Genomic DNA, 576,716 nt, shown 5'->3' with positions numbered 1-576,716 from the left:
TGGAATCTTTGCTGGCACTTTGCTCCTCAGGGGGCAATTAAGAGAGTAGTGAATTCACTGGGAACTGAAAATCATTTTACTTTACTACTGAAAATGACAGGAGAGAGGCCAACATCTTTGGACTGTCAAAGCATTTTCCAATGCTAGTAACCAGAATCCATAAATCTGTGCTTAAGGGAAATTTCATATCCAAAAGAAAATTATAAAACACACATCACCAATATATAGTTACAATTAATGCTATGTTACAGAAAATTCAGAGCTATACTCCTATACTTATTTTGCACATTTGTACAAATAAATCTCTTCCTAGCAAATCTGCTATTTTTGTTTTTGTCTATCTTGCTCTATTTTATGTTTCTAAATTATGTTACTTTGCTAAGGATTTCATTTTTTTAGTGACAAAAAAAGAAAACAATATCAGCAGTAATTTTTTCACCCAAAGCAAATTAATTTAAACAATTATGTTGTTTACTTGAAAAATATGTGTAAATATTTTAGGAAAAGAATACTCAGATTAAACTATAATATTAAAATTTTATTATTCAGTGTAGGCACCACTAGCTGCTTTAATAAACAAATCCCCACATTTTAGCAGCTTAATATAGCAAAAATTCATTTTTTCCTTTCATATCAGTATCAGCGAAGGATGAATGGACTTCTTTTCCATTCTGTGGTCTCACGCCCCTTAGAGACCCTGATTTTTTCATTAGAATCTCTGCAAGAGAGAAAGAGAAAGAGGGAGGTCAGGAGGGAGAGAGAATGATCGCACAATGGGAAGTTTTAGAGGTCAGGCTTCCTTGATGCACATGGCCGTTCTCCCTCTATGTTACCAGCCAGAAAACATATCTATAGTTCCAAGTGATTATCAGGATGTCATGTAGTCTTGACATTTTTCCCAAGAAAGAGATGAAGAACACAGGTATTGGTGGTCATTAGCATTGCCTGTAAGAATAAGTTTCCTTTGAAAATTGTAATAGATTTCAACTTGAGTCAAGCGTCTTCTTGGAAGAAAATATTTATTATTTAAAAGCATGATCACTGTAGCCACACCTTTCTTAGCTAAAAAATATCAAGGACCGAAATGAAATACAATTTTATTTGCAAATTTCATATTTATTTACGTGTGTGTGTGTGTGTGTGTGTATTACATCACAAGTATAGACCTTCTCTTTGCACTTAGATTTATATACCTAATTGCCTATTGGCATATTCACTTGCATGTGCAATCTCACTAATGGAGATTCCATTCTGGTGGAAGTTTGACTTTACTTCTTCCTTAAAACTCTACTTCTATTGAGGCAGGAGATAGATGAGCCCCAGGCCGAGAAGCTGGAACCTGCCCCCTGTGGACAGGTACTTCAAGATAAAGGTAATGGCAGAAGCAAAGAGGAGCTGAGTCCTGCTTGGATAAAAGGTAAAGAGACCATACTTTTCTCATTCTTGAGGTCAAGGAGACCTTTGGAACTACCCATGAACCATAGTACATCCTGTCAACTTCCCAGAGACCCTCGCACTAGAATCCATCTTGGCTAAAAGAGGCTGTGTACACACAGGGGAGGGCCCTGAGTCAGGCCAAATGTGGACTCAAGACCAGATGAAGCAAAATGAATGGCCAGAGGAAGCCCAGAAGCACTACCCCATGAAAATGATTCAAACCACCCCCAAAGCCTGTGGCATTCTTTTTTCTCTTTTTCTCTGTATCTGTCTGACTGTTGGTCTCTCTCCCTATCTCCCCTTCCCCAGCCCGTTCATGCTTCTTTCTCCATGCATATCTTCTCTCTTAATAAAGACTTTATTTGCCTCATTACGCGCAGTCTTTTTGCCAAATTTTTTCTTCTACAGGACAAAGATTGAGGACCTACATTAAGCCTGCTGGCCCTTAAGGTCTAGTGGTTAGGGTTTAGTCCTCTCACCACACAGTCACCTGAGAACACTCTCAGCATAACTTGCCAATACTCCCTTCAAAACATAACCAAAACTCGGCCACTTTCACTGGTATCCTTCTGGCTCCTCACTATTTTGTCATTACGAGCTGGTGACTATTCTCTTCCTCTATGTTGACAGTGCATTTATTCACAAAGCAGCCAAAGAGGTAATTTTTAAAAATAATTAAATCCTTAATTGAATCTACACAGCCCCATTGATCTGCCTCACAAGGTTCTGCTCTGACCTCCAACTTTACCTCCTGTTCTCTCAGCCTCTCACTCTGCTCCATGCATGGGCCTCCAGGCTGTGCCAGTGGTCTTTCCGCAGAATTGTTCCTCTGTTCACTCCTCTTTTCATTCCATCTCATCAGGCATTTGCTCCAGTGCTGCTCAGTGAGGCCTTCTTTGACTCTTCTACTTAATATTCACTATCACCACATGCCACTCCTGGCATGACAGCCTCATTCTCTGTTTCCTCCTTCTATAGAGTTCTCACCACCAAATTTAGCAGCACCACTACTTTGAAGTATCATTTACAATGACGTTTGGTCTTCCTGATAAGAAGATGCTCTATCCTGGCCAATTCCTGGGTGCTTTGCTAGGTCTCCCCATAACATGAAGACACTTCCCTGCCTTCCGCTTGGCCTCATGCTCCCCCTAGTCCAGTGGGGTTAAAGAAAAGGATTTATACACCATATCCAGTAGAAGTAGATGCTATAAAAGCATTGTTTAAGCTCCACAATTATTTTTTTCTCCTCCATGAAAACACTGCACTTTGAAGAGGGAAATCCCTCTTAACCTAGCATATCAGTAAGGAAGTATAATTTTGTTAGTATCAGCCACTGAAATTTCTTCTCCTTTTTTAAAATTTGTTTTTTGTTTGTTTCTTATTGTTCTTACTGAAATGTAATCTGCCAGAGCAAAGCAGTCTAATATATTTTAAATACTCTCTGTTTTAATTACTTTTTAAATTGCCTATCTCTCTGCACTAGAATGTATTTTTCATGATGGCAGCAATTTTGTGTATTTTATACTCTGATTTATCCCCAATGCCTGGAGCACGGCTATTATAAAGTGGGCTGTACTTCAATAAATACCTGTCTAAGGAATAAGTATTTAGGGTGGTGTCTCACCCCATTTATTTTGAGAAGGAACCTATAGTAGGAAAACTGGCTTAAAATTAATCTGAGTCCAAGTTAACTAAACAATACAGTTAAAATTTTAGGCCTTCTTTATTTTAACACTAGGAGACTTTATCTCAAATTATTACTAAACTGGCAAGTATGTAGAATGGAGAGAGGAAGATACAGTCTCTCCCACTTGTCAGTGTGCAGTTCTTTTGAGAGGATGCGTCCTTTATGATATCTCAGGATACTTAACAACTTGGAATACATGTGAACTGAGATCCCTTTGGATTAAAACCTTCCACAATTCTATAATACTCTGCCTTTAGAGAAAACTGTTATCCTTTTATTACCAAGGAATGCTGGAGAAATTCACTTATTATTTGTAAAGTGTTCAAGCCAAAGAGGTTACTTTCGGGGACTTCGCTGTCTTGTAAGAAGAATTATCTTCTTACAACTGTATGGAACTTATTGATATACCCCAATATTTTCTACAGGGTCAAGAGTTACAGAAATTCATCCTTTGAATGCTTATAAAGTTATCTGAGTGGTGGATGAGATGAGAAGAGCAACACCCTATGAATGCTGTTGCAACTATTGCTTGAAGTCCTGATTCATTTTGTGTGTGTTTGTTAAAAACATGAAGAGGGGTGAATTAAGTCTTTATGGAATCACAATAAACCACCCTCTCTCAGTACACTGGTTTCTGAAAATTTCAAACTTCCGAGGTTGTTTGGGATCTGAAAGATTAGACCATGTTCTCAGAGAAATATATTTAAGTAAATAGTAGTCAATATAAAAAAAAATTACAACTAGTGCACCTACAATTGGAAGTATGTCTGAAAACCTAACCCTCCTGAGAAACTTTGAAGACCAGAAAGGGAAATGGATTTGAATGGTTCCTAGAAGATCCTTTAGAGTAATCGTCTGTACGCAATCAAAGCAGATCTTTCCACAAACAAGTGGCAGGAACAGGTCAGATGGAACAGAACAGTCATTTGACTCTCACTTTCTGTAATAAAATCATTGATAAATTAATTTAGTGATTTATTTTCTACTCCTCTCACTCAAATATGAGCTAATTACAATTCACCACCTGTTGAGTACTATGTTCTCAACTTCTAAAACAAAATTTATAATATAGTGATTATTCTTATTGAGGTTATCAGTTGAAGAGCCTCATGGAAGGTTGAATTAGCAGTGAATAAGTCTACTTATGAAGAGTCTCATTAAAATATATTGAACACTCAAACTTTATGGCAAAAAATGGTATAAAATTACAGGGCTATGATTATATTTCTCTCTAAACGACTTCAAAATTGGAACTATCTTTTTTCTTCTAAAAGAGAACTAAAGAAATATTAAACCAATCTATATAAAATGATTTGGTTTAATGTTTATATTTGGGAAATCTTCCTACAAGTAATATAAATGATTAAAGAGTTAAAGCAAGTTATTTGATAATTAAAAGGGGAAACTAAAAGATAATTAATCCACTGAAGGTTTAAAAAAATGTATACAAGTTGATACAAAGTTGATACAAAAGTATACACATACAGAAATTAAGGATCCAATGAAATTCAATTGTAAAAACAGATTAAGTACTGAAGAATATTTTTTTAACTATGAAATTTATTAGGCAGTAGACTGAACTCTTGAGGGGATGGATATAGATTTTGTACTCTGAATCATTTAAAAACTGAGCAAGTTGAACACTCAAGACTACCCTAAAGGGAATAGTCCTTTATTAGGGATAGGATTGAATAGATGAATGAACTAACATAGCTTCTGTTCATAATGTTACTTATGTTATCAATCTTTGACTAAAAACAGTATACAAAGCTAGTATTCTCTTGACAGCTAGGTGAGTAGTTATAATATATTGAACAGAAAAGTTGATGTTGCTAACTAAAGAACAGATAAAAACTATATGAAATATTGAATTTCAAATTATAGTAAAATACATTCTTCAGGTTGTGGTTGAAAAATGTATTTAAATAAGTGATAATATTAAGCCTTGAGATCATAATTGTATTTTTCTTAGATGACATATGAGTATTTTATTATTGTTTTAATTTGATTAATAATAGGTAGAAAAATTCAAATCAGATGAAATTATAATTTCCAAGTAATAGGGAATTTTATATATATGGTATATATATATATACCATATATATAAAATGGTTTTAGTAAAACCATTTTACTAAGCTTTAATCATGCTTAAAAAGAAATGAGGAAGTTCCCGTCGTGGCTCAGTGGTTAACGAACCCGACTAGGAACCGTGAGGTTTCGGATTCGATCCCTGGCCTTGCTCAGTGGGTTAAGGATCTGGCATTGCCGTGAGCTGTGGTGTAGGTTGCAGACGTGGCTCGGATTCCGCGTTGCTGTGTCTCTGGAGTAGGCTGGTGCCTACAGCTCTGATTCAACCCCTAGCCTTGGAACCTCCATATGCCGTGGGAAGAGGGCCAAGAAAAGGCAAAAAGACAAATAAATAAATAAATAAATAAAAAGAAATGAGGCGTTCCCATTGTGGCTCGGTGGTTAACGAACCCAACTAGATTCCATGAGTGTGCGAGTTCGATCCCTGGCCTCACTCAGTGGGTTAAGGATCTGGTGTTGCTGTGAGCTGTGGTGTAGGTCGCAGCTGCGGCTCGGACCCCGTGTGGCTGTGGTGTAGGCCAGCAGCTATAGCTCCGATTCCACCCCTAGCCTGGGAACCTCCAAACGCCTTGGTGCGGCCCTGAAAAAGACAAAAGACAAAAAAAAAAAAAAAGAAAAGAAATGATATATCATTGTTTTATGACAAGTTGGAGATTTTCTGTCTGGTAAACTAAAATATTTCAGAATTACTAAAACGTATAATTTTCTGGAAATTATTCAAAATATCGAGTCCAAAAAGTAGTTTTAAGTAGTAGCTCACACAGTTTCTAGTCATGTACTGTAAGGTAAACTTTTTACCTCTTTAAAAATGTTTCAACATTGATTCATTTAAAAAAAAATCATTGTTATTCACCACATCAACAAAATAAAGAATAATACATGATAATCACCACAAACAGGAATTAATCATTGACAGAATCCAAAATCCATTTACAATATAAGCTCTCATGATATTAGAATAGAATGGAACTTCTTCAGCTTAGAAAATTGTATTCTATATAAAAACCTACTGATATTATTCTACACCACGCTTAATAAGAAAAATATTTCTCCCCTAAGGTCAGAGAAATAAAGAAGAGAAGCTGGTCCCAGATTGCTAACTCCAACAATCCTGCCCAGTCTGGTTTTGATGCTTGCACTCTTTCTGTAAATTGTGTTTTTGCCTTTTGGTAGGCCTTTATCATTTTTTCTTGGTGGCCGGATATGACATACTGGGTAAAAGGAACTTCTGTAAATAGGCCTTAATTTAGCAACTTGGTGGTGGGTGGGTGTGGGGGAGGGACGGAGAGGCCATCTACCGCCCTGTGCTGAGGTCTCGGTCTTCCGGACTGAATGTCACAAGAGTGTCTCAGTTCTTCTGTCTCTCCCCTGAGGTGGGACAGGGAAGCCTGAATGGCTGAAGTTGGGCATTTCCCTTCTGCCAGGTCAGTGAGGCTCTGATCCACCGCAGCAGGTTACCTGCGGGCTGACTAGCTTCCCTGAGGTCTGGGCTGGTTAAGCATAGAGAGGTTTGAGGTGTCTCAAAGTGGTTTTTCCCCTACCCCTGGGGAAGCACAAGGGGAATCTTTCTCAGATATTCGCTGGGGCAACGTGGTCCAGCTCCTGAAGGTAAATCCCGTGATGTTATGGGAACCCGCGCCCCAAATTCCACCACACACACAGGGATTAGGAAAACCCTGGAGTCTTTGACTGTCAGACCTGTCCACACTGAGCCCCCTGCGGTTCATCACTTGCAGGGCAGGTTTCCCACCCAGAAGGCTCCTGAATTAAATTAACACCTGGGTCTCTGCACAACTCCAGGTCTTGGCCTGTCTCCTAATCTGGGGGCAGGGGGATTTTCCTGTGCTCCCCCCTTTCATGTAGGTTCTAGAAGCGTTGTTCATTTTTCAGTCTGACCAGCTTTTTACTTGTTTGGACGAAATGGTGACCTCCGAGTTCCTTCTCTGCAGAACCAGACCCAGCAGTCTCCTCAAGTGTTTCTCTGAGTGGCTTCCCTTTTCCTCTCACAAAAATCAGTCATGACCATGTCTTCTTCTTTGCCAGAAAAGTGAACTCTAATATCTTCCTCACATGCCAACAAGAATTAAACTAGAAAGGAGAGGCAGTTCCCTCACAAATCTTTCTCCTTAGTCAAATTACCCACCTCCCTTAAACTAGAGTGTATCTTGAGAAAATATGAAAACTTAAAAACATTCAAAAACAAAGCTGCAAGGACTCTACAAATAAAAAAAAAAATAGAGTCTGGTATCTGTAAGCATATATAATTCTTTAATAAGCTCCAGTAATACTTCTTTTATTTATAGTCAGTACAACAATCTAAGGATCTTGGTAAGTTTAATGTTGGGCTTTACACTGAGAGTTTTGCATATGTTCCCCTTTTTGATCTTCAATTCTATAATGCTTATATTATTATTATGCTCACATCATGGGTTGTGCAGGTGGGACTCAGAAAGAATACATGCTTTTCTTCAAGGGCTTAGATAATTCAAGTTCAAAACAAAATTTGAACCCAGGTTTTTATTCTTTTTTTTAAACTTCACTTCACCATTATTCCACACTGAGGTTGCTCCCTTAAATACACTGCCGCTTTTATAGGACAGACCCAGGAAAAAAGAGAACTCTTCTGAGTTGGTGAAAAATAATTGAGGCTTATTTGTGTAAGTGTTTGAAATCCCTCAGTTTGCAGAAACATTGTCCTTTCCATAACCTCTGTGAGGCTGAATAATCAATAACAAATCCTTGACCTTAACTATAAATGTAATCTGAGTGCAATGCAAATTTCAGTTTGCTATTTATCGATAGCCTGATATACGATATAAAACTTCTTCCAAAGGGCCTTGTTAACTGAGTTGTGTAATAAAATACAACATTTAACACAGATTTCAAGCATGTCATGCTTTTAATTTCCCAATGATCCAGACTGGTTCAACACTTGTCCTCAATTTTAATGTTTTAAAGGGAGCATTTAATAAGAGTTCTTTTCCAGTGACAGCCAGTAGCTCCACGTGAAGGCATTAAAGTGTTTGCTTCTATTTAACTATCGATCTATTATGTTTCAGTTCTGCCAACAACATTTCCCTTATGGGCGCCCTAAAAATACAGCAGTCCTGGCCCAACATTAATGTGCCTTTCTATTTCAGTGAGTGACTTTGTTTTGTTTTGTTGATTGAGTTAACTAAGCACAAAAAGTAAGCCTATTTACACTTGCTATGAAGAGGAGAGAGGCTTTCACACACCCACAGAGGGACCACCCTGGGCTCCCTGGAAAGAGAGACAGGAAAATTTTTCATCTGTCTTTCAACATAGAGATGCTTGGCCGAACAACCGCTGCTGCTCAACTTCAGCAGGGCACTGTAGGGGACAGCTCCTTGCCACATATGAGGCCACACCAGTATAAAGAAGTTGAAGTTTTCTGTTTGTTTCTTTTCACTGTGAAACATTTTCCACCATATTTCAGGGAATATACAGTGATAATATTTTTTCTCTTGATTTCCATTGAGAGTCACAGGGTGCTACTTCCTCAGTCTTAAACAGATATGTCCTTGTTATTCAATGTTCCTATCATTAAGTTGGCCTCTTAGTAGTTTATCATTTTTCAAAAAAAAGTAGAGTGTAGGGAGTTCCCATTGTGGTTCAGTGGGTTAAGAACCTGACATAGTGTCCATGATTATATGGGTTTGATCCCTGGCCTTGCTCAGTGGGTTAAGGCTCCAGCATTGCCATAAGCTGTGGCATAGGTCACCGATGCGGTTCAGATCTGGTGTTGCTGTGGCTGTGGCTTAGGCCCCAGCTGCAATTCCAATTCGACCCCTAGCTCAAGAACTTCCATATGTGGCAGGTGCGTCCATAAAAAAGGAAATTTAGAAAAGAGTATAAAATGGATGATGATGTTTTTGATAACTCCTTTTCCCCCAACCACTGCCCACTCAGGATGCCCACTCAGAGAAAAACACCACAGTTCTTCTCATGATCTCAGAATGTCCGCTGGACTATGGACTACTCCAGTTTGAGTATGGGCCCTCACCGCACACCACAAAATAATTAGGAAAGTATTCCTTCAGAAAGAACATACTGTTCTATGTATAGAAGGTCTATTTAAGTTGCACATTGTGTGGAAATCCCTGAAAAATTACCTTAAAAAATGTATTTATGTTAAACACTAATTCTATAGTGCAGGATTTGGTGTCTAGTTTTGAATAGATTACAAATGGAATATACATTCTATTTCAATAAAGTTTTTGTCCAGTTGAAAAAAATGACAAATGACTCTAGTGTACGTACATAATCCAAAAAATTTAAAAAATCTTTAGCAACCATGGCATGTGTTTTAATCAGAATCTGTGGTGCAAATGCGGTACAATTGTTCCAGGGGGGTTTTGAGATGAATAATCCTATTAACTCTTCAGTGGGGTTTTAATTATTTTTGGTAAATTGAAAATAAAGTTGAAAGAGATGATATGAAGCCATGCAAATTTTTTAAACCAAACCAGAGTTCTCTTGTGGCACAGTGGGTTAAGGATCCAGGATTGTCACTGCAGTAGCTGGGTCACTGCTCTGATAGGGGTTTGATCCTTGGCCCTGGAACTTCCACGTGCCATGGAAGCGATGTATAGCCAATCAATCAATCAATCAATCAAATGCATGATTCCTGGAAATCAAAATAATGTATAGTTTACTATCTGGCCAAAAATAAGGTAACTATTAAGGATATAAGTGTATCTCCCTCATCTAAAAAGAGCTAGGCATGTTAATTTATTCTGGAGGAAAGAAAGACAAAAGACTTCTTTACTCAGTCCCTCTGCAAAAGCACTGAAAGCAGTAGCAGCAGAGCTGCTCAGCTGACAGGTCATAGAAAGCCAGAGGCTAAAATTGTAATACATTTGAAAATAAGACTGTTAAGTGATACCTGGTTGGATCAGACCTAATTATCTAACTACGTAATTTAGAAGTAATGATTTAAATTCTACACATTTTTTATTGATTCTTCCTGAAAAATGTAAAACTTTCCTTGTTAGCTTGCGTTGTACATAAAAGTCAACAATATTTTATAAATATGGTTCTGTCATTAGCAAGCTAGAAATTTCTTTCTTAATAAAGTGATCATAATAAAGCAACCTACTAAGGTTTTGTGATAAGTACATAATATATTGAAAAGCTTCCAGAACAGTTTCCACTTAAACTGTACAAACACAATTCATCCAAATGCAACCTTGCTGTTTAGCTGAATAATCTTCACCTCATCCACACCACCTGCTCCTCCCTTTGCAGGCTCCCTGGTCCCTCTCCTTCTCATGGTAAAACATGTCTTCATCTACAGTTTTAAAATTAATATCAATTCCATTAATCTTAAAAATTTGCTTTGTTATTGCAGATTACATAAAAATATAAGTTAACAGCTATCAGAGCTAACTGAAAAGGTGGGGGTTATTTTGATGCCTATGTTCCCTGAGAACACAATGTTAAGTATTTCTCCTCCAAATATTGACATAAAGCTTTACATACATAATACAGTGTACGTAGAAGATCCATCCCATATTCAGAACACTTTAAATGATGAACATGTCAGTTCCTTCACAGTTTAGTAAAAGATGTCCATGATCCCTTGGCTGATAACCCTTTGTCCTCTGTCCCACACAACTTTTTGAGTAGGATCACCTCCCGCATCTAAGACCTGTTATTGCTGCTCTTCTTAGTGCAACGTAGAGCCCTTCACCAATACCCTCCCTCTCTGCAGTTCCTCAGGGGGATTTTTGCTTAGTTCTGGCAGAATAAATTCAGTCTTTTCATCACCCTGACAGGCTCACAGAAGTGGTCTGACAAGATTATGGGGCCACTTACAGGAATGGTTAGGTCAGATTATGCTCACATCACCACCCCCTCTCCTCCCTGTTGTATAAGCCACAAGAAACAAGTAACCTGAGAAATACGTCTTCACCACAGAAACATTTTCTCAATTACACTTTTACCTTGTTTTTTGTCTATAGCTAATCCTGTGGAAACAGGCCAGTTCCCTGGTCATGACAGAAAAGCCACTTTAGGACATGTGACATAGCTCCATCTCTTATAGCATGTTAATACATTAAGTTTTGCAGTAATTTTTTTCAGCCATGATCAAAAACAAAAATACACAAGTTTTTTTTTTTTTTTTTTTTCAGGAAAAAGCGCACAGGAAGGATTATAGTGCCTGAAAATACATGTTAACTATCATTATTATTACTATCATTATCATAGTCACAACAGGTAAAAGAGCAATTGCTTATGCTGTTTTCTATTTTTTTTTAATGTTTTCCTTTCTTTTTCCTTCCTTTTACTGGAGGGAGTAAGCATTTTCCCGTAAAACACTGATATTAAAGAGAGCATAATATAACTACCATTCTAGTTGCACTTTATCAAGAATAAATTGTCTTGAGGGATTCTATTCACTAACCAGTTTTTGAACTTGTCTGTGGAAACGTACTCAAGGGTCCATAGATTTCATTACCTACCAACTTGGGCATAAGCAAGTCAAAAATTGGAGCTGTCTGTATCCCTGTGAGAAAGGTGGTACCACAGTTACTTTCTTCATTTAAGAGGAAGTGATTGTCATAAAAAAGGTCATCACTTTTTTTTAATCTATAAGGTTTATCTTTTATTTGGATGTAACCATTTGAGTTCCCTGCCACATAGAAAATATGTTAATGCTTTATGTCAATAGACGTAAGAGAAATATTTACCATGCTATGCATTTTTGTTTTATATATCCCTCAGCACAAAGGAGGATTTTTATGATGTTTTTTCATTAATGTGTTTGTTTTAGGAAAACTGAAGCTCAGCAACCATTTTTCTTGCCTCTTTGATTCATAGATTCTCTAAGGCCCTTGCTTCTTAATGCAGGGTGTATTGATATACTGATTTAATATAATAACTGTCCTTATTGCGATGTACTTCCCCACTGCCATCCAGGAGCAAAGAACCAGATAAAACACTTGCAATATTAAAATCAATTAGAAAATATTTAAGTGTTAAATTGTATTGTTAAGATGGAATCAATTTGTAGAACTGGTTCCTGGGCAATTAGGGGAGAAAATTAGACTGGGATTTTTTTTTGTTTCTCTTGCTTTTTTAGCCAAGGATGTGGGTTGATGAGTTAAGTACTACCAGTGCTTCTATTGAAGCCCTCAGTAAAATTTTTTCATAAAAGTGGTGGTTTAAAATTCCACATCTATGTTTAGTTCTACTTAAGAGTCTCAAATTTTAAGTTGTGTAAGTCAGTCCTTATTGCCAATTTAGGCTCTTAGAAAGGAACACTGACATTTCAGGGCACAAAGTACAGTGTAATGCATCATTAGTACAGAAGGAAAAGAGAAACGCTCTCTTCTAAATTATTGATAAATCTTTTAAAGGTGAAAGAACTGTGGCATAGTGGAAACAGTCCTTTTCACTTCTCTTTTCCTTTAAGAACATTATAAAATATTCAATTTTCTTGATATTATCTTGATGACCTTACTTATTAATATAACAGTTTTCTACAAATCATGCAATGGAGTAATCATAAATCCTTTAGAAGTGTCTAACATTAGGTTGAGAGTGAAGGGAGATGAGATATGAAAAAAAAATGCTATTTAAAGACAAAATCCCTAAAAATGTACAAAAAACCCAGGAGTACCTGAGGTTGCATACTAGTGTGCAACTATATGGAGCCTTATAAGAAGTATAAAAGAGGAATTTTGTTTCCCTGGTCTGGAGCTGTTAGAAAATCTCTTGAGGAGTTTAGACCTCACCCAGGGTTTCAGGGCTATGTACGAACTCAATGCAAGGAGAACATGGCCATAGAATATTACTTTATCCAATGTCATCATTAAAAGCAAAGACTGTATTACAAATAATTTGCTCAAGTGGCATGCAGGAGGCACCATTTGTGGGAACATTTCCTGGCTAGTAAAGTCCAGATATATGGTGAGGATCCTTGGCCATGGCTATCAGAGTTGATGTTTTTTCATTCTCATTGTTTGATCTATCAGATGAAGATAAGTGCCTTCTCTTGAGGGTAGGGCTAAATGTCTAGCTGGCTTTTGACCTTTATATTCTTAGGCCATTCCCTATAAAAATACATAGAACAGACTTGAAGTGTTACTTAGGCTACATCTTGTATTGGAGCAAGAAAAGTCATTAGCAGCAGTGCATATAGATGACAAGAATTGGCACTGTGGTAACTTAACCAGCAGTTGATAAAGTCTTAGCTGAAAAGCTAGAGAGGTGGGAAAATGGAAAACCTGGAAAATAAATACCTATTGGAAAAAAAAAAAGATTCTGAGTAATTACTCATAGATCCATTGAGAGGAGGGAAAACACTGATAATGGATGTAGAAATTTCAGATGTAAGAGGAGGAAGGACACAGTCACTGATGGTCATAGGGTAGGTGTTAACAGGCATGGTTGGGATGTGGAGCTTTAGGTGTTTATATTAAGGAGGAAAGGGACCAGCAAGATAAATGTTAGGGGAGTTCCCATCGTGGCTCAGTGGGTATGAATCTGACTAGCATTCATGAGGATGCAGGTTCGATCCCTGGCCTCGCTCAGTGGGTTAAGGATCCAACGTTGCTGTGGCTGTGGTGTAGGCCAGCCACCGCCGCTCCAATTCAACCCTTAGCCCGGGAAACTCCATATGCCACAAGAGCGACCCTAAAGAAAAAAAAAATAAATAAATATTAGGAAATGTCCTGAAGAGAACTTAAAATATGGAAATATATCTAAAAACAGACAACATGAAAAAGAGCAGTTAGTATAGTCACTAATATAAAGATTATAGTCAAAAAGTCAGAACTGTTTAATGGGTTTATAGTAAAGAAATAGCCACATAGTGAGGACTATTTTTGGAGAATTAAAAGGAATCAGATATCTGGAAAGCATCGACATGTTATGAAAGAAGAAGTAATGCAGATCATCCCAGGGAGTTCCCGTTGTGACTCAGCAGAAATGAATCTGACTAGTATCCATAAGGATGCAGGTTTGATCCCTGGCCTCATTCAGTGGGTTAAAGATCCAGCATTGCTATGGCTGTGGTGTAGGTCTCAAACACAGCTCTGATTTGACACCTAGCCTGGGAACTTCCATATGCCACGGGTGAGGCCCTAAATAGCCAAAAAAAAAAAAAAAAAAAAAAAAAGCAGATCACCCCAGAACAATAGGAATCATGGAAGGAATTATAAAAGGAGGAATTTTTGAATGGCACATTGCTGAATGAGGGCAATAAATTAGGTAAAAAAGGAAATTGCTTATGCTTTCCAAGGTGATTAAAAAATACTTAAATGTCAGCTAAATACTTGAGTACTTCATATTTCAGAAACACTGGCTCTTTTTTCTATTTATCTCTTATTTCTCATCTCCTCCACCATACACACACACACACACATACACACACACACAGTCTATATATACCTTTAAATTTATATACCTTTAAGTATACACAATTTTAAAAGCTTAGGAAAAAATGAACTACTGTCAGATTATGTAAAACCAGAAGTAAAACTTAATAGGTAGCGATTTACAGTGGCATACAAAAATTGACCTATTTTATAAAGATGTAGATTAAAGACATTAATATCTTTATAAAGATGTAGATTAATGACATTAATATCTTCCACTTTTTCTCAGATAAGCTGTTCTATCTTTTCATCTTTAATTCTTTCTGAATGTAATTTTAGCACAATTTTTTTCATATGCCTTTACAGAATTATTTCAACCCATTCTTTTGCTAAGTAGATTCACTTTCGTAGAATGAGGTAAAGGATAATGAGGCCTTATATTTTTAAATAATCTCAGATAATATAAACACTTTCCTTTTTTTCACTTTGAATTTATTTCAATCTTATACTAAGATCCTATCTTGTATCAGCTTCAACATGCTTGCCATATAGTCTAGGATTTTCCAAGGCAACAAAACTAGTTTAAAATATTTGAACACTTGCAGACAGTAGATAACATTTTTCAAGTACTTTTGTTGAGTAAATTCTTGGAAGATTAAATGATATTTTTCCAGAAAATCTTTAAATTAGAAATATGTTTTCAGTTATGCATCATTCCTATACTAGTCTAATGTTTGAAATAAGGTTTCAAATCTATCTCAATAAATAATACATTTAAAGCATATTGAAATAACTTTGCATGAAAAAACTTATTGATTCAATATTAAAAAAATGTTTGTTTTCATATGGAAAGCAAATTTACCAACCTAAGGGGAAAAAAGCTACTCTTTCTTTCTAGTCTCATTAAAAAACATGCTGTCTATTTACCTTACATAAAAATTTCTATTATGTATAGGATCTATTATTTTCTATCTTACCTACAGTTACATCTCTCCCTCGGTCTATATGGTTTATATGGTTATAAATTTATATAAAACATGTTTGTATGTATAGGATATATATGTATAGATACATATATACCTTTATTTCTTAAAAATTAGAAACATTTATTAAATAATTCAACTTTAGAAAACTAGTAAATACAAGGAGATATGTTAATTTCTGCTTATTTTTTAAAATATGAGAAAATATGTCCACAATTAGATGTTCTATAAAAAGCTTTATAATGGAAATATAAAAATATGTAAAATTTCAATTTAAAAAAAGAAAAGCAGTCTATGATATTGTTGAAACAATATCATCCACATAATAGGGAAATTCTTATTGGTTTAGCGACTTAACAATGTTTAATAATGATCAGGTGAAATTTTTAAAAATGAGTAAGAATACTTCGCTACAATCCAAAGCAAACAGAATCAAAAAAGTTATATAATCCTAGTGCATTCTATATAAAGAGCTATATTTTGCTTTGTTATTTTGTTTTGTTTTTGGGGTTTGTTTGTTTTTGTTTTTTTTGTTTGTTTGTTTGTTTGTTTTTGCTTTTTAGGGCTGTTCCTGAAGTACGTGGAAGTTCCCATGCTAGGAATCAAATCAGAGCTGCAGTTGTCAGCTCACACCACAGCCACAGCAGTCTGCAACCTACACCATAGCTCATGGCAACACTGGATCCTTAACTCACTGAGCAAGGCCAGGGATTGAACCCTCATCCTCATGGATACTAGTCGGGTTCATAACCTCCTGAGCCACAATGGGAACTCCCTAAAGAGGTAAATTTTGTGCACATGGAGACATCTAACACAAATAGGAGGGTCTCCTGAAACTGCTCTGCATAAGGTAGTTCTACAACAAAACAACAATAAAAACAATGAATCATTTTCTTTTGTACCTTAAGATAAGTTTTCTTATGTAATATTCTATCTTAGTTTTATTTCAAAGTCTCTCTGGTTTGGTGTTTACTTTTGAAGTAAATAGTGCTCAATTTATCAAATGTTATAATTTATCTTTAAATATTACATCATGTTTTAATTCACATTGCTATTTGTTTACAAATTATATTCAAATAATAAAATCAAATATAATTTATTTTTAGATATTCTTTTTCTCTGTATGTTTTTTTCAATATATTCTTAACAATTATCAACCATTTACATTTTAGGTTAAATTTAAAGCTATTTTATTGAAATTTAGGTCAAGATTGAAAGATCATTATAAATTATTTTGGGGAGACTTTGTTTCCTTAAATACTGAGTCATTCTGTACATAAACTTCATTGTGTGTCTGCTTTTTTTTTTCTCAGTAAACTTTTATAGATTACTTCACTTACACTTGTATATATCTGACAAAAATATAAGTAGTAACACATCACTATTCAGATATGTGAAGAAAGTACAGCAAATTTATTTTCTAGTAACTGACTTATCTTTGCTCATAGCTCTTACAACCTAAGAGAGGCCTCAAGTTGCCCATTCTCTTTAAAGTTGTCACTTTTGATTATGAATGTATCATGTTATCATACAGATTTCATTTATATTAAATATCTCTATTTATATGCTTTTGGATAACTCCATCTTTCTAGTTTAAAATATTTTGTTTTTTGTGTTATTCCTCTTACTTTGATTTGCGATGGCCTCAGAGTGCAGGGGTGGTATGGCCCCAATAGGACAATGATGTAGCCCCAGAGGAAAAGCCACAGATGTGCCTGGTGTTTTTTCTGGACTCTGGTTTCTGCTAAGTGTGTTATGAAGTAGTTTCCAGACTCTGATTGTGGTTCCTCTATTTCATTTTTGCCTCTTCAGCCACTGTGTATTACATGCTTCTTGAACCTGTGGATCCAGTCCTTGCCTCCAATTACACATACCTGCTACTGGGCACTCTTATGCGGACCCAAGACTCTGTCCTACCCATCAGACCTGTCAGCAGGTCCGCTTTCTTTCACAGGACTCAGCCATCCCTGCACTTGATGAAATACATTAACACTTGTATTTAAATAGCTCAGCCAGCTCCAAGTAGGATAAAGATTCTCAGCTAGATATACCAAAGGTTGACTGTTCCCAGCCAGAGAAAAACAGAAAATATTGAATGCAACAAAAGAAAAAACTACATGCGATGTAAAAGGGAACCTTCACTTGTGAAGGCAAAATAAAGACATTCCAAGATGAAAAAAAAAAAAAAAATGAGACCAATCACTGCTGGCAGACCTACCTTCTAAAAAGCAATATAAAAAGGCCTTCAGAAAAAAAAAAAAAAAAAAAGAAGGCCTTCAGGCTGAAAGCAAGGGAACCAGAGAGTAATTTGCATACACATAAGAAAGCAAAGAGCATCAGTAATGGTAATCATGGCCACTAGGGTGGAGAAGGCCACACCATATTTTCATTTACTTTTATCCACCCACTCTCTGTATTAAGCTGTAAGACCCATTATCTTTTTCATCTTTTCTGTCTTCCCCCATTAGATATACAACTTCACATAAATATTTATTTTCAGTTTTTATTTAAGGGAGAAAGGAAAGGAAGGGAATTTGTAGAAAAGTGGCTGAAATGTGCCCTGCTTCTCCAAGTCCAAAGTAAGTAGCATCTATCTTGCATAAATTTCATTAATTACAACCTTGTGGCTTAACATAAACATCAATTTACTCCCTCTGTTTATCATTTATATTTCATACTGTACAATTATTCTAAAACTCTTTAGAAGAGCCCATTTACATGAAACTAAAAACAAATAAATAAATAAAATTCATTAAATCTCCTCCTTGAAAGGATATTGCTCATTGATATCAAACACTTATCTGTTACTTAGTCATTGTAATTGTCAGGAAAGAATACCTAGTTTTCTTCTCCTCACTTAAATACCCTGTCATACACTATTGCTATATTTCTTAAAATGAAACTAGCAGGTAACTGCTCAAAAACTGAGATTTTAGAACAAGTGGTCAGGAGACTTAAATATTTTTAAAGCAGTAAATGATCTGTTACAAAATCACTAATTTATATGTAGTTTACATATATATATGTAGTGTTTACATAATAAAACTTTTAAAATTATTAATTTTATGTCATTTACAAATATATATATAGCTTACAGAATGAAACTTACAAAATTGCTAAATTATATTAGTTTTATACAGTTTATATAGTATATAGTTTATACATAAATATAGTAGATAGTTTATATATATATAAATATAGTTTATATAGTATATATACATAGTTTACAAAATGAAACTTTCAAAATGCCAGTGACAATAGTTTAAGAAAATTTAGAGTTTAAACCTTCATAATTCCTCGGGCTTTTCATTAATTTTTTAATCATTATACCCTAATGGCTTAATTAATGCAGTTTCCAAATGTCTAACTTACTCTAGGATTTTTAGAACTTTTCTGATACAAATCAATTTCAAAATTACTGTATGTGAAAATATTTGCCAAGAATTTTATTTTTGAAATCACTTGAAGGAGGCTTTATTATAAGATGGCAATGTTAAGCTAGGTCTCAGAATTTTCTCCCCTCACACTTAATGATAAAACTAAGGAAAAATGTATAAAAGTATGTTATGGGAATTCATCAGAGGAAGAAAAAGCACAATGCCATACCCCAAATTATGAGAAATAATGTGGAATCAGTTGTGGAAATTAACATATGTCATTTTGATAATTCAAACATTACTGGGAAAGAATTGGGTTATACCAAAAAAAAAAAAAATGTTCAAACTGATAATGGGTTCCCATTCCCATACCAATGGAAGACCAAAGCTCAGAAGCCCACTTAACAAGATAATGATTCTATAATTAAGTTGCAACCAAGACAGGGAGATTCCACAAAATTCAGTATTTTCTTCTTATTTTTCCCAGCTGGAAGGAAAGCATGAAAGGGAAGAGCAGATAAACATAATCATCAAGAATCAATTATCTTTAGACTTAAATAGAGATTAACTAGAAGGCAGATAAAGAGATAATAAATAAGAGAAAACAACTCAGCAGGCACTGGCTCTCCATGGGGGATATTTTCTAACATATTCCAGTTGTATTTCTGCTCTTCTAAATTTAGAACTAATAACAACTTGGCTAAATATTTACATAAATTACCTTTTTTCTTCCTTTGACAGATGGTCTAGGAGATGTAACTGCTCCCACTATATAGCCAAATCAGGGGATTGCTCTGTCTATAAAAGTGATGTTTGGGGCAGAAATAAACCCTGAATGGAATGACCACAAAACAGTGCAGCAAATAAGTATTTCCCCAAGTAGCTGGACAAACATTTGATAGAGGACTTTTTTTTTTAATGTGTCAACAATTATACAATGCCAAGAAGCCCCATCTTTCCACTCCCTTCGCTGTCACTGATTGCTAGAATATCAGCTGGATCAATGGCCAAACTCAAGCATTAAATGAAAGGGTAAAATAGTTTTTACTGTATAGCACTGGGAACTGTATCAGTCACTTATGATGGAGCATGATAATTTGAGAAAAAGAATGTTTATGTGTATGTGTGACTGGGTCACTTTGCTATAAAGTAGAAAATTGACAGAACACTGTAGTTTTGTTTTTTTTTCCATCAGCTATAATGGGAAAAATAAAACTCATTAAATAAAAATAGAAAAATAAAAATAAAAATAAAATTAAAAAAAAATAGTTTTTTAGACAAATGGGCTGGAAATCAAGGCAGCAGTTGGTCCTTGAACAACAAGGATTTGAAATGCCTAGGTCCACTTGTATGTGGATTTTTTTCAATAAACATATTGGAAAAGTTTTTGGAGATTTTCAACAATTTGAAAAAACTTGTGGATGGATACTGTCATCTAGATATATTGAAAAAATTAAGAAAAATTTAAATATTGTCATGAATGTATAAAATATATGTAGACATACCTATGACATAGAAAATTTGTCTTAACTATTTATGCTTTTGGTAAGGTGATCAGTCCAGAGTAGGTTATTGGTAGTTAAGCTAAAGAGGACTCAAAATATATATGTGGATTTTTGATTACATGGGGGTTGGTGCCCCTAAGTTGAGTGGTATTCAGGGGTCAACTGTAACATAATAGTGGAAAATGCTTTGGGAACATATTCATGTTAAGTACATAACCAATGAATAGGAAACATTAGCATACTCGTAAAGATTCAGCTCCAAATATGAGATCAAAGGAGGTATGATGTATAGAAAATATCTTTTGTTACAAAATAACCTAAATTTTTTCATTTCGAGTGATTTATTCAATATAATGAATGAATAACACTTCATTTTGAGTGATTTACTCAATATAATGAATGAATAACAACACAGTATCAGTGAAAGAAGAATCAAAGACCAGTCAGTAGACAACCTGTAATAAGGGATATAATAAAAGAAACTTGTAATGATAATTCATTTTAAGAACAAAGAAATAAGACCACATAGCTAACCAAGATTTCAGAACTACCAAGGAACTTAATAGATCAATTAAAGGATAAGCATTGATATTTATTATCAGGTAATAATAATGAATAAAAACATGAAAAAGTCAAAACCTGATAGAAAGAAATTAATAGCTATTGAGGGTAGAACATCATACAATTAAAAAAATAATAAAACAGAGAACTCCACCAAAATTAAATGATAGTAGAACTGTTTTCTGATGTTAAGACCTGAATCAGCATATTGATATTGTTGCCAAAAAAAATGCAAGCAAATAGTTAAAACCTGAGGAGTGGTTAACTTCATAGGTAATAAACTATAAAGATAAGGAGAACACAATTTCATATATTCTGTATGTCTTAAATATATCTTTAAGTGAAATTTTATCAGTTATTTCTCTTATTTTATTCCTTATTTTCTTTATTATGTGTTTGCTATTTTCAAAAAAGATAAAAGGAGAATGAGAGAAAGAGCAAAAAGAAAATGAAGGCAATGTGAGAAACCCAAGCAATGTGCCAATCAGTGTACTACAAGAAATATTTGGTGTTCAGAGTTCCCATCATGGCTCACTGGAAATGAATCTGACTAGTATCCGTGAGGACACAGGTTCAATCCCTGGCCTCGCTCAGTGGGTTAAGGATCCTGCACTGCTCTCTGAGCTGTGGCGTAGGTTTTAATTTAGTGTTGCTGTGGTGTAGGCCAGTGTTGCAGCTCCCATTCACCCCCTAGCCTGGAAACCTCCACATGCCATGGGTACAGCCATAAAAAGATAAAAAAATAATTTTTTTTAAAAAAATTCATATTTTGAATCACGTTCATGTTTCTCCCCCAAATGTTAGCAAATCAAGTTCAGCATTATACACATCATAACCAAGGGGGAGTTATCCTAGGTATGCAAGACCAGTTCAATATTTGAAAATCAATTAGTATTATCAATCATACCAACAGACTAGAAAAGAAAAATTGCATGATCACATCTAAAGGTGTAGGGAAAATATTTGACAAAACCTAACACCCATTCATACATGCAAAAATAAATAAATTTGACAACATTCCAACCCACATTCGAAATCAACAACTAGTGATAGAGAGGAAAGTCCTTAATTCAATAAAAAATGTCAATAGGGAATTCCCACTGTGGTGCAGTGGGTTAAGAATCTGACTGCAGTGTCTTGGGCCTGATGCAGTGAGTGAAAGTTTGGTGTTGCTACAGCTGCTGTGTAGATGTGGAAAAAAAAAAAAAACTCAAAAAACAACAGTTAATATTATACTTAATTGTGAGAAACTCTGCTAAGTTCAGGAACAAGGCAAGGATGTCCCCCTCACCCCTGCTTTTGAGCATCGTAATAGAAGTCCCAGCTATTGCACTAAGAAAAGAAAAAGGCAATAAAAGGTATAAAGATTGAGTGGGAAGAAATAAAACTGTCTTTCACAGATAATATGACTGTCATGATGTTATAACATGTTAAAATAAAGAATTGGCTAGGAAAAGAAAAACTCCTCCAAGAACAAATAATAATCAGAGCAAGGCTAGAGGATGTTGTTTATGGCAGAACAATAACTAACTAGAATGTACCCCTGGAACAGAAAAGATCAAGTGCTCAGTGAAACCACTGAGGTGCAAATAAAGAGCATTAGATCATCTATGTTGTAGGGGTACATTCTAGTTAGTTAGTTCTTGTTCTGCCACAAACAGCATCTTCTTTCTGAGACTGTATCATTACCTTTAAAAGGAGGAGTTTTTCCCAAATCAATATTATTAATTGTTGCCCCTCAGGGCTCCATTTTTGTGGTATTTATTTGCTTTATGTTGCTGATTTCTAAAATAATAACAATAATGACAATTTATATTACCATTTTTGGGTGGCCATGCCCACAGCATGTGGAAGTTCCCCCCTCCAGAGATCAAACCCATGCTGCAGGTGCAGCCTGCACCACAGCTATGGCAATGTCAGATCCTCAATCCACTGTGCCACAAAGGAACTTCCCAATTTATATTATCTTTGCAAATATAATCTGGTTCATCTGAATATTCCTAAACTAATTTTGTACCCTACCTCCAAAACCGCATACCATGCTCCATCCACACAAAACCTATTCTCAGCATAACTTCAAACTTGATTTCACCTTAGAGCACATGCCCTTGCTTTTCTTTCTACCAGAAATAATCTTTCCTCAATGTCAACTGGTAGAAGCTTTTCCTCATCTTCCCATGCTTAAAATTCTTTTCCCCCCACATTCCTATTTTCTGATACTTGGCACATAATTTTGCTGCTATTTTCTACTCGTGTATTTATTGTCTGTAACTCTAAACTCAAAAGCAATCTCCTTGGAAGAGGGAAGAAGCTGTGTCTGCTTCTTTCACAGGCACCTTTCTGACCCCAGAACAGAAAGTGTGTGATCTTATCTGACTCTGCAAAAATTCTCTCAGAGAATGTAAAATGAACAGATACAGGGATGGATGAATAAATAAATGTTAACCTGGATAATCTTATAAGTTAACTTCCAAACAAAGACACTGTAGAGAATAAAATAGAGGCAATATTTAGTAATTTCACTATGTCAAGAGATGTAAAATTGAGACTTTTCTGGGCAAACCCAGAAAAGCAGTAAATATGATTTACCTTACTTGTCTATTCTAGAATCCTTGAATTCTGGATACAAAGATAACATGTTTTTGATACAGTTTATAAGGATATAAATTCAATCTTAAGCATTTGATTAAAAGATATTTTTAAATGGCTGGGTCATATACATTCAGAAATACCTTCTTATTTTTTTTTTCTAATTTAGAGCAAAAGCCCATTTCGAGACATCCAAAGCCATCAAGGTCATCAGTGCAGACATGACGCAGAGAGATTTAACAAAGGAGGTGCCATGTTCCATATCATACAAACACACTGGCTATTTTGTTTGGTTAAAACTTTGTACTTATTCTGAAATCTTTCTGTCAGAAAATTTCATAGCTCAGACAGTATCACACAGTTCTAAATTCATACTTTAAAAAGAAGGCCAGAGTTAATTTCACTGCTATCATGACCTGAGTGGAAGATTGGGCACAAGTAATGAACACTCTCTCTTTGGAAGTTCTTCAACACCAAATTCAATACATAACCTCAACTGCAATTGAGATTTAGTTTTAAAAAATAAAGAAACATAAATGATAGCAGGCAATTTATCACCAGGGTACTCAGACGTCAAAGAGTAGAAGGGGAAAAAAAGAAAAGTAAAGTAACCAAAAGACATTTATATCTATAGAAGCTGGATGGGCAGCATCTGCTTCTGGTACTTGCTCATCACTGACAGACATACAGGCCAAAATTGGAAACACAATTGATATTGATAGGTACTGGTCATTGAAGGGAATCATGTCCTTTGCAATAAGTGATGAAGAAATTAAGAGCCCTGCCCTAAAATTATTACCACGTCACCCTGTTGCCACACCATTTTACAGAGGGGTTACTCTCTAACTTCACCTGGATCAGGACCTTTTGCCTAGGACTGGATAGAAATAATATATTTGATATTGTTCCTTTAAAAGTCTCATAATGTGCATACATTTCAAAGGAAAAATATCCAAAAATACCACTCAGCAGATAGTCTCTGTATAAGCTAAAATTAAATTATATTTATGACAACAAGAAAATGTAGCCAATGGTGAAGGATATGGGAGTTGGTTTCAAGATAGCCATTCTTGGCCAGAGAGATGAACTTGTCAACAAAGTCAGAGCCAGGGCGGGTTTCTGAGTCTGTTCTCAAACAAGCAGGCTCTCTCCAAGGCCCACGCCAGAAAGACCTACAAAAAATCAAGAGTAAGAATCTGTTTGAGCCCTGAGAAGAGATAAAGTGATGAATGAACAAAGACACAAGCAACTCCTGTGTTCAAATAGAAGAGGAAGAAAATAAGCAACAAAATAGAGAGTGTGCCCCATATGGTAAGCTGAAGAGGAAAATAAACAAAGACTGGCAATAAGATCTTGTGTCCAGGAGACAAATGCAGGGTGAAGCAATAGAGGTTTTAAAAAGAAGGGAATTATCTCACTAAAAAGAGAATATGAAACCAAAATCCTCACCTAAAGAAGTGAAATCAGCCTGACAGAGAGGGAGAGAAGGGCTTTCCAGGTGTAGGAAATAAAAGGAAAAATCCACCTGGTAGATGGGACATGGTAGGTGCAGTCAGCACGTTTTTGTACAATTGGAGAAAAAAGGGAAGAACGCTCTATTAAGCTTCTTCCCAGAACTGACATATATTTTTCTTCAAATTTCGTGCATCAAAACAACTGCATGAACATGGATAATGCTAGGGAGCTAACAAATACAATTTCTCTGATTAAAGAGGGATAAATGAATAAAAACACCACACTATGTAATATGTGAAAAATGATAATGTCTAATAGATTCTATAAACTTTGTATGCTTTTTTGAAACATCATTTATATACAGCAAGCAGAAGGTATTTATCATTATACAGTTTGATGCGTTTTGAAGCGTGTACAAATCCATAACACCATTAGCACGATCAAGGGTGAACACAGCCACGTTCCTCCAAATATGCCCAGGCCCTCTTATAAAGTAATCCACGCCTCCACCCTCCACCACTCCCTACATCCCAGGAACCCACTGGTCTGCTTTTTATTTTGTTTTATATTTTGTATTTTCTAGAGTTTTATATAAATAGAATTGTACAGTGTGCACTCCTTCTTTGGGAAGGGGTCTGGCCTTTTCATTTTACACAATATAATTATTTGGGAGTTTACTCTTATGTTTATCAGCTAGAGATTCTTACTGCTGAGTCGTATTCCAATATATGGATAGAGCACAGATTGATTAGGCTTTCATCTGTATGGACATATGGATTGTCTCAAGTGTTTTTTTTTTTTTTTTTTGGCCATTACAAACAAATCTGCCATAAATATTTATGCGTAAATCTTTATGGAGACAAACTTTTGCTTTTGGTAAATATCCAGAAGAGGGAATGGCTGGATAATATGTCAGATGTATACTTAACTTTTTACACAACTGACAAACTGTTTTCCAAAACAGATGAGCAACCTTATTTCTCATGGACAGTTTGAGTTTTAGTAACTCTACTTCTTTAACAACACTTCATATGATGAAGATTTTTATTTTTATTCATGTCAATTAAGTTTTTATATGCATTATATTTTTAAAATTTGAATTTCTCTTATGACTAATCATGTTAACATCATCTCACATGCTCATCAGCCTCATGAGTGCTTACCTTCTTCATTAAAGCATCTGCCCAAGTCTTTTTGTCTAAATTTAGTAGGATTTTCATGACCTTAGTATCGATTTCTAAGGGATATATATTTCCCCGCAAACTACATCTCTTTATACCTTTTTATACTCAGAGTGGTATAAAGAGTATTGAAAATTTTGGTTGAATGCAGTGTATCATTTTGCTTTTTATCATCATATCAATATCTACCAAAAAATAAGCTTACTGGGTTTTTAATGCATTGAGTGTATAGATCAAAATTTATATTTTTTATAATTATGAGTCTTCTAAAACATATTAGTTCTTCTTCAATTTCTGTCATCACTCATGCAGGTTTCTCAAATAATTTGTGAGATTAAGCTCTATTTACATATTTTTGATGCTATGGTGAATGATAGTTTTTAACTCTAATTTTTGGTTGATTGGTGCTAATGTACAGAAATACAATTACTGTTCTAAATTCACTACAATCTTTATCAGTTGTTTTTTTAGTTACAGTAGTTTTTTATGTAAATCCCATCATATTTTTGATCTATATGAACAAGTTGTCAGTGAAGAAAAACTTTCTTCTTCTTGATCTAGGTGTCTTTTTATTCTTATTTCTTTGCTTTTTTGTTTGGCAATAGAGTGTTGAACAGCAGTAAGGATTGTGGACATCCACATCTCAGTGATGGTTTAAAAGAACATCACTCTGCCTTTTTTATTATTATTTTTTTATTACTCAATGAATTTATTACATTCGTAGTTGTACAATGATCATCACAATCCAATTTTATAGGATTTCCATTGCACAACCCCAGTGCATCTCTCCACCCCCCCCCCCAACTATCTCCTTTGGAGACCATAAGTTTTTCAACCATTAGGTATGATTTACATGCAGGATTTTTTTTAAAAAAGATTCTTCTTAATCTGTTTGGAAAGATTCCTTCTATATCTAATTTTCTTAAACTTTTAATAAGAATTAATATTATATTTATTCCATTTTTTTGCATCCACATTGACATTAAAATGGTATGCACTCCTATTTTAAACCACTGAGATTTTGAAATTTTCAGAATAACCTAGCCTACTTTGACAAATATACCAGGTGTTTTTGATATTTATTGTTGTAGAAATATTGCTCACAAATATTTTGCTATAACAGTCCAGTAAATGTCCCCTTTCTTGACCTATAAATTAAAAATAACTTAGTATCAGTTTGTGTATGTCATTAATTTAGAGTAGTTTCTCTCTTTAACCAAATCGTTTTCTTAAAGAATGATTCTTCTCCTGTGCCTGTCCATTATACTTACACATGAAGGCATCCTGTTAACAGAAGCTATTTATTCTCCTTGGGTGACTTTCCTAAGCTGGCAGCTTTCAGTTTTATAGATGCTGAAGAAAATATTAAAATAATAATAGTAGTAGTAATTATAATAAAAGCAATTGTAACTAACCTGAAATGTGCTAACTTAAAATGTCTGGTCTGTCTACTTGGGTTAAATCTGTCAATAAATATTTCCTATAGGATATTCATCAATGTAAAGTTTTCCTCTGTAAGAAATATTAATCATTAGAATATTCTATGGACTATAAATAAAACCATAAAAGTCAAATTTAAATGAGCAAAAGCCACCAAATCTGTTGATGACATAAATTATATTGACCCTACTGGTTTTCAAGATTATGGATTATTCCTCTTTAGAAGGAAAGAAGCACCACCTTATCAGAAGGTACTTTTGGATCTAAAAAGAAACAGTGTTTTTGAGATGTTATATTGGTGCCAGTTTATCATTCCTTAAGGCTTATGCTTCTCCAGGAAAAAAAAAATGATATGAAAAGATTGTTACTTTTAGACCTTCTGAAAATTGCAGATAAGAGTTAGAGAGTTCATTGTATGATCAAATCAGATCCCTATTATATATGGGAAGATCAGGTAGGCAGACAATACACTTTTCCCCATCTCTCTCCTTTTATCACAAGCAAACAGACCTAAAGAAAGGCAACCCCTACCCATTAGATATCTACGAACAACAAATCACATCTTGTTAACATAGTGTAAAATAATTTGGTCTTTTAGTCGGAAGTGACATTATTTTAATAGCAACACAATTTGCTCCAGACACGGTGGTCTTTCTCTAATAAGACATTGTAAAGGACGGCAGTGAGTTACCTCTCTTTCTTTGGGAAATTGAGTAAAGAGCGATTCACAGCTGCACTGCTCTATATAAAGACTCCGAGAAAGCAAAAGAGTTCACATATAACCTCATTAAATAAGACAGCAAGTCTAAGTGGCATCCAAAGCTATTAAACAAACTAGATTGGTCCATAATAATAAGAAACATATTTCACATCTGTTGCGCGGTGCAGGGCTTTTAACAAGTAATAGGCTTAAGATGCTGGAAAAGAGTTGCTATTCTCCATCAGTATATCATTGTCAATGGTAGTGCTGTCTCAAAAGAAGCACTTATCTCATACACTTTATTGCTTGATAGCTTGCTGATTGCTTTTACAAAGCAATAAATTGATGGCCTGATTCAGTACTGACATTAGGTTATGTTCATTTTCAGTGATTGATGTCTTGAATTAGAGCGCTTGGATTCGTCTCTGTTTAGGAATATGAAATTCTAAACAGGCCTGTCTGATGTCACAAATAGAGCACTATGACTGATGCCAAATGAGCTATATTTATTCATTTAAATAACTAAATGGCTTTTCCCTTTAATAAAATTTTCATAATTTATGTTTTATGTCTCCATTTCCAATTAAATTGTTTAGCCAAATAAAAAAAAAACTTGAAAAAAGGTGTTATATATTGAAAATTTGCAGTTTCAAAGCAGACAAAGGAAAGACTACAAAATCAGAAAATATACATTATTAATAAATCCATTAGATAAATGCAATAATTTACTTTTCAAATTTAAAATGCAGAATGTATTTTTTTTCCATTAACTGGAGTTATTGTTTTATTTTTAATTTTAAAACTATGTGGAAACTAGAAGGGTAAAAATAAGACAGTAGAAAAACCGAGCTATTGTTTCTGTTTTAAACTGGTTCCACTCTTTTTCAGAAAATTTACTTTGGCAACCTTAATTAAAATAACATTATTGTTAACCACATTCTCATAGTGGATGGCTAGTTCAGGGCTAAGATTTTTAATAGTTTGAGAGAATCAAATAAAAAGTGAGTTCAGTCCAGCATATCAAGTGTAGAACAACCTTATGTATAATTAAATAATCTCTAGATCAGTGGTTCTCAGCTGGACATGAATTTACCCCTGGGGAACTTTTAGAAATGTATGGAGACCTATTTGATTGTAATGGCTGAGGAGCTGCTACTAACACTTAGTAGGTGGCAGCCAGAGATGATGCTAAACCTCTTATGGAGTAGAGGACAGCCCCACACTACAAAGAATTCTCAGATCCAATGTGCCCAAAGTGCTGGTGTGGACAAAATTTGCGGGAGATGCTTTAACAGAGTAAGGCCAGATCCTGGGACTCCTGCTTATCAGTCCCTGTATCCTGATCAAATTAAACAGCTCAGCAAACAGATATCTGTCATCTGTTGAATTCTGCTCTGTGCCTTATAGCTCAGTCCTCTGCCCCCATTCATGAAGTGAGAATGTGGCCTGTGACCATGGACATGGGACAGGCAGGTGGGACAGGGAGAGTGTGGTCTCAGTCATGCTGTGTATTCTGAGCAGCAAAATGGAATCCAAGAAATAGAAAATGGGAGTAAATGGAGAGTTATGTTAGGACTGTGCTGATCTGATGATTGGGAAAGCACTCATTTATAGAGCCGTCTGTCTACATTTTTTATTGCATCATGTACAGTCAATTAGTGTATATCTTTACACTAGCATGGGTATAGAATAAGTACGTGTGTGTGTGTGTAAAAGAGAGCAAGAGAGAATGGGATCAAACATTGTGTGTGCTATATTTGACTTTTATTATTTATGGAAGCATAAGGAACAGAATATGAAGGTAGAACAAAATTAAAAATTGAACAAACAATATTTCTAACGTAGTAGAGTAAAACAAAACTTCATTTGGAAAAAAAATACCTAAAAACAGCAACTGAAGTGACACAAGATTGAGATGAAGTCTTTATTGAGTATATAGGCTATGGATTTGGATTATATAATAAAATTTTATAATAAAATACAGTGAAATGCTGAAAAAAATACGCCAAGGCAAGCTTGACAGAGCCAAAACTCCTTTGATATACTGAGTATATCCTGTTGGATTCTCTGCTTATTTGTACGATTCCTAATTTCTAGTTTTATATGTATTTTATGGTGCGCATGCATACATTTTTTGAAGAATAAATTCTGAGGAACAGAATTTCTGAGGAAAAAACAGGACATTGAAATTGTTGATATAAAGCCACTAAAGTACCCTAAAAATCCATAGCAATATTCATTATCACTCACAAGGTTTCAATTACATTTATGCTGACACCATTTTAGGCTGGTTGAGGAATTAATCAGTTAATTAAAGGTCATTGATTATGTGACTCTTTTTTAAATTATTTTTTACTTTGCTAATTTATGTAGTTTTGAACACTAAGAAGTTCTAGAAGTTTCCCATGACTGTGCTGAATAGTTGGGGTTAAAAGATCAAAATACTTTGGTCTTCAAACAGTTTGCATTAATCAGAGTTCTCCAGAGACATAGAACCCATAGGATATGTACAAATACCTACAAAAGGAGATTCACTACAGGAATTGATTTATGTGGTTATGGAGACTGAGAACCCTACCACCTGCCACCTGAAAGCTGGAGAACCAGGAAAGTAGAGGCATAATTCAGTCCAAATCAGAGGCTGGAGAACCAAGAGCTTCTTGTCCCAGGGCAGGGAAATAATGGATGTACCATCTCAAGAAGAGAGAGAGGAATTTCCCTCCTTCAGCCACTGTTTTTGTTTCATTTGGGTCTCCAAGGTTTGGATGATGACTCATTGGTGAGAGTGAGTCTTCTTTACTCGGTTACAGAATCAAATACTAACCTCTTCCAGAAAAATCTCACAGACATATCCAGAAATAGTGTTTTACCAGCTAGCAGTGCATATATATACATATAATTTTATATATTTATATAAAATTAACTATCACACAATTCAATTGTGAAAAAAAACACAGTGGTAATTATATAATGACTTAGCTATCAGTTAATAGTAAATCATAAGTATATTCTCTCTGTGTCATTATTGGCTCACCAATAATGAAATGCAAAACTTATATCAAGGTACTTTACTTAGACATGTATGTGTACATATATGTACATACATAGAATCATTGAAGCTTATATAATATTAAAATTCATTAAAATACATTCATGAGGAGTTCCCATTGTGGCACAGCAGAAACAAATCCAACTAGGAAGCATGAGGTTGCAGATTTGATGCCCGGCCTCGCTCAGTGGGTTAAGGATCCAGTGTTGCCATGAGCTGTGGAGTAGGACGCAGACATGGCTCTGCTCTGGCGTTGCTGTGGCTCTGGTGTAGGCCAGCAGCTATAGCTCCAATTAGACCCCTAGGTGGGAACCTCCATATGCTGCAGGTGTGTCCCTGAAAATGACAAAAAGACCAAAAAAATACATTCACGAAAATATATATATATACATTCCTGAAATACACCTGTTCATTTGCTAGATATTAAGATTTATACAGTAAAGAAAAAATTAATTATGGATGCTTGATTAAATTGATGGACAATATATTCTAATGGCTAAAATCTAAAATGGGTTCCAATGTGAGTTCTGACACTAAGCATTTCTAGGCCACTTAACAATTTTTATAAATACTGTTAAACTTCAATTGTCTGATTGATAAAATGAAGCAAATATTACTGCATAAATTAAATGATGGGTGTATGGTTACCTGAGCTACCATGTGTGAAAGAGCTTAGCAAATTTTTAGCCATATTGTTACGTGGTTAGCAAATAGGTCAATTTTATGTTTACAATAGAATTCTTGTGGCAAATGATTAAAAGATATCCTTGGATATGACACCATTTTGTCTGAAGGAAATGTTTAAATAAATGTCTGAAGTATTATTACAATGTTTGCAAGGCTTCTAAAGATTGAAACAGGGCATTAAAAATGTTGCAGATGGTATTAAGCAAATGTGTGTCTCTTTAGCTTTTAATTTACTGTTCAGAAAGTTCCTCTAAAATTTGGAGGAAATTGGTTGCACCAAGAACTAATGGAGACTTTTTAGTTTTTCATGATGAAGGTAACAGACTTTTCCTCTGAGATGCTTCATGCTTTGGTGTTACCTGTGATGTAGGCAATGTTTGTAGGGTTTGATGGACATTGAGATTACAGTAGCTTTCAGTAGAGTTTTTTAAGATATTCCACCAGTAGTAAACACTTCCAGGTATGACCTTGCCAGTCAGCCCTGATGCCAAGGACTAGTGAGGGCCTTTATTTTTTTCTCCTACCCCTTGGAGTGTGCCATTATTCTAAATGATTCAGAGATCTGTTCAGAGGAGATGGTGGCTATCTTGCTCATCGAATTCCTTAAACATCATTTTTTATGAAATCTATTGTAGATCAAGGCCAAGGAAGGTATATCTTAGTATGAATACCTTGAGATTACATGGAATACCTAAAGAGAAAATATTTCTTAGATAAAGTAACATAGGAGGGGGATTATTAAAGATTTGACCTTTCTAATTTCTATGAAAAATATTATTTTCATTTTACAAAGCAAAACATAAATATTAAGGATAAAGCTCTATATATGTACAAATGTAAAATTTTGAATGTATATTTTTTTGGCCAGGTTTGTCTTAAATTAAAATACCCCTCCTTGTGATGATGGAACATCCAACTCATTTATAGGTTTCTTTTGAACCTAGTGATTAAAATTAAACATAGATATTTGAAATAAATATCGGTGCTTAGGTAACTTTGTTATCATTAGTAGGAAAACCACTTCATTAAAACATTTTCTGTTACATGCACAGTAAAATAAATGCATTATTAATGTAAATTATGCAAATAAAGGAGAAAACTATAAAACTAGGTGGGTATGAAAAGAGGGAATGGAGTTATAAGCATACCAATCTTGGCAAAGAAGAAAATAAAAGGAAAACAAGATACAGATGAAAGAGAAACACTGTCTTTCAGCCTCAGCTCTCACCATCTCCCAGGCTAAGATGATAAGCCCGCCCCACACAGGGGATCAATACGGCACTCAACTTCGTCTCTAAGATAGCCTCCTCCAAGAACACACAAGACAGGGGTGACCGTTCAGGTCCCTGAATTCCATCACTTTCCACCTCCCTTGTGTCACATATCACAATCCATCTTACAGTTACTTTTGTACATTTTTCTATCATCTCACCTAGATTGCTATCTCTAGGAGGGCAGGTTTTGAATTTTTCATCATTTTATTCCCTGGGTCCTTCGCAAAGCACTTTGACCGCAGTGGATTGTTAAGCAGTGCTGGTTGAATAAGTGCATGATAAGAAAGAATGGAATAGACGGGAGGATTTACACTTGAAAAATGTTAAATGTTTGAAGAAGCTGGAAAGCTTGCTTCAAGTCTTTGAGATTATATGTGGTTTGAAATGTCCCCCATTCTTTATCCTTCACACAGATCAAGTACTTAATTCCATATATCGTGGAGCCTATGAATCATGTCTCTGAACATTAAAAAAATAAAGTTAATAAACAGGAAAGTAATATATCTCAACTTACGTGCAGGGTATATGTCTAAATCCAGTATTTTATAAACACAGTACAATACATAATAAATTGAAGGACGTTTAAAAGAGACTATAGTCTTTGAATCTGTCTGTTTAGTGAAATTCATGAGACTATTACCATTATTTTAATGCATTTTAAAAATATTTAATTACTATTCTATTTTAATAAGTAAGCATAATATACATCTACCTAGGCTTTAAATAGGCAACTCCAACCATCAGGGAAAAATACCATTAAATATTTGTGTTGTATTATTATGTATCATATAGGAACACACCAGATCATGGGAAGCTTGTACTACAAATGTGCTGAAAATATGGTACAAACATTTCAGTATTAAAAAGCCACTTTCAAATGGGCATGAGAGTGAAACATTAATCTGCTGGAACTGATTCTAGAAAGAGGGTTGAGTTGCCTTGTAAAATGTGATGACATGGCCTTTTATGAATCTTTTTATCAAATACCTTTAAATTTGAACCTTATTTTTCTCAGCAGATATTTGGAACACATCACAATCTGTTTATTCCAATTACATCTGTGTAACTAGTAGCAAAGAAAATACAATATAAAGTAATGGGCTTCCACATTTTTCTTAGGGAATGGTGATTATTTACTCAATTTATGACTCTTTTGAAATTCAGAACAGATCTTTCATGAAATTAAGATCTTTTTAGAATAGCTCAAAACTAATGTGAGCAGAAAAGTTCATTTTGTCTTACACAATATGTTCTAGTCAAAGAAAGGACATTGTCTTTGAGCTCACTCCTTCTATATGTGCAAATATTATGTCAATAATATGAGCTTTCGTCCCAAAGGTAATTAATAAGTAAAATTTAAATATCAAAATGAAGTCATGAGAATAAATGCAAAAAGGTACAAGTTTTTTGACATACAAACTGTTAGAGAGAACATGCTTACATAAAATGAAAAGTTGATACTTTTTAGATGTACCTACCTCCAATGAGGTTCGTATATCAATGTCCTCAATGAAAAAAAAAAAAACAAAAAAAATTAAGGGAAAGAGTAATCATATAAATGTGACAAAATAGAAATAACCAAAGAATGTGACCCCCAAAATGGAAATAACCATGTATTTTATAAGATTGATAGTATTTCTCTTTATGCTACCCCAAGTGAGGACAAGCTCTTAATATCCAATACGTGCAGTTGGCTTTCAATATTTGAACTCCTGTTATTTTATTATTTTTAAATGTTTTTCCAAGTGTCCGTTAATCCTCTATGCACAGTCTTCATCCTTCAATCTCATGTTCAATCTCTTTTGAGTTTCAACCTGTTAGCACACATCTGACTATGTAATCCTTCTGTTCAGGATAAAAGACAAGATACATTTGAGTTTATTGTTTCATTTTATGGATTCAAGAACTTTTCTTTCTGGGTAACTTGGATTGTATGCATATAAATCAAGGCTTTCCATTCCCTAACTCATTGTGGATGTGGGTTGTTCCAAGTGGTCTGCATGGCAATTTCAGATTTATGGTTTTCTAAATGTTTAATACAAATATTGAATGATACATGAAAATATTTTGAGTACTTTCTCCCATGCTTAGGAAGAATGATAATCTTATTTCACAAGCCTCTTTATCTTCTTTGTCATTATCTGTTTCTCACCCAACACACACACCACATCAGAAGTAAATACATTTTTTCACTATTTACTTAGGTGACTTCTTTATCTGTTCTCATTTCCTGTTTTCTTTTGGATACTTTGCAAAATGTATCAACAGAAATGTAACCAAAAAAAAAAAAAAGGCTGGGGATTGGGGATTGAGGTTATTTATAACACATTACAATTAGAAAAAAATGTGGTTCAAAGTTCATAAACTCATCCAGGGATAATAAATGATTTTAATAAATTCTCTAAGAAGAGAAAAATATCTCTAGCCCATACTATGTGTCCCATTTCCAAAACCCCTTCTTTTTCCTCTGATTAGCATATAAAGCAATAAGTTACTCAATTCACATGGAACTGAAATGCCTGGTTTTGGTTTCTGTGTCACCATGCTGAAATACCAGACAAAATGAGATTCTGGATTGAAGCAACAGGAACAACCAAGCAAATTCGATTCAATTATGCCTCTGCTCTCCATTCCCTAAATGACCGCATGTAAATAAATAAATAAAGCACCCACCTCTGACCTCTAAGAATGGATAAGGAAATAATATGCTATTAGTCTCCCTGAAAGCATTACCACTATAAGACCTATATATCGACCCATTCTCAGCCTTCCCTTTGGGATAGAGAACTGTTCATAAAAATCTATTTAAATATTCCCTTCCATATGTAATTCTTACAACCCTGTCTCCCTCTACCCCTCTGTATACTTTCTCACAAATGTTAAATGAGCTTAAGTCTCAATAGGCATACAAGAAATGCAAATTTTAATATAATCTAACAAGATGCCTTCATGCAAAGGTTAAAAGAAAGAAGTTTCTTTCCATTACAAATGTTTTGCATTTCCTCAAACTGCATTTATCAAAAAGCATGCATTTGAAAATGCTATAGGAGATCTATTAAAAGATGATTGATGGATTGTTTTGCAGTTGCATAGCTCAAAGCATTTCCTTTTATCCAACTAAGACATTACCCAAAGGGCACTAGGTTTAGCTACATAAAAAAACAATGTTTTGAGTCTCTTGCCAGACAGTGGCAAATACTGCTTTCCTAGCTCATGGGCTTCAGTGCACCAGCTATAGTAACTGTCATTCACCCATAGATTCTTTCTTCCACCCGCACCTCTACACACTCACTTCAAGGTTTATGATGAAAGGCTGTACTAAGTAAACCTGAAAATCCCCCCTAAGCTGGCAAGAAACTCAAAGCAACTAAAAGATGATTCATTGCTCAGAACATCATTTTTTATTTGCAAGAGACTGGAGAGCCACGGCTGAAACTAAAGGCTGGGTGAGTTAGAGAAAAAGAAGAAAGGAAGAAGAGGAAGACACAGATTACAATGAGATAGAAACTTAATTCTTTCTTTCTTTTACAATTTTCTTAAGAGTACATTTTTATTAGATCTCAGTGTGGTAAAAGGTCTCACTTTATTGTTTGATGTTTGATCGATGAAAGATTTTAAGCCTCACCTCTCTCTCTTCCCTTTGTGCCCCATGCCTGGGCAAGCACAGGAGAGAGCCTCAGTTCTCACTCCTCTACCTTCAGTGGGGATTCAAAGGGCAAGCCTCTCTCCCTGGGAGGGACCTCTCATTTCCGCCCCATCCCCTCATCACAATAAAAATCCCAAACTAGTTCTCCTTTTCTCTTTCAGGCTATTTTCATGCTTGAGAGACTTGTCTTATTTTTCCCAGAAGCCTCACTATGTGAGTAACAATACTTTTTATACTCTTGGTCAATGTGTAGCTTCATCAATCTTGGCATGGTAACCAAATTTGGAGTGGGAGTCTATTGTCTTGCTTCCTCAGGTTGTCCCCAAGATTTAGTCAAATTGTTTCAAGTTCACCAAGTTATTTTAATCTACCTTGTATAAAATACAAATATAAGGGTGTCACTGAAATTCTACACCAATAAATTCCTTTCAGGTGCATTCTCTGGCATTTAAAAACTAGTTCCAAAATGTAGAAGAGAATGCCGTATTAATTTTGTGCATAAACTGAAGCCACGCAATTCCAAGAGAACAGAAGTGGCCTTACAAAATGGAAGCTACTCACAGTTACACATAAGCAGTGATTTTGAACTAGAAAATCAGAAATAGACCAGCTTTCACAAAGTTTGCAAACCAGTTTTAAATTAACCCCATACATGACTAGATTAAGGTGATCTATAACTAGCCTAATCCCTGACCAACAACAACAACAAAAAATCTGTCTTGCAGGAGAACAAGATTTTTCAGAGCCTAAGCTGTGTATATCTTCATAAATATAATCTAAAGTTGGATCAAAGAAAACTACCAGTAACATTAGATAATGAGATGACTAAAGCTTAGATTATTAAAAAAGCAATTTATAGCCAAAATCACTGGACATTCCAGCTACTAGCTATTGGATATAGATTTTAAATAAATTATGGTAAATATATTCTGGAAAATAGAGATTATTATCTAATATTTCAGGTAGATATAGGAATAAAAGTCAAATGAAAGTGTTTAAATTGAAAAATACAGTAAGTGAAATGAAAAACTTAATACATATGTTTAACAGAATATTAGAGATGGCCAAAAATAAGGTTAATGAACTTGAAAACATATCTATAGAAAGTATCCAGATGAAAAAACTAGAGAGTGAAATATAGAACATGCTGAAAGTATGAACATGTAACAAATATATAATTATAGTCTTAAAAGAAAAAGAGAGAATGAAGAAATAGTATTTGAAGAGTTAGTTACTGAAATTTTCTAGAACTAGTAAAAGACCTTAACCTTTATATTCAAAAAAGTATTATAGGCCTCCTCAGGATAAATATAAAGAAAGGAAAATTATGCATAAGGAATTTTGGTACATCTTCTTAAAATTAGTGACCATAAAGAAAAACGAAAAGAACCAAGGGAAAAAGAGACACGTCATATTCAAATGAGAGACGACAGGATGAAAGATAAAATTATACCAAGAACTCTAAAGCTATCATACAATGCAAAGACATTTTCGAGATGTTGAAAGTAAATCAGTGCCAACCTAAAATGATAGCATGGAGTTCCCACTGTGGCACTGTGGGTTAAGAATCTGACTGCAGTGGCTCAAATCACTGTGGAGGTGCAGGTTTGGTCCCTAGCCTGACACAATGGGTTACAAAATCCAGCATTACCACAGCTATGGCATAGGTCACTTCCATATCCTGTAGGTGTGGACATAAAAAATAATAATAATAATAGTAATAAGTTAATATTCAGAGGAACAAATACAAATTGTATTTCTCACAAAGCAGTAAAGAGGCACATCAAAAGGAGGATATCTGAATAAATGTCATGTGTAAATGCTAATAATGCATTGAAAACTTTTACATAGCAATAGAATGAACATCAGTGAAAACAGTAAAGGAATATTGGGAGGGGATTAATGGCAGTGATATGGCTCAAGATCCCTGCCTTGTTGATGAAGTGGTAAAAACTATATTGTAACAGTTTTTAATAGCCAAAAATGATATCCTTTATGGGCAGAATGGAATAAACTCACTCCATTCAATTCTGTGGATTAAACCTAAATACTCTAGATAATACATATTAAACATCTATCAAAGATTCTGAAAGCTAGAAGAAAATGCCAGCCCGGTTAAAAACCTCAGTATTCAAGATATGAACCAGTGGTGAATTCCTTGTTTTGTTTTTGTTTTACATCTTATGGATCCCCTCCTGAGTAGCAGAGCTTCCCATAGCCCTTTTAGAAACATCTAGAACACATGGCCACACCAGAAATAATGTCTTACCAGCTCTCTGGCACCCCTTTGCCCAGTCAAGTTGACACAAGCTTAAGTTTATAACCATCACAGTATCCATCAGGTTTAAAAATGGCCTAGACAACTAAATATTTTAGTCATTTAGAGCCTGACCGCTATGCCTAACCCCACAAAGCCCCACCAGCATCTTCCAGCCACTGATAAAACAGAGGTTTTTGGGCATAAGAACGTAATGTCACGTGACACACAGACCCTCTTTGACTCCCTCTTCTCCAGGAGGTCCCTAGCCCTCCTCCCGCTGTGCAGGTGGCCCTGGCGCTGTCTTGTCTCATACCGCATAGCCTCATCCTTTGAAAGGCTTCTTCTCTTGTGAAGCTATGTACCAGTGCAGTCCACAAAACCTGTTGTGTGTCACTGCCTCTTGTGGTCCTAACTTCTTCATTGATCAGTTCCAGAATCCCTTGAACTCTGGACAAGGGGTTTCACTGCTGTGAATATTTACTGTAGTCCCACCTTACAGAAGCTTCATGTTCATTCAGTGTCCTCGTCTTTGCCTTCTTTCTTAATATTGGGTTCCTCTAAATAATCCATTGAACACTTGATGGGCAGGTAAGGTGTGGAACAATGGGATCATTCTATAGTTTCCTAAATACATTCTAGCCTTTCTGTAGGCCTGCATTTTAAAAATATGACCTCGACCTGCATTTCTCTATCATGTAGATTTAATCTCTGCCCCTACCCATTTCCTTCTCTAACTGTAGCATTCCCAGCCTTGACACTTGAATTTCTTACCCTGATAATCATGCCCTACCTGCCTTAGGTGAAAAAGGAAAATTAAAGTGGGCTGGAATCATACAAGGAATGCATTTTCCTTGTGAGACAGGTTTTCTGTGCATAGTAATCATTCCCTCATTGTGCCTGACCTAGCATGAGGGGTCTTCTTGGATCCTCACTGTGAGAACCCTTTGGAGGTTCTAGAGGCCAAGGCTATGAACATGCGAGGGCCCCTCTAACACCAAGCTTCTTCCTCCCATGCCCATCCACACAGCTTCTAGCAATTTGTTAGAATTCCACTAACTTGTCCCTTCCGTTTATGCCTCCTAAGGCTTTTGCTCCAGGTAAGCAGATCTGGGCTGTGACTTTTTACAGATTTTGGCAGTTTGCCCTACAAACTCTGTTCTCTTGATGGGTCCAAGAAAAATTATTGATTTTCAGTGCATCTGGCTTTTTCTTACGGTGATTACAGGAATGATGACTGAAACTCTGTACATATGGGAGCTCCGGGAATCTGATTTTCAAGCTGCTTTTCAACTTAAAACCAACAGTGTAATCGCTTCTTTCCTTGAATCCTTTTGTTTCCTCTTTTCTCAGGGGCAATGATCCTCAACTTTAAGGTTTATTTTTAATGGAGTAAAGGGTATAAAAATTGAACAATAGAAAGATAACCGAAAATTGCAAAAGCAGGTCCCATTATACATTAAAATTATTTAATTCTAATGTCTAATGGCATCAGTCTCAGGAATGCTCTGCTTAATAGGAGGTATACAGGAATAAATATAGTCATGGAAACCATTTGATGAGTACTTTGCTATGAAAAGTGTGGTGGTAGAGGAGCTTCAGAACTTATTTTGAGGAGAAGTCAGGAAAGACTGTCTTAAACAGATGATACTACAATTAGTAATGGAAAGACAGAGGAAAATTGTTTGCAGACTGAGACTGCAAAATATACCAAGGGAGGGTCAAAGAAGGATTTAATATAAGCTTAAGAAATACATATAGGGATTCATGCTGTGCTACAGCAGGTTAAGGCTCTGTGGGTATTGCCTCTGCAGCAGCCCAGTTCACTGGTGAGTTGTGGGTTCGATCCCTGGCCAGGCAGAGTGGGTTAAAGATCCAGCGTTGCGACAGCAATGGCTTATATTCCATCTCTGGCCAGGGAACTTCCATGTGCTGTGAGTGCGGCCAGAAAAGAGAAAAAAAGAAAAATATACATATATATAAAGAAAGAGAGTGGAAACATACACACATACACACATCTAACATTTTAAAAAGTGTTAGCAGAGGAGTGACCATTTTAAGTCCTGTGTACACATATAAAATCATTCCATAGGTAGAGAATCTTTGGGTTCAAATAATAGATATTGGTAAAAGGGGATGAAAACACATCTCATCAATACACATTTTCTAGCAAAGTTGTTTGGGAGAGTCTGCACTCTGATGTTTGAATAAAGCAAAATCAAAACTAAGAGCCAGCCATGTCAAGAATACATGTCTCTCAAGCATCCAGCCATAAATTGCTAAAAACAACAAATACAAAGCATAGGTTCTTGGCTGGTTGGGCTCAAAAACACTTTGTAACAATTATTTATCAAATGTCTACTTTCTGTAAAGCACCATGTTTGGCAAATGCAGAGTGAAGCAAATATGGCTTACACATAAATCATTATGACAAAATCTGTATCCTCAGGGAATACTAATTCTATTCAGAGGAAAAGCCAAAACACACACACACACACACACACACACAAATGAAAACCTTCATATGTATTAGTTAAAAGTCACGTTACTTGAAGAATTTAAAAGTAACTTCTCTGTGGAAAATATAAATGTGAAAGGTCCTACAGAAATTAAAAAGAAAACAGTGCTTGCTTTGGGGATCATTTACATATTAAATGTTACTTTTTTTGTTTTTTGAGAGTTCCTTAAGTGTTTCGTATGGAGTCCTAATTCCATAGGTTTTCTTCTAACGGTAGTCCTGTGTCATTTCATTCAATGATAATGAAATCTTCAAACTTTTTTGTTAGTTATTCATTTTGGAAAGATCAAGTAAAGCAGTTTATATGCTATCACCACTATCCAGTTAAAAATGCAATTAAAAGTTGTGGATGTAGACAATCTCTGAAAAGTTGGTCTTCAAAGATTGTTAATGAAGAGTGGATTTTGATAATAGCCATGCCATGCAATAGCCATGCACTGATGACATGGAGGACACTGTGCTTTACATTCATTATTTAGACTTTGTGATAGATTGGCAAAGGGGTTATTATTATTATTCTCATTTCAGATGAAACAGAGTAAGTCAGTCATCTAAAGCCATTTAGCTAGCAAACAGACAATGTGAAATTTTACATCTAAATATGTCAGATTCCAGATTCACATTGTTAACCAGTACGTTATATACCAACTTCAGGAGGGACTAATAGGAAAAACAGTACATCCTAATTATTGTCTGTGAATGCATATGCTTAATTTGAGAGAGAAAAACATGACGTATGACAGTAGCAAATGTGTCCCAGGATTTTTGTTGGGGTTTCCCCAAGAGATTTTAAAAACTCCTTGACATTTTGAAACTTCCTAGCCTCAAGAGCTGAGAGCTGGTTGGAGATAGTCACACGTTTAGTTTGAGGTGGCCGGGGGAAGAATGTTTTCTGGGCATGAGTACTGACTCCCAGGTTAGGTGCTTTTTCCTCTTCCATATTGCTAACCACCAGGATCCTAACTCTGTCCACACCAAGTCTGCAACCCCTCTCCTCCAACCTGGAGGCACACACCCTTGCTGGCGCTAACCTGTCCCAAACTGGCAGATTATGTGCAGGGTTTGATTGTCAGTTTCCTTATCTAATTGTAGCCTTTGGCTCTGGATCCATTTCTTTGCCTGGCAATCACTGTTTCTTTACCCTAAACATTCTCCAATATCACTTTCAGTAGCAAAACCGCCCTGCATGTATTGTTTGAGTTGTGGTTTCCTTCTCCAAACTAAGCTGCCATTTTTCCATCCTTCAGTGATTCCTGGCGTTGGTATACTATCGACCAATAATTCGAGAAAGACCAATAATTACATGTATTTGTTTATCATTTCTAGGTTTGGAGTAGATGTTAGAGGTGATTCCACCTTAGCCATTGGTTCTTTTCTGCCTGATTAATTCCCATGCGTCCTTTCAAGATTCACAGCAGCTCTTATGGATTCTGAAATCTGTAATTAATTTCTGATACTTAGCACTCCTATTGCACTCTATTTCTCCCTATTGACTGCACTTATTACTTAGAATAAAACTACTTCTGCCTGTCTGAACCCTCATTAGGCTTTAAGCTTCTGATTTAGAGAACATCATTGTTTATATTCTTATCTAAATCCTGGTCTTGAATACAAAATTTTTATTAATAAATAGCTTTTGAACCTTTAATACAAAGGTGATATAACATGAAACACTAAATCAATTAACATTTATTCAGTTAAAAAGTTCAAGTAAAATAATTGGTACCCATAATATTTTTCCTGCATTTAAATATCCATAGTTAAACTCTTTTCAGTAGAACATTTCAATTATAAAATAAATAGTGGTAAGTAAAAAATAGACTATTTGCTTTGGAACTAATTGAAATAAATGCCTAAATTCCATTAACGTTATAAAACTTCCAGTGAAAGCTATTTTGGCTTGTGATTTAGATTTCCTCTTATAAGGAAAGAAAAAAAAAAGGAAAACTTAACAGATCTTTTTTTTTTCCCAAGGGGACAGTTAAAGAGCAGTATATTCAGCAGTAGTGATAGGAAATATTTTCTTTATGGGGATGCTGTGTAGGGAACAATGGTAATTACCAGTCTGCAGGTGAGTTAGAAAATCACTGACAATAATAAGATACAATTGAACTCTACCTTTGGGAAAGACATTACCACAGAACACAAAATCAAAAGCTCTCTAGGCAGAAATAAGCAATCAAGTTCCAGATACTAAGATGGAAAGTTACACTATCAGAATAAAGACCCATGTGTTGAGCATACTCTGAGGTAGTTTACTCTTTCTTGCTTTATTCTGTTTTGTTTGTTTTTCCTTATGGAACCTTTTTTTTTTTTTAATTACTTGTACACTTAGAGAATTCAATAATATGGTTTTTTCATGTAAGTTATATTAGAGTGCATCTAGTCCCATCTTTTAATGAGTTTGAAAGCTACGATGAAAGATCAGCAAAAGTGGTAAAGCCAGAGTTAAACACACATCCCTTCTCTACCATCCCAGCTCAGGAGTTTCTCCATATCACTTTTACAAGTAACTATTAACATCATCATTTTCACCTTTTATTTTTTAATATTCACTTTTAAAAATATACTTAGAAAATATACTTTTGGGGAGTTCCCATTGTGGCTCAGTAGAAACAAACCCAACTAGTATCTGTGAAGATGACAGTTCGATCCCTGGCCTCACTCTGTGGGTTGAGCTGTAGAGCAGGTCACAGGTGCAGCTTGGATCTGGCATTGCTGTGGCTGTGGTGTAGCCCAGCAGCTGCATCTCTGATTTTGACCCCTGGCCTGGGAACTTCTATATGCCACATATGTGGCCCTAAAATATATATATTTATATATTTTGTATATAATGTATTTAAAATATATGATGTAATTATATTATTATTATATATGAGCTTCCTATGAAAAAGTGTTATTGCCATATCTGACTGTTTCATTACTTAGAAAAATCTCAAAGACTTTTTTCAAGATTACCTTTAGTGTTTCCTTAAACAAACTATAGCTAATAATTCAAAAATACGTTCAAACCTATGTCTTTTGTATTTAAAAATTATATCCCTAAATTTTTATCTCTTTTGGTGTTTTATTTGCACTACAGAGGGAATTTTATTAGTATTTCACATTATTTGAATGAAAATGTTCCTGTAACATGTAAGGTATATTTCCTTGACAAAATTCACTGCTGTTTAAAATTTTTGTTTAACCTTAAGTATTACCAGGCCAACTCATTTGTAAAATTTCAATCTCTACAGATGAATGGTTTTGAATGATGAATGTGTTCCTTGTTCTGGTTCTATGTTCTGGTTTCCAAAAAATGTAATTGTTAAGAATCCATAGATCTGAATGTTTTGTACTGATCGTATTAATTAAATGTCAGCTCTCACTTAGGGACTAAGTGCAATTAACATATTGATTAAAAATTTGGCTTAAAATATCAAGGTTGAAAACACTACATACCCTGCCTTATATTTTTTTAACACAAGAACTCGATGTTTTGTCAAATAAAAGGGGTAAAAATTCTGTATTAGTTTGATAAAATGCTTACTGATAAACAAGGCATTGACTTGATAAATCTTAAAATGTTGCTAAAAGAAATTCCTTTATCCTATTTTTTAAAAGTATTTTGGTTAAAGATAAATTAAAAGTATTTTGAAATTAGCAGATATAAACCATTTCTTGGTACACAAATTTATTTGGTCAAATATTTTAGCAAATTATTACCATGTTAACAGTCATAGAATTAGTTCCTGTGATATTTATATACTAGGTTATTTTCTAGATTATTAGAAGCCAGTAGTGTAATAATTGAGCCTGTTTACATGAATTATTCATTTGGAGTTCTCAATACAGAGAAAAAAGTTTTCTGCTTACATTTTCTTCTATCCTCAGACAATGACCTTTGAAAAATAGACAAATCATTTATCTCAAAAGTTATTTTCTCCATCTAAAATATAACCTTGTTAGAAAACTGTCATAACTGAGGAGAGGGTTCAGTTTATTTTTTTTATCCTCAAAATGATGTGTATTTGAGCACGTGTGCACATGTGAGTATATGGATGTCTGTATGACAGTTTTCTATAGATTTTTTTCCTCAAGATTGGAATATTTTGGGTTTTTAATGACCCAATATTTTCTAATTTTGGTCAAGCTTTCCAATAAAAATTGAGTTGTTTATTTATCTTATACTAGCTATCTGTATACTTAATTGTCATATTACATCAATGTCTATGAATTGCAGGGTACAAATAAGATTTTCTTAAATATTAAATAAAATGAATATTGAAATCTAAATCTCTATTTATAATAAAAATTGAATTAAAAATTCACTAACTGAGGGACTCCATAAACATTGAGTCATGCTTTTCAAAGTCTGTAGTTAGGCATAAAGTGTGATATATTCAGAAGAATGACCATATTTTACAGCAATGAAAAACTAAGTCAATTATGCAGTTAAGCCTGGAAAAGTGAATTCTATATTTGGAAGTCAATCATATTCAAAGTATTGAACAGAACATCCCATTCTATGCTGTAGGCCATGTTAAGAAGAAGGTGACAAGTTTGGCTTTTGTGTTAGGAACCAGAAGTTTAAGAAACTTATATAACTTATTCAATCCACACATTAATAAGTGACAGCTGTGTAGACCATCTCTCTTGACAACCATGGCAAGTGGATGTCCATTTGTTACAACCTGTTATTACATACACAAAAAATACATATCCATGTATGTAATACATACACACATACCACACACACATATGTACCTCACCTATATGTGTACAATACTATATATATATGTACACACACACATATATATGTTGTCAATGAAGAATTGCAGTGAATGGAGTTAAAACAACATGAAAGGCTTTATTCAAGAGTATGGCAACAGAGAAGAATGAACTGAACTTCTCTGAACAAAGAGACAGGAGATTTTATAAGTAATGGGGTGAAGAGTGCAAAAATACCAGAGGGAGTCAGGAGGGAAACTGGTCAGTGTGATTAGGAAACATGTGTTTTCTAACCGACTCTTTCCAAAGCTAGGCCCCTGCCTCCCTTACACTTGGAAGAATAAGCCTTATTTTTCTGGACTTTGCAAAGGGATGGCTCTGAGGTCCTGAGAAAGCCATTCCTGGGTTGTAAAACCTGAAAAGGAAAATCTTTTGGACATATCTGGTTGATTATTCTGTGATACCTTCCAATCAGTAGAGCCAGAATTGAGCTTATTTTTATTACTATTGTTTTACTACTGCATATTGTTTACTATTTTGACTAATAAAATCACCATAATAACATTAAGAAAAAAAATGTTCAGATTAGTTGCAGCATGAACAGGGATGTCTTTCTTCTTCCTGAAATCTGCTGGAGTACCACATTCTGTAAAATTCCTTCTCCGCAATATTGCTGATATCTCTCTCTCTCTCTTTTTTTTTGTCTTTTTTTTGCCATTTCTTGGGTCACTCTGGCTGCATATGGAGGTTCCCAGGCTAGGGGCTGAATCAGAGCTGTAGCCATCAGCCTACACCAGAACCACAGCAACGCGGGATCTGAGCCGTGTCTGAGACCTACACCACAGCTCACGGCAACGCCGGATCCTTAACCCACTTAGCAAGGCCAGGGATCGAACCCGTAACCTCATGGTTCCTAGTCGGATTCATTAACCACTGTGCCACGACGGGAACTCCTTGCTGATATCTCTTCTGTGATTTGGGGGGTTCTCTTCTCCCCCCAAGAGATGTTGTTTTTCAGATTATTCCTCTGCATTGTTAATTTTTCTTGTGTCATATCTGTGGCTTTTTTCTTTAAAAATAAAATACTCTTATACATGGACACATTTTCTTTTAAAAACATCTACAGTGCTCCAATTGCCCTTCCTCTACAGCCCTATTTTTATGCTCATATTCATAGCTAAGGTTTTTGAAGATGTGTATTTATCGCCAATATAGATTCCATTCTCTTCATTACATTTCCTTCTCAATCTATTCCTATCTACATTTGACTCTTCATATCAATGTTTGTTTGAGACCAGTCATGGCATAGGAATGAGTCTTTCTGAAATGTACTTTTGCCTTAATCATGGAATGGTATTTCTTTCTATTTCACTGAGGTTTTGGGAATACCATAACTTACATACATTTTCCGTAGCAACACAAATCGAAAATACCTCTCTCTTTCAATTGTCTGCCTCCTGAAATAGTTGAATACTGCCTGTCTGTTGAATATCTGTCTCCCAAAAGCTCCATAAAGGGAACTCATGATATTCAAGTTCATCACTCTAGTCCTCATGCCTAGAACATGGCAGAAAGTAGTCTCTCAACAAAAATATCCATTGGATGAAGAAATGGAGAAAGGAAGAAATAATGACCCTTTGATTTATCATCAGTAGTATACAAACTACATCTGTATTTCAGTGTTGGGCACACTCACCTCTTTGTCATTGGATATCAACTCATGTGCATTTCCTGGGGAGAGGGAAGGAGAACATTCAAGAAGAAAGTCCTGATGTCTTCAACTGTACATGACATAAGGATTTAGAAAGAAGAGTCAAGATCAAAAAATAAATAAGCACATTTTATGTCTGCATAATATATAGAAAAAATAGGGGAAGCCAATAGTTTGCTGTTTTCAGGGCTAAAGGCTTCTCTCTCAATTGAGTTCTGTTGTCACCTGCTGTCTTTTGCCTGCATGCTCTGTCTTTCTTCTGTAGATTGATACAGCAGTGACCCCAGAGTCAGAGTTTTGGCTTTGTTTTCTTCGTAATTACTCACAGACATCCTCTTGCACTACTTTGGCAATATCAGGGAAAGAACATGTTTCTTTATAAAGTTGCCTCTGTTTTTGTATGAGCTCTTGGAGATAAAGAGAAACAAAACAAATAAACATCAGTAGACACAAAACAGCTATCATTTATCTGAGCACAGAGTGTCAAGTCCAGTTGTCACTGACTTCTTTTCTTACTAGACTCTTTTTTTCTGAAGTCAAACATGTCTGCTTTTAAATTTTAAGTGTTGATAGTATTTCTGATGTCTTGAATGATCCTTTACTTTTCTTCGAAAAATATGTGGTGAGTGTAAAATGTCCCTTATACTTTACAAGAGGGCCACTATTTCTTCAGGAATAATATTATGTAAAACAGACTATTCACCTAATATCTCTGCTTTAAATTAATTTGTGTAATAATTGTAATAATATTTTGTTATTATGTTCTTTCATTGCATGTGTCCTTACTCTCTCTAGTGAGATTTTCATTATTCTTTATTTGATCTTAGCAACAAAAGCAGAAATGTTTCTACTCAATGTCACTATTGAAAGAATTACTTATGTACACTATTTGAATGTAAATTAAAAGTAAATTTTTTTGGGGGGTGATAAGACCACTTGGTTCACCAAGAATAGGAATTCATCACCTGCTTAGAAATCCCTGAGTATAAAAAATGAAAGATCACTGAAAAAATATTTGTCTTATTCATAAATGCAGATAAACCATTATATATTTTTCAAAATCATGATCTTTGTTATAATATTTGTTATTTGAATGCAATTATTCCTGAAAAATTGTTCTGTTTTTGTCATTTCTTGATAATTTTAGACTTCAGTTTCAACAAAACCATCATATTTTTAATGGGGCCACATGTGTTTAATTTTCCAGAAACATAGAAAACACTTGTCAAGAACTTGGGTTTTTGAGTTGGAATTCATGGCCTTAACATCTCAGTTTTTAAGCTTATATGATCTTAGACAATTTTTTTAGCCTTCTGTACCAGTTTTCTTCTCAGTGAAATATGAGAGATTATATTTCCCAAATCATCAGAATGTAAGGATAGGTATTTCTTCTCGGTAAAATATGAGAGATTATATTTCCCAAATCATCAGATTGTAAGGATAGATGTGTATGTAAAATGCACTTAGAGAATGCTTGGACTAGAATAGTACCAGTTATTGGTATAGGATGCTACTTAAAGCTCTGTTATGTTTTTGACACATTTTGAAAATAGAATTTCAAAGGTAAAATAAAGTATGGAACTATAAAGATAAAAATTAAAGCAATGGGAGTTCCCATCATGGCGCAGCAGAAACGAATCCAGTTAGGAATCATGGGGTTGCGGGTTCAATACCTGGCCTCACCCAGTGGGTTGAGGATCCGGCATTGCCACGGGCTGTGATGTAGGTCACAGACATGGCTGGAATCTGGCATTGCTGTGGCTCTGGCATAAGCCGTCAGCTACAGCTCCGATTAGACCCCTAGCCTGGGAACCTCCATGTGCTGTGAGTGTGGCCTTAAAAAAAAGACAAAAAGGCAAAAAAAAAAATTAAAGCAATGAAATTTCACTGGAGCCCTTCTATATCATAGGTCTCAGAATAGGCTAGCAAATATTGCTGATACAAATACTTCAGCCAAATTATAGATAGTGTTGTGGAAGAGGCATTTTGGATTACAGCTTTGTCCTTGACGCTGTGGGTATTACTCTCCTATTGCTGCCATAACAAATTATCAGAAATTTTGTGAGTTAAAACAACACCTGTTATCTCACTGCTCTATATGTCAAAAATCTAGGCAAATGAGGCTGGTCCCCTGCTTTGGTTTGGGGTTTAAAAAGAGTAAAATCAAGATGTGTCCAGGACTATGTTCCTTTCTGAAAGTTCTGGGGATAAATTTACTTTAAAGCTCATTAAGTGTTTTGGCAAAATTTAGTTCCATGCTATAAGAACAAAAGGACCTTTTGTTCTGTTTCTGTCCTTCTTCTGGTTCTATCTTTCCTTCCTTCTAGTTCTTGATCTCAAGCACAAAGTACATTTTTAACTAACATACTGATTAAGACACAAGCTAAACAGGAGTTCCCACCATGGCTCAGCTGTTAATGAACCTGACTAGTATCCATGAGGATGTGGGTTTGATCCCTGGACTTGCTCAGTGGGTTAAGGATCCAGCATTGCTGTGGTGTAGGTCACAGATGCGGCTTGGATCTCATGTTGCTGTGGCTGTGGTGTAGGCTGGCAGCTATAGATCCAATTCGACCCCTAGCCTGGGAACCTCCATATGCCATAGGTGCGGTCCTAAAAAAGAAAAAAAATGTATATATATACACACACATATATATATATATTGTTTCTGCTCTGTAGATATGCTCATTTGTGCCAAATTTTAGATTCCACATATATGTGATATCATGTGGCATTTGTCTTTCTCTTTCTGACTTACTTCACTTAGTAAGAGAATCTCTACTTCCATCCATGTTACTACAAATGGCATTATTTTGTTCTTTTTTATGGCTGAGTAGTATTCTGTTGCATATATGTACAAAATCTTCTTAATCCATTCATCTGTTAATGAACACTTAGGTTATGCATGTCTTGGCTATTGTGAATAGAACTGCAGTGAACATTGGGGTGCATGTATCTTTTTGAATTATAGTTTTTTCCAGATACACTCCCAGGAGTGGGGTTGCTGGATCATATGGCAGTTCTATATTTAGTTTTCTGCAGTATATCCATACTGTTTTCCATAATGGTTGTACCAAGTTACATTCCCACCAAGAGTGTATAAGGGTTCCATTTTCTATACATCCTCTCGAGCATTTGTTATTTGTAGACTTATTAATTATAGCTATTCTGATTAATGTGACATGGTACTTCATTGTAGTTTTGATTTACATTTCTCTAATAATGAGTGAAGCTGAATGTTGTTTCGTGTGCCTGTTGGCCATCAGTATGTCATCTTTGGAGAAATGTCTATTTAGGTCTTCTGCCCATTTGTTAATTGGGTTTTTCTTTTTTTGCTGTTTCGTTGTATGATTTGTTTGTATATTTTGGAGATTAAGCCCTTGTCAGTTTCATCATTTGCAACTATTTTCTTTCATTCCATAGGTTTTCTTTTTGTGAAAGATCTAAATATTTCTTTTCATTATAACTTGAAGAAGAAGCAGTACAAAATCATGCCTGAACCTTTATTTCTTTAATCATTTAAGGAAATATTTTTAAAACATTTTACTAATTCTGATTATTTTGAAGCTTTAACATATATCCTAGTGTTTTAGAAGTTATGCTAAATCTTTGCTAACATTTCAACAGTATTTTTTTTGAGTTGAGTCTATACCTTAAAGGAGAATTTTAAGCTTTCTGATAGCACAAAATTTGATAAAAATTACTTCCAAGAGTTCAACTTAAGAGACTCTTTGAACTGTAAAAACAGATTTTCTAAATAAATGAAACTGGAAAATATTTCCATAAGGTAACAGAATAGGATGAAAGAAAACAATCCAATCATCAAAACTGAGAAAGAAATATAGGAAACAAGAAAAAAAGCATGTGATAAAGGTCAGATGGAAAGCTTCTGAGGCAGCTTGGGAAAGTGTCATTTTATCTCTAGCAACAGCTTTTGTCTTAAAGTCTAATTGGTATGATATTAGGATAGCCACTCCAGCTTTTCTGGTCTCTGTTTACTTAGTGTATGTTTTGTCCTCATCATTTAACTTTCAAACTATTTTTGTCTTTGAATTTAAAGATTCTCTTTGTTTGCCTGAGTGATTTGTTTGGAATAATTCACTTCAGCCTCTGATGTCCTGTTCAAGTTACACCCTGGAACACCCCGGCTTCAGACCATTTAAGGGTCAGTCATGGATTGTGCTTAAGTTGCCTGCAGTAGTGAAATTTATGCCTGTGACATTAGATCTGTGTGTGGCCTGAAAACAGCTTTCTCAGTTTAGAGAGTTGATGACCTTGCCCCTTACTCAGGCAGGGACTGGAGAATCAGAGATTCTTTCTTCAGAGGATGTAGCACTGAAAATGGGCAATCTTCATGACCTTCACAATGAACTTGGTTTTAGGGGCATTCTTTGAATGGATTTACTGTGGTCTTCTCCATAAGCTTTTGAGGTGCCTGAGTTAATTGGCATCATACACGGCTGTGTTCATGTTGTAACGCCTGTGTCATAAAGTTCATTTTAGGTATACAAAGTCTGAGAGAGTATACCCCCTATTTACCCATCTTGAGGGAAAAACAGCCAAAGTGCTATCAAATATTTACACTTAATATATGAAGGATCAGAATAAATAAATACTATATTTAAAAATTTGGGGATATAATAAATAATGTTGAGAAATAGAACCTAAATGTCCAATGAAATGAATTTGTGTACACAAATAATAGCACATCTGTAAAGTAATATAACATGTATCAATTTCAAGTTATTATAAAATAATATCCACTTAATAATTTTTGTAATGTATTCTTAAGGTATACACTTCAAAATTGTATCATGGTTTAAACTCAATATTAAATGTATGGATGTGCTCTTTGTCAGATGTAGGCATTTTCTTTATTTTCATATTGTCTCTAAAGCATAAATCCTGTTTCTGTTAAATATAAAAATAAAACTATTCATTTAAAAGAAAATATGCGAAGATATGAAACAACTCTTCTCCGTTAAATACCTTAGATTTGAAGACATTTTCAGAAAAGAAACTAGACAAGCAACTTAATTTTATTTTCAAGTATTTAACTTGCTTTGTAAGATGAGGATGTTTTCAGATTTACATATTTTGATTTCCTATTTATTGCAGCTCATCAACTTACTTGCCAAAATATACAGATGTCCTTATATTACATTGCATTACTTTAAATTTTATTTTCCTCAATTTGTATTGAATCACAAATCAAAAGTTTGCAACATAGTTTTGATTAATTTAAGACTAAGTAGAAGCTGTTTCCTGTTTTATGTTTGACAATAATTTAGCATAATATAAAGTGATGTGACATTAAACAACATTCCTGAACAGAACTCAGTTCCATTAACAAGCTCCATTAGGGAAATATAGCTACCTACAAATCAACCATTTTGTGTCAGTTTCATTAATTACTGTTTGGGCATAACTGGTATAATTCCATACCATACATTACAATGTTCGAATTATTTGGCTAGACAAAGCAATGCATCGTATTGGATAAAATATAACCTAAATGCAATTTTAAATTACTTGTTTCAGAATCTGCCACTCTAAGAAGAAAAATCATCATTTGCTTTATGAAATTCATGACTGATGTTTTAATTTTCAATGAATAATTTAATTGTTAGTGGATAATTCAAGGAAAATATGCAATTTGAAAAATACAAAATATTAATATTAACAAAAGTAGATTATTTATTATATACTGTTTTCATTGATGATAGAATGCTTGCTCAGCTTACCTGATATTATGCTTTTGTGGGTCAGGTATACACAATTCATGTTAAGCTTAAGTCACTTCATGTTCTAAGGTATCCACCAAAGTTTTGCTTTTTTAAAAAAATTTTTATTATAGTTGATTTACAGTGTTCTGTCAATTTCTGCTGTACAGCAAAGTGACCCAGTTATTTATATATATATATATATATATATATATATATATAACACTCTTTTTCTCATAATATCTTCCATCGTAATCCATCACAAGTGAATGGATAGAGTTCCCTGTGCTATATAGCAGGACCCCATTGCTTATCCATTCCAAATGTAATAGTTTTCATCTATTAACCCCAAACTCCCAGTCCATCCCACTCCCTCAATTACCAACCTTGGCAACTACAAGTCTATTCTCTATGTCCATAAGTTTGTTTCTGTTCTGTATATAGGTTCATTTGTGCCATATTTTATTTTTTTATTTATTTATTTTTTGTCTTTTTTTGTCCTTTTCTTTAGGGCCACACCCATGGCATATGGAGGTTCCCAGCCAGGGGTCCAATTGGAGCTGTTGCTGCTAGCCTATGCCACAGCCACAGCAACGCCAGATCCAAGCCGCATCTGCAACCTACACCACAGCTTACAGCAACACCAGATCGTTAACCCATTGAGTGAGGCCAGGGATCCATCTTGCAACCTCATGGTTCCTAGTCGGATTCATTTCTATTGCACCACGAGAGGAACTCTGTCATGTTTTAGATTCAACATATATATGATATCTTATGGCATTTGTCTTTCTCTTTATGACACCTCACTTAGTATGAGAATCTCTAGTTTCATCCAAGTTGCTGCAAATGACATTATTTTGTTCTTTTTTATGGCTGAGTAGTATTCCATTGCATATATGTACAAAATCTTCTTCATCCATTCATCTATAAATAGACATTTAGGTTGTTTCCATGTCTTGGCTATTGCGGATAGGGCCACAGTGAACATTGGGACACATGTATCTTTTTGAATGAAAGTTTTGTCTGGATATATTCCCAGGAGTGGGGTTGCTGGATCATGTGGTAGTTCTATATTTAGTTTTCTGAGGTACCTCCATACTGTTTTCCATTGTGGTTGTACCAATTTACTTTCCCCCACCACTGCTTTTCATAAGAAGATACATATCCCTGAAAGAGAATAAAGACTTGCTCCAAAATCCTAGAAAGACGTCCAGAATTCCTTTATGATGCTCTATTGGCAAATCCTAACATGACAGGAGCCAGAAAGCAACAAAGTGGTCTAAAGAATCCAGCTCTAGAAGTTCCCATTGTGGTGCAGTAGTTAACAAACCTGACTAGGAACCATGAGGTTGTGGGTTCAATCCCTGGTCTCGCTCAGTGGCTTAAGGATCCGGCGTTGCCATGAGCTGTGGTATAGGTTGCAGACACGGCTTGGATCCCATGTTGCTGTGGCTCTGGCCTAAGCTGGTGGCTACAGCTCTGATTCAACCCCTAGCCTGGGAACCTCCACATGCCGAGAGAGCAACCCAAAAAATGGCCAAAAGACAAAAAAAAAAAATCCAGCTCTAGCTTCACAAAATACAAACAAAAGAGTGGGTTTAGGGCTGATAATAATAATAATTAGCCATATATCATATCATCCCTGGAAAGCCCATGCTGACTTCAGATACATTAAATGTGAAACAAAATAAAGGTATTTATTTACTTATTTACATGTGTGCTTGCTTATTTATTCAATTACTTATTTTAACATTTTAAAGTACAATTACCATACAATAAACTGCATACATATAAACTGCACAACTTCAAAAGTGACAATTTTATACACCATCACAGAATCAAAACAATGAGCATATCCATAATTCTCAAAAAGATTCCTCTGTCTCTACACCACCAATCCTCAGATCACTATTGATCTACTTCTTCTCTAGTACAATACATATTTTTTTCCCCTAGAATTTTATAAAAATGGCATCGTGTAGTATGGACACTATTCACTTGGCTTCTTTCTCTAACTATATTAACTTTCATTTGTGATGTACCCTGTATAAATTCTTCATTCTTTTTATTCCTATATAGTACTGGACCTATGAATATAACACAGTATATGACCCATTCACACACTGATGATTTTTGAGCAGTATCCAAGTTTGACGAATGCATGGGTTGCTTTTAACCTTTTGAGGAATGTAATCCCTAAATGTTATACTTTTACATTTGCATTATATATGTTATATTTGCTTTCATGCCAATATTTTAATAACTTTGTGGGAAACTTCCACTTTGATCTATGGGTTATTTAAAAGTGTGTAATGTAATTTCTATGTTTTTGAAACTTTTTCATTTATCTTACCTTAATTGAATTTTAGTTATTTTATACTCTGAGAACATAACTTGCATGATTTCTCTTCTTATAAATTTATTTCTTTTTTTCCTAATGGCCAAAGATGTGTCTTATCTTGGTGGATGTTCCAAGTGTACTTGAAAAGAATGAATATTTCTTGTTATTGGCTCATTATAAATGACAAATACAGCAAGTTCCATGACAGTGTTTTCAGGTCATTACATACTTACAAATTTGGGGACTAATTGCCCTATCAGTTGTTGAGACCAGCACATAGTGAACTGTGATTGTAAATGTGGATTTGTTTCTTTTTCTCCTTTCAGTTCCACCAGTGTTTGTTTTATATGCTTCAAATCTCCGTTGTCAGATACTTTGTTAGCATTATTATGTCTTCTTTGAGAATTTCTAGCTTTCCATTATGAAATATCTGCCTTTATCATAATAATGTTGCTCATTCTGAAGTCTATTTTGGCAAATATTAATGTAGCTACTCCCACTTTCTTTTGATTAGTGTTTGTGTGTTAGCCCTTTATCTCTCCATGCATATTTCTTATAGATATCATGTTAAAATCTACCATCTTTCTAGGTGTTTTGTATTTTTCTATTTGTTCCCTATGTCTGATTTCTTTTGGTCAACTCAACATGTTGTTGTTGTTTGTTGTTAAGAGAAAATCTTCCCTGTGTCTCTTGCATTTCTGCATATTTTCTGAACTTAGTTTTTGTTCCATTTTATTCTTTCAAACATGTCTGTATAGCAAATACAGACATAGGAGATAGATATCAAAGTTCCTCTCTATAGAACACTTTATCCAGGAAGATAAAAATATCATTTCCCTCTAACGCAAAGTTTGGGTAGGTTTTTTTTGTTGCTTTTTGTTTTTGTCTTTTTTAGGGCTGCATCCATGCATATGGAAGTTCCTAGGTTAGGGATCGAATAGGCTGTAGCAGCTGGCCTATGCCACAGCCGTAGTAATACCAGCTCCAAGCCATGTCTGCATCCTACACCACAGCCCATGGGAACACTGGATCCTTAACCCACTGAGTGAGGCCAGGGATCAAACCTACATCCCCATGGATACTAGTCAGATTCCTTTCCACTGGGCCATGATGGGAACTCCAATTTGGGTAGTTTTGATTGCAGCCCTCTTCTAATAGATTGGAGTTTCTTAGACTCAGCGTTCTTGTCCTTAACACATGCATGAGTGTATGTTAAATGGCAATTGACACACTGCTCTTTGGGAATTGGGGCTTCAAGTATGTGTACAATGGACTGAATACTTGTGTCCCCAAACTCCATATATCCAGTTTGCTCTTATTTGGAGATGAGACCTTTAGGAGATAATTAGGCCTGATAGTGGAGCCCTTATAGTTGGATTAATGTCCTTATAAAACAGAAACAAGAGAGCTAGTGTTATTTCCTCTGCTCTCCTCCCTTCCCTCCCCTCCCCTTTCCTTCTCTCTTTCCTTCCCCTTCCCCTTCTTTCCTTTCTTCCTCCTTCCCTCCTTTCCTCCCTCCCTTTCTTTCTTCCTTTCTTCTTTTCCTTATCTTCCTTTCTCTCTCTCTCTCTCACACCTCCCTTTTTCTCTGCCCTTGCTACGTGAAGATAAAGTGATTGTCTGTGATCCAGGAAGATGATCCTCACCAGATACCTGCTATGCCAGTGACTTCATCTTTTTTTTATTCACTCCTTTGCAGAGAACTACAAATCTTTGCTTGGTTGACTATAATTGGGATAAAACTGAACTTTCTGACCTTGTTGTTTTGCACTTGTGCAATTGACTTTGTTGAAACAAATAAGGCAACTATGTGGAATTGCACTTTGTCATGAATATAAAGTGTGCCTTGAGGGTAACATGGATCTCTTAAGGACCAACTTAAATGTATACCTCTAAGCAAATCCAGCCAAAAATTAAAATGATAAAGTTAATGTCCAAAACCAGGAAAAGATATGTGTAGGAAAGTAACAAATATTTTAAATGGTAGTAATTTTCAGTGTCATGTGTAGCTTGAGGAAATGGCATGAGTGAAACTGGAAACTGGGTGAGTTCACCAGGAGAGGGTTTCAGGGACTGGGGAAGATGGTTAAGACCCTGGACATCCTGAAAATATGTTTAATCATGCATCAGTTCAATTTGGAAAATGAACAACGTGGTAAATTCACATATGGCCCAAGATTTGAATTCTCCTTCACAAATCACTGTAAAGTGTAAACTTTAGACTCCTTTTCTACTGGAAAAGATTTCCACATAAATTGACATTCAGTGTGCTACTCACAGGTTATAGTTAATCAAGCAAAGATTTGAGTACCTCAGGTTTGGTAGCAAGATCATGCATGGATCAAAATCTTTAGGTAAAGAATTCATCACCATTTATTCATTCATTCACCCAGTCATTCAGCATATGGTTAAAAAGGCTCTACTACTTGTGTGGTGCTGTGCTACCCTTTAAATATTAAGAGTTGGGAGGAATTCCCACTGTAATGCAGTGGATAATGAATCTGACTGCAGTAGCTTAGGTCCTTTCAGGGGTGGGTTTGATCCCCAACCCAGGGCAGCATAGGATTCACTCCCTGGCCCAGGAACTTCCATATGCTTTGGATGATGCCATTAAAAAAAAATAATAAGGGTACAGAGAGTTTCCTACCTTATTTCTAAGGGAAGAAGATGCCTCCAAGCATAAATTCTGTTTCTTATTTAAAACTCTGTGACAATACAGCCATCTACTTCTTTGCTAAAAGCTAATTTTGCATATGAGTGACACAAAAATGGGTTTTGGTATACATGCCATTTATCAACCTATAAACAATGCCTTTAACAGAAAACGAAAACCCTTTATTTGGATGCACACATTGCCAAAAATCTTATAGACTATTATAAGATTTATGACAGCTTTCACAGCATTCTTTTTTCTGGCATCCACTTCAGTGCATTAACTTGGAAAAGAAACCGTTGGCTTGAATTGTGAATATGACTTCAAACAATAAAAGCTAAGGAATCCATATTGCAGTCCCTCTTGTATATATCAATACACAAATATATACATGTTGAACCCCATTTTCGTGCTTTTAGGTAGCTGCAGGTTCACTTGAGGTTCAAGTAAAACACAGAGAGGTCTGCCCGGCCAATTTAGGTGTTAGTAACTTGTGAAATATTAGTTAACGCAATGTCAAGAAACTGGAAGTAAGAACTCACTTCTGTATCTTTATCACACTAAAAAAAAGAAACATGAATTCTAAATTTGTTAAGAATGATTTTGCTGGGTTCAAACTTAGTTACATAGAAGCTCAGTATGTGATTTTCAAAGACTTTATTAATACGCTTACTCTGAAAGTATTTAAAACATTATATTAATGTGAATGTAGCATAAAGACATACTTGTGGAATAGAGTTAGACATCTGAAATGTAGTTCAGATCCTGTAAAAACACTGCACCATGCGTGTATTTCAAATTCTCTGGTTCAAGTCTAAGCACCTAAAAGTAAACAATTATCCACTTTTCTTTGACTATGCCATAGTGTTGTTCTGTCATTCATTTTTAAGTGTGTGAAGGGGCAAAAAGGAAAACACACTTCTTTGTCTACTACTTCTATTAAGTGAGTCTTTGTCAGAGCCCATTTTGAAACCATTTAGAACATTTAAAATAAATTGTTTCTACTAATTACCAATCAATATTACAATGATCATTTATAACATTAAAATATCACTATGAACCTTCATAATAATTGTGGGAGGTAGGTACTGTTTTTTCCATAGAAGATGTGGAAACCAATTCTATGATGAAATAAATAATCAGGGTCAAAATAGCTTATAAATTATCATAAATTCTGGCATTGGGAATAAAACGATGACCTGTTATCCAAAACTACAGGTTTAAACGCCAGGATTACTGTTAAATTAAAATTATTAAATGATGAACATCTTGAGTTGAATGGAAGAAGAGAAAGCTTTTTTTTTTTCTTATACAGGGAAACCACTAAGATATATTGAGGGTATTTTTAAAAATTTTATTGTAATAGAGTTGATTTACAATGTTGTGGTAGTTTCAGGTGTACCACAAAGTCAGTTATACATATAACCACTCTTTTTCAGATTGTTTCCGTATAAGTTATTGCATAATATTGAGTATAGTTACTTCTGCTATACCATAGGTCCTTGTTAATCATCTATTTTATATATAGAAGTATGTATATGTTAATCCTAAATGCCTAATTTATCCCCCCTAAGTTTCCCCTTTGGCAGCCATAAGTTTGTTTTTGAAATCTTTGTCTGTTTCTCTTTGAAAACAAATTCATTTGTATCAATTTTATTTCATTTCACATATGTGACAAATATGATATTTGTCTTTCCTGTGTGAATTACCTAACTTACTATGATAATCTCTAGGTCCTTCCATGCTATTGCAAATAGCATTACCTTGTCCTTTTTTATGGCTGAGTAATACTCTTTTGTATATATGTACCACATCTTCTTTATCCATTCCTCTGTCAGTGGACATTTAGGTTGATTCCATGTCTTGGTTGAGGGTATTTTAAATGGAGACCATTAACCAGGAATTTTTTGTGGGGTGTGATTTAAAAAATGCATAGGCCCTCCATATATATTAAGAGTATTTCATTAATATTGTTGAGAAAATTAAGTCACTTAAGACCAATTTAACAGAATATTCTCATATTTGAGTTTTTGCCACCATACAAGTGCCGTCTTACTTTCTAACATTATCAACTCCACCAAGAGGTTACCATTCTATATCATCTGCTTTTGCCATGGTCTTGTACAATTTCTGCAACACTGTTGTCAGAAGAATATTAAACAAAACTGATACCATGCTCGAAGCATGTTTTTGTACATAAAGATGTAAATTAATCAACTTTTACCTCATACTTGGTTGTGATTTTAAGAACATATTATTTCTTGTAGTTCTCTTGTGGAACAGTGGTTTAAAGATGTGGCATAGTCACTGCAGTGGCTCAGGTCACTGCTGTGGCGCACAGTCCATCCCTGGCCTGAGAACTTCCACATGCTGTGGGTGTGGCCAATAAAAAAGAATGTATTATTTCTTTTAGATATAATTAATTGAGATAGAATCATGCTCAACTATACTGTAGATCATGTCTACCACTATGACACTAAATGAGTACATGTTTGATAACAAATATCATTTTGGGTTTTCCTATCAAATGCATTTTACTACATTGGAGCTAGCACTTTAACAAATAAGTTATGATTAAATTGGAAGTAGGATAATGCTCAGAAATCATATGTGAATATTGTACTAAAATTAAATTTGAGGATTTCAGACTAAATTCAGTTAAGAAGGAAAGTCTAGAAATTGAATTTTTATAACAAAACTTTACTTTTGTAGTTCAATAAAGTTAAACCATATGACATTGGGAGTTTAAAATAGAAATGGATCACTATCATGATGAGAAAAGTTGAGTAAGCGAATATGCTCTGAATTGACATAAGTAATTGTTTATCTTCCAAAATATATACTGATATAAAAGTATAGCAATAATGATACAGGCATTTAACTTTGGTATTGTTTTATTGTCAGCACAACATTATTTTGGCATGTAGCTTTGATAAGGAGGTCAATAATGAAATTTATCTGTACATGACATCCATGCAGAACGGGCATCATAGTTTTCACAGACTGTATACAATACAGAAGTCAGATGTATCGAGAGGAGATGGAAAAACCTAACTTTTTTTATGAAGCATGAGCCATTTCCTTGGAAGTACCTAAAATCAGTAGTTAAACATGTAAGATTAAAAGAGGCAGGGTACTTAATTTCAGTAACTCTAATGTATTTTTCCTAATGTGCTTTTTCTACCGTAATATCTTTCAGGCCTCCTTCCTAATTGCTGAGGCCCACTGAGCAATAACTATTGGGCTGCGTTTGAAATGAAATAAAAAACACTAATCAATTTATAATAGCATTGTTTAATAAAAGAAACCAGGATCCAGAATCCCTGGAGAAAGGGATGATTATTAGAGTAGAGCAGCAAATCTGCAAGATGAACCCAGAGCACTTTGTAGTGGCAGAATGTAAGGAAATGCTCAAAACAGAAAAACAAATTGAATCAGGTGAACAAAAACAATGATGGGGACATGTCAAAGGGACACAGGACCCAAATGAAAGGGCCCCCAATAATTGAAGCTGGAACCATTTGAGAAACGAAATAAATAAAATTGTTTGGGGTTATAACTTAAAGTATGACATACACTTACACGAGTAGTTGACATAAACAAAGGATTGAATAAATAAATAAAGGGGGGAAAGAGGGAAATATGTGCAGAAGGATTCCAAATAATTTATTCAGATACTTCACTGTCAAGAAGATGGAGCATAACTCAAGATATTATCCTCCTCAAGCATAAGCTGTGTATAGTTACTTCCTTGAAAAAAGAAGAGCATGGAAAAGGGAAGGGGGAAAAAAGTAACTTTGCAATAGAGAAATCTAATGAAAACACCCCAGCCAGGCAAATAAGGGAATAAGAACCATGATAATTCATGTTGATAGTACACTTTTGATATGAATAGATGAAGAATGACACTTTACCTCTGTGGTCTGTCTCTCCAAAACCCATATCCACAGTCTAATCATGAGAAAATCATCAGGCAAATCCCAGTTAAGGAGCACCCTACAGAATACTTTACTAGTTCTCCTCAAAACGGTCAATAAAATTAATCAAAAACAAGGAAAATTTGTAAAACTGTTGAAACAAGAGAAACCTGAGGAGACATGAAAACCAAATATAATGAGATTTCCTGGATGAGATCTTAGGGCAGAAAATCAATAATATTAAAAAATATTCAGGAAATCTGAATTTAGCATGGACCTTAGCTGATAATAATGAATCAGCATTAACTAATTGTGACAGAATTACTATACCACAAATAATGTTTATATTATACTACAAATAAAATATTAATATTAAGAGAAATTGTGTGTAGGATGTATGGGAACTCTCTGTATTACCCGTACAGGTTTTCTGTAATCCTCAATGTTTAAAAACAAAAATTTGTTAGAAAACTTAGCCATCCTAGCAAGATTCTTTACAAAAATCTATGATATTATTCTAAAATTTATATGTATTGGCAAAGTATCTAGAACAGCTAAAACAATTTTGAAGAAAAAAAAAGAATTAAGTGGAAGGAATTAGTCTATCTGATTTCAAGATTTATTATATAGCCAGAGTAATCAAAAGAATTTCCAGAAGGGATAGACACATAGATCAATGCTGCAGAATAGAGAACTCAGAAATAGAACCACAAAAATATGTCCAATTGATTTTTGACCAAGTTGCAAAAGCAATTTAATGGAAAAAAGATAGCCTTTTCAACAAATGGTGCTGAAGCAATTGGCTATCCATAGCCAAAATAACAGGCTTCAACCTAAATCATACATCTTAGACAAAAATTAACACAAATGGATCATGGATTTAAACATAACACTATAAACTTTTAGAAAAAGAGGAGAAAATCTTAGGAATTAGGGTTAGGCAAAGATTTTTAGAACTGATACCAACAGCATGATTCATAAAAGAGACAACTGATATATTGGACCTCATTACAATTTTTTTTTTAATGCTCAACAAAGACCTTCTTAAGATGAAAATATAAGTCACAGAACAGAAGATATTTGAATCCACACAGCAAACAAAGGTCTAGTATCTAGACAATATAAAGAAATCTCAAAATTAAACAGAAAAATAGCAAACAAAATAATCAAAAAATGTGAAATATTTCACCAAATAGGATATACAGATGACAAATACAGACATGAAAAGATCAGTAACCGCATTAGCCACTATTCCTACCCTCTAACCACATCAATTTTGTGTCAAAGACACACTTAATAAAAGTGATGGAGATATATATTTCTAAAATGGTGATAAGTAACATCTTGTCAAGGACTCTCCAAGCTGAAATCCTTAAGTTGTTTAAGAATGTTAGCAGTATTTTAATGTATTTATTTACCTTTTCAAAACATACATAAAATATAACATATGAATTAGTTTGTACAGTCCATTGAGGAAGAAACCAAGAAGATAAATATGTTTCTGAATGAACATATATGATCAGATTGTCCAATGTGATACAAATCAGAGAATTCAGTATTAGGCATTACTGAGGAGGCTCAAAGAGGTAAACAGTTACAGGCTGTCCTTCCAAGGTCCAAACCTAATGCAGAAAACTAAGTAAACTATAGATGTATTTATCTTTGTCATACTTTATATTTGCAAATCTTTTTTGTGCATCCTTTCTATTAACTTCTTCTTTATCTGTGACAATGAACAACATAGATTTCTGTTTTTCCTTTCCTTATTTATTCATTTTTTTAATTGAGCATGAGAAACCCAGCATGAACAATGTACTTATTTCTAGGGCATTGGCTCTCAAAATATAGCTTCACTAAGTAGTAATTAAAAGTTTTAAAATAAGACCTTAAATAGATTAACTATGTAAAATTCGTGATATATTGATAATCAACTAGATAATGTTTGTTTATATTTACTGGAGATCATCTTGAAATTTCTAGCTTGGACCTCATTTTGTCCTCCTATTCTATTTTGTGTAGCAACATAGTAATTGATTATCTGTGGGTCACTAACCTACAATGGAGCATTTATTTCCCCCCTAGCTCAATTGTAGTGCCAGAGTTGGGATGAAAGTAGTTATTCATCATAGAATTAAAGTGTAATTGTAAACTTAATGATGAACATATTTGCTTAACTAACAACATTTTTCTTAATTCAAGATGACAAAAAATTTACCACAACTCCAATTGCATCGAATGAAAGGACCAATACATTATCTCATATTGGAGGGTGTGGCTTTTAAACAAAATTTTCAAGATCGCTGTTTTTTGGAATGAGGAACTCAGAGATAATAGCAGTTTTATTTTAAAATTTCCTAATTTGCATAGCCATTACCTTGACCTACATTTGTGTAACATACATGAGGTGGAATTTGCAATTTTAAAAGGAAAAAAAGAGAAAAAAGAGAGGGAGAGGGTGAAGGAAATGAAAGATTCTCAAAGTGATCACATTTAAAACAAAATAACAGCTATTAAATCACTGAAAATCTTGGAATAGTTACCTATATAATACTTACTATCTTGAAATCACTCTTGTCTGTGCTGACGGAATGCTAGATTTAAGAGGAACACCACCTCAAAAGGAAGACATTCCTAAACAAAAAGCCTAGTGATTGAGTGTGAAAGCGGCATAGGGAAAATCACATATAACGGGCATTTATTTGGGTTAGCAGGTGTAAAATGTACACTAGGGAACTAAGTGCCAATGTGCAGAAATGTCTCAGACTTTGACTACTTGTAATTATGCAGTCTTTCCCTTAGGGCTTACGTGTTTATTTGCCTGTTGGTGGTTGCCTGAACTTTTTAAATTAAAATTTTGATGAAAAGAAAGTTCCTGCCTTAAAATTATACTTTGCAATCCTATAAAGGACTCCAGAGAATAATGTTAAGGTTTTATAAAGATATTTTTAAAAATCAGTTTTATTTTTATTGTACATTTCACTTTCCTCTTTACTGTGCTCTGGTTAGGAGAAAATTAATTTAGAAAATAAAAATGTGTCCCCCAAAGTCTTCCAGATTGCTTTCATTGTTCTTTATACAAATTAAATTTGGTAAACTTGACACTGGTGGGGATTTAGTGGTGTTTAAAGATGAGTTAGGAGTGAAAGAATGCATTAACTTTTTCTCTTTATAAAAGAGTAGTCAGTTGTTTTGAGACTATTTCCTATTCATTGAGATAGTTTCTTCATATAAACAGAGTTTTTATGAACAGAGAAAAGCAGGATTAAAAAGGAAAATAAAGGCCTTTGCTAAAAAATAGCCCTAATAAACAAGAAAATGTGTTATTCCTCGATTTTGTACATATTTTCATATGTGATAATGGTATAGAAAAATATATGGAAAATAAAAATGCAACATATAAAAAACATGAAATTCCATAAAAATGGGGAACACAAATGGCTGTAAAACAAAAAGAATTTGTAATCTGTCATTTTCATTTCCAGTCTTGTCTGACATTTATTCAGTCTTTCTGGATGGAAATACCCAAAGATTTCTAAATGTCTACTTATTGTTTTTAATGTACATTTTAAATGCATCACGAAATAAATATCCATAATTTTAACATCAGACTAACAGAGATAATTATATACTTTACTTCACCACCTTGAAACAAATGAAAGAACAGGGAATTTTCCATAATCCCTTTGAGCCCTAGAACAATATGGACTCTATTAATTGAGAGATAAAAAAATATTAAGAATACCAAATAACATCAAATGGAAGGTTACAAATTTAAAGAAATAAAGCAAGTTCAAAAACAACTTTATTACATTAAAAAACATATAATAGGAAAATTTAAGAAGAGAGGAAGTCTTAAATTAGCCATAGAGAATGCACAGGAATAAGATACATCATGTAAAGCAGTCTGGGAGAATTTATCATGCATAACCCAGGTAAAAATTTTTTGAGATGCAGATAAAATATTCCATATTTAATATATTTCCAAATATATATATATTTTTAAGTGTAGAGGGAAGTTCCTCAATCTGATTTTTTAAAAAATCCAAAGAAAGAGAGCTTTCAGCCAATATTATCCTTAATGGTAAAATTTTGAACATTTTCCTCCTGAAAAGAAAAACGAGTTAAAGATATCAGCCCTCATCACTTCTGTCAACCCTATCCTGGAAGGAATAAGCTATCAAACATGGCAGGGGAATTTAAAAATTAAAATAAAAAGCATACATATTGAAAAAGAAAAAAAATTAACAAGTGTTCTTGATTGTGATGGACATGTTGGTCTACAATGAAGTTAGCTGATATACAAATTCAGTAACATTTCAGGATGGGGCATCCATGTAAAAATTGTATTTCTGCATATAAGTATTGAAGCAATGACAACTGAAATATACAAAAAAGTATTTTTTATAATCAGATCAAAAACATGAAATACTTAGGGATAAATTTTCAAAATACGTCAAATATATGTACTCTTAATTTTTAAAATTATAAAATAAATAAAAGAAGACCTGAATTAATGAAGAGACACACCCTGTATAAGAGTTGAAGACTTCTGTTTTTCACTCTTTTTGGGAGCTTCCCCAGGAAAATCTGAAACCATCCCTTGAACAGGGAGGATAGGGATAGTTGGAGGAAAGAGTCAGAGAGTTCAGATGGTAGATGAAGGTTTAACCAGCAAAGAAAATTACATGGAGACTTGTCCTGGGCACCTCAAGAGGAGATCTCTGCACCTCCCTAACAGATCTTAAGCATTTATAAAGAGTCCTTAACTGGGTTCGGTCACTTGTCAAGTCCAGGTGGTCACAATATCTCATCCCTATCTCAAGACTGAGTCCTTGGGGCAGCCTCTAGGACCAGGAAAGGCAAGCAGAGTCCCCATTCCAAGGAAGGGAAGGGGTGGGGCACCTCCAACTGCCTGGTTCTATCTATCAGGTTTTGTGTTCTCCGTGATCTTTTCCAGCAGACTTAATATGTGCCCCCCCATCCCTTTGTGGCAATGCCAGATCCTTAACCACTATGCCAAAGCAGTAACTCAAAGACTTGATATTCTTGACAATAAATATCCCAAAATTGTTTTGATCCTAATCAAAAGTAGTTTTAGAATATTTTTGTCATGAAGACTTTACAATTTTTATGGAAATGTGAAGAACCTAAATAATCAAAACAACTTTGAAAAGCATAGAGAGAGAGAGGCTTTGCACTAGTTTCAAAACTAGAATGAAATTACAGCCATAACTGTATGTGGTATCTGGAAAAGGATAGCCCTATAGGTAAACAGAAAATACAGAATGAAGAAATGGGTACACGTAAATATGAATAAAAGGTTTTCAAAAATATCATTTAGTGTTTTTTTTAATTTTTTTATTAAAGTACAGTTTATTTACAATGTTGTGTCAATTTCTGCTATACAGTAAAGTGACCCAATTATACATATATATATATATACACACACACACACATTCTTTTTCTCATATCTTCCATCACGTTCTAGCACAAGAAATTGGATATAGTTTCCTGTGGTATACAGTAGGACCTCACTGTTTATCAATTTAAATATATTAGTTTGCATCACTAACCCCAAACTCCCATCCATCCCACTCCTTCCCCTTCCCCCTCAGCGACCACAAGTCTGTTCTCCATGTCTGTGAGTCTGTTTCTGTTCTGTGGATAATGATCACTTGTGCCACATTTTGAATTCCACATATATGTGATATCATATGGTATTTGTATTTCTCTTTCTGACTTACTTCACTTAGTATGAGAATCTCTAGTTACATCCAAGTTGCTTCAACTAGCATTATTTCATAGTTTTTGTGGCTGAGTAGTATTCCATTGCGAATATGTACATCTTCTTAATCCGTTCATCTATGGATGGACATTTAGGTTGTTTCCATGTCTTGGTTGCTGTGAATAGTGCTGCTATGAACACGAGAGTGCATGCATCTTTTTGAATGAAAGTTTTGTCTAAATATATATGCCCAGGATTGGAATTGCTGGATCATATGGTAGTTTTATATTCAGTTTTCTGAGGTACCTCCATACTGTTTTCCATAGTGATTGTACCAATTTACATTCCCACCAAGAGTGTAGGAGGGTTCCCTTTTCTCCACACCCTCTCCAGCATTTGTTATTTGTAACCTTATTAACAATGTCCATTCTGACAGATGGGAGAGGTATCACAACCTCATTGCAGTTTTGATTTGCATTTCTCTAATAATTTGTGATATTGAGTATTTTTTCATATGCCTGCTAGCCATCTGTATGTCTTCTTTGGAGAAATGTCTGTTTAGGTATTCTGCTCATGTTTGATTGGGTTATTTGTTTTTTGTTGTTGTTAATGTTGAGTTGTATGAATTGTTCGTATATTATGGAGATTAAGCCCTGTCATTTGCATCATTTGTGCTATTTTTTCCCATTCCATAGGTTGTCTTTTTGTGTTTTTATGTTTACTTTGCTATGCAAAAGCTTGTAAGTTTGATAAGTTACCATTTGTTTATTTATTTTTCTTTTTTATTTCTATTGCCTTAGGAGACTGTACAGTTTATGTCAGAGAATGTTTTGCCTATGTTCTTTTCTAGGAGTTTTATGGTGTCTTGTCTTATGTTTAAGTATTTGAGTCATTTTGAGATGATTTTTGTGCATGATAGTATTTTTAGCAAATATACTATAATAGTTCCTTATGCAAATAAATCAATCTCAATCCATACTTCATATCATATATAAATAAATTTGAATCATAGACCAAAATAAAATCTAGATACAAACTAATGCCTTTGGAATGGATTAGCAATGAGATCCCACTGTGTAGCACTGGGAACTATGTATAGTCACTTATGATGGAGCTTGATAATGTGCAAAAATAGAATGTGTACATGTATGTGTAACTGGGTCACCATGGTGTACAGTAGAAAAAAAAATTTATTGGGGAAATAACTATTAAAAATATTAAGAAGAAGAATTTGGAAAAAAAAAAAAGAATGAATGAAGAATGTGTTCCTACCATACAGCACAAGGAACTATATCCAATCTCTTGGGACAGACCATGATGGAAGATAATATAAGAAAAGGAATGTATATGTATGTATGACGGGGTCACTTTCTGTACTGCAGAAAGTGGCACAACATTGTAAATAAACTATATTTTAATTTAAAAATGGTAAAAAATAAAAATAAATAAATAAATTTAATATGATAATCTCTCCAAAAGAAAACATGGGAAAATATTTGGGATCTTAGGATAGGGAAAGAGTTTATAGAGCACATATAAAAAGCAGAGCCCTCAAAAATTGTGTAATTGGACTTCAGAATTATATACTCTGCTCTTTGAAAGGCACTGATAAGAAAATAAAAAACAAACCACAGACCAAAAGAAAATGTTTATAAACACATCTGATGGAAGCCTATCAATAATACATAAGAACGTTTTAAAAAAAAACCTCATTAAAATATTTGAACTTATGCATTATCAGAGAAGTGATTTGAATAGCAAACACATAGAGAGATGCTTTCCATATTTTCCATTTTTCAGTATTCATTAGAAAAATTCACATTAAAATCACCATGAGATACTTCTGCACATCTACTAGGAGAATAAAAATTAAGCTATAATAACAAAAACAAAAATTGACAACTCAAATGCTTAAAGAGTGTGCAGAGCAACAGTGATATTGCCGATGGGCTGCAATGGTGCAGTCCCTTTGAATATTCTGAGAATTTACCCAATATAAATGTAAAAAATGCACACAGAGATTTGAACATGAATGTTTATAATGGCTTTTTCACAATAGCCACAAATTGGAAACAACCCAACTATCCACAATTTATAAAAAGATAAACAAATTGGGACATGTTAATATAAAGGAAGACTGATTGAGCAGTAAAATGAAATGAACTAGTGATGAATGGAATAGCAGGATTAATCTCAGAAGTATCTCAGAAGTACACAAAGCCATGCTGTTTATAAAACATTCTAAAAAAATCAAAACTGTAGATACAGAAATCAGATCAGTAGTTGCCAGAGCCTGAGGGTGGAGGAAAGACTGTGAAGGGGCAGGAGAAAATTTTTTGAAGTTAATAGAAATGTTTTAATCTCAATTGGGGTGGTAGTTATCTTTTGTATTGGTCAAAATTCATCAAGCTTCACACTAAAAAGAGGGAAATTTTGCTGTAAGTTTAATTTCATGAAAACTGACTTAAAACTTCATTGTAACAAAATGTATAAAGATACTTTTAGAGACATTCAGAAAATCATCAAATGCATTTTGTTGAGTTAGGATACGTGTTTCAAATTGTTTCATGAATTTTCTCCTCTTTAGTCTTAAAGATTTTCCATTTCCATTATCCTCTCCTTCTATGTAATTTAGGTTTTCACCCTTCATTTACAAGAAAATAAAAATGATCTTCTCCATGTTAGGCTTATGTCTCAAAACAAAGTGACTGGGTCTCCATATCTCCAAGAACCCAGCCAGTGCCTCCAATCTGCTCACCACTGGAGGCTGTATTTGATGCCTGTGTCCCACCTCAGTGGGTGTGAGCGTGAGAGTTGACAGTGCTGGGTTGCTGAGTCCTAACAGCAACTTTCCATAGAGGTAGCCTTTGAGGTCTGTTGTTTCCATGGCTACTGGCATGGCCAAATTTGAGTACACCACTGCTTCAAAACAGTCAAAGAATTTTAAACTAGGGTTATTTTATTAGATTGAAACATGGATTATAAGCCATCTTGACATAAGAGAAGGTGACATTTCTCTGTGATGTAAATTTTAGAGAGCATAAATACGTTTAAACATACTATGGTTTTGGTTTTTTTTATGATCTTTGCTTGAGGAGAAAATGAGGAAACCGGGACCAAAAATAAAGCATTGGATTTATTATTGATTAGCTCATGGAAACCCAAAATGTCAATATATTTGCCCTGTTAAAGTGTGGTAAAGAAACAAGGGGAGTCCTGCCTGGATTGTGGTTCTCAGTTGTTCCACACACCTACAGCTAGTCAGTGGTCATTTCTCCAATGCCCACGTGTATATTTGGGACTGATATATTTAGCACTTGCAGTAACCCCATTTTGGTTTCCTGTCCTGTGGGTAAGACCCATTAGTGTAAGGAAGCTCTGAAATTGCACCCAAGTCAAGGTGATAAATGAAAACCAATGATTACATCCTAAGTGAGAGAGTGGGGATGAGTGTCACCATGGAAATTATGGGATGCAGAGGTGGTGGTTACGATCCTATCTCTGATACCTGCAAAAACCAGAGGAAGCCCAGAGAATGACTATAGAAGACTGTACCTTCCAGAAGTCTTTGACCTCACAGAATGCAGGAATGAACTTCTAAAGGCAAATTTAAATGGCCAAGTCAGAGGCCATATGCTGAATAGATGTGCTTCTGTCCAGTCACCAAGAAGCCTTAAAGCCATAAGGGATCCAAGCTCCATGGGCTTTCAGTTAGAAAAAAAGCATTTACCAGCCAGAGTGCAAATCTGCTCAACATATTTAAGGGCATATTTTAATTCATCCCCCAATTTAATACAATACTTTCCTCAGCCCCAACCCTGGTGGAGAAGAGCAGGTCAGCATTCTCTCAGAAGCAAACTTTTAAGAACATTTGTGTAAGACTATTTAACATTTCCCGAAGCTCAAAAAATTCTCAGTGAGTTTAGGGAACTGTTTTGGTGACTTCCCTTGGAATTAACATTTGAAGAATAACAAAAACAAATCTTTTTTTCATGTCTTTCCTTGGGCCACTTTAATTATGTGCTGTTATATTTTTGATAGATCTTTTAAAAGAATATATTTAAAGGAGTCAATAATACAAATGAGTGATTCTTCCAAAAACGGAGGATTATGTGGTATTTTTGTATCCTTAAAGCAAGGATAATGTTGTTCATGATTCTTTTTAACTGTATCACATATATAGAAAATGTCTAGACCCTTTGAAATATTATATTCAATTCATGAGCATCTTCTCCCCTTTTCGTTTTGTTTTCATTTTAATAATACATTTTTTATCTTTTTGTTATATCTTATTTTATGGACATTGAGTTGATAAATAATCAAAATGTGTGGCTCTTATTTTCAGAAGGTCTGGTTATACACATCTAGGATATCCCTAACTGTCTGTACTTTTACAATTTTAAGCCACCAACTTTAATGTGACAGTCATAACATTCGCCTTTGTAAGATGATGAAGTCACATTTATCCGCAAACCCCCTCCAGAGAAGAAACTTTATTATGTGATCATTATCGAAAGACTGGAAAATGTGTAGGATGTGATTCGCCTGCACGGAAATTCTGCACATTTATAGATAAAATTTGGGATAGAAAATACTCATTAGGCCACTATCATCTATCCTACAACATTACCAGTTTCAATGACTAATTTTAGATTTTTTTTCTGTAATTCTTGTTTTAAAGTAAATAGAGTGTAATTGACAAAAGTATAATAGTGGCGTGATTTTTAATCGCTCCACTTTGTACCCAGCTAAGTTAAATTGCATTTTTCAGCCTTGTTCATTGTCCTGAAAGATATGCCGGGTAATAATTAAAACCACACATACCAAAGGATGGAAGAAAAGACCAGACCAATTTAATAAGGATAAAGTTAGGGGATCGTATTTTAGCTTAATGATATCACAGATTCCAAATCTCCTTTAAGGACTGTTTGATGCCCCTAATTAACTGGTCTTTAGTGACACCAATCCCCTGCCAACTTTAATCAAGATTCAGGCTTAAAGCCTGTGAAGTGCTAACTACTCTCCGAGGCACATCAATTACCTCAAAACTTCCCTTTTCAGGTAGAGACTGCAATAGCCACTTCACTGTCCATTTTCTTGCTACACCCAAGAGAACAAGTGAAGAAGTGTTCTGGTACCAAGATTTGCACTTTAGCACCTATACCAAGGGATTCTTCCTATCAGCTAAATTAAGTCAATTAAATGCAATACAGACAATTTGCTTTCATATAGTGAGAAATTAAAGTGTATCCAGAAAGGGCAAATAGATGAAAAAAATCACTCATTAGGTCATAGAGGAAAAAGATACCAATCCATCTTACATTTCAAAGTCGCTCATGATGTGACAAGGAAAATAATAGATGTATCATCAATGATCGGGATGTTCAGGTAGACTGAGTAGAACATGGCTGGGCTCCCATCACTTGTTTCCCATCACTGTATTTTATATAGTTTTCACAATTTTGAACTCTTCACTGCTTCTTTATTTTTCCCCATTCAGAATATTCATTACAGAAAATGATTGAAATTATGAATCTGTCAATTCTGAAGCAATAACTGTAGTGCTAAAGCTAAGTTGTCACACTGTCTCCCTCCAGACACAAGCGCTTCCATTTTCTCCAGTCTCCTAGGCTCAGACGTTGGCAGGTCCCCTCCATCTCTTACTCAACTTCTCGCTTATTGACCACTCCTGGAAAATTCACTGAAGTGGTAGATGTGCTTTATGTCTATTTCTAGCTGTCAGGATCATTGAAGGGTTTAAGCTTTTACTTTACTTCATGCTAAGAAATACAGTTTCATTCCTTTTATGGATGTTGTGAGAAGACACAAGACTCTTAGGTTGCAGATCAAAGATTATTCTACTCAAAGCAAACCAGAACAAATGATCACTTTTTATTTAACTTGGAGTTACATATTTCTGAAATTTTACTTTCTTTTATATTTAATACTGAGAAACTGAACTGAGGTTTGAATTAGCACTATCCTTCTGTGGCCATTTGTTTTATGGAACATGATGCAGCTTCAATTTAGTGGTTTTAAAATCTTATTTTAGGAGTTCCCACTGTGGCTCAGTAGGTTAAGGACTTGACATTGTCTCTGTGAGGCGAAGGATTCGATCCCCGATCTCATTCAAGTGGGTTAGGAACCTGGAGTTGCCTTAAGCTGTGGCATAAGTCACAGATGTGGCTCGGCATCTATGACTATAGCGAAGCCTGGCAGCTACTTCTCTGATTCAACTTCTAGCCCAGGGACGTCCATATACTTCAGGCGTGGCCCTAAAAAAAAAAAAAAAAATACTGGATGGCCTCATTTGATTGTCTTTAGTTCATATGTTTATCCCCTTTGCTTATATAAAAACATAATTATAGGAGTTCGCCTCGTGGTGCAGTGGTTAACGAATCCGACTAGGTTCGTTATGAGGTTGAGGGTTCGATCCCTGGCTTCGCTCAGTGGGTTAAGGATCCGGCGTTGCCATGAGCTGTCGTGTAGGTCGCAGATGGAGCTCAGATCCCGAGTTGCTGTGGCTATGGCGTAGGCCAGTGGTACAGCTCCAATTAGACCCCTAGCCTGGGAACCTCCATATGCTGTGGGAAGTGGCCCTAGAAAAGGCAAAAAGACAAAAAAAAAGACATAATTATATTAAACATTTGTTCACTTCCATTTTTATTAGCTCTCATTGGCACTCTCATCACTTTCCCATTTTTAAAAATTTTGCTTTTGTGTCTTTCACTTTTTGAAACATATCTCATATTGAAATATAATATAGATAAAGAAAGTTGCATAAATCCTGAATGTATACCTCTGTGAATTTTTCACGGTATAAACATACCCACAATATCACAAGATAGATCAAGATATAGACTTAACAACATCCCAGAGGCCCCCTACATACTTCTTTCTATGCTTTTCTACCACAATTACCATTGTCTGACTTCTGTCAGTACTGAATAGTTTGCACATTTGTGAAATATATATAAGTAGAATCTTGTCATTTACCCAAATTTTCTTTCACTCAATATTGTGTTTTCATGAGTCTTTGATGGTGAAGCATGTAACAATATTTGGTTCATTTTCACAACTGTACTACATTTCAAAGTGTAAAAAGAAATTAATTTGACCACTCTTTTGATGCCAATTTAGAATATTTCCCATTTTTTGATCTACATGCCTTCCGTTTTTTCCAAGGATAAAAGTTGCAATTATGTTCCTTGATCTTGGACATTTCAGGAAAAGACAGTTTTTACTCTAATATCATAAAACAAGAATATTTACAATATTCTTACAGCTTATGACATTTCTCAGGGGTACACATAGTGTATAGTTCCATTCATATAAGTTTCATAATGAACTAAACTAACCTTTGCTGCATGTAATTAAGATAGTGGTTACCTTTGAAGTGTAGGGAAAAGTGGAGAGCTCTGAGAATGTTGGCTATTCTCTCTTGTTATGAGTTTCAGTGAGAGAGGAGTGTATAGTTTGTGAAAATTCATTAGATTTGTGTTTTTTCTAAGTGTATATTACACTTAACATAAGATCTAAAAGTTAATCATTGAATGGATCAGATTATAATCCATATGTACAAATCATAGGACAGTTATGTTTTTATTTCACTGGATGTGTTTTTTACTGGATGTATAAACAAGGTCTTTTCACTGCCTCTCTGGAAAATAATTTGGAAAGGAAGTTGGAAATAAGGGTACCATATCAACTTAAGATTCTAAGCACTTATATATTCTTAATAGCTGTGAAGTAATATTTGTTAGTTCTCCAGCCTATTCCCATGTAATCTGATTTGTGGATTTAACTAATATAATTTTTCTTTTTCAATAATTTTGTTTTAACTAATATAATTTTTATTTTTATAGAGCAGCATTAATAGTATTTTTTAACAAGATGAAATGATCCTGTTCAAAGGAAAAGCAAAATCAAAATGATTATAATTGGGTTAGCTCTCGATAGTGATGCATGAGTAGATAAGCAGCTTCTGACCTTCAAGTAGCTTCAGAGCTGCTGAAAGTAACAGAAAATGATAGGATGAAAGATAGTTAAGACATTTACTTATCATGTTTTTTAATATGATAAATTGGTTAGAGCACTACTTATACAGCATTTAGAGATAGCAATTTATATGCATCCATTGTTTATCAATATAAATATTTTATATGTAACATTTTATTAGTTGGTTATGTATTTTAGTCCTTGATTCTCTTGAGCAATGTAATGTTATATAACTTTGCTCATTAGAGTTGGCTCTGCCTGTGTCCTGAGGCCACTCACAACAGCTGATTTACTATGATAGTTAGAAGTCAGTGCCCGGGGTACTTTAAATAGCCATCTTGAATGTGTATAGACATATACAGAAATGTGTCTGTTATGGACTTAATGTGTGTGTCCCCTCAAATTTATATGTTGAAGATCTAACCTGCAATGTAATGGCATCAGGAGCCAGCGGCTTTGGGAGGTAATTAGAGTGAGATGAGGTCATGAGGGGTGGAGCCTTTATGATGGAGTTACTGTTCCTATAAAGAAGAGGAAGAAACTGAAGTTGTCTCTCTTTCCACACATGCACAGAGGACAGGTCCTGTGAGAACAGAGAGATGGGTGTGGCTCTCCACAAGATAGGAGGAGGACCTTCACCAAGACCCTAAACTTTCTCACCTTGATCTTGGACTTCCCAGCCTCCAAAACTGTTCAAAATAGGGAGTTCCCATTGTGGCTCAGTGGTAAGGAACCCAACTAGTTTTGATAAGGAAGCAGGTTTGATCCCTGGCCTCGCTCAGTGGGTTAAGGATTTGGCAATGCCATGAGCTGTCGGGTAAGTTGCAAATTCAGCTCAGATCTGGCATTGCCCTGGCTATGATGCAGGCCAGCAGCTGCAGCTCTGATTCCACCCCAGCCTGAGAACTTCTATATGCTGAAGGTACACCCCCCCCCCAAAAAAAGGACAAAACTGTTCAAAATAAATGCCTGTTTTTAAAGCTATCCTGTCTGTGATATTTTCTTACAGAAAACTAGCTTAAACAACATCTAAATCTTTCAAAAACCAAAAGGAGTGCCTTGATCAATGGGACTTTTATTTTAAATGCCGGACCCAAGCAATTGATGAGAATTCTTTTATCGTCACTGAAAGCTACTTCATTTTAAGTGTTAGAATTTGTTTCCCATGATAAAATAAAATGCCTTATTTTCTTTAAGTGATTTCTTCAATTATGTGTTTAACATATATATGATGAATAAAATGAATAAAAAACACTTGAAGAGTTTAAGAGGACTTAAAAATCAAAGTAATACTCAAATACTCAAAATACATCAAATATTAAGGACTATTTAGATTTTCAGTTTCAGCTCAGAAATGTAGACAGCTGAAGAGTTTTGCTCCAACCTAAGCAGAAAGAAAAAATCTGGAAAAATGGCAAACTAACATTTTTTTCTTAACCTATCGGAGAAGTGAGAATGAAAGCCAGTCAGTAACCTGAAACCTGGGGAGATATGGGCCCCTAAATGGACTAATAAATCCCAAACATTTGATGCCAAAGACATTGAACTTCATAAATTGCCAGGCACAGTGCAAAATGAAAGTGCAGAGACCTTTGTTTGCAAAGTATTAAGAATTTCAAGACAGCACCTGCAGAAAATTAATCCTGGGCCTATTTCAACAAGGGGCTCTGGTGATGTCACAGGTCACGAGGTCCTGAAACAGCTCCACTGCCAAATGCCACACAAGCCGTAAACAGAGAAAGCTGAATATTCTGAATGAATTGCTCAAGACCAATTGCAGCATAGCTGAAGAAGGCAACACTGCTGGAGGTCATAAACACAAGGGGCAGTGTGTTCTTGCAGGGTTTTCTTCCACACAAACCGCCCTGAGGGTCTCACTAGGAAGATGGAGAAGAATTCTGAACAAGTTCCCTGTCCCCACCCCTACCCCCGTGCTGTGGAGGGGGGAAGGGAAGAGGAGGCACTGTTAGTCTATCTTTCCTATGGAACAAAATATTTAATCTTCAGGGAGAAGAAGGACAAAGTCTGCTACCTGAGGACAATGGTAGAAAGTCCCATTAGATGGGAGAACAAACAAAATTAAACAGCCGATTCAGAATTCTATGCATAGTGGCAATGCCATTCAAATTTAAGAAGTATTAACTTTCTCAGACCAATACAAAAAAGGGAATTTATCCTTAGAAGACCTATTTTGCAGGAAATATTAAAAAAATTCTTCAGACAGAAGAGATATCAGTCAGAAAGTTATATTGGCGGAAATCGTGGAAACAGTTGGAAATAGAAAATATGACAGTAAAATAAAATACATCTTTTTCTTTAATTGCTTTAAAATATTACCAACTGACTAAATAAACACACACAGTGTATTAAGTGTATCATATGTGTTGGTCAACTATATGACAATAATAACACAGAGGATAGAAGAAGGAATTGAAAATATACTCTTGTAAGGTCCAAACTCTACATGTAAAGTAGCATGACACATTATTTAACTGTAGAGTCAGAATGAATACCAATATATAATGTAAACTATAGGAGAATCACTAAAATGTTTTAAAATCATATAAATAATAGACAAGAGAGGAGATCAATTTGAATCATAAAAACTACTCAGTTAACCAAAAAACAGAACAAAGATCAAAAGGAACAAACAACTGACAGCAAAATGTGAAATTGCACTTGACAAAGCTTCCTCAGTTGTAGAAACTATAAGTACCAATTGTATTTCTGTCTCAAAGAAATCCACATTAATAATAAACACATACGAAAAAAGTATGGAGAAAGATGTATCTTGCAATCACTAACTAAAAGAAAATGAAAGTGGCTGTATAAATTTCAGACAAATTAGATTTCAGAACCTGAGGTCAGGCAACTTTTAAGTCCTGATTAAAAATCTAATGCCAGGATCCAGAATATTTTGTGGCACATAGTAGGCTTTCAACAAATAATTGGGGGAAAGGAAAGAAGAGGAAAGGAGGGAAAAAAGAAAGTCTGGTGGGTGATTTTATACTGGGTGATTAATAATCAGCTCTAAAGCATTGTTTTTTAAGTATATTGAAAATGTAAACATGTTATTGTCATAATTTTCTGCTTCTGCAAAGAATGTCGCACCATTTGGGCCTTTATCAGTTTCTTTTTTTCCCCTCTTCTTTAAATATTAAGACCGAAAACATATATCAGTTTCTTTTTTTTTCCCTCCTCTTTAAATATTGAGAGAAAACATTTCTCATGAAGGTGTAGAATGGGTCTTTGGAGGATCAGGCATTTTTGGCTCCCCAAATTTTATCTACCTGACTTGCACATGTTTGCAACCCTCTGGAGGTTTAACGGTGTATGCTAAACAGCAGAAACTGTAGAGATATATGGTTTTATTTTAATTCTCTGACCAATGCTCGTGTTTTACGTCCCGTTCCTGGCCCAAATGATTTAAGATGGTGTTTTCTTTATTTGATCAAAATAATAGAGAGGCTTAGATCCCATGTAGGATTGCTAATAGACTACATTGAATCACCAGCTACACTAAACCAAACTATGTTTTCAACCCTACTCTTATCTTGACATTTATAATCATCTAACTGTACTTACTTTGCTGAGTCCTTTGATCATCTATCTTGAGTTGTTTACCATTTACCCGTGATGATTATATTAGTTAGGATTTAAGAAATGGCATGAACACCTTCATATTTTCCAGTAAATAAGCTCTGAGTAGACCTTTTGGGCTGAGTTATTTTGGTCCTCATAAATTAGGCCTTTCGAAAGATAATATTTCAGCCAAAAATGGATATTTTTCTGTCAGAGAAATAAAAAAGAAAAGATGAGTGCCCCTAATGGCAGGTTTATTATGAATGCTCTAATATCTGTCAACTCTGAGGAATGAGATAGCAGGAGTCTGTTTTAAACCCACAACTCTCTTGAGTGTAAAAGTATTCAATAACTTCCTCAGCTTGAACAATTTATTATTTTGCAACCCACTCTATAAGATGACAAGATTAAATTATTCAGTCAATATTGCAGTGTTGGCTTTTGTCATGAATATATTTAATTTAATAAAAAGCACCGAATGACCCATTTATCATATAGTTACTGTTTTACACATTGAATTTGTTGGCTCCATCTCTTTTTTGTGTGGCTTTAAGAACATTAATTAATTCATGACTATGATACATCATCCACAATAAATGCCCCTAGAGCCCTGGCAAGTTAAAAAACTGGCCAAATATACATCGCCTAATGATATTTATCTTTGTACTTAAGGATATTACATGTGATAATATAGAAATTCTCCAACAGGAAGTGTCTATAGAACAATTATGGAATGATTTACTTTTCAGTGTGAGTTACCAGTTGCTATGGATTTATGCCACATTTCAAGGTCTGTTACATGCACAACACTGAAGCCAGGGAAAACTTCCTTCTAAATTTTAACTTATAATATCTGATACAGAGGAAAAAAATATATATATATGTATACATATATTTGGAATATCTGAACACATTAGAATTTAGGAATAGATTTAGACTATTTTTCAGAAACTCTGCATTTTGAAAAAATAAAATTTCACTTGCTAGATATATCTTTTATCATTTAAATTATTGTGTGATCCCTTCATATTTATTTTCCTGCAATTCAGATATTGTTTATTCTCAGTGTTCTTAAAATAGCTCCCTTTGAAATTTTCCAAATTCTTGGAGTTCCCTTGTAGTTCAGCTTGTTAAGGATCTGGTGTTGTCACTGCAGCAGCTCGGGTTGCTGTTGTAGCATATCTGATCCCTGGCCCAGGAGCTTACTCATGCCACAGGCATGATGAAAAAAATTCCTAAATTCTTGTGAATGTTATATGGAAATAATCATCTAATTTTCATAGAGTAGCTGAATAGCCAAACATTTGGTTAGAAAAAAAAGTGGTTTGATTTTTTTTCAGATCTATTTCCTCTAGTATTTTGAGTATAGCCAAATATTCTAACTTTTCTACCAATCATAACTTCTCACTGCATAAATATCTTGGTACACATAGCTTTCAATTAAGTGCTAATAGCCAATAATCAAATTAAATTTTGGTAAACATATGAAATAATTGAAGTTATTTGGGTATTCCAAATTGCTTGTCACAAGATATGTTAACTACCCTATATGAAGTCAAACTTTTACATATCTAAGTCAATATTTTTAATATTCAATCTTTCATGGAAGTTTTTATTACACTTGTCCATGAATAGTGAATACCCAGCCTTTGCTGTTGTTTCATTAAACATTTCTCAAGCCTGACTTTTTAGCATAGATGACATAAGAACCAAACCCCAGTGGTCAGAGGCATGTGCATTGTTAAGACACATTCTAGAGAATTCCCCATTGTGGCCCAGCAGGTTACGAACCCAGCTAGTATCCATGAGGATGTGGGGTGTGGGTTCAATCCCTGGCCTTGCTCAGTGGGTTAAGGACTGGCATTGCTGTGAGCTGTAGCACTGTTTGCAGACATGGATGGATCCCGCGTTGCTGTGGCTGTGGTGTACGCCTGCAGTTCTGATTCAACCCTTAGCCTGGAACTTCCATATGCTTAAGGTGTGGCCCTAATGAGCAAAAAAAAAATTAAAAATAAAAAAAAATAAAAAATGCATCCTGGTGGTTCCCATGCAAGTGATTAGCAGATACTATGATAAACAAGTCTCTAACCAGCATATCCTCTCTGGAGTAATTGTATTTTCATCATGTTCTAAACCAGCAGTCACTCAAAAATTTAGTTAGCCTGTCTTCTTCACAAATAACATTTTAGAGAACCAAGAGTCTAAGTGTGTTGTATCCTATACACCCATCCTTACCTCTTTACATTGCCACCTGAGAGCCCTAGGAAATATATTCCCAAAGGCATCTTCCATGCTTCCAATGGTACTGAAACCGAGCAGACCGCTGTGGAGCTCCTGGGCACAAAAGCTTTTCTCTGCCCCCCATTTCTTGCTTTTTAGGAAATGGGCCTCATTCGGCCTCCATAGCCTTCCCTGAGTTCCAAGTGGTAGTTTCAGACGGTTGCTCATTGGGGGAGAGACGGGATTCAAAGACAAGGGAGGAACAGTCAAGAAACATTAGTATAGCCTTGGGACAGGACCCCAGTTCTCTCTCAAGCGATACACAAAATGATGTAGGCATCTTATACACCTAAGAGAAAAGTTATATTCCTTATGCTTCTTTTAGAAATGTATACTTTAAAACTGAACAGCTTAGAGTCCCTGCCTGCTCGGTTTCATTATGAAGGGTTAAGTACCTCCCTCAATATTTTCCTCATATTCATTTGGTCAAGTTTAGTGCAGCTTCCTAAAGTTTGATGTAAACATGTCTTTCAAAGCATAGTTAAAGAAAATATAAACAGATGAAAACAATAGGATACAAAAGTATAAATAAAAATAAGGGGAAGAATGAGAGGAAGCATAGGTAAGTGAATAGTCTTAGTGAAGATGCAGGCAGGAGCGACACTATGACAGATTATTAGGAGGTGGAGTTTTCTGCTCTGGGACTCTTGTTATATAATACTCTAGATGATAACAAATGATACCGACAGATTTTGGAAGAAGCTGAATGACAGGCACTAATGACCAACTATCTTGAAACCAGAAAAAAAAAGTCAACTTAATTGAACATATTTTATTTTGCTTTCATATTTTTCCATGTTAACTGTAACCTTCTGGGTTAGGAAGTTGACTGTTTAGTGTAATAAAACAGGATGATTTGGGGACTATAAAAATTTGAAGTTATTTTCTAAAGTGGATTTTTTACTTTAAAAGCACATTTCCATTATTTCTCATTGAATACACAAAAGCAAGAATGTTTTTTCCCCCTGTTATCAAATGCATGCAAACATCTTTGCCTTATCCTTTTGGGATTTCATAGAAGGAAATCAATAAAACTATAGATAAAAAGTCAACCTAGCCTGCCATCAAGATGAAGCATTTCCCTCTTTTAGTGAATATTTAAGTTGTGGCATGAAATGGATCATAAAAGTTTGGGTGTATTATTTATAAGGAGACAGCTTTCCTGTCTCAGAATCTCTTAACTCTGCTCTGAGTGCACTGGGAAACAAAGAAGCAGAGAAGAGTCACTAAGAGGTATTTAGAAAGAGTGCTTATTGATTAAGCCAAACTTTCTGAAGTCTGTTCTTTGGCTACCCTGTAGTGTTGCACTTCTCTCACTGGATTGGTTTGGAGGGTGACTCCCATGGCCAAGATGTGGACTCCTAATCTGAAAACTGAGGTGAAAATTACATTACCTACCAAAGCTGTAGGTATTGATCTTGGTGCACAGAAACATTGCTCCAGCAATGTGTTAATGAAGGAGCACTGAGGTTTAGCCATCCTCTGCCTGCTCAGTGCATTAACCATTTGGGTGAATGCTTTTATACCAAATACTAAATCATTGCAGAACTGCTCTTGTCATCTCAAGTCAGCATGTGTGAAGTTAGGGCCACTGTCTGTTAGTGAAGTGGGAAATAAGGGTAATGCTTACCAATTGTCTGATTTTTAATCTGTCATCTTACATTCTTGCTTATCTGTTATGTTGGAACAGGTAAAACCACCACCATCCTTCTTTATGTGTCTTTCCTATCACAGAGCTTGTAAATTTCACACAAAAATTGCTTGATTGGAAAGTTTGAGCATTCTGATAAAAGAATAGTATTTTGGAAAATATTAGTAAAAAACCTTCAATGCCTTATGTGACAATTGACTGAAATTTCAGATATTCTTAAGTAGGATTAATTTAAATATTGATGATGCCTCTTAATAGAACAGCAGCAAGAGCCCTAATATACATTTTGTAAGACCAATGAAATAACTAATATTAAATCTTTTAGTATAGATAAATAAACTGAGTGGGATATTATAAGGACCTCTAGAATTATATAAAGACACTACTAACTAGCTTATTGATTTAAATTTCAGTTCATAATTTAAGTACACTCTTTTAAAAAAAAGCATGAAAAATTAAACAAAATGTTTTTTATTTCTCTTCATTCCAATCAAAGGCAGGCTTGTTTGTCCCTTTAAACACATTTTTTATATTCAGTTGTGCAAATTCAGAGCTTTTATTCAATGATGAAACTAAACTCTAGAGCTGCAGTTAACTGTTAAGTCCTAATCAGTTTATTGTCAGCTTACATTCAGGGACAACTTAACGAATGACAACTGGTCAGTTTGACCGTGCAGGAGATAGAGGCAAAGACCACATGACGTTCGTAACATACTACTTCCTGTCTGCAATGTGCTGGAGCAGAGCTGGGTAGGAAAAGTGTGAGGAAGAGGCTTCTGTACTTGAATCTTTCCTCATTATCCAGTTCATATTTATGAACAAATGTGTTAGAAAATTCAGAAAGTTGCACAGTTTTTCAAATAGGAATGCTTTAATATGGATACAAAGTTACATAAACAGCTTAGAAAGAAATATCATTTTGCCCTCTAAAACTCATCCTTCATTAAAATAAATTCACAGGTACAAAATATATGAAATCCAATTTAACTCGCAATTTAAAAACTCATTTTGTGGGAGATAAAGGAGCTGATAAATCCTTACAACATTTTCAAAAGTGTGTAGTGAATTCCCCGTTAAGCAAAAAATGAAGACTCAGTTAATGATGTATTCCTGCCTTGATCTTTTTCTTTTCCTCTTTAATTTTTTATCCCAGATTTGCTTATTGTCTTATCTAGGAGAAAAGTGTTTAAAAGATCAAAAAAATAAAGAAGCAATCAATTTTGTTGCTTAAAAGGATCAAGGACTAGGAGGTTTGGAAAAAAAGAAAAAACTGTATATAAAATTAGAGTTGGTGATTAATTTGGGGAAGTATGTAGAAAGTAAAAATAAAGACTGGGCTCTTAAGGGAAAGAATCCTTAGTTTTCTCAGTTACGCATCTATTCAGACATTCAATAAAAAGTTTTGGCCACTACTCTATGGCCTACTTTGAACATATGGAAATTAACATGTCAAGACATTATCCAGGGAAGGTGATAAAATAGTTAATAGTTATATAGGACTAGTGATGAAAGTTTTATACAGAAGATAGTTGGAGAGCAAAGGATAAATCAGATTTATATGGCCATTACTATAAATACTTTAATATGGAAAATATTTTTTCAAGATATTTTTGGAAATTTGCTTCATATCTGAAATACATCTAAAATGCAATAGGAGTTTTTGAAAATTAGCTCCCTGTTCCATATTTTGTAAGTAGAGTCATTTGAATCATGCTTGAACAACTTAAAGAAGTACAAAAATGGACCAGTTTTTTTAATTTCAAAAGATTTTCTTTCATTCTTTTTCTTTAATCAGTTATTCCAAAATGGTGTTATAATCAAAGGAGCTTCTCACTGTCCTGAAACATGATCTTTTGGATATTTTGGATATTTTGATGAGATAGTGATTAAACTTTTTAAAGGCATATTTTCTTGAAAAAATAATGTCCAGTATTAGGAAACTGTTGGACCATGGATAATAATTTAAAATGCAGCTTTTGAATATTGGTCAAACTTATTTACATAGAAAAAGTTAGAGGAAGTCTAAATGCCCAGCCAGGAAATTGATTATATACATTTTTGTATAGCTATCCAAAAGACTCTAATGCAAATTTTATGAAAGATAGTTTATGCTAACATAGAGGATTTTGAAAAAAATTCTTACCACACTATTGGGGGAAATGTTTATATATATATATGTATATATAGGTACACACACGTATGTATTGCATTTTGTTAAAGTAAATCATGTATATGACATCATCATAAGATGTAGTCTGAGAGACTGAATATATAATTGTAGATGAATTACTTTGTTTAGGGAAAAGGGAAGCCTATACAAAAGATTCTATTTACTTAGGTTCAACTTTAACAGGAAAGGATATAAAATTTTCCAGGAGAAATTACAATTTTGCCAAATGCAGCCCATGATTTAGGACCCATCCTCTCCAACCTGGGGAACATCTTCTCTCCTGATAGACTGCAGATTATCCAGATATGTCCAGACGTCTTAGGACATGATGATTGAGAGAGTTTCTTGGTTAAACTGGATTCTGCAGACAATAGGTGTCAAAGTGTTGTGAGGTTGCCACACCACCTTCTGGACTGACCAAGTCCTTAGTTAAAGCCCCTTTGCTGTGGGACCCCAAACACGAAGGCCTTCGGTAACCTGCAGGGGGATCTTCAACAGCCTTCATTAGGCATCCCTCACTACAAAAGCCTTTTTCAGCTATTGCGCAACAGCAACCTGGACAAGCCCTTGCAGTTTTGACTCATCTTTATGAGAGATTTAAAAACAAAACAAAACAAAAAACCCAAAAAACAAAACAAAACAAAAAAGATTATTGGTTGCCCTAGTCTCCTCCTGAAGTGGTTACAAAGGCTTATTATACCCCTTGTTTGAGGGTAAATAGTTACTGATGTAAAACCTGTTGGTGGTTCTGCTGAAATAATTCTGGGCTCCTCTTGACCTCATGGTTCCTTACCCAGTGCAGACGCGAAGTCTGAGGACACAGAACACGGTCCTGTTGGGCAATTAAAGGCTTGTGAGATTCTGTTAACCTCCTCCTCTCAGCATTATCTTTGTCTCTGCAAAATCCGGAATCCTGCTACTCTCCTGGCTCTGCTAGAAAGAGAAACCCAGACTCGTTTTTACCTCAGTTATGGAACTTTTCTATGCCTCTCTCAAATTTATCGGAGGCTACCCTCATATTAGTTGTTGGTGAATCTTATCTCAAAACTAAACCTGGAGGTTTTTAAGAAAGATACACTATCACTGATGTAAGATATTCTTTAGACTAATGACCTCTATCTAAGATAAAAATCACACACTGCAAAAGGCCTGAAGGGAATGATCACATTATTAACAACACCATGTGCTACCATTATTAATATTTGCATATTAATAATGCCAATAATGAACTGTGCCCTAGGTGGAATACAGATTACTCTTAAATCAGCAAGACTAGCGATATGTTGCCGAAATATCGCTGCCTCTGTACACCGATGCCAAGTAGAAACATGGAGAAAGAGTTGGATGAAACAGAAAAAATAGCCAGGCAAAGAGGGGAACACAGCAGGCTAGTGCCTCAAAGACTGTGCCCCCCTCCCCCCTTAGAAGGGGTAGTGAGGAGTTTTATGGTGTTTGAGGAGCAGGGCATGATCAGATCATGGACATTTTGCTGATTGGTGGGTGGTGAGGTAATTAGGAGTCAGCATCATTAACTTCTGGCTCCAGCTGGTTGGGGGTCTGTGTGCTTGTAGGCAGAATACAGTTGACTTCTTCCACCCAGTGGGGCTTCAACACCTGCAAAACAGCTTCAAGGACATGGCTCAGAATATTATCTATAGTCTTGGAAGAACCAAAGTTTCTTGACTTTGTCGAATGGCTGAATTATTATTACTGTTTTATTTTTTTCTCAGTATTTTCTCACTTCTCTGATGAAATTGGTTCTTTGACTAAAGTTTTCCTGTACATAAAAAGGCAGGTGGAGGACATGAGTAGGGAGATACACTCTGGGAAGGCCTCACAGGGTCCTGATTAGTTACGTGCATTGCTCTAGATTTCTTGTTGACTAGTCTTGGTGACCTCCATGCCACGTCTAATATTTCTTGCTGTGCTCGGACCAGTAAAGCAGCTAAAGTAAAAGAGGTCATATATTGCCCTAGGAAAGATGCTATTTGCTCTCTAGGGTTGATTTTCATGGTCTATAGGATTTGTCACTTGGTCTGAATTGCATAATTGGGGTTCCCAATTCTGAAGCTTCTTACTTGGATTTTTCAGTATTCTTATTTTTGACATAGTGGTTCTTATTCAGGTCCATTGCATTCTACCTAGAGCCTTAAATGCTTCTGTGAAGCTACTTTCTCCTCATTTGATACATGATGATGTAACAAAAAATAAGATCCCATAATATGACTAGTTATGAAGATGAGAGGTGAGGATCTGGCTCTCTAGCCTTCTCTGAAGATGTCAGTCCTAACAAGTGAGAAATTGACCAATGGGAGGATGGAGAGATGGTATTTAAAGGGACAATGACTGGACCCCATCAGGCAATATAATTCTTACTCAGGATATATACCCCAGTCAGCCTGGGAAGCTAAACCACATCCTGTGCATCCAGAAGCCTAAAACTGTCAGGACATGATCAATGACCACCAGCTCCTCTAAGATTTTCCCACCACCTTCATTTCAGGTCCAATTAGAGAAAGTCAAAGTTTATCCCTAAACCATCCACATGAGAAGCCCTCCTTCTAGTTGGTGTTCCATTTTAATGATGACCTTCAACCAGAATATACCTTAAAATTCCCATTTTTTAAATCACAACTTTCCAGTTCTCTGCCAGCCTTAGAGTCTCTGGCAAGTGCATGAGTGGCTAATGCCTTAGCTGTTTGGGGTTGCCATCACAAAGTATCCTAGACTGTGTGGTGTATAAACAGCAGCTATTTAGTTCTGGAGGCTGAAAGTCCACCTGGGGTGAGAAGCGTGGTCAGGTTGGGGTGAGGGGCTTCTTCCAGGTTGAAGACTGCTAGCTTTGGTTCTGTCCTCATATAGTGAAAAGAAAGAGAGCTAGCTCCCTGGACCTCTTCTGTAAGGGCACTGGTCCCATTCATGTAGGCTTTGCCTTCATGACCTAATCACTTCTCAAAAGCCCTACCTTCAAACACCATCACATTAGTTAGGTTTCAACATATGAATGTTGAGGGAACAGAAACACTCAGTTCATAACAGGTAGCATAGCAACTCTGAATAAATAGCCTCATTTTCATTTGGGTGCTCTTTCTCTGTTTCTACAAAACGAATTATTCGGTGTTACACATGAAAATATAATGGAGAACTCTTGCATTTGGTTTTTCTATACTTTAAATTTTTGTATAGAAAATAAATCTACACATTAAAAATAAAATTATTTTAAATGAAGGCTACAGTATACATTTTTTTAAGTTTTGATTTAAATAGCAACAGACCAAGATTAAGTTCATCTTGCCCTTGCAGCTTCCATAAATGAGAAAGCTTGATGTGAGTCAGGTCAGTTCTGATGTTTAAGGGGCATTGCATACAGAACAAGGGAATTTCACTACATAGGAATCAAGGGAAGGGATGCGAATTAAGAAAGAGTGTCTAGTCAAAAGGAAAATGAGGGAAAATAGAAATAAGAGATTTAGTTCAGAGGAAAAATTACGTGAAACTGTGAAAATTAGAATTCCTTAAAAGCATTCCCACCTACATTCAGCCATCCAAGATTATCCTTGATAAGTTAGAGTGTGATCTGATGGGAATTTCCATTTGTGGCTCAGCAGAAATGAACCTGACTAGTATCCATGAGGACACGGGTTGGATCTCTGGCCTTGCTCAGTGGATTAAGGAGCTATGGTGTAGGTTGCAGATAAGGCTTGGGTCCTGCGTTGTTGCAGCTGTGGTATAGGCTGTCAGCTGTAACTCCAATTCAACTCCCAGCCCAGCCTGGGAACAGATGCTACCCTAAAAAGCAAAAAAAAAAAAAAAAAGAAAAGAAAAAAGTATGTGATCTGATGTGTTGAAACATGGCTTTAATGAAGAAAGCCTGCATTAACAATTCAACCAGATTCCAATAAACCACCTATGAACTGAAGTTTGGCACTTGCCATCAGCCTCTACATGGAGTAAAACATGAGCCACTGAAGCTACCAACCCAGCACCCTCTGAGTGGAACCCAGGGTGGAGACCAGGAGTGAGGCACTCTGTGCTCTGGGAAAACTGAAGAACAGGCCTTCAGATAGTCAGATATTTTTGGAAGATTTTATGTGCCTAATTCTTGCATCTCCTCATACCTAGAAAAACGCTAAAATCCTTCATGGTGATTTCTGCTGCTTATGACTGGTAATGACCTTCAGGAGATCAGCAACAGACTTTTGTAAAATATGTGTATGCATTGTAAAAAGTGTTTATGCTGCATGCACCTCCCCCTCACTTTTATCATATCCTGATATTCCCCCTTTTCTGTAGTTAAGTATAAAGAATGTCTCCAAGGCTGAGAGCCAGTGAGCCCTGCAGGCTGTGAAAACTCAGGATACTGGCCCTGGTAGCAGAGGTGTATATCAAAGGAATGATTTCAGTGAGCCCAGGCCTCTTTTATTCCTGCTCCCTGCCCTTTGTTGCAAAAATTCCTGTATATCCTAGCTCCTCCCTCACTGCCTTTGGGCACTTCCTCAGGGCTACCTGAGATGCCATCTCCTGGGTTTAAGTCCTAATTTTGCCCCAAATAAAACTTAACTCTCAACTTTCAGGTTGTGTATTTTTTTAGTCAACACACCTCACCTAGTATTATTTCTATCATTGCATTTTAGATATTTGATCACAGGGTACCTTTCAAAGCAAGTACTATATGTATATTATTTATATAAAACTGATAAAGGTCTATTTATTCATATAATCTAGTAGACATTCATATATATTTATATATGTTTCTATACATATATGTGATATTTATACTTAATATATTGTCTTTCTAAATGTCTAAAATTATAGCTATCTTTATTCCATGTTAATAGACTTATAGAAGTCTTTTGTGCAAAATATATAACTTAGAGACATTGTATGTCTTATTGATGATTTTATGTATCTATGATGCTGATTAATAAAGCTATGAAAATTATATAAAATTACATTAGCATCTAGAAGTAAAATGGGTGTGGTAATAGAAATGAGTTCATTTTAGGTAAGAACTGTATATACTTTATATGGCAAAAAAAATTGAAAAAAATCTATGTTTATTAGAAACTGCTACTCCCTAAACTATAAAAGAAATAAAAAGAATTAGGGAAATAGAATAGTATTAGTGTAAAATTTATATCAGCCAATAATTTGCCCTGTCTAATTTCATTTCATCACACATGACATAAAATGTTCAGTTTCCAGTCAGCAGATGAAAATTGTTACCTGAGAATGAAAATTTCCTTTCCCACCCTTATTGTCGAGTGATAATTAATATTTTAAACCCACATGGATACCTAAAAATATTAGCTTAAATATCTTTTTTTTTTAATCATGGAGATATAAATCTTTTTTAGAAAAAAAAAAGGAATACTGGTATTTATTGCTAATTCTGGTAAATTGCTTTTACAAAACAGAAATACTCTGTATGATCCTTCACATATAACCCACATACCTACTCGTCTGGTTAAAAAATATATATAAATGAAGTAGAAACTAGAATTAAGTGGAAATTAAGAGCCTAAGTACTAAGTAGAGGATGAGAAATAATTTTTACTTTATTCTTTTGATTCTTGGTGAGAACCCCCTGTAATAAAAGGCAAATTAACAAGAGGAAAACAAACAATGGTTTAATAATGCATAATAACATATTTGATGATAGGTTTTAACTTCTGATGTGTAACTCTGATTATGAAAATACCATACATGAGAGCTCCCATTATGGCTGAGAGGTAACAAACATAACTAGTATCCATGAGGACTCAGGTTCAATCCCTGGCCTCACTTAGTGGGTTAAGGATCCAGCTTTGCTGTGAGCTGCAGTATAGGTCACAGCAGGGCTTGTAGGCTTCATTGCTGTAGCTGTGGTGTACCCTGGCAGCTGCAGCTCCAATTCGACCCCTAGCCTGGGGACTTCCATAGGCCACCTGGGTGTGGCACTAAAAAGACAAAAAAAATTAAAAATAAAATAAAAATAAAAATACCATACTCTATAGCAGTTTTCCTTGGATAAAATCATCATACAAATTAGAATAAGGTAGTGCTCCTTCTTCTTCAAAATTTTGAAGAAGTTTAAGGAGGATGGGTATAAGTTCCTCTTTGTATGATGGTAGAATTCACCTGTGAAGCTATCTGGTCCCGGACTTTATTTGTAGGGAATATTTTTATGACATGATCAATTTCATTTCTAGTGATTGGTCTGTTCAGTTGATCTATTTCTTCTTGATTCAATTTTGGCAGGCTGTAAGTCTCTAGAAAGTTGTCCATTTCTTCTGGGTTCATAATATTTTCTTATGGTTTTTTGTAGTTCAACACTTGTGACTTTTCCTTTTTCATTTCTTATTTTGTTTATTTGGGTTTTTTTCTCTCCTCTTCTTGGTGAGTCTAGCCAGAGGTTTGTCAATTTTGTTTACATTTTCAAAGAACCAGCTCTTGGTTTTGATTTTTTCAATTGTTTTTTTAATTTCTATTTTATTGATTTCCTCTTTGATCGTTATGATTTCCTCCCTTCTGCTGACTTTAGGTTTTGTTTGTTCTCCTTTTTCTAATTCATTTAGGTGCTGGGTTAAGTTGTTGATTTGAGAGCTTTCTTCTTTTTTGAAGAAGGCCTGTATTGCTATGAATTTCCCTCTGAGCACTGCTTTTGTGGCATCCCATAGATTTTGAGTGGTTGTGTCTTCATTATCACTTGTCTCCAGGTATTTTTTAATTTCCTTATTGATTTCCTCATTGACCCATGGGTTTTTTAGTGGCATGTTGTTTAGTCTCCATATAGTAAGTTTTTTTTCTCATTTCTTTTCCTGTGGTTGATTTCTAGTTTCATGCCATTGTGGTCAGAGAAGATACTTGAAATAATTTCTATACTCTTGATTTGTTGATATTAGCTTTGTGCCCCAGTATGTGGTCAATTCTTGAGAATGTTACATGTGCACTTGAGAAGAATGTATATTCTGATTTTTTTGGATGTAATGTCCTGAAAATGTCAATTGAGTCTAACTTTTCCAAAACCAGACAAAGATACCACCAAAAATAAACCTATAGGCCAATATCTTTGATGAATATAGACACAAAAATTCTCAACAAAATTTTAGCCAACCAAATCCAACAACATATAAAAAAGATTATACACCATAATCAGGTGGGATTCATCCCAGGTTCACAAGGATGGTTCAACATATGCAAATCAATCAACGTCATACACCACATTAACAAAAGAAAAGTCAAAACCCACAGGATCATCTCAATAGATGCAGAAAAAGCATTTGACAAAGTCCAACATCCATTCATGATCAAAACTCTTACCAAAGTGGGTATAGAGGGAACATACCTTAACATAATCAAAGCCATTTATGACAAACCCACAGAAAATATAATACTCAGTGGAGAAAAGTTGAAATCCTTCCCACTAAAATCTGGAACAAGACAAGGATGCCCACTTTCACCACTGTCATTCAACATAGAACTGGAAGTCCTAGCCACAGCAATCAGACAAACAAAAGAAATAAAAGGCATCCAAAGAGGAAGTGAAGAGGTAAAACTATCTCTGTATGAAGATGACATGATACTATATATAGAAAACCCTGAGGACGCAACCCCAAAACTGCTTGAACTGATTAACAAATTCAGCAAAGTAGCAGAATATACTAACAATGAAATATTAGAAAAGGAATACAAAAATACAATACCTTTAAAAATTGCACCCCAAAAAATAAAATACCTGGGAATAAACCTGACAAAGGAGGTAAAAGACTTCTGTGCTGAGAACTATAAAACTTTAATCAAGGAAATTAAAGAAGATTTAAAGAAATGAAAAGATATTCCATGCTCCTGGGTTGGAAAAATTAATATTGTAAAAATGGTCATACTATCGAAAGAAATCTACAGATTCAATGCAGTCCCTATCAAATTGCCCATGACATTTTTCACAGAACTAGAACAAACAATCCAAAAATTTATATGGAACCACAAAAAACCCTGAATTGCCAAAGAGATTCTGAGGAACAAAAACCAAGCAGGAGGCATAACTCTCCCAGACTTCAGGCAATATTACAAAGCCACAGGAATCAAGACAGTGTGGTACTGGTACCAAAACAGACAGACCAAAGGAACATCATAGAGAACCAAGAAATAAATCCAGACACCTAGGGTCAATTAATCTTTGACAAAGGAGACAGGAACATAAAATGGGGAAAAGAGAGTCTTTTCAGAAAGTGCTTCTGGGAAACCTGGGCAGTTTCATGCAAATCAATGAAACTAGATGCATAAAAATAAACTCAAAATGGCTTAAAGACTTAAACACAAGACAGGACACCATTAAACTCCTGGAAGGGAACATAGGCAAAACATTCTCTGACATCAACCTTACAAATGTTTTCTCAGGTCATTCTCCCAAGGTAACAGAAATAAGAGCAAAAATAAACCAATGGGACCTCATAAAATGGACAAGATTTTGCACAGCAAAGGAAACCAAAAAGAAAACAAAAAGACAACTTACAGAATGGGAGAAAATAGTTCAAATGATGCAACTGACAAGGGCTTAATCTCTAGAATATACAAGCAACTTATACAATGCAACAACAAAAAAGCCAACAACTCAATTGAAAAATGGGCAAAAGACCTGAATAGACATTTATCCAAGGAAGATATACAGGTGGCCCACAAGCACATGAAAAAATGCTCGACATCACTGATTATTAGAGAAATGCAAATCAAAACTACCATGAGATACCACCTCACACCAGTCAGAATGGCCATCATTCATTTAAGTCCACAAATAACAAATGCTGGAGGGGGTGTGGAGAAAAGGGAAACCTCCTGCACTGCTTGTGGGAATGGAAGCTGGTACAACTACTATGGAGAACAGTATGGAGGTACTTTTTAGAAAACTATACATAGAACCTCTATATGACCCAGCAATCCCTCTCTTGGGCATGTATCTGGATAAAACTTTCCTTAAAAAAGACACATGCACCCACATGTTCATTGCAGCACTATTCACAATAGCCAAGACATGCAAACAACCCAAATGTCCATCAACAGATGATTGGATTATGAAGATGTGGTATATATATATATATATATATATATATATATATATATATATACACAATGGAATCCTACTCAGGCATAAAAAAGAATGAAATAATGCCATTTACAGCAAAATGGTTGGAGCTAGAGACTCTCATCCTGAGTGAAGTAAGTCAGAAAAAGACAAGCACCAAATGATATCACTTATATCTGGAATCTAATATAAGGTACAAATAAATCTTTCCACAGAAAAGAAAATCATGGACTTGGAAAATAGACTTGTGGTTGCCAAGGGGGAGGGGGAGGGAGTGGGATGTATTGGGAGCTTGGGGTTAATAGATGCAAACTATTGCCTTTGGAATGGATTAGCAATGAGATCCTGCTGTGTAGCACTGGGAACTATATCTAGTCACTTACGATGGACATGATAATTTGAGAAAAAAGAATGTATACATGTATGTGTAACTGGGTCACCATGCTGTACAGTAGAAAAAGAATTGTATTGGGGAAATAATTTAAAAAAATAAATAAGGGAGAAATAAAAAAAGAGAATAAGGTAACATACCATTTCACTTATAAGGCAATGGGGCTATACATTTGTTCTGTCAAGAAGGAAGAAATTTTCCTTTACCCTCCTAAATTCTTCTGGCTAGTCTAAGAATTAAATTGATGTGAGACAGACTAACAGGAGAAAATCAAACAAAAGTTTAATAACAAATTTACTGGGGAGAGACCCAGGAAAACTGAGAAACTGGCCTAAATGGCCAAAGCACTCAACTTAAATATCATCTTCAGCTAGATACAAAAGAGGATGTTGGGGTAGTGGGTTGGGATTCCCAAGGACTGGAAGGCAGGAATTCACATGTTGATGAAAAAGCAAATTTTGTTTTCAAAAATGTGTGCTGAGCCTAGAAAAGACAAGGGCACACAGTGGACTCTGATCTCTAGGTATTCTCCCCACTGCTCCTAGGCCATGTTCTTTTCAGAAATCTCTGGTGAGAGCTCTATTCCAGGAACAGGCTCTCTATCTAAATTCTTTTGGACAGCTAAGGAAGAAGGTCAAAGATTCTTGCTGAGTCTTTGGGTCTTGATTGTTTCAGCTCAATAATTCACATAGCAAAGAGACATGTTTCTGGGTAGGGAATTTTTCTCCCCTTGCAGAAACAAGCATTTACCTTCCCAGGCAATGTAACCTAAGAGGATGTTTAGTATGAGAGGATCTTATTTCTTAGGGGAGTCTCAAGCATTACCACCTTCCCTGGAATGTCACTTGACTTAGATATCAGGTGGCTGTTATAGCTCCCCTATGGCTGGCTCTTCATTTATTAGAATGTAAAGCAATGTTAATATAGCCCCAGGGATCCATAAAGAATAGTGCAATATTTCTCACCTTTCCATGTGCATACAAATCAACAGGAGATCTTGTTAAAGTGCAGGTGCTGATGAGGGGACATGAAATTCTGAATATTTAAACCAACTCCTCAGTGATCTTCATCTTGCTGGCCCTTGGACTTCCCTTTCAATAGCAAAATAGCCAAACTGGTAAGAAGCAAGGCTTCATTTCCATCACTAGTTTATTGACATTGTTGTTCACTCTGCATCCCTGGGTCCAGCCATTTCTTCTGGGGCCCCTTCTGGCAGCTGCAGTGATGCTATGGCTGAGATGTGGCCTTTGCCTTTCATACCACAGTGAGAAATCTGCTTCTTTCCTTCTCCTTCTCTTTCTCCAGGTAGGGATCCAGGGACAAAGAAATGTGTCTACTAAGGATCCTTTTTCTTTCCATACTTGCCTTCCCTTCAAGTCTTCTACTTTGATCTTCACACCAGTTACCACCCATCATTATTCATCTTCTCCCACTCCTCCTGGTCCTATTTTCTCTCTTTCCTTCTCTCATTTTTTCCCTTTGGTTCTCCTTTTTGTACCCCCTCCAATCATTGGTTTCATCTTTTTGTTCTTTTCTCCTGCTTTCTCCTTCTTCCTCTTTCTTCATCTTCTCATCCACCCTCCCACTTCTAGACAGCTGCCTTTCCCAGGAACTGACTAGACTCAAAATTGCCTCTGTGGTAGTTTATATGCAAATGTGCAGAGTTTTGAAACACACTCCACTCACACAACCAGCTCCTTGACTCTCATTGTAACCCTACTGGAGAGGATGGTGTAACATCCCCAAAATACATATATATATTTTTTTTGGCCATACCCACGGCATGTGAAAATTCCTGGGCCAGGGATTGAACCAGTGCCACAGCAGTAACCAGAGCCACAAAAGTGACAATGCTGGATCCTTAACCTGCTGAGAACTCCAAAAGCTAATTTATAATTATCTAGCAGAGATAACTACCTATAAACCAATCATTATTCTCAATTGCCAACTTTCAGTTTCTTTGTATTAATTTGAAATTTGTTTTATGTTGTGTCCTTCATTCCTAGGTTATAGGGAACTGTTTTCATTTAGCCTATTCTATAAATTTTTTTTCAGGGTAAGTACAGTCCTGGTGTTTTTTTGTTTTTTGTTTTGTTGTTGTTGTTTTGTTTTTTTGTTTTTTTTTTGATTATGTACTTAGTAATGTGAGTTTATAAAAAGTATCTGCCATAGTTTACTTAGGTCCTGGGCCTCTTATGTTTGTTCTTCAATTTTCCTTGCTTTTTTGCCTCTGTTTTCTGAAATGCTTTCACTCTTCACCCCCCTGACTTTTCTGGGTTCCCTTTCCATTTCCTGTTTTGTTAGTTTACACCGTTCTCTCCTGGCCCCTCCTCTTCCATATGTAGTTTTTATTGGAAGTAAGCCCTAGAAGCTGCTCACAGGAAAGCAAGCTTAAACCCTGACCCACAATATGTTTTTGAAATAACAGTGGGAGCTACAGGCTTCTAGTGGCAACAGATGCAACCAAGGCAACCGTGTGGCTGATTGTATTTAGCTTGCATTTTGTTAATGTTCATGAACACTGCTGTTCTGTTTTGCTTCTGATCATCTCTTCAGTAATGATATTTGCTATAAGCTCTGTAATTTCATTATTGGAAAGGGTTAGTGTCCAGTTCTTCAACTAATTCTCAAGCATGAATATTGAACTCAGTTTTATGTCTAAAACTTATTGTCCCCTGTATTTTAAATTTGATTTGCATTAAAGTGCTTTTTAAAAGGAACTTAATTAGAATAAATCATTCTGACTGTGACATCATAATAGAAATACAATAATTCTGATCATTCTCTCAACTGGTAACAGGCACTTGCATAAAATAATTTTATTGAATAAATTCATCTAATAAATGTTGGTCCATACCACTTATAATTAGTTGAAGAGTAAAGTTTATTGGATGATAAATGAAGTAAACATAAATTTTTGAATTGATTATCCATGTAAGAGTTAGTAAACACTTGAGCCAAGGAAAGGAGAAAACATTCTATGTTTTGTAGAGAAGGAAATACTTTTTGGGTTCTTTGGCTAATTTAATTAATTAAGATGGGGCAGAAGATAGATTAGGGTCCCGAGCTAAGCAGCTGGAATCTGCCCTCTTATACACAGACTCTTCAAGATAAAGATTTTGGCAGGAGCAAGGAGGAGCTGAGTCCTGCTTGGATAAAAAGTAAAGAGACCACATATTTCTCATTCTTGAGGTCAAGGAGACCTCTAGAACTGCACATTAGCAGAAAGATTCCTCAGGGGTCAGAGAAGGGAAGTGTCACCAGACTAGTATATCCTGTCAACTTCCAAGAGACCCTTGCACTAGAATCCATCTTGGCTACAAGATGCTGTGCACACACAGGGGAAGTCCCTGAGTCAGGCCAAATGTGGACTTAAGACCAGACGAAGAAAAATGTTTGGCCAGAGGAAGCCCAGAAGCACTGCCCCACATGAATGATTTAAACCACCTCCAGAGCATGTGGTACTCTCTCTCTCAGTTTCTCTTTCCCTCTCTCCCCCTGTCCCCCTTTGAGTCTGCCAGTGCTTTCTCTGAACCTATCTTCTCTCTTAATAAATACTTTATTGCCTCACTTCTTGCAGCTTCTTTGCTGAATTTTTTCTCCAAAGGGACAAGGATGAGGGACCTACATCAAGTGCTTAGGGTTTAGTATTCTCACCCTACAGCCAGTTGAGAACAAAGACAGATATAAGACACATTAACAGAAGAAAAGCAAATTTAAATATGGACAAGATCTCCAAAGATATGAGACTCAAACACAAGTCTGGCAGCTGGGGTATATGAGGCATCCTGAGCAAGGGTGTGGGATAGGTGCCTGGGGCTCCAAAGGGGAGGAGGGGGATCCACAAAACACAGGACAGTAGGAAGAGCAGGTGTCTGCTAATGAGATGGGTCATTCAGATAAAACTTACCTTTGGCAGTAGCACTGTCTCTAGCTAAGCATCCTTTCTAAGTTAGTTTAGGCACTTAAGGTGGAGGTTAAAAGCTCTTCCTGAGTCTTTTGGGCTTTGATTGTCTTTGACTCAATCTACATGCCAAGGTAGTGTCCTAGTCATAGAATCAAGTGAGTTAGCTTCACTTTTTAAACTGTGCCCCAAATAAGATCCTAAGAATAAAATGTCAATGCAAAAGTCAATTCTTTTTCATTTTTTTATTTTTAAATTTTTATTTTAAATTTTTATTGATGTATAGTAGATTTACAATGTTATGTTAATTTCTGCTGTACAACAAAGTGATTCAGTTTTACATATACACACATCTATTCTTATGTTCTTTTCGTTTTTATCATTGGAAATGCATTTTCTCACAATATGCATCAATAAATAAGTCCCAGTAAAATCTAGATTTCCTGTTTTTATTTTGCAAAATGGTATTTCTGCAGTTGTGGGTTTGGTAGTAAGATCCACAGCTCAAACCACAGGTTTTGTATGATTTTTCTTCATTTCCATTCTTACTGGATTTTTTTGACAGTTGTTTATATAATACGAGTTTTAGGCCTATATAATTATTAGTACACTTATAGCCATACTGAACACCTGGATGTGCAATGAATGATGTCTAAATACCTAACACCCTCGCACTTCCCAAATAGTAAAAATAATTAAAAAATAATACTCCCGCTAATGTCTAAAATTCCCCTAGGATTCTATCCATCTTTGAAAAAATATCTCAAGTAGATGATGCCTTCTTTCTTAAAATATTTTCATTTCTTGGCCTTATAAATACCAAACTTTTTGAATTTTCACCCTACCTCTCTGAGTGCCATTTCCGGTCTTCTTTGCTGGCTCTCTTCCCAAACCTGTCATTGTTGAAATGTCCCAGGACTCAGGCAAACACTATTCTCTTTATTCACCTCTATCTGTATGCTGATATTTTCCATATATGAATCTCCAGCTTCTTTCTCTCCTCTGAGAGCTAGATTCTGGTGCCCTATGGACTATTTGGTATTCCAGCTGAACTATTGACGGGTATCTTCAGCTTAACATATGCAAACATCTAAAAAAATATTCCCAGACCTTTATGTCCTATAATCTTCCTCATATGAATAAATGCTATTCCCATTCACCTGGGTACTTAGCCCAGAAATACCCAAAAAGGAGTTTCCATGTGGCTCAGCTAAAACAAATATGACTGGCATCCTTGAGGACACAGGTTTGATACCTGGCCTTGTTCAGTGGGTTAAAGATCCAGTGTTGCTGTGGTTGTGGCATAGGCCAGAAGCTATAGCTGTAGGTGTGGCCCTAAAAAGACAAAACAAACAAACAAATAAACAACAAACAAAAACCACAAAAAGCCCAAAGACATTTCTTTCTTGCCATCACATTCAATATTCAACATATCAGCAATTCCTGCCAGGTCTATCTTCAAAATATATTCTAAATTTCACTTCTAGCTTCATGTGAATGGAAAACTGCCTTTCAAACTTCAGAAGCTCAGGAGTTCCCATTGTGGTCAGTGGTAATGAACCCAACTAGCGTCCATGAGGACAAGGGTTTGATCCCTGGTCTTGCTCAGTGGGTTAACGATCTGGTGTTGCTACAAGCTGAGTGCAGTGTAGGCCGCAGAGGGAGCTCGGATCCCGCATTGCTGTGGCTCTGGTATAGGCTGGCAGCTACTGCTGAGATTCAACCCCTAGCCTGGGACCTTCCATATGCCATGAGTGCGGCCCTAAAAAAAAACCCTAAAGAGCTCTGTTTGTTTCTGACATTGCTTCCTGAATGCTTTATGTGTTACCATCTTGTTCTTGAAGATAAACATTGTCATACAGAAATAAGAGTGACACTGTAATCTCATGAATCATGTCTTTCTATTCCATTTTTTCAAAACATTTCCAAAGGCTTCTATTCATACTCAAACTATTTAAATTCCCTGACATAATCCATAAAGTCCCACGTCATTCTGCTCAGGCCTATTAGTCAGTTTCGTCACCATTTTCCTTCTTCACTTCTATCCTGGAAAGCCTTCTTGGCACTTCTTGAAACAAGACAACACATTTCTGCCTCCAATCTTTACAACTGACCTGAAGCCACTCTTCCAACAGGTTGTATTAGAGTTCAGGTTTCCACTCCAACACCACCTGTTCAAGAAGCTTTTTCTTTATTCTTTCATAAAAAATACTGTACTCCTTCACTCAGTAACCATGTATCATCTTTAATTTTTGTAAGCAGGAGTTCCTGTCATGGCGCAGTGGTTAATGAATCCGACTAGGAACCATGAGGTTGCAGTTCGATCCCTGGCCTTGCTCAGTGGTTTAAGGATCCAGCATTGCCGTGAGCTGTGGTGTAGGTTGCAGATGCGGCTCAGATCCCACTTTGCTGTGGCTCTGGCGTAGGCTAGTAGCTACAGCTCCGATTCGACCCCTAGCCTGGAACCTCCATGTGCTGCCAAAGCGGCCCAAGAAATGGCAAAAAGACAAAAAAATAAAAATAAAAATTAATAATATTTTAAGCAAACTTCCCACTAATATTAGAACCAACACCTGTGGAAGGAGACTTTAACCTTACTTTATTATGTAAAATACTGTACTCCTTCATTCAGTAGCCCTGTATCATAGTTAATAATTATAAACAGACTTCCCATTAACTAATATTAGAACTTGTCTTTATTTAGGTGTTTAGCATCCATATCCCTCCATAGAATATAAACCATGTAAGAAACAGGGCTCCAACTCTCCTGCTCAACATTCTCTCTCAAGCTCCTGGAATATTTTCCTGTATTTAATAGTTATGTAGCAATAAAAGTTTTTGAACAGATAAATTCAGACAGGCAACAATGACACTTTATTTGTAAATTTAAAATGTGGAAATAATGAATATGTGTAAAAAGGAGATAAAAGATATCAAGATAAATATGTTTCGAGTTTTGAATAACCCAAAGAAAAAATGTTGACACTGCAACCTTATTATTCATCTTGACTCCCTTTTTCAGTGAAACAATACATAAGTTAAAATGTGGATAATCCCTTATCATTTCAGCACATAAACAACCCAGTTATAGTGTGCACACATTATGATGACCTCCCCCCATAAGTCATGCCTTGTTAACCACTAGAATATAGCAAAAATGATGGGATGGTCAATCCCCTGATTGAGTTTTAACACAAAAACAATGGGACATCAGTTGCCTGATTAGATTACATTATATGACATGCAATATTATTGATGTGCTACTACCATGATTATCATACTTGAGAGGGACACATGACAAGGGACTGAGGTGGCCTGTAGAAAATACCCCAGCTACCTGCGGGCAAGAGACTGAATTCTGCCTACATCCCCTTGAGCCTGGAAAAGAGCAACTAACTGCATAAAGAAACTCAGACAAGCCTATAGTGTGCTTAAACTCATGTGAGATCTGGATCAAAGCACCCAGCTAAGTCACATCCAAACTTTTGACCTCCAAATCTCTGACACAATAAATGTGTGTTAGTACAAGCCACTGAATTTGTGATTGTTATGCAGCAATATTAAACTAAAATACCAATGTTGGTAACTATATTGTAATGCAATTTTTTTCACATTTATAGCACAGAAAAATAAGAACACAAATTTTCAAACAATGAAATCTTGATTGTGGAAAGATTGGTCAAAAATGTCAAAGCCTCTACAGAACTATTTAAAAAGCACATAGAGAAGAAATAAGAATTTTCTCTTCTTGGTTGGATTAAAAATTAGATCATAGTGTAGCCAGAGGCATTTGTGCAAATTCATGGTAACTGTATATTTGAACTAGTCTGTATTCCTCTATGGTTATATATATGTTTCTTTGAGATCATATTAGGTCAAAGGATATGTAAGGTGTTCCTTTGTCAAAAATAATTTACTTTATATTTCTTTTGCGGGAATGAAAATAAAAGCTGACTGAATTTTTCAAGCAGTCACACTGCAATTTTAGACATCTAAATTGCTTTTCTGCTTCAGGCAATGACAACCAAGTTATACTTTGGAGTTTGAAGAATATTTGAGAAAGACTTTTGCATTATATTCTGTTTTTGCTTTTAATTGATCTTGAAAGTTATCAGTGACACCAATGCTACTGTAATATTTGTAGGCACCATGCATTTTAGGAGCGGTGAGTGTGTCCTAGGCTGTAATAATATGTTTGTACCATTATGTGATCTTTAGGTTTCTTGGGACATTTCCTTTGTAAGTCAACACTGAAATCTACTGGCCTATTATGTATTAAGTATAAAATAGTACCTCTCTATAGATGACAGAAATATTCAGAGAACATCATACTTACAAACACACTATGGGATGCTTCTTAATTAAAAATACCAATTCCATAGTGTTATTAAAACCCTGAAATAAGATAAAAACTCAAATAATTTTAAAAATGCAGGCTAAATATAATCATTGCAGATGAAATAACTTGACCTCTGTGATAGTCAAGGCAATAAAATGGAAAAATAAGTTGCATGGCCTCATTTTTAATGAAAGAGAGCATATTCTTTATTTTTTCAAGTGTAAGGCTCACCTATTTTCAAAGAAAAGTGCTATGAAACTTACGTACTTTGAATAGTAAAACTGATCTTAGCATTTTTATGATTAGTTACATCTCATTTCATTTCATTTCATTTCATTTCATCTCATCAAGAGTAAAACATTGGAAAATGCCCACTTTCATATATTTTGCAATCACTGATTTCAATAACATTTACAGAGTCCTTTCTATGTTTGTTGTGTGTCCAGGGATATTGTTAAAGTAGACTGACGTTGTTTCTAGGGAGAGTCATGTATCTCACATTACAATGTAATTTACGTGCTTCATCATTTCTGATTGAATGCTGGACATTTTGTGTAGATCCGTGATGACTGAAATGAAGGCTGAGATAGGCATGCCTTTTTTATCTGTTTGGCTGCTGATGTGGGAATTTGAACCAGTATAGGCTGGTTTGGGGTTTGTTGTTTTTATGGTTGCCTTCAGCAAAATTTGGTTTCAGATTCCTCTGTTTTATCTTATACTTGGAACAAAGACTGAGGTGAAAACATTTTTTTCTCTGTATTTCTGCTCTTGACTTCCCTGTATACCTATACCCTAGATGTGGTTTCCTCTACTCTTTTATTCCATTACATGACAAACTACAGTTGCTCCCTGCCCAGTGTTTACAAACTCGGTAGGAAAGGCAATATTGCGCTCTATAGTTGTATTTTCATGTCAGTGTTAATATGGGCTCATGTGCCTTGCTGTCTGTTGGTTCAGTTTCTCTGTATCCTGCCCTTTCTCCCCATGCCAGCCAAGCTGAGTCTTATATATTTGATGAATCTTGTGTGTACTGGGAGTGGGAGGGCATGCCCTGTGCCTCCCCGCCCCCGCCCCCCGGTACTGAGAGCCCTATAACACCATCACTCTAGGATTAGTACTGAACGTTCTCTCTCTTCTCTTCCAGTGGTACAAGATGTTTGCTCTTTCTCCCAGCTATAATGGTTATTTACCTGCGCCCTGGGGATGGCAAAATTGCTGCCCTCTCCCCGGGACTTAAGAAATTTCTTCTCCTAAGGAAAAGGCCCTGGAGGGGGGATTGACTGGCACTTGACAACTGCTCCTCCATTGCTCTGACTCAGACAATCCAGTAATTGTGCCTCATCTCTCTTTGGGGTGCAGGGGGGAGTGTTCTTTCTTTATTTCTCATATCTAACTAGTTGGTTACATTGCAACCTCAGTACTCTAACAGGTTCAAGAAAAGTTTTTATCTTATAGTTTATCTGGCTTTTTTTTAGTCAAGGTAGGAGCAGTGTATTTTCCAGCTTCACTAGGTGAAGGTAAACATCAAAACACATTTTAAACACCAGAGTAGCATCCGGAGAATAGATTAGTGAATTCTATTCTCTGGCTGTAGGGAGGGAGAAATAGGCAGCTGCTGTTTAACAGAAAGTTTCCATTACGCAAACTAAGTTCTAGGGAAACTGCTAGGCAGCAGAGTGCCTATAATTAACAATACTGTCTTGTGTATTTCAAAATTTGGTAGGCGGGGGGTACATCTCATGTTAAGTGTTCTTACTACAATTAAAAATAAGTGAAGGGGGAGAAAGGTAGCCCTCTAAGGTTAAAATCAGTTGTTTTCCACATAATTCATCTTGGAATCTATTCTAAATACTCCTTAGCAATGGATTAGCCTTTCGCCAGAAACCCATTGTAGTTTTGTAAATAAGTATTCTTCATGTAAGCCACAGCATCTTTCTTGTGCAATTAACAGTGGAAGGATCTCTTCCAGAGGTCAACACTTCAAAAGTAATAGTATATATTTCCACTAACCTTCTCATTTAATCTGTAACATAATGCCTTGAAGTAAGATTTTGTGTGGACAACCATTTGCCAATTAAAAAATTAGGGCAAAGGAAAGTTAAAATATCTTGTCTCAAGTCAAAGCACTATAAATAGGGAAGCTAGGATGCAGAGTAGGAATTTGTGCCCAGAGCCATCATATTATACTTCATCATGTCCTACCAGTGATTTCAAGACAATCTGAGTAAGCTATGAAGCACAATACTCTCAACATTTTTGTCATTTATTTTTATTTAAAAAATGGAAAGAAATTTGAAAATAGATTTCCCCAGCTGAAGCTGCCAATTAACTAATAAGAACAGGAAATCCTAGGAGCCTATGATGAGACTTGAAATTCGAAGACTGATACGCTGTCTCCTAAAGTATGTATACGTTTTCGGTAATTTTAAAGTCTAAATTTAGAAGCTTAGGACTGAGAATCTCAGTTCTGGCTTCATAATTAAATGATAATACACCTTTCTCTCTCTCTTCCTCTCTCTCTCTCATGATTGGGACTTAGGTGATACAAAAATTATTGCTTCTGCTATAGGATTAGGCATCAGCTGTATATCAGAAAGAAAAAAAAACATTTTTCAAGCAATATACTTTTTACTGTAGTAGTCTGAGAATAAAATATTGAAAGGAAGAAAGATTTATTAATGTAAATAAAAGGAATACAACACAACTGTTCTTAATGGCAAAGAAGTGAATCAGCTAATTGCTATAGAAAATGTATGGATTCATCCCAAGCCAGCATTAAAAAGTTTGAAAGAAATATTTAATTTAGAAGTTTGATTTGAAATGTAATGAAAAACATTTAACATAAATACATACATAATATAAACCTGTATTAAAAACCTCTATATTTTATAGCAAAAGTAAGCAAACATTTATGAATTTTAAACGTCCTCAAAAATTAGGTTGACATATTTTGCTGGTACATGCCTAGCCACAAAAAGTCAAGTGAGAAGGCTAATGAGGGATATTATTTGAAAAGGGCACATAAATCAAGCTGCACAAAGTAACCTTTTTATTGTTTAATTTTTTAAATTTTTTTCATTTTTTAAAGATTTATTGAAGTATGATTGACTTAAAAGTTTGTGATAATTTCTGTGGCACAACAAAGTTTCAGTGAAACATATACACACATCCATTCTCTTTCAAATTCTTTTCCCACATGGGTTATCACAGTTCTCTCTGCTATATAGCAGGTCCCCATTGACCATAGATTCCATATGCCAATCCTAAATCTCCAGTCTATCCCTCTCCCCCACCACCTGTCCCCTTTGGTAACCATAAGTTTTTCAAAATCTGTGAGTCTGCTTCTCTTCAGCAACTAAGTTCTTTTTTAAGATTCCACATATAAATGATATTATATAATGTTTTTCTTTCATTGTCTGATTAATTTTACTTAGTATGATGATTTCTAGTTCCATCCAAATTGCTGCAAATTGCATTATTTCATCCTTTTTATGGTTGGGTAGTATTCCATTGTGTATATATACACCACATCTTCTTTATCCATTCCTCTGTTGATGGACATTTAGACTGCTTCCATCTCTTGGCTATTGTGAATAGTGCTGCAATGAACATTGGGTGCATGTATCTTTTCGAATTAGGGTTTGCTCTAGACAGATGCCCCAGAGTGGGATTGCTGGATAATATGATAGTTCCCTTTTTAGTTTTTTGAGGAACCTCCATACTGGTTTACACAGTGGTTGCACCAATTTATATTCCACCAACAGTGTAAGAGAGTTTCCTTTACTCTGCACACTCTCCAGCAATTATTGTTTATAGACATTTTGGTGATGACCATTCTGGCTGGTGTAAGGTGGTACCTCGTAGTAGTTTTGATTTGCATTTCTCTAATAATTTTGGTGATGTTGAGCATCTTTTCATGTGTGTTTTGGCCATCTGTATGTCTTCTTTGGAGTAATGTCTACTTAGATCTGCCCATTTTTTGATTGGGTTGTTTGTTTTTTGATATTGCACTGCAGGAGGTGTTTGTATATTTTGGAGATTAATTCCTTGAGCTCTATAATAGGAAATACTTGAGAATAATTCTCAGCTGAATAGGAAATAAATTTAAAATTAAAGTTTGTGAGAGTCTAGATTTGTAGGCATTTTATTAGAAATCACAAAGCAATATATAAAAAAGAATAGTTTTAGCAATATAACAGACACGCGGAACAGAAAATGAGTCCATAAATGAAAGCAAACCTTAAATTCAGTATGAGTTTAGGATGGCATGTCAACTCAATGTGGGAAAAACATGTTTTTGATATATGATGGCAACACAACTGGGTAAGCATCTTGGTAAAAATAAACAGGAGTCCATACTTCACACTATAAAACAAGAACAATTACAAATGAATCAAACACTGCAATGAAAAATTACAAAGTAAAAGAATAAGAAGAAGATGTGGTAGAATTCTTTTTTTAATATATGAAAGCTTTTCTAACTGCCACAGCATACTGAAGTATTACTAGTTTGTCTATCAGAAATTAGAAAAAAATTATTCCACTAGATACACACATCATAAACAAAGGGAAAAATCAAAATCAAAATCTGGGGAAATACTTACAACTAATATCAAATCACATTTCTTTTTCATAAGAGGTGCCTTAGAATTAATACTAAAAAGACCTAAAATAAAATAAAAAGATTGGAAAGTTCTTTATAACAAAACAGACACAAGTTTTAGTTTAACATATGAAAACTGTGTAAATTCACTTAAATAAGAAATTTAAATGAAGTTTAAGTTAAAATTCCATGAAAATACTATTCAAAACTTTGGATACACTTTATGTTGGTAAAGCCTGACGTACCTGAATTACTGTTGACCCTTGAACAACATGAGAATTAAGGATGCTGGCCCCTTCACAGTTAAAAATTCACATATAACTCTGACTACCCCAAAATTTAACTAGTAATAATCTAGTGTTGACCTGAAGACTTACCAATAGCAAATAATCAATTCTCATATATTTTATATGTTACATGTATTGTATACTTCATTCTTACAATAAAGATAGAGAAGATTAAAGGTTATTAAGAAAATCATAAGAAAGAGAAAATACATTTATAATACTTTACTGGAATCATACCACCTCTTTATAAAATAAATGTTCTGTCAATACCTATAGCAATGTTGTCTTATGTGATACAAGGCACTGTAGATGTTTTAAATATTACTAACATAAACATCAAAAATGAAAAGATAATGTGAATAAGAAATTCATATTTATATACAGGTTAACATGTCATGCTTTGATAGTGAAGCAGCTGCAATATGATTACTTTATGGTAGCATGTATAATCAATACAATTTATTCGTCATAGGCAATGCCTATACACTAATGATTGAATCATTATAAAATTTTTGTGGCATTCAGTGTTACAGTCATATTCATAATAGACCTTTGGAACATTATTACTTTAAAAAACAAAACAAAACAAAAAACTCTTCCCTGTGATGATGGGCTGATAAGCAGTTTCTTCAATTATGAGACACGTGTTGTACTGTAATGTACATGTCTTTGAAAGCAAAGTTATAGAACAGTGAGAAAATTAACACCCTATTAATTTTATATTAAACATCATTCACCTTATGCCCGTGAAAGGATAGGCTACCCACTTAAATACAGGTCCTACACACAATGTTCTACATGTATATTTTTGTTTATATTATTGAACAAAATGTGTGTAAGTGGATTTGCCCAGTTCAAACCTCTGTTGTTTAATGTTCTACTGTGCTGACCTCCCATAAAAACTCTCATTAGAAGGATAACGGGATATTTACTAAAATTACAAATGCAAATTTTTTACTTCTCTTTGAGATGTAGAAAATTGCAAGAGGGTATTCCTCCATTCTAAGAACAAGACAGATAATTCCAAATATTCCACAAACTAACTGCCTCATCTTCCTTAGGTTTTTGCTCACATGTCACTTTCTTACTGAGGCATCTCTGCCACATTGTGTGGTTAAAAGGACCATGGTAGAATCTCTTTAATGAAGGACAAAGAGAGAAATCAATTCCAAAAGTGAAAAATCAAGGCAAAATCAAGTATCTAAGTACAGTCTGTTTAAATTGAATAGGAAAAATATTTTCGGACAAGCTTTTGGTTTTCTTAAAAAGACTCTTTAATAAAGTTTAATGAAACATTACAAATTTTCCCAGAATTCATGACCTAAGTCATATTCTACACACCATGTTCAAACTGCTTTTTATTTCTTTGTGGAGAGGATGCTCTGTAAAACTAGTTTGCCTCACTGTGCTTTGTTTTTCTACACTATTAACTTTTCATTGCTTTTAAACAGTGAGACTCGACAGGCAGTGGATTCCTGGATAATGATTACACATTTTTCCCCCCAGCATAAAAACAAATGACTTTTGGAACCCCAAATATACAATTTTTTTACAAAGCTTCAAATACCATATGGCTTTAAAAAATGGAAATCTTATGTTACAAGGAAAATGAAACTGGTTTAATGTCTGAAATAATTCTCACCAAATACACCACCACACACATAACTTTTGAAGTACCTTTTCTCCTTTGTACTGTAGAATCACTAGCAAATTGCATGTTCTGAGGCCATTTAAAGTCTACCAGAAAATCTTTCAATGATAGTTGCTGCTTCTGAAGACTCTAACTAAAATATCTTTTCCTTTGACCAGCAAATGGCCTTAGCGCCTAACTGCTGCTACCAAGAAGATAATGCCGGAAGATTCTTGTGATTGCTCTGCAACAGCCATATTCAAACATTGAAAGACAACAAGGACAAAAAAACATTTTGGAAAGGTTTCCAAATAAACAGACATTTTACAAGTTAGTTTTGGAATATATCTTACCTCTTCTCTTAGTTTTAATTAACTGTATCATTACCCTGACACAGAGGAAGAAACATCTCTGGAAAATCAAGAATATGCAAAACTTGTTTTAAATTTCACTCTCAGAGAAAACAGGATAAAATAATATTTTATTGTGTTTACATCCCACAAAAGGAATGTAATGCCTCTTGTTTTAAAAAAAAAATCAAATTGTATCAATTAGAAGGCTGTCATCTGCAAGGAAGAGAACATCTTTCTGAAACTAGAATATTGTATAAGAAAAATCTATTATGTTGTATGAAAACGCATCTAGAGGAAAATAAGGGACCAAGTCTATTACTGCACAATTCCTTTCTGCTTCCTTGTGATTTCTTCATTCTTCTTCAGCTCTGTTTACATTTTGTGTGTATCAGTCCTGAAATACAAGATATTTATTTATTCCTAAGCCTAAATTCCATAGAAAATGTAGTAAACATGGGTCTCCATGCTAAAGTTCATAGTGGGGAAAAAAAAAAAAGAAAAAGAAACTTCCATGTACTGATGTAGAAGCTGAAAGCACAAGAAAAAAAATTCTAGAACCTCACTGTGTAGGCATGCTCTCTTCTTCCTGGCCATAATTGAGATGCATAGACATTATACAGCACTTCTCTGGGCTAACAAAATAGCCATGTTATATCAGGCTGAAATTAGTCTGTGAGATGAATACTTGAACTTTTTTTTTTTTTTTAGGAAAGAGGAAAAATATGTTAGGCAAGCCTCCAATCCTTTGCAAATGATTTCTGAACCTATAGAATCTAGAATCAATATATTTAAAACTCACCCAAATAACCACTATTACGTGACTGGATAGAGGAAGTAAAATTAAATATCAATTTTCAGATGTCACACTAATTAAAAATGTTATTTCCTTAATACTATGTCACATATACAGTGAGTAAGTTCTGTAATTTCAATCTCTTTACTTTAGTATTCTATGAAAACATGAAAAAAATGTGCTCTCCACCTAAATTCAGATATCAAGCAGAAAATTAATCAATACTCTTAAACTTCTATTAAAAAAAACTTAAAATGATGCCAGAATGATAAAAGTAGATTAAGGAAAAGTCCCAGCACTAAGGAAAAAATGTATGATTAAATGATTCCTTTATGGTAACAGAATATTTCAAAAAACTTATTTTGAATGCTCAAAAAATTTAAATGAATATTTAATTTAAAGCCACGTCTCATACTTCCTGTTCCCATGATGATGTTTGATTTTTCTCCATAGTACTTGCAAACATCATAAATTTTTATCAGTTTATATTTAATGTCAATTTTCATCCCAACTCTAAAATATAAGCTTAAATGTGCCTGCTGTGTTAACTGCCATGTATTAATACAGAGTAGGCACTCAGAATATTTTTTTTTCTTTTTTGGCTGCACCCACAGCATGCAAAAGTTCCAGGCCAGGGATCAAACCTACGCCACAACCCAGGCTGCTGCAGTGACAACATCAGGTCCTTAACCCACTGAGCTACAAGAGAGCTCCTCAAAATACTTTTTAAAAGATAACTCCTAAAAATACTTTTTCTTGCACAATTGAGATCTTAGTATGACAATTTATCTGATGAATTCTTTTGGATATTTTTTAAAAAATCACTCACACATACATACATATAGGATGATCGTGTTTGCATTTGAATACACATACATCATAGATATTTTACATTAACAAAATTGTATGTATGTCATATGTAAATTATGTTGTATATATAGCATCCATTTTCTCACCTGTACACTAGTTTATCCCATGACTTCATGAAAATAGGTTAACTAATTATTAACAGTGTTTCAGAGTTTTACCAAGACAGCATTTTCCAAACTTCTGTTGTTGTCAGACTCCCTTCTATGAAACGAATAGTATCACAAATATGATGCTTTGTTCCTTACATCTCTGGCTGAGAATACATTAAGGAAAATTCAGAGTGGAGAAAAGAAAAAGGTAAACTGAAAAAGTGAGCTTACATCTAAAAGTTGAATAACCTAAGGTTCACCTAAAGACAGCTGTCCATAGAGTGGTGAGGATTAATTTATTTGAACCAACCAATCACAAGTTGGGGAACTTGAAATGGAGGCCCTGACATTATGCAAAACCTTTCAAAGACAGCAGAGGTTGTCCCAAATTAGTAATGAACCCTGACTCTAGGCAAAGACAGGTGGGGATTTGGGGAAGAAACCATTCATAATTTAAGACCTTAACATTCTCATATCATTATTACGAACATTATGAATTCGTAATAAAAAAATCAGTGAACTCACAAAGTCACCTAGAATGAAGATCGAAAGAAACAAACATCTATCAGATGTAGCACCAAGAATTAATGTATTTATTAGCGCTCCAAATGCAATTACATATTAAATAGTCATAAAATATGATAGCTAAAACAAAAAAAGCAAGCAATAAGATACTATAAAAGTGAACAGTCATGGATCACAGACCTAAGTGTAAAACATGTACTATAAAATTCCTAGATGATAACATAGGAAAAAAAATCTAGATGATCTTGGGTATAGTCATGACATTTTAGAACAGCAAAGGTATGACCTATGAGAAAAATAATGGATAAGCTAGACTTCATCAAAACAAAACAAAAACCTGCTCTGCAAAAGATACTGTCAATAGAAAAAAAATACAAGCCACAAACCAGGAAGACATATTGCGAAAGACATATCTGATAAAGGATTTTTATCCAAAATATACAAGGGATATTTTTCAAAAATAATAAAACAACTCATGAAAAGACATGGAGGAAACTTGAATGAGTATTACCTATTGAGAGAATCCAACCTGAAGAGGGAACTTACTGTATGATTCCAACTATATGACATTCTGGACAAAGCCAAAGTCTGAAGACAATACGAAGTTTCCAGTGATTGCCAGGATTTTGTGCCTGTGGAGTAGGGAGGAAGAACAGGTAGAGAACAGAGGATTTTCAGGGAAGTAAAACTACTCGTAATGTTACCATAATGGTAATATATATATATATATTGCATATTTGCCCAAACGCATAGAATGTTCACCAAGAGTGAACTCTACTTTAATGACAGCGTTTGGGTGATGATGGGTCACTGTAGGGCCATCAGTTGGGACAAGTGATCCCTCTAAGGATGTGGATAATTAATGTGAAACCAGCAGCTACAAGGGAAATCTTTCAACTTTAAATTTTGCTGTGAACATAAAGCTGTCCAAAGATAAATAAAAATAAAGTCAAAAATAGAAAATAAAAGTAAAAAATACGTAGGAAAAAAAAAGGAGAACTTCAAACATAAAACTGAATGGAGAGGTTAAACAGATTAGAAAAAAACTGAGTGGAAAATTAGTGAACTAGGGAATAGAGCCAAATAAATAAATAATAAATAAACTCACAAATAGAAATGATATAGACAAAAACAAATAAAATCTTAAGAAAGGCAAGGGAAAGTTTTAAGATATTTCTAATTAGAAGCCAAGCAGGACAGAAGAAGATAGGGTGGTGACAAGGTTTTAATTGATAAGAGCTAAGAATTTTCTTAAAGTGAAGAAAGTTGGGGATTTGCTAAAGAAGAACAATTTTTTTTTTGGTCTTTTTGTCATTTTAGGGCCACACCAGCAGCATATGGAGGTTCCCAGTCTAGGGGTCTAATCTGAGCTGCTGCTGCCGGCCTACGCCAGAGCCACAGCAATGCCAGATCTGAGCCACAGATCATGGCAGCACCGGATCCTTAACCCACTGATCGAGTTCAGGGTTCAAACCCACAGCCTCATGGTTCCTAGTCGGATTCATTTCCGCTGTGCCACAACGGGAACTCCTAAACAAGAACAAATTATACCAAGTAGGTTGCAGGTTTGTGTTAAGAAGTCCACCATTTATATTTCCTATATATAGAATATTTTTATAAATACTAAATATATTGCGTAAAATCAATATGTGACAAATACATGTAAATGTATATTATTTAAATTAATAATGAAAATGAAAAATATATAAAATATGCTTAAAAGTGATAAAAAATTATGATAAATAAATTGACTATAATATATAATAATACAAATAATAATATTTAATAAATGCAATTATTGTTAATGATTGGTAATATTTATCAGTATATTGTTCATCAGACACACTGTGTTAAGCTCCCAACATATATTATCTCTCTTTTTCCCTCACGGTCTTATTTTAGAAAATATTTTTTCTTAAAGTTCCATGGTTCTATAAATATCAAGTTTAATCTGCTATTCAATTTCAAAGAGTTTGGGTCGTCTAATTACACAACTTTTTTTCAGTTCTTCTTTTGTTTGTTTTAAATGATAATATACCTAATAGTTTTAAGAAAATAGAGACATTTAAATAAACATTCTATTTATGTTACTACATTATTTTTCCAATTCATGTGACTTTTAAAATGTCTTCAGGGTATAAAAATATTTACCTGGAAAAATTTCTGTTTTATTAAGTAAACTTTGTGAACTATATCTAGTATATATATATTTGATATCTTTTCCATTCATTTTTGGTAGATATCTATGATTTTTGTCATTCGTCTCTGCAAGAGGAAAACTTTAGCTGGGTCTAGTCTGATTAAAATGTGTGTTTTTGGAATCATATGCTTTTTATAAGGAAATTAACAACTTCAGTCTAAAATGCTGTCATTGAGAGTTCCCACTGTGGCTCATACTTTGATTAGTATCCATGAGGACTGCAGGTTCAATTCCTGGCCTCTCTCAGTGGGTTAAGGATCTGGCATTACCGTGAGCTGTGGTGTATGTCGTAAATGAGGCTCGAATCTTGCACTGCTGTTGTTGTGGCATAGGCCTGTGCCTACAGCTCCAATTCACACCCTAGTCTGGGAACCTCCATAATGCCATGGGTGCAGCCCTAAAAAAAACAAAAAGAAACAAAAACAAAAACAAAATGCTGTCTTTGAGTTTATGCCATCCACATTTATTGAAGCCTCCACCTTCATTTCTGCACTTTTTTTTAGGTCAGCTGGCCACAATTGCCAGTGATGTCTACAGCTGCTAGTTAATTGCCATGTCTTTTCTTGTTACTTTCTGTGACTAAATTAACTCACCAGCTACAAAATCAATCAGTTTTTTTTGTCTGGTTTTCTTTCTTCTCCTGCCATAATGTCCCAGCTCTGGTGGTTGTTTAATTTAGTGAGAAATCTAGGAATGACAAACTGATGAACATGATGCTCTACTTGTGCTGTTCCACCCCCAACCTGGTCAACAGCTTCTTACCGGATGCTCTGTGTCGTGGAAGCAGACTATAGGTATATTTGCTCTTTTTCCTTGCCCCTCACCCCTGGCCATACTCAGTCGTCCTCTGGGGTGACTGAAAGATACACAACTAGTCAGCTTTTTCAGGAGCCCTTGAGTCACTGTCTTCAAACAGTGCATGATGCCAGAGCCCCAGGGAGGCTTATTCATAGTCAGAACCCTCTCTCAAATTAATCCAGATTTCACTGCAATGCATTTGGTGGATGATCTTCTTGATATGTGATTGAGATCTATATTTTATCTTAATTAAATATAGATTTTTTTCTTAATAGTTATTGTCTTCCTATGATTTCAAAAGAAGGGTAAGCTATTTTTAATTTGAACTTGTGCATAGTTTTAAAGAGTGAATGGTATTATTCAGATCAATGTGACTGATCTGATTTGCCCAGTAAAAAAGCAAATCAAAAAAAAAATCTATTTAATTCATTTGCCACTACTAAAGAGAAAGGTAAGCATTTTAGTATAATGTGCATTTTCTTTCCTACCTTCCTCCTACATTTCATCTCTGTATGCTTTAGTGTAACCATCTGTTTTAGAATCCATTTGAGTCCACATGACACCTATTACTTAGATTTATAAGACAGGTAATATTTAGCCAAATTAGCAATCAGAATGCCTGAATGTTTTAACATCATTTATAATTAACTGTAGGGTATAATAACAAATAGAAACAGCAGCTGCAACACAACTCCTATTAGGCAGTCAAAATGGGAATAATTCACATTTGTGGAAGGCCCCAAACTCATCTTCAAGCCAAGGAGTAACATCTCAAAAATAACTCAACCAGGCCACTGGGCACTAATGCCATTGAGTTTAGCTCAGATGGAGAATCCTTCTAAAATATAAGCTTCATCCCACATCTACCTCAATAACTCTTGGAACTTCAGGATGAGATCTAAACCTGATGTTGTATTTCACCCTAGAATGAATCCAGAATTCACAGCTCCTACAATATTCACTCACTATGGTTCTGAAGCTTTTCTAGCTCTTCCCTTCACTACCCTCAGGATTTCTAGATTATTGAATAATGATCTAAAATCCTGTCCCTAAAAAATTCAAAACAAAACATAAAATTGCATTTACTCTTTATGGCACTGTGTAGCTATCTAAACTAAAACTTCCTTTCACAGGTGAGGAAACGGAAACCCAGAAATGAAGATATGTCCTAGTTTCCTTAGTTTACCCAAAACTAGTAGCAGAGCTAGGAATAATCCAGCTGCTATGATACTTTTTATTTTTCTACACTGGCATTTCAATCATAACTTCGTACTTTTTTTTTGAAATGATAAATTTATGCAATGTAAAATCCAAACTATATTTGTAAAAATGGGGGCAAATTCTTTAAATATTGCAAATAATAAAACAATCACTAGTAACAGCAGTGTCATTAGTGTAGTAATTACAACTTATTTTTCATTTACTTTTGACAAGGCATTTTAATAAGCATTTAATGCATCGCTGCATCCTGATAATGACCTTTTAGATTGATATTCTCTTTTCACTCACAAGTAACAAAATATTGTGGTTATTTTTAAAAGCATCTATAGTTACTGTCTGAAATTAGAAGGACAAATTAAGACCTTTTGGAGGAATAGAAGCCATGCATTCAACCATACTTCTCAAAGTGCCTTGAGACTGGCTGCTTTTGAGTGCTGTGAGGACAAGTTCAGTAGTCAAACATTGTGAGACTGACAACCATGGTCATTATGATGTGTTTTTAATGCCCTCTTTAATGTTTTTAATGTGTGCCAAGAGTGTTTTTAATGTCTGTCTTCTTCAGGCAGGAGAATTTCTTTCCAATAACTCAGTTCTCAGAAAACTGTCAGTCATAGTGATAGATGTTACTGTTAATGACCCTTTTGAATAAAAGCAACAAAGACCTACTAAAATCAGTAAACAGAAGGTTAACTTATTAACTTTGGTTTTAAAAAATCAAGGGTAGGAAGTCCTTAGGTCTAGGTGTACTGGGCCTCAACATATATAACAAAGCAAAGTAATTTTTCCTCCTCCATTTAAAAGGATTTTATTCTTAATCTGCAGTTAGTGGGAAATGTTACAAGAGATATACTTTGTAACATAATCCCAGCTTCACATCTGGCAGGGAAAAACACTTGCTTTGCTCTCAGAATTTGTATTAGGTCTAACCAACTCTTGGTTTCACTGCCCTATCCTAATCTATGTAGAGTGAGCAAGAGTGTGGAATCTAGAGAATAATTCAGGTCAATCAAGGGTTGATACCTGGAACTTCATCTGGGTGCTTCTTATCCAGTCCACTCTGCCTGATGGTGTAAGTAGAGCAATGTCTCAAACTACATAAGGAGAGGTATTCTTTCATGAAAATAATTTCATATGCCCTGGAGAGATCATTACAACAATAGCAGTACTGGACTATAAAAGCTCCTGCCTATTGGGTGCTTGTTATGTACCAGGCACAGATACAAAGAGTTGACACAAACTTGCGTGATGCAACACTACCAGATGTTTTATTATTTCAGCCCTTTCACCATTGAAGTTATTGCGACATAGGAAACATGAGTAGCTTGCTGTAGCTGGAACACCTAGTAGATGCTAGATTTGGGCTTCATATTTAGATTGTCTATTTCAAGGCTTTATACCTAAACACAATGACATATGGCCTTTCTACAGTAGACAAACACACATTCTCAGGAATGAAAGTTGTAGCAAACAAGCTAATAAACTATCTAGACAACTAAATACCTAAATAAGTTTATCTCAGTAATATTTTATGCTTTGTTTTCCCCACTTCCCTTTTTGCTACTCACTGGAGAATTTCAATTACACCATCTTCAATTTACTAATTTTTTTCCTCCTACATGCTGAAATCTTTATTGAGGCTCTGTAATGGAATTTTATTTCATACATTGTATTTTATAGTTGCAGAAATTCTATCTGGTTCTTTTAATACTTTCTGTAGCATCAGCCATGCAATGATAAGGTTCTGAGGAAAATGTGATGGTCAAACTCAGTGAATGGATGAATGAACAAAAAATTGAGAGAGAACATGAGTGAACAAGTGATCACTGTGAATAATTGATTTAAAGAATTAAGACTACAGAGGCATCTCTGCTATTCAGTCTCTGGCAAGTGCTTTACAATTATGGAAGCAGAAGTAGAAGAGAGTGTTTTTTCATTTTATATTTCAGTCCAAAGTGATCTTATCATAAATGAGGCATATAATTTTTTTTTATTTTAAAGAGAGAACAGCTGCAGACACAGAACATACACAAAAGTCAGACAGGGATCATTCTCAAGTAGAAGGAAATGGTGTGGTAGCACCTCTCAGCTATTCCATTAACTGGTAAGGCTGACCCTTATCACAAGAAATACTAAAGGGAAGCCCTCAGCCTGAAATGAAAGGACACTTGAGGATAACTTCAATTCACAGGAAGAATAAAGAGCATCAGGATAGTAACTGCAGAAGCATGAAAGACGACATGAAAGTGTTTTTGTCACTTTATGTTCTGTCTTGTGTTTAGTAATAATTATAGCACTATGTTAATAAGCTTCTAATAACAAAAGAGCATCATTTGTATAACAACGACAATACCAAGGAAGGGGTTGGATGTATATTGAAATCAATTTCTGTAGAGTATTAAAACCAAGTTAATGTTAAGTTGAACTAGGTTGCTTTAAATTGAGATGCATTTTCAGTTTTTTAACAATGACTAAATGATTGGGACTGATATGTATTTTATGTACTTTGTATACTTTAACATGTGGAAGGGCAATAGAGAAGGTAACTACAATATGATGTGGTAAAGTCGGTGACAGATGTACAGATAGGGTGCTTTGGGAGTTCTGGGGTGAACATAGATCAGCATTGAGGAGGTGATGGCTGACCAGTATTTTGGTATATGATGGCAAGCTCATTCCAGGATTATGGGAAGAGTAAACTTAAACACAGAAGAAGGAAGTAACAGAAAGATTACATGTAGAGTAAAGCAGTTGGGGGCTCATTAAACATGCATAGTAAAGTGGGGAGAGGTTGTGGGCTAGTGGGAGGGAAAAAAAAAAAACTAAGGCTACAAGATTGTCTTAAGAAGAGATAGTTGTCATACTTCAGTTGAAATACCAAATTTGGAGTTCCCATCATGGCACAGTGGAAACGAATCCAACTAGGAACCATGAGGTTGCAGGTTCAAACCCTGGCCTCACTCAGTGGGTTAGTGATCTGGCATTGCCGTGAGCTGTGGTGTAGGTTGCAGACGCAGCTCAGATCTGGCATTGCTGTAGCTGTGGCATAGGCCAGCAGCTACAGTTCCGATTAGACCCCTAGCCTGGTAACCTCCATACACCGTGGGTGTGGCCCTAAAAAGATTAAAAAAAAAATTTTCAGGATCCATTGCTGTGTAACAAACTGCCCTTTACTTAATGTCTTAGTGTGTTGTCACTTCTCATAGTCTCAGGGGTTGAATGGGGCTCAGGTGGGCAGCTCTGAGTTAATGTCTCTTGTGAAATTGCCATCAGATGGCATGTGAGTTGAAGTCATCTGGAGGTTTGACTCATTTGGCTGTGAGTCACACAGTATAACCATCACATCCTATTGGTTAGACAAAGCGGAACCAGAATCCATCCTGGAAAGGACCATGCCAGAAAGTGGCTTCCAAGATCTGAATGGCATGAAAACCTTGTGCAAGATGGCTTTCACAGGAGGAAGACTGGGCAAGATTACAACATTCCAGAAAATCAGAAGGATGGCATAAGTAAAGGCATGAGCTGTAGGGAGTAGAAGTAATAGGACGAAGAAAATACACACCCAAATGAAAGGAAAATTGTTGAGGAGAGAAAAAGAGAGGAAGGAAAAACATGTCAAGGAAGGGTAAGGACTTTCAGCTTGAGGATCTAAGTCAATAGACAGTAACAACTGAATTCAAGTAGAGAAAACACCTACAAGATTCCAATCCTCTTGTTTTTTTTTTTAATAAAGCTCTATATTAAACACTCTAAAGGCTGTATTGGATAGATGCAATGGGTGGGATGAATGCCACCCTCTCTACTGAAGTTAAGATTCTCTTGCTTCAAAGGACATAGTGAATAAAATACAACTTTTTAAGTATACTTTTGTTGAGAATATTCAAAATGCGATCTAGAGAAATAATTTAGGAAGAATTCTAAAATGTTTGATATCTAACTTTGGATCATATTATTTTGAATTAAAATTAAAAAGCATTATTTATATAAATCTCTTCATTTAAAGGTCTACTTTCTGGTTATGCTTGGAAATATGCATATTCTTGAAATTTTAAGAAAGACAAAATAAATAAGATATTCTATTGGGAAGACCCCATTTCATGTTCAAAATTGTTAAGCTTAAAAATAGAAAAATTGGCTCTACTAGTTAAATGAAACTTATTTAAATGCAAACTGCATTTCCCAGAGGCACCTCTGCTAACTCTATGCTTCATTAAAAATTATATGTGTGTACATATATATATATATTTTATATATTGAATTATAGTTGATTTACAATGTTGTGTTAATTTCCGCTAAATAAAGTTATGCAGCTATACATATACACAATTCCATTCATTTTCAGATTCTTGTTCCATGTATGTTATCATGGAATATTGAGGACTTATACAGCAGGTCCTCATTGACCATCCATTTCATATACAGTAGTGTACATATGCCAATCCCAATTCCCCAATCCATCCTCCCCCCAACCATTTGCATCCTCCCTTTGCTAACCATAAGTTTGTTTTTGAAGGCTCTATGTCTGTTTCTGTTTTGTAAATAAGTTTGTTTCATTTTTTAAATTCCATATATAAGTAATATCATATGATATTTGTCTTTCTCTTTCTGACTAACTTTACTTAGTATGATAATTTCTAGGTCTATTCATGTGGCTGCAAATGGGATTATTTAATTATTTTTTATGACTTAGTAGTATCCATTGTATATATGCATACATCTTCTTCATCCATCCCTCTATCAATGGACATTTTGGTTGCTTCCATGTCTTAGCTGTTATAAATAATGCTGTAATGAATGTTGGGATGCATGTATCTTTTCAAATTATGGTTTTGTCCAGATATATGCCCAGGAGTGGGATTGCTGAAAAACATGGCAGTTCTGTTTTTAGTTTTTTGAGGAACCTCCATGCTCTTTTCCATAATGGTTTTACCAATTTACATTTCCATTAACAGTGTAGGAGGGCTCCCTTTTTTCCCCACCCTCTCCAGCATTTATTGTTTATAGACTTTTTGATGATGGCCATTCTGACTGGTGTGAGATGATACCTCATTGTAGTTTTGATTTGGATTTCTCTAATAATTAGCAATGATAATCATCTTTTCATGTGCTTTTTTCTTTGTAGTAATGCCTTTTTAAGTATTCTGCCCATTTTTTGATTGGGTTGGTATTTTTTATATATATATTGAGCTGCATGAGTTGTTTTTATATTTTGGAGATTAATACCTTGTTGGTTGCGTCATTTGCAAATGTTTTCTCCCATTCTATGGGTTGTCTTTTGTTTTGTATATGGTTTCCTTTGCTGTGAAAGAGATTTTAAGTTTAATTAGTTAATATTTTTATTTATAGAATATACACATATATTTTCTAATGAAGCATAGAGTGAGCAGAGAAGCCCTGGGGAACATAGCAGCATTTAAATGAGTCTCATTGATTTATTGAAGCAATACTTACTCTGGGCTGAGAGATGAGGGTGAAAATAAGAGCTGGACTAAAAAAAGCACCAGAAGAAGCGCATTTGATAAGGAGAAGCAACGGTAAAGGCCCGAGCTATAATAACTTTGACTGAGGAAGTGAGAGGAGGTGAATAGGGCTGGAACAGAAGGCGAAGGAGGGAAAGGATTGTGCAGAATGAGATCAAGGGCAAAACCCTCATCATGGCTTCCACAGAAGTCTTCAGGTGCTGCTATTACCATTACTCATCAAATATTGTAGGATGTTGCTTGTTCCCATGATTAGGATGTGAGTTTCCACATGATAGAAAATACAGCTTATTATTTCCATCCCTGCTAATAAATAAAGAATGCCTGGCAAACAAACAATCTATATTTTAAGAATCATATTCTTTTAAAAATATGTCAAAAGCACTTTTATTATGAAGGCAGTATTTGTTCATTTTGAGTTCTTAATATAAAAAGTAAAAGAAACATGTTGGAGTTCCTGTTGTGGCTCAACAGGTTAAGAACCTTACTAGTATCCATGAGGATTCAGGTTTGATCCCTGACCTTGCTCAGTGGGTTAAGGATCTGGCATTGCCACAAGCCATGGTGTAGGTCACAGATGTGGCTTGGATCCTCTGTTGCTGTGGCTGTAGTGTAGGCCTGCAGCTGCAGCTCTGATTCAACCCCTAACCTGGGAACTTCTGTATGCTACAGGTATGGGCCTAAAAAGAAAGAAAAGAGAGAGAGAAACACTTTAATCAACTATGTAACTCTCTAGAGAGCAACAATCTAAAATCAACAAGTTTATTAAATTTATGCCAAAATAACTCTACAAATTATTTCATATAATTTAAATGTAATAAAATATTTATTTTTACTTATGAAATTTTATTGTTACTGCTTTATGTGCATTTAATTATATCAATGATATATTTGTACTATTCTCTTTTTTACTTACAAAATTCTTACTATTTTAGAATTCCTAAAAATATTATTGCTAATTATTTTTTCTATTAAGACACATGGATATATTCTAAATAGATACAGCGGTCAAGAATTTAGGCGGCTTATCGTGTAGAGGACAGATTTTTTTAAACAAGTAAAAATAACATGATTTTCTTAGTACAGGACCAATATACATGTGCACAGTGAAGTTGATATGAGTGGCATTGTGGACATAAGAGTAATGTAGAAGATTTGGGAGATCTGAGAATTTACAGGGAACTTTTACCTCTGCTGATCTTTTCTTGATGGACTAGTTTCCTTAGCAGCACCAGTGGCTAAGAAAGCATGACAGGTATTAAACTGCCCCAGTTGTTAGTGTTCCATTATCTCTAATAAGAGATGGGATACCGCAGAAATATTAGAGCACGTCTTTTTTGATTTATATCCACACCGTTTGTTACTCCTATTCAATCTGCTGTCTTTGCATGTGCATTTATGTCTTAAGCCTAGAACTCAATGCCTGTGCTCCAGACTCAAATATCCAACTGCCTGGTCAGTATTTCCAGTTGGATATATAACAAGCCTCTCATTTTGAACATGACCAGTACTGTGGTTCTGATATTTCTTCACTTGTCTCCAAATCTGCTCACATGTTAACATCCCCGTTTCAGTGACACCCACGGTTTTTACATTTCCTCAAGAGCACACACACATACACACACACAGTTTTTGGAATAGCCTCTGAGTTCTTTCTCTACAATTCACACATCATTGACCTATAAATCTCACTGACTGTAACTTAAAAATGTGTACATAACCTATTCTGTGACCACTTATACATGCTCATTACTGCCATTCAAAACCTGGGAGTCCTTACCTAACCTGTCCTCCGTCTACTCTCTGACTCCCTTCACTCCGGCTGCACTGATACCTCTCTGCTCCTAACTGTTCTTAAGCATAGATCTTTGTGCTGGCTCTTTGCTCCATCATTGTGCTTCCCACCCCTCCTCCAGGGCTTTAGGCAAATATCACTCTATCACCCCCACATAGATCTTAGTTGGTCATAGTATTTATAATTGCATCTCCCACCTCCTTCTGTGTTTTATTTTTATCTCTAGATCCTGTCTTCCAACAAAATATTTATTGTGCTTGTTATCTTTGCTCTTTCTGCCCTTTGGAATATCACCTCCATGAGGGGACAGCTTTTGTGGTTTCTTCACTTTCATTTGGAGTACTTCAAAATGAACACGGTCCATAGCACATGTGCTGTAAATATTAAATAATGAAGAGATAACTTAAGTTGATTTGAAACATTACTCGATGATAAAAAATACTGTGCTTCATTCCTGGTATGTAAAAATTATTGCCAAGTAAAACAGGCAGTGAGAGATTTAAAAACCTCTGGATTATTAACACTGGCTATGATTACATGCAAATGGAAGAGAAATAATCTGTAAAGTATTGCACAAAGCAAATCTCTAAAATTCCTGATCCTAGGTTAATAATTAAGTGGAATTTGGTAGAGAAGTTGGAAGGAGACTAGGAAAATAATGGAATCTGCACACACTTTGACAGGATAAGTGAGGAGATTAAAATTGGACTTGGAAGAATGTTGAAAAAAATCTCAAATTTTATGGAACATGTCAATTTCAGTTATCTAGTCCATTCTTTTTGCCTTTTCCTACTTAGTCAATTTTTTTTAGCCACGTTTCTTCACATTACTTTGACAGGTCCTATATCCGAGTCAAAATCTTATCTGTAGTTGGGGTGGAAAAGAAGACAATGGGAATTTTTTCTTTTTTAGGGAGTAAATTTTCTCTTAGCACATCAGCTTGTTAGTTATTCTGATTAGGTAATGGAGATGCTTAGTTGGACTGTGTGGGGGACATGGGGTCTAAATCGCTTTGCTAAACAATTAAGAAAACTGATGATGATGAAGGTGAAAGGGAGAGGAGGGCAGCTATGTGCAATCACAAGAAAAGTGACAGCAAGTTAATAGTTTAAGCACAAAATGGAGCAGGAATTTGTGGAATGAACCGATGGCTGATGTTAAGTACCTGGGCCGTGTGCTGTTCCATTCTTAATAGATAACAGAGACATAAAATTCAGAGGAGACAAGAAAGCTGAGACAGAAATGAGAAGGGAGTGCCTTTGATTCCCACCAGCCCCATGTCTTCTAGGTGTCCCTAGAGACAGTCTGACAGGTAATAATGGGTTTACCAGAGAAAGATCAGTGTTGTTCCAGCCAATCTCATTTTAATATTATCAGGCAGAATAATGCCAGCAAAGTGAACCACTTGAAGAAAGCTGGAGGGTTGAGTTCTGGATTAAAAAGGAATATCAGTGCACCAATTGAATTTTACCTTTTTAGAAATTAAATGGGTAATGTTGGTTCCTTATAGAAATAAGTCAATGAATGTGTCATTAGAAACTCGAATTTTTTTTTTTGAGGTACCAAGTATACAGTGTGTTAACTCTGCCAGCTCTATGCTATAATATTTATATAATAAATATAATAGTTATACATAAATTTGAAGCTTGTAGTGTTTGGGGATTCAGATAAATCTACTTATGATTTTTTTCTCATCATTGTTACTTAAAGTGATTGAAAGTGTCTGACATAGTTTGTAGTTCTTGCCACGTACTTTGGAAATGGAATTTCAGGGGGCATTTCAGGCAGCCTACTTGGGACAACAGAGTTAGTCCCTTGGTGGTTATTGTGAGTTCTGTTCCCTCAAGGCAGAGCATAGCAAATCAGTTCTTCTTCCTTATCCTAAAACATTTCAGGTAAAATAGCCATGCGAATCTACCCACATTTAGCAGGTGGGCATACTTAGTTTACATTAGCAAAAACCCTGCAGTTGCCACCCTCAGCCTACATAAATGCTGAGATTATGTCATCCAGACAAAGCCAGCTGGGGCTACTCAAAGAGGCAGGCACCTGCATCCTCTACTTTTGTTCTTCTCATAATTTTCTAGCATGTGTTCAGCGGGGATAATGCACAATGTCACATGAGGCAGAGTTGGCCTAACAAAATCTCATTAACCAACACTTGAATTCATAACTAGAGTGCCCATGGCACAGCACATCTGAAACTATGTGATTACACTTTCAATTTCACTTAAATTAAATGGAGAGAGAAAAAATTCATATTTTTCTCCAAAGAGAATCCTTAATAGAAGATGGATTAATTTTGTTGTAATAGTATCAAGGAAATGGTGTGATGGATTAAATATTTTGATTTTCTAGATTTTTCTTTCAATGCTTATTTTCCTTTTTGTTGAATAGACTCGTTGTAAAGGGGCAAGGAGACTCAATTTGAATGTATGACTCCCTTAGTGCATTCTAATCTGGAATACATCCATCCGAATATTTGGAACTTGCTTCAGGAAGCATGAATGGTAGGGGTGGAGAGAGCAATTCCACATTACATTAAAGGTAATTTTTGCATGGCAGACTGTTGCATCCTTGCGATCCTTAGAATATTATTGTTGATTATGCTTTGCCATGAGAATTGCTATTGCTATAAAAAGTTGGATGCAAAAATCAATATGAAAATTTGGGTGCAAATTGACAGCTTGCCTGCAAAAAAAAATGCATTACTTCACATGAAGGTGAATGTTTATTCACTTCTGTATAGAAGTGCTTAACATTTTGTCAGTACTAACATTCAATTACTTTACTGGGCTTTTGTTATGTTTTCAGCATATATTTTTAATTTTGGAAAATGATATCAAAAAAATTAAGGACATGAACTATACTATTATGGCTCTAAAATATAATGTATCCATAGTGGATGCTATACTTATGCATTTTACTTTTTGATTTTAGATTAATTTACTTCAACAAAAAGATTGATATTGATTGGACTCACTGACACTCTAAGGTTTATAAACAGCAGTTTTGGAAAAATTCCTTTGTCTTATTTCAAAGTCACATTTAATCTGCATGGTTTAATACCTTCAAGAAAATTACAATGACCGTGAACCCTGTTGTTACATTATTCTTTAAATATGGCTATTTTGTTGTGTACATATTATAAAATAAAAATTAAACCAACTACTCTATAGTCATTAACAGAATAGTTTGTCTTCAAATTTTAAATATTCAGTATGAAATTTTTTTTGAAATTAGGTGAGCTTGTTTAAATCTTGAGCATCCAAGTCTTAAGATATAAGTTGCCAGTTTCCTATGTCTACTATATTTCATGGAAATGGCTTTATCTTTTCCTTGAACAATGAAATAGTAATAGAAATTTAGTACTACCATTTCCCTCATGAGTATCAGAAATAATTTAAAATATTTCATAAGAACCGATACCATTTGATGTTATAAACTTGTATTCAGTGCTTAAATTTTAAGGATCTATCTTTTGTACATATACATGTATATATATAGAGAGAGAGCTTAAAGTAGCATAAGAAATAAGATGAGAAAAAGAAACAGATGAATTTAAGCATCTCCCAGCAGCACTGTCTTGTCAAATTACACTTTTTTTTGGCAACATGGCATCTCTCTTCTGTCTTCTCTGGATCCATGGTTGCTTCTTTTTTACAAACTAAGAACCTATGTCCTCAGTTCTGTACATGTGTATAAGCGATTGATCTTTTAATCAGCAATAGAATTCTGTATATCAGTCAGATTCAGAAAGCCTCCAATGATTTTTATGATACCAACTTTATTTTATGCATGTATGCATCACAATGGCAATATAAAGACTATCAAATGGCAATATATGGTAATTATTATAGTGTTATATAGTTATAGGAAGAAGCTTCTTTTGGAAATGCAATGAATTGCTTTGCAGTTGTTAGAGCAGACACAAAAACAGATAATAATAGAACATTCAAGCAAATGCCATATGGACATTGGAAAAGGGACAAGTCCAAATGCAATGAGATTAAGCAAGATCATGAATTTTGAAAGAACAAACTGAAATAGCGTGGAACGTGCAGGAATTACTTCAGTTAGTCCTATTAGCTAAGTGTATCTTTAAATATGCTATCTTAGCAGATTTTAAGTTATACATAAGGATAATTATGATACACTTGTTAAAATAAAAATATTATTAACCCTAATTTTTACTTGCACACTTGAAAATATACAAACATTCATTTACAGAATTTGAAATTACAATCTAAAAATGCAATGGCTATTAAGGGCAGCTATTAGCCCTTAAAAACCATATGATCATGTCTTTGGTGTCAGGTATCTCTTTGCCTAGACCTAAAACTTAAGAATTTCTTCTTTTTTAATTGTAAATAAAAAGTCTTACCAGACACGGTATTCTAAATATCTCTCTCAGTATTGATTTCTTTTTTAGTATATTCATTACATAATTTATTAAGATTGTTGTAGTTATTACAATGTATGTACTTGTTAAAATCTACCAGTATATTTCCTTTACTGCTAGGTAACTTCATCTACACATATATTGTATTTTTATTTTCATTCACATATATATTTCATTCATACATACATGTGTATATATATTTATTTATGAATTTTATTTTTTATTTCATTTGATCTGTAGATTGTTTAGGAGTGTGTTGTTCAATATTCAAGTATTTAGAGATAGTCCTGTTGGTTTACTGTTATTGATCTCTAGTTTGAAACCATTACGATCAGATAGTATTCTATATAAAATCAATTATTTTAAATTTGCTTTAAGTTTGTTTAGTGACCCATGGTATGTTGAATGTTTTATGGGTTCTTGAAAAATATGTGTATCGGCTGCTGTTGTATAAATGATTCTATATAGACCAGTTAGATATGATTGGTTGGTTGTGTTACTCAGATTTTCTCTCTATATATATTTTTGGGTGGCCAGGAGGCAGGTGCTAAGAGGTTGGGGATAGAAGTCCCACAATCTGTAGTTGTGGGTTTGTCTTTTTCTTTCTTTCCTTTTTTTTTTTTTTTTTGGTGTTGCACTCATGGCATATGGAGGTATGAAGGTTCCCAGGCTAGGGGTAAAATATCAGAGCTGCAGCTGCCAGCCTACACCACAGCCACAGCAATGCCAGATCCTAGCCATGCCTGTGACCGACAGCACAGCTCATAGCAATGCCAGATCCTTAACCACTGAGCGAGGCCAGGGATTGAACCTGCGTCCTCATGGATACTAGTCCGGTTCGTCAACAACAGAGCCACAATGAGAACTCCTATCTTTTTCTCTTTTTAGCTCTATCAGTGTTTTCTTTGTGTGTTATGAAGCTTCACTGCTTGATATGGGCATATTTAGGATTACTGTTTAATGTGGATTTGATCCTTTTATCATATTTGAAGCCCTCTTTGTTTCTATAATTTTCCTTGTATTTTCTTTCCTTTACATATGCTATTGTATTCAAGGTGAGTTCCTTCTAGACAGCATATAGATGAATTATATATTTTCAAATCCTCTCTGCCATTTGAGACACAGAGTAGAGTGCTATCCAAGACCAGCTGTGCCAGCCGCCACCTATTGAGTTTTCCCATCCTAGACATTAGGAATGTGATTTAGTAAGATGATCCCAGCCCTCATCCTTCAAGCAAAGCTGGGTAATTCCAAATAGCACAAAGAGATGCTCTGTCTGTCCACCTCCACAGGAACCAGGAGAGATAGTAAATAAGTATGGTTAATTTAAACCACTATGTATGGGGATAATTTGTTTTGTCAGCAAGAGAATTTGTTTGCTACATGAAAAAGAATGGAAGAATTCTACTAGCACAATTAAGAAGGAAAGATGGGAAGATGCCAGACACAAAAAAAATATGCACACTATGTGATATGACATATAAATTTCAGAAAAGTTGGAACTAACTACATAGATAGAAGTTAGAGCAGTGATTAAATTAAGTGCTATAATGAAGGAGAACATGATGGAGGCTGTTTTTTTCCCTATATTTGTCTTGCATGGTAGCTAAATAGATGTACTCACCTTGTCAAAAAAATAATGAAAGGAGTTCCCATTGTAGCTCAACGGGTTGAGGACCCAACATTGTCTCTATGTGGGTTCGATCCCTGGCTTCGCTCAATGGGTTGAGCTACAATATAGGTCACAGCTGTGGCCAGGATCTGCTGTTGCCACGTCTATTGCGTTTGCCTCAATTGCAGCTCCAACTTCACCCCAAGCCTGGGAATTTTCCATATGCCACAGGTTCAGCCATAAAAAGAAGAAAAAAAATATGACAAACTATATGTGGAACTTCCTGTATACTTCTAATAATCGATAATTAAAAATTACCAATTACGAATGATAAAAATATATATAAATTACTGCTTAGTGCAGGGGTAAAAGTTCTTTAATATTCTACCATTTTTATTTTACGCTTTTAAAACATAAAAAGGGGAGTTCCCGTCGTGGCGCAGTGGTTAACGAATCCGGCTAGGAACCATGAGGTTGCGGGTTTGGTCCCTGCCCTTGCTCAGTGGGTTAATGATCCGGCGTTGCCGTAAGCTGTGGTGTAGGTTGCAGACGCGGCTCGGATCCGGCGTTGCTGTGGCTCTGGCGTAGGCCGGTGGCTACAGCTCCGATTCAACCCCTAGCCTGGGAACCTCCATATGCCGCGGGAGTGGCCCAAGAAATAGCAACAACAACAACAACAACAACAACAACAACAAAAAGACAAAAGACAAAAAAAATAAAATAAAAGGGCAACTAGAACATATACTGCATGGATAGTCTTCTAGTTATGTCAATCTCAGCCTGTAATTCAGTTGTGTGTTCCTCTGTGTATTTTTTTATTTATTTATTTTTATATAATGATTTTTATTTTTTTCCATTATAGCTGGTTTACAGTGTTTTTCAGTTTTCTACTGTACAGCATGGTGACCCAGTTACACATACATTGTATACATTCTTTTTTCTCACATTATCATGCTCTATCGTAAGTGACTAGACATAGTTCCTAGTGCTACACAGCAGGATCTCATTGCTAATCCATTCCAAACAACATATAAAAAAGATCATACACTATGACCAAGTGGGATTCATCCCAGGTTCACAAGGATGGTTCAACATATGCAAATCAATCAATGTCATACACCACATTAACAAAAGAAAAGTCAAAACCCACAGGATCATCTCAATAGATGCAGAAAAAGCATTTGACAAAGTCCAACACCCATTCATGATCAAAACTCTTACCAAAGTGGGTATAGAGGGAACATACCTTAACATAATCAAAGACATTTATGACAAACCTGACAAATTTTGATCCTAAGCAAAGCATTTCCTTTTTGCTTATTTAATTTGAACTCTGTGCCCCAGTTTTGATTTAAGAATGTTAGCCTTCCTCCCAATAAACTAAGCCCACATTCCCATTAGTTATTATAAATTGACCCTTGTGTTTGAGGGCTATGTGGCCTACGTCCAAACCTCCATATTTGTAATTTCCTAACAAAGATCATAAGTAAAAGTACAAACCTAATGCTGTTCAAGTCACTAGACTTCTGTGGACTAAATGGGTTTAGGCATAAATTATGGTCTCATAATATGGACCAGGCAGCAGATAAACTAATTTCACAATAAAAGGAAAATAGATTATTTTGACTTTGTTCCTTGTTAGCAATATTCTAGGAAATCTTTACCACATACTTTCTTTCCCCTTAGAATTACACCAATTAATTAAATAAATTCCCATTTGTTACCTCCTACATTTCCCAGAAATATTCCATTTCAAGCTCTTCCGAATACAAACCTGTGAACATAAGGCTTCCAGCTGTATAACATGATAACATGTCCTACACCCACTCTTCTTAGTACTCTCTCACTTGACCTCGCTGTGAAATTCTGATATACTCTGCTTTACATTAATTTTTCCTGTTTCATAATGAGAAAGTTTTGTCTTATTACTTGAGTCAGGGTGATTTTATCTTCTGCAAGACTGCTAATTGAATGTACTATGTTCATATGCCCCATTTCATACTTCAATGTATTTCAGGAGATTTCGCAGGTAGACAAAAGTATCTTTCATCTGCACTTGCTATATACTGTGTAGCTTAGACAACAAATCAGTATTTCCTATATGTGTATGTGTGTGTATGTATAATATATTTTAGAATAGCTCAATTTTCCCCCATTTTCTCTTGTCAGAGCTGACAAATTCCCTCACAGATCCGGGGGCTGAGAGCTGTACACTAATCTCATACAAGCATTCTCATACAAGCACTGATCAAAACCAGTGGTTCTTGGAGTTCCCATCGTGGCACAGTGGAAACAAATCTGACTAGGAACCATGAGGTTGCAGGTTCAATCCCTGGTCTCCCTCAGTGGGTTGAGGATCTGGCGTTGCAGTGAGCTGTGGTGTAGGTCACAGACGTGGCTTGGCTCTGACATTGCTATGGCTGTGGTGTAGGCCAGAACCGGCAGCTCTGATTGGACTCCTAGTCTGGGACCCTCCATATGCCGTGGGTATGGCCCTAAAAATATATAAATAAATAAAGAAAAATAAAAACAATTAAGTTTAATGCATCTTTCTTGTCACAAGAAATTCCTTCCCAGGCTCTTCATACTAATACACACTTGGCATGTCTGCTTTGAAATCCCAGCAGATCTGCTGATATGGTCTTTGGAGCAGAGTATTTATGCTGGAACTTGAAAGGCCAAGGGCAACATAAAATACAGAGTACACAAATAATAACGGGCAGAGTTTTCTCCTGGAACATTTTCAAAGAGGTTATGACCAGTCATGTTATGGCAGCAGTTGTGGCTGCCAACTGCTCCATGGACCTTTCCAGTAATGTTTGAGCTTTATCCTGTTATCTGCCAATTTGGGCCGTCACCTCCCTGTGTTCTTTCTTTGCCTCCAAAATGCACTTCTCTCTAGAATCTCTAGCAGTGTCTCACCTCACCACATCAATGGCCTGGGCCTGGATTCTTGTATTTCATAGAATTTAACTTCAAGCTTCTGTCCTTATACAGGAAAAGTGCTTTGTATTTTCCAAATGCCCTTTTTAAAAGTAATTCATCAGGGAACATAATGTTAATTACAATTATTCAACAGAATTATTACAGAAATAAATTCATATAGTCAGGAATATATGTGTATAGAAATACTTGGAACCATATGAAAAGAGCATTTGTAAAACGTTAAAGCACCTGGATAGGTATTAGAATTTAGCCAAGTTTATGAAATATCCTGAGATACTAGAAACCCCAAATATTCATGAGTTATAAATCTACTTTTATAGAAAGGCAAATATAAAGGAACACCCTCATTTAACTTTTCTCCTTCTCTTTTCTTTGCACAATTTAATTATAACTATTTCCTTTGGAAATGTATTTTTGGACTGTGTTACTCTCATCTTCTGTTTTAAAATTATGTCAGTAAAATTCTTACTGAATGAATCCTGGCTCCAAATTATGACTAAGATCCTTTTCTGGGACCTTAGTCATATCTCAGAAGGATTGAATTCCTGCTTCCCTTAATTTACTCCCTTCCCTGTCATTCAACCACCGCATCTCGGCTTCAGCTCAATTTCTCTGCCCTGTATAATGCATGATGCCACATCTGACAACTCAAGTGACTAGATGTCACTTCACCTCAATTACCTGCCCTAGGTATCTCCTCTGTGTAGGGAGAAAGCAGAGGATGCCTGATCAAACACTTAACCCTCAGATTCAAAGGGATAGATGTGGCCTCCGTGCCACGGAGGAACTGGCAGTGGGAAGTCGCATGCGCACACACGCCAGATGCTGCGGGGTTTGCGGAGTGCGTTTGAACTCATTGCTCCACATGTCAATGTGCGGTGTTAGAGGTTTAATGAACACCTGGAAAGCAAAGGTCTCCCAGTCCTCAGAATGTTAGAGACTTGAGAAATAGGGAAAGTTGCTTTTCCCTAGTTCCTTTCATTGTGATAATCAGCACTATTTGTGATAAAATACTTTTGGAGCTGGAAGAGACTGACCCCAATAATTGTACATTTCTGGTGCCTTCTCCCTTTAGCCCATTTCACAGCTGAGTGAGACAGTGTACAGAGTGTAAATCTGAGTTACCACCTGTGAGTCCAGTGGCTCACACATGATAAAAAGGGCATTTTCCTACTGCCAGACATTTCTCTAAAATAATTGAGAGTTTTAGGGTCAAGGAGAATCGCTACTATTTTAGAATTCCTATGCAAGTTTTGATAATGAATATACAATACTGATATGCATCCCAGGTTGAGTTCCTAGCTTCTTTTGAAGAGCAAGCTCTTCATTATCAATAGGATTTGTGTGTCATAACAGACTCAAAGAAACAAAGCACTTTCCTTACTCCATGGCATGAGTTGTACTTAATGATCTTAAAAATTAATTTCCAAATCATTTTTCAAGAAAAATATATTCAGGATAATAGAGGAAAGGGGGTCACACTAAATAAGCATATAATATATATAAAATATTTGATAAATTCATGCCCCTAAATGTCCTGTGAGTAGTTTTCAACTTCATTAGAATGTTTGAGGAAAGCCAACATCCTTAAGCAGAAATCAAATTCTGTCTCAATGTTATAGCTAACTGTGCTTCACTACACAGAATACATTTCATTTTCACACAATATATTTTATGAAAGATTGTAAAGCAAATCCAATTTCTAGCCTTCTAAAGGAAAAAAGGGGGAAAACTTGCATGCTACCTTTCTTTTCCTTGCTGTTTTTAAACATGACACCAATTTTGATATCAGCATTTTGAACCTGGTATTTATTACAGCTTCAAGAGTGTGCCCTACTGCCTACCTGCTGTCTGGGGCTGAACTAGTGGATGATGAGGTGTTATGCAATTTAAAATAGCCTGAGGAAGCCTCATGGCAAAGCTTGCAATTCATTCTGGGTATACACACACACACACACACACACACACACACACACACACACATATTTCTAGTTATATTTCATTTTTGAAAATCTACATTCAAATATGGTTAGATAGAGTTATATTTTGGAATGAAGCAAAATGTCATGATAGCTGCATATGCTATTTAGGACAGAACACTTCCCAACATAATGATAGTTATTTTGCTGTCAACTGCCATTCTGCAGGCAAATATTAATCTGAGCACTAGCTGTGTTCACTGTCTTGAGGTAGGTAAAATTTACAAAGCACCATAATAATTTTACCTCATCAGGAGAAATATCTTCAATGTGTGCCTTATGAGTAAAGAAAAGAAGAAGCGAGCCCATATTTACACTGCCTCTTATGTGACAATCACTTTTCTAGGCACTGTCTTGTAATATCAAATCTGTCAGGAGAAAATGCTCTACAGAATGTTATTAAATTACCTAGTCCTTTTAGTCAAATCTAATTGAAAAAAAGCCTTTGATTTTTAAAAAAATATCCCAATTGATTCTTTTTTGGTGTTATTCAAACAAACTTCATTGAGAAAAACACTCCAGAAAGAGAATAACAACACATGAGATTACAAAAATTAATATTTTCTGACTGAAGTATGGCCTTCATTAAATATAAATATCCTCAAAACTGTACACAAATATTTTCATTTGCCAAGAAGGAATACACAAAGCAACTCTTACACTTGATCTGTCTCACCTTCCCAGATGTACTACCTGAATAAAAGTAATAATAACCTTGTTAATTTTTGCTTATACTAATCCCTTTTAAAACTTAAAACAGCATTTGATGGATATAAAAATTTAATTGACATAACAATGCACCATCTTCTTCACAGGGCAAAATACTTTGTGAGAAAAACAGGTATTTGGGTCATAGCCATTGAATCAATATTAATGTGATAAACATTACTTTAAGAATGCATTTTCATATATAACATTGATACATCCAACTGCTTTAACACCTGAACTTGTCTTTTATCTTTTATTTTTTCTAAATATAGTACCCTACCACATTACTCAGGTAATTGTAGAAACTCAGATAGCACCTTCAATGTTTGGATAAAATAGCTAAACCCAGTTTCCTTTAAGGAATAATATTATATTGAAAATAAAAACCTTACTTTTTTCTGTAGTCAAACTTATTTAAAATGATGTTAGTGCTTTGTCGACATAAATCAGTCTATAGAATAAACCTTGAGATAACAAAGTAAATAACATTTAAATTATATTAAAATTTATCTTGGTAAAATTCTTCTATGGTTTGCTTACCACAGTGAATAAATGTGTTAATTTCTACAATGTATTTAGCAAATAACTCTTAAAAATATTTGCTTTGTTTTCCATATTATACCAAATATTATTTGAACTCACTATTAATTAAAAATTAAATATTTTTCTATTTAAAAATTTTTGGATAAAAAAGAAAATAACTTCCTAACATTTTAATAAATATATTAATTTTGTTCTAGTATACTAGTATTCATTCAATCTATCATGTAATGGCATATATAATGATGTGAATGCCACATGGGACTCTAGGGACAATTTTTTTTTTTTTTTTAGTAATTTTGTCAGGGAGAAAGGAATAATGATATAAGACTGCATACAAAGTAATCAGTTATCAGATTACTCAGTGGCATCATGGAAGCTAAAACAGAATGGAACAGTGTCTTTAAAATCCTCCAGAGGATCTTTTTTGAACCTAGAATTCTATCTGCAGGCAAAGTATCAAGTATTATAATCAAATCAATATATTTTCTTGGAACTGCATTCTCCCCCCGCCCCCACTTGGGACTACATTCTCGATGTTACAATACAATGAAATAAAACAACTGAATGGTGGTTGTTAATGATTCCATCAATTACAAGGAAATTTTACATATAATTCAAGAGCACATTTTCTTGAATTCTCAGGATGAGTTTAGACATTACATCACACTTTCAGCACAACTACCACAGGACATGTGACAGGACTAGACAAATGGACAGGATGGTTGTTCTTAACATGGTCGGTAGGGTAAACTCTCCCTTAAATACTTTCATAATAAAGGCTGGCTGAGAAACGCTGACATTGACCATAATTAACCCTAATTTACTATGCGAACCTTCAACAGACTCCGAAGTTCTAGAATAGTTGCCCGAGACAGATGCCAGTTCAGTTGTTGTGTAGGTGGGAGACAGATTTTGAAGCTTCCTACTCTGCCATCTTCCTGGAATCCTCTTTTGAAATGTTTATGTATTTTTGAACTCTTTGAAATCTTTGTGGTTGTGTAGAACTATATGCTTGTACAAATATTTTCTCTAATTTTAGATCTCCTTTCCTTGAGCTCCAAGTAGGACATTATAAAATAAGTTTCTATCTTCTCTCTTTGGCCAGCAAAAATGGTCCTCTTTGGCAATCCCTTTGACTTTTGTTAAGACCATTTTTTATAGAAAGACTATCTGGCAGGGATTCTGTAGATGTAAGAGAAGCGCCTTGAAACAGAGGAAAGAAGCTATATTTTGCTCCACCTGGTCAAGATAATTAAAGGCTCAAATTCTTACTGGATCTCTGAAAATATGTTTTAGCAAGTAGGCACTTATTTAGCTAAAGGGGTTGAAGGTGATGGTGTTCAATATTTTTATTAAGATCTCCTTGGACTTGGACTGAAAAAAAGGTTTGATTAGAGGATTAAATTGTAATATCTGGACACTAGAGGAAAAAATAAAAGCAAGTCAGTCTTTATTGTATTTATTGACCTATTTTGTTTGATCTTTTATTTTCCTATGTCCACCTTTGCTACTTTCATTGCTATGGTCTCTGAAATAATTTGTATCCATGAGCGATAGGAGCAAAGGCTGAAATCTAGATTCTCAACTAAAGTAAGTTAAGTCCTAAGTTTTAAGTCCTATGGGCATGAAATGACTTTTATTACTTGCCCCTAATTTTGCCTTCTCAATCCTATCTTCCCCATCAGTTACCTCCTCCACCAAGGTACATATACAACTTTCATTCTCAACTCTTTATCTTTCTTAAGAATATTATTGCATCCAATGGTGATAATTCCATAAAATCTCATTTTGTTTGCTTTGACACTTTCACATATTTTATTAGTTTATTACCTAATTTTATACCATTACCCAAGGTGATTAAAACATATATGTCATTTATTTGTTAAGCATTTTTGGTGTATTAATAATGTGTCATTAACTGTATAATTATGCAAGGTTTTTAAAGAAATTACTTGGGTCTTGACTCCAGGACCCAACCCATTAATGCAGGAAATGGATAATTTGCTAACTATACATAATTAGGAATTTTTTATAACATAAAAATGAAATATGTAGTATTGAGATCAGAAGAGGGAGTGTTTCATTTTGTGGTATCATGTGCCAGGGAATAAGGGCAGAAAAGAGTGAGGATGATAGGGACAGCTATCTTGTGTAATGCTTAAAATAGGTCTGTTTTTTTTTCTTTTTAGGGCCACAAATGTGGCATATAGAGTGCCCAGGCTAAGGGTTGAATCAGAGCTGCAGCTTCCAGCTTATACCACAGCCACAGCAACACTGGATCTGAGCCATATTTGCTATCTATGCCACAGCTTATGGCAATGCCGGATCCTTAACCCACTAAGAACTCTTTTTTTTTTTTTTTTTAACACAATGGGTCTGCTTGCTAATCTCTTTCTATAGACATAGTAAAGCTCTGTGATGAATCAAATGTAGTTATGCTTACTCTTGTCCTCCATCTGGAATTTATCACCACTGCAAACGAAGTCTTCCTCTCCTCCCCTGCTCTATCAAAAATAATAGATTAGCATTTTTAATCCTCTAATGGGAGTGTGCAGGTGAGATATGGAGATGAGAGGTTAAGAAAGATTTTATTGAATGGAAAGTAGAGTGGCTGGAATTCCAAACTAGCCACCAAGTCCAAGGTCCTCCCCAAGAATAAATTAACCCACATTGACCATGGCCACCAGAACACAGCAAGACTTCCTGGGACAGTGACAAATTTGGAGGAATTTAGTTCAACCCTTCAGTCTTAGGGGAAGCTATCTACAGAAATTCTCCCTGCTTATTTCATGAATCTCATAGTAACGTCATCCTACATATTGAATTGTAGCGGGGCTACATTTTGCTATCTTATTTAGTCCTTATAGCAACCCTCTGAGGTAGATACTCATATCACTTCTTTTACTTTTGTAAAAGAGGAAATATAGGCATAGAAAGTTGAACTAGTTGCTTAAGAAAGAACAGAGATTCTATGAAAGCAGGTTTCAAATCCTATTTTAGCTCTGTACTCTAATGACTGCTGATGAAGATGGTCATGTCAACGAAAAATATGAACGAAAAATTAGGGGAAGTTCTGTGTAAAATAAATTATGAACCATAAGAAAAAGCTTATTTAATCTTTATTTTAATATGAATCCAGAATGATAATTTAATACAAATCCAGACTCAAAATCCATCTGATATTTTGGGTATTATTGTGGAGGAGTCAGGGAATTGAAATCCTAAACTGTAAAAAAAAGGGCATTATTTCATTATGCCTGGAGATCTATAGGCATCATATGGCTTAGGATGTCAAGTAGTAACAATAATTATGTAAAATTAAATATGACATTAAGAATGTTACATATTTGGGGCGTTCCCGTTGTGGCACAGTGGAAACGAATCCAACCATGAGGTTGCAGGTTCTATCCCTGGCCTCACTCAGTGGGTAAAGGATCCAGTGTAGCTGAGAGCTGTGGTGTAGGTTGCAGACATGGCTCAGATCCCGCATTGCTGTGGCTGTGGTGTAGGCCAGCAGCTGCAGTCCCAGGTGGACCCCTAGCCACCTCATGTGCCGTGAGTGTGGCCCTAAAAAGATAAAAATAAATAAATTTAAAAAATAAAAATAAAAAAGAAAGTTATGTATTAAACATCCTTATTAAAGAAAAGCTGAGTTTTTCCTCTTATACAGCAGTTGGCAGATTTTGAACTTTCATGAACATTTGGCTTCCCAAAGCACTAAATACTGTCAGGGAAAGATTGAACACTTGGCCTGGAGAGTCATAGAAGAAATAGGTCATCCAAGGGGAGATTAATAGTTGACTCACCTGAGAAATATCCTCATGCCAACAGCTGGTTGAATCTCATTGCTGTATGTCTTCCTGAATCAATACTCCAAAGGGGACCATAAAAGCAGGATGGGTGGATGAAGGAAGCTTGGGTGGAACCAAGCTGACAGCCCACTTTGGAGGGTTGAAAGCCTTGGCATCATTGGAGAAATTCATGATTTATCCGTGAAAGAGTCATGGAAGTAATTTAACTTGGAGGGCTTACCTACCTACCTTGCAACCCCCACCCCCCCAAACCTGATGTTAAAAGGAATGCAACACAAAACAGCATCATAAAATGGGGACGAGGGGAAAATGCCTAAAATCAAGAGAAAGAGGAAGCACAAATCTAGGTCTCCTTGCTCGGCGTTTCCTTTGCTATTGGGAACTGGAACAGAGCCTGCTGATTCTACACTGAAATGATTACGAGGACTTGCTTTCATTGTGAGTTTTAAGGAACTAGGGAAATTCTTTTTTTTTTTTTTTCCTTCCCATTATAAAAAAGTGTTGTTTTATACACATTCCTTTTAAAATCATGCCCTTTCTTTATATATATATATATATATATATATATATATACACACACACATACATATATATATATATATATATATATATATATATAGACATTTCCCAGACTCCAAGATTTTTCTAATTTCTAAAATGTCATAGTCCGTATTTAACTCAGAAGGAAAATTGTGAATTTTACATGCTTTTTGAAGAGCTTATTTACCTGTGGAAGGAATTTTGTTGGACGTGTGGAAAATACTTTAGATGGGCCACAACAATGCGGTGACTTTATTTTGTATGAAACCTCTTTACTGGACCTTCCTATCACTGCCTAAAAGAACCAAAGGGAGTTCTTGCAAAATAGATAGGATGAGTCTGTTGTCTTGCTGGCTTTTTGGAGGTCACTTTGCTCAAGCTCTATCCTTTGTCCTGAGGAAACTTAGGTGGAACCCATAAGCACAGGGCTGTTCATTCTGCCCTCTGCCTTCAAGCACCATTTACCCTTTCCAGCTGCCCCTTCCTATGAATATGGAAACACACAAGATATTATATACAACCAAATTTTTACACAATGATATGTGCATATCTATTGTTTTCTCAAGTGAGCCTTTTATAATTTTCAATTTTCAATTCTTGGCAAAAAGCAGATAAAATGGTTGCAGGAAATGAAGAATCAGATACATTTAAATAATTGATTAGAACCCATACACTAAATACTACAATGTAATTTAAGACCTTATAGAAAAAAAAAGGAAATTAAGTTCATGATTAAATTTGAAATAAAGTATTTCTAAAATTTTCAGATTTGACAATGATGCACAAAAGAGCAAGCATTATCTCCTGAAGAGTACTATTATATATCCATAACATTTAAACTTAGCAGCCAAAAGAAAACACAGAACTTCTGAAGGGTTTTCATCTGAAAAGAAAAACATGAATGAAATGAAACATACAAAATATCCAGGTCTAAGACATTTTGGGCCTTTAATAATATTCCTTTTCAATAAAAAAAGATAATATCATATCATAGAATGTAAAATATGTGACTAAGCAAAATGGTTGCCTTTAAACCAAAGAATCATACATCTAGAATTGTTTTTTTTTTTTTACTTGAAAAGGGTAATTATTGTATTTTCCAATAACTGAAAAATGTTTAATCATTCTAAATGGAGTTTCTTTGTTGCTTCTTCAAAACACCTATGTTGAATGATACTTTACATATGATAACATGCACCCACCCTAAACATAAAATTCAAGGATGGTTAAATATATAAAGTTATGTAACCATTATAAAATTTTGATTTAAAACATTTCCGTCACCCCAAAATATCTTTCATTCTCATTTAAAGGTAACTCCTATTTCCAGCTCCATCACTGGGCAGCTGCTGACCTGCTTTCTGAATTTATAAGTTTGACTTTTCTGCAGATTCTATTTAAATGGAATCATTTATTATGTAGTCTCCTGCTTTTGCCATCTATTATTGAGAGTAATGATTTGAGGTCCAATCCATATTGACATATCAGTAGTGTATTCCTATTTTACCCCAATAAAATTCCATTATAACGCTACACCATATTTCATTTTCCCACTTATATGTAGATGGAATGTGGGCTTATTCCAGTTCTAGACTACTACAGTTTGCTATAAGCCTTTTCTATACAAATCATTCTGTAAGCAAATGTAACTTCCCTAAGATAGATTCTTAAGAGTGTAGAGTGTAATTTTAAGAAAGTGCAATTTATCATTTTTCTCTTTTATTTAGTTTCTTATTCACTTTGGTTCTGTTCAGTCTGCCTATTTCTTTTGGAGTCAGTTTCAGAAACTTGCATCATCTTCTTTGTATTACCTGTTGACAAATGTTGTACTTAATTTCCCCTCATGATTGTTTTGATTTCTGTAGGGTTGATAGGGATGTCCACTCTTTGATTTTTTACTTTAGTTAGTTGCTACTTTTTCTGTCTCTTTCATCTTCTTCTTCTTTTTTTTGAGACTCTAGCTAATGTTTGTAATTTTTATGGCTTCTCATAATCATTTGTGATGCCATTGAAATTTTTATTTGCTTGTCTGTTATTTCATTATTTTCTGCAAAAATATTTATTATTTTAATTATTCTGCTTTATTGGTCTTTTCCTGCCTTTTAGTTTGCTACCATCAACAAATTAAAAACTGTTAATAAATTCTGCATAGAATATACATTATACACAGAAGACAGTCTTTGTAAAGAAATCAAGTTCACTGCTGGTACAGTGGATTAAGGGTCCAGTGTTGTCATTGCTGTGGCTAGGGTTCATTCCCTTGCCTGGGAATTCCACATGCCACAAGTGTAATCAAAATACAAATTTTAATGGAAACATAAATTTAAGGCATATAACAAAAATTTAAAAAAATACATGAAGATTGTCAAAAACTACAAATAAAAATTTATGAAAATAATTAACAAAGGCATAAATCAACATGCTTATGGCAGAGACTCTTCAGACTCATGGATAAACCAATGCTCTTTCAATCCTAATGCCTTAGGGACTTTAACAGATCTTGAGAACCTGATTTAAATTTCTTCCAGAAGGATAAATGGAAAAGAAGAGCCAAAAAGAAAAAAAAAAAAACTGAGAAGCAAAAGCTGATGAAAGATTGCCTCTAACCCAACTAGGAGTCAAGGTAATAAAGCTATAGTAACCAGAACATTGTGGCATGTATCCAACTGTAGAAAGCAATGAAGAGAACACAGAACTGAAAAAGCAAAAAATACCCTCATCTTTATTGGATCAGAGTAGGAAAATGTATCCGTGTGAAAAGATTTAACCATATTATATCTAATGTTGCTAAAATTGGCAATCTATAGTTTTAAAAACTGAAGTTGCCTCCGTACCTCTCATTCTTCATTGGCATAATTCCCATGCATTAATATAAAAAACAAAATTTTAAATACTAAAATAAAGTGTTAGTAGGAATATTCAAGACCTTGCACTAGGAAAAGCTTTTATTAACAAGACATGAACATGCATAATCCAAAAGTAAGCACTTGATATGCTTGCCTAAATTAAAGTGTTAAACTTCAGTATGACAAAGATAATATTTTATAAGTGGAAATGACAAACTATAAACTGAGGAAATTTAAAGATCATGTACATGACTAAGACAATGTAATATTCCAAATGTAATACTCGTCAAGGTGAGTTACAAACATCCCAACAGAGATTCAAGGAAAATTTCAAAGAAATTTCAAGGAGTGGAAACTTAAGTGTACCTAGACCACAGTGTGCTCAAAGACTGCTAATTAGATTATGCAAAACAAAATACTGAAACACCAGATTAAACCTATCATATTAGAAAGAAATGGACCCATTACAAATTCTGTTTGCTTGGATTACAGAAAATACCAATTAATAAAATGTAAAACCACTAATTACCACCACAGTGAGGAAAGAATAATCTAAAAATGGGTAATCCATATAGATATTTCCAAATCCTATATCCCTAATCAGACATCTCTTCACGTCTATTTGAGGAATATTTTCACACATGTGCTCAAGATGTGATCAAATGTTTTTATGGTGGTATTACTTTCAATAGTAAAGGAAACCATCTATGTTTTCCTCAGTATGACAATGGTTATTTATGGACCCTGTTGACATATATGCCTTAAATACCTAGGCATCATCTACACATACCCATGAGGAAGAATCTAAACATAAAATGGTTGCAAAAAGTATATGTATATAAGATAAATGTTTAAAAATGAATTCAATAACACTAATGTTAACTGTTTATGATATGTACAAAGTATGGAATACAAATTAGAATTATAAATGACTTTAGAAGAATGATCATCTCAAGTATAAGGAATCAATAAAAAATGTAAGATGGTTTTAAATGAACTTATCATTTAATGACTTTGTCATTTCCTAAGAGAAGTGTTATCTGAAACAAATATGGGGGGAAAGCCAAACATCTCGGAATCAGGAGAGTATATCACAGTGCTTAGAATATTATTTTTTGTACATTTTCACATAATCATAAATTTAGATTTTAGAAATTACTACTTATTCTCTTCCTCATAGATATCATTTGTCGAATTCTTGCTCTGTGACAAACATTCATTACATTGTTTGTTGTTCAGTAATATCAGTACTCAAGAAAATTTGAAACAATTGATCCTGTGTTAGATGTGTGGCCTGAGGCAGAGAAATATTACATTTCTTGCTTACTTTTCTACAAAGTAGAAATATAGGATTCAAATTCAACCATCAGAGTGAAACCCATGCTCTTTCTCCATAAAGGCACTTTGGGAATTGCCTTAATTACCTCCCTTTAATGATGGTACAGTTTGCAGTATTAAAGGAAAGATATTAGTTCCTATTTTGTCCTATTAATATATATAATTACAATAGTTAAAAGCACATCCTATTTACAACCCCCTACTATAATTTGAAAATGTTTATCCTTTTGAGACAGAATATTATGTTTTATTATCTAGTATTTTCTAGAAATAACTCTTTCCAACTGTGTAGAGCATGATTTATATTCTCCTGAGGCATTTTACTTCATTGTCTATTCTTAATACTGATCATTCTTCATTTAAGTAAATAGTAAAACATTATTAATAAAATTGTGGTAATTCAATGCTTTCTAGGAAAAATGTTAACTGCTGTTTCAATATATAAATACCAATATATTTTAAGTATTTTCCATTAAAATATTTGCTCTGAAATTTAACTAACATTTCCACAAGGCTCAGAAAATAAAGCAAAATAAGAAGACAGTATAAAACCTGGAATTAGGAAGTTCGATCATGGCTCACTGGAAACAAATCCAACAAGTATCCATGAGGATGTGAGTTCAACACCTGGCCTTTCTTCATGGGTCAGGGATCCAGCATTACTGTGAGCTGTGGTGTAGGTCGCAGACTCAGTTCGGATCCTGGGCTGCTGTGGCTATGGCTGTGGTGTAGGCCAGTAGCTGTAGCTCCAGTTCAACCCCTAGCCTGGAAACTTCCATATACCACAGCTGTGGCACTAAAAAAAACAAAAGAAACAAGCAAACAAACAAACAAACAAATCTTGGAATTAATAAAGACATGGAGTTGCCCTATAAAAAAACTTTTTGATAAATTGTACCATATATATTTTAAAGTGTCATTAAAATTTGAAATCCTGTATACACAATGCCACATTTTCTAAATCCTCATTCAATATATTTTATCCTTCTGCTATACATATGCCACTATTTAAGCAATCTTGTCAATCCTTAAGTGATATGACATGACTATGACCACAAACACTTTAAAATAATTTACCAAACATCATGGATTTACTTGATACATTATTTCATCTGTTTCTTGATGGACAAATGTGCTATTGCTGGATATAAAGTTGTAAAAAGAATATAGTCATAGTATCTTTAGGACGTAGTTCTCCCAATTAACCAGATCATTTTTACTATAACTTAATTTCTTTTTAGTCTGTATTCTTTATGCCTCACCAAGGTCCAATATGCTAATAGACACTAAATGAATATTGTAAATAAAATATACCTTTTTAGATGAGAGGTTGTGTAATGAAATCACAAGGTTGAGAATAGCTTGGTGGATTATGTGAAGTTAAAATATACAGAAAAGAGTCAGTAGATGTTCTCTTTGTGTCACTGATCAGGTACTTGAAAAGGTCACTTAATATCATCAAACTTCTCTTTCCTCAAATTGAAATTAAGGCTGATTAGATGGACAAACTTTAGAATTCCTTTGAGTTCTAGTGTCTTCTGTTACCATTTTTTCCTGAATAGAAATAAGATAAATTGTTCGTGTTTGAAAACAAACAGACAAGACTTCTTATTATACATTTATGAAATGAAATGATCTCACAGTCTTTTTCTGGTGGAAGCTAATGATGTATTTGTCTTCATTTGAGATTTTTTTTTTTTGGAGGAGGAGTACTTGCAATGGGTCTTGTGCTACGTGCAAAGTGCCAAATATCAGATATTTAAAAAAATCAATATAACCTAGCTTCCAACATTTTTCTCTCTAGTGGGAGAGAGAAGACAAGGAAGATGAATGGTGTTCCTATGTGAATTAGTACTGTGAGAGATATTTTAAATGTTACAAAAATCATCTCTTAGAAATAACAAAGCAAGAAATGGTTTCATTTTCTTAATTTTTATGTTCACATAAAATTATTTATGAAAGTTATGAAAATATTAAAGTCATTTTTCTATTACTTTAAAGTCTTTTGTCATACCCAAACTATAATTCAATGTAGAACCGTTTTGCACAGTTTCATGTAATAGTCTGTTAAGGAAAGAAAACAGCAAAGATCTTGTTATTAAATATGACAAATATGATGTTTCTATTATGCAGTGGGTGTTCATGACCATTCTAAGTCAGTACTAATTCACCTCTAAGAATGCAGTATACAAAGGCCCAATACTAAGCATTACAGAGACTGTAAGTTTGGGGAAAATGTGCTATGGTATTGGTGTGCCTGGAGAAGAGAGAGCAGTAAGGCCCAGGAGGACACCCCCAGTCCCCAAAGACAATTAACCATTGAGTAGCTCTGGGAAGATTGTTGCATCACAATACTTTCAATTTTCCTGTTGGTAACTAACACCATTTGTAATACTGATGTCAGTTGAATGTTGATAGAATATTGTGATATATTATCAATATTGAGAATGTTGAAATATAAAATCCCTGGATACTCAAAGGCATGTTTTACTTGCATTCCTTCTTAACTGCTAAAATATTCTTATTTTACATGTAAGAAAAATTTTAAGGTACACTGGCTTTCTAAACATCTCAAAATGAGTCCATAAAATGAAAAATAATGAAATAGTCCCTTTGAGGGAGAACTTTGCTATGAACCTAGTATTTTCTTGAGTGTTTCACTAATTCCCGTGACTTTTTTTCATTTTTAAATGTTTTATTGAAGTATAGTTCATTTTTAATGTTGTGATGTTTTTGTGGTTTTTAATATGTGTGATGAAAATGGCTGTAAAAAATATATTCTGAGAGTAACTAGAGGTAAAATTATGCAAACATACTAATTTTGTGACTAATGAATGAAAAATAGATTGTAGATTCCCATTTGGAATTCAGAAGATATTTGTTTTAAGAATTATTTCAAAAAAAGACATTCAAACTAGAAATAGTATTCACAGATAGAAGATGCAATAAAATAAACTCTGCAGTCACATATTTAATTGCACATAAACAATACTAGAAGATTTTGTTCCATATTTAGAAAAAGATGCAAATTCTTACACTGTATTTGTGAGATTATTTGCAAATGGTAGGAAACATATCATCTTTTTGAATATTCATTTATTCATTCTGAAGGTTTGCTTTATTTTAACTTCTACCCTCCAAGGGAGCCACTGCACCGACTAATCTATAATAACTAGAAATACTGCAGAGAACCCTCTGGGAAAGTCTCAAATTTTGGAAAACAAATCTGTCTACAATCACTACCTTCTCACTCTACACCCCACAATGTCATCATGTTTGTTTTCAGGCTGAAGGATGTATGCACTGAGTCTTCTGACAGATGCAGCCATATCCTCTGGTATTTGTTTATGGAAAATTATTAAAACAATTCAAGAGGAGCTGGCAAGCTTCAAATTCTGTAAGCAGAAGAGGCAATCTGTTTCTATAGACACTTTAATATGTGTGCTAAAAGGACTAGTGATATTCAAATTCCAAAAATGACCACACACTGCACTGAGGTACAATCACATTACTTGTGACCTAGTAGACTCTGGGTGACAGTCTTGAATATGTTAATGCCACCATGATGGTGCGAGCCCTAATGATTTTTGCTTTAACACATACTCCTGGGAGTTCCCATCATGGAGCAACAGAAACAAGTCTGATTAGAAACCATGAGGTTGCGGGTTCGATCCCTTGCCTTGCTCGGTGGTTTAAGGATCTGGTGTTGCCATGAGCTGTTGCGTGGGTTGCAGACATGGCTCAGATCTGGCATTGCTGTGGCTCTGGCATAGGCTGGCAGCTACAGTTCTGATTAGATACCTAGCCTGGGAACCTCCATATGCACGGGTGTGGCCTTCAAAAGACAAAAGAAAAAAAAAGATATAATTCTGCATAAAAGGGAAAAAAATTAGTTAAAGAATCTATACCTGGTGACTGGAAAAAAGGTTAAAAAATATAAGAGATCACTTCAGTCTTTTCATTTTAAATAAATCAATATATTATAAATGGCATTGGAATACCACTGCTGGGAAGACAAGGATAAAAGAGCTCCATTTTCACTTTTATAAGATTTTGAGAACGTCATCCTAGTTTGGTGAAATCCTAAGGAAAGTTTTGAGTCTCTTGTTTACTTATGTTCAATTTAAGGGGACTATTTCCTTAAAGTGCCCTATTCAGAAAAACTGAGAACATTTTCTCAAACATCATACCATTTATGTTTCCACATGCTATATTGTGTTTGTGGAGTAAGAACTAACATTGATGAATGGTGGTCCCCCAAATGTATGTTCACATCCTAATTCCCAGAATCTGTGAATACTACCTCACATGGCAAAGCATGTGATTAAATCAACGATTCTGAAAGGAGGAGCTTATCCTGGATTATCCAGGCAAATAATCCTAAATCCAGCAGTAAGTGGCCTTATCAAGTGAAGCAGAAGGAAATATGGCACACAGAGAAGCTGATGTCAAGATTCAAAGATGGCCCAACAGCAAAAAAGCCAATCAATCAATGGAAAAATGGGCAAAAGACCTGAATAGACATTTCTCCAAAGAAGATATGCAGATGGCCAACAAACACATGAAAAAATGCTCAACATCGCTGGTCATAAGAGAAATGCAAATCAAAACTACCATGAGATATCACCTCACACCAGTCAGAATGGCCATCATTAATAAATCCACAAATAACAAGTGCTGGAGGGGCTGTGGAGAAAAGGGAACCCTCCTGCACTGTTGGTAGGAATGTCAACTGGTCCAGCCACTATGGAGAACAGTTTGGAGATACCTTAGAAATCTATACATAGAACTTCCACAATCCCACTCTTGGGCATCTATCCAGACAAAACTCTACTTAAAAGAGACACGTGCACCCGCATGTTCATTGCAGCACTATTCACAATAGCCAAGACATGGAAACAACCCAAATGTCCATCGAAAGAGGATTGGATTCGGAAGAGGTGGTATATATACACAATGGAATACTACTCAGCCATAAAAAAGAATGACATAATGCCATTTGCAGCAACATGGATGGAGCTAGAGAATTAATTAGAGCCAGATTAGACTGTCATGGGAACTTGTAATTCAGTGTTCCTGAAGGGTGCATTTTCAGGAAAAAAAAAAAGCAAGGTTTTTGATCAGCAGTACATTTTTCTGAGAAGCACATAGATAGGAGAAGAGAATTGGTTTGGGCTGCCGGAAATAGAGAATATTGACTGTGACCCTAGAGATCATATTCCTTGTTGAGTGGTTTAGGGTGTTTGCCATGAGAGGTTTTGTAAAAGAGGAAGATGGAGGACTTACAATGATGGACACAAATGGGGCTCATGCCAGGACATAGGGTTATTGTTTATCCAAATCTAACTGGAATAGAAAGCAAGCTGGAAAGAACATGATGCTTATTCCATCTTTCAGGATCCTTCTATTGCCCACAATTTCTGAAAACACTTCGGCTGTGAGGGAAGAATTATAGTCTGTAGAATCCACATCCCAGCATTTTGGAAGGATGGGTTCAAATTATAAAGGAAGAGGCTTGGGGGAGGGATGGGCTGGGGGTTTTGGATAGAAACGTTGTAAAATTGGGTTGCAATGGTGGTTGCACAACTATAAATTTAATAAAATTCATTGAGTAAAAAATAAGAGGCTTAAAACATAGCTCAATTTTAATATTAAGTTCCATTTTAAGGTTTTGGCTCAAAGAGAGTGGAGGAAAAGATCTAAAGGAGAGAATGAGATGCATAAATGAACCTGGATAAGCACACACACACACAATAGCAACATAAAGCAAATTAAGGTAAGTAAGTAAACTCCCAGCCCAGGGTTGCATTAGGTTACAGAGTAAACACCACCATTATCCTCTTTCTGAGAGTCTGTAGAGGAAGAGACTTAAAATGGAGAGGGCTAAATATGTGAGGGATTCCTTCTGTGTTCTGAGTTGTTCTTGACTTAAAGTGGTTGGTCTTTAAGTTGAGTACACCGCTTAGGCCCGCCCTGTTAATAGGGACCTCATTGCTGGTGGGATGTATATTGATGTAGGTGTGTTGAGGCATCATCCATTAACACAGTGTGGCTGAAAACAGCAGCTTTGAAATAAGTGACATAATTTGCAACTTGCTGATTCTGTGCCCTTTAGGCAGTTATTTAAGCCCCTTGAATTTAGCTTTATCTCTAACATGGAGGAAATTATGTCTATCATATAGCACTTGTATGAGTTTATATAATTTGTAAGTATATATAGAACAACTTGAGAGGATTTAACACTGACTGCACATTTAATAAATCATAGCTGTTGTAATTATAAATGTAAACTTGTTTTCATACTAAACAACCTGGCACGAGAAGATGGGAGAAATAAGCAAAGGATAAGGAAATGTCGAAGGAGTGTGCAGAGTCAGAGAAAGATATTGCGATGTGAAACAAGAGCAATGGCTAGCAGGCATAGCATCAAGTGGGGACAAAAACTCAGAGGCAGTATAAGTAACTGGACGCTCTAAATGATAACAGATTAGGTGCCTAGTTAACCAATTAGATTAACAAAATGAAAACAAAGTGTTCAAAGAGAAACAGTCACTTAATTTTGCTTATGTTTTAAACTAAAAATTATGGCCTTCAATTTTATGAAGAATAGCATCAAAATTAGATACCTAATACCTATCATCTCTCTCTCATCTATCTACCTCCCTACCTACTACCTACCTCTATATCAGCTATCTACCTATCATATGTAATACAGTTTCATGTAAGATTTCAAGAAAATCTATATTAGAATTTATATCTAAATAAAAATTGAGTTTAAATTATTCCTCAGCAGACCAACATATGGCTTTCTTACTTTACACCTAAACTAAATATTTGTTGGAAAAAAAATGTAATAATAAAGTATCTACCTTTGAAGTAATGTTTCCATTGGCATTATTTAAATGGCCTTATTGACAATTTTTGTATCATTATATTTAAAATAAAAACAAATTAATAGCCAAGTAGTTTTCCCATAATCATTACTGTGTTATTATAATTAAAAAATTGAGATCAAAAAATTGAGAAGTAGAACTCTGGCATGTGATGCAAAATGCTCTTCTATTGTATTTTCAAACATAACCCATTTTGTGTAACCCAGTCATAATACATACACACTATTACCCAGACTTTAATAGTATTCCTTCCTTCCTTCCTTATTAAATACATTTGTAACCCAAACATGCACCATTTTTATCTTCGGCATTGGAAGTTCCCAGGCTAGGGGTGGAATCGGAGCTGTAGTCAGCCTATGCCACAGCCACGGAAATGTGGGATCCAAGCCACGTCTGCGACTTACACCACAGCCTACAGTAACACCTGATCCTTAACCCACTGAGTGAGGCCAGGGAAGGAACCTGCGTCCTCATGGATACTAGTCGGGTTCATACAGTGGAGCCATGACAGGAACTCCTTTAAGTCTTTTTAAAAAATGTTTCCAGCTTTATTCAGGTACAAATTATATACAAAAAGGGCACATATTTAATGCATACAATTTAATAAGGTTGTACATATGTGTATTTTCATAAAACCATTACCACGGTCAAGATAATAGATTTATCTGCCATCTCCAAATGTTTTCTCATATCCCTTTTTTGATTTTTGTTTTTTGTTATGTGTGTGTGTTGTGGGGGACAGTTAACATGAAATTAAAATCACAGGTGGATACCATTTCATATCAGTTAGGATAGGTTTTATCAAAGAAAAGAAAAAAATTTTCGTTCAGATGTGGAGAAATTGGCACTCTTGTGCACTGTTGGTGGGGATGTAAAATGGAGAAACTCTTGTAGAAAACAGTATGAGACTTCCTCAGAAAAATTAAAAATAGAAGCACCATATGATCCAGATTTCTGATTTCTGGGTTTCTGTGCAAAATATTGAAAACAGGATCTTAGATACCTGCACTCCCTTGTTCACTGCAGCATTATTCACAGTAGCCAGGATATAGAAACCTGACTTTCCATTAATAGATGAATAGATTTTGTAAAATGTGGTGTATCACATAATGGAATATTGTTCATCTTTTTTTACAAAAATTATTCCATTTGCAATAACATGGATGAGCCTCAAGGGCATTATGATAAGTGAAATAAACCAGTCTCAGAAGGACAAAGACTGTAAGATTCCACTTACATAAATGAAACCTGAAAGAATCCAGTTCATGGAAGCCCTTGCTGTACAGTGGGAAAAAAATAAATTATTTAAAAAAAATTTTCTGGAACCTAAAAAATAAAAGCAAGGCAATTTTACATCTTTTAAAATTAGTGTGTTCCCCTTTATTCCTGTCTTTTCCCAATAATTTTCCTATCAACAACCTGAGTTATTTGTGCTGTCGAGTTTCCCAGGGTCTGGATTTTGTCAGTTGCATATCATGGTGCAGGGGAACGTCTTCCACTGTTTCCTCCATCAGACTCTGGTGCAATTTCTTCACTAATATTATTTATAAATTGAGTCATATCTTTAGAGTATAACAGGAAAAAATGAAGAAACATTGTTTTTTGTGGTTTGCTTTTTAGGGCCATACATGCAGTATATGGAAGTTCCCAACTAGGGGTTGAATTGGAGCTACAGCTGCCAGCCTACACCAGCCAGCCACAACCACAGCAACATGGGATCTAAGCCAAGTTTACAACCTACACCACGGCTCATGGCAATGCCAGACCCTTAACGCACTGAGCGAGGCCAGATATAGCATCCTCATGGATACTAGTCCGATTCATTTCCACTGTGCCACAATGGGAATTCCAAGAAACATTGTTTCACCTAGAATTCATTACCAAACAGAAAATATCTTTCAAATATAAAGGTTAAAAAAACTTTAATAGACAAAAAGAAAACAGAGAAATCATTGCTACCATATCTTAAAAATACTAAAGTATACATTTTTGCAGACAGAAGAGAAATACTATGTAGAAATTTGGAATTATACAGGGAATAAAAGCTGATGGAAATTTTAATTACAGGGTAGTGTAAGATGTTTCCTCATTTTAATTATTTAAAAAGGATGTTGATTCCTTAAGGCAAAAATAGATGTTGTAGGAGGCTTATAGTATATGTTAAATTACAATATACCACAACAATAGCACAGAGTGGGACACTATCATTTGACTGTAGACTGTGTTAAGTTAGAGATGCATTGTGGCTAATAAGCCATCAGTGGATATTAAAAAAAATAAAATAAATTATTTCCAAAATAAGGCAGGAATAAAGGAAACACAAAACAAGGATTATATGGGACAAGCATAAGATAAAATAGATTAGAGTGCTATAATAATTATGCTAAATTAAAAAAATATATAGGAGTTCTCTCATGGCTCAGAGGATAAAGGATCCAGTGTTGTCACTGTTGTGGCTCGGGTCACTGCTGTTGCACAGGTTTGATCCCTGGACCAGGAACTTCTGGTGTGGTGAATGAGGCCAAAAAAGAAAAAAAAAATTGTTAGATAGTTTAGACATACCAAATAAAAAATGGCTATTAGCACAAAAATGTAAGATTATTTTGTTACTCTCCAAAGAAAACTGACTTCAAATGTGAAAATATAGATAGTGGGAAAAGTGAAAGGTTGGAAATAAGATATAGAATGAAAATGATTTTTAAACAGTCGGAAAAAAGATATAGTATGAAAATAAATGAAGTAGATATATTAACATATTTACTGGACTTCAAAATATGAAGCATGACCAGGGATAGAGGACTCATTTTATAATGATAAAAAACTTAATTCATCCAGAAGTCATAACAATTCTAAATGTGTATGCCTATAATAACACAGTATGAAAATATGCGAGGTTGGAATACCTGTCATATCTCGACAGATTAAGAACCCAGCTAGTATCCCTAACATTGAAGGTTTCATCCTTGGCCCCACTCAGTGGGTTAAAGAGCCAGAGTTGCCATGAGCTGTGTGGTAGGTCACAGACATGGCTTGGATCCCAAGGTGCTGTGGCTGTAGTGTAGGCCAGCATCTGTAGCTCTGATTCATATGCTACAAGTGTGACCCTAAAAACCAAAAAGAAAAAAGAAAAAAAATATATATGTGAGGTAGTGAGGTAAAGCCAATAAAAAAAATCTTAAATGATGTATAGTATTATAGAAATGCTCCTGTTTCATAAGTTGGAAGATTCAATACTTTAAGATATTAATGTTCTCCAGTTTAGCTATATATCAGTGCAGCCTCATGAAAATCACAGAAAATATTGTTACAGAAATTGAAAAGTAGATTTAAAAATGTGTATGGAAAGAGTCAAAAAATCATTAAAAATTTTTGATAAAGGAGAAATAAATTGGCTGCATTAACCTAATTTCAAAATTTACTCAAAACCTACAGTGAAGAAGGGTATCTGGAATTGACCAACGTATAAGCTTATAAAAGTATGAAAAGGTAATTACCCTAATTTGTAACATGTGTGTATAATCAATTGATTTTGACAAAGAAACCAAGGTAATTCAATGGAAACAGTTGTTTTAGCAATAAACGCTTAAAGTTTGAAATCCATTTTTAAAAAATGGAACCTTGCCCCTTACCAACACTATACACAAAAATTAACACACTGTTGGTGGGAATGTAAACTGGTAGAGCCACTATGGAGAACAGTTTGGAGATACCTTAGAAATCTATACATAGAACTTCCATATGACCCCACAATCCCACTCTTGGGCATCTATCCAGACAAAACTCTACTTAAAAGAGACACGTGCACCCGCATGTTCATTGCAGCACTATTCACAATAGCCAGGACATGGAAACAACCCAAATGTCCATCGACAGATGATTGGATTTGGAAGAGGTGGTATATATACACAATGGAATACTACTCAGCCATAAAAAAGAATGACATAATGCCATTTGCAGCAACATGGATGGAACTAGAGAATCTCATCCTGAGTGAAATGAGCCAGAAAGACAAAGACAAATACCATAGGATATCACTTATAACTGGAATCTAATATCCAGCACAAATGAACATCTCCTCAGAAAAGAAAATCATGGACTTGGAGAAGAGACTTGTGGCTGCCTGATTGGAGGGGGAGGGAGGGGGAGGGAGTGGGAGGGATCGGGAGCTTGGGCTTATCAGACACAACTTAGAATAGATGTACAAGGAGATCCTGCTGAATAGCATTGAGAACTTTGTCTAGATACTCATGTTGCAACAGAAGAAAGGCTGGGGGAAAATGTAATTGTGATGTATACATGTAAGGATAACCTGACCCCCTTGCTGTACAGTGGGAAAATAAATAAATAAATAAATAAATAAATAAATAAATAAATTAAATTAAATACTGCAGTGCAAAAAAAAAAAAAATTCAAAGATGGAAGTGATGTGGCCACAAGCCAGGGAAACCAGCAGCCACCAGAAAGGAGAAGAGGGGAGGAACAAACACATTGTCCCTGGGAGCCTATAGCAGGTGTTTAGCTCTGTGACCCTTTGCTTTTGGACTTCCAGCCTCTAGAATTTTCAGCCTCCTGAATTCTCTAGAGAGAATAAATTTCCATTGTTCGAAGCCACCAAGATTTTAGTGATGTACTATGGCTGCCCTAGGAAACTAGTACAGAAGCCACAGGAAAGAGTATTAATTCCTATCTTAACAAAAATAGTTGTTAAAATGCTCTGAGAGGTTAAATGACTTGTCAACAGATATTCAGAAATTTGGTTTTGAATAGCATAAACACAAACACCACAGTTCTCAAAGACACTCATGATCTCTCTACCTGGTAGGGGACAGCTAAATAAATCATTTTTTATACTTAGCTAATCCTATATCCATGTTCAGAACTGGGATTTGTGATATGTAATCACTTACAGTCCTTCCAGAGAACAAACTATTTCCTTCAGACTTGTTCTGCCTGCTTGGTAGAGTTCATTGCCAAGATGTTTTCTCAGCTTGTAAAATAATTAATGTGACTGCTAGGGAAGCATCCCATCACAAACCATATGGGAATACCTTTCCAGGCTGGCTTCAGTTCTTCTTGTGGGAGTGCAAACCTTATGTTCAGATTCATTTGTTATATTGTAGAAATTCCATGGGGCTGAGCCATCCTATTTTGTTATTCTATGTAAGGTTAGAAGAATCTTGTTTTTTTTTTCTTGTCCTAAGAGAAAGTATAGAATGTCTTAAGCAAAACTTGCAGATAGTTTTATAAGTAAAAGAATATATTTCTCAGAGCAGTGAGGATACACAGATATGGTTCATAATCCCCTAACAAAAGGTAATTGTTTGATACACATATAGACTTTAGTTTCATTTTTTGCCATTTATTTCTACTTTAATATATACTCTTAATATGCCATTTTCAGTGCCAAAGGAAAGATAATATCCATCTCCGTATTTAAGATTTCACTGAGAAAAGTCCTCCATACCACTTTTCATTTTTAATCACAATACATAATTTATTTAATTTCCTTAATGTGCTGGTTGTATGCAAACACAAAGTAAGACATACAAGTAAAAAGATATTTAATTTTTTTGTTATTGTTGTTCAAGAGTTTATCTCAAACATCATAGGAGAGGGTCTGGCTTAATAAAATGCTTAAAACTAAAGATGTGTGAAATTTCCTAGAGAATAGTCAGCTTGATATGAAATTGTCTAAATGATCTTGCTATCCCTACAATATCTGTGTCTGGGATTTCCCATCGGGGTGCAGTGGAAACGAATCTAAGAACCATGAGGTTGCAGGTTCGATCCGTGGCTTCACTCAGTGGGTTAAGGATCTAGCATTTCCGTGAGCTGTGTTGTAGGTCACAGATGCGACTCAGATCCCGAGTTGCTGTGGCTGTGGTGTAGGCTGGCAGCTGTAGCTCCGATTCGACCACTAGCCTGGGAAACTCCATATGCCACAGGTGCAGCCCTGAAAAGACAAACACACACACAAAAACTGATATTTGTGTCTAATATAAATCATTGTAGGTATCTGTATTATTTGATATATTTTGGGTATAAGTCCACTAAGCACATGAACTTTCAAAGGATAACATTTAATAAGACAAAAGCCTTGCCCTAAAAATATATTGCAGTTAAAAATATGGTTTCATCTATAACATTTAGTAGGATAAACTCTGATCTATAATGAAGCACAAATTGTAATACCAACTAGTAGGTGTAGATACGTCAGTATAATCAGTAAAAGTATAATCAGAAATGTCATATCCTTTATTTATATGTATCAGGAAGACTACAAGAAAAGCTTTTTGAGAAATATCATGACAATACAGTTTATAAGGATATGTAAACCCTCTACAGAATATATTCTAATTATAGCATCTTTTTTTCCCCTTTTATTCAGTAATAAAGAGACAGGAGTGTGCATTGTTATCAAACTGTTAGAGGACTTGTGTTACTTCCCACATACAGGTTGATTTCATTTGATTTTCAACCAAGAAACATTTTCCAACTGTAGCAAAAGCATGGGGCCTTATTTTGCCCCATGTGTTAGATGAGCCTTGAAAATTCTCCCAAGAAAACATATCAATTAAAAGCTCATCATAAAAAATGTTATTGGCAAATGTAATCAAAAAATGAACCTTAAATTCTTGCATCACCCTTATATTTATTTTGTTACTAAATTTTCAGAAAAACAACTTAGCTTTTGGTAACTGATTTAGGTATATATTATAATGGCAATTGGATACTTAAGCAAGAGGCCAGGAAAGATACTTTGAAGGAAGTGACTCTTATTTCTACTCATTTGTGTTAAGTGACTGGGGAGGCCTCCTTTGCTTCTTATACACTTATACACATCTTATCCACTTTTTGCAAAACTCCTCAGGAAACAAGATCATGTGAAATACAAAATGTGCTCATATGGTACCTCACTGGTGTCAAGTGTTGTAATAGAAGCCTCAGAATACGGGAGTATAAGCAGAAGGCCATTTTGGCCTTCAAGAAAATTTTGGAACAGTAACAAAAGAAAAGAAACCCCAATTTTAAAAATTATGCTAGAAACATTAGTAATGTGGGAATAGCTAAGGAGAAAAAAAAATTTCCCCATGAATTGCATGAGAAAATCCTTTATGAAAAGTTCCCTTTGAAATTAATCTTAAGGATAATGGTTAGGAGCACTTTGTTTTTGTTTTTGTGAGAACACTTAATGTGAGCTTTACTTTCTTATCGTATTTTTAAGTGCAAAACACCATGTTGTTAAGTATACAGACCATGTGAAAGACATAATGCCGAGAGAAATAAGCCCAACTGAGAAGGGCAAATATTGCATGTGCCCACTTAGATGAGGAATCGAAAACAGTCATACGCAGAGAAGCAGGGGCTAGAAGAGTAGTTGCTGGGGGCAGTGAGGAGGGAGAATGGGGGAGGGGGGCTGCCCAATTCATTTATACAAATGAATCAATTCCAGGGGATGGTTAGGATTTTGACAGTCTGAGAGGATACTTATGTCAGGTGGTCGAACATGAATAGTTACAGATAGGGGGCAGTTTATAGTTGACAAGGGAAGAGTATGGGGTCCAGTTCATCTTAATATGGAGGAGAGTCAATGGGATGCTCAGGGATTGACTCATCATTGAACTGATCAGGAGGGCATTTCCTCATTTATTCACAGCATCTCTAGGAAGCAGGCAGTGTTTACTACTCTTGGAGTTTAGACAGTGTCTCAGTCAGTTCAGGCTGCTGAAACAAATTGCCATGGACTGGGTGGGTTAAACAACAAACATCTGTTTCTCACAGTTCTGGAGGCTGAGATGTCCAAGATCACATGCCAGCAAGGTCAGGTTCTTGGTGAGGACCGTCCTCCTGGCTTACAGATGGTCATCTTGTTGTATCCTCATAGATAGAGAGCAGCAAAAGAAGCAGACTGTTTCCTGTCTTTTTAGGGTACTATTTTAGTTCAAGCTGTTATAACAAAATGCCATAGATTGGATGGCATAAAAAAGACATTTATTTCTCACAGTTCTGAAGTGCAAGATAATGGTATTAGCAGATTCAGTGTCTGGTGAGCACATACTTCCCGGTTCATAGATGCCAACTTCTAGCTTTAACATCACAAATTGAGAGAGGCTCAGGACTTCTTTAGATCCTCTGCTATCATGACACAGTCACCTCCAACCCCCCTTCCAACATTGTCACCATGGGGATAAAGATTTCAATATGTGGATTTGGGAAGACATAAACATTTGGGAAGACATGAACATTCAGTCACTAATCCGAGGGGCTCCACCCTTATGACCTCCTCACCCCCAAAGACCCACATCCCAATATCATCACATTGGCTATGAGGGTTTCAACATATGAATTGAGCACCTAACTATGCAGACTACAACAGATAGCCTCCCAGACTTGTAAATGGCAGAACTGGGAATCTGGTGTGAGGACTTTCTCTTTAGAGCCTAGGTGAATCACTGCAAACTTTGGAATAGCAAGCTGAGGCCATACCAGGAGGGGACTGGGATATGCCAGCGTGATATACTTGTTTTAAAATTGTTAGATAATGAAGTTCCATTTAAGAATTTGAAGAAGTAAATGGCAAGTTGTGGGTATACTTTAAAATGATGATTTTGGATGTGTCCTAAAGAATGGACTGAAGGAGAGGGTGCTTGGAGGCAGCCTGTAGGAGGAAGGGCACTGAGAGAGTCTGTGGACACTAGAGGCAGCTGGATAAGGCTGGCTATAGAATGTATTGAAGAAGCAGTCTGAGGCTGTGTGAAAAATATCTTTAATGTGGATGAATTCAGGACCCATGGTTTAAATGTTCCATAAAATTGGAACTGATATAGATACTCAATACTTGCAAAAGTCTCATTGATATCACAGAGGTTCCATCAGTCCTACTCATTCCAGTGAATGGATAGGTAAAAATATTAATATGAACTTCTATATCAGCACATTTTAAAACCTACATTTTCCTATGCTACACACAATAGATTTATTTGCTAATAATCTGGAATGGTTTTTCTTCCTAAAACCAGGCTCTCAACCAGGTTCTGCCTTGGTTATCAGACCAAAGTATTCAGATAAAATAACAACATTTGCAATTATGGGGTTCTAGCAGAAGGACTGTGCTTATGATAGCATCAAAGACAACTGCATAATAAACACTATCATAAGAAAGTACATTTGCTATAAGATATTAATTATTGAATTAGGCACATAAATTATCCCCAACTCTGATATGGTATGTGCAGAAAAGGCTATGAATACTGTCATTTTAACTGTAACTTAAAGAGGAGGAATGGACAAAAATAGCATCTCAGAAATGCAACATGAACTGTACTGATTTTGTTTCATATTTATTTCCTCCTGTATTCTTCATAGTACACTTATTTTATTTGAAATGTTACTTTGCAAGTAGCATTTCACTGGAGATAAACAGTTACTAGGAAATTGCTGTTGGAAATGACTTAGGCCATTAACAAAACTACACATGAGGACTGAGCTATGCAGATAAAGATCTCTGCTGGTATCATAAAATAAGTGAGACTGACTAGGATCCATGAGAATGTGCTTTCAATCCCTAGCCTCGCTCAGTGGGTTAAGGATCCAGAGTTGCTGGGAACTGTGGTGTAGGTCGTAGATGCGGCTTCGACTGCATTGCTGTGGCTGTAGCATAGGCCGGTGGCTGCAGCATAGGCCAGCAGCTGCAGCTCAGTTTGGACCCCTAGCCTGGGAACCTCCACATGCAGTGGGTGCGGCCCTAAAAGGACAAAAGACGAAAATAAATAAACAAATAAATAAATAATCACCAATTTGTAAATTTGTCAGGCTTTGTGTTAGAAGGAAAAGATACTTAGCATTAAAACCAGACATTGTAATAGCTATTGGGGTATTTTAAAAATAAATAAGGTAAGGAATCAACTCCTGAGTGTAGAAGGATGTTTTAAGGACGGACATCATATATGCAAAGACATGAACTAAAGTAGTAGTTTTAAGTAATGGTAAGAATTTAGGGTATTTTCAGTGAGATATATAGTGAAGATAAAGGATAGCTTTGACTTAGATAACCTAAAATATTTAACCTAAGTTGAAATAATGTTTATTTCACAAGGTAAGGATTTTGATAAACTCTCTGAAACCTGAAGCAAAAGTCACACCCCACAGCCAACTTCCATTTTTACCCGCAGCTGTGATAAGAAATGCCTTGAGTTCTCAGAATCAAGCGTAAGACAAGTATTCTGGGCACCAAATTGCAGTTCTCTCTTCTGTCTCCCCCGCCACCAACCCCCCCCCCCCCCGCCCGCCACCAACCTGCACAGAAATAAGGCCACCTGGAACTGTGGGTGAGTTATTGCCATTAAACAAGGGTGTCAGAGCACCAAGAAGTAGTAGTCCTATCCTCACTCCTACCCTCATCATGCATGCGGCCTAGCCTGGAAGCATTGTGTGTGGTTCCAGAAGTCACACAGTAGCATGCTAGATGATACACCACCATGCTGCTTTCCTTTCCTGTATCAGTCTCAGACTCTCAAGCCCCATCCTCCTGGGACCTCCTCTCAAATAAGCTACAGGCACAAAAGCCCTCTGTCTCCTGAGACAGTCTCAGGCTTCATCTCCAGGGAAACCCAATGGACCATACTAATGCCTAATATGTACTGAAATGACAGATTCCTTTTTGCCTGTTCTAACTCATTTAAACTCTCTCCATTGCATACCAAAATAAGTGCAATTTTCTCTTCCTGGCAATTAAGGTCATCCACGAAATGGCCACAATTTTTTGTCTAACCCATTATGATACATGACTTCTCTACGGGAACATTACTCAGCTACTGACTGTTCTTTAATGCATTCCAGGTTTCACACGGTTGTGCTTTTCTGCATGATCTTTAACTGCTTAGAATGCTCTTAATCCCATTTTTGCACATCAAAATTTTATGGAGTCTTTAAGAGGCTCATCAAAACTATCATCTACAAAAAGCCCTTTCAAAAATCTTTCCTACCAAATGTTCCTTTTTTCCTATGGGTTCAGCTAAGTCCCAAGAGTACTTTTTCTCTTATTTACCTTTAAATTCAATAATCAACTAGGACTTACTTGTTTACTAAACTCCACTAAAATTTAAGCTGCACAAGCATAAATCCTAATGTTTTCATATCTCTTACCCTAATATAGTGTTATGTGAGTATATGTGTCTATCCTCTGAAGAACTATATATTGTATGGATATAATTAATTTATAAAATAGTTACTTTAACATTATTTTTTGGTTATCAAGATTATATACACTAATTGCAGAAAACTTCAGAAAATGACAAACAAAAATTCCCAGATTGCACTGGACAGAGGAAACTATTACTATTTTGCTGTTTGATAGTATTTTAAATGTTTAATTAATGGTAATATTATTTTACCATCTGCTATCAAAATTAATAAGGATCACATTATTAATAGTCATTCTTAAAATATATGTATAATAAACTCATTAATAGTTGATAAATTCCTGACATGAAAATATGGGAAAAAATCTTTTTTAAAAGATAGGAAATACAACATTTATCTCTATTTGAAGATAGTATTTTATTTTCTTATAATATCATTCCTGGGTATTTGTGTAGTTGTGTGTGTTGGTGTGTGTGTTCAATGCTAGATTTATAAAAAGAGGGAGTATTCCTTCTGTTTGTGTGTGTGTGTGTAGAATTGGTGTCATTCTTAAATATTACCAAATATTAACATTAATTTACAAAGCACTACAAGATATTAAATATTTAATAAAATTCTCCAGTGAATTCATGAGGTCCTAAATTTTTCCTTTTGTGAAAGTATGTAACTAAAATTTTGTTTTTAAAATAGGTGTAGGAGTTCCTGTTGTGGCTCAGTGGTTAACAAATCCGACTAAGAACCATGAGGTTGCGGGTTCCATCCCTGGCCTCACTCAGTGGGTTAAGGATCTGGCATTGCCATGAACTGTGGTGTAGGTTGCAGATGTGGCTCAGATCCCGTGTTGCTGTGGTGTAGGCTGGCGGCTACAGCTACAATCGGACCCCTGGCCTGGGAACCTCCACATGCTGTGGGTGTGGCCCTAAAACGACAAAAAGACAAAAAGACAAATAAATAAATAAATAAATAAATAAATAAATAAATAAATAAAATAGGTGTAGGTTTTTTGCATGTTTTCCTCTTCTTCGTGAATGAGTTTTTGTTAATCTTCTTTCAAGTAATTTTTCCAGTTTATTTAAACTGTTGACTTTATTGCCATAAATTTTTGAGAACATACACTTTTTATCTTTTAAAAATGTAGTATCTGTAATGATAAAGCCTTCTAATACCTGATATTGTTATTTTTTCCTTCTCTTTTTATTTATCTGTATGTCAAGGTATTCATCATATTTATTCATTTCTCCAAGGACTGCTTTTGACATGATTAATATTTTAAGATTAATTTTTCTGTATTTTATTTCATTGAATCTGGTCTAACACTTATTATTTCTTCTCTTAATTTGTTCTGATTTGTCTAGAGTCTTTAAAGAAGAGCAGATTTTTTAATAATATGATGATACTGAGTTTGTATATTTTGGGGAAGAATACCACAGAAGTGAAAATGCTTTTTCTTATCACCTCCTATCTGAGGATTCATACGGTCAACATGACTTACCCCAGGTGATGTTAACATCAATCACCTGGCCAAAGTATTGCTCTGCTTTCTTTTAAAACTACTCCCCAACCTTTGATGTAATCTATTATTTTGAAACATGTCGCTAAGTCTAGCCCATATTTCATTGGGGAGGAATTCAGTTCCACCATCTAGAGCAGGATATGTACATAAATTATTTTAAATTATCCTGTAAAGATTTGCCTCTTTTTCCTCATGTATTTATTTCCTCAGTCATTTATATCAAAAAGGATTCCTGCATATTTATTTTATTTATTGGCTTACAATTCAGCATATTGTTTATTCTGTTGCCTAAGTTGTTTTATCTTTTGCCATTTAGGGCTTATTTTAGTTGGCTTCTATGTCCCTATAGGATAGTCCTTGTACATTTTGATTGTGTGTGTGTGTGTGTGTGTGTGTGTGTGTGTACTTCCTTATTTACTGGCACTATAAGATATTATAGGTTTATCTTGTACATCCTCTGTCTTTAGCTTAGAATTAGACATTTCTCTAAGGAAACTTGGCTCATTTTATTGAGGGATAGTTAGATGAAAGTCTGTGAAATGGGTGTTCTTTTTGCTAATTGGACATGACTGACTCTGGGTCATCTAAGTGGACAGAGCTAAGACATATAGAAGTATACCAACCATGTATACGGATACTCAATTATTTATGTCTCTATCTCTTGGCCTCTGCATTAAACTAAGTAGGGTTCATTCCAGCCATCCCCACCTCAATTGTTTGACTTTAATGTTTCTGTTCAACAGTAACAAAGTGGACTTCTGTCATCTGTTTACATACTTTTTGACCACAGAATACATGCAAGGTAGTTTTGAAATGAACTCATAGGCTCATGAGAAATAATTTACAAACAATATTCAGCCCTTTAAAAATTATTCTTATGGCATACATACTACCCAAAGCAATCCACAGATTCAGTGCAATCCCTATCAAATTACCCATGACATTTTTCACAGAACTAGAACAAACAATCCAAAAATGTATACGGAACCACAAAAGACCCAGAATTGCCAAAGCAATTCTGAGGAACAAAAACCAAGCAGGAGGCATAACTCTCCCAGACTTCAGGCAATATTGCAAAGGCACAGGAATCAAGAGGGTGTGGTACTGGTACCAAAACATACATACAGACCAATGGAATATCATAGAGAACCCAGAAATAAACCCAAACACCTTTGGTCAATTAATCTTTGACAAAGGAGGCAAGAAAATAAAATGGGGAAAATACAGTCTTTTGAGCAAGTATTGCTTGGAAACCTGGTCAGCTGCATGCAAATAAATGAAACTGGAACACACCCTCACATCATGCACAAAAATAAACTCAAAATGGCTTAAAGATTTAAACCTAAGACAAGACACCATTAAACTCCTGGAAGAGAACATAGGCAAAATATTCTCTGACATCAACTTTACACATCTTTTCTCAGGTCAGTCTCCCAAAGCAACAGAAATAAAAGCACAAATAAACAATGGGACCAAATCAAACAGACAAGCTTTTGCACAGCAAAGGAAACCAAACAGAAAACAAAAAGACAACTTACAGAATGGGAGAAAATAGTTTCAAATGATACAACTGACAAGGGATTAATCTCTGAAATGTACAAGGAAGTTATACAATGCAACAGCAAAAAAGCCAACAACTCATTTGAAAAATGGGCAAAAGACCTGAATAGACATTTCTCCAAGGAAGATATACAGGTGGCCCACAAGCACATGAAAAAAGGCTCCACATCCCTGATTATTAGAGAAAGGCAAATCAAAACTACTGTGAGGTACCACCTCACACCAGTCAGAATGGCCATCATTAATAAGTCCACAAATAACAAATGCTGGAGGGGGTATGGAGAAAAGAGAACCCTCCTGCATTGTTGGTGGGAATGTAAGCTGGCACAACCACTATAGAGAACAGCATGGAGGCACCTTAGAAAACTGTACATAGAACTACCATTTGACCCAGCAATCCCACTCTTGGGCATATATCTGGACAATGGACAAAACCTTCCTTGAAAAAGACACATGCACCCGCATGTTCATTGCAGCAGTGTTCACAATAGCCAAGACATGCAAACAACCCAAATGTCCATCAACAGATGATTGGATTAGGAAGAAGTGATATATGTACACAACGGAATACTACTCAGCCATAAAAAAGAACAAAATAATGCCATTTGCAGCAACATGGATGGGACTAGAGACTCTCATCCTGAGTGGATTAAGTCAGAAAGAGAAAGAGAAATACAATATGATATCACTTATATCTGGAATCTAATATATGACACAAATGAACCTTTCCACAGAAAAGAAAATCATGGACTTGGAGAATAGACTTGTGGTTGCCAAGGGAGAGGGGGAGGGAGTGGAATGTATTGGGAGCTTGGGGTTAATAGATGCAAACTCTTGCCTTTAGAGTGGATTAGCAATGAGATCCTGCTGTGTAGCACTGGGAACTATGTCTAGTCACTTATGATGGAGCATGATAATGTGAGAAAAAAGAATGTATACATGTATGTGTAACTGGGTCACCATGCTGTACAGTAGAAAAAAATTGTATTAGGGAAATAACAATTTAAAAAATAAATAAAACTTCTTCTCATGGCATAGATTTTTTCATCATGTTACATGTAATTTGTTTTTTTCTTGGTAAGTTGATAATTTTTCATTATCTTGATCTTTTTCATCATATAATACCCTTTTACTTTCAGTTTTACCTATACAATTATATTTAACTTAATTTTCTGTAGACATTGTATCATTGAGTTTATTATTCAATCTGATGATTTCTGGTTTAAATTAGGGTATTTAAACCATTTACCATTAATTGAATTATTGGTGTATTTAGGTATACATTTGAAATCTTTGTAAGTTTTTCTATGTGAGCTGTTTGAAATTTGGTCTACTTTTCTACCTTTTGTTTTTCTTTTTTGTCCTATTTGGGATTAATAGATTATTTCATAGGAATCCTTGGTTATCTTATTTGATTTTTAGCTATAATTATTTTAAAAGTAATTTTAGTAGTTTAAAACTTAAAATACACAAATTTATCTAATCATAGTCTGCCTTTAAGTGATATGTCATATCAGTATAGTCAAAAGATCTCACAATAGCATACTTTGATTACCCTCTTCTGACTTTTGTGCTTTGTTAAACACAAACTCTAAATGTCATTGTTACTATTTTTGTTTAGTCCACCAATTATCATTAAAGATGTGTAAATAATTTAAAAAGTCATGTATATTTTCTTAGGAAGTTACCATTTCTGTGCCCTGATTTCCTTTGTGGCCTTATGTTTCCATCTGGCATCATTTTCCTTCTACCTGAAGTTCTCTTAACATTTATCATAGTATGTGTTTGCTGTTACTGAATTCTTTCATCTTTTGAATGTCTTAAAATGCCTCTGTCTTATCTTCAGTTTTGATAGATATTATCTCTGGGTATAGAATTCTATATTGATACTTTTCCCCCCATTTTTAAAGATGTTGCTCTAGTGCCTTTTTGCTTACATTTTCGCATTTTTTCCAACAAAAAGTCTGCTGTGATGCTTACCATTACTCTCCTTCATGTAACTTGTCTTATTTCTTTGGCTATTCTGAATACTACTTAACACTGCTTTGAATAAAGTGATTATGTTGTGGCTTGCATAGTTTCCTCCATGTTTCTTACTCATGGAATTCCTTGAACTTATTGAAATTATTGGCTTATAATTCTATCATATTTGGAAAAATGTTGACCATTAGTCTTCAAGTATTTTTCTGCCACCCCCAAGGGGACTCTAATTGCATATATACTATTTCAGTTGAACTTACACCACAGTTCACTGATACTCTATTCAATTTTACTTATTCTTTTTTCCCTATATTTTCTTTGGAAAATTTATTTTGCTATGTTTTCAAGTTCTCACTTTTGTCTTTCAATTTCTCATCTACCATTAATTCATTCCTGCATTTCAATTATTTATATTTGGTTCATGTTTATCTCATATATTATGCTATCACAAATTTGTGCCCAGCACCAAACTTCATGATTTCCTTTAAAAAGCGATTGTAAAATTGTATAAATATTGCAAAATAAAAGATGAATCGAAGCAGTAGAAGTATAACATCAGTTAGAGTCCTATCCTTCCAACAGTGTCAGAGCCAGAGGGAACTATGGAATTGTTAACACACAACACTGAAGGAAACCTTCTGTAAAGTAGTCCTAAGGCTATAAGAGGGCAGGGTGGGGGTAAATGTTTCTACTCTCTAATTTCCAACATCTTGCAATGGTCAGACAAACAAATAAATTGATATAAAACCTAAGGACAAACAAATGTAAGCAAGTTTCCTAGCAATTTTGTAAATCAAATTGCCATAGATAACAAATCTGTAAAAATAAATCTTATATGTGAGATTTTGTGATTAGAATTTATCCCCTTTTCCAATTTCACTTTTCTCTCCTGGAAGAGCCCCTTGATGAACTCAACCCTACCATTTCTTTGAGGATAACCAAATGCATTTGTAGACTGCTAGTGATGAAAACTATCCCAATATGCGTCAGGTAACTATCAACCTGAACGTCCTCTCAATCATGCCCAGTGAGTCTCGCCTATTTTTTCTAAGTGTGTTTCTGTCTTCTCTACAGAGATTGTCCACCCTGTCATCCCAGTCCCTTTTGCTTTCCCACAACACAGTCTCTGTCATACTTTCTTTTTTCTTCCTTTTTTTTGTCTTTTGTCTTTTTAGAGCCACACTTGTGGCATATGGAGGTTCCAAGGCTAAAGGTCTAATCGGAGCTACAGCTCCCAGCCTATGCCACAGAGACAGCAATGCCAGATCCGAGGCATGTCTGCGACCTACACCTCAGCTCACAGCAACGCCAGGTCCTTAACCCATTGAGCAAGGCCAGGGATCAAACCCAAAACCTCATGGTTCCTAGTCAGATTAGTTTCCACTGCACTATGACGGGAACTTTTTTTTTTTTTCTGTAATATTTTCAACTTTTATTTCTCTGCTAGAATCCTAACAGAATTTTTCAAAAAATGCAATTTATGAAATAATCAAACATTCTTTTTTGAGTTTTTTAATTTATTTTTTAAAATTTAAGTTTGATTTTTATATTAGAATATAGTTAATTTACAATGTTGTGTTAGTTTCAGGTTTACAGTAAGGTGATTCAGTTATACATATAGTTTTTAACTATACACATCAGATTCTTTTCCCATATATGTTATCATGGAATATTGAGTAGGATTCCCTGTGCTGTATAGTAGGTCCTTGTTGATTATCTATTTTATATACAGTAGTATGTCTATGTTAATCCCAACTCCTAATTTATGCCCCCCCCCCCCCAAAATTTTCCCCTTTGGTAACCATAGGTTGTTTTCTAAGTCTGTGAGTCTGTTTCTGCTTTGTAAACTCATCTGTATCATTTTCTAGATTCCACATATAAATGATATCATAAGATATTTGTCATTTATTTCACTTAGTGTGATAGTCTTTAGGTCCATTTGCTACAAATGACATTATTTCATTCATTTTATGGCTGAGTAATATTCCATATTATGTAATACCTCTTCTTTATCCATTTCTCTGTGGATGGACATTTGGGTTGCTTCCATTTCTTGGCTGTTGTAAATAGTGCTGCAGTGAACATTGAAGTGCATATATCTTTTTGAATTATGATTTTCTCCAGATATATGCCCAGGTGTGGGATTGCTGGATCATATGATAGTTCTGTTTTTAGTTTTTTAAGGAACTTCCGTGCTGGTTTCCATAGTGATTGTGCCAGTTTGCATTCCTACTAACAGTGTAGGAGGGTTTGCCTTTCTCCATACCCTCTCCAGTGCTTATTGTTTATAGACTTTTTGATAATGGCCATTCTGACTGGTGTGAAGTGATACCTAACTATATTTATTATTTGCATTTCTCTAATAATTAGCAATGTTGAGCATCTTTTCACGTGCTTTTTGTTAATCTGTATGTCTTCTTTGGAGCAATGTCTCTTTAGATCTTCAGCCCATTTTTTGATTAGGCTGAGTTTTCTTTTGATATTGAGCTGCAGGAGGTGTTTGTATATTTTGGAGATTAAAGCTTTGTTGGTTGCTTCATTTGCAAGTATTTTCTCCTATTCTGTGGGTTGTCTTTTTGTTTTATTTATAGTTTCCTTTGCAGCCATTTAAATTGAAGGCATTTTGGAGAAAGTCTTCAATAACAGTTTGAAATAGGGCAAAGGAATATGCACTATCTCTTATGGAATGAAAGTCTGTGTCCCCCTCCCCACAAGACTTACAGGTTGAAACCTTACCCCCTAAAGTGACCCTGAGAGGAGGTGAGGGCTTTGGGAGGTAATTAGGTCATTAGGATAGAGCCCTTGTGATTGAGGCAAGAAAAGACACTGGGGAGATTATTTATCTCTGTCTCTGCCACTTGAGGAAATGACAAGAAAATAGTCACCTGAACCCAGGAAGAGAGCTCCTACCTGAAACTGAACACTGCTAGGTCTAGATAGTGCTTCCCAGCTTCCAGAATCATTAGGAATAAATTTCCATTGTTTAAGCCACCAAGGCTATGGTAATGTTTTATAGCAGCCTGACCTAAGACAGCATCAGGTACAAAATACCATGAGATTGAGTATGTTTTATGTGCTTTGTTGGTAGTTAAGGAACAGTCTGGGGCTAAGTGTCCAAGAGACAGAGTGGAGCCAGGTGAGGGTGTTTATTTATGATGGTATTGTGGAAAGGAGTGTCCTATTAGAACAACCTAGAGAGACATACCCCCAAACCCTGGAGTGGTAGCAGAAGGCAGAGCAAATATAGGCTCCGACATTGATGAAAAAAAGCTCCTTATGAATGTCACTTCCTGGCTTATGGGCAGTAAGTTCACCATCACAGTGACCCAAGGAGCACAGGTCCGGTGAAGCTTCCAGGTTGCAAATATTTTTTGCTTCTTCTTATTTATGTATTTATTTATTTATTTATTTATTTGTATTTCCATTAAAAATAATGCCATTGGGTTTTTGTGGAATAAATTTAATTCTGAAAGTATTCAGAGATACTTTCAAATAGTGTTTTAACTATTAAAAAACCCATCAAAAATTATCATAGCAAAGTGAAGACCTCATAGAATGTGTTATATAAATTTGTACTTTGCTTCCTCATAGTATCTTGTTTGGAAAAGAATACTTCTCCTGTTAATCCCTAAACAATATACAGAAATAGAAAGCAGTATGGGAGTGACATTCTTATATGTAAGTGTGCTCTCCAGGAAAGTAGAGAGTTAAAGTTTTGCTTTCCAAATTTATTGACCCCCTAGATAAAGATCCATAGCAGATGGCTGAATCCAGATACACAAAATTATCTACATATGCCTCTCATTTAATACTATGCATCCCAATGAGACTTTGAAAGAATTAAATAATAATGTCCATGGATCCAAAGGAAGGTCTTACTGAGATGTGATATGTTTTCTGGTATGGATAAGAGCTGAGTGTCCTTTATTAAAATAATGAGGTACAAAGAGTAGGGACAGCAGGTCATCAACATCCTTAGAGTTGGGAATGAAACTTCCCAGATTCATAGGTGCCCATGAAACCATCTCTTTGTAATTAAAGGGGGTCAGTGCAGTTGTTCTCAGAGTTGACCTTCAGACCACTTCCCATTTTTTTCTCCAGGTAACTGTATGTATATAACTGTATATATATAACTGTACATAGATAGTTTTTCAGTTGAGGCTGAACAGCTACCACCTTCCAAAGACTGTCTTCAAATCCATCTGTTACTAACTGGTTTCCTTATACCTTGATGGCTGACCTCCTTCCACTTCCTATAACCTCTTCAACTAGACATCATGATTAAAAAAGAAAATTTCTCTGGATTCAGTCCTGGGGAAATTCACATCAAACCCTTGCACATGGTGATGACTGCAGGAACACTCATTACATTGATAAATTAAAATGAAAAATAGCTATACCTACATAAATCTTGATTAGTAGGAAATGATTTTCTTTTAAAATTATTTTGTAGAAAAAAATCCAATAAACATCTAGATAAAAATTGTTATGAGTTCCCTTGTGGCACAGCAGGTTAAGGACCAGGTTTGTCACTGTAGCAGCTCAGGTCACTGCTGTGGCACAGGTTTAATCCCTGGCCTGGAAATTTCTATATGCAGTGGGCATGGCTGAAAAAAAAACACTTTAAATAGATAAAAATAGATAGATAAAAATAGATTAAAAACTGTTGAAATCTGAGAAAATGTTAAATTTAAAACAATACCCTATGAAATAATAGATGACATATATGGTGAGTGAAGTAATAAGTCTAAAACAATTTAATGAGTTAAATGCCTCAGGTAAATGCCATAGCTAAATGATAGTTGAATTCATAAGTTAATATGAGTTAATAAAAGAAAATACATCATATAGACTATCTTTATTATGTGAGCTTTTTTTTTTCCTGAAGGATATTATATGGCGAATTTCCAAAATTTCAGGGAAAATTAAATACGAAGTTGACTTATTGCTCACAGAAATATTTAATATTTTCCAGTAACAATTATTAATGTCCTACCTTCTAAAATTTCTAAACACACACAAACACGCACACACACATGAATATGTTTACAATATCACACAAGAAGAGGTGTTTCTAAGCACAATACAAAATCCATAAAAAATTATTGTTTATTAATCAAAAATGTCAAAACATAAATTACAGTTATTTAAAGAAAAAAAAGTAGTTTATTTTTACCAGAGGATGACTTATTTTTCCTATATCAAGAATGTAGCCACAGCAGAGACTGTTCTAGTCCAGTGTTCCTGGAGGTGTATATGCACCAACTTCTACTGCCAGCTAGGGTCCTATTATCCAGAACAGACACCATGGCCTGTGCTGAAGCCTTGGGTCTCTGGTAGCAGTTTTCAGGTATAATACAGACTCATGTGTAATTTTGAGTTCAGGGCCATCAGACAAAGCGAAGCCTGCCAATCTAATAACTACCTGTGGATTCCAGGCCACATCGCAGGAATGGTTCCTCAGAAGATTGACTGGGCTCCTGGTGAACCTGAAACCTGGAAGCTCAGATCTTGGGTACTCTTGTCACTGGGCATGTAGCGCGAGGGCTGCATCACGCACACTGTGTGTTTTTGCCTTCTAACCATTCACACTCAATGGCAGATCTATGCAGGCACTGTACAAGAGGCAGGGTGTGCAGAGAGGTGCTCCCAGTAGTTGTGGGTGAAAACAACCAGAGGAAGCAGAACATGTTGCCCTGGGTATTGACAATGGATGAGCTGCTATGCCCAACCCCCGAAAGTATACAATTCTGTCCATGGGTGGAGGAAGAGACTGTGCAGGAGTGAACATCAAACCAAGTCACTGTGAAAATGAGAAGCTCATGTGCTTACACAGGAAACTTTACAACAGTATCCTCTGAGTTTTTCTGAAGCAGGATACCTTGGATTATAACAGAGGGTTAAAACATACATAATTACACACCAATATTTTCATAGAGTAAGATTGCATGATTTAAAAATGCATTGCATTTATTGTATGTTATAAATTATTGAAGCTAAATTAAGTAATAGGCCTCAGAGAGCATAACCAAAAAAAAGGAAATCTCCTTGTAATGATTCTAGAGAAAGAGTGGGCATGACTTCATCTTAAACTGCATCGATATTTCAAGGTAAAATAGATGTTTGCCAGGAAAATCTTGCTAGCTATTTTTATTTATTTATTTATTTATACTTCTGGAACATTGTGCACACTGGCTGCCATAACTGAAGCAAAAGACAATAATGACTTCAACAACATAAAAATGTATTTTCCCTCGTTTTATATTCTAGGTAATATGTCAGCTCCCTGGAGGCAGCCACCCAGTCCCCTTAAGTTTTCATGCTCTGGACCATCTAAACATGCATCTAAACATGCAGTGTGGGCAGCTAGTGACTGCAACACCTCATCCTCCAGCACATCTATCCTTCTTCTAGTTGAAAGAGAAATTAAGGGTGGGGTCCTCCCTTCTCCAAGAGCATGGCCAGAGAGTTGCACAGAAGCACCTCTAGGTGCACAGCAAAGGAAACCCTAAACAACACAAAAAGACAGCCCACAATATGGGAGAAAATCTTTGCAAGTGAATCGACTGACAAGGGATTAATCTCCACAATTTATAAACAACTTCTGCAGCTCCATACCAAAAAAACAAACAAGCCTATCAAAAAATGGGCAGAAGATCTAAACAGACAATTCTCCAAAGAAGACATGCAGATGGCCAAGAAACACATGAAAATGTGTTCAACATCACTCATTATTAGAGAGATGCAAATCAAAACCACTCTGAGGTACCACCTTACACCAGCTAGAATGGCCATCATCCAAAATCTACAAACAAGAAGTGCTGGAGAGGGTGTGGAGAAAAACGAACCCCAGTACACTGTTGGTGGGATTGTAAATTGGTGCAACCACTGTGGAAAGCAGTATGGAGATTCCTCAGAAAAGTAAACATAGAACTACCATTGGATCTAGCAATCCCACTCCTGGGCATCTATCCAGAGAAAACCACGACTTGCAAAGACACATGTACTCCAATGTTCATTACAGCACTATTTACAATAGCCAAGACATGGAAACAACCTAAATGTCCATCGACAGAGGAGTGGATCCAGAAGAGGTGGTACATATACACAATGGAATATTACTAAGCCATTAAAAAGAACAAAATACCAGCATTTTTTGCAACATGGATGGACCTAGAAACTATCATACTAAGTGAAGTCAGCCATACAATGAGACGCCAACATCAAATGCTTTCACTGACATGTGGAATCTGAAAAAAGGACAGACTGAACTTCTTTGCCGAACAGATGCTTCACAGACATTGAAAAACTTACGGTCTCCAGAAGAGACAGTTTGGGGGGTGGGGAGATGTACCTGGGCTGTGGGATGGAAATCCTGTGAAATCATATTGTTATGATCATTATACAACTATAGATGTGATAAGTTCATTTGAGTAATAAAAAAAAATTGAAAAAAAAAAAGAAGCACCTCTAGGTATATTGAAATTAGCCAGATGGTAATCAAAAACCCACAGCTGGCTGCAATGACAGCCATCTGTCCTACTAAATAGGGGTTCTGGAGTTCCCATTGTGGCTCAGTGGGTTAAGGAACCAACATACTCTCCATGAGAATGCGGGTTTTATCCCTGGCCTCGCTCAGTGAATTAAGGATTCAGTGTTGCTTCAGGCTGCCACATATGTCACAGGTACTGCTCGGATGTGGTGGGTGTTGCTCTATCTGTTGTGTAGACCTCAGCTATGGCTCTGATTCAGCCCTTAGCCTGAGCAATTCCATATGTCACAGCTGCAGCAATAAAAAGAAAAAATAATAAAACATAAGAGTAGGGGTTCTCTTATTGAAGGGAAAAAAAGGGGGAAATGGACTTTTCAGGAAGCTAGCAACTTCACAGATCCATGTCAAGCTTAGTTTACAGCATGAGTTTTTACATTTTTTCATAATTTGGAAAAATAGCAACAATAATAGTAAAACTCATGGAGTGTGAAAATAGCGAGAGAGGAAATATATTTGTTTAGAGTACCCAAGGAATAATAACATAAACTTCCTGCAGACATCATTGCTTGTCCATGTCAAGTGGGACATTTCCACAGATAAACTAAGCCCATGGAAGAATAATTTTCACCTTGGAGTTCCCGTCGTGGCTCAGGCTCTATGGTTAACGAATCCGACTAGGAACCATGAGGTTGCGGGTTCGGTCCCTGCCCTTGCTCAGTGGGTTAACCATCCGGCATTGCTGTGAGCTGTGGTGTAGGTTGCAGACGCGGCTCGGATCCCGCGTTGCTGTGGCTCTGGCGTAGGCCGGCGGCTACAGCTCCAATTCGACCCCTAGCCTGGGAACCTCCATATGCCGCGGGAGCGGCCCAAGAAATAGCAAAAAGACAAAAAAAAAAAAGAATAATTTTCACCTTAAACTAAATCTTTGAATAAGCTAACTTTGTTTCTGATGCAAGTATATTATTTACTTTTCATGTACTCGTAGGTTCAGATATTAATGTGCATCTAAGTCAATGAAACACTTGATGTATTTGAATGCTTTTAATCATTCTTGGCATATTCAAAGCTGGGAACTTTTTCATGTTGATTATGATAATAAGGTAGGATTTCTCTCAATTGTAATGTTTTAATAAGACTGTATAGAAATGTGTGTGTGTGTGTGTGTGTGTGTGTGTGTGTGTGTGTGTGTGTGTGTGTGTGTGTAGAGAGAGAGAGAGAGGGACAGGGAGAGAGAGTTCCCATCATGGCTCAGTGGTTGATAAACCCATATAGTATCCTTGAGGACACAAGTTCCATCTCTAGCCTCACTCAGTGGGTTAAGGATCTGGCGTTGCCGTGAGCTGTGGTGTAGGTTGCAGACGTGGCTTCCACCTGGCATTGCTGTGGCTGTGGCGTCAGCCAATGGCTACAGTTCTGATTGAACCCCTAGCCTGGGAACCTCCATATGCCATGGGTGCATCCTTGAAAAAGACCAAAAAAAGAAATACATATTTTCTGTATTTTATAGTATTCAGAAAATTAATGTTCTCTCTCATTTTCAAGTACAACATTCTTAGCAAAGTAATTCCAAATTCTTAAGCAACTCAAGTAGATATATTTGATTTATAAATATAGTGAATTCTAATCACTTAAATCACCACACAACTCTAGTAAACATCTTTTACTACCACTTATAGTTTGCATGGTTTAGTTGTTAAGAAACTTTAATATTTCCAAGCTGACTGTAGTAGCACAACAATGTCATTTTATGATAATTTACCCCATGTATCCATTCATTTCAAAGGATTTATGTAATAAATAGCTACCAACTTCCAAACACAGTGAAAGGCTCTGAGAACACATGAGTGAAAAACCCATAGTTTAGTGAAACTTCCATTTAATGGTGGGGAAAGTGGATAAGCAGGAAAATGTACACTGTGCTGCATCATGATTAGTGCTTTCTGATGTGTGATTCTTACGAAGGTCATTTCTCAGTGTCTATATTTGAGCTGAAATGTTGGCATAATTCCCTTATGACACTTTCGACTTTATCACCTGCTGAATTTAGGTATTCTGTCTGTCTTCTTTGCCTTGCTTAAAATTGATATAGCAATTAAAAGGGCATCCAGCTGTGTTCTGCTTTCTCTCTTAAATACTTTGTATTATTTTGATTATAGTGATATGTTTACTTTAGTCCAAACTTCCTAGTGATGGTGTCAATAAGCATTTGTCTTTCTAGATTACCTTTCAAGAAATTTGTTGGCTTTTGTGCACACCCTTTGTGCATATCTTGCTGTCATCATAACATCTAATGCTGATGATCCTTTCTCTTATCATATTTGGTGAGAGAGTTCTATTCTCTTTTACTGGGAGCATATCAAGCAAGGGTGAGTGGTTGCTGACTCTATAGGAATTAATTATTAGCTCTACATGAGAGAGTGAAATTTCACATTTTTTTTTCAAAATGTGTATCAAGAACCTACTGTTTTCTGAAGGCTTTGGATTGTGGAAATAAAGGAATAAATGAAATAAATATATTGTATGTCTTACAGAGTGAGAAAAATCTATGTTAAGCATATTTATTATTAATATTTGTAGCTGTGATCAGTGACATAAAGGAATATTGCAGAAATTCAGGCAGATGGAGAGCATTTATTCTTTTAGGTTAAAACTGACTCCACAAAATTCTGGTATAAGGAAACAACCAACTATGTTGAAGAAGTTTCGGTAGAGTTTAAATATAGTTCATGAATTCGGAAAAGATTGTGGAAAATAGCTTGAAAATTATCTAAGACATCAGCACCAGATATAGTGATATAGAATAGACAGAGTTCCTAATAAAAGTCTGGCCCCCAAATGTCAGTGCAGATCCACGTTGTCCTTCAATTGTAAAGACAATGGAGGAGTTCCCGTCATGGCGCAGCAGAAACAAATCCAACTAGGAACCATGAGGTTGTGGGTTGGATCCTTGGCCTCGCTCAGTGGGTTAAGGATCCGGTGTTGCCATGAGCTACGGTGTAGGTCACAGACGCGGCTCAGATCTGGCATTGCTGTGATCCTGGCATAGGCCGGCAGCAACAGCTCCAATTAGCCCCCTAGCCCAAGAACCTCCATGTGCCACAAGTGTGGCCCTAAAAGGACAAAAGAAAAAAAAAAAAAACAGTGGACAAAGATATCCCTCATAAAATATTGGGGAATATTTCCTTCTATGAACTACACAGTATGAAATACTCAGTACGAAAAAAAGTGGACCAATTTGTACCATGCTTTATATATTATACTAGGAGTTTACACCCTAAAACCATGAAATTCTGGATGGAGATTAGCAGTATAAAGATGACCCAATTAAAAAAATTTAGCTTCTTGGTATTTTATAGCATCATAATAAAGTATCTTCTTGTTTTTGTTTTTGTCTTACACTCTGAACAAAATTATTTGGCAAGGGATTCGTCATAGCATTTTATTACCATGCATCTGTTTATATCCTAATTATCCAGTGCTTTTTAATAATACATTGACATGACTGACTATAGGCTCTAGAAGCTGTCCATAGCTGAGAAAAAAATTAATGTACATGATAATTTGTGACACTAAAACTAATGTCTTACAGCATTCCACACTCGGACTGGTTGTGTAACTTATCTTTTCCACACCTCGGTTAAAGTCACTAGAGTTCAAAAGTTGTTCACACACACACACATACACACACACACACACACACACACACGCATACATTTTTGAACGTGAGAAAGGTAACCCAACAGTGTATTATTTTTATTTGGCCACAAGGTGGAATCTGGAAGTTTCAGTCATCGAGAGTCAATTAAAAATACAGTCATTACTTTTGCTACTTACATCTTATTTCTATCCTGATTTTTATGTAAAAGTTAGATGTTTGCTTTCAAAGAAAGCCTTCTTATGTATCAGGGAGTATTCAAATGAATTCAAACAGCACGTGTCACTTCATTGATGCTCTAATATTATAAAAGCAAAAGCAAAGAAACAAACCAGAATGAAGCAGAGGTAGTGGCTTAGTTCCACAGGGCTGATCGCATAGGAGCAGAACAGGGAGTGATCATCTTCAGAGCGGTCTGTGCTTTGGAAGTGACCACTGCCCAGCCTCCAGCCACATCAACCCACAGGATGAATTCTTACTCCTAGTCTACTATATACTCGTATAAACTAAATGTTCAATTTAATTTATTGTATTTTAAGAGACTGGTTTAAATTCAAAGATGCTGTTCAAACTGGCTTTGATATTGCTATTAATGTTATCCTTCTATTATAATAGCATTTGAAAGGAAAATAGCACTTAGAATTGAATCTGGTTGAGAGCTGTAGTAACTCAGTTGATGTTACTTTTTCTGTAAGAATTTGCTGCAAAACTATGCACTAAATGTACTACATTATGCATAGTCTTCAAGAATGACAGAAATACCAGTTCTGGTTCATTTAAACCACAGACCTTCAAGAGAGGTAGATATATGCACAAGCAACTGTGTTACCATGTAGTTTTTATATAAACACACAAACATGCATGCATACGTGCATGCATATATGAATGCATGAAACTCATATTAAAATGTTATATGTAAATTGGTAGGGAGATATATAATATAGAAATATAAAAATGAATGTATTTATCTTCACTAGTATCAGGCCTTGAGTTTCATTGTCTGGCAAACTTTGGATCTAACTAGTTATGATTTAGAGGTCAACAGGTGATGGGAGTAAATTTTGAGGGATGTTAGCATCTCTTATGAGGCAGTTGCCTTCCAAGCTATGTGAACTCTGGAAGGACGGTCATGGGAGATAATCCCTGGATTTCATTTTCTGTTTGTCTTTTTCTGTCAGTGCCTTACAGGGGTCTGAATCCAAACGGCAATAGCGTAATTAAGCTCTCTGATGTCATCTATGACAATGAACATGAAGGAGGATGGAGCATTGCCGGAGAAGTGTTAAGAGTGGATCAAGAGAGACAAGATGTCCAGAGAGAGTAGGATGGAGAGATGATGGCTGTCGTTGTCTCTGTTGAAGTTGTAACAGATGGGCTCACTCCTCCCTGAGTTTTGCAGTGAAGGTCTTACTCTTTTAGTTGGGGAGGAAAAACTTTTCCTTTACCCTCAAGGATCTTCTGGCTAGTCTAAGATTTAAACTGATGTGAGATAGATTAACAGGAGACAATCAAGCAGAAGTTTGAATAACATATACCTGAAAGTGACCCACAGGAACTGAGTAATTTATCAAAATGGCTGAAACTCTCCTCTTAAATACCCTCTTCAGCTAAAGACAAAAAGCATGCTGGGGTAGTGGTTTGGAATTTCAAGGGGGGAAAAGGCAATTGACATTGAACTGGAAAAGCAAATGTTTGGTAAACAAAATTCTACTGGGCAGGCAGAGACAGTGGGACACAGAGAGGAATCTTAAGCCGACTTTCCTAGGTTCTTCACTGTCTAGACACCTAGTTCTTGTTATTTATGGCACTGTCTCCCTTCCTGGAACCATCTACACTCTACAAGCAGCTAGGGGGAAGGTAACATTTCTTCCTAAGTGTTTTGGGTCTTGATTGTTTTTACCGCAAAATAATCTGTATGTAAAAGGGATATCTTAAACTGGCCAATTTTGTTCCCCTACCCTGCTATTCTGGTAGCTAATCCTCTATCCTTATTACAAAGTTTGGATTAGGAGGAGTTCCCGCTGTGGCCCAGAAGAAACAAATCTGACTAGGAAGCATGAGGTTGTGGGTTCCATCCCTGGCCTCACTCAGTGGGTTAAGGATCTGGCATTGCCATGAGCTTTGGTGTTGCAGACACGGCTCAGATCTGGCATTGCTGTGGCTGTGGTGTAGGCTGGCAGCTGCGGCTCCAATTAGACCTCTAGCCTGGGACCTCCATATGCCGTGGGTGTGGCCCTAAAAAGACCAAAAGACCGAAAAAAAAAAAAAAAGGCTTGGATTAGGAGAGCTATTTTCTATTTTCAGAAATGATGTAGCTTCATTCTTGCAGCATGTTCACTACTGACTTTCTCATAACTAGGGTGGTCATATTTTTTCAGAGAAGTTAAGTCTTTCTACTTTGCCACCACTATTCTCACTTGCCATTATTCAACAGCCCAATCACAAAATAGATCATCTTTCGGTGCTTTCGTGCTATGACCACACATTTTTTTCCCATTTCCTACCATCCATGGGAATCTCATAATGCTCTAAATTTGTAAGGAGCAAAGGAGTCCCCTCGGGGAGGGTCATGAAATTGTTTTTATCACTTGCTAACAAAATGAGGTTGTGCCAGCTTTGCATGGTCAGTGGTCCCGTGTAAGTTCAAGGTAAACAGTTTTCTCAGTTAGGATGTAAAAACTTTAATTAGTTCCCCATGGTGTCTAATCCACACAAAAAGGGAGCAGTTTGCTAACTGGTAGATTCTTATTTTCATCACTTATTAGCCTGCCATTTACTCAAAGAACACTACATTAAGATAGGAAATAAATGAGATCACGCTCACAGTGTAGATGTGGGGAAACAACTAATAATTGTCCGCAGGGCTCCTAGACTTGCAGAAAGTAGTCCTACATTAAGAATTAATAAAACATAAGAAAAACTGGGCTAAGAGACAAAGTTGGTCTAAAAAATAGAACTTCACCTCGATTTAATGCCATTTAATTTATTTTAGTGTTCTTTTTTATTACTCAATGAATTTATTACATTTATAGTTGTGCAATGACAATGAACTTCTTTGTAGAACAGATACCGACTCACAGACTTTGAAAAACTTACAGTTTCCAAAGGAGACAGTTTGGGGGTGGGAGGATGAGCTGGGTTTATGGGATATGGTAATACCATTTAATATAGTTTGTGCACATAAGTAATTTCAAGTGAAGAAAACTTAGAATATTCACAATAGTTTTTATATGAAAAAAGTACCACAATCTGTTAATGTTGACTCCTGTTACAAATGATAAGGAATTCTAACTTCAAGGTGATCCCTTCTAAAACTATGTAGAATTCTGGCTGGCCCTATTTAGAAAAATACCCTTTCTTCAATTCCTACTCAAACTTTGTCAGCACAAATTCATAATATGGATTTCAGGATAGTTAATATAAAGAAAAACAAGAGATTATATAGCTGTTTAAGATAAAATGGACCTATCTCATTACAGTCGCTGTTTAAAATGAGCACAAAAATTGGGTTCAGAGATTTCTTTACAACTTTCAAAATATTATTTAAAACTATATCATTTTCAGAGTATTTTTAAATCTAAAGTGGTATTATATTTTGGCAAGAAACTTTTAGTATGTTAGGATATTAAATTACTACTGCGTTCACTGCTGAAAATCTCCAGAGAAAATAACCTTACCCCATAGATACTTAAATGTCTATCTTAAAATTTATGGAGCAGCAGGATAAATCAATACACCTGCACTTTCATTACTAGGCAAACAGCTAATGTGAGCATTATTAAGTAGCCTGTTTTTATCATGACAACAGGAAAATACATCTTGAAGCAGACTATTTCTAACATGTATAAGCTATGTCTATGAATGCTTCAAATTATGACATCTATAGTCTAATGACATTTATTTCTTTTGCTTTCGTTTTGTTTATGAAATATTCTAGATGTCCTTTGTAGCTGAAGAATTTTTCCCTAGATATAAAATGGCTCAGAGAATAGTCCAGCTTTTGAAGTAACAGAGGTACACATTTATTTTTGCACTTTTCCACTTACTAGCTTGGCCATCCTCATCATGTTTATAAATCTTTTCTTGCTTTCACATCTAAAAATTTGATATCATACTTTATATAACAGGTGCTCTGTGGATATTGAGTTGGTAAAAGTAAAATACATGCACAACTAAGCACTTAGTTGCCCCCGACAAACATATTGAAAGGCTGAAAGGGATTAGTCATCATTTAAAGGCTACATTTAAAGCCAGACCTTTCAGCCCATCAATGGTCCAGTTCTCCTCTAAGCTGAAGAGTGGTTAAAACTGATCATTAGGTCCAGAAGTCCACAAAGAGTTCGATTCTTAACAAAAGCAGCTCCCCAAATCCATAAAGTTTAATCCCTTTGGTCATTCTTTATTCTTTGTCTTTTAAGCACTTTTGCTTCTATGATCAAACCCAAGTTGGTACTGGGAATGGTTTGAGGATGAAACCCTAGAAATAGCTACCTGAATTGGTTCCTAGTTTTCTTGAGTTTGTTTCCTGATCTGATTATATTGCAAGTCAGTTAAGAAACTCATCTCTATTGATAAATGGTACGCTAGGTGTACATCATACAGTGGTAAAATTTACCTTAATTGTCACCTGTAGATACAAAATCAAATAACTAGAAAGAAAATGCTTTAGCTGACAAATTTGCTTCTGTGATAGAACTTTTTAACAAAAAGAAGAAATCTGGGGTTCCCAGTGTGGTTTAGTGGGTTAAGAACCCAATGTAGCATCCATGAGGATGCAGGTTGATCTCTGGCCTTGCTCGGTGGATTGAGGATCTGGCATTACCATAAGCTGGGTTGTAGGTTGCAGATGTGGCTAAGATCTAGTGTTGCCATGACTGTGGTATAGGCCTCAGCTGCAGCTCCAGTTAGACCCCTAGCCCGGGAACTTCTGTATGCTGTTGCAGCCATAAAAATAAAAATAAAACAAAATTTTTTAAAAAACTTAAAAAGCAAATCTAATGTGTTTCACTTATTGTTTGTAGGTGTACTGAAGAAACTGATGAAAAACTGGTAAGAGAGCTTCCTATCAGCAAATCGACATCAAGGTAGGGACAAGCAACGTATATGAATTCACTAAAAAGAAATTTGTATCTCCTCTGTTCTCATAGCTGAGATTTGCCTAAATGCAATGCAAAATTCAATCCTAGTGGTGGCTGAATTAAACACAAACTTAATCTGCAACCTCAAAGCGTCTTTTATGTTGAAGTTAGGACATAAATCTATTAATTGGGATGGTGCGAGACCCTTAATATGGGGCAGGAAGGAGACAGGTAGGTTATACTGAATTGGGGGTGGGGGTGGCACTTAAAAGTCCCCCAAACTGTCAAGTTTCCTTTTTCAGTAGAAGAGACTTCATCCCTTCCCTGGTTTTTGATACTGTCTAATCTTGCCTGAAGAAATTGCAATGACCTCCACTGCAGTAGGTGTTTGTGAGGAACACATGGGGTTTCTTGGGACCTATCTTTACCATTTCTCTTTATTTCTAGTCCTATAACTAAATTTCATTCCTAAGGTAACCCAGAGGGTCAGGTATAATGTGACCTCTCTAAGCAGGTATAAGAGGTGCTAAATGAACTGTTTGCCAATTTTATTGATAGAAAACTGGGTAAACTGTGTGAAAATGTATCCTACGTGTATTGGATCAATGTTACAGAAATGAAATGATGTATCAGGAAAAAATTATCTATATATACATTCGTTAAGCAGGGATTCTGGGTTCACTGGGTTAACTTAAGAATCTGAGAGTGGTTTTAATGGTTGACTGTTCAGTGGAATGAAACTTTGAACCTGAAAATGGTCTACACTAAGTTAAGTTAGAATGCCAGCCTTGGTTTATTATAGAGAAAAGTATCCAAAGATTTATGGATATTGGAGTGTTAGGGTAAATTTATCATGTACGATTTACTCACTGATGCTCTAAATTTGTCCCTTAGGACTGTGGAGATGACATTCCCTTCAGAAGGGCTGTGAGAAATACATTCTTAGTAGGGGACTTGGTAACCTTGAAAAATTCTAGGGAGACTATTATCTGTAGATGAGAAATGACAGTGTCATCAAAGTAGATGGTTTGGTTTCTGTGAGGGTGATGGGATCCTGGGGTTACAATGACCAAGTGATGCTGTTTTATCACCCACATCAAGGTTGGCAGGGTTGGCTCCAATGGGAATCAGGCTCTGAGCCATAAAAAGTGGGTCCACTATGGCTTAGAACTCCCAAGTTTCTCAGTCACACATGACCTCTGAGTGGTTCGGATTATAGCCATCTGGTAATTGTTCATTGATCCTGTAGATTTTCACATTATACAGGCATGGTTAATTTTAATTATCAGAATCAAAGAGACCCTGTGCAGACTTCTGTAGCTCTTTGCAAATTCCAGTTGCTGCAGATTCCAAACTATGATCTCTGACTCCTCAACCTAGGAAGAGTCCATGCTCTGTTTTGGGATTCCCCTCCTATAACCATGATAAGAAAGGCACTTCCAGCAGACATCCAGGTGAGGCAGAAATCCGGGTGAAGCATGAACCCTGGTAATCAAAGAGATCACCTCATTGGCTTTCCTTCTTTCAGGGATCATAGCATTGCCCTGATAATGGCCCCATGTCTTAAAGCCATTGACTTATATATTTGTCCAGTTTTCCAGCTGTTGAGAGTGGGAGACAGTTACTGTCCCAATGACTCCATCATGGCCGTCCCTTTGGTTCTGATACTTTTTTAAAATTCCTCTTCTCTGCTAAGAGTTATCGACTCTCTACCTATTAAGATCATATTTGAATTACTTATCTGGATGTATTTTCTTTTAATTCTATGAATTCCTTTCAAATGTTGGTCTGCTAAGTCCAGCGTATAGGCCATTTTGGGTTCAGTTTTAATCAACTGCTATTTGTATTGTCTATAGAGCATATTTTACTGCTCTATGAAGTGTCGTGTTTTTATATATTATTTGTTGGTTTTTAATCAGAAAAGTTCTTTGTGGATGACACACGGTGGAGTATTTTGGCTACATTGTCTTTCTTAGAAGAGTACTGTTTATTTTCTCAATAAGTTTTCAAATTATTAGAACAGGAAATACAGCCATTCTTTATTTGTCTGTGCATAATGCATATTTAATGTGTATACATACATCTTTAAATACCACATATTTTATATCAGTGTGTATGTTTTTATGGTCTTAATTTTGTGTGGTTTGTTTATTTTTAATACCTTAATAAATAAATAATATCATTTAACACGTAAAACTCAATTATTGATAGGCTTTTATTTTATATACTGTATGCGAATAAAGATAATTCAAATCTATATTTACTATGCTCAACTGACTAATATTTTAGGATCATGAGAATAACATTTCCCTAAATGGAGTACTAGTGTTATCTCTAAATATTGAGGTGAGAAATAGGATGTTCCATGTCTAAAGGGTTGACCAAATTTAAATCACTACCTCTGAGTCTTGAGACAATAGAAAATGAAGATAAACTGGGCAAAGGGATATCTTTATGTGTATGCTGAGCTTTGACTTTAATCCTCATTGTCTCTTCCACAGGTTTAGTTTCTTAGTGTAATTTCTTTCCATGGCTGGGTTAAAAACAGGTGGGGAACCTTCCTTAGGCTCTGTGGGGTATCTTATCACCCCTCCAATCTGGAGAAGACCCTTGAAAAGAAACCCACTTTTCCTGAAAGGCCTAACTCAGATTTTCCCTAACTGCCCACATCGTGCTTCATCTCTCTTGAATTTTCCTTTTGTCTTTCAAGAAATTAGAAGCAGAAGATAGTTTATGAGGTGTTCTACAACTGTTAGCCACATAGAAAGCACAAGTAGCCAGAAGGTACAGAAAAGCTCTACCTTTACCGAGAGCTTCTTTTTCCATATTTCTTTTGAAAATATTTCCCTGTTACATTGACACACTTGTGTGTATTTGGTAACTTAAATTTGCCCATAGCCCTCACCAAAAACTCTGCATGGGTATGTTGACAATCTTGGATTCATGCTCTTGTTTGAATGTGTAGTCACTTAAGAGCAAGGAGAACTTACTAAGGTAAATTCTGTGGTTGGACTCCTGAATTATAACTGCAATTTTTAACTCTGTTTCTGACGTACACTTATCTCTTCTTTTCATTGCTTATGATGTTTTTTCACACTCAAGAATTTACACAGACTAAATGATCGATGCTGTGTAATAAAACCACACATTATTTTGTTAACACAAACAAAATCTATTTGAATTCGAGCTGCTAATTCTAAGTCATCATAGTATGGCGCACAGTGGCCAAAATCAGTCCTTTCAACAATAGGTAATCAATGCATGCTTCTGGTAGGTTTGAATAAATCATACCATTACTATTGAAAAACAGATTAAAATGTCATTGACTAAAGAGAGTAAATCTGCTATACAAGCTGTCTACAGTTTTCCTTAGGGTAAATTAAAATGATACACAAAGGGTATTGAAATTGGTAATGAAACTGATAACTAGATGAAATAAATGGTATTTTGTCTTTACTTGATAGTCTCTCAAATTTTGTCTTAGGGACTTTGAGATATTGCTTTTATTTTTTTTTAATGCTTTTTATTTTTTCCATTATAATTGATTTATAGTATATTTAAGAGGTTAATTTGAAAGTGTTATTTAGTTACTCCAGAGCTCAATATGATTGAAATAAAATGACAGTTAACAATCTGAGGCAAGAGATTGTAAAAAGCTTTGATTATGGTTTCCATAAGTATTATATAAGATTTAAGCAAGTGGAAATTAATACAAATGGAAACAGAATGTATTTACTGTTCTGGTTGGACACTGAATAACAGTATATTCTGAGTAATACAGGGAAAAGGCCAACTTCTCTTTTGTCAAACTTCCATACTAAGATTTCCATCAATAGTCAGAAGAACCTAGTTTTTTTCTGAACCAGAAACCATGGATTGTACTGTCCCACAGTTTACATTTTCCCTTTTTCTCATGAAAATCAGACCTATAGAATGTACTTTCTGGACTTGCTTGTCCTGAAGGTATCAACTTGTAAACCCTGATATTGGAATATCCTCTGTACTTCATATATCACATCCTTCATTTTTTTTTTAAACCAGTCTGAGTGTCTGTAACATATAAACCTCTGCTAACCTTCAGACTAATATGGCTCCTAGCAGCGAATAAAGACTTTCTCTTTGTGGCTTCCTTTTTTTTTTTTTTTGTCTTTTTGCCATTTCTTGGGCTACTCCCGCGGCATATGGAGGTTCCCAGGCTAGGGGTCTAATCAGAGCTGTAGCTGCCAGCCTACGCCAGAGCCACAGCAACACGGGATCTGAGCCGCGTCTCCAACCTACACCACAGCTCACTGCAACTCTGGATCATTAACCTACTGAGCAAGGGCAGGGATCAAAACAGCAATCTCATGGTTCCTGGTCAGATTCGTTAACCACTGCACCACGACGGGAATTCCTTTGTGGCTTTTCTTTTGTGGTCTTTATTTGTGGACACTTCTCCCTCAGATAAGTCCTAAATTGATCCAGTTTTACTCAGAGTAGATTGTAGCAAAGCAAGCTTAGTGAACATGCTCTGAATTCTTACTGTCCTGATTTAAAATTTATCCTCAACAATTACTCATTTTTACCTGGTAGCAAGTTATTTAAACTTTCTGAACCCAAACTTTTCCATTGGTAAAACAGTACTTAGGTTATAGGGTTATCAAAGAATCAAGATAAAGTTCTCAGGCACTTAGATTTATCTCTGGGACATGGTGATGACTCAAAACTCAAAAGCCTTTAGCAATTATAGTCTTTAAAAAAGGTATGTATAATATGCTGTACTTATTATATAAAGGAAGTGAATTTTCTTTCTTTTTTTTTTTCTTTCTTTTTAGGGCCGCCCCTGTGGCATATGGAGGTTCCTAGGCTAGGGGTCCAATCACAGCTACAGCTGCCAGCCTATGCCTCAGCCACAGCAAGGCAGGATTCAAGCTCTGTGTGCAATCTACACACAGTTCAGGCAACGCCAGATCCTTAACCCACTGAGAAAGGCCAGGGATTGCACCTGCAACCTCATGGTTCCTAGTTGGATTCGTTTTCACTGCACCACGACGGGAACTCCAAAGAAATGAATTTTCCAATGTTACCAATATCCATAAATTCTCTCGACCTTTTTGAAAATTATTGAAACCCTTCATTAAAAATCATTTGCATTTTACATAGGAGTGGAAAGGCACACAAACACAATTATGGAAATTTGACATAGGTAAAGGCAGTCATTTTTTTTCCTTAGTGTCTTATTAGTCTAAATATACATGGTGAGTAGATAAAGGACAGAGACTGTAAGTATGTTAAGTGCTATTCCAAGCTTCCCCCCCTCTCATGAAGCACATATTGTAGGAGAGAAAATTTTCACTAATGGCTAGTTCCCTTCCAGCAACAAATAAGTCTACTTTACTATATAAATGAAAGACTTAGAAATTATAATTTTTAGAAGCACTTAAGATTAGAATTAAATGAGGAAACTATGAAGTATCTGGTAAAATTAACTGTTTGCAAATAAGACACCATATGTAACTAGCGTCCATGGCTGTTGCATATTCTTTAAAAATTGAACATGCCAAATACATGAGGATTTTATCTCTAGCTTGAACCTAACTCGTGTATCCAATTACACAGTCTGCCTCTTCACTTCACTCTAGTGTTGGGTAGATCTCCCATGTGTTGACCCATCTCATTGACTGATGGTCCATTGCTCAAGGTACACATTATGAGGTCACATTGGGCTCCTGTCACTCACACACCATCTCCAAATAAGTCATGCCTGCAATTCATCCCATTTCCCCTGGGAGCAAAGCCATAATAATCCATGCACTGCTTCCAGAGTTTCTGCACAAGAGCCCCCAAGTTCCTAAATCTCTAATCTCTGCTCTCCTACTCCCTGACTTCATTCCAGCCACTCAGTGCATCCTGGTTATGCCTAGAATGGCCATTTCCCTGTTCCAAAGTCTTTGCTTTTAATACATCTGCAGGATTCACTCTTCCACCAGGTAGCTCCATGACAACATGCCTCCTTTAGTTGCTCTTTGGTTCACATATTACCAGTTCTATGAGATCTTCCTGATCATCAAGTAAAATCTTGTCCCCCACTTGAAATCCCCCCTCACCCTCTCTACTTTCTTCGTATTACTTAATAACATCAAATTTCATTTAAAAGTATGTGTTTATTGCATATCTCTCTATTATATATTCAAAGAGAATGAAAAATTTTGTACATTTTTACGACTGATATATACTCTGTATCTAGAAAGGCAGAAGCTCAATAGTTGTTAAATGAATAAATAGCAATCATTCGCTGACAAGAACATACAGATGTGTAGAAAAGTTGCAGCAATTATTTCTTTTTGAGAGCCAACAGGAAAAGGTGACTTGTGATGTTGACAGTTTTGATTAAGACATAGGAGTTCCTGCCGTGGCACAGTGGGTTAGGAATCTGATTGCAGAGGCTCAGATAACTAAGGAGGTGTGGGTTCAATCACGGATGGGGCAGAGGATTAAAGGATCCAGCCTTCCCATAGCTGTGGCATAAGTCACAGTCGCAGCTGGGATTCAATCCCTGGCCCAAGGACTTTAAAGCTGTACAAGTATTTCCTACAGGTGTAAGCATATAAAAGTGTGATTGAACACACACACACTCTCTCTCTCTCACTCTCATTTGGCCTGGCAAGTACTAAAGTATGGTCTCACCTAAATTACAGAAAATGTCTATGTAGGGGAGTAAAAATCATTCATCTCACTGGAACTTTCTTCATCATTCTCTTTGTCGTGCCAATATACAAATCACCTATGGAGATTTTTTGGCACTTCTGACTCATATAATATCTTTTAAGGTGATCATATTTTTATAGGCTTTATAAATCACAAAAGACTGCTCCAGGAGCATTAATTAATGTACCTGGTTACTCTATCTCCAACTTGCCTTTCTCTGGAACAGAAAATCATAGCAAATTATCTCCTTCACTCTTTTCTTCCCCCTTCCTCCACCCTCCACCCTCCATCCTTTCTTCGTCCTTACCTCCACCCCTCCCTTCCTCCTCCCCAGCTTTCTTTCCTCTGAGCTAACAATATCCCTTTGAGAACATAGGGATGTTCTTTTTTCAAAGTTGTACAAAAAGAAAAGGACAAAACAATTTAATGATGATTTCAATCTCTACACACTTTTCTTGACCAACCTATAATAGGACTTTTTAAAAACGTGGTAGTTTAACTGAAGCTGAGATAATTTGTTTAGCAGTGATTAGACTGAGTTCTCCACTGACAACTTATCAAAGCTTGAATCAGATTTCAACAAAAGAAACTCGATTGATGTTTCAGAACCATGATTCAAGGTGATATGTTATTACACAAAAAGATCAGCATGTAGAAACAACATGGAATTCCTTCAAACTGTGAGAGAAAATGTGAGGGAAAGGATGGGGAGCTCCACTGAGAGCAAATCAGAAAGTACCTTGTACCTAAGCATCCCATATTATTTTCACAATTTGAATGTTTTGACTAAAGTGATGAATATTTTAGCATTAATGGTTATAAAGGGAATCTACAAGAGTTTATAATTCAGTATGTACCTATTACTTTGGCATGTGTTTTTGCACTTATATTGAATTATAAACCTTTCCAAAATTTATTGTGAAACTTGAATTAGATAGTAGGGAGGAAATATCTAGAGTCCATGTTTAATGATATCAAAGTCTAGCCATAAGCGTATTATGCACAAATTAATAGCTAGTAACAGACTCTAAGGCCAAAAACAAAACAAAACAAATAGATTTGGAGAGGGAGATTTATCTGTTTACGTATTTGGATGAAGATATATATTGCCTTTCTATTGGTCAAGGCACAAGAATCATAAACCATGGACACAAAAGACAAAACAGAAACAATTATATAAAATATCTCAATCAATAAATAACTATTTTCTCTAAGGATGACAATATTTTCCCATGACCCACTCATGAATATGTCTCTTTTATTTTAATGCTACATAATTTTTCAGGTCTCCACTGAATTGTTAGAAGTTATAGCAAAGTTTTCTTTTCTTGCTGAATAAACGGAATCATTCATTTTAGCATAATGCATAATAAAACCAAGTAATAAAATTATTAGAAATATTACTAAGAAAGTAAAAGAGTGTGCACTGTGAATGGTTGATCTGTGTTCCCAAAAGAAATTGCAAAATTACACATGGAATTACATAAAATTTAAAATGTTTCCCCTTCCCAGAACTGAAATTGTGTTTGTGTGTGTGTTTATAATACATATATGTGTAAATATATAGTCTATTTTTTCCTCTTGGGGATATAATTATAAAGCCAACTCTGAAAGCATTTTATCTGGAGTTTCACCTGCCATAACATAATCTTTATCAGTGAGCCAAAAATAAATAACCTAAACCCTTTATAATAGCCGTCACTAGAAAGCTAAACAAAGTCACCATTCATCTTGCTCATAGTCATTTTAGCCTTTAGCAGATGTGTTCTTTGAACAAATTTATTGGCCTTATGAATAAAGATTAGCACTCCTGTGTTCAACTCTGTTGGGAAGAACATTATTCTACTGTAAATGGCCATAAAAATTCAACCTAATGAATGCTTTATAAAGGGGAAAAAAAACCAGTTTTTGAGCTAAATTTTCTGAATACCATTTGGATCAGTTTTCTCAGATATATTTAATGAATATATTATATTCATGAGTACCTTCATTTGTAATACTGTGGATAAAGGAGGACACTTCAGTTGTAATTGTATTACACAATTAATAATGAAATGCAGTTATAGTCATGATTGTGAAACATTTACATATGTACTGTTATTACTTGTTTTTGTTTTTCAGTTATGTTTTGTAAACATTGATGCCTACTTACATACATATGATTCACAAAGAATTATAAATGCCCCCTCTTTTAAAACTCTGAGTGGAACTACATGTTTAATTATAAAATTATAATTATATCTAGGTTGAAATTAAGCAGGCTTCATGCTCATATTCCTCTTCTATAGAGAGGAATAATAATATCTAATTTAGCTGTTTTTATGACGATTAAATGAAATATCCACATGCATCCACTGTAAAATGCAAAATCCTAAAATATTTAACCAACATATTTTTGTCTCTATCAACAAACTGAAGTTTTCTGTATAGCATGCCATTATGATCAACATTTATTAAGTATGTTGACATACCTAGTTATGTGGTAAATGCCACATAGAAGACTTAACTAAGAACAGTCCTGGACCACCAGAGGTCTGTGATTCCCAAGAGCTGCAGCTGGATTGAAATTGAAGAAAGTCATTTACAATTTTATACTTTTAAGCTTTATTTCTTCTACCTTTTTACTTAGGAAACCAAGAGACTATTCATGTCTGTTGTTTAACCTCTTCTTTTTTAAAGACATAACCATACACTAGCAAAAACGGAACTCATATGGAGGATATTGTACCGTTTTAAATTGTATGCATAACAAATTAAATTGCATCAATTGTTTTTAAAAATAAATCAATGTAATTAAAACAATTAAATGCATTCAGTATGTAGTAACACAGTTATGTTACATGCACTTACCCGTAAAATATATATTCGTGCACAATCTGTTTAATTTTAGTATTAAAAAAACATCAAATAGGAAATTCTAAATTATTCATAGTGTGATGCATATATTCCATGAATAGGATTTCAGACCAAATTTTTTAGTTTAAGTGCAAAAGACAATTGAAAGAAAGAAAATATTCTCAGCTTTCTGTGGTGGTAAGGATTAAAGAAACTGGCAAAAACAGAAAAGCATGTGATGTTCCAGTATTGACTTCATTCTTTTATGATGGATCAGTGGGTTTCGATGGCTCCTTTAAGAATTGTATAGCTGAAAAGAAGTTAGAGCAGATTTTATTCGAATGTTTATGCCTACGACAGTGAACTGAGTTGAAAGGACACCCAGCTTCTGACCTGGCTATTGCCAGCCAGGTGTTTTAAACAGTTTACATAGACCTAGGGGCGTAACAGACTAGACACTAATTTGGCCATTGCTTTCTCACTGGCAGAGTTCTGAGTTGGAGATGCAAGAACACCGGTGCAATATTTTTCTAGTCTTTACCCCTGTAATTGCACTCCAGATGTTTATAGATAATAAGAGAAATGCCTTTACTCTGTGTTAAACTATTTTAGAAAGCATTACAATGAGGTAGTTAACTTATGTCTCTAGAAGATATATAACTTTAGCAGAAAAATAATGCAAACTTTTTTTCGTCTTGGAACAATGTGGTCCAATTAAACATTCCTGAGTATGTAGCTGGCTGCCTTTGGACTTGGGCATTTCATTTCTGACACTTCAGAAAACAGCACAGCGTTTCTTTTCAGTTGAAAAAATTCCTAAAAGTTTGTAAACAATTGAAGGTCTTTTACAAGGTCTCTGTGAATCACTTCAATTATCTATAATTTTTTTATCTGTTCCTGATTATATCTGAGGCTAATTTGCATTACTCTACATTTGTGAACACTGAATTTCATTTGCCACATGTCAGCCTATTTAAGGAGCAAATTCAAAGCCTATTATAATAGACTAGATGAAAATTGGAACACCGCTATTTAATAACTCTTTCCTCCTAATCTCTAAATTGAAAAATGCCAACATATTAAGAGGCTAATTATCTAATTTCCCTAATTATGAAAAAATTAAAAAAACTGAGAGAAAGAGAATACAGTCTGTAAAAAATACACTCGACAGAAGAATATTTACAATTTAAGCTTTTTTAAAGCCAACACTAGTTTTTGAATTTCAGCTTAACAGCCTAATTTTCAAAATATTAGGTCTGAGAAGAAATTACAAGTAGTTAATATTTACCAATGACGGTCAAGAAACTGGCAAGCTAAAAAAGACAAAATTTAAGAATTAAGCCTATAAATAAATGGCATAAATTATCAGTAATAGCAGTAAATTATGACATTGTATTTAAAGTTTATTTCCAGTATAATTAAGAAAGAAAATCAAATAATTTGCTTAAATATTAAAAAATCCTTAATAATTAAAGGAAGTATGAGAACATAACCATGAGAAAATGGGTAACGAAATAATTTTAATAAAAAATCAGGAAGCTTTGATTTTATGCTGATAAAGTCTTAAAGAAATTAATGCTTATGAAACTCCATATATATATGTAGATTTTGAGGAGGAAGGTGTAAGTTTATCAAATAATTGTAAGACATGCTAGTAACTTATGCCTATGTGAATATCTCAGTTGAGGTTGAAAACTATTTTAAAATTGAAAATACTGATAAAAGCATATGCTATTGTATTGCTATAGGAAGAACCTTTATTGATAGAATGTCCTTGAAGTGGGTCCAAGCTAATGCATTGAAAAGATTAAAAGGATCCACAAAAATTTCATCATTTTGGGAGAATTTCCAAATGACCAGACTATGGAGTAAAGTGAACTCAATATATATTTTCTGGGCCCTAGTTGCATTTCAGTGATTATTAGATTTTGATCAGAGGTGAGTAGAACAGAATTGTAAAATTACATATATTCTCCAAAGAATTGAGAGCTGCTGAGATATGAACAGATTTCTCTACAGGCATAGGTGTAGCAGCATTAGTCACAGTAGCCAAAACGTGGAAGTAACTCAAGTGTTCATCAACAGATAAAAGGACAAATAAATGTGGGTGTTTATATTTATGTAGACACATATATGTATAAATGTAATGAAATATTATACAGACTTAAAAAAGAAGATAATTCTGATATGTGCTACCACATGGGTGAACCTCAAGGACATTATGCTAAGTGAAATAAGCCATTACAAAAGGGCAAATGCTGTAGGATTCCATATCATATATACTTATTATATATCTTATATTAATATATATATATTAATATAAGGACCTGTAATAATCCAGCTCATAGAGGTAGAACATACCATGGTGAATGCCAGAGACTGTGGGGAAAGGGAATAGTGAATTTTTATTAATTGGATCCAGAATTTTAGGTTTTGCAAGATAAAAAATGTTCTGGAGCTGGATGGTGGTGATGTCTGGACAAGAAGCTGAATGTACTTGATACCACTGAAATGTACCCTTAAACATGGTTAAAAAGGTACATTTTACATTATGCGTATTTTACCACAATTATACAAATATATAACCTATATGTATTTATATATATATATATTTATAGAGTTTTACCACTTCATGCATGTTAGCTTAATGTTTGACTATTTTATTATTACATAGAGCATAGATTTCATGTTATATAACTGTAGTTTAGTTTTAAAAGCACAGAGAGCACCATATATAAATTAAAATTATTAAAGCTGAACTTGGTTAATTGATTGTGAATGTAAAGAGAAACCATAATACAGTTGTTAGAGGAAGGTCCAATAATTGGACTCCTTGAATTACTTTTTCATCCTTGTTATTATTTGAATACTTATTAATAAACAGGATTTAAATGAGTTGTTGAATTTGTAGAAAATACTATAGCAACATGTTCATTTTGAAGTTTGTTACTACATTTTCTGAAATTCGGAGACATTTTGCTTTTTAATTTTAAGAGATGTAAATTTTTAAAAAGATATTTTTTAAATGTCATTAATTTTATGGCCCTAAAGTTTTTAAGTGTAAGTAGTCACTTTATATATTTGTGTTCCTGATACATGTATTAGGATACCATAGTATTCCTAATATCATGTACTTCTAACTTTAGGAGCTTATGCATATCATATTTATGACAGCATAATTAAGGAAAAAACTGATCTAAGAATGTCAATGAAGATGCCACAAATTAGCGTAATTTTTATCTAGCCAATTAATTGAACTCATGTATTTAGCATACAGTATTAAGGAAAAAATCTATTTGAAAAAATAAAAGAATTTAGATACTATCTCATGTCCTTTGTAAAACCAACAGCTAGGTATATTAGATAATTAAAGTAAAAGTTTATTTTTAAAGAGCTAATAGGATATATATTCAATTATTACATGGTGGTGAGACTAAAAGGAAAGAAAAAAGTGATAACAAACTCCGTATTAACTGCTGGCTTTGGCTTGGTCCAATATACAATTTGCATTTATAAACAAATAATACTCTCTATTTATACATGATACACATATATAATATCTATATTTTAATTCAAAATAATAAAATTTATTTGCATTCAAAAATACCTACCAAATAAATACTTCTTTCACTGTAGCACATTTTCTCCTAAAGCATGTTATCTAGTTAGTTCAAATAAAAATTTTAGCTGTCATTTAACTCATTTTTTTCTCTATTCATCTTCCCTTCACTTTATTTGTTTAAATTCATTAACTTTGGTATCATCCCCTGCTCTTAAAATTTTCCTGTCTTCCCTCTCTTTTTTGTTCTCTCTTATGATATAATTATGTTGTAATATTATTGATAATCATTGAATTATGAAACAAGAAAAGCTGATTCACTTGGATATATCGATATAGAAATTGTCTTCAAATTTTCTCCTGCTATTGGGATTTCATGTTAGTATCTAATGTATTCATAGCATAGTTTCATTTCATCTAGATAATTCAAATGCCTTATACACAATCACTCGATATAGTGTATAATGGTTCTCTCTCTTTCTCTCTCTCTTTTATGATTATTTCTCCCTTGTCAGTTCTTATTTTGTGTATTTGTGTTCTCTTTGTTTCCCTCTCAGCACTTTTTTTAGTATTGGGATTTTTTGATTAATGTGTTTATATTTTTCAGAAGATCTATTTATTATCAATTTCAATGACTATTTTTTCTTTCCTTTCATTATATTATGTTTCTTAATCATGAACTGAGATGAAAAGCAGCTCTCAAAAGTGAAACAAATATACAAAAAAAAGAAACAATAATATATATTTTATGAGTTCATAAATTCAACCTGAAATTTCTACTTCAAATTTATGGGAGGTTTTTGGTTTGTTCGTTTTATCTTTGATTTCATTCTAGTGTCTCTTTTATTGTGTAAATAGAAAATCTTGGTACTGTTAAAAGTAATATAAGAGAGTTCCCATTGCAGTTCATCAGGTTAAGGATCCGATGTTGTCTCTGCTAGGATGCAAATTCGATCCTTGGCTTTGCTCAGTGGGTTAATGATCGGGCATTGCTGCAAGCTGTAGCTTTAGTCGCAGATGTAGCCTGGATCCACCATTGCTGTGGCTGTAGCATAGGGCGGCAGCTGCAGTTCCGATTCCACCCCTAGCCCTGGAACTTCTATATACTGCAGGTGAAGCTGTTATTAAAAAAAAAAAAAAAAGCCACATGGCAAAGTCATTTGAATAAATTACTTTCTGTGTATTTAATGCACCAACCTGATATATAGATAAATGGATAGATTAATTTATTTCAACTTACTTTGAACTATATTATATTGATTACTTATTTGATTTTAGAACAATGGAGTAGCACAAAAACATATAGAAGTAAAAGCATACCATATGAGAAACACTTGATAGATTAACTCAGAATCTACTTACAAAAGGATATTTTCAAAAATAACAGCCACACTAGATGGAAAGTAGTGTTGTTCCCACTTGTTTTATGACCATTGGATAATACAAAGGTATAAAAATGTATAGGAAGAAGGAGGAGAAAGAAAATGTAAATTGGTCATTTAGTATTAGGTGATTAATCTTCACGCTATATGTGAAATATATTCCAAATAAGTTATTGGACAGAATTTCCCTTCAGGCAATATTTGTTGGGTAACATTTCAAATTGCAAAGTGATATTAAGCCACAGGTTCTACTGAAACACACCCGTAATGCAGTGCGCCTTCAAGGCAAAGACTTTTCATCTTCAAGCTTATATGGTACAATGATGTCCCAAACTTCCAGGAGTAAAGAAATCAATCAATATGTTGGTTACATAGCAGAGGCACCCTGGGATTTATCTGACAAGCGAGGAGATCCCAGACATTTTTCCTGCTATTCCTCTACAGCTCTAGTCAAACTTTTCAATAGAAAATTGGGCAAATATAGCAAAAGGAGGAAGAGAAAGAAAAAAATAGAAGTCAAAAGTTAAAAAATAAAAGTAACAATGATGGTGAACTCCCTGACCTTAAATAAAAAGGAAAACTGAACAAAGTATGGGATGAACAAAGCCTTGCTTGAATAAAGAAAAGTTTTGCTTCACTGCCTGTGCAGTTTGCTTAACATACCAAATTTAACTGTGAATATGATCTTTCAATAAGTTCTTTATTTCACTATAACTTTAGGTCCATAATTAACTTCACCAAATAACTTATAGAGTTTTAAAATCAGTTAGTTATATCCAAAGATACTCTTATCATCTAAATCACATAGTGTACATGGACATTTTGTGAATAAAATAAATCATAAGTCCCAGTGAATTCATAATGAATTAGAATTTTCAATATAATTCACAAAGAAATAAAATAAAAAACATTTACTCTCTCAAATTAATCTTTAGCCATCTTGACTTATTATTTTATTCTTTATTTTCTTTCCTGTATCTTTTAAATTTGGTGAAATGTATAAAGACCTAATATTAGCACCATATTAATATACCACTATACTTTCTCATTATAGTAATTGTTTTCTTTGGTTAAAAAGATATGTCTTCAATTTGTAATAAAGACCAAGGACACAGGCAGTGATTTTTTCTTCTTTTTTTTTTCTTTTCTTTTTTTTTTTAGGGCCAAATCTGTGGCATATGAAGATTCCCTAGCTAGGGGTTTAATCAGAGCTGTAGCTGCCAGCCTACGCCACAGCCACACCAATGCAGGATCTGAGCCATGTCTGCGACTTACACCACAGCTCATGGCAATGCTGGATCCTCAACCCACTGAGTAAGGCCAGGTATTGAATCCAAAACCTCATGGTTACTAGTCAATTCATTTCCTCTGTGCCACAAGGTGAACTCCTGATTTTTTTTTTAATTGAAATGTTACATACAAGAAAAGGCATACATCTTAAATGTAAATTTCTTACTTAAATTATACTTATTTATTCACTATGGTACCAACACTCAAATGATAGAAATATTTCCAGCACCCCAGAAGACATTTTCATGTATTTTTTTAGTTAATAGCCTCTTAATCACCCCACCACTGATAAACACTATTGAGATTTGTTTAGTAGTAAGTTAGTTTTGCTTGTTTTTATCTTCATATAAACAGAAACTTAATACTATGTCTGTAAAATTCATTCACATTGTTATGTGAGTAAATACTTCTTAAGTACTATGAAGAACATAAACTTTCTACTGGTCTTTAAAGAGCTTCATTTGAGATATAATTTATGTATTTTTCACTGTATAGTTTGATAAGGATTAACACGAGTACATTCATGAAACAATCACCAAAATGAGATAATAAATATATTGATCATCTCCCACAGTTTGATTGGTCAGGATTGCAATTGATGCTCCGGAATTATGAGACTTCTGAATTAATAAGATTTTCTATTTTGAGTTATGATAAAATGTGCTTTTCCAGGTCCTATGTAAGCTTGGGTTTTGAGGGGTGATGCTTTGTCCAGTTCAAATAGTTTCCTCTTGCGTTTGGGCTGATCAGTACTCAACTGAGTATCCCAAGGGGACACTGCAGATCTTCTTTCTGCTCTGCCCTGCAATCTCTAGTCACCTTGGTTCTCTGGACTCCCAGCATCATCTCCTAAAAGCAGGGACACTGCAGAGCTCTGCCTGAGTAACCAGGAGATTCCCCAGGCATAACCCAAAGCAATTATGGGACTCACTTCATTTATTTCCCATATCTTAGGGATCTTTTCTTTGTTAATTGATGTTTTCTCCTTAGATATTGATTCCTAATTACCTCTCACTTTTTCTAAGCTTTCCTTCAGGATCATATTATAATACATGCAAACCTGAATATGAATGGACCAATTCCACTGTTAGCTGAAATTATCAATTAAAAAATGTTTCCTCACACTGTCTCATGGGTGGTTATTTAAAATCCTATCAACAACCTTTTTTAGATGCTGGCTCTTACTCCTGAACCCACCCTAATCAAAAGGAAACTTCATTACATCCTTGAATCCCCTCAAAACAGTTAGATGTTTGCATTTCTGTTAAAATTTCTTCTTTTAAAAAGTTTTCCTTCTTGAATCTATGGTCACTCAAAGAGTTGAGCTGTAAAAACCATCATATGCATATTTCCCCTTTTTATTGTTCTTCTTCCACTGCAGTATTCTGGGTAGTTGCCATGTACCATGGAAGAGGCAGAAGATGGGCTGCATGGAGGTCTTAGGCTTTCAGAACAGCTTGATCAAGCAATGGTTTTGTATCATGGCTTTTGCTTCAGAGACCTATAGAGTGGCTTTTGTTGGAGCCTACAGATGATTAAGCCCAAGGGACAATTAAAAGTTAATTAAAAAGCCACCAACTGGGCTTGACAACAGAGTGACAGCTTATTATTAACAAAGACAAATGAAACAGTTGCATGAATTGATTCTTTACAAGAAGCAATTAATTCATCCACTTCCTCTGATAAGTTAATGGAAAAAAGTCAAACCCAAAAATTATTTACTGATTTTCTCTGAGAAATCTCTAACTAGAGTAATGAGAAATGCCTATTGTTCTTATGATCTGTAATGATCTGCACCTTTTCTCCTCTTGGACTGACGCGACTCTGTATTGGGAAGTCACGAGGTGAAGATGGAATAAGAAAAAAAAAAAGAAGCAAGTTAAAAAGAAAGTGAATATTTATTGTCAGATTAAAATATTCAAAGTGCATTATTAACTTCAGATAGACACACAACTTTAATATATTAGTACTAAGGATAGTTTGGCATTGGAAAGTGAAAATCTCTAACTCTGAAAGAATTAGCTTGTATTAGTTATCATTAGCTTATATTAGCTATCTATTGCTGCACAATAAATTATGCAAACATGAGCAGTTTAAAACAATATAAAATTTCTGTATTAATGTTTCTGTGGAGTCCAGATGTGGCTCAACCAAGTTATCTGCATCTGAGCCTCTCAAAGGGCTGCCATCAAAATGTCCTCCATGGCTAGTGTCTTTTAGGAAGGCTCTACTAAAAGAGGACTTGCTTCCAATGTGCTTGTATGGGTTTGACAAGATTCCGTTCATGAAGGACTGTTAGCTGAGGGCCTATTTCCTCACTGGCTCTAGGCTAAAAGTCGCCATCAGTGTTTTCATCACCTGAGTCTTTATGACATAGCTGCTTGCTTCCTCAAAGCCAGGAAGAGAAAGAGTCTACTAGCAATATGGAAGTCAGGATCTTGTGTAACACAATCCCATAAATGATGTCCAATCAACTTTGCCTTTTCTAAAGATAAGAAAAAAGTCACTGTGTAAAGCCCACAATGAAAGAGAGCTTACACCTGCAGCAACCCACCCAAAAAACCAACCGCCTTGTCTGAAGTAAACTTTCCAGGAAGCAGCCTGTGTTGCACTTCCAAGATTGCTATTGCTAGTGACTATCCAGGAAACTACTCAGTAACTCCTGTTAACAATCAGCTGCAAATATCCAGGACTTGATTAACAACTGAAAGTTTCATTATCTCCACTTCCAACTTAGGACCAACCAGAGAAAGTCAAATACAATCCCTAACCAATCACATGAGATGTCCCTGCCTCTGGCTTCTATAGATGTGGACAGACTCTTGGAGCCTTCCTTGCATCTCTACAAAGCGTCCCACTCTCCTGCTTGTCTTTGTGTTTCCTGAAACACAAGTATTGGTGGCTGAATCCCTTGCTATAGAAGCTCAGAATAAATCTCATTTCATTGGTCTTCATTTATTTCCACACCACAATCAAGAGGACGAATAAGTATACAAAGATCTTGATACAAGGATGCAGGAGCCAAGGCAGGCACCTTAGACCACTGAGTACCACAATGCTTAAGCAGACATTGTAAGTACATTCTGCCATAGTTGTTTTGTTTTTTCTCCCTTCCCTCCATTGATGCCGATCAGTACTGTTTCTGAATGATGCAGTCTACCTTCAGAATTAAAAAATAAAGATGCATGTGATGTATTTATTATGCCATTCAAGGACTAAGTGCTTTCCCTAATGTGAAGTGAGATGAGAGCTATGCTATTACTTCTCTAACCATTAGTAACCATTATATTTTATTCTTACCACATTGATGACAATACTTTTATAAATCTCCTAAATCTGCAAGTCTTTTTTTTTCTTTTCTCCAACAAAGATCTATACCAAAATCAAGGATTAGGTTATTCGGACTCCTCAATTTTCTCCTTCCATACTAAACTTATAATTAAGCACTATATCTATGAAATTAAATATATTTTTCAGTTTGAATAACTACATGACAAATACATACTCACATATATTACAGCCTACAAAGTCAAAAACTGCACAAGAGTTTGAATTATTGATTTATCTGGTTCTTAACTACATCAGTAGCATCACTATCCAAGATACTCAGTATCCACCTTTCTTCATCATTATCCTGATGAATTAACACTTACATAGCAAATCACTGAATAGCGGTTCCTTGTGTGTAAACCATCAGACTTTTTTACTATACTTGATTTAACTAGACTACAAATGCTTTGCAAGAATGATGACTGTCATTGGGTCAGATTTACTCTCCAGGGCAATTTGAATGTGAGGTGCATAGATGGAGAGTATGTGTGTAGAAGGATAGACAGAATCTAACTTCCACAAAGAGAAATGTTCTTAAGAAGAATGTGTGACAGAGAGAAGGCAGGAAAAGGCAGCATGTTTTGTCACAAGAAATAAAGAGGATCAAGTGAAAAAAATACAATGACGCAAAAACAATACCCACCCAATCCAATTATCTTTGGCCACATTTTAGGTTGAATGATGCAAATTCACAAGTGATGCTTTTGTATGCTTCATTATCACCGATATATTTTATGTACTTTAATTGCTAGATCTTTCTTTGTCGTTAAGAATGGTGAGACTATTGGTGGAATCTATATAAATGTGTTAGATGAAGTGCTTTCCCCCCTAGCATATCCTGAAGATGTATTAAAGTGAATAATACCAGAAAGCAAGTAGCTGAAGAAAAAATATCTCCACTTTTAATATTATATATCAGGTCTACCAATATATCACTTTTAATTAACTAAATAAATCTCATTCCATAGAAGAAACAAAATTTAACCTTGTTGTTAACTGTGTAAGTTGACACTTATTTACTGTGATAATATAATTCTCTACAATAAAATCCTTTTTGTAATTTTTATGCATACATTATTATTTTCTTATGGTAAATTAGATTTATTGGTTAAAAATACACTAAATTTGAAGTTTTAGAGACATACTCATTGGCAACCAGAAGTTCTTTACTCCAAAATACTTACATAAATTTTTATTCACACAATATTCCCATTCAGTTATTTTTTTTATTATTGGATGCTGCAATTTTCCCATTTTTACTTTTTATCTTTTCATACAAAAATATTTATTAAATTTTACATTTACTTCATATTTTACTATTAATGAAGTTAGACTTTTTTGGTCTTGTAATTGAAACGTACATTTCTTCTTTATATATGATCATGTCTTCTGAACATTTTCCTGTGGAGATTTTTATCTTTTCTGATTAGCATTTAAGAGATTTTTTTAAATATGTTTCAAGGATATGAAGCTTATGTCTGCCACTTATCTTCCTTTTACTATTTCCAATGATTTTTACTTTTTAATATTTCAAATTAGGTGTTATTGAGCAACAGAAATACATACATTTAAACTGTTTATGCAGTGAAATCTATCAATCATCGCAAGTGGTATGCGGTTCTTGATGGGTTGTTCTGATTTGTTTTGTTTTGCATTTGATGCTATGATAGTAAAGTCCAAATCTCTGTGGAATATATTATCATACTACCTATCTTTGATCTATATTTCATATGCCAAGATTATATCTGTTTATAAACCATTTGCTATGTGTTAATGATTAGTAACAGAAGCTTTTTATTCACCTCATTCTTTAGGTTGCACGTTAACTGCATTTATCCTCCTTTTCAATGGAATTTATGTCAATTATAAAGCCACTGATTGACCCCTCCTGGGATGGATGCCCATGTATATGGCCAATTACAATTGCCTAAGGGATTGATTTCAGTGATTCAACAATATGGGGACGTAGCCATCCCTGTACCAAGTAAGGAGAGCAGATTCCTGGTTGGCAAGTCCAGCCTGTATTACAAGGATTCAACAAAGGATGGCACCCTGATGTACAATAACAAAATAATACAAAAAAAATGAAAAAATGCTGATCAGAATAAAAATATCACATATGAACCATACCGAGCCACTTTTCCATTCTTCATGCCACTACTGTAATTTAGTCTTTTATAGTTTTTTCATTTGAATTGCTTCGGCAGCCGGCTAACTGATCTCACACCTTCCATCCTTTCTTTCTAATTTATTTAACACCTTACTGCTGGCATGACATTTCTAAGAACACAAACCTAATAATGTTGCTTACATTGTCAAAATTATTATTTAATGCACCACCATTGTTTTTAGAATAACATGGTAATTCTTTTACTGGAGATAAAAGGCCAGTTATGAACTCAATTCAATTTATTTTTTACCTCTCCCGTATGGCATCTCAAAATCAAACTGTATCAGTATTACCGGATTTATTAGAGCAGGTCCAGATGCTTTTATCCTATTAGCGCATGAACATGATTCACCTTAGAAATGTACTTTAAATGCAAAATGTATTTTTCCCGCCACAACATCCTGAGTTGACCTTAATTACAGCGTTTATTCATCTAGCCTGTTGACTTGTTCATAGTCCACTTCAGAATGTAAGTTCTCTCAGGGCAGGGACTATGTTGTTTATCTTTGGGATGCATGTCCAGTACTCAGCGTAGAGTAAGGACTCAGAGGTTGGTTTGGGGAATGAACCTGTGGGGAAAACATCCATGGTCAGGGGAAAACATCCCATCCCTGGTTATCAAGTTTCTGTGAAGCCATTTCTTCTAAAGCCCACTCAGGTCTCCCTCCCCCTTTTGTCATCACCACTAGGAAGAAAAACGTATCTGATAGGTGAAATCAAAAGAAGATAATAAAACAGCTAGGATTATCCTTTCTCAGACCCTTTCCTTCTTGGTTCTAGATGCCTAACTAGAAAGTGAATTCTGTTCTGCCATCTACCATAGAGCAGTGCTTTATCTGCCTTGCAGAAATATATCCAGTATTCCCCCAGGTGGTTTTAAACTAAATAACTGTGAGACTTAAACATCCTGTCTTCCAGATTTGTCAGTTAAAGATGATTTTTCTCATCTGTCTGATTCATTTGCCAGTCTTGCAGTTTGTTGTGAGCTCAATATGGAAATAAAGGCATTATTTTATTGGACTCCTTAGCCAAATAATAATGTGAAAATTCTCCCTGATTTTGATAAGATTTTTAAAGCATTCAATCAAAACTTTCAGATGTAAGATCATCTAGGGTGGTCTACTTCTGCTGTCATGTTTTTATTCTGATGACAGATAGAAATCAATAGTTGCTGGAAAATGATAACTGTAGAAAAGACGATGCCCCCATTGGTTGAAGTCTGCGAGTTACTGAAGTCCTCTTGTTATCCAGAGTTGGAAAAAGAAAAACTGACATATTCAAAGAGAAGTGACAGGTTAGTATAAGAACCTAACAGAAAATTCACTTACTTTGCTTAATTCTATTGTTTGTAGAGAGATTCTCTCTGCTACATTTTCTATTTATTTCTTTTCCATTTATACCACAAATTTGCCCTCTCACATAATAGAATAATTGCATTTTTAATCAAGAGGTATAAAAAGCTGGGTTGCAATATCATTCACATCAAAATCTTCTGTTTTGTGAAGATAGTGCAAAAATGACAGACAAGCACTCACAGGAATGAATATTACCTAATCTGTTATGTTGCATATTCTAACAAAAAAAAAAGAAAAAAAGAAAGAAAAAAATAATTTATTGTCCCAGCTTATATTTAAAATGTGAATAATGGGAAAAGTTCACAATAAGATTGTAAATGATAAATCTGAGCATGTCTTTGTATATTTTTATGGGTATATACCTAGCAGGATCTGTAAAGACAAAATCAACAGGATGTCAAGAATAGATGTATAAGTCAGTTCTTGCTGTGTAACAGCACCATAATTTTAGTGACATATTAAGAAACATTTTTCTTTTTTACTCACAGGTATGCACTTTGCTGATATTTTGTGTATTTTGTGTGAGATTAGCTGCTTGTTGACATTGTGAATCGAGGTCAAGTATGCTTGCATTTTCCTGCAATGGCTAGGTACTCTCCAGTTCTGCAGGGCACATTCTTATTGTAGCACAGAGCAAGCAGAATAACACAAAGATATTTAAACCTACTCTTGTTCATGTCGTGTCTTTTATATTACATTTGTTGAGGAAAATCCCATGTCTGATTTCTTCTTACATGTTAAAAAGTTATATGAAAGGAAGTGAAGAATTAGGAACAAAAATGTAATCTACTACATGGAGTATATTTAGAGTAGTAGGAATTTAGGTCATTTTATTCTTCCATCTTTTTTTTTTAAAGAAACACTAATTAGTATCTTTCACAAAGTTGGGAGATGGTTTAGAAACAGACCCCAAACCATATCTGCTTAATCATAAAATTCAGGCTTTCATTATTGCATGTATTATCTTTCTTAAGTAAATTGGTATCCATATTTAACATATATATTTCTTCTTAGAATTCCAGGATTTTTAGAACTTTATTACATTTTGCTATGACATTTCTGTAGTGTTATTTTGAAAGATTTGAACATATTATATTTTGCATATTTTCCTTATTTTTCTGCATTTTCTTCTCAGTACCTTCCTTTTAGCTGATTATCTCAGTGGTGGAAGAGGTCTGATAAGATATTGAAATCATTCCCTTGCAAACTGCTTGGAATTCCTCCATTAGAAATCTAACAAACATCAGTTCAGCTTTGCTTGGGTGGTTGAGCCTACACATACTTATTATTAAAGATGTCATAACGTGAAGTGAAAAGGTAATCACATCACATCCACTTCTTTCCATTATGAACATCATGTTTTTGGGTTTTTTTTGTTTTTTTTTTTTAACAGACATCATGTATTTTTAGCAATCCTTGTGAACTGGGTAAGATGCACCCAAATCCAAAACCCTGCTCCGTGATTGACTACACTGTTCAATGTCTCTTTCCTATGAATTGTTTAAAACACAAATGTTAACATTTAGCCCAAACCACTTTTGTGAGCATTACAAGAGATGTCTTATTCAAAGCAGCTGACACAGAATGCACTTAAATGGGCATTTTAATGTTAAACCCAAATTACCTTTGATGCTTAGGAAACACATGAAAGCTGAATTTCAAAATTATCTTGCTCATACAACTATGTGTTTATATGTTGTTTACTTCACTTGCATTTTACTGCTGAATGTCATAATATACCCCACACATGATTCAATACCAAAAATAAGAAAGAGAAGAGAGCAAGCCACCTAGTATAAAAATTAGTGTACTCAACATAAACATTTTTAGAAAAATGTGAGATACAAACAACATATAATCATTGGATATCTATGCTAAATTTTCATTCAATAATTTATATTTTAAAAATTCTACACACAGGGCAGATCAAAATCAAAATTTAGAAACAGGAATGTTGAGTATATCGTATCTGTTAAAAAAAATCAGTTTTTTTCAAGAAGATAAAAAAATGTGTAAAATACTTACTAAATTATTAAAAATAATTATTAGAGTAAACAATTTCAAATAATGTAATTTGAACTCAAATCAAAACAGATTTGACCTTCTAAGCTTGTGCTGTCAGTTAGCAAATATTTAAATTTTTTAATTACAATATTGTTTGAAATATTGAAATACATCAAATATGATTGCTGAATAATCATTAAAATGCTTTCCTCAATTCAAAATTACATGTGTATCTACAATATATTCTTCAAACATATTTATAATGCTTTATCACATTTGAGCCCTTGCTATCTTAAGTTTATTACAAAATAAACTTAGTATTTAGTATTGGCTAAAATCAGGTCAATGGCCCCAGCATTATTTTTACTTTTCCACAAATAAAAAATTTAACTATTATGAAAAAAATTGTATACTGTTAAATCTGCTGTTTTGCTATGCCCTTAGTCTGCAAGATTTATTACTCCTTGGTTTTCATAATTGGAACTTTTAATGTTTTATTATAGTTTGAGCAAGATATCTCCTATTATAGTTTGTCTTTCCTAGTTATCTGCTTTAATTATTCTTCAAAATTAATAAGCATTTAATTATTATTTTTAATTATGTGGTTTTCACTGATACTAAATTAAAGAAAATTGACAAAATATTTTATCATTCAAACAAAATATGTTATCTGGTTATGTGACTCTTTTACTTTATCTGTATATTTTCACATGATTATGTATACTGAGTATATTTTATTAAGTTTATTCCCATTTATATTTCATTTATTATTGCCAAATGGATTTTCCCCATAGACCTAATTTTTACTATACAGGAGAAGCTTTTTGATTTGGATAATTTTATTTTATTTATTTATTTTTCATCCTAAGATAGTTAATTTTCAGTGTTTCATTTTCTTTTTTTTATTTTTTAAGGTTTTTTTTTCTATTATAGCTGGTTTACAGTGTTCTGTCAATTGCCTACTGTATAGCAAGGTGACCCAGTCACACATACACATATACATTCTTTTCTCTGACATTATCATGCTCCATCATAAGTGACCAGATGTAGTTCCCAGCGAAATACAGCAGGATTTCATTGCTCATCCATTCCAAAGGCAATAGTTTGCATCTATTAACCCCAAATTCCCAGTCCATACCACTCCTTCCCCCTCCCCTTGGCAACCACAAGTCTATTCTCCAAGTCCATGATTTTCTTTTCTGTTCATTTGTGCCATATATTAGATTCCAGATAAAAGTGATAGCATATGGTATTTGTCTTTCTCTTTCTGACTTACTTCACTCAGGACGAGAGTTTCTAGTCCCATCCATGTTGCTGCAAATGGCATTATATTGTTCTGTTTTATGGCTGAGTAGTATTCCATTGTGTATATATACCACTTCTTCTTAATCCAATCATCTGTCAATGGACATTTGGGTTGTTTGCATGTCTTGGCTATTGTGAACACTGCTGCAATGAACTTGCAGGTGCACGTGTCTTTTTCAAAGAAAGTTTTTTTGGGATATGTGTCCAAGAGCGGGATTGCTGGGTCATATGATAGTTCTATACATAGTTTTCTGAGATACCTCCATACTGTTTTCCATAGTGGTTGTACCAGCTTACATTCCCACCAACAGTGCAGGAGTGTTCCCTTTTCTCCACACCCCCTCCAGCATTTGTTATTTGTGGACTTAATGATGGCAATTGTGACTGGGTGAGGTGGTACCTCATAGTAGCTTTGATTTGCATTCCTCTAATAATCAATGATGTGGAGCATTTTTTTATGTGCTTGTTGGCTATCTGTATATCTTTGGAGAAATGTCTATTCAGGCCTTTTTCCCCTTTTTCAATTGGGTTGTTGGCTTTTCTTGTTGTTGAGTTGTATAAATTTCTTGTATATTCTAGAGATTAAGTCCTTGTTAGTTGCACCATTTGAAACTATTTTCTCCCATTCTATAAGTTGTCTTTTTGTTTTCTGTTTGGTTTCCTTTGCTGTGCAAAAGCTTGTCAGTTTGAATAGGTCCCATTGGGTTTTTTTGTTGTTGTTGTTGTTGTTGTTTTTTTGGTTTTTTGCTTTTATTTAGGTTGTTTTGGGAGACTGACCTGAGGAAACATTTGTAAGATTGATTTCAGAGAATATTTTGCCTATGTTCTCTTCCAGGAGTTTGATGGTGTCTTGTCTTGTGTTTAAGTCTTTAAACCATTTTGTATTTATTTTTGTGCTTGGTGTGAGAGTGTGTTCCAGTTTCATTGATTTACATGTGGCTGTCCAGTTTTCCCAGCACCATTTCCTGAGAAGACTGTCTTTTTCCCATTTTACATTCTTGCCTCCTTTGTTGAAGATTAATTGACTGTAGGTGTCTGGGTTCTCTATTCTGTTCCACGGGTTTTTATGTCTTTTTTGGTACCAATACCATGCTGTCTTGATTACTGCGGCTTTCTAATATTGTCCGAAGTCTGGGATAGGTATGCCTCCTGCTTGGTTTTTGTTCCTCAGGATTGTTTTGGCAATTCTGGGTCTTTTGTAGTTCCATACAAATTTTTGGATTGTTTGTTCTAGTTCTGTGAAAAATGTCATGGGTAATTTGATGGAGATTGCATTGAATCTATAGATTGCTTTGGAGAGTATGACCGTCTTTACAACATTAATTTTTCCAACCCAGGAGCATGGAATATCTTTCCATTTCCTTGAATCCTTTTAATTTCTGTGATTAATGTTTTATAGTTCTCGGTGTATTAGTCTTTCACCTCCTTGGTCAGGTGTATTCCCAGGTATTTGATTTTTTGGTGTGCAATTTTAAAAGGTATTGTGTTTTTGTATTCCTTTTCTAGTATTTCATTTTTAGTACATAGAAATGCAACTGATTTCTGAATGTTAATTTTATATGCTGCTAATTTGCTGAATTTGTTGATTAGTTCAAGTAGTTTTGGGGTTGAGTTCTTAGGGTTTTGTATATATAGTATCATGTCATCTGCATACACTGACAGTTTTACCTCTTCTCTTCCAATTTGGATACGTTTTATTTATTTTGTTTGTCTGATTTCTGTGACTAGGACTTCCAATACTATGTTGAATAACAGTGGTGACAGTGAGCATCCTTGTCTTGTTCCAGATTTTAGTGGGAAGGCTTTCAGCTTTTCTCTGTTGGGTATTATATTTGTTTTGTGTTTGTCATAAATGGCTTTTATTATGCTAAGTTATGTTCCCTCTATTCCCACTTTGGTAAGAGTTTTTATCATGAAGGGATATTGTACTTTGTCAAATGCTTTTTCTGCATCTATTGAGATGATCATGTGGTTTTTGACTTTTCTTTTGTTAGTGTGGTGTATGACATTGATTGATTTGCATGTGTTGAACCATCCTTGTGAACCTGGGATGAATCCCACTTGGTCATGGTGTATGACCTTTTTTATATGTTGTTGGATTAAGTTGGCTAAACTATTGTTGAGAAGTTTTTCATCTATATTCATCAGAGATATTGGACTATAGTTTTCTTTTTTGGTAGTATCTTCATCTGGTTTTGGAATTAGGGTGATGGTGGCATCATAGAATGTCTTTGGGAGTGTTCCTTCTTCAACCTTTTGGAAAAATTTAAGGAGGATGGTTATAAATTCCTCTTTGTATGTTTGGTAGAATTTGCTTGTGAAGTCATCCAGTCCTGGACTTTTATTTGTTGGGAGAGTTTTTATGACATATTTAATTTCATTTCTAGTGATCAGTCTGTTGAGTTGATCCATTTCTTCTTGATTCAATTTTGGTAGGCTGTAAGTCTCTAGAAAGTTGTCCATTTCTTCTGGGTTGTAAAACTTGTTGGCATACAATTGTTCACAGTATTCTTTTATGGTTTTTTGTATTTTTGCAGTGTCCATTGTGATTTATCCTTTTTCATTTCTCATTTTGTTTGTTTGGGTTTTTCTTTCCACTTCTTGGTGAGTCTGGCCAGAGGTTTATCAATTTTGTTTACCTTTTCAAAGAACCAGCTCTTGGTTTTATTGATTTTTTTCATATTGTTTTTCGAATCTCTATTTTACTGGTTTCCTCTCTGATCTTTATGATTTCCTTCCTTCTGCTGACTTTAGGTTTTTTTGTTCTTCTTTTTATAATTAATTTATTTGATAGGTTAAGTTGTCAAATTGGGATTTTTCTTCTTTTTTGAGGAAGGCCTATGTTGCTATGAATTTCCCTCTAAGCACTGCTTTTGCCACATGCCATAGATCTTGAGTGGTTGTGTCTTCATTATCATTTGTCTCCAGGTATTTTTTAATTTCTTTCTTGATTTCCTCATTGACCCATTGGTTTTTTTAGTAGCATGTTGTTTCATCTCCATGTAGTAAGTTTTTTCTCATTTCTTTTCCTATAGTTGATTTCTAGTTTCATGCCATTGTGGTCAGAGAAGATACTTGAAATAATTTCCATACTCTTAAATTTGTTAATGTTAGCTTTGTGCCCCAGTATGTGATCAATCCTTGAAAATGTTCCATGTGCACTTGAGAAAAATGTATATTCTGATTTTTTTGGATGTAATGTCCTGAAAATATCAATTAAGTCTGACTTTTCTAATGTGTCCATTAGGATCTCTGTTGCTTTATTGATTTTCTGTCTAGAGGATCTGTCCATTGATGTGAGTGGGGTGTTAAAGTCTCCTACTATTATTGTATTCCCATCAATTTCTCCTTTTACGTCTATTAGTATTTGTCATAGGTATCTGGATGCTCCTATATTAGGGGCACATATATTGACAATTATAATATACTTTTCTTGAATGGATTCTTTTACCATTAAATCGTGTCCTTCTTTGTCTTTCTTTATGGCCTTCATTTTAAAGTCTATTTTGTCTTATATTAAGATTGTAGCTCCTGCTTTCCTGTCTTGTCCATTGGCATGAAATATCTTTTCCCATCACCTTACTTTCAATCTATGTGTCCTTTGCCCTAAGGTGAGGCTCTTGTAGACAGTGGATTGTAGGTTTTTGCTTTTTTTATTATTTGGATAATTTTATAAATAGAATACCTATTGAATTCCTTCATGTTTTCATTATTCTATTGATTTTTTAAATAATTTAAAAATGCATATTTCTTTTGTATCATTATCTCATTAAATTTTTAAAAATAGGGAAATTTTCATCTTACTCTTGTTCCTCATTTAGCATGCTTCCCATGTCTTACTGTTAAGCATCCTGCATTTTGGCCCACACTTTTCATCATGGTAAGAAAATATTTCTTTTTTTCATATTTTAGTTGACTATTTCATCAAGAATACCTTTTCAGCATCTGTAAAAATTTTTATACTACTTTTATTTTGACCAGTTAATGCTGTTAAATATATTTAGATAATTTCCTAGTTCTGAATAATTCCTACTTTACTAAAATAAACCCTATTTGTTTGAGTGTATTATTCATATGATGTTTTATTTGATTCTATGGGCTATTGTTTTATTTATGACTTTGAATCAATATTTATAAGCAAGATAGTCTTTATGTGCCATCCTTGTCAGTCTAGCATTGTTTTGTAAATATATCGAGAAGCTAGCTTTTCCCTGGTGTACTGCCAAAACATTTAACAAGCAGTATGAGAGTTATCTATTCCACCAAATATATAATAATTAACCCATAAAACCATCTGGATATGTAAAGAGTTTTAGTTTGAAAAGAAAGAGTTTGAAAGAGTTTTAGTTTTTTTTCATGGATCTCAATCTGCTTATATTTGATAATTTTGAAAGAGTTTTAGTTTTTTCATGGATCTCAATCTGCTTATATTTGATAATTTCCTATGAACATTTTCCTCTAATTTTCTGAGTTTTTTTCTTTCCTATGCATGTATTGTAAAGCTAATATGTTGTTAACCACTTTTGATTAATAAGGTGTTTTTTCCTTTTTTTAATCAACAATTTATTGATCATTAATTGAGTGCCAGTCACTCTATGGGATGCTAAGAACTGAGAATTGAGGATTAAGAGAAAAAAGGTCTGTACTTTCACAGAACTCATATTCTAGACCATAAGGTAACATGGAAATAAGCAAATACAGAGCCATCCAGGTAGAATGATAGAGAAAGATTATAGGACATTATATAATATATATATAAATAATATATATGTGTATAATATAAAATATTATATATATAATATGTAATATATAATATAAATATGTAGTATATAAATATATTACATATATGTACATATGTATAAAACCATCTCCAATGATGAGCTAGTTGAGCCAAGCAGTAAGAGTAGTGGAGAAAACTTAGAAGGAAAAAGAATAATAGGTACAAAATCCCCATTGAGGAAACTAGATTAAAATCTCAAGTAGGAAGAAAAGAAAGCTAATGGATCCATAAGTAAATAACCCTAGGTGACTTGAGTATTGGCATGAATGACCCAGCCAATGAGTGCCTTGGTTATTTGAACACCGTCCTACCCACTGTGCATTCTAGCTTTTCTTAACCTCCAGTTCCCATAATCACACCATTTAAACAGATCACTGTCCATTCATAATATTCAAGCTCCAGATTTACACATTCCATATTCAAGCATTTGACTCCATCCCGTTCTCCTTCAGCTTATTTGTAAATACACTGAATATTACCAGTTAGTTTAATTTAGTTATTGATGTATAGTTGACTTACAACATTATGTTTCAAGTGTATGACATAGTTATGTGATATTTTTATAAATTGTGCACCATAAAAAATATAAAAATATAGTAACTTTATTCTTTGTGCTGTATATTATATCCACATGACATCATCATCTTATAACCAAAGGCTGTTTCTCTTTGTCCCTTTCACTATTTTTCCTATCTCTCCACCCTTCTTCTCTCTGGAAATCTCTAGTTTGTTCTCTGAATCTGTGAGTCTGTTTCTATTTTGATATATTTGTTTGTATGTTTGATTTTTTTTTAGATTCTGCATTTAAGTGAAAACATAAAGTATTTGTTTTTCTCTATCTGACTTAGTTCATGAAATACCCTCCATGTGCACTCATGCTGTTGCAAATTGAAAGATTTTATTTTTTATAGACTAATAATATTTCATTTTTATAGCCTAATGAAATACCATTAATTAATATTTAACACATCATGATATATATATCAGTATGCCATTTTCGTTATAGCGGATAAATCTGGGCATTACTTCCTCAATTCCCATTAATAAATGGGGCACATCCTTGGGTAAAACATTTAGAGTGGCAAGACACCGCTAGGTGTTGAGTAATTCATTGGTCCATTGATAATTTCATGGCTTTAAATCATGGTACTAGTGTCCATAACGCTCTTCTACATTTAACATATGGCCACCAAAAAATCGAAATAGATGTTCAAAGCTGAAACTCATTGCTTTTAGAATGTTCAGTTTTCTTATTAATTTTCACAATACTGGTTATATTAAATGCCCTTAGACATGAGACTTATTTTAAAAAGTCCATTTAATCATTGAAGTTTATGATGAAATACAAGTCTATGGATTCTATATTGTTTTCCCCTTCTTACAACTGATTTATAGATATTGGAGATTTTGTTGTTGTTGTTGTTGTTGCTTTTTAGGGCAGCACTCGTGGCATATGGAAGTTCCCAGGCTAGGGGTCAAATTGGAGCTACATATGCCTGCCAGCCCCACAGCCACAGGAATGCAGAATCTGAGCCACGTCTTTGACCTGCACAACAGGTCATGGCAACACCGGATCCTTAGAGAGGCCAGGGATAGGACCCACATCCTCATGGATCCTAGTCAATTTTATTAATCACTGAGCCATGATGGGAACACCCTATTAGAGATTTTAATGGTAAGATCTCTGCAGGCTTTAAGTTTTTTGAAACACTTCAAATTCTTTTTGGACTAAATTTATCCACATTCAACGTGTTCTGCTTTTTTCTTTTGTATTGGAGACATATTGAAAGAGTGTCGTAATAGAGTATAGTTCTAGGGAATACAGAAGAGCTTTCCACTCACTTCAGAAGGATCAACTAGTCTTCAATATAAAATAAATTTAAAATCAATTTAGAACATACTGAAACATTATAGTACTTTATAGTATTCTTAGAGCCTAAGACAAATTGTATTCAGTGTAACTTTCAGTGTTCATTCATGATAAGCAATAATTCATTAATCAAGTCAATAGGATTTTATTGTCATTGACTAAATTAATGAATTAATGACCAGTCATTAAGAGTGAACATATTTTTCCACTCCTGGAGAAACAGAAAGAGAAAGTGGAATCCAATGCATCAATCACTGAGTGAAGGCACTGTTTCTATAAGCCTTGTGTGTAAATTCTCAAAAAAAAAAAGATGCAAACAATGATTTTACTCAGTTATTCATGCATATGCAATACTATTTGCACTTCCATTTACTGTATGGAGTTGTCTGTTGTTGCCTTCTTCTTTGGAATGAAGGAGCATGACAATATCACAACACTGTCCTGGGAGCATAGATTGGGACCAACAGCAGATGGAGTCAGCCAGCTCCTGTCATTCTGGATGTCATCAGTGCCAGAAATGTTAACAAAGTATTATTTCTGAGTAATTTATTTTCTAGTGAGACTCTTTTATTAATTACTGTTTCTCTGTCTTGCAATGAAGTACAAGTGTTTAAAGATGGCCTTGAGAAGTATGCACTGTTAATTAAAGCATACTATGCTTCTGAGTGGGTTTTTTCTCCCCTACCTGCTCAAGGCCAGATGTCCTTGTAAAAGATACTCATATGAGAAACCCTGTTTTAGATCCAAAATCAGTGGTGTCTATTTTTCCCATTCTAAAAGAGATTGCTTTAAAAAACAAAGCAGAACTGAAGGTAAATTCATACCTTTATATTTTGAAGAAAACTTTAAATATTTGTGTCTAAGTTAAGAAAAGTGTTTAAAACCATACTGGTACTTTTAAGAGTATGATTGCGTTTATGATATTTGCAAACCTGATTTTTCTTTTTGTCCAGGTAATTCTGTTTATCAACTTCATTGTCCATGAAGAGGGCATGTTTTTTGTGTTCTTCCTGTCATATACTTTATAGATCAAGACTTTTAAATGGAGCAAAGCATATGTGTTCAATAAACATGTGGTTGTAGTATGTATAACTTTCCAACATACTGTAATTTTCCTATCAAAATGAAAGTGAATATGTAGGCAATTCAATATTGTTTAGTTTTCATTACTCATTGAAAATTTATTTCACATTTTTGCCAACTATCTTTTGCCTTAACACTTTTTAGTATATATTTGGACAAAAGAACCTTGAAATTGATAGAGGCCCATAGACTATTTCTTGTGTGGTCATTCAAAGAGGGGATGGGGTTCTCTTGTGTGACTCAATGCAGATCTCGTGTAGCACACAATTACTTTGCGTATCAACATAGAGTTATGCAGAGGGCTTTATTATGGCATATGAAAGACTGTCACATCAAAGTTCCTTGGAATAATTTACTCAAGTGGTGAAGAGAGCTCAAGGCCAGGCTCAAGGGATGGTAGGAAGGAGACTGCCAAAAAAGGACTTGAGACTAATCCAGCTAATGGACAAGTGAATGGTATGAGGTGATTCTTTTCTTTGTGTTAGGTGACAGAGTGGATGAAACAGTAATAAAGAAATACAAGTTAAGCAGGGAAGGTGCACTGCAGAGATTGTGTGGAGAAGATGAGATTTTGGAAAAATGGACTCAGTTTGAGGACAGATTAAGTTTTCTATTCTGGACAGACAACCAAATCCTCCACCCCCCCGCCCCAAGAATTGGCATTGCATGAATGAAACAGTTCACTCATTTCTGTGGATTGGCTCCTTTTCCTCCCTCCTCTGAAAGTAACATCAGGACTTGGCTGCTAATGACCTGAAGAGAAAAAAACATTTAGGTCTATATGTTCCCCAAGTATTTTTTTTCTCTTTTCTGCTGCAAAGTGACTGCTATTTTGGTGGTCTGTTCTCAGAAATGTCCTGTCTGGACCTTGGGGGTGATGTGTGGGCACTGCCTATCTCGCTGCTCATCTAGTCATATTTACAGCCAGAATGCATTTTATCTCTAAATCCTACCCCTTTCTACCCCATTAGCTAAATAGAACCCCTCTCTCTCATCACTTAACCAGTAAATCCTGGTGTCATCTTTGAGACCACCTTCCTTACCGGCCTCACTGCCCCCATTAGTCATTCCCTAGCACATACGCCAAATCCATCCATGTCTTTCTATTAGCACCATCTCTGCCTAAGCCTCACTGCTCTGGATGGAGCATCAAAACTAGTTCCAACTGCACATCCTGCCTTCATAAAGTACTATTAATTGCCACATAACAGCCAAAATGATTCTTTAAAGAAATGTAACTTTGACATTTTTAAGTAAATAACTTAGTGCTTCCCATCATACAAGGTGAAAAACCCAAACTTCTAATCATGGTTTATCAAAGAAAAGACCAGGCCTGACTTAATCCCACCCCACCTCCCACTTTTCTGGATGTTAGAGCCACTTGGCTTCATTCTACTCTTTGTTCCCTTCAGTCTCTTATCCTTGAGAATGCAAGTGGTTTATATGGGTTATAACCCATGTTGTAACTTCCCTATATAAAACCATAGTAATGTTTCACTTTCTTTGAGAATAATAAAATATAATTCCATCATAGTTGCCTATAAGCAGAGCGTCTGCCTAATTTAGCATCTGAACAAAGTCACTTTTAAAATTGAAGGGAAATGTTAATAAGCTGGAACTATAGGCAAAAAACTGTAAAACCAGATTGCCCTTTGGGTGTATGCTTTCCCTACCCTGCACGTTATTTTGTAAGCTTTATCTTTGATTCTTGCCTTTCATCCCTATCTGAGTAATTTCCGGGGGAATCACAAACAACTCTCCTCATTTCCTTTCTATATGTATGTTAACAACTTTTAAATCTCTCTCTTCATTTACATCTTCTCCATTGAATTGCGATAAACTTCCCACTAGCATGTTCAAAATTCCAAGACTCTAGAATTAATTAATACTCTATTTGATTTTTATTATTATCTTCACTGTTTTAATATCAAGTTTTAGAGACTCACAAGGAAGTACTTAGTTGCTTTCACCTTGCAAGCCAAAATTCGAAGCAGAGATTGGCTGTCTGACAAATGGAAACAAGCATGTGCGGATAAATTTCCTTTGTCCAACGCTTGAAGTGGAGGGGTGTGTAATCATTAAGTGACAAGTCTGTGAAGCTGCCTCTATTATGACCACTGGAAATAGGGATGTGAATTATTTAAGCCAAATTGCATGTAAGCAAGTTGACTAGTTATTTTCTGTAAACTATTTTCGAGGTGAATTACTGAGAAATTTGTCCATGTAAAAACGTAGGCTATATTTGAAAGGTAATATATTTACATTTTGATCTGGAAAGAATGGTACAATTTCTCACCATGATGTGTTTGCCTTGCACATACCCCATTTGTTTTCTGTGTTAACTGATTTGAAACAATCTCGCTCCCTCCAAAACAAAAATAAGCTTCAAGAACAACAAAAAAAAGTTAGATCACTTTACTAGAGTTTGGAAAGCACTTGTCTATGTAGAATTGTGCTTCTTTCTAGTGAGTAATGATTATCTTCTGAAGTAGGTTAAAAAAAAGTACTGTATATAATATATTGCAGCTTAAAATTACATCTCTGAGATCCTGGTAAAAGAAAGAAGTAGAACTAAGGAAACAAATAAGCCAATATTACATCCCGCTGCAGTCCCCTTAGTGGCAGGCATGATATTTCTTCATGAATAAAGATGGAGTAAACCACATTTGTAGCATAATAAGAAAAGGTAATTAGTGTCATCTATTCACCACTGTTAGAATTTGACTAGAGCAATTTGATTACGTTTATCACATTTTAAACTTTGAGTAAGTTTTTCAGCTCTGTAATTCAGTTAGTGGTGAAGTGTGGAGAATAGAAGTCAGCTTCCTGGTATGATTGATGAACACAAACTCAGAGGGATAGGAATAAAAAAAAAAAAAAAAGCAGCAAACAAACAAACAACACAAACCAGATATTGTGATATAGATACTGCCTATTGGATTTAAAGTAAATCTCTTCTGAATCAGTTTGAATCTGTTGGCAAGATGTTTAAAACTAGTAGGACTTCTTACCAAACAAATATAAAAAGTATGTGGTAAGAGGTCTCTGAGTCTGTGGAAAAATAAATGATTTGACCTTGTTATAACAGCAAATTAGTTTCTCATTTTAATTCACTATCACCTAAGATAATGTGTTTTAAAAGTATCAGTAATAAATTAATTGAAGTAATTAGAGCAAGGCATCTCTTTTGATAATTGTTAATACACTGAATTATTAATTAATAATATGGCTTCATTTTAGATATTAATGGTCTCTAGTTAAAGATTCTATTACCTTAGGTGTTTTGGTTCTATTTTCCCCACAAATGATAAAATAATTATGTATAGTTTAGATACATTCTGAGAATCAATTAAAATGGTTACATGTGGAGATCATCACAGGAATTCTGGTTGCTCAGGAAATCAAAGATAGAAGGAAATGGAAAATGTTGAGGAAGTAGATATCTGAAGCCCTGAGAGTTCTGGGATAAAGCCATTAGAACCTAGATGAATTAAAAAGTAAACAGGAAAATACAAATCAAATCCACAATGAGATATCACCTCACACTAACTAGGATGGCTTTTATAAAAAAACAATAGATAATAAGCATCAGTGAGGATATGAGGAAATGGGAACCCCTGTGAGCTGTTGGTGGGAGTGGAAATTAGGGCAGCCACTGCAGAAAACAGTATGGAGATTCCTCAAAAAATTAAAAGTAGAACTACCTTACGATCCAGCAAGCCCTAACAATAATGAAGTCAGTATTTGGAAGGGACATTTACTCCCATATTCTCTGTAGCATTATTCAAAATAGCCGAGATGTGGAAACAAATTAAGTGACCATGGATGGATGAGTGCAGAGCAAAGTTGTGGTGAATATACAATGGGATATGTTATTCAGCCATTAGAAAAGAAATCCTAGGAGTTCCCATTGTGGCTCAGTGGTTAATGAATCGGACTAGGAACCATGAGTTTGCAGGTTGGATCTCTGGCCTCACTCAGTGGGTTAAAGATCCAGAGTTGCTGTGAGCTGTGTAAGTCGCAGATGGGGCTCAGATCTGTCGTCGCTGTGGCTGGGGCATAGGCTGGCAGCAACAGCTCCAAGTAGACCCCTAGCCTGGGAACCTACATATGTCGTGGGTGCGGCCCTAAAAAAAACAAAAAAAAAAAAAAGAAAGAAAGAAAAGAAAAGAAATCCTGACATTTGTGACAACATGAATGAACCGGGAGGGAATTATGATGTACAAGAGGGCAGACAGAGAAAGACATAACAGAGGGAAACATTTAAAGAGACTGAGGAATTAGTGATACAGCAATCTGGGGGAACATTCCAGGTAGGAAAAACAACAGTGCTTTACCAACAGTCTCCTCACAGCCCTTCAGCTTCTGTGTTTTCCTCAATCCAGAAGCCAGAGCCACATGGTTCAGGGTAGCACCTGAATTCCATATACCAAATTCAACCCCACTTATTCATATGTGCATTATAGCCACCCTGGACATCAGTGGCTTAAAATAAAAGTCTTTTATCCTACTTTACAAATGTAGAGTCCAGGAATTAGGCCAGGAATTGAGGAAGCAATTCTTCTGCCCTATGTTGTTGTCAAGGGCATCTGCTGGAACGTGGCAGGTGGATGGGTTGCAGGCTCCATGATAACTCCAGTTACAAGCCCGATGCCTGGTTGGAAATAATATATATATTATCCTCATACTATCTTCCATCATGTTCTATCCCAAGAGATGGGATATAGTTTCCTGTGCTATACAGTAAGATCCATTGCTTATCCATTCTCAAGATAATACTTTTCATCTACTAACTCTAAACTCTCAGTCTGTCCCACTCCATCTCCCCTCCCCTTTGGAAACCACAAGCCTTTTCCCTATGTCTGTGAGTCTTTCTGTATTACAGATACCATCATTTGTGCCATATTTTAGATTTCATATATATGTGATACCTTATGGTATTTGTCTTTCTCTTTCTGACTTATTTCACTTAGTATGAGAGTCTCTAGTTCCATCTATGTTGCTGCAAATGGCATCATTGCATTCTTTTTTATGGCTGAAAAGTATTTTTTATTACTCAATGAATTTTATTACATTTATAGTTGTACAATGATCATCACAACCCAATTTTATAGCATTTCCATCCCAAACCCTCAGTGCATCACCCTAACCCCCCACCTTGTCTCATTTGGAAAACATAAGTTTTTCAAAATCTGTGAGTAACTATCTGCTCTGCAAAGAAGTTCACTGTGTTATGGCTGAGTAGTATTACATTGTAGGTATGTACCACATCTTCTTAATCCATTCATCTGTCAATGGACATTTAGATTGTCTCCACGTCTTGGCTATTGCGAACAGTGCTGTAGTGAACAGAGGGGTACATGTATCTTTTTGATTTGTAGTTTTGTCCAGATATATGCCCAGGACTGGGATTGCTGGATCATATAGTAGTTCCATATTTAGTTTTCTGTACTCTGAAAACTATAAGATGCTGATAAAAGAATTCAAAGAGTACACAAACAGATGGAAAGATACACCATGCTCTTGGACTGGAAGAACCAATATTGTCAAAATAACTATACTATCCAAGGAAATCTATAGATTCAATGCAATAAATATCAAATTACCAATAACATTCTTCATGAACTAGGAAAAAAAAAGATGTAAATATTAAATTGGACAAGGCTAGGCTGGATTTTTATTACATGACACTACATTTTTTCCTGAGATGCCATTATGAGGAGAAGTGACAAAGCAGGGATGGGACAATATGAATCTTGCCAGGCATTTGATTCAATGAACACATTGATGCCTCCATCCACAATGTACACATCTCTCCCCCAAAAAGAAACCACCATGCGTATTGTACAGTTCAACCCACACAAATGCAAACACAGTCATTAGTAATGCACTGGACAGCTACATGCAATTCTCCCTCATTGCAGATATTTCTTTATACAACAGCATCCACATAAAGCTATAAATATTTTGAAGTCCATTTTACAAACTCTGAAACTTCAGCAGCAAAGGAGTGCTGTATTGACAGGGAACAACGCCACCCAAAATCTCACTTTACATAAGCTCTGGAGGTTTCCACAGTCAACGCTTATAAAATAAATGTATTCAGTCTTTAAAAAATAACAATTCCTGCTCTCACAAGAACTCTCTATACATTGATAACAGAGAAGCCAGGTGCTTTGAAACTCTGGAAAGGCAAATGTGCAAACTAAATCCTGCTGAGGGCATCTAGAAAAATGCAAGTTACGAATGAAGGCCATTTCCTTTTTACTCTTTTGGACCTATCTTCCAACTATCCAGTTCTTTCTTCTTACCAACCAGAAGGGTAAGAGAAACATTTATTCTTCTTTTCAAAAATCCCCACCGTACTTTCTGCGACAATTTAGAAAACAGCTCTCTGGGGAATTTACACAATAATATTCTAGCGCAGGAAGAGAGACATTTGCCTGTGCTGGCAATTCTGGGCATGATATCAAATTGCATTGTGTTGGTGGACACCAAGAAGCTCTCTCCAGCTGATGGTGGTACTAAATCACGATGCCCTCCCAGAGATGTAAATCATTAGAGATTCTGAACTGTGTCAGGTGCTTCTGAAACATTTGTAAAATTACACTAATGCAATTTACTTAAAATCACACACACACACACACACACACACACACACACACACACACACACTCTTCTATGAAACTGAAGAAAAAAAATGATCTAACTATTTAAAAGAGTTCACAGGGCTTGCATTCGCCCAAGAGAGGATAGCACTGACTTAAGGTTTAATTATTTTTTCCTTTAAAAAGAAGAAACAGGAGTTCCCGTCATGGCGCAGCGGTTAACGAATCCGACTAGGAACCATGAGGTTGCAGGTTCGATCCCTGCCCTTGCTCAGTGGGTTAACGATCCGGTGTTGCCGTGAGCTGTGGTGTAGGTTGCAGACGCGGCTCAGATCCCGCGTTGCTGTGGCTCTGGCGTAGGCCGGGAGCTGCAGCTCCGAATCGACCCCTAGCCTGGAAACCTCCATATGCCGCGGGAGCAGCCCAAAGTAATAGCAAAAAAGACAAAAAAAATTAAAAAATTAAAAAAAAATAAAAAGAAGAAACATAATGTGGCTCTGCTGGTTATGGCAAACTTAAAATTCCTGCAAATTAGCCCACTTTTTCTGTTCTCCTGTTTTTTTTTTTAAATTGATATCAGTCCAAATTAAAAAAAATATATAATTCAGCCATATTTCACAGTAATATGTAATCTAGCTGTATGCACATTTCAACAAAGCAAATGAAATTTTTGAAATTAGTGTTGTTTTACTTTGTTCCCACGTATGATTTGCATTTATATTATCCATTTCACATTACTGAGCACCTACTAGATGCTAGCTGATTGAGGGAAATACCAAGACATTCAATATAAAGTTTCTTTCCTCAGGCATCACATTGAAAAGACAACCTACAGGTTCATGTGAACCTCCAAGAAAATAAATCCATAGACACAGAAATTATACTAGGGTTGCTAGAATTGAGGGGTACAAGGGAATGAAGACTGACAGGTCAGGGGTGTGAGGTTTATTTTGAGGGGTGATAAATAGTTTCTGGAAACAGACAGTGGTAACAGTTGCAACACTTTGTGAATGTACTAAAAGTACTAACTTTTACTCTTAAAATGGTGAGTTGTATGGCATATTAGTCATATCTCAATAAAGCTATTTAAAAAATGGATGATACAGTTCCTGTCAATATCAGGTACATGTTATTTTGCAGGTCATTATCTAAAAATGTAAGTAATTGTGGGTGAGCTAAAAAAATCTAGGAAACTACAAGAAATTGACACTTGTAAAAATTCTTTCCAAACTTAAATTATGATCAATTTTGAAACTTGCTAAGGGAACAGCTTTCTTCTACTTATGTCATTGTTCTCTGTTTTCCTCGGGGTTTCCTTGGGCTTTCTCTTAATTAGGCCCTGTTAAAGATGCTGAATTTGCAGCTCTCAAAAATAAAGTGGGCTTTGAATGAGGAGCTGAAATACTACAGAATCCCTGAGTATGAAATATCTCTTGACACCTTGGCTCTCTGAGGGTTTTGTGGAAACACTGCACCCCTGATAAAGACAGCTTAATGACATAGCTTGAAGTCATAGGTAAGTCTGCAAACAAGACTGTCAGGTTAGAATAGCACACTCAACGCTCCAGGTGAGAGCTGACCCATCTCAAATATATAAATGCCCAAATACACACCCCTCATATGTACCAACCATGGGCACCAAAACCTAATTTCGTCCTGATTATTCTAAGTATTTTGAAATAAGCTTATGATGTTTCCATAGGTTGATAGTAAAATTGTAATAGTCAAGAAAATAATAGGAATATGAAATGTTACATTTAATTTGTGCACTTGATTTATTAATCAACACTCCCCTTCTCTCAGTCACCCAATTTCTCTATCCACTTCTTTCCTCCTGCTCTTAGCTCAAGGGGAAAACAGAGTCATAGAGAAGGGAAACTGTTAAGATGTTTGAACAAAGGAAAGAATAAAATAGACATCAGTATGAAAAACAGGGAGAAGTAATATTGTTTCACATTCGTTAAGAGGAAATAAGGGAGGGAACCATTTACCATGCACACAGTCAATCCAAGAAGGGTCCTTCCACTTCAGAAGTTATTGTACAAGCTCTGAAATCCATTTTCCTCCTGTAGAAATAGTGCATCTCAGATCTGACAGTCTTTTGCTGTCTACTTTCATCATTTTGACTGTCATGTGCTTTTAACTGGTTGTGAGCTAACAAATTCTGCCAGCTAATTCTTTTCTAAAAATTGTTCTGAGCCCTTTTCAAATCTTATAGTGATCTTTCCTCCTGCTTTCAAGGCTACCAAAAAAAAAAAAAAATGTCTGCAGAGATTCACTTCGGCAATGAAAGGTTATTGCAGGAGTAATAGGAGTCTGGAAGACTTCAAGAGGACCCCTTATAGTCATTTTCCCACTATTCCACTTCTTCCAAGACTGTGATGACTTAAATAAGACTTTCAGTTATCTCTCCAGCAAAGATGGATTTATTCAGAATCAGCAGAGAACTGCAGGTCTGGGGTATGGCAAGCCACATATAAGTCCCATCATGGTGACCAAAGAAGAACACTTTTTATAGAGGATAAGGGAGCTGGGAGGGCGACAGTAAATGGAGTCCATGTCTCTTGCCAGGAAAGGAGAGCGATGTTTCTTTGTCCTGCTGGACTCCGTTTATCCTCACAGGTCATGAGAGCTCCCCCTGCTGGAAGGTCTTCACACTCTATTTAATTAAGGTTGCTGTTTATTAGGTTTTTTGCCACTGAAACATGCATTAGGCATTAAAAAAAAGTTTGCTCATTGTGCTCAGAAAAATAGTTTAAACTGAAGTTAATATCACCCCTTCTTTTTTTTTTACAAAATATTTGTAATTCCTTAAATTAAGACTTCATTCCTTTTGCTTAAGATGGTTTGTAATGAAAGACTTCTTTGAGAAGGCAGTGCAGAAATTAAAAAATATAAGACTATAACCTTTGGAGTTCATTAGAACTCTGTAAAGAGTTTGTCTTTAGAGTTGGCCTGGAAGCCACAATTTGATCATGTGATTCATTTCAGGGCACTTGGGAGTGCTGTCTGAATCTAATTGATTTTCAAAATGTTTAGAAAATCAGTTTTGACTAAACTTTATTGAATCTGATATGCATATTGGTTTGTTCAACATGTTCTATTTTAAAATATTTAAAGAAAAGCTATTGAAAACTGTCCCTGAGACTTTTATCTAGGTCACTTCCTAAAGCACAGTAGTAAACTTTTATTTATTGACATTATATGTAAAGTACATGTTTAGAATCATTTCTTATTCATCTAAAATACTTTCCATTTTCATGATTTTTCTCCTCTTTCCTCAAATAATTTTCTATTGTGTACTACTTTAATTAGGATTTTTTTTTCCTATGAACATACATTTAATGCTTCTGCAGTTAAGAAACCAATGATTTTGTCTTCCTCTTCAGAGACAGTGATATGATGACTAAGCTGCCATGTGGATCTTCTTCTTCAAGTTCATCTAAAGAAACAATACTTGGGTTATCGAGTTCACAATTCTCCCTGCTTCTTTATTTGCTCCTCTGTGGTCTATTCTCATTGAAAAATGCTTAGGTCCAAAATGTATGCAGATCTTGGAGTTCCCATCGTTGCTCAGTGGTTAGTGAATCTGACTAGTAACCATGAGGTTGCGGGTTCGATCCCTGGCCTCACTCAGTGGATTAATGATTCGGCGTTGCCGTGAGCTGTGGTGTAGGCTGGCGGCTGCAGCTCCAATTAGACCTCTAGCCTGGGAACCTCCATGTGCCACAGGTGTGGCACTGGAAAAGACAAAAAAAAAAAAAAAAAGACAAAATGTATGCAGATCTTAATCCTACAGTGGGCCCCCATTTCCATTCAGAGAGAAGTCAAAGCCTTGACAATGCTCTCCTAAATCCCACATAATCTGGGTCCAAGCTATCTCTCTGCATTTCAATCTTGACTACTCAGAACTTTGCTAAATTTTTCAGGTTACACTGGCACCTCAGGACACACCAGGGAGAATCTTGCCTGATATTTTTCCCCTAGGTTCTCCCCTCCCTGCAGCCCATTTGAGGAACTCCCTTACATCCTTCCAGTTTTTGCTTCACATATCACCTTCTCAATGAGAACTTCCCTGACTGTTCTATTGAATACCCTCAACTGTCATAACCTCTAACTGTCCCAATTCTTCTTTCCCCATATACTTTGTCTTCTCACACATTTCAGCACAATACATACTTTATTTATAGATTATGGAGATTGTCTCCCTTTCTCTGCTAGAATGTTGAGTCACAAGAGGAGTAGTTTGTTTTGTTTTTCAAAAATGTAGTAAAACAGAAACTTCAATTAAATAGAGTTGGGTGACCAGTAGGGGGAGCTCTCACATCCTGTGACCACAGTGAAGCCCAGTAGGAAGAACAAAGATTTTTCTTTTCTGGCAAGGATTCAGCCAATAAAGAGACATAGACTGCTTGCTGTGGCCGTCCAACTTCCTTGCCTCTATAAAAAGCGTTCTCCTTCCTTTGCTGTAAGCAGACTCTCATGTAGTTCTCCATGGCTGAAGACCCTAAAATTGCTGACCCTGAATAAACCCATTTTTGCTGCAGAAATACCTGGCAGCCTGTTTATTGCAGAACAACAGTTTATTGATATTTCCTTAACACATAGCAGCTACTCATATCTATTCACTGAATGGCTCAACATAAGTATATGTAATATTAACTAACATTTTATGCATGTTTCTAAGCATTATCTAATACATTATTGACCCAAATTCCCAGACTTTAAGCTGTGTGGATATAGAGGAAATGTCTTTTTTGTTCCATGATATTTGATTACTATCCATGTTACCCACAGGAAATGTTAAGCATACCTTTAATGAAGAGAAGAATCAGTTATTATTTTCAGTGTTTCATAGGCAGAGAAACAGACTTTAAAAGGGCTAGAAGGCTCTCCAGAACCAAACAGCTAATAGGGGGAAAATATAAGGAGCCAAGGATGATTTTGCTCATAAGAAACTTATTACAGTAGTAAGTCTTTGGTGGCTTTTTGTTGTTGTTTGTTTGTTTGTTTTTGACTTTTTAGGGCCACATTCAAGGCATATGGAGGTTCCCAGACTGTAGCTGCCAGCCTACACAACAGTCATGGCAACACCAGATCCTAGCCTCGTCTGAGACCTACACCAGAGCTCATGGCAAGGCACCACTGGCTCCTTAACCCACTGAGCGAGGCCAGAGATAGAATCTGCATCCTCATTGACTCATTGATACTAGTCAGATTCGTTTCTGCTGAGCTATGATGGGAACTTCAGTAAGTCTTTGGTTTAAATTAGTTTAAAAAATAGTGTAATTATTTAAAAATGTGACTAGTAATGCCTAATTTTACCAGTGACAAAGCTTCCCTAGCATGTTGGTGGCAATAAAATGCTAATCTTGATGCTCTATTTTTATATTAATGATCACTGGAGAAGAGTAACGAAAAATGCTGAGATTGTATAGGTATCTGTTTCTTTTTGTGGGTCACCTAATTTGCATAGCAATCCTTCCTGTCTCTTAGCAATAGGGGCATACTCTCAACTTTTACATTCTTCTCCTGGAAAAATGCTAACATTTGATCTAACGTGAATGTAATAATTCATTATGAAATACTGAAAGCAGTGACTAACTAATATCATGTTTGGAGCTCCAGGTGCCAGCAGCAAAAGATGCAAATTAAAACCATTATTTCATCCTCATTCTGTATCAACAGGAGAATGCACATAAAACTACTGTAACTTGAAGCCAAAGGGCATTGTACTTTTTGGAGTGTGCAGTGAAGTTCAGTGGCACTTTTTAATAATACATCATTTTCTGAGCAATTCTTTTAAATTTAAACACCAAATTTCTTTAAAATCGTAGTAGCAAATTTGTAAGAACAGTGCCACCTAGGTTACTTGAGGGTTTTGGTTGAAAAGCTTCCATATTTTGCTTAAGCTAGTTTATGTTATTCATCATTTGCAGGTGTGGGGAAATTAAGTAATTGGCAATAATCCTCAATTAGTTTTGTCCAACAGAGCCAAGTTAACTAAATATTGGCCAGTGGTGATGCATAGGTTAGATGTTTTACTCTGAAAGGGAATATGTGATTTCCTTCTGATCAATGATTTCTTACAATGTAATCTTCAATTACACCGAGTAGCAGGCGCTGTAAAAGTAAACAGTATTTATTTGAAGAATAGTTTTTAATCACAAAATTCTCCATCACTTAGGACTTTGGGGGCTGTGAAATACAAAAATAAAGGCATTATTCTAATTTGAATATTTTATCAAAAAATAGCCTCCTTGGAGTTAATTGACTGGGTCTCTGATAATACATAGTTTCCTGGTATTCTACAATGTTGCTAATTAATGCCAGTTTTTACCCTTAGAAAATCAAACAAGCAGGTGGTAAGACTGACATATATTTTGAGGAGTATGATGATTTTTCTTTCCAAAATGGAAAGACTGCTGGGGGCGGGGGGGGGGGGGGAGGATGGGGTAGGTGGGGTTGGCCTCAGGGTTTCAGCGACAGCAGGATAAGGGCCTGCTCAGGAGGTGTCTGAGCTGCACCAGCTCTTGTACAAATGCTTGATTGAGTCCCTCATGTTCCATGCATTCAGCAGGGGAGCGAGGACTTGGGCCTGGAAACATATCAAAGCAGGTGTCAGCAGTAACACACCACAGTCCAGACCAGCACAGCAGTGCTCCTCCAGACTGTCCCAGCCATGCTGCCTCTGCCTGTCGATCTGGGCAAGTAGCTGGAAAAGACACCACAGCGTAAGTGAAGATACTGATTAACTGGGTACAATTAATCCCATCTGTCAATTGAATTCTGAATTATATATATGTCCTATCTGATGGCCATTATCTCTGGCATTTTTTTTTCATGCCTGTAAATACTGAGAACAACATTTTTCTTGCAGCAATTCTGGCTTTGCATTAATAAATGGATGGCATTAATTTGAAGGAGAATATTTATCTTTCTTTTCCCTTCCCTTGAAAGGAATGTGTCCAACTCATCTAAAGTGTTTTTCAAAATATGTAACATATTATTTGAAACAGTATGTAAGAGACTTTAAGATATATTTTATCTATTGAGATCTCTGTCTTGGTAGGCAAGAGAGCAGACCTATTTTCATTGATTTTTGATGGTAGTAAAAGCTTAATTTCCAGAAGCATTATTAACTGAAAAGCCTAAGTAATATTGACATTACTTGGCCCATAGTCAGAATCTGTCCAAAATCGAAGGGCATTTAAAAATCAATAAGAGAGACAATTCTTGCTAAGTTATTTTTATCAGATTTCTTCAAGCAGTGGTAGAAAATAAAATCATGATCAATAGTACAGTAAACCCACTGAAACCTCTCTGTTTCTAATGTAAAACAACTGACTGAACATATAATCCTGTGGTTAATGGAAAAAAGATTTGATGTAACTCTTTGCCCTCTCTTAGTCCTCCCCACTTAATTAAGGGGTACAGAGTTCCTGCTGTGGCACATCGGGATCAGCAGCATCTATGGAGTGAGGAGATGCAGGTCCAATCCCTAGCCTGATACAGTGGGCTAAAGGATCTGGTGTTGCCACAGCTGTGGCATCAGTCACAACTGCGACTTGGTTCTGATTGATCCCTAGCCCAGGAACTCCATATGCTGTGGGGTCCAAAAAAGAAAAAGAAAATAATAATTAAGGGGTACAGAATTTTGGGCAATGTAACACTTTTATCTATCCATAGGTGATTGGGTCTTAAGCAGACAAAAATATACACTTCCATGAAGATTAGATAAAAGATTTTGAACAGCCTTAAGGTACCAGGTCACATGACCATCTCCAATGAGAAACTGCGAATATTGTCTTAATTGAATTTGCCAATTACTTTCATGGAGCAATTTATAAGGGTCCCTATAAAGGTCACTGACTAACCACCTACTACTGGGGTGTCCTCCATTGAAGGTATTTATCTTCCAGGTGATGCCTCAGCTACAGTTTCAAAAGCTATGCTTTTCCTGCAACAATATGTGGTATGTGATCTGAGCAAAGCAGTGCCCCTACTGTACTGGGGATCCACAGTCAAAAGGTAGTGATGCCCAGAACCAAACATCAGTAGATCAAACATTCTGTTAAGTCCTTAACCAAGTTGGTAAAGGCCCTGGAGAAAGGAAATGCAAATTTATATCTGGCTCAGGTGTCACATCCAAGCGAAACATTGTCCGTTGCAGGGTGAAGGAGCCTGATGTTACCAACTTGCTAGCAGGTGATAGTTTGGTTTCCCTGTGGATGGTATCATGTAAGGGATCAGCATTGGATTAAATGACTGGCGCTACGGACATGCACAAGTAGCAGCAACTAAGTCAGTCTTTGTAAGTGGAAGATGTTTTTGGCCCATACCAAGGCCCCATTGCTGCCGCCGCCAATGTGATTTCTGAATCCATGAGGCCATCTTGAAAGTGCAAGAGCAGATGATGAGATGTTGACTGTCATCCCTGGGAATCTGTTTCTGTCAGCCTCTGTCATGTGAATGTTCTCTACTGGGCTTCCTCATGTGATACAGAGATATTTACACTTGGTCCCCACCACATGTCCATCCATATGCCTCTTTTAAGACAGTTCCATTCTCTTCAAGCAACACATGTTGCTGAAAAATTGAACTTCTGTAGGCATAAAAATGAATCTTTATATCATACAAACAGAAATCAACTCAAAAGAGGGCCATAATCCTAAATGTAAAACCTAAAATTATAAAATTTTAAAAAGAAAACATAGGGCCTTAGGTTAGGCAAATAAATTTAAGGTAAAACACCAAAAGTCTGATCCTTAAAAAAACAAATGGTAAACTGGACTTCATCGAAATTTAAAAATCTGTGTTCTTCAAAACTACTGTTAAGAGAATGAAAAGACCATTCATTCTTCAGAGACAGGGAGAAATATTTTCAAATCACATGTATCGATAAGAAGCTTGTACCCATAATGTGTAATATTCAATAAGAAAAAAGCAAACAATCAAATTAAAAAGCAGGCAGGAAATTTGAACAACTCTTTTATCAAATATATAAGGATGACAAATAATCACATGAAAATACATCTCAACATGGTGAATCATTAGGGGATACAAATTTGAAAAACAATGAGATAGCAATAACTCTGTATTAGAATAGCTAAAATTAAAGACAGACCATACCAAATGTTTGTGAGGGTGTGAGAAAACTAAAATTCATAAACTGTGAATAAAAATGTAAAAAGTGAGGATCTTTTTGAAAAACATTTCAGCAGTTTCTTAGAAAGTTAAAGACACACCTGCCATAGTCCATCCCTCTGTACCCAAGAAGGATGAAACCCCAGGCCATACAAAGACCTATGCCCTAATGTCCAAGGTGGCTTTATTTGTATCGCCAACGTGGACACAACCTCAATAACCAACAAGCCAGTGAGTAAAGAGAGGATGGTGTATCTCTGTAACGAAATCTGCTTATAATTAGAAATGAATGAGGTCATTGTCACACAAACATAGATGAATCTCAAAAAAAATAATAATAATAATGTTCCATGAAAGAAGCAAGGCAAAAAGAATGACCACTTTTATGATTTCATTTAAATAAAACCTTTAAGGAGTTCCTATCGTGGCTCAGTGGTAATGAACTTACCTAGTATCCAATAGGAGGCAGGTTCGATCCCTGGCCTCGCTCAGTGGGTTAAGGATCCAGCGTTGCCGTGAGCTGTGGTGTCGGTCACAGATGCAGCTCGGATCCCATGTTGCTGTGGCTGTGGTGTAGGCTGGCAACTACAGCTCCAACTCAACCCCTAGCCTGGGAACTTCCAAATGCCATGGATTCAGCCCTAAAAACATTAAATACATAAATAGATAGATAGGTAGATAATATTTTCCTTTAAGATGGAAAATATTCTATTAATATATATTTATTTCTTGAGAGGGAGGAGAAAAAGAGGGGAGGGAGATACTATATAAAGGGGCATGAGAAAACATTTATGAATAATGAGTATTTTTGCTTAATTATGCTTTCATTGGTGTACACATGTGTGTATGTCAAAACTTATCAAATAATGCACTTTACATATATAGTTTATTGTGTATTAGTTGTATCTCAATGACACAAAATTCTTCAAAATAATAGAAGACATGAGGACTTGGTAAATGCCAGTGTTAGGCGTTGTAAAAACAGAGTGCTCAGGTGTATTCACAATGGTTCCTTTTCTCCTCCTTCAGGAAGCCCAAGGGGATATTTCTCTGATATTTACTGTGGGAATCTGGTCAAGTTATAGAGGTAAATCTCAAAATACTGTTGAGACCTCTTGCTACCTGGGTAACCTGGAATTTTTAACTCTAAGAATTGGCCATACTGAGCCTGGAGCAATTAGCCAAATACAGTTCAGGTTTTCTGACCCCAGCACTGGTTTGTTCCTATTGTAGTTTCAGCTGTTACATCATCTTATATTTTCATCAATTATTTTAATAAGATTATGCCTTCAACATCTAATTTGAGAACTGTCTTTTTAAGAGGTTTACATGAACTGGTTTTTCCAATATAGTCTACTTATTTCTCATGGAAACCATGGTCTCTTCTTGCATTTATAGTTAATAATGTTATAAGATATTTAATTCAATTTAATGATAGAAATAATAAAGTCACCTGACATAGGGTTTGAACAAACACAACTTAATCTTAGTAAGCATGTAACTCAACTGTTAGGTTCAGGACTGTCCTCTACCTGCCTTAAGTTCGTCTTCCTTGGGTTCAGTAAGAATATTTTACATACAGACTAAAGATAAAACCAGCAAGCTATTTAAATAGACTCTAATTAGGAAATATTCTACAATACTCTGTCTTGCAGTCTCATTACAAATAGACAATACTCGCATTAAAACGCTGGCTTAGGAGTTCCCGTCGTGGCGCAGTGGTTAACGAATTCAACTAGGAACCATGAGGTTGCGGGTTCGGTCCCTGTCCTTGCTCAGTGGGTTAACGATCCGGCGTTGCCGTGAGCTGTGGTGTAGGTTGCAGACGCGGCTCGGATCCCGCGTTGCTGTGGCTCTGGCGTAGGCCGGTGGCTACAGCTCCGATTCAACCCCTAGCCTGGGAACCTCCATATGCCGTGGGAGCGGCCCAAGAAATAGCAACAACAAAACAACAAAAGACAAAAAAAAAAAAAAAAACCGCTGGCTTAGGTTTTATGGTGCAACATTTGCTTCTATTGTTTATTAATCATTTTCACCTTTTGTTAACATAAAAACTGATTTTTCAGTGATCCAGGGTTCAAAGAAAAGACTGAGTCCTCCTTAACACATATGCATTTCAGAGTCACTATTTGTGACCCACATCCAGTAAATGAAAAATAAATCTGATCTATTACAGTTGGAATAGAAGTAAGGACTGTATTCCACCATTTTTATTATGATGCCTCCAGTCCTAAAGAAGAACCATGTGCATAAGAATAGATTTATAGACACCAAAGTACTTCCTGAATCTCTTCATTCCTAAAAAAAAAAAAAAAAAAAAAACCCTCTGCTTTGCACAAATTAATGTTAGATTAATGGTGCAATCCCCCTAAATTATTGTATCACATTAAAAAGGAGCAAAAAGAAAGAGAGAAAAAGGAAACAATACCATTAAAATAAAAATGCATATTTCAGTGCTTTTTTTCAGCGCATGTTTCCAGTTTTCCAATAAAACAGTTGCCAGGGGAACCTCGTGCTAAACAAAAACCGCTATCAAATGTCATCATTAAAGTAAACTAACAGTGCCCATGGGATTCTCCTCTTGGAGGCTCTATTCATTATTTTCTAAATCTGTAAAGCTATCATTTCCAGGGTTTCTTTTGAGTACTGACATAAAAAGAAACAATCATGATTTGTAAGAGTGTCAGTGAAAAAACTACGCTCCCCCTCCCCCAAGCGCTGTTCTGCCAAGAAAGAAAAGACGACAGCGCGCATCTCCTATCATTCCCTCAAGAACTGGAAAATATTAGTAGTCGCTTTCAAAAGGAAATAAAACATTTTGAAACTAAGTCGAAGTAACCGCTTTTATAACTATGTGAAAGGCATACCTATGGATGTGTTGGAAAGGAAAAGACCCAAACTGGGAAATATTGTTTGTTATCATTTTATGACTTGTTCCTCCGGCCTGAATTGTTTTGAAGAGAAAGTCTGAGTCCCAGGAGAAGTAGGAGCTGCCCCGCAATAGAGACGCAGTGCTGTACAGCATCCAGCGTGGCCCTAAAGAAAAGACTGGAGGAAGGGAAAATAAAAATCAAATGAGAGCATGTCGTCGACTATCTTTGATTAACTATTCCATAACGTCCAATTATTATGGACTAATCTTGGAGGAAATATTGAAGCTGGTTGTAGCATTCAGAAGGTAATGTTAGGGAATAGTTGTGGAAGGCGCACTCAAGGTTCAGGTTATTGGGTTCCTGTTTTATATGTCACTTCATTAAATGTTTCTAAATGTTTCCATCCTTAGAATAGTTTATTTTTTAATCTTGAGACTAGGGATAAGGAGTTCCCTGGTAGCCTAGTGCTTAAGGATCCATTCATCTTTATCACTGCTGTGGTGTGGGTTTGATCCCTGGTCTTATAACTTCCCCATGCTTCAGGCATGGCCAAAAAAAGAAAAAGAAAAGAAAAGAAAAAAGGAAATACAGACAATTATTTCACTGGACGTAAACTCACTTGGGAGTGATAACATGACTCTAAGCTAATAATTAGTGAATATTTAATAACTGTTAGATGCTACTTTTTAACATCATTGCTAAAAGTTTGTATTGGAGGACAGATTATTTAAAATATCCTCTTTCATTTTTTTAATTGAATAATTAAAAAAATGCTAAAACTGTTTAGGGAGTTCCCGTCGTGGTGCAACAGAAACGAATCCAACTAAGAACCATGAGGTTGCAGGTTCGATCCCTGGCCTTACCCATTGGGTTAAGGATCTGGCATTGCCGTGAGCTGTGGTGTAGGTTGCAGATGTGGCTCAGATCCGGTGTTGCTGTGGCTGTGGTGTAGGCTGGCAGCAACAGCTCTGATTAGACCCTTAGCCTGGGAACCTCCATATGCCTCAGGCGAGGCCCTATAAAGACAAAAGACAAAATATATATATATATGTATATATATATATATATATATATATGCTGAAACTGTTTAAGTGATACAACACCCATACTTATATCATTTAGCTATTCTGAAGCAAAGGACTTGAAGTTCTGATCAATGTAAATAAAAACAAGTGCTTTCTTATAATGAAATGATGTCTCTGTGGACATGTGACTATATTGACATAGAGTCTACATTAAAATATTCTTTGGACCATCTCTCTTTATTACATATAGTAAAATATTTTAGTGCAGAAAAACTCCAGATCATAGAAAGTCACAGTGGCATTGAACTTATTTTTCTGCCCTGGGGATACCTCCTTATTGCCATTATTGCCTGGTTCTTCAGTGAGGTCACCACTATGCAAATATTGAAAAGTGGTAGCCAGCAATCTGCACTAGGAGGGAATTGCCAGTGTTTCCATACAAAATTTAAAATGAAGAATGTGTTAAGCCTTTCTGGTTTGGATAGAATTTTTTTTTCTTTTTTTTTGTCTTTTTGTCTTTTCTGGGGCCATACCCAGGAGGCATAAGGAGGTTCCCAGGCTAGGGGTCTAATCGGAGCTGTAGCCACCGGCCTACGCCAGGGCCACAGCAATGTGGGATCCGAGCCCGGTCTGTGACCTACCCACAGCTCATGGCAATGCCACATCCTTAACCCACTGAGCGAGGCCAGGCATCAAACCTGCAACCTCATGGTTCCTAATCGGATTCATTAACCACTGAGCCACAATGGGAACTGCGATAGAATCATTTTTAAAAGAAGACTGTAGAAACTGAGGAATGAGAGAACTGGAAATCATGAGCATCATTTTTCTGGAAGCAGTCATAAGCTACATTGAAATCAAATAGAATGCTGGACATTCCATGCAGGAGAAGTAGGGGAAACGGTAGTAAAAGGGTAAATAAGCTGTGCCCACTACTCCTGAAGGTTGAAACTCAAATAATAGGATACAACTAGAAATCAGTTATTTCTTCTGAAAGGAATGGGAATAGGCAGAAATACATAAAAGAGAAACACATTTTACTATTCAGCCATAAAAAAGAATGAAATAATGCCATTTGCTGCAACATGGATGGACCTAGAAATTATCATACTGAGTGAAGTTAGACAGTGAAAGACAAACATCATGACATCACTTATACGTGGAATCTAAAAAAGAAAGGATACAAATGAACTTATTTGCAGAACTTAGACTCACAGACCTTGAAACACTTACAGTTACCCAAAGGTAGAAGTGAGGGGCGGGGGAGGAGGGTGGTGTTGGACTGGGGGTTTGAGATTGGCATATGAACACTGAGGGATATGGAATGATTGGCCAACGGGGACCTGCTCTATAGCACACAGTACTCTACTCAATATTCTGTGATAATATATGTGGGAAAATAATCTGAAAGTGAATAGGTATATGTACATATACAACCGAATCGCTTTGCTGTATTGCAGAAATTACCACAACCTTGTAAATCAACTACGCTTCAATAAAACTTTACAAAATAAAATTTCTCTACATTTTAAAATTTAGGTTAACCACACATGTAAATAAAATGTTGTCATATAGTAATTAGGGGACACTTGATCATATAATGACTCCCACTGACTTACTTTTAAATGTCCTGCCATAAATGGAAAGTATGAAAAACCAAGTCAAGCAAAACAATTGATATGTTGATGTACATTGTTCCAGTTTTAATCTAATTGATAGTCAAAGTTTTTAATACTGTATTCTTTTTTTTTTGTCTTTTGTCTTTGTTGTTTTGTTGTTGCTATTTCTTGGGCCGCTCCCGGGGCATATGGAGGTTCCCAGGCTAGGGGTTGAATCGGAGCTGTAGCCACCGGCCTACGCCAGAGCCACAGCAACGCGGGATCCGAGCCGCGTCTGCAACCTACACCACAGCTCACGGCAACGCCGGATCGTTAACCCACTGAGCGAGGGCAGGGACCGAACCCGCAACCTCATGGTTCCTAGTTGAATTCGTTAACCACTGCGCCACGACGGGAACTCCTGTATTCTTAATATTAAAAATAAAATCTATAAAGGGATCCTGCTAGTTGAGACAATCATTTACACTGTCATCATTGATCACCCCTTTGGATTAACTATTTGGAAAAAAAGCAGAAACCCATTTTTACTTGGAGTTAATGATGTCACCATTGCTAATGGACCAGTGGGTCAAATCTTCTCTCAGTTTTCACTCCATATGGTCTAATCTGAGCAAACATTTGTTTAAAATGTTCAGTGTGATTTCATGCAACTTTATATAGTATAGAACTTGAATTTGCTTACATATTAGGATATGTCCCCAGGTAAAAAAGTCAACATATTATTCAGTCTAAATCAAAGCTCTGTAAATATTTCAAATAACTCCAATTTTATGTTGATCAATGACTTCTTTTTCTTCATGGTATGTTAAATGAGAAATTTTTCTATTTTATTTAAAACCAGATTCCTTACAAAATAAATGGAAATTACCAGATATTTCAGTTCAGTTTGAGACTTTAAAAAGGAATCAACATTATAGGCAAAATTAACAAAACTTCAGAACTTCAATAACTTTTGTTTATAATAATCATTTTCTAGTTTTTACAGGAGCTGTCAATTGTAAAGAAAACCTGTGATTTATGAAAAATTTTAATTTATTTTATTTTTTCTCTTTTTAGGGCCACACCTGGGGCATATGGAGGTTCCCAGGCTAGGGGTCTAATCAGAGCTGTTGCCGCTGGCCTATGCCAGAGCCACAGCAATGCCAGATTCAAGCCGCATCTATGACCCACACCATAGCTCAAAGCAACGCCGGATCCTTAATTCACTGAGACCAGGGATCGAACCCCACAACCTCATGGTTCCTAGTCAGATCTTTTGCGCCACAACGGGAACTCCTATGAAATATTTTTAAAAGAGTATACTCTAAATGCACAACCTAGGAAGTAACTTCAATTAATGTTTGTGTTTTTTTGTTTTTTTGTTTTTGTTTTTGTTTTTTTATTAGGAAGTTTGTTTCCTAATGAAGACATTTGTACTTCAGGGAGTTAAGCAAAAAAAAAAAAAAAATATATAAAAAATAATAAAAACAATTAGCCTCGTATCCCATACATATCTATACATATTTTTAGTTAAATTCAGTTAAATATGTGAATTTAGTAAGTATGATGGCCTTTTAAAATGTTTAAATATTAATTTTAAATATATTCTTATTTGAAACTATTTTAATAATTATATAGAACTCCTGTGATCAAACTGAAGTTTGATAGTATCCAATTATCAAGATTTAATCTGTTTCCTAGTCCTTGAGATCCAAGGTAACCCAGTCCAGGGAACAAGCTTTGATTCAGACCTGGGTTTTAATCACCTTTCTTCTGCCTATTAGCTGTAGGTCTTAGGAAAATAAAAAGTGCCTTAGATTCTTTTTAATAAAATGATGATAACAACAAAATCTGGCCCTTTGGTTTGTTCTGAATATTAAATTAGAAAATAATGTAAAGTTGTCAGAACAGTGATTGAAAAGCAGTAACATTTAGTCTCATCCATTGTAATGACATTTTTTAGCTCAATCTTAGGGCAGTCAGTCTGAGATTATTTACTGAAAGGAAATGACTAGAAAACATACATCAGTGTAACTCCTGAGGGGGAAATATTTGGAATTCAAAAGCCAGTGGACACCCAAACCATCAGGGACCAACAGTGTATTTCTCAACCTTCCATTGGAATTGATTTACCAGTTTCATAAATAAACATTTTTTATTTTTATTGCATTAACTTGACTAAAATGTTGAACAAATTTTATATATGCTCCTTAGAAGGTGCATTCCTTTTTCTCCTCATCAGTACATTTGTGCTATTGACATCTACATTTTTTGTGTGGTATTGGTAAACTACAACTAAATATCCATCTGTCTACTTATCTACCTAATTTTTAAAAGCTTTGAACACCTTACTTGCTACAATGGTAGACCTCCTTTTGCCCCACTTTTTCAAATTTTACTATGTGTTTTGGCATATAAAATTACTTAATTGTAGGGAGTTAATATTATTGCTCTTATGTTATTCTGCCTTTGTCATTGTGCTTGTTAAATATACACCAACCAAAGATTATATACATATCCCTTTGTATTCCTTTATGATAAATGTTGGTTTAACTTCTCTTTATTTAAAAAAAAATTGAATGGGATTTGTTATGTTGAGTATTTTAAAAGAGATAATGTTTTCTTACAAAAATTTTAAGAAGCCAGTTGTCTAATCACTTTGTATATAATAAGCCATTGGAGACCTATGTGGAAATAATAAAATAGCAAGGTCAACTAGTTATTCTATAGCTATGCTTTATTATTAGAAAACATTGATATAACTATATTCACACATGAACAATTTCCAAATATATATTTATATGTTGAGTGTTTTAAAATATGTCAGCTTATGGATAGGAAGTAAAATGGGAGTAAAACATTTATTGCAATCATAGTGGCAACATATGAAACAAGCCTAAATTAGGGAAGTTTTAGCAAAAGGGAAAAAGTCACTAGAGTCCCAGTCTGGGTGGGGAAGGGATGGGAAGACACCACAGCTCACAATCTGTAACAGTTGTACATTTCTAACATTTAAACAGTTTCTGATGATTCTTACATCAGGGAAGGATATGAGATGGGAAGAAATAGTGGCCAAAGTCTCGTGCTCACAATGTCAGGGATTGACTGCAAGTCTTGTGAGGACAATTTGGAGGGAATTTTCTGCCAAATAAATCAGTAATGTTGATGCCGAAGACACACCTCGCTAGATGCTGCACCCTCTCAACAGCTTTACAATTCATTATGTGGCTCACAGGTCAGTGTAATCAATAAGACTCACCATCTGTCCTTCTGCTTTAACTAGATTTTTCTTGCTAACTAGGTGCCAAAATCATTTGTTTTAGTACTACTGAAAGAATGCATTTATCCAGCAGGTATTTGTTTATCATCTGGTAGCTATAAGTCACTGTTTCAGGTCTGGGAAACAGCAATTAACAAAATAAACAAAAATCCCTGCCTTTATATTATTAAGGTTGGAAGGAAACACATAACAATAGTTTTGGGAAAAAAAGTAAATTCATGGGATAAATGCATTAGATGGTGAAAATGACATGTCTATGGAGAAAAGTAGGATAAGGAGGAATGTCAGGGAGGAAAGGGGGATCAGGTTTTGCAATGACCTTGGAGCTTTAAATATACAAAGGAGGGAAGAGAGGGCAGATGGTACCTTCAAAGGCTTGGAGCCCTGGAAGTAGGGTCAGGATGGGATAAGTTAGGTACCCAGAGATGATGGAAAGGCCCTGCAGTGTGAGCCTGCCTTGGTGGGCAGAGGGGGATGGTCCCATAAATGTGAGGCAGCCTTGTGGCTTCAGCAAAATGACAGCGATGGCTGGGGTGTTAGTAGAAAGGAGTTTAGAGTAGTTAAGAGAAGAGGGTGTATATGTGCATCCAGGATACTGAAGACATATGAAAACTTAAAAAAAAACATTGTGCAGAATATAAGAGCTCAGAGACAAAATCCCCATTATGCTGCCCTCCTCACAGCTATAACTCTTCAGTGGCCTAATTAGATGGACTTGATGGGTGAAAGGTCTTCGGAAAATGAAAGAATTCACTTCACTCCAAAATTTGGTAAATGAGAGGTCGCCTAACCAATCGGCTGTATTAAGGGATCTCCATGGTTGAAAAATGGACGTTTGCTTCCAAATACATGTCATCCTGTTGTACATGATCACCAGTAAATGGTCTGAAGTGCAGGTCTGAGGGGAGAGACAATGGTCAGAGGCCAATATTCCACTGTTCTGTTTATTTATTTGTTTTGTTTATTATTTATTCCTTCATTTATTGCTTTATGCCTCTCATCAAAATATATTTATATATTAAATATACAGTATGAAAATATGCATATGTGTAAAACAAATATTTGTATATGTTTATATGTAAAAAGGGCCCATATACATACAAATGGGTCTGAGCTTCCAGGGCCTGCCTTATGCTTTCCCCCACCTACTATGAGCATCTGGAGATCTAAGAGTCTCTCTCTCCTCCTTCCAAGTACCACATCCCCACCATCCTCATCTTTGGCCCACTCAGTAGGATTGGTACAAGTGCCAGGAATTAGTCTAGATTCCTTTCCATCCAGTCAGTTCTCTGTGGCAGACAGTATCCCAGGTATATTCTGATCCCCATTGATCAGGACAATCCAGTGAGGGATGTACCATCATCTTGAATGTTTAGATGTGGAATCTGATAATCTTAGGTTATGTGATTCCTCAGCTCCCATGTAGGAAGTAAGCAGGTACTTGAACCTGGGCTTGTCTGACACCACAAAAGTGTGTGTCCTCGACTTTTCTATCAATGTAATGAAATGCAGAGGCATCAGCTGAAAATGGCCAGCTGATCAAGGCCTTGGACTCGTGTGGCAAAAGCCGGTCCTCTCAGCAGGACAGAGATCCAGAGATCGCAGGCCAGATGCTGCTCTGACTGCACTTTGGGCCCCAGGAAAAGAGCAGGGGTGCAGGCAGCCATGTGTATGAAAGAGGAAAAGCTCAGGGGAGAAAAGGTAGTAGTGAAATGTGTTATGAAAAACATTTCAATTAATCGAAGTATACTAAGATTTTATTGTAATACAAAGGTTTCCAAAACACAAAAGTGCATTTCTATTTTGAAAGAACAAGAAAAAAATGAGTACCCTGATGGCCTAATGTTAGGGATTTGGTGTTATCATTGCTGTGGCTCAGGATCCATCCCTGTCCCAGGAACTTCAACATGCCACGGGCAAAGCCAAAAAAAGAGAAAATAAATAAATAAAAGCATAGGGAAAAAAACAACTGCTGGATAAACACCAATTAAGTTTTCAATATTTACAGCATCGTTAGATAAATGAAGACTTTCTCTTGATAGGATAAACTAAAATCCAAAACATGCTTATGTATATGTATGTTACTAATGATGATGACAACTGTTGTCCATGGAGTTTGATGCTAGCAGAACCACACAAAGCTTTCTTTCCAATAATGCTTATATCTGTGTGGGTATGCTTCACACCCATATTCCACAAGATATCATAACTCTGATTCTCCTATCTTTTACAAATGCAACATTTTAAAAAGTAGATAGATGAAACTAAAGCATATTCTTCTTTGCTTCTGATTATACAACAATTTATAAAATAGCTGAAAGAGAAAGAGTGTCCCATGTAACCATGATTTTGAATGGTAAAATGTATTAGACATAATCACATTTATCCACAATTCCTATACTATTCATAGTATTCATGCCTTACTCCACAAAATGATGCATTTCTGTAAAACGACCAATTAAATTTTTTCTGAACTTTGATAAACACTGGATCATACAAAAACATCCCCTGTGGAATAGAATATATTTAACATCTTTGTACATCTGTGTCCTAAGTTTCATTAGTAAGAAAGTAAATGGAAAAATATCAAGAAATGCCTCACCTAACTAGTCAGTTTATGATTCTGAGTCTAGCTGAGGTTTAATATAAACTCCAAACACATACTCTTAAACCATTTGAAATATAGTTAACACATTTATTCTTTATTGTATTTATTTCAGAGGGCAGTCATGAATTTTTATGAATGTTTATAGTTGTCTGAAGGAAACATACTCTTTAAAAAAGGTTTATTTTCCAAGCTATTGTTATTTCAAGTGAGTTAAATGCCAATTTAGGAGGAGAAAATACAGCTATAAATATGGAAAGGCATATAAAATAGTACTCCAAAGCAAGACGAACAATATTAGGTCCAAAATATTATCAATTTTATTCTTTTGAATATATTTCCAAATATGATTTGTTCAAAGATTATTTTCTGGTTGAAACCCAATTTCTATTTAGACAGAGAAAAAGCTCTTAAGGGGAATACAATACAGCACAATTGCTTAAAATTATACCAACTCCTGTATTGGTATTTTGCTAGGAAAAATCAATGTCAGCAACCAACTCTTTACAATAGTTTCATTAAAAATCACCTCTGTGATCTGATATTTTCTTTCCTAAGTCAAAGAAAAGAACACTCTTATTTTTGTTTATGTTGTTTGACCAACTACCAGCTTCAATTAAAATTCCTAGCTGGATATATTTTCTCTGAAGGAGAGGAAATCAAAATATATGGCTTATTTGGCTCCAAACCAATAGGTGGGATCACTGGAACTACCTTGGTGGCTTAATAGTTGATACATTTATATCCTGATAGTGTTGTCTTTCATGGCGTATGAAAAATTGGCCAAAATTATATAAAGCATATTAGTTTATTTACTTGGTGATTAAAAAAATTAATTATGAGGAAGATATTTGCTCTTTAGGATCTTTTTTTCAGAAAAAGTCAAATGTCTTATCTCAGTTTTAATCCCTAAAGTGAAATTTTCAGTTATTTATTCATTCAAGAACATTATTCAAGTTTATTACTTCACTGGGCTAGGCAATGGTGAAACCACATTGAGCGAAACAGAGGAGTCAAACAGGTGCATTTGGTTTCTTTTATCATGAAGAATCTATCAAGGAAGCAACAAGTCAGAGAATGTTACAAATAAATATAAAATTTAAACTCTGAAAATCATATTCCTGAAAGTTCTGCTGTGTCATAAAACCATATAATGGCATGACTTAGACTAAAGGTAGAATTTGGGGGAGAAATTTCTGAGAGAAAGTGATGATGAGTAGAAAGAAGTCAGGAAAATAGGAAGAAAAAAAGAGCAGACAAAGAGGAAGTGGACTGTTTCAGAGGAACTTCTAGGCAACATCCAGGGGGCATCAAGAGTGCAGATTCCATGGGGTATCTGGAAAGCACAGCAGGTGGTCCCTGTCAGCCAGTGAAGACCGCATTAATATTTTATCTTCAAAGAACAGTGAAAATTATAGCAGGCTTTTTGTCATAATCAGCTCTCCATTTTTCAAAGAGCACTGCAATGGCAATACGGAAAAGGGCTATGGGTCACCCACTCTGTAACCCCGGCCCCTCTTGAATGGCTGCCATTCAGGCCGGTAGCTAACACACCCTGAATTTCTGACACTTCCCAACTTGCACTAAAAGCTGCCCATGAATCTGGCATCTTGAGCAGCTTCAAAAGGTGACCCATGGGAGTTCCCATTGTGGCTCAGCATTAATGAACCTGGCTAGTACTTGGGTTCAATCTCCAGTCTTGCTCAGTGGGTTAAGGATCCAATGTTGCTGTGGCTGTGGTATAGGTCACAGACATGAATAAAGGACTGCCTAGAAGTTTCCTCTAGGTGTGGTATAGGCTGGCAGCTGTAGCTCTGATTCAGCCCCCTAGCCTGGGAACTTCCATATGCAGAGGGTGTGGCCCTAAATAAAGCAAAAAAAAAAAAAAAGACTTATGATGTATTTTGAAGTATCAGGGGGTTAAATCCACAAAGGGGGAAATTTAACCAAGGAAAAGTAGACCAGAGCAGTTAAGGTTACAATGTTCCCTACATTAACACACTACCTCCTGAAGGCATCCCCCCACACAGCCTGTTCAGCAGCCACCAGTGGACATGTACTTGTCAAGCTGCTTCTGTCTCTGGGAGCTGGCTTTGAGGAAGTGGTCAGCCAGGCAACATCAAACTGACACTTTGTCTCACTTCACTAGCTCTCATATTTGCCTTATTTTTCATCCCTAGGATGAAGCATCCATTCATCCCTGAGGCTAATTCTGCTTTCCTGGAAAGGTGAGAGATATTAAAAAGATGGATAAACTGAAATCATTAAGACAAGGACAGATTGGATATGGGGGGAGGGGAAAAGCTTATGTTGAAGATGAACACACTTGACATAACTGAGGGGGAACCCTGGGTTGGGCCAGGCTGTGGAGCGGAGCTTGAATGCCATCTGATGTGTTGAACCTGAGAGAGAGGAACATGTGGATTTGGACTAGGTGCCTAGGTCTTGGCTGAGACATAAAGGTTTTCATCTGTGTATATGCCTTAGTGTAGCCCTCAATGTGCCTGGTGTGGTTGCTCGGAGCCATCCAAGAAAACACCCCAAAGCCATCATCAGGGAGGTCCTACCAGGTAAGTAAAGCCTGATTATGTTTCATGTAGTTCAAAGCAAAAGGAAAAGATAAGTGAATCAATCAATTCATGAAAACAAAATTAGGTAAATAAAGGTAAAGCTGATGTGTCAGAAATTAACAACTGGTAAATCTCAGTGAAAAGTAAACAGATGTCTCTAATTTCACTTTTCAACATTTCCATAGGTTTTTTTTTTTATTTTTTTAGTAAAAAAGAGGAAGATGATAGAATTAACATTAGAGCAGACTGTTCCACTACTCATTTAGAACATGTAAAAAATGACTGACGGTTAGTTGTATTGTCATGTAGCCTGGGCCAAAGGATGCCCAGATGGCTGGTGAAATGTGTCTGAGAGGGTGTTTCCAGATGAAGTTTATGAGTTAGTGGACTCTGTCAAGTAGGTGACCTTCCCCAATGTAAGGGTACCATCCAACCAACGCATCTAGGCCCTAAACAGAACAAAAGGCAGAGGAGGAGGAATTTGCCCTATTTTGCTTCCAGTTTGCCTGGTTGAGCTGCAATATTGCTCTTCGACTGTTTTCATCATCATCTCCCCTGGTCCTCAGGTTTTCAGACCCAGACTGAATTACTCCACCAGTTTTCCAGAGTCTGTAGCTTGCAGATGGCAGACTATGGGATTTAGCCTCCATAATCATGTGAGCCAATTCCTCATAATAAATCTCTTCAGGAGTTCCTGTTGTGGCTCAGTGGTAACAAGCCCAACTAGTATCCATGAAGATGTGGGTTCGATTCCTGAAAATCTACTCAGAAGTTTGTAATAACCTATATGGGAAAAAAAAGAACAGATATATTCATATGTATGATTGATTCACTTTGCTGTAAACTTGAAACTAATACAACATTGTAAGTCAACTATACTCCAATAAAATTAAATTAATAAAGACTAGTCATAAAAACTCCTCAGTAGGGTTGGTCACCGAGAAAGGGCTGGGGGACGCCTGGGTGCGGGCTGGGCACCGAGACCTAGGCTCCAGAGGTTAGTCCCCAGGCTGGGGGGGCGGGGCGGAACGGAAACTGCTTGGGAGGTCTAGAAACCATTTGATGGGGCAGAGACTACCTGGGAGACTAGAAAACAAAGCTGTCGCAGAGGAAGGGAGGAATACTCTAGGGGCGGGGAAGTGGAAAGCCGCATCAGAGGGAACCTGGGAGAAGAGCCTGGTCTGCGCCCGTGCTGGGGAGGGGAGAGAAGAAGGGGTGAGTCCCCATAGAATACCCCCCACGCCACAGCAAGCTTACAGGCCCGCTTGCTAGCTGAAAGCTGTGATTCCCAGTGCATCCCCTCCCCCCACCCCCGCCACCCCCTACACTCTCGCCCAACCTGGGGCTGCCTGCCATCCAGGAGGGCTGGCCTCAACAATTGCCTGAAGCCTACCACCGCAGGGGCTGTCCCTACACAGGCCTTCTTGCCCTTTGGAGGGGCTACACTTCTGCAGAGCAGCACCAAACACCACCAGCCCCTGAGAAAAGGCCTGCAGCCCAGAAAAGCTAGAACAAGCCTAGCCAGGCCGTGAATAGATCTGCCTAATTCCTGGATGGTTTTTCTGAGTTAGGCGGCCCCAGGGAGGAGCCTCTTCGGTTTCCAATGGCCCTGCTACCCGCCCTAGCCCCCAGGGGGTGCCCTAGTGGATCAGCTGCATAGGACTACCAGCTCCAGGCAGGACCCCCTGCAGCCCAGAAAAGCTGCAACAAGCTCGGCCAAGCGGCCGAGACAGGAAAAGATCTCAGACAGTCTTTCTGAGTTGGGCTGCCCTGGGGAGGAGCCTTTTGGGTTTCCAGTGGCCCTGCTCCCCGCCCAAGCCCCTAGGGGGTGCCCCACTCCCGCGGAATAGCTGCTCAGCACCACCAGCCCCTTAGAAGAGCCCCTGCAGCCCAGAAAAGCTGCAACAAGCTCGGCCAGACTGTGAAAAGATCCGCCTACATTCTCAGGCCATCCTTCTGAGTTAGGCTGCCTAGGGAAGAGCCTCTTAGGTTCTCAGTGACCCAGATAGCTGCTCCAGCCCCCAGGGGGTGCTGCACTCCTGAGGAACAGCTGCCCAACACCGCCAACCCCCTGCAAGAACCCCACAGCCTAAAAACACCAGAGCAAGCTCTGCCTGAACAAGTGAAATCTGCTACCATCGTGGTGTGGACCTCCCAGTCCTGTCTGCCCTCAGGAAGTCCTCCTTTGCTTCAAAGAAACACTGTTAGCCCCATCAACACTCCAGAAAAGCCACACTGCCTCAAAAAACATTGACCAACAACGCCAGCCCTCAGGAAATATTCCATGGCAGCGACAAGGCAAACACTGCCTGATAACGGAGAGTACAACTCCCTCAGGAGAAAGAAAACAACAAGCAAGATGAAGAAGCTGAGAAACAACCCCCAGTCAAACCAACCGGAGAACTCACCTAAAACAGTCAACAATGAAACAGATCTCTGCAGTCTGACAGACCTGGAGTTCAAAAGAGAAATAGTGAAAATACTGAAGGAATTAAGAGAAGATATGAGCAGTAATGCAGACTCCCTCAGAAAGGAACTAGAAAATATAAGGAGGAGCCAAGAAAAACTAGAACATTCATTTGCAGAGATGCACACTGAACTAAGGGCAGTAAAAACCAGAATGAATAATGCAGAAGAACGAATCAGTGATATGGAAGATCGAATAATGGAAATCACTCAATCCGGTCAACAGACAGAAAACCGAATCAAAAAACTGGAAAGCAATATAAGAGACCTATGGGATAATATAAAGCGGGCCAATCTACGCATAATAGGGATTCCAGAAGGAGTAGAAAAAGATAAGGGGATGGAAAATATATTTGAAGAAATTATCGCTGGATACTTCCCAAATCTAAAGGATACTGGGTTCAAGTTACAAGAAGCACAGAGGGCCCCAAACAAACTGAACCCAAATACACCCACAGCAAGACACATCATAATAAAAATGGCAAAAGTTAGTGATAAAGAGAGGATCCTAAAGGCAGCAAGAGAAAAGCAGAATGTTACCTACAAGGGAACCCCCATAAGAATATCAGCTGACTTCTCTACAGAAACACTACAGGTCAGGAGGGAATGGCAAGAGATATTTAAAGTGCTCAAAGGAAAAAATATGCAACCTGGAATACTCTATCCAGCAAGAATATCATTTAAAATAGAAAGGGAAATAAAAATTTTTTCCAACAAACAAAAACTTAAAGAATAGTGCAACACAAAACCCAGGTTAAAGGAAATATTGAAAGGACTTCTCTAAACCAAAAAGAAAGGAAGGAAAGGGAAGAAAAAAGAAAAGAAAAAAAAAAGAAGAAGAGGAAGAACTAGGACTGAGGAAACCACAATCAGAGAGCAGTCACTCAAATAAGCCAGCATACAGATTTAATCATGAACAGGCCTCAAACAAAATAAAATTAAAAAGAAAAAAATAAAAAAAGAGTCATCAAAACCATAAAATGTGGGCAAGGGATGTTAGGAAGTAAAATAACCCTTTTTGTTTGTTTGTATGTTTCTCTTCTTAATTTTAATATAGTAATGAAGTGTTTGAACTTACAGGACCATCAGGCTAAAACACACAATTATGGGAAGGGGTTAGCATACTTAAAAAACAGGGCAAACCACAAGCCAAACCAAATATTGCATTTGCAAAAAATGAAAAAAAAAAATAACACTCAAGCAGATAATACAGGAGACCATCCAACCAAAAAAAAAAAAAAAGAAAGAAAGGAAGAATGGAGAACCATAAAATCAACGGGAGCACGAGGTTCAAATGGCAATAAATAATCATCTATCAATTATCACCTTAAATGTCAATGGACTGATGCCCCAATCAAAAAAACACAGAGTGGCTGAGTGGATAAAAAGGCAAAACCTTCAATATGCTGCCTACAAGAAACTCACCTTAGGACAAAAGATACATATAGATTGAAAGTGAAAGGGTGGGAAAAAAATATTTCACGCCAATAGACATGACAGAAAAGCAGGAGTTGCAACACTCATATCAGACAAAATAGACTTTAAAACAAAAGACATAAAGAAAGACAAAGAAGGACACTACTTAATGATTAAGGGATCCATCCAAGGAGAGGATGTTACTATTGTCAACATATATGCCCCAAATACAGGAGCACCCAGATACATACAACAAATATTAACAGACATAAAGGGAGATATGGATGAGAAATACAATCATAGTAGGAGACCTTAATACCCCCCTCACACCAATGGACCAGATCCTCTAGACAGAAAACCAATAAGCAACAGAGATCCTAAAGGAAACAATAGAAAAGTTAGACTTCATTGATATCTTCAGGACACTACATCCAAAAAAAGCAGAATACACATTCTTCTCAAATGCTCATGGAACATTCTCAAGAATCGACCACATATTGGGACACAAAGCGAATCTCAATAAATTTAGGAGCATAGAAATTATCTCAAGTATCTTCTCTGACCCCAACGCCATGAAATCAGAAACCAACCATGGGAAAAGGAAAGAGAAAAAACCTACTACATGGAGACTAAACAACATGCTACTAAAACACCAATGGGTCAATGAGGAAATCAAGAAGAAATTAAAAACTACCTTGAAAACAAATGATAAGGAAGACACAACCTCTCAAAATCGATGGGATGCTGCGAAAGCAGTGCTCAGAGGGAAATTTATAGGCAATACAGGCCTTTCTCAAAAAAGAAGAAAGATTCCAAATTGACAACTTAACCCTCCACCTAAATGAATTAGAAAAAGAAGAACAAAAAAGACCTAAAGTCAGCAGAAGGAAGGAAATTATAAAGATCAAAGAAGAAATCAATAAAATAGAGACTCAAAAAAACAATAGAGAAAATTATACAACCAAGAGCTGGTTCTTTGAAAAGGTGAACAAAATTGACAAACCCCTGGCCAGACTCACTAAAAAGAGGAGAAAAGAACCCAAACAACCAAATTATAAATGAAAAAGGAGAAATCACAACGGATACAGCAGAACACAAAAAACCTAAGAGAATACTATGAACAACTATACGGCAACAAGTTTGACAATCTGGAAGAAATGGACAATTTCTAGAATCTTACAGCCTGCCAAAACTGAATCAAGTGAAACAGACCAACTGAACAGACCCATCACTAGAAATGAAATGGAAGAGGTCATAAAATCACTCCCTACAAAGAAAAGTCCAGGATCAGATGGCTTCACAGGTGAATTTTATCAAACATATAAAGAGGAATTGGTGCCCATCCTCCTTAAACCCTTTCAAAGGTTGAAGAAGAAGGATACTCCCAAGACATTCTATGATGCCACCATCACCTTCATTCCAAACCAGACAGAGATACCACCAAAAAGAAAACTATCGCCCAATATCATTGATGAATATAGATGCAAAAATTCTCAACAAAAACTTAGCCAACTGAATCCAACAACATACCAAAAAAATTATACACCATGACCAGGTAGGGTTCATCCCAGGTTCACAAGGATGGTTCAACATACGCAAATCAATCAGCATCATACACCACATTAACAAAAGAAAAGTAAAAAATCATATGATCATCTCAATAGACGCAGAAAAGGCATTTGACAAAGTCCAACATCCATTCATGATCAAGACCCTCGCCAAATGGGTATAGAGGGAACATTCCTGAATATAATCAAAGCCATTGATGAGAAACCCACAGCAAATATAATCCTCAATGGGGAAAAACTGAAAGCCTTCTCCTCCAATCTGGAACAAGACAGGGATGCCCCTCTCACCACTGCTCTTCTCAACATAGTTTTAGAAGTCCTAGCCACAGCAATTAGACAAACCAAAGAAATAAAGGCATCCATATAGGAAGAGAAGAGATCAAACTGTCACTGTATGCGATGACATGATACAAAGAAAACCCTAAGGACTCCAACCCCAAAACTACTTGAACTGATTCATAATTCAGCAAAGTAGCAGGATATAAGATTAACATTCAGAAGTCAGTTGCATTTCTGTATACCAGCAATGAACTATTAGAAAAGGAATACAAAGATATAATACCTTTTAAAAATTGCACCTCACAAAATCAAATACCTCGGAATACACCTGAGACCAAGGAGGTTAAAGGACCTATATGCCGAGAACTATAAAACTTTAATCAAAGAAATCAAAGAAGATGTAAAGAAATGGAAAGAGATTCCATGTTCCCTGGATTGGGAAAATCAATATTGTAAAAATGGCCATACTACCCAAAGCAATCTACAGATTCAATGCAATCCCTATCAAATGACCCATGACATTTTTCACAGAACTAGAACAAACAATCCAAACATTTCTATGGAACCACAAAAGAAACCCAGAATCGCCAAAGCAATCCTGAGAAACAAAAACCAAGCAGGAGGCATAACTCTCCAGACTTCAAGAAATACTACAAAGCCACAGTCATCAAAACAGTGTGGTACTGGTATCAAAACAGACAGACAGACCAATGGAACAGAATAGAGAATCCGGAAATAAACCCTGACACCTATGGTCAATTAATCTTTGACAAGGGAGGCAAAGAACATCAAATGGGAAAAAGAAGTCTATTCAGCAAGCATTGCTGGCAAACCTGGACAGCTGCATGCAAAGCAATGAAACTAGAACACACCCTCACACCATGCACAAAAATACACTCAAATGGCTGAAAGACTTAAATATACGACAGGACAACCATCAAACTCCTAGAAGAAAACATAGGCAAAACACTCTCGGACATCAACCTCATGATATTTTCTCAGGTCAGTCTCCCAAAGCAATCGAAATTAGAGCAAAAATAAACCCATGGGACCTCATCAAACTGAAAAGCTTTTGCACAGCAAAGGAAAACCCAAAAGAAACAAAAAGACAACTTACAGAATGGGAGAAAATAGTTTCAAATGATGCAAACCGACAAGGGCTTAATCTCTAGAATATATAAACAACTTACACAACCCAGCAGCAAAAAAGCCAATCATTCAATGGAAAAATGGGCAAAAGACCTGAATAGACATTTCTCCAAGGAAGATATACAGATGGCCAACAAACACATGAAAAAATGCTCAACATCGCTGCTTATAAGAGAAATGCAAATCAAAACTACCATGAGATATCACCTCACACCAGTCAGAATGGGCCATCATTAATAAATCCACAAATAACAAGTGCTGAGGGGCTCTGGAGAAAAGGGAACCCTCCTACACTGTTGATGGGAATGTAAACTGGTACAGCCACTATGGAGACAGTTTGGAGATACCTTAGAAATCTATACATAGAACTTCCATATGACCCTGCAATCCCACTCTTGGGCATCTATCCGGACAAAACTCTACTTAAAAGAGACACGTGCACCCGCATGTTCATTGCAGCACTATTCACAATAGCCAAGACATGGAAACAACCCAAATGTCCATCGACAGATGAGTGGATTCGGAAGAGGTGGTATATATACACAATGGAATACTACTCAGCCATAAAAAAGAATGACATAATGCCATTTGCAGCAACATGGATGGAACTAGAGAATCTCATCCTGAGTGAAATGAGCCAGAAAGACAAAGACAAATACCATAGGATATCACTTATAACTGGAATCTAATATCCAGCACAAATGAACATCTCCTTAGAAAAGAAAATCATGGACTTGGAGAAGAGACTTGTGGCTGCCTGATGGGAGGGGGAGGGAGTGGGAGGGATCGGGAGCTTGGGCTTATCAGACACAACTTAGAATAGATTTACAAGGAGATCCTGCTGAATAGCATTGAGAACTTTGTCTAGATACTCATGTTGCAACAGAAGAAAGGGAGGGGGAAAAATGTAATTGTAGTGTATACATGTAAGGATAACCTGACCCCCTTGCTGTACAGTGGGAAAAGCAAACAAACAAACAAACAAAAACTCCTCAGTAAAATTTGGTTCCAGAGCTTATAAAAATGCCTTGAGAAAAACTCATGTTTACCAAGTTATTCAGTATTAACAAAAATATCATTAGACATTATAGAAAATAAAATTTTAAATTGTAGTCTAACATATAAACTTTTAAATCTGTGAAATATTCATTGTATAGTAGGCAGTCAATGGAGACAGTGTTGTCCAAAGGGGAAAAAAAAGTAGAAGAACAAGAAAAAGAAGAAAGTAAATGCTACATAATTCGTATTAATAATTTATAACCCACTTTGCAATGACATATGAGACAAAGCCCTCAGCAACATTACAATCTACCTGGACATATAAACTTACCAGAATGGAAAAAACTGATTATATATTATAAGACTTATTTGATAAGTACATATATTGCTAGAGTATTACAAAGGACAATAATTTTCCCAGAAGAGTATAGTTTAAATAAAACAAAACAAAACAAAAATCAAACCTTACAGTGAGTTCTCTTTTGGTTCAGGGAGTTAAGGATCCAGCTTTGTCACTGCAGTGGCTTGGGGTTGCTGCTGTGGTATGGGTTGGTTTCCCTCGCCCAGGAATTTACACATGCCATAGGTACAGCCAAAAAAAAGAAAACGAAAAAAAAAAAAAAGCCCAGAAAACAAAACAAACAAAACACTACATTTTATTAGAACTATGGCTATCCCAAAGGCAGATCTATTCAAATAAAGACACCAGCCCCATGATTGTCTGACCGAGGTCAAATCACATTTTTTGGTAGCTGCTTAATGAGCAAAATAATACAAAATATCTTACAAGATTTTAGGGGCCTTAGTTGCATGCCAGTGAAAAGGCATTTAGAAAACTTATTAAAATGAATATTAAAATGTACTGCATTGAATTCTAGTATTATTTTGCTTAAGAACATCATCTCATCCTTATAATTAAACTTATTTTTATCAAAATCATTCAAGCAAATTATTTTTGGTAATGCAACATCACATATTTCCTAAAGTAAACTATGACAACAGTTGCAATGAACAATCTCCAAGGATTTTCTAGCAATTGACCAAAGAAAGCAAGTATAATTGAGGTGAAACCTTTGCATATCAAGGCCACTACATTTCTAATAAAATATACAAATATCTAACCAGGGAATCATGACCTGAGGATATGCATCATAAAACTTTCTTGTCTATTCACTCAGTGTTTACTGAGTGTGAAACAAAAATGGTTTAAAATTTTATACCTATTTGCCTATTATATATAGAATGGTTAGAAATCAATTTCCTACTGCATGGCACAGGGAGCTATATTCAATATCCTGTGATAAACCATAATGGAAAAGAATATGAAAAAGAATTTATGTATATGTATAACCAAATCACTTTGCTATACAGTAGAAACCACAACATTGTAAATCAACTCTGTCAATAAAACAATTTTTTAAAAAGTATACATTTGCAACTAGCAAATAATCCAACCTACCATTTTCACCTAAATGAGCATCAGTGTTGAGAAAAGCATTATAGTGTCCAATATTGTCCAGACGAACAACTTTCACTCAGTGACTAAAGACTCTAATTTACAATGACTGTAGAGTAATATCTATGTTGCATTTATTCTGTTTCTTTATATGTTCATTGGTACATTTAGGTTGTAATTTTGCTTTATAAAATCCAATATACTACTCAAAGCAATGATAGCAATTATGAAAATGTGCCTTTGATATTTTCTACCATAATGAGTACAATTAAGGGCCTCTGTTAATTAGCTCTGGAAATCCATCACTGCCTTCATGTCAAGGCTCCCAGCCCATAAAAGAGTGCATCAAGGATACTGAAGCAAACACTTCCAAAGGAGACAGGAGACCCCTCTGACAGGGAACTTTGACTCAAGGGCTCACCATTGACCTTGGCAAGACTTTCCTAGGACTGTACTTCAATCAACAATCTTGCACACGGGTCAGACACAGCATCACTGCCTTGTAGCTCCCCTAGTCTCTTCCAGTCCCCTCTCCATCCAGCGGGTATATACCCCCCAGAATATCTTGCAAGTTTAATTCCATCTTATTGTATAGTTCTGGAAGACCTGGACTGATGCATTTATCATTTAGGATAACTTCATGAAAAACTGTATAAGATAACTTAGAATTTTAAGATCTTCAAAAGACCTTAGATACTGTTTTATTTCACACAAGCAGGGGAAGAAAAATCCTTTAGAGGCTGAATGAATTTTCAAGTATATATGATTATTGAGAAAATCTTGGACTAATGATATGAATTAACCCTTCACTCTATTTAAATCTCATGCTAACAAAACATAGCTGTAGGCAGAGGTGAATTGTGTCCCAAAGTAGGGGTCCGTATCACCTCTGAGAAAAAAACAGACCTTTATTATGGTAGCATTAAGCATTGTCTGCAGCATCCCTATAACCAAGTGGTTAAAGTGTCATCACCCAAAGGAAAATCACACATAGGAACTCACGGAGATGTTAGTGGACCGCATCCCTTCTTTTCTTTTCTTTTCTTTTTTTTTTTTTTTTTTTTTGTCCTCTCTAGGGCCACACCAGCAGTATATGGAGGTTCCCAGGCTAGGGATTGAATCGGAGCTGTAGCCACTGGCATATGCCAGAGCCACAGCAACACAGGATCTGAGCCATGTCTTCGACCTACACCACAGCTCATGGCAACACCAGATCCTTAACCCACTGAGCGAGGCCAGGGATCGAACCTGACACCTCTTGGTTCCTAGTCAGTTTCGTTAACTACTGCGCCATGACGGGAACTCCCGCATTCCTTCTCGTAAAGATCCTAAAGGATAAGACTCCTTTGTCTTTAACACTTTGAATATATTTACTATCACATGGACTTTGTTTTATTTCAACATATGGTTGTCATTAAATGGAGTACTTTCTCATCAATGAAGTTTATCAAATGGATTTTTAATAATTGCCTACAAATCAATATTATAAACAAAAAAATTAAAGACTTCTACTAACAATTGCACCAAACTCAAGACAGCCTAAATACAAACCCATTCCACACTGCTTTCTTCTGGCTAATTCACAGCTTAGTTGTTCATTTCACCTTAACTCTTTCTCTCACTGGTGTCTGTTTAATATCCATTTCAGAGTCACATCCTCCACTCAAACACAAAATGCAACAGAACAAATGACAGGAATAGTCAGTTTTCTGGAAGCTGTTTCTTTGTCTCTATAAAATACCATATCTATTTTCAATAGTTTTTCACAAATACACCCAAAAAATGGAAACACCACTTCCATTCTGTTTCACATAGCATTTCATTTAGTTTCATTCATGTGAATTTCAGACCATTTTAATTAATAAAAATATCCACACTTCTAGATTAAAAGCATATATTGTATATAATTAAATTAGAAAAATATAAAACATCCATTTGGCACTTAAAAATATCACTATGCCCCCAAATAGGAAGAGGTAATCTTGCTTTTATTGAACAAATTCTAATTTTTTATTTTTGAGATTATAACTCAATTTTACACTATTTCTTTCTTTTTTTCTTTTTTTGCTTTTTGGGGCCACACCCACAGTATATGTAGGTTCCCAGGCTAGGGGTTGAATTGGAGCTATAGCTGCTGGCCTACACCACAACCACAACAATGTGTGATCCAAGCCACATCTTTGACCCACGCCACAGCTCATGGCAAAACACTGAGCAAGGGCAGGAATCAAACCTGCATCCTCATAGGTATCAGTCAGATTCATTTCTGCTGTGCCAGAGGGAGAACTCCAATTCTCCATTATTTCTTAAATGTTTCTTAAGTAAAATAAAAAGTTACCACCAAGAAAAGTCATGGTATTAGATGAACTGTAGTCTCACATTATAAATTATCTCAAGCTATAATAATTCATTTAAATAATTTTATAATTTTAGAAAGGAAATGATAGTTCAGTGTTAATTTGCATATTAATAAATGTACTTGAACATAGAAATAGTTAGCTAGTTAATATAGTTTATGGCTATGCTGTTTAATATAATTCACACAAAGTCCTATGAGATAGATAATACTATATTTAACAACAAACAGGGACAACACTTCTCGAGGAATTTAAATATTTTGCTCAAGTCATGCAGCTATTTAGTTGTAGAATTCAGATTTATACCATGTGTTTCAGATTACATGCATATTCTTCCCAATAAAACACTGATTTTAAAATTGGGCTAAGGCTGTGTTATCGCTCATTGTTCTCTCTGAGAAGTTATTTTTTAATTGTATGCTTTCTTTTTAATTATAACATAAAACTGATTAATACATGTATTCTAGACCATGAGAAAGACCACCATATATCTTATTGCTGATACATGAATCTAGTGCTTTTCTTTGCACCTGTGCTTATAATCACTGAGGAGCCAGCTGATTCCATGTTGTACATCTTAGCTAAACAAGAAACTACAGGGCTGCATTTAATGTCCAAGTGAGAACTTTACAGCATGTGGAGATCCAGTGCGTAATGCTGTAAAGTTAGAAGTCGGGGGAAGGTGGATTACCACCCGTCATATAACATGGTCCTAAAAGAACAATGCTAGTGATATTTTTATCATTGATTGAGGAGCTTGTTATTGAGATTAATTCATGTTGTGCTAATTGATACTTACTTCTTTTTTTATTGCTGAGTAGTGTTTCATTGCATGACTGTACCATACTTTGTTTATCCATTCATTTAGTAACAAATATTTGGATTCCTTCCAATTTGATATTATTACACATAAAGCATCTATGAACATTGGTATACAAATCATGGTTTAGAAATGATTCTTCAGTGTGATCTAGAGGCTCTATTGTTTCTGTAGTACCATTGGGAGAAAATTTTTTTTCCCCAAGGATGTGATGCTCTATATTTTGGGCTTCTTAGAAAAAGCCATCCCATTTTGGAGTCATTCTCTCTTCTTGACGTGCTTCCAAAGTGCTGAGTAGGGTTCCTAAAGCCCCAGACATATACTACTGCCCAATCTCTTGTCCTCTCCCCATGATGTGAACACTCTATTTATAAAAGGAAAAAAAAAAATCCCTAAATTTTTAGGCTGCTTTGTTTCCATGCAAAACCTTTCTCAATAGGCTTCTGCTTTGGGAAACACACCAAGGGTCTTGCCAACAAGGACAATTTTCTGTGCAACTGCCTGGTTGGATAAGGACTGCAGAACCAGCTACACGTTGTTTCAAGGGGACAGAGAGGAATACGGTGGCAGGGGTTGGGGCTGTGAACTATCATTTAGCAACATTTGAGTAGAAATATTAAAACAAGTATTTGTACCTAGTTTTACATTTATACACAATTTAAATAGATTTTGAGAGAAATAATAATAGGAGTCAGTGAGAAGTATTTTTTTTCTTTAGAAGGAGTTCATAAACTACTTAACTTTGAGTCATTTCACAGTATTAAAAGGATTCCTCAGTGATATAGTAAAGCTTTTGCAAATAGAGGACGTTATAATCTGAAGTAGACATGGATGGCAATGGATGTACCAGTAAGCAAAGCAAACACTTAAAATGATTAAACACTGGAGCAATATTGGGCTCAATAGTTAAGAACAGACAGTGGATGTAGACAATTGGTCGGGCCACAGCAGGAACCCCAGCTAAATATCAGCCTTGCCAACAGGTAGTTACACAGAGTTTATAACATTTTTTAAAGTGTTTATTTATTTATTTATTTATTTATGTATTTATTTATTTTAGGGCTACAGGTACAGCATATGAAGGTTCCCAGGCTAGGGGTCGAATCAGAGCTGCAGCTCCTGGCCTATGCCACAGCCATGGCAATGCCAGATCCAAGCCACCTCTGCAACCTACAACACAGCTCAAGACAATGCCAAATCCCTACACCACTGAGTGGGGCCAGGGGACGAACCCACATCCTCATGGATACTAGTCAGATTCATTTCTGCTGAGCCATAGGAACTCCTTTCTTACGTGCTTTAATTAATGTAGCTTAGCATAGCCAGAGTCGGTATTTTTAATACTTACAATAGCCTTCATAAATGCTATCCCATCAGAAGCTAGTCTTTTTCTTTTGGCCACACCCATGGCATGTAGAAGTTCTCAGACCAGGGACTGAACCAGTGCCACAGCAGTGACCCAAGCCACAGCAGTGGCAACACTGGATCCTTAACCCAGTGAGCCACAAGGGAGCTCAGGAGCTAGTCTTTTGAGTCCCAAGTTGTTATGACATCACCATTCTTGTGTCTTCAGCATCACCTGCTGGGTTTCCTCCAGAATAAGTGATTATTGTTGAAAGCAGAATAATTCATTTTTTCACTTCTCAAGCTTTAAAGATACATTTTCATGGTCTCTTACTTGGCTTAGAAATTATCTCTTACATGAGTCTGCTAATAAACCGAGGGCAAAAGGTATGATTTTGAACTTTTAAATAAATTATAAGGTAATTTGGAACTGAGGATTAGCTCTTCTGAAAGCAAAATGTTTTATCTTGGATACTATCTTCCTTCCTTCTTATCCAGATTTCAATTTGCAGAGAGCTTTAAGCTTTCAGCTCTCCTCAGATCCTCTGTGTTCTTTTATCCCCATTTCTCATGGAGGTGCTGGGCTGCATAGCAGGTGGTTGATGTAGGCTCAAGATCTTTCAAAAGAACAGTTATCACATTTTTCAACAGCTCAGGTAGTAGGAATTTGCTTTCCTCACAGTACCTTTTTTTTTTTTTTTTGAAAGGTACATTTTTGCCAACTGTAAATGGAACTCAAACCCCTGGGAGTTTAAACTCATTTCTAGATTTGAAATCTGCATTACTCAAGTGTGTTTGAAACACGCAAAAATCATTTCCTCTACAGCTTAGGGATGTCCAAGAGGCTCCAAGCCTGAGCCAAAATGAGAAGATTGCCAGGAATAGAGAAACATCTTAATATTTCATCACTGTTATTCTTTCCATTTTATTAGTCATATGTGGCCCCACAGCCTTAAATAATTTTCAGTACCTCAGAATATATGTATTAATGATTTCTTTCGAAAATACATTTCAAAACTCTACTAAGAGAAAACCTGAAATTTTATCATCTCAATTTTACACGTAAAATCTTCAGAAGGTGTTAACAATATCATATTCTATTTTATCCAGGCTTCTTTGTCAATGCTTTAATTTTCCATTAATTTCAAAATAACACATTCAAATATCTTTCGTTAAGCCACGTGAAGGGAAGCAGAATTTGCCACTGCAAGTTATGCCTCTTCTTCATAAGAATTACTTTAGACTGACTATTTTTAAGAAGCAGCAGACACAGGAGAAGCTCTGAAAATTGGGTAGAAGTTACCCTTTTGTAAGAGAGATTGACACTTCTCAGGAAAATTCCATCCTTAAGGGCATCTTCCTCTCTGAACCAGGAAGAGGTGGATGACTAGATTTCAGGAAACTCTGATCAATGGTGACAGCAAAGACTTAAATCCACACAAGAACATTACCGTTGTTTACTGTGCTTTTTCTGTCACCTCCCACCACTGTTTGCTCCCACTCCAGTATCTTCTTCGTCTTATCTTGTGATGGTACTAAAGGTGATGGCCTGAGCCATTTCTTGTTCAGTTGCCCTGGTTATCTCCATGCATACAGGAAGTATACATGTTATTCAACTTCTGTTTGCTTTTCTCCTGTCAATTTGTCTTTTATTACAGAAGTGTCTCAGCCAAGAACTTAGGAGGATAGAGTGTAAGTTATTTTTCCCCCCTTCACATCACAAATGAGCAGACCTTATTACTAGGATGCCATACACAGGAATAGAGAAGTGGTACCTTGAAGTCAACTTGAACAAAAGCACAATGTAAGAGCTATGAATTTAGTTTATTCAGTGTCTTTCTGAGGACCATAGCCTAGGAGACAGTCTGGGACAATTCTGAGAAATTCTGCTCCAAAGAGGTGTGTGAGAGAGGCCAGCATATAAGTGGTTTTGGCTCAGGAGTACCTGAAATCAAGCATACATCTTAGTAGAAGGTTGCTGCTAGTCACAAGGAACAGATACCTTAGTTAATGGTTTTAGTGCTTTCCTAATATTAGAAGATACAATAATCCAGTTCATAAAATATATCCTTAGAGTTCCCTGGTGGCCTAGTGGTTAGGAACCTGGCATGGTCACTGCTATGGCTTGGGTTCAATCCCTAGCCTGAGAACTTCTGCCTCCCACAAGTACAGCCAAATTTTTTTTTCTCCTGAAATATTTCTAACTATCTGAGGTCCTATCTTACCTGTCTCGGAGCACAGACTGCATCTTCCTGACTTGGCCCTGAATCCCTTTCAGGGTATATCATATGTCAATAACTGCAGTGCTAATGACTCAATCCTTGTCAAATTGGATGGTGAGCAACATTCTTTAGTTTATATGCAAAAATACTCTCCTGCATTAAACCAACAAGCAAAAATTGTCAAAATCAGTGTTTTCAAAATTAAACACAGACTTGTAAAAAATTAACCAAAGACATTTTCCAGTAACTTCTTATTCATTTTCTTTGTTGTTTTAGTGTCCAACACCAATTATGTTGTACCACAATTTGTTTTTGAGTTAATGTCATATCTAATTCATATATAATTCATTTCATTTATAATTGAGTCCTAGAGCACTTCCTTGAAGAGTTTTTTCTTCCATTCAAAGAAAATATGGTTGTAAGTCTTTTAAACCTTTAAAAATGTCTTATAGTAATGTAAAGTTTTGCAAATGCTTAGTATACATACAGAAAATACCTAAGCATAAGTGTGCAGCTAAATTAAGAACACACCTACTTAACCAGTAACCAGTGTTAAAAACACAAGATCAACAGAAAGTGAAAAGCCTTCTTGTCCTCCTCTAAAGCTGACTGCCGTCCTGCTATCTGACCCCAAAGATGAATTTTTGCCTGTTGTTGAACTTCACATGAATGGAGGGCATGTAATCTTTTACGTCTGATTGGTTTCATTTAATATTACGTTTGCAAAATTCATCCATGTGTTGCTTTTAGTTATTGTTTGTTCATTCTCATCTCATTGCTTGCTTTGTAGTTAATAGACAGGATATTTTTTAAACTGATTTATAGATTGGATGTGATTCTAATTAAAATCCCGAGAATGTTTTCTTCTCTTTTTTCTTTTTTTTGACAATAACCACCTTGTTCTAAAATTGACAATGGTTAGGAAATAGCCTAAAATAGGCAAACTAGAGAAAGAATAACAAATCGGGAAATATTTTGACACTTGTGAGAAAGCTATAGTATTTATGAATATATAGTAATAGTAAAACTGAAAACAACTGGACACAGAGAAGGTAGCAGCCCAGCTGTTGCAAAACCCTCCCAGGTAGAAAAGCAAAGGGCACAATAGCCCCATCTCACTGCCCCTTTTGCGCTCTTTCCCAGGTGCCCTCTATGGACTGGAAGCTCTTCTGTGATAGAAAAAATAGAATGATAGGATTTTCCTGGTGGCCTAGAGGTTAAGAATCTGGATTTGTCATTGCTGTGGCTCAGATCACTGCTGTGGTGTGGGTCCAATCCCTGTCCCGGGAACTTCTGCACATCTCCGGTGCAGCCAAATTAAAAAAAAAAAAAAAAAAAAAAAAAAAAAAAAAAAAAAAAGGAGTAATAGTAAGGGATTCCCTACAAAGAGGAAGTGAAAGGGCCAAAATAATCCCTGGAATTTGTCCATAAAAAAAAAAAAAAAAAAAGTTTAATGACTCATTGTGGAGCTTTTATCTGAACACAACAAAGGCATTTTTGAATCTATTTAAATCTATAGGACATCTCAAGGAAATGACTCTGCAAAGGTTAATACTTCATTAAACAGTTTTTTTGATGTGGATTAAACTTAAAATTTCCAGGCTGCAGCATAATTTCTTCTCATTGTAATCAAGACTCTTTGTTGTTAGTATATTTTTTTAATGTTGTGGTTTTCTGAGAGACATTTCCCATGAATTTATAAACTTCAGTTCTATTCATATTTTCAATTTCCCTGAAACCACAATCCTGTCTTCATAGGCAGAGTTGTCATCATTTAATGACATGAGAAAAATGAAACCACAAAACCACATCTTCAGGTCAGGGATCAGCAAACATTTTCTGTCAAAGGCCACATAGTAAATAGCTTAGGTTTTATGGGCCATGTGGCCTCCTTCTTCTTTCCCCTTCTCCTTCTTCTCCCTTTAAAATATAAAAACTGTTTGTATCAACCACATAAAGACAGCCTTCCCCCTCAGCCCCTATTTACCTGTTACTTCCCACTCCAGCACTAAGAAGTCTGGCCCCCAACTTCTGCAGAGGAGTTCATGGTCCCACTCCAGATTCACACAAAGAAATTTCAGAAGCTTTCACCTGTATCCCCTGGGAAACAACTTCACAAACTAGATCTCAGTGCTTGAGTAAAATTTCTTTTGCCTTTAGTCTTACAGGTTCCACTACTCAAGTAGTTAGGTAAGCAGCCCTTGCTCCCATCCCATTTAGGGAGGTTGTTTCAGACATTTTTCATTCAGTAAGATTGTTTTGACACATTCTAAATTCTATCATGGGACCTTCCAACCCCCTAAAGGTTTTTTTTGTTTGTTTGTTTGTTTGTTTTTTGTCTTTTTTTGCCTTTTCTAGGGCTGCTTCCACAGCATATGGAGGTTCCCAGGCTAGGGGTCCAATCAGAGCTATAGCCACCTGCCTACACCACAGCCACAGCAACGCGGGATCCGAGCTGCATCTTCGACCTACATCACAGCTCACGGCAACGCCGGATCGTTAACCCACTGAGGAAGGGCAGGGACTGAACACGCAACCTCATGGTTCCTAGTCGGATTCGTTAACCTCTGCGCCACAATGGGAGCTCCAAGGGTTTTTTTTTTTTAATATAGATTATCATTTGTATACATTAAGATTCATTATTTCTACTAAGTTCATAGAGCTTTGAGACTGCACAGGGTCATGTGTACATCATCACAGTAACCCACAGAATAGGTTCAAAAATTGCAAGTTTGAGCTACTCCGCACCACTCTCCCAACCGCTTAATATCTTGTAACCACCAACCTGTTTACCATGTCTCTCGTTTTGCGTTTTCCAGAATGTCATGTCAATAAAATCATGCAGGCTTTTCAGACTGGCTTCTTTCATCTAGCATTATGCATTTCAGATTAATCTATGTCTATACATGCATGGTTTAATAGCTCATACCTTTTTATTGCTGAATATTACATTTAAGGATATTTAGAGTTTATTTCGCCATCTACCCATTGAAGAACACCTTAGTTGCTTCCAGTTTTTTTGTGAATTATGAATACAACTACTATAAATACTTGCAAACAGGCATTTGTGTGGCCCAGTGTTCTCAGATCAGTGAGGTGAGTACTTGGGAGCATGACTGCTGGATAGTGTGCGTGACTGAATACTGCCACACTGCTTTCCAAGTTCCCGCACCACTTTGTGTTCCTACCAGTCATGCTTGAAATTTCCTGTTGCTCTGCATCTCACCAGCAACTGGTGCTGTTAGTTTTTGAATGTGGGCCATAGTGTAGAGTGGCGACTCACATTGTAGTTTGTCTTTCCCTAATGAACAATGATATCCAATATCGTTTCCTGTGTTTCTGTGATTTCTATATCTTCTCGGGTGAAAGGTCTGTTTAGATCTTAGGCCCATTTTTTAATTGGGTTGCTTATTTCTCATTATTGAGTTTTTAGTGTTCTTTGTGTATTTCTGGAACAAATGCTTTGTCCGATGTTTCAATAGTTGTGTCTCCCAGTCTGTGCTTTGTATTTTCATTCTTTTAACAGGATCTTTCAGAGAGCAGAAGTTTTTAATTTTAATAATTTTTTTCTTCCATGTGCATGGTTTTTGTATTGTTTTCTGAAGGCTCATCATTAATCCCAGAGTCACATAGATTTTCTCCCTGAAATTTTATAATTTTACAAATTACGTGTAGATACAGATTTGTTTTGAGTTGCTTTTTGTGGCAGATGTGAGATCTGTGTCTAGGTTTATTTTTTTGCATATAGCATCCACTTATTCCAGCATTATTTGTTGAAAAGGCTGTCCTTTCTGTACCAAATGCCCTTTGTCAAAAATCAGTTGAATATATTTGTGTGGCTGTATTTCTAGGCTCTCTGTTCTGTCTCACTGATCTATCCTTTGGTCAATACCCTGCTGGGTGATTACTGTGGCTCTATAATAAGTCTTCAATCAGGTGGTGTGAGTCCCTTCCAGCTTTGCTCACCTTTAGCATGGCACTGGCTATTCTAGGCTTTTGCCTTTCCGTGTACATTTCAGAATCAGGCTGTCAATATCTACAAAACAGTTTACCAGGATTTTAATAGGGTTGTGCCATACTTTCCTTTTTATAAGGATGTGTGTCATCAATCCTTTTGGGAATTCATTGCCAAAATTAAAGTTTGCTTCTCTTCAGGACATGGAATGCCTTTCAGTGAACTCCACCTGAGCCGGGATCATTCCTTTTTACAGCTGGCATCAAGAAAGCAAAAAAATAAATCATATTTAGAAGTCACTGTGGTTATTTAATTCACTATCTTTTGTATTATTGTCAGTAAGCTTTTTATTTTAAAACCCCAACCTGCATATAGAAATATATGTATATTCTCATATATATTCCATACCTATTAATGGTAGGAATGATATAAATTATAACCAAAGGGAGATCCTGTGTGGCTCAGTGATAATGAACCCAACTAGTACCCATGAGGACATGGGTTCGATCCCTGGCCTTGCTCAGTGGCTTAAGGATCCAGCGTTGCCTTGAGCTGTGGTATAGGTCGGAGATGCAGCTCGAATCCTGCATTGCTGTGATTGTAGCAGCTGCAGCTCTGATTTGACCCTAGCCTAGTAACTTCCATATGCTGCAGGTTCAGCCCTAAATAAATAAATAAATAATAACTGAAATTATAAATAGAATAAACCTAAATATGCAAGTAGAATAGAGCAGAAATTTAAATCAAAATATCAATACAATGTATTACTTTTTGTTTCTATGATATTTTATAGTTTATATCAGTGTGTTCTCTATGTCAAACATAATAGTTTTTTTTTTTTCGTATGTATCATTCTACTTTTCTTCAAGTGATTCCTTAATAGAACTGGAGAAAATTCTACAAATAAATGGAACTCCTATAACCTACCAAAGGGAGAATATGGACAGGAAAATGTGTAATGGTTTTTTGGGTTAATAGAGATTCAAAAATTTTTTAGAACTACAATTCAAATTTATAATCTTAGCAAAATATATTTAGAAATGCACTGAGGTATTATCAGGGGAAACTACAGTGAACTCTAATTTTGCTTAGATTGTGTTGGTAGATGTACATTTGCAGAACAGAAAGTTTGAAGACAAATTAACATCACTATACAGTAATATTATTTCCTCAGATTGTACACAGATTTTCTTACAACATAATAACAGAAAGAAGAAATACTCAAATTTTAAAAGGTTATTTACTGCGGTTTATCTTTTGTAGTTCATGGAGTCTGTATTTCATATGATTCTGGCTCTTTCCTTTGTACATAAATAGCACTTTTCATCAATACCCTTGAGCAAGAACAAACGACCACTTTTGAACAAGAAGTGTGTTGAAGAGATATCAGGTATATAAAAGAGCATCAGAACTGTGACTAGGACCTGGAAATATTGTAAAGTTTTTGTGTTCATAAAGTATTCTGTATTTATATTTTGCCTTATTCAAAATGTATCTCAGGCCCTGTTGCAAAACTAAAATAGCATTTCCCTAAAGGATTATCTCCAGAAGCCATTTGTAAGTTCAAAATGTCACCAACACAGCATCTCTGGAGACCTCACCTCACTTCATATTTAGTTAGTGAACTCATAGTTATTCTTTAAAGACCACATCAACATTTTGAGAAGTGTTCCTGGCTAATTCCAAGTACATTTGGGATTCTAGTATGTTCCATGATTAAATTATACACTTACACATTATTGCCTACAACTAGACCCAAAGCAGTTGTATAAAGGTGTAAATATGACCAGCATCTTTTTATTACCTGGATTAAGCATACTCCTGGAACTACTAGGTAGGGAATCTTATATATTTACTGTGACTTTGCAAGATCCTTTCTTTTGGGGACAGAGCCAGAGCCATGTCTTCAGTGAGGGGGGGGGGGGGTTCCAATCTAAAATTTGGCTCAAATTCATGCAATGAGCAAGGAATCAAGATGTCTTATATGACACCCTCAGTCTCCTCCATTCTTGCCTAATTTGATCATAGATGTTAAGCAGCATCTCTATTGACTGCCTATTTTGTCTCTAATGATGCCATGTTCTATTACCCATCTCCACAACTCAATGGGCCATGCCCCTTGGCTGTTCTTCTGACCTTGTTGGATATGGCAGTAAGTGCAGGGCTGTTAGCTTCTGATGGCTAAACCCTACTTCCCAGTCTCTATTGCTTTGGGCCCCCACCACCTCCTCATTACTATTAACACCCTGACTCTGTGACCACCCTTCCTGCCGGTAGAAGAAAGCCAACACCATTGAACTTCTCAGTGAAACTGCAGGCCCTCACCAGCACTTTCCTGTGGAATGTAGCTCCTCTAGCAGAGCTTCTGGTCTCAGATGGTACATCCATCCAGAATCTCCACTATGATGAGCCTTTGTCATCTTCCTCTGTTTTCCGCTTTGCCACTGCTTTTCGCAGGTTTTACTTTATTGGACCATTGCCAGCTCCAAATGTTCTAGTTCAGGGTCTCTCGAAAGACAAATACCAAGGGATACTTAGAAAGCCAAGAAATTTATTGTGAAGAACGTCTGTGAAGAACAATAAGGTGAGAGAGTAGGAGAAATCATCAGACTGTGAAGGTCTGATACTCTTGAAAGAGGAAGTAGAAAGAGAATTAGGTAGGAAAAACCTCATACTGAATGTAGTTCTAAGAAAGTCTCCAGGGACAGACCAATGAGGAGGTCTTAAGAAAATATTGCCCAGTAGTGGGGTCTTCTATGGCTGGAAATGGCTCAGCTCTTCGATTTCCCTTGTGGTCAGTCATTAGCTGGGACCAGCATGGGGCATGCATAGCTTCGGTAGGAATGTGGCTGTAGATCAGAAATATCTGACTGCTGTACTCTGTATCTAACTGCAAACAATATTTTTTTCAATTTCATTTTAATATTTTTTTAGTAAATTTCACCTACTTTGGTTAAAACCTGCTTTAGTATTTTTATTGACCAAGAGGAACAGCTAAAGGGGGATGACAGATAAGAAAATGTTTTTTCAAAATATATTTTACACACTTGAGTATAAGGAAATAATTACCTACTTAAACAGAACCACTTACACATTCTTTCCAGATGACTTTGACAAACTCGTCTTTCTTTTGAGTTTATTATTGCTAAAGATGTGGGGCTATTTGTTCATATGACAGTGTTTAATTCAGGAATATTAAGAAGTAAAATAAAGCTCAATGATTTATAGAAAAGTGCTTACACAGCTGGAAAATGTCATTTTTATTCTCCTCTGCAAAACAGTATTTTCATATTTCCTACTGATAAGTGATTATTGTGGCATCTGAAATGCCAACCAACCATTTAATAGCACATCATAGTACAGGGTAAGGTTAATAACTGGAGCTAAAGATAGGCTACTATTCATGACTATATGAAATAGTGTGTTTGACAGTAGATTTCAAACCTAGAAAGGATCAAGAATATTAGTACATAAGTTAAAAGGAAAAAAAAAAATCAGAAGCAACAAGTATGTCTAAATTTCCTTCTCCCAATTGCCAAAAAGAGATTTTTCTTGATGAAAAATAAGAGGCTATATCCTCAGTTGCTTACGTCATAAAATTATGGCCTATTAAAAATGAAAGGCCCATGCATCTAGAAATCAATTACCTATCCCTATGTATGTATGTATGTATGTATGTATGTATCTATCTAAACTTTTCTTTGGTGATGGTCTTAGATTCGCATTCAAAAATAGTATTTTTTGTACTAACACCAAGGGCCATATTGTCTGACAGATGCACATAGAATTACATGTCTTTGTCAACAACAGAATGGACTAACAATGGTAAAGTCCAGCGAAGCATCACACCTGAATTTTTCAGCTAGCTGCAGTCTCAAAAGTCCATTTTTCAGAGTGATGAGAGAACATGCATATAATAGAGACTGGTACAAGGAAGCCTCTTAGTTTTGGAGTATTTCTGTTTTTATAACTTGGTAGTTAGAGAGCTTAAAATTCTACATGATTAATGTCCATTCTCCTGACAGTTGTGCCCCATAAATCCATAAATTTCAAAGTTATTTCTAATACGCTGTCTAGACTGGACAGGAGTATCTTCCAAAAAGCATTTATATGTGGGTACTAAGTACAAAGCTGTGCCTACTACTTTCACGGTTATAATCCAGCCACCCCATTCCAATAACATGTTTACAGAAGGCTTGGTTTAGAGCAAAAAGGCCAAGGACCACAGACATCAAAGGAGTCAGCAGCCATTTTACAAACCCACTGCTAACTCTTCCGCCCACATCTGAAGGTAAAGTATCACTTATATGAGCATTAACCTAAAAATAAAATGAAATGACAAAGAAGAGTGAGAGAAAAGACTGATGGTGTGTATTTATGTCATAATTCACTCTATAATTGGGTAGTTCCAAACTCATGACACCATTTTCTAGATCCAAATCTTCTTATGTATTAGTGGAGGTAATTTATTAAAATTTATATTAATGCTGTGTATGCCACATTCTGTTTGGTATTAGAAAGAATATTAAACAAGAACTAGGCCTGCTTTAGCACAATTGCATATATTCAAAGTATACTGGAAAACAGTAAGGTGTCATAAACTTATAATGACAGTAAGGTTTCATATTAAATTTCAAGCAGGTTTACATGTTTATTATTTATTTGGGGGAGGTAAGTTTCGGCCCTTATAATCACAAGAATTATCAAAGTCCAAATGTGAATCTTAAACTCTTTTTTCTATAAATTTTTGGTTTTCTGACTCATTTGCCCAATTTTTGTTTTTAATTAAGAAAAACAAAATGGTGGAAAATATTCAGTTAATAATACTACTCTCTGGACAGAAAACTTCATGGTTAAGTCATAATACGGCTATGAGACATTAAGCATAGTTTTCTATTAATTGAAGAAAAATAGGAAATTATTGGCAAGCTCACTGTCTTCATAGAATGAAAATAATCTGCAATCTTATTAAAATATGAACTAGAACAATCATATCCAGAACTGAAAAAGTGAGTTATGATCTCTTTACCTTTAGTGAGGAAAATATTTCTTATCTCGTGACATTGGCTATGAATATTTGACAACTACCTACAGACCTCATGAATATAAGAAGTGATTACGTCCATTGGTTGCAATGAGGAAAGGAAATGGAATTGAAGACAATTGGGATATCAGTTAAATATCAATTAAAGCTATATATGGTAAAATGCTAATATATTAGTGTTAGCCATTTTATATTGATATGTCCAAATGATACTTACATGCCATATGTTTTTAAACATCTTAATAATGTAAAATGATGTCTAATTCTTTAGTGTTCTCAATTTTTTTTTGTCTTTTTTTAGGGCCGCACCCATGGCATATGGAGGTTCCCAGGCTAGGGGTCCAGTCGGAGCTGTTGCTGCCGGCCTACGCCACAGCCACAGCCACAGACACTCAAGATCTGAGCCGCATCTACGACCGACATCACAGGTCATGACAACGCCAGATCCTTAACCCACTAAGCGAGGCCAGGGATCAAATCTGCAACTTCATGGTTCCTAATCGGATTCATTTCCACTGCGCCATGACGTGAACGCCTCAATATTTTTTCATATGAAGACAAATATGTATGTACTACAATATTTACTTGGGTACATCAAAATATTCAACATACTAGTGTATACTAACATCAAGTTATGTGGCTCCTTACCATTTAGTCATATTTTAAATTTAGAATTTAATGAAATAATGAAATAAATATATATCAGTTTAAAATTTATTTCTTGCTAAAAACAGATAGCATATTATAATTTTCAATTTAAGTTAATTATTTTGACATGAACACATTCAATTCTGGACAATCATTGTTTCAGTTTTTCAACATTTCTCTAAGCTGCATATCTCTTAATCTGCTCTGCACAGTTATCTTTTAATATATTTAATTAAATCAATATTGTTACTATTTTTTGTCTGTTTGCTGGGAGTAGATTCTGTCTCAGTTAATGTTGAAGCTTTATAATATTTTTGGTTGGTAGTCCAGTTTAATTCTCAGGGAATGATGGTATTTCCCTTTACTTATTTACTAAAAATAATTTTAGGTGGCATCTCTATGTGTGAGACATTATGCTAGGTATAGCATGAAGAATGAACAAAATATTGTCCATACATTTATGAAACATAATAGCACAGAATCTAGTAAATTATCAAATACTAATGTGAAGAAAACTGTTGCAACATCCATAAAGAACATCAACATGCTGCTAAAAATGGAAAGCAGCAGTTCCAGACCAAGAGCAATTGGGCTGGCAAAGACTGGTGACAGTTTGTCTCAACTGGTAAAGGGGTGTGGGGGTGTTACTGCCCTCTAGTGGATTGAGGTTGGGATATTGTTAAACAGTTCACACCAAGATCCCTCCCACCAAAAAAAGCTGTCCAGCCCAAACGGACAGTAGTGTTGAGATTAGGAAATACTGATATAAATGAGGGCAAGGTAGGGTCCTTTAGACTATATAAAAGGAAACCTCTCAGAGGAAGTGATAGTTATGTGGAAATGCAAAATATGAATAGCAATAAAAAGTATTGCATAAGTGAATTTAGATATCTAAGGGTTAAGATCAGTCACAGCCTCAGCTATGCTAAAGATTCTGAATTAAATCTAACAGGAATTGGAAATCCTTTGATGAGTTTCAAAGAGAGAAGCAATATGATTAATTATGCATTTTAAAGGATCACACTATGGAGTATGGTTGTTAATGTTACAAGAGATAAAACAAAGACATAGTTTATCTTAATAAACTAAGTGATAAATGCAGGTACTTTGACATTGTGGTGGTAATAGAGAAGAAACAAAGTGGAAATTCTTATAAATATTTATGAAGAATACTTGGCAAGTTTTAGCAACAGATTTGGATGTGCCTAAAGAGATGAAATCTAGAATGACACCCGGGTTTTTTTTTTTTTTACTTAAACAAGGAATTAAAAAGTGAAAAAAAATTTAAAAACACAATGAGTAGTGCATTTTGTTGAGCTGGAGCAGACTGGAGTGGAGAGGAGGACCATAAAAATGTACATTCTGCACATGTTATATTGCAGCACTTCTCAAACATATGAGGTGACTGCCGAAGAGACAGTGGCAAACCTTAGTCTGAACTTCAGCAGAAGCATGAAACCAGAGAAACTGTTCCTGAGTCTAAGCTCCTAGTGCTGGCTGAAGGGCAGCCCAATAAATCAAGAGGAGATGCTGGAGCAAGGAAGAGTGACTTTATTAGGAAAGCCAAAAGAACAAATATTATTTTCTCTTCTGCAACTTTTTTATCTCTGCATGAATGAAAAGTGTTATAACTTTAAAGGTCAAGCCTGGGAGGCAGAGCCCTGAGAAAGGGCTATCATGTATATTTCAGGCTACAGGCTACATTCTTTTACAAAAGATGGGGAGCCAGCATGACTCAGCACAGGCGACAGAGCACAGAGGTAAAAGGAATGGATCCAATATGGAGTCAGGTTTGTTCTTCTCTGTTACAAAGCTTCCAGAATACAAACAGCAGGTTTTAAATGTAAGAACGCCAGTGAACACCTAGAATGAGTTCAGAGGAGAAGGAGGAGGTATCTATTATGATGGAACCCTTGGAATCTTCAGTAATTACAGTCTGTAGAAGGAAATTAGAATATGGAGGAAATATAGAACAGAGAAAGTATCTGAGAGAGGCTGGCATCTAAAGAAAGCCGGCAGGATGAGGTTTAAAAGAGTATTTTAAAGTCCATCTACCAACCGTGAAGTTTTCCTTTAAAAAATCCACTCTAGTATTTGTAAATAGGGGGTCAAGTCAACATGAACTATGCAGAACAGAGATCTGGGATTTTTTTTAAAGTGTAGCAACACTAGACTTAACTTGTGAACTATAGTTAAAAGGTAAGGAAATGGAAAACTCCTGAGGAAAAAAATGTAGGCATTGCATTTGGAAGGAGGCGTATTGACAATAACTACGGCATGAAAACTTTGGTCAGCAAGGACAGGGGTTACACGTGATTGAATTAATAAGAAAAATTAGAAAGGATAGGTATCAAGCAATTTTCATAGATTTGTTTTCAGGTGAGCATAAAAATGGAATGACATTAGGAAAATAATATAGCGTCAAAAATATTTTATTGCTGAGATTTATTTTCTGTTTTGTTGTGTTTTTATTTTTTAGATTTTATTTAGATATAACTGACATATAACACTATATTAGTTTCAGGTGTGCAACGTAGACTTGATGTTTGCACATTTTGTGAAATGATCACTAGAGTAAGTCTAGATCTATTGCCACTCTTGGTTATAAATTTTTTTCCTGTGACAAGAACTTTTTAAGATCTCAGCAACTTTTAGATATACAATATATATAATATTAACTGTAGCACTATGCTGTAAGTTACATCCTGAGGACTTATCCATTTTATAATTGGAAGTTTGTGTCTTGTGACTCCCTTCATCCATTTAATCCATCCCTTCCCACCCCCACCTCTGGGAATCACTAGTCTGTTCTCTGTATGAGTTTGTTTGCTTATAATTTAGATCCCACATATAAGTGAGATTATAAATATTCATGTTTGTCTGCTCATTTGACTTAGCATAATGCTCTCGAGGTCCATCCATGGTGTTGCAAATGGCAAGATTTCCCTCTTTTATGGCTGAATAGCATTCCATTGTGTGTGTATGTATATGTATATATGTATGTATGTACATTTTATCATATAGATCACATTTTCTTTATGCATCTATCAAAACATTTTAGAAGCAGAATGGTGGTTGTCCGCTGGAGGAAGGGGACATGGGGAATTGCTATTCAGGAGGCATAAAGTTTCCATTTTGAAAATGATTCAGTTCTAGAAATTTGCTGTATAACATCATGCCTATAGTTAACAATATCATACTGTACAGTTAAAATTTTGTTCAGAAGGTTGATCTAATGCTAAGTATCATTGCTACAATAAAAATAAATAAATAAAATGAAATGAAAACATTAGTAAAAGATAAACGCACCTACTAACTGACCTCTCAGGTATCATTTCATTTTGGGGTGCTAGGACAGGACCCCTTTGTTATCTTAATTTACCAATCAGAAAATTGAGGCTCACAGGAATTGAATGAGTTTCCCAAGTTGTGAAATGAGTTTCTGTCCACATGCTTTGACCTGTGAGGACCTTTCTGGTTTCTCCACTTGCCTGCACTCACAAGACTTTGGCCAGTTGGCACTTTTCAGGACCATTCCCTGTGCTCCATCCCAGCTTCTCATTACCTAGGGTTCTGTTACATTTCAAGGCCCATCTTATCTAATCAGTTCCATGAATTCCTCCCACCTAGACCATTCATATAGTCTCACAGCTCTCTACACTTTCAGCTCACATGCTTGACCAATCATAATGCCATATTTTCCTGGACAATTAATTGTTTTATACCTGTCAGCTATTAAATTATCAGTTAATCATAATACTGTAAACTGTGCAAGGTTTGTATGGCAACATTTCAGTGTTTCCAGGACCTAGACTTGTATTTTGCTTATCGACTGGCAATACAAAATTCTACTTGGGGTGAATTCAATTTTACTCCCAAATAAGAAAGCAATTTATATTATTGAGCAGAATTCTGTTTTATGTATATTCCTCTAACTCAAGTTTTATCCAGATGGCTGGTAATTAGTTTATTTCTGCATGAGTGAAAATTCTGAACAAAGGCTTCAATCTCCAGAATATAATGTTTGCCTCCAAAAGACATTCTAGCTTATATCTCAGAATGAAGAAACTACTGTGGTTTGAAAAATAACACTTTAAACAATTATCTCAACTATGTATGTGAGTATACATGTTTTACCTTAAAAACATGAAGCATTCATTTTGTTTCATAATATATTTTATCATCAATTTGAGTATCATAAATGCCCATCTTTAGCAAAGTGAATACTACTATTAATTAATTGTGTAGATGTATAACTCTATAAAATACTAACCATAATTAAACTTCCTTCTCTCATCTTAACCAAAAAAAAGATATAATGAATAAATGTGTAATGCACATTGTTTTTTGCTTTTAAAATATTTGTTTAGGCAAATTATGACATATAAAATTTTAGTAAGAAATTCTGTATATTTTTTTATTAAGGCTTTAATTTTATACCAGTTTAAGGTCAGAGCAAAACTGAAGTGAAAGTACAGAAATTTCTCATTACCACCTGTCTCCACATATATACAGCCACCCCCCCCCCCATTATTAGCAACCCCCATGAGAGAGGCATATGTATTACGGTTGATGAATATACAATAATTCGTCATCACCCATGGTTTATAATTTACACTGGAGTTCACTTGGTATATATTCTTCAGGTTTCGACAAATATGTGATGACATATAACCAGCATTATAATATTATCAGGGTGTTTTCACTGCTCTAAAAACCCTCTGTGTTTTACATAGTGATCTCCTTCCCCAAGCCTCTGGCAACCACTGATATCTGTTTACTGTCTTCATAGTTTTCCTTTTCCCAGAATGCCATAGAGTTGGAATTATATAGGACGTAGCCTTATTAGGTTGGCTTCTTTCACTTAGTAATTGGCATTTAAGGTTTCTCTATGGCTTTTCGTGACTTGATAGTTCCTTTCTTTTCAGCACTAACATTCCCTTGTCTGACTACACTTGAGTTTATTTATCTGTTCACGTGCTGATGGATATCTTGGTTTCAAATTTTGGCAATTATTAATAAAGCTACTATAGACATCCACGTGCAGGTTTTTGTGTATACATAAGCTTTCAACTCCTTTAAGTAAACATCAAAGAGTAAGAATGCTGAACAATATGGTAAGAGAATATTTAGTTTTGTGAGAAACTGCCAAACTGTCTTCAAAAGACACCACTTTGCATTCCCACCAGCAATGAATGAGACTTTCTATTGCTTCACATCCTTGTCAGCATTTGGTGTTGTCAGTACTATTGATACATATTATCAGGTGACCTACTAGGAAAGTTTCATGAACCTACATTTCCTCCAGAAGAGTGCATATTTATATATTTATGAAACACAGAAATGCAACAATTAAAAATATAACATTTTATATTAGTTCAATTATCTTTGAATATTAATGACTTCAACTAACTTCTGACTTTATATGGGAAATAATGTCAGTCTCTAAGCATTACTTCTTTTTTGCTTATACAGACACTTATATAACTGTGTTAGTCACAGTTATCCAGAGAAAAAGAACCAATAGGAAAATATATAAAACACACACACACATAGAGAGATGTATTTTATGTAACTGTCTCATGAAGTTATGGAGGCTGGTAAGTCCAAAACCTGCAGTTCGAATCCCAAGTCAAATTTTTGTTCTATTCAGGCTGTTAAATTACTGGATGAGGTTTACCTACATTAGGGAAGGCCATCTGCTTTACTCAAAGTCCACTGATTTAAATGTTAACTTCATCCAAACACACCCTCACAGAAATGTCTGGAATACTGTTTGACCACATTTCTGGGCACCATGGCTTAGCCATAAAATTAGTCATCACAATAATATAATATCAGAGTTTTAGCATTTCACTTGAGTTTTCTCTTAGCATTTTTACTCATTACCGGATCCAGAGGTGTTTAAAAAAAAAAAAAAAGACATTTGATGAGCACTAACTTTCAATCATTAAACAATAAAAAGCATTTTTACATCAAAAATAAGCTGATGATCCTGCAGACAATTTTAGTCTTTAAAACTGCTTGGAAGAGAGTAATGCTTTTTTCTTTTTTAAAAACTGCAGTAAACACTGTAACATTTAATTCTATTATCCTATACTGACCAACTGAAACTAAAAACTAACTTATGAAAAGTAGTTTCAGGAAGTCTGTTTCTTTGGAAAATTTTGAACATGAAATGCATTTTGATCTGCTCAGTTTTTTTTTTCCATTTCCATTTCAAAAGTTTCAGAAGCCTTTTCATGTTTTATCCCCATACCAGGCAGCCTCAGATGTGTTTCATTGCAGAATTGTGAGGATCTTTGAATCCCATTATTCAAAGTAAAATGGAATGAATTGGAGAGTTATCAACCAACATGAAGTGAATAAAGTGTTCCAGAGGAAAACCTATGATGACTTTTCTTTTTCAAAATTTATTCCAAAAAGACCTAAATGTCACGAACCCACCTATGCGAGAGGCCAAGCCCTGTGAATTTGAGCTCTTGGCTATGGAGGCTCTCCAGCAAAGTGGCTTGAGCTGGCTTGCCTTCTATAAGTGGTCATGAAATTTTTACATCAATGTTACCTCTTCTCTTCCATCAAAATGCACCTGCTACTGTAGGCAGGGTGACCAAAAAAAACCTCCCTAAACCAAACTACACTGAGGTATTACTTACAACAATGTAGCATATTATATATTCACCTTTAACAGTGAAAACTCCTTGATATGAAACTGTGCATCTCATATAGTGGTAAAATATAATCAGGCTAACCAAGAAGAGATTGTCCCCCTTGCTAATAAATAACAAACCACAAGGCTCCTTAGATATGTTCAAAAAAGCCACAGTTTAGTGGACTCTAAACTAACAACCAGAGGGTGTAGATGTGTGTAGTAGCATGTGGAAAACAGGTATAGGTAAAAGAAAATTTTCTTGGGATAGAGACTTTTTGGAAGAGGTTTTTGGTGTGACGCTTAATGAATAAGATTGGAAAGGCAAGGTGGGAGAACAATATTTTGCACCAGTTTAGCTCTGGATATGAAGCAGCTTCAGAAAATGGAAGGAGCTGTATCCATGACTTTCTGTGGAACTCAAAAAGACAAGATACAGAGCATCTTTTAGTATGCACTTTGGTCATTATATATCACTTTTGGAGAAAGGTCTATTCAGTTCTTGGCCACCAGGTATATGAAAGGATAATCAGTGTCACTATTCATCAGGTAAATGCAATTCAAAAACCACAGTGAGATATCATCTAACATATGTTATGATGGCTATTACTTAAAAGACAAAAGATAGCAATTGCGGATAAGAATGTAGGGAAAAGTGAACCCTTGTGCTCTGTTGGTGGGACTGTAAATTGGTACAGTCTCTGTGGAAAATAGCATGAAAGTTCCATCAAAAATTAAAAATAGAACTACCTTTGATTCAGCAGTTCCACTTCTAGGCCTGCATCAAAAAGAATTGGATGGGATCTTAAAACTGTATCTGGGAGTTGTCATGGTGCAGTGGTTAATGAATCCGACTAGGAACCATGAGGTTGTGGGTTTGATCCCTGGCCTTGGTCAGTGGGTTAAGGATCTGGCATTGCCATGAGCTGTGGTGTAGGTTGCAGATGCAGCTCGGATCCCGTGTTGCTGTGGCCCTGGCGTAGGCCGGCAGCTACAGCTCTGATTAGACCCCTAGCCTGGGAACCTCCATATGCCATGGGACCGGCCCAAGAAATGGCAAAAATACAAAAAAAGAAAAAAAAACTACATCTGCACCATGTTCATTGCAGCGTTATTTTCAACAGCAAAGACATGGAAATGACTTTAGTGTCCCTTTACAGATAGAAAAGAAAATATGGAATAGATAATGAAATATTATTATTCAGCCTTTAAAAAAAAAGTAAAGCTTACCATTTGTGATAACATGGATGAACCTGGAGGTCATTATGCTAAGTGGAATAAGCCAGATAAATACCACATTATACCACTTATATCAGGAATCTGAAATAGTCAATCTCATAGAAGTAGAGGGTAAAATATTGGGTTGCCAGAATCTGGGGGAAGGAAGCAGTAGGAAGATGTTCAATAGGTATGAAGTGTCAGTTATGCAAGGTGAATTATTTCTAGAGATCTGCTATACAGCATTGCCCATAGAGTTAGCACTACCGGACCGTACAAAAAAATAAGAAGGTAAATCTCATGTTATCTGTTCTTTCACAATAAGTATGTAAGTATGTATCTAGGTCAAGATTTAGATCTAGATTAATCTATTGATCTATTTATCTGTTTATCTAAATGTGAAGTAATGTTTTTGGAGAAAGAATTCTCCCCATTTTAAAATGAAAAATAAATCATTCTGGCATTCATAAGACTGAAAGAAATATACCACTGATTTAGTCATAATAATGATAATGACAATAATAGCAGCAAACCTATATCAAATGACAATTATATGGTAAGAGAGTGCTAAGAGCTTTGAAGCTCATAACAAGTGCAAAACACAGTTCCTCATGGGGGAAATCTTCTCTCCACACCTTGTTTCCCTGGTAAGCAAGCTTCAGTTTCCTCCCATAGGAAAAGGAGAACGTTCGATTCCAGGAAGGGTGTTTACCACAGCATGACTGGACTAAGCCCAACATGGAAACCTATCACCACAGACAGCTCTGAGTGCCAGTCAGTGCCACCTTCAGCTCAAGGAGACCTAATGGAAGCTTGGCTGTTTGTCTTCCCTAAATGAAAGTGTAATGGCTCAAGGGAAGAGTCGTTTATGACTTCTCTCCTTTCGGTCACAAACATAGGCACAATGTCTGGACTGGCAGAAGCCTAGATTCCTCTTCCCGTGAAGCAGTAACCACAAGTGATTAAGAAGTAGACAGAAGGAGCCTAGGACTGCTTTTTCCAACTTTATTATTATGTGAAAAAAAGAAATAAACAAACTCCAGTTTGAATAACACCTGCCAGATTTGCATGACTTATGGCTAAAAGCAAACTTAATTGATACAAATACTATAAAGTTTTCTACTAGTAGAACTTTAAAGCTATAAATAATAGAAAAATATCATTCAACCTATGTTAAAATAACAAAATGTATTGTCCTGGATTTTGCCTAGTTTAGAGCAAAGTTTGCCAGATGGAGTGGTTGGCATGATGTTATCTCATGGTCCGTGACTGTGACACAGAAGGTCTACAAATGGAAGCTTGAGGGAGGTAGCTTGTCTGCCCTCAGGGCAGCTGGACAGGCCATGGGCAGCTGGCGCCCCTGAGCTGGCCACCAATGTCAGTGCGATTGACGAACACTATCACTTTCTATCTAAATTATAAAAATGCTGGGAAGTACTTGTCTACATAGAAGGCATCTTCGGAGATGAAGTAACTGAAGGACTTGGTTCTTTCTAGCCCTCTACTCTGATACCCTGGTCGCTGGCTTCATCCTCAGATTGGTAGCAAGATGGCGCCACGCTATTGATTACCTTCGGACAAAACTGGGCCTCTCTGCTGCGGCCAAGAAACATTTTCCAGAAACAGCTCACTCCTCACGTTTTTTAAAAATTCCAATTTTTTTTGTCGATTAGACATTTGTAATGATCAACAGTTATTATTTAAAGATTCATTTTTTTCCTTAGGACTCTATACCTCATTTGATTAACATCTCTATCTCTATATATTTATCTTTTAGCCTATGGTCCCTATGAAAATTTCATCATCCTATATAAGCTTCTCACCTAGTTTATTACTCCACAAAGAGTATTTACCATTAAGACATTTAGAATCTCCTAATTTGATTGGTAATAAACTGAATATCAAACAAAATTCTCATTGGTTTGACCATTTCATCTTTCTTTTGAGTGTCTGAAGAAATATCTTCTTTGTCTAATTATGATGAACCCAGACAGATTTGAGCTCGCATCTGCTGTTGGTCACTTATTAGATATGGGATTCGAGGCAAGCCACTTAGCTCAGCTTTGGATTCTTCACATGTAAAATGAGTTGTTGTGACAAATAAATGAGGTAAAGCATATAAAGTATTAGAATAGGATCTAACAAACTAAATTTGTGCAATTTTTGTGTGAGATAAAAATTCCTTTAGCAGAAAAAAATGCCTATAAGTTTTGCTTTGTTCAGTGTCCAACACATTGCTATCATTTATTAATGTGATATTATAATAACTTCTTATAACATTATAATATTTTTCAGTGTCAGCCACAGGGTTACTGTTATATAATATAAGGCAATAAACTTACATAACTGGAGTTTTAAATATCTTTAATAATAGCGCATTTCCTCTTCATTGAAATTAAAATATCCAGAGTTCTGTGGCCATCCATGCTAAAATTATAGCCTGCTATATTTTTTCCATTATTTTACAAATAATGTCTAACTAGAACATACTTTCTTTTCTTATAGTATGCATTCCTTTTTAGATAATCGGTGAATTTCAATGAGAATTTTAATAAGTCCTAAGGACTGTATTAGATTTGCTTTGCTGGGTGTTTATCGTGTCCCATGAGAGGTCTGGGAAGAAAATATACGGACAGATTCTTATTTACTCTAGTTCAGAGTTTGAGGCATATTGTGAATTTGATTCATTATTGCTGTTTTTATGTGCAGTGCTTTTATATTATCTATAATAGGCAGTTTCTATTTTGTAAAAAGACCATTTTTGTAGACAGTTTTAAATTTGCCCTGATCAGCTATAGATCTGACAGAAGTTGATAACTTCTTGAATTATCAATTTGTGAGGAAAAAAGTGATTGAAATAATCACACAATACAACATCATAAAAAATTCGTTCACATAGCTTTATAAATGTGGGCTGTTTTGAATTTTAGTATTAACATTCTTCTGTGGTTCAGATTCACAGTAACTATCATTTAACATATATTATATTTGTATTGGAGGTATAGCAACACTCTGCCCCCATAAAAATTGTGATAGATAAATGTGTAAGGACTGTAATTTCTCTGTGAGAAATATGGGCCGGTTAATATGACAAAATGAGAAGGAACAAAGTACTTCAATCCTTACGTATAAATGCAAGCTAATTTTTATTTGCATAAATTTTAAAATGCATATTCTTTAAATATACATAAACATTTAGAAATGAAGAGAAAAAAGTCAATCATCAACCAGTTTACTTTTGTGTTGTAAAAGAACTATGGAACTATAGAAAAAGTCAACTGTTGGAGTTCCCATCATGGCTCAGTGCTTAACAAATCTGACTAGGAACCATGAGGTTGCGGGTTCAAATCCTGGCCTCGATCAGCAGGTTGAGGATCCATTGTTGCCGTGAGCTGTGGTGTAGGTCACAGACACAGCTCGGATCCCACACTGCTGTGGCTCTGGTGTAGGCCAGTGGCTACAGCGCTGATTAGACCCCTAGCCTGGGAACCTCTATATGCCGTGGATGCAGCCCTAGAAAAGACAAAAAGCCAAAAAAAAAGAAAAAAGAAAAAAGAAAAAGTCAACTATAAAAACAATGAGTTTAGGAGGCTGAGTAAAGTAAATAGGAAAATCAAGAGAGAAAATAATATAGAAGAAAACAGAGTAATGAAAACTAAAACCTCGTTTCTCTCTTAAAGGGTTTGTGAACCAAGTAGAGACTTTTTTTTTTTTTTTTTTTGACTACACCTATAGCATATAAAAGTTCCTGGGCCAGGGATCAAACCCGTGCCATGAGAGCAACTTGCACCATTGAAGTGACACTGCCAGATCCTTAACCCACTAAGCCACAAGGGAACCTCAAGTACAGCTTTGTAGTATGACTAGGGGCAGAAATATATTTCTGTGAGTAATAGATCTTAATTTTAAACATATGGTATTAGCCTAAGATGAATCTGGCTGCTTAAGTTTTTTGCTTTAGCAGTTAATTTGCTGACATTACAACAAAGTTGAAAAAGACCAGAGACAGGAAATATAAGAAATATTGCCAACATTACTAAATCATGATTTGATTCAAGAACTCTGCAGCACCTTTTATTTCCACACCTAATAAAGACATTTATACTGAGGTTAATGTTGAGACTTACCGAAAAATATTGCTGTTCCTTTTTAAAGTTAGTAACTGGAAGAGGGAAAGGAGATCATGCAAAGTATGATGAATTTGATAAATGATGCTTTTAGCCCAGTTTGTGTTTAGAATGAGGTTATCCGTCATGGGTATTGAACCATATGCAAATGCAGGACGTTGGCTTACTACATTGTTTTAGTACGTGACTGATATCACGTACTATATCAGGTAACATATCAGGAAATGAGTGCTTCAGCAAAATCACATCCTTCGTTATTATCTGGAGTGTGTGTGTGTGTGCATGTGAGTACGTGTGTCTCCTTGAAACTGTATGCCTTTGTATCCTTCTACTAAAATAAAAGAAAAAGTAGTAATGAACATTATAAATATAACCACCATTAGGAAAGGTAGGTAGGTAGTGCTCAAGAAGGCTAGTATATTGACACAAGTAAAGTTATTGCATTAGAGATATAACTGTTTTTCATTCTCTGTAGTCACCTAAAAAATAAATAAGACCTTCAACCACACCTCTGAGTAGAAAATGCAGTATTGCTGGTTTATACATACTGCATGAGAAATTGTATAATATTTATATCTTAAACCAGCCATTCTTTGCCAAGGATGCAAATGACAGCAAGAAGCATATATACTCAAACCATAAAAGCAATTTGCCATTATAGCTACCAGTGAGAGTGGTAAAACCTCAAAAGCTGCCTTTCCTTTATAGTCAAAAGAAAACAGAAGATGCCTGTCGTTTCATTCCCTTTAATGTTTTCTATGTTTCCTCAAATCCGTTAAGGATTTGTTAAATTCATTAGCATGATTTTTATAATCCATTTCATATTTTCCAGTCATCCTTCTCGGCCTCACTTCTGGCCACTCTGCCCCCAGATACGTAGCCAACTCTGCAAGAAGATTTGAGTTTCCCAGTGTTGCATAGGTTGGGATTCCTCCTGCTTCTCTTCATCTTTTGATTTTCCTCCATTGTCTCAAATGACCTAATTCATGTTCAAGAGCTTGGTTAAGTTTATCCCAATCTTTATTATTCAGAAGAAGCAGACTTCTCTTCACCATCATCTGTGTGGCTGTTTTTTGCATAAAATTTGGAATGCAAAAAAGAGAACTTCTTCAAGCTAGTTTAAGTTAAAAAGAGACATGAACTAGAAGGACACTGGGTAGCTCAAAGTTTCATTTTCAAACTCTGGAAGGACTAGCACCAGGAATAAGGAGGCTTTAGCTCTCATGCCTACTTCCTCAAAATCCACAGGGTATTCTGTCTATAAATCTTTCTGCCTCTTTTTCCATGTTCCTTCTTTCTGAACCCCAGTTTTATCTAGGTCTCAAAGCACATGACCAAACACACCTTTCACAAGCATTCAAAAATCTTCTGCTTGTGAGCTTAAAATAGGTACACCAAAGTCCATGAATTTTAAGAAAAAATTTACAAGAGAATCCAATCAATGTGACCTGGGTCAGGTATCTACACTGATCATAAAAACTTTGACCAGTTGGTTTGGATCTCAGCACATATTTAGCCAGATCTTTTGAGCTGAGCTTTTGAAAAAGCATGTTTTGAAAAAATGCAGTGAAAATTTCCAAAGCACTTTCTAGCTATTACTATCATAGCTCTTGGTGCATTATATGCAAATAGCATGTTTTGCCCCAACAAGTTGTGAGCCTTGTACAAGTACAGATCATAGCTTATTGGCTTTTTGTGGTTTGGGGATTTTTCTTCATTTTTTGCTCAGGGCAAGGTTATAGGAAGTTATCAAGAAATGTTAAAGAATTGGAATGAATGCAATGTGTTGCCCTGATATTCTGTCAACCAGTGTAACGTCATGAGAACCTGCTAGATTTGTTCCTCAACAGTGATTTGTGACTTTTACTTTCATTTCAAGTATCTAAATAAATACGTTTTTAAAATAAAGTACTAAGGCTTGGATAAACTGTAGAAGGCTGTGAGGGAAGCTGAAACTAGACTCCAGGATGTGAAATTCCAACACCCAGAGAGTCATTTCAATTTCATTTATGCTAAATAAAGCAATGGGTATCTTTCTTTCTTTTTTAGGACCACACCCACGGCATAGGGAGGTTCCCAGACTAGGGGTTTAATCGGAGCTGTTGCTGCCAGCCTACACCAGAGCCACAGCAATGCCAGATCCAAGCCAGGTCTGCGACCTACGCCACAGCTCATCTCAACGCCGGATCCCCAACCCACTGAGCAAGACCAGGGATCGAACCTGCAACCTCATGGTTCCTAGTTGGATTCGTTTCCACTGTGCCACAACGGGAACTCCCAATGGGTATCTTAAAACAACGGATCATTTGGGGCTTTGGCTCTCTGTTCTTGCATCAACAATATCCCAAACTTAGTGAGTTGAAAGAATAGCCTTTTGTTTGTTTTGGTTTTGGTTTTGGTTTTTAGGGCCACACCTGTGGCATATGGAGATTCACAGGCTAGGGGTCTAATCAGAGCTACAGCAGCCAGCCTATGCCAGAGCCACAGCAACGCCAGATCCAAGCCATGTCTACAAACTACACCGCAGCTCAGGGCAAAGGCGGATCCTTAACCCACTGAGTGAGGCCAGGGATCCAACCTGCAACCTCATGGTTCCTGGTCAGATTCATTACCGCTGCGCCAGGGAGGGAACTCTGGGCCTTCAGCCAGATGGTTCAGATGGCTGGGAGCCAGCTAGGATGTTTCAGTTGGAATCATATTTCCGATGACTTGATTTGGAATGTCAGTTGGATTTCTCTTTACACATGGCTAACTCCTGCTTCTTTGCTGCATGGTGGTCTCCAGGTATTTGGATCTGTTACACTGTAGCTGGCTTCTTTCCAGAGGGAGGCAGCTAGACCTCTTAAAGGATGGTCTCAGAACTAACAAATCCTAATTTCCGGAGCACTGGAAATTGGTTGCAACAAGTCATAAAGCCAGGGGGGAAATGAACTTGAGTGTTAAGTTGTTGGTATCTATCACAATAGCTAATACTTGGGTGTGTAAGCAGATGCTCAGCCTCATTCCCTGATTCTTTAATCATTTTCAGACATTTTTATGGTTTGCCTACAAGAAGTGTTCCAGGTGCAATTATCACTTCACTGATCAAGAGACACAGTTGCTGCCATTGTAGCACCTACATTATAGTAAGAAGGGAGAAAGAATATAAATACATGAGCAAAAAAATGTATTGCAAATCAGCTAATGGAGAGTGCTATTGAAAGGAAAGCTGGATTATTGACTAATGAACTTCTCTGTTCATGGAATTGGTTAATCAAAATGAGTTTGGTTGGCAGGTCTTTCTGAGGGGGTATATGTGGGCTGAACCTTAACATAAGAGGAGGAACCAGCCATGCCAACAATCAGGAATGAGGTGTGTGAGGCTTGAGAAGTTTTGGTGGCAAAGCCCCTAAAAAGTAGCTTATTATGTGGGAGCAGGTCAGAGGTCAGGGTGCAGGTGATGGTTTGGGATAGCATGAGATTCAAACTATACACTGAGCCAGGCATCCTGGCACTAGTGGGCCATGGTAAGGACTTCAGATTTTATAATAGAATAATAGGCATCAGAAGAGAACTTCAAAGAGAGAAATGATATGATATGCTTTTTATTGGTGGAAACTAGATCCTTGATGGGAATCAGTCAAATCCCAACTTCAATGTATTACATTGGCTTAGTGTTCAAAAAGGAATTATGATATTTTTGGTGACTTTTTCAAGTGTTGTAATAAAGGCAAATCAAAAATACATGACACTGCACCGATTCTGTTTGCCACCAGTTTGAAAGTACTATGAAAACTGATTTATTTGATTACTGTTTTGTAACCTTGAGTCTTGCTGAATGTGTCAACAAAACAAAGTGTCAAAGGCAGCATAATTATGTTGCCATTGATAGGCATTCTGTGTAAACCATGCGGAAAGCACACGGCCCATTATTGTCCATTGATATTCATCCCCACGTTTTCCTCTCTAATCTTCTGGAGTCTGAAAGTTTCCAAATTGTATCTCAAGTTTTCCTTGATAGTGGAGTATCGGTCAAATTCTGCCAGGGAAGGTATGCACCAGAGACAGAGGCAGGAAGAAGGTAGGAACCACTCTGATTCTTCCAAGGGCTGCAACATCTTCACTGGGTCTAGGAGAGCTTGTGTCCTGCATCAAGAAGGCAGTGCTGATAATGCCAAGATCCTTGTAACTTCACCAGGACGTGACTTTGGGTCTGCTCAGCAGCAGATGTGGCAATTGTGGTAGAGGTGGTAGCACAGATTGTTCTCCAAGGTCTGGAAACAAGCTTCCTTCTTTAGTTGAGGAGCTTAAGTGAGGTTGGATCCCTGGACCCATAGAACTTTGCCCTTTCACTGGTTGGATTTTCCAGTATTTATAGGTATGTTTGAACAGCATAAAAATTCTTTGTTTCACTCGACATCATCAACTTCATCATATTAGTGTTTTTTCAATACTTATTTTGTGCATTACTACTTTAGAGATCATATCAAATTAACTTATTGAAATTTGTGAAAAAGGGATCATTGATTAAGATGCTTTTTAGATAACAGAATTGTATATTGCCATCCTCTGAAAGACACGGGGTGATCATAATTTAGTGTTTTTTTTTTTTTTTGCTTAGTGTCTTCTAGGCACTCATACAAAAGTGAGTAGTCAATAAATGAAGAAGGAAAAAAATCAAACATTCATCCAAGCCAAAGTAAACAACTTATAAAATCTTCCAGAAAAAGACCAAAAAGTTAAGTAAAAATCATAGTGGCATAAATGAGATGAAATAAGCTACAGTAAAACATGATATTCCTTATTAATTCAGGCTCGGTTTTTCTGAAAGTTATATATGAACTGCTAAATTATGATAGTTCCTATTAAAAGGAACATGCTGATAAAAAGCTAAATTTCAAAAGCAAAAGACTCTGATATTATATATTTAGCTTCAGGTAAAATGGAAGAGATCAATGCATGCATAAGCCAAAAGATGGAAACCATATGTCTCTATGATATATTTGAATATATAATATTGTTGCCAGGTGTGTCTCACCTGGGAAGTGTGGCATTTTGAAGACTATTTTTTCTTTTTTTCCCCATTGGTAAAAATTGTTTTTCTACCAGACAACACAGTTATCTAGTTTTAGGATCTAAAACTAGGATCTTTTATAGATTTTACAAATTAGACCTTAATCTTTGCCAATATTTAAACAACCAAGAATAGAATATGCTCTGAAACAAATGATGATCACTTTATTGTAGTAAAAACAAGATACTGTTCAAAATGTATAGCCTTTTTTAAGACATCTTATGTAATAATATTTCGCATGCTAACCAGAGAATGAGTTATTCTAAATGTTATTTTTTTTTATTTCTTTCACCTTTATTGAGACAGAACTGACAAAAATTGCATAGTATACAATGTGATGATTTCTTATAACTATGCATTGTGAGGTGATCGCCACATCCAGCTAATTACCATTCATTGCCTCACATGGTCACCTTTTTTTTCCGTTTCATCCTCTCATTTCACTCCTCTCTGGAAATCACCAGTCTGTTCTATCTATAAGGCTGTTTCCATTTTCTTATGTTTGTTCATGCTTTTTTTGTTAAGAGTCCATGTATGAGTGAAATCACATAGTATTTATCTTTCATTGTCTGACATTTTACTTAGCATGATACCCTCTATGTCCATCCATGTTGTTGCAAAAGGCAGGATCTCACACCTTTTTATGACTAGTCATATTCCGTTGTGTATGTATGTATATATACACTACATCTTTTATCTACATATCTTTATTCATTCATGTCTCAATGGACAATCAAGTTGCCTCCATATCTTGGCTGTTGTAAATAATGCTGAAAAGAACATAGGGGTGCATTATCTTTTCAAAGTAGTGTTTTAATTTCTTCAAAAAAAAAAGTACCCAAGAGTGGAATATTGGACCATAAGGTAGTTCTATTGTTTAATTTTTTGAGGAGACTCCATACTGTTCTCCCTAGTAGCCTCTTACATTCCCACCGTCAGCATACATGGGTTCCTTTTCTTCATACACTCGCTAATACTTGTTATTGATTGTCTTTTTTTTTTGTCTTTTTTTGTCTTTTTAGGGCCGATCCTGTTGTATATGGAGGTTCCCAGGCTAGGGGATGAATCAGAGCTACAGCTGCTGGCCTACACCACAGCCACAGCAACACAGTATCTGAGCTACGTCTGCGACCTACACCACAGCTCACGGCAACGCCAGACCCTTAACCCACCGATTGAGGCCAGGGATCAAACCCGCAACCTCATGGTTACTAGTCAGTTTTATTAACCGCTGAGCCATGACGGGAACTCCATTATTGGTTGTCTTTTTGTTGTTGTTTTTTTTTGTTTTTGTTTTTGTCCTTTCTAGGGCTGAACCCACGGCATATGGAGGTTCCCAGTCTAGGTGTCCAATAGGAGCCGTAGCCTCTGAGGCCCACACCAGAGCCACAGCATCGTCAGATCCGAGCCACGTCTGCGACCTACACCACAGCTCAAGGCAATGCTGGATCCTCAACCCACTGAGCAAGGCAAGGGATCAAACCCACAACCCCATTGTTCCTAGTCAGACCCATTAACCACTGAGCCACGACAGGAGCTCCTTGGTTGTCTTTTTGATGTTCGGCATTCTGACAGGTATGAGGTGATATCTAGGGATATCATCCCAGATGATTAGTGATGTTAAGCATCTTTTCACATGTCTTTTGGCCATCAGTATGTCTTCTTGCATAAATATCTATTTAGGTCCTCTGCTCATTTTTCAATCTGGTTGTTTGTTTTCTTGATTTTGACTTGTATAAGTTCTTTGCATATTTTGGATATTAACCCCTTATTTGTCATACCTTCTCCCAGTCAGTAGGATGCCTTTTCATTTTGTTGATAACTTCCTTTGTTGTGGAAACATTTTAGTTTGATGTGATCTCATGTGTTTATTTTTGCTTATGTTTCCCTTGACTGAGCAGACATATCAAAAAAAAAAAAAAAGAATGCTAAGACAAGTGCCAAAGAACATATACTGCCTATGTTTCTTCCAGGAGTTATATGGTTTCAAGACTTACATTAAAGTCTTTAACAATTTTGAGTTTATTTTTGTATACAGTGTGGGAAAGTAGTCTGGTTTGATTCTTTTGTATGTAGCTGTATAGCACCACTTATTAAAGAGAGTATCTTTATCCATTATGTCTTTTTGACTCCTTTAACATAGAGTAACTGACCATGTCAGCCTGGGTTTATTTGTATGCTCTCCATTCTGCTCCACTGACCGATGTGTCTGTTTTTGTGCTAGTACATACCGTTTGGCTGCTGGCCTTCGGACAGGAACTACACCCTCTGCTCTCTTGGGTTCTGCCCCTCAGCCTCAGACTAGAACTAAACCAGTGGCTCTCCTGGTGTCTATCTGGCTGCCTCATCCTCTAGATCTTGGGGCATGCCTGCCTTCATATTGAATGATCCAGTTCACTATAATAAATCCCTTTGTATCACACACATAAACTATTGGTTTTGTCTCTCTGGAGAACCCTGCCTATGTACATGTTTGTTTTGAGGAATAAATGAGCCAACGCTCACAGAGTTCTTAAACAGTGTCTGACAAATGGTAGAAGCTCAATAATAAATTAGATATCACTGGAGTTCCACTGTGGCATAAAAGGATCAACAGTGTCTCTGCAGTGGCAGGGATGTGGGTTTGATTCCTGGCCCTTTGCAGTGGGTTAAGAATCCGCATTGCCGCAGTTGTGGTGTGGATTGAAACTCCAGCTTGGATTCGATCCCTGGTCCAGGAACTTCCATGTGCCAAGGGGTTCCCCCCCCCCAAATTTGATATTACTTAGGAAGTGATGGTTCAGTAGAACATTGACATTCTAAATTTGGTTTGGAAAGAAATCCCCATTGGGAAACATGATAATAATGATACTGCCATCTCCTGAAGTTGGTAAATCATATTTCCGTTTACATGGTACCATCACATATTTATTCTCTTCTAAACAGGTATAAAGAAGAACAGATGATCTCATTTATATAAATTGCATGCAGTCAATTTTCATGAAATATATTTCTACTTAAACCAAGTAAATTTGTTTTGAATAAAAAATAATATTGAATTTAAAATATTAGAATATAGGGGTTCCTGTTGTGGCTCAATGTGTTGAGGACATGACATAGTCTCCATGAGGATGTGGGTTTGATTTCTGGCCTCATTCAGCAGGTTAAAGATCTGGTGTTGCCACAAGCTATGGTGAGGTCACAGATCAGCTTGGATCTCACATTGCCGTGGCTGTGGTGTAGGCCGGCAGCTTCAGCTCCAATTCAGTCCCTACTCTGGGAACTTCCATATGCTGTAGATATGGCTGTAAAAATAAAATAAAATAATAAAATAAAACATTAGAATATAATAATAGTGGATTACAGCTAATGGTAGGAGAAATAAAACCTGATGGGGATAAAATTAAACCAAGTCATGATTAGATATTGAAAGTCACAAAATAAAAAATGTAGATGTTGATGCAGAGAATTCTGCTTCTGACCAAAATGGAGTAGCAGGGACCAGATTTACCCTCCCATCTGAGAGAACTGAGCAACTGGACAACATTTACAAAACAATGGCTCAGACATTGTACACTAGCCAATGCAAGACAGGAAGCCTTGAAAGAAAGGAAACAAGTGAGGAGAGGGTTACAGTTGTCCACTCAACTGCCGGGACAGGCTCGGTCCACAGGGAGGTCAATGCAGGTGGGTCCTGGATGTCTTCCTGATCAGAAAAGATGGAGCTGGGAATACAGGGAGGGCAACGTGACTAGAATTTGCAGGGTGGAGCACCAGAGAGAGGAGCTTCCCAATAAAACGGAAGGACAGGTCCAGAGGTCAGAAGAGTGTTCCCTGGAGTCTTCACTTGAAGAGCCATTAGTACATGTCTGGAAGGAAACCCTGGCAAGGAAAGAAATAGCCAGCAGAAAATAGAGGGAATAGTCACCAGAGTTATACCAGTGCTGGAATCCATGGTTCTCATCAGCAAGTATGGAAAATCTTGTAATAAGAGTGTCAGTGGGGGAGTTCCCATCATGGCTCAGCAGTTAATGAACCCAGCTAGTATCCATGAGGACGAGGGTTCGATCCCTGGCCTCATGGATACTAAGGATCTGGCATTGCTGAGAGCTGTGGTGTAGGTTGCAGACATGGCTCAGATCCTTCATTGCTATGGCTGTGGTGTAGGCTGGTTGCTATAGCTCTGATTTGACCCCTAGTCTGGGAACCTTCATAAGCCAAGGGTGCAGTCCAAAAAAAAAAAAAAAAAACAGTGTCAGTGGCCAGAGTACTCTGAAGAGCACTGCCTTAGTAGTAGGGCAAAATTAGCCCTACATGTAGGTTAATACTATCCTATCTAACAAAGCTGAAAAGCAAGGCTCAGGAAAATCAAACTGTTTCTAAATAACCTGACTGCCACCACAAGTTTAAAAAAAAATTTACCTGAGTATAGCCGCACCCAGCACCCAAACAAGGGGAAATTCACAATTATTTTGATCTAATAAAAATCATTAGTCCTGCAGAGAAGCAGGAAATCTTAACCCATAACCAGGGAAAAAAGCAATTACCAAGAGCTGATATAAATGATATAACTAGCAAACAAGGGCATTATAACAGTTATCATACCATATTCTTTACATTTAGAAAGTTAGAGGGAAATGAGCAATAGAAAGAAATATGGATGATAGAAACATACCCAAATAAAAATACCAGAGGTGAAACACACAATGCTTTAGATCAAAAGCATACTAGATGTAATTAACAGATGACCAGATGTGATTGAAGAGAAGATTTGTGAATGCAAAGAAAGAAAGAGAGAGAGAGAGAAATCCAACATGAAAAAGAGAAAGAATACAATCCTCAAAGGAAGCAAACCAACAAGCAAGCAGTGTCAGGCTTGAGCAGCCTGATATACATGGAATTAGAGTTCCCAAAAGACAGAAGATACCGAGAGGGGTCTGATATAAAAGAATATTTAATGACATATTGCTTGAGATGTTCCCACATCTGTTGAAAACAAGAACACACAATTCCTAGAAGCTCCACACTCATAGGACAAGATTCATGAAGAAAACCACACCAGAAATAAACCACATCATTAATATAAATAAGTAAGCAGACAACTAGATAATAGCTACTAGCTAGCTAAAAAGTAGACAAAACAAGTCAGCTATGGAGATAATAAGCATCATAAACAACAACAATAAAATAGTCCACTGTTGAAAGTGGGCAAAAGAAATGAAGAGCAGTTAAAAACAAATAGGAAAAAAACACAAAAATGGTAGATTTATATCCAACAGTATAAAACATCACACTAAATGTGAATATGATTAAGACTACCCTAAGCAGAAGTGCAATGATTGTCAGACTTAAAATATTGAGACTCTACTACCTACTGCTTACAAAAATTTTACTTTAAATGTGGTTATACACATATGACAAAAGCAAAGGATAGGAAAAGATATACCATGCTATCTCTAATGTATAGAAGACTAGAGTGGCTATATTAAATTAGACAAAATATATTTCAGAGCAAAGAACATTACAGGCATAAAGAAAGCCATTCTCTAGTGATAGAGCTGCCATTTCAACAAAGCGTGAGAAGCTAAATGTTTGTGTACCTAATAAAAGAGCTTTAAGTTTTAATATATATGTGGCAGACACTCAGAGAAGTACAAGAAAAATATAGTCAAATCTTCAGTTATTATTTATGGTTTCTGTACCATTCTCTTAATGCTTCATAGAAGTAGAAGACAGAAAATCAGTTAAGGATATACAAAGCCAGTATAACATTACCATCAAAGACTTAACTCACATCATGGAACACTCCGTCCAACCACAGAGAATATGCACCCATCCTCATGTGTCCCACCAAGTGCCCTTGGGCTAACTTGTTCAGAAAGAAAGGGAGGTTAATGGCAGGAAGGGAAAAAAGAGGAAACTCAGATATTTACCTGAGAGAAGAGGAATGGATTAAAAAATTGTGGTCACTCTCTGTGGTCTTGTGGTAATGGACAACTGACCAAAAATCCGAAGCGTTGCATAGCAAAGTTTTTACCTCTTGCTTTGATTTTCGCACAAGTTTTATAGTGGTTATCCATGCCCCTAAAATTAGCTCCTGCAGATTTATTTTTGGATTCTGCTTCCAGAGTGATAATTCTACAGTGTAAATCAGATCAGCTGTATCATTCACTTTCTTAACACTCATCCAGGGGTCTGTCTCTGTTACATTCAATACAAACTTCTTAGCAGAATTTTAAGGATCTTCTTATATTATTTATATTTGAGGTTTGTGTTTCATTGTTTAATTATAATTGTCTCATGTAGCATTACTTGCTTTTCTTTCTTCCTGGCATATTTCCCCCTCTTTTTTGCTGTATTAGTATTGCCTTGTGTTTCCAATATTAAAACCTCTATAAAATTGTTCTTGATACTACAGCAAAGCTGATGTGTCTGTTCCTTTGTGCTCCTGTGGTACCTCCTATGTACCACATTGCAGACCCATCACTCTCTGTTGTAATTGCCTGTTTTACTCGATTGTCTTCCCCACCAACTGTCAGTATCTAGAGATTGAGGACTGGGTTTCATGATCAGTGCATCTTGAAGCCCTAGTTCAGGAAGCAGGCACAAAATTGATATTAAATAAACAGTTTGGGCATGCTTTTTAGCTCTAACTACAGAAATTTCATCATCCTCTTCCTGATGGAAAGCCAGTCTTCTGGACAAACATGCAGGAGTCCTTTTGATATGTAAGGTTCACCTGAATGGGTACAGTGAATTTCCCAAGTATTTCCAGAGGCCGTTGACTGGGGCATCTCTGCACAAACCTCTGGGAAGATTGGGGTAGACAGGACTTGCCCTTAGACTTCCAGAGAAAGACATTCCACATGTTTTTTTGACCAATACATTCTTTTTTTTTTTTTTTTGTCTTTTGTTGTTGTTGTTATTGTTGTTGTTGTTGCTATTTCTTGGGCCGCTCCCGCGGCATATGGAGGTTCCCAGGCTAGGGGTTGAATCGGAGCTGTAGCCACCGGCCTACACCAGGCCCACAGCAACTCGGGATCCGAGCTGCGTCTGCAGCCTACACCACAGCTCACGGCAACACCGGATCGTTAACCCACTGAGCAAGGGCAGGGACCGAACCCGCAACCTCATGGTTCCTAGTCGGATTCGTTAACCACTGCGCCATGACGGGAACTCCTAACCAATACATTCTTAACATGCCTCTCAGCCTGGCTAAACCTCAGACAGGTTTCTTCCTGCTGCTGGAGTCCTCATACCTCCTACTCTGGTCCTTCTAGTATCCACATATTACCACCAAGATGCCTCCTCTTATTTTCTTTGATCACTTACTTTAGAAAAGATGTTATTGTGCATCATTTCTCTGATCCATTGAAATGTTCCTCTTCAAAGCCTCTTGGCAGTTTCACAGCCCAGGACTTTTTCTCAAGGATCTGGGAGCCATCCATTTAAAAGGAATCATTGGAGTTCCTGCTGTGGCTTAGCAGGTGAAGGACCTGATTTTGTCTCTTTGAGGATGTGGGTTCAATTCCTGGCTTTGCTCAGTGGGCTAAGGATCCGGCGATCCCATGAGCTGTGGTGTAGGTCACAGACATGGCTCAGTTCCCACATTGCTGTGGCTCTGGCATAGGCCAGGAGCTGCAGCTCTGATTCGACACCTAGCCTGAGAACTTCCATATGTTGCAGGTGTGGCCTTTAAAAAAAAAAGTTTTAATAAAATAAAATAAATCATCAAGGAGGAAAGTGCTCCCATCTCCCAGCCTCTTGGGGAAAATAGCTTTAGAGAGGGCACCCTGCACCAGGTTGCAAAATTCCCTGCTGCCATGTAGAGTAAAGAAGTTCACTTGTTAAAATCATGTGCAGTAGTGCAGGTGGCCCCTGACATATAAAAAGTGATTCTGCACGTGGACATAAAAACAGGTGAATATCCCAGGCCCCTGTGTATTTTTATATCTTTTGTAGCTCATCCTAGTAGAAATTCTGTTAACCACAGAGGAGAGAAGAGTAATCTCCTGGGAGAACTTCTGTTTCCTAGCTAGTTAAATAATTCTTGCATAAGCAAGCAGACAACCGGGAGGAAGGAACCCAATATTAATACAAAACAAATATATATGTAGCTGGATTGCTCTGAATAAGAAAGGAGTAGTATGGGTGGTCTTGCCAGAGTTGGAGCTGGGGAATCATAGCAGTGACTGTGCATGGAGATGGGGGGGCACTTTATATATATACCCGAACTCAAGGACTTTGTTTAAATGCATTCAGCTTTTGCATCAACTTGATATGTGTTCTTTTCCTTTCTTCAACTCTAAGTTTGTACAAACCTAAAGAATGTTAAGAATAATGAAAAATAGAGAAAACTGAGAAAGACTATTTGGTCCCCCAGCATGTTCTTTCCCTGCTGAATTGATCCACATCCAACCTTAACATTATTCAGCCAAAAACTCTGTACCCAGAACTGGTCCTTATCCATGATAAAGATAGAACTTAAACTTCTCAAAACTTCTCAAGAAAGTGCTTCATAAAACCAGAGAATCTGTGTATTAATTTGTAGGTAGAAATAAAATTGGATGCCCTATTGAATTCACCCCTGATATAAAAGATACCAAAAAGAAAAAGAAAAGGAAAAAAAAAAAAAAAGAAGTCCAATTATAGGGCATTACCTCAGGGAGGATAGATTAAGAACAATGAAAATTAGTTGTTAATAGTAAAGGTTCTGTGTCATTAAGATTGAAAGAGATACGTGTTTTCTCAAGCTTCTTATGTAAAAGACATTTCTCTTGCCCTGAACCTTTGTGCCTGAACATTGTGGGTGTTGCCTCTTTGATTTGCCTTCTAGATATTTCTGTACAGCATTGAGTGCCATCCATGACGGGTACATTCATAGTTTAGATATGTTAATTGTCACCTATGAGGTAATTCTCACATTTTCCTGGCAAGATAAAAAAGGTGTGACTGTTATTTTTGTTGTCACCCTCTGCTTTTTCCTTTAAGGTAATGCTGCATCTCTCTTTGATATTGCATTTCATCTATACTTAATACTTGGTGTCTCAAAAGGCAATCCCAAAATCATCTTTTTTTTTAGGAGTTAGTGGATCCATCTATAGATCTGTAAGTGCTGATATCCTGGTCCTCCATAACAGGAGCCTTGATGCTTAAAAGAAAACTATTGATTCTTTTCTAAGAAATAGAACAGGTTTCTCTGTCCATCCTTTGAGAAGACTTAGGATAAGATGTCAAATGGCCTCCTTTTTAAGAATTATGTGTGTTCAGGAAATCACAAGTCTCTGAACATACCATTTTTCAATCCTCGACACCACTGAAACTTAGGCAATAGCATTATTAACTGCTAAGGTTACTTTCTCATTATAATTTAGATTTTTTAAAAATATCTTCCCGTGGTTTCAAGAGTTTCTTCCTATAACAAGAGGAAGATATTTAAAATATTTTAAATATCCAATTTTCTGCTAGTTAGTAGAAAAAGAAACAATGTTAAATAAAGTTGAATAGAGGCTTTAAGTTGTCATACATTCTCCAGAGATGCATAGTTACCATGGTGATAGGAACTAGGTAAATACATAGACTGACCTATGAATGGATAAAACAAAATCTTATTTCTAAAGGCACATCTAATTTGCTGTATTTTGAAGAGCATTTTCTATTATCCTTATGAAGAGAAATACAATGTTAGAGCCATTTAAAAATTCGCTAAGATTTCAGATTATTAGTTAATTTATTTCAAATGAAAAAGCACATAATTTAGCCCAATATGTTCACTTTCAAGTGTCAGTTTGTTGTGCAATCTCAGACTGACATCTATAAAGAACCTTGATAATGGACTGTGAAGAGGAGAAATCTGTCTCTGGGATGTCAAAAAGGCATGATGTCCCCTGGGCCTTTCCTGTCTCTGCTCAGAGCTAGGATCTGACCTAGGAAAATTTTATCACTCACAAAGACCTCTACTTAAGAGTTGAATTCTGGGCCAATTAACATCCTTTTGTTTCTTTGTTTGTTTTGTGGCTGCATCTGTAACAGGTAGAAGCTCCAGGCCAGGGATCAAACCCACGCCACAGCAGGGACTTGAGCCATCAGTGTCAATGTCAGGTCCTTAACCTACTGAGCCACCAGGGAACTCCTGGATTTAACATCCCTAAACAAAACTGGGATTTGAAAGGCTTTGCCACTTCTTTGTATTGCTGAAAGTGGATACCAAAGTTTAATTTAATTAATTTTTTTTTCTTCATTGCCTTTTAGGGCTGTACCCGCAACATATGGAGGTTCCCAGGCCAAGGGTTAAATGGGAGCTACAGCTGCTTGGCCTACATCACAGCTGCAGCAACGCAGGATCCGAGCCACATCTGCGACCTACACCACAGCTCATGGCAACGCCGGATCCGTAACCCACTGAGTGAGGCAAGGGATCAAACCCACAACCTCATGGTTCCTAGTTGGATTCATTTCCACTGCACCATGATGGGAACTCCCCAAAGTTTACTTTTAGATGAGATATTTCCCTGTTTGGAGGAACACATCATCCCAAACAACTCTATGCATTTTGTGTGGTTATATTAAAAAAAAAAAAAAGAAATTTCAGTGTGTCAGGGAGCAGTGGGTCCTCAGCAAACTGATGGCCGGGAGGGGGCCAAAGAGGGCCAGACCCTGAGGAGCCAACACAAAGAGCACAGCCCATATGCTACCTGTGTTTACAACCATTTCACTTGATGCAACTCTCTTGTATCGTTCTCAAGACAGAGCAAAATCTGCCAAATTAACACAGTCTCCAGTAGGGCATGGCTCAGCAGGTTAAGGACCCAACTAGTATCCATGAGGATGCAGGTTCCATCCATGGCCTCGTTCTTTGTGTTAAGGATCCGGTGTTGCCACAAGCTGTGGTGTAGGTCACAGATGCAACTCAGATCCAGAGTTGCTGTAGCTGTGGTGTAGGCTTGCAGCTGCAGTGCCAATCCAACCCCTAGCCTGGGAACTTCCGTATGCTGAGCCTATGGCTGTAAAAAAGAAGAAAATAAATAAATAAAATGCTCTTCAGTAGAGTATATTTCAGGTTAAGAGGAAAATGTTGGCTTGAGTCGAATAAAGCAGGAAAGAAAGCAGTTACAGTGGCATAAAGAACTGGAGACAAAAGAGCCACAAGAGTAATAGGGGTCAAGGGCTACAGCCAGAGGAGGAGGGAGAGGATGGGACACTTTCAGTGTTGTAGGGAGTGAACTGTATGTTTGACACTTTAATATCTGATACACATGGGAAATAAATACAGTTTTGCCTAAATAAAAATGAAAAAGCTGCAGAATGCCCAAACAAGAGACCCTGATCTTAAAGAAAAAGGATATTTGAGCAAACAGTACCTACATACAGAATTAAAATCTAAATATGAAATTCTAAGTTATTTCTATGTAACACTCTGTAGTTATACATATATACTTCTCAGTAGGAAGTTTGTAGCAATAACAGGTGGCAGGTTTTGAAGAAAATAGTTTTAAATATTTCTACAAAATAATCTTCCAAAATCTCTACTGACCTCTGATTTTATAGAGGAACTGTTCTCATCAACCAAGCCTAGAATTTAATGAATATTATATCCATTTTTAAAGAACACCTAGAAAGCCATATACACTGATGTTAATGTGAGTTTCTTTGATTTTTCTTCCTTTGTATTTTTTAATTTAATATGAAGATTTGAGTTATGCAGGGCAGAAATTCAAAGATTAGTCAAAATGGGGTCCTTGCCATCAGGAAGTTTAGAGTGAGCTGTGTGGGATGGCATGGACGTGGAGCAGGGGGAATATAACTAACTATATTAAAAGAAGAAAATCATGCAATCCGGGGTGATACCACTTTATTAGAGGCCTCAGGAGGAAGATATTAAATCTGATGTGCCATAGAAGATGTCAGGGTAGAGTTTCAGGTACTCTATAACTGATTTCAAATCACAAATAATTGAAGAGGAAATAACATAGATAAGAGGACCTTTTCAATGGTCAAAAGTGTTTACTCTTGGATTTTCCTTATTAAAAGGAATATTGGGAAATTGACCAAGATTTTTTTTAAATTTTAAGAATCATTTTATGCCTTTAAAATTCTTTCTTTTGTAGATTGAATTAGAAAAATTTGTAATTGAATATAGGAAAAAAAACCACATACCTGGCAAACTCATAGCAAACATTATCTCTGAAGAAGAAAGAACAAGACACCCCACTGACCCCACAGCCTGCTTCCACACAGGACAGTTCAGGACCAGGATGGCACATTAAGAAGAACACCAGATTAGTATTCCTCCAACCACCTTTAAAATCCATGTCCTTTGAGTCTCATGGAATCTATTTACACTATCATCATCCGTTCTCATTTATCTATTATATCCATCTAACTTATGTAACTCAAATGTATCTCCTCTAAAAAAGTGATATAAAAGAAATAAACAGAATGTTCATTTTTGTAATGGCTTCACAGAGATACAATGTATACACCAACATTTGATTCACATAAAGTGGATGACCCCATGTTTAAGTGTATTAACATATAGGTCCACGCTCACCTTAGTTGATTTTAGAATATTTTTGCCACCTCAACAAGAAACCATGAACCATTTATCTATCCTCCACCCCAATTTCCAATTGTATCCAGCCCTAAACAATGATTAATCTGCTTTCTGTCACAATAGGTTTGCCTGCAATGGGCATTTTGTATAAATGGGAATATATAATTATTCATTTTACTTCTATTTTATAAATGAAAATACACACGCTTGAGTAAGTTTCTGAATGTCACAAATGTCTTAACAGTGTCAGGACTTGAATATAGGTCATCCGATTTCAAATCAATGATTTTAGCTGATGCTAAAACATCATCATGAACATCACTCTACACCAAGAAAAGACAGGCAGGAATTGAGATCCACTTAACATCTATCGATTGAGGATAAATTACAAGATGAGTTATTTGTATACTTAAACACTTTTATCTTTCAAATTTTGACCCACCTGATAAGCTTTGATTTTATCAGTTGTACAGCTGATGTCAAAACTCATCATAAATAATTAGTCTTTTTTCCTTCTGGAATTACAGTCATCCAGAACTCATAACACAGTACGTGAGGGGAATCCAAGTATTGGCTGCAAGTATAGTAACATTACCTCACATTGGCAACAAAATCAAGCTTGTTACTGATGGTCGTGGCATTTATCATTATCCACTTAACAGACACTTCTCATCAGTACCACTGATAGAACATATGCTACTTCACTCAGAAAATTAAATACCTACTATTGAGACCTACATGAGAAGCGTGCTTAGAAGCTAAGAATGTAACATATTTCTAGATTATTAAGAAAGAGATATTCATTATTACAGAAATATAATGTTAAGATAAACACAGTCCTTTTCCTTTGTGTGCCCACAAGCAACTAAAACAGGATCCATAACATTATAAATGTCATAAATCAAGTGCCATAGGAATTAAGTAGAGAGGGAAATCCTAACTGATTGAGAAAATTAGAAAAGGCCAATGAAGATGCTAGTTTGATGGTCGATAGCAGGTGCACAGAGAGACAACATTTCAGAAAGAGGGTTCAGAAGGTGAAAATGTGCAGAGAAGAAGGATGGGACACGACGTGGCTGGCGATTGGTGCTTAGAGCACAATAGTGGGTGATGCAGATGGAAGATCTTGGGAAGATACTAGGAGATGCTGTTTGAAATGATGTTGTTAATCACTTTAAGGTGCTTACAGAGCTTAGGCAATAAGGAAGTGTTTGATTCCTATTCTACAAATTCCTTATTTATATTCTACAAGTGTCACCATTTTTAATTGGCTGTGACTCATACCAGATAATAATGTACAGAATCATCCATGGTCCATTTACTAGGTTCACAGTCAAGAGCTGTGAGAAAGTTTCAATCTATTTGTCAGTTACCTTTAGTACTGTCTTACTGGAAATTTTTGTATTTAAACAACCTGTAAAGTAGCTTAAGCTCCTCTAAGCAAGAAGATTAACTAAAAGTCATCTTTGATCTATCTGAGCACATAATGCACTTAATTACCTATAGTACATTATCAATAATTATGTATACAAGAAATGCTAAAATAGGTTATTGAGATAGACTGATATAATAAAACCTTTGTTTTTTTGCTTTTTATTTGTTTTTATACATTTGTAATCATCTGGTTAAGGGAAATGTGTTTCTTATATTATTTTATACTTTAAAAAATATTGTAAGGATAAAAAACAAGAAATTAAATTTGCTTTTAATTTCTATTATTTTTCTTTTTTAGATATTGCTATGCTTTTAGTCAGAATTTTTTGCAGCTTAAAACAAAACCATATAAGTGTGTATTTTGAAAGCTATCCAACATATATAATTTACAGTTTCAAAGAGAATGATCACAAAAGATTATAATTATTAAATGTTTTATTTTTAGTATGTGAGATGTTATCAGATCAACCAGAGTCTACTGTTTACATTATAGAGGCATTTGCTGTAATATTTGGGGTTTTTTTTTCCTGTTTTAATAACAAAACTATTTGATTTGGGAAAGAGAATAAGAGGAAAAATATTTCTTAATGTCCATTTGAAAATCATAATTTTCCAATTGTAAGGAGTATTTACTTTTCTTTATAACTGGATCACCAGGGCATCTAAAGAGCAGATGGTAATAGGCATTACCATCATTAATTTCCGTACTAGAACTATGCAGGGGGTAAATTATTCTTGGATAATTTAAAGGGTTTTCTCCCCCACCCACCCAAAAAAAAAAACAAATCTATGTCTATGCAACATGTTTGTTTATAGGGAATTTCTGATTAAATGCATTTGAGTATACCTATGTTCCTATAAATATGTATATACGTAACTCCTGGACTGGTCCTGATTGTGAAAAAGAAAATATTATGTATTAAAGAGATAGGGCTGAATGTGAAGGTGAAGCTGATCATTTTTTTCCTCCAAACCTGCCACCATCTTTCATAAGGTGATCCAAGGGTTTAAGAAGCAGTGTTATCCCTTTCTTTGGTATTCATACCAACCATCAATTTAAAAAAAAAAAAGGGTGTTGAAAATGAGATGCCAAATGACTGGAAATAGGCAAATTTTTAATGGATTCCTGAAATGCAGTAGGAATCATCCTGGAATATATGGATCATTAAATGATAAAATCTGAAATTATCATTGTCACAGGACTATCTTTCTCATTTCCATCCTAATTATTCTAAAACAGTCTTAAAATATCTGACTTCAAAGCATTAAAAATGTGAGCAAAGAAACACTGAAAGTTAATTTTAGTTTATTTATTATAACAACATATAATAACATTAAATTTATATATTTTAAACTAGGGAATTAATATTTCCAAAAAGTTTTCTGAAAGAATTATTTTTTCAGAGTGTTCTTAGGGGAAAAGAGTTACATGATGGAATAATTTCTGCAAACAACACTAAGTAAAAAAGAGCAAAATAGATAGCTTTCTGATGTTAGGAAAGCTATTCCGAACCTCATAAAAGTTCGGGAAAAGAAACCCCATCAAAATGAGCAATTAAAAAAAGCATGGAGGTTGTGGGATCTGAAAATGAGCTGGCAAATGCACCTCTGAGGGACTCAGGAGAAGACCCAGGACAGGGACACAGTGCAGTGAAAATCAGAGGGGCCACAGTGCCCACTTCTGCAGCAAGTCAGCCTCAGGACAGAAGCCCCTGGAAACCTGGTCAACTCAGAGGACAGTGGCTGCTACTTCACTTTAACTTCCGTGTCTCCTATAAATTTTTGTTAATTCACCTAACGTGGAGCCATTAAGTGGCTGAAATTGGCTCAAGTGATGCAAGAGAAAACCACCAAGTTCTTGATCTGCCTTGGAAAGGCTGGACAATGGAGCCCCAAGCAGCACATTGTGGTCCATGGTACTCTGGGAGCTGGACATCCTGGGCAGTGCACATGCATTGTTACATACAGTTGTAGAGCTGAGAGGAAACTCCTTGGCATTGAGAAAAAGGGAGGGGTGAAGAGGATTCACAAATCCCTTATGCTGGTAAACACACAACCTGAATAAATCTTTCTACATTCAGTGGCAAAAAACCAACATGGGGCCAAGAATGATTCTGCGGAACAAAAGATAACAGTATTACCCTGAAGCGTGAGGGAAGGAGATTCTGAAAATGATTTAGTGAGCAAAACACAAAAAGCCATGTTAGAAATGATATAGCCTACTTGACAGATCAGAAGAACCTGCTCTTCTTCCAGTAGATACAGTATCATAAGGTAGGAACAAGTTAGTATTAAAGTTAAAAAGAAAAGGAAAGGAAAGGAAAAGAGAAAGGAAAGGAAAGGGAAGGAAGGGAAAGGGAGAGAAGGGGAGGAGAGGGAAGGGGAGGGAACAAGAGATGCCTCCCTGAACTAAGAACAAAGGAAAAGGTGTTTCCCAGTTGTTTTCATACAAACTGTGCTTAATATGTATTTTGTAATTCACCATTAAAATAGCCCTGAGTGAGAAGTTCCCATTGTGGCTTAGCAGTAACAGGCCGATTAGACTAGTATTCCTGAGGAGGTGAGTTCGATCCCTAGCCTCACTCAGTGAGTTAAGGATCTGGTGTCGCTGTGGCTGTGGTATAGGCCAGCAGCTGCAGCTCTGATTTGACCCCTAGCTGGGGAATTTTCATATGCTGCAGGTGCGCCCCCAAAAGCAAAAAACAACAATGACAAAAAAAAACAAAACAATGGAGATAGAATTGGCAATAATTTTAAATTAAACCTCAGGATTCAGCGTGTCCTCAGGAAAAATCCTGATTAATGTGGGGGGTTTCTTAGACTACAGATTCTCCATCTTCTGAATTTCAACAGCAAGCCGTGTCCCCCAAAAGTAAGGAAAACACTTTGATTCTTGTCCATTATATGTTTCAGTGCTTATAATCCAGAGATGGCAGTGAACAGCCATTCTCCATTTGCAGGAGAACAAGGGACCTAAACCAACCAGAGCAGAAATGGCATACTTTAGGACCATTTCCACGTCTGTTTGTAGATTAAAAAAAATCTAGTCTTCAATGGCACTAGGATAAACACAAATCATAATTATATTTTGAGATGAATAAAAAGCCTCAGGAGTCAAATTTCTAATATAAAAATAGATTGAGACCTAGAAGCTAATGTGCTAATGGTTAATGTGCTCCATATGTCACACTTAGAACTATAGATCCAACCTCTCACCTGAACACAGTCAAAGAACCAAAAAAATCAAGAAAGATGCAGCCCTGAGTTACCAGCAGAGCTAGTGCCTGCCAACACCAGTCTACTTTCATATTTATTTGTTTCTAAGAAAAAGAAGCTATCAGTAATAACTTAATATAATAATAGTAACAGTAATAATTACATGTTAAAAAGAATTAAAAATTATTTTTAAATGTTATAAAAATTATGTCTCCAAGTCTTGTCCTCAGTAGGTAAATTTCATGGCTGTATACCCTCACAGTAGTGCTAACTCACCCCTGGTGCATTTGAACTGTCCTTGGGTTATTGATATAATGTCATGTATCATGCAGCTGTCTTCTGGCAATCTAGTGTACTTATATAACATGCATTTACAGTCTGAGAACATCGTATTTCTATTGCCAAAAAAAATCATTATGGCTATGGCTTTTTTTAATTTTTATTTTAAATTCTTTTTGCTTTTCAGTTTGGACTATTTAATCCTGCTTGTACAATGACTGTTACCAATCTACAAGTGCATGAGTTTGTCCAGCCAAAGAATAACAATTTTTATCAGTACTTGTTACGTCGCAAAGGATTATGGACTTCTGCATCTGTTTTTAAATAACATACATGTAGGTTTTTAATGAATAAATGCAGATTTTTTTACACATTCAGTGATTTGGAAGAAGACATATTCTATGGAAGAATTTTTATTGGTTTGAATTATAAAGAGATCATTGTTGAAATTTACCTAGCCCTACAAAATAATTTCTCCTGATAATTTTGTTTAGGGTTTCTAAATGATGTTGATCTAGATGTCCTCTTTCTAGGAAAATTTGTATTTCACAGAAGTACTTAGTAGTAAAGATATAAAATGTTTCTAAATAGAGAAATGACATCTTATTTTTTTCATTTCCACTTAAGAGAAAGTGAAATCTTGATATCCTTAACTCACTTGGAAGAGAGCTGCAAATCTTACAGTAAATTTTTTAAATCTGAAATTGTCACAAACTGCAAGTTTTAAAATCCTTGCCCTTTTTTTTTTTATAGAATTTTAGAGACTTAATGCTTATTTTACATTTGCTTATATAAAGAGTGAGGGTGATAGATAAGCAAGTAATAGTATATGGAAAGACCTCTGGCCCATGAGGCTAACCCGATTGGTCTTGAGAGCCAAAATTCTGGCAGAAGATCTTACTTGGATGTCTCCATTAACACAAATTTGTCCTTGGTTACTAAAGCCAAAGTCCGTCAGAAGGCAAAGTAATGACTTTTCCTGGAACAGAAGGACAGGGATTGTTACTTACATTTCATAATTGATATAAGCCACCTGCTCAGTTTTCTCCAACTGTATGTCTATCCAATTCCTGGAAGTATTAGACACCACCTCAAGGAGGACTATGTTTTCCTTGGGAAGCTAGTTAGGAAAGAGCAGAGTGGACACTCATCCCACATATCCCATTTACAAGTCTTGTGAACTGACCCAAATCATTTAATATCTGTACAATGAACATTTTGCACTATTAGTGAGAATAGCCTCACAGCACTATTACAAAAACAGAGTGAGCAATGTGTGTGAAAACACCGTGATTTATCAATCCCTATGAAATGTAGCTTTAAACTGCATATAATTATTTCCCTAAAGTATCTGATCTCAAAAAATAGGGCTGGAAAATGAATGCTTTCCCTAAAAGAACCTCCCAAATTGTAGAGTAAAACATGAATGACTTGCAGAATCATAAGGACCCTGCCTACAGATTTCACGTAATAATAATGGCTGTCAAAGGTGTTCTCTTGTTGACTTCTGTCCCAGAATTTCATTACATTCTATTTTGTCTTATTACCTGTATTCAGAAAGCAAAACCTTCCTCCATTTCTTCACAAGTGATATGACACTTGGTAAAGGTAGATCATGACAACCTCTATTTTAGGGCCTCATTGATTTTTTAAACAGGCAAAGCACACCTGGCTCCATCAGGAACTAGTACCATCATTAGCTCTTGCTTTTTTTCATTTAACACATTTGAAATTGACAGTTATACCAACAGAAAGCCATGAGGGAGACTGAAATCAGAGGGAAAGATGTGATTATTTGTATCAGGTCACTAAGTGCATTTATGATTTTGAAAATCAGCTTTCCGCAAAAGAAACTTCTATTTAATTAAACCCACCAAAATTATATGATTGAGGTGCATTGCCTATGTATACATTATTGAAAAGTCCAATTATAGCGTGTTTTCAGTAAAGATCATGTTTTCTTTTATAAAAGAGGAATGCTTTTTTTCCCCAGAAATTTTCTAAAAACTAATAATCAGCTGACTCACTTTTATGTCAGTGATGTTCAGATAAGTACTTCAGTCACGTTTGGCTAAGGTAGAGCATGACAGCCTCTAATTGGATATTTGTAGGTATTTATATTTCCAAACGTTGCTTTTCATCAGGATGGTATCCTGGCCTGAGCAACATCTCTGCAGTTTCTTCAGCTAAAGAAGCTTTGCCTCTGCTCTCCCGTCGTGACAGGGTGTGGTGTCACACCCCTGTTTTTGTCTTGGTTTTTTGGGGGTTTTTTTGGCCACACTTATGGCATGCAGAAATTCCCAGGCCAGAGATCAAACCCATGCCAGAGCAGTGACAAAGCCAGCTCCTTTACCACTGAGGTGCCAGGAAAGTCCCTGGGATTCTTAACTGTCAGGATAGCCCAGACATAAGCAACAACAATTCACTAAAATTTAGTAGTCTTCTTACACTGTTGCATTGTGGTCACCTCTATTTCTTGGGCTCAGCCAAAGCTGAAACACTCCTAGTGTTCTCCTGGACAGGCTTGTCTATCTTTTTAATTCTGTCCACCTCTATGCCTTGTGAACTCAGGACCCTGATGCGATGAAATGAAATTATTATTTTGTAGATTATCAGATTTTTTTTTTCCTCAACATTAGAGAGCAATGCTTTCTTGCAGATTTCTACCTCTTAGCAGAAGCAGAATGCCATCAATGAATCTCAACTTGTCTCTCAGCTTTCACTGAAATATGTTTACATTTGTGTATGTACTGCTTTCAGTTTTATAATACACATAATGACATTTAAAAATAAAATTATTATTTGAACTAAAGATATTTCAGTGCTGCCATGTTTGACATAAGAAGGTTATTTTATAAGTTTAACTATTAGATTCCTTGATTCTATCTTGTCAAAGCTCATGCTCTTACCTGTAAAATTGGAGTGATTTGATTGTATAATATTTAAGTTGTTGCCAATCACAATATAAATATCTGCAGTGCTCATATTGAAGATGCATTATTATAAACCAGAATTTTACATTTATGCATAATTTTTCTTAGTGATTTTTCCTGGGTTTTTTTTGTTTTGTTTTTTGTTTTTGTTTTTTTTTGTTGTTGTTGTTGTTGTTTTGCCTCTCCTGAAGCATGTGGAAGGTCCTGGTCAAGAGCTCAAACCTGCTCCACAGCAGTGACAATGCTGGATCTTTAACAACTAGTTAACCACTAGACCACCAGGGAACTCCTCAGTGATTTTCTTGATTTTCTTGTTTTGGAGTTAGGTAGATTTATAATTGTTATGGCATTTTTATTGATATGAAAGCTGAAGGTAAAATATTTTCATTATTTTATTTTATTTTATTTTATTTTATTTTATTTTATTTTATTTTATTTTATTTTATTTTATTTTATTTCATTTGCTTTTTAGGGCATATGGAGGTTCCAAGGCTAGGGGTCCAAGAAGAGCTATAGCTGTAAGCTTACGCCACAACCACAGCAATGCAGGATCCAAGCTATGTCTGCAACCTACACCACAACTCAGGGCAACTCCTGATCCTTAACCCAAGGAGCGAGGCCAGGGTTCCAACCTGCAACCTCAAGGTTACTATACTGATTCATTTCCACTGTACCACAACAGGAACTCCATATTTTCATTATTTTGACCAGGGTCACAGAGCTAGAAGTTGGAACTCAAATCCTGCTCTCTTTTCACCACAAAATTGTGCTTGCTTCCTCATACCACTTTTTCCTCAAATGGTATCTTCTGAGCTAGTTCTCCCAACAGCAGCATTAATATAAGAATGACCTAGACTTCTATGGCAGCATAAAAATAGCATTGTTATTAATTTTGCTAGAATTTGTAGCTACACATGGTAAGATTTGTCCTGAATTTTTTACTTATTTGTGTGATATTGAAAAATATATTTCATACCATTTAGTTTTAGATTTCTCATAAGTAAAATGGAGAGAGATTTAGAAATAAGGTGACTGTTCTCTGTAAACTTTCACAAATGCATGTTTTTCTTTTTTTTTTTTTTAAGTGGGGATCATTTTAAAGCATTAAATGACTCTCCTAGGCATAATAGGCTATTGCATTCTCCTCTGCTCAACAGACATGCAAACAAATAGCCAGCAAAATTAAGATTGGGAATACTATTGAAAACCAGGCAGAAATATTATTACTCCCAACTACAGAATTCTTCTAAATCAAAGCAATATAATGATGAATAGTTTAATTTGAAGACACTTTAGAATAAAGGTTAGAGACCATGAGTTATTAGAGTAATAAATAACAAAAATAAGTCAGAAATAAAATTCTGTTCTTTTTTCTTTTAATATAATAATGTGTGCCTTACTCTTACCATTCCATTTGGTTCTTCAATACACATTATGTTGTTAAAAATAAAAGCAGGGAGTTCCTGTTGTGGCACAGCAGAAATGAACCCAACTAATATTCATGATGATATGGGTTCAATCCCTGGTCTCACTCAGTGGATAGGGGGTCCAGCTTTGCCATGAGCGTGGTATAGTTCAGTTGTAGCTGGGATCCTGCCTGGCTGTGGTTGTGGTGTAGGCCAACAGCTGCAGCTCCATTGGACCTCTGGCCAGGGAGTTTCCATATGCCGGTGCAGCCCTAAAAAGCAAAAAATAAAATTAAATAAATAAAAAATTAAATTAAATAAATAAAAACTTTTTTGTTTTTGTTTTAGATCTCTTATGGAATTTTTAGACCAAAATTCTCTCTCATAAGTGTTTATATTTTATTCACTATGGAGGCATTAAAAAGAAAAATCTTGGAGTTCCTGCTGTGGTACTGTTGAAGCGAATCTGACTAGTACCCATGAGGATGTGGGTTTGATCCCTGGCCTCGCTCAATGAGTTAAGGATCCCGAGTTGCCGTGAGCTGTGGTATAGGTCACAGACATGTCTCGGATTCCCCCATTGCTGTGGCTGTGGCATAGGCCGGCAGCTGTAGCTCCCATTCGACCCCTAGCCTGGAAACTCCCATATGCCTTAGGTGAGGCCCTAAAAAATGGGGAAAAAAAAGATTTAAGAAAAAGAAAAATCTTAAAAGCTGGAGGGTTAGTAAGGACTGAGTCTTTCTCTTTTATTATATATACTTTGGAAACACAAGGGAGTAAAAATACACATATATAATCATACTTAAAAGAACTCTTCTGGTCAAAGTTTTACTTGGAGGAAATGGAAAGCAAAATCCAAGCTGACTGATTTCTAACAATAATCTTTAAATGCAATATTTCATCCATTTGCAACATGAATTTAACCATTTCTGTTCATCCACTAAATTATAACCACATTTAAAACAAAATGATGGTTTTTATCCCAATAAAATTCAACAATCTAATGACTTTTAAAGTTAGGCTGCAATTACTTATGAACATTACATTTACATTTTTCTGTCAGTATAAAACTATTTTAAAGTAAAAAGTTTATTTACTAGGTTACTAGGTTACCAAAAAATTATGCACTTTCTGCCCTTCCAAATGACTTTCTTTAATCACTGACTTTCAACTTTCAAATGTTAACTTCATGTGGAAAACATATTTTTAGATACAAATTTTATAGCCATGTTTCATTTGCTGGAGTGTTAGAAGCAAGTAGTTTCATTACTAGAGGTTTTTTTTTTTTTTTTGACTTTTTTTCTCTCAGAGCTATTATCCTAAATGTGGGTATTGATGGTGCTACCCGTGGAGTGGAAGCATTATAGCTACATAACTTTCAAATATTTTATATAAATCTTTGCTGTAATGTCATTCCTGGCAACCAGCTGTGCTGTGATATGTCACTATGATGAATCATCAGACATGGTAAAAATCTAAAGGACAGTTATATAAGAACCTGTACTAATAAACATAATTTTCACAAGTGCAAAATGAACATTTGCATATACTCTGAAGCCTTTTATAGCATTTACTCCAAAGTTTCAGTACATGACTGTTTTAGAATCATAATGATTTGCATGTGATATTTCACAGAGAAACAGATTCCTTCTGCAAACATATTTAAGACTGAAACAATCATATGATGCATGATTATGTTATAGCAGGACCTTATAAAGTTATATGTACCTTATAAAATTATACTGGACTTCCAGTTGGTACAGAATAGTGTAGACCCTGTTCTCCTTGTTCAGTGCAAATAAAAAATCAAAAAGTAATTCAAAAGACAACAAAATACAGCTCTGAGATGAGGAAAGTAAACTGGTTAGGGGCATTAGCAGAGGGAAAAGTATATCTTGCAAACATCTCCATCCAAGGAAAGTTGCCAAGGCTCAGAATTTCTTGATACTCCCAAAGAAACAAAGATGGACCAAGTCGATTCATTCCCCACATAGAACAAGAATTAGGTTTGCAGCAATACCAAGTCAGCCTGGCTGTAATGGCAAGAACTGATCAGAAGCACCCTGACAACAGGACTCCAAGGAAAGCTCTTCCCATGCTAGACCACTGAGCCTGAGATATACCCTCCTCACACAGAAGTGACACTCCATCAGCAAGGGTGATCCCACCACAACCAGTGCCCTCCTGAGAAGCACTATTGGTCTTTTGCGTAAGAGATGAGACAAGAAGAAGCCTAGCCAGAGTAAGCTCCTTCTGGCTCCCATACAGGGTGCAGAGGGAGGCCCAGCAACACAACGTGATATTAAACCAAGTGAACAAAAATGTCCCCTGCAAGTTTCTGAAAATTAGATTGTCATTGGGGCCCATAGCCCACAGCAATGAGCCAGGATCTGTGTGCTGTACCTCAACAGAATGATAGCATGCTAAAATAAATATTAAAATTGAGCCCAGAGCCTCCTAACATAATAGCGAAAATATCCTGAAAATGGTTTTAAAAATCATCAATCAGAACCAGAACCAGAAATGTCACACGTTGAATTTTTTTCATCAAAAAAAAAAAAATGACTCCAACACTGAATTGAATAAAATGCTGGGATTATCTGACAAGGATTTTAAAGCAACTGTCATGGAAATATTTAACAAGCAATTGCAAATCATCTAGAAACAAATGAAAGGAGAGAAAAACCTCAGCAAAAAAAAAGAAAATTTAAATAATATAGACGAACCAAATGAAAGTTTTAAAACCAAAAAAATGCTGAAACAGAAATGTAAAAAACTTGCTGGATAGGCTCAAGGGAAAAGTAGAGATGACAAAGGTTAGAAAAGTATGAACTTAATAATAAATAATTTCCCAAATCAAATAATTTCAAATCAAATTTCCCAAATCAAAATAATTTCCCAAATCTGAATAAAGAGAAAAAATAGACTGAAGAAAAAGTGACAAAGCCTTAAGGACCTGCAGGACAACAACTAAAGATCCAACTTCATATTAGCAGAATCCCAGAGAGAATGTAGAGTGGGATGAGTGTTCTTTCAAAAAGTCTGAAAACTTCCCAAATTTTGCAAAAGACATAATTCCACAGATTCAAAGAGCCAATTAAACCATAAGTAGTAAAAGTAACAATATGACAAGAAAAAGACAAGACATAAATACTAAAAGGGAAGAAATCAAACAGTCCCTTAAAAAGAAAAAAGCTCATAAAACTAATAAATGAATCCATCATGTGGTAGAGTACAGTGTCATCATACAAACATGAAACATATTTATATATACTAACAATGAACAGGTAGAAACTGAAAATAAAACAATACTGCTTACAATGACTCAGAAGAAATAGACTACTTAGGGATTAATTTTACAAAATATATCGTAGCATGTATATGCTAAAAATTAGAAATGCTGAAAGAAATCCAAGATGACCTAAATACATTGTGACATAGTCTGTTTATGTATTAGAGGACCAAAAACAGTAAAAAATGTCAGTTCCCTTCAAATTTATCTATAGGTTTAAACCAGTGTTTATTAAAATGTCTGCAGGGTTTTTACAGACATAGAAAAACTTATTTCTAAATGTATTTAGAAAGGCCAGGTCTGTAGAATAGCTAAAAACAATTCTGAAAAATAAGACCAAACAAAGTGAATATTTCCATCAGATATTAAAGCCAATTATACAACTACAGGAACCAGGACAGCATGGCACTGGTTAGTGATTGTCAAAGTCAAGGAGCAGGTGGGTTAGGGGTGGAAAAGTGGTGATGGAAAAGTTCTATGTTTTGACTGTGTTGAGAACACCCTAGTTGTAACATTGTAACAATTTTGTAAAACTATTCCATAGGAAAAAACTAAGTAAAGAATTCATAAGAACTTCTGTGTTATTTCTTAAAATTTCAGGTAAATTTATAATTATATCAAAGTAAATAATTTAATTTAAAAATAGGCTGTTCTTGTTTTCTTCCCTTTGGAAAAATATAGAATAGGGGAAATGAGTTTTTCATTAACCAGATTCCAAAAGTTGTTTTAAATGTTTTTATGGCTGCTCTATCAATATAATCAACTCTGAGGAGATTCTATCCTCTTACCCCTGATGCTTTTAATTGTTGTGATGTTCTAAGTGACTTCTCTCAGTGTTGTTACAAAGAATTGTGGCTATGTGGCCATAACTGCCACAGGGGAATTTAAAATATCTTGTAGACTTAATATATACTTATTACTAAACACAAAAGTAGATTCTACCTTTCTTATGTCTGATGTCCAGAGGAAAGTGGTTGGGAATGTTAGCATGTTTTCTGCGACCCACTAAAAAATCTTGCATCTGCCTATAGGACTATGGTAGGAATCAGGCCTGGCTCATTTAGTGGGAGGTAGGGCACACTTCTAGTAATGTCCAACTCCAGTAAGGAAACTTTACTGTAACCATATAAAAATGAGTTAAGGAGTTCCCATGTGGCACAGTGGGTTAAGACTGCTGTAGCTCTGGTTACAGTTGTGGCATGAGTTCAATCCCTGACTCAGGAACTTACCCATACCACAAAAAAAAAGAATGGTGTAGCAAAAAAAAAAAAAGAAGGGTTAAAATATTTCAGAAGAAATTTTTTTTCTGGGATCCTCAGGAAAAAATGTTGGATGCCTATTTATTACCCATTTCTAAGAAGGTTATTTTAATAGTTTTAGACCCACATATTATAGAGCATCTTCATGAGTTTCTGTGAAACTTAAAGTGATAAAATCTAATGTATAAAAAATATGAATACATTTTATTATGTACAAAAGTAAGTTTTCAATCTTTTCCATTTTCCTCTGTCCCACCTTGAAATGACTAGTTTCTCCCAGTTTACATTTTCTTGTCCTGCATTCCCAGAATCAATTATTTCCTGGTGCAGTAGGCAGTTTAATCAACCTGAATGCTGTAGAATACCCCCAAATTCACCTGAAGTATTTTGGTCTACTTGCAAGTTCTTTTCTGTAGAGAATCATGTATCCACCCACAAAACCAGCAGTTCTGTTTTCTTACTCGGCAGTTCCCAGTAACAACGTGGCCTCAACCGAGTCTGAAGAAAACTATTTCTCATGCATCATTATTCATCCAATTAAACTCAGATGTTGCTGTTATCCCGAGAAGTTAAGTCAGTCTCCCACATCGATCCTTTCTCAGTGCACCATCATCATGACAGACAGCTACCTTCCCAGGTGCAGTCATTTTCTACGAGGAAATGAGCATTCCCTATGAAATCCATTCATTAAATCCTTGACATGCCTGTAAAATTCTACCATAATTTTAATTTTACAACTTAAGTACACCTCACCTTTCTCACCAAAAATTCATTATGAAATTATTTAAACATTGTTTTCTTAAATTTTTAAATATGGTAAAACACAATACAATGTGATGGTAAATAATATCTCGTGGAGCAATTTCATCATTATATAAATTAATAAGCTATTTTAGAAAAAAGTTGTCTTAAGTATCATGATAGTTTGGTTGGAAAGTTTTAAGACTTAAAATGTCAAGCTATTGAATCATGGTGAGTCTTAATTAGAGAGAACTTGAGGGGTGAATGGTGAGGAACTATACACAGAGAAGCCATATGTCTCAACCTCAAAATGCAAAGAAGAGCCAGAGGACAAGGACACATCTCCAAAAATCTCAAATGGCTCTGCTGCCAGGGGCTGGCTGTTCTTGGAATCAGGAGATAGTTGAGCCATGGATAAAGAGAATGGATATGAAAGCAAATTGGTGGAAAATGGTTCAACAAATTTATATTAAGCAATACAGAATAAAATGGAATTAAAAACAGAACAATTACTTTTTTATTAAACTATAGTTGATTTACAATGTAGTACCAATTTCTGCTGTGTGGCAAAGTTACCCAGTCATATATATATATACACACACACACACATATATACATATACACACACACACAAATATATATGTGCACGCACACGCGTGTGTGTGTGCGTGTGTGTGTGTATACATCATTATTTTTCTCATGTCATCCCCCATCATGTTCTATCCCGAGATATTGGACACAATTCTGTGCTGTGCAGTAGGACCTCATCGCTTATCCATTCTAAATGCAATAGTTTGCATCTACTAACCCCAAACTCCCCATTCTTCCCACTCCCTCCCCTCACCCCTTTGGAATCCACAAGTCTATTCTCCATGTTTGTGAGTCCATTTCTGTTCTGTAGATAGGTTCATTTGTGCCATATTTTAGATTCCACATGTAAGTAATATCACATGGTGTTTGTCTTTCTCTTTCTCACTCTCTTAGTATGATAATCTCTAGTTGCATCCATATTGCTGCAAATGGCACCCTTTTTATGGCTAAGTAGTATTCCATTGTATATGTGTAACACATTTTCTTAATCCATTCATCTGTGGATGGACATCTAAGTTGTTTCGATGTCTTGGTTATTGTTAGTGGTGCTGCTATAAACATTGTAGTTTTGTACATATATGCCCAAGAGTGGGATTGCTGGATCATATGATAATTCTAGAATAATTACTCTTAATGCATGAAACTCTTGGGATTTCCCTTGCTTCCTTCCTTCCCTTTTCTTTTGTAATTGCACACTGTGTGAAATTATTTAATTATCTTTTACCTGCTAACTTTAAAATACATGGTTCTTGCAATTAACTGAATTATGTCACCCCCAAAATTCACATGTTAAGCCATAACCCCCAATGAGACTGTATTTGAAAATGGAAACTTTTGAATAATTAAAGTTAAATGAAGCCATGCAGCTGGACCCTTGATTTGATAGGATTAATGTCCTCATAAAAAGACACAAGAGCTCACTGTCTCTCTCTCCACTGAGGAAAGGCCACGGAAGTGCACAGCAAGAAGGTGGCCATCTGTAATCCAGGAAGCAGGCTGTCACCCAAATCCAACAATTCAGTCTCTAAAACCATGAGAAAATACTTTTTTTGTTTTCCCAGTACTAAGTCTCTCATGTTTTGTTACTGCAGCCTGAGCTAAGAAAAGTTACAAAATCCAAGCCACAAAAGATGAGAGAAGTAATATTGAGTGAAAGACATCATATTTGATCAAATCAAATTTGAAATGATTGTATACAATGTACACTATGTATATACATATCTATAATGTAATATCACACAATTTACAGAAATGTATATATCACACTTTATCAAAATACATATGGGGTTTAGGAGAATATTAGAGGTTGGAGAAAGAGAGGCTGAGGTTGAAGGTGTAAGTGTATAAAAGAGTTTGTCACACCTGTTTCTTTCCAGAACTGTCTCAAAGTCTAGTCCTGACCCAGAGGCTAGATAAAGAATATAAAGAGCTAGCTATTTGTTTATAATGTCATGTCTGAAGTTCAAAAAGCCTTTGGGGCAACAGAGGTTAGTCTATGTACATTGTTCAAGGATAGAGAGATTGATACATTCTACCCTGTTTAAGAGTTACACCACTGGGCTTAGCTAAGTAACCACTGAAGTATTTTTTAAAAATAAATTCATTTGACTTTTGCCCAAGCTCCTCTGAAACTGCAATCCCTTACTTGCCTTGATATTTTATAATCTAAGAGAAAGCATGCCCTGAGTGACTGAGAAAGGATCTAGGAAGCCACAGCTGGATGCCTCTGAGCTCTCTGGTCTTGCACATTCCTGTCTCCTGCTCACTGCATCTTCTACATCACAGCCTTATACATTCACCTTGTGGGATCTTGGGGTGTCTTTCAATTATCTAACTTTGTATAACCAATGCTGCATGTCATTGAGTTGGTGATAGAAGAAGAGTCTTAACTAATTTATTTACCTTGCTCAAGTTTCACACTATTTCTCATAATTTATTTTCTGACACAATGTAATTTAATAATTTGTGAATGTTATTCCACTGAAAACAATTATTCCATCTTCCCCCTTTATCATGTAGATATTCTTATCTTTTGCATCCATAACAAAATATTCTTTCCTCAAATGTTTATCCGTTTTATGTTGGGATTACTTAAATTAGCGGTTCGTTCCCACTTTTTCTCACACTAAACTTATTTCCATACATCTTAGCAGGGGGTGGGAATCATTACTATTCTCTTACTTTTCTGTAGCAGTGAACAAAATGGTGAAAAACTCAGGGAAATTTACATACAAAGCATCTATTTTGTATGGTATTATTGACATCATTTCTCCCTGATGCACAAATTCATGCCGAAATCAGAGACAGGCAATGGTTATGGAAGCCTAATCATTTATTTCCAAGGCATATTATGCTTTTTAATATTTTACAATGGTTTCTTTCAAAGGGATCCTACATAACAATCATATTTACCAAATATGAAGAGATCAGAGGAGAAATAATTTTTTACACTTAATTAAACAATGTTACATCAAACATAGCAATAGTAAGAGGAAATGCCAGTCTCACACTAGAATATATTTAATACATTTTATATAGATTGTATAATTTGTTTAGTGAATGCTATGAAGAATGCAATATACTCTATGTATTTCTGTATTCATTTTCTGTTGCTGTGTAAGAGATTTAGTGGGTTAAAACAACCCAAGTTCTTTATCTCAGTTTCCTTGGTTCAGGAAAACAGCACATTTACATGGTTCACCCTGCATCTCATAAGGCTGAAATCAATGGGTCATCTGACGTGTAAGCAAACCTCAGCTCTGCCTCTCTGGGTTTCACGGCCCCACATTTCAGGATGGCGATAGACTTTTCAAGTCAGTTCTCTGATGGATAGGAACAAGTCCTTTGCTTTCGGTTTCTTCTAGTTTTTCCTGCTATAAGAATAGGAGCAATATTTCCAAGTTATTTACATGTGGGAGCTAAACTGGAAGTCCCAACAACTATCTGGAATTTGTATTTTAAAATGTTCTAACCCCTAAGCTAATTTTCCCATAATATCATCTGACCTTATATCATGCCCAAAAGAAAGTTATGTTACTTTTTTTTTTCAGTCTGTTTTTCAAGAGTCTTAAATATTCCTGGTTATTTCCAGAGCAGTGAAAAATTCTCTTCTGACTGTTAAGAACATAATGACGGAATATTAACTATTGTTTAATAAATATCATGGGAAGGGGTTCCCATTGTGATGCAGTGGTTAACAAATCTGACTAGGAACCATGAGGTTGCGGGTTCGATCCCTGGCCTTGCTCAGTGGGTTAAGGATCTGGCGTTGCCGTGAACTGTGGTGTGGGTCGCAGACGCATTTCGGATCCCATGTTGCTGTGGCTCTGGAGTAGTACGCTGGTAGCTACAGCTCCAATTAGACCCGTAGCCTGGGAATCTCCATATGCTGCAAGAACAGCTCAAGAAAAGGCAAAAAGACCAAAAAAAAAAAAAAAAAACCATGGGAAAATGCAGGCCATTAAGTGGATCAAAGTTTTAAAGAGTTTTCTAAATATATTGAAAACTAAGAAATAAAATATGTTAAAGTAGAAACAAGGGGAATGTAATTATAGCTTTGATTATATTGTCTATTCTGGCAAAAAAAACTACATGAAAAAATTACATCTGGAATATTTACCATAGTGAATGAGTGAATATTAGAAACAAGTGATGTAAAACAACTGTGGAAAATAAAATGCTAGAGGACTTTGAATAGAGGACTTTCAAACTAAACATGAAAAAGGAAGGAGGAAAGTTGTGACTGATGAGTTCTTCAGACAATCACCCCTCAGCTGCTTTATTTGTGGTTGAAAAGGGAAAATTAAAACTATGAAAAATGAACAAATCATCATCAGTGTTGAGAGGGATAAAAATAAATACAGAGCAAATTAATGAAAGGAAATTACAATACTGAATAATAAGAACACCTGTAATATTTGAGTTTTATTAAAATTATCAGAATTGTTGCCATAAGTTCTTTTGTAGCCATAGTCTTTGGAAAAAAAGGCTTTAGAAAATACTAGATAAGAGGATGCTTGGAACATTTTTATGTAAAACATGAGTATGTTATAAATTATACTGCTTTTTTAAACAAAGAATATTTTTACTTCAAGAAGTTTGCTGTTGTTTTCCTTACTACATTTCTCTTTTGTTTTAAGGTAATTATGCTATGTTATTCAGTGTTGAATGAAACAGTGCCATTATTTCAGAAAATTATCTCTGAGCTACAAACTAATGCAGGACCAAATAATGCTTCTTTGTATAAATCTTGATTAAATCTTAGGCAAATTCTACATCAATTATTATTGAAAAGTAGAACTCACATTTTATGGCCATAGTGCCAGTGCTATACCAAAGAGTGGGCGAGGAGTCAATACTGGCAGGAAGGAAGAGTCATTTTTATCACTAATATCATTTAAAATTGATGCCCAGGGAGCTCCTGTCATGGCGCAGTGGTTAACGAATCCGACTAGGAACCATGAGGTTGCGGGTTCAATCCCTGCCCTTGCTCAGTGGGTTGACGATCCGGTGTTGCTGAGAGCTGTGGTGTAGGTTGCAGACATGGCTCAGATCCTGCGTTGCGGTGGCTCTGGCGTAGACTGGCAGCTACGGCTCCGATTAGACCCCTAGCCTGGGAACCTCCATATGCCACGGGTGTGGCCCAAGACATGGCAAAAAGACAAAAAAAAATAATAATAATAAAATTGATGCCCAAAGTCCTTGGATCGTGGCATCATTTGCTCTAATATCAAGGCCAGAAATGGAGGGTCAAGTGTTTTTCATCATGTGTCTCTGACCTCTTATATATTTAGTAACTTGTGTAATTAGGTAGGCCCACCCAAATAATCCAGTGTACTCTCACTATTTTAAGGCTAGCTCATTAACAGACTTAACTCTATCTGTAGCAAAGTCTTCAATTAACCACCTTTGTCATACAAGAGAAATGTATTTCATAGTTAGGATTGCTATAACAAAGTACCACAAGTTTGGTGACTTAACCACAGAAATATTTGTCTCCTAACTATGGAGGCTTGAAGTCCGAGATCAAGGAGTCAGCTGGTGAATTCCTTCAGAGAGCTGTAAGGAAGAATCTGTTTCATGTCTTTCTCTAGCTTCTGGGAGGACTTGTGGAGGGTCTTGTCCCTGTGTCTTCACATTGTCCTTCCTCTACATGTATCCGTCTATGTGCTCTTTCTATAAGGATACCAGGGGTATTGGATTAGAGCTTAATCTAATATCCTTCTCGTAATTTGATAAACTGCAGAGAACCTATTTCCAAGTAAGACCACAGCAGGTACTGGGAGTTAGGATTTCAGCACCTTCTGGGGGGAAAAAAAATCCAAGGCCTAGTGGACACTCTCAGATATAACACCAAGGTTAGGATGTAGAGCTTTGGTGGTGATTATTCTCTCTTCCCAAAAGACAGCTGGAATTTAGGAAAAGAGACAGTCAAGAAAAATGCATAAGCATGAGCTAGTTATCATTTGCAGGCTTCACTTATTTGTAAACATGTCTCCATGGAGTTCCCATCATGGTGCAGCAGAAACAAATCTGACTGGGAACCATGAGGTTGCAGGTTTGATCCCTGGCCTTGCTCAGGGGGTTAAGGATCCGGCATTGCCGGGAGCTGTGGTGTAGGTCGCAGATGTGGCTCGGATCTGGCGTTGCTGTGGCTGTGGCATAGGCCGGTAGCTGTACTCCCATTAGACCTCTAGCCTGGGAATGTCCATATGCCGTGAGTGCAGCCCTAAAAAACAAAACAAACAACAACAGCAACAACAAAATGTCTCCATATATTCCTGTTTGGTCTCTTTAAAGCTAAGGAGAAGTAAAGGAATCTTCTCCTTCTCGAGAGTTTGCTGGGACAGTTCAATAGCAGTGCTTTCCCTGAGTGCAGAGTAGGAATGATGTGGAGAACAAGTAGGAGATTCCAGGAAAATAAACACCAGAAAACACTCTGGTTTTTGCTGTTTGTCCTTCAGGGGCAACCTTTGAAATATTCAGCTTTTATTATATTAAGCCCATCAACAGGCTAATCTTTGAGAATTGTGTCTATTATGTTGACTACTATAATGGCGATAATATTTCAGATCCACTGCATGTGTTAAGAATAATGTAATTGTAGTTTCTATATAAATAGCCTAGTAGAATACAATATTCGAGCGTAATAATAAAGTACTGGAATTGCTATATCCACTTTTCAGTCTTGGAAATCATTTAATTGAAAAATAGCAAAATCTATTTGATCTAAGTAAGTCCTAGTTCAGCAGATATGATTTTCTATGTTTCTGAGATGGTGAAATAGATATGTAATTAATCTACTGTCCTCTTATCGAGGCCAATAAAAATTGGGCAGTAAAATATAATCTGATTGTGCTGTTAGCAAAAATGAATATTTTATCATCTGTTAACAACTAAATAATAAATTATTTTTCAACAGCTTTTTAATGAGATGAAAGATAATCAGGGGTTGCGACAAAGTGCTGTAGTAGCTGATTTGAATGATGGTTATGTTTCCTGTGAAAACTGAAGATCTCATATCTTTCTCCGGAGTTGTAAAATATTTAATATTTGTGAAAAATCACAACAATATCACTTGATAAGAAATAACTACAACACTATCTACTATTCACTACTATCCTAAAAAAAAAAAACTGGTAGTTTAAATATATAAGTGAATACTGGTAATTTTTATTGAGGTACAAACACAATTAGCACTGTTAATAATTACAGTTAATTGTTGTTAATTGTTACAGTTTGTTTGATCTATTAATAATGTCTGGCTATTTGATTTTTATGATCAGAGCATACTCCTTCTTTCTTTCTTTGTATTTTTATACATGTATGCACATACAATTATATACATACACAGGTACCCTACACAGAATGTAAATGGAGATAAGAGAAGATTTTATAAATGAATATTTTTGTGTGTTTACAAATGATCAATTGTCAAATATTTCCACCATAAAAAAAATCTTTCTACAAAAAGACTTCATTATCACTATGTGAGAACATTATCCTACACTTGCCCTTTAATTAATCTTACTTTCAAGAGATCTACCCATGCTAAAGTGCAGTGGCTTTTAATTGATTTTATTTTATTATTTTTTATTTAATTTTTATTTAATTAACATCAGCGCTCTCCCTTCCCCGATATGAGGTCCATGGGATTTGCATAGTAAATCAGAGAAGCAGGGGTAATGGCCTAGAAGTGCCAATATTGAACATTAAGGCAAGACAGACTATAGTTTTAAAACCCTATTATAGGGGAAAACTGGTGGGCTTTTGGAATGAACATCTACTACTCATAGCTGTGGAGTAACTGGTCTCACACTTCCTTGTTACCCAGCCTCTAGGTAATTCCTCTTCTATATCTATGAAGAAACACATAGGAGTTTTTAAAACTTCATTATTTGGAGTTCTGTTGTGGAGCAGCAGAAATGAATCCGACTAGGAACCATGAGGTTCCAGGTTCAATCCCTGGCCTTGCTCAGTGGGTTAAGGATCCGGTGTTGCTGTGAGCTGTGGTGTAGGTCGCAGACGCGGCTCAGATCTGGCATTGCTGGGGTTCTAGTGTAGGCTGGAGGCTATAGCTCCAATTAAACCCCTAGCCTAGGAACCTCAATATGTGGTGGGTATGGCCCTAAAAAGAGAAAAGACAGGAAAAAAAAAAAAAAAAAAAACTTCAGTTTTTAAAGTTTTGTTGCAGTATAGTTGATTTACAATGTTGTGATAATTTCTGCTATACAACAAAGTGAGTCAGTTATACATATGCACACATCCTTTCTTTTTGAGATTATCTTCCAATATAGATTATCATGGAATATTAGGTAGAGTTTCCCATGCTATATAGCAGGTCCCCATTTCCATCCATACTTTCAAATGTCACAGTTATTACCTTCTCATTGAGTTCAGAAATATTTTCTTCTGCATATCCACAGAAAGACAGACAAACAGCTCAAACTCAATGTGACCAATACTAAGGTTATCAATATTGTTCTTCAACTTTACCTTCTAACTGGCTTCTCTTCCTAGAAGCATTAGTTTGTTATATGTTTCTAAGTATTACTCCCATCCAATCAAGCATAAAAACTTAAGAACATTCACTCAAAAATATTTAGAGAACCAAAGTATTTAAATTAGATATACCATATAGATGATATCCTATGATGAATTATAGCATTATCTCTTGAAAGATTTCATGCATATTTCACCCTCTAGGGACAATAAAGAATGTAGCCAGTAAAAATTAAGTGTGTAATTTAATGGTAGACTCTTTTTGCATTACTTAAAATCTACTTTTAAGAAACCATGATGCCTGTGATCTTATTTTTAATCTTTGCATTTGCTCATGTTTTTGTTTGTTTTTGTTTTTGCTTTTTAGGGCCACACCTGCAACATATGGACATTCCCAGGCTAGGGTCGAATCAGAGCTGCAGCTGCCAGCCTACAGCAATGCCATAGCAGAGCCATGTCTGTGACCTACCACACAGCTCATGGCAACGCCAGATCATTAACCCACTGAGCAAGGTCAGGGATCAAACCCACATCCTCAAGGATACTAGTTGGGTTCGTTTCCACTGAGCCACAATGGGAACTCCAATACTTGCTCATGTTTTCTTTCTCACTTTTTCTTCTGTTCTTCATTTCGTTATTGTAAATTCCAAATGCCCTTCTAGCTGCAATTCAAATGTGTAAATGATATTAATTTGTTATACAAATTATATGGGAGTTCCCTGGTGGACTAGTGGTTAAGGCATTGTCACTGCTATGGCTCAGGTTCAATCCCTGGCCCAAGAACTTCCACATGCTGCAGTTGCAGCCAAAAAAAACCCCAAAGTTATATGGTAAAGAGCAGTATTTTTCATTCATCAACTCACTGATTCATTGACTATGTACCAGGCACTGTACTAGTTCTTAGGGCCCAAAATGTAGAAAAAGCATGATCTTTGTTTTAAAGATGTCAGAATCTAATAAGAAAAAGAAAATGCTGACAAACAAATAACACTTTATTGTGATAAAATGGCACAGGAGATGCAAAGAAGGGAGTAGTATCATCTTTTGAAAGAGCTTCATTTGCTGCTGTGTCCTGAAGGATGAATTAGCCAGAGAGACAAACAGACCAATTCCATTCCAGAAAATGAGAAGATTGTGCAGCACAAAAGAACATGAAAAAAAAAAAGTACAAGGAAAAGCAGGTAACTTGGAATGTTTAAATCATAAAAGGTAGAAAAATGGAGCAGCAGACACCAATGTAGAGAACAAAATCAGGCTAGAGAAATGCCAAGATATGGTCAGCACATGGTAATTAACACAAATATTCTGAAATTGTAAGAGTTTATTTTCACTTTAGAACTCTGTGTGCCAAGCATGCATATCTATTTCCTGCTTAAGGACTTGATATGACAATGTGTTAACATTTATATTTGCAAAAGGAGATGGGAAAATAGTGAAAATATGATACCCAACCATTTTTCAGACTTAATGAATTACAAAATCATGATCATAAGTCTCAGTTTCTGAATCAAACTTTAGTTTTCCTGTGTTAGAGAATAACTGAATTACTAAAATTTTTCCCTCAAGTAAAATTGCTAATTGGATTCATTTCAGAATTACATATAAAATTAATGCTCAACAAGCCTAGAAATCTCACATGTGGTATTAGTTATATTACTTGAATAGGTCTGATCTTATGATTATGATCATTATTCAGTGAAGAGAAATGAAGATGACCCCTCTAGAACATAATTACTATTTTTTGCCACCAAACCCTCTTGGTCCTAATTGTGTTTACTATTTGTTAGCTTCATCAGCACTACTTTTACAATCACTTTAACATCCATGTAGGTTATCGATTGAACATCTGGCCTTCTAATTCTTTTACCTACTTATATTCAATTTTTCTGCTCCCCCACACCTCTTTATTCAGAAAAGATTTAAGTTCATTTAAGTTCTTTCCAGGAACCATATACCTCCAATATTTTTTTTGTTTTTTTGTTTTTTTTTTTTTTTTTTTTTTTTTTTGGCTGTTCCCAGACATGCAGAAATTCCTAGGCCAGGGATTGAACCCATGCCACAGCTTTAACCAGAGCCACAGCAGTGATAATGCCAGGTCCTTAACTAGTCGAGCCACAAGGTAACTCCCATATGCCTTCAACATTTTAATTTCAAGTGTTACATATTTTATTTCTTATCTTTTCAGTTCACATCACATTCATTCTAACAATGGGTTAGCTCTTGCATTCTTTGAGGCTGTTGTATTTAATGGAAAGGATCAGGGAGAAATTAGTCTACATCATCTTGTCTAGACTTTACTTTTGAGTCTAAATAACTTCCTTTTCATCTACCATCAATATTTCCTTTTTAAAAATTATATTCTTCAAAACACAACATTCTAATATTTTACACTTTGAATTAAACAAATGAGTTTCTAAATTCCAAGGCCCTCAGACTCAATCACATCTCTGTTACATTTCATTGTGTGACACCTCAAGAATTGTCTCTATTCTGGAGTTCCCGTCGCGGCGCAGTGGTTAACGAATCTGACTAGGAACCATGAGGTTGCGGGTTCGGTCCCTGCCCTTGCTCAGTGGGTTAACGATCCGGCATTGCCCTGAGCTGTGGTGTAGGTTGCAGACGCGGCCCGGATCCCGAGTTGCTATGGCTCTGGCGTAGGCCGGTGGCTATGGCTCCGATTAGACCCCTAGCCTGGGAATCTCCATATGCCGCAGGAGCGGCCCAAGAAATAGCAAAAAGACAAAAAAAATAAAAAACAAATTAAAAAAAAAAAAAAAAAGAATTGTCTCTATTCAGAGTCCTCACCACCACTTCTAACTTGCCTCTCATCTCATTTTAGTCAACTCGGCTTTTACTCATACATTCCACTGACTCTATTCTTATCAAAGTCACAAATGGTGTCCAGTTTTGACAAATCCATTTTTCTATCTTCAGTCTTTATCTTTCCTTCTCAGCAGCCTCCATCATGATTAATTGTTCTCTCTCCTAGTGTCTAAGATACCACATTTAGCTGGTTTTCTGGGGAAACTCCTGGTGTCTCATTTTAAATCCCTTGGCTAACTATCCAGTTTCTTCCAAAAACTCCAAAATTTTGTCTGCCCCAGGATTTACTTCTTGGTTTCTTCTCCTCTTTTAGAAATGATTTCTCAGTCCCTCTTGAGAGCATTCCCATCCACAGGGGTCATTTAGATGCTGGTAACTGATGCATTCCTGTCCCTAACTTCCTATTCTCCTATGGATTTCTGACCTCTGTCTCTGATTGCCTGCTGGGATTTGCCTTAGAATTCTAGTAAGTAGCTTAATATTAACATATACAAAACTGAACTTTTAATTTGCTGTTATCAACAAACTGTCAGGCCCTTGATGCCTCCCCCACCCCATTTTCCCCTCCTCAATAGATGGCACCACCAGTTGATCAAGCCCCAATTCCTGATTTATTTTTCCCTCCTCATCTTCACTCTCTCCTCAGACTGATACCCTGAAAACTACAGAACATTGCTGAAAGAGACTGAAAAAGATGTAAGTCAATGGAAAGGCATCCTGGGTTCGTGGATTGGAAGACGTAATAGTAGCATGTCTATACTAAGCAATCTACTGAATCCATGCAAGCCTTATCACAATTCCAAAACTGTTTACAAAAGCATAGAAAAAGAAATCCTAAAATTCACATGGAAAAGACCCCAACTAAACAAAGCAGTCTTGAGCAAGAAGAACAAAAATGGAGGTATCACAGTTCCAAATTACAAAATACAATAAAACTATAATAATCAAAACAAACAGACCAATAGAACAGAATAAAAGTCCAGAAATAAATCCATGCATTTACAATCAAATGACCCTCAGTAGGAGTGACAAAAATACACAATGAAGAAAGCATAGTCTCTTTAATAAGTGGCATGGAATTCCAGATAACCATAAGCAAAAGAAGGTTACTGGACTCTTCTCTCAGATCTTATACAAAAACCAACTCAGGGAGTTCCCGTCGTGGCGCAGTGGTTAACAAATCCAACTAGGAACCATGAGGTTGCGGGTTCGGTCCCTGCCCTTGCTCGGTGGGTTAACGATCCAGCGTTGCCATGAGCTGTGGTGTAGGTTGCAGACGCGGTTCCGATCGCGCGTTGCTGTGGCTCTGGCGTAGGCCGGCGGCTATAGCTCCGATTTGACCCCTAGCCTAGGAACTTCCATATGCCGCAGAAGCGGCCCAAAGAAATAGCAAAAAAAAAAAACAAACAAAAGCAAAGAACAGACAAAAAAAAAACAAACTCAAAATTGATTGAAGGCTTAAACCTAAGACCTGAAATTTTAAAATTACTAGGAAAAAAGTATGGAAAAGAAGCTTTATGTGATTGGTCTGGACAATGATTTTATTGATATGATTCCCAAAGCACAAGCAACAAAAGCAAAAATAGACAAATAGGATTGTATCAAACAGATAAGCTTCTGCAGAGCAAGGGAAACAATCAACTGAATGGAGAGACAGCCTACAGAATGGGAGGAAATATTTGCAAACAATATACCTGATTAAAGGGTTAATATCTAAAATATATAAGCAACACAAACAACTCAATAGCAAGAACAACATATTACATGATTTAAAAACAGACAAGTCTCAAAAACAGACACACAAATGGCCAACTGGCATACAAAAAGTGATCATATCAGTAATCAGAGAAATGCAAGACAAAATAATAATGAAATATCACCTCACACGTGTTAGATGGCTATTATAAAGAAGATAAGAGATAACAGGTTTTGGTAAGGATGCGAGGAAAAGGTACATTTGTGCTCTACTGGTAAAATGGTAAATTGATACAGTCATTCTGAAAAACAATAGAAAATTTCCTCAATTTTTTAAAAATATTAAAAATAAAGCTACCAGGAAATGGGATGTTGAACAAAGGGTACAGAAATTCACTTATGCAGGGTGACTAAATTCTGGAGATCCAAAGTACAGGATTGCAACTATAGTTAACAGTAGTGTATTGTATACTTGAACTTTGCTAAGAGGGTAGATCTTAAGTGTTCTCACCACACACAAAATGATGATATCTGTGTGAAGCGATGGATAGATTAATAAGTGTAATTGGAATGATATTTCACAATATACACAAATATCAAAACAACTTTAAATTATGAGAACCACAGCAAATTGCCCTTTTTGCTTTCCTTCGAAGAGTCCAAACTCATCACCACCAGTATGACAACCCGTCCCCCAATGTGATACATTGGCTGATGACTGACAACTTCCCCTCCCCTCTCCAGCCAAACTGGGAATTGCCTCACCTACAAAATTGTCCTCCGGGAGGGGACAGATTATTAATTAATGATGCTTTGACAAAGGAATACAAAACATTAGCCTCTTTGCTTGAAGGTGGGACTAGTCTGTGATGCAATTTCTTTTACCAAGCTTTCCCAAGGAATTGGACAAAATCTACTTTTTAGCTATAATCACAACTTTTCTCAGCTTTCTTTTCCTACCTTATTTTGTTTTCCTCGCATTCCTTCTCTCTAACGGGAACAAGAAATCTCATCTCAGGCTTTACTTCTATGAGATCCACCTTAAGTCATCATATCAGGTGTCTGCATTTGCTCTCTCTATGCCGACATTCTTTCCACAGATGGTGATATCTTTCTCACTGACTTTATTCAAGTCTTTACTCAAATGTCACCTCCTGAGAGATGTATTTGTGACTACTTTATTTAAACATATCTCCTTCTTTACTTTTACAAGGCTTATTCTTCTGCTTATCCTCACATATTCATATTATATATTTAATTGAATATTTGGGTTTTTTTCCCTACTGGAATCTAACCTCCAAGAGGGAATCAATTATTTCAGTGTTGTTCAAGGTATTTTCTGTCTCAGTATCATCAGATATGCTTCAAACATAGTAACTGATGAGTAAATATTCATTGAATGAGTGAATCAATGAATAGGTTTAAATTTGTCTTTGGGAAGCTGGAATCGGCAGCAATCCACTAGCATGGCAAAGATTGCACATTCTTAAGTTGGTACTTCGAGATTTCCCCAAACATCTCTGTGGGTTAAGTCTATTGAGTAATGACTGGTATATCTTCTACTGAGCAATCCCAGTAATTCTATTCCATCGTGAGTGATTCAACTCTATAACTAAATTAGGCATGCAGTGATGCATTAAAATACTTATTACTTTCCATAATTTGGATGTCATACTAGACAATGAGAGACAAAGACGCACAGACTCATTGCACAGGGGGTCACAGTCTAATGATGTAGACAAAATGTATTCCCCAAATTGGATCATATTGTGATGACTATTAAGAGAAATGCCAAAAAATGTAGTGCAACATACTGTGCTTGTGTTAAAAGGGAAAAGTGTAGGAGTCAGGGAAGATTTCACACAGTAATACTGCAGCAGATACTTTTTAAAAAGTTGCTAGGCAGACAAGGAATAAAAGATGAATAAATCGCAAATCAAAATCACAATGGCATAAAACATCATAGACTTAAAGGAAATCAAGTAGCTTAATATGGCCAGAACCTAGGTTAAAATTTAAAAAGCGTCGATATGTGAGACCACATAGTGGGCACATTTGCAGCATGTGTCTTGGTTTTGTGCAGTAATTATAGAGCGCTACTGGAAGGTTTTTACTAAGACTGGCTAAGATCTCTCTTCTTAAAATGACAGCTGTAGTTACAACGAGGAGGATGAGTGTGAGTTGGAGATTTACCCAGAATTTAAAAAATGATTTCCTCTCTGTATTCCAGATAAAGGATTATAATGGTCTCAACTAAAAGCATTTACAACAGATAGAAAAGTATTCATTTAAAGAACAATTTTGGAGACGTGTTAATATAACTTTAAAAGCATTTGGTTGTGGATGAGAGGAAGCAATAAATGTCACAGATGGTTAAGTATATCCTGATATTCTTTTGTTTTATTAAAAAATTTGAATATCATAAAAAATTATCAAAAAGAACTAAGATAATCCAATCTGGCATTGAGATTACATTCTTTATGATGCCTGACCATATGTATTCAAGGTAGGTGAAGGTCGAGTAGTTTTTGTCAAGTCTTCAAAAATGTAATTCTTGCACATGTATTCAGATTCTGTTCTTGAGACTCAGAAATTCTGAAACTTGTTACTCTGATCTTGAAGTTTTGTTCTGAGGTGGCATGCTGGTGTGAATGGTTAAGGAAGACCTCAACATTTATATTTTTTGATGGCATTATAGAAGTTTAATCCTTGAAAACCTATTTTCCACATTTGTGCCTCTCTCATCAGTGCAGTTATTTAGCGTTTTTTCAATCATACATCTCTGCATTCTGAGGTTTGCTTCTCATTACATTAGACATCCAGAGAGCTGGGAGCTGTTCCTCCTTCTTCTCCAATTTAGTGCCTGTGGAAATAAGAATTTCAGTCTCTGGAATATTAATTATGAATGCAATGCAGTCAGTTTAAAAAAATCAAGGAGCTACTGAAGGCAACAACCTAAACACCTAATCTTTTTATCCCTTGACCCATTACTACAGTACTCCCAAGTTCATGCAGTATATACATGATAGGATGTATAGGAATAGTATCATAATTGCACTCAGATATTTTAAGAATGGAGTAAAAATTACCTTTTTAAAAAGATGGTAATTGTTATATTGTTAAAATATATAAAAAATAAAATTTACCTTTTTAACCATTCTTAAGTATTCAATTCAGTGGCAGTAAGTACACTCACATTGCTTTGCAACCATCACCACCACCCATCTCTGGAACTTTTTCATCTTCCCTATCTGAAACCCTGTGCCCATTAAACAATACCTTCCCATTCCCTTTTCGTATCCCCCTGGCAACCACCATCCTACTTTCTGTCTCTATGAATGTGACTACTTTTAGAATCTGTATAATTAGAATCACATAGCAGTTGCCATTTTGTTATTGGCCTATTGCATTTAGCATAATATCCTCAAGATATTTCCATGTTACAGCCTGTGTCAGAATTTTCTTCCTTTTTAAGGCTGAATAAATTTCCAATGTATGTATATAATTTATTTTAAAAATCAGTTTATCTATAAGCAGACAATTGGGTTGATTCCACCTTTACTATTGAATAAAGCTGCTATAAACATGAACAATTATCTGTTTGACTTCCTAATTTCAATTTTTTGAATATATACTTAGAAATAGAATTGCTGGATTATACCATGATTCGATGTTTAATTTTTCTGAGGAATTTCCATACTGTTTTCCAGATTGGCTTCACCATTTTACATTCCTACCAGGAATGCACAGGGATTCCAGTTTCTCTATATCCTCTCCAACAATTTTTATTTTTTATAATAGTCATCCTAATGGGTATGCAAATATCTCTTATAGTTTTGTCTAAAAAGCCCTAACAAGGTAAATGCAAGTCTACTAACAAACAAAAAAAAAATCATCTTGTAACTTAACTTGCCAGTTCCCAGCTTGAGTTCTCTCTTATAGACAACAGTATTATGTTGTAGCTACGCAATGTGATAGAGGTTCTATGTATGTCTACAATGTCAATCATCCTAAAATACATAAGGGCATCAAGTTAATATGTCATAGACATTAAATTTATATAATTTTACACATGAACTATACTTAATAACTAACCAGAAAGGATTCTCATCAGCCACAGCAAATTTTTGCAAAAGGGCATTATATCAGGACTCCCATGACCACCCAATAGTTTGGGTATTGCCTGGAAGGATTCATAGGACTTAACAAGAATTTAAACTCACAGATTTGTTGGAGCAGAAGATACAGAGCAGAGACCGTGGGGGGGGGGAAATATATATATATATATATATATATATACCTTGAAGATGATAGACTGGTCATTCCCAGGCTTTAAGTCTTACTTTTCTCTGTAAGGACCACAGGATTTGCTTTTCTTTCCAGCCACAAACAATAGAGATAAATGCAAGAGATCTTCATCTAAGGAAGTCCATTCAAGTCTTGAGATCCACAACTCTTAAACGGGACTAGTCACATAGCTACATGACCAGTCTTTGTGCAGACCCCAAACTAGGCACCAGGTGTGCGTCACAAATATTCATGTTTAAACAATGCTAATGGCCTGGTACACCTCAATCTGATGCCTCAAGTATATAGAAAAACATCACTAATCAGTGGACATTTCTGTAGTTTAATTCTCAGAATTTATCTGATGATTACTTAATTCTCAGCAATTTATCTATTGCTGTGGCTACAGAGATAAGTAAAAATTGAGTAAAACAGATCTGCTTTGTTAAACTTTTCCTAGCAAGGTATGAACAAATAAAAGAACAAATGGGTATATAAGTAGATAAATATTTATAGATATTTATCTACTTATAAAAATATAAAGATATTAGGGTGAAAAATCTTTTAATTTTTTTATCTCAATAGGAAAATTTTTTTTTCTTTTTTGCTTTTTTTAGGGCCGCAGCCATGGCATATGGAAGTTCCCAGAGTAGGGGTCAAATCAGAGCTACAGCTGCCAGCCTATACCACGGTCACAGCAGCTCAGGGTCCGAGCGGTGTTTGTGACCTACACCACATCTCATGGCAACACCAGATCCTTAACCCACTGAACAAGGCCAAGGATTGAACCCTCAACCTCATGGTTAATAGATTCGTTTCCACTGTGCCATGACAGGCACTCCCTCAACAGGAAAATTCTTATCTCTCACCAATTTGAATTGCACATATAAACCTTTTGTAAAATATTACTCCCATGAATGAGATAAAAAAAAAAAAAGTACTATGTATACCACCTTGTTGGAACTGTGTAAATAGCAGCACTATTTATTTCACTGAATCAGAATTTGCTCTTTTTGCCAGTACACAGTATTTAAAAACATACTATCGACAAAGTTTTTAAAATAGAGGAATAATTCTAGGAAGCAATATGTAATATACGATGTTATCAAAATTAAATTTGATAGAATGGATATTCGTTGTCCATTGTTATATAAAAAATTACTGCAAAACTTAGCAGTTTCAAGCAATAAATACTTATTCTTTCATAGCTAATAAGATTCAGAAATCTGGGCAGGTTAGCTGGGTGCCTCTGGAGGAGTGAGACCCACAGACAAGAGATTGGCTGGAGCTACAGGTATGAGAAATCTCAACCGGTGGGAAGAGGATACTTCTAAGCTCATTTCTCCTCATTGCTGCCAGACCTGATCTCTCACAAAACAAGCCTGTCCACAGGGCTACCTCACACCAGGGCTGATAACCTCCCTCAGAATAAGGGATATGAAAGAGGGAGAGGGAGAGGAGAATGTACATCAGGTATGGAAGCCACAGTTTTCTTATAACCATCAGCTTTGTGTAACCCACCTCAGAAGTCACATCCCATCACTTCTTCGGTATGCTACTAGTAAGTTGCAGCAACAAAACCCATCCCGTCTTCAATGGGAAGGGATTGCACAAGGGTTATCAGCTCCAGGAGGTGGGTTTTGTTGGGGCCACCTTAGAGGCTGCTTCCCTGCTACATGCTGTAGAACCTTCACACCCAATTCTTGGTTTTTCAATTTCTTATATTGCTTGTACACTGGGCGAAGGAAGGCTTTGGTATTCCCAAAGGCCGTTATCTAAATGTAATGAAGACCCTGATCAGATAAATATTTTATTCTTTTAAGAAAAATCGTTCAAATTGATCACTGCCAGGTAACTGAATGGTGTTTTAGCCAAGAAGAACAGTACCTAGATCTTCATCCACTCTCTCTTTGTTCTTAACCCAACACCTTAAGTGACCTCAGATATTGGACTTGACTCCCTTTCTTTATGGAAAGACCTGAAAATACAGTTAATAAAAATGTTTGACAGTTCATCTTCAGCTAGTTATAATGAAATTCTATAAAGGAGAGTGTCGCCATCCAATATCCTGTACAGGTTATGCTGCTAGTTGAATGGGAATGTGAGATAATTTTATGATGCAATGATGGAATTAAAAAGAACATCATTTAAGTTAACTCCCAACATAGATGTGAACATAATAATCACTGGGAGTGCAAAATTTGAGAATCCCAAATATTTAAGTCCACAGAAGTAAGTCAGAATTTCTGAGGTACCCCCTGTATGGGTGATGAATTTCATAGGTAATTCAAATGTGCAATGCCTATTGAAAAGCCTCTGAGCTATGGGATTAATACATGCACACTATTATCTATAAAATAAACAGCTAACAAGGACCTACTGTATAGCACAGGGAGGTCTACTCAATGTTCAGTTGAAAACTACATGGGGCAAAAGAATGGGTAAATGTATATGTGTAACTGATTCACTTCTCTGTGCATTTGAAACTAATACCACATTGTAAATCAACCATGCTCCAATAAAAATTTGTTTAAAAAAAGAAAGAAAAGCCCCTGAGCTATGTAATGAACTTATATGGTTTCTGTTGAGAGCCTTATTTATCCTATCAAAACTGAAGGAGGGAAATGGAGTTGGGTGCCTGGCCCAATCTGACCTTCTCTCAGTCCTCTCTCTTAGTGAGAGTGCGTACTTAGCATCACACAGCTCCCTGTCAAGGATGCAACACTTTCTCTCCCTCTGGACTTAGGTGCTGCCAGGTTGAGCTTTGTCCACGTTTGGGAATTTATCCACCATTTTGGATATGTAGCTGAGAAGTTATGACCTGTTCCAGTGATTTGCCAAAATTGCTTGCCCCAAAACCACATGAGCAAGAGAAGGACATAGTAAGGTTTAATCATGGAGGCTGCCGTGGGAAGAAAGGATGCGAGGCAGGGAATGATGTAAGCAGGGACTCCAGGTAAAAGGCTGTTACCATACGTAACATGGTCCAGAGGCTTGGACTGCATGGAGATAGGGAAAAAAATTATAGCCTTACTAACAGGAACCAGAGTATCTTGAACCAGGGCATTATTAGAGGAAATAGCCAAAATTGATACGTTTGAAAGATATTTTCATCATAAATCTGACTTGCTGATGGATTAAATGCAAGTGTTTGAGGGAAAGAAATCATGAATAATGCCTCTAATTAAATACAAGTATTTTAGTGAAGTATTTTGAACAGGAGACTACTGGGCAAGAGAAAGAAAAGAAAATATGTTTGTTCTTTAAAAATTTGAGATGTCTATTCAAAATTCATTTGCTATTGTCAATTAGGCAGTTAGATGCTCAGTATCTGGAATTTCATGGGGAGTTCAAGGCTATAGATAGATATAGATATAGATATAGACATGACACAGACTAAACATCAACAAAAATGTAAACCAGATATGATACTGAATAGGGCTGTAGATGAAAGAAAGCATCTGGTTAAAGATAGGAGGCTCTGTATTCATTGCCTGACTCCTAAATTATAATATTTTATTCTTTTGTAATTTCTCAATACCCAGGAAATGGTATATATATACCAAATAAATATATATATCAAATATATATTGTATATGTATATCACCCTCCTCTTCTGCTACCCCATCCCTTGCTCATGCACCCTTTCTTACTCAGGAACATCCAGGCATTTGTATAGCCTCCTGATATTTTCATTGGAGCAAATTCATTTCTGCCTGAAGATCTTTGCCTTAGCTCTTCCTTCTGGCCTGGAATATTCTTCTTCCTCATCTTCTTATATTGAAATGTTCCTCCAATCATCTACACTGAATTGGTTTCATTTCTGCTGAACTGCATACTCATAAATGTCATAGTGTTTTCAATTCCAATTTTATATTATAGTGTGATGGTGGCCATCTTTCCTATAACTCTTCCAGCCTCTGTCATTTCCAGACAATAAGGTGACTTTCTCATCCATCTTTCAATGTTATTTAAATCTAGTAGCTGTCAATTTATAGGGATTTTCTTATAGATTGTATTTTAAGTTTAGTTATACAGTCTGGGTAAGAGGTATTCAAAATTATGAATGAAAATTGTGTCTTCATTCATATTTCATTAAACCACCAGAAGCCCTATTGGCAGACAGTGGTTCTGGGAAGATTACTGCAACATCCACAGACAACTTAATTATTGAAACCTCGGGCTGAAGGCATTACAGAGATTCGTACTCACAGTACAAAGGGTGGAAAATGTGAATAATTGATAAATTTACACATTGCACTGTTATTCACTGGTAAAAACAGAACTTTTGATTTTAAGATACGGCTTTTATATATTTCTTTTGGAAAAAAAACACACCAAGTGCTTTTAGAAGGTGCTAATGAATTCTTCTCTTGATATTCCACATAAATTGTCATTACAATATTCATGACATTACAGCAATTACTTAGAAACCATGACCTAAATGCCTTCTGCCAACTATCGTTGGAAAAAAATCAAATGAATCCTACTTTAGATCATTGTTGTCCAGTTAAATTTTCCATGACGATGTAATATCCTCTAACTGAATTGTATGTATATTATGTAACTATTAACCACTTGTAACTATTTTTTTGTTTTATTGAAGTATATAGTTTATTTACAATGCTGCGATAATTTCTGCTGTATAACAAAGGGATTCACTTCTGCATATATACATTCATTCTTTTTCAGATTCTTTTCCCATATAGATTATCACAGAATATTGGGTAAGAGTTCCATGTGTTACACAACAGGTGCCCCATTGGCCAGTCATTCCATATGCCTCAGTGTGCACATGCCAAATCCTGAACCCCCAATCTGTCCCACCCCTCATCTGCCCCTTTTGGTAACCATAAGTTTGTTCTCAAAGTCTGTAAGTCTGTGTCGGTTCTGCAAATAAGTTCATTTCAATCCTGTTTTAGATTTCACATACAAGCCACTCATAACACTTGAGCACTTGAAATGTAGCCAGTGAGGCAGAGAAATTGACTTTATTTCATTTCTATAAATTATCTAGAATTTAAATGGCCACATGTAGATCCTAGTTATCATACTAGTACAACTTTAGATTTATTTTAATATCAAGACACAATTCCTAGGAAAATTACATTTCTATTAATTGGTATGATTTACCTTCATCTTCAAAGCAATTGCAACTGTGCATCTTTTTAGGCTCTATCTCAGTCCCTATCTCAGTCCTGCAAAATATTGGGAGAAAAGTTTTATTAGATTTTCAAGAAGTTTAAGTTGAAATCTTAAACATAAGATTTTTAGACATTCCTTGAATTGACAAAGTTATATTTTATCAATTGTATTAAATAAGCTATAAACTGGGCAAGGTATGTTAAGAGGTCAAAGTTTTTCTAACAGAAGGCGCTGAGGAATAGACAGCCATGAGAAAACAGGGAGAAATGCATTTTCTTTGATGATAATAGAGTTATGATTTTTAAAAATGTTAACATTCAGAATTCACAATACTCAAGTAAGCCCAAAACTAAATAAAATACCTTCCTTTACAGGACTTTGTAAATTTTGAAAAAATAGTCCACAGGTAAGAAATAAGTAAAATTAAGACAATACATAATCAAAAGTATTTTCCCATTTTTAAGGAGAAAGTTTAAATTATTAAATAGTTTTTGTCAGAGCAGTCAGAAACCCATTTCATAAAATAAAACTCTCTACTGACTACAAATTAGAGTTCCACAAGCTATAGTTTTTAAAATGTTTCTAAGTGAAATGATGCATAAAATTTAAGAATGGGACACACAGAAATTCGTTATTAGCTTGAAAATAGTAGACTTAAAAATAAATCCCTTGGTTAAATTGAAAACTTGGATGCGTTCTGCTAAAAATATCACATTGATTTCCAGATGGTTAGTTTGGCAAAAATTCTTGAATCACAATGGATAATAAAAGTAGCTGCTCTATGCAATACACATTAATGTGTCATTAGCTTGTTCTGAGCCATCAAACATAAGAAAAACAGATTTTTGGAGGTTCATACTTTTGTATTAAAATGTACTAGATATGTAAAACTTTAATGAATAGAGATACTCTGTATAAACTCTTATTCTTAAATTGACTTTCTAATACATTTCAATATGAAATAGAAAAGTTATTTACTGACACCTCTAGAAATAAATCTACACACATAAAATCAATGATGTACTTTGTTCCAAAGAAAACATAATAAATAGATACTTACATTAGTGACATAAATGAGAACAGAAATCATCTTCAAAATGATCATAGATGACCTGCAATGAGAAATGAGTCAGAGTCTGGACAAAGTTAGCTGGTTGGCTCAGGTCTCTGAAAACTTCTGGACTGGTGTTGGTTCTTCTCAGATTCCATGTGGTGACAGGAGAGCTGGACAGTATCATACCATTCTTCCAGCTTCAGATCTGTGTGAGAGCATCACAGCCTCCAAGAAAGTCTCTCACAGTCTATTGGCTCAGGTGGACTTATGTACCTTAGCCTGAGTTCATCTCTATGACCAGGGAAAATATATAGCCATTCAGAAACGTGCCAAATCTCCTGCCATGCATGAAGTCAGCTACAGGAGTCACTAGGACAGGAGCAAAACACATAAAATCAGAAGCTTGCAGAAGCAGTGGCCATAGACACAATGAAGTTCTGCCATTCATGAGAAAGTTTAACTGTCCAGGGTCTGAGTCCTAGAGAGAGGGGGGTTAGGACCTGAAAATGAGTGTTTAATTAAATTTATGAAACATTAATAAAGACACATTTATTCCTCTCCTGGACTTTCCCATGTGAACATAAGAGACAAGGGAAGTGAGGTTTTAACATAAACTCTCAGGCGGCTTTGGAATCAAGAGAGCTACACTGTTGTGAGGAGTCCATGGTGTGATCCTGGTGTAGAGGCAGCATTTGGGAGGGTGGGGGTGGAGCCCAGTAGGATCACAACAGCATTCAAATGAGAAAATATAGCATCCTAGGAAGTAACTATAATATTCAAGGAGATTTTTTGTTTGTTGTTAGACCTTATTTTTTCTAAAGCAGTTAAGGGTACACAGCAAAGTTGAGCAGAAAGTACAGAGTTCTCTTAAGCCTCCCACCCCCAGCATGCATAGCCTCCCTCATCAACACCACCACCAGAGCTGTACATTTATTAAAATTGATGAATCATATGGTACAACATTATCACATTAGGGTTCAAGCTTACATTCTATGGGTTTTGACCAAAATATAATAATATGTATCCACCATTATAATATCATGAAGAACTGATTATTGAAAAGAATAAATTGAGTGTATTAGGTTCACTTTTAGTGGCTGAGCTGCCAACAGAACGCATAAAATGTCTCCCTCTGTTCCTCTCCGTCATAAATTTACCAATGAAGTCTCTTCTATTGAAATACATGTACAATTGAATACTGTCTTCGCAAGAAGTCTCTCCAGTTCCAAATTCAGCATTAGAAAGCCCAGTTGCTCACAGACAAAATCCATACCTCTATGGTAGTGAACGTGGTATTTTATTTGCCCATCTCTTATTATCTCTATCTATCCTCCAGTTGCTTCCAATTTTTGGCAAATACTGGGTGCTATTCATTGGATGCTGTTAAGTAATATCGCCAATGGTGATCCAGCCTTCGGGTTACTAAGCTCTACCATTCATTGAAGGAGTTCATGACTTATGAATCAACTCATAATTGTAATCAGGAGACAGGATTCTCTATTTTGCTGAATCTAATCTATTTCTCAGACATAGAGTTTTGTATAATTACATAAGCATAGTAGAACTCTAGTGGGTTATGAAACAATTATTATTCCAGGGTATCAATCATCATTTACCCAAAACCTTTATAAATCAAATCACTCTTACTATCATTCAAGTGGTATTATTTAAAACAGTAAATGTACATGCCTTATCTCTGGTGGTCCAACCCAGGACCCACCCACAAGCAATCACTGAATGCAGAGTGTGATACCAGCATTTTCAGCCTATATAGATCAGCCAGAATACTGTTTTCTAAGAAGCCACAATTCTGCAACTGTGCATTTGTAAAAGATGTGGAAAAGGGACTGTCTTAGCGAGAAGGTAAAGGTTAATTGCACGTAAGAAATCCATCCAAATGTTCTGGTGTTCCAAAGTCTTTGGGTTCTTTTCATTTAAAAAAAAAAAATGAGGAGTTCCCGTCGTGGTGCAGTGGTTAACGAATCCGACTAGGAACCATGAGGTTGCGGGTTCGGTCCCTGCCCTTCCTCAGTGGGTTAACGATCTGGCGTTGCCGTGAGCTGCGGTGTAGGTTGCAAACGCGGCTCGGATCCTGCGTTGCTGTGGCTCTGGCGTAGGCCGGCGGCTACAGCTCCAATTAGACCCCTAGCCTGGGAACCTCCATATGCCGCGGGAGCGGCCCAAGAAATGGCCAAAAAGGCAAAAAATAAAAAATAAATAAAAAATAATAATAAAATAAAATAAAAAATTGAGAGTCATAGAAATAAATAGAATTCTCCCAATGACTTAATTTAGACATTGAATCTAGAACCTCTAGGAAGCATTCCTGCACAAATAAATCTAGCCCTTTCTAATTACATTATCCTCTTATTGACATAAGCCCTTTCACATGCCTGTGATTCTTAGGCTATCATGGGAAGCCTAGTATTGTGCTGAGTTTCATTTCTTTGAATTCTCTCATCTTCCTATATTTCACCATTTTCAATTTTCAGGCTCAGACTTGTTCATCATCAGTGCACTAAATTTTTATAAGAGACCTTGTAAGACTGTGAATGGAACTGACATTGTATGTCAGCCACTTGCAAAATCAATATCTGAGTTTGTTTTTTAAGTATCTTTGCCACAGGGCTGGAAGAGATAAGAAATTATTTCAATGGTTACAGAAAGGCCCTTGGTTTTGTTCTATTATGTGAGCTATGGATTTAAGATTTTGAGGGTTTCATTCTCTTTCTTTTCTAGGCTGTCTAATTTCTGGTTAAAATGGCATCTCCACCCTAAGTTCTTGAATTCACCAGGCTCTTAACATTGGCTCTCTATATCAGTCAGAATCCCAACAGATTAAAAAAAAAAAAAAGTTCAGAAGAAAAAAAGGAACATTTAATGTTCCATCACAAAGCTAGCACCATTTTCTGTGATCCAGTCTTCTACAGGTGCCCACCTATGTGCAACACAACCAGAAGCTTGATGCCAAAGGAGTGCGCTGATGTGATCCTTGGAGGTCAGCCCTCCAGGTACAAAGCAGGTAAGGAAGGATGGAGGGTATACCTGGAGGGGCAAAGGCAGGTGCCCACACATCCTTCCAAACCCCTGTCTTTTAATGAATACTTTATGCCATGAGATACTTAGCTGTTTTTCCGTTTTGTCCTATTCCAGAATATTGAGTAACTCTGAATTAAGGGCAAAGAGGGAGAATTTGGCTCAGAAAATGGGCAAGTATGAATATGGTTAAGTGACCATAATCCCTGAAAAACTCATGCCACATGAAAGATCTGTTAAAACATCATCACCACTGCTACCCACCAGATGCTGTCAGCATGGCTGGACACATCTCCCACACCAATGGTCCTATACTGGTGTCTACCTTTTCTACAACTGCTACTTGATATTGAATTTGAAATCACTTGTGATTTACACCACTACACAGATTAAAAATAATCTCTCTCTCCTCACTCTCTTCCTCCTTTGCTCTCCTTCTATCTCCCTTCCAGACCTCATCTTTTTTGCATTATTATTTTCTCCACATCCCATTTCCAGAATAGGATTTTGCCTGATCAGACACAGATCACACTGCTTTGCTCCAGCTTTGAGTACTAGGGAATGCAATTTAGGGGCTTCTGTAGCGTCCATAGTAGGGGCTCAGCTCCTGCCCCATCCAAGCTTTAAAAAGAGATTTGGTATACAAAACATTATACTCCTACCAATTCTTGTAAGGAATTATTGTACAAGCCTCCACATGCATTATACATAGCCTTCTTTTATAAGAGGTTGTTAATTCTCAATTAATGTAGGAAATTTCACCCAATGAGTTAATTATTACCTAATGAATTTTTAAACAAGAAATAATGTATTTCTGATTTTTAAGTACATGCTACTTACATAAACTAGTTACTTGGAATTATGGTGTTCAAGATTCTGTGAATTTAATTAATTGTTTGTTTTAACAACTTATAAAATAAATTGGCTGAAAAGTGAGAAAATCTGAAATAACAATTAAAACACTAATACAATATTGCATTATATCCTGACCTAACAGAATTATAATTTAAATTTTAGAGATTAAATTTCAGTTACACAAAAATTTGGAAGATTTTTATATTGTACTATTTTTGTTCCCTAAAATTTGAAATTGAGAATCTCCTTTGGCATCTCTTCATATTCGTATGATGTATCAGGTGGTACCCCAGAAACATTTCTCCCCACCATCTAAGATAAGAGGGGGCTTGAATATGTGATGTAACCCAACTTCCTAGATTTTCACATTTACTCACAAGGAGAATATTCTTTCCTCCAAAGAGGTCTTGAGTGAGCACAACAGTAAGGGTAGGGCCATGGCTTCTAGTAACCATCCACCTCCATCATCAAGAAAGCCCTGGGACCCGCCAACCCCTGCCCCAGATACTGGCAGCTTTGTCACTCACTACAGTCTGTCTAGAGTTCATTAAGACCTTAGGCCACTTCAAGACTGTCATCTGCGAAGCTCAGACTACCCAAACCCTAATCCTTCCCATGACCAATCTAGTCTCCAACATCCAGGCCCAAAATTCTCTGATCTTTTTCTTTCTCAGGACCCCCTCCCTGTCTTCAGCCACACTCATACATTCTGGCTATTCCCCAGATGTGATGACTACTCTACCCTTTACATGGGTTGCACTGGCTTGTTCCTCTGCCCCAAACCACCTTTGCCTAATTACTCTCACCTTCCATAGTTTGACCAAATGTCACCTTTGAATGAGTTCTCCCTAAGCATTCTAGATAACACAGTAGCCTTTGCTTCCTCTCCTTGGGTTTTCTTGACCTCCTTATCTGACTCTACTTGATCATTAGTCCACACGCATATCATGAACCAACACCCTCTATAACTTGTGTATTTATTCCGCATATTTTTAATTGATAGATGTCTCTACTAGAACATTATTTTCAAAAAGTAGGAATTTTTGCCCATTTTATTCACTGATGTACCCCAAGATCTGAAAAGTGCCTTTTCATTAGAGTGCCCAGTAAATATTTTGAATTCATATATCACACATCGGAGGTTGGCACAAAATTTAACCTTTTGAACTGCAGTAAAGAGTAAAATGCCAACCTTAGTTTGCTTCCTTTCAGCAACTGTAAGCATCCATGAAGGACTAGAAGAAGATTTGATTTTCCATCACAGAAAATATATTGTAATAATTCACACTGATGTTATAGTCATTGCTAGAAAGCACCATATAATTTACACTTCCAGAAGACACCCTCTTTTGATTAAATTATTAAGAATTAATTTTTTTAGTTTTTTTAATTTAAAGTATAGTTGACTTACAATGTTGTCATCAGTTTCTGCTATACAGCAAAGTGACCCAGTCATACATATATATATACATATACTCTTTGTCTCATATTTTCTTCATCTCTTCCATCCAAGAGATTGGATATAGTTCCCAGTGCTGCGCAGTAGGACAGAATTAACTTTATACTATAAAAAATAATATGTACTCCAGTATTATGACATTACATTGTCACATAATCTCATCCTCACTGTTATGGATTATTCAAAATTCTCTTCAGCTTAAGCAAATTTTGCATAACAATTTTTTGTGTATTTCTTTACCTAAGATCTTCAATCCAGTCCCATTTCATAACATGTTAAGTCATGTAATAGACAGATGATTATATCAGAATATCACGTTTTTAATTATCCATGTAAAAAAAATCAACAACTAACAAATGTATTATCAGATCAGAAAGTATTTTCCAAAGCCATTGCTTTATATGGCAAGGGAAAAATCTCTAGAAGACTTATTAAATTCGGAGGCCTAATTTATATAGAAATGATTTGCTTCTCTCTAGATTGTAAATCCTTGGGAGTCAGAGCCACACTTAAGAGAGATCCCCTCCCCCGCCAAGAGTTCTTTCCTGCAATGGTATGTGCCCAATGGGCACAGGGGAAAGTGTTGATGAGTGTAAAGTCATATAGTAAAATTACATTGTCTTCCAGGCATTGTCTACATAAACTGCTCATTCTGTTCTTATTAGTGCATTATATCTTGATAAAGGATTTGTCTCAATGAGCCCATAGCACTAACTTACTTGAACTGATTACATATATCACAGTTTAAATGGCTTTCATCTGACCCATTTTAAATTCATGCTTTATAATTTCTTTATGAGAAGGATAAGTAGGAGTAGGCAAGAGGATTCCCTTCTATTATCTCATGATTTTTATATGTTTAAGCATATTTTCCACGTGCCAAATCAGTTAGGTCTATTTTTCACAGTTAAGGAATTAGGAATTAAGTAAAAAGTTAAAATGTGGTAAATTTATTTACTGACTTCTCTAAGTAATGTATACCTTTTTCCACAAAAGTAGTAATTACCAGTCAAGGACTCCATTGGCACTCACACACACAAACACAGACACACACAAAGTTAATGATGCTTTTAAAAGCATTGCCTTTTAGAATTGCCTTTAAGAATATCTGCTTCATTATATCTGCTGGACGTCTTCTATTCATCTAAAGGGAATAGCATAAATCTTTCTAATTTCATTTATAAATCTATCTCATATCTTTTAATTCTCTGTTAATCTGTCCTTAGGTTGCCTTTTAAAACATGTGGATTAATCCTAACCATTACATACACAGCATGAATTTCCCCTAATGGGCCCTGAAGAGGTCACCCTAGTAACTCTTTTCTCTTTTCTGTAGGGGTTAAATAAACTATTTAAAAATAACAAAACTTTCTGACCTGGTTTTCTTCTTATTTGTTTTTTAGTCCTTAGAATATCTTAGCTTGTCAGTGTATTGATCATGGAATTTTCTTTAAGACCATTCAGTGAAGGGTTAATGGCTACCACAGAAATAATCATCATGTTTTGAGCCCAGAGTGAACTGTGTTTTATTTCTAATTAAATAGGCCTCAAGCATATTTTTAACAAATATCCTTTGTTTTGGTGTCTGTTCTCTTTCTTATTTTGCTGTTGATTTCTTGACATAAGTACTCATTTAATTTTTTTTCTAAACTCAACTGATTTCCCTGAATATGAGTATTAGTTTGTCAAAATATCTGTTAAGGCTGTACCTCCAGCCTCTGGCTCTCTTGCAACCAATGACTATAAAATTCCCTGTCACATGCCTTCATAAATTCAAACACTAGCAACTTGCTTGTTGTTTGTTTTACGTTTTAATTTTTAAGTAAGGGTACATGAAAATCTATCACTTAATTTTTTGAAAAATAAAACTTCTGCACACAATTCTCCCCAAGCATTTTTTCTTTTGATTTTTTTCTTTTGATTGTTTTTCTTCACACTATTATTTGGAAAACAGAAAAGGTGCAAGTTTAAATAGTAATGTGTTTGAAAGGAAACAGTGGAATATATATTTAAACTTTTGTAGTTTATTTTCTATTTCATTTAAAAATTCAGATTAAATATTATTTTTTCAGTTGATAATTTTATGAGTGTAATCCATATAGTGTGCTTTCTCTGATAAATTTAAAACATGGAATCATGCTTTTAACATATTAATATAATTGTTATATTTGATTTTGTTGCACAAATATTTCTATTTTTTAATTCAAACATACTACTTAGTAATCAGTTTATCACAAAATAAAGCCATGAATTGAGATGATTGTCCTAGATTTAAACATCACTGATGTTTTTGTCAAATTTGCTTTGATTCATATTGATTCTAACATTAGAATCATATTTCAAATTGATTTTTTTTCTTTAGATGTGCATTAATTATATGTCATTTTCTTTATTAAATAGCAAGATTTCTATTGTGACATTGAGGCACACAACCAAAAAAAAGGTCTTCTCCAATCATTTGCAAAAGACCTCTTTGGCATATATTACATCAGATGCTTATCTTTTCCTTCTTAAAATCACATTCCTGTATCTTTCTTGCACCTATTATTGTCCTTCTCTTTGGGCTTCGGCTACATTCTCACTGACAAAGGAAGCACTTTAAATAGCACAGCTAACTTGTACATTGAAAGAGAGAGGGTGTTTAATGACCCCCCCAAATTTAATCACCCCCCTCAATCACGCCCTCTAATTCAACTTTTATTATCCTGGTTGTTTCATTATGCATGATCTCTACACTAAGATTAGAATGGCTCCTTAACTATCTGAGCTCAACTAAATATGAGTCTTAAGGTTTTTCACCACAAATCCATTACAGAAGAGGCTCCAAATGCTGTTTGGAAATGTGGGACAGTTAGATATTATTAGTTAAGTAGATATTTATAAAGAAAGAGCTGCCTGTGCTTTACCTTTAAGAATGTCAGAAGATCAAAAAGGAATGCTGTAAGTACTCACTATCAGAGTGATTTACATTCAGCATTGCACTGGGACTCCAAAACAACAAGAAGATTGGAATACGTAAACTACCAAAAAAAAAAAAAAAGCAAGTTTGGAAAAGAAGAAATGATATTGAAAATGTTCAGAAATGATATGATTATCTAGGCAGAAGCCAAAAATAATCTTCAAAATAAAATCGTATCAGTTTGAGAGAGGTAATGTCAAGATACAAATTGTCTTTCTCTCCAACAGTACTGAACACATTGAAAATGTGACTTAAGAGTTGTCTGGTGACTAAGGAAGTTGCCCTTGTCACTTCTGTGGTTCAGGTCACTGCTGTGGTGTAGATTTGATCCCTGGCCTGAGAACTTCTGCTTGCCACAGGCACAGCCAAAAAAAAAGAAAAAAAAGAAAAAAGTGTGACTAAAATTCATGAAGGAACACAGCAAGATATACAAGATGCTAAGGAATAAATCTAAGAAAAGATACATATGATTTTATGGAAACTACTATAAATCTTTAATAAGAGAAGTTAAATAGTATGATCATGGATAGAAAAAAAGTGTAAAAACATCAATTTACTACAAATAAACTATAGAGCTATTGAAATCTCAATCATATGCCAGTAAGCTTTTCTTTTCCAGAGAAATTTATCAGATTGTTCTAAAATTTATTTGGAAAATAAAAGACTAAGAATAGTTATGAAAACTGAAAAAGAACTAATCAGATGGACTTACCCTACCATGTGCCCAGATTTTTAGTATAACAACAGATAATACATATATAGCATAGGGATAGTCAAATAGATCAATATTATAAAACAGAGAGCCCAAAAATATGTGGAAACTAGATATATAATGTAAGATCAATTACAGAGCAGTGGGTGAAAAATGGACCATTTAATAAATTGTGCTGGCACAATTGCTTAACCACAAGTTAAAAATAAGTAAATAAATTGGATTGCTGCTTTATATTATGCACAGAAATCAATTTTAGAAAGATTAAGGATAGAAATGCAAAAGGCAAACTTTCAATAATTTTAGCAATATATCTTTCAGACATCATATATGCTTTTTTTGTTACATGTCCTATATCCAGAAAGAAAAGTTTAATAAGGGGGAGAAAGAAATGCATTTTGATTGGAAATAAAGACATATTTAGTGCTCTCTGGCAATGACATCACAAGCAGGAGAGGAGATGTGTAAACCTCAGGCCAGAGTCCAACGATTGAGGAGGAAATGAGACAAGGTGAGAGTCAGGACATTGGCAGGAGACAGAAAACACAGGGTTTGAAGGCCTGATGCCCATTTTCCTAACACGGCATTTTCCTCTTGAAGATGCAACCCTAGAACTATATGGACAGGGACATGAAGAAAAAAGGGTGCCAGCCAGTACAATGCACAGAGCAGAGGAGAGATGTTCAAGGCAATGGAAGTGGGGACCAGTAGCATCAGTAATATGAGAGATAATAAAAAAGAATCTGAGAAGACAAGAAGCAATAACATCCCATTTGCGAAGAGAACAAGCCTGCTTGGCTTCCATATACCAATCCTTATAAAAGAAACCAGGAATTCCAAGGAAAATGTCAAGTTGAAAGTTGGGGAAGGAAGAGCCAAGACCAGCTGGGGACACCTTGTTATGCAGAAATAAGAGAAGTGCTCAAAAATAAGAGGGATGTATCAAAAGTGAGAAGACTGCTGATCTCGGTAAGACTGAGAAGCATGCAGCAAGCCAAAGTCCTAACAGGAATAAGAAGGAAGCCAGATAAAACAAGAAGTAATCTGTTTAAAGGCATCAGAGGGCCACCAAAGCATAGGGAACAAGAGAAACTAATTTGCAGATGTGATACTCTTTAATGAATCCTTGGAGAGATCTGTCCATTACCACCTTAGCCAATTGACAAAACTGACTCCATTAACAGTAGGAAACCTGATATGATAACTCCCCGTGGGGATCAACAGGTCATACACAAAATCATCCATAAAACCCTCAGCTTTGTAATGGAAATATCATCAACCTTCAGATTTCTTTCCAGTTTTGGGGAAACTCAGGGATTGGGGATTTGGGTTTGGCATATGCTCGCTATTGTATATGGAATGAATGGTCAATGGGGACCTGCTGTACAGCACAGGAGATTCTCCTCAATATTCTGTGATAACCTACAAGGGAAAAGAATCTGGGAAAGAATGAATATGTGTACATGTATAACTGAATCACTTTGCTGTACAGTAGAAATTAATACATCATTGTAAATCAACTGTACTTCAATAAAATTTTAAGACTCAAAGAGAGAGAGAGAATGGAATCAAATAAATTGGAAGTCAGAAATAGCCTACAAGAAAACTAACTGTCTGTGAGTCCTCAAAAAGTCAATGTCATAAACAAGGCATGGACCCCTTCTAGGCTAAGAGATTAAAGAGACATAATTAATTGTGAAGGTTAAAACTAGATTGTGTCCTGAATAAGATTTAAAAGGAATGAAAATATTCTTACAATAATTGGGTAAATTTGAATGTGAACTCCATATTAGATGACATTAAAGTTATTTTCCTTTGACAAGTGCACTGCTATTGATGACTTGTTTAAATAATTAAAAATCTAAGAATCTATAATATTACACCAAAAGAAGAGATAAAATAGGAGGAAAAAAAGTGAAAATCTTTTTTCAAGAAAACTGGGAACTAATGTAGAAGGAATGGCAAAAACCCTGAATTTCGCAACTGTGTGTATAATAATCCTTCAGGAAACCATTGTTAGAGAATGGTAATTGTCCTTATTGTCCTCAAGATGATGCCAGTGTATTTAGATGCAAAGCTGTATGCTCTCTGCATTGTGCTTTCAAGTGTGCATCACCTGTGGGTGTGTGTGGGGGTGTGTGTGTGTGTGTGACAGAGAGAGAGAGAGAAAGACAGAGATGAGACAGAGAGACAGAAAGCAAAGACGAATATGGCCAGTTGTTGGAAATTTTCTTTTATCTGTGGTAATTTCCTTCAGCATTTCTTTGTGTTTAAAAAGGTTCTCTATGCTGGAGAAATTGAGGTTGAGGGAGTTTGTGTCACTTGTCAAAAACTGAAGAAAAGGAGTTCCTATTATGGAGCAGTGGAAACAAATCCAACCAGGAACCATGAGGTTGCCGGTTCAATCCCTGGCCTTGCTCAGTGTGTTAAGGATCCGGCATTGCCATGAGCTGTGGTGTAGGTCGCAGATGTGGCTTGGATCAGGCGTTGCTGTGGCTCTGGCATAGGCTGGCAGCTATAGCTCCAATTCAACTCCTAGCCTGGGAACCTCCATATGCCGTGGGTGTGGCCTTAAACTGCAAAATAATAATAGTAATAATAATAATAATAATAATTCAAGAAAAAAAATCTATGTTGAAAAGACATTGCAAAACCCATCTGATTGGAGAGTAGAAATAATGCAATGTACTAACATCCAGCAGATGGTCTTTGTTCCAGGAAGAAAATGTGCAGATTTAATAGATAATAGATATAAGGATAGATAGACAAATAGATAGGTTGATTGATATATTGATAGATAAGCAACTAAATAGATTTTAAATAGAGAGACAGATAATTTTAAATATGTAAACCTACAATATGTGGAAGGAATTTGAAAGGGATTTTCCTATTCATTTAACCCCCTTGTATTTATTACTAAGTAGTTTAGCAATCATCCTCAAACTGTATTATTACTGTGGACTTCAGCTATTAATAAAATATCACCAAGTTAATATTTTCAGTGAAATAGAAATATCCCACAATTGTTTAACCTATGAAAAAAGCATTTCACAAAGCATAACTTTCAACAATAAATATTCACTTCTATCCTAAACTTAGAGTTTATAGCTCGTGAGTGGCAAGGTAATGGTTTTTTTCTAGTCTTGTGGAGCTAATAAATGACTTGATATTTTTTTCCCTGAAAAGTGCATTAGTTTACAGAGCTTATTTTTACGGTTTCAAGGGAGTGTAGACATCACTGAATATCTTGGGGGACATTAATAAAATGTGGTGACAACAGCTTTTCATACAGGAATCACTATCACAGCAGGCCTAACTTCTGTGCAGTGAGTAAAGGAGATGCCAAGAGAATGACGTTAGAGCTGAAAGCAGGGCAGATTTCCTGTCATCTCTGCACTCTTAGAAGACTAGGAACTGAGCCCCCAGTAGAAGTTTCCAAAATGCAGCAAGTTATAGAGCAAATGTAAATGCTATTTTAGGCAGAGCTTAAATAAGTTCTGGTTTTTCCTTATGAGATATTGTTGATACGGTTAACTCCATATACTCTAGGCCTCTCCCCAGCACGAGCAGGTTGACACAGAAACAATTATGCATTTGCCCCAAATTCCTGGGTCCAGATGTCCTTTTTCCTCCTTCATATTCCATGTAGAATAGTTGTTTAAAGGATTAAACTTTCTTGGGGACTTAATATTTCTCTACTTTTGATAATTAATGCAATCAAACTATTTGAGTTGGGTATCTACCTCTTAAAAATTAGAATAAGGAGTTCCTGTCATGGTTTAGTGGTTAACGAATGTGACTAGGAACCATGAGGTTGCGAGTTCAATCTCTGGCTTCGCTCAGTGGATTAAGGATCTGGTGTTGCCGTGAGCTGTGGTGTAGGTCACAGACACAGCTCAGATCTGGTGTTGCTGTGGCTCTGGCGTAGGCCAGCAGCTGTAGCTCTGATTAGACCCCTAGCCTGGGAACCTCCAAATGCCATGGGTGCATCCCTAGAAAAGACAAAAAGACCAAAAAAAAAAAAAAAAGAAAGGAATAAAATCTATCGAATGAATCAGAAGAGAATTTAATCATTTCTGTTACTTTTTATCAAATAATTCAAGATGATTTTCCAGAATATATTTAAATTCATAGCAACTTTTAAAAAGGAAGTTAGCTATCTAATTATTGATATTCGTAGGGAAAAAAAGATCCTCATTTTGGAGTTACACTTGTGGTTCAAGTGGTTGAGGATCTGGCATTGTCATTGCTATGGCTCAGGTCACTGCTGTGGTGCAGGTTTGATCCCTGGCCCAGGAACTTCCACATTTCTACATGCCGTGGGCACAGCAAAAACAAACAAACAAAACAAACAAACAAACAAGGAAAAACTGGTTAAAATGGCAAATTAAAAAAAAAATCCCCATTTTAAATTATATTTTCATCTAGTGCCTAAAGAGCAGCATAACAAATAATTTTGTAGTATGTTTCAGGAACATGCTATTCCAAACTGTAGCCCAAGCGTTAGGCTTTGAGTGATTTGACCACACTTTTAAATCAGTTTGTTGGTGTTTGCTTATCTATATACAATATAGATGTTCATCAAGCATCTCTGATCCCTCAGAGATGTAGGCAAACTTGAATTAAGTTTCTAATCGCAGGAATTGCTGTGGGAGATGTCTTGCACGTTTCAGGGAGTTCTTACATCTTTATGACTCCACATTTTGAAATCTTACGGAGTTATTTCTCCTGGACAAATCCTGAACTTATAAATGTGTCTTTGCTATGTTTTCTGGGAAATCCAAACACACTCATCATTCTATGCAGTGACAACTTTCCTGAAGGCTTGAGAGTTTCCTGGGTACAAATACATCCCATCCTTTTCCTCTCCACCTAGCCAGCTTTCATCTTGTCACCCCTGTGTCCTCCTCCAACACTTGCCATCCTGATGCAGATGTCTAGCCAGAGAAAGGTGGTCCAGCCTTTGAGTCTGGTAATACCAACTGGCAAGCTCAACTTTCTTAACCTCCTTGGAATTCTCTTCAAGTATTTCTCCCATAATCATACTTTAAAAGAAAAATTGTTTTAATCCCCACAAAGGCATTCACCTAAAAAAATAAACACTATAAAAGCTTAAAAAAATTCATAATGTTAGTCCCCCCCTTTTTCAATTCCATGCAGATATTTGTGAAGGTGTTTATGAATTCAGTGAATATTTTACGGAGTCTGTAATGCCAATTCTCACAGCTGGCCTAGATGCTTATGTTAGGTTTATATTCCATTTCTGACACTAACTCTGTGTGTTTGGGGAAGGTCCTGTCTGTGGCTTGGGTTTTTCTTCTATCAAATATGGATAATACAATAAAGTCTCACTGGGCTGCTGTAAGAATTAAGTTAGTTAGAGCATCAAAAGCACTTAGGTAGATATCTGGGACACATCAAGCTATACAGAAGTGCTAACTCAAGTTTGATGGGGTCATAAACTAGCCCACAGATACATTAAACTTTGTGGCAGATGACAAAACTGTTGAATGTGGCATGTTCCTTAAGGTGGTGGTGTTATATTGCCCAGTCTCTTGGAGTTATGCATGGTTTCATGTGCTGGTAAGGATTTTTGGTTTTCTTTCATCTTTCCAGTAGAAATTAAGGAATGATATCTTCCATTTCATTTTATTCCCCAGAATCTTATGATTGCATTGCACCTAGAGATCACTGAAGATGCTGAGAGAATGAGACTATGTCTGGGCCTGCCATTTCCATAATTTTGTTTCTGCCAACCCCCATTTATAATTGAATTCCAGATCTCCTCTATAAAAGCCAGATGTTTGTGTTCAGCTGCCCTCTTGACAGTTCCCACTCACTCTCTCAAAAACAACTTGCTTTCATCTAGTACCACTTAGAACTAATGGTCTTTTCTCCATGTAACTGCTCTCTTCCCTGACTTTCCTGTTTCAGTGGACTTATTATCAATTTATTTCTCCAATGGGAAAAAAAAAAGGGAAGAGGACATCTGAAATATTAGTTATTTCCTTTCCCCAATGTATACAAGTTTTATTCCTGTGGCTATTGCTAATGATTTTATTCTGAAAACATTCATAAAACTTTGTGGACATAATAGTAATGATCTGGAGTTTGAATTGTCAAATAAACCATCTCTCTCTGCCTTACCGAGCTGTTATCTGACCCTCTGTAACCTAACACAGGGAGTACACAGGGTAATCCATCATCTACGCAAGTCAGGAGAACAGACTCAATCCAGTCTTAAAAGCACGAGTCAGGTCTATGAGCAAGTGGTTCTGACTTTCATGACCCTGCTCTTCATTTATTGTCAAGTCTCTCTCAACTCATTTATAGGAGTGCCCAATAAATAGTTGCCTAGAGGAAAAAATGAGCCTGAGTTAAAGATGCTTCTTCAAGACAAGCTGGAATCATTTCAGCATGATAGCCCCGCTAAGTGTTGCCCAGAAGACAGTGGGAGAAAAAAAATTTCTCTCTAATTTGGCAAGGTTACAAGTACTGTCTCTCTTTTCAGATTTAGTATGGAAAAAGTGACCACCATCCACCTTTTTTGAAGCCTGAATTGGAATACTAAAAAATACATTTTAGAGAAGCTTTGGTTTTCATGTTCTCCAAATATTTCGTTTATGTGTCAATTATCCAAATGCCTTCATGAGGTCTTTCCTGAGATTAAAGAGTTTTAGAGCACCTTTTAAGCAGTGTGTATTTCATGTCCTCCTTCAGTTAACAGCTGCTTGTGGAACTTAAACATTATGGTTCTACCATAAAGTCATGGTATTTCGGTGTTGGAATTGAACTTTTAAGTCGCTAAATCCAAATACCACCTGGTGCTTGGATTTTCCCTATTATTTCTTTTTTTCTTTTTTTTTCTTTTTGTCTTTTTGCTATTTCTTGGGCCGCTCCCGCGGCATATGGAGATTCCAAGGCTAGGGGTCTAATCGGAGCCGTAGCCACCAGCCTACACCAGAGCCACAGCAACGCGGGATCCGAGCCACGTCTGCAACCTACACCACAGCTCACGGCAATGCCAGATCCTTAACCCACTGAGAAAGGCCAGGGATCGAACCGAAACCTCATGGTTCCTAGTTGGATTCGTTAACCACTGCGCCACGACGGTAACTCCTTCCCTATTATTTCTAGTGTTTATTTTCTTGAGTACTAAACAGAAGTTTTCCACTGAATGATAAATGAATAAATGATGAATAAAACATTTCCTCATCATTAATCACACTAAAAATAGGGGAAGGCATTGTAGACGTGGTTGGGTAGAACTCCAATCACAAACACTTGCACCTAAGACATAGCTTCTGAAATAGTTCCTTCTATTATCAAGCAAAACTGTTAGCAATGGCATTTATACTCATCGAGTCCTCAGATACTTCAGTGACAGAAACTGTGGAAAAAAACCAATCTTATTTTAAGAACTGATATTTTATCAGTGAATCAATAAACTATGTGGTGAATCTACATTATAAAAATCACATAAACATACCAATACACAGCATGTCTAGATATATTTCTCCAAGAAGAAAAAAACATAAGGAAATGAAAAATTTGCACTGCCATCTGATTTGTGCAAGAAGTGTAATAGGGAATCTGCTTCAAAATCAAAACTCTTTTGTATTTTTTTAAATTGCCTGATTTTAAATCTCTGTATAGAGGCTTAAATTGTTAGAACAAAGCAACCTATGCTTTTTTTTATGCATATTAGGGAAACAAATTATCTCAAAGAAAGGGAAATTTTCTTGAAGTTGAACATATAATGGGTTCTTTATTGAATGTCTTTTTGTAGTTTCTACATCAGAGATTATTTCCGTGCTCAAGTTTAGAAAAGTCAAGCTCCTCATTCCTGACTTCTTACATCTCATCAGCTGTTGGGAAGTGACAAGGTCTGAGGCAAACTGAAGGACGTTTAGTCACTACAATTAGACACGTGAATAAGATTAACATCAGGAAAGAGTATTAATATTTGAGTTCAAAGAATGAGGAGTTTGTCCAGCCATCTTTCTGTTGCTCACAAAGAGGAAGGAAAAATCTTAGTGGGGAAAAATTTTAGACAAACTGAGAAAGGCAGGCCCGCCATGACCTGCTCCTTTGTTGCTCAGCATTCAACACAACCTTTGTTTTTTAACAGTGTCCCCACATCAAATAATGTTGTGACATGACATAACAGCTACTTTATTCTGTCCCAAGAGATGTGCATTTCTCTTAGTTTCCAAGCTGGCTTCTTGCGATCTGAAAATCTGTGGCTAAAAAATGAATGTAACTACTTCAAAAATACCTAGTATCATGCAATGGATAGAAAACAAAATAACTGCAATGAAAGCTGCCAGTTAGGAAAGGCAAACAGAGGAAATAACACATTATGTGGCCATAATTTGCTGGAAAGTGATGACAAAGATTTGATGGCAGAGTGTGCAATCAAGTGGTCACTTTGGGAACCAATTTGTCTGTCCCGGGTTCTGCAACTTGGAAGATGATCTCCCTTGCCAATTATCTAACATGTGGGCAACTGAGAGATAAATTGGGGTGCTTTTCTCCTTTGTGGAATATGCTATGTAAGAAATTCAACTCCAGTCCAGACAGATCTGGAGGATGCAAGGATTGCTCTCGGAGGATGAGCAATCAGACTTTTTTTTAATCTTGCTTTTTAAGGCCGCACCTGCAGCACATGGAACTCCCCAGGCTAGGGGTCAAATTGGAGCTACAGCTGCCTGCTTACGCCACAGCCACAGCAACTCAGGATCTGAGCCATGTCTGCAGCCAACACCACAGCTCACAGCAACACCATATCCCCACACCACTAAGTGTGGACTGGGATCGAACCCACATCCTCAAGGATACCAGTCAGATTCATTTCCATTGTGCCACAAGGGGAACTCCAGCAATCAGACTTCTGTTTCACATTGCCGAGGTTTCTGGAATCTGAAGGCTCGGCAAAGTGATTGTCTAGAGCAGAAGTTGGCAAACCACAGCCCTTGGGACAAAAAAAAAAAAAAACTGCCAGTTTTTACATGGCCTGCTCTCAACCAAAGTTTTTTTGTTGTTGTTTGTTTTTTGTGGGTTTTTTGTGTGTGTGTGTGTGTCTTCGACCTGCTCTGCAGCTCACACCAACATCAGATCCTTAACCCACTGAGCCACATAGATACTAGTTGGGTTCATGACCCCTGAGCCACAACGGTAGCTCCAACCAAAGCGTTTTTTGTTTTTTTTTTAACATTTTACGTTTTTTAATTGCCCCATCATAGTATATCATAATAACAGTAACACTTAAATCAAACTTTGGGCAGAGGCCAGCTGTAAAAGGCCAGAGAGTATACATTTTCAGCTTTTCGAGCCAACAGGCAAAACTGAGGCTATTATGTAGGTATTAACATAACAAGAAAACACATACATACTCTTAAATATGTTATTGACCAAATTCAAAAGACAGTAACACCAAATGAATGTAACAGATCTACAAATAAGGAAGAACAGAAATCCTGGGAGAGCTAACACTTCACCTAACTGGCTTTTAGAGTTTATGTTTGTTCCCTCTCACCAGTTCAACTGAGAATATTCATCTGTAAATTCTGAGCCTGTGGGCAGTGCAGAAACTGGCAGCAAGTCACATCTGCCTGAAGTTGGCCATCCCCTGCTTTACACCGTACCCAACATGTTTTCACTCATAGATCATTCAAGTAATTTTCCTTACATTCCTTCAGTTATTCTTTCAAAACCATAATTTCGTGTGTCTTTTTTTTTTTTTTTTTTTTTAGAGCCGCACCCAAGGCATATGGAAGTTCCCAGACTAGAGGCCAAATCGGAGCTACAGCCCCCGGCCTACACCACAGCCACAGCAATGCCAGACCTGAGCTACAGCTCACAGCAACACTAGATCCTTAGCCTACTGAGCGGGGCTGGGAATTGAACCACAGTCTTCATGGATACTAGTGGGTTCATTACTACTGAGACACAACAGGAAGGCCTCAAAAAAATATTTGATGAGTATGTACCATGTGCCTCACTGGACCACAGAGATACAGAAGTTTTTTTGTTGTGAGCTACACAGCAAGTCCTTTTTTAATGTTTAAATTGTCTTTTTTAATCGAAAGAAAAATAATGATTGATTACATGTGAAAAATCATGTGAAGGTCAAATTTCAGTGTCCATAAATAAAGCTGGATTGGTATATAGTCACATTCTTTCATGTACCTACTGCCCTTGGCTGCTTTCCAACTGCCTGTGGCAACATTGAGTTCCTTGTGCTAGAAACCTGCCACCTGCAAAGTCTAAATGATTTATTGTCTGGCAAACAAAAAAAGATTCTTGATTCCTTGATGCCTCACTGGGCCCTGCTGCCATTTAGCAACTGATTTTCGACTTCCATTCATCTCCCTTACCCTCGTTTATAATAAACCTGTCTTCTAAAGCACAGGACATTGCGTTCACCACAAGAAGACATCATCTCAGCGCCTTTTTTACACAACGGCAGGGAAGGAATGGGGGTTGGGGTAGAGGTCAGATAGGTCCCAAGCTTCTGTCTGGTCCTCATAATTTCCTTAAGTGATTTCCTAAATCTAGGCACTAACTGGGGGGGAGGACGTGGAGGTGGGAAATGAGAAAGTAATTGTTCCTTTCAACCAAAAAAAGCTTGTTGTTATATTAATATCAGCCATTCTGGATTTCACATTAGGATGAAAAGACTTCTCTTATCATGGTTGTATTTTTTTTCCCTTTACCTTCAGATATGCCGACACAGACTAATCATAGTGATTCTCCTTAAAACTTTATTGAATGTAATAAAAAGTAGTCAACGTATTTCAAAGTGTTGATATATTTTTCCTAAATTTCCTAAAGACTCAAACTCGATATGCAAAACCATGACTCCCAAGGTTTTGAGGTGACGGTTTAAACAGCTAACAGTTTCGAGACTGTTTAACAAGATTGCTGATGTCCCCGTGTAGGACAAACAAAAAACACCTCACTCAGATCACATCACATAGCAGTATCTCTTTTGCCCTTTTTTCCCCCCTGGGCCAATGGTTATATTTGTCTGGACTCCTTAGGCATCAGGTATGAAATTGAACTCAGACTATGCAAAATGGATTTTATTGGCACCTGGAATCAGGAAGTCTCAGATTAGAATTAGCATTGAACTGTGCAGGCATTCAAATTATCAAAAGTGTGCATCTCTCCCTTCATATCTACAATCTATGTTCTTTTATTCGACTTTCATATGAACATCTGAAATTTACTTGGATTTGCTTTATTTGAATCACCTCCTTGACTTGGCATCACACAGAGATGGTATCTTCCCTCAGAGGGATAATAGTCACAAAAAAGTAGGTAGCATTCTCTCTGTTGTATAGTTTTATATACAACTAAATATATTTTTTTATTTTTTTATTTTTTTGCTTTTTAGGGCCACACCTGCAGCATATAGAGGTTCCCAGGCTAGGGGTCCAATTGGAGTTACAGCTGCCAGCTTACACCAGCTTACACCACAGCCACAGCAACATCGGGTCCTTAACCACTGAGCGAGGCCAGGGATCGAACCCACATCCTCATGGATCCTAGACAGGTTGGTTAACTGCTGAGCCACGACAGGAACTCCCTAAATGCATTCTTTTTTTTTTAATTTAGAAATGCATCTTAACATTTAAAATGAGTACACACACCAAGAATACATACATCATGTAAATACAGGAGGTGGAGTGGAGAATAAAATCATACCAGTCAAATAGGCCTGAAAAGAGATGATCTCTTAAGAGTGTTTATAATTATCTAAATTTCCATCAGTTGGAATTGGCAAAATAATACTTTTAATAAAAATGGCACAGTCAAAATATGGATACTAAGCAGCATTTTAAACTATGTATTTATATAGTTAAATTAAGTATAATCACATACAGAACCAAAAAAGTAAACTACAATATTTATAGGACATCATAGTCTATTTATGTACAACAAATTATATTTTTCTAAGTTACATAAATATGTTAAAAAGTAAAGAACATTGTAGGAGATACTAAGAAAAAGATAATATTGATTTTTCTTTAGGAAACTTTATTAAGATTTTTGCCCTAGACTTGTTTCTGAAGTTTGTTACTACTACAATAATGTATTTACATATAAACAATGTGATTAAAATAAATATTTCTTTAAAATTGCAAAGTATATGTTTCAGGCTAGTGATTGCATTTCTGGAAAATCTGAGAAAAATCTATTTTTTTAATTTTTTATTTATTTATTTATTTATTTAATGGCCGCACCTGCAGCATATGGAGGTTCCCAGGCTAGGAGTCGCATCAGAGCTGTAGCCGCCAGCCTAGAACATAGCCACAGCAACATGGGATCCGAGCCAAGTTTGTGACCTATGTCACAGCTCACAGCAAAGCTGGATCCTTAACTGAGCGAGGCCAGGGATGGAACCTGCATCTTCATGGATGTTAGTTGGGTTTGTAACCCACTGAGCCACGATGGGAATCCCCCAGAAAAATCTTTTAAAATTATTTGGAACTGAGATTTCAGTACAATGCCTGGTTATAAATTTAACATATATAAAATCAATAACTTTCTCTACAAGAAGTATAAACAGAAGGTTAAAAGGTATTGTAGAAAGAAGTTCCAATTTATAGTGGCAATCAGAAAGATGTAACATCTAGGAATAAAATGAAATGAAACATATGGATCTATACAGTGAAAACCATGAAACACTTTTTAGAAACCAGAAGAAATATTCAAAAAATCATGAAAAATATTCGCAACATATATAATAGATAAATCTATTTAATATAGAGAGAATTCTTATAATTCAATATATGAAAAACTCCAATGTATTGTTATAAAAATGACATTCACCTCCCAAGATAAGTGAAAATATGCAGTTATACTAAAAAATGGAAACCTAAAGAATAGTATATGATTTTTCACATACTAAGTTTTCACAGATCAAAATTTTAACACTCTTAGAAGAGTGCAAAACTATGTGCCAGTGCACTGTTTGTTCTGGCTGTGACCTGAAATAAATGCAACTTCACTGAAGGAAATGTAGCTTCTACCATCATTCCAAGGACATGGTCCAAATAAACCAGATGTTTATGTCTAAAAATCTATTCTAAAGGTGTACTCATGCAATGGCACAAAAGTACACATGCAAAGCTTTTTTTGCCACACTGTGTGTTTGTGATAAAAAAAAAATCAGTAAATTCACTAGACATCTGTCCACATAGCACTGGATACTTACGTTCATTGACACAACACAACTTAGAATAGTCATACTACAGGTACACAAGGTAGTGTATGTGTCTGGAATCTGTGAAAGGCAGAATAAGAAATTCTGAAGAGTGCCTTAGAATGGTGTCACTGGGGGTGGGGCAAGGAAGCACTGGAATAGAATAGTGTGTGTCTTTTTTTTTTTTCCTAGGGCCGCACCTGTGGCATATGGAAGCATGTAGGCTGGGGGTTGAATCGAAGCTGCAGCTGCCGGCCTATGCCACAGCCACAGTAATGTGGGATCCAAGCCAAGTCTGTGACCTACACCACAGATCACAACGACGCCAGATCCCTGACCCACTAAACAAGGCCAGGGATCAAATCCACATCCTCATGGATACTAGTTGGATTCATTTCTGCTGAGCCCGGACGGGAACTCCCTAGCATGTAACCTCATATAACCATTTGCATTCTTTGGAAAACTTGATTTTAAAATGCTCAGTCAAAATCATTTTAGTTTCCATATCTAGATTATCATCAACATTTAATTGTCAGCTTTTAGGGCTCTAATTATTCATCATCTGCAAATTAGAGTGTTCAAAATTATTTTCTAGAAAGAAGCCTGGCCAGGCTTACAGATTTATTCCTATATCTTAACTTTAATTAGAGCTTATTAGTCTTGTAACCAGTTGCATTGTCATGTAGGAAAGAAAAATCATATTGGGTGCATATTAAGAGCAAATATTTAGAGTTAAGTAACCTTGATTTTAATTCTAACTCTTCATTTTCTACATATATAACCCATGTCAATATGATACCCATAAGGGTCAGTCTTTTCACGTGTAACTTGAAAACAGAACTTAGGCTCACAGAGCTGCTGTGAAGGAATCAATGATACAATAGACACACAACATTCATCATGGTACCAAACATCTCGAAATATTCAACAAATGGTGTCATTATTATTATTCATTGTAGTTTTCATGACTAGTTTTGAATTCAGACAGCTAAACCTCAAGAACTTGAAAAATACTAAATATCTCGTGCTTACTGGTACCAATTAGCTTTCAGTAACTCAGTTCAAACAGCTATTGTTGGAAGACTGCTGAAAATATCTGTATTTTATTTATTCCTTAAAATGTGCAATGGAGCTATTTCAGGGACCTTGACTGGAAAAGCAAAGAAAAAGACCAGGAAATCCTACCACATCCACTTGAACTGATACAGAATATGTTTTATTGCTTAATATATTGAAATACATTTTACTAGAAAAAAATGTTCTGTTAGTAAAAATGCAAAAGTTAAAAAAAACCCTCTATTTTTGTCTCATTACTATTTTAAATTACATACATACAAAGTACAAGTTTATTTTAAAAACCCATTTTTAAAATTTCTCTTGATCAAATCTGAGAAGCAAAAAGAAAACGGCATAAACATTTGTATTCCTTTGAACTTAGGCCTACATTGAGACAGGCTCTAAAAACAGATGTTCAGTTTCACTAAACACTGTATAATTTAAGGGTCCTTAAAAGAAATGCTATCTTGTCTTAGTATGGAAATAGGCATATATTAAGGGATGCTATAAAATCAGATGTTTCCAAATCAGTAATAAGTACGGGACTCCTGAGTTATGGACACAGTGACCAAAGTAATGGACGCCACTTCCTTCTTCATATTGGCTTCTAGAAAGCTGGAGGCAAACTTTGTGGCCCACTCACAGCAAATGTGGAAGGTTTTTAAGAATTGATTTTTGTATTAGTCTCATTTGGGGATCCATTTTATGAGTCCCTGACTTTTTAGTCCACTTCTCTTTCCCACCTACTTCTATTCTAGGACACCCTAATGCATTTTATGAATCCATTGTTTCAACAACTATTTATTGATCTTTTACTAATGGGCCAAGAACCAGGATGGACTTGAGGAGGAAAGTGGATTACAAAAGTACATGACCTTGCCAATAGGAAACTTATAGTCAATATAGGCTTCCTTTAAAAGACAATACACTAATTAATTACCTAACAAAAAACCATCATGGTGGACAGGCTGGGTAAACCCATAACCAGAATAAATGTCCATTCCATTGAGGAAGAACCATAGCATCCCCAAGATGGAAAAGGTCTAACATAATCACCCTGCCAATGAGATGCCAGGCTCTGGGAGTAGAGCTTGTCAGACTCAGCCAGTGTCTACACTGGCAGACAGGCACTCAGCACTGGCAGTGGTTACATGAACTCTGTAAATAGGAAACCCATATGATTAAGTAAATGCTTCACATTCATTTCAAGCACCCTACCAACTTTGTCCACAAACCCACTATAAAACTGGCCTCTAGAAAAATGCAGACTCACAGCCATAGGACAAATCTGCCCACCAGACCATTACTAACCTGATCCCACTCTCTTGACCTGCAAGTCTTCTTCTGAGAAATCCACTTACCACTTTATGGGGGTTCCATTGTAAGTGATGGATTTTTTGTTTTTTCTCTTGCTGGTTTAGGAATTTTCTCTTTGATGTTAGACCATTTTATTATAACGTGTCTTGGGAAAGATCTTTGGGGGTTGAACTTATTTGGAGATGCATTGAGCCTCATGAACTTGGATGTCCAAAACTCTCCCCAGATTTGGGAAAGTTCTCAGTCATTATTTCTTTAAATAGCTTTTTGCCACTTTCTCCCTCTCTTCTCCTCCTGGGACTCCAGTAATGCCCAGCTTGTCTTCTGCCTCACAGAGTATTTCTTCTATGCTGATAGTCTCCAGTGCATTTTCATTCCATTCATGATAGTCTTCAAGCCTTAGAATTTCTTTCTTTTTTTTTTTTATGATTTCTGGGTTTCTGTTAAATTTCTTCTTTTGCTGATGTATTTTTTTTCACAATTTCAATTGAATTATATTTCTGGGTATTTTGTTTGTTTGCTTTTTGTATCTCACTGAGTTTCCCTAAAACAACTATAATTGGCCCTTGATTGACATAACTGGGTGAGTCCATTCACATGGATGTTTTTCAATAAATATGTGCTCCAGTTCTACATAATCCACATTTGGATGACTCTAGATGCAGAACTGCAGATATGGAAGGCTAACTGTAAAGTTATACATGGATTTTCTCCTGCAGAAAGATCAGTGCCTCTCACCCCTGCATTGTTTGAGGGTCAACTGTATTTTGAATTCATCAAGAAAATTGCAGTTCTCTGTGTTTAAACTGTTGGTTACTGGAAAATTATGATGTTCCTTTGGTGATGTCACATTTCTTTGATTTTTCATGTTCCCTGAAGTCTTGCTTTGCTACCTTTGCATTTGAAAAAGCAATCACCTTCTCCAGTCTTTACCGACTGACCCCGGGATAGAAACTCCTTCTCTCAGTCCTCTTGGGGAGTCTGAGGCTTTCTCAGATCTTCAATGGATACAGCTGCTGCACAATCCTTGTTTCCCCTTGGGTGGAAAGTTCTTAAAATTTTGTGCCTTCTCTTAATCTTACAAAGCTAGATCAGGTATAGACAGCCTCCCCTGGATGGAGCCAAATGCTCAAGTTCATTACCTTTTCCCAATCCTGCAGAATGGAGCCTGTTTTCTGTACATGCTCATTAGCCATCTGCAAAGTCTCACTCTTACCAATGTCACCAGTGTACCCAGGGCCACGGCAACAAAATGAGGGTGTGAGGGTGAGATGCACAGAGCATTGGGGGTGCCCATGGACAAGTTGGTGGACCCACAGGCAAGGTGTCCCCATGAAATTCATTAGCAGGCTTCTTGATGGGATCTGCAGGATCCCCATTCCTTTGGTGCCTGGTCTCCAAGAGTCCTGGCTGCTGCTCTCCTAGCCAATCACTGACCCTGGTGCAGTATTCTTTAGGTTTCTGGATGGGGAGAGAAAAAGTGGGTCTCAGTGGCAGCAACTCATGTAGCTGGAAAGGCCAGGTATGCATTCATATGCTCTCACATCCATTCACTCCTACCCCAGGAGAAATCACAGTCCAAGAAACTCTCTCAGCCTTGACCTGTGCTGCCTGGAAGGCTGTGAAACGCAGGTAAAGTGAAAATGTTCCTCTCACCCTCTTCAGTGCCCAATCTTGGGTCTTTTCTGCTCCAAAGTTGTGCTAGAACTTCTCCGGACTTCCAGCCTTCAACCAAGGCTCTCCTGTCTGTAAGTGATTTTGTCAATCAATATTCTTTGCGAGGGAAGCTGGTAGGAAACTATTATACCACCATGCTAGTGATGCCACTTCCACTTGTCACAGAGCAAACTGAAAGGCATTATCTGTGATGCAAAATTCACACAATGTTTATATTCTGTTCATAATCCTCCCTTTGATTTGGTCCTCACTGATTGTTTATGACACTGACTCTTAACATCTGGTAAAAGCAAGATTTTAAAATATAATTTTATATTATGTAATCTGGAAAAAGAAGCTTTAAGATTTCATGTGCATGTCATACAAAAATAGTGAGAGACTTGACCTTTCCTTTTTAAGGCACCACAAAGCTTTCCACATATCCTATGTAGCAGGATTCTATTTAGCAATGGAGTAAACAGAATCGTCTACTACTTGTCACTGTCATGTAACTCTCATTCTAGACCTTATTGGCCTTAGTTTCCAAGCCAATAAAGATTATAAATGGGCTCAAAACCTTTACTAGGCAAACTCTGTGAAATATGTACACCTGTACTTTTATCAGCCTATGTTTAGCCTACTTGCCAATTTTGTCAAAAATGATCCCTATAAAAGCAAAGATTTGTATCTCACTCCTAATGTATTTTGTCAACTGTTGAGAAAAATTTCATCTGTTCTTTAGCCTCATTTTAAAAACGTCTCTATCTGAATATTGAAGGACAGTTTTCTGAAAATCAAATAACACTGTATTTAACAAGCATGCAAGTTGCAATTTTAAAGAGGCTTGCTTTCACATAAACCACTGCATCAAGATTGCTCAAGAAGATACTCAATGTGGATCTGTTTCTTGAGAAAACAATCAGAAAATGGACAATTTCCACAAAAATATAAATACATTTCTTCTGAAACAGAACACATTAGGATAAATTCCTCATGTCTATTTTCACACTGCGTGAATATAATAACAACCACAAAAGGGAATAGTCAGTAAACATTTCCTAATGGGAATAGAATAATACGGTTAGAATATTTCAAAGAGAAAAGATTACAAAACATTACTTTCAATAGAACACTTGAAGCCTGGCTATTATGAATATATCTTAAAAAATATTAAATTTTAATTTTCCAGAGAATAATAGGTGATGAGGCCAAATTTTGTAAATAAATTAAAATTCATATTAAAAATCAATAAAATGTGCCAAGAATAGCTAATGTTGACTAATTAGCTAATGCTACTCATCTCATTATAAAGTGTGGCATTTATTGATCGCTAGCTAAATCATTTTTCACCAACATATTGTTTGGGAAATTTGCATTTCCAAAACAAAATTTGCATTATTTCCCTCTGAAACCACGTACCAGACTAAAAGATTTTCATTTGTACAGTTTTAATGCAAATGCAAGTGCTCAGTTTATCCAATTATCAATAAATATGCATTGAATAGGGACTAAATTGTCTATTGAATTTCACTAAGATAGACATTGCTTGTTAAAGCCTCAATTAACTCTTAGAACTAGGATATTTGTCTATGTATTTCACTGATATAGTATGTTCTTTGTAAGAACTTCGTTCAAAGTAGATGCTCAATACATGCTGAGTGACTGAATTGAACAACGAAACAGAATTGTAACTACGCTGCCATTTAGTTTTTGACTAGAGTGGTGGGCAGAATTCTGAGCTGACCTTCAAGGCCCTGCCTCCATGGTGGACATGGCTGTAAAACCCTGTCTCCTTTCACGTGCATAAGACTTGTGAATATTCACCCCCATAAGAACTTATTCTGTACAAGACCCAGTGTACTAAGAGGTGGGTGTTTTCCTGGGGGCCCTGAAGAAATAAGCTTCCATGTTGTGAAGGGACCTTTGGGGAGAACCTGAAGGCAGCCTCTAGAAACAGGTTGCCAGCTGGCAGCCAGCGAGCAGAACACAGCACCTCAGCCCTACAAGAAATGGGTTTGCTTGCAACCTGAGTGAGCTGGTTGCAAATTTTTCTCTGATTCGCGCCTCCAGAAAAGTATACCTTTGGTCAACACCTTCATTTATGCCTTGAAAGGCCCTTACTCATGGAAGCTATAAGAGGATACATGTGCATTGTTTTAAGCCACTGAGTTTGTGACCCATCAATAAAAAGAAAATAAAGGTTGATATTTATAGTACAAAGGAAGAATTCCCTCTTGACGTGGCTATAATATCATCAGTATTCTGGAAAAGAGAGTCTGAATCAGTATGTTGACCAGAAAACAAATGGGCTGAGGTCACAGAAACATGTGGATAGAATATATACAAGCAGGAAATGCTAAACATGTGGTCATACATGCCCAGAACATCGGTGAAGAGAATGTATGTGCAAAACGCATCCTTTGGAATCATGAAGGCCGATCTTCCTGTTCCACAACCATGGGAGTAAATATCTCACCTTGTGCCACCAGCTGTGCCAGCCAGGACAACCCACTGACCCGGAGCAATGGGACAGTTTCCACATGTCATCCCAGCCCCAGTCCTGGCTCCACTTCAGTTGCCTATAAAGGGCTGAAGAGGAATTTCTGTCCCACTATCTTTGTTATTTACTCCCATGCCTTTTCCTTCAAGTTAGAATAATGAAAACAAGTAGAACAAACAAAATAAAGAGTTCTATACTATGAATAAAGGGGTCTCTGTAGTTTCCGGTGACCTCGGTTCCACATTAAAAATGCTACTAACTCAGCTGATTAATATCAAAGGATAGCTTTGATATAAATTAGCTAATAGGTGAGATCCATGCATAGAAAATATAATGAAAGTTATGTCATTTATCCTTGCAAATTCCAACTAAGAATATTATTTTATTTAGGGGGATTTTTTGTATATTTTTTAATACTGGCCTAAAACTTCAAGTGATTTTTTGAAAACATCATGGAAGAAATTAATGCAGGTGTATTGGGAATGGGTCTTATTTTCCAACAATCCCTATAGGCCAGATCTAAATGGGAATTTCCTATTCCTTTCAAAGAGAAGTACCAACCATGATCATGTCTAGGTGGCTTTAAATAAGACATGCACCTTTTCATTAAGAGTCTGAAATCAAAAGGATGAGATCTAGTCATGTTGGAGCAGGGTTGTGAATAATAGAACATATAAGTAGGATGAATAGTTTTAATTTGGTATTATAAAACAGGAAATGAGATCAAACTTTACCCAATTAAAAGTATTCATTTTATTTTTTTATGGTAAAGGGGAGAATCTCCAGAATATTCCTACACAACCAGCACCTTGCCCAACTCGCTGACAAAGGCACTAATTGCATGTCTTACGGATACCAGGAAATTCGAATGACTGAGGTCCTGATGCATTTTTAGAAATAAAAATGTCCCTCGAATAAAAATCTCACAGCTTAATAACATTTGTATGTCCTTGAGAAAAAACGTTCCAGACAGAACTAATAAAAGTAATAAAAATAAATCAGACTAGCTAAAGGACAAAAATCACAGAGAATCAGCAAAATGGTTTTTTGCTGTGTGTGCTCAATGTCATGTATATTTGTCCTTGACAACAGTGGCAAAACCATTACATAAAAAATAATTATGAGGGAGTTCTCATTGTGGCTTAGCAGTAATGAACCTGACTAGTATCCATGAGGATGTGGGTTTGATCTCTGGCCTCGCTCAGTGGGTTAAAGGATCCGGCATTGCCATGAGCTGTGGTGTAGTCTCAGATGTGGCTCTGATCTGGTGTTGTATGACCATGGTGTGGACTGGCAACTGAAGCTCTGATTAGACCCCTAGCTGGGAACTTCCATACGCCACAGGTGTGGCCCTAAAAAAATTAATAATAAAAATTTAGGCAATTCAGGGGAAAACTACTAAAAATATTTAGTAGAAAATAGCTATGGGGGTGCCTTACAATTAATAAATGCACTTCTTCCTCAATTTATGATAGGTTTACATCCCGAGAAAGCCATGTTTATGCATCACCTCACATACAATTTTGCTATATGTGTATATATGCATGCGTGCCCGTGTGAATCAAAACCCATAAAGCTTGAAAAGGATTTTTATTATCTAACCATTACCTAATCAGCATTGACTGGGGTGAAAATAAGTACTGTTACACCAAAAATTAGATCATCTTCCAAACCATGATGTGACTGAGAGAAAAGTTAAAGAATAGTTTAATAGGAGAGAAGAATTCATTCTATTTGGGAGGACCTGCTTAATGCACCTCTCCTGCTTGTGTTTTATTGTATTAGACACCAAGTATCTTCAGTCTAAGGTATCATAGATTTTTATGACAAAGTCTGTGATTGATAGTCATTAATCAAGGACCAATCATCAGTGAGTCATCATGTATCACACACAGGTATTTGGAGATAAAGAGGATAGATTTACATCTTTGTGCTTGCCTGGCTGGGGAAACATGGTATTTGTGAATAAATAAGTAAATAAATAAATAAATAATGACAATTTTACGCTTTCAATTGGGGAATTTAAAGGGACCTGTCATGGGACATGCCTTTCAGTTGCAGGATTTAATTTATTTCCATTGCAGGTGTGAGATTATTTCTTACATTTTATAAAGCCCTGAGAACTGCTCAGCTAGAGCTGGTTAGCAGGAGCTAAAAAGGAAGGTTTTTTATTAAACCAAATTGCTTAATTATGTCTCCCAACCCTGGGTCACTATAAGCTAGACAGTCAGCAAATTTAATGAGAAAAAGGGCAAACATGCTTAGACTATGCATTCAGGTCAGTTTGACAGGTAAAGTTATTCATTTCCATAAAGACTGAGGATTAATAGAAAAGGAGGAAAAACTCTTCCTTTTGATGGGGGAGAAAATGATGAGGAGAAAAGCTCTCCCGCTTTCCTTGAGTACAGTGTTAGAAAAATAATGTGATTATTAGATCTGATAATATGACTTCATTGTTATATTTAAAATAACTTATTTTGAATATGGTGCATTCTCATAATATGTGCACACCCATGTACAGATGTATATGTTAAAATACTTTCTAATAACCATCTCTGGTTCACAATCTAAATATACATATAATAAGAAATATTATTTGCAATTTAGCCTAATTTGAATGCCTATTATGTAGACACCTGGCAACATATATTTATATGCCAGAAAAAGGGCTAGTATCAAAAGACAGATCCTACTATTTAAGAACTTACTTTTTTTTAATAATAATTCTTCATTAAGTCACAGAATATACAAACTATGGTGTCACTAAGCTTGTGATTATTAACATGGTACATACTGCAATTCATTATTGTTAAATTACTATATTATTGGAAAACATTTTGACGTTTTTAAGAAATTTATAGTCATTATTTACAACCTGACATCTGAAAAATATTTACTGCATATTCCTATCCTAATTTGACCCTTGGATTGATGAATACATTTTAATGATAAAATCAAAATGATATATATAAATATTTCTTGATGACAGAATAATTATAAATTTGGTAAAATATTTAGCATTATTAGATAGATGGTAGATACATCTATCTAAATATAGATAGATACCTTGCCCTTTAAATGAGATTTCAGCGGTTTAAATTATTTACTTTTAAGGCAGTTGCTTTTATGTAAGATTATTAAACTTTAGAGATCATCCGCAGCATCAGATAAAATTAAAATGACTCATTCATTGGTTGCTTTTCAAATAAGCCAATCTCTATCTTTCGGTTTTTCAGAAATATTATGCTTTTGCATCAAAATCTTGCCAATAGATTCTAGCTTTACATTTCCTTAAATAAAGGATCCTATAAAGAGATTCAGAATCCTATAAAGAGATCCAGAATTAAGATACTACATCTATGAAATTTTTTTTTAGGCTTAATTTTTAAAAATCAGCACTTTCTTTGATTTTATGTAAACATACATGTGCGTGAACACACAGGCACACACACGCTCACACATTATCTTGCTTTGTTGTATGTGTAAAGCACCACATAGCTAGAGAGAGAAATGGAGAAAGCCAAGACACATGTTATTGATACACCTATATGCATACAGGCATGTATATTTTATTTTATTTTTGGCCATGCCCAAAGTACACAGAAGTTCCTGGGCAAGGGATTGAACATGAGCCACAGCAGTGACCCAAGCCACAGCAGTAGCAACACCAGATCCTTAAACCACTGAGCCACCAGGGAACTCCCTAGGCATGTGTATTTTAGGTATTTGGCATCAGTATATATACTACATCTCCCTTTGAATCCTCTGCTCCCTCACCTGGAATGAGACATTTTGCTGTCTAGTAGCTACTCCCTGGTGTTTTTCAGCCTCCTCTGTACAAACTCCTTATCTCCTCTATCACCTCACACTTCCCTGCAGTTTCCCTGCACTCCTTCGAGCTGAATTACTGCGTCTCTCCTCTATGGTCAATTAGTCTTATGTTCTGTCTTCTCTTATATCCTTAATAACTATTTTTACATTATAGACCATTTATATGCCTGTCAATGCAACTAAACCACTGACTTCTGTAAACAAACAAATAAATAAATAAATGCCATGTACATCATTTTATCTTTATATCCAAGAGCAGCTTGGGAGATAATTGGTAAACACTCAAAACAAGTTTTGTTGAAAGAATGACTAGAGACACTGTCTTAAGCATCATTTTGGCTGTCCTCGCTAAATTTAAAAGTATGTGATTGTGTACTTTCCACAACAGTATTAATAGACCAAACTAAAGGTGCGACAGTTTCATTTCTTTGCAGCCAATTGGGTCTAGAAATCAAGCAAGGAAATGTTTCGTCAGATGTGACTACTGATTTTAAGTAAACTGAGTAATCGGCAAATAAAAGGTCACTTATTCACTAACCATAAGAATGGATATGTATATATGTTTTTTTAAAAGAATGTCCCTGCGTACCCCAGGCTGGTCAAGGGAGAAAGATCAGAAGGTTGGAACTTTCAGCCTCTACCTGACCTCCTGGGAGAAGGGAGGGGCTGGAGATTAAGTTCACCAAAGGCCAATGAGTTAATCAATCATGCCCATGTAATGAAGGCTCCATAAAACCTCACAAGGATGGGGTGTAGACAGCTTCCAGGTTGTTGAACACTCAGAGGTGCTGGTAGGTGATGCTTCCCAGGAGGACATGAAAGTTCCTTGCCCTTGACCTTGCCTCTGCATCTCTTCCATCCAGCTGTTTCTGACTTATAGCCTTTTATAATAAACCAAAAACTGGTGGTGACCTACTAAAAAAATAAAAATAAAAATAGATGAATACATAAATAAAACAATAACTCAAACATGTGTCCCAAATTGCAAATAAGTGCTGCTTTTGCAATATATTATTTATATTGTCCCAGGTTGTGGGCAAATACTGTAAAATCAAACAGGAGCTATCCAGACTCTTCCTCCAGAATCCCAAGGTTAGCAAATAAGATTTAAAATTCAGGGAGGGAGCGTCTCCTAGAACTGGAGTTTGGGAGAAGTCTCTGTTTAATGTTTGACTCTGCTAAGAACTAGCTGAGTCACCTTGTTTACAGCTCTTCCCCCTCAGCTGTAATTTCTTGAGATCAAACACAGCAAGTAATGCTCACTTCAAAAATTTGCTTAGAAGAACAAAAGTAATTATGAGCACCTAGCATAATGCTACAATCCTGAATCAATTTTTAAAAAACTCCCTACCTGCTATTTAAATAGAAATTCCCTAAATTTGAGTCATGTTTTCTCTCTCAATTTAAATGTGGCTTCTTATGGTAGGGAATACATTTCTGGTGGTTTCAGAGAGCTGTGGGCAGGGAGAGGTACCATTCCACTGTGTTATCACAATGTGAAAAACCCTAGATGCACAAAATTAAAGTTCAGGTTAATCAAAATATTGCTTGACAAAGCAAATAATTGAATTGCACTTACCGTGCACTGTGGTAGATGGTAATTAACATGCAGCATCTCCAACATTTGAGCACAACTTCCAATTTCCATTTTAACATCATAGAATGCTGTCTACACATTTTTTAATGGTGCCCATGATAATAATATATTCTCTTTTTAATCATATTCCACGTTGCAAGAAATGAAGCTTGCGATTTCCCCAGGTGCTTACCAAATTACTACTGCAAGCTAATTCTCAACCCCCAAGTTAAGAGTTTCAATAGACCACACATTAACGGCCTGCTTATGTGCTTCCTGTACAACAGAAGGTAAGTTAATATGTGCCTCAATTATATCCAGTTTGTGCATTTATAGCACCCTGTGGGCATCAGTGAGAAAGCTGTAAATGTACTTATCCTGCTTTTTTAATGGTCTACTATATTACAGTAGAGTAAGACGGAGAAAGTAAAAAGGAAACAGAGAAAAAAGAAATATAAGCAAGTTACTAGAGTAATAAATAGGAAAAAAGCATGATTTAATGGGAAAACAATAAAAAATACAAATTAAAACTCATTAATTCAGGGAGTTCCCTGGTGGCTCAGTGGGTTAAAAATCCGGCATTGTCACTGCTGTGGCTTGGGTCAGTGCTGAGGCGAAGATTCAAGCCCTGGCCCAGGAACTTCCGCATGCCTTGGGTATGGCCAAAAAAAAATTTTTTTTAATTATTTTAAAACTTTTTTTAAGTAAAGTTATATCTAAATTTATATCTGTACTGATGTACATATATGTGAATGAAATACACATATGTGGCCTATTCCATACACATTTTATTTTACATAACTGTTTAGTTTAAATGATGAAATGATTAAGACTATCTTATTTGTCAAGAACAGTCTACATGGCATGTTCTAGACAGGTGCTCCATCTTCACCTTCAGAAGAACCCAGTGCAAAACCATGGCCAAACTTCAATCCATGTGAAAGTGCATATATCATAACTTTAGTTGTACAAGCTACTAAAATTGGGGATATGTTAACAATACAGCTTACCTTGAACAAAGCTGAGTGACACAGATCAATACTTCAATAATGAATACATTTTCAGTTAATGCCCACTAAGGCTTGCTTACACATCTTCAAATTTCAGAAAAGTAATTTAATGGACAGATATAATATTTATTTTTCCACATTTCTATAAAAATTATGTCTATACTTTTAAGTGTAAAAAATACTTGACTATATTACCTCAGCTTCCATAGAACATTGACTCAATATTATATCATCGAATTTAACAATGATATTATATATGCATTCATACATACATACACATTTACATGAATCATCCAAACACTTGTCTGTTCAATTTATTGAATAGATGCTATTAAGAAACTACTATGCAACCAATAAAAAATTTCAAAATGTCAGTGCCTTTTTATCCAACTACATTAGAAGTGATTGGCAAACACCCAGTGTCTGATGTACAAAAGCACCAACATTAAGATTTTAGAAAAGCTTTACTCTGTAGATAAACTTGCCTTCTGTTTCAGATAATAAAAATGACTCTACATTACTCATCCTTGTACCATCTGAAATGCCTACCATTATTCTTTACACATATCCAGTTCTATAAATATACTGAATTGAATTCACTAATTTTTACATTAGCTGTCAAAAAATGCAGGAAAAATATTCATTAAATGCATTTGCTATCCATTCTGTTTTTAATCTTGAAATTTCTTATTTTACATTTTCTTTACTTGTGCTAAGGCAATGCCAATATTTTGGAAGCAGACAAAATATAAATTACACACAGACACGTTTTTCAAGTCATTATCTCATCCTATGAAGTCATTACCAGCAAAGGACCTTTATTATTTAGTTTGGTTATTATATGTACTTTGGTGATGCAAAATTTTTGCCTAACATAAAACCACGGTGACAACAAAATAAATAAAAAGTAATAATGGAATAATTCTTTTATAAAGCATGCCCCTCTTCTTTTCTCCTAATTTACAAGCTTTACAAAATGAACTCAAATAAACCTTGCCTGTTTGATATAGTGCCAAGTATGCCATGACACTTTTCTTTAGAATCCTCCAATAAATTTGACCTTAAAATAAAATCCGGAGTTCCTGTCATGGCGCAGAGGAAACAAATCCAACTAGGAACCATGAGGTTGTGGGTTCGATCCCTGGCCTTGCTCAATGGCTTAAGGATCCAGCACTGCTGTGAGGTGTGGTGTAGGTCGAAGACACTGCTTGGATCTGGCATTGCTGTGGCTGTGGTGTAGGCCGGCAGCTATAGCTCCAATTAGACCCCTAGCCTGGGAACCTCCATATGCCATGGGTGTGGCCCTAAAAAGACAAAAAGATGAAAAAAAAATTTGACCTTAAAATCAAATTTAAACAGTATTAGCATAATATTTTCATAAGCTTTATTTTCCCTTTCATTTTAAGCAACTTTCACTGGAGAGCAACCTTTGGAGTTGGTGTTGAATATAAGTGGAAAGTTTGTTATTGACGAAGAAACAACTCTCTATCATGATGAAGCCTTCAATTCCGACTTTATATAAAATATATTCATAAGAAATCTTCATTGATTTCAAACTTATTTTATGACACTGAGGTATGAACTTCTAGAAGCACAAATCTAAGGAAAATTATACACACACATACACTTGTGCAAAAAATGCACAATGCCAAGAAATATGTAGGTACATATAAAATAAATCAAGTATTTTTTTTCCATACCATCAATTCTGTTTCTAACCATATGGGGGGAGGTAAGAACTATAATTTGGTTGGGTTAAAAGGGAAGATAAAGAGGAGAGGAAGAAAATGAAGCGTTTATAACTTAACAAGTGAGCTGTGCTGAGAAAGAAAGAAAAAAATGTCTTCTATCATATTTCAATCGTCTTTTTTTTCCCATTTCTGGCTAATTACACAATGAAGAGAAAAGAATGAAAACCACTAAATTTCCCACACAAACATTAGCCATAGTCAACCTTGGCCATACTGTTAACCTCTTATTTATCTTACTTCCTTCGTGAGTTTTGAGCCTTTCTTTCTGATATCACCATAATTTCTAATCTTATAGTAAGATATAATGATGACAACTTAAAGAATGAATAAAAACATAGCATATAGAAATTCTGAACCAAATGATTTTTCAGAGTTTCCTGGGAGATGTCAGCACTGTCTTTAAAATAGCATTTTATAATGTCAAAAAGAGGGTTTTTTTCCATACAGGTTTTGCCACTGAGTGGTATTAAAAAACAAATTAAAAATGTATGCCAGACTAGAAAATACCTTTGAATAGTAACTGTGTCGCTTAGGTGTGCCAATGTATCAATCTACTTGTCAGCAAAAAGCAAAAGAAAACAAAGCAAAATATAGTCTTTTAACTGCTTGTCTCTTGATCCACCTCAGACACTTAATAATTGCCAGCCTTTGCAGATATTATACTATTCAGACAATGAACTTTTTTAACTAGAAAAATCCTTTCTTTTAAAATTATTAATCATGATTTTGACACAACTAGGGTTTGGTGACTTATTTTCTGTAGACCGCATATGGACTTACATTTCAATTTAATTGCTTAGTTTGACTGTATCATCTAGATACTGTGCATATTATCAGACTTATCAGAATTAACAACTAGAAATCTAAGTCATCATCTCTACTCCAGATGATTCAATGGAATGACATGCTTCCAGGAAGTTTTCTTAATATTAGAAACCTAGCAAAGGAGACATCAAATTTGTCAGCAGAACTGCAGATATGACTCTATCAATAATCCATGGCACTTTTGTATTCCCCATCTGAGGCTATTATACAACTTGGGATGACAGCCCATTTCAACTTCATCATATGATCCACTGGGACAGAAACTCATAACCAGCTTTCAACACAGAGCCTTCGTGTAAAAGGTAATAACCACAGCTAGTCAGTATAGGGAGGGATTATAAGAGTTCAGCAGTGAACACAAAAGTTTAGGGAAAAGCAGGTTGACATAAAACAACAAAAACGAGCCCAGAAGGATGGCTCCTTAAATGTTGAAGGCAAGAAAGAAATGGGCATCTTTGAAAAACATGCTTTGGATAGTTTGAAAATTGTATTCTTTTAGGAGCTGTGGCTGTTGGTTTTAAATTTCACTATACAGTTTCCACACATACACAATCACCAAGAGTCAGATAAAAAAAATTCTCCTCTGAACACGCCACCCGCCAGATCAGCGGGTCTATTGTTTATAAATATACAGTTGCCTGAATTTACCCCTCATAATTAGACTTCACTGTTTTCAGAATCTCTACAGAGATGCTCCACGGGCTTAAGAACCTGTTTACTGGGTCACTTGTACGAGTCATGAAGGCTGATTGTTAACATTTCAGGAATTTTGTGAACTAGTTTTTAAACACAGACACTATTAAAAAATTAAAATATGTAAACTTATGATTAAGTAAATTATACTAAAACAAAGGTAATATGCAAAAATAATCACTTAAAAATTTTTTAAACCATCTTCCTATTAACTACCTAATTACCCCTGAGGATATTTAGGTCTGTGTATCTGAGCTAGAAATGCTGTATAATTCTTTGCTAATGTGCATCTTTTCACAGCTCTGTACCTGGTGAGTTCTAAGTGGCATGTCAGTAGCTTCAAATCAGAGTGGAAGTACTTGCGTTGTGGTAATCAGCCAGCGCTACAAATCAGGGCTCCATTCCCCCCCTTGAGAAGTGGTTGGTTACCAGCTCATCACTGGGTTAAGATGTTTTATATTATCAATTCTAGGCATCACATTTGCAAAGAGAAACATTATACCTGCCACAGTACACCTGTATTGAAATACAAATGAACATTTTAACTACTCCTTTTAAATGCCATTAGAGATTTTTTAAAATGGTTTCCCTAGGACTCTCAAGATTTTTCTTAAACCTAACTTAGCAATCACCCTTATCAATTTATTACAGGAAAGCAAAACAAACTCATGTGCCCTTCCTTCTAAACTTTTAAAACAATGTCAAAGTAAAAAAAATCTTTTTAAAAAAATTAGTATTATCTTGGTTTAAAATATAGTGGTCCTTCAGTATCCACCATGCATTGATACCAGGACCCATGCAGATACCAAAACTTGTGTATACTCAATTCCCTTATATAAAATGGCATCGTGTTTGCATATAACCTACTCACATTCTCCTGCATACTTTAAATAATATCTAGATTATTTGTAATACCTAAAACAGTATAAATAGTAAATAGTTGTAAAAACAATACATATGCTATGTAAACAGCTGCCAACAGAGGCAAATTCAAATCTCTTTTTGGAACTTTCCGGAATATTTTCTCGCCTGAATACTATAGTTGAATCCATAAATGCAGAACCATCAGTCATGGACGGCTGTCTGTAGCAGGCATGTATCTACTTCCACTTATAATCTCTGATAACTATTTTATGAGTTTGGGGAGTTGCCTAAAATATTATCCATGTAAATGACTAGTGACTTAGGAGAAAAAAAATAATCACAACTTTGAGGCACTAACTCTGGTCAGTGATGGAGAAGTGGGTGAAAATATGCCCGTGAGCTTAGCGCAGCTCTGTGACCTAATTCCAACTGTGAAACAGGCTTCACTGCCCACTGGGCAATGGGAGGAACCACATAAATTAGGCAGAAGGAATACGTGAATTAACCAGGCATTCAGTTAAGCATCAACAATAGTTTCAAAGAACACCTCTGGTAATTGTTAGCAAAATGGTATGCAACATAAATGGAGTCTTGCTTTAATAATACATAGACCATTCAACTTTTAAACTTGCAGAATTTCATAAACTGGCATTAATTAAAATCTAAGGAACAGCTTTCTCAAGAGTTGAAAAGTAATTTGCACTAGTATTAATGGATTGCTTGTATGGAAAATGGCCTTAAGAAATTTTCTGGTGGAGCCTCATTTTCTTAGAAAGTAAATGTTTATCCATGCAAGTTCTGTGACATCTCTTCTCTTTTGAAATATCATAAGAAAAGAGTCTGTTTGGCATTTGTTGCTAATCTAGTCTATGGGTTAATGATTATTGTAAGTCACTTTCTAATGTTTAATAACTTCTCCTTTAGTGCAGTTATATCCACATATGTTATGTGAATAGTCAGTACTGAAACATACATTAGCCCTTTACCATTTATGTACACATAGACCAAATGACTATTGGCCATGATTAAAAGGAAATACAAAGCAGACATGAAACTAAAGTACCAAGTTTTTTTAATAATTGTTTTTCAGAGTTGAAAAATCACAACTATTTAGATGATCAGAGTACAAACTATCACTAAGGCTAGAAAAATATCCTATTTACATAATTTACATACTGCTTATATTTTAAAAGTACACATCATAGATATATTCCTATGACAGTTAAATAAAGCATTGTATCCATAGTATTTGCTAGAAAGTTATTACACTCAAACTGAAAAATGACAGCAATTTAAAACATGTTTTATGCTAAGTCAAATGCTTTGTATAAGTAGTCACTAAAAAAAAAAAAAGACTATAAATGTAGGTAGTGACAATTATTGCTTGAATGTTCATACATTTTTCTTTTGTCTAAATAAGCCATACTCCCCCACTACTTGAAAAATGAACCAGCTACATGACTAATGATATATGTATAAATATACTGAATTTTAAAAGTATTTCTTCTAAAATGCAAATTTCAGGATACGAGAGTCCTTTGTGAATTTCAGACTAGAATGATAAACAGTTACTTAATGTTGTCTGAGTTCTGTGGGGAATGTACATTTGTGTGTTGGTTGGTCAGTTTTTCCAGTTATAATGGGATGTTTCTCATTTACATTTCAAATTAGTGCATAAATATTTGGGAACTGAACAAACATAATTAGGTAGAACTAATTATTTAAGTAGAACAACTACTATCAATTCTGTATTAAAGTACTTGTTTCTATTACTCACTTTGCTGAAAAGGAATTTAATTGAAATAAATAAATTTAGGTAAATCTATCAAATTGAGTTTAGTGGATATTACTTTATATTGCCCCAAAATGTTATCTCATGACCCCAGGTAAAAGCCAAGAGCAGGGCAGTATCCCTTACTTCCATTTACTTGACAACCTTTTTTCCTTACAGTAAATAAGTGTCTATTTTCACAAATTTTGTGTAGATACCATAGCTATAAAAAGAAAAATATACTTCAATAGAAATAAAAAATTCTAATGATATTTTAAAATAAGTTACACAGTAAAAATTTATATTGGCCTGTTTAAAATAATGTTTTTCCCAAGTTAAAACTTTTATCTGTTCAAGCTCCTACTCTCCAGAAAAAGGGCCTGAAATTAGGGAAACTAATACGGCTGAAAGCTCTTCAAAGCTAAAATAATAAACAAAAAGATAGCATACTTGTAATCAATTGCAAATTCCTTGACCCTTAGTCTAATTTACTTTTCTTGCCTTGGTCTGTTTTGATTATATATACAAAAGAAATGTAAATTGGTGACCGTGTGTCAATCACAGTTAAGAAAGAAGCGAAGTAAAAAATAAATAAATAAAAATAATGACACCCTCAACAAAATTGGTGTGAATTTGAGAAAATCCACTGGGCCTAGATTGGAGCAGTGATCCAGAAAGGAACTGGGGGTTTAATCAAGTACCATTTATTCACATCACTCCAATGGAACTAAACATAGCTCAGAGCTTGAGGAGAAGAATGGATGAAGAGGGTTGACCTTTTCACTTCTCTGCTCTTCAGTTTCATTTGAAATCACAGTGTAAACAAATAGGTGTGTCTCAATGGGAATAGAAAATGGCTTAAAATTCTGTGGTTAAAGGAAATAAGAAAGATTTGATTCATGACCTACTGGCTTTGAATAACTTTGAAATTCCAAGAGTAGTTTCTTGAATGTGAACATCTCAGAGGTGAAGACAGAGAAGCACTCAATTTAGTGATAAAATCAGTGACAATGGGGACCTTAGTGACTTGGTTATGGTCCTTCTGTTTGATTCATGGATTTAAATAGATATTTCATTTTCTATGATCTGCTAAAGCTGCCTATGTATTTAGATGACCATAATTACACTTAAATCAGCAGTGTGATTAGAAATTGACTGAGACCACCCAATATTCCTAGATGCTCAAATACATATCTGTATAAAACATTTCCCTTGCTATGCTACCAAAAAAATTACACATACATTGGTGGCGATTATCTAGAAAATAATGACTACACAATGTTGAATAGAGAATATTTTATTGATTTGTTTACATGATAGGGGAAAGTAAGAGAAAGAATTTACATCTGTATTAACAAACATCTGTTGGGTAGCAAAGACAAATGCTTTTGTTTATTTAAATATTTTTCTAGCTATTGTGGCTTTTCCATTTACTTATAAAATTAAGTTGTTCTATTCACTGAATGAGTAAAAGACATTAAAAGACAGCAGCATCTCCCTCCCCACCTCCCACCCTCCCCCACCTTCCCCAACCCCTGCTGCCCTTGGAATCTGATGCATATCAAGTTTGAGACTCAGTGCTCTTTATGGTGTGATTTGTAAGGACAGCAATTGTACCCATTGCCTGGCAGAGTGCCTAGAAAACACTAGGTATGGGATGAAAATATTGGGGGGATGAATGTGTAATCTTTTTTAAAAAAAATTCTCAGTTCTAAAATGCTTTATCCAAAAAAAAAGAAAATAAAAATAAATTCTGTAAACTGCTATTGCATCCATGCTCTTCAGAAAGGACTGTACTTCAGCATGATTTGGATTGATTCCTTTTTAAGTCCTCATTCCCTCCAAAAAGATATTGGGAAAACCAGTCAGAGTACTCCAGGATGCTTGCATGAAAGTGTCCTGAGTGGAGGAGAGCACAGCAATGTTATTTTCATACTGATCTTCTTAGAGAAAAAGGGATAGTTAAGCTTCTTTGGAGCCCTGCAGCAGATTTTTTTTTTTTTTAAGAAAGATGGAAAAGCAGTAAAAGGAATTGAGATTAGGATCCAGACTCTGATAGTGAGGGGGGAAAAAATCAAAAGGTTTATATGAAAGAAGATCTAACTGCAGCTTTAATCTTGGATGTCTCCCAAACAGCTTCCACAGGAGGCCAGCAAGCCACAGGTGCGCTCCGCGTGAGCAGGTGAGGAAATATAAAGACACTGTCGGGCTGTGGTGAATTCTAGTCTATAATGCATTCAGCCCAAGGTGCCCTTCTGCATCTGGTATATATATCTCAGTGCATGTAACTTTTTAGCTGCTTCTTTTCAAGAACATAAAAGATCTCACAGAACCAAAAAGACAGTCAACAGCCCTAATGAGGCAGCCTCTGCAATGGTTACTAGCAACATATTCATGAAGACTTCAGTGTTTATCAAAAGGAGATAAATAGCTTCTTTTTTCATTATTCCTAAATGGATGTATTTATTTATCAGAATTGTTCAAACTAGCAATTTTTAAAAATCTAAAAGCCAGTGGGAAACAGTAAGTTTAATGAATTCATACAATGTAAAAATTTTAATTGAAAGGGTAGGGATGGTATTAACTTTTTACACATAGTAGCACTGGTGTGGACTATGTCATGATGTAGGTATATTTCTAAGAGGCAAAAGGAAAAACTAAATTGATATTTCTTCTTTGCATTGTGAAGGCAAGCTAAAATTTATCACAGATACATCTTTGTTACCTAAATTTTTAAATTGTTTTTGCCTTTACATAGATCTTGAAACAGAATTGTCTGTGGCTATATAATGTATTGAAAGTATTATTTTTCAAAATTAAAAAATGTATTCTGATCTAATAACTAGGAATTATTTATTACTTGCTCTTGAAAGAATCCATTTTTAATTCCAAGAAGTAATGCTTCTGGGATCCTGGAAAACTGTTCCCATCACTCCAAGAAATATCTTGGAAAATTCAACGTCTCCAGAAGGGAGCATTCTGGATTTTAAAATATGTCCCAATAAAATATTTACCAGCTATATCAGTTTTCTATCACTGCCATAACGTATTGCCACAAATTTCATGGCTTAAACCCCAGACATTTATCATCTGCCAGTCTGCAGTTCAGAATCATACATGGGTGTTTTGGGGTTAAAACCCAAGTTCTGCAGGGTGCCATCCCTTTGTTATGCAGGTTCAAGGGAACAATCCCTTCCCTCCCCCTTTCCAGCTTCTACAGACTGACCACATTCCTTGATCCCACGTCCTCTTCCTCCATCTTCAAGCTAGCATCTGAACCTTTCTTTGATGTCCGGCTTCTCTTTCATGCGCCACTCTCCTGTCCTGTTTTTCCAATTTTAAAAACTCTTGTGACTACACTGGGCCCACCTGAATAATCCCAGCCAATCTCCCTATTTTAGATTCAGCTAATTTGTAACCATTAGTCCATGTGCAACCTTGTAATCTTAATCCCCCCTTGTTACACAATGTGACACATTCACAGGTTCTGGGATTAAGATGTGGATGTCTTCAACGGGCTATTATTCTACCACACCCAACATCCAGAGATTTCATGGAAATGTTCACTTTTGAATGGATGCTTTACTTCAGTTTTCTAAAATGAATAATCTGGAAAAAGTAGTTTATTGTCTTCCAGGACAGGCTTAGAATGACCACTGTATTTGGTAAATATTTTAATACAATTCCCAGCAAGTCTTGAAACTGGGCTTTGTGCCCATGGCCAAAGATATCACACATAAATAATGTATTTCAGTGTCACTGTTCAATGTAGTTCCCAAGTTAAAATATTGTCCTCACCATTTTTTCATCATTTCATGTAGAGTTTTTTTGACATAGCATAAAAAATAAAACAGTATCAAATCATTACTTTCTCTGTAACCACTTATGAAGAGAGTGCTTAAATTTTACTGTATGTAAAAAAGTAAAGCAAACATTGTGCTTTACAATAAAGATAAACATGATTTGAAAATTAACATGTAAAGAATGTATGGTAACTTTTAATATAGTGTAATGGCCTTTTAAATTATCCCCTAACCCCCACTATTCACTTGGTGTTCTTCACGCTACAACCACGTGTAGATGCCCACCTTTGATGAAGCTCAACCCTGAAACAGTCAGTAGCTCCCTATTTTCTGCAGGAAGACATTGTTCTCTTTGTCAGATGCATATTGTCTTTCTAGGTGGGTCTCAACCTACCTGCCCAATTACATCTCCTCCACCTGAGATCACTGAAGTCAGAGACGTTCACTCTCTGTACCTACCACTTGATTCCCTCTCAGAGCCATTCTGCCTGCCTTGTTTATTCTCTTCTCTGCACTGAGGTCAGTCTGAGTTATGAAGAACACTAATAATTAATCCATATTCCCCCAAGTCACTTCTGTTCCACACAGCTTGAAGTGCTATGTTCAGATCTGTGAAATGATGTCTGTCAAAGAATGATGATAGATATTCATCAATCTTGTGAAACTCTCTATACGTAGTATGTGGGGTTTGTTGTTGTTGTTGTTGTTGCTGTTGAAGTATAGTTGATTTACAATGTTGTGTTAGTTTCAGGTGTATAGCAAAAAGATTCAGGTATATGTATGTATGTGTGTTCTTTTTCAGATTCTCTCCATTATAGGTTATTACAAGGTATAGTTCTCTGTGCTATACAGTAGGTCAATGTTGTTTATCTCTTCTATATAAAATAGTGTGTATATGTTACTTCCAAACTCCTAATTTATCCCTCCCCCCCCCTCCGCTTCTCCTTTGGTAACTATAATTTTTTTTTCTATCTCTGAGGCTGTTTCTGTTTTGTAAATAAGTTCATTTGTATCATTTTTTAGATTCTACATAGAAGTGATAGCATGTGATACTTTTCTTTCTCTGTCAAGTATGCCTTGTTGTAAATATTTTGTCTTCATGTAGCTGTTGATACTACTATGTATTAATTACTGTATTTCACATTCTCGAAGACAGGGGTTTTGTTTTCTTCCTCTCTGTCCCCACCATATCCCTCAACATGGTCACTTTTCTGATGACATTATTCCTGCATTTTGGCAAGTAGCAGAGGGCCATGGGAGGCACCTCATCATTTCCTTCAGAAAAGTTGTTCCAAATAAAATACTTGGAATTATAGCTTCTCTTGAAAAATATTTTCACAAAATTGGACCTCTTTTTTCATTTCTTACCCCTACAATTTTATTTTATCAATGTTCTCTCTGAACAGATTTAATAATATCAATATTTCTTAAGAAAGTATTATATATAGAAGGGAAAATACCATTGTAAATAAGTCCTTAAGATGGCACCAACCTTAATGTTATGTATCAATTATACCTTAAAAAAAATGTCACCACACTAACAAAATTAAGCACTACCAAATGGAGCCATTATTTGGATAATATACATGATAACATTTAAGTCTTAACTCAAAACATTATTATGAGAAAACCTAGGAGACTAAAATCATTTGCATAAAAGGTAGAAGAGCCCAACTAGAAATAACCAGCTCTACAACCAACATTCAAGGTCTATTATCAGACAGGGTTATTTGAAAGATTTTATCAGCTTTTCATAGGAGCATAACATATAACTCTTTACATCATAGTCCCTTGCTCTTCAGTTTGTCAGTGTTGTAAAGATCCAAAAAAAAAGAAAGAAAAAAAGGTTTGTGCAGTTTTCCCACAAAAACTTAGTCAATGCTACATTGATTTCGAGGACACAGTATGTCAGTGTTAAGCTACTTCCTTTCTTAAAGCATGTTTATGTTCTGTGGTATACAAACCTGCAAATCAATATCCACCATATCCTCATAATCTCCATCTAGAAATACAATAATTCTAATTAACTCTGATACACTTTACTTTTTAAAGTTTTCAAACACGGAGGTATTTTGTCTTTTCCATGATTATTGGTGACATATGAACCAAATTAGAGTGACAAAACACTACACTGTGCCACGCTCAGTGTTACTTTTATCACAATAAGAAAAACCCCAATTCACAGTACCTAAATTGAGCAAAATGTTCAGGAGGGCAAAATTTTAAGCATCAACTTAGTTCCAATGTTCCTAGTCAGTAAAACTAATGAAATAGATGCATTCCTCTGTGTTCTGTGACTCCCACATACAGTTGAAAATGAACAGGTTTAATTTAAAAGAAAAATTGAAATACATAAGTGTAAAGCATGAAATAAGGCATACTGTATTTCTACCATGTTCAGTGGGGCCTATATTCTGATAATTGCTAATCCTGTCATTTAATTGCCAGGGAATCGAGCTACTTATTTGCTTCAATGGATACCTACATCTTCCTTCAAGTCAACAGACCCCAGGATAATCCTCGACTATTAACAAACCCCACATAAAATTATCTCATAATTCTTTCTGCTATTAGTACTTAATCTTTACTCAAAGCTAAATTGTCAACAAATGGTTTTGCAATAGAGCATTAAATATCACTAAGAAAATATTAGATCCAAAAAAAGGAAAGAAAAATCAAGAAACACATTATAACCTCTTGGTAACACTTCTGTCTTCCCTACACTCACATGCATTTAATATTTTTTTAATATTTCAAATTATATTTATCTCTCAGTTGTCTGATGCCCTACACAGACACAAGCAGCAGAAAGATAGAATGATTACCTGTCTGTCATGATACTAAACCCAAGCTGGTCAGTTTTTCTTTTATCTGATATCCCATGGTTAAATCTGACTAGAATTTTGTCATGCTAAATTACATTTTCTTTTGAATTACTAGTAGTATTTAACTATTAAATTAATTTTGAATCACATTTTTCAAACACTCTCAGTGAGTAGAATTTCAAGCAGCCCTTTATCAGGTTAATTAAGCAAGGACTTGCATATACAACCCAGTTATACATCTCACACATAGCTATGAAAAATAACCTGCTTAGAATTAATTGACAACAAATAAGCGGCATGACTGCAATTCCCTATGATTCTTTGAATAGCAAAATCACTTCAAAAATAGAAAACTTTAAAATAGCTTAGATTTCAGTGTTGGCTAATTTTCCACTAATTTTTTCATTTTCAAAAATCACTTGACTTAAACATGAATAAAACATCAGCTTCGGATGGGTCAAGGCATCTACTGTGAGGTCAGCAATCACCCCATTGAATTTATTGTCTATGATCTGAAAAAACAAACAGCCATTAACGTGGAAGCCATACCTGAATCAATTTGTGGTCCTGGTCTTTTAGACCTGCCATCATGTATCAGGATCATTGTCATTTTAGCCCAGCATTTTGCTTCCCAAATTAACACCGAGAGTGTATTGTGGAATCAGGTACTTGTTTGTAAATTAACTTTATGGTTTTTGAAATGCGGTAAACCAAACCTAGAGACAAACTCTTGAGCAAGAAAAACAACCAAACCAAACCAAAACAAAAAACACCTTCATTTGGCATAATAAAATTATATTTACTAGGGGAAAAAATATATGTATATATAGTTGAGTATATATAGTTGAGTATGTATATATAGTTGAGTCCACAAAGCTGACCATAGCCTCAGTGTTCCCCTCAGCCTAACTAATCTTTAGACAGGTTTCTTCCTCTTTTTCTTAGAGCATTTACTTTAGAAATACAATTGCATTCTGTAATTGCAAATTATCTCCCTGCCCCTTTGAAATGTATATGTCTCCTTAAAATTCTCCCAACAGTGTTATAACTCAGGGAATGTCTTTCTCAAGAACCTGGAAACCATCTCTGATATATAAACATCTAAAGAAAAGAGTGACCCCATTACCTTTTCTCTGGGGAGGGTAGCGGCCTAACTTCAGTGAATGTCTTGATCCAAGATGTAAAACTACCTCCTGCCAAGATTTGAGAAACTACCTCTCTTTGGGGAAGGCCAATTAGAAAACACAGATGGTCTAGGATTGACACCCCCCCACCCCCTCCCCCAGCTCCTGCAAAATTTCCAGACTTGTTTTAGAGAGTTGGGTTTAATCGGTCTTCCTTGTTGCTCTAGGGAAAGTCTCCTGTACCTGTCTAACTACATCCGGCTCAGTTTTTACTTGGCAAGGCTGACAGGCTGATCCCAGCCTGAGATACGTGTAGCTGACTTTTTCCTCCAAGTTGACTTTTCTCTCTAAGACAGGTAGAGTGCAGGGGTCAAGAAGGACAACTCTGTGGTGCCCAGCTTTGGGGAGGAGAAGAATTTTTTCACCAGCAAGAGATAAAACCATTATTTTGACTACTTCCATCACTGCCTAAAACATAGTAAATGCTTATTTATATTGGCTTTTATCATTATTGTTGATCCCCACATTTTCTTTCTCATAAACCACTGTTTGGAGAAATATCCACAGTCCTCTTTATTCAACAGCGACAAAAAGATGAGGAAATTTGTGCTGGGGTGGGCAGTGGAGTCTGGAAAAAGCAGCCTCTCCATTGAATGAAGGGCAATCCATGGAGAATGAGTGTGATGAAGCAGTGGGGAATTTTTTGGCAAACACTTTAGATAATTTAGAAGGATCTCACCCTCCCCCCACTCCATTACCCTTGTCACCATGAGACAAAGCTCTCCGCATTTATAGAAACCAAACTATTACAAGTTTGTTGTGCAACATCATTAAAGAGACATAGTTGGAAAAGTAGATGTATGGCTTTGTACAAAGGGTTTCCCATCTATTATATCTATTTTACCTTCACGAGCACTCTGCGAAGTTTCCCCTTTAACTATACTTGGCACAAAAAGAAACTATAGCTTACAGCACCCAAACACATTAGGAAACACAGTTAGGATTTAAACAAATGCAGGTCTTGCCATCAGAGTTTACATGTTTGCTTTGTGTCCTGCTGTCTTCTTTCTCCTCTCTCCTTCCACCACTGCAGAGGGTTGTCAAGTCAGTCTAGAGCATTGCCTTTAACAACAATGCTGTGAGACAGACATGACCAACTCTGTTTCCATAGAAATAAATTAAAGATCAGAGAACTTGGGTAATTTCCCAAGAGTCACAGATGTCAAAAATTGAAAGTACATTCATCAGATTCAAATCTAGGTTTGAAATAATCTTAAAAGTTTGACCATGTTTGGGCATAATAACAAAGTAACCCTGAGTCATTGGCAGGCTAGTCTGGAAATAAAGTGCTCAGTGATCTCTCTCCGAAAAAGTAAGCTGTAGAGAGAAAATATAATTTTCCCTATAATATGATTTCTTTGTTTTGACCTATAATAAATACTTCCATAGTTTCTCCTATTTTTAATGATTATTCATTTTCCGCCCAAAGTTGTTAAATCTCTTACTCAAGAAAGAGATCTTGCCTTATCGGTTGAAATATCATCATTCAAATTAGGAAAATGGCTTTATAAAACAAAAAAACAAATTTTTTCATGTGGTTAGAACCCATTAATTGCAAACAATAAAATGTGTGATGTTGGAAACACATGTATTTAAATATGTTATTTTCATGGTCAGATCTATTTTGATTCTAGGCACCAAATGACATAGCCTAGAATGATTAACACATTGTACTCAAGCAAGAATGGAAAACAAAAAAAAAAAAAGAAATGAACCAAATCTCAAAGGGTTCAATTCATTATTTCTACCAGCAGTGAAACCTTGTGAAATATTGCTTATTATTATTTTTTGTAAGTTGTCCCTTTGGTCCTATGTCCCTCTCCAGCTATCAGCCATTTCAGATGGTTTTCTAATCTCACATGCATATAGTGAGATTTCCCCAAAGTGCTGTTTATACCTGCTGTTTCCACTTCTTCACATCCCATTCTTTATTTCATCAATTTCCTCAGACTTTTGTCTCTACTTTTACACTGAAATAGGACTTTTCTAGCCAAATATTATGGTCAAGTCTTTGTTGATGTGGCATAAAACTTCTGTTCTGTGTGAGTGATTTGCCTCCTTCTTAAAATCATTTGTTTGCTTTGCAGGGTGCCATCTTTTCCTGGTTTCCTTTTATCCAGGAAGGATAAAAGAAAGCTTCCTAGCCTTACTTTTATCCCACTTATCTTTCATTCTTAGATTTTTGAGCTTCCTCCTCTGACCTCTCAATAACATGCTGGCTTATACTCTTTTCTATCTATATTAATTCCCTGGGTGTTCTTGGTATAAGTCCCAGTTTGACATACCACCCATATTCTGATGATGCTTACCTTTCATCTCTAGTTCACGGTGTCTTCCTAGAGTTCCAGCCTTCCATGTCCCCTCATCTAATACTCCATATCCCCCCGAGTATGTCACACAGGCAGCTCATATTAATATGTCTAAGACACTTTACTCCATCCCCGTACTGTATTGCAGGTTATCTTGTTCTATACCCTTTGCAATCCTTTACAGGAGATCCTCTTCTGTGCTAGGAAGGCTGGGAAACTACAACTAACGTGCCAAGACTTCCCCACGGTCAGGTTTCCCTATGTCATTCAAGCTCTGCCTATCAGACCTGCCTGCACAATCTTAGGTCGGGAATGGAGTTACATGATACATCTACAGGCATAGCTTACGACAAAGGACACAGCTTCTTGTTCTCATGGCTTTCTGAAGTGGTCATGACAGCTTCCTCAGTCCTAGCAAAGGAAGAGTGATTCCAAGGTTCAGTCCATTTTCCCAGGAAGCTCGGTATAAAAGTGATCTGCAGGCCCTTCCAAAGCTTTGTCAGTTACTTAATACCAATATGAAATCCCTCTCTGCATAAACTATCCAGAATAATCTCTGTTGTCTGCAACTGAATCCTAACCAAATACCCTTGAACCCTATCCCTCCAAGAGGCTTATACTTGGCCTCCTTGCCCTCCCATGTGCAAAGCACATAGCTCTGCTGTCATTCCTGTATTTCTTCACATCCCACTACAATCCATCAGCATTCCTTCAAAACATCCAGATCACCACTTTGGTCACACTTTCATTGCTTCCTAACTGATCTCCCTGCTTCCACCACTGTTACTTTACACCATATTACTTTATAGTGAACAGACCAGCCAGATTGATCTTCATTAAGTTATTATAAAGATAAGTATGAGTTATTATAGCACCTCCCAGCTCATGTTTTCCTGCATATTCTTTTTTTTTTTTCTTTTTACAGTCGCACCTGTGGCACAGAGAAGTTCCTGGGCTAGGAGTCGAATTGGAGCTGTAGCTGAGGCCTACACCACAGCTATGGCAACACCAGATCCAAGCCACATCTGCACTCTACACCACAGTTTACAGCAACACAAGATCCTTAACCCACTGAGGGAGGCCAAGGATTGAACCCATGTCCTCAGGAACACTATGTCAGGTTCTCAACCTGCTGAGCCACAAAGAGAACTCCTTCCTGTGTATTTAAATCACACCCTGAATGAAGACAATCTCCTTAAGCTAACCTGCAATGCTCTGCAAGATGGGACCCTGCTGACTTCTCTGAGCTCTCTGCTTAGCACTCTGCCCCATTTTCTGTCCCTCATGTACATCAAGCTTGGTCTTGTCTCAGGAACTTCACAGTTGCTATGCTGTCTGCCTGAAACATCTCTCAGTCAATTCTAGATGGTTTGCAATTTCACACTTGGGTCTCTGCTCAGAAAGTTTCTCATAATCTCCTTATTTAAATAATTACTCCTGCCTCTACCTCTACACATTTTTCTGCCTCGTTTTTCTTCACCTCTTACTAAAGAAAAGTGCAAGATTTTGTATTTGCTTATCTGTTTCTTTCCTTCTCTTACCATTAGGCATGTCAACATCATGGCCAGGACATTGTCCTATGTTCTTAGCTCCTTGACCTCAGCATGTAGGACAATTGTCAGCTCACAGGGGGATTTTTGATGACAATCCTGAATAAATGATTGAATAAATAAATGAAAGATGCTTTATAGTGTTCCAAAGAGAACATATATGTTTATCTCCAGAAGTAAAAGCCAGTTTCAGCCTTTCTCCTCATCAATAAATGGCATCTAAAATTCATAGTGAATGTTGAAAAGTTACGTTAGTTACTATTTCTCACAATATGTATGGGGACATTATTTTGGAGATAATCCACAAATTGGAGCAATACTTTTGTGGTAAAGGAAATATAGTAAGAATCAAGACATGTAACATTTAGATGACAGGCGCTTCAGAACTTTTAAAACTCACTGCAACAAAGAAGGAAGTAAAGAATGGCGAAAAGGAGGAGCCCAAGTCATACTCTGGAAGCAAGATTAGAAATATTTCATGTGCTTCCAACACTGGGGTTACAAGTAATGAAGGGCAGGATGACCTCTAACAACTGAAAGTAACTCATGTATTCCTGATACAGGAGCATCTTCTGAACACACCGCAGTTGGTGAAGGCCGGATGGATCACTTGTCTCTCATAAAATAAAACACAGCACTTTTCTTTGCATGTGTTTAAACAGTTCTCAATATAGCTACCATCATCTTCAAAAGATTTACAATAGCAAATTTTATAAGTGATTTTTTTAAACAGAAATACTCCTTGTCTAAGTCTCATAAGCAGCATCCTCATCTTCTCTTTTTTCTACCCTCTTTTATCTATTTTCCATTCTTCTCTGTAGCCATTGCTTTATTTTTCTTTCCAATCCAACTTCGTGATGATTTCAGAGGATAGACTGAAAAGTGGTCAATGAAATAGAAACTTGGATAAGATTGAAAATAAAGCCATCTTTCCAGTTTTAATAATGTGTAATAATAATAATATGTTTGATGCAGATTACCATTTATAATTTTTAAACATTTTTAACAAATCATCTCATTTAAAGTCTCATTATCACCATCTTATAGGGTGATCTCATAGATGTTATTTCTTTTTTCATAGAAGAAAAATCTCAGTCATTGAAGATATAATCATTGTTATTCTGGAAAATAAGTCCTTTAGCATATATTAGCTGTTAATACCTTACTTGTTCACCCAAGGGTTTGTATTTTTCTCCCAACTTTTATTCAAAATATGTCATTTAAATTAATAATCTTAATCTAGGTCTTCCCCAAGGTGAGTCAGAAAAGAAAACAGGATAATTAGAGTAAATCATTACTTTTTCAAAATACATGGAATCATATTTATATATAGGCTTATTAAAGTATCATTAATATACAAAAAGCTGTGTATATTTACTGTCTGCAATTTGATGAGCATGGCATGCCAACACCACAGTTGAGAAATGTGGAGATCAGACTTTGTGGAAAGATACAATAAAACTTAAATGTTCTGTTGAAGTACAGTTAATTTACAAGACTGTGATAATTGCTGCTATACAACAAAGTGACCCAGTCATACATATACACATATCTATTCTCTCAAATTCTTTTCCCACATAGATCATCACAGAATACTGGGGAGAGTTCTCTGTGCTGCACAGCAGGTCCTCATTAGGGCCAGTCATTCCATATACCACAGTGTGCATATACCAATACCAAACCCCTAGTCTATCCCTCCCACCTACCCCCAACCTGTCCCCTTTGGTAACCATAAATTTTTCAAAGTATGTGAGTCTGTTTCTACTCTGCAAACAAGTTCATTTATATCTCTTTTTTTTTTTTGATTCCACATATAAGTGATATTATATGATGTCTGTCTTTCACTGTCTGACTAATTTCACTTAGCATGATAGATTCTAGGTCCATCCATGTTGCTGCAAATGGGATTACTTCATTCTTAAATGACAGCAACAAGTCCATTGCCAGAGTAAGTGCTTACCAGGGCATTAGCCAAAGGATAACAAATGGATACATTACCAAAATTTTGATGTCCAGATAATCCTCCAAGCCTAATAAACTCTCCCTGAAACTCTCCAGTAGTCCTTGCCAACTTCCACTGCAAACCTCTAGTACAACATTACCTTAATTTTAACCCACTTGGTACCCAAATGTTCCTTCTCTCACTGTTAGTTAGTGACAGTTAACACTCGGAAGAACCACATCCAAGCCTGAATTTCTGAGGAAAGCCCTAGGGGATGATGTTAAGACCTCATTTTCCTATCTTCCTGAGCATTCCTTAGAGTAAACTTGATCCTAAAAGACTCGTGATAGCAGAGATTTTTGTGAACTTGGCAGATAGAGAGATTATGGTCCATAAAACTTCAGAGGAACTTAAAGGTTGGCAGGTCAGACTGGCACCACAGCATCTCTGGTCCACAAGACCATAATGGATGTTCTCTCATTGAAATGCTGCTGCATTAAATAGTCACATGTTACTGCTCTGTCCCCTGTGTGATCAATTTCCATATTTCAATTATGAGACACTAGAAAAGTTTCCACATATTTCCAACTCAAGTGGTATTTTTGAAAAGTTCTCTCCTGGTCCAACACTGAACCAACCTCATAGCCTTCAGGGCACCCTTTTTAATCAAGTTTTTACCTCCGTGCTGGAGGGTAAATTAAATAGGATGGCCATTAATTAGAATTGCAGCTATGAACATCCACTTACGTATCATCACCAAGATCTAAGTCTCCATGCCAGGGATAGAGCTCAAGAAAAGAGATTGACTCTGCTTTAAAAAAAAAAAAGAAAGAAAGAAAAAGAAAAAGAACCTCCATCTTCTATAAAATTATGATGAGGCATTCCTCTTACAGCTTTCTGTGGGGGAGAGGAATGGAATATTTTAGGCTTGCAGCTCTAGTTAAGAAAATCCCTCTGGGTACTTAATCAAACCTCCTTCCTCTGTCTCAACCCTTCCATGTGTCAGGACTCAGAATGGCTTTATATTATTTCCGAAATAGTTTTTTAACACTGTATGTGCTGCCTCTGAGTTTTGTGAATAGGAACTCTTTTAGATTGTGTGAGCTCTGTGATCAGTCCACCACTCTCCTAACTTGGTATTTTCCAGAATTAACCCCAGGGATGGCTCTTTCTCACTTATTTTTTTAAGCATCCATGTGCCTGTTCAAAATTCCTTGCCTTATAGAGCTGGACACGATGTCACACTGGCCCTGGAATATAAGGCCTAAAGTCAAGGCCTGATAGAAAACTAAATATAGAACTACCATATGATCCAGCAATTATACTCATGGGCATACAGACAAAATTCTAATTCAAAAAGATCCATGCACCCCAATGTTCATAGCAGCACTATTCATAATAGCCAAGACACGGAAACAACCTAAATATCCATCGACAGATGAATCAATTAAGGAAATGTGGTACATATATACAATGGAATACTACTCATCCATCAAAAAGGAAAGAATAATGCCATTTACAGCAATAAGCATGCACCTAGAGATTACTGTACTAAGTGAAGTAAGTCAGAAAAAGAAAGACAAATACCATATCATATCACTTGTATGTGGAATCTAAAAAATGGCACAAACGAACCTATTTACAAAACAGAAACAGACTTGCAGACATAGAGAACAACTCATTGCTGCCAAGAGGGAGGAAGGAGGGAGTGGGATGGACCAGGAGTTTGGGGTTTGTAGATGAAAACTATTATCCCTACTGTATAGCACAGAGAACTATATCCAGTCTCTTGAGGTAGACCATGATGAACATAATATAGGAAAGGAAATATATATATGCTGGGTCACTTTGCTGTACACCAGAAATTGGCACAATATTTTAAATCAATTATAATTTAACAAAAAAATTCAAAATCAAGGCCTGATAATATGTATGATTTTATATCTGGGAAAAACTGGTTTGTGGGGAAGAGGGGGTGGCTTAAACAGCCCAACCAAAACTTCCACTCACAGTGAAGGTCCCCTAGCCTATACTCATCATGGAAAGCAATCATTATGCCCGCTTATCCTTAAATAGTGGGTTGAATTTCCTGACAATCCACAGAATTTTTCAAAGAAGCCAGTCTTGGAGGTGAAGAGCCCAGTACCCAGCATAGCCACTTCTCACATGGAACTCTGCGCCAAAGTACCGGGTGTGAGGCCTCTGCTTAGAATACTCTGTGAGCAAATGAAGCAGATTAAGCACAAAGGAAAAAAAGAAAAGAAATTCAGGACTGAAAACTAAAGCCTGGATTTTGGTGAATTTAACAAGATTGCTGTGGAGAGATAGTGAAATTGATATTGATATCTACTAATTTTGGAGAATTCTCTGACTAGGAAGCAGAAGAACTGATTTTATTTCTCGTTTTTCTATCAACCAATGGGTGACCTAAGACTGGGAACAAAAATCAAGATCCAGTGACAATGAAGGAGACACAAGGGAAGAGTAGAAAGACTCACACAAACCAATCTTGTTCTCTGGCATTCAGGGCCACCTCACCCTACTGTTACTACAATCTCTGCCTCTCACCATTTCTGCTTGTTCATTCTGTTCCTAAATGCAACTGCTGTGTGACCCTATAAGCCATGGAGTACCCTCCTTTCCTGGACTGGGAGTATATGCGACTCATAAATTATCATCAGTCTCTTCTGTCCAGGGTCATTGTCATGTGTTCTGTCATCCCCATTACCCCAGGGCAGGAATTCCTCCATAATCAACAGGATGAAGAGGACACTACCGAAACATATGCATCTCCATATACGTTTATCAATTTATATTCACTGACTGTGCTTACATACGTACTTTTATTCTTTAACTAAAGATCCAAATGTAGAACCTGTTATGAATTTATGATGCTCTCTTTTGTTCTTAATCTTGGCATTCACTTCATGAAAATTTTCTTCCCTAGGGAAAATCTTGATCATCCCGTAGTGGGATTAGTATTGTCACACACGTGTGCTCCAGCCAAATGGACCAAACGATCATCTTAAAAAATGTTTCATGACAGATTAAACGGAAAGAAATTGAGGAGAAATGTTCTGTTCTAAAAATAATTGAGCACACATATAATGACCGATAAGAGGATAATTTGCAAGGAGCATTTTATAGAGATTTTGTCTAAGAGATTTCCTAGCAATAAAGTTCCTTCTTTCATATCATAAACTGCATCCCAATTTCTGAGAAATATAAACTAGTCTAGGGTTAAAATAAAAGTAGTCAGGTAGATAAATTTGAGTTGGAGTGTTTTGAAGTGTGCCAAAAAATCCCGCTGGTACAAACATTTCTTCCTCTGCTGAGATTTCCACTATCGTGTCAAATTCTCTTTGAATGGTTAATTCAGGGGGAAAAAAAACCTGTTATAAAAGAAATATTATCTGGTGTAAGTAATACTTTAAATTTTATTTTTCAAAGCTAAGTGCTGCATTCTCAGGGAAAGTGATTGAAGATAGAAGCATTTAATGTCAGCCAGAAAAAAATAATGAAAGGAATGACATCTAGTATTTCTGGCTAATCTCAGGATACATTCTGCTCACTTGTCATCATGAGGTCAAATCAGTGACTACTGATGTCATTAGGGGAGGGTCACTAAGGGCCAATAAATGTCACTTTGTTACAGAGGGCACATAATAGCTACTGGCATTTATAAAACATTTCAAGTCAGCTTTGTTTCAATACATAATAATATTAATCTCATTGGATAATCATGAGATCTAATGAGATAACATTTACAAGATACCTAGTACAAACCATCTTTTTAATAAATCCTCAATAAAGGACAGCTATTTTGTGGTTTTGAATATTTACTTTCACTGTTCTTTGCTGAATAAAAATGATAAACTTTATTTTTCTTTCTATGATTTAATCATCCCCATTATCTCTCTACCTCCCTGAGATGAAAGGCAAATCTATATGCTATCTCTCTATACCTAGATTATCTATACCTACGTATACCTCTATCTATGCATATTTAGTCTAATCTAGTAATCTTATTCCTATTCAATAATTTTAAGTGTTGGAGTTCCCCTCTTGGCACAGTGGTTAATGAATCCAACTAGGAACCATGAGGTTGTGGGTTCAATCCCTGGCCTTGCTCAGTGGATTAAGGATCCAGCATTGCCGTGAGCTATGGCGTAGGTCGAAGACGGGGCTTGGACCCCGCATTGCTGTGGCTGTGGTGTAGGCCAGTGGCTACAGCTCTGATTCGACCCCTAGCCTGGAAACCTTCATATGCCACGGGAGCGGCCCTAGAAAAGACAAAAAGACAAAATAAATAAATAAATAATTTTAAGTGTTTAAATGTATGTACAATTATCTTTGGGTATTAAATTCATATTACATGCATGTCCAGGTCTAGGTCTTCAGCCACTTCAAATGTCTTGTGCTCCCTTCCAGTATGGTGTCTGTGTCTATAAGAGTAAGTATAAGAGCTTATTAGATCTCATGGAATAGCTCTTTGGTTTCATCCCTTTCAATAACTTGACTCCATTCATTTCAGCCTAAAGCAATCTAAAACTGAAAGAAATGACTTTTTACTTCAGTATTTTTCATGCTAAATTTTTTTTTTTTTTTGGTCTTCTTCTCTTTTTTAGGGCCACACCTGCAGCACATGGCGGTTTCCAGGCTAGGGGTTGAATCAGAGCTATAGCTGCTGGCCTACGCCACAGCTACAGCAACACAGGATCCGAGCCGAGTCTGCAACCTATACCACAGCTCAGGGCAACGCCAGATCGTTAACCCACTGAGCCAGGCCAGAGATCGAACCCGCAACTTCATGGCTCCTAATCGGGTTTGTTTCTGCTGCACCACAACAGTAACTCCTCATCCTAAATTTTCAAGACTTTCAATTCCTGTGACAATAAGTCTCACAAATTATCCAGAAAAGGGGGCTAAATGAAGACATGATAGGGAAAAGGAAAACCAAAAGACAACAGAATAACTGCCATCGTTTATCCCTGCTGCAAATATAAATGTTCATTAAGAATCAGGATAGTCATATATGTGCCAGAGAAAAAATTCCAATTGCTCTACGTAAAAGTATGATGATTCAATTTGAAAAACCTCGCGCTACACTCCTTAAAACTGGCAGTCAAGTGCGTTCTCCAACCAAAATAAAATAAAACTTTTTAAAGGTCTAGTTGTGTAAATGAATCATAAATTTCTCAGGCCAGATGGTATTAAGTCCTTGTCTGCCAAATACCTACACCATTTACAGTACTACGGTAAATGAAATTAGCACTAGTTGGCGCTTTGAATTGTCAAGTGTTAATTTGCTAGACATCCACAGTCTTTCTTATGCTTGCTACATGATAGTTGTTGTTTTTATAGGTATTGTTTTAAGAATGTATTAACATTTTTTTCTGAGACCATAGTCATTTTTCACAGGTTTCTGGGTCCCTCTTTGGAGATACACAAACAAGAAGAAAATTACAAAGGGAAAAGTTTAGGACCAGGATTCTGACAACCTGAATTCTGATGGTAGCTATGCTAAACACCAGTTGTCCACTTAGACCAATTTACTTCTCTGGATTTCAATTCATTCTCTGTACATTAAAAGCATTTGCTGCTTCAATGGTTCTTTTGACGCTAATATTCTGTTATTCTGGAATTTTATTCTAAGGCTAACTTTGACTCAAGACCAAATTTGTCTTTGAATGTTTTTCCACACCTATTTCTAAAACGTCTATTTGCTATTTTTTAAAAAAGGCTCTAGGCCAGTGTTAGCAATCTTAGAGGTTAGTGAGCATGTCAAAGGCATCACTGAGAATTTAATAAAAGCTATGGATGCTTTCTTAGAAAATTCATTTACATATATATAAAATCTTGCATAACACACTTAGGGTTTACTATATATATGAAATAGCATTATGGAATCATAAAAACCAAGATAAATACCTTGGTCCTCTTGTGTATATTGTACATTATTTAAAAGGATATCCAGAGCCTACATATTAGAAACTATTATCACACTCATATATTCATTAGACGGATAACATATATCTATTTAGACCAACATATACCTTATTAGACAGAATATACACACACACACACATATATGTATATAATTACACACATCACACACTCTGGGCCAGCTATCATTGTTAAGAATTGGTCAATGCCTACTTTCAACTCAAGAATTTCTTTGCTACTCTTTCAATAGTAGATAACATGTTTTGTGTGTTTATATCCCTGACTCTGTTATAGGCATTCTACTAGATGAACTCTAAAGCCATAATAAATCTACACGTTGGGTATCGTTTTCCCCTATGGACATACAGAAATCTCAGGCTCAAAGATTTTGAATCATGTATCCTAACCAAGATCACCCAGCTGGAATGTTACCATCGGGTTCACATCCCAGGTTTATCCCACTTCTAGGTCTTTTCCTCTCCATCATGCAATGTATTTTTGTTTAAAGAAAACAAATCATTGAATGATCCTTTCTATTGCTGCAGTTCACAACAGATGTCTACAAAAGTTTGGGGTGGAGGGCAGGCATCTGTATGATTTTAAATCTACCCACTAATTCAGATGCTCCACAAAACTTCCAGAGTGAGTCTCCAAAATGTCTAAAGAAGAGAAATAAGGTGGGGGATGTCCATTTCCGCTACATGTTGAACTGAGTCATCAAGAGATGGTTTTTCTGGAGGAGAGCTTGTCTTCCTCATTTGATTTCTGAGAATTTGAAGCATTTAGTCTTCTCAGCAATCCGGCTTCCCCAGGTTTCCTGTTTTCCTCCTTCCACCTACCATAGAGATCTATGGGGGATGAGTGAGTGTGTGTATGTGTGTGTGGGTGTGTCACTGGGGCCAATGGGGAAATGACAGAGGGCTCCCACCTGCACTGCCCCTCCCCCAATAACACCCCCTTCTTTGTGAAGAGGGAGGCCTGTCTGGTTTCTGGGAGGATGAAAACACTGCTTGCTCATTAGGGAAGAGGCAGTCAAATGAATCTTCTCCTAGAGCTGCTTTCCGCTCTCAGGAGGATGGTTCCTGGTTTCTAGGACAGAAGCCTTGCTTCAGGCAGAAAATCTTATTAGTTCTTCCATTCCTCCTGGTCTTCCTGACAACTTGTATATCTTCCTAAATTGAATAACTGTAGTTCCTACTTGCAGGTAGGCATGGATTTTTTTTTTTTTTATTGTTAGATTTAAACTGGGAGTTGAAAAGTCATGCATACTTTAACCATTGCCTAAATCTCATAACTCCATGTGTCTGTCTTAGACCAATACAATCAAGTGTTCATGCAGCTTACATATTTTGAATGCCTTGCATTTATACCTCATTGATACAGGAATTATTTTTAAACTAAGAATTATATGGCATTTCTAGGTACTAGATACTGTTTTAAATGTTTTATAATACTCAATCGCTGTATTCCTCATTAATCTGAGAGGAAGACACCGGTGTTGGTTTCATTTTACAAAGAAAGAACTGAGGAACAAGGAGGTTCACTAATATGTTGAGGGACACAGAGCTAGTAAATTATAGAGATAGAACTCAATTCTGAGCAGTCTGGCTCCATGAATTTGTGAACTAATCATAAAACTGAGTACATCTTAATGTAACTAGAAAACTGTGGTATGAAGAATAAGTTCCCCATCAAGGTGCCCACATGAACATGTGGAAATGTTATGTTGTATGGCAAAGAGGAATTCAAGTTGCTGATGGAATTAGGCTGCTAATCAACTAGCCTTGAAATATGGAGATTAACCTGTATTGTCAGGGTGAGCACAATGAATCACAAAGATCCTTCTAAGTGAAAGAGGGAAACAGGTGGATCAAAGTCAAAGAGGTTAATGTGATGACAGAGGCAGAGGCCAGGTTGATATGAGACCAGGAGACCTGAGATATGGGTAGCCTCTAGGAGCTGGAAAAAGCAAGGAAACTGATTCTTCCCCAAAGACTCCAGAAGCAATGCAGCCCAGCTCTCCTATTTCAGACCTCTGGCCTCCAGAAACATAAGATACTACATTTGTCTTTAAGCCACTGTTCTTATGGTAATACATTACAGCAGCAAGGGGGAATTAATATACAACAACTGATTATCTACAAGTGACATTTACATTTAGAATTCAGTCCTCAATATTCAGGTTCATGGCTTACTAGGTATATGAACCTCAAGCAGTTAATTAAGATTTCTGCATTTCTGTTGGCCGTTCTATAAAATGGAGACGGGCATATTTACTATATGTGATCATAGGGGCTAAGTTGCCACAAGGTGAAAAATGGCACAGCTTTATTTTTTGAGTGAAAGTTTCCTTCTGGAATTGGGTGGAAGATTAAAATAGCTAGCATATGAGGAGTCGTGTGCAATTGTTAAAACAGTATATGTACAGCATCATGTGCAGAATGCTAACATGTAATGCACACTCAAATAGTGGTTATGATGATGATGGATGATGGTGATAATTATCAATAGAATGTTGCTGGGGGCAGGGGACTGTGTAGGCTTGAATCAGAGACTTGGAATATGCCCTTGAGACCATCTGTTTTAAGAGTGAAGTGCTTTGGAAGCAGATCTGACTTCACATCTACTCTACTACCCACAATCTCTGCTTTAGGGCAAGTTTCCTCAAGTGTTAAACCATCTAGAAATTCAGGCTCATAGGATTGTTGAGAGGTCCATCTGAGTTGACCTAAGTAGAGAGCCTGGAACATAGAGGCTCTAATGACCTGTCCTTTGCTGGATTAGAATTCATTTCTCCATGATTCAGTTAATTGGAGATATTACACTCTAAACTTTAACAACTATCCATCCCCTTTTAAGTAACAGAAGCATTTTGGAAATTTCCACTTTTGCCCAAATCCAGCATGGCTCTTACGAATGAGTTCTATGTTTTATGTTCTTAGTAATACTGAATGTCTAGTAGCACTCAAAATCACAATAAGATGTAGTGATTCTGCCAAAAACAGAGTCATCTAAGACTAAATCAATAGCTGGGAAATAATAGCACTAATAAAGTTTTGGGATTTGAGGTTGCAATGAAAAGTGGCAGCCATTGTAGGTCCATTGCCTATCTATCAATAGCTCACCTCATTAATACAGTCAGCCAATATTGATTTCAAGGAGAGCGATCATATGCTAAAATGACAACTGCAGAACTGATTCTGCTGGGGCAGGGAAACAAGACCAAAAACCAACCACCAATCAACTGCTGAAACACATTAGTGGCTTCCTCCTGATGGCTATTGTGTCCTTGATGTAGAATTCCGATGTTAGTAACTTACAACGGAAAGGAAAGTAAATGTGATCTTAGGAAAATATCAAAATTAATTTGCTCTCAAATTATCTATTTTCCTAAATTTTTGATACTATTTTATATTTTCATATTTCTACAAGATCATCTAATATAGATTCCTGATAATTATATTTGTGTCTAAAGTTCTTAAGTTTCATTCAGTGCTCATGAATCCACTAAATGACTCATCTGCCGGTTGCTGCTAGAATTCTAACAGATTTTTCTGTTCAGACTATTTAAGTATAAAATGTTCATTTCAATTATGACACCTAGTAAACATGTCATCAGGGACCTGAAAAACTATCTTTGAAGAGGAAGAGAACGCATCTCTGTAATCACTATCATTTGAAGACATTAATTAGAAATAATTAATGCTGGGGTTTTTGTTCTTGCTCAGCAGAAAATGAATCTGACTAGCATCCATGAGGACACAGGTTCGATGCCTGGCCTCGCTCAGTGGGTTAAGGATCTGCCATTACTGTGAGCTGTGATGTGAGTCGCAGATGCAGTTTGGATCTGTTGTTGCGGTGGCTGAGGTGTAGGCCAGCGGCTACATAACCCCTAGGCTGGGAACCTCCATGTGCCATGGGTGTGGCTCTAAAAAGACAGACAGACAGACAGAAAAAAAAGAAAGAAAGAAAGAAATTATGCTGATAAATGAAAAGTGTAATATTACTTCCCTGTGCAATTGGGTCATTTTTGACTTCTCGATGATAAACCAAGTCAGCATTATTTTTGGTGGGGTGTCATTTTTTAATTGTAGATGTATCTCTTTATAGCACAAAACCATTCTTTTAAACTAAGCTTGTAATAATTAATATTTTTAAGTGTGTACATATGAAATACAGTGCCGTATACTAACTGGAAGAGCTGTCTTTTTCAGAAGACTTAATTACGTATGATGTATGTGTGTTGATATGTGTAGTAGTAATAGCAGTCATAGTACAAGTGTGTATGTTTGTGTGGGATGAGAGTAGAAATGAAAGCTGCTTTATTACTCACAATCGATAAGGCAAAACCACAAATACAGCTGTTAATTTTGGACTTTTGAAATAGGACTGAATCAAAAGAAATATTATGAGCTCTCAGTCCTGAAAATTATTTATATGTTTATGAAAATAATTTTTAAAATTAATGGTAATAGTCAATAGGAATAATTAAGGCATCAAAATCATTGGTAATTAGTTCTTAGGAATTTAAAATATTTTTTTGCATAGATTAAATTGCCTTGCAGAAAAGATTTCTAATTATTAATGTGCATTTAAAATCTGCTGTCTGTAGGGATTAAGAGATTCTCTTGCAAAGAGTGCGTATGTGTTTGCCTAATAAGCAACAACCAAGACACAAAACAAAGCAAACAACTCTATCTGGGCTACCACCTGAAAACAGGGATGACTGAGGCTGAGTGAAGAATGTCAGAATCTCTGAGGAATTGATGAGATCAAGAATGAGACCATGACAATGAAACCCAGGGGTTCCTGACAACTGGGGATTTCAGATGGTTTTTTTAATTCCATACCATCTGGTAAAGGGGACTGAATGATTTTTTAATCTCTTTATTGTGGTATGACAGGCATACCAAGGCTGCCCATATTTATTGTGTACAACTTGGTAAATCTGGAGATAATTATACATCTCTGGTTCTAAGTGGAGCTCAGAATCACATAGCAGATGGATTGGAAGCAAAAGATGTGCGAAGACATTTTACCCAACCCTCTGAGAGCCAAGAAGCTGAACTGCCAAGAAAGAGAACAGCTGGAACTGAGAGGGAGCAAGGTCCTTGGGCCAGTCTGCATGGGCACAGGTGGGGAAGGGCCAGCCTGATGTCACCTGGAACGAGCTCTGGTTAGTTTCTCACCACTTGTGTGTCAATGAGCAGATGTGCAGCGGAGAAGCAGTATGCACTCAGACTCTAGCACACTCAACTTATATTTTCATTATTTTTCACAAATAAATATATAAGTAAATATATTTCAACACTTAAAAAACTATTTAAGCATTCAAAATACTAAGAAAAGGAATTTCCTGGTGGTTCAGTGGGTTAAGGATCTCCTGTTGTCACTGCTGTGGCTCTGGTTGCTGCTATAGCACAGGTTTGATCCTTGGCCCAGGAATTTTTGCACACAGCGGGCACAGCAAAAAAAAAAAAAAATTGAAAATACTAAAAAAATAAATAAATTATGTGATTAACAGCTGGACCATCCAACCTTAAAATGATAAGTTCTGAAAGACGTGTGATAAAGATAATGCCAGGAGATGGAGATTAGACAGAGTGCCCAAGATAAATTGGGGAGAATCATCAATGAAATATTTGTGGAAATGAAGGTTGAGCAATATACTTGAGTTTAAATTGCTTGTGTTAAATAATCTATCCTTATATTGCATGTTTATATTTTTGGCTGATGTTTCTAATAGTACATTCCTTTATCTGTCTACCTTTTTAGTGTTTAAAGGGAAAAAGTGGAGTTCCCGTCGTGGCGCAGTGGTTAATAAATCCGACTAGGAACCATGAGGTTGCGGGTTCGGACCCTGCCCTTGCTCAGTGGGTTAAGGATCCAGCGTTGCCGTGAGCTGTGGTGTAGGTTACAGACGCGGCTCGGATCCCGCGTTGCTGTGGCTCTGGCGTAGGCCGGTGGCTGCAGCTCCGATTCGACCCCTAGCCTGGGAACCTCCATATGCCGTGGGAGCGGCCCAAGAAATAGCAAAAAGACAAAAAAATAAAATTATCTGGAAAGGCAAAGATACCATAATAAACAATTGGGGGAAAAAAAATAAAGGGAAAAAGTCTTTAACTTTCACTATACAAATAATCCATATTCATTGTAAAAATTTTTCAGAAACACAAAAAAAAAAAAAGAGAGAAAGAAAATAGCTCACAGTCTCCCCACTTAGAACATTTAGTTTGCGTCTTCCCAAATAATGACTTCACGCTTATATAAAGATAAAAGGAAAGTTGCACTGGGGGACTGAGTCACAGTAGCTAACTGAACTGATGGGGTTTTAGATAAATTGATGGATTAAACTGACACAGGCAGCTGATAGTAGCACCACATATAAAGTAATAAAGGTCATATTAATTAAATGTATTTTGATTCAAATTAAATAATTTCATAAAGCTAACTTAAAAAGAAATTGGAGTATAATTAAAAGAGTTGCTGAATTTCATCCATATGCTTTATCATCTTAAGAGTTATTAAATCCTTATTTTTAGGGCCGCACCCGCGGTATATGGAAGGAAGTTCCTGGACTAGCAGTTAAATCTGAGCTGTAGCTGCCAGCCTAGGTCACAGCCACAGCAATGACAGATCTGAGCTGCATCTGCTACCTACACTGCAGCTCACGGCAATGCTTGATCCTTAACCCACAGACGGAGGCCAGAGATTGAACCTGCATCCTCACAGACACTAGTCATATTCTTAACCTGCTGAGCCACAACGGGAACTCCCAAGAATTATTAAATATTATTGCAGCTGATGAAAAGAGAAAAGTACAGATACATACAATACAGAATCTTAAAACATTATGCTGAATGAAAGAAGCCCATCACAAAAGTCCACATATTGTGTGATTCCATTTGTATAAACATTCCCTTTACTTTCTCCTTTTAACCAAAATCTGAATCTCCCTTGAGAACACAGTTTCTCCATCAGTAATCTTATATATGTTTTATTATTATTTTCTGAAACAGCTTTCCTACCACTGGGCTTCTACATTATCTTTCCCCCATCACCCCTAATAATAACTGGATTGAATCTCCTATCATCAAACTACATCACCTGCCATTCATCTTCAATTCATACCATTTATCCCTGATTTCCTTTCTTTCCCCTCAAATTTAGTTTAATTAATGTATTTAATAACTATCAAAAATAGTCATATAAAAATTTAATTTAACTAGAGTTTCTCCATTACCAAGACTTTTTTTGGAAGAGGGATGAGAGATGGTGGAAGACAGGGGTTTTTTCCCTCCCCAATGATTGAAATAGTTCAAGAAAAAGCCTTGCGATGAGCTAGTACTGGACCACCGTGGGCTACACGGAACCCTTACACAGTTGACATTTCCAAAGTATTTCCTAGGTGCTATAGCTGACATTTGTCTGGAATCAGGTACTTGAAAGTAAAAATGTTAGCTGCCCATCTACATCCTACAAAGCATCTTCTTCTGTTCACCAGATAAGAGCTATATAAGCCATTGTCAGTCTTTTTTAACTAAAAAGGGACACCGTATTGGAAGGATAATAGATTTTTTTTTCTTTTTAAAAAATTCTTACTAAATGTCAGATGCTTTTCAAAGACTTGAGGATATTATCTAATTTAATCATCACAACATAGTAATTAGGAAAGTAATCCAATATCCATTTTAAAGGTGAGATACAAAAGAATTAACTAAAGAAAAATAGCAAGGAACCAGTAGATCTGAGGGTATAACCACTGCAAGGGTTCAAGAGACCTATCCTCTTCCAAAGTATGTGAACATGAGGATGTCTGCAGATTCTCAGCTTTACCAAAGAAGCTCATCTCCAATAAACCAAAAGTTGCAAAGATAATGACCTGTACTGATGGGAAAAATTATCACTGAGATGCTGGGAAGTCTGATTCTATTTCTTATAAATCACTCCTATTTTCTGGGTAGATTTTCCAGAACTCTGATTCCTACATTTATGTTTCTGGGATCTACTCATAAGGGGCAGATTTATAGAAGTTAGAGACCAATGCTATGTATAGATTCTGATACAGGGAAGTGCTTTTGGTGGTTTTGTGACATCATTGTTCTTATGGATTGAGGGTAAAAAAAGGCCATAGTGGGCAGACTCTTGATTGCCAGTGGTCTCACAGTGGATGAAAGGAAACCCCACTTCTATCTTTCTGCAAACTTTCTTATTGAAGACTCTCAATCATAAGCAGAAGTCTGAACATTACCAGCACTGACAAAGCCAACCTGGGATAAGGCACCATCTTCCAGTCAAGCTCACATCCACTTCCTCTATGCAGTGGTGTAAAGCAGTGCTCCTTAGACCACAGCCAGCATCTGTGAGGCATGCTGCCATAGCCTGGCTACCAAACCAACCATGGCAAACACTAGATGGATGGAAAATATGATTCTTCTACAGATATAAAGACTACAAGTCATTAAGCCATTTTAGTCCAAAGGATAGTTGGATTCTGAGCCATTCTGTTATCTCTGGTCTGCCCAGTGACACACCACTGACTAGCAACTGACCAAAGCAAATTCTTGGGGACTTTGCTGTACAACGTTTACATCTCCTCTGTGCTGAGCTCCTCCCCGCACCCTTGTACCTACAGGAACTGCCCTCCAGAATCCTATCCCAGGTATACAGGCCCTTTTTCTGACCATAGAGTCAGCTGCTCCATGTTGATCCTCAGAGGACTGGGTAGTTTTTACATTTCCCTGATTTACAGGAAAGGGAATAAGGGAAACAGGACCATTTGAAGGACCGAGTGCGATGAGTATTAGTAACACAAGTTGCTAATATGATGTTATTGAACCAAATAATCTACTTATGGTGAAATTATTATTATTATTATTATTTTTGCTTAGTCTGTGCACATGGCTGGTCTGTTGGTTTGCATATTTAGTTACAGAAATTGTCCTTGTTTTTTGACATCACCTGAAGCCCAAACTGGAAGTTAAAGCCCATTGAAGGACCTCAAACTTAGAAGACCTGTGTCATGGCACAATGAGGTCTCCCCTAGAGATTTGGATTTATTTAATCATATCTTAAGAAAATGCCTTATCAATTGTCTTTCATGATAATTGAAGCTACAAAAATATCGTATAGTCCTAAATAAACAAATTTCCTCAGTTGAAAGTGTATATCAGCTTCAGCTTTATATTTCAAAATGATTGATACAACCATAGATATAATAAACAATTATTTATAATTAAAAGACAAAAATGAATTAAGATGATTTGCCTATTGAAGTAGTATGCTGGATAAATGCTTTATTGGTAGATAAATAGACAATTCATATTCCTGCGTTCCAGAAAGGTGAAATTTTTAAAGTTGATTACCAATCTGAATGTCACATATCTACAAGAGGTTTACATATTACCCAACATAATGCCCAGGGATGGATTTTAAATATTCTTAAAGTTATGCAAAATCATATCAATCTTCTGGAATAATGTCAAGTTTATGCCAGTACTACGGAGGAGTTTATTAGATTTTATAAACTCACAGGAGTTTTATACCATTCTTAAAGAACAATACATATTTTCTTTTGTAATACATGCAAAATTTACCCTTGGCTTTAAAAAAATCAAACCTCATAACAGAATTTAATCTAGGATTGTGACTGTTCTTCATACTTTTCATTCATTCTATTATTATTATTGTTATTTGCTTTTTTAGGGTCGTACCCACAGCATATGGAGGTTCCCAGACTAGGGGTTGAATCAGAGCTATAGCTGCTGGCCTATGTCACAGCCACAGCAATGCAGGATCTGAGCCATATCCCCAACCTAACCACAGCTCAGGCTTAACCCACTAAGCAAGGTCAGGGATCAAACCTGCATCCTCTTGGGTACTAGTCGGTTTGTTTTCACTGTGCCATGAAGAGAACTCCTATATTATTATTTTTAATTCGTCCTAAATGTGAAATCATATAGCCTATTTTTAAAACATTTACTATTGCATTGTCCACTGATTACTTGGTAATAAAGACTGCCAGAATCCTTAGGAGAAATATCTAATTGTATTGCATTGATTGCCAAAGAAATTGCTCCACAAGTCAAGTCGTTCTATTAGTTATGCTATGTAAATTGCACAGAGTAGCAATTGAAAGGCTAATTTCACTTTCACATCAAGGTGTGTGAAGAAAAGACTTTACAATCCCCTGTCCCCCCTCTCAATAAACTTAAAATTTAGCCACTTGTATTTTGTGATTTTGATACTTGACAAAGTCTCTAAATTATAAAGTCCAAGAGTTAAAGCAACTAGTTCATGCATTGAAATTAAAAAGATGAAACAAAGGTAAGTTGTTCCTTGAATGAATCTGTCCCTTGTTTTGCTGTGCTTTACTGGCTATTAAATCAAATTTGATAAACATTTGTATAGACTTTGTCTTCATGTGTAACTATTGCAACACTTTAGCTATTGAATGTGACATTGAATGGAGTGGTTTCAATATTCACTGCAATAAATTGCTTTAAAAAGCTATTCCATATTTTACCCAAAACTTCCTAAAACTATTTAGAGGCATGGTACTTATACTACTTGTGATAGGAGCTAAATGTTGACCAAAAAGGTATTTATTTGTGCTACATTTATACTATGATTAAAAGGTTCTACAGTTCGAATTAATTTATAGGAATCATGAAGTAGCCCCATACCTGTAAATTAACTTGATTTAGTACATAACAAAGTATATAGCTATCATTATGAAAATCCATAAAAAATGAACAAAACTCTTTACTCAGCGATAGTCACCACTTCTTCTGTAATAATTATTCTAATTCTTGAGTTTCGTGAGTCAGATCAAGGAAGGAGGTACCTTACGTCTATGGGGTTCTTGCTTTGAAAGATCTCCGACTCTATCTGTTTATACCAGAACCACATTGAGAATAAAGAAAAGCCTGTGTCATAGACAGAAACTAATGTGAGACCTGAGGATTCTGGAGTGTCCACCTCTCTTCTGAATAAGGTGTCCTAGATCTTTTGTATCAGAAACGGCCAGACCCAAGGGTAAGTCCTTCAAGGCAATGGAAATCAGTAATAGCCTGAGCCCACCTCAATTGGTCTTAAGGACCTTGGGAATAAAATCAAATTTCAGATGGATAGAGGGGAAAAATATTTGCTTCCTCAGACCAACAATTATGTTTAGTTCACTGTGTAATTTTAATAGTTCCACTTAGAAATCATGTAATGGGATACTAGAGGTGTTCATTCAACAGCTTACATAAGTAAATCCACAACCTCTCCCACTCTTTGCCCACAAATCTGAATCATCAGCATTTGTGGAGCTCTTACAATGAAAAGTCTTGGGCTCAAAAACGATAGAAAGGTAAGTTTTCTGAATTTACAGAATCAAGAAAGGCTGTAAGCCAGAACCAGAAAGACCAGGGGTTAAGGGTTTTAAGACTGTGGAAACCACAAATAGCCTGAACCCACTTTCAAACAGTGAGAAATTAGTAGGACACTGAGTTTTCCTTTTCAATCCTCCTTTATGAAAATTTTAATTGCTAGGTTTTGGTGCCTTTAATGTTTACCTGCAAGAAGTGAAAATGTAATGGTGTGCTGTTTTTGAAAAATGTCTTTGTGGGTGACTCTGAGACTACCTGCTGCAGACATGAGGGGGAGGTTTCTTAGACAAAACCAAAGGAAAGAAACCGAAAGCAAAATTGGCTTATCCAGTTACCAGAGGACTAAAATTAATCATCATTCCCTGTCATTTCTATTAAAATTTAAGAGAAGATTCTGGATTTTTTTTACATCGTTCTTGAATATTCTATAGGTTTGGACAAAGTGTAATAGCATGTAACCACCAATATAGTATCATGTAGAGGGTGACACTGCCCTAAAATCCTCTGCGTTCCATCTCTTTGTCCCTCAGCTGCCTGCTCCAACCCTGGCAACCACCATCTTTTTAATATCTCCATAGTTTTGTCTTTTCTAGAATGCCACATTGTTGAAATCATAAAGTATGTCATCTTTTCAGACTGGCTTCTTTCACTTAATGACATGCATTTACTGTTCCTCTATGTCTTTTCACATCTTGATAGATCATTTCTTTTTGGCCCTGAAAACTCTTCTGTTATCTGGAGGTACCACAGCCTACGTATCCATTCATCTATTGAAGGGCATCCTGGTTGGTTCAAAGTTTTGGAAATTGTGAATAAAATGGCTATAAACATCTGTGTGCAGGTATTTGTAAAGACATAAATTATCAGCTTCTTTGCATAAATACCAAGGAGTGTAACTGCCAGATTATATGATAAGAAACTGGCAAAATGTCCTCCAGACTGGCTGCTGCATTTTTCATTCACATAAGCTGTTAATCAGTTTCTGATGCTCCACATTCTCACCAGCATTTGTTGTGGTCAGTGTTCTGGATTTTGGCCATTTTCATAGGTGTGTTGTGGTCCTTCTGTGTTTTTTTGATTGGCATTTTCCTGATGACATAGAATGGGGAACATCTTTTCATATGTTTATTTGCCATCTAGTTATCTTCGGTAAAGTCTATCCAGTTTTTTAATGGAGTTGATTGTCTTCCTCTCATTGAGTTTTGAGTCATATGTTCTGGAAAATAATCTGATATATCTTTTACACATATTTTCTCCCAGTCTGTGGCTTGTCACTTGCAGTGTAGATTTTTTTTTTTTTATTTTTATGAAATCCAGTTTTTGAGATTTTCTTTCCTGGAGCATACATTTGGTGCTGTATCTAAAAAAACCATCGCCAAACTCAATACTGTTTTATTTTCAAAGGCCCAGCATTTAGTTTTACTTATCAATTCTATTTTTAATTTTAATGTATTGATTTTAGCTGTAATTATTTTCAATTACTTCCTTTTTTAGTTTAACACTATTTTCATTTTTTCTAGTTCTTAAACTTAACATTTTACTTATCTAAATACTTTTATGTAATAAAATTATTTTCCAAATAATAAAATAGTGTAATCACATTTCATAGGCATTGCAAAGTGTGTTCTCATTTTGGTAATTTCTGATGTTTATATAAGATTCTTTTTCTCTTTTATTCAAAAAAAATGATTAAAAATTTTTGTTGCTGTAAATTTTTAATTTTATTTCATTGTGATTACAGAATGTGGCTTTAAAGACCTCTATTTTTTGGAAGTTTCACTGTGGCTGGGTACATTTTGTTACATAAATTAATTTTATGCTCATAACATTTGACCTGATAATTCAACTTACAGGAATTTGATTTTTTTCTAAGAAATTAAGGTTTGTGTAAAAAATAAGTTTATTACCACTTTAACCTATAAGAGAGAATATTTACAACCAAACAAATTATTATAGTGTCCTTAAAAGTGGCAAAATGAGGGAAGCTATTAGGAATTGTGTTTGAGGAGTTCCCACTGCACCTCATCTGTGAGGATGTGGGTTTGAACCCTGGCTTTGTTCAGTGGGTTAAGGATCTGGCATAGCAGCAAGCTGTGGTGAAGATTGCAAATCTGGCTCAGATCCAATGTTGCTGTGGCTGTGGTCTAGGCCAGCAGCTGGAGCTCCGATTCGACCCCTGGCCTGGGAACTTCCATATGCCACAGGTGTGGCCATAAAAAGAAAAAAAAAAAATGTGCTAAGAGTCAGGGATTTGGGAGTATGGGAATTCTTAAGGATTGAGGAAACACTAATTGAAAAAGTATATAAAGCAATGTATTATTTAAATATAAAAATAATTTACATGTGCACAAAAAGACATTTGAATGTATCAAATAGCTAATGATAATAGTTTTGGATAGTATTTAGGAGTTGCATGTCTTACCTTACTGTTTTGGTTGTGGGCAAACATCTTGGACCAAGAGATATTTTGCAAATTATATAGTGTGAGACCTATGCACCAAACCATAAAAATCCAGATACCAGATTTATTCATTCAGCCAATATTGATTAGCAAATTTTTCTCACCCCCAGCCTAGGTTATCACCTCTGACCTCAAAATTGTAAAGCCTTTAAGGGAATTCCTAGTCAACACTATTAGAAGTTATATCTAATCAAGGAAAGGCTACATGGAATAACAGTAAAGGCCATTCAGTGCTGTCATTTTAGAAGACTCACATCATTATTAGGTGCCTTTTACCAAAATGAGACAAAAAAAAGTTGGTGGGCAAAGAGAAGGCTTGCAGTGGGAACCAAATTCTGAGTGGCAACCTCAAAGGTGTTTTAGTTTAACAACTATGAGCTGTGGTTTTTAATGTATCTTTGTTGGGAAAAGATCAGGCACAGAGAGCAAATACCAGAATTTTAATAAAGGATTACTGTGGGTTTTTTAGGCAGCAAACAAAAGAGGAGTTTGTACATGATCTGCACATTTCCCAGAATATCATGTCCATGTCCTTGACGATGAAACTGAGGACATTTCGGGGAGCTTTGATTTTAAAAGCAAAGACTTTTTTTTTTTTTTTTTTTTTTAGCTATTTCTTGGACTGCTCCCACGGCATATGGAGGTTCCCAGGCTAGCACCGGCCTACGCCAGAGCCACAGCAACGCAGGATCCGAGCCGCGTCTGCAACCTACACCACAGCTCACAGCAACGCCGGATCCTTAACCCACTGAGCAAGGGCAGGGACCGAACCCGCAACCTCATGGTTCCTAGTCGGATTCGTTAACCACTGCGCCAGGACGGGAACTCCTAAAAGCAAAGTCTTAAAAGAGATTGTGTTAAAGTTTAAAATAATCTAGATAGAGGAATGCACTGAAAAATATATTTGAAATATCTCTAGGATTGCAGAAACCATCATTCCAAGTTTGAAATACAGTCAAACTTATTTTTTGGTTAGTTCCTAGTATCACACAGCTTTCTTGGCATTTGTCACTACATATGGAAATGTGTGTATTGCCGGTAAGTAATAGACTGAACCCTATAACATTGAACTTTGTAAGCCAATAAGGTAAAATAACATCAATTTCACACGATTCATATAATAAATGTGAGAGAAGCTATGTATCCTCTATAAGACTGATTCTATGGACATAGACAGTGGCTGAGGAAAGGAGCTTCCTCCTGCAGATACCCCTAGAAATTGACTAAAGTCCAGCAAACTGTCATATTTTAATGTAAACCATCATGATCACCACCAAAACTGACCCCGGCCCACAGCCATGTTTGACTTCCAGGGAAGGATGCTGAGCTGACCTGATGGGATGAATGACCAGTCTTTGATAGTAGCATGGGAGCATCTAGTATCTCCCACTGACCACAGCCCGGACCAGCAGGTCAAGACTGGAACCACTTTCTACAGCTACCGCATCCTAGCACCCCCTGCCCATCAGGAGAAGGCTTGGCTTCTCTCCTCATGCCCTTCACATTCCCACAGCCCAAGAGGTAGGGTCTCTCTCACAGAATTGAGTGACCTGCCTGTGAGGTTCCTGGATGGTCCAGAATGAATGGGAACCTGGGGTCAGAGTGCACATTCTTGCTACTCACCTTCAGTCTAATTGTTTAAAAACTACCTCAGCAGGTTGATGTGTGCCATCTACCCTTGTTGTCCATTTGTGCAATGACTACACTCTGCATCTACTCAACTTAATGACCTACATGTACAAAAAGACATAACAGGATTGGATCTGAAAGGTGTTGGTGGCGACACCAAACACCCTGTACAGGTTCTGCACCCAGATCCTTAGAGTCTCTTTGGGGAGAAAAAAAAAAATAAACATTCAAATAAAAAATTGAGAAGCCACAAATAATGACAAAAAGAAGGAAAAGTCACAATTTGAAAGCTACAGAAAAAAAAAGTGTGCTTAAGGGGTGATGGGAAGAAATCACTGTGGCCTAGAAGAAAACAGAACTGCTTCTGCAAGAAATTTGCCCTAGCCAGGGATTTCCAGATGAATAAAAAATAGTGTCCCAAGAGGTAAATGATGAGAAAGAAGCAGCAGCACAGTGATTAAGGATGTTTGGAGGATATGTTCACAACGATGAATAGTAGGAGAACAAGAGAATGAGCCACATCTTCAACACCCTTGGCTCTGGTCCATTGCTTGTCAGTTAGATCCCATGTCTTGAAATCACAGAGAAGGAAGACAGTAATGAGAGGGGACCTGAAGGGCTCTGAGGAAGCTGCCCATATATCTTGTTTCCCCAGGAAACTCTTTTTTCACTCCCTATATCTGCTGGGGACCTAAGTTTATTCTTTGTGCAGAAACCAATGCCAAAGGCACAGACTCTCCCACTGGACACTAGCCCACCCTAATAGGTGCATGCCAGCATTCCTTGAATTTCTATAGCACACTTCTTCCTGATGAGTCACCCATCAGGAGAAAAAGGAGTAGAAAGAGTTAGGAAAATTTGTACATAGGGAAGAAATCTCTTTATTGAAGTTGGACTTTGGATTCAGGGCGGGGGAGGAGGGGTGCCAGCCTGTGACATGCTTTGGCAGAAAGAAAATGAGGAAAAATAATCACCCCCAATGAGTTAAATTTGAAAACTCAAAGTCACACATAATAATAAAAGAAGGGAGTTCCTACTGTGGCTCATTGGTTTAAGGACCAGACATAGTGTCTCTGAGGACGCAGGTTTGATCCCTGACCTTGCTTAGTGGGTTAAAGATCCAGCATTGTCTCGAGCTGTGGGAATATAGCGGATGAGGCTCTGATCCAGTGTTGCTGTAGCTGTGACATAGGCCTGTAGCCTGGGAACTTCAACATGCAGCAGGTGTGGTTGTAAAAAGAAAAAATCATGATAAAAATAATAAAAGAAGACACTGAAATTATTCTGTTTTATATTTTGCTCTTTTTAACCTAATTCATCTGTTTTTTTAAACATTTGTTTCATGAATAGAGAGGGAAACAAAATTTTGTGGTCTTGTTCCCCTGCATTACAAATCCTCTACAACTTACTTAATTAAAGATTGGGCTTCATATTAGCAAGTCTTTATTGATGCTTAGAAGTCTTAGTTACTGAGAATTAACAGCCAAGCCATTTGGGGGTGGCTCCCTTCTCAGGAGGCATTTATCTCCTATCTCGTTCTCCGGGAGTGAGTCTCAGTCTTGGCTTCACATCAAAACCCACACAGCTTTTAACAGTCCCAAAGCCCAGGGCTGGCCCTGAATCAGAAACTTTGGGAGAGGGATCCAGGCAGTGGTATTTTTGAAAGCTCTCCACATCCAATATGCAGCCAAGACAGAACCGCTGCTCCACACCAATTTTTCCAAGTCTGTATTGGCCAAACTTCTCACACCTGAAATACAATCTTCATTATCCCTTGGCACCAGGACACAAGACTGACATTTTAGAAGATATTTATGTAAATCACAAGTTAATATGCCATCCATTTGTCATGAGATTGCATAGAAATTACTCCAAACTGAATCAGACAGACCCCTTACTCTGCTAATACTTATTAAAATGCATTGACATTAAAAATTTTTGGTTTAACGAAACGTATTTTTACTATATTTTTTTTCTATAAAGCAGAGGTGATTTCTATGATACAACGTGGGAAGTGAAAATATTACATTTCCTAACATTTTTGAACATTAAAATACATACTGTGGGAGTTCCCATCGTGGCTCAGCGGTTAACGAACCTGCTAGCCTCCATGAGGATGCAGGTTTGATTCCTGACCTTGTTCAGTGGGTTAAGGATCTGGCGTTGCTGCGAGCTGTGGTGTAGATCGCAGACGTGGCTCGGATCCCACATTGCTGTGGCTGTGGCATAGGCCGGCAGCTACAGCTCTGATTCAGCCCCTAGCCTGGGAACTTCCTCATGCTGCAGGTGCGGGCCTAAAAAGACACACACACACACACACACACACACAAATACACACCATGAACCAAGGTGTGGGTCTGCAGATGAAATACCAAGGAGATGAACTTTCTAGACCATTTTGTTTCTGTAGCAAACACAAATTTCTGATTAATAAATCTATGGAAGCATTTGAAAATATAGAAAGTAAAAAGAATATGGTTCAGCTTATTCAGTTTGGTAATATACATATCATTTATTTTTGCGAGTGCAAATTTGTAAACTTGTAGTAGTTCTGTTCCACTTGAAATTTATAACAAATCAAATCTACAAATATAAAATTATAAATGAGGGCGAAAGAACATATTTATAGGTAAATATATCTTTCTTTCGAAAAACAAATATAGGAGGTAGAAAACCCTAGGGGCTGGGCATCTCCACACAGGTAGACACCACTGAAATCCAGATTCATCCACTTACCTGGGATATTAGGCAAGTTACTCAGGGTCTCAGTGCCTTGTTCTTAGGAAATGGAAATAATAATAACATCTGCCTCATACGTGACTTTCAATCATTAACTGGAATAGTATGTGTGAAATGCTTAAAACAGCACCTAGAAAATACATAGCACCCAAGTAATGTTATTTAATACGTTTTCCATCCAATCTGATGTTCTCTTTGAGAGGGACACTTATGTCAACTCCCCTTATTTAAAAGGCCATCAATTAATTTTGCAAATGGCATTTGCTTAAAAAGGAAAAGATAAATAAGATTTAAAACAATATTTAAATTAATGAAACTTAAGTAGATTATTACTCCAAAAAAGAATCAGCATATCCTTGTGATTTTGCTTCTATAATTTAGTCAGGTGGCCTCTGTTAGAATTCTGATAGCTCCATAATACTTAGCTTTTGTCAACTACAGATTTTTAAACTGCAAGACTAGATTAATAAGAGCTCGTACTTCCTCACATCATAAGAATTAAATGAGATACTTCATGTAAAGCATGAGAATACCATCTGCATAAATAAAATTAAAAATTAATGTTTTCTTATTACCAGCATTCTAAGCAATAAATGAGTCAACATGACAGGGTTTGTTGTTTGGTTTTATGTTATTTTGCAATGGATTGAAATATTCACTTGCATATTGTTTTCTTAAACATGACCTTACATAAAAATTCATGAATGCATAAATCATCAGTGGAAATTACTTTTATATTACCTAGAACATCTTTGCTTCAAGTAATCAAGAATCCTACAAAATGTACTTCAACTTGCTTGTCCCAGAAGAAAATCTCTTCTTAAGTAGATGGCCCTAGATAGGGATTGCCTCAAGGCACTTCAGGGGTTCTGTGATTTCATCAAAAAGCGAGTTTTTCCCATCTTTCTGCTTTGCTCTCCTGGAGATAATTCCATGCACCGCATGCAGACCCACCAATATTCAAATGCTGAAAAGTCTTTCTCCCAGTGTCTCTCACTTCAGAGCCAAAAGTTATTACCAGAAGCCCTCACTTCACACTCCAGTGGAGGAAGTGGGATGCATTTGCATTTCTAACCCGCCACTGGCAGAGAAAAGGACCCCACAACCATTGCATTAGAACAATGGTGAATGGACTCTAATGCCGAAGGAGATCCAATTGCTCCTGAGTTGTGCGGGAGGGGTGATCCTGAAAAACCAGGGCTCTGCTCCTAGAAGATGGGCAGATGTATTGGGGATCTGAAATACAGTTTCACTGTATTCCCAAGACAAGATAATATTTCCAAGTAATAATGCAGCTCTGAGTATGCTGTATGTGCTTAATAAATGGTCATTTTTGTTCCTGCAAATGCCATGAAAATAGTGTCTGCTGGTTCATTACAAAAGATTAAGTGAAACAACTTAAGAGAATGAAGAGTCTTGTTCAACATCATTTAAGACTGAAGTAGAACCAAAGAGACTAGCTGAAAACTTGATTCCAAATGGGTCATAATTCATGTTTTTAAAGCATCTAATTTAAGAGACATTTAGCTTCTGAATGTCTTATGTTAAATTATGCATAAAATTATATCCATGAAACATATTTTTTCATGAATAATAATTTCAAGAAGTTGCACATTTTACAGAGAGCCAAATAGTCAAGACTTAAAAATGAGTGAGAAACGTTTATCATATTGATCTGGTAGCTGCAAAGCATTAGACGATCCCATGGAAGTGTCTTCCAGAAATGAATTTACTATTTTTCCTTACTATGTTCTATCAACAAAACCTTGGGAAGACCCAGCTACTAACTGAGCTGTATCATTTTCCAGTGCGTGATAAATAATACAATTCTTATCTCTAAAGATAAACATCATGCCCACTACATTAAGCTTCAACTACAGCTTCAACCCTAACTCTACCAAGAGAATCAATTAAAGTGACAAAGTTTGCGTTTATCAATATGATGCCATTATTTTAAACAGGTTAAAGTATGAAAATAAACCTTGAAAAGACCAAGATTCTCTTTAAGTATAAGCCAAGATAATAATCACATACAAATATGTTGAGTATGTACTGATTCCAGAATAAGGTTTGATTCATATGAAAGAATTCTAATGATTTTAAAGGCTAAAAGATTTGTTCTATATATTTGTTGACATAATTTGAGGCACAAAACATTTTTTCTAAATATTAATAAAAGAAGGGTCCGAGGTGCTTTAAACATATTAATAAAATTATGCTGAATATATCCACGTATAAGTCACAAAACTAAAACTGTCTATAAGTGAGTCTGTTTTTGTAATAAACTTCTGAAATATTTTCCAACTGTGTTCTTGGTAATCTATGGAATTACTTCGGAAAAGCCAGCCAGATTCTCTGATTTCAATACTTAACATAACAATAAGCTAATAGGTATTGTTCTTGGTAACTTACATATGTTAACATTTAGTCCTTTAGCAAACTTGTGACATAAAAGTTAATATCTTGAATTTATCCATGAAGAGGATGAAACAGGGAGAGTAAATATTCTGCATAGGAAAGTACGTATGGGTTGGACCCCAGATAACCCAGCCCAGATTACACACCTATCATTAAATACATTGACCCTTTAGCAAGACAAATCTGTTAAATTCCCCTGATGAAATTGTTCCATTGTCATGTAGCTTTTCATGGCTAGGCTAATAGACACCTCTTCATTTGGGTACATAATAAAGTGAAAAAGACCATGGCTTTGATTTATTATTAAGCCATATTGATAGTCCATTTCTAAAAGCTGATGAAAAATGTACCAAAACTGTAATTAGTAAGAGAAAAAAGATGCTAGGGTGACCTTTGGGATGTGAAGCTAATCATCCACATAAAGTATTTTTCCATTTGGTAGGTAATTTTGGATATATCTAGTACAGGGATGGCATCAATTTTCTTTGTAACATATAATTAATACCCTGGTGTTTTGTGCTTTCTTAAATCATTTTTTCTTAAAACTTGACTAAATAAAGCTTTATTTTAGACCAAAAAGAGCTTCAAGAAGCAAGTACATGGCATAGAGAGAAAGGAGAGGGTAGACATATTAGTTTGTGATCCATAGGGTTGGGGGAGAACAAGAATTTGTATTTTTTTAAATTTTTGTACTAAAGTAAAATTGATTTACAAAGGTCTGTCATTTTCTGTTATATAGCAAAGTGAGCCAGTCACACACATATGTTTTTTTTTTTCTCATGTTATCTTCCACGAGAATTTGTATTTTAATAGGAACCCGGGTGACAGCCAATAACGGCTGGTCTGAGAATCCAACCTTGGGAACCACGATGTCCTATGGTAACAGATAAACACACAAATCTTGGTGACGTCGTGAAATTTAGGCTTATTTCTCATTCATGCAAATTCACTACAGGGCAAGAGGGTCTTGTCTTGCTGGAACTGCTCCCTTGGGAATGTGGCTTCGAAGGTCACTGTGGGAAGAGTGCAGAGTGTCCTTGGAGTGAGATGATGTTAAGAGCATTTGTACCATTTTCACCCACATCTTGTTGACCAGAATCCAGTCAGGGCCCAAGCAAACTGCAGGGAGAGTGGGAAATGCCTCTCCTCCTGTGCACTTGGGGAGAGGAATGTGGGTGGGGTTTGATGATGGCTGCATGGTGTCTACCTCAAGATTATCCATCCCTCAAGCCACCAGAGATGCCAAAACAGCTATCACTTTGGGATGGCGCTCAGTGATAATTGTTGTCATCAGGTCAGCCTTACTTTAGAGGTGTTTATGAAAAGGCTATAATATTGAAAAGCTTTATGCTCTTCCCTGTAAACAGCATAGTACCTTCTGTATGATAGGTGTTTGGTAAACGTCTGTTGGATGAATACATGTATACACACACACACACATTCTTTATATTATGTATATGTTATCTATAGTGTGTGTGTGTGTATATCTGTGTTATCTATGTTATAGGTAACATATACAATTTTATGGTAACAAATCATTAAGACCAAAAAACATTTTTAATACTATCCCATAGTTACCATCTGTAAACTTATAATAGCTAACACTCTTTTCACATTTACAACCCACCGCTGAGCAATTTTCATGTATAATCTCATTTAATTTTTATAGCATCCATGTAGAATGAGTTCCTATTCTTCTAACAAAGATTTGTGAAGCCCAGACTGAAAAATCCCTCTTGTTGGTAAAATGTTCAGGAACATCCTGGCAGGAAATGTCAAGCAAAAGAACTATTGTTTCTAAGCAGAGTTAATTAATAAGCTAATTACCATACATTCTGTCAAGGTCCCCAGCTGGCTAATGAGTTAGTATATTGTGTATGTTGAGAGGGTATGTGTTCATCTTTATGTCACTTCTCACCCAGAAGCTGATGCTTAAGGCAGAGAGCTCACTACATATTCTCTCATACATAGTAGAAAACACAGCCAATGACATCATTTACTTAGAACAAAGCATTTAAAAATCCTGAATAAGTGGTGTGTCTCTGAATTTTTAATAAGTGGAGCACCCAGTGACCAGTACGTCAGAGAGCACTAGTTATTGCCAGCAGTAACTGAGAAATCTCTAGTTAGTGGTGCCCCGTAGGAACATTAAAAAAGCATAGACACTTATAGCAAACTCTGGTAACTTCACTTTCCTTCCTCTTGGTTTTATACACAAACATCTGATGCTCCTTTCATTTCTTCACACCTGCATTCAACACACACACACACACCTGTACAAATACACGCACACACACATCTGTGGACAGAAATATGAATGGAATTAGAATACGGCAATTTTTATTTTCAAGATCAGAAACTTGAAAGATAATTGCTTCCTTTTCCCAGGTACCTCAGTAGTAATCATGTAATTGTTCATTTATGCATTTATTTTGGTTTGAAAGGTAGAACATTCATTGTGAGAACATAATATGAGAAATTTAGTGACTATATCTGTTGACAGCCAAAAAAATATTTTGTGTCCATTTACTGTATGTATCCTATGTTTTATACCTAATAACGGACTCATCTATTTTTTTTGATAATGTGGTTAGGATTGGGTGAACTAGTGGATATATCCATATGCAAAAGAATTGTGTTAGTTAGGTTCTGTATATCGATTTACAAGAAAGTTTGACTGACTTGTGAGTGTAACCAAATATTTTGTGACTCTCAAATTTCTGTTGCATCCTCTATAAGCTTATCTGCCATTTGCAATGTGTCTCATACCCAATCATTGCAGTATCTTCTCTCCATCCATTATTATTCCAAGAAAAGAAAATAATTATGGTAGTGGTCCTGCTATGAAAAGAAAAGGGGTTACTTTTTTATTTCTTTAGAATGAACAGAGTATACTTTAAGAATTCCCAAATATTTTATTGCAATGTCAATGTAAATGGAAGATGAGAATTCAGGTACCTAAGCTCTGTACCCATAATACAGAGTCGTATATGTGCAAACACATTCTCCTTCTGGAGCACCTTGTTTCATGTTGAAAGCAGGTGGCTATCAGGATGCACTGAACATCAGACACTCTTAGAAACCAAAAAGGTGGGAAGGGGATGGTCATGAACAAGAGGGGGCTTCCGTTGTCGGCAAAGTCTCTAGAAGCTAAATATATTGTGGGCACGGGATGCTCAGCTCATCTAAGACACAGGAGATGTGATGACATCCAGAGGGTCTAATCAAGAAACACTGGGTATCAAATTCAGTCTCAGGAATTAACCTCCATTGAGACATTTCACATTGTGGACTTCGAAAAAAATCTACTTACTTGAAATTAGTTTCTGTGCCTTTCTAAACATCAAGTGCAATTTAAATTCCATTATCATAAAGCATTGATTTCAGTCATTTTATTCATAGACATTAAGTGTGTATATACTGGCACAACTTCCCTGGATTGCTACTTTACTTATTACTTGAGGGCTTTAGTTGTGTTATTAAACTTTAATTGGAAAAATGGTGTTATTGGCTGAATTGTGATCCCTCAAAATTCATATGTTGATGTTCCAGTCCTTAATAACTCAGAATGTGACTGTTTGGAGAAAGAACTTTAAAGAGGTAGTTAGGCTAAACGAGGTGTCAGAGATGAGCCCTAATCCAATATGACCAGTGTCCTTATGAGAAGAGAGAGAAGAGTAGGGTGGGGATGGAGAGAGGGAGAAGCTTTTAATGAATTTGGGGGCTGTCAAGTTAGAAGACTAGGAAATGCAGGTAAGAGGTGATATTAAAGTCTTGAGTATGAAATCTGAAGGGCAGACCAGCAGTCTGAAAATTCAGGTGGGGTTTCTAGGTTACAGTCTTGAGGTAAATTTGCTTCTACTTTGGGAAACCTCCATCTTACCTCATAAGTCCTTCACCTGATTGAACGAGGCCCACCCCAATAGAAGGTAATCAGCTTCACTTAAAACCAATTGATTGTAAATGTTAATAACACCCATAAATACCTTTACCACAACATCTAAACCAGTGTTTGACCAAACAACTGTGCTCCATGGCCTAGCCAAAAGACACTTAAAGTCAGTCATCACATGGGGAAACTGAAAAGACCCTTCTCTCATCTACACAAAATTAATTATGAGAATGGTGGACAGAATGCCACTGTCTTCTTCCAATGACAGCTGACTCTGGATCTGTAAGGTGTTTAGATTACAGCATAAATGAATTTGACTTGATTTTTTTTAAATTTTTATTTATTTTTTTCTTTTTAGGGCTGTACCTGCCACATATGGAATTTCCCAAGCTAAGGATTGATGGGAGCTGCAGCTGCTGGCCTATGCCACAGCCACAGCAATGCCAGATGCAAGCCACATCTGCAACCTATACCTCAGCTTGCAGTAATGCCAGATCCTTGATCCTTAACCCACTGAGTGAGGCCAGGGATCAAAACTGCCTCCTCAAGGATACGAGTTGGGTTTGTTACCACTGAGCCGGAATGGGAACTCCTTAACTTGATTTTAAAGTTGAAGCCACTCCTCATGCTGATACATTTCAACAAGTCATTTAGGCTCATCTTAAAAAAAATACTGGAATGCTGGTGCCTGTCTAAATTATGAGAATGAGTAATGAAGAATGGCACTGTGTGTTTAAACATTATTTTTCTTGCCTAAGTGTTTTCCTGGGCCGTTTCGTACTCCTCTTATAACAACACACAATGCCAGGAAAAATTGCTTTCCTGGCTCTAAGTATTAAGAAGACAATACAACATGGAATTGGATGACACCAACTAAGATCTGGGCATATTCCTTGTTCTAGCAAAACTGCTTGGAGAAGTGATTAGTAGGGGGCTGATTAGCCCAATAGGAGTTAAATTCACCTAGTTTCTCGAGTTAATGGAGCTGGCTGTGTAATGAGATATGGATTCAGGGCCATAACTTTTGGTCACTGTTAGTAGATTCCTGGCCATTGTCTTTGGTTCTTCTATTTGAGATGATCATTAAAAACACAGAGAAGAATGGTTTATAAGGTTAAGTTCATTCTTTTATGAAGGATTAAATAAAAACTAATCAAAGACTTTTTACTGTCTGCTTGAATTACATATCTATTTTTTTATTACTGAATACAGTAAAAAATTCTTTACTCTTGAATTCTATTTTATATGTCAGTGATTTTTGATGTCTGGTGATGATTAATATGGCTACACTTGAATAAATTGTGTTTCCTATTCTTTAGATAAAAGGCAAATGGATATTTTAATCATAGAACACACTCCTGAGATATTATCTACACATATCTTCATTTTTTTCCATTGGAATTTAAATATAGAAGTAGCATTTATAAGGATGTTTTTTTCTAATTATGTTTTAAACCTTGCTATCTGCTTAGTAGTTCCTGCCTTTTGTTCTTTTTCCCAATTTTTTTTATATTTAATAAAGAATGTTACTTTTACACAAATGACCTGAAAATTCTGCAGATATGGCTTGTGATTTCCATGGTTACATCTTGGTACCCTCCTTCAATTTTAATCCAGGCTCAGGAATTGAATACATTGTTTCTTTAATTGATTTAATTCATAACAATACCTGTTAGTGAGCATTGCTCTTGACAATTCTTCATAGTTAAAATAATGAAATATTTTTTCCCAATCAAAATCAGGGGTGTGTAGTTAAACTATGTTTGACAGGCTAACAATGAACTTGAATATACGGATAAATACCACGCTGAAGAATACAAAATGAGGAGTTCCCATCTTGGTGTGGCAAAAACAAATCCAACTAGGAACTATGAGGTTTTGGGTTCAATCCCTGGCCTCGCTCAGTGGGTTAAGGATCCGGCATTGCCATGAGCTGTGGTGTAGGTCACAGACTAAGCTTGGATCCCATGTTGCTGTGGCTGTGGCGTAGGCCAGCAGCTTCTGCTCCAATTAGACCCCTAGCCTGGGAAATTCCATATGCTGTAGGTGCGGCCCTAAAGAGACAAAAAGACAAAAAAAAAAAAAAGAATACAAAATTAGTTGTTCCCTGTTTAAGTACAAAGATAACTTCCTACCTGATTCATATAGGTCTTATGCATTAAGAAAATTTCCTTCAGGAGTTCCCGTTGTGGCTCAGTGGTTAATGAATATGACTAGAAACCATGAGGTTGCAGGTTCAATCCCTGGCCTTGCTCAGCAGGTTACGTATCTGGCGTTGCCGTGAGCTGTGATGTAGGTTGCAGATGAAGCTTGGATCCTGCGTTGCTGTGGCTCTGGCCTAGGCCCACGGCTATAGCTCCAATTAGACCCCTAGCCTGGGACCTCCATATGCCGTGGGTGCGGCCCTAGAAAAGACAAAAAAAAAAGAAAATTTTCTCCAGAGATATCTTTAAGGGGATAATGCACCTATGTACTTAATTTCACAAATGGTCCTGAAAATCTGCTCTATTTTTCATACTTCTCTTAAAATCTTGAATGTACAGTATTAGCTATAAGTTCTAATATTCAGTTATTGAGTACCTATTCCATTATAAAATGGAATTAGTCAAATCACTCTGCTGAAGAGGCAAAACAGCTGGTAATTAATCAATTGCTATAACTCAGTATGTAAATGGTCTCTGAAATATACATAAGACAAAATCAAAACCAAAAAAGCGCTCTACCTTGCAAATCCTCAAATAACAGCTAATCCCCTCTGCTATGTTCTGGATTGTAACTAAGCAATTTATTACTACCTCTAAAAACAAAAAGAAGGAGTTCCCATCGTGTCTCAGTGGTTAACAAATCCGACTAGGAACCGTGAGGTTGCGGGCTTGATCCCTGGCCTTGCTCAGCGGATTAGTAGGTCACAGCTTGGATCCTGCGTTGCTGTGGCTCTGGCATATACAGCTCCGATTAGACCCCTAGCCTGGAAACCTCCCTATGCCTCGGGAGCGGCCCTAGAAAAAGCAAAAATTTAAAAAAATAATAATAAAAATAAAACAGTAGTAGTCCCCGTTGTGACTCAGTGGTTAACGAATCAGACTAGGAACCATGAGGTTGCGGGTTTGATCCCTGGCCTTGCTCAATGGGTTAAGGATCCGGCGTTGCCGTGAGCTATGGCGTAGGTCGCAGACGCAGCTGGGATCTGGCATTGCTGTGGCTCTTGTGTACGACGGCGGCTACAGCTCTGATTAGACCCCTAGCCTGGGAACTTCCATATGCGCGGGAGCAGCCCTAGAAATGGCAAAAAGACAAAAAAGACAAAAAACAAAACAAACAAAAAAAAACAGCAAAAGGAAAAGTAATGCCTTTTCAAAAAATAAAAGGACTATGCACTGAAAAAGAATAAATTAAGATTAGAAAATACATATTAATTCTAATTACATAAATTCCTATATCACTTTATCCAGGCAATGTTTCAGATATGATTATAATTTACCATGACCCATCACATCACCATCATCTAAAATACAAATATCTGTTTTAATGGCCTCGGAAAGATGCTATAATTCTCAGCAAAAATGTATGGGTAGCAATTTTTACAGTGTTTTTCATGAAAAGAATGTAATCTACTCCAAATCCGAATAATGGGCATTAAAAAATAATTGAGAGAATTTTCATAGCTGACAAATAAGTTCCTTCTAATTGATGTGATAGTTGAAAATTGTTCTCTTTTTGCCACTGCCTTCCTTTTTTACAATGTTTCCAACTACAGAGGAACAAAAATCCTGGTTCTCTGGGACTTGCCCAGATTTAGCCCAGGTTGTCCCCTTTGCCAGGAAGATCCTTAGAGGTAGGCAAACCCAGGCAGATGGTCAACCTGATAGCAGGGTGTGAAGCTGAGTGTCTCTGCCTCCTCAGAACACTCCCATGGATTCAGGGGAAAGACATTAAACACTTTATATGGCACAAAAATTCAGAGGACCTGGTATATTATTGTAGAAAGCATATTCAAACTTGTAACTACTCAAACACCCACATTACCGCAAATAACATAGTTGAATAATAAACCCGAAACAGTATTAAAATAAATGGGAGGTGAATACAATGTTTTCGTGGGTATTTTTAAAATAACCTTTACTAAGATGTTTATTAGGAATACCCAGCACTAAACTGTTACTATGGACATCTGTTGAACATTTAGGTGGAAACTAGGCACATAAAATTTTAATCGACAGTTTCTTCAGTATTTAACACTATATTGCTATCAACATATTTTTCATAAAGAAAGTCATGCACTACTGTCAGTTATATTTATTACACGGAGGAACATTTTAATATAATAATGCAGATGTCTTCATTCTATAAACCCCAGTGGTACTTAAAGCTAGAATTTTATTACTTGTGCCGAGGGCCAAACAAAGCTATAAACCTGCTAAATTCTAACTCAGCTATGGCTGTTGGGTTGTGCACATTTGAGTTGTAAATTATAATATAAAGTAATCAAATATGTATAAGAATGGTAGTCATGGAAGCAGTATCATGGATTCATGAGATTTCATAAGAAATCTGGAAAAGAATTTATAAACATCAACACTCTGCTCTGAGTTTATGAAATTCTCTTCCCGAAATAAAGCACTCTCCTAATAACTTAAGAAATGGTCTGTCAATCATCCCTACCTACATTCTCCTCCTCACGACATCTCCTTTTTTCACAACTTATTTCCAAAACAATCATATTGATGACCCTGCAAACCTCTATTTTGTACTTAGAGTGACCAACTGCCCCGTGTAGAGTTTTATGAAGATATTAAAACCATTATAAGGCATCTCTGATGACATTTTGTAACATCGGCTGCAAAATAACAGATTTAAAAGATGGTAAATTCTTTTGCTTCAAAATAGAATGAAACAGCAAAAGAGTCCAAATAAGCACACCGAAACATGGAATTATATACATATGACAAAATGGATATAGCGATAAACTAGAGACTAGATAGGAGTGTTTTCTTCTAAGGTATGGCTAGCCCTTATCTAATCACATTACTACTCTTACATAAGAAGAAATAAATTATTTTAAGCACTGCCTATAATATGAACTAAAACAATGTCTGCTTTTTTCAATATTCTTAGCTACTGAATTATGAAGTATACAGTTTCTAGCTAATTTAGCAAAAAAAAAAAAAAATCCCTTACCATGTTCATTATTAAATAGGAGTAAAAGAATGTGGAACACATCTCCATGTTATAGACAGTCTCCCATAATCCTTTATAAATTTAGATTTGTCATGTGTTTTCCTTTTGTCGTTGTTGTTGTTACATTCTGAGGAAGTCTATGGCTGCAGCATTGTAAGATATTTAAGATATAAGGAGTTTAGAGTTGGTCATGTCTCAGATGGTGTCCCAGTTCCATCACATGTTGACTTGGAGACAATGAGCAAATTATTTAACCTTCCTAACTTCAGTTTCTTTACTTGTAAAATAAAGATAATAATATCAGTTTAATTGGGTTACTAGAAGGAAAACATGTGCTGATTATCCATAAATAGTATAGCAGCATGAGTGGAAGGTAGGACATATCCCGTGATTGAAAATACTGTGTTATCACTGCTTAATTATGATCATTTTAATTGGATTATTTTATTATTATGTAAAAAAGCAGGAAAAGACATTACTAAGATTTTAACAAAGTTATGTGTAGGGGTTATAGGCGACTATGTATCTTTTAAGTGCTTTTCTTAAATTTATGAATTTTCTCTAAAAAGTACAACTTATAATCAGGTAATAAAATATTTTAAAAATTGTTGGGGATTCACATTTTGAGGTTTATATTCTTGCCTCTTTAAAATACGTAGTCATGAATTTTACATTTTAAATCGCTTCTAGGAAAGTATAATTTTCCCTCATTTTAATTGGGAACATCACTCTGTAAATGCACCTTTTCTAATTAAAGCCTTGGTCTAACAAAGGAATGCATTATCCATTGATAATTATTCAATAGAACTCTTTCTAAACCATAAGAACAGACCTGGTCCTTCTTAAGTGGCAGGCAGTAAGTGCTTTCCATGCTTCTCCCAATTGTATTATAAGGTAGACTGTCACCGTCTACTGAACAGGTGCTAGGTAATTTACCTCAAGTTGTAGAGCTATGCAGTGGCAGAGCTGGGAATTGAACTTAAGTCATGTAACTCCAGAGTCTATGCCATTGACCCCTATGGTACACAGGTTTTCTGAGTAATGGATGCTGTGAATCCTTAATGATTATACTCATTTCAGTGTCCTTAGTCACATCTCTCCAGCCTCAAGTAGAGTTCATATACCAGGAAAGAGAAATATCCTGCAGGATATATCCATGGGAAATTCAATTTATCTCAATTCCCAGAACAATATTGCATGCCTTATTTGTATTAAAAGAAATATCCCAATGAAATGAGTGATAAATTCATGTATAGAATTTCACCATTTATTCCTATTTGTGTGTGGTGTGTGGTATGGGTGTGTGTGTGTGTGTGTGTGTGTGTTAAGCAAAATAATGGTTGAAATGTGTAGAAAATAATTTTTGACAACTCTGGAACCTGTATCAGAGCACTGAGGAATATAAAAGTGCCCTAAGGGTATGAAAAAATGTTACTATAAATGTTAAATATGAGTAGTTAGAAAACATGTTAATATTATCACGTCTTTGAAATATTTTGGGCAAGTTTTCCAAAGTATGTTTGAAGCTTAATGCCAAAATACTCATCAACTTAATATTAGAAGTGTTCTTCAAGTCAAGAAATTTTATTCACCATTTAGTTTATTTTTGGCACAGTGATCAATCCTCCAAGTAAAACAAAGATGAATAAATGTTCTTCCCGACGTAAAGGAGGAACATAGATGAAAGACAGGAAGGCAAGATCCCTTCCCGATCCAGGTAAATAGAATGGTGTGCATTTTGCGAGGAAGATATTGAGTTCCTTCTATGAGAAGCCAGAGTAAGAGGAAAGGAACAAGCTCTCATGAGACGGTAGCTTGAAGGAGAAAGGGTATGTTAGTAGGCAGGTCCTATAAAAGAGTGAGTATGTACCTGATAAAAAGAATAGTAAATGAATGAAGTGAGGACTAAAGTTCCATCAGAAGAAGATAAGAACTCTTGGAGAAACGGATGTTAGTAACGGATGGAGAAGAGAGTTATAGATGGATTAAGATCTACAGGAGAGCAAATATTGGGCAAAAACAGGGGTGCAGAGAGGTTTTCAATTAAGAGATAGGTAATGAATTCACTTGACTTTGCTTGAGCTAAGAACAGATACAGAAGTTAGGTCAACAATGAAGTAAAGTGGAGTGAGATTATGCATTGAAGAATTTTGAGGTTCAGAACAGCAATTCTGGAAAAAATGTACAATAGTCAGGCTGAGGTTCCTTAAAATTAATTCATATGAACCCTCCATGTTTCCACCACAGCAGCAATCTAAAACCATAGAGCACTGGAACTCCATAAGAAGACTTCTGCTTAAATTCTGGGTGCATTGCTTATAGACTATGTGAATTTAGTCAAAGTACTTAAAATTCTCAGTGATTTATCTGTTGAGGGAAATAAGTATGTTGAGTGATTCTTGTGAGCTATTGTGGAAATAAAATCATCTATGTATGTGTATTTCATATCCACATGAAGAATTCTGCAAGCTGTAGCATATCATTCAAATGTTAGTAGTGATTATTGTTATATTCCATGATAAATAATATGGGAACAGAGGAAATGAGAATCCATTTAACCAGGGATGATAATTAACAAGACAGGAATTGAAGAAGAGTCCATGCAAGAAAAAAAGGCATAGGGAACCCTCTTAGACTGTTAGTGGGAATATAAATTGCGCAACTGCTATGGAAAATAGTATGGAGGCTCCTCAAAAAACTAAAAATAGAACAATGATATGATCCGGCAATCCCAATCCTGGGCATCTATCCAGAGAGATCCATAATTTGAAAAGATACATGCACCCCAATGTTCATTGCAGCACTATTTACAACAGTTAAGACATGGAAGCAACCTAAATGTCCATTCACAGAGGAATGGATAAAGATATACAATGGAATATTACTCAGCCTTAACAAGAATGATATAATGCCATTGCAGCAGCGTATGGACCTAGAGATTATCATACCAAGTTAGAGAGTGTAAGACAAATATCATATGATATCACTTTTATGTGGAAACTTAAAAAAAGGATACAAATGATCTTATTTGCATAACAGAAACAGACTCACGGACTTTGCCAAATTTATGGTTACCAAAGAGGAGAGGTAGGGATGTGAAGAATGGACTAGGAGTTTGGGATTGGCATATGCACACTGAGGTATATGGAATGATTTGCCAACAGGGAACTGCCATATAGTACAGAGAACTCTACCCAATATTCTGTGATAATCTATGTGGAAAAAGAGTCTGAAAGGGAATGGATGTATGTGCATGTAACTGAATCATTTTGTTGTACAGCAGAAATTATCACAACATTGTAAATCAACTATGCTTTAAGGAATGAAAACAAAAAACAAAAAAATAAAGGTGTGACTTACAGAGAAACAGAAGAAGCTAGAAAATGAGAAGGGACACAGAAGATCAATTTTCACTGAGAAACTTCAAATATCGAGAACAAAAGTCAGAGGAAATGGAAGAGGTAAAAAGGGAACTGGAAATTGGAGTTAAAATGGGGAATTTCAGAGTTTTAAGAACACTTTCAAGTGGGGCAATGTTAGGTCATCACTAAGTAAGTGATTGAGGTAGAAGTGGATAGAGACGGAGGCTTTGAAAAAGAGGAAGTAAGGAATCACCTAGCCTGAGCTGACAGTGAACAACAGATGTTTCCTCTTAGTGGTCCATAAAATAACAAGTGCTGGTATGACGCTTCAGTTTATGAAGCCATGTTTTTGTAAATTATTGATTTACTACTCATTTCTTTGATCACTACACTCTGTGCAGTGAATATTGGATTAACGCTCTTCATTAAATAATGAAGCATAGCGAGGTGAAAATAACTGGCCACATGCAGCACATGATGGTAGGGGTGATTGAGCTTAGAAACCTGAGCTTCACAAGCTATATTGTTTCCACATATCCCTACATCTTATTTTATACAACTTAAAATTCTACATGAGAACTTGTTTTCCTCCAAAGCAGGAAAAAAAAAATGGAGAAAGCATGAAGAAATATGTATAATGAAAATAAATGATTAAATCATTTTTCAGATCACCTGTGAATTTCTGTAGCCTGAAACTAAAGAGAGAGTTAAAATTAGAGTTTACCACCCACAGGAGATAAGCAAGTTGTTATAATTCTTCCAGACTCTAGTGTTCATACCAGTGGAGTCTTTGTTTTCTAAAAACATGATGAATGAACAATTTGCACTGCTGGGGAATGGTGCAGTTCCGGGATCTAACTGAAAAGCTCCATATCACCTAAAGTCAGCATTTCAACATTCACTGTCATTAGGCTCAGGGTTCGATATTTGATGAAATATTTTAACAAAAGAACATTATCAGAATTTTAGCAGTAATATCATGTAATTTCTTGGCCATCTTTATCAAATCTGTCTCTCTCTCTCTCAGCTTTTGAATGAGAACACTGTACCTTCAATGTATGATACAATTTTCTTGAAAAAGGTTTCTGTCTTCTTGTCTTCGATTATATCATATCCTAAATTAGGTTTTATGAACATTTTCAAATCTCTTTTTATTAAAAGGCAAACTTGTTCAGTGAAAACTATTCCAAGCTTGTTTATGACTATGACAATAAATACTGTTACATAAAGTCATAACGAGTTCAACTAACCCAATCACTGAAGTGCATAGACAAAGACAAAGGGAAAATAATCCCTCAGGAGTGAACTATGTATGATCTGAAATAAACCTACTGAATAAAATTTCTCAAAATTGCTACTGGCTTGAGAGAAAAATGGGAAAAGAAAAATATACCTCACTAAATTGGAACATAATATATTTAAAAGCAAAGGTTTGAATTTTTTGAAAGTTCATTGTACAATCTCTCCTCAAGGTCTAAATCTTGCCACCTCATCATAACCTACTTTCTCTTCCCTGTGTTTTATATCCTTGTAATGAAGATATTAACTAGGATTTTTCCAATTCATTTAGAATTAACCAGTTTTTCTCACAGCCTAGCAATTTTGGTCTATATAATTCTTCTTTTCTAAAACTTCTGCAAGGCTTATATTTGCCCTTCCCTCTAAGATGGTGCCCATGAATGGAGTCGGAAAATTCCACAATCCCTCAGTGGTTCAGCTCAGAATATTCATAAGTAATTGCCAGCCGTGGCAGCTTTTCTTGTTTTTGATGTATGTCCTATTAAAATGATATATGAATATACTTATGATCTAATTTCCTAAATCACGTGTGTATGTGTTTGTGTGTGTGTGTGTGTCTGGAAATCACTGGGGAAGAACACATGCTTAGGATATAAGTAAAAAATAGTCGTATAGAAAAAAGTGTAAAAAAAAGACAAGAAAACAGAAATCCTTGCTTTGTTTTCTCTGTGTTTTTTTTCTTTTTTCTTTGTAGTGTAGAGCTATACACTTCAGCTCAACCTTGACCTGCCCTTTGCCCACCTCTCCATGGTTAGCCAGGCACCATCCTCCTGGGTCCAGAACTAGGGGAAGTTGAGCAGGTAGTTGGGGAGGGTTGAGCTAAGTTGGCGTGTTGACTCCAACACCCTTTATACCTACTTGACACTGGTTTGACGGCTATTTTTGTTTTCTGTTGTTTTCCACTCTTCTCCCTTCTTCCTTTGAAGCTCTTCTCAGCACTAAGCTCAAACTTCACTGAATAAACTCACTGTTCTTTTCCTAAGGGGGTGAAAATCAAGTAATCTTGTAAGACCAAGACCATTATGATTTCTGTGCCATTGTTTCCAGGCTTAGCCTTGCTTTTCTTTTTTCACCCCTAAGCTAGTGATGTTTTTACTTGTGGGAAGAGACAGAAAAACATTACTTTTATAAAGTTCTGATAACTTCTCCAGTTCACATTGACCTCTTTCTGAGACCCAATTGCATTACTGACCATCCTTCCCAGCTTTGTCAGGCACGGGCTTGAGTTTTCACTTAAAGCTCTTTGTGCTTTTGTTCCATTTTAAAAGGGTAAAGACTCTGCCTTCCCCACTGGTGCTGGTCCCTTCAGTGACCAGCAGAGCTGTATACATTTGATTAAATGCATTCCATTACATCATATACTTACTTTTTATAGATCATTGGAATGAGGACATTTTCCATGTGATTCCTGCTGATCTTTCTCTCACCCATGAGCTGCAATAAATGCACAGTGACAGGGAAAACCAAAGCCTCTAATCACTTCCATCTGCTCTTTATCCATCAGAATTCTCAACAATGCATTAGCAGAAATGTTGAGATAAATGGGGGAAATTTTAGCCTAATAGTCTATCATCTTCTTCCAGGATTCCACCATTTGGGGTAATTTTGATATCCATTTTCTTTCTATTACTTCTCACTCGTTTCACAAATCTACTAAAAAAATCATGTCCACATTTTTTCTAATATATCCTAAGAAGTTAGTAATCGATTATTTCCTCTTTTCTCCCTTCCCTCATCTTATACATGAACTTTCTATGATGTAGTACATATAAAATATTACATATGATGATTGGCTAATTTGGTAGCTATATTTAAATACATTATACTTAGTGTCTTTTCAAATGCAATGTCACTGAATCAGCATATATAAAAAAAGGAAATTAAAGCTAACTACAATTTAATTCTGCCTCTTGTGGCAAAAGGAGTTTGTTAAACATATACCCAAATTACTGGTTTAAAATGAAAAGCACAGTAAATTAGTAGTTTACACTTTAATATTTAAATACAATAAACAAATGAGTACAATACAACAGTATGGTCACACAGTCTTTTGGTTCACAAATTATTGTGATCAAAAAATTCTACATTTCGAAACCACATGGTAGGAAATTTTAAGTCATGGCCCATTAAAATACACATATTACATGAGTAAAACTGAATTAGATAATGTTTTGGGCAGAGACACTTCATGTGTTTTGTGGTGCCTCAGGATAAACATCATGACTCAATTTACAAAGTATTATTTTAATTAAAAGCTGATACCTTGATTTATAATTGTCATGTCTTATTAAAAGTGATGATTCACGAAGCCAAACAGTGAAAAGAGGAATTCAACTTTTGAACAGAGAAAAATCATAGGTCACACATTTTTAAACAGTTTACCAACATTTTAAAATCCTCCAACTGTCAAATCACACACTAAGTAAATACCTACTAAATAAAATACTTTCTTTTTCTTTATTTGTTCATTCATGGCAGATCTATAACTTCCTAAAGAAAGATCGGAATAAATATATATGCTGTAGATATTAAATACAAAATGTTTCCTTGTATTTTCCATATTGAGAATCAACTTAAGGTTCATGCAACGATCACTGACGTATGTACCTGTACATATGTCATTGAAGGTGCTTCCACGTGCAAGGTTCCTATGTGTTTCTTTATTTGCCATAGAGTAATACAAATTTTTAACTATAGGTCACTGAGGTCTATGATTTATGAGATCCACAGTTGGATGTCATACATATTCAAAACATCCCTTATCAATTTCAAACTCTTCAGATACATAAAATCATACTTCGATTCATTGTGTGATACCCATCATTAGACATAATACATGTGAATCACTGGCAAAGAGTCTATATCATCACAGAGTTATATCATTAACATAACAAATCATGATAATTGTCCTTAGAGAATTGTTGGCTCATGATGTTTAACCAATCTGGAAAAAGGTAAAGTCATGTGCAAAAAAAGGTTACTTTATGGAAAAACATAGCCCTGGGCCCTGATGATATACCATCCAATTGGGTAAAGCATTAGCACCTCACAATACTGAGGCAAAAATCAGGACAGATTTCTTATCAAGCAATATAAGGAAGATAGGAAGAAAGGACTTTAGAATTAGCACATGTGAAAATCATCCTTAGTTGCTGAGCAGGTTATAGTAAATAACATGGGCATTCAGGCACTGAACATGTAAAACAAACACAGTGAGAGCCATCTAATGAATACAGATGTACTATGTTTGGTCTCCTAACCTTATAATGGTTTGTAAATCTGCACATTTGCCATTTAACACATATCTTTTTCTCTATGATAGTGTAAGCTGTTCTCCTGACTCCTGATCTCATTTAACTCATCTAGAAATGGATGTTTAAAACCCAAAGGTTCTTTATGTCTTCTGTTCATTGACATTATAAACAGTGTAAGTATTTGCAAGGAATTGGCTTTTTAACCAAGTGGCTATCAATCCAAAAACAGACTACAACTCTCAAAGACAGAAATAGAATATTAATAAATGTCTTTAGAGTTCATCAAAATGCATTGTATGTGTCCTTTTTATTCACAGAAGTGAATATTAGATAAAGGGCTTAAATGCTTCTAGAAAGCACTGTGAATCATACTGATGGGGAGCAACAAGACAGGCAAAAACAACTGCCCATCTGGGCGTTGCCACGGGGTTCTGCCTTTTTAGCCAAGGTTGGCTGCAGACCATCCTATGGACTAGCTTCCTTCTTACCTACATCAGTTTTTTGTTTTGTTTTGTTTTGTTTTTTTAAAAAAAAAGACAGAGAGAGAGAGAGGTGATGTGGGCCTTGTTTTTATCCAGTGGACTTCCAAAGGTCTGGAGATAAAAGATTTGTTGGTCATAGTTTACCAGTTACTCCAGAAACGTTTCTCATTAAATTTAAGATAGAAAAATCCTATTTATCCTGATATTCATGTTGGCAGCTGAGTAGAACCCAAGAAGCACAGAGAGTTAATCTAGCCCAAGTGAACCCCTTCTCTAGGAGCACCGTGAGGAAGAAGAGAGCTTTGGTGGTTGACAAAGGAAAAGGTATGACCAAGAGATGCAGTAACAGGCAGGTTTATTAGCAGCTACTAAAACATGTTGCAGAAGGGAAGCAGTCCTGTAACTGTGCTGAGGCTTATATTTAAGAAGCCCCCTCCCAGAGGGGAGAAGGGCAAGGGAATTTCCTGGGCGAGGTTTAAGTCTAGGTGAGGCTGCAGCATAGTGGGGAGAGCTCTGAGGGACAGCAACTGCAGGGGTCCCATAACCACACGATTATCTTTTTAAAGGCCAGCAGATGGTGGGTGTTGTTTCACAGAATATGCAAAACAGACAGGCACAGAGTGGCCACAAAACTACCCGTTCGGGCTACTTAGAAAATAATTTGAGTCTGAAGCTTGTAGGCTTTTCAGCCCTCAGGTCTCAGCCTACAGTCAAGTTGCTACAAAGCCTAGTGGCTAATATAGGAGGCTGTATTTGGCTCATGAATATAATGAGCCACTTTCTCGAAACAATGAGAATGGCAGTCCTCAGCACCACACCTTGAATTTGAAGACTTTTCCAGAATGATAAAATAGTCATAAAAATGAAGATCCAAGAGGCATGATATTAATACAAGTCTGGATTAGAGAATTGCTAACATTCATTTTAGAAACGCATGACCTTGTTCTTGACCAAGCACTTAAAAGAAATGTCTTCCACATCTGGTTCCTCTCATCTGGTTACTGCTGTATGTAGAGTCACATCTGCTGTGTCACACTTACAAAATAGTTGGTTTGCTTTCCAGTATATTTCCCCTTGATTCTTCCCTATGTGGTGTCTCCACAGCAACTGTTCTCTTGCTTTTGGAATAAACAATTTGAGTCTGGTTGGCAAGTATATTAAGTCATCAAGATAAGCACATCAGTGCCGGGATTTTGGCATTTTATACTTGGCCAAAAAAATTATTAAGTTTATAAATTAATTTTAATTTCAGATATGTTTAACTTACAAAGATTATAAATAATTGATTTATAGAGTGAAAAGGAAGACATTTGCAAGCCAGGCATCTGACCACAATAGTCAATTAGAGAAAGAAGCTTTCAGCCGTTATTGAAGTTTCCTCAGGCTCCTCCCCCCCATAATTTATAACTATGTGGATCTCGAGCCAGTGTGTCTGGACTCAGGATCCTTGGCTAGAATGGCCAGCAGTGGAATCAGGTACAAGCTGACTAACCTCAGTGCTTCAGTTTTCTCTGCAGTAGAGTCAAGAAAGTGGTAGTAATTTGCTCATAATAAGATGTTATATTAAACACTTAGAATGGCACCTGGTACATGGTAAACTTTCATTAAATGCTAGTCATTTTCATTAGTGATACTAATTAGGTCCTGAGTGACAGAATTTTATTATAAAAGCCAATAAAACACACCTTCTGGTTAACACTCTGCTTCTATTTTCTCACCTTTGGGGGTAGAGTTGGAAGCAACTTTAGAATCTGAAAAATAGGTAGGAAAACTACCGACATGACTATTACAATGAAGATATAAAAAACGTTTTAATGTTGGAGATAAACTCTAATCTCCATATGTCTCTTAAGTATGTTGTTGGGGGTTTTCTGGAAATACATTGCATGGTATTTTATCTTTCCTTGGTTCCAAGATTGGGGATCACAACCAGCACCATGAATCAGGGAATCAAGCTTCAGATTAGATTTGACAGAAAATATTAAACCCCCGTTGCAGCAGATTCAGTTTTATGTTTTGGATCTAAAGTCCTGTTTCCTTACGTGCAAAATAACAAAACCCACTAACCAGGGGTATTAGTTTAAAATGAACCAGTCTTGAAAGATGAAATGTGCTCATTTGGAATGCTTCATGGAGAAAAACGGAGATAAAGCATCCCATCCTTGGCTCCACCCCCTCCAAGTTACACTATAAATGATAAAAGTAGCCTCTTGTACAAACCAAAGGTTAAATATATCTTAAGTGCAGAAGATTTTCATTTAAAAGAATACATTTTACTGTGGTATAAATCAGAGTACATTCCTGATTTCCCTGATCTTGTCATAGGTACCACTATTTTGCTGGCCATCCAAATCCAAAGCCTCCCACAATTAGTCACCAAATCCTTCCTCTGTCTTCTGCAGCAATCTCTCTTTTTGGTCAAAGATGAAGTTAACAAAATAAATCTGGCATCATTTGGCCTGAATTTCCACACAAGTACAGCAAGAATGGTAATTGACCTCACAGGAGTTTAGATTTGCTTTGCTGGAAGTTTTCACAAGGAATTGCAAATTTAGACTTTTCAAAGCCTCTCTTGACTACAATGCCTACTCAAAACCTTGCCATCAGACTACACCTGTGGTACTTGTAGATTTAGGGGAATTCCTCTCTTCTTGAGCACCCCAAGAAAACCTAAGCATCCTGGCTCTGCCAGGAAGTGACTTCCTTACTCACTTGTAAGGCTGGGAACCCTATAAGACAGGTACCAGGCTGGTTTTTCCATGGGGGCTTTTTAAGTGATGGCTCCACTAAGTTAACTGGAGTTCCTCAAAGGTATCTGGCCATATGTAATTCTATGCATGTCATTCTCAAGCATAGCAGTTCATTCAAAGCCTTGGATATGTCACCACATTTTCTCAACTATGTCCTGTTATAAGAAGCACAGACTCTTATTGAAATTATGCAAATATCTATATTGCCATGAAAATTAGAACACTCAGAGTTTCCAAATTCTGGTGGGATCAAGCAGAAAGAAAAATAAAAATATTTAACTCATGTATAAAAAGTATAATCTACTAATTTTTAGGTGTTCATGATAGCTTAAGAGAAAAGGGAAAGAGGTTCCTTATATCCAGAAAATAGAACACTGAAGAACCAACACTGTTCCAAACAAAAACTTTAAAACATTATCATCATTCTTCGTCAGTTCATTTAGTCTCATGTAGTTAATTCTTCTTCAGTCAGTCTTGGGTTAGCAGTTTTATGAACTTTTCAGCTTCTTCACTAATGTTCTAGAAGTCTTTACTCAGGCCATGGTATGGCTTCAAATTTATTTAAGCAAATCCACCAGAATTCTGTACCTCAGAGTGTCTGTCACCATTGGGTTTCAGAAACATTCCCTTTTTATTGAAGACAAAGCACTCTGGTCTGTAGCTAATTGCAAACACTCGGAGAAAATCGGAGTTGAAAAAAAAAATCTGTGGATGACAAAGACTTTAAATGGCTATGGTTAACAATCTGATGAAAATTCATTTGACAAGGAAATTTGGTTATTTCAGTGGCACAAACCACTTGAAAATAATAACTGGGATAATGATTTATAATATCACGCCAGGATATACCACATATTGCAGAAGTATAGACAAATGTCTATGGACTTCATACAGTTTTTGAAATATTTATATTAAATAACATTTACCCCTACAAACATAACCAAGGAAACGTTAAGCATTTTTTATTTGACAATAATTTTCATGCAATTGAACCAATACCTCTAATTTCTCTTTTTGCAAGATGAAAAGACAAGACCTCTGAGATTTTCCAGGGCCCCTTCAGGCAAAGTCAGTTTGAGATAAAAAAGAGTTCATTTAGGATTTGATTTGAGGAGAGCGATATATGTCAAACATGTCAGAAGGTTTTAACACTTGAATACACAAGATCCTAGGTCACTGAAAAATACTTAGCTACATTTTAACCAAAGTAAAAATAAAGTAATTTAAGTAAACAGAAAGAGTAATAAAAAACAAAGCAAGGAGTTCCATGGTGGCTTAGGGGGTTAAGGATCCGGCATTGATCACAGCTGTGGCAAGGGTTTGACCCCTGGCTCTGGAACAAACAAAAAACTTCAGTCATTTAAAAAGTAAGAAAACTCAGTTCTCCTAAATAACAAAGAACATGGTAAGGTTGACATAAAACACAAGGAATTATTCTGGTAAGACACATCTGAGCTAGAGGATTACTTAAAACGCAGACAAAAACTAACTTTTATAATCTCCTATCAAGAGCAGACCTATAATCAAAGAACATTCACTGTTCTAACAGGAAAATACCAAAACAAAACAAAATCTAGTTTTGCATTTGTGTGCTATTAATGCTAAATCTCTTTAAAAAAATAAAACTTGTAAATCAACCTATTCAATCTTACCCAGCTTTGAGCTCACAAGACACAATTGTTTTTCCAAGATTCCATTTTCTCAAACTACCTAAACAATATATTTTCAGTTTTTGTCCTTTAATTTCTTCTTTTTACTTTTGGACAAAATTACTCATTTTTTTCCATAAAAAATCACATCCTACATAGTATGCATGCTTTGTATACAATGTCATTTCCTTTACTTTATTATTTCCAATAGTTTCACATTTTGATTATATTTTTTAACAATTTGTAACCTTTAGTTTTATTACAGAAAAAAAAAACTAGGAAGAAATCATTTGGGAATTGTCTATCACATACCAGCATTCTGTAGCAGACCAGCAAATTTTCTTTCTCTTTGTTTAGTTCTCAGTGTAGCAAAAGAACATGTTTATTAGTAGACCCAAATACATTTAGTCTTCTATACCATATGAAATAGGACACCAAAAGTATAAAATCTTAAAGGTAGGCTTAATAATGAATATTTAATAATAATTAATATTTCAACCTACAGTGTAATATAATCTGCAAAAATCCTGGAAAATATTTAAAAATTTAAAAATAATGTTTCAGTAAGTAATTTAACTTAGAAATTATTAATGAGTATCTATTACTTAACTTAGCATAACTCTAAAGTTACAAGCTACCAAGAGGATTTTGAAAACTATCTTCAGGCAGATGTATTATAACATTAAACAAAGCTAGCCCTTATCTCAAGTTATTTGTTATTATCTGTTATTAACTATCCATCTCTCCATCTGTTCATCCATCCTACTCAGGTGTACATCTAAATTTCCATGTCATCATCATTACCTTCTCTATGCCCTGATAAATTATTTTCCCATATATTTGAATCTAAGTGAATTCTTTTATATATATATATATATATATATATATATATATATATATATTTCCCTCCCCCTTGGAGTGAAAGCTAGTACAGTGAAGATAGGATGAGCTTTCTCGAAATATGCAAGAGAGAAAATGTCACAGCTGCAAGAGGACATGAATGTGGCAGCTCTGCCCTGTCACCTTTTGTGGCTAAAGGCTGACAAGATGCAGCATGTACTATTATGTTGTAGGAACCACTGTTTTCTATCTAAAGTCATAACCACCAGGGCTAGCAGGATAAAATTCTCTGATGCCAAAATACTATCAATAAACCACAGCTACATGTTTTTCAGTAACAATGCTCTGACGCAACATTGATTATCTTACAGGCCAATAAGATTCACTCCATAGCATTTCATTTGAACTAAACCATCCCAAGTAATCAATAGAGAATTATCAAAATTTCTGATGAAAAAACTTAAAATATCAAAATGTAAATTTATGGAGTTCCCATTGTGGGTTAAGAACGTGATATAATGTCCATGAGGATGTGGATTTTACCCCAGTCTCACTCAGTAGGATAAGGATCTGGTGTTGCCCCAAGCTGCAGTGCAGGTAGGTCACAGGTGTGGCTGGGATCTGGTGTTGCTGTGGCTGTGGCGTAGGTCAGCAGCTGCAGCTCCTATTCGACCCCTAGTCTGGGAACTTCCATAGATCATAGGTGCAGCTATAAAAAGAAAAAAAAAATCTAAATTTATGTTAATTTGAGATTTCATTCAAATACCATATCTCACTGAAAAGTAAAATGACCCTGGATGTAATTGTTACACTTTGGGCTAATCTAGCTTATTTTTAGTTGTACTAAGTGATGGAGGGTCTTTTTAAGGCTTTCCCCCTAGTGGCAGAGCCAAGCCAAGAACCCAAATACTCTTACATAGGTAGGTCCCTACCTCTTCTCAAAAAAACACCACATACTTACCTACTAAGACCCAGCCTCTTATTGTAAATAAGGAAAAAGTTGTTAAAGGTAAATTTTGCCTTACCATATTAAATAAGAATGTGACACCTTTCTTATTTTGTTTTGTACACAAAGTAATTTCAGGAAACAATCAAACCCAAAAAAGTGAAAATTCTTTTTCCTCTTTAAAATACTATGGAAATATGTATTAAGTAAAAAGTCTTGGCAGTCAATTTAGATGTAATAATTCCAAAAGTAAGCTTTTCCTATGTCCATAATCCTTAAAGACATCATGAGAGGTTACAAAAAAGTTTTTTTAAAAATTCTCAGAAAAATATTTGGAGACATCTTTTGTTTTGTCTCTTTACTACTAACTTCAAAATAGATATCCTATAATTAGAATATAACATATACATTTCATCCAACCAAATGACACTTACCATGAATAATTTTAGGTCAAGAAGCTCAATACAAGCCCAGCTTATTTCCTTCTTGTGCTTGATTTCTCAGTTTTTACTCTAGAATTCCTAAGAGAGAGTGACCTGTGCCCTTTATAAAATATACAATACTGTTGAGAAAATGAACTATTTGTATTTATGTGTTTGGGTACTTTACATTCATCTTTTTAAAGAGTTCTGGGCGGGGGGAAGAGAAAAAAATGTTTCCATTACGATTTTCTGCCCAGAAATGATGACTAAACATCACGGGAGCCCAAACTTTGGTGTTTCTAATACGAGAATCAATAGATTTACAGCAATTGTTGCAATATTTTTCACATGATTATGATAAAACCGTTCTTATGTTATGTTTGCAGGGTGCAAAGCTAAATTGTCCTTTAAAAAAAAATCAATGTTTGAAATAACTGTTGCAAACATACAATTAAGGTGTAATTAGGTTTCTCATTTAACAAAATGATTTTCACACTGTAGCTCTCGTTTGGAGATGCAGTACAATACTGCCGTTTAGAGATCTAGTTCTAAGGTTAGAAAGTCCAAGATTGAAATGTTATCTCTGCATTTCATTTGGTGTGAGACCTTGACCATGTCAATTAGTCACTTTAAATCTTATTCTCAGCATTTGTGATGGTAATAATGAGAGTGTCTACTTTGTAGAGTTATCAAAATGATGAAATAGAAAGATAATCGTAAAGCCCTCAACACAAAGCACTCAACACAGTGCCTCGTGTGTGTCAAGGGTTAGTGTATTAAAGATTATCATTAACATCAATGGCAGCATCATTCTGCCAAAACAATTCCTGCCTATGCAATTGTTTCCCTTAAATATGAAAGGACTCCATTTTTCATTTGCATTATCATCTTCATATTATATCTCTAAAATAGGTCCTTGAACCATGAGGGGCAAAGAAACTTGGAAGGCCACTCAGCTCATCCTTTTGCATCCCTCAGTTTTCTTGTAGCTATGTTTCAAAGATATTTGCGATATGAGCAATGGACCCGAGAAGTTATTTCTTGACCCCAAAATACAAAGAACTCTTTTTGAAGGTTTCAAATTATACCATTATGCCGATTTGCATTTAGCAAAAATAAAGCCACATTCTGGTCTGTCTATAACTTGATATAAGGGAATTCCCAGAGGCCTCTCTCTGGAGCTTTTTTGCATACTAATTATCCAAAGTTTTAAATCACAGCAGCAGCACCATCTATTGGGGAGTCTTTCCAGAAACAAATGTTTCTGCAATTCTGCAAGAAAATGTAACAAAATACACTTCAGTTCATTTCAAGTCTTCATTAAGATGAAAAGTTTATTTCAGTAAATAATTTCTTCTCATGAACATCCTCAGCAATAGGTAAGAATCTTAAGTAAAAACTGTGATATTCTCTCTTTGGTGCAGTAGATTTTGAGACATTTTTTTAAAAAAGGAAAAATGAAGTAGGGAAAACAATAAGCCTGAGGGAGAACAAGTCTTCCCTAATTATCACCTTCAAACGCACACATGCCTTTGCCTGCTAATGATTGGGAAGACGTGGTGGTTTCTTTCGAAAATCCAACCCCTTGTCATTCTTTTGTGCCAAGGTAATTTAGATGCAGTGGAGGAAAAGCAGATTAGGCCATGATCCATTGATCATAACTTTCTGTTGGATTTATAGCACCAGATGGCTTAATTATTCTCAACAGTTCTCAATCTCTGTCTGTCAGGGAGACCAGATGTAATTTCCACCTTCTGGTGAAATAGATTCCCAAGATAGAATACAAGAAATAAAGTAAGAAATAGAGACCAAATTACTGAGGGGAGAAGTTAGTAGGAGTGGCTCTAGGTACCCAGTTGAAAGTACCCCGGTCCATCATCTTCCTGTCACATGAAAGTGTATTTTCAGTGACGGCTTAACTGGAGGCTCCGGAAGCCATTTTGGCAGTGGGTAGGTTTGGATGATAAATATTTGTTCATGTTCAGTGTTCACACCCACAGAAAACACTCTTCTCTGTGGGTTTGTAGAAAGAAAACATACTGAATTCCTGTTTTCTACCATTGCCATTGGGTCTTGCATTTACTGTTGTTTCTTCCTAGGTTCAATCTTTATTCATTAAGTTAATATCTTTTAAAAACATGCCCATGTGCTAGGTTCCCCTTCCCATCTAAGATGGACTTCACATCATACCTTGCTGGGATCTTGGTTCAGCTCTAACTTCTGAGGAGTTGAGTAATCTTAGCATGTTTTCTCTTTCCCCAAGAAATTCACCACGCAAGAATAGCAGAAACACAACTGTAAAAAGGACTATTGTGGTTTAATCTTCACGTGTTCAAACAATGGCAGTTCCTTGCATCTGGCTACTTTAATACTCCCAAGCTTGGTTCATGAGCTCTAGGCTGGCATTCATCTGCCAAATACCCAATCATTTTCACCAAGGGAGCCAAGGTAATGGGGGGACCTTCGAGTCAGGAGATCAACTGATATTCAGTATTCAGTGCCAATGCCAAACACATTCTCTGCCTCATATGTGAAAACAGAAATTACACTATTAACTGTAGTCAGTATGCATTCAAATGTCTAAGGTTCTTCCCACACCCACCCCAGCAGCCCCTTCACCATCAGTTTAACTGGATATCCTCCAGGCTAGTTTTGAACACCATTTCCATCCAGGCCTAGAAGCTCTCTTGTCACACACCGATTACGTTTTTATTTTTCTATCATTATCCCTAAGCACATTCTGTGGCCCCTAGGCAGCAATCTGCAAATGTTTTGGAATGAAAAGGAAATATCTACACCCTCTTCCCAATAGATCATTTTTGTAAGTAATATAATTGCTTTCTCCACCAACAGTTTACAATTTCAGAACAAAGTTATGCTGATATCTTGGCACGATGCTTGGCAAAATGAAAAAAGTATCATGTTGTCATGTCCTAAAGTTGTTTGTCAGTGATTAATTTCTTTTGGGAAGTGTACTATTTATGATTCAACAGTGACATGACTGTGAAAAAAAGTTATCCATTCAAAGATAAATATTAATTTGAATATTAATTTTAAAGTCGGTAAGCATGTTTAAGAGCCATGTAAAAATACAGCAAATGAGGAATTTTAGCAATAAGAATTAGCCAATTTTTTTGTTAATTTAGTTACGCTTTAGATATTATTTTTAGTTCATTCCATAATAACAGTGCACCCAGAATCACAATAAATTCTTATTTGTAATACAAAGCCAAGGAAATATTAAGATGCTGTATAGTCCATTGGACTTTGAAGGTATGAGAGATTGATATTTTCACATGCGTAAAATGATATTTTCACATGAGTAAAGTGATGCTTAGGCAAAATAAGAGGTGCATGTTCCAATATATTGCCAATATTCAACTCAAACAATTTTTTTGCCACCTAAAATGGATTTTGAAAAGGAAGTCAGCATTCCTGAACATTGTTAGGGAAAAGTAACACAAGTTACACAAGTTAGGTTGCAAGACTGGGAGTGCTCATTAATAAGCAGCTTCCCTTCTGCCAGGACAGCTCCAGTGCAAAGCAGCAGTCTAACCCTGGGGAGTCCTGCTTAGGCATTAAGAAGAGAGAATGAAGATTTCTTTTCCAAATTAAGTTGTCAAGGAGCTCATTTACATGAGTGTATGTGGACGAGCTGATGAAGATGATGATTTATGAAGCTATAGACACCACAGTGATTCTGGTGATGGAAATCCACAGCAACATCCACTTAGGAAGAGAAAACAGAGCTCCTATTATCTGTAGGAGGTAAAACCACGTGGCTTTTGACTTTAAAAATTTCAAATTACCCCACTGGGTTAGGGAGTGGAAGGAAACTCATTTACTTAGAATTCATGTTCTGGTGTAATGTTATTACACAGACAGACACCGGCCATTTTTTTTAAGAATATCATATTCATTGGATCTACTTTAAAGGAATTTTGAGAAGACTTTTTTCTTTTTCAGGGAGGTGGGTAAAGGCTGAATGTGACCGTCACATCACGGACAGTTTTGTAACATACAGACTTTTGAAATATCTAAATGTGAACGAATCGTAGCTTTCCATCTGTGAAACCAGTAAGCATACAATCTGATGAAATCTATTTGCAAAAATAATGTTTTAAAAATCTAGGCAAATGCATAAACAGACTTAAGTAATGAATGCGGCTACCAGCAGTTAACATCTTCACAGTGGATCAGACACACACACACACACATTCAGAGTACAAAAAATGTAAAACCATAGGACCAAAATGGAAATTTATTTTAACTCACTTCAGTAGGTTTGCTGTGCTTGCTCCTTAAATACCAAGAAAATTAATTTTAAGAGTGTCATGAGAATTTATAGGCTCTTATCTTAAATTTTAAAGTGTTTGTAAATCCCATTTTAGTAGCGAAGTGCCAGCTTTAGAAATAGAGTTCCAGTGATAAGTAAATTTCTACATAAGCAAGGCAAATGGGTCCAAATCCATTGCAGTTCTATGGTTAGTCTAGTTTTACATTTTTTATAAGTGTTTGTACAGAGTGCACAGCAAACCCTTTAGAGTGAGTCAGTATAACCTGCTTCTACGAGTTCCAACATTTATTTACACTATCTTAAATATAATGTAACAGTGCCTTTCATTCAACAGCATCTATGCAGTAGATTGTTATATGCTGTAGAAACAGAAACATTAACTATTTATTTACAGCAACATTATCTTATTGCAATATTTATTTCCTTATAAAAGACTGCAAAATTATGGGGTCACAAATTGACAGAACATTCTTTGCTCTTTTGCTATATATGAGGCATGCGGGAGAAACCCATGCTTTTGTTATGCTTGTATAAAGTGATTCATCAAATCTTCCTCTCACATATTTAGACTCAGGAGAATGTAGCCAACATATGTATTTTATATCACTATGCTGCAAATCAGGTGTATATGTTCATGTATCTACAGGCAAACCACCTGTATATAATAGTTACTGAGTGTGTGAATTTGGCAACAATTTCCTTGATAAATATCAAACAAAATTAAGGATGCAGTAAAAGTTTAGGTTGGCCTTGTATATTTTTTCTAACTCTTCTGATGCCTGATATAACTAGATTTGGCTAAAACTTTTTTCCCAAACAATTAAATCTGTGTAATCTCTATAGGGTTCCATAAGTTTTCATGACAATCTCCAAAAAGGTTTTGTTTTTTCTTTGTTTGTTTGTTTTTTATCGCCTTTGCTCTGGGCAGTCACAGTAAACATAATCTTTAAAAATGTAAATAATTTCATCATACATAAATCCATTAATCAAAAAATATAAGTATGCAAATAAGGCTCAGGAATTACAGGTGTTAATCACAGTTTCTCAAGACCTAGAATTGAATTATCAGGATTATGTTTTAAATTAGAGTATATGTTGAGTTTTAAAAAAATAGTATTGTTTTGAAGGAATTTACAGCTTAGTACCATTAACATTATCAACTAGAGCAGCTTACTATATAATGTCATAATATTGGAACCTCATTTTTTTAACTTGTGTTAAAAATATGAATTGCCTTTTTAAAAATAAAATGTTGTTTACACACTGAAACAGAAAGATTGGCTTGAGCCACCACAGATAGTCAAATAACAAAACTGAGAACTGAACTGATATGAAAATGTATAGATTTTGGAGTTCCCGTCTTGGCGCAGCAAAAAGGAATCCAGCTAGGAACCATGAGGTTTCGGGTTCAATCCCTGGTCTCGTTCAGTAGGTTAAGGATCTGGCGTTGCCATGAGCTGTGGTGTAGGTTGCAGACGTGGCTCGGATCTGGCATTGCTGTGGCTATGGCATAGGCTGACAGCAACAGCTCCAATTAGGCCCTTAGCCTGGGAACCTCCATATGCTGCAGATGCAGCCCTAAAAAGACAAAAGACCCCCCAAAAAAAAAAAGGAAAAGAAAATGTATAGATTTTGATATTATCAAATATCATCAATTTTAAAAATCAACTTATACTTCAATATAGTGCTCTAATTTTAAAAGTCTACTTGAGAATATGGAAAATTACTTTTCCTATTTAAATGTCCTCCTGGGAGTTCCCTTCGTGGCTCAGTGGTTAACGATCCCAACTAGGATCCGTGAGGATGAGGGTTCCATCCCTGGCCTTGCTCAGTGGGTTAAGGATCTGACGTTGCCATGAGCTGTGGTGTAGGTCACAAACACGGCTTGGATCCCACATTGCTGTGGCTGTGGCTAGGCCATCAGCTGCATCTCTGATTCAACCCCTGGCCTGGGAACCTCCATATGCAGTGGGTGCAGCCCTAATGAGCAAAATAATAAATAAATAAATAAATAAATGTCCTCCTATTGGGCATTTATTTAAAATATTTTTCAGCAATTGCATGTTGATGGAAACTCCTTCTCTACCATATAATACCTCTATCATGGTTCCTTATAATTTAGACACTTCTGTGTGACCCTCACTTTGGCCTTGCGGGTCATAGAAGAAAAACTGTGGCTCAGAGATGGGGCTGCTCAAACTGGGCTGCAAATACTATAAATGTCATTTTTTTTCCAATTAAAGAAAGTTATATTTCAAGTTTTGATCTGACCTATATAATTTGGTAGCTCATACACAGAAGCTTCATCTCCCTCAGAGATCCTCAGCCAGACAGAACCTTGGCAGGAGAAGCAGCAGAAGATGATCAACAACTGCAGAAACACTAATGTCCTGGCTTCTTCCTAATGGAGTTTTTGGCATCCACTTCCTAATATAAAATCAACTCCTGAAATACCCTTATTTTAAGGTAGATCGATGTAATAACTTATTTATTAGACAGCATGCCCAAATGATAACCTGTATGTAATAAATTTGTAACCAGGAAGAAATGTGTATTACCAGTTAGTAAGTGATAAAAATAACAACTCACATATCTTTCAGTCTCTGATATGCTATCCTGTCTCCTACAGAAGACTGTTTACTCTTTGTTTTAAATTGCACAGGAGGTTAAGGAAATGAGGGAAAGAGGACCTAATAACTAAGAGCAATAAAACAGAGCCAAATATTATTATGCTACCAGCATTAGTAAACACTGTTTCTGCTCAGAAATATGTCTTCTAGGAGTTCCCATTGTGGCGCAGCAGAAACGAATCTGACTAGGAACCATGAGGTTGCGGGTTCTATCTCTGGCCTTGCTCAGTGGGTTAAGGATCTGGTGTTGCCGTGGCTCTGGCATAGGCTGGTGGCTACAGCTCCGTTTCTAACCCTAGCCTGGGAACCTCTATATGCCATGGGTGCGGCTCTAAAAAGACAAAAGACAAAAAAAAAAGAAAGAAAGAAAGAAAGAAAGAAAGAAATTTGTCTTCTAATCACAGAACCAAAATACCCCAAATGCTTTTTGATTTTTTTCCCTCACAAAATTCAGATTCAAATTAAATTTGATATCCTGTCATGCTTCTCTCATAATGCTAGTAAAACTTAGACCATTTGCCCAAATATATTTTTTCCAGGTTAAGAATCCCCACTGCATTTCTTACTTGAAAATGAAACCCAATGCTCCTCCACCCTCATATGTATCTTAGAAAAAACAGATGCTCTTTTCAAAGGTCAGTTTCTTGTGTATCTGTGTCCTCTGACTAAAATAGTGGATTGGACCTTGCACCACATCAAAGATTAAATATGATGAAAGCAGACTGCCTCTTCATAAGGCCTTCTGAATGCTATCTTTTTCACATGATACCCCCCAAAATCTGTGTGAAAAACATATATTTAAGTGCTATATACATCTGTCTAGCCCCACAGTGAGGTCTTTGTGTGTCTGCGTTTTTCTGTGTATTTTTCCACAGAATTCACAGTATGCGTCTAATTTCCCCACACCCTTGGTCCCTGGCCTTTATTTACACATTGACTTTTGGGAGTTGGGAGACAACGTGAAGGGAGAAAACAAGCCAGACATCAAACCCATTTATTCTGAATCTTAAATTATGATTTTTTATCATCAATATTTTGGTTACATTGTTACACAAAGGACAAATTAACATCTGGTTTGAGGTCTCTTCTTTGATTGCTTTGGAATCAGTGCCATTTCCTTGGCGTATGAATCCTGCACCCATCAACTCTCAGCTGTGTCTTAATAAATACTGATGTACAAGGTGCCAAATAAGAAGGATGGGGGAAATGCCTGCAGGACACCTCTGCCAATACCTTCAACCACTATGATTTCCAGGTGGCCACCAGCCAGGTGCTCCCAGGGGAAGGTCCACACCCTCTGCCCGAGGCAGATCAGAAGAGGATCCTGGGGCAGAGGAGCTGGTTGGTCCCTGGACTCTGAGGTGCCTCACGGCAGTGTGCTCACCCAGAAGTGGATCCAAATGAACAAAAACAAGCTGCCTGGAAAACCCAGGTGCATTCGGCAAAGAAACCACTATGACATTGGGGACTTGGTCATCACAGCTTCCATTCTCTTCTGACATGATTCAGGCCACCCAGGAACATCAGGCTTTTAAAGTATTCCAGAATGTCAATTAAAAAAAAAAAAAAAAATCCAGGTTGTTAGTCCTAAAAGTGCATCTGAGAGAATCTCTTTGAAAGAATAAGCAGGAATGTCCATTTGTCATTTTTACTTTGACATACAGGTAACTTTTGTTTGATTTGGTCTCATCCAACACAAAATAGACAAGTATTTTTTGATTTTTTGTTTTGTGTTGTTTGGTCTCCTCCAGGAATTCAACACGCATTTTCTCTCCCCACCCCAGCACAAAAGATAAAAGGAAAGGAACGAAGGGAGAGCTGAGTGTGAGAAGAAAAGTAAAGCTTCTTGGAGGGAAAAATTCACACAAATACATAAACAATACAAAACATGAGCTGCGGTCCAATCGTGCAAAATTTGCTTCTCCGGATAAAGCACTTCTTGACATAATGTCCCCTTTCCCCTCCCCAGTCCTCCCATCCACCCACAGGGGTGGGTGGGGTGGGTGGGGTGGGTGGAACACAGCAGGAAAGTGAAGCCATTCTTTTTCTTAAGGCTGAACAGACATACGGAGAACAGGTTTCAAGGACTGGCGGGCAAGCGGGGACCTGCTGGGCTCTTGATTGTTGCTTGGAGCCCAGCCTGCAGCCTGCAATCCATCCCGGGGTCAGGGGTCAGCGGCACTCCTCACGTGGGGGTTGGGGACAACAATACCATGTACAAACCGAAGAAGAAAAGTCAATGGTCCCAACAATAAAATCCGATATTGACTTTACAATCACAGGTACAAATTGCTCAGATCGATAATTTCATTTCTCCTTAAGACCTTGTCATCTAAAACTAATTAGAGGTCAGGTTCCCGAGGCATGGTCAATCTTGGAAGAAAATACTGGAGGTTCAGAAGGTAATCACTCTGCTACCGCAACAGTTTGATGGAGGAGGTGGGAAAGAAGTTGTCCTGTTCTGGCAAGTTCAAATGCGGGGTATTAGGAAGGGTGGATTCCTGGGTCCATGGGACAACTTCCCCACCAGCCAGGGGTGCTGTGCATTTATAGAGGGAAAACCAAGAAGCCAGAAAACGTGGAGTACTTCCAGCCGCCCATGAGGTTGCCCCTCTCCAGTTTGAGGTGCACTTTGTCCTCCCTTTCCATCAGCAGCAGGACACCGTTGCTGGCAGCTTCTCTGGTGACGTCCTGGTCCCCTGCAAATGCGGAGATCACTGGGTAGCCGTTCTGCATTAAGCTGACCTGCAACACAGAGAGAAGGTAAAGTTCAGCAGACTACGAAGGACCCTACCTCCATCTTCTTTTTCTTGTCTCCCCACCCCTATCCTGGCCATGGCATCACGCCAGGGCTGACCCAGAGGACTGGGCTGGTTCCCAGGCCCCTGTCGGCCCCCTCTCTTGTCCCCCTCCCCAGCTCACCCCAACCTCCCAGAGGCTGTGACAGGCCATGCAGCCATGGGGTCTCTTTCCTCCAAAGCCCAAAGAGTCCAGTTGTCAAGGTGACCCACCTGGATGGTTTGTCTGTTGTACACTTTGACCACATGGAAGCTGAAGCTATAAATCCCTTTTCTGGGGGCTACAAATATACTGGAAGCGAGATCGAAATGGTTGCCAATGTTTACCAAGACCTGGAAGAGAAGAGGGGATACAGCATGCACATAGCAAGCCCCTTCTCAGCCTGTTTTCATCAGACACACAAAGCCACCAGCACTGGCTCCTTTAAAAGCTGCAGAACTGCTTGCAGCACCTGCTCAGGGAGCCGGGGAGCCCCAGAAGGGAGGTGCTGGAGTTAAACATCCTACAGCAGAAATTGATTCCCAAAGGGTTCTAATAGAGTGTAGCTTCAGAAGGATGTCTTTAGAGTATATTTTATTTATGCCCATTGTAAGTGTGCATGCAACCTGTGGGTGCTGGGACAGGGCAGAGAGAAAGAAACAGAAGAAAACTGAGGTCAGTAACTAAAACTGTGAACTGAGTCTGTTCAGAGCTTTGTGGGATGCTGAGGGACTTGAATGTGAAGCTTTGACCAAACAGAGCACCACCCTGAATGGGTACAGAAAGGCCTGTGGAATAAGAGGCCCAGTAAGTGAGACAACTCCTGTCAGATAAAGCTTGGGACAAATGTGTTTGCTTCAGGAGAAGATAGACTGTGTGAGGGTCTTGTCTCCAAGTTTCCCAGCCCCAGGCAGGGCCCCTGCGCCACAGTACAGTAGATGCTCAGTAATGGCTACTGGGCCACAGTCCATAAACATCAGCTGGGCCCCTTTTTCTTTACTTTCTTCCCTGTGCTGTCCACTCCCTAAGCTGGTCTATGATATCATCCAAAGAAGCTTGAAAAACTAAAGGGCCAGTGGAAAGGCAGCTTGGGTGTGCTTAGCTCAAACTGTGGGAACTCCTCAACCTGCAAGTATAATGACAAAAGACACAAAATCACATGACCCTCCGGATGCTAGTTCTCAAATAAAAGACAGATGAGGGGTGATGATGCCAAAAGCAGAACCTGGATAGCGGAGGGTTCCCACATGATTAGACTCCCTTTCAGATGTTCAAGGTGGAATCTGGCCCCTCTGCCTGGACCTGCCCACATTCCTCCTCATGCACAAATGCACAACTCAGTGAAAGTAATAACATGGCCCACCTGGTGTTCTGGGCGTTTAAAACTAATATCCAACAGCAACAACAAATAACAGGATGGATAACAGGCCACCCCCAAGTCGACATGCAAGGCTGCCACTGATAAGGGCAGGGGTGACTTGGGGAATGAGCCATACCAGCTTCTTCAAGGGGCTCAGAGCACCACCTCAGCCCTGGACTGCAGGGCTCAAAGACACCCTGGCTCTGTTGTTAAAGGTGATGTGCTACAGAACATCATCCCCCTGTCACCAAGGCAGTGCTCTCCAGCTGCCTCAAGATGCTTTTAAAAAGAACAAAGCCTCCTCCACCCAAGCCCTTAGACTGCTTCTCCCAACTCCACTGTCTCAACTCAGTCACCGCCGCTTTTAATTCAGGAAACTGGTAAATTCAAGGCCCTGCTGTAGAGGAAAGAACACCCACCAGCCCCAGAAAACCGGGTTTCAGTTACTCCGTAAGGGGGAACAAGAGAAACATCATCAAATCTTCCCTCTCACAGTTTGCTGATCTATAAAATTAGAGCTTACTACTACTTATCCTGCCTACGTCAGAGTTCCTGACACTCAAACGAAAGGATGGATATAAAAATGCTGTAAAAGCTGATTCACTGCTGTCTGCTTTAGCTGGACATAATAAAAATAAATATGTTTGTGTCTTTTTAAAAAAATAAGATTAAAGAGAGACTCCCTCCAACACTCCCACTCCCCAGTTTCAAAGATGTAATACTTAACAATGATTAAACGTCATAGAAACATGAGTCTAAGAAGAGGCTTTGGTTTGGGCAGACTTATCCTGATTCAGGTGTGACTGTTGGTTAACAGAGAGAAGGGAACTCAAGTGTGCAAGGCCAAAGCTCCATTTTGTGGGAAGCATTTTGGCAAAGGAATGGAATGATGAGGTAGAGTTTGGAAACTCTGGCATCAGGAACCCAGAGAAGGGATCACCAAGGGCTGATCCTATCTAAGACCCTTCTGCTTTGAACCCAGAGCAAGAGGTTGAATCGCTAAGGCAACTTAAGTCACTGCTCTTTATTTATTTATTTATTCATTTATTTTTAGAACCACACCATATATCATAATGCTATGCTATAATTGCATGTTATGTTGTATATACTGTATTTGCCATGTATTGCATTTACATAACCACCCTGTTTTGTTTCTATATAACCATCCCTGCTATTTCCCCATTTGCTTGTGGTGAAGATAAGCATCCTTTCCCCAGTTCTATCTAAAATAAGCAATAGGTATATATTTTCTGAGCTTTGGCGGAGACCTTCGGGGACCTCCCCCCCACGCCCCGCCGCGCTGAGCAAGGAGCGGTTTAAATGCACTTTGTCTCTAAGTCTGCCAGCGGAGTGGCTGAAGCCCACCCACCAAAAGAGACGGCCCTCACCCCAGCGAAAAGTAAAACGTGCGGTTTCCTTTGGGGAAATTATTTCAGGTCTCTTTTTAGCTCTGCAGGACGCTTAGCTTTACAGGACTTTCAGTCACCCAAGTGCCAACTGAGCTGATTAGTTATTTCAAAGCTACATTGTGAAAGGAGAGTTTTCTGGAGAAGAGAGAAGGGCAGGGTTGAGAGGAGGGAAGAACCTGGAGGCCGGCGACAAGCCCGCGCGCCAGGCTCCCGCCCTCCCCTCACCAGGCAGGAGGCAGGGGAAGGCCGCCGGCTGACCTGGTCGAAGTAGATGGTCATGGTGCGGTTGCTCATCTCCGACGGCTCGTGGTTGGTGCTCCGCGTGGCGGAGAAGGCCACCTTGGCGCTACCTGAGCGTACGGAGATGCCCAGGGAGGAGGTGACTGCGCCGTCCGCCGATGGGCTGGAGTCGCACACCACCAGGCACTTGCCCTCCAGCACAATGGGCTCCGTGTCATTCTGCGCCCCCACGGGGCAGCCGGCGGGCAGCAGCAGCAGCAGAAGGGCCAGCGCCGCCCCCAGGCCGGAGCCGCAGCCGGCCGGCTCGCGCAGCGCCCCCCGGCGCCCGGACATGGTCAGCTGCGGCTCGCGGGGGCCCCGGCCGGGAGCCGGCATCTGGGCTCCGGGGGCAGCGCGCGGGGGCGGCGGCGGGCGGGGGCTGGAGGAGGGTGGGAGGGCGCACAGGAATGCGCGGGACCTGGGGGAGCCTCTTCTGGCCTTTGTCCCCTGCTCTGATGGTCAAGGCCAGGGTCGTCCTCAGAAGAAAAGCGCCAACGGACCTGTCGGGGCAAAGAACCCAAACCCTTAGGGAGCGAGGCAAAGGTGTGTGGGGAGAAGGAGCGGAGAGCAGGTCCCTAAGGCGATCGAGCCCCCTCTCTGGAGACCACCCTCTTGGCCCACCGCGCCGCCACCCCTCTCCAGGATCGGCACAACAGGTCCCAAGAAACGCCAGGGCGCACTGGCCAGGGCTTCCCCAAAGGCTCCCGGGCGGCGCGCGCCGGGGGTGCGGTCAGGAAAGGGGCTGTCAATTCGCAGGGCCTCAACAATAACGGTCTGGTCAGTGACCCTCATGGTCAACGCCATCCCTGGCCCATTCAGCCGAAGGCAGAGGACTCAAGACACGGGCAAAGAAAATATCCGCTAAGGCTTAATAGCTTTAATTTTAGTGGCGTTTTCTTTAAAGCCACATCAATAAACCTTTTTTCCTTTCTCTTCTTTCCCTTGCTTCCTCTGTCTCCAATCTAGAGATTTTTTTAAATAATCCTTTTAGTGAAAATCCTGTCCTTTCTCCACCCAAAGAGCAAATCCCCACGAAGCTCCTTAGGGTGAGTAAGATTAAGAGGAGGAAAAAACAAAAACCAGAGGGAGAAATCCTAAAACCAAGCATCCACTTCCAAAGTCCCCCTGACAGAAGCGAGCCCTTTTAGAGAAGCCCCTCGGATCCCTCTCTCTGGCGCAGGACCAGAGGATTCCAGCGGTGGGAACCCCAAGCCCTGCTTATCTTGCAGCTTTTGTTTCCAGACTCAGGGCTCTTTCTCTCCCGGACAGGAGCCAGCCCCTGCAGCTTTCTGCCAACTTCCTTTCCCGTCTTCACTTTTACCCGGGCCCCTTCTTCCCGCACTAAACTAGACAGATCATTCCAATACCAAGCAGAGAAACAAAAAGCAAAGAAACCCTCTCCCCTCACCGCCCACAGTCTCCGAACAACTCCTCCAACAGTCTTAATATAGTCTCCCTAAGACGAGAGAACTTGTTTCGCTATGGGTAGCCTCCCTCCTCAGCCCCTGAACAAATTGATTTCGATATTCTCCTCCCGTTCTCTCTCCGTCCAGACGCAGACTCGCCACGGTCCTCATTGAAATTTACGCACGAATGCAATGAAGGCGCGGATCGCTGAGGGCAGGGGCGGGTTGGGTTTACCTGGAACATCCATGATGAGCGAGCACCGCTGTCCGCGAAGTTGTTCTGCTAGGAGAAGATGAGCGGGAGCTGGCGGGAGGAGACACCGAGCGCGACCCTTCTCCCCACGCGTGGCCAATAACCGCCCCGCCCCGCCCTGCCCTGTCTCTTTCCCGCGCCGGCCAGCGCCCCGCACCGCACTCCGCTCCCCGCACAGCATACGTCTCGAGCTTCGCACGGGTATGTTTGGCGTCTCGCTCCGCCCCTTGTCCCGCACAGGGTCTGCCGCGCACCCGGGCCCGAAGCCTCGGAGGAACCCTCCCGTCCCGCGCGCCCGCTGCTGCCTTGCTATCTGCTGGATCCTCGGACCCGGCCTCTCCTCCAGTCTCCAGACTGGACGCCCTGAAGACTCTGAGCACTGCCCCCTCCCAGGCTGGGCACCCGCGCCCCACACCCGCGCCGTGCCCTGCACCACCCAGGGCCCGCTCTCACCCAAAAACCCAGAGCGAAATCCTCCCAGACGCTTGTCTTAAAAATTAGGCAACCTCAAAAGAGCCGGTCGCGCCTCTTCTTTTCGAGTCTTTGTTTTCTTTTACAAATTCTCTCCAAGTCTTAATCCTGAAGAGCGTGACCACTTTCATAATTAATGGGTAAAGCAATTTTCTTTAAAAAAAAAAAAAAGAAGAAGAAGAAGAAAGAAAGAAATAGAAATGAGGACTGGGATGGAGAGAAAAATCTTGGGATCTTGATGGTGTAAAAGCTGTGCTTCCGGAACCTCCAGTTTGGGAAATGTCAGGTTTGGGCAGGGATTAAAGAGGCCCCTCTGCCTGGGTTTCTGTGTCTGCTCCTCTGAACCTCGGGGCTGATGGAGCGCGTTGGCCCTCGCGCTTATTTATTAAAACGCCTGCTCTGGGCTCTAACGACCTGGGTAGACACACCGGTTTCCGAGATGCGCCCAGAGCGCGGGCGAGGAGCACAAGCACAGACGTGGGGCGCCACCTACGGGCGCTGGGGCTTCCCTGCCGCAGTCTGCGGGCGAGCTGGTTGGGGAGAGAGGCGGGGAGTCCCAGGGACTGGGGTAAGGTTTGCTGATAGTCTTCTTGAACCCTCTCCCCCCACCCCAAAAGCAGCCCAGGCCTTTGCAAAAATGTCACCACGGTAAGCGATCTTTCCGGTATCCTCCAATACGCTGTCTCTAAGAAAGTGAAGCCACAGCCTGGATTTTGCAGATCTTCACTGTTCTAACAACTCTGCCAGGTTGATTTATGCTGCAGTCAGCTTATCATCGTTTATCGCTGTCTTCGGAACCCTTGCACAGAGCACCGGGCTGTATCGTCCATGCTGCCCTTAAACAAAGACAGTATTCAAATGGGCACTCTCTTTATAACCCGACTTATAAAAACGTCGTTAAAAAATACTTGGTCCTTTGACTTGCCTAGTATGCCTTTGCTGATAGGCTGTTCAGAAATAACCCGTAAGTGGGCCAGTGCTATTCCAAAGAGCAGAACGAAAGTATATCTTACTCCTCCAGACTTTGCAGCTAACCCTCTTTCCTTTGAAGATTTCAGCCAGGGTTCTGGTTTCACCCCATAACGTGGGTCTGTTCAGGTAGGGAGTTTTCAAGGCCTTATTTCTCTTAGGTTCTTGCGTGGTTTCTCTCTCTCCTTAGAACTGCGAAGGCCTCATCTCTAAATGCTAGGGATGAAATTGACTTCAGATCGGTTCAGCTGAAATGGATGCGTAGGAAGAGAGGTGCAAAGTGAAAACGGAATTGCATATTGTTACCTGAAACAAGGTATTTAGTATGGTAATAAAAATGTGATTAAAAGAACTTCTGAGCCAAGTGTTTTCTACGTAACATGAAAAGAACAAAACAGCCCCCAATCCGTTATCCTCCTAAGGATATTCTCTGAAAATGAAGTTCTTTGCTTCTACATCTTTATGGCATGCTGGTCAGATGTACTGTACTTTGTCAGGAAACATTGTCAAAGTCACCGTAGTTTGTTACCATGTTTTTTTATTAGTTAAACACCATGGAAATTGTGCATTCTTACTGTTTTGTTCATTCCAAGATCACATCAATTTGACAATCTTATTGTCAAAAGAAGCACAACTCTACCTTTCTTTCCATCATAAACTGATTTGTGTGCAAACACAACTAGCAAAGGACTCCAGATCTTTGAAAGAAATGTGAACCTAGACTGAGAATTAAACCAATTTGAGGTTGCTAATTAAGTAACAGTACCTCTCACACATCTGTACCTCTTTAAATAACAGCTCTATCAATTCTCACATGTTATGCTATAAGTATTTAGTTTGACTAATGCAAATGCAAACACACATGATTATCACCTTTGGGGAGAAAAAAAAAACTCTTTCCTATGTGGGAACAAAAATGTTTAAATGATGTAAATAATAAATCTTTATATAGTGGACTTAATATGGGGTTAGAGCAAAGTGTTCTTATAATGGGAAAAACAGATTAGGTTTAAATTTAGGTTTGAGATTATTTTTAGAAGGAAGTTAGTAATTGTGAAAAGTAACAGATTGATATAGAAATGTAACATTATTTATTCACTGATTAGATGAGTGCTCTGTCAATAAGGGACATTTAGGTTGTCTTTTTGTGATGGAATTTTAGCCCATAAACATGCTTTGAAAAACTTTCAGAATATTATTAAAATTTAAATGTGAACATGTTTTCTACTTACCGCAGGGATTACCTTTTCTCTTTCATTTCCATATTACCAGTAGTTGTCATTACTACTAAAACAGTAGACTCTATGCTTTTAAGTGTAAAGACATCTCTATAGACAATAACACTGTCAAAAATATGTTTAAACTTTAACTATTGAGGAATAATTGACAAACATAATTGTATATGTTTAAAGTATACAGTGTGATGATTGGACATACATATACTTTGTGGAATGATTACCAAGATCAAGATCATTAAAGCATAAGTCACTTCCCATGGTTAATAGAGGTTACTCTTATTTATGTGGTGAGAATGCTTAACATCTATTTTCTGCAACTTTCAAGTGTATGATACTGTATTATTAATTACAGTCACCATGCTATATGCTAGATCCTAAGACCTTATTCACCATATGACTGAAAATGTGACCCTTTTGACCTACTTCAACCCATCCTCCCTCCCCTCATTCCCTGACAAAACCACTATTCTCCATTTCTATGAAATCAGTTTTTCGTTTTTTTTAAGATTCCACATATATCATAGAGTTTTGGCTTTCTCTGTCTGGTTTATTTTACTTGGTGTAAAATCATCCAGGTTCATCCATTTTGTCACAAATGGGAGTGTTTCCTTCTTTGGGGGACTGAATAAAATTCTGTTGTGTATAAATACCACATTTTCTTTCTTCATTCATCTGTTGAAAGACACTTAGGTTGTTTCCATTTTTTGGTTATTGTGAATAGTGCTGCAGTGAACACTGGAGTGCAGGTTTCCCTTTGAGATACTGATTTCATTTTAAATATTTAGATATATACCCAGAAGGGGATTGCTGGATCCCATGGTAGTTCTATTATGACTTATTTCACCAAAAATATAATTTTATAAAATAACTAGTAAATATATTTCCAATGTGGCATACTGATATTCTAGAATATTAGTAAGATATGGAAAATAATAATTCTAAATATTATATAGTCCTTAAGTCAAACATGCTAAATATTTTTTTAAATCATTTATTTATTTTGGACTTCCTGCAGCATATCCCAGGCCAGTGATCAGATCTGAGCTGCAGTGGCAACCTACAGGATCCTTTAGCCCACCGCGCCAAGCTGAGGCTCAAACCTGCATCCTTGTGTGGCAGAGACCCCGAAAAGCCCATTTTGCCACAGTGGGAACACCAATACATGCTAAAGTTTAAAGCGTAAATACTCAATGTTAAGTGGGCCCTTTAATCTAATTAATTAGCTACATAAGTAAAAATCTTTAAAAAGTGAAGCCAGTTCTAATTCAGTTCAATAGAAAGATCAGGTAAACTTTGTCTAAATAAGCAACTGGTTTGTAGTTTTTCACTAGAATTACTAAAAAATCATAATAGGAGTTTCCGTTGTGGCTCAGCAGGTTAAGAACCTGACTAGTATCCATGAAGATGGAGGTTCGATCCCTGGCCTCACTCAGTGGGTTAAGGATCCAGCATTGCCGTGAGCTGCAGCTTTGGTACCAGCTTGTATATCGGATCCTGCCTTGCTGTGGCTGTGGTGTAGGCCGGCAGCTGCAGCTCTGATTTGATCCCTAGCATGGGAACTTCCACATGCCCCAGGTGCAGCCCTAAAAAAAAAAAGAAATTTTTAATTTAAAAACAATCTTTGTAATCTGGTCAAACTGGCTAAAAATTTGTTGAAACTATTTGCATTATGTGGTCATATTACACTAAACAAATTACCTCTGCCATTCAAAGAGCATACTAAACTTATTCTTCAAGATCACATACCAGCTATTTTTTCTGACATAACCTTTCAACATTCAGTAGAGATTCTTCAAAAATTACTTTTTATTTTGCTTTTATTAGCAAACTGATAAAATATAGAGCAATATTTGGCCACCATGTGATACTCTTTCTCCAGTTTACAAAATGAACATATTACATTATAAAAGGATACTTTTTATTATTTTAGAGTGACTTTTAAACTTAAAAAATAATCTAGCTATCTATTTGGTGGTAAATATTAGGGTTTGTGAGACTTTATGAGGCAAAAGTATTGAAAATATACAAAGTAGTCTATCTTATTATTCCAATGCTTCATGCTACTGGATTCTTAATAAGGCATATCTTAAAATTAGTATACAAGGCAAATTAGTAACTTAATGGACTTCAAATTTTTGAAACATGGTACACCAGCAGACACAAAAACTATTGGTTGGAAAAGAAACAATTCATCTTTATTCTTTTCAGCTATGTCTCATTGTCTTATGTAATCCTAATATCTAATTTCTTCTATTTTATGGTAGGGAATGTCTCTATTGCAGTACCAAATTGGGTCAAGTGCCTACTGTTAGTCACTGTAATCCTATCAAAACTGAAGTCTTTATAAACAAGGACGCCTTTTGTCAAATCTTATTTCTCAATAAAAGATAGATAACACTTCTAGAAGAAACTTTCTCCTGCAAACTCTTGCTTAAAAAATGCTATTGGTTCAGAAAGTAGAAAAGAATCATTAATATATAGCTAAAGCATTTCCTGACTTTTTATTTAAAAGCTGTTTCTTGTAGTATAATTGCATGACTTTACCTTTTTTTAATTTTTATTACAGTTGATTTACAACGTTCTTAAATTTCTTCTGTACAGTAAAATGATCCAGTTATTTATATATATGTATATAAAGCTGTTTCTTGTAGTATAATTGCATTTTACCTTTTTTTAATTTTTATTGCAGTTGATTTACAATGTTCTTCAATTTCTTCTGTACAGTAAAATTACCCAGTTATTTAGTGTTTAGATATAGTTCCTGTGCTATCCAGCAGGATCTCTGCTTATCCATTCCAAATGGTATAGATGACTTTCCTTTTATAAGGAGCTACATATGTGTTTTAAGGCTCTTTATATTCAGAACGTTTTAAGACATAAATCATATATTTTTACCTAGAAACTAATTTTAAGATTAAAACATGCATGATACAGTAAAAAAAAAAAACAAAAAAAAACTGGTTGCTCTCTTGTACTTTCAGAAATTTTCTAAAAGGCGATGGGTCAATGTGTTTTTGCCTCTCAAATGTTTCCCTATAAGAATACATTAGAAAAGCATGTTCTATTTGTAATCATTCAATAATGCTTTAAGTCCAAAAATTCTGGAGCTATCTGTATATAGCCGTATTCTTAAAAGCTATCTGTATGCACTTTGAAGAATACTTTGGGCTTTCTGAAATATGATTTATTTTTCAACTGTCATTAAAATTAGGAGCTATTTCATTCTTACCAGAGAACATGTGTATATCCTTAAAAAGCAACAAATCACAGGATACAATGAGATTAAAGGAGTGAAGAGTTGGGAGTTTAGGGAAGAACCGTTTCGTAGGTTCTGTTGGAAGGAGGTGTGAGAGGTGAAAGAGGTGATCCTGAGTGAGCAGATAACTCAGTGATTCCTGTCACCTTCCCCTAGCTGAGCACCATTCAGCTACCTTCCATCACCTCAATGACCTGGGAGTCAGGAAGTCTTTCTGTTGTGTAGCTGCAGTGAACTTGAATGTGGGTGGGAATAGTTCAGTTCAAGACAGAACAAATATAACTCAAACGTGGCCTAGACTGGTATACAATCCTTTGTTGATTTTTCAGAAGCTCTGTGGTAGCAATAACTAACTATTCCATGCTTGATAGTCACTGCTGATGCTGAGATGATTTGGGGGAAAGAGAGCATCTGAAGGAAACATGAAGTAAGCACTCAGCGGACTGTTGTGTTTTAATCCTGAACCACTTGAAGCTGATAGTTTCACAGGGTTGCCCCTTGCCCAAGCTGAGCTCTCCCCCGGGAGCTGTTCTTCTGATGTAATCCACTATAAATGCCATTTTACACTGATCAGAAGTTTTTAAGAGAAATATGGTTATCCTCTGCACAGAGAGCAGAGTGTGGGAAGAAATATATCTAAGAAACATGTCTCTACCTGAAAGTGAATGATGTGCTTCCTGGACATTTGAGCAAGCAGTGAGCCAGCAGCTGCGGGATTCTGGCTCTGATCATGTACCTACAGCATCTATGGTTCCTAGCTGCCCACAGCCCACCTCTCTCCTTCACTTCCCTCAACAGAAATGATTCAGGCTATGGGGATGTATTGTAATACCACATTCATGTAGGAAAGGTGGGAAATAAAATTAAAGAAGGAGATTATATATGCCCATAATCCCAAACTGTAATGATCATGTGAATCACCCGGGAAAATGGACATTCTGAATCACCAAGAAATTCTACATTTCTAACAACCTCACCATTGAGGATTTGGCAGCTCAGGGTAGCAAATATCTATTCCTCTATTTTCTCTCTCTCTCTTTTTTTTTTTAAAGGCCAAACCCATGGCATGCAGAAGTTTCCAGGCCAGGGATGGAACCCAAGCCACAGCAGGCAGCAATGACAGTGACAATGCCAGATACTTAACCCCCTGTGCCACACAGTAACTCCTATTCCTCTCTTCTTATGGGAAATTAATGCATATCTGAAAAATATCCTGAAGGTTTACTCTTAAGAAATTTTTGAGCAGAACATAGTTAAGTAGAAGGAGTTACACTCACATGAACTTGGGAGTCAGTATCCAATTGGCTGGTCATAAAGCTGTTCTGTTTCCTTATTACCCCTTGAAGCTATGTCTTCAGGTCTGATGTGCTGTATTCTATACACATTATTTCAAAAAGAAAAGAAGCCATGTTGGGATCAAAATCTTATACAGAACATTTGTTCTTTTCTAAAGGCTCATTTTGGCAAGATGACTTACGGATAACCAAGGAACAGGAGAGACAGCTTCCTAAATACATTTTTAATGGACAGCTAGAGACTGGTCATTTATCGTCCTGTAAAAGATGGTACTACCAGGCATTAGTCCATAAATGTAAGGAGAGGGGTTACAGCTCATTTGCAGATCACTAGACAAACACCCACCTAGAGATGAAAGTCTTCTGTGACAGGAGCCTTCTGTCTCCTGAGTCAAAGGTGTTTCTTGGCAGCAAAAGTCATGGGAGACCAAGGTTGATCCTAGGATCACTGGGAACTGGTGAACAGACACCAAAGTCAATGTTCTCCTGGGGGGAATATCAAAATCTTCTTCTGTATATGAGTTGTGGGCTCCGTTGACTCACTCCAGAATGTTTTCAAGTTAAAAATTCACTTTAAAATCAGCAAAATGTGGGACAAATGCATCCTTTGGCAGGTTGACTAGATTTAAGTTTGATAAATCATTGTTCTGATTCGTCATGATAATCTGCAAGAAAATATATGGATTTCCCTTCAGGACCCTCATCATTTCCAATAAGCACAACCATTTGTTCCGTCTCTATTGTATCTCAGGTGCAGATGATGCTGTGTTATTTCTCTGGAGGAAACTATAGCCATAGACACTTAATGAGTCAAAATGCAAAAAGTCAGGAAAAATGCTGATTTATCTTCCATGCAGAGAGATGAGAGGCCGGAGAGATAGTTAAGTCTGGGCTGACACTGTCCTGCAGGGTCATAGGGAAAATGGGCTTTGAAAAAAGAAGACAGGTACTTTCATTAGTGATGGGATATTCATATTAAATTTCCTAGATTCTGAACCTTAAGCAACTAGACTTAGTTCTACTAGCTCTCAAAAGTACCAAAACAAAAAGTCCACACCATGAAAAACGGCCTAACATAAACTGCATTACTCAATAGAGAGGTTTCTTAATATACTATTTTCAAGCCCTCTATGTGCCTTTAGGAAGCTTACAGTGAATACTGAGAATTAGATAGTTTGAGTTTAATTCATAATGTTAAGATATTCTGCACAGGATAGTTTTTACATGTTGGATTAATCCTAATATGTTTCATGATTTATTTCTATGCATTAAATAATCCCCTAAAATGATGTACAGTGATGTTCTTACTGTCTTGTTCACATCTCTCTAGTGGCACTGATGGTGGGTCCTGTCCTAGGATTAGCTACCTGTGTGTCTTGACCACCAACAAACTGTAAATTCTTTGCCAACAGTTACTATAACTTCTTTTGTTTGTTATTTTTCAACACACCTAACCATGCCCCTTTGCTTGTTGGGAATTCTACTTCTGGTTGCATATTGATAAATTGACTCTGCTGCTCATTAAATAGCAATTTAAAGTAATTCTATCATGTGTCTTCATGTGCATTTTCAGAAAAGCCTAATGGGCAAAAATATTTGAACAGGTAAAGACAAAAATCCAAAGGTTACGTTTTTGTTTTTTTTTTTTTAATTAACCCACCAAGAAGAGTTTGAAGAGATTTTGTTTTTGTTTATTTTGGGTTTATGGAGGTTTCAAAGTTCAGCAACCTGGTCCAGGAGACACCAATGTGCGAACAGAAGATGGGGACTGCTTTTAACACCAAACTTTCCTTACCGAGCCATTGTAGTTCTAAAAAATCTAACTCTTGCCTGAAATAGAATTAAACATAATTCACAAATTCATAATTTCAAATTTTGAAAATTTCACAAAGCTCTCAGAAATGGAAGGTTGACCCTTATGCATGTGCTTCACCTGCACACCTTCACCTGAGTCTGTACGTCGGCAGAGCAGGACTGATGCTAAGGCCTCTTACCTTATGCACAGGTGTGGTGTAGTTTCCATGGAAACAAGAATGAAGAAGTATCTGACAGTTAATAGTGTTGTTATACTGAGATGTTCAGATAATGCACATCACGTGAAATTATTTGAGCACCATAGTGTGTTAAACAAGTATTAATTATATAGGTTAATATTAGTCAGTACTGCTGGTTATTTCATTAAGGAAATATTGCCCTTATTTCCTGACCACAATTTATACAGGGAGGAATCTCAACAGAAGCTTTAAACTTAGAATGTCATCTTTCTCTTTTGTGATTTCGTGATTGCACAATGAGGCTGAACTTTCATGTAAAAACGTTAAATATTGTTTTTGGTTTGGGTTTTGTTATTGAGTTTTGTCTCCAGCTCCTGGGTTCCCTTAGCCTTTTGTTTCCCCTTTGTCTGTACTGTTCTTTCAGTTTTTCTGGATCCCACTGCTTCTTAACATGACCCCCCTGGGAAAGGGATTTTTTTCAAAGAAGAAAGAGATTTAAATTAGTCTATGAGGAGTTCCTGTTGTGGCACATTGGGAACAAATCTGACTAGTATCCATGAGGATGTGGACTCGATCCCTGGCCTCCCTCACTGGGTCAAGGATCTGGCTTTGCCATGAGCTGTGGTGTAGGTTAAAGATGCGGCTCGGATCCTGCATTGCTGTGGCTGTGGTATAGGCAGGCAACTGTAGTTCCAATTTGCCCCCTAGCCTGGGAAACTCCATATGCTGTGGTTGCTGCCCTAACAAACAAAACAGATAAATAAACAAATAAATAAACAAATAAATAAATAAATAAGCCTATCTATCATACAAATATCTCATACTTTATATTTCTTCTCAAAAAGCATAAAACAATCAACAAACTTCTTGCTTAAAAGTGTGATTCAAAACAGCCTTTCCTATAATATGATGTCATCAGTTTGATAAAGGAACAAAAAGTAGTACTCCCAAAATGTGGAGAAGAGCCAGTGACACTTGTGACCTCATTTTTCTTAAAATACGTTGTGATGCTCACTAAAATTATGGGAAAAGATACATCATTGACAAGGGATAACTGCCACTAATAATATAACCAAAATATTTCTTTTAAATGTTGACTGCAGGAGAAAAAGTAAAGGGGGGTGTTGTTACAGAGCCAAACCCCCATCTTTGTAGCAGGAAATCAATAGACATTGAATAAAGTTGATAAGTTTATGAATAGATATTAAGTCATATTGGTTAAACTTTGGGAAGTCGTAAGGGGAATGAGGAGAAAAACAAAAACTGTTTTTAAAAAAGATGATGACAGGAGTTTCTGTTGTGATTCAGTGGGTTAAGAACCTGACTGGTTCAATCCCTGGCCTTGTTCAGTGGGTTAAGAATGTGGCGTTGCTGTGGGCTGGTCATAGATCTCAGATGCAGCTCAGATCCCCCTTTGCTGTGGCTGTGGCATAGGCCTGCAGCTGCCGCTCTGATTCAACCCCTAGCCTGGGAACATCCATATGCCATAGGTGCAGCCCTAAAAATAAATAAATTAATTAATTAATTAAATGACAGGCATTAGGAAAGTGTCAGGTAAGAAATTATTAGAGGTATGACTTAATCCTATGTGTGTCTGTGTTTTTTCATTTGCTACTATGACTGCATTAGTTTGGAAATCACTTTTATTAAAAAATGTAAAATACATTGTCTTAATATACCATGATCTTCTCTAAGTGCACATTTTAATTTAGTGCAAAGCAGTCTTGAGGAGGAAGGACTGGATTCTGGAGATTCTTCTGCAGGAACAGAGAGACGGGCCAACTTCAGGAACCATAGAGGAGAAAGTATGTTTCAGGGCCTTCCTCTCAGGCCTGCACCCGTGACTTACATTTTCACTTAGAAAAGACCAAACTGGATCCCAGGCCTGCAACTCCAAGGGAGACTTAGGGAAATACAAGTGCAAAGTAGGGGTCCCCACATCCTCCTTCCTCAGGGGGTTCAAAGTTGAAATAAGTCAAAAGAAGGAATCACAGACTTCTGTCTATAGACACAAAGGGCAAGTAAAAAATAGAGCCCAGGAAAAATAGCAAGGGATCCCCACAGACAAGCTTAGTAAATAGACTAGGAACTTATAATACTATGCATGCATGTGGGTGTGTGTTTTAGAGAAGATTCACTCACTTAAAAATGTAATTTTAATAGCTAAATGAACATAAAATATGTTTTAGTGATCGAAAGCTCAGGCGAATCTTTAAGTTTGGATAATTTTAGTAGCAGTGGCTAATTTATCACTGGGTGGCTATATAATATACCTGCAAGAAAACTACCCAATCCGGTCATAGAATTTGAGATGCAACGGAGTGATGAAAGCAGAGAAAGATTGCAGTCTATAATTCAAGTCTAGAAAGCTGACTGAAAGGTGTAAACTGACCCCCCAAAATCACACTATTAATTTTGATTGATGTTATAAACTCTAATAAAAGGTCTAGACTGGGAGAAGCTTGAAACATTTGCCTAAAAGGCTATTTGAAGACAACTGTCAGATTCATTTTTCAGCTTTATGCCTATTCTTCATTACCATGCCTCAGTGCAAATTGATTACATTACTGGGAAGTGCATATTTCTGTAATGAAGAAATATTATAGCATCCTTTGGTTCTCAATCCTGCAGGGAAAGAATTAATAACTAATCGCATAATCTCTTCTATAATTTATTCTTCATAATCCTAGAGTATAACATGACTAATTCTGTTAAAGAGAGTGAAAATCATAAGACTATTAATATTTGTTGTTTTCATTATGACTTCTTATTCTGGTTTGACTGTGATGAAAGCAGTCAATTTGAAATGTATTATACAATTTGAAATCTATTATGCCTGATTTACCTAGCGGATGTTCAGAAGAAAGTGACAAGAATAGTTTGAAAAGAAAAATAAACTCCTTTGCCAGACTCTTGGACTTCTACCAAAATCAAAGCAGTAAAGATTATGGAAAAAAGAGAGCGTTTGAAGAAGATGATTTCTAGTTACTCTAAGTGGGAACATTGTTCCCTTTCCTTTCAAGTTTCAAGCAATGGAAGTAAGTGTCGGAGTTTAGAATTACAACTTAAAAGTGGTGCATATTATATAGTTCTTCCTATTAACCTGGGTGTATTAAACAGGGAGATTGGAATACAAGACCAATAATTGTTGTTTAATAAAGACCAATAAGTCACTTACCAAGCAAAATTAAATGCCTTCAATAAAATAAAATAAAACAAAATAGAAAATTCAGATGAAAGAATTTCAGTGACAAAATGTTAAATTTGATCTCTGATTAAGCCAAAATGTCTGGCAAAGCTCAGAACAAAGGTTAAATTTTGAAAAAAAAAATTGAAATTATGAAGGGTAGTCTCTCACCACTGCAACCACTCTGTTCTGCTCCTCACTACTGATTAACAAGAGAAAAAATAAAAGAGCAAAAAGGGCATTTACTTTCCCTTAATTCTTAACTATTACATATGCAGGGAGCTGAAGTCACAGGGCTGTATTTAAAGTGGGGAGTACTTTACTCTGAATGTGTCCTGTTAGGAGGAGCTGGCAGTTGGAGAACTTACAGAACCACACAAATGCTCAATCTGTAGTTAAAACTGTTTTATTGTTGTTTAATGTAATCAGTCAAAGGAAACTAGTTATTCCTGGGGGGATATCTATTGATGAGGATCAGAGAAAGTCACTAGAACATTTGAGTGTGCTTGGGTGCACGTGTATTGGGGTGGAGGATATAAAATCTTATTTTTCAAAATCTGGAACCACATTTCACATTACATTAATCTCTTTCCATTTAATTTATCACGGGCGTTTTTTAAGTCGTTTAAACTCAAATGTGAAAATAAAACAACTTAGAAATCCCTCCTTCAGAGGAACTAAAAAGCCAGAATGTGACTGCTTCACAATCTTGTAGCAAAGTAGTAACTATGATGTCTAAACTTCCGTGAATCCTTACTATGAGCGCAGCACTACTCTGGATAAACATCTGATTGGGGGATTGAGTCAGTAATTCTGGTCGCCAAATAGTTCCCAAGGTGAAGTCTCACTTTGGCGCCCCCTTGTGGTGTAGCGGAGCAGTGCAGCTTTAGGAAAACAGGTGCATTGGAAGTGCATCTAGCTTCAGGGGCTTATGGCTGGTGAAAAACTCCTCAGACCTGAGCTGTTTGCTGCTTGGGAAGGGAGTTGCTCCATTATTCTTAGTCACTGGTGAAAGGATATGGAACAGAAACCCTAACTAACTGCCATGTGCATGTAGCATGAGAGAGAAATAGGTGTTTGGGTTATAAGATATTAAAGTTTGGGGTTGTTGGATACTGCAGGGTAATCCAGGCTCCACTGGCTGGATCTAATTTAATATTTTTAACCAGATGATACACTTGGAATTCTTAGTCTAATGGTAATAATTCAGACAAAAAGAAGAGAAAGCATTTAGCAAGGATAACTTACCTAGCTAGCAAATGGTAGATCTGAAGTTCTACACCTGATCTTATTATCAGAAATTTTCTAGTTGTATATCAGTGAATATTTTATCCCATCGTATGAACATCAATTAGTGATAGCTACCATCTACTATTTAAAAAATTAAAGCAAAAAAGAAAGAAAGAGGAAAGAAAGAGAGAGAGAGAGAGAGAGAGGCAAAACTTCTCATGATGTAAAAACTCATTTTCTGTGAGCTTGGTGTGGTGTGAAGAAGAGGAAAAAATTACTCAGCATAAAAACAGTCCTTTTCCATCACCATTTCTGTTGCATGGGCGTAAACATGCAGGAGAGTTAGGCAGCAATAAAAAATTCTAAAAAACTACTGAGATTATTTGCTATAAGACTGAATAAAGATGTTCCATAGCAAATTACTGATAGACAGTTTCTGAGTGCTTTGTGAGCTGAAAATATAGAACCATAGAGAAACTTGGAACAACAAGCAGGGCCAGAAAGAAATCCTAGGGAGTTCCCATTGTGGCTCAGGCGTTAACGAATCCGACTAGGAACCATGAGGTTGAGGGTTCGATCCCTGGCCTTGCTCAGTAGGTTAAAGATCTGGCGTTGCCGTGAGCTGTGGTATATATCGCCGCGCGGCTCGGATCTGGCCTTGCTGTGGCTGTGGTGTAGGCCAGTGGCTACAGCTTGGATTGGACCCCTAGCCTGGGAACCTCCATATGCTGTGGGAACAGCCCTAGAAAAGGCAAAAAGACCAAAAAAAAAAGAAAAAAAGAGAAAAGAAAGAAATCCTAAAACCAGAAGACTTTTAGTTAAAGATATGAGATAAAGGATCAAATCATATACAGATGTATGCTTTGAAACCACTCTCATAAAAACAGAAAAATGTCTTGGGCCATATTATATTGATATCTAGAGAGTTATTGAAGAAGGAAAGTATATCATTTTCTACCCTATAGCATTTCCAATGGGTCCTTATCTTTGTTTGCCATATAGACAAATAAAAATATAACAAATATGGTGTGTGCACCTTTACTTTACTTTTTTTTTTACAGCCGCACCTGTGGCATATGGAAGTGCTTAGACTAAGAGTCAAATTGGAGCTGCAGCTTCCAGCCTACACCACAGCCACAGCAACACTGGATCTGAGCCATATATGTCACCTATGCTGCAGCTTGAGGCAACTCAGGATCCTCAACCCACTGAGCAAGGCCAGGGATTAAACCCACGTACTCACAGACACTATGTGAGATTCTTAACTTGCTGAGCCACAATGGGAACTCTGCTACTTTGCTTTACTTTAACTTTACTTGTAAATACAACATTTTTTTTTGTTTCTTTTCTAAAATAAATTCAAAATGAATGACAAGGTAAAAGAAAGTTTAGAACAAGGATCAGTAATAAGAATGGGTAGAATGATTGGCTATCCAAAGATGATGAAGTGGCAAAAATGAAACTTGGCTATAAAGAGTACCTGGAGGGGTAGAGTGAAGAAAAAGTCAACATTCGGGACTTCCCTAACTAGTGTGGGCTCCCTATAACTTTGAGGAACCTCGTGGAGAAATTGATGCTAATAGTGTCTTTGGCTATGTGGCACCAGCTTGACATCTGGAGAAGGTGGAGACTAAAATCAGTCTAGTGATTGGCCAGTTACGCATTTGTGACTGACCCCCAATAAAATCTCTAGACAGGAATGGGTAAGTGAGTGCGCATCCCCAGTTGGCAGCTCTCTATGTGTATTGTCACGTGTCATTACTATGACATGTAGTCACTATCTGCCTCACTTGCCTGGAGGAAGACAGCTGGAATCGGCATGACCTGACCCCATACACTGCGTCCTCTGCTAATTAGAATCCGTAGGCCTTAACTATAATACACTCTCACTGTGAGCACAATGGCTTTGCCATGTTCTGACTTCTACTAGGGAATCCTTCAACCTGAGGGTGATCTCTAGTATCTCTCAAACTCATAGGTGTTCTCCAGGGAGGATGTGCAAGGGCTCTCCCCCATTTACTCCAGCAGCTAGTTGTATGGCTTGGTCACCCCTATAATACAACTGTCTTAAGGAGAAAAGAGGAGAGGCATGCATGAAAGCAACGGGCAGATATAGGAAGCATGGACCACTCCAGGATCTGAAGTCAACTTATATGTGATCTTATCAATATTTTCTCTGTGTTACTCTATCTATAAAGTTTGAAAACCTCAGTATAAATTGGGGCTATGAAGTGCAGTCTGAAGCAGTGAGCCATCCCACAGTCACCTGTACCCCCCAGGCCAGCAAAGATCAGATCTTTGCTGAGATTTCTCTGGGTGGTTATGCAGCTTGCACTAGATATTTGGAGCAACACAATCAGCAGTGGGGTACCAATGAATTCTCTTGGCAATTTGCAAGTTCATGTTCCTTAGGTAAAGAAAATGCTTTCCCTGCAGCCTGCCTGGACCAGGTGAAGTGAACCTTCAACAGCTCTCAGAAGTAAAGAAAGGCCTACTCAGACCACACACCAGGTGGGCTGTTTGGGATTCAATGGTATTTATGGTTTTCTCTCATTTTAATATAAAAAAATACCTCATTATTGACTGTTTAAAGAAAGAAATACTTCATTGACAGTCACAGCTGAGGTAACCTGAAGGACAAGTGGATGGGCCCTTTGGTCGATGTGGAGCTGGGTGTGTGCTTGAAAAGTCACTTGGAGGAAGCACCTTTCATCACAGATGCCAGGCTGGACTCAAAAATGGCATCCGACGCTAACAGATCCATTTGATATTTTGGAGCATAATGCAAAGCTGGGTGGCGCATAGACACAGGTGACATTATTTTCTGTAGACTTTGAAAAGGCACTTCATAAGGTAGAGGAGATGAAAGGCCATTTGGAAATGTTGCCCCTTGGTGTTGCCAAAATCAAAGTGAATTGAAAGGTGGTTAAAAGAAAGATTCAGAGTACCTTGAGTTTGTAGTCAGTCTAAGGCACTCTCCTCAGTGGCATTTGTTAATTTTTTATGTGCTCATTGATCAAATAGCTATCACTTTGGTTCTTTTCTCCATGGGGATAACAGTATCAGCTGTGTTTTCTCTGAGCACAGGAGGAGATCAGTAAGCAGAAAACAGGCAGAGGACGATGCTTCTTCCGCCAGCCCCCAGCTGTTCCCCACCCTCATGGGCAGCAGCTAACCAAGGGGTTCTTCTTCACCAGCAAAGGGCCTTGTGCACCCATGTCCATCTTCCTCCTGAAGAGGATGGGTGCAGGGAGGCTGGGTCCCCTCCTGCACCAGGAAGGCAGACCTGCCACGGAGAGAGACCACCTGCACAGGAGGGAAAAAGACTTCAGTCTGTTCTAGAAGGCAGTTCAACAACCCATGTGCACCACCAAGGGCTGTCCCCATACCTCTCAAGTATGGCGTGGGGTGTACTTTTTCACCCAGTGAAGGATTTTCTAAAGCAAAAAAAAAAAAATTATTGCAGTAGCCTGGGGGACTATAGGAAAAACTTGGAACACATTTTCTGTTGGGTTAAGTTTCTCTTGGGACAGGAGGTGGCAAACTATGACCTAGTCACCCTGATACATTTATGAACCATCATCTGATTTCACTGCAATGGCAGAGCTGAGAGGCCGGACAAGGCAGCATGGCTGCAAAGCTTGAAATATTTACTTTTTGTCTATAGAGTTTACTGATCTCTGTGAGTAGACATGTATATAGCATGAAGGTTTTTATTATGAAAGTTAAAAAACACACAATTACTGGGTATAACATTGTAATAGGTGTAAGTGGTATTGAGATGAAAGAGAGATATAGATATTTAGATTATACAGTATGTATACATACATTATGTGCAAATAAATGGTGTATTTCCATTGAGTCAAAAAAAAATAATCTAGAAGTCAGTATCGGGAAGCAGAATTTTAAAAATCAGATATTTGGAATCAATTTTCATAAAGTTATAGGGAATATGAGAAATTAATTTTCAAACTGGAAGGGAAATTCAATATGACATATACAGATATTCAAGGCTTGGAACAAAATTTTCTGATGACTTAAAATTTATTAGTTTTAGGTCTTTATGGTAAAAATATCACCCATGACTTGAATACATCTTTCGTTTTCCTCCTCTCTCCATTTCTCTTCCTCTCTCTCTTCCTCCTACCCGCTCTAATTTAATATAGCACTTCTCTGATGATTTGGCACAGTTTCCCTCTCTAACAGGAACTTAAGAATTTGGATCTATTAACAGTGCATACATTATTTATTAACTTGCACCAGGAGTAATTTTGCAATTGGCAAGCTTCAGAAAACTGCAGAGAATGATCATACCACCGCCATCCTTGTGTGCATCGCTTCTCAGCAGTTCATGACAGAGAAGAGCATTTGACAGGGGCCTTCTCTTCTGTCAGTTGGGTATACAAAGTATAACAAATTGCTTGTTTCATTCACAATTTCCCCTCTGCCCATGCAGCAATAACTTGTGCATTAGCATGAAGGCTTAAAAGTACATAAACATTAATCTCAAAATGCTCTGGAGGCTCCGTGAATGATCATTATTATCCATCAGTTTGGGGGAAATTCATAGTGTCCCAAAGCAGGAGATGGATTTTGATAAACTTTGGCAGGTGGTCTACAAGGCCAAGCCAGGGAATCTTTGTCAGATTGCACAGTTCCTTCTGCCCGTGGTAACTGGTTGCCGGCGGAAGTTAAGTCATGGCTCTGTACAAATGCATGGCTTGTTTGATGTGCCTGCCACTACCCATAGAGAACCGCCAGCCCGGCAACGTTTGAGAGTTCATTTACAACAGATGACAGCTATCTGGAACAAGCTATGCAGCAGATAAATCGAGTGTATGTGTGTGATAGGTGAGGATTGATATGGTGTGTGAGGGGCATGACTGGGGTGGAGTAGAAGATGCAGGGACAAAAATAAAATTGAGAAATGGTTACAAAGAGGACACAGTACAACTCTGGCTGAGGAATGCCATCATAGGGGCAGAAAAAGAAAGCATTTGAATTGAGATGCAATATATTTTTTTCCCCCCAGGGATAAACATATGGTGCAAATTTTCCATTTAATCATCCATTCTCAGTATGTCATTTATTTTACTATAAGTGACCAGGGATGCGTTTGACCTAATTTGACTGATGGGTTTATGGACCTCTCTTTGACTAGCTTTGGTACAAAAATAATGAAATGTTTTCTTCACTTCACTATTTTGTTTCGTTTTTATTTGGAGTTTAGAAAGAAGTCAATATAGCACAAATGCTAAATACATATTTAGAGCCTTAGGAAGCAGACAATAGTGGAAAATGAATCCTCCTTTTAAGGAGGAAGTTTCAAATGTTAGTCTTCCAAGTATAATTTAGGTTTGACGTTTTGTGAAAATGCCTTCATGATTCGCACGGTTTTTAGAAGCTGGTTACCTTAGTGATTTTATTTATCTCTCTGAAACTGTCTGACAGTCGAAATGTACTTGGTTACACCTGCTGGTGGTTGCTAGTTTTAAATTATGGGAAATTGAAACCAAGTTCCTTCTAGGACATTGAGCTTAGAATTTCTTTCCTACTTTGGCAAATGGTGTGCAAACAGTAGTGTAAGTAATACCACTGTAAAGTTTTTGTCTTAATATTTAGGGAAACCTCACATTACAATGAGCACTCTTACAGATAGTGACACAAATTTAGATGTAGACATAGATTTAGACCTATACCCCCCTCCACATATATACACATACAAGGAGTTTTAGAAAATAATGAACATGTGCTGTGAATCCAGAGGTTAAATTACAGATTAAACACTTACAAATTACAGAAATTAAACCAGATTTCCATTATGAAAGGGGAAACCAAAAAGGTGCAATAAGCCCAGATTGAATTCCAAGGTAAATTAGTCTATTGAATGGTCGAAGTTTCATCCAACAGACCAATGTGATAAGTCATGATTCCTAAAAACCCCGAAAGATTAGTAGAAAATACTTCCGAACCAAGGCATACAGCCTGAATATGCTGTGCCCTCCAGATCCCTTTGTCAGAGTGATGGGATTAGAAGGTGGTGGATGGGGAGGAGCTTAATCTTGAGGGTGGAGACCCGTGGATGAGATTAATGCCCTTATCAAAGAGACCCTGGAGAGCCCCCAGGCCCTTCTGCCATGTGAGGACACAGCAAGAAGAGGCCAGCTATGAGCTGGTAGGCCATGACCCTGAATTGTAAGAAATAGTTCTTGCAAAGAAGCTACCCAGTCTGCTGTGTTCTAGCAGCCTGAAACACCTCAGTGTTTTCAGTAAAAACATCTTCGTTCTCTAAGACATGAGGGAGATAAGAAGAATGACTGATGGCATTTAAATCAGGGTATCTCTGCTTCTGGAGGCTGATAAATCAGTTCCCTCCCCAAAGAGTCCCTTTCACATTCTACGGAAGTTCAGAGCTCTTCCTAAGATTTCTGTGAGTTTTTAGAAGCTTATTTTCTAGCAATCCCCTCTTCCAAATTCCTGCCTGTGTGGAATTGTTATTTCAGCTGTGAGTCATCTCATCATTGTCATCTGAGTTACCAGCCTCCAGCAATCCTGCTGAATCTCTACACACACCCAGGCATGGGAAGAGAACACACACACACACACACACACACACACACACACACACACACGCATGCATAAACACACACAAATTTCAAGGAATCTGAAGGTGGAAAAATCTAAAGAGTGGAGGAGGGGCATGGACAAGGCAGTATCATAATTCTGTGTTGAATATTCTACATCCTTTGCTTTGTTTCACATGGTCCCAAGCTGCTGCTGCTGCTGCTGCTTTCTTTGGCTGCACCCATGGCTGGGACGGGGATCAAACCTGTGCCACAGCAGTGATAACACCCAATCCTTAACCTGCTGAGCTACCAAGGAACTACTGGTCCCAAGCTTCTGAGACCACTTCTTTTCTTCTACATCTTTCTTCCTCTGAAACTCCTCCTCCTGGATTATCTTCAGAACTCCAAAGTCTTTAGGATGCAGAGAAATTTGGCTTCCCTCAAGAGTGTTTAGCCTTCCTTTAGCCCATTTTGCACTTCAAACCTCTCAACATGTTTAGAACAAAAGGCCTCTCTTGTAATAAAAAGTTAGAAAGCAGTGGCAATCACACATTGTAATTAATTTTTGCCTTCCTGTTTATCCACTGCACAAGTAAAAATTAAACTTAGAAGCAAACATTTTCCTCTGGACATGAAGGATTCCAGTAAAATTGGCATGACTAGTAGGACTCGTCTCATGTCTTATTTAGACAAACTTACTTCCATTCCTTTTCTCACTCAAAACCTTCTATTTCGCTTCTCACCACTTTTTTTTTTAAATTGAATACTTAATCACAAAGCACCCCTCTGTCAAACACCCCTATGTCCACTATTTCAGAATTAAGACATCCTGTGTTTAATCAGATCATATTCTCAACTACAGGAACTCTCAGGATCACCGTCAATCCACACCCTGGCTCCAGGCTTAAAACTAATCCACATACTTCTCACTAACTCAGCACTTCTCAACAATAGTCTCAGGATCATTAACCATCTTAAAGGCATGGGAGACCTTGGAAGAGCTTTGGTTTATGAAGGTTATATCCAGGATGTGCTGGAGCAGAGCAGCACAGACTCTCTGGAACTGATCGTGAACATTGACTTTCAACTTTGCATTTAGTGACTCATGTCCTTAGTTTGAAAATGCCCACATGCCAGCACTTCAGTATGTAATGGATCCACCTGGCAAGGACAATTGTTAAATTTTCAAGAATTTTGCAAGACAGTTTTTTAAAAAGATTAATTATTAAAAAATAAATTGCATAAACTAACAAATAATTTATATTAAAAACAAAAGTAATACCTACTCAAAACTAACCACTCTCCATTTTATTACAATTCTGTTTTATCTATTTTTGAGGTGATTTATGTCTCATCCATCCTCAAGGTGGAAATGCTATATTCTGTTGCACTATCCTGCATGCTTTCAGCACCGCTTGTGGAATAATGTAGGCTGGAGGCTTGAAATTGACCATGGAAGGAAAATTTACACCACAGAAATTGACATATGCTACAAAGTAAGGCTTGGTTTTTTGCTTTGTTGTTTTAAAAAATATCAATATTGAAGATTATAAAGTTATTGTATTATAAAAAGTGTAAAAAATTGAAGAAATAATCTTCTTGTATTAAAAAGATAATTTAATTCAGCCTAAAAGCTATTTATGTGAATGAATGAAGTTCTAACTCAAGGAGTTATTGTTTCAAGATTGTGTCTCATATGTTTAGGCATTTATGTTGGAACTTTTCTCAGAAAACAAGTTATTAAATGTTTACTATCAAGTACCCCTGGAGTAAGTATCACAAGGAAATTGGCAAGTACTTCAAATCAGGGTTTCCCCTGCCCAGAGGGTCAGATTATCAGCATGTCATTGGTCATATTCATCATTTTTATTATATCAGAAAAAATTCCTATTAATGCATTTAATAATAATAAACCCATTATAGGTTATAAAAAATAATATTTTATAACAAACTGACAAAATAAACGTAATTTTAACCAAAAATGTTTATTTTTATTTCATATAAAGATATGAAAAAACAGAAATATGCTGTTGTTCAGCAAGTGAGTTTTCCTCCAAGAGGTAATTCAAAGACCCAGATTCTATTTTTTGATTTGATGATCTTCATCAAAGTTGCCCCACTTGCTTCAAGAAGTCATTAGAAGATGAACCAAAAAGGAAAAGGCACACCCATCTTCACCACATAGGACACATGCACACCACTTCTGCTCAGATTCAATTGTGAAAATTTACTCAGTGGCCCTACATACTTACAAGAGCAATTGTAAACCGTAATCCAAGTTTGGTTGCTGGTATCTAGCAAGAAATTGATATTGTTTAAAGTAACTCTTTTAAGGGGGGATGGATGTATCTATCACAAATTAAATGCAAACTTTAAATATTTAAACTAATATCATATTAAAAGAGAAATATTAAGCAAGAATATAAGTAACCTATAGAATAGTTTCACTGCCATAAAAGTCCTCTGTCCTCTGCCTATTCCTTTCTGCTACTCCCCAAACCTCAGCAATAACTCATCTTTTTACTGTCCCCAATTTTGCCTTTTTCAGAAGGGTGTATAGTTGGATCACAAGGTATGCAGATGTTTCAGACTGGCTTCTTTCACTTAGTAGAATGCACTTAAGCTTCTTCCATGTCCTTTCATAGTTTGATAGTTCATTTCTTTTTAGCCCTGAATAATATCAATTGTCTGGATGCATCATAGTTTATTTTTCCCATTCACTTACGGAAGGACTTCTTGGTTGCTTCCAAGTTTTGGACATTGTGAATAAAGCTGCCACACCATGTGCAGATCTGTCTTGGGATGTAAGTTTTCAACTCCCTTGGACAAATGCCAAGAAGTGTGACTGCTGAATTGCATGGTAAGAATACATTTCATTTTACAAGAAACTGCCAAACTGTTGTCCTAAGTGGGTATACCATTTTGCATCCCAACCAGAAATGAACAAGCTTCTGCAGCTCCGCTTTCTTGCCAGCAATTGGTGTTATCAGAGCTTTGGATTTTGGCCCTTCTAATTGGCATGTAGCGCTATCTCAATTTAATTTGCATTTCCCTGATGATGTATGATGTGGAGCCTCTTTTCATATTCTCATTTGCCATCTGTTTTTCCTCTTAGGGAGGTGTCTGTTTAGATCATTTGCCTGTTCACAAATCTCATTGTTTTTCTTATTGTCAAGTTTTAGATGTTCTTTGTACATTTTGGATAAGAGTCCTTTATCAGATGCATCTTTTGCAAACATTTTCTCTCAGTCTATGGCTTGCCTTATCATTCTCTTGAAAATGTCTTTTACAGTAGAAAAATTTAATTTGATTTTCCTGGATCAAGTTTCATGGATCATACTTTAGGCATAGTGCCTCCAACATCATCTCCAAACTCAAGGTCATCTAGACTTTTTCCCATGCTATCTTCTAGTAAATCTATGTTGAGACACTCCTTTTGAGGAGTTTCACTACCAAGGGAGCAAAGAAACACGTGGTAGCTGGAGAGGGGAGAACGCAATTAATTAAAGTGATTCTGTCAAAAGCAGGGGGTAGCTGAAGTCTATCCCTGGGCATGTGGGAGGTGAAGGAATCTAGTTCACAGATGGAGGGGTGGCCTTAGAAGGGATCGCAGTTTGCTCATCTGTGTGAGCTGCAGGGACACAGAGCATGTGGGTGCAGATGCCAGAAAGTGACTTGATGTGGTAGTGGGAGTTTGCAGAATTCTATTCTGAAGCTTGATTCCCTCCATGAATAGAAAACCAAGAATAAAAATGGGAGAAGTGATGCTTGGAGTTTGGGAAGAAAGGAGAAGAGAATGGGAAAGTAAATGACATAAAGAAGGAGCCATGGTCATCATGCATCATTAAGGACCAGTCTGTTGTTCCCAAGGATGCAGTTAAAGGGTGAGTTCCGTCCTTATGCTTGTATATGCTTCTTTTAGCTTTGTTTGCTATAGAAATGAAAGCATGCAGGTGGTGGATTAAGTCAGAACATGATGTTCTCAAATGAAAATAATAAAACAAGAGAGAGTGAGGGAGTTGAGAGGGTATGCCCGCAAGTCATTGTATTGAGTAGTCATGGGGCTGACCTAGGTGGTTAAAAAAAGGAGGTCATTGAAGACATCAGATGGACAGATTGTGAATCTGGTGGGGCTGAAAGAAGGTTGGAGTTGAACTGCTAAAGGGATTGGAAAGTGATGGTTGGAAATGTGATGCATGATGCTGAGATGCACGATGCTGATGGTGCATGAAGCACCATCACTTTTGATTGTGAAGACCAAGTCAGAGAACAGCCATGGGAATAAGTGCTCTAGGTAGGGTGTCCTGCAAGATCGTTGGAGAAGAGGATTTCAAAAATCTTGAGGCTAGGGTGTTGGAAAGATCATGTACATGAACATTCAAATTGCTACACATGTAAGACAGGGATATTTTGGACGGAGTGGCAGTGAGTCTGGAGCTAGAAACATCAAAAAAGGAGGGAGAATCTGTAAGGATACACACAAGACAACCACAGGGGTGAGTGGTGTTTGATATAACCTGCTGAGATGTACTTGAAAGTTGCAGGATTTTCGGAAGAGAGAAGGGCGAATAGTCTAAAAGCAGCAATGCGGAGAGAGCAGGTTCAGTCCTGCAAATGCTGTAGGAAAGGGGCTATGACGGAGAAGAGCCACCACCTAAAGGACTGCAGGGAAGCAGAGTCTTTGGGGCATTCTTGGAAGAATCCAGGAAAGCCAGGACGGGGAGGGCCAGTTGTAGAGGGGCTGAGGACAAGGGTGTTTGTGCTGACTTTGCACTGAAATTTTCAGAGGAGCCAGGGGTAGGATTTGGAGTTTGGGAAGAGTGAGAGAATAGGAGATGTGCAGTGATCTGGTGATCTGAGTCATTATCTCTAGAAGGTTCATTTTATTTGCTGATTAATGGAGTGGAAGCATTTCATTCTGAGGCAGGACCCTAGAATAAAAGTAAATGAAGTGAATCAGAAAGAAACCAGTCCTCTCCTGGATTGTAGCACAGACCAGTCCTTGTCACCCTAAACTTGAACGTGATCCTTCAAAATTTTTCTTGTGTTGGTTATGTCATTCATCTAATAATATTTACTGAGAACATATTACAGGCCAGGAACTGAGTATATGCCAAAAAACAAAGCAGACAAAAATGTGTTAGCTTAAAACTAGGACTAAAACTTAAAACCAAAGGTAACTAAGCCATTGGCACAATTATGGAGTGTTTCATATGGCTTCCTGTGTCAGTATTTCCCCTAATGGCATTATATAAGTGGCATTTTTTTTTTTTTTTTGGTCTCTCTAGGTCCACACCTGCAGCATATGGAAGTTCCCAGGCTAGGGGTTGAATCAGAGCTGTAGCTGCCAGCCTATGCCACAGCCACAGCCACAGCAACACTGTGTATGTGGCTTCTTAATAGGATATTTGCCCCTTTTTTTTTCTTTTTTTCCCCAGAATGTGAGCCTAATGATGTGAAATTAGGCACAGGATGGAAGCGATGGGTAAGTGGGCATGTGTGTTTGTTTGCCTGGAGTGCAGTAAAGCAGCTTCACCTCAAGTTCATCCATGTTATCAGGCCAAAACACTGCACCCAACAGACATCACAGCTTATCCATGTGTGAACTTTGGCCTGTATTTTAAAATGTGCATGGGATATATCACAAGGAAAAGAGAATTAGATAATAAACATTTTAAAATGTTCACTTTCACTGTTAAAGTTTATGCTGAATGAGAAAAGATGCTAGTTTTAAGATTTAGAAATGTTTTAGAATTACCATCCTCAATGTTATGACAATAGCCTTTTCAGCATTGCTGGCAGGACAGCAAAATTGTTCCATTTCTCAAAGCAATGCCAGTCAGTTCTGCTCTGAAAAACATTTTTATTAAGTACCAATTTTCTTGCAGATCCTATACTGGGATCTGAGGAAAGCAAAATAAATATCATATTTTTTCTTCCCTCAAAGATCTTTCAGGATTTTGGAATATTACCAAGAAATATATTTCAAGCGGTTTAAACAATTTATTTCTGCTGACTCAATAGGTCTATATCTAAAGAACTACCAGAGTGTTAATTTTTTTTAAAACGAGTAGAACATATGTGTACAATTCTTTTATCCTAGAATTATATATAAAAATTTAAAAGTGGTAATAACAGAAGAAATTGCTTTAGCATATTATGCTAAATCTTTTAAAAATAGTCATTAAAAGTTATATTAACAAAGAATGTTGATGTCAATGGAAATATTTATAATAAAATATTTGCTGAAAAACATGCAATTTTAATATTATGTAAACTTATGAAAATATACATACATGGAAGAAAAATAAAAATACATTTACTAATGTATCAGCAATTGTTGCCTTAAGAGCAGTTTGATTTTCTCCGTTGATTTCTCTTTAAAAGAAAAAGGTACTCTACAACTGCCATAAATTAGTTTTTAATCACAAAGCCATATATTTTTAAAGCGTAACGGTAAGGACAGCAACTTTATTATCATAGTATCATTTCACTCTAACTTTTTTTTTTTTTTTTTGCCTTTTAGGGCCGCACCCATGGCATATGGAGGTTCTCAGGCTAGGAGTCGAATAGGAGCTACAGCTGCTGGCCTACGCCACAGCCACAGCAATGCCAGATCTGAGCCATGTCTGCAACCTACACCACAGCTCATGGCAACGCCGGATCCTTAACCAACTGAGCGAGGTCAGGGATTGAACCGACAACCTCATGGTTCCTAGTCAGATTCGTTTCCACTTTGCCATGACAGGAACTCCTCACTCTAACTTTCTATGTGTTTTTATTGTACTCATGTATCATTCTGTATGACTTAAAGAATGATATCTGAGGAAAAGTAAAGTCTAAATTATTAATACATCCATGCTGACATCTCTTTATCACACAAAAAACCTCCCATTTGAATATAATCTTTAGGAATAGAGAAAAACAGTTACATTAATATCCAATATCTAAATGACTCCACCATATTTTATTAAATTAGCACTTTAGTATTTTTCAAATACATTAGCGTAGGGAACAAACAACTCCCCAAGTAAGTGCCTAGCCTGTAAAACTCCCCAGGTAGCCTGTGGCATGCTGCTTATTGGGTTCATTTTATTTCTGATGTATGTTAATGTAATGATATAGATGGATTCATCACAACTGATTTCATTTCAATCTTGAATGTATGCATTTAAAAAGTATGAAGATATATGTTGTTCTCTGAATATAATGAATACCTATGATGTAATAGCACTATGAATAACATTGTTACAACCAAAGTGTAGCACCATAAAGTGAGCAAAGCAAGTTAAGATGAACTTCAAATCCAGTTCTGATCACTGATTAATAATGAAGTATGTTTCAACAATTAGGTCTTGTAGTTAGTGCATGGGCTTTGCCTTCAGGCAGATCTGGGTCTCTCTGTCAGCTCTGAGTCTTCCTTGTGGGTGATTTAGCAGCTTGGTTAACCTTTAGGAGCTTCAGTTCAGGCATTGGTAAAATGGAGCTTTTAATTCCTGCGGTATTGCTATAGGGACATGAATCTGGCATAATGTAATCTTAAAGCGTTCTAACTTTCAGCATTGAAGTTCTCACATATGTTACTATGTTAAAAATTCACATAACCTCACTCATCCAGGGATTCATTTTCTTTTCACAAATATTTGCAAAGAAATGACTACTGGGTTTTTTAAGACTCTTACATTTTATTCAAAAATGTTGTGAGGTATATAGACAAAATATTCTCCACTTACATTGAACAGCCATGAGGAGTGCACCTGATGTCATTCCATGGGGCACAGAAGAATTTTCTACACTTTTGAAGGCCCTCTTTCCTATTTACTGACATGCTTTTGTCTTCTCCTTCTATTAAGCATGCTTATAAAGTTTTTAAGAAACCTGACTTTTTAGTCTTCTTTTCGAATGCTTTCCATTTAAACCATTTTAATTTTTAATTTTTAAAAGACTTACTACCAAGATACCAGGGTTTGTAGTATTTACTATTCTATAATGCAGGAAGAATTCAATTCATAGATTTTTTTCAATCCTCTCTCCTATAGAAATTATTTATTGGAGTTCCCGTTGTGGCTCAGCGGGTTAATAACCCAGTGTCTTGTCTGTGAGGATGTGGGTTCGATCCCTGGCCTCACTCAGTGGGTTAAGGATCTGGTGTAGCCACAAGCTGTGGCGTAGATCACAGATGCGGCTCGGATCTGATGTTACTGTGGCTGTGGTATAGGCCTGCAGCTGCAGCTCCTGTTTAACTGCTAGCCTGGGAACTTCCATATGCCATAGGTGTGGCCCTAAAAAGAAAAAAAAAAACATGTATTTAATGTATCATTTGCCTAGAATGGTTGAGGTTTAAGGCAAATGCGCTTCTCCTAAACTCTGTTCTGCTGCAATACATACAGTTAAAATAAAAATCCTGATGGAGTTCAACCTTTTTTTTTCTTTCTGAAAGCACCCTTCACTTCTCATTTCTTCAAAGTGGTTCAAAGGGTAAATTTAACCGTTAACTGTGACACTGTCTGTCTCAGATTAAGACCTCCTAGTGTCACCCAGCTTTCCATTTCAGATGGATTCTTAGGCATAACTTCATCATATTTATGCCCAGTGCCAGTACCACGCTTGCCTGTAGTAGATGTCTATTTACTGTTTCTGGGTAAGAGAAGCAGGACAATGAATCAGACTATTAACTGTTCTGCTGGAGTCACAGAATAACATAACTGCCTTTGTACAGGTATGAACTATTACTAAAGAAAATGGTAAAAATGGTAGGTTGCAGAGGCAGCTAGGATCTGGCATTGGTGTGGCTGTGGTGTAGGCCAGCAGCTGTAGATTCAGTTCTACCCCTAGCCTGGGAACTTCCATATTCTACAGATGCAGCCCAAAAAACAAGAAAGATAGAAAGATGAAAGAAAGAAGGAAGGAAGGAAGGAAGGAAGGAAGGAAGGAAGGAGAAGAAGGAAGGAAAGAAAGAAAGAAAGAAAGAAAGAAAGAAAAAGAAAGAAAGAAAGAAAGAAAGAAAGAAAGAGGAAAGAAAGAAAGAAAAGAAAGAAAGAAAGAAAGAAAGAAGAAAGAAAGAAGAAAGAAAGAAAGAAAGAAGATGAAAGCAAGACAAGAAGCAACAGACCACTGCCTCACGATCCCCAATCCTAATAAATAATCCCTCCCTCCCTCCCCTCCATCCCCTCCTCCCCTCCTCTCTCCCTCCCTCTCTCCCTCGTCCGTATCCCCTCCTTCTGTTTACCTTCCCTTCTTTCCTTCCTGCTGGAAGGAATAGAAGGCAAGCAAGCGATAAAAATCTTCTCTGGAGAATAATTGCCCTAAAGATTTCTGGTTATGCTGCATTTCTCTCAGGAGATTTAACAAAGTCAGTATGAATTAAGGAAATGTAAAATGTAGTGTAATGAAAATAAAGTATTTTGGAGTTGGAACAGGTCAAAGATTAATACCCCTGAATAGAAATATGAAAGTTGGAATTTTTATGTTTTAACCATTTATTTTTTTTTTTTTACTTTTTAATTGAGGTATAATTGACATATTATATTAGTTTCAAGTACATAATATAACATTTTGATATTTGTATACATTGCAAAATGACCACCATAATAAGGCTAGTTAACATCTGTCACAAAGTATAATAAGACATTTTTTTCTGTGATGAGAACTCTTAAGATCAGTTCTCCAAGCAACTTTCAAATATGCAATACAGTATTATTAATGACAGTCACTATACTGTACATTATGTCCTCATAACTTATTTTATAGCTGGAATTCTGTGCCCTTTGACCACTTCACCCATTTCTCCAACCCTCCACTCTCTGCCTCTAGCAACCACCCATTGGGACAAATAGTTTCACAGCAGCACAACCTAACCATTTAAAAACTGTAAAGTACAGACTTCCCATTGTGGTTCAGTGGTAACAACCCCAACTAGTATCCATGAGGACTCAGGTTCGATCCCTGGGCCCACTCAGTGAGTTAAGTATCTGGCATTGCTGTGAGCTGTGGTATAGGTGGCAGATGAGTCTCGGATCCCATGTTGCTGTGGCTCCAATTCAACCAATTCCGAGCTCCGATTTGACCCCTAGCCTGGGAACTTCTGTATGCTGCACGTGCAGACTCAAAAAATTACAAAAAAACAAAATAAAATAAAAATTGTAAAGTAATGTGTACATAGAAAAAATAGATATAGGTGACACTATAATGAATAATAGCTCCTATTTTTATGTGAAAATGAATGGCAAAGTTTTTTTAAAAGCTATCAGAAAACAATTTTAAATATTATAATTATTAAAAATGTTTAAAAATTCATATCAATTCAATCAGATGTATTTCAAACCCTTTTTATTATAGTTATAAACTCACACAGAAAAGCACATTAAAGAAAAAATATTCAGCTTATTGAGTTATTACATAGTGTACACATATATCTACCACCTAGAGCAAGAACTAGAATATTGCCAGGAAACCCAGCCCCCACTATAGGCTTATTTCTATCATAATGTTTTTAATCTCCCAAAATTAGACACTTACCTGAGTATCATCAATTCATTACTTTTCTCTTTACTACATAAGATTTTTTTTTTTTAATTTTTAGGGCCACATCTGTGACATGTGAAGGTTCCCAGGCTAAATGTCAAATAGGAGCTTCAGCTGCAGGTATACTACAGCCACAGCAACACCAGATCTGAGCCATGTACAACCTACACTGCAGCTCTCCATAATGCCAGATCCTAAACCCATTGATCAAGGCCAGGGATCAAACCCACATCCTCATGGATACTATTTGGGTTCATTTCCTCTGAGCCACAACGGGAACTCCCTAAGTTTATATTTCTAAATACTATAGTTATAGCTTTGCCTACTTTTAAACTTTACATAATGCAATCATTCATACATACATTTTTTTAACTTGTGATCATTTGCTCACATTAACCAATATGCTTTTGAGATTCACTCATGTTTTTGTATAATTATAGGTCATTCATTTCAAAGTTACAAGGTATTATAGTGTACAATTACCCCACAATTTATTTATTCTGCTACTGTTGACTGACATTTCAATCATTTTGGAATTTAGCAATAAGAATGCTGTGACCACGTATGTGGATGTCTCTCCTGGGGCACACAGGCACAGGCTGTGGTTGGGTTATGACAAACTCCCTCCCTAACCAAGCTTCAGGCAGGTTCCTCTGTCCTCTGCTCCATTGGGCTTCAACCCTAGTCTCCTCCAGTCTTCCACCTGCCTCCCCCAAGTCTTAGCAAGAATCCTGCTAATTTGTTTTGGAAGGATTCCCCCACCTTTCCTAATCTGATCAACATTGATATCTAATCAGGTTCTTCAACCCCATCTTTGATGTCTAAGTCCTTGGCTTGCCTGTCAGTTTAGAAGAACAGCCCCCTGATGTCTCTTCTTGGTAATTTTCCATCTACGGACCCCCTTCCTCTGCTAGTTGGCAATAAATACCCAACTGTCTTTACTGTATTGGGAGTTGAGCCTGATCTCTTTCCTCTACTGCAATAGCACCAATGCAATAATCTTAAATAAATTCTCCCCTACCAGCTTACCATGTAACTTTGTCTTTAATAGTGAACATCAAAGGAGGAATTGCTGAGTAATGGAGCCTCAACATCTTCAGCTTAATCAACATTTCCTATTTTCTGCAATGGATATAACAATTCACACTTCCACCATCATATATAAGACTTTCCTTGGCCCTCCATTTGTGCCATCATCTGGCTGTTTGAATCCTAGCTACTCCTGTGGATGGATAGTGAATTTTATTATCATTCAATGGATATTTCTCTGGTCACTAATGAGGTAAAGCACCTTTTCACGTGTATACTGATCATTTTTTTTATGTTTTTTACTTTGTTTTTTAATTAAAGTATAGTTGATTTACAGTGTTTCTTCAAGTTCTGTTGTACAGCAAGGTGACCCAGTCATACACAGTTCCTAGTGCTGTGTCGTAGGGCCCTATTGCCCATCCATTCCAAATATAAGAGTTTGCATCCAAAAAAACCCCCCAGAATGCCGTCCATCCCACTCCCTCCCTCCCTCTTCCCCCCTGGGAACCCCAAGTCTGCTCTCCTTGGCCATGTTCTGTTTTTGTTTTTTTAGACAGGATCATAATTATACAGACCACTTGAATCATGTCAATAACTCTTTTTACTTCTGTTTATATTTGGTTATTCTTGCTTATATTTTTGGCCCACTTTCTTATGAGTTTTCTATCTTTTTCTTGTTGAAATGTAGAATTCCTCTGTGTATTTTGGAAACAGCATGTTATGATTATATATGTTGCAAATAATATCTTTTTCACTTTTTAAATATGAATTGTTGGTGAACAAAAGATCTTAAGTTGAAGTTCCCATTGTGGCTCAGTGGTTAACAAACCCAACTAGTATCCACGATGATGCGGGTTCAATCTCTGGCCTTGCTCACTGGGTTAAGTATCTGGCGTTGCTGTGAGCTGTGGTGTAGGTCAGAGGTGTGGCTTGGATCCTGCGGCGCTGTGGCTGTTGTGTAGGCCAGCAGCTATAGCTCCAATTCGACCCCAAGCCTGGGAACCTCCATATGCTGCAGGTATAGCCCTTGAAAGACAAAAGACAAAAAAAAAAAAGATCTTAGGTTGAATGCCATTCAGTTTATAATATTTTTCTCTGTGATAAGTAATTTGAGTATTCAGTTTAAATATTTTTTATTCAGAAACCATGAAGATATTCTATTAATTTAATTAAATGTATTTGCTTTCTTGTTTAGTTGGTTAGTTCGTGTGTGTGTTGCATGTATATATACAATCCTAATGGAATTATTTTTTTGTCAGTGACATGCCACTGGGTTTAAGGATTTTCCTCGCACTCTTTGAGGAGGTTTCATCATTTACAAAAGGACCACCTTTCCTCTGATGATTTAAGTGCCATTTATGCCATAAATCAAGTGTATAGCGGGGCGCGGTGGGGGGGGGGAGTCTATTTGAAAGCTCTCTATTTTTGCCCCGTTCTCTTTGTCTAGTCTTGCATCAGAACCATATGCTTTAGAGTTTGGCTTCTTGCATATGGCAGTTCAAGTCCTCCCACATTCTTCTCCTTCAAGAGAGCTTTGTCTATTTTTGGATCCTTACATTTCCATGCAAATTTTAGAAGCATCTTGTCAAGCTCCATTTAAAATTGTTATTTTTATGGAGATTTTAATTAACTATGTAGACAATTTGTGATGATCTGACACTTTTGTAGTGTTGAATCTTACAAAACACGAGCATAGTATATATCTTAAGTTACTAAAACTATTTTAAATTCCTTAGTATTTTTTTTTTTTGGTTGAACCCACAGCATACAGAAGTTCCAGGGCCAGGGACTGAACTCCTGCCATAGCTGTGACCCAGCCACAGCAGTGACAATGCTGGATCCTTAACCCACTCAGTTTCTATGGAACTCCCTTTTAATATTGTCTTAAAGTTTCTGGTGTTTTGTGCATCTTTTGGACATGTTTGTAGGTATATTTGATTTTCATCATTCCTAGTACTTATGTTCTATAGTCACTATAAAGACCAAATTAGCAAATATTGAATCCTTTGGCCCTAGGTTCTGGTAAGCCCCGGCCACAGTATTTCTGTCAACTGATCAATACCCAACCTTGCTGTATTTGTGTTGATGTTTAAACACATCTTTTTGGTCTTTTTTTTTTTTTTTTTTTGGCCACAGCGTATAATGGCTTAACGTGGGATTTCAGTTCCCAGACCAGGGACTGAATCCAGGCTGCAGCAGTAAAAGTGACAAATCCTAACCACTAGACCACCAGAGAACTCCTCAACACATCTTATTTAACAGGGGTGACTAAGTCTTACTTGAAGCTTGACTAGTATTAGGAATTATAAATATATTTTACTTTATACTTTGAAAAGAATGAATAAGAGATATTTGTTCAACATCACATAAGGTCTGCTTTGAAATTACTTGACTATTTCATGTATTTATTTTGGATATATTTCCCTCCTACTTCCAAAAACTTTAAGGCAGTTTAGAGATTAAAAAAATAAAATATCAAGGAGTTCCTGTCTTGGCTCAGTGGTTAATGAACCTGACTAGCATCCATGAGGATGTGGATTTGATCCCTGGCCTTGCTCAGTGGGTTAAAGATCCCGTACTGCCATGAGCTATGGTGTAGGTCACAGATGTGGCTCAGATCCTGAATTTCTGTGGCTGTGGCGTAGATCTGCAGCTACAGCTCTGATTGGACCCTTCTAGCCTGGGACCCTCCATCACAGTATGATCCCAAAAAGACAATAAATAAATAAATAAATAAATAAATAAATAAATAAATAAAGATATCAAGATATAAACTTACACATAAAGCAAAATGAGACTCATTTAAAAGATTCAGAATTACCTGATTAGCTGAGCTGACAAACTTAAGAAAGCACTTAGGCAAATACAGTGACACTGAGTTTCCCAAAAGACATAGGGAAATGAAAAGTGTTGGTACACATGCTTTAAGAGAGAGCACAAGAATGCATCTTACAGATTGGGAGAGATTGAGGAGATGGAATAGAAACGGTGAACAAATGAGTGGATTTGTAGGCAGAAGCCATTTGCTGCCTCCTGGTTGACATCACCTGAGGGGCTGATTCATGGAGGAATAATGTGGGGTTTACGGAGAAGAGAATGTCACTTACGATGATTTGCTCCCACCACTAAAGTGTTCCCATACTTTGGGACTTGTTCATTCAGTTGTCAGAGAAGCACTAGCCATTAAGACTTCATGGTGTTTGGACAAGGAAACATTTTGTTCCTATGACATCACACAAGAAAACAAGATGCCGAGGAGAAGATGCTTATGAGTTACACTGCTCTAATGCTGAGTGATGAACCTGAAGAGCTGCCTGGGTTTTTTGACACATGCATGTGACCTGTGTGTGTGTTTGGTGGGCAGGACCCTTTGAAGAGCAAGGGTTCAGCATATCCAGGGTAAAACCAATTGGAGAAACAGTAACACTGGAAGACCTGGGTGATCACGCTCAGCTTAAACACCAGTAAAACCATGAGCTCTTGAGTTCGATACTATTAAGCCTTAAGGGAAAGATCACACTCTTTCTTAGAAATGTATACCTAATTGAGATCTACAACTAACATTTGCATTCTATGTTTAAATATTTGAAAATTTTAAATCGAGCTATCCTCATAGCTCTGCCTTGCTCTCCTGTCAGCTTTGCAGCCTCAGCTGGGGCTCACTCTGTGACCTGCACCACCTCCTCCCTGTCAGTCTGGGTGGGAGCACAGCACCCACCTGGGAATCTGCAAGACATGGGGCAGGGCAAGGCAGAAGCTCTGCCTGGACCCTGGCCTCCAGAGCAGGGGTTGGACTTGCTGTTATGGGGTGGGTTCTGAGCTAATCAAGACCCTCATAGAGCTGGGGAGGCCGCCTTCCACTCTGCCACATGTATTGTTCAATTCAAGCTACTCTAACAAAAAATCACAGACTGGGTGGCTTACATGACAAACATCTATTTCTCACAGTTCTGGAGGCCAGAAGGTCAAAATCAAGGCCCCACAGATTGTTTGGTGAGAGCTCACTTCCCACTTTGTGGATGGCTGTCTCCTGCCAGTGTCTTCAGAGGATGTAGGGAGGCAGGTCCGGGCTCTTCATCCCCTTACATGAGGGCACGAATCCCATCATGAAGGATCCCCACACAGGACTTCGCCCAAACCTAGTCACCTCCCCAAAGTTCCACCCCCAAACACAATCACATGGGGGATTAGGCATCAGAATAGGAATTTTGAGGGTGACACATATAGACACATTCAGTCTATAGTGTCATATGTGTTCAATTCAAATTCCTGGGCTCTGTTTTCTAAGCATCCATCATGAAACCCCCAGAAAAGGGGGAAGGAGAGAGATCAGTCATCTGGGGCCTGGACTCCCCACCTCTGATGTTTGGGGCAACTCTCCTTAACCACAGCAGCTGCTATTCACCAGCATGAGGCTGTGACTTCTCATCACCCATCCCCACACTATCTACAAACACAACAAAGCATTGCCTTGGAGGGGGTACCCAGTTCTGCCCCCAGGACTTTACCAAAGCAGAAACTTTACCAAAATGGGCATGAATGAATTCAATTTTTGCCCTGCATCACAGAGAACACTGAATTTTAGCTTTTTTTTAATGTAAAAACATTGTGTAAATTAAGTATTACAAGATTTATAATTCTATTTTGATATTTGTTCTTTTTTCAACATACCAGGAGCCTTGGAAGATACAAGTGGCCCAGAAGTCTATTTATCTCTGAGAAACCATGGCTATGACATCACCAAGTTAATTTTATTACCAGTGATAGTTATAATAAAATCTAAGGAAGTGCTCCTTTGCCTTGGCTCTGTGTTAGAATCCTATCCCAGACTGTCCCTCCTCTGTCAGTTTTCATCTCTGTGATGGGACCAGGGTCTTGCACTGGGGCAACTGCCTTGTACAGGCAGAGCTGAAACCACTGGTCTCATGTTTGTGAAGCTTTGCTGTGTGCTGGGTTCTCTGCTAAGTGCTTTGAACATATTTCTTTTTTGTTGAATGAAACCTCCTTGTTGCTTTCATGATCTGCAGGGCCCAATGTTTATGGCTCTTTCTAAGCTCACTGACCTTACTTTTTTTACCTCTCACTATTCTCCAGGCAATCCAGCCCTAGGTTTGTTCATCCCAAGTGCCAGTTCATCCCAAGTGCCAGTTTATTCATCCCAAGTGCCAGTTCCTTTTAAGGCCTCAGAACACAGGTTCTCTGTACTTAGGAAGTGTCTCCTTCACATATTTATAATTGCTGCTTCATTCGCAGTCAAGTCTCAGCTCAAATATTTCCTTCTCAAATAGGTTTCATGTGTATGCTGCTTTTACATCTTTTAGGGTGAGAGGAAGAAAGTCACCTGTCTTATTTGCTACTATATCTCCAGTAAAAAAGTAAAAGACTGCTTGGGACATAGTAGATGTTCAATAAATATTTTTTTAAATTGCAGCAACATGGATGCAACTAGAGATTCTCATACTAAGTGAAGCAAGTCAGAAAGAGAAAGACAGATACCATATGATGTCACTTATATCTGGAATCTAATATATGGTGCTAATGAACCTATCTACAGGAAAGAAACAAACTCATGGACATCAAGAACAGACTTGTGGTTGCTAAGGGGGAGAGGGAGGGAGTGGGATGGACTGGGGGTTTGGGATTAGTAGATGCAAACTATCACATTTGGAGTGGATAAGCAATGAGATCCTGCTGTAGAGCACAGGGAAGTATATCCAATCAGTTGTGATGGAACATGATAGAGAATAATGTGAGAATAAGAATGTATATTCTTTTATATAGTCATATTTATATGACTGAGTCACTTTGCTCTAGAGCAGAAATTAACAGAACATTGTAAATCAACTATAAAAAAAAACTTTAAAAGAAAGAAAAAAAAGAATTAAATAGGTAAACCTTAAAGTATTTGTAGTTTTTCTCTTTTTTTATTTCTCATTATCCTTTCATGTTATAATTATAGCTGTTTCTTCTTTTTTTCTAGGTATGATGTGGGTGGAACATTTGAGTTCAATGCACTATAGAAGGGAAATTCTCATGAATATTTTTACCAACGCTATTATTTCCCTAACTTCTCAGAGGGCACCGAGAGGCCTGCTGGGGGTAGCAGAGGGCAGAGCAGAGGAAATATTACTGCCAAATGAGAGGCCGGTCTTTTCAAGGAATCACTGAAAGAAAAGAAATGACCTACTATTCATTAGTATTCTCTCATCTCATTTTAATTCATGAACTGTTAAGCATTCGGCTTAAGTGAAACTTGAACATTTTATTGATCTGTTCAGCGCTATTCATGAAGATCATTTGTACTCACACCGTCTGTTAGTGACTGATGTTATTAGGTGAAAATGGAATCTGGCTGAAAGGAGAAAAAGTAGACATATATTGGGGAGCAATTACCATATAAATAGACATTAACTATCTAAGAGAGTTCTCCACCATAAAATAAGTGAAGCAGGTCTTTCTGGGCGTTATGGCTGAGATTTCAAGTTGGGATGCTATTTCAACTCTATTTTTTTTTTCTCTGCATCAGAATAAGAAGAACATCCAATTGAGAGGTTAAAATGCTCAAATGTACAGACTATAGCTGCAGGATATCTATATGGACATGCTATCCAGCTGCAATGTGTGAAAAGGCACAGTTAGATAGGGTGCTCGCATTTTTGTATGTGGAAATGACCATCGCCTGTTACCCACATTCAAATAATATATCTTTTAAGGAGGTTTAATAAAATTGTGTCAGCTCAAAAATACTCATTTTGAATTTATTTTTCTGTCCATTTTTAGAAAATTTATAGAGGTTTTTCCTAAAATAAAGTTGGCACCAAGGGGCAATGTCGTCAAGATACACAGAAAATATGAGAGAAAAATGAAATCTTTTAAATGTAATTCCTTTTGGAAATTGAAATGCACTAACTTGTTTTGCTGTTCACTTAATATGTAACTTGAGATATCAATCATCCTTTCATTTTATTCATTTAAAAAGTAAATTAAGGTTTTGCTCACAATAAAATAAAATTAAAGAGAAAAAGAAGATAATGATTTCAGTTACATATGATTCTCAAAAAAATTTTTTTCTATACTTAAAAAAGAGTGAATTGGAGTTCCCACTGTGGCTGAGTGGGTTAAGAACCTGACAGAGTCTCTATGAGGATATGGGTTCAACCCCTGGCCTTGTTCAGTGGGTTAAGGGTCTAGTGTTGCTGCAAGCTGCACTGAAGTTCACAGATGGGCTCAGATCTGGTGTTGCTGGAACTGTGGCGTAGGCCTGTGGCTGAAGCTCCAATTCAACCCCTAGCCCAGGAACTTACATATGCCATTTTTACGGCTGTAAAAATGAAGAAAAAGTGAATTAAGGGTATGTAATTATGAACGGAGCAGATTAAGAAGTCTATGAAGTTAGGAAAGTATCTTTTTCTCTCTCTCTTTTATTTCTAAAAAAATGATAATAATAAATGTTGTTTATACTTTTAAAAATCCCACAATTTTAACATATCTGTTAAAGGTATAGGCTGCTCTTTCTGTATGACATCAGTGACAATGATTATTTGCATTTGAATAATTCTTAACATTTTACAAAACAATTTAACATGTTTGAACCAGTAACTCTACAGAGTTAAAGCTCAGCGACCATGTGTAATACAGCCGGCCTGGAGTTAGATTGGAGTCATTGCTGAAACTCAAAGCTAAATTTTGGGGTTTCAAGCCCTGTGCTCTCTTCACTAGCTGCCTTTGAAACAACAGTGTATCTGACAGCTTTAAATTAATGAATTTTGTCTTTCCTGTAAGTATGAATGTTAGTCAGCTAATATAATGTGTGTGCAGAATCTCTGTGTATTAGCCCACATAGTGTTTGTCCTTACCTAATATTCTTATAATAAGCATCAGACTTTTGAGTTGATAAACTTCTCTTGTGTAAATTGGCTCATTGAACTAAGAGCAAATGCATGCCTTGGTCATTTGCTACATTACCTCACCCACAAACTCACATAGGAAATTTCCCATCCTATCACTGACTCAGAGCTAAGACTTTCAAGAGAGTCTGTTATCATAGTCTTTGGAAATTCAAACTAGTGTGAGAGGTTACCTGTACAGCCCCTTCCCTCCCTAAATCAGTTGATTTTCAGGTCAGTGTCTTTCTGAGCTCAGATCCTGACTCACTCTTGAATCTAAGCGTTTTGAATAAAGCAGTTAGAAAAACATATTTTTTCTTTTTTACGAAAGTGAAATTCACACAACAAAATTAACCATTTTGAAGTGATCAATTCAGTGGCATTTTGCATATTCATATTGTTATACCACAACCACCTCCATCTAGTTCCAAAAATTTTGGGGGGTTGATTTGCTACTGAAGGAGGAACTATCCTAGGAGAAAAAGTAGGGAGGAGCCACACTGGCCATAATGACTAAGCAGAGTCCAACTAACTAGCCCCCTCCCCTATGCAACCACTTGTGTAAAATTGCTTCTGCAGTTACAACACTGCCTGCTCTCACTTGGGTCAGTCCCACCAAGCACGGACCTGGAAGAGCTATCCCATAAAAAGCCTTGTAAAACCCTTCCTCAGGGCTCAGACTCTGGAGTCAGTGATCTCCTCTGTGCCTGCCAGCATAACAAACCTGAGTTCTCCATCTCTCCCGAGAGCTCACTCGGTTTCTCACTGGGTAAAAGAGCTGCTGGAGCTGCTACACTGCGGCCATAACACTACCACATTCTGTGCTAAGCCCCGAAAAGGCAGATGAGAACCATTTTGAGCTGAGGAGCCCTACAGCCTAGTGGGGAAGACAGGGTTCCTTGGGGAAGTGTTGGATGCTCTGTGGTGCTGGCTAAGGACAGCCCAGTCCCAGGGGTTGAAGAGAAATCTATCTGGGGATGGGTAAGAAGGTGAGCAAAAGGTAGCTGGTCACATCTTATTGGACCTTTGAAGACTGAAAAAGGACTTATCCATCCCAAGGAGGGGGAAGGAAAACATTTCCAGGCAGACAGGACATTCTGAAAGCCTGGGGCAGCACTGAATGTTAGGGAAGATCAAAAACTTCATACCCCAGGAGCATGATGACCGAAACCCAGGAAGAAAAAGGGCAGGGAGATGGGACTAAAACATGGGCAGAAGCAGGTCCTAAACTGTCTGAGAAGTGTGCTTCTAAGGAGCCAGGAACTTCATTCAGCACGCCGCACACAAAGGGCAGCTAAAAAAAACATTGAAGTTGCTCTAGTCAGGCTTTCATTCTCTGTCCATATTCTGGTTGCCCTGTGGCTCTGATCAGAGGAAGGGGATATGGGAGGAAGGAAGCCAACAAGGCCATCAACTGCAGTAGTAACTCATCCTTCACAGCCAAGGGCAGTGGTAGGAACAGGAAGAGAAAATGTGAGATGTTTGAGAAGCAAAATCTGAAGAACATGGAAATAAATTAGAAATGAATACTGAGAGTAAGAGAAGTTAAGACTAGTACCCAAATTTCCAGTTTAGTGGACAGGAATAAAGCAAGCAACAACAAATCCAGATGTAAAAGAGAAGAAATGAGTTAGCTGGAATTACAACAGGTTCCGTTTTAGACATAGTTTATTTGCAATACCTGTGAACATCCTGGTGGAGGAATCTTGGACTTTGGGTTAGAGGTGGGACCAGAGTACTGAGTCAGGAGATACAGGCTGTGGTTAAACTCAATCTCAGGCATGGATGATATGGCTTCAGAGTTAATGTAGAATAAATAACTGGGTGAAAAGCAAAAACAAGGCATAGAAGTGCCATAAAATAAGGTTTAAAAGGGAACATGTAGCAATTAGCATGCTATTGATGCCTCCACCAAAATAATTTCACATTTAAGTCACAAAGAGTTGACATGGATTTTAGATAAAGATGTAGAGAGATGAGGTATAAGTCAATGGTCTTGCAAACCAATAGATGAGACAGGTGTAGTGGATATAAAGAGTCCTTGTGAGACCTACAAAGGTGAGGGCCCCAGGCTATCTGGGAACTTTGTTGTTGTTGTTTTTCATTTGCTGTTCTTGTTCTTTTTAGGGCCATACCTGAGGCGTATGGAAGTTCCTGGGCTAAGGGTTGAACTGCAACTGCAGCTGCCTGCCTACACCACAGCCACAGCAACACCGGATCTGAACCACACCTGTGACCTATGCCACAGGTTGTGGCAACAACAGATCTTAACCCACTGAGTGAGGCCAGGGATTGAACCCAAAGCCTCACAGATACTTTGTTGGGTTCTTAACCACTGAGCCACAACTGAAACTCCTCAATAGTTCTGATCACGGTCAATAAATAGGAACTGCATTAGACATCAATATATATCTAACAAATAAATTTTGGGTAGAGTTGACTATAATATTGACTGGATTTTCTTTTAAAAAAACACATAAAATTAAAGCAAACAATGACAACAGCAAGAGTCTCTGGCGATACACTGATTTTGACTTAGGACTGAATGTCCATGTTAATGGAATAACTGAAATTCCATAAATATTCTTGTATATTCATTATCCAGTCACTCATAGTATCATAATAAATCATTGATTTCCTTCAGGTGAATAATTCTCTTTGAGTCCTGACCTTCTCATTTCTAATTGGCTAAGTAGTTGCAAAAATAAGTCATGAAGAGCAAATAAAATGAAATAAACAAGCATGTAAACACTATTCCAACAGATCACTGTGTTTGTCATATTTATCCTGTATAATTCAAATTATTCCTCTAGATAATACTGCTGGAACATTTATGACTCTGGCTCTTTGGCATTGCAAAGACAAAGAGCTCTGCTTGACAGCTCTCTGATATATTTGGCCAATTTTTAGCTGAAAGGATGTGTTTTCTGACTTAAACCATCAATATGCCAAGAGCCAGTGAGATAGGTGTTGATCTTCAGCAGAGTTTCTAGAAAAAGGGATTAAAATCAATTTTCATCTTGTGATTGACATGCTGACTACTCAGCTAGACATAAGTTTTAAAACACTAAGTACAGTGACTGACTTGTTTCTCTTTCAATTAATTCAAAATGATAAATATTACATTGGGATAAGGATAAAAGATAAAAAAGAGATGTCCAACAAACCTATCAGAATGTAATTACTGCTTTGCATAACTTTTAAAAATTAGCTCAAATCTGAGAACAGGCTGCAGCAATATTGTTGAATTCTCTGTGACTGTTAATTTCTAATCTTTGAACAAAGTGTGTTATTCCTTAAAATTTCTATCACTATAGAAAATCATGAATATTAAATTTATTTTAAAAATATTTAAAAGGCATTATTGGACAAGAATGTAGTTAAAACTACTTCGCAGAAAAGATCAAGGGGCTGGACACAAGCAGTCACAGTATTAATCAGCGATTTTCTAATGCAAATCCTGACAAGGAGAACTAGGCAATCCGAGGGGAAAACATGGAGAAAAAGAAAGGTGTGGAGACTGTGCAGAGCTTTAAGAGCAAAGGGCTTCCTCCCAGTGGGACACGTTTCTCAGCGAGGGGAGAGGGTGGTGGCCTGTAGGGCTGGAGCTGAGAGTCCCCCTGCACAAGGGAGCGGGGAGAGGGGTGTGGCCTCTGCCGCTCCTGAAGGGGCCTGAGCTGCACAGGGACTGCCTGAGGCAGGCACCCACCCACCTGCCCTGCCCCAAGGCTCAGAACACAGTTTACTCGGAAAAGGCAAGAAGGAGCCTCCAGGCAGAGGGGAAGGGTTCCCACACTGAGTGAAAAAGTGAAGAGACGATGGCGCCTTGCTCAGCCATCCTGTGACCCTTCCTCCCCTTTGCTCTCTGCTGCAGGCAATCAGCCCAAAGCTTCTCACAAATTCTTGTCCCCAAAGAAGCCCTCACTGTATGTGCCCTAGAGCATGATAGGCCTTACAAATGTGCTAAACCTACCACTTTTTATTATCTTTATTCTTTGGAAGACAGGCTGCTTGCTGACCCCATTTAACTCTTGCTTCCAATGCATGAGTCAAAACAATGAATGCCCCTTTTGAATCCACCTCCCATTACCTTCAAGTCCTCCTGAGTAATAGAACCAATGGTTTGTAGAGAAACTGGCATGGGAAGCTGAGATATGACATGCTGTCTGAAACTGGAAAGCTGGTGGTGTAATTCAGGCCAAGTCCAAAGGTCTGAGAACCAAGGCGCTGATGGTGTAAAGTACTGAGGCTGAGCCAAGAGCCCAGAGGTCACAGAGCAGGAACTAAGGGACAACACAGCCAGAGAAGAGAGAGAAGTTGCCCTTCCTTTGCTGCTTGTTCCATGGGGGCCCCCAATGGATGCCTGTGCTGTCTAGGGGCACAGGTTTCAAAAGGATTTCATCTTTAATCAATTAAATAAAAAACTATTTAATTAAGCTCATCCTCAAGGCTTACTGAGGGGATTAAATGCTACAAGGAAAAATCTCAAGAAATTAGTTCCATTTCTTTTCTCTGCCCTGTTTTTAAAAACTTTTAATCATTTACATTTTCTTCTACTCCTAACAAACTTTACAATTTGTATTTAGGTTGTGCAAAAACCTTCTTATTTAAATCTCCAATATCTCCAAATAAAAATATTCTTCATGGGTATGAGACTACTAGCATTTGAAATAACTCATGCCATCTGAATTTCCAAGTTTTAATTCATTTGGTGAATTTTTTTTAAACAAAGGATTCACTGTCTAAATTACTAAATAGACAGCACTGCTGATCAATATGTGAAAAGCAGTCACTGTACCATCTCGAATCACTTAAAGCTTTCAGAGATTCTCTTAAAATGTTAATCCAAGCATTCATATTTTATAAATTTCTGGCTCTTGCCTCTTTCAGAATAATGGACTTTTAGTAATAAAAATTATGCTATTTATTTCCTTTTCTTATTTATGCTATTTATTTTCCTTCCCTCAAGTTCACCTGTGACCTTTCACCTGTCATCTGTTTGAGTGCTTTTACTACCAGACTGTCTCCTTGGAAGGTTTTAATAACTAGGACTTCCAACCCCAAATGATCTATCCACTGTACCACATAAGGAAATACACGCATAAAACCAAAATTTAAGGATGCTTTATCTACTATGGTTCAGTGGAAGCCCAAAAAGACATGAAATAGTCATTTAAAGGTCTCCTAATGACTTAGCTATTTATTGGAAATAAATAAATAATACCCTCTGGAACTCACTTTCTCTAAAATAAATAAATAAATAACGCTTGCCATTTTCTAAAAAAATATAATACTTTTGACACCAGTAGTTTTTTTCCAACATTGCTGCACATAGACACACATAGTAGGCTGTAAACATCTTGATCCCCAGGCTTGCATCCCAAATCAACTGCATCAGTATCTTGAAGATGGGACCTAAGAGACAGTAGTTCCACAAAAGTACAACCAAAAATGAGAATTAGCTATCTCCATTGATCTCCTTCTTCTCAGAGCATGTTTCAAGACCCAGAGGCAGTGTCACCTGGCAGGGACTTTGAATCACAGTCTGGTTTTAAGTAAGATCCACAGATGATTCCTCTGCTTTAATCCTCTGCTGGCTTTGGTCAAAGATCTTCCATAATTTCTTCCTTATTTTGTACAAAAGTCGGATGAGTGAGTAATGTAAAAAAATACCCTAATAGATCCGTTTTTATTCCATCTTTTATTCTATTCCATCTAACCCCCGAAGAGCTCTCGTAATAAGTTGGAATACATGTGTTTTAGGGGATACATAATTAAGCATATTTTGTTTAGGGATCTTTTCTAGCCTCGCTAGAAAAGAAAGGACGGCATGCACTTAATTGCAATATGGCCTGAACACTTAAGGCTGTCACAGAAGAAAGGAATTTGGAAGATTAAAGAACATTTCTAGGAAAATATGTCACCCTCTTTTGTATCTAATTAGGTTCTTGTCATATCTAAATACTTGACCCTACCTTTCACAATGGATTAACAACTTTTCCTTCTTCCTCTCTCAGAAGAAGTTTCTAATTAAAATTAATTCATAATCAAGCAAAGTGAGATTACTTTACCTACCTCCTCACATGCCCATCTCTTCTTGTGCTGTAAAGTGACATTTGAATGTGGTGTGGGAATGCAAGCATCCTTGTATTTAATTTATGACTCTGCACAATCTTTATTGTCACCCTTCTCCCTCGGTAGGATGCTTCGTGATTCCTTCCGAACAAAATGCAGAAGTTAATTACTGCCCTTCTGCTAACAGTGCCAAGCCAGTTTAGAAACTGAACCCAACTGGCATCTACTACATTTCTTCTACTGCTCATAACAAGTACATTGAGATAATAAATTGTTTGAAACATGAAATAATACATTTTTATTAATGGATTTTTCTAAGTTTTGTAAATACGTTTTTCCATTTGGAAACGATGTCATTTCATGGGGACCCATGCTCAGCAATGATAAAGAAGAGTCGAATACAGTAGGAATTTAGGGAAAGTTTTCTACAGGTCCTTTAAAGGCATTGATGATGCATATACGTGATACATAAATACTTCAAATTCATGTTCTCTATGGGTCGAACAAGAACATCTATACACTAGTTCAGAGCTTTATACTTTCTCATGTTCACTCTCTCTTTAATTTTTTTGCTTTTTTTTTTTTAAAGGGCCACGCGTGTGGCATATGGAGATTCCCAGGCTAGGGGTCCAACTGGAACTACAGCTGCTGGCCTATGCCACAGCCACAGCCACGCCAGATCCAAGCCATGTCTGTGACCCACACCTTAGCTCATGGCAATGCCAGATTCTTAAACCACTGAACGACGCCAGGGATTGAACCTGCAACCTCATGGTTCCTAGTCGATTTCATTTCTGCTGAGCCATGACGGGAACTCCATCACGTTCTCTCTCTATTAGACTCCCTACTGAGAAAACCAGGAAGAAAAGGCCTCTTACGGAGATGGCTCAGGGCCCCAGTCTTCCTTCTTGCTCTACTTTTCAGCATTACTTTCATCTCCGTCTTGTCTCAGCTTGATGCACACAGATGAGATTGTTGTATGACTAAATGTTACAATGGACTAAAATGTCCAGTTCTAGGCTAAGAATATATGAAGAATATCATAGTCTCATTCTCCTCAGATTAAGTTTCACAGCATTTGGTCACCCCAGCACTGCTGCAGTTGGTTGTGTAGACTGAACCAACCAGTCCTTTCTGCAGTGATGCTGCCCATCATTTCCCCAACATGTCCTTGAAATTCTTCCCACAGGTGAAAACCACATAAATTCTTAGGCTCCCTTAGGTTGGAATAGGCATGTTTTCTTCTAACTTTTTCTCTTGTTTTTTTTTTTTGTTTTTGTTTTTGTTTTTGTTTTTGTCTTTTTGCCATTTCTTGGGCCACTCTGGCAGCACATGGAGGTTCCCAGGCTAGGGGTCCAATCGGAGCTGCAGCCGCCAGCCTACGCCAGAGCCACAGCAACACGGGATCTGAGCCATCTGCGACCTACACCACAGCTTACAACAATGCCGGATCCTCAACCCACTGAGCAAGGGCAGGGATCGAACCCACAACCTCATGGTTCCTAGTCGGATCCGTTAACCACTGCTCCACGACGGGAACTCCTCTTGCATGTTTTTTAAGCCCCAAACCAGGACAATAGTAATACTTTTATTTGGCTGCTAACTATTGTAATCATCATTGTATCATTTCAATAAAATAATCCTCAAAAGCCACTGTCATTGTTAATCCCATATTGGGCTCAATTCAATATGACAGATGTCATTCTAGAAAAGAGAATATGGACACAACCACTAACAGCGAGCAAGAATGCCTTATGAAGGTGGAGGTGACCGTGTATAAGCCAAGGACACAGGCTTGGAGCAGCTTTCTCCCTCACTGCCCTCAGAAAGAACAAGCCTCCCACCACTTTGATTTCGAACTTCTAGCTTCAGACTTCGAACAGATTTCTCTTGCTCCAGGTGCCCTTCAGGGGTGCTGTGTTACGGCAGCCCCAGCACTCCGATACTGGCCCATGGAGATTTTCTGGATGCAGACACCGCTCCCTCACTTGGAGAGGCACACGTTTGCATTTTTCATTCAGCAGATAATGAGCATCTTTGCTGAGGACAAAGAATAGCACATGGTCCTGCTCTCCTGTAGGAGGAGCTGTGGCTACTTCTTTGGTATTGAAGCCGCTCACAGCTGGAAGAGTTACAAGCTCTCTTTGCTCGCTGTCTTGCTTCTGAACACCCCCTCCCCACAAAACACCAAACACAGACTTCAAAGCTGCCTTTATGCCAGGCCATGCTAATTCATTACTCTTCTTTCCAGAACATTTCACACAGGCGTGTCACCAGAATGTAAACATCAGCCAAACCATTACTTAGAGGAGGTGGTAGATGTGATTTTTTACTCTAAATTTCAAAGTCTGAGTGGATGATTGAGTCCCTTCTCTCTTTTTCCGTTAAGTTTGAATTCTTTTTGGTCTATTCGCCTAATTAGCCTTCCATTCCCTTATCACACTGTCACAGCATTAAACATATTACAAGCTTTTTTTTCCCAGCCATGTTGAGCAGTAGGCTAATCAATACTTTTCTGGCAGCTGTTTTATTTCCAAAGAGAATGGTATTTAGCCCAGACATATTTGTAAGGCATATTCCCTGATCCTTTCAACAAGATCTTATCGGACTATTTTTCCCCAAAATGACCTATCTACATATATCCATAATTTTTCTTCCCTCTGAGGCTTATATGCCTGCAACAATATCTTAGAATTATTCTTGGTGAATTTATAATAATGGTCCCCACAATACTTTTCATCCAGCAACTGCTTTGTTCCTTGTAAACAAATCCTAGAAAGAGAAATCCTTCATAAGAATCCTTTTTCTTTCATAGCTTTTGAAACACTGTATAAATCTCCATTTTAACCTCTGATTTTTTTTCTCCTGGGAAGCTGGATGCAGGGAGAATAAAAGACAGCATTTCGTGTCTTCCTTGATATGTGTCCATCTCTCCTTTTGCTCTCCCTGAGCACCACTATACCCCTGTCTCCCTTCTCAAGCCCTCACCTATCTGCTGCCCGCTTGTTACTGAAGGTGACGCTTGCCAGGTGCCGGGCTGCGGTCAAACCTGCCCCCACCTTTACATGCCCTCTGGCACTCAATTTCCTGATGTCCCCAAATTCCTGATGAATGCTCTGTCAAGCCAGCAGCAAGAAGAGCCTAAAAGTGAGTCAGACAAGCCTACAAATCCCGTAAGAGGATATGTGCCTCATCTCCTCGTCCCAGTGTAGGGAGCTCTGTGCAGCATAGAGGGACCAAGATGCTTGGTTCCCAGGTGATGGGCACAGATGTGCATGCACAGGAAGAACCAGAGGAAGAAAAGAAACTTCCATGCCTGAGCACAGGCCCATGGGGGAAACTGACCTTTGTATAACTGTCAGAACACTGATGCATTTTCACAAATAGAAAATGTGAACTGTGCCCCCCTCCAAATTCATAGTTTGAAATCCTGACCCACAGGACCCTGGAATTTGAAGATACTGTCTCTAAAGAGAGAATTAAAGTAAAATGAGCTTTTATGGGTAGGCCCTAACCCAATGGGAGTGGTGTCTTTGTAAGAAGGGAAGCCCAGGACAGAGATGTGTACAGAGGGAGGACCATGTGAGATCACAGGGTGAAGGTAACATCCACAAGCCAAGGAGAGATGCCTCAGAAGAAACAATGCCACTGACACCTTGATCCCAGACTTCCAGCCTCCAGAATGGTGAGACAATACATTTCTGGTATTTAAGCCTCCTGGCCATTGGGCCTTTGCTGGAGCAAATGGATACAGAAACTGATACATAGTCTCTATGCAGGGGCAAGAAAGGCTGAAGAATAGCAGAGTTTCTGTGGCAGGTCATGGGCCTGCTGCATGTGAGAGGTTCTGATTTGCCACCCTGGTGCCCATGCTGGCCCTCCCCATCACTCTGTTAACTGCATGGGGACCTGTGCCTTAACCCCTTTCAGAATGAACATGGGGAGGCTGCCTTCTTGACTGTCATCCTGTTGGGAGTGGGTGCAGGAGGCTGCCACCCTTCTTTTGTGTCATTGTCACCTTGCTCCCAGCTGGAGTCCAAGGAGGGAAGGGCCGGCCGCCTGTGCTCCCTGGCCCTCTGAGAGTCATCCTCTGGGGACACACTAGTGCATTGCCAGTCCCTGCTGTGTGATCACCTCCTTTCAGCTGAGTTTCATCCAAGGCCCAACCCCTGTATCATCCTGATTTTTCTTTGTTTTGAACTCTATTTTGGCTTCTCTGAGAGGATTTTTTTCCCCACTCTATGCCTTGGGAAGCTTCCTCTGTCCCATCTTTCTCCCACACTGTCCGCCCTCTCTCCATTCTCTCAATACAAAGCAGGCACCCACCTAAGGGTCTGTGTGTGTGCTGTTCCCTCAGATCCTCAGACCTGAAAAGACCAAACCTCCATCCCCTTCTTTTTGTGGGTCTTTTCGCAAATACTCCCCTTTAGAAACTTTCTTGATGGTCTTATCTAAAAATACACACTCCCATTATCCTCTTTCCTTCACCTGGAATTTTCTTCCCAGAGCATTTACCACTGCCTAATTTATATCAAAAATCCAGTTATTATTATTATTATTATTTGGTCTTTTCAGGTCTGTACTCACAGCATACAGAGGTTCCTAGGCTAGGGGTCCAATAGGAGCTGTAGCCCCTGGCCTGTGCCACAGCCACAGCAATGCCAGATCTAAGCTGTGTCTGTGACCTACACCACAGCTCGCGGCAACGCCGGATCCTTAACCCACTGAGCAAGGCCAGGAATCGAACCTGCGTCTTCATGGTTACTAGTCAGATTCATTTCCACTGAGCCGCATGACGGGAACCCTTCCAAGTGTCTATTTTTTGTGTGTCTCCATTGGAAGGTAACTCTATGAGGGAAGGGGCTCTGTCTTATCCACTGCTGTGACCCACACCCATAGAACATTGCTGAACACAAAGATGTCTTAATAATATCACTCCTCTGAAACATATAAATAGGAAGGGTTCCCCTCTCCATGGTTGTCCTACATGATAATTCCAAGAACCACCTCAGATGGTAATAAGTCTAACTCAAATTATCAAATAACTTATTTATACCTCTGTGTGTGTGTGTGCATGTGCTTACACACATTTTTCTGTGTGTATGTGAACTTGCTCTGTGTATTCAAAGAATATTAAAGGTCCACTGTCCCCAGATTAAGTGTGAGCCCCTTATCCTGGTATTCAAAGCCTTTGAAGATGGCCCCAATTTTCCTTTGAGCCCTTACCTCCCTCAGCTGAGAGGGATGTTTGCTGTATTTTTTTCTGTATCATGTCTTCCTGGAGTAAAAAACCTTCTGTCCACACACTACACACCTTTCTGCCTCATCTGCTTCATTACTGTTAATTCCTTTAAGGTTGAGTTTAAATGTCACCTTTTTCTGTGAATACCACTGATCCCCACCCAGAACTTTAAACCCCATATGGTTTTGCTTGTTTTTTGTTTTTTTGTTTTTTTCTCATGGTTTGTTTTCTTGTTTTGTGTCTCATGTAATTGTGTTTGTGTCTTGTTCCTTCCAGATGCAGGATGAGTTCATGAGGGCTGACAAAGTACCACCGATGAGGCTTATATAATAGGAAATCTCACAGCTCTGGTGGTTACAAGTACAAAGTCAAAATGTCAGCTGAGCTGGCTCATTCTAAAGGCTCTGAGGGGTGATCTGTTCTGGCCTCTCTCCCAGCTTTGGGGGTTTATTAGCAATCCTCCATGGTTTTGACTTCTGCTGTATCTCCCAGATCACCTGTCTTCATGTTCACATGGTGTTCTCCTTCTGTGTGTGTCTCTGTGCCCAAACACACACACACACACACACACACACACACACACACACGTGCCTTTTTTGGGTCACATCCATGACATGTGGAAGTTCCAAGAACAGGGGCTGAACCCACACCACAGCAGCCACCCAAACCACTGCAGTAACAATGATGGATCTTAACCTGTTGAGCTATAAGAAAACTCCTAAATTTCTCCTTTTTATAAGGAGAATCATGTTGAGCTGGAGCCCAGCCTGCTCCAGTATGACCTTATCCTAACTAATTATACCTATGGTGACTGTATTTCCAAATTAGGTCAAATTTATAGGCATTAGAGTTCTTCAACACATGAATTTGGGGGCATGATCCAACCTGCAACAAGCTCCCTCACAAAGGCTCTTCCTTTTCTCTCCTTGGAGGCTCCAGTGCCCCACCCGGTGATTCTCACATTGTAGCAACTTCATAAATATTTGGTTGAGTGGAAGGATGCCTTTTGTTCTGAACTGTAAGTGCCTTTCACAACTGCTGGCACATAGTTATATCCACTATATATATGTGTGTGTGTGTGAGTGAGTGTGTATATAAGTGTGTATTTAATGGCTGTACCCACCATTAAACATATATATATAGTGTTCTCAGGCCAGGGATTGAATCCAAGCTGCAGCTGTGACCTGCACCACAGCTGTGGCAATGCTGGATCCTTAACCTGTTGCACTGGACCAAAGATCTGACCCAAGCTTCCACAGCAACTCGAGCTGCTGCAGCCAGACTTTTAATATACTGTGCCACAGCGGGAAATCACCACAATATATTTTTAAGTTTTTATTGGCCACTGGGACTTTTTTCTCAGATATTGTGTGGGAAGGCTCTTCTTCTATCATCCCCACCTTTGTGTGGCAGGCCCTAGTGACACAAGCCTTCACAGGAGCCGTGCTTACGTACAATAACCTAACACTGAACAGCAGTGTGTTCAGGAGAAGGGTGGGCGTAAGTGGGAAAGTACTGAAGATGACATGGCAGAAAGAAGAAAATATGTTTCTCGACAGATATTCAACTTGTTCCGAAAGCAGAAAATTACCTCTTTGAAGAGTAGCACCACAGTGGGCCCTGGGGACATGTTTATTTGCATGTTTTCCTCAAGCTACTGCCCATCCATTTCTTTGAGACCCTCATAGATCCCAAACTTGTTGACTCTAGAAGTGAAGTGTCAGATTTACTTTTATACACTGTTGTGTTTCAAATTCATGTTATTATCTTCCTTTTCAGTGGCTTGTGGTATATGCAATTCATATTCAAAATGTCTTCTAAGACAATATAGCCCTCTAGCCCAGCAATGTGTTTTGAAAATCCTTTGTGAAAGGCTATTTCTTCTGTTATTCTCTGTCAAAGAGATTTTCAAATGGCCTCCAGGACCACATTTTTTTCTATTACATAATTTTTTATTGCCTTGGTTACAACTCTCAGTTTGCCATGCAATGCCGCCTCTAAGGAATATTTACCTGAGTCAACTATGAATAAGCTTTACAGGAAAGTGATGCCTATGACCTTCAGACATGAGTGGCAACTTTGTATTTAGCTTAAAAGTCATGTATGCATTTTATTATTAAATAATAAATCAATTAAAATGAGTTAAATATCAAAGTGACAACAAATAATACATTTAAATAATTTCTTGCTCTCTGGTCATATATACCCTCTAACAATTAATTTAACATGAGTATCTAAGTATGAGGATGGATTTTTAAAGTGTACAAGCAAGATTATTAATTCTTAGATATGATTTCTTTTTTTCATTGAATGCATTGTGATGGTCAAATAACACATTTTTTTGGTGTACATTAAGACTTCATTAGAGAACAAATTATGTGGAAAGTGGAGAGACTTACACCATTGGATCTGGTGGTTTGAGAAGTGTATGTCCGATTTGAAAAAGCCAAAGATTTATCTTAAAATGTACAATAACCATATACCATATCCACAGTAATCAAACTACTTGCATTAAAATGTAGCCTATGTAAAATTCTACATTGTCAACTGAAAAAATAAATCACTGATTTAATATGAAGTTAAATATAAAGTGCTTTTGAGACTTTGATAAATTACTATATTCAAGTACATGTTATTAAATCATTCTTTTTCATGAAGTTGGCTAATTTTTCTTGATAGCTACAATGTACACAAGTTGTTTCAGAAAAATATATCCACTCAGAGTTTTAAATTACTTTATATTAATAATGACTTTAAATTAATGTAACTATGCATTACAAGAATATTTTTCTTTCTATAGAAAAGCATAATGCAGTCAGAGTGGCCTGAGTCTGACTGTTTTGACTGTACATGTAAATAAATTAGGCTTTCTGTTTGTCAGTTAGTAACTCAAGGAGATAAAAAAAAATCTTTAAAAATGTGGATTAGAAGGTACAGAATGGATTCTGATTGAGTTTTCTTTTTTTATTAGCTATTGAAATAAAAGTTTGCATTGCACAATGTCTATGTTAAAATGTTTTTGTTTTGTTTTTTGATTATCTATGAAAAGTGACCAGTACAACAAATTGACTTATTTCATGATCAAGTGAATTTCTACAACATAACAAATGATGCAATCTAACTAATAATTTCAGAAAGAAACAAGGAGACTTGGTCCCATCCTCAGGGACTGAGTGGTCCATCAAATTGTTATCTGACAGGTAAGGTTCAGCCCTATCAGTTTTTAAGTATTCCGAGAGAATGAAGCTTTCTGACTCTTCTTTGTCTATCCATGACCTATTTTTTAACCCAGAGAACACCTCCACCATCCTTATAACTTCCAGGTTTTCTCCCTATTCTTTGAGATGCTTCATTCATTTCACTAGCTAAACTGAAACAATTTCCTTAATTATATCATGCATAATCTTTGACTTGCCACAACATCGTTACGAATGTTTAATTTTGGTGAGATAGTTTATGGTTTCCTTACCTAATTTTATAAGTTTCTATACTGGCAAATCAGGCCAACAATTAATGCTCAATGCACCCTGCAGTATTACAATTTCTTTTTGTGTTACATAATATTTAAACACAGAGAAAATAATGCTTTAATAAAAAGCTGTCAAGTGCAAAAAAGAGGCTAGTATTCAACCAGTGTAGGGACAGATAATAATTGGAAGCAGCTTTAGAAAAATCAAAGTTCTAGGAAAACTAAAGAAAACAAAAACTCTTTTCCAGCTTAAAAATTATTACAAGAAAGTGAGGGTGCTTTGCTGAATCTCTCTCCCTGAAATCTTACTGATTATTGCACCAGCTTTTACTATCCTTTATTAAGGATATAGCGAGGATTTGGGAAGCATATTTTCTAACTCATCTAAAGAGTTTACTTCAAAACCTGCTGGAAACAGCCTGGAGTCTGAATGTCAGAGGGGATGAGAAGCAGATCTAGAATCTGAAAACGAACATCCAGCTGTGTCACATCTACTTTGTGTATTTAGTGCTTGTCCCGAGTCTCTGTCCAGTTAACCCAAGAGTAACCTGAGTTGGGAGGGAAAGTCCATGGGGGTCAACAGTCAAGTCCTTTGGGACCCTCCTTGTTCCTGAAGCAGAAAATTTCCTTGTAGCTATGCCAGAGAGCACTATGCCTCCATCAACTGATACTTGGATTATGATTTTAAAAAGAGTTGCTTTGCTTCTTTGTACGCATACTTAAAAAGGACCGCTAGATTATTTCTCATAAAATGTTTATTTGTTTATACCATTTTCCAACAGTTGCTGGAGAACTATGAACAATTTTAATTAGTAGGTTATCTTAAATATTTTAGGTGATGTATAAGTAAATTTGCAGTTTTGCTCCAAGTTAGCTTTCTATATATAATTTTTTAAAAAATCTCACAACTCTTCCATGTGGAGACTCTATTCCAAATAGCCTGGTTTATGCATGAAATTAATTCAATCCTACCCATGATTCAAAGGCAAACTCAGTTTGTTTATAAGGGTGACCATTTATGTTTTCATCCAAAACAAATAGACATAAATTGGGCCGTTATGAGCAAATGTCCAGGTTTGGTTCTCTACTCAGTGCTATTATGTAGCAGGAACATGTAATCTTATAGTTTGGTGTTTTTATTACATCAATAAATCTGAAGGTTACTTCTATGAATCTTTTCCCCGTATGAAGTAGCATGCCGCATATCTTTTCAATTGTTGCTATTTCTCTTCATTTTCTTAGAAAGCAGGGGTTTTTTTTTTGGGGGGGGGGTTCTGTTTTGTTTTGTTTTGTTTTGTTTTTGTTTTTGTCTTTAGTTATGTTGTGTTTGTCTTGCTCCTCTCAAGAGTTTGGTTGGGAAAATCATATATTAATATATTATATTTCATATAAGAAATGGGGTAGGGAAATAGGTATTTATGTTTGGTTATGTTTACAAAACTAGTGTAAGGATAAATCAAAAACTAATAAAAACTGTTACCTACAAGTAAAAGTAGAAAGAAAATGGGAGGATAGAGAGGGAAACAGTACTGCTAAATATATCTTATGCTGCTTTAACTTTGACAAATTTAAACGGCTCACATATTGGAAAATTAAATAATAAAGGAAAGAAAATTAATATTTAAAAATAGAAGACAAACCTACAAATGAATGTTTAAGATGCTGAAATAAACATTCTCAGAAAAGAATAATTTTAAATCAAATGGGAACACTAAGGCTATCTATCCACAATGACATATATGCAAGGACAAACAGAATTACAAAGAAAAAACCCATAAATTTAATTTTAAATTAGACTTTGGTCTTTAGTCTAATTATCTTTAGTTCTTTAGTCTAAGATTATTTTGAAACTATTTTAGTGGTCTAATTGAGGATAATACAATTCAATAATGATGTTCAGCTTGTTGTTAGTGATCAGGGGTTTTTATAGGAAAATATAATGATATGAAAATAGAAGATGTTAATTAAAAATCCTATAGCGCTGAACTTGCTTTGGAAATATTTCTACATACTCATGACTTCTTTTAATTACCAGAAATATGCACATCTTAACTCTGTCTTCTGGAAATGTCTAGAAGCAATGCTAACAGAAAAATAATGAGCACACTCACACTCAGAAAGTAGTTTCTAAATACCATTCCCCACTAAAAAGAACCAGTGCTGATCCCGAGTGTGGCATAGGAGATACACAAGATAATACAGAGACATCTTGTGGTGACGAAAGTAAAGAAGCCGCTCACGGTCAAATGCTAGTGCCAAAGGACACAGAAGCCAACATCATGACACTCTCATTGGCTGAAACTTTAAGAATTAACTCTAGGCACACCTGGAAGATATTGTGTTTTGCTCCAGACCACCCAAATAAAATAAATATCACGATAAAGGGAGACACATGGATTTTGGGTTTCCTGGTACATATTAAAGTTATGTTTACACTATATTGTCATCAGTTAAGTGCCCAATAACATTATGTCTAAAATAAATGTACATACCTTTATTTAAAAATACTTTATTGCTAAAAAATGCCAAAATAATGATAATAGCAACGTCAAAGTTTGCTTATCACAGATCACCATAACAAATACAAAAATAATGAAGTTTGAAATATCAGAAGAATTACTAAAATGCAACACAGAGACATGAACTGTTGGAAAAATGGCTCTGATAAACTTGTTCAGTGCTGGGTGGCCACAAACCTTCGGTCTGTGAAAAGCACAGTATTTGTGAAGCACAAGAAAACAAAGCCCAATAAAATGAGGTATACCTTTATCAAAAGAGAAATAAACACAATTTATTGAAATGTATTATGTACATACAAACCCGTAACGTCATTCTGATAAAACAGAGAGGGTGAAAAATCTAGCAGGGCAGAAGCAATAACACTCTTTTGGCATCACTGAAAATAATAAACATATTACATCTTCCTCTGAAAATTGTATTGATGAAGTCAATCATTTAGCCCTTTCTGTATAAACTTTATTTTATGATATCTAAAGGGATAGATTTTACTTGATAAAGTTCTTTACCAAAGATTCCTATCTTCTACATGTGACAAGAATGATAAATTAAGAAATGGTCATTTTTAAGCATATAACAAAAACTGAGTCACGTAAAGTCTCTTCCAACAATTACATGAAAAATTGCTACTGAGCTTTATAGGAAAGGAATCAACCTGTCCCCACTTGAACCCACAAAATAATCTGAGTAATACTGACAATGGATCACTGATTGTATTCTGATGTGATGTAAAGTGAAGCATGTTGCAGCACCTGTACAGTATACTTGTCAAAATGCTGAATCTTATCAATCCTCAAAACCTAAATGTAACGTATAAGTACAACAGCAGAACTAGTTGAATGATCCCAATGAATCAGTCTGACAAATCCAGAATGTGAGGTGTTTTATAAGACAATCCACTTTATGCAATGCATCAATGGCATGACAAAAAAAAAGTTGTGGTTGTGGAGGGGGAAGTGTATCAAATAAATGAGATTGAAGAGACATAATAAAAAAGACAAAGTGTGGCCTTTACTTCAAATAAAGACATTCTAAAAGAGACTTTTTTGGCTGTGAAATATTATTACTTGGTATTATATATGCTAAAGAATTATCACTAATTATATTAAGAATGATATTTTATTATGGATAATTGCATTTGGTTTGTGCAAATCATTAAATGTCATACTGGCATATTTTTAAAAGACATATAATTAAATATGTACATAGCACTCAAAATGTTTCAGCAGAGATCCCTTTGAAGATAATAAAAAAATGAAAAGAAGCAAATTTGGTAAAATCTTGAAAATTGTTGTATCTGGGTGACAAGTGTCTATAAATTTATTTTACTGCCTCTACTTTTTGTAATCTTGGATATTTTCATAGCATTTTCAAGTTAATAATCCCTGGTTAGATGAGCTATTCCACAAATAATGCCAGTCATATGTCCAAGGACCTAACATTCAGTGTAATTAGCTAAGTGTGTTACTCCATCCTGAGAGCTGACATGACAAGTGATGCTATAATGACTGTTAACTCTTTGACACCTTCACTTGATTGCCTCCAAAGCATCTCACAATCAACGTTATGGAAATGGAACCAAGAATTCCTCATTAATCTCAACAGCTGTCTTTTTCTGCATTTCCCTGGATTAGGAATTGCACAATGACCAGCTGCCCAAGCCGGAAACCCAAAAGTTGGCATTATCCCCTTCCTCTCTTCCACTCCTTGTGTCAAACCCACCACCAAATTCTGCTTATTTTGCCCATAAATATATTTAAAAACCCACCTGCTTCTTAGACTTTTCTTTCATCTTCTTGCTTTCACCCTTGATCAACTATTATCTGTTTTTTTCATAAACAGAATGCTCTTTAAAAATGTAAATCCAAAAAAATTCCCATTTCTCTCAGAACAAATACAAAAAACACCCATGCATCCTGCAAAGAGTGTCAGATATACCCCTCCATTTTTCTGTCCAGCATATGTTGAACTGCTCTCAGCCACAGTAAGCTTTTTAGTTCCTTACATATGTCATGGCTATTCCTGCCATGGGGCTTTTGCACATTCTATCTGCGGTCTGAAAATACCTTACAACCTTCCTCTTGTTCAGTCCAATGAATGGTTCAGGTCTCAGATTTTTTCTCATTTTTTTCATTTCCTAGATTAGAACAGATATCTCCATTACATGTTCTCAAAAAATCAGGTTTCTTTCCTTCTTAAACACTTTCAGTTCTGGTGCTTTTATTTTTACTTGTATGATTCCTTAAATTCTCTTTACTTACATTTCGAACTCTAGAACTGCATGGACTATAACTATTTTCTGCCATTTTTGTATCAGTTACACCAATACAGTGCTGGGTACATGGTATCAGCTTACTGATTCTTTCTTTCTTTCTTTTTTTTCACTGCTGCACCTGTGGCATAAGGAAGTTCCCAGGCTGGGGGTCAAATCAGAGCTGCAGCTGCCAGCCTATGCCACAGCCATAGCAATGCAGGATCTGAGACCTGTCTACACCCTACACCACAGCTTAGGGCAACGCTGAATCCTTAACCCACTAAGTGAAGCCAGGGATTAAATCTGCTGCCTCATGGACACTATGTCGGGTTCTTAACCCGCTGAGTCACAACAGAAACTCCTATTTCTTAAATATATGAATAGATTCATAAGTGAATGAATCTGATAGTGATGTAATTATATACATTCTTTTGTCTCTTAGACCAACTTCTCTATTCTTATTTTAATTGTATTTTTGGATGCATTAAAACTCAGGCTATTCCTGGGCAAAACTGTGTAGAGAGCACACTCTCTTTTCACATCTTCAGCCTTCATTTTCACTCATTTATCCCAGGTCCCCCTTACCATCATTTCTCAACTCTGAGGTCCGGGGAGATTAACTCTTCCTATTGTCTCTCCAATAGAAAATACCTCTGAAGGAAGAATCTGGAATTCATTCATGTCAGCATTAATCACTGAAGGCTTCTCTCACATTCTGGAAATATTTGGTTTTTTTTAACCCTTTTTGGTTTAAAATTGGTATGAGGTATGTACAGGATGCATGGGGGTTTTTTGTATTTGTTCTGAGAGAAATGGGAAATTTTTTGGATTTACATTTTTAAAGAGCATTCTGTTTATAAAAAAAAACAGATAATAAGGCATCATGCTTACAGAAAAGAATAAGAGGAGTTCCCGTCGTGGCGCAGTGGTTAACGAATCCGACTAGGAACCGTGAGGTTGTGGGTTTGATCCCTGTCCTTGTTCAGTGGGTTAAGGATCTGGCGTTGCCATGAGCTGTGATGTAGGTTGCAGACACGGCTCGGATCCTGCGTTGCTGTGGCTCTGGCAGAGGCCAGCAGCTGCAGCTCTGATTGCACCCCTAGCCTGGGAACCTCCATATGCCACGAGAGCAGTCCTAGAAAAAGCAAAAAAAAAAAAAAAAGAAAAGAAAAGAAAAAGACACACACACACACAAAAGAATAAGAAAAATCTCTGACTTCAAGAAGTCGTAATTTGTTATTACTCTTAGGGAACTTTTCACCAGTAGGGTGAGAAGTGTCATACATGAAAGGAAACCTCATTTATTATAGGGTTAAGTGTAGAATATAGGATATGAGTCAAGTTAGTTGGAGTTAGTTTGGTGATAGCAAAGAAAAATGTCCCTTAGCTACAAACTTATATGAAAACTAGGCATCAATCCTCGACATGGAAAAAGGAAATCAGGCTTGGGACCCAGAAGAAGCCAGATGGAAGGCAAGTCAGGAAGTGGGGACGCTCTGCTTTGATGAGCACTCGTTCTCAAAATGTCCTGAGACTGGATTATGGCTTCATTTAACCTCCTTGTCAGGCCTCCAGATTGATGTGGCTCCAGGGTATCTGTCTCACTCCAGTACCTTTGTTCTTAACAGTACAGGTTCTTTTCATTGTGTTTAAACAATGCAGATGGACTCCTCCAGTCTGTACTCCTTTGCATCTGGCTTTTTCCCACTAAACGTTATTTTTGTCAAATTCATCCATCACAGCTGGTATTGACTTACGCTCACTGTTGTAGAATATTCCATTGTGTAAAAATGAAGGGTGTTCAAAAATATACACCCATAGTCATTCAAATACTATGTATAAGAACACCATTGCAGCGCTACTAGATGCCAACTGAAACCTACCCCAAAGCCAATCAATAGAATGTTAAATAAATGTATTCTGGATACTGGTTTGAATGTTTTTAAGCAAATGTAGTGTAGCACTAACTATAGAATAGATGTTTTTCTAGGAGGTATTTAAAAAGAGAATAAATCAGAAACAGTTTCATATTTATACAAGAGCTTCATAGCATGTTTGTGGTAATAACGGACTGTCTGTTATTTTTGTAAGGAGATATTGCTGCCTGGCGGGTCCTGATAGGACCATGCCTTGCTCAAATAGCGTACCAAAAGGGGAGTTATGCTTCTTGATTTTTGTCTCCTCACGTCGGTCACGGATCTCCTGGTTGCAGTTGTCCCCTGAGTCTTAGGAATTATCTGTAATAATCAGTGTGGGGACTTGAGACCAGAAGGTAGATTCCTTGACTTAAGACTCTATGAAGAGATAACAAGAGAATGAATGGAGAGATAGTGAATGAGCCTTGTGAAATGTAAGATACTGCGTTTGTGTTGGTCTTCTGTTCAGGCTTCAGCATACATGGGATTGTGAGTGGTGTACATGGGTGTTCCCATACTTAAAACAAATCAGAACATTATATGGTATAGACTGGCCATTCATCTCCTACCTCTTTCCCTCAGAAAGTGCATAAACCTTAGTGGGGCAAATCTAAGAGAACTGTCTCTAAACAACGCCGGTGTGGGTTCTCTGATTTTGTTATTGGTCATGTTAAATATTGCGAGTGATCTTCTTCTTTCTGTGGTGTAGTGGTTACGAGGGATGCTGGAACAAGGTTTCCACTGATCCACACTAACTACTATTTCTGACCTGACTGACTTTGGCCTTTCTCTGCCTCAGTCTCCTCATTTGTAAAACTGGAACAACAATGCATAATTTGGGGGAAGGAGGGGATGGGGTAGCAACTAATGTATGAATTTGGGCAAAATGCCTGGTACGGTGCCTCTCACATATTAGCAAGCACTGTCCTGTGGGCTTGCATAAGTAAGATCAGAATCCTGCTAGAAAGTTCAACCATTTCACTGTCTTTTGTGCTACAAGTGTTCAAAGGTCAACTTTTAAAATAAAAGCTATTCTGAACCACGTATTTATAGCTTCACCATTGCTAATCTCTTTTTCATAGAAATTAACTAAATGCTTCTTGTCAAATTACTTTATTAAGTGCATCAATTATTTATTACTAGGAATCTATTTGCATGGTTCTAAAACTATTGTCTGTTATCTTGGTATCACATGTTCTAGTAAATTATCAGAAGTATGATTTTATATTTTTTAAATTCTAGATGAAAACAGTTGTTTCTAATTAAATAGGGCTGGCTCCATGGGTGTGAGACCTGCATCATCACACAGGGCTTATATTTAGAAGATCCTACACTGGTTTAATGCTCTGCATTGCCACCTTGAAATTCTTAATAATTTTAAAAGTAAGTGCCGTGAATTTCATTTTACTCTAGAACCTGCAAATTATGGAGTCAGTCCTGTCATTAGATGGAAAATGAAAAGGTCTTTTCAGTAGTCAGGTTTCCCAGGAGGCAGGATCTTTCCTGGAGTTGAGCACATGCCATGTTCATTAAGGATAACTTTGGGATCCACATCTGTAGGAAGAGAGGCAGGAACCCAAATTGGGGTAGAAAGAGCAGTTAAGCTGTCATCCAGGGCCACCCCCAGCTCCAGCTGGCCCCACAAGGATCTCTCCCTCCCTTGTTGTGGGATCTGGGCTGTTTCGTGGAGAGGTGTGACCTTGGTGAGGTGACTCTGCAGTTAGGGCCATCTTTGAAAGAATTGAGAGCCATAGATCTGTGACAACAGCATCCATAGCATCTAGAACAATCCTTTTTTGGCAGGGACCTGCATAGCACATCACCTGTCCCCTGTGGTCTCCTGTGTTTGTGAACAAGCCCTTGATCTCCTGAGATAACTGCAAGTCATTCTTAAGTATCTCCTGGGCACTAAGCAATCAGCTAGTTTGTTCACCGTCCAATCATTTCTTAATCACCTACACATAAACTGGTTTAACTGTTATGGTGATGAGTTTTTATGGATCCATCCATACATTCTCATTATTTCCTCTTTGGCCTGTGCATGGATTTATTTGTTGGATGGATATCTATACTTAGAAATTCAGCTCATGGCAATGGAATGGGACAAGGCTAATTGAAGTGGAATTGAGTCCGTGACCTTGACCGTATTAATGTGTCTCTTAGACCAAGAAAATGACCCCATTTGCCTTACTAACACAGGCTGCTCCAGTTGCAGGCAGAGCAGTGAGGATTATTCCAGCATCTCCTCTATAAGTGTAGCTTACAAAGTCCAACAAATTTTGAAAAAAAATCTATTGGCTCACCATTTCAATCCATCATTATCGATTAATAACAAAAAAATCAATAAGTGTTTAGTGTGCTAACTACACAAATTAGCAGAATTTGAAGTAGAAGATAATTATCCCACTTTGGTTTGTTCTATAAAATCAAAGATAACATAAAACAGACACACATACCGCAAAAAAAAACCTCAAAATCATGTGCCAGAAACAAAAATATCCAAAATTAGATGGAATATTAGAGTCATGCTGATTTCCTCAGAGTAAAGAATGGATAATGAAATTAAGATTTTAAAAAGCGAAGGAGATGAGAAAAAAGAATTTCATTAATTAAAACCAAAAAAACAAAAAAAATCAAAAAACAAGAGATGGTTTGTTGACTGGATGGTGGAAAGAGAAAGAAGCCAGGATACACTGTTTACTAACACTTTTTCAGAGATGCTAAGTGAAGCAGGAAGAAGGCATTTAAGTTTAATTGTGGATCTATAATTGCTACTGATTTGGATCAATTCTTATTCTTTGAAACTGAAACAAAAAAAATTACCTTATTGTTTACTAAATCAGTTTTGAGACTCCAAAAGCCTAGACATCACCATTCCTCCAGTAAATTGACTCCTTTTCCTCTACAATTACATAAAATGCTGGTTAGCTTAGAGTTTTTCAAAACTAAAAAGAATATGTAAAAAAATTATTGCCTAGATACTTCCATCACATAAACAACTCCAAATATCCCCCAATATTTCTGATCCCACAGTTTTTACACTGAATTCCAAAGGTACTGGCAATGTGTTTGAATCAAACTACCTGCCTCTTAACCGAAAGAAATAAAACTAGAAGTTATAAAATTATCAGTCAAATTGCTATGTCTTGGAAAGGGAAAGCAAAATCTACCTGATATAGTTTAAATATATTGGCAGGATCTGACGAAAGCCAGAATTGCGTGAATTCCATTATCACAGGTTCTTAACTAATATTCCATACCTGATAAAATTGTTAATCCCTAGAGAACTCTTTATCAGCACAGTCATCACTTTTTATACCACAGGATGAACTGCCACATGGTGTCTAGAAGCACTTGGAGTGTGAAGAATGGTAGGGAGTGTCCATAGGTCAGAGAATAGTTTCCATGCAAGACAAACTGAGTAAAAACATTGTGATTTGTCCTGTCCTTACTCTTAGCATTAAATTGCTTCCTGATATTTTAATTGCCTACTTCTTGTTTATCGTTTCCATTACGCTGTGAACTCTGTCATCAATGATTTTTTTAAACCTGAATTTCCCAAACACAGGAGGTTATAGTAAATTCTCAATGAATAATTATAGAAAGAAGGGGTGGTAAAATCAATGAACACCTGCTGTTCCAATATCCCTGATAAACACACACACAGAAACACAGAATTTTAAGATCTGGATAAGAAAACTGAGATCCTACATGTTTAACTGACTAACACAAGGATACTCAACATGTTGGCAGATTTGATTAGGACAGGAAGTCTCCTCATTTGTAGACCAGTGTTCTTTCAGAAACACTAACTCTTTATTCCTCTGCAATTATTTTAAAATGTATTGAATTCTCTTGCTATTTTCCTTCCCTAAAGAATACAAACGGCCTTGCCCTAAAATCCATCTGCTTTACTCAAACGCATTATAAGGACCCATTCATATTCTGAAATAAATACAAGGTATATATGCATGCTGTGTGAAATAGTCCTCACTGAATTCTCAAGCATAAAAGAGAAAGAGCAGTTATGAAAATGTTTCTGCTTTAAAACTAAAATCTTTATAGTAACTAGGAAAAATTGTTACCTGTCTAATAATGGGATACAAGTTCCTCTCTATAAGAAAATCGGTAAAATATGCTTTACCGTGGAGGACCTCTGTGTCACAAACATACTAACGAGGAGATTAGATGCTTTGCAAACTTCTCTAGTGACAAGACCGCTCAATTTTTTTAATGGGCACTTCTGTTTCCTAGCAACCAGAAAGTTCTGCAATAATCTATGTCTGCTTTCCTATGGGAACAGATCAACTCAGGTGCTATCAATGGCAGTTGAGCTTTGGGAAAAAAGGAAAAAGACAACCTGAAAGGAACTTGTTTTTTTATGATCCCCAGTGTTGATTCAAATTATATGGTCCCCATGCAATTTTCTTAGGTTTGCAAATTACGAAGTCAAAACCAGATCACATAGGGAGTCTGTATATATATATTTTTTGTCTTTTTTCTAGGGCCGCACTCGCTGCCCCAGGCTAGGGGTCTAATTGGAGTTACAGCCCCTGGCCTATGCCAGAGCCACAGCAACGCGGGATCCGAGCCGCGTCTGCCACCTACACCACAGCTCACAACAACATCAGATCCTTAACCCACTGAGCAAGACCAGGGATGAAACCCGCAACCTCATGGTACCTAGTCGGATTCGTTAACCACTGAGCTGGGACGGGAACTCCGAGGCTATAATTATTAAAAAGGGAAAACTAGTAAACATTTTTAAATAGTTTCATATTGTCCCTAATCTGAACTAATGTAAGTATTCATTCAAAACTTACTCCATATGGGGAAAGCATGTTCTGGAATTTTGTACTTGGAAACATGTCAGGACATAGGATGTGTAACCCTTCATCCCCCCCCCCCCCCATCAATGATACTAAAGAAATTTGGGAACGGAAAATCACACTAACATATCCCAACTTGCCTTTTTATGCAAACCTCAGTTTAGAAGTCATGGAATTAGTATCTCTGGACCATCCATCATTTGCCAAATATCATTCTTCATAAACCCTGACATTCCTATCTTATACCACATCTCAAACTATCTCACCAGCAATTGAGCTGCAAATATTCCTGAGAAAATTAATCAGGTGTAACAGTTCAAACTTGTGTGAATTTAGGCATTACACAATGTATTTGGAATGTGGTTTAAGTCAGTAACTTACAAATGTTTATGTGTGTATTTTTAGGAAATAATGCCATCATCTGATTGATGATTTTGATGGTACTAAAATATTTCTTTCTGAATTAAAATTAGACTTATCTCCAGTCTAGGCTATTTGCTTCTTTCCTATCATCTTTCTCCATTCCTAATTCAGCAACTACTTTTTAATTAATAGATTAAAAGCATCAAAGACCCCAGCAGACAAATGTGTCCAAACATAGGTCTGTAAGAATAGTGTTTGGAGGATAACTCTTTTTTTTTTTTTTTTGTCTTTTTGCCATTTCTTGGACAGCTTCCTCGACATATGGAGGTTCTCAGGCTAGGGGCTGAATCAGAGCTGTAGCCGCTGGCCTATGCCACAGCCACAGCAACACAGGATCCGAGCTACCTCTGCAACCTATACCACAGCTCACGGCAACGACAGATCCTTAATCCACTGACAGGCCAGGGATCGAACCCACAACCTCATGGTTCCTAGTTGGACTCATTAACCACTGCTCCATGATGGGAACTCTGGAGGATAACTCTTGAGTGATACATATGAGAATCACCTTGAGATTATTTTATTTTATTATGGTGTCATACAAAATTTCTTTTTAAAGTACTGTGAATTAAAAATATTAAGAAATCAGTTTAAGAGTTCTCTTGTGGCACAGCAGGTTAAGGATCTGGCTTTGGCACTGCAGCAGCTTAGGTCACTGCTGTGATGTGGGTTCGATCCCTGGCCTGGGAACTTCCACATGCCACGGGCATGGCCTAAAAAAGTAAATAATTTTAAAAGTAAACCCTCAACAACAATTTTATAGGTTGAAATACAATGAAAGAAGTACCTATTTGTATTGCATGCCTAATAAAACTTTAGACACAAACAGAATGTGTATTTTTGTGATTTTACAACTACCACTTTGACTAATACATTAAGTTCATCATCAGAATACATGAGGGTTTTTCAGATGCTCTTGTACAAGAGGCAAACTTTTCCTTCTCATCTAGTTTCTTTGGCTGGTCTAATACTTACATTAACATAAGACAGATTAGCAGGAGAGAAACAAATTTTATAAGAACTCATAGAAATATGAAACTTAATGAAGTGACCAAAGCAGACAGTTTTATATCTTTTAACAAAGAAACAAAAAATTTGTGGGGAAGTAACAATGCACAAAAAGTGTGGGCTTGGGATAGTAAATGGGTGAAGAAGGAGCAAAGCATGTTCATTCAGCCTTTTCAGCCCAAATTCTCTACCCAGTGATAAGGACGCCTTCTACCTTCTGGCACTAGGGAGGGCACCTTTCAATGTGAGACATTTGTTTCCTGTTCCCAGGAGTACAATGGCAGGTCAGAAAGATCTTGAACCAGCTGCCTCCCAAGTAATTCGAAATAATCCATGGAGTTCCTGTTGTCACTCAGTGATTAATGAACCCAACTAGTATCTATGAGGATGTGGGTTCGATCCCTGGCCTTGCTCAGTGGGTTAAGGACTTGGTGTTGTTGCGAGCCATGTTGTAGGTCACAGATTTGGTTCAGATCCCATGTTGCTGTGGCTGTGGCTGTGGTGTAGGCCAGCAGCTGTAGCTCTGATTTGGCCCCTAGTCTGGGAACCTCATATGCAGTGGGTGAGGCCATAAAAAGACAAAAGACAAAAAAAGAAAAAATCCATATGCTGAAGTGGCATTTTGGGGAGGGCTTCCCTGAACCTCATTGCTCTGTAACCAGTGGTTTTGTAAAAGACAAAATATGATGGGCTCCTACTAATCCAGGCAAAAGTGCTGGAGAGGATTAAATAGTACTTACTGCCTTTATTAACCTGTTTAATCAATGAAGTAATTTAATTCAGTTAAATATCAATTAGTCTTTCCCTAGTATGTGAAATAATCTGCTATGTGTGATACAGCATGCACCCAGATAAGTTAGACAAGAGCCGTATCAATATTAAAATTGTAATGTGATTGAAGCTAGTTTTTAAAATCTACCATCTGCCAGTCACACATTCATTCATTCATTCATTCATTCATTATAATGTTGACTGAGCACCATATAAAGTATATGCTTGCTGGGAATTCAGGAATAAATAAGGCATGAGGGATTTACAATACCAAGGATGTGATGAATATGCAGATAGATGTTTTATAACATAACATGAGAAATGTTATACAAGAGGTATAAACAAGTGCCTTAGGATCCTAGAAGAGACGCAATATAGCAGTATATTAAAAAGTAGTTTATGTTATTTTGCAAGGCAAGCTGTTCTCATGGATTCATAATTGCAGTCACAGTGGCCTCCTGTGGCTATACGATATTTTAACAAAGTAATATTCTTTAGTTATTCTCAAATAAAATTTTACAACATATTCACATACATTTTCACCCTTACTGTAGGATACAGGAAGTAAGAGAGGAAGCAGTAGAGAAAACCCCTCTTTATCTTTCCTAGAATTTGCTTTCAAAGTTTTCAGAAATCCAACTGAGGAGAATAGGCAAAACTGACCAAGTGGTGGTTTTTCCCTAGAAGAGCCAATTATTTTTTGATCATATTAACCAAAGGTATATTTCTATTTCTGCCATGGCTGAGATTTGTTAATAATGGTTATTTTTGGAGGGCATGCATTGTCTCTTAATCATTTGTGCAGTTCCTTTATATTCACCATATTTTCCTGAACAGAGTTCCCACTCAAAAAAATTTTTAATGGGTAAAAGTACACCTGAACTCAACTGGCATTCATCCTGGTCTCAAAATAAAATCAGCATCAATACCCTAAAAAGTGGCTTATGCACTCTAGGTATCTCCTAAATAAAGTCCCTAATTTTGATGAACATATATTTATATAAAAATTTACTGAGCATCTAAAATATTCTAATTGAATTGATCTTACAGAATGCAGGAAAACAGGGGGGAAAAGCCCTTGTTTTTTATTTTCTTTCATTCTGGAGAAGATCGAGTAGAAGGTACAGCTGACAAGCAAGTGGATGTTTATTGAGATGGTGGAAAGTACTGTGAAAAGACAGGTAGGTGTAAGGGGACAGTCACTTCCTAAATGATTCAAAGTAAAGTTGCAAGTACATATGTCAGAACATTATGATTTTCTTTCAGTTATTGCTATCATCTCATTTCTTTAGGCCAAATTAGATTGCATAATAATATTTTATAAAAGAATACATGTCAGATGTTTTCCACAAAATTATCAACCTTAATTATTTTAAAACCAGCAAACAAGTAGAGAGGGCAAAGAAACAAAATCATTCAAAACTTAAGAGACTCAAATATTCATCTTTCAAAAGTCTAACTTGGTTTGATGGAAAGTCCCTATTTAAAACGAATCTTTTTTTAATTTAGAGATTAATATTCAGAAATCACACTTCTATATACTAACAATGAAATATTAGAAAAGGAATACAAAATATAATACCTTTTAAAATTGCACCCCCCAAAAATCAAATACCTGGGAATATACCTGACCAAGGAGATAAAGGACTTATATGCCGAGAACTATAAAACATTTATCAAGGAAATCAAAGAGGATTCAAAGAAATGGTAAGATATTCAATGCTGCTGGATTGGAAAAATTAATATTGTGAAAATGGCCATATTACCCAAAGCAATCTACAGAATCAATGGACTCCCTATCAAATTACCCATGACGTTTTTCACAGAACTAGAACAAACAATCCAAAAATTCATATGGAACCACAAAAGGCCCAGAATTGCCAAAGCAATTCTGAGAAACAAAAACCAAGCAGGAGGCATAACTCTCCCAGACTTCAGGCAATATTACAAAGGCACAGTCATCAAGACAGTATGGTACTGGTACCAAAACAGACAGACAGACAGACCAATGGAACAGAATAGAGAACCCAGAAATAAACCCAGACACCTATGGTCAATTAATTTTGACAAAGGAGGCAAGAATATAAAATGAGAAAAAGACAGTCTTCAGCAAGTATTGCTGGGAAACCTGGACAGCTACATGCAAATAAATGAAACTAGAACACACCCTCACACCATGCATGAAAATAAACTCAAAATGGCTGAAAGACTTAAATATAAGACAAGACACCATCAAACTCCTAGAAGAGAAAATAGGCAAAACATTCTCTGACATCAACCTTACAAATGTTTTCTCAGGTCAGTCTCCCAGAGCAACAGAAATAAAAGCAAAAATAAACCAATGGGACCTAATCAAACTGAAAAGCTATTGCACAGCAAAGAAAACTGAAAAGAAAAAAGACAACTTACAGAATGGGAGAAAATAATTTCAAATGATGCAACTGACAAGGGCTTAATCTCTAAAATATACAAGCAACTTATATAACTCAACAGCAAAAAAAGCCAACAACCAGATTGAAAAATGGGCAAAGACCTGAATAGACATTTCTCCAAGGAAGATGTACAGATGGCCAACAAGCACTTGGAACAATGCTCAACGTCCCTGATTGTTAGAGAAATGCAAATCAAAACTATCACGAGATACCACCTCACGCTAGTCAGAATGGCCATCATTAGTAAGTCCACAAATTACAAATGCTGGAGGGGGTGTGGAGAAAAGGGAACCCTCCTTCACTGTTGGTGGGAATGTAAGCTGGTACAACCACTACAGAGAACAGTATGGAGGTACCTTAGAAAACTATACATAGAACTGCCATATGACCCAGCAATCCCACTCCTGGGCACATATCCAGATGAAACTCTCCTCAAAAAAACACATGCACCCACATGGTCATTGCAGCACTATTCACAATAGCCAAGACATGGAAACAACCAAATGTCCATCAACAGATGATTGGCTTAGGAAGATGTGGTATATATAAAATAATGGAATACTACTCAGCCATAAAAAAGAGAAATTTAATGCCATTTGCAGCAACACAGATGGAACTAGAGACTCTCATACTGGGTGAAGTAAATCAGAAAGAGAAAGACAAATACCACATGATATCACTTATAATTGGAATCTAATATATGGCACAAATGAACCTTTCCAAAGAAAAGAAAATCATGGACTTGGAGAATAGATTGTGGTTGCCAAGGAGGAAGGTGAGGGACTGGGAGCTTGGGGTAAATAGTTGCAGAATGTTGCCTTCGGGATGGATTTGCAGTGGGATCCTGCTGTGTAGCACTGGGAATTCTGTCTAGTCAATTAAGATGGAACATGTAATGTGAGAAAAAAGAATGTATATATGTAAGTGTAACTGGGTCACCATGCTGTACAGTAGAAAAATATATATATATAAATTAAAAAATAAATAAAAGGAATCTCTTGGAGTTCCCATTGTGACACAGCAGAAATGAATCCCACTAGGAACCATGAGGTTGTGGGTTTGATCCCTGGCCTTGTTCAGTGGGTTAAGGATCCGGGTTGCTGTGCGCAAAGTTATGTTTGTAAACTCTTGACATGAAAGATTCATGCAAAGACTCTTGAAATTTTATAGCTCTCATCACTCTTACTGTGACAACAAAATTAACCGTAAATTTTCACATTTAAAATTTCAGTTTCAGGAGTTCCCATCGTGGCGCATCGGAAACAAATCTGACTAGGAACCACGAGGTTGAGGGTTTGATCCCTGGCCTCACTTGCTCAGTGTGTCAAGGATCCGGCATTGCAGTGAGCTTGGTGTAGGTCGAAGACGTGGCTCGGATCTGGCACTGCTGTGGCTCTGGCATAGGCTGGCGGCTATAGCTCCAATTAGACCCCTAGCCTGGGAACCTCCACATACCGCAAGTGCCAGCCCTAAAATAAATAAAGAAATAAATAAATAAAAATAAAATAAAATAAAATTTCAGTTTCAGTTATTCAGAAAGACTATGTAATCTGAAAAAATATCTTCAGTGTTTAAGTGAACATATCATGGTCATAATCAGAGCTTAATATAAACAAAACTGCCATAAACCCCAATTGCAATGAGAAAAGAATTGAAGCAGTAAAAAGTTAGGCAGTGTGGAGACAGAAAAAACGTTTTCTCATTAATTTCGTACCTTATTCAGGAAACATGACAGACCATTATAAAATATCACCTGCTCTATATATGCTTTTATATTCTTGAGTACAGAAATCATTTTATGGTAAATTTAAATACTTGTACACATCTCAAAGTCCAGCACTTGTGCCACAGAACAAATAAAAAATGGTCCTCGTGTATCTATATTTTAAGAAATGGTTACCAGTGGACAGTCTCTGAAAAAAAAAGTTTTCAATGAATCGGTTTTTAGAGGGGTCAATTTGATGACAGAGAAGGAAAAATTCTGATGTTCTGATTCCATTTTCTGAGCCAAGCCACAGCCCGACACAGCAGCTGGTGGTTCTTTCAGGCACCAGGCTGGTGTGAATAGAAAGTGACAGCAGTGTGCTGCTTGTCACATTTGAATGAACAGCTACCATGACAGGAAGTCTTTACTTGTCAACACAATAACTGTGGCTCTGTGAGACCCACAGTTACATGTTATTTCCCCCTGGAGGGAAATTGGTATCTGATAAATTGACTTCATTCAATGAAGTCAACACATATTTATTAAGCATCTACCATGGCCAGGTTCAGTGGTTACTCATTGGTGGAAGGGATAGATCAAACTCTTACTTTCAGGGAGCTTTCATTCCAAAGAAAAATGGGGAGGAAAGGCATCAAACAGAAGTCAAATCCATAAATCAGACAATCTTAGATTATGGCATGTTCCTTGAACGAAGCAAACATAAAAGGAGCAAGGAGGCAGAAATCCTGGAGTGCATTGAACTTGGTGGTCAGGATAAGGTAGCTGAGGATGAGATAAAAGAGGGACCTGCCTTGTGCAGATCAAAAGAAGGAATATCCAGATGGGGAGATGCAAGGTCTTTGTTAGAGTCATCTTTGAAGGGTTTGTGGGAAAACTCAGGTTTGGAGTCAGATGGGTTCTGATAGATCTACCTGAATAATATAACTATAATATAATATGTAGTTATATATACATACTATATGTAAACAAAAGGAATGCCCCTGAAATACACTGGCCTGCAAAATAGCCTTTGAATTCCAATAAGTTCTAATGGAATGCTTATTATTAGGAAAGCACATGAAAGTGCTTTGGATTACATTTGGGTCTTAATTATTTATTATATCATTTTAATTGTTGTCTTTCATTCCAGTTTCCGGGAGCTGGACTTTTTCCTAGGATACATGCTTAAGTTCCCTCTAGCCTGAAATTTCATCTCTTACCCAACCCCCATTTCATTCCAATACTCACAGAAAATAGAAATATATTCCTGCGGGTCTGGAGAAGAGTTGCCAAGAGTATTCAATTTACTCCACGTTTACATCTAATTTGATTTAGGATTAACCCTGATGAATACAAGGACCTGATGTACAGTCTTAGTACATTTATGTCTATGACTAAATTTCAAGTGGTCCGTGAATCATCTGCTATTTCCCACATATCTATTTTAGACATGCCAAGGGAGAAGCAGTTCTGAGATATACTGGGCTAGCAGTGCTTTTTTTTCAAATGACATATGTCACCTAATCTCTCATGTCTCAACAGGAAATCCTGGACACTTTTCTTGTCAAAGTAGTACCCATTTCCATGGATAGAGTTGCGGATGCATTATTTGGCGACAGGGCGTTCCCCCACCCAGAAACAAGCACTAGTATGCACTAGCAACTAAAACTTGGTGGTATTTTGAGAATTTTGAGAGCGAGAGGAGCATTCTCCCCAGCACGTGATGTCAGATTGATGTTTCCTGGCAAGATCAAGTATCTTCTGTGTCCTCTGCTTCGACAGCACACTGTCAGACCAGACTGTTAGAATTTCAAGAGCCTGGGTTTTATTCTGAAAATTCAGTTTCAAGCTCAGCTCATTATTTGTAGACATTGCTATTCAACAAGTAAGTTTTAAGGAATGAAAGTTTCAAGGACGGCATCATGGCTTTACCTGTCATGTAAGAAACTCAATTGGCAGTTTTTTTCTTAAGATAAAGTGGCTTTAGTCAGAAAATTATTTTTTTAATTAGAAAAAAAAACTAGTTGGTTTACTTTGAGACCAACTAATACTTTTCTCATCTTTAGCATATACTGCCGTGTGTGGGAGTGTGTATGTGTGTATGTGTATGTGAATGTAAAAAAGGATGTCTTCAGAGGAATAGGAGAAAGGTATAGCCCAGCAAGCACAGGATGGAGGATGCTGCAGACTGTAAACTGTGAAAGATACCCCCAAGGCTTCATTTAATTATGAAGAGGACCCCAAAATGAGAGGAATACAAATGGACAAAGGTGATCGAATCAACTCTCATTGAGTCCCTGTGAGAGATTTGATATTTCAAAATTACAGAACCAAAACAAAATAATTTGGGATAAATGGACATTTGCATATATTTTCACTGTCACTCCCTCTTTTTTTTCTAGAGAGTCTAGACACTTTGATTTATGTCTGTAACAATCTAGCAGCATCTTGGCCCAAGGTCAGGTCCTTCATAGGTTGCCATAGAGAGGGCAGACCCACCCTCAGTATATACACATACATAATTTAGGAGTCTTGATAGAGTTGCCATGCCTTTGCTCAGGTTTCTGTCCAGGTTTTAGGTCTCTTGTGGAATTAATGGCACCTAGGCAAAGATATTGTAGTTCTGGGTATGTGAGCATTATGTGGACAATGCAATCGCCCACACTAGTGCAGGCAGGAAATCCCTGACACTTAGCATTCACAGAGAGATCATGGCAAATGTTGCTTTGGGGGAAATCTTTTATACTGATGGCAGTACTACTGAAGTGGGAGTCATGGTGTCTAAATCCTGATATAAATATGTGATTTTGTTATTTAGAGTGGAAACTTGGAAATACTGAGTCAACAATTACAAATATTTTTAGTCTCTTGATATATATTTTTCTTTAGAAAATGTTACATTATATTTATACTTCATATTAAGCAATAGCCTTCCTTTGCAATTTTGATCACATTGAGTAATCTTAATTCATCTTTTCTTATGTTAGGGGAGTAAATCTTTTTCATTTAGTGTTGAGTCATGTATTTTTATTATTAATGAGTGTGAATATTTATCATTTTTATTTGTTTAATATCCTTTTTCATTTGTTAATTGTAAATTCATATTCAATCTTTTTACTGTGGTTTTGGTAAAAATATATTTGTAAGAGTTTCTTAAGAATGAATCCTGGGCGTTCCCGTTGTGGCTCAGGAGTAATAAACCTTACTAGTATCCATGAGGACTCAGTTTCTATCCCTGGCGTCACTCACTAGGTTAAAGTAGCCATGAGCTGTGGTGTAGGTCGAAGATGAGACCCGGATCTGGTGTTGGTGTGGCTGTGGCTGTGGCATAAGCCTGCAGCTACAGCTCTGATTGGACCCCTAGCTTGGGAACTTCCATATGCCACAAGTACAGCCCTAAATACACACACACACACACACACACACACACACGAATGAATCCTAAAAAAAAATGAGTGCTTTTTGTGTGTGTGTGTGTGTGTGTGTGTGTGTGTGTGTGTTTTAGGGCTGCACTCACAGCATATGGAGGTTCCCAGGCTAGATTTGAATTCTTTTATCATAATTTTGGTAAAAATATTTTTCCTAATTTGTCATTTGCTTATATTTTTGTACCATCGTTGCTTTAACATTTTTGTGGTCAAATGTCATTCTTTCTTTATATATATATATATATTTTTTATTGATAAGGTGATGTATTTCAGCTTTATATACATACATGTTGAAGTGATAATGAACTTTGCAGTAAAATGTGGTAAGCTATACAAAAAAAATAATAAATCTGCTGAAAAAATATAAAAGAAAGCCGTATAAATGTGATAAATATTGGGTTGCATAAGATATCAATGGAAAATATCTCTAGAGAAAAAAGGGAAAAAAAGAGGGGGGAGAAAGTTGGCATAAATCCAAAACAGGGGAACAGCAAGGGGAGGATCGACTTTAGGAGAATGAAAAGGAGCCTTCAGATTCAGGGAAAGAAAGTCAGCTGGTGAGAAAGCAAAATTCCTGAGAGAAGTGTACTCAGGGAGAGAGTCATTAAGAGTGTCAGATTATGCAGAGCTATCAAGAGAAACAAAGATCCCGAAAAAGGCACTCATATTGATCTGCTATTTGTAAAACCCTCACCTGCCACTCAAATGATCCAAGACTTTGATGATAAGCCCTGGTTAATGACATGAGCTTCATCTGCAATGCAACAGAGATGGGGGAGAATCCCATTTAATACAGTTAAGAAACTGACATTTATCACTCCATTCCCTACCATGCAGAATTTGCTAAAATGCAATACCCTGACATTAGGAAGATTGTGGAAATATGAACACTGGCTAGGAAAGTTCAAAATGTGATATTTGTTCAAGGAGTTGTCATACTGTTTTATAGACACCTACTTTTAAAAATGCAATTTCAAGAAGCATTCCCACAGAATAAGGACATCTCTTATAACAACATCCATTGTAAAGTACAATTTCTATTTGGGGAAATGATGGATATCCACCCCAGGGAAAAGGATCGACCTGGCCTTTCCCTGTTCATCTGTGTCCTATGTCCCCTCCACTGTGCCAACCCCTTCTTACAAAAACACCCAGACACTCTCTCTAGCCATAAGCAATTATCTCACATTCTATCTAGTTCTACACATCAGATTTATGAAAAAGAATTGGCTGCCATCAGAATTTTTTATATATTTAACTGCTTTCATGCCTTTAAAATCCAGCTTGTCTCTAACCCTTTACCCAAATAGTGTTTTTCTTAACCATCCAATAGCAAAATTCAGTGAATTTTACTTTTCTTTATGTAACATTGTCCTCTGCAGCACTTTACCTATAAATCTTTTTTTTTTTTTCTTTTTTGGCCTCACCCATGGCATGTGGAAGTTCCTGGGCCAGGGACTGAACCCATATGTCAGAGCAATGACAACCCAAGCCTGACAATGTCAGATCCTTAACTCACTGCACCACAGAACTCCTACAAACCATTTCTTACCTTGGTTGCTGAAATGTGATAGTTTTTTCACCCTCCTCTCTTATGGGACTTTCTTTCTGTCCTTTAATGGATCCCAAACCATTTCCGTCTCATAATACCAGTCTTCTAGTTTTTCCAAGGTTATGCATTTTAATTCCATTCTGTCTCTCTCTCTTTTCATTCTACCCCACCCCATTGGCAATCTTACATACTACAAAGATTTAACTCTACCATGTCTATGTTATGTTTCAAGAAAAAAGCTGCCTCAAGCTTTTTTTCTTTCTTTTTTTTTTTTTAAGGATCTGCCTCAAGAGAAATTTGCTTCTCTATGTAGTCATTCAAAATCCAGCACCAGATTTGCTATGTAGATTTTTCTTACAGTTGTTTCTATCAATTTCCCAGAGATAAGCACAACCTGAGGAAGAAATCCTTTTCGTGGGTTGATGAGATTTTTGATGGCTGAGTGACCAGCAATGCCATGACTCCCTGGTGGGAACAAAATAACCGTCAGGAGGTTGCTTTCAGAGCAAAGGGGAAAGGAGTTAAATGATTTTTAAGGGAAATATCAAGCTGCAGTTGTTGGATGAATCACAGTCCTCTATTCAACAGTGATTTTTATCAAGATAATCAGGACTAGTCATTAGCATCAGTCATTTCTTTTCTGCCAGGCAGCACTGGAGTGATACTGACATATCCTCAGGATCTGAGCTCTGATTTCAGAATCTCCTACCACTCACCTGGTAGGTGTTCATCATTATACTACTTCCTTGTGCTAGATCTGGTCCCATTGCCAAAAACACAGCTTTAGGTTAATTTAGTCACATTTGGAATTGAGATGCTCTTATAAGAAAAGACATCTTACCTCTTACTGAGATTTAGAAAACTACCCAGTTCCATTATGAGAACAGTGAATGATCATTTCAAAGATGGGTAACTTGGGAAAATATTTATAACAATAGCTCTTGTCACCCATTTTGTGTTGATTTTATGACCTTATGCCCAAAGTTCACCGTACTACAAATTCTGTCAGATATTCTCAAAGGTTCCATAAGGCTCATACTCTCATTCCTCTATGTCGAGCTCCAGACTATTTAAACAACTTTTAACACATTTCCCCAACATTGTAATAAATAACAACTTACTGGCACGTTCAAAATCAAGTTCATTGTCATCTCCTCTCTTCTCTACCTCTTCCTTCCAGGTGTTAACATTCCATATTTGCCTCCTGTGTTTCCTTTTTTGAATACTGCTGTCAACATCTAACTGTGCTCTGAAATATCAGCATCATCTTTAATTTCCAATCTCCTGTTTGTACCTACACTTGACATATTTCTAAATCCCATGACAACCATCATGGTTCAAGTCCTCAACACTTTAACAGAATAGTGTAACAATCCTCTTCACTGGGCTCTAGATTCGAATTTCTAACCAATCAATCTATGCAATACACTAGAGCCAGCAGAACCTGCCTAAATTACACTTCTATTTATACTACATTCCTGCTCTAAAGTCTTTAGCGGTTCCCCTTGGACTTAGTAAAACCTAAGTGATATAAAAAGAAGAACTAAAACTCAGGCTAAATCAGACAGAACAAGGTTTGAATCCTAGGGATACCATCTTTTAGATTTGTAACTGGTGTGAATTCCCTCATTTGAAATACAGGCTTAAACTTACTAATTATCCCATGGGATATTTATTATGTGTATTCATTGTGAGGATTACACTGGGAAAATGTAAAGTGTAAATGTAGTATAGTACATGGTGTATAGTAAGCTGTTAACATTATTATATAAATTTTTGACCAGAATATTGAAAGCATAAAATGATTTTTCTCTAAACAAAATTTTAAATTTGAGTACCTTCAACAGATATTTTAACCAAACTGACCAGTAAATAGATTCTTAGCAGTCATTTCACTTTCCTCTTTCCTTTGTTTTCTTGCTACTCCATTTTCTTAAAAGAGACTCTAGGTATTTACTTAGAAATTCTACTCATACTTTCAAGTAGAACTTTACATGTATTGCAGCATAGTCTCCTCCAAGATTCTCGTAGCATTTTAACAACCCTAACTCATCTCTTACACCATTCGCAGAATCATATTTCCAAATCATGTTCAGACCATGTCATCTCTCTGCTCGAAATCTTTTCCGGGACCCCAATTATATCAAAAAAGGATCATGCTTGAATTCCTCAGCTACTGATTCAACCCACTGCCACTCACTGCTCTGATTTTCCCCTAGCCCCTTGGACATGTACATAAGTTTGCCTATCAGAATCTGCCAGGTGCTACCCTGCATATGCTACTTACTTTCCCAATGCTATGCCTCAGCCCAACTCCTCCTGCTTCCCCTACCTGGAAGTGCTTCCCACTTGTTCACCTGCCTTTCTGTCTGTCTATCTCTAGGGACCTTTCGAGTCCTGCTCTCCTGAGATCTTTTAGGGCTCCAATCCCAAATGATCTCACTCATTAAATATGCAAGCACTGCTTGCATCACTCACTTGGAAACTGACTACATGAGTTTTCAGTGTGTAAGTGAGTGTGTATTTTTTTTAAAAATCTGTTTCTTGCTTCTAGAAATAACTCAAAACTCTTCAAGGACAAGGGATATGTTTTCTGCCTCTTTGTCTAATGTAGATACTATTTTGGGTTTCACAAAATGACACATCATCATTTCCTCTTTAGGTTGCCTTTCCTTGCTGTCTTCTCTCTCCTTGGCTCAACGAAGAGCCAAAAGATTCTAAGGAAAGAGAATATGGTTGAATAGAAGAGTCACAGATCAGCTTTCAAATCACAGACTGCTGTGAATCCTACACTAGACAATAACCTTGAAAGCTAAGCTTTGTTGAAATAAAACTATACTTTGTCTGAAGTTCTTTAACTCTGACTTTATGGATCGAGAGGCTGGCTTTGCTAAATTAATCATAGTCTTTAAAAAGGAAAAAACCTTAGCAAGACTTGAGGAGGCGATGAAAAGCCTATGCTTTCAAGTTTTAGGTAATTGGGAAAGGAGAGTCTGATGGAGAGAAAGCAGTGCTGGGGCACAGAGATCTTGTTCTTCCCTCTAAAGTTCAAGTCCCACAGGGAAGGTGAGACTGTGTTCCAGTTATCGCAGGTTTATACTGCACTGCCTTGAAATCTAATGCTTTAAAAGAACTTGTATCCACAACCTAGGTAAGCTGTGCTCCACAGGGCATCCCTGAGTCAACACTAAATGGGAGCTGGAATCTGAAAGGACCACTGAGTCACGGGGCTGCTGCCCAGGCTGGGAAAACTTCTGCATCTGGGGGAAATAGCAGAGCATCCTCAGGGATTTCCATCTAACTCTGTGTGGCTCTTTCAGATGTCTGTCAAGATGATAGACTCTAGGTAGCTGGACTTCTTATGGGGTGACCCACGGGAGAGAGAGGGGAAGATTAAAATCAATAGGAATCAATAGAGAGAGGGATCAAGAGACCAGGAAGAAATAGTTTCCTCTTGGGCTGGCTAGCCTGAAAAGTAATATATCCACTCTTTAGATAAGAGTCTCTAAGGATGACCCATAGGCAATGGGAGGTTAAGCACCATAACAAGTGTCACAGTATCTGTGGATAGAGGAGTTTTATTGTGGTGCAGCAGGTTAAGGATCAAGTGGTGTCACTGCTGTGACTTGGGTTCCTGCTGTGGTGCAGGTTCAGTCCCTGGCCCGGGAACTTCTACACGCCATAGGCGATGCCAAGAAGGGATTAAAAAGAAGGAGAAGGTCCAGAACAAGTTCTTTGGAGTTCCTGCTATGGTGCGATGGGATTGGCAGCATCTCCGGAGAGCTGGGATGTAGATTCAATCCCAGGCCCGGCACAGTGGGTTAAGAATCCCGTGTTGCCACGGCTGTGGCGTAGGTTGCAAGTGTGACTCAAATCTGATCCCCTGACCCAGGAACTCCATATGTTGATGGGTGACCAAAAAAGAAACAAAAACTAAGAATCTTCTAATACATTCTAAACCACCATTGCAGGTAAGCAGTTTGAATGGAAATCTGAAAACAAAGGAAGTCCATCGACCCACTGTCCATGAAGAATCAGGCAGGAGATACCAACCTCGGTAGACTGTGTACCAGCCTCTCTTTATGTGAGAGCACAGCCTGGGTGGAGATAGAAAAGCACTCCCAGAACCCATCAATCCCCCATGGAGCAGGAAGAATCCTGAGGCTCCCACAAGACTCTCGACTGATTTGCCAAGTAACTAGAAGGACAAAAATAATTAAGAAAGGAGAGGCTTCTGGGCCAACTGTGGGGCAGAGATCAAATGAGAGTTGCAACTGCATGCCATCACCTGTAGGAGGTAAGGTGTGCAGAGACCACACATAGACCAAGTCAGGTCTTCATGGAGACGATGCCAACAAAACTCAGGGAGGTTATCAGAAGAACTCTTTGGAGCATCACACTAAAGGCATCCACCCCAGGACCAGCTTCAATTCCCATGAATACACACTAACATGCATTTCTCACCCAGACCCCAATCTGGGGAAAAGATAGAGAAGGCAGAACTCTGAAAGCCCAAGCATTTAATGGGGAACCAAGTTATTTGATTTATGTCATCCTTAAAAAGGAATTGAGTTTAGATAATTGAAGGCTATTTCTTTAAGGGAAACTGTTAAAACCAGGAGAGACTGAGAGACTCTCTTAATTTCTCTTGTATCCACTGGGGTGAGGCTTATAGGGTAAGCTGAATCAAATGTAGAATATAAAAAAGTTACACTGCATTTCCTCTGTACATCTAATTTAATGTAAGTAGACTTTTGACACTGGTATGAATATATCCACAACACAACATGCTATGAATGTCTTGCATATATAGAACAAATTCCATAAATATGTATTAAGTTGGTCCTTTAAGGATTTTGCAAGTGCAGAGAATTCCAAAAAGTATTCCAGGAAGTGAACGTATGTTAAAAGCAATCAAACCCAGAACGTGTTTAGGAAGGTCAAAAGACAAGGCCTTCCAGCTTCACAGCTATCATTCCTGGTAAGGAGGGGCTATGTCACATCTCCATGGTGATAGGCACTGGCGGACACTTCCTTGGCCCTGGAGATGCAGGGGGCTAATGCTGTGGGCGATTTTGCACACCAGCTCTGTACCTCAGCTGGTGCTTCTCTGTTCTCCTTGCTCCCTGAGTGACTTAGCTGCAGGGACTTCCAGGGGTGAATGTTAGGCTCCCTGACTTCTGAGTTGTTCATGGGTTTCTCGGCCCACATACAAAGGCTTGAGCTTCCCTGTAGAGGAACTTGTTTCACATTCTTAGAGCCTGGTGAGGAACCACCATCGTTTCCATCCTGTCACTGGCCTTGTGCCTCAGAGATTGCCAGCTCAGAGAGGTTAGCGCTTTGTGTATGTTCTGCCCATAAAATACCGGGATAGCCACTTCTGGTACATCTTTAATTCCCTCTCCTTTCTAGTTGTCTAGTTATCAATTCCAAATATCTCTCCCCACTTCCACCTCCCAACCTTTTAAAGAATTTTAGACAGACTTGCCTTAATTTTCAGGAAAATGGATCCCTATTGGTCTCTGAAAGGGACAAGATTATGAACGCCGGTGCATAGCAGAAAACTGGCAAAAATGACCACTCAGACCAAGGAAATCTTTCTCCCACTTTTGCTCACTGTGAGTCAGTCCAGACAGCAAAATCTCAGAGGTAGAGTACACCTGAGCTGTGTGTTGGTTCCAGGGGAGACCTGGAGCCTCAGAGCTTATTTTGAAACCTCTGAAGGAAAGTTAAAAATTGAATCCCTAGTTCAGGAGGAGTTTCTAACTCCTTTTGTTAGGCTGTAGAAGCCTCATCAGCCCACATCAACCAGATTCCACTCAGGATCCTGGTACACACTTTTTTTGGGTGCCGCATTGATCTACAAATGACAGTTACTTTTGCAATATATTTCTTACAGCATTTTCCTTGACATCACAGGAGTTCCAACATGGTCTTAGGCTCAGAATTCACCTCATTAACTCAATGTGTATTTTAAAGGTTGTTATAAACATCAGGGAGGTTTTTTATGTGCAAGATTATTTTCTGTACTCTCTGAAACTAAAATGGACATACCAGACTATATATGAACGTGATAGGGAGATAAGGATAAGAGGGGCGGAAATATGACCACATCCCCAAGGTCTGATGGGAGGAATTGTAATTATCTAAAGAATAATAGTTTGAAAATGATATAAGAAAATAGGACAAGTGAACAGAAGCAATGTCACTAAACATCTGTGACAGTGACCAGAAGGAAAAATAAAAAAGGGAAATCAGGATGTCCTAGGATGAGATATTAGTACACTAATCGAGATTTGGGCTGGAAGCCACAATGGACAGCCCACCACCCTCCTCTGCTGTCCCCTATGGATTACTCTTTGTGAGACCAAACTGTCAAGGAGTTTAATGACATTAAGTCAAGCCAAAATTGGAGAGTGGAAGAAAAGTGGAAATTACACCCTAAAATTATCTCTCAGTTGCTTCAGGGTTAGATAGGAACTATAGAGATTTTAAAATACAGATATAACAGGAGAAGAGCAGAAATACTGAATTGCACATGTCAATATCTGTGCCAAGCTAATAACAGGGTGGTATTTATAATGTTACTTGAGCTTAACTCCTTGTGTATATTTTCAGACTTGTAATGAACACCAAGTTGCCTTGAACACCTGCATGATGCCATCTAAGGGGTCACCCTCTGATAGGAAATTGATTAAGTTCTTATTGGTCAATAACTTCTCTCCAACTAGAAGTTAAGATCTTTGAAGGCAGGGGTTTGAGGTTTCTTTTTCTTCCCCACACTACCTACAAGAGTGACTTACAGATATACATAATGACATTCGGTTGATGTCCTTTAAATTAATATCCTCAAGCAGAGTTTATTACCAGACATTTTTTGGAAAAACTGGAAGACCCAACTATGTATAGTGAAGGTCATTCCCTAATTCCTATTCAGGGCAGGGAAGAAGAGTGGGCCAAACTCTGCAAACTTTTAATGTGTGTCAAGATTGGGGAGCCTCTATCAATGTAATTTAATGCAAAATCAGATTGGTGTCTGAACACTGAATAATTCATCTGTAATTTTCATAAATATATTTCCATTTGTGCCGCATTGTGCACATATAGGTTAACTTGGGTTTTAAAGACTCTCTTATTAAATTAAGTATAAATGTGTTATTTTAAAAGAGACTTCTGTTCCACAGGAAAACATTTGCTGTGTCATAATGTAACCACATATTTAGCCAGGTTGCATAATTTAGATGGTTAAATGTCAAATACATAATAGCTTTAGAGTCACATAATACAAGTTAAAACAACAGGTAAGAGGAAATTTATTCCTGAAATAGGGAAAAAATGACATTTATTTCAAGAAGTTGGTCTTGCATTACTTAAAGATATTTCCTGTCAACTTTCTATTTTTAACATTTTTATTGAGAAATAATTTATCTACCATAAAATGCATCCATTTGATCTTGTGCAATTCCATATTTTTTAGTATATCCACATAATAGTACAACCATCACAATGGAAGTTATTTATACTTCCATCACTTGAGAAGGAAACCCTTTGTTTCATAGGCATCCATCCTCATTTCACCTCACCCTCAGCCCTACACACCCCCGAATCTACTTTTCATCTCTAGCCTAGCCTATCCTGGACACCAGATAAAGGCAATCAGACATTATACACAGTCCCTGGTGTCTTTTCCCATCATTGGCAGAACATTTCCACAGTTCTTCCACGTGGTGGTGTGACTCAGAACTTCATCCCTTTTACTGAGAATAATAAATATATCCTTGTATGGATATACCACATTTTGTTTATCCATTCACCGGTTGATGGACATTTGAGTGGTTTCCACTTTCTGTCTAAATCTTGCGGCATTTTAAAGAGATACATTTTCAAAAATGTACAAAGCCCACTTTTGCTTTAACACCTCGGGAGTGTGAAAATCAGCCTCTTCTCCATCCTCCAACACAGAAGCTTTCCCACTTGTTGGCAGGGCAACCGCACAAGCTCCGGCTGCCTTTACTCTAAAGTTGGACTTCCATTTCTCCCCTAACATAATCAAGAGAACTTTTTTTTCCCCATCCACTGGCTGGATCCATTTCACCAATAATCTTCATAATATCACAGAATAAAAATAAATAGTTCCCCAAATCGAACACAAAGAATCCCATTATGGTAGTTAGAAAAATCTGTTTCTCTCTCCAGTTCTGCCATTGCCTTTTGGGGAAAGCAAGTGTAGTCACAATTTTTTCTACACTCAGAGTTGTATTGTAGCAGAGTGACCTGTACTAAACTTTAAGTAACTTGGTGAAAATGAAACAGCTTCTAAAATACAAATTTCCATGGAACAAACCAAATGAAAAACTAAAACCAAAAGCCAAAAACTAACAACTTCATTGCCATGTATTTTGTTAGTTGCCTTGTTACACATTTTAAATTTCTTAGTTGCTAGCATTTTCTTTAGCTAAAGATGGATTTCCTACACCAACTTCAGATCTTTAACCCACTGCACCACAGCGAGAACTCCCTAGAGATGGAATTTTAACACACACACACAAAGTGTTGTTAGACAGTAAAATAAATTGTTGGATTATTTTTTTCTATTCCTTCCTTTCCCCTTCCTTGTTTCTTTCTTCTCTGTTTCTCTCCCTCCCACTCTATCTCTTCTCTTTCTCTTTCTTTCTCTCCCCCTCTCTTTCCACAGAGCTGGTCCACAGAGACTTTGTCCCTAGACAGTGTATGAACTGAGCTCTCACTATGCCCTTATTATTGCTTGTTTTTGTGGCGTTCAGTGTCTCTGGGAACAGTGGTGCAAATTCGGGAAGGCAGCCTGAGGGAGCTTCAGGAAATAAGGAAAACACAAAAGGGCTGAATGGACTGGATTTATGAAGAGATATTTGAGAGCAGGTGTATGATGTGCCTTTCAAACCCAGTATGTAGGGCTGGGGAGACGGCCAGAACCAATTAAGTTCAGGTTCTGCTGCATTTAACAGAAAAATAAAATACGATAAAGTAGCAAACAAGAGAAAAGTTTACCTTGCATGCTGAGATAAATCTAGATGTCAGCAGTCTATGGTCAACATGAAGGTTCCCACGTCTCATTCAGGACCAGGCTGTTTTTTTTTTTATTATTATTCAACCATCCCAGCATTTGTTTCCTTCCTCCAGATCAACTCATGTCACAAGACAGCTGCTTGATTTCCAGCAATTATAGGTATATTCCAAGCTTTAGAGACGAGAGGAAAAGTGGGGAAAGAGTGGCATACCACATAGATGATTTAGCATCTTTTAAACTCATTTTTCTTAAAGTGGCTTCTCAGGGGCTTCATTTTGCCCAAGCGTGGTGGCTGTGACTATCTCGGAGGAAACCATCTGCATCTCACCGTCAATCTCTGTATCATGACTTCAATGGAGACCTCCTGGTATTCAGTTCCATCAAATGCTCCTCTCAGATGAAGCTAAGCCATCACTAGAATCTCCATGAGGGTCTCTTGTCTCTCTCTCCCCAACTTCTATACACTTATCCAGGTCACGGGCAGCCTCCTATGGTTCTGATAGTACATGAAGGCAAGAGAATGTCTGTGAGGCTTATTCAAATCTAGCTTTTTAGATAAATCCTGGGACCTTCCGAAACTTGGATCTCACCTTCTCCCCAGATATTCTCTAGGAAAAATAGATGTATACCTTGCCCCTGGATTCCCCAAGCCCACAGAGAAGTGTTATCACCAGTCTCTCTGAGGAGTTCAGTCAGACAGTGGGTAGAGAACAAACCTCCTTTCTCAGGAATTCTCAAGCATAAAAACTTTAGTTCCCCCTGAATGCTTCTCTTCACCACATTTGTGAAATATATTCTATGCTGGGGGCCAGGAGCTTTATTCTGACTACAACGTGGGTGTTTCCCAAAGCTGTTATTTCTGCTTGTGCTCATTCTCACAGCTGTCATGACATTCTGGCCCATGCTTGGTATTGGCTGGAATATAAGTTTCGGGAAAATGAGCATCGGTTTTGGTGAACACAAAGCCATTCAGTCACATAATCATGCATCATATTAATTTATTTTAATATCCTCAGGAAATCTCAGTCTAGTAAATGAAAGCCTATTTCTCCCAGAATTAAATATAAAGGTAAGTTTCCACCTCTCTCTCCACTTCATTTTCCTCACCGAGCAGTCGGACACAATATGCAACTTCCAGACTAGTACACTCACAGCAACTGTAAAAACTGTTTGTAAACCATTTTACTTTTCTAGTTGTAGTTCAGCTTCCTCTGGGAGATAACCTGTTATTACTTAGAGAAAACAACATTCTTCTGATTTTGAACTTCAATTCACACATCCCACCTAAAGTTCAAGGACTGTATTTTTTTAAAACACCAGATAAACTTTAAAGGGAGACCCTGAGGAAGAGTAATTACTTTGAAATTGATTCTGCTGTTCAAGGGGCTTCTCACTTCGGAGAAACAATTAAAGTGTTCCACTTCTGGGCCTCAGTTCCTGGAATAATTGGTTATCAGAATTCTTCAGAATGTACTTAAGAGATGATGATGAAATGGACACACAAAGATCATTCTCGGGCAAACATCTTTTTCTTACTGCTCTACTGTGCTCCTGCAGCAAGCTTTCAATGACAAGATATTGAATGTCAGAGCCGGAGTGGCTCTGATAGCTACACACACATTTTTGCACATTTAGTCCAATACATCCCAAAGTAATTTAGGCTTGGTGTTTGCAAGTCCGAAATACTTATGTCAAGGGAGTTCCCGTCATGGCTTAGGGGATACAAATATAATTAGTATCCATGAGGAAACATGTTTGATGTCTGGCCTTGCTCTGTGGGTTAAGGATTCGGCATTGCCGTGAGCTGTGGTCTAGGTTGCAGACACGGCTTGGATCTGGTGTTGCTGTGGCTGTGGTGTAGGCCAGTGGCTACAGCTCTGATTGGACGCCTAGCCTAGGAACCTCCATATGCCATGGGTGTGGCCCTTAAAAAGACAAATAACAAAAACAAAACCCAAAACAAACTTATGTCATGCTGAAGGCATGCAAAGCAAATTCCAAAGTAAGGAAGAGGGATTTTCCATTCTGTAAGATTCACAAAAAGCAGTTGGGCATGAATATTTTTGAGTACAAGAATCAGTAGGAAGCAGATACACCACTGATGATACACCCTATCATTTTGGATATATCTCGCCATGGAGACTTTTCTTAGTTTTGGTTTCTTCCTAAAATTTGTGGACAACTTTTACCTATATCCAGAAAACATTCATAAGAATAAAAATATTAATGTCTATATTATCTAAATATCAAATTATGCTTACATAATAAGAGATTAATACTATAGATATACACATAGGTAGAAAGTGTCTGTATAACTATTTCTTCATCAAGTGAAATTATGATGTGGGAATTAGTGAATATAACTAAAATGCTTAATCACACCTCCTGAGGTTTGGGTTAAAACTTACTGGAATGTATTTATTTCGGTCAGTAATTTATATCATGCTATAATAAAGAACAACAGTGGCATTTTTATTATTACTTTCAACAAAAAATTCTACCGATGGCATCCACAGAGCCCCTCTCTATGTCACTTATTGTACTTCAGCAATGATATCAAGAGTCAGGATTCTCCGGGCCCCCTCAAATTATATGCCACATTGCCTAGCACATTTCAAAGTGGAGAAGTACTAAATAAGATTTCTAAAAATACCTCGTTGAAACAGATTTATTTTACAATGTCAATGCATGTTATACTTAAAATATCACCATGTAATTGAGGGCATTTAATTTGTTTCTGATCCCTCATCTTTCCTTCCTCTCTTTCTCTAACACTTAGAAGAACATACCTAATTTTAAAAAAAGGGGTTTCGGGTCTCCTCATTGGAATCAGATAAGGAACTTGAAGAAACCCAGGATGACAATGGACAAACAAATCTAGAATCAGTAATAGGAGCCAATTCAAAGGGACAAAGAGGGGCAGTTCTCATCTGGGAAGATGACCAGGGACCTCTGAATAGCACCTTTAGGAAATAAATCATCCTCTCACCCTTTCCAGAGGGGAAGACCCAATACAGATTTGGGATTTCATAACAGGATACATGAGGGTCTGCTCAGGGAGCTGGACTCGTCGCAGTTCCAGGGACACCCCATTGTTAACTCCACCTCGAGTTTGTCTGCATCTGACTTGATGTATCAGCGTATTTGACACAGATCATTTCTCCTGTCTTCTTCATACACTTTTCCATTTGATTCAAGGATACTATAGTATCCTATCCTGATTTTCCTTTTGCTTCATTGGTTTTCCTTCTCAGGAACACTTTTTCCTTAATCTTTTAAATTTGAGTCTCAAGGGTTCACTTTTGGGTTCTTTTCTCTATCCCTGCCCCTTGTAATCTAATCCTGTCTCATGGCCTCATACCATTTATGTGCTGACAATTGCCCTATGTGAATTGTAAGCCTTGACATCTTTCCCTGAAATCCTCATATATCCAACTGCCAACATGGGACATCAACATGGGTGTCTCACAGACAGCCCCAACACATCCTGGGATCCTAATATTTCTCATCATATCTCATCTGTCTGCTTTCCCAACTCTGATGATGCAAAGTCTTCCTTCCATCCCCTCAAAGCCAAATCCTTCATACTTTACTGTTTTATATCCTGCATCCAAGGAATAAGTGGAAAATCTTTGGACCTGTATCATTCTGCCTCCTAACAATAAGAAGTCCTGTGGGCTCTGTCCTTGAAATGCATTCATAGCCTAGCGATGTGGGCTCCCTTGAGTACCATGCTATTCCTAGCCACTGTTATCTCTCACCTAGACTAATGCACAGTCTTGGAACACATCTCTCTGTTTCTACCCTGTTCTTCTTCTACTGTCTGTTCCTAAAGGAGCATCAAAACAAGCTTTTCAGATACCAGGTCTGTCACCCTGCTGCTTTTCATCGTACTTAGAAGCCAAACTCTTTTCACTGGGTGGTTGCACTGTAAAGACCTGGCTCTGCCCTTTGCTGCTTCTTTGCTCTTGTCTCCTTGCACCTACATTAGTCGCCGTTCCCTGCCTGGAAGCCTGGAACACTACAGGCAAGTCCTCATGGTAGGTCTTTTTTTAAAAATATTTCCAGGACACTGGTAAATGGACATAGAGATTTGATCATATTTAGATTTTATATCTTTGGGAAGACTCTCATGGGTTTTAAAATTTATAATAATATTTTAAAATTTATCTTTTTGCTTTGATTTATAACCATATTTTATTGTGCCCAGAGAGCACTGTTGGCATCTATCAATTTTCTGAACATTTTGAGACTTGCTTCATAGTCACATACAGAGTAAATTTTCATCAGTTTCTTTCTTTCTTTCTTTCTTTTTTTTCTCTTTTCTTCTTTCTATGGCCGCACCTGCAGCATATGGAAGCTTCTAGGCTAAGAATCAAATCAGAGCTGAAGCTTCTGGTCTAAGCAACAGCCACAGCAACACTGGATCTGAGACACATCTGCAACCTACACCACAGCCTGTGGCAACACCAGATCCTTAACCCACTGAGTGAGGCCAGAGATTGAACCTGCATCCTTTCAGAGACTACACAGGTTCTTAACATGCTGAGCCACACAGAACTCCCTACTTTTTTAAAATTTAATTTTTTTTGGATTATAGTTGACTTACAATGTTGTATTAGTTTCAGGTGTACAGCAACATGAATCAGTCATACATATAAATATATCCATTCTTTTTTCCCATATAGGTTATTACAAACCATTGAGTAGATTTTCCTGTGCTATACAGTAGGTTCTCGTTAATCATTTATTTTATACAGTACTGTGTATATGTTATTCCCACTGTGGAGGACAGTATGAAGGTTCCTTACAAAACAAATATAGAAGTACCCATGGTAGGTCTTGAGCTTCCTCTGTTCCCCATGAGTGAACTGCTCTCTTAGGCATCTGTCTGGTTAATTTCCACTCTTCCAGAGTCCACTTAAAGGGCACCTCCTCATAACATCTACTCTGTCTACTTCATTTAAAATTGTAAACCTTTCTCCAAATCATCTTTACTCTGCTCTACATTTTATTTTTTAAAGCCTTTACCAGCCTTTAGCTAACCCTGTGACTTAATGATCAATTGCATTTACTGATGTTATATGCAAGAACATATGATTAGCAAGCTCAGGCTGCTCTGCTTTGCTGAAGAATGAATCCAGTGCTTAGAAGAGTGTGAAAGCACAAAATGGATTGGAAATACTAAACAATCATGATGCTGTAAATTAAATACCAAAAAGTCAGGAAGTTAAAAAGCTATAAGGAGGAAGCTTCCTTGTGGCACAGTGGGTTAAGGATCTGGTGTTGCTGTAGTTGTGGCAGGGTCCCAACTGCATAGGTTTGATCCCTGGCCTGGGAAACTCCCACACACTGTGAGCAAGACCAAAAAAAAAAAAAAAAAGAGAGAGAGAGAAAGAAAGAAATAATGAAAAGCTATAAGGAGCAAAAAATATAGGAATAAACCTTAGATCTTAATGTCTCCAATGTAGGTGAGTCTTCCTTCTCAGGTCCCTACCTAATATGATGCTCAATTTAAAGAAGTATACAAAGTTCCCATTGTGGCTCAGTGGGTTAAGAACCCAACTAGTATCCATTGAAGATGCATGTTCGATTCCCCAACTCGATGGGTTAAGGATCCGGCATTGCCATGAGCTGTGATTAGGTCACAGATGCGGCTCAGATCCTGCCTTGCTGTAGCTGTGGGGTAGGCTGGCAGCTACAGCTCTGATTTGATCACCTAGCCTGGGAACCTCTGCTTGCCATCGGTGTGACCCTTAAAAAAAAAGAAAAGAAAAGAAAAAAAAAGAATTGCATTAAAATGGCTCTACAAACTATAGCACTGACAAAAAAAAAAGAAAGAAAAAAGAAAAAAAAACAGAACTCAATATTACTTGGAAGGATCCATAATCGGGGGCTTACTATCTTTATTTCCCTTAGCCTACTGCTTTTATAGAAACAACCTGCAGTTATTCTATCAAACACTTTTGATAGAAGCCTGAATAAAAACAAACAACAAACAAATTCATGATGGGTCCTTTGAACTGGCTATATTTGAAAGGAAAATTTTTAGAGAGCTCTCATCATCAACAGCTGTCTTACTAGTTCCTATAGAAGACAAAGTTAAAAGCAGGAAAGAAAATGTGGCAGCTGGCCCCAGGGACTCCCTAACAGGGTGAAAGAGGAAAATTAGACTTAAAGCAAAAATCCAACATAAATCCCCTTTCTTAAAAATTTCCTTCTTATAAATAATCAGGAAATAGATCAGCTGGAGGCCAGTGCTTGAGGGCTAATAGAAACAACTGTCTTTGTCCTGAAAATCTTTACAAAACCAGAAGTACAACTCTAGGAGCAAGTCAGGGCTTACCTGTCTTTACCAATTCCAAAACCTTGCCTCTACCTCCCGAAATGTTTGCAGAGACCATAAAAGACAAGGATATTGGAACAAAATTTTCCTGTGCTTAAGAAAAGGGAGACATTTTAAAAATAGCAATACCCTGAAACTCTTGGGGAAAAAAACTTGCATTCTTTCTCTGTTTCTTGACGTTATAAGTCTTACCATCTCTTTGAAGTATAAACACAGCCCACAAATGCCTGAGAGTGAAGAAAAGAAGAGGGAAAGAGACTTTTAATAAAATTCAAGTTGCAAAAGGGCTCTCTTGACCAAACTCTAGACCACAGCCTCCTTAAGATTGTCAAGGGCAAATAAAAATCTTAAAATTCTTCTCCGCAAAGAGCAAGACTTTAGCCATCTGAGCAAAAATTAAGCTAATTTATTCCAACTGCTATTTATTAAGCAGTACATTTTTATTATGGGGCAGTTTGCCAAAAAATTTTTAAAAATGAATGTACCAGATTCATGGCTAAAGTTTTGAAATGAAAGCTAAAAGATCTCTGTGTCTGTCTATATATGTACATAATAGATAATGATATTTTTAACAGCTTCAGATGGTATTGTCAAAATTAATTTCTAAAAGAGCTCTATTTAATGAGTTCCCACTGTGGCACAGTGGATAAAGGATCTGGCATTCCCACAGCTGTGGTGTAGGTTGCAGCTTCAGCTCAGATTTTATTCCTGGCATAAGACATTCCATATACTACAGATGCAACAACGAAAAAAACAGCTCTATTAAATTGGCTTAAAAATAATTACTTCTATGAATTAAAAATATAATACACACTAACCCAAATGCTTTTCAAGTTCACAATCCAATATTAAGCTTTAGTAAATTTAAGCCAATTTAAAAGCCAATTTAAGTTTGTTGGTTTAATTAATATAGGCATGTCTTTAGAAATATCAACATTAAGTATAATACTTTTATCCTAAATAGATTTACTCAGAGCTGAATAAGCATGTTTTCTCTATTAGAAAAATCTGTCAGCAGATACATTTGTGTGTGTGTATATATATATATATATACACACACACACACACATACACATAAGATGGCTAATTGCTTTAATATCTCCTAAAATCTTCAGGAGTAAGCTAAGTATGATTGTTAAGAACAAATGAATTAAATGATGTAAATTAATAAGGGTTTTGAGGTGAAATTTTAAATGATAATTGTTTAATGATACGCCTACTTAAAAAAATCTTATAAAAAAAAGCTTCTCAAATCTCTTTGGTTACCTACACTCTCAGAGTTTTGCTAAATTAAATCAAATGATGGAAATTCATTGACTATCTAGATCATTTCCAAATAATGATAATTATTTGCAGAATGTAAAATAATAAAATACTAGTTACTGAACATAGGTCTGTCTGCTGTTGGCTTCCTAGTGTAGAGAAACTGAAGATAAATCTGGGTCTGTTAGTAATGATGTCAAGAACCACACTGAAAGGGGGCACTGTTTAAGAGGACACATGTTTCTAGAAATTACAAAGGGAGCTGAGCAAATTTAAATAATGACAGAAGTGGTGGGCATGGGGTTGAACTGGCCAGAGAAAGGCAGGTAGACATAAATGGTAGAACACACCCACTGAACAATTGTTCACAGAGGGCTTTACATTGGCTTCTAAAAGAATAAGCTTAAAGTTTATGTTTATATTTTATCTTATTTGAAAAAACTCTCATTAACAGAATCAACTGTTCAATAATTTATCTTTTAAGTAACATGATGGTCAGTGTTTCTCACACTGGGGTCCTGGAAAAGTTGCAGTTTCTTGCCTGAAAGAAAGTTCCTCACATTTATCTTAAGCCAATTTGATGATTGTCTTTTCCAGTTGCACTGCTGGTAGATTTTTGTTAAACCTGAGTCAGCACCTATGTACACAGCTGTCCTTATCTAATACATGTTCCATTTTACACTTACTTCATCTTGACTATTGGCTTTAACTTCTCAGGGAATTTAAAGGCAGTAAACATGACTACCATTTTAATACTTCTTGTCCAAAAGGAGCCGATAGTTGATCAATTAATCAAAAAGTCAGTTTAAATTGGAGAATCAAAAATGTGACATTTAGGTAGGTTAAACATCATATTTGAACATGAGACACCCATGTATTTTCATCTGCCAGCCTATTAATTCAGAGCCAGAATCTTCCACTGAGTTTGAGTCCACATATTGAAGTTTGACCTAGTTCTATCTTGAGTATATTATAGCCCTGTAACATCTTTATGAGTTTTTTAGTTTCATTTTCTTTAATGGGAAGATTGTAAAGCAGTCTTATTTCAGATTCAGAAGGAATGTTTGCATGTTTTCTTCTGTCTCAAATTTTTACTCATACATAAATGGGAGTTTTTGTCATTTGTTCTTAATCAGGTTTTACAAGACCATCAACATTTTTATAGAAAAATAAATCTCTAGGTTTTCCTTCACATTTTGTCTTTTTATATGACATTTGATTTCATCAAATAATTAAAATACTATGCTAATGCATCTCAAAGTGCATTTTGAAGAAACAATACCACCTCTTAGTAAGCATACAAATTCTAAAAAGAAATTCTAAAATCCAGAAAGGAGAGAGAGCTCATCTAGCCAGAGGCAGCACTAGTCCATGGAATGATATCAGTAGGTCAAAGAAATAAAAGAAAAAATAGAAATAAAAGAGTAAATGAAATAAATATAATAGGCAATCTGGGTTCAATGATAACCCATTAAGAGAACATCTTCATCACCTCCAATTAACTTCTGAAATAATGATTGCTTTAAACTCTATGGAGAAGCCTAAGATAAGCTCACATTCCCAAGACCATGCCTACGGTATAAAGGTACACAGGAACAGAGGCCCCAGAGACATGTAAGCAGGTTCCCCCCTCCCATCCATACAAACACACACTCCTGAGGGTCCCTCACCTGTACACACACAAAGGTAGGACCCATTAGACAGACATAAGACAAATGGCTTGCCATTTCTTCTCAGGGCCCTCCTCCCAATTGCGTTCACACAAAAAGGCATGTTGACTACAAACAGAATTTTCTTTTAATAACACAAAGTGAAAGCATCAACAAACTAAGAGTTAACCATAAATGTTTAATCTGATTTGGAAACAGGATGTCAAGATGTATTTCCTAATGAATATTGCATTTTATTTTACTTGTGGTTGATATCTGGAGGGGCTGCGAGTATGTAGAAGGTGGAAAAACTGATTGGTAAGTGCAAGTGTCTAGGAAATCGCTCCTTTAACTCTCATCCGTAACCCACTCGGCTGCTTCTAGAGGCAGAGAGAAGGAAGAGGCAGACATTAGTATAACATAATTTTATTTTGAGCATGATATCGCATTTAAAAAATATCAATACAGGGAGTTTCCTTCGTGGCTCAGTGGTTAAGGAATCCGACTAAGAACCATGAGATTGTGGGTTCGATCCCTGGCCTTGCTCAGTGGGTTAAGGATCTGGCGTTGCCGTGAGCTGAGGTGTAGGTTGCAGACGCAGCTCAGATCCTGCGTTGCTGTGGCTCTGGCGTAGGCCGGTGGCTACAGCTCCAATTCGACCCCTAGCCTGGGAATCTCCATATGCCGCGGGTGCGTCCCTAGAAAAGGCAAAAAAAAAAAATACACAGTTTTAGATTTTCAGTTCATTGGATGAGATCTAGCAAAGTTACATTTTTTTTTAGTACCTCTGTTTGTATAGAAAGTTTCCTTCCTTTTCTCCTTGAGAAATGATAGTCCACGTGAAAATCACTCGCTCCCTCTGGTGGCATGTTTCAGGTATTACCACCACTCACCTTTGGAAGGATTTTCTGTGACTGGTAAGTCATTTGGAAGAAATCACAGAGAATATGTTTTTTGTTTCCACAGCTGCAACTCATTTTAGACTTTTATGAATAGTTTGTGCTTAGGCTAACTTAATAAAGACAATATTTTTCCCTTAAAAGTCTGAATTCCCAAAAAATATGACAGACGTATACTTTTGGTTGAAGATTGCTAAATCGTCTTTACCTTGAGCAAGCCTTGAAACAAAAGCAGAAGTATGTCAGCAGCCAGCTTGAAATTTTGAACTGAAGAGGCTGACATGGTGAGACAAGGAGTCCTGCTTTGCTGGTCCCTAGCCAGCCAAGCAGAAGATCACATCAGTCCCCCGTAAGCACTTACAAAGAGAAAGGGCATACAAAGCCCACACTTCACATGTCACATTAGAAAGGGCACAGGGGCAAGTCTCAACCATACCCGAGGCCCCATGTGGCCCCCATTCTCCTAGGTTTGCCAGTGATGCATGTGATCGACAATATGGGGGATGTCACGCCTGTTCCTGTAGAGGCACAGAAGCACAGAAAACATGTGTGAAACAAAGCTGACAAGAGATGCCTTGTGCCAAGTACCCCAGGGTACTTCAGGTGTGCAAGAGAGAATGTGTTCACAGAGACGGCAAACTTAGGGCACCGTGAATGTCAAAGATGTGTGTCAGGTTTTGATAGAAGTTTCTTTCCGTAATAGTAGGTCTGAATTACAATAATACCACCAAAATAGAGCTCTGATAGCATCTTAAGAGAGTCTTTAAATAAAGCAATTTGTATGTTTTTAACATGTTATTCGAAGAAATGGTCAGGTCAACTTCATATGCACTTTATACCTGTCTATATAAATTCACACACACTTGACTTATGCTGTAGCCAAGCAGCCAAACCCGTGCACTCTGTACAATGTACTTAGGATGCAGCTGTTTAAGCTGCAGGCAGGACCAGGTTGCACCACAAATACCACAACACTGAGTCCTGCAGGCAGTGTAAGTATTGACCCAGAAACACCTGGGGCCTCCAGGAAGAAGTTGCAACCCAGATTAGAAATGGAAGAATTTGGAGTTCCCGTCATGGCTCAGAGGAAATGAATCTGACTAGTATCCATGAAGACACAGGTTCGATCCCTGGCCTCGCTCAGTGGGTTAAGGATCAGGCGTTGCCATGAGCTGTGGTATAGGTTTGCTGATGGGGCTCCGATCTGGTGCTGCTGTGACTGTGGCATAGGCCAGCAGCTGCAACTCTGATTGGAACCCTAGCCCGACAGCCTCCATATGCCTCAGGTGCAGCCCTAAAAAACACCAAAAAAAGAAAAAGAAAAGGAAGAAGTTTACTGAAGATACCATCTATGAAAGATAGGGGATAGGAAGCAGGGAAAGCAGAAAAGACTTCAGGTGCCGATGCTGCTCTGACACAGGTGAAAGGAGGAGCCTCAGGTATGATGTTACTTGAACAAGTCTGGGCCAGTCCAAGGAGGCACTCCAGTGCAGACACACTCACAGAGAAGCCCCCCCATGGGCCTGAATAACCAGCTGTCCACACCCCAATGCTTGGGCATTGGCCAGAACTGCCCAATGGAAGCATCCTCCTCTAAGGTGTCCAGCAGGTCTGGGGCAGGTGCGGCAGCTGGAGGCTCAGCCAAGTGAACCTGTGGCCACAGGGTCCTTCTTGTAAGGAGAGCAGAATGGCACTTAGCCCCAGCTGTCACATTCAGCCAGCAAGGGGTTTGCCTCTCTTTCTACTGTTTGTTGGGGCCTGGATTACAGATCAGACACTCGGGAAGCAGCAAACTCGGGAGGCCAGGGCAGGGGCAGCTGGGGTTCTCAGCTACTTTCCAGGAGTCAGAAACTTCCCTCCACCTGACTGTTAGGGATCCTTAAGGATTATCTCTGTCCACTTCAGATGGTCTGGCAAAAACAGTTTCTAAGACATCTATGAAGTTCATCTTAGGAGCTCCTTAGAACAGCTCAGACAGCAGATAGTTTCACTCTCAAAAGGACTAAAATTGGACAAGGGACATGTCATACTGCTGATGGGAAAATGTGTAGTATGGGCTGAAATTCTGTAAATAGAGACAAATACGTGATTTCTCTATCAAAGTCTACACCAGCAGATGTGAACTTGCTGCTTTGTTTTGGTTTATTTTGAATGAAGCCTCCTCACACATGGTCTAGAGATGAAGGAGAAGCAGATGTGGCAAGGAGTTATTTGCACGCAGATGGCTAAGGAACTGCCTGCACAGTGCTTGGCCAAGCTGCTGTGTTGGTGTGTATTGTTACCATAACAAACTTTTCCACAATTCTCTGGGCCAGGAATTTGGTTACAGACAGTCCAGCTGGTTGCTTGCTTAGAGTCTCCAAAAGCCCATAGCCAGGTATTGGCAGTAGTCATTCATTTCTGGAGGCCTGGAAGCTGAATCTTTTTTGTTTGTTTGTTTGTTTGTTTTGTTTGGTTGTTTGTTGATTTTTAGGGCCGCATCCATGACATATGGAAGTTCCCAGGTTAAGGGTCTAATTGGAGGTACAGCTGCTGGCCTACGCCACAGCTACAGCAACAACAACACAGGATCTGAGCCGAGTCTGCAACCTACACCACAGCTCACAGCAACGCCAGATCCTTAACCCACTAAGCAATGCCAGGGATCGAACCTGCATCCTCATGGATGCTAGTCAAATTCATTAACTGCTGAGCCACTACGGAAACTCCAGGTGAATCTGTTTTTAATGTCATTCTGGTCACTGGTGCATTGGCAGTGTCCTGTGGTTTTGTGACTGCCTGTGGCTTCTTTGTTGGTTCTGGGCTGGGGAGGTCGTTCTCAACACTTAGGAAAATGCCTTGTTCCCTGGCTTATGGACTCCTATGGGGCAGAGGGCAGAGTGAGCCCTTCCACGTGGCAGAGCTCTGCGACTGCCCCTCTGGGCCACATCCTTCCTTCCCTGTTGCAGGTTACTGACTCCTTCTCTACCTTCCTCTTGTGCCTTTGGGCCTCATGTGATTCCACAGGGCCTACCCTGGGGGTAATTTGCCTACCTTAAAGCTAGCTGATTGGGAACCTTAATTTCATCTGCCAAGCCTCCTGACAACCATATCTAGACTAATGTTTGATTAAACAACAAGAAGATAGGACTCTTGGGCAGAGGGCATCTTTAGAATTCTGCCTCCCACAGTCATACCATCCAAAAATTACAAAAGCCTTGTGGTACCATTAGTATTGCCATTTTGATCAAAGATATGGTCATTTTCCTATGCTTTGATCACTATCCCTCCCCAACACACATCCCAACTTAGGCATTAACTTTATTTATTGGTTTATTTTTTCCATATACCAACCCCAAACTCCCATACTATCCCCCCTCCCCCTTAGCAACCACAAGTCTGTTCTCCTTGTCTGTGGGTCTTTAGAGCAGAACAGTAACCACATGGAATATATTTTTATTTTTGCTTTTTTTTTGCCAAGTTATTTGCATATGTAAATATGTAGTAAATTTCTATTAGATACAAGGACAATCAGTACATATTTCACACAAATATGTATGTAGACCCACCCGCGTATTCGCAGAAATGTGATTCCAGGTAGTGTTACAGGTTCACACATGCACAGATATGTACCTGTATGTACTTGTGTTATATTCCTGGCATGTGTAGCCAACACTTCAAGCCCTGAATTTATGGAAAGCCTAGTGGCAAGGTGGCAGCAACAGATATGCTGTCTGAGCACAGTTTCTTCTGCTACTGCTTCCATAAGAGATCAGCTGTGACTGAGAACAATCCCTGCACCAAAAGAGTCCTACCAGGGTTAGGAAAGGAGCTGAAATGTTGCTGTATCTGTGACTTTCGTAATTTACCTTTTTCCATCCCAGAAGAATATATGGTAGTATCTTCCTTTCAGCATCTGAGCATTAGGCTCTCCTGTTCTTAAAATCAATCCAGTTTCCGCAGTGTCTTTATCCAGATGGTAAACCAAAGCAGTGACTGGTAGCTCTGAATAATTGTGCCCCCAGTTGCTCAACATGCTAGATAGCTTCTCTTTCAGTAGCTGTTTACCCCAGCAAATTAGGAGGTTTCCAAACAGATAACTTTTCCATCCTTCTTATGTCCTCAGAAGTCAGGAGGAATTCTCCCAGGGGGGTAGACTGCACTGCAGCCCAGATACATCACTGCATCCAAAGGTTTTACTCTCTGTTTTTTTTGAGTTTTGTTTTTGTTTTCCTTTCCCCTCAGCAGACATCCTTGCATTTTCTCAGTTTGACAGCCACTCAGCCTCAAAGGGAGAATATAGTTAAAGATTTGGCTCAAAGACAGGGTTTCCAGCAAGTGAACAAAAACCAGAAGGCACAGATGTGGGGCTTGTCAGCTTTTGAAGAGTTCGCATCACTACCTTCAAAGTAAATATATTCCATAATGTTTTTAATGAGCCATTTCAATAACATGTTATTCTATACATCATTTTATCAAATCACCCATGCTCTTTTTGACACTGGATTTTACTTGTTAAATGTGCACTTAATTGTCAATCATTGGACAGATAATTTGAGTATAATTTTATTTCAAAGGCATATTGATGGTTTCTTGCAAAGATAGTGTTGCCACATTCCTCTAGGTTCCTCCCTTTTGCAACAAAAAAATCCTCTGTTTATAAGACAACCAACAGGAACAAGAAGATTCTAAAAGCAGAAAAGAAGAATATAGAATGGGTAGGAACCTTGGGACTTGAGGAACAGAGAAGCGAGTTCCCTGTGTTTTTATATTGCCTCCCATAAATCCCAGAAAGGCCAATAGAGACAGACAAATAACCATCCTAGTAAAGACCAGATTCCCTTGGCTAAGGGACCGAGAAAGGAGTGACCTACGAACAGAAAATCTTTTGAGCAGTATCCACAGTACTCCAGCCAAAAAGCAAAGGAAAGCCCCATCCCTCCTTCCTTGCAGTTTTAGTGGGGCTCAGCTGTGAGCATCACCAACCCACCTACAGAAACAGGTGCCAGCACTGTGAGTGCCTCACAGAGCAGGGTTTTTGTTGTCGAACCCAAGTTCCTGTGACCAGTGCACTGTAAGGCCAAACAACCCTAATTGTCCAAGTTTGGAGAGATAGTTTTATTTCAGGATGCCAAGCAACCAAAGAGAATGTGCATCTCATATTAAAAATACCAGAACTCTCTGATGGCTCCAGGAAGTTTTTAAAGGCAAGATTTGGGGTGAGAGTTGCAGGGTGGGTGACTTCAGATTGGTTGGTGGTGAGGTAACAGGTTGATGTTTCTGGAATCTCAATCTTCTGGTTCCAAAGAGTCAGGGGTCTTCATGCTTGTGGTCAGCATACAGTCACTATCCACCACCAGGTAAGGGGTCTTAGTTTCTGCAGAACAACTCAGAGATACACACCAGACTTCCATGTTCATCCCTTCAGGAGAAAGGGGGAGTCTTGTGACTCAAAGGTCCTATATCCAGGATAAAGTAGAAAGTCACTCATCAGAACTAGGAACTAGAACCAGAACTAGGAAAACCACAATTTGAATAAGAAATGAGAATCGACAGATGTCAACATGAAGATGATACACATATTGGAATTATCTGGCAGATTTTAAAATATCCATCACAAAAATGCTGCAAAAAACAATTACAAAGTCCATTGAAAACATTTTTTTTATTTGCTTGTTAGCCATTTGTTTATCTTCCTTGGAGAATTCTCTATTCAAATCCTTTCCCATTTCTCAATCGGATTTTCTTTTGTTGCTAAGTTGCAAAGTTCTCTAGATGTTCTGGATACCAGGACTTTATGGGAATATATAGATATATATAGACATATATCTATATATTTCCCATTTTCCAGGTTGTCTTTCTCTTTAGTGATAATGCCCTTTGCTGTATGAACATTTAAATTTTTGATTCCCTTGCAAAAGTGAAGGCAATGGGTTTTTGCAAGGTTGTGAGGACCAACTTACTTTTTTAAAAGATATCTCATTTAAAAATTATTGGTGGGGATTAAGACACACTTTCGAGTCCTTTTATCAAAGACAGAATATAAAATTTTAGAGAAAATTGCCCTCTCTCTCCTCTTAAATGGACCATTCTATGTGACTCTTTTCATATTTTTTGTTCTACAGTGAGTCTTACATGAAGATAAGCCCATGATATCATTGAACTGACTACTAAGATCAGTGCACATTTGCACAAGAAACCCTTCATCTTTAGTCGACTCCTCCAATTCCTGTTGAGATCTCACCTTCTCTTCTCCTTCTCCATCTCTCTCTTTTTTTTCTCCCTCTCTCTTGCCATGGTCCAGTTCTCTTTGACCCCTGATGCCTGCATTTCTGGTTTCACCTGCTTCTTGAGCAATTTTCACCTACCCCTGCTAAGTAGTAAAGAAATGACCAAACTAGCCAAGTATCCTTTCCATTCCTTTCTTTGGCTATTGATTTCCTTCATCCCTTCTCTGTAGTCTATGTTTTTATTAAGAGGCTACACAAAAACTGAGAGCAGTTTACATGAAGAGAGATCCCAAAGGGAAGATGTTATAATATGCTCTGATTACTTTGTCATAACCAAGCAATGATGGTTGGTGCTTAGATGACAAATGTGAAAGCACTTCCTACTAGGTTACATTACAGAAGTCTCATATAACTCATTTGCCAAAGTGTGAAAACAACATGCATACATGGTGCCCACACACACACACACACACACACACACACACACACACACACACACACACACACATGATTTTTATCACCTCCAAGTTTCCATAGAAAACCCATTTCTTGATTAAGAGCTTTATAGAATCATGAAGCTGGAGGGGACAGTGGACTTGCAGCCATCAGCTGCTCATGTTCCCTTCAATCAGACAGGGTACTGTCAAACATTTCCGCTTGTTACTTTCTTTTCTGACATCTGCTAAAGAAGGCTGTGACGTCCCAGTTTCTGCAAAGATATTAAACAACTCCTCCTAGATTCCAATAAGACTTCAAGTTCCACCCTGAAAGTTTTCAATCTTTGAAACAGCTAGTTCCTTACCCTACGGGAGAAGGGTGTTGGCAGAGGTTGAGGGGTTAGATATCTCTTCATGGTAAAATGTCTCTGTGGACTAACCAGTGGCTTAAACATTATATCTGAAGCTAGGTCTAAAATTAATTGCAAAATATACTCAAGGAAGTATTTCTTGACTCATTAGTGTGCATCTATCTAATATGAAATATCATATAGTTACATTGCTAAAAGATGCTTGAGGTTACATCACAAATAGAATTACCCCAAAGTACCATACCTCCCCCTCCAATGCTATCCTAACTAACTGGTGATATGTAATTCTAGTACCACTGGGGAAATAGTTAGAATTACATCACACAAGGATAACAGGAAATAGATCTGTCACTTACTGAGGCCACTATGACCTGTTACCTACTGTGTGTACACATATATAGATACCTTTTTAAACAATAGAATTTAAAGATTATTTCACAATCCACTGTCTAATCTCTAAAATACCCTATCAGAACAAAGAGGAAAAAAGTCACTTCCCAGGCACAATTTTTTAGTAAATATTTTTGAGTTGAAATTCTATGTATTAGCTTTTTTAAAATCATATTTGCCTTTGTTTAAGTAACTTATGAAGTTAATTTGGGCCATTTGCCTGATTTTGGCTCTACCTCATCTGCTTTCATTTTTTTTTATGTAAAACAGGTATCACGTCTTCAAAACCTTTGCTCCTTTCTCTATGTGTTCCCTGCTCTTGATTTGTTTGTCCTGACTTATTTCTCCTGACAGCAACCAGCTTCTAGGATTTCTCCATCCATACAAATCATCTGCAAATCATGACTTTTATGCCAAAAAAAAAACAAGAATGACATTACTAGATCGTCATGAAAAAAAAAAGTATTCTAGCTGCGATTTGAAAAATTGGTATATTGAGGGGAAGATTAAACTACCACAGTAATCTCAGAAAAGTGTTGTTGGAAATGGGGGGGAAGATATACTAAGTGCTAAGAAGGCTACTCTAAGGATGATAGACAGGGAGAGGGATGCTGACCCATGCACTGGATCTTAGTGATAAGGAGATTTAAGGACTCTTTGGAGCTGATGGGTGCATCTCTTTCATGTGCCTGCATTAGTTTCTCAAACTCTTTCTGAGCCTGCGGACAGTGGACCTCAGCTGCCTGCCACCACACTCAGACCACATGGCCACGTTCACCCACAACCAAACCACTGAAACCTATGACAGTCATTTTTGTTGTTGTTGTTTTATTCCTTGTTACTTTTTTTTGGTAATCATGGACTCTCTCATATATTTTAAGAGATAGCTAAAATTTTTCATCATAAAAATTGTTTCAAAGCTATGTCTTATCCATTATTAGACATAAAAACCACACTTTCATTGGAAATGAATCTAAGTTAGATAGATGGGGTTTTTTTATTTCCAAATATTTTATATATCTGTGTATTAAAACTATTGCCAGAAAGAGGTAGGGCTGAGCACAATTTTATTTCTATTTTATTGTCTTTTACAGATTAAGTGTTTAAAAACCTGTTTCAGAAAGATGGGAATGGAGTGAGTTTTGTTTTTAAAATGTCATTTATTTCTTTGAACCCCCTTCAAGATAAATTCTAAATATCACAGAGTGATCTATGATTTAAAATTATTTTTAATACTCTACCCTATGACAACTTAATTACATTCTGTCAGAAGAAATTTAGAAGACTTCAAAATGAAAAAAAAGATTTACTTTGTCTTCTTTCAGTGGAATCGTGGAATGTCTAGGGGACTTTCAGGCTTATCTGATCCTACAGTTTTCTGGGCCTTTTGTTTTTGTACTGAGCTATTTTATAATTCTTTAATTTGTATATAACTGACAATAAAGCCAATGATTATTTTTCATAGATATTCAAATGCATTTTATTAGTTAGAGATTCAATTAATAGCTATCCTTTGGGAAAGATGGTCTCAAGAGTTTATGCCCTGTGAATGATAGTTTAGGGTCAATTATCAAATTCTTTTCAGCATTCCTGATTGTTTACGTTTGTGTCTGAATTTTGGATTATTCTTTGACATGGTTTCCCCATTTTACTAGTCTTGTAAGTAATTAATGAGTTAAGTAAAGTCTTTAGCATGTATTTTATTTAGTATGAAAGTCACAATTTTATCTTTCTTAAAATTAAAAGTTAGCGTCTAGGTGTTCCCATTGTGGCTCAGTGGTAATGAACCCTAGTCTCCATGAGGATGTGGGTTTGATCCCTGGTCTTGCTCAGTTACTTAAGGATCTGGCATTGCCATGAGCTGTGGTGTGTGTTGCAGATGCAGCTCAGATTCCACGTTGATGTGGCTGTGGCATAGGCTGGCAGCTACTGCTATGATTAGACCCTTAGCCTGGGAACCTCCATATGCTGCAGGTGCAGCCCTAAAAAGACAAAAAAAAAATAGTTAGCCTGTAATAGTTTTGGAGATGTCCAGTGCATTCTCCATCAGAACCAGGTAGATTGCACCACCAGAGGAGGGGGCATTCTTTAAGACCTCTTTACAGGCTATGAAATCTGCAGGCACACCTTGGCCCCCAGAGTGAGTTCAAAAGAGCAGTAGATCTGTTTGTTTTCTTAATATTCTTTTCCATTATAGTTTATCGTAGGATATTGAATATAGTTCAATTCAAAAAAAAAAAAAGCAGTAGATCTGAATCTGTGTTTCCATAGGGCTTGGTTTTGAATGTAATTGGTTTTGATTGGTTTGGTTTGCACATGACAAATAAATTGTTCTCTCTTGATAGCCACACTGACTGGGATTTGGTTTGATGTTAGACCTTTTGAAAATATCTCTAGATGGATGATGTAACCCTGATCTCTTATAAGTAAGAGAACAGAGAATCCAGTTTTTTAGTCATTTTACCTATTTGTCGTTTTGACCTCAAATCATTAAGAATTCAAAGCCCATTGGGAAGGAAAATATCTCTGAGATTTGAATGTTTTTTTTTTTTAATTGTTGCTCTATGTTTACTTTTCACTGATGGCTGAAGTTGCGGAACTAATGCTCTACTTTCTTTATGTGTCTGTGTATTCTTACATGGGAAATAGTGGGAGTGTAAAATGTTTTTCTCTACACACAGTGTTAAAAAATTAGATTTTTAACTCTCTTAAAGGGGTTCTTTAAGACTTATTAAAAGTGACAAATACATGTATTATAAACTTAACTGATTTCTACTCCATGAAAGAGAAGATTCTAATCATTATAGTTTTTTACGGTGGATACTGAAAAATTTTGCGTCAATTAGCAATTAATTTAAGCATTTCAGATTATATATGTCTGTATTTTGATTATTTTTTAGCTAGTTTTAACCATTTTTAAAAAATCGTTGACATGCATTCCATTTTAATTATATGAGAGTCATGATCCTATCTTTTTTTAAAAAAATATTCTTTGATGGTCCTCCTTAATATTTTTAAAACATAACTAGGACCTATTTGAGGCGTAAAATAATTTGCTCCAGAGTCACTAAAGCCACTCATTTTCTCAGTATCTATACCAATACTGTGACGTTGATATTTTTTTAAGGCACAGATGTTTACATCCTCGGGCAATGCAAACAATTAAATTCTGAATTCCTAAAGGCAAACCTTTTTATTTAAAGTGGATAAAGAAGACTAAAGATGGTGTGGGGGTAGGCAACTCCACATGAAGCACAAACACACTCTGATGTTAGGGTTGTTGTATAGATGAATTAGGTAAATACACACAGAGCAATTAGAAAAGCACCCACAGAGAGCAAGCACTTGATAATGTTTGCTTTTATTATTCATTGTGCTCTTGCCCAAACAGAAGCCTGTCTCAAAATTGTTTAAAATTTCATCCTGGCTTGGATTTATTGAAAAGTGATATGATACGGCAATTTATGGGAAATTTTATGTATAGTAGACATTTAGTAACTATTTATTAAAGTGCCATTTAGCAGAAAGGAATCTGACTCGTAATCATGAGGACGCAGGTTCAATCCCTGGCCTCACTCAGTGGGTTAATGATCAGGTGTTGCCATGAGCTGAGGTGTAATTTGCAGATGTGGCTTGGATCTGGCATTGCTGTGGCTGTGGTGGCCACAGCTTGGGAACCTCCATATGCCACAGTTGCAGCCCTAAAAAGACAAAAATAAGATTAAATAAAGTAAAATAAACATTTATTGAATAAATGGTATTTTCCAAGGGGGAAAAATTACCTTTCCTTTTGACAGTGTTTTCAGAAAATACTTCTTTATTTTAAATTTGAATGATTCCTACTATAGATTCCATAATTTCTATTCCAATTCACATGCAAAATAATCAGAACACTTTTCTATGAGTTCATATGTTCCTAAGACTTAGTCCTTCAGGCTAAACACCTACTATCCTTTCAATTATTATTATTTTTTTTGTCTTTTTTTTTGCCATTTCCAGGGCCACTCCTGTGGCATATGGAGGTTCCCAGGCTAGGGGTCGAATCAGAGCCGTAGCTGCCAACCTATGCCAGAGCCACAGCAATGCGGGATCCGAGCCGTGTCTGCAAACTACACCACAGCTCACAGCTGGATCCTTAACCCACTGAGCAAGGGCAGGGACCGAACCTGCAACCTCATGGTTCCTAGTCGGATTCGTTAACCACTGAGCCACAATGGGAACTCCTATCCATTCAATTATTGTCCACACTACATAGGTGTTGCAAGACATGTTTCCTTGAAAACTCCATCTTGTCCTTCTTTACTTTATCCCATCTTCTTGTCTTATTTTATCCCATCTTCCTTCTTGGAGAAACAGTCACAGTGCTGGTAAATGACTTAAGCTTAAGAGCAAAGACCTAAAGGCATAAGTGACTTAAGCTTAAGAACTGTTATGTGCCTAGAGGTCAGAGTAAGAGCTTAACCCTTTACCACCTAAGTGGCTTTCTAAATAGTAAAAGAACTTATATTATAGTAAACAAACCCTGTATCATCCACCCATAGCCACTCCTCACTTGATCGCACAATAAAAGCAGTGTGGTTTCTTGAGGCAGGGCGCTCTTGGTCCCTGAGACCTTGAGTTCCCTGGCTCCCACCTCTACTTAAGATAAATGTCTCTGTGTCTTGTTTTATGTTAACTATTTTTCCTTAAGTTCCACAGCACCCGTTCTTCAGCCCCATCCTGCTGAGCTGGCCCGGGCACATAGGATTTAGCTTTAATAATGCTATTGATTACCCTTCTGAATGGCCTCAGCTAATCATCTGCTGATGGTGTGAGGTGTACTCTTCCAGAAGCCATTTGACTAGAATAGGGTATAGCAGCATTTTTTATTCCCTTTCCAGACTGTTCTTCAGTTAATTTAGTGTAAGGCCTGTCGGACGTTCATGGAGCCACAGCCTTCCTTTGCCACAACAGGGGTTACTTGCAACTTTTGCAACATACCCCATTTGATATTCACAGTTCCTCCTGGTTTCTCCTCAAACAATGAACATTTTACACCAAAATCTAAATGCTTTTTTTTTGTGACTGTCAAATTTAATGTTTAAAATTCACCCAAATGTTCAGAGTTGTCGAGTACAGTCAGCATTCTTATTCAGGTATGCTCTACATTTTCTTTCAGAGTCAGCTGCGAGTTGCAGGAACTGAATGTAAATTTTTGAGTTATTAATAAATAGGAGCAGGGAGTTCCTGTCATGGCTCAGTGGTTAATGAATCTGACTACGAACCATGAGGTTGTGGGTTCAATCCCTGGCCTTGCTCAGTGGGTTAAGGATCCGGCGTTCCCATGAGCTGTGGTGTAGGTTGCAGACGCGGCTTGGATTCCACATTGCTGTGGCTCTGGTGTAGGCCGGCATCTACAGCTCTGATTGGACCCCTAGCCTGGGAACCTCCATATGCCGCAGGAGCGGCCCAAGAAATAGCAAAAAGACAAAATAAATAAATAAATAAATAAACAGGAGCAAAAAGACAAGGTAGGTGTCAAGAATCATTTTTTGGAATTCCCTGGGGGCCTAGCAGTTCAGGATCCGGTGTTTGTCACTACCATGATGCAGGCTTGATCCCTGGCCTGGGAACTTCCGCATGCCAAAGGCAGGGCCAAAAAGAATCAATCTTTTTTTTTCCCCACAAAGACATCCAAATGTAGCTGCATTATTCTGGTCTCTATTTCTCTGTCTACCTATCTATCTATCTACCCATCCTTTATCTTTCTGTGTATCTAGACTATCTATCCCAAGATAATTTATTGACTTGCAAGCAGGGTAATATCTCAGATCCTTCATGTATATCATTTTTTTCTTTTTTTTTCTTTTTCTTTTTAGGGACGCACCCACAGTGTATGAAGGTTCCGAGGTTAGGGGGTCTAATCAGAGCTACAGCTGCTGGCCTAATCCACAGCCACAGCAACGCCAGATCCGAGCCATGTCTGCGAACTACACCACTGCTCACGGCAATGCTGGATCCCTAACCCACTGAGCAAGGCCAGGGATTGAACCTGCAACCTCATGGTTCCTAGTCGGATTCGTTTCCACTATGCCACAACAGAAACTCCCACTCATATCATTTTATCATCAAGTATTCTATTAAACTTTTCAGAGAAGGAAGTAAATTTTATTTAAATTAATTATACTCTACATTTACTCCTTGGTATTCCAAATACATGAGACCTCCTTTATCCTTCTGTTTTTAAACAATTGTAACCAGGATCAAGTTTTTATTGTTTCATTAAGGTATAATTGATAAAAACAGCACATATCCAGGGTATATAATTTGATGGATGTGGAACTATGCATATCCTCATTAAACCTATTTTCTCAATCAAGGTAATAATTATATCCCTCACCCTTTGTGGTAAGAACACTTACTATGAGATCTGCTCTCTTGACTAAGGTTTTAAGTGTATGATACAGCATTGTTAACTATAGCATAGGCACAATGTTGTACAGCAGACCTCTGGAACTTGTCAGCGTAACTGAAACTTTACAGCCATCCTCCTCTCCCTAGTCCTGCTCAACCATGTTATACTCTGCTTCCATCAGTGTGACTACTTACATGTCTCATATAAGTAAAATCATGCAGTATTTGTCCTTCAGCAAGATGATTGAACTAATGCATAAACATAAGCACATGTTTGAAAATGACAAATTGATTTATATGTCTTCTTTGATGGCTTCATTTAGTGTCAAAAACTGATGTAAAATAATGAACTTATGAACTTATACAGATGATAAATTTGTGCAGGTGTAATGAGTATGTATATACTTATATACCTACAGGTATAATTGGGAAAATCTGAATAACTTTTTTGGACTAGGTAAATGTCAATATCCTGATTGTGAAATTAGATAGTGTTTTGCAAAATGGTACCATTTGGGAAGCCAGGCAAAGTATGCAAGAGATTACATTATTTCTTATAATTACAAGTAACTCTACCATTATCTTAGTAAAGTTTTTCAATTAAAAATTGATGAAAGTACTTTATGTGAGACCAATGAATTTAAAGAAATCATATGCTTTATTATCTTAAGAGTATTATCTCCCTCAGTATTTACATAATTTCTACTTTATAAATCCAGAAAAGGGGATCGGTTAGCATAGTTAGAAAGATGTTTGTCTAAATGGGCTTTGTTCTAAAGATTTAGGTTCAGTATATACATGAATGGGGCTTGTCGACATGAATTAACTGAGAGCGAGCAATGTGGGTAATACCCGAATACTATGGGCTGAATGTTTATTCCCTTCCCCAAAATTCATATATCGAAACCCTAATTCCCAGTGTGATGGTATTTGGAGGTGGAATCTTTTGGAGGTAATTAAGGTTAGAAGAGGTCATGAGAGTGAGGCTATCATGATGGGATTAGTGCCTTTATAATAAAGGAAGTGCCCACAAGATTTTTTTCTCTCCACCCTATGAGGATGCTGCAAGAATGTTCTCTGAAAACCAGGAAGAGCTTCCTCCCCGGGGGAAGGAATCAACTGGCATCTTGATCTTGACTCTCAAGTCCCCACAGCTGTGATCAATAAATTCCTGTTGTTTAAACCCCCAGGCTGTGGTATTCTATTACAGTAGTCAATGCTAACTAACTCACAGGGCCAGAACTTGTTAAAATGCTGAGTCCTCAAGTGTACTATAATAATACTGTATTGTGTATATCTGCAAGATTGATAGTGTCCTTAGCACATATCCAGGCTAAACTAAATGAGAAATTATTCCAAATGTATTTATACTGAGCAGGACTTGCTGTGTCATTGGTACAGCCGAGCTCCACTAAGTTTTATGTGACTTTCAAACACTTAGTATTATTTTTCCACAGCTACTCCCCCTAGTGGGCAAACAGGACCTAAACGTACATTTGTTCTGTTCTGGAAACTGTTCAATTGTCACCTGTGTATCCTGGCTGACCTTTTCTGTACCATTTAAGTGAACAACACTGTGTCATGTACCTAAGTGGTTTCTCCATTCAGCTTTTGAACCAGACTTAGCTTTCTCCTGACAATTGACCCTATGGTGCCCACACAGTTTCACAAATGAATCTTAACTATGGTTATCTGTTGATCTCTGAAATATGTGATATAAATTTTTAGGGCAATGAATATCGTGTTATTTCCTTGAAACAGAAAACTCATCTGACGACAAGACACGTCCTGTTCTCTCCAGTAGAGGTCTCTCTTATACTTACTCAAGAATCTAGAAAATAAAATGGGCAATGTTTTTTGAAGAGTTTTCTGCAAATGTTTAGTGATACTTTTCACTCTCTCAGCTTTAAATGTTTTTTAGAAAATCAAGTTTAAGTCATGCCATCATTAGAGAAATATTTTCCTACTCCTTATACATAATTTTAAATAAAATTGGAGAATAGATTCAAATGATTTAAAAACCTGGAAGGGCTTTCGGTTATTATTGCTGTTGACCAAAAGCTTAGGGAAGAGATGTTCTACACTCTGGATATTTATAATCTCTATTTCCACTTCATTGAAGATAGGAAGATAGACCCATCACGGTTCTGGAAATGCAAACAATGCAGTTCACTCCTTCAGCAAGACTCAGACTCTCTGATCTTAGTTTGCTGCCAGGATGCTGCTTTCCTTGGTAGTGACAGAGGGCTGCAGCTGCAGGATAACAGTTGTGATCTCCTTTTAATTGAGTAAAATAAGTCTTGAGAGCAGGGTAGGAAGTTGTTCTCTTAAAATGCTGTTTCCTTTATATTTGTTTCCATTAAATGTTGAGCAGGACCGTGGGGTGGGGGAAAAGCTTTCAAGTCTTCTTCCCCATAGGAAGGCTATTTCTTATCACTCAAATCTTTAAAATTAATAATCCTGTCCCCAACATTTTATGAGAAAAGCAACAAACTTGATGGAAGTTAAGTGAGAGCTTTGAAATTAATCATCTCTGACTGGAAATGCAAAGTCCAAGCTGCATCACTCCCAAGTCAAACACTTCCCACTAAACAAAGAAACTGCTTTTAATTCTAAATGAGCTGGTTGCTATATCTGAGTATTTTTTTTTACAGTTTTTGTATTAGTATTCATCATGTATATATGGGCTCAGAGATCAAATCGTCTGTATGATAATCACTTAAATACCCTGAATTTAATGAACCTTTTTTTTAACTGCTGAATTTTTGAACTAATCTTCTCAGGAAATGAATATAAAATAGGAATTGTTAATCTACTTTATCTTAGAAAAAGAATTCAGATCCCATAAGCTCCCCTCAACTCTAAAACAAAATGTTTTATGATTTTACTTACAAAATGTCTTTCAAGTCAGATAAAGAGAATAACATTTCTTTGAGAGCCTTCTTCAGTTGTCAGTTCTGCCCATTGAAATATCTTTATGAATGGTGATAAAAAGAACCAACAGCCACCAAAGTGACCACATGCCTCTACATAAGGGCTGTTGAAGGTTAGTGCACTAATGCTCACTATTCAATTACTTTTTATGAAACCAACATTCCTTTAGTATAAAGCAATACTAATGCTAATTGTTTCAATGTTGAAGATTCCAAATTATACTAGACTTTCTTCAGTAAAGGGAGTAAGCTACAATTTTTACAGTAAACATATTGTATATTTCTGCTTTAAAGTATGAAACAACATGCATTAAATCATTATCTCAGCCAGAATAGCCCAACAGAGTGTGATTCAGAGTGACTGTGAATATAAAGGTACAATTTTTGTTTGGTGCTGATATTTGAAGTCACTGGAAGCAGTTTCAAAAACAAGTGAGAAATAGTCACAATAAAATAATCATAATCATGTCTTGGTCAAAAAAGAATTTTCTTCTATTTTACATTCGTCATGTTTACCTCCATAAAATATCAGAGTATTTGCAGGCGTGGTATGAGCTTATTATTCTATATGGAACAGGCCCCAACTGATTTCCTCCTTGACGCGATTCCTGTAAACTCTTGGTATCTCTTAGAAACAATGCAATCTCAGACTCTGAAGGGTCTCATCACCCACCACAATTTTTTTGAATTGTCAATGGGATAGGACATTTCACCTTTCTAATAAGAAGAAACTTGGAACATCAGGATCAAAGGAAAGACATAGTAAACAAAAAAGGTGGGCAAATATAGTTAATTTTTCTTTTCTTCTTGAGTTTCTATGTTATATTTGATGATGGTAGAATCAAAAATATAGGAAGAGAGAGAAATGAAAGAGAGAACAAAAAGTAAAATGGAAGACTTAAGCCCTAACATATCAATAGGTATATTAAATGATTTAAATACACCAAGTAAAACACAGATTTGCCAACAAATTTATAAACAAACAAACAAACAAAAGCAAAACCAAGAATCTGACCATCTAAATGCTGCTTATAAGCAACTCACTTCAAATACAATGATAAGGGTAGATAGAAAGTAAAAGAATGAAAAGGGATATAGCATACAAATACTAATGAAAAGCAGAAATAGTCTATTAAAATTAGTTTGCACGGACTTCTGAGCAAAGAAAATTGCCAAGGACAAAAAAGGGCATTACATTCACCACCAAGAAGTTATCATAGCAACCCTGAATGTGTCTGTGCGCCAAAAAGTAGACCTGCAAAATATGACAATGAAGCAAAACTGATAGACCTAAGATGCAAAATAGACAAATCCATGGTTCTAGTTGGAGACTTCAACTTCCCTCTCTAAACACTTGATTTAACAACTAGATAGAAAATCAGTGAGAATATAGAGCTCAACACCATCATCAACCAGGACCTAATCTGTAATTACAGGATACCTCCAACAACAGCGGGATACAAATTCTTTTCAAGCGTGAGTGGCACGTTTACCAAATAGACCACACCCTGGCTCGGAAAGCACATCTCCACCCATTTAAAACCATTGAAATCATATAAAATGCATTCTAAAGCCAGAGGAATTGAACTAGAAATCAATAACAGAAAGATGTGGAAAAATCTCCAAGCACTTGGAAACCAAACAATATTCTTCCAAATAATTCTTGGGTCAAAGAGGGAGTCTCAAGGGAAATAAAGGAACTTTGAACTGAATGAAAATACAGTGAATTGAATATATTCACAGAATTTGGAGAATAATTCCTAGAGGATTAAACACAAGCCAATAAACTAGGGTTTGTATCAGCAATCGAAGGTTGAGTTATCTCTGTCACAGAATATCAGTTTCTTAAAATTAGGATGTGATCATACAATGTTTTTAAGTAATATTTTTTCAGTAATTATTAATAATAACCACCATTAAACACTCATTTTTGTGGTAGCCTAAATTATTATGATCCATATAAAGAAAAATGTAGGAGTTCCCGTCATGGCTCAGCAGATAATGAACTGACTGTCACCCATGAGGACACAAGTTCGATCCCTGGCCTTGCTCAGTGGGTTAAGGATCCGGCATTGCCGTGAGCTGTGGTATAGGTTGTAGATGCAGCTCGGATCCCGCGTGGCTGTAGCTGTGGTGTAGGCTGACAGCTGTGGCTCTGATTAGACGCCCAGCCTGGGAACCTCCATATGCTGCAGGCGCAGCCCTAAAATGAGAGAAAGATGAAAGAAAAATATAAATGGAAATTCAATAAATATCTACTGTATTTAAAGAAGTAATTCTACTTGTAAAGTCCTTGTTAGATATTCTAGACACTTAAGCTATTACCACAAATGTG

The 576,716-nt window shown here is 36.7% G+C and overlaps 1 protein-coding gene across 1 annotated transcript; it reads right to left on the bottom strand.

Annotated features, from left to right (window-relative positions):
* Positions 1–454,671: 454,671 nt before the first annotated feature.
* On the bottom strand, positions 454,672–461,258 carry CBLN2 (cerebellin 2 precursor). Its single transcript, XM_047766968.1, has 4 exons — positions 461,162–461,258; positions 459,500–460,020; positions 456,706–456,825; positions 454,672–456,439 (listed from the first exon to the last, which is right to left on the bottom strand). Exons 2-4 carry the CDS (start codon positions 459,854–459,856, stop codon positions 456,242–456,244), a joined length of 675 nt encoding a protein of 224 aa, XP_047622924.1. The 5' UTR covers positions 459,857–460,020; positions 461,162–461,258; the 3' UTR covers positions 454,672–456,241.
* Positions 461,259–576,716: the final 115,458 nt, after the last annotated feature.

Source organism: Phacochoerus africanus, chromosome 2, assembly GCF_016906955.1.
Source record: "Phacochoerus africanus isolate WHEZ1 chromosome 2, ROS_Pafr_v1, whole genome shotgun sequence".
Classification (NCBI taxonomy): domain Eukaryota; kingdom Metazoa; phylum Chordata; class Mammalia; order Artiodactyla; family Suidae; genus Phacochoerus; species Phacochoerus africanus.
This window is presented reverse-complemented; position numbering and strand designations above follow the sequence as displayed.

Bases quoted from the DNA above. Each gene is read 5' to 3' on its own strand.
- CBLN2 (XM_047766968.1), bottom strand. From the start codon at position 459,856: ATGCCGGCTCCCGGCCGGGGCCCCCGCGAGCCGCAGCTGACCATGTCC. The intron at 456,826-459,499 runs GTCAGCCGGCGG...CTTCTCTTCCAG, and splicing joins TGACCATCTACTTCGACCAG to GTCTTGGTAAACATTGGCAA. The intron at 456,440-456,705 runs GTGGGTCACCTT...TCTGTGTTGCAG, and splicing joins ACAACAGACAAACCATCCAG to GTCAGCTTAATGCAGAACGG.